This window comes from Schistocerca nitens, chromosome 2 (genome assembly GCF_023898315.1).
Source record: "Schistocerca nitens isolate TAMUIC-IGC-003100 chromosome 2, iqSchNite1.1, whole genome shotgun sequence".
NCBI lineage: Eukaryota > Metazoa > Arthropoda > Insecta > Orthoptera > Acrididae > Schistocerca > Schistocerca nitens.
This window is the reverse complement of record NC_064615.1, coordinates 722,605,035-723,085,256: the sequence shown is the minus strand read 5'-3', so window position 1 is coordinate 723,085,256 and position 480,222 is coordinate 722,605,035. Positions and strand designations below refer to the sequence as shown.

At 39.8% G+C, this 480,222-nt stretch overlaps 2 protein-coding genes across 4 annotated transcripts; one reads left to right on the top strand and one right to left on the bottom strand.

Moving 5' to 3' along the window:
* Positions 1-58,942: 58,942 nt before the first annotated feature.
* Positions 58,943-354,848, top strand: LOC126236902 (maestro heat-like repeat-containing protein family member 1). 3 transcript variants are annotated; one of them, XM_049946551.1, is made up of 30 exons: positions 58,943-59,048; positions 59,837-59,918; positions 60,004-60,149; positions 78,497-78,700; positions 86,662-86,851; positions 108,656-108,807; positions 109,056-109,289; positions 115,238-115,316; positions 115,393-115,577; positions 148,058-148,177; positions 148,269-148,512; positions 167,649-167,831; positions 169,337-169,614; positions 169,898-170,173; positions 170,247-170,455; positions 192,275-192,462; positions 195,652-195,827; positions 195,911-196,159; positions 207,041-207,209; positions 227,845-227,983; positions 228,092-228,239; positions 232,730-232,938; positions 246,599-246,736; positions 258,783-258,897; positions 261,978-262,124; positions 279,441-279,782; positions 284,342-284,476; positions 294,261-294,363; positions 311,105-311,267; positions 354,007-354,848. In XM_049946551.1, exons 2-29 carry the CDS (start codon positions 59,873-59,875, stop codon positions 311,251-311,253), a joined length of 4,953 nt encoding a protein of 1,650 aa, XP_049802508.1. In that variant the 5' UTR covers positions 58,943-59,048; positions 59,837-59,872; the 3' UTR covers positions 311,254-311,267; positions 354,007-354,848. The 3 variants fall into 3 exon arrangements, with proteins under 3 accessions (XP_049802508.1, XP_049802506.1, XP_049802507.1); XM_049946549.1 differs by having other exon boundaries at positions 148,266-148,512; XM_049946550.1 differs by lacking the exon at positions 58,943-59,048 and adding an exon at positions 59,169-59,272 and having other exon boundaries at positions 148,266-148,512.
* Positions 354,849-387,514: 32,666 nt separating this feature from the next.
* Positions 387,515-449,260, bottom strand: LOC126234582 (uncharacterized). Its single transcript, XM_049943293.1, has 5 exons — positions 449,215-449,260; positions 436,610-436,781; positions 420,215-420,442; positions 393,831-393,919; positions 387,515-387,645 (listed from the first exon to the last, which is right to left on the bottom strand). Exons 3-5 carry the CDS (start codon positions 420,386-420,388, stop codon positions 387,585-387,587), a joined length of 324 nt encoding a protein of 107 aa, XP_049799250.1. The 5' UTR covers positions 420,389-420,442; positions 436,610-436,781; positions 449,215-449,260; the 3' UTR covers positions 387,515-387,584.
* Positions 449,261-480,222: the final 30,962 nt, after the last annotated feature.

The window sequence follows — 480,222 nt, the reverse complement described above, 5'->3', positions numbered from 1 at the left end:
CATCGAAATAAGTGTCCAAGGAATAGAAAAGCAACTGGAATCACTCAACAGAGGAAAGTCCACTGGACCTGACGGGATACCAATTCGATTCTACACAGAGTACGCGAAAGAACTTGCCCCCCTTCTAACAGCCGTGTACCGCAAGTCTCTAGAGGAACGGAGGGTTCCAAATGATTGGAAAAGAGCACAGGTAGTCCCAGTCTTCAAGAAGGGTCGTCGAGCAGATGCGCGAAACTATAGACCTATATCTCTGACGTCGATCTGTTGTAGAATTTTAGAACATGTTTTTTGCTCGAGTATCATGTCGTTTTTGGAAACCCAGAATCTACTATGTAGGAATCAACATGGATTCCGGAAACAGCGATCGTGTGAGACCCAACTCGCGTTATTTGTTCATGAGACCCAGAAAATATTAGATACAGGCTCCCAGGTAGATGCTATTTTTCTTGACTTCCGGAAGGCGTTCGATACAGTTCCGCACTGTCGCCTGATAAACAAAGTAAGAGCCTACGGAATATCAGACCAGCTGTGTGGCTGGATTGAAGATTTTTTAGCAAACAGAACACAGCATGTTGTTATCAATGGAGAGACGTCTACAGACGTTAAGGTAACCTCTGGCGTGCCACAGGGAAGTGTTATGGGACCATTGCTTTTCACAATATATATAAATGACCTAGTAGATAGTGTCGGAAGTTCCATGCGGCTTTTTGCGGATGATGCTGTAGTATACAGAGAAGTTGCAGCATTAGAAAATTGTAGCGAAATGCAGGAAGATCTGCAGCGGATAGGCACTTGGTGCAGGGAGTGGCAACTGTCCCTTAACATAGACAAATGTAATGTATTGCGAACACATAGAAAGAAGGATCCTTTATTGTATGATTATATGATAGCGGAACAAACACTGGTAGCAGTTACTTCTGTAAAATATCTGGGAGTATGCGTGCGGAACGATTTGAAGTGGAATGATCATATAAAATTAATTGTTGGTAAGGCGGGTACCAGGTTGAGATTCATTGGGAGAGTGCTTAGAAAATGTAGTCCAGCAACAAAGGAGGTGGCTTACAAAACACTCGTTCGACCTATACTTGAGTATTGCTCATCAGTGTGGGATCTGTACCAGATCGGGTTGACGGAGGAGATAGAGAAGATCCAAAGAAGAGCGGCGCGTTTCGTCACAGGGTTATTTGGTAACCGTGATAGCGTTACGGAGATGTTTAATAAACTCAAGTGGCAGACTCTGCAAGAGAGGCGCTCTGCATCGCGGTGTAGCTTGCTCGCCAGGTTTCGAGAGGGTGCGTTTCTGGATGAGGTATCGAGTATATTGCTTCCCCCTACTTATACCTCCCGAGGAGATCACGAATGTAAAATTAGAGAGATTAGAGCGCGCACGGAGGCTTTCAGACAGTCGTTCTTCCCGCGAACCATACGCGACTGGAACAGGAAAGGGAGGTAATGACAGTGGCACGTAAAGTGCCCTCCGCCACACACCGTTGGGTGGCTTGCGGAGTATGAATGTAGATGTAGATGTAGATGTAGATATTGTATCACAGACACAGTCCCTTTGACTGTTCAGGGATATCACTAAACTCACCCAAAGATGTAAACAACCATGCATGAGCAGCGCCGATTAGACGGAGGGGGTCCGACAGCCGAACAGTTTCAGTAATTCCACGAGGATGGAGGTACGCGGCTAGTGTTGTCTGTAGTTCCACCATGCCTAGACAGTCAAAACCGCAGTTCGTTCACGTCCACATTGTTACTTTGTGCCAGGAAGGGCTCTCAATAAGAGAAGTGTCCAGGTGTCTTGGAGTGAAACGAAGTGATGTTGTTCGGAATGGAGGAGATACAGAGATACAGGAGCTGTCGATATGTCTCGCTCAGGCCGCCCAGGGCCTACTACTGCAGTGGATGACCGCTACTTATGGATTATGGCTAGGAGGAAACCTTACAGCAACGCCACCATGTTGAATAATGTTTTTCGTGCAGCCACGAGACGTCGTGTTACGACTCAAACTGTGCGCAATAGGCTGCATGATGCACAACCTCACTCCTGACGTCCATGGCGAGGTCCATCTTTGCAACCACGACACCATGCACTGAGGTACAGATGGGCCCAACATGCCGAATGGACCGCTCAGGACTGGTATCACGTTCTCTTCATGATGAGTGTCGCATATGCCTTCAACCAGACTATCGTCGGAGACGTGTTTGGAGGCAACCTGGTCAGGCTGGACGCCTTCGATACACTGTCCAGAGAGTGCAGCAAGGTGGAGGTTCCCTACTGTGTTGGGGTGGCTTTATGTGGGACCGACAGACGCCGCTGGTGGTCCTGGAACGTGCCGTAACAGCTGTACGATACGCGAATGCCATCCTCCGACCGATAGTGCAACCATATTGCTAGCATATTGGCGAGGCATTCGCCTTTATGGACGACAATTCGCGCCCCATTGTGCATATCTTGTGAATGACTTCCTTCAGAACAACTACATCGCTTGACTAGAGTGGCAGCATGCTCTCGAGACATGAACCATATCAAACACATCTGGGATGGATTGAAAAGGACTATTTATCGACGAAGTGGCCCACCAACCAATCTCATGGATCTACTCCGAATCGCTGTTGAGGAGTGGGACAATCTGGACCAAAAGCGCCTTGATAAACTTGTGGATAGTATGCCACGAAGAATATAGGCATGCATCAGTGCAAGAGGACTTGCTACTGGGTATTAGAGGTACCGATGTGTACAGCAATCTGGACCACCACCTCTGAAGTGCTCGCTGTATGGTGGTACAACAAGCAATGTGCGGTTTTCATGAGCAATAAAAAGGGCAGAAATGATGTTTATTTTGATCTCTATTCCAATTTTCTGTACAGGTTCCGGAACTCTCGGAAGTGAGGTGATGCAAAACTTTTTTTGGTGTGTGTATTAAATAGGAATTGAAGTTAGCGCTCAACAAAGTGATAATAACAACAATAAAACATAGACGGAGTAACTGATACTGCAGCGCAACACAAATGCATTGATTTGCTGATGTTTCGAAGCAGCACGAAAAGTTTTAAGCATCACTGGCGAGATTCCTTCAGAACATTGGGTGATCGTCAAAATAGTGGAGCACAGGGCTTAATTTAGACAGGAACACGCCGGAACGGCGTTTCGGCACCTCCGAGGGAAGACTTTTTTTGGAACTGAGTGGACGAACTCCGCGCCGGAAATTGAAAGTATTACACTTATTTTAAAACGTAATGTAAAATAAAATTAGCCACTGTGGAGGCATGCTGAACATAACAGTGATTGGTCTGTGTGTTAAGAAAGAGCGTTAGCGATTTGTTTGCAAAAAAATTCCACACGAATATCAGTTTGCAATAGCTGCAACATTACAATTTGCTGACCTCTCTGTGTTTGTGCTCTTCCCATTCGCTGTGAGTTTGGTGTATATCGAGAGATATTTCTCTTCGTTCATGGTACACTTTTGTAAAGTGTTACTTATATAGGTTGGTTGGTTGTTTTTGGGGAAGGAGACCAGACAGCGAGGTCATCGGTCTCATCGGATTGGGGAAGGAAGTCGGCCGTGCCCTTTAAAAGGAACCATCCCGGCATTTGCCTGGAGCGATTTAGGGAAATCACGGAAAACCTAAATCAGGATGGCCGGACGCGGGATTGAACCGTCGTCCTCCCGAATGCTAGTCCAGTGTCTAACCACTGCGCCACCTCGCTCGGTCACTTATATAGGTATACTGTAGTGTTCCTGTTCTTTCCCGATATAAATTGTGTCTTTCTTTTCTTTGGTGAGCTTTCTTCCATACTCTCCATTCGTGGCAAATGAATAATACGTAAGCAATTTGACCTATGATGTTTTCCAACGCGCATCAAGATTAGAAACAAATAATTTTAGCAGCTCTAAGACGAAGTTAATGGTCTTCGGGAATGTGTAACCGGCAAAGTCTACACATCGAACATACCATCCTGGAATTTATATCGCTGATTCAGACGTTTTCGTCTAACCTATAATCCATAAATTCATCGATCTAACCGAAAAATCCGGTTATCGTCCTTACTTATAACGAATTTTCCATCGGGCCAGATCTCCCGAAGAAGTATTTTTTGCTATTGGAGGTATCAGCTCTTATTTTGTTTCCATTACGCCTGGCGAAGCGCAAATATCCGTAAAACATACACTCCTGGAAATTGAAATAAGAACACCGTGAATTCATTGTCCCAGGAAGGGGAAACTTTATTGACACATTCCTGGGGTCAGATACATCACATGATCACACTGACAGAACCACAGGCACATAGACACAGGCAACAGAGCATGCACAATGTCGGCACTAGTACAGTGTATATCCACCTTTCGCAGCAATGCAGGCTGCTATTCTCCCATGGAGACGATCGTAGAGATGCTGGATGTAGTCCTGTGGAACGGCTTGCCATGCCATTTCCACCTGGCGCCTCAGTTGGACCAGCGTTCGTGCTGGACGTGCAGACCGCGTGAGACGACGCTTCATCCAGTCCCAAACATGCTCAATGGGGGACAGATCCGGAGATCGTGCTGGCCAGGGTAGTTGACTTACACCTTCTAGAGCACGTTGGGTGGCACGGGATACATGCGGACGTGCATTGTCCTGTTGGAACAGCAAGTTCCCTTGCCGGTCTAGGAATGGTAGAACGATGGGTTCGATGACGGTTTGGATGTACCGTGCACTATTCAGTGTCCCCTCGACGATCACCAGTGGTGTACGGCCAGTGTAGGAGATCGCTCCCCACACCATGATGCCGGGTGTTGGCCCTGTGTGCCTCGGTCGTATGCAGTCCTGATTGTGGCGCTCACCTGCACGGCGCCAAACACGCATACGACCATCATTGGCACCAATGCAGAAGCGACTCTCATCGCTGAAGACGACACGTCTCCATTCGTCCCTCCATTCACGCCTGTCGCGACACCACTGGAGGCGGGCTGCACGATGTTGGGGCGTGAGCGGAAGACGGCCTAACGGTGTGCGGGACCGTAGCCCAGCTTCATGGAGACGGTTGCGAATGGTCCTCGCCGATACCCCAGGAGCAACAGTGTCCCTAATTTGCTGGGAAGTGGCGGTGCGGTCCCCTACGGCACTGCGTAGGATCCTACGGTCTTGGCGTGCATCCGTGCGTCGCTGCGGTCCGGTCCCAGGTCGACGGGCACGTGCACCTCCCGCCGACCACTGGCGACAACATCGATGTACTGTGGAGACCTCACGCCCCACGTGTTGAGCAATTCGGCGGTACGTCCACCCGGCCTCCCGCATGCCCACTATACGCCCTCGCTCAAAGTCCGTCAACTGCACATACGGTTCACGTCCACGCTGTCGCGGCATGCTACCAGTGTTAAAGACTGCGATGGAGCTCCGTATGCCACGGCAAACTGGCTGACAGTGACGGCGGCGGTGCACAAATGCTGCGCAGCTAGCGCCATTCGACGGCCAACACCGCGGTTCCTGGTGTGTCCGCTGTGCCGTGCGTGTGATCATTGCTTGTACAGCCCTCTCGCAGTGTCCGGAGCAAGTATGGTGGGTCTGACACACCGGTGTCAATGTGTTCTTTTTTCCATTTCCAGGAGTGTAGTTTTAAATCCTTTGTTAAAATGAATATTACACGCCAATAATCGCAGCTCCCGACCTACAATACGTTAGAAACGAGTCAGCAATGGATAGTTCTGTAGTTAAATTTCTTGCATTCGGAAAAAAAATTACTGTTAAACTGGAAGTTTGTGTTAAAATGAAATTTAATTACGCTCGGGACTGTAAAAAACAGCTCGTAATTCACCTAAACCGAAATTCCTGTTAACTATATTAGTGATGGGCTAAACTGCGATTTTCCGATATCAGTGATTTCTGTGAATGCTACTTTTCAGTTTCTGTTATTCTTAACTGTGATTTGTCGCAGTTCAGAGTCGCAGTTAAGGAACATAGGTCGTGTATCCCTCCGCCACTGCTATTTCTGCGATTTCTGCTACTTCCGCGATTTCTGCTACTTCTGTGACTTCTGCTACTTCTGCGATTTCTGCGACTTACCACCGTATGAAAAAGTTACATCTGTCAACACAGAAAATTGAGTCTCAACAAACCTGTCATTGGCAAGTATGTTTTACGATTTTTCTTCCGTTGGCTTTAATTTTGTATTAAAGAAACAACCATGAAAATATTAATAGTGTAATTAATATGTAAGTAGCCGTACAGTACCGTAATAGTTCGTATTTAGAAAATGAATTCTAACATATTGTTATGTTCACAGGTACCTGAACTACATTTCAGTCACTCAGTAAAGTGATAACTCAAAATATCATTGTCAACAGATCTGAAGAAATTGCCACTGCGTCTTTAGACCGTTTTCGTCAGACGAGAGGTTAGTTTCTAAGCGTTTCGATGGACTTAATTACTTCAGTGAGATCGTTCTTGCAAATGTGATATTCATTATAGCAAATATTAGCAATCTACTCTGTCAATTATATTGCTAGTAATTAATGACAGCAACAATTGTTTAATAATCCTTGTGTTTTTGCAGACACAGTTCTGACTCTGATTACTGGTTGCTGTACGTATCTATCCACATCAAGGCTGTTGAGAGAGACTCGTGAAGTTTCAAGACAGCTCTTAGAGGATTTGCAGTTTAAAAGTGAAATAATTGTGAATTAAGTGTGTGAATGATTAAACTGTGTTTTATTGAAGTTGTTGTGCGATTTTAAAGGAATAATAAATGTCAAATACAGTGAGTGAATAATAAAAATCTCATTTTCCACATGTTTAAGCCGTCCTATACCCATAATTTTCCGCCACTTACTTATTGGTAAACACTTGTTGGAGAGTGACATGCCGCCCCCCCCCCCCCCCCCTTCTCCACAATCTTGGTGTGACACTGACCTGTAACATATCCCGAAGTCTACAATATGCATTTTGAGGCTGTTGATATGGAAGCGGGAAGTACAGATCTTCCAGTTAAATCAGGAATAGCTTAAGTGCATTACTTGAAAGTAACACAGGAAAAGCTTACTTAAGTAGGTGGTAGTAGTGTCGGCAAAAAGTTCTTGTGTGTGAAGTTGCCGTGTAGAACACCAGGTGTAAAACTTTTCTCCCGAGTCTTGAAGTGTGTCGGAACAAAAGTGAGGCATTCATATGACTGTTTTCACTTCTCTACACTTATACAGATGTCTGAGTTCTGCTGTGTTAACATTGCAAAGTCCTGTAGGCATGTGGAGTATTAAGCAAAACTGTCATATTGGAAGCAGAATCAAACACATTTGTTATGTTACTTGATATTTTCAGGAGAAAAAGGCAATGTTGCTTCTTATTAATATAATACATTCAGAGTCACAGCAGTATTTGACCAACCATAACTGATCCTGAATGTGCATGTCATCATATAATATGAAGGGCTTATTTCAATAGTGGTACAAGTCCATTACCTCCACTTTTCTGTCTATAATGCTTCTGAAATTAGTGATCCAAACAAACATAAATAAAGGTTCATCTCTAGCAAGAAGCCATATGCTTGAATATTTCTGGGATCTCAACTGCAGATTTTCAGCGCTCATTTAACTTTACGACTCTGTATCTCAAAATGAACAAAAATGGACTTGTTCCACTATTGAAATAAGCCCTTCATATGCACACACAGCACATCGATCTCGTGTGGCACAAGGCTCTCTTAACGAAGTACGTACGTCGGTCAACAGATGACACTAGGAAAAGTACGTTAACTGCGCTTTTTAGTTGCTACTTGCGACTCTTAGTTGCGATTTGTCACAGAAATCGCAGTTTGACTCGGTAGCGAATAGTGTAGTATGAACTTTGCTCAACAGATGGCAGTGCTAACTGCGCTTTTTAGTTGCTACTTGCGACTCTTAGTTGCGACTTGTCACGGAAATCGCAGTTAGACTCAATAGTGTATTGCAGAGATGGGCGTAGTACGAACTTTTGACCCACAGATGGCACTGTTAACCGCGCTTTCTAGTTGCTACTTGCGACTCTTAGTTGCGACTTGTCACGGAAATCGCAGTTAGACTCGATACCGTATCACAGAGATGGACGTAGTACGAACTTTGGCAACAGATGGCACTGTTAACCGCACTTTCTAGTTGCTACTTGCGACTCTTAGTTGCGACTTGTCACGGAAATCGCAGTTAGACTCGATACCGTATCGCAGAGATGGATGTAGTACGAACTTTGGCCAACAGATGGCACTGTTAACTGCGCTTTTTAGTTGCTACTTGCGACTCTTAGTTGCGACTTGGCACGGAAATCGCAGTTGGACTCCATAGTGTACCGCAGAGATGGACGTAGTACGAACTTTGGCCAACAGATGCCACTGTTAACCGCGCTTTTTAGTTGCTACTTGCGACTCTTAGTTGCGACTTGTCACTGAAATCGCAGAAAGCAGTGCTAAATTCGACCAATAGATGGCTCACGTCTTTGAATGTGAAATACTACTTGCGACTGCTAACTGTGACTGAAATCGCAGTTAGATTCTGTAAAGTTGCTACTGTGATATCTGTGACTTCTCAGTCACTGTGATTTCTAACAGATACGCGATTTCCTGCCCACCACTACTGTTAACTGATAAAATTTACTATCAGAACCAATGTATTCCTGTTTGGACCAAATTTTTTTTCGCATTCACCACGAGTTCGTCTTGAGCAATTTCGCGCTAACGAGGTTTAACAGTAATGCCGTACTATATTGATTAAAATTTGATTTTATTATATGTGTGCTTAATAAAATCTACATTGACTGATTTTATTTTTTAGCGCACTTCCCACACCAGATGTGTTGGCGTTTTTACCATAACAAAAAAAAAATTTACATATGTTTTACATTTCTGCGACGATGTGTAACGAAACTTGTGAGTCCTATGATAACACAGCGTAGAACACTATATAAAGTGATGTAAAGTACTAACGAGAAGTATTTTTTCTGTGGAGAGAGATAAGTTTTTAGTACTTACATTGCAAAGTAAATCACTGACAGAATCTGATTGCTGAAAAAAATGAAGAAATTTTGGACAATTTCTTTATATTTTCCTCCTTCTGTTCGTCTCTTCTTTTCATAGCTCCATTGGGGTTCAAATGGCTCTGAGCAGTATGGGATTTAACATCTGAGGTCATCAGTCCCCTAGAACTTAGATCTACTTAAACCTAGCTAACCTAAGGACATCACACACATCCATGCCCGAGGCAGCATTCGATCCTGAGACCGTAGCGGTCGCGCGGTTCCAGACTGAATCGCCTAGAACCGCTCGGCCATACCGGCCGGCCTCCATTGGTGTAATCTCTCTTTCGTTCACTCATTTATTTCGCAATTAAACTTTATTAACGAACAAATAATCGCTAGATTTACAACGTTTGAACGTCATGAACCACGTGCACAGATTGAACTAAATGCATATAGATTGTTCTCATTTAACTGAAAAAGAGAAATATGGTAATGATTGTTGTCTAATGACGTGCGTCGCGGGAAACCTGAGACGTTCAGTGTTGCCAACATGTGGACGCCTGGTTAATTATGCGTTTAGGGTTAGGCCTAAGACTTAAGCGATCAGCTTGTGTGAGATTATGGAAAACATTTTACGAATTTTTGCTAAGGCATGTCGGAGCCCCTGTACCCTGGGGGGGGGGGGAGGGGGGCTTATGATTGGTACGGCTGATACGGTCCTGTACTAAGTACGTAACTGCCCGTGGGTCGGCTCGCATCACATTCATCCGTTGAGCACTTACTTATATTCTGGCTCAATATGTGAGAGTATTCTCTTTTTTATTTACTTATACATTCGGCAGAATTGAATTCTTAAAGTATTCTTATTTTCTAAACCTTGTGTTAGAGAGCACATGTATTGTTTTTAATATGAGCACAAGTATCGTTATTGTAGTTCCCCTCGACTTACCTGCTGCTTATTTTATTTACCTCTACTGTATTATGTAAATGACTTACGTATTACGGTTTGTAATCTACTGCATAACAAAATAAACTAGTAGTTATTATTTTAATTTAGGGTATCCAGTTTTCAGTTCTTTTTATACAGTTTGTAGTTTTGTTAAAATACTGTAGTTAGCTTATACGATGGATAACTCCAGCTTTAACTCACAGTATATACTGTAAATACTAGTGTAACTCATAGTTAGATTTAATATTTGTTGAATTTACTTCCCTTCGATTCACCTGCAGATGTACGTTTGTTTACCGTTTCGTGTAGTAGTGTTTATTTTATTTTATCTCTATACTTTTGTCATTCCTCTATTCCTTTTAAATACTCCTTCTAAATTACCTTAACCCTTTTATATACATATTGACATGTTATTTTATTAACTTCATTTCTCTGCTGATGTCAGTACCGCTGCTTATTGTATAGAGTTTTGGTAAGTGCACGGTATTACGTTACCACTGTGGTTCATTAATTATGGCATTTCGTTCTGCGCATACGTGAATTTTCCCGACACGAGCCGTAGTGTTTGGAGTGTCCCACATCACGGCAATCACATACCGTAGACTGGCATGCATATATTACTTGCATCGTGCTATGGCGACTCCAAATAGCTTGATTAGTTGCTATTTATTTAAGGTTACTTATTAACTATGTCCTTAAATATCCTTTAAAAATAATCATACCTATGTAATTTTTATCACTTACCTAAATCTTATCATAGGGATCTTATTGCTCTGACCAGGTGTTTAATACCTGATACTTCCACAAGGTGCATTTAAGGTGCCCCTCATATATGTGGTACGTATGATTTACGTGGTATCGATCTTCTTCCACATATAATTCCTCTTAATATCACTATCCTGATGATAGTGTATAAAACAGTTTGTAAATAAGTGCATGCTCCCTTCCTCTCCTCGATTTGCGACTGGGGGCTTATCGCAACCGGCTTGTTTTCCTGTGGGGGCTGATGGAGTAATTTCGTTGCTTTGCATTACCTCTACTGAATGCGCAGTGTGATCGATGTTCTTCCAATTTGTATCCTGCCCAGGTCGTGAATTTGTTTCCCTTTGACCTTGTCCCTTCTCCTCTATACATTCCCTGTTTCCTTGACTGTAACCATTGTTCTTTTTGTTAGGGTGTTTCCTGCTGTTGTGTCCTGGCCAATTTCCATATCGATATTTATTGTCTACTGATGGCAGACCTTGAAATCTGGTATGTGGGCCCTTTGTTCCATAGGTACTGAGTCACAGTAACCTTAATCATGTTCTCTCATATCTCGTCTCTGATGCCCATAGTTTCCTATATTACCTTAGTTCTTACTTTTGTTACTTTGCTGAAGCGTGTAAGGATGTCAGTTGTGCTGGTTGCTTCCAGTGTTATTGTTACAGTGGTTTTCATTATGCAATGTATCAATCGGTAAATTCCTGTTCTCAGCTGGAGGTTACTCTCTTCGTAAATGGATCGATCGAGTCGAGAATAGAGAGGAAGTACTCAAGATCATTCTCTGGTATTGTCAGCAATTTTTCCTTGATGTGTGGCGGCAGCCAGCTATTTGAGTATCTTTAAGACGTCAATATGTGAGGTTGGAGTCATCTAGTAAGCCGTCTTATTAACATATTTTTCAAAATATGAACGCTATAGTCCTTGTTTACTCTTAAAGGGCTGAAGGTTAAACACCTCATGACACAACCTCTCTTGTATAGCGACTGACCAGTATTTCTCAAGAAATGCTTGCTCAGATTGTTCATACATGTGATAACTCTCAGCCATGTCGGCAGCCCAAAGCAAAGTATCACCTTGGTTATAGCCTATTACGAATCTGATCTTTTGTGATTCCGTCCAGTTACGTAGCAGCACATTCCAGAATGCCCTTATGAATACGACAGGCTTTGTTTTCTCGACCACCGTCGATTATACTAGAAGCTGCCTATGCCTAATTAGACCTCCATGTGCTAAAATAGATGACAAACATGTGCTGTGCTCACAGGCAGCGGCACCGTGTCCGACTGCATGCGACTGTACACAACACATGATGGAACTGTCATTGGTATTGGTTGTTGCACATTATATTCTCTTTCTTCATCGCCAGATATAGTCGCAGGTGGATGCATGTAAGCATTCCCACTTCTTCACATATCTATTCGGCTTTGATTGTTGGTTCCGGTCGGCTCGTTTGAGCTACCGCTACCATTCGCGAGCTCTTTACGTATTCGCTCTTCTGCTGCTTTAATATCTGAGTCGTTTTTAGTAACTATTTTGCTCTCCTTCTGTGTCATTACTTTTTTACATCTACATACGTTTTATGCTCTTGTGTGAACTTTTGCGCAAGCATAGTGTCGCTATCTAATAATCCAACCTCGGCTCTTTGAATTAGTTTCTTAATATCCATCTCTGTACGTTCTTGCTATTTTTTCACGACCTAGTTCCAAGTATTCCTACTCTCCTGATAGTTTTTGTACTTCATCCAGTAAGTCCTTGTAAACGGATTCCAGTTCCATGCAATTACCATGCACAACCTTCACGGTTTCAGTAATTTCGGGCTGCGCGGTTTGTCAGTTATTCTGAACTTCGGTTATACTTTCAGCCTGTCCACGGTTTCCTTTCGATCTTGAACTATGGACGAGAACTTCTGATCTAGCTTATTTAAGTCAGTGGACAAGTCAGTGCCTAAGTCTCTCGCCAAATCTCTGCTCGGGTCCAAGTGTAACTTTGCGTTCAAATCGTCAAACTTACCTGTTAAGTCATTGTACCAGTCTGTGCACAAATTGCTTAAGTTCGTATTTAGGTCACAAACAGCTTTTAATGTTTCTTGCATTACGGACATTGATAACGCCTTGTATGTATCTCAGATTATGTTCACTCGTGACCGAGTTCTCTTCATGTAATATCGAAAAAATGCATTTTTCAGAATCCACGCTAACGCGTCTCCGGCTATTATCTTGGGAAAAAATGCTCCCTGGGGTAGCTTGTGAATTGATTTCATCTACTGTAAATAATGTTACATCACCCATCAGTACATTTTCATCCCCTACATGAGAGGAGTTTGAATAAAGTTTATGACTATTGAAAAGTTGCATATAGGTGGCCAGATAAATAATGGAAACTAATTAATAACTGCTGATTCGACAATTATAAAAGTTAATTGGAAAGAATAATTGAAAGAAACAAACAGGTGAAGATCAGAAATTAATCAAGAGAATCTCTTCTCTTTTTTGTATCAAAACGTTATCTCAGCCACAAGGCAACTCCTTAATTTACCTATGGCTTTGTGTATGTATAGGTGCATCTATGAAAGGAAAAGAACGAAAAAAGAAAAAATAATATGATCCATTATATTACTCCACTACTACCAGACATCTTGTGGTTCACTAGCATTTGTTTCCTGGCTGTGAGCAGTGACATTTTCTACACCAAATTGCCTTCACTATTCTGAACAACAGCTTTACTGAATGATTCCATATTGACAATTAAAAAAAACTCTGTGTAATATTAATATAGTAATATTTGTTACAATGTATTACAAGACTTTTAAACACTTTATGTGCTATTTATACTGTGTCCAAATGACAGCTAATTGTTGCCTGCATTATGGTCTATGTAGTAGTGAAGCATTTTTTATAACAATAATACTACTGCTGATAATAATAATCACAGTTCCAAAATTTTTAGGACAGGGTAGCATCTGGATTTAGTACTGACAGAGATGCTAGCTAAGCGTAATCATGCAAGTGTAATAATTGGATGGTTCCTATCTGTCTTGCAAAATGGTTGTCTGTATATTTTCGGCAGTTTACCTCCAGTATATTATCAGGATAATTTTCCTCTGTAGCTTTCTTTACATCCTCGCTTTTTCTTGTCTCATTCGTCCACAGTAGCTGCAAACATGAAACAAAGAAATGAAGTATATTTAGAAAATTTGCAATGTATGCAATATTGCACTTTCATCTACTTACTTATATGTAACTTCAGCACTGTCTGGTCTTTGGTAACCAGTTGAAATAGGAGCGACATTATTTAGTTATACATTTTTTTAAAAATTTGTATAAATAATGGTAAGTCTTTGAAGATGTGAGGGGAGGGCGGCAGAACGAACAGCTGCTATTTTTACATTCTCCCGAAACACTACCAATTGTCATCAATGTCTTGAAAGTAATGCCCACAAAAGTTATCGCTTTATCAAGTTTCTTCTTGTTAGCAGCAGCTCCAGAGTCTTCTTCTGCAGCCTTCCTCTTTCTAGATAAATAAATATCTTCTAACCATATCACGTCAATAAGGCATCGTCTTCATGATATGAAATTTCTGTAGAAGGAATCTTAATGGATGTAGGGTTTTTCCCTCCTACTAAATAAAACTCTGCTCCAAAAATGTAATAAACACTGTATTGAGATACAAGTTTACACTGTTTTGCTTCACACAAAAGACAGAGCGTCTCCATAAAACATTATACAATAGAGGCGTCCGAAACAAGGGAAGTGATTAATACCAGAAAACTGTTACCAAATGAACACTGAAAATACTGAAATTACTGAGATAACATTGACTATATCCCACATGAGACAAACAGTTATAAAAATTACAGTCTTTCAGGTATCTCAGTTTAAGTATGCTGCAATCAGTGCATTGTCACATACAATCAAAACATGTTACCCCAAAGTAGTGAGAAAAAATTAAGGGAACTGCGAGGAAACATTGTCTCACATCTGTGCATATCTGTTTCACATTGATCTACAAAGGCTTAGAAATCTGTTAATAATTTCCTATGACCAATCAAAGAATAGTGAAGTGTAGAGAGCAAACGACATACGGTTAAAGAACAAATACAAGGCAGAAACTAGATTAAGATAGTGCAAGTCAAATTACGATTGTGTGAATAAGTCCCAAATTAAATGTAAAGCAGACTGGATGGTTGTCAAGACTCATCTGGTTGAAACCAAAGATATGTGCAAACATAATTCCTGTGATGCTGGCATAACACCAGATGATACCAGAACTTTCTTAATTAATGCTTCCAATATGAAAAACACTCCTAAAATTGAAAATAGCTTTAAATATGACGACATCTACAACTCTAATTATGGAAACTCTTTGTAGTTCCTGTCTTTAAATGAAAAAAGGTAAAAGAGTGTGATATTAGAACTACAATAGCAAATGAAACTACTCAGAATCGCCAAATCTCTTTTGTGCCCATCAGTTTGAAAGATGTGGAATATTGCTTAGATCTCCAAATCAGTCAACACATGGCTGTGAAAAATATTTTCAGTGACTGTCAGTATGGCTGCAGGTTCGGTTTGTAAATGATAAAAGCAGTTGAAAATGTTGTTCCATTTATACTATCTTCATTTGAATCAAGATTATCTGTTAGTGATATCCTTGTGGGCCTCATCAAGGCATTTGATTCTGTCAGCCATAGAATATTGCTGGAAGAACTCGACTGCTATGACTTTAGAGGCTGAAAACCATCTCTGATCAGAAACTACCTGAATGACAGAAAAGAACCTGTGCAGTTCAGCAATATGGCGTCAAATGTCTTGGACATCATGTGCGGTGTGCCACAAGGTTCTGTGTTTGGGCCTTAACTCTTCATAATACATGTAAACGACTTGCTCGGCACTTTGTACTGTACATCCACACTCTTTGCAGATGATACCACTTTTGTTATATATAAAAATACAATTAATTTCGAGAGGGAGAAAGGTGTGATGATAGTATCATACTCAGCAGTGCCTGTTGATTGCTAAAGTTTTTTCTTTTACAAAAAACACCATGCACAATATGACAATAGGTACTGCTTTCAATCTTCTGCAGCATGAATTCGAAATGATTAGTCATGAAAGTTTTCTTCCTGTTAATGATAATTACCTCTTCTCTCTTGTAGTACGACAATGCTGATGACGAAGCAGCGGTCGTCTTCTTGTAATTATTCCTGTGCATCTGAAGAGTTGCTGCAATGGTTCATGATGTGTAGGTGCAATTGAAGCTTGTAGAAATGAAATACTTTTCTTTCACGAGCTATCCACTTTTTGGTTGTTGAAATCATAGAAAAAACGTACAGTATATGTCCATACACAATGACCGACAAGAACAAAAGAACGATGTTACAAGCATTAATACAATAAAGGTGCTGTAAAAAAGGTTCATTGTTTTTAATTTTTCCACCACCGTCTCAGATTACGTTAATGTGGCGTAATACAAACTAATATACAGAGTGTACAACCCAAACCTCCCTGATTTCAAAGACCCATGGAAAAAAACCACAGTAGATACGACAATGAAAAATGAACCGCATTGTAGAGCATCTCAAAGAATTTATTTATTTATCATCAATGCACATCTACATGTGAACCATTTGTAGTACAAAGAATATTGAGCCTATATTCAATTGCTTACCAAGTTTTTTGTAACATTTCCTCTGTTATTGTTGTAATTATATTAGTGATATGATGTCGCAATGTAGAAATATCGTCCACTTTGGTGGCATACACGCGGTCCTTCATTAATCCCCACATGAAGAAATCAAGCAGCGTAATGTCGAGTGAACATGGTGGCCAGGCAATGGGTCCTCTGCGTCAGATCCAATGATTGGGAAATTTCCTATCCAGGAACTTGCAGACAGCCATTGACCAACGTGGCGGAGCTCCACCTTGTTGAAAAATGATGTTGGGGTGCAAGTCTTGTATCTGAGGGTACACAAACTGTTCCAGCACGTCCAGGTACACTGACCCATTCACTGTTTGTTCCACAAAGAAGAACGGTCCAACAATCCTGTATTGCATTAGCCTGCACCAGACGTTTAGTTTAGGGCTACCACGAACATGTTCAAGACAACATTCGGATTTTGCGAACCCCAAATCCGAACATTATGCCTATTAAATCTTCCTGATAGATGAAAGGGCCCCTCATCTGAGAACAAACATCTTTCCAGGAAGCTGGCATCCACATCAATACGCTGCAGCATATCTGCAGCAAATTGTTGCCAGCGTGGTTTGTCGTTCCACTTCACGTGTTGCAGAATTTGTACTTTGTAAGCACACATACGAAGATGCTGGTGAACTACATGATGCTATGTTGATCGAGGTACATAAAGTTGCCTAGATGCTTGAAGAATTGACTTAGGTGGGCTTCTGAGAAACGTTTGTCTGATGTCCTCCATGTCTCTTCTGAAACTCCGTAACATGCACTGACAGAATGTTTCAGAACACTTCTTGTTGCCAGAAACTTCCTATACCATTTCTTAATTGTTTTCACATCAGGTGGATCACATTCATACACACGACGATAATTTCTTTGCACAGTAATCGGCGATTTTGTTTCTGCAAACAATACTACTGCTAGTGCACTGCTGTGGAGTCGCCATTTTCACTCCATGCTGCCCTCTGGCGACGATACTTGGCACTTCTGATAAGGGACTATAAATTCTTTGAGGTGCTCTACAATGTGGTACATTTTTCATTGTCGTATCTACTGTGGTTTTTCTCTCCTGGGTCCTTGAAATCAGGGAGTTTTGAGTGGGACACCCTCTATCTTTGTTGCATTCAACTTGCGGCTGTATGAATTATTCTTGTTTGTGAAGGGAGATAAACCTAATAGGTACCTAAACAACTGTCCCACTACCGTATTTTGACGTGGTCCACTATCACTGGACGACAGTATACAGTAGTGGTGCAATCCAGAATCTTCAATTACAAAGGAATGCACACAAATTAATTTAGAATGTATCATTATTGTTTTAAACTACTCAGAACTTTTACTGCTGTATACATTCTTTATGCCCTCTCAGACCCAGGGACAATTAGCATTATGTTGTTATTTTATAATGTTTGCTCAAGGGACAATTAGCATTAAGTTGTAATTTTATAATGTTTGCTCAAGGTCGACACCATTTATTTTGTTTATGTTTGTTATGAGCAATTGGATTTTCACATTCACGTAGGTCTGCTTTACATAAGACATTAGTCTACCCAATTTAAGTTTAATCTTTCAGTACTAACAGGACAACATGTGTACATAAGTTTCGTTTGATACGGCCTACATAAACAGAGCATCTGTCATTCCAGATGCTGAATAGGAGAAAACTTCATGACCTATAAATTGTGATAAGCCAAAATAGCTACACTTAGCTATTAATCTTGCAAACCTACTATAGTTCAATTCTTTTATCTTGGCGGCTCGCGCATGCCCGCACAGACGCGGGACATTGCTGCATTGCCAGTTGCACGCGCCAAGAGAAGCAGCGCCATAGTATAGTATAGTTCGCAAACTTATGTTTAGGGGGGGGCGCGCAGTTTATGAAGTAAAGCCACCACAGCCGCATTAACCGTTTCGCTGCTACAGAGACGTGCACCCTGCATTCCACGCTGTCTGCGGTTTTGTCATCACTGCACTGCTCGCCTGTGCAGACACATGGTGTTCCGACTGCTTTGACACACTTATCATTCGATTACACAAAAACTATTTGGCCCAAAAATGCAGTTATTGTGCAGCATTAAATGTAGTAAACCATTGCACGAAATTTTGAAGAGTTTGCAGAGGTAAAAGCCCACAGCGTATTTTTTCCATATGGTCTAATTTAGTTGCCACTAGAAATTTCATAAAATTACATTCAAACGAATAACATTCATCGAGTAAGACACTTCAATATTGTTTTTAAATAAAGAAAATATTAAGCACCAAACAAGGTTTGAACTCAGAACCTTTCACATATCAGCCAAACACCTTAACAAAAACGCTAACACAGCTCATCATTTAACTGAATTCCTGGAGGACTTTAAAGTATCACGCAAAATACCGACAAACACTGTTGGTATGACTATGAATTACTGACGTTTCGTCGAAGTACAATAGGAAATAAACAATTACCACTATTCTTTATTGCGAAAAAGCGGTTAGTGAGAATGAATTTCCTTGCTATCACCTGAATTAGAAGGCTTATTGCTTGTTTGGTTTAATTAATTAATATAATATGAAGCAATTGGTATAAAGAATGCTTTTTCCAAATTTTCTTTTATAGAAAGTCTGCTATCAAGACATTGATTTTGTTCAATTACTTTATTTATGACTGAACGTTTCTAAAACTGAACACACTCGTCCGTGCTCTGCACTGCAGTTGAACTCTGGCAACGTCGTTCTCTGTTCATTGGCTGACTGTGTTTTGTGACGTCAGATGTGCAGAACGAACCTAAACTCGGCCGCCGTCGTAAATGACGCTCACTTTAGAAGGTGTCTACTAGCCTACAGGAATGGTTAAATGGAAAGAAAGAAGCATTCATTTTACTCTCCTACTACAGTCCACTATTTATCTATAGGAGAACCATTGAGTACATTCTTTGTGAACATTTCCTCGTTTTGTGTTAACTCACTTATTTTATGTTTCCTACCCACTGGTAAATTCTGACAGTACAAACCATGTTATACAAGTCATGAACATCGACTGTTCGAAAATACCTGCAATGATTCTCCTTCAGTGTTTGTGACTTATACCTTTTTTACTACAGGATATCGCACTTGTGTGTTATTATGTGCATAAATATGTCGCTACAAAGATTGTGTCAGAGAATACCTGTAAAACAATGTTTGAGTAGCTCATGATCACGTGGAAATGGACCACGAACACACACTCTTGGGTCTCTTATCAGCAACTTGTAATATCTGGTTTGACCCATTGTGGTACAGCAGTACAAGACCTCAGTTTAACCTTTATAACATCTGATGTAATATAACCTTTTTATATGCACACATTCACACCATCACATTCACATGTGTATTTATAATTATGGTGCAGCATGTTTGCTGGGAGAAAACTTAGTACTACATTAACACTATGCACATAGTTGCTCAATGACTACTAAGGCATCACTTCTTCAATGTAAACATATTCATTTTCTGTCAGTATGCAGCTGTGTTCATCAATCATCTCGTGTTATAAGAGCGCAAATGCTTATAGTGCAGCTGTCGTTTCGATTTACCTTTTGCATCTGAAAATAAAAGTGTTGTCATAGATGGGGCACAATCTCATTCCCTTTCATGTCTTATTCAAAACCTTACGTCTGTTCCTTCCTTCATTGTACATACATATCCTCCAGTAGTGTTTAGGATAGCTTGTATATAGCCACTTGTAAATGTATATTTAATGTACATAGTAATATAGTGTGTAGATATTTTATGTAGATTTTTTTCCACTGTGAATATTCCTTAGATTAATTCTTCTCTTCTTTTACTTTTAATTTTGTAGTTTAGACTCTTCATTTCTACAGTAGTTAAGTAATATTATAAGGTTTCTAAAATACAGTTTAGTTGGCGTTCACTTGCTAAGCTGCTTCAATCTGCCAGCTATGCAATACCTCGCACTACATTGTGCTGTGCACATGCGCAGTAGTTGTTGATTGTAAGTTAGCCCCAATGTGCATGCTTAGTGTATCGCTCTCTTTATTGCATCATGTGTTTTATGTCTCAGGCATATTACTATAGCGTGTTTAAAGAGTGCAGAGATGACTAAAAATAAATCTCGCACTTGGCTATGGAAGTGTGTTCAGAGCTTTCTATGGCTCATGAGCGTCTAATCGAAATCTTAAATAATTAAAACTTACATTGTTTTCAACTAACAAATATGAAATAAGTATACAAAAATCTTTCCTTAATACTGAGCATAAAATTGTGATATACATGTTCAAATGAACTGTGTCACCTTGTGTATATATACTACTTCCTGATTTTTTAACCTATGCTAACTTTGCCTAGTGCACAAATTCCCACAAATCCTTATGTGGATAGAGTCCTATGTCCTTTCCACTGTTCACATAGGCTAAATGAAAAACGCCTGGCTGTGGGATTTTAGATATGACAAATGGCCCTGTATACAGATGTTTCCAAGATAGAGCTATAGTATGGGGAGGAAGAAGGCTGCATAATTTCCCAATATATCTTGTATAATTTCCTTTCTCATTGCCTCGTCCTCGCCCAAAGATTGGGGTATGAAGAGAAACTGAAATTTTTGTGGAGGTAAACCTTCATTTTTTATTTATATCCTTTTATTACACCAGGCCATCCGCCAAACACATGTGCATATCTGACAAACAGTTCCTGACGTTCCTCTTTTTGGTCTTTGGTCAAACACACAGATTCACTTACCTTGTTATGTACGATGTTAGGGTCTATGTCCTCTTCTGGTGGCTGTTCAACCCCTTGTGTATTTAAAAACTTGATAGCTGGATAAAATAATTGTATACAGATATCTGAGGTGTGCTCTTGTTTTTTTTATTGGTGTTTGTTTTAACGAGACCTACTGAGAATTGTTGATCATTTATTGTAAATTAGCATTTCGCTTTTCCTACATTAATTTGTGCCTGGTATTTTCTAAAAGTGTCCATACCAATAAGGCAATCTACTATCAATTTCTCAATCACAAGGAAAGTACATTGAAAAGAAGAATTATCTATTTTAACAGCGGTTAAGACTTGCAGTTTGACCCCCTTAGACTTGCTTCCTACTGTGGTCTGTATTTTGCAATTCTGAACTGGAAGTGTTGGTATGCAGCCTCGCTTTTGCAGTTCATCAAACATTCCCTGATATATTGAGTTAGTTGTGATGCTGGTATCTAGTACCACAGGTTCATTTAAGTCAAATATTTGAGCGTTAACTATTGCTTGCACTGTTTCCTCACTTTCCCTTTCATGATTAGTGAGATCTTCCTGGCACAGTTCATCTTTGATATGACCACTCTGATCATATCTAATAAAACAGTTTTTAATTAGCTTTATACCCCCACCCCTTCACTATCGTCGAACAGGGGCCTATTGAGACCTGTTTAAGTTTTCCTGGCTAACCACAATGTTGACTTCATTTGAGGTGATGTCAACTAAATGTATGCTTTGGGTCTGGTTCCTCCAATTGGTGTTTTGTGCAGCTCTTGATTCGAAATCTTGATGGCCTTACCCACTATTTGAAACGTAATTGTGGTTATAATGACTATAAACAGCTTTTGACAAAGTGTTTGATTGTCTGCTTGTGTTTTATCCTTATCAATTGCTGCACTGGTTATTGCCACCAGACGGCAGTGCTGAACCCTCCCTGAACACTATAGCCCAACTGATTAAAATTTTGTTCTTTCATTGTTCTTCATTCGTTTACAATTTTGGCCTTTCCCATTGCCGAAGTGGTTGCTATTACCATTGTTGTGAGTGTGTAGGGATGCCAGCTGTGTTGGTTATAGTTATCATTTTCACCCTGCTATTATCTAAATCTTGGGCCTGAACTTGTGCATTGGCATTTTGTGTGTGCACTGGCTCTTCCCATAAATAAGGTCAATGGAATAAAGTACTGATAAAAAATACTCTATGTCATGTTCTGGAATGATAATCAATTTTTCACACGTTTGTGCAGGCAAACAGCTATTACCATTGTTGTGAATGGGTAGGGTTGCCAGCTGTGTTTGTTATTGTTACAATTTTCACCCTGCTGTTCTCTAAATCTTGGACCTGAAGCTGTGCATTGGCACATTCTGTGTGTGCACTGGTCCTTCCTCATAAATAAGGTCAATGGAATCAAGTAGTGATAAAAATACTCTCTGCCATGTTCTGGAATGATAATTAATTTTTCATACGTGTGTGCAGTCAGATAGCTTTTCTAAATCTTTAACACATCCACATGAGAGATCGAATTCGTCCAGTACCAGGTTTTATTCAAATACCTCTCAAAGTATTTTCTTAGTCCCAATGTTTGCTATTGAATGGTGACTTCATATTACAACTATCCTGTACTGGGGCAGACCAAAATGTATCCAAAAATCCACTCTCGAAATGTTTATAAGGGTGGCATCTTTCTGCCATATCTGTCGCCCATAGAAAGACGTCGCCTTGCGTGTATCCTACTACAAAACGGATGTTTTGTGCCTCTTTTTAGTTTCTAGGCAATACATTGTGAAAGGCACTTATGAACATCACCGGGTTCGGTCTTTTGCCTTCTGATGAAAAAATAGGGAACTGTCTATGCTGTAATAATCCTTCGTCATATAATAAGGTGGCAAGACTTGCAGCACTGTCTGTTAGCATTGTTTTGGTACATGGGATTATGTTCTGAGCGTGGCTATGCAACAGGTACAGTAGTCAGTAGCACCTGCTGCATCTTGTAGCTCCTGTCTATTTCATCTGACGGGTTTGTAACAAACAGCGGATAGGTACTAAGATTATCTACTCGGTCTAGTGGCACTTGACTGCGTGGCATCGGATCTTCTTTTATTACTTTTGCAACATTGTTTAGGCTAACCCGCAAATTTTCCTCCGCTGCTGTAATGCCCGAATCTATCCTAACCAAAAGTTCATGCTCTTTTTTTCGCATCACCCCCTCGACTACTTCCATGTGAGTTCAGTTTTCCTGAACTACCTTTTAGCATTTTCATTTTTTTTACAATTTCTCAGTTCTTTCCTGTTATTTTTGCACAAACTGAATGACAATTCATGTAACTCTTCTGGTAAACCTTTACATAGTGACCGCAAGCTGTTTACAGTACCTGTCAGGGTGTCCAAATTCTTACATATTTGCGACTGTGCCTGTTGCATTTTAGTTTGTACCTCACTAACACGTTTCAACGTACCTGCCAACTGTCCTTGTGCCTCGTCTACGGGTGACACTCCTTGATTCAAGTTATTTTTATCCTGGGATAAGTCAGTGGGCAACTCTGCTTTTAATTTTTTTCTGATGTTAAAAGAGTTTACCCCTTAATTCATGGGACAGGTCAGTACGTAAATTCTGAGTAACGTCATTGAAAGTTAGTGGTAATAACACATGGTCTACATCCTCGGAGAATATCGGATTTTGGAATTTAGTGAGCAGTCCCTTCCGTTTAGAGCGTCGTCTATCTGCAAGTGTGTCCCACTTCAAACTTTCTGTGAGATTTGTAACGCTCTCGCGATGGCTAAATGTACGAATCTTGCCGCTCTTCTTTGGACCGTCTCAATCTCTTGAACTATACCCAACTGGTAATGGTCCATACAGACGAACCATACTCTAAGACTGGATGAACTTAAGTATTGTAAGCAATTTCCTTTTCTGAAGGACTGCATCGCTTCAGGATTCTACCAATAAACCGCAATCCAGAGCTCGCCTTACCCGTTATTTGTGTAATCTGATCGTTCCATTTGAGATCATTACGAATAGTCACACCCAGATATTTGACGGATGTTACCGCTTCCAAATACTGGCCATTTATTTTGTACTCGTACATTAATGGGGATTTTCGGTTTGTTGTGAGGTAACTGCCAGTCATTACACCACACATTTATTTTCTGCAAATCCTCATTGATTTGTTCACATTTTTCGTGTGCTACTATTTGCCTGTATACTACAGCGTCATCGGCAAACAGTCTAATGCCGCTGTCAATACCATCAACCAGATCGCTTATGTAAATCATAGAAAACAGCGGACCTTTTACGCTGCCCTGGGCACATCTGATGTTACGCTTGTTTCTGTTGAAGTCACCCCATTCAGGGCGACATACTGATCTCTGTCTGTTAGAAAACATTCTATCCAAAAGCATACGTCATCGGATAGACCGTAAGCGCGCGCTTTTTGGAGCAAGCGACAGTGCGGAACTGAGTCGAACGCCTGTCGGAAGTCGAGGAATATGGCATCAACCTGGGAGCCGGTATCTAGAGCCTGTTGTACATCATGCACAAAGAGGGCCAGATGCGTCTCGCATGACCGCTGTTTCCTAAGACCGTGTTGGTTTATGCAGATGAGCTTGTCAGAGTCTAGAAAGGTCTTATTGTCTGAACACATGTTCCATGGTTTGAAAAGAAAACGATGTCAGTGAAATTGCCCGATAATTATGTGCATCCGATTTTCTCCCCTTTTTATAGATTGCTATGACCTGGGCCTTTTTCCAGTCCCATGGAACTTTCCGCTGGTCCAGTTATCCCTGATAGATGATGGATAAGAATGGTGCTATATTTGTAACGTGTTGTTATTGTAGTCTTCAGTCATGAGACTGATTTGATGCAGCTATCCATGCTACTCTATCCTGTGCAAGCTGCTTCATCTCCCAGTACGCACTGCAACCTACATCCTTCTGAATCTGCTTAGTGTATTCGTCTCTAGGTCTCCCTCTACGACTTTTACCCTCCACGCTGCCCTCCAATACTAAATTGGTGATCCATTGATGCCTCAGAACATGTCCTACCAACCGATCCCTTCTTCTGGTCAAGTTGTGCCACAAACTCCTCTTCTCCCCAATTCTATTCAATACTTCCTCATTAGTTATCTGATCTACCCATCTACTCTTCAGCATTCTTCTGTAGCACCACATTTCGAAAGCTTCTATTCTCTTCTTGTCTAAACTATTTATCGTCCATGTTTCACTTCTGTACATGGCTACACTCCGTACAAATACTTTCCGAAACGACTTCCTGACACTTAAATCTATACTCGATGTTAACAAATTTTCTTCTTCAGAAACGCTTTCCTTGCTATTGCCAGTCTACATTTTATATCCTCTCTACTTCGACCGTCATCAGTTACTTTGCTCCCCAAATAGCAAAACTCCTTTACTACTTTAAGTGTCTCATTTCCTAATCTAATTCCCTCAGCATCACCTGACTTAATTCGACTACATTCCATTATCCTAGTTTTGCTTTTGTTGATGTTCATCTTATACCCTCCTTTCAAGTCACTGACCATTCCGTTCAACTGCTCTTCCAAGTCCTTTGCTGTCTCTGACAGAATTACAATGTCGTCGGCGAACCTCAAAGTTTTTATTTCTTCTCCATGGATTTTAATACCCACTCCGAACGTTTCTTTTGTTTCCTTTACTGCTTGCTCAATATACAGGTTGAATAGCATCGGGGATAGGCTACAACCCTGTCTCACTCCCTTCCCAACCACTGCTTCCCTTTTATGTCCCTCGACTCTTATAACTGCCATCTGCTCTCTGTACAAATTGTAAATAGCCTTTCGCTCCCTGTATTTTACACCTGCCACCTTCAGAATTTGAAAGAGCGCAGTCAACATTGTCAAAAGCTTTCTCTAAGACTACAAATGCTAGAAACGTAGGTTTGCCTTCCTTAATCTTTCTTCTAAGATAAGTCGTAGGGTTAGTATTGCCTCACGTCTTCCAACATTTCTACAGAATCCAAACTGATCTTCCCCGAGGTCGGCTTCTACCAGTTTTTCCATTCGTCTCTAAAGAATTCACGTTAGTATTTTGCAGCTGTGACTTATTAAACTGATTGTTCGGTAATTTTCACATCTGTCAACACCTGCTTTCTTTGGTATTGGAATTATTATATTCTTCTTGAAGTCTGTGGGTATTACGCCAGTCTCATACATCTTGCTCACCAGATGGTAGAGTTTTGTCATGACTGGCTCTCCCAAGGCCATCAGTAGTTCTAATGGAATGTTGTCTACTCCCGGGGCCTTGTTTCGACTCAGGTCTTTCAGTGCTCTGTCAAACTCTTCATGCAGTATCTTATCTCCCATTTCATCTTCATCTACATCCTCTTCCACTTCCATAATACTGTCCTCAAGTACATCGCCCTTGTATAAACCCTCTATATACTCCTTCCACCTTTCTGCCTTCCCTTCTTTGCTTAGAACTGGTTTGCCATCTGAGCTCTTGATATTCATACAAGTGGTTCTCTTCTCTCCAAAGGTCTCTTTAATTTTCCTGTAGGCAGTATCTATCTTACCGCTAGTGAGACAAGCCTCTACATCCTTACATTTGTCCTCTAGCCATCCCTGCTTAGCCATTTTGCACTTTCTGTCGATCTCATTTTTGAGACGTTTGTATTCCCTTTGGCCTGCTTCATTTACTACATTTTTATATTTTCTCCTTTCATCAATTAAATTCAATATTTCTTCTGTTACCCAAGGATTTCTATTAGCCCTCGTCTTTTTACCTACTTGATCCTCTGCTACCTTTACTATTTCATACCTCAAAGCTACCCATTCTTCTTCTACTGTATTTCTTTCCCCCATTCCTGTCAATTGTTCCCTTATGCTCTCCCTGAAACTCTGTACAACTTCTGGTTCTTTCAGTTTATCCAGGTCCCATCTCCTTAAATTCCCACCTTTTTGCAGTTTCTTCAGTTTTAATCTACAGTTCATAACCAATAGATTGTGGTCAGAGTCCACATCTGCCCCTGGAAATGTCTTACTGTTGAAAACCTGGTTCCTAAATCTCTGTCTTACCATTATATAATCTATCTGAAACCTTCTAGTATCTCCTGGGTTCTTCCATGTATACAACCCTCTTTCATGGTTCTTGAACCAAGTGTTAGGTATGATTAAGTTATGCTCTGTGCAAAATTCTACCAGGTGGCTTCTTCTTGCATTTCTTAGCCCCAATCCATATTCACCTACTACGTTTCCTTCTCTTCCTTTTCCTACTGTCGGATTCCAGTCACCCATGACTATTAAATTTTTGTCTTCCTTCAGTACCTAAATAATTTCTTTTATCTCATCATACATTTCATCAATTTCTGCATCATCTGCAGAGCTAGTTGTCATATAAACTTGTACTACTGTAGTAAACGTGGGCTTCGTGTCTATCTTGGCCACAATAATGCGTTCACTATGCTGTTTGTAGTAGCTTACCCGCACTCTTATTTTTTTATTCATTATTAAACCTACTCCTGCATTGCCACTATTTGATTTTGTATTTATAACCCTGTATTCACCTGACCAAATGTCTTGTTCCTCCTGCCACCGAACTTCACTAATTCCCACTATATCTAACTTTAACCTATCTATTTCCATTTTTAAATTTTCTAACCTACCTGCCCGATTAAGGGATCTGACATTCCATGCTCTGATCTGTAGAACGCCAGTTTTTTTTCTTTTCTCCCGATAACGACGCCCTCTTGAGTAGTCCCCGCCCGGAGATCCGATTGGTGGAATATTTTACCTCCTGAATATTTTACCCAAGAGGACGCCATCATCATTTAATCATGCAGTAAAGCTGCATGACCTCGGGAAAATTTACGGCTGTAGTTTCCCCTTGCTTTCAGTCGTTAGCAGTACCAGGACAGCAAGGCCGTTCTGGTTAGTGTTACAAGGACAGGTCAGTCAATCATCCAGACTGTTGCCCCTTCAACTACTGAAAAGGTTGCTGCCCCTCAACAGATACCCCTCCGTTGTGGTTGTACCTACGGTACGGCTATCTGTATCGTTGAGGCACGGAGGCCTCCCCACCAATGGTAAGGTCCATGGTTCATGGTGGGGGATTTGTAGCATAGTCCACATAAAATCTTACGGGGGTACCGTCTGGGCCAGAAGCCTTCGTGGCGTCTAAGGATCTTAACTGTTTTACCATCCCAGATACACTAAATACTATGTCAGTCCTCCTGGCGTTTATTCGATGGTTGAAAGGGGGAATTGTGCTGCAGTCCTCTACCGTAAATGAGTTTTAGAAAGCTAGGTTTAGATTTTCGGCCTTCAGTTTATCATCATCCGTTACATTACCCATACTGTCAGCAAGAGAAGGTATTGAATTATTTGTAGCTTTCATAGATTTTACGTATGACCAAAATTTTTTGGGGTTATTTTTAGAAGCTGCAGATAAAATATTGCTTTCAGATTCGTTAAAAGTATCTCTTATTGACATTTTGACAGCTGCTTTCATTTCGCATAATTTCTGTTTGTCAGTGGGGCAGTGACTGTGTTTAAAACGACTGTGCAAAATTCTCTGCTTTCTCAGCAGCTTCCTAATATGTTTGTTGAACTAAGGTGGATCCTTTCCCTCCACTATATTTTTGCTAGGCACATATTTCTCTAGCACGTGGTGGACAATACCTTTAAATTCCGACCAAAGATGCTCAATATCTTTGTGTCCCGTGGTGAATGCTTGGAGCTGACTATGAAGATATTAATTAATGTCACTTTTATTTGCTTTCCTAAACAGGAAAAATCTACTCTGTTTCTTTGTTACTTTTTTTTCAATTTCCAATGACATAGAAGCCATAACGACATTATGGTCGCTAATACCTTTTCTAGATTAACTACCTCAAAAACATCAGTTCTGTTTGCCGCCAAGATATCTAATATGTTCCCATCTCGAGTTGGTTTTCTAACCAGTTGCTCAAGGTTGTATGTTGAGAGAGCTCCTAGAATAACTTCACATGAGTCTTTGCTTCTGCCCCCTGTGATAAACGTGTAATTTTCCCAGTCAATGGACGCCAGATTAAAGTCTCCAACTACAATTAATGGAAACTTTGGATATTTATTTCCTATGTACTCAAGACATCCCCGAAACGTTCTGCAACGATTGTTGCGGATGCTGGTAGTCTATAAACATCCTAATACAATGGTCACTCCCTGTCTGATTGACAGCTTTATCCAGGCTATTTCACAGTCCGATCCAGTATCGATCTCAACTACGTTTAAACAGCTTTTAACTGCAATGAACACACCGCCTCCAATAGCATCAGGTCTATCCTTCCTAAACATTGCCCAATCAGAGTTCAAAATTTCACTGTTATTTATGTCTGGTCTCAACCAGCTTTCGGTATCTAATACAATATTGGCACTACTACTGAGAGTAACTCAGGAATCTTGCTATAGACACTTCGACATTTTACTATCATGAGATTTCGCATATTTAAATCCTTTGGAATCACCAGTTTAGGCGAAATAACCACTTTTACATTTGGCACACCCACATCAGTGTCACGAACTGGTAATTTTTCAGGCCAACAGTTTGGTTCCCTTGGGGACGAACCTAATCTAAAAACCCCCCATGTGCACACCACAAGTACTGTGCTACCCATGTACCTGCTTCCTGTGTGTAGTGCACCCCTGATCTATCGAGGGGCGTCCTACAACCTTTCACCCCATAGCGTAGGTCGAGGAATCTACAACCTTTTTCGTCACAGACTCGACATAGCCTCTGGTTTAGATTCTCTGCTCAACTCCAAACCAGAGGACCCAAGTCCACTCTGGGTACGATGCTGCAAATCATCAGTTTGGCTTCCACTCCTCGAGAGATTGAGGCCGCCTTCGCCAATTTAGCCAGCAGTCGAAAGGACTCAATGACTTCCTCAAAACCCCAACGACTGACATCGTTGGTGTCGACATATGCAACAATCTGCAGCTGGCTGCACCCTGCACGCTCGATAGCCACTGGAGGAGGCTCTTCGACATCCCAGACAAGGCCCCCTGCAATCACACTGAGTGAATGTTGGACTTCTTCCCCACCCTAGCTGCTATGTTCCTGAGGGATTACACGACCTGCCTAACACTGGAGCTCCCAATAACTAACAAAGCCCTATCCCCACATGCTTGTCGAGACCTTGCTGAAGGAGCGGCCACTATCCTGGCAGAAAGTGCTTTCAGATCCAGCTCAGCCTCCCCCTCGCAAGCATCAGATAGCACACTGAATCTATTAGCAAAATTGCATGGGATTTGGAAGGACCCTGCATCCCCCATGTAGCCTTCGCCTTGAGGCTTGAGACGTCGACACACTCCGCCACCCACACTGAGGTGAGAGTGGGCTGGCCAGCTTAGTCGTACGTGAGGTCAGCTCAGTGACAGAGCGCTGTGACATCCCCCCCCCCCCCTGCACATCTAGTACAGCAGAGGCTGCCCCAGGCACCCCATCCCCATTGCACCTCAAGGTGGCACTCTGGAAGGACATGAAGGACTAGGAGCAACAGCAAGCCTAGTAGACAGCACAGGAAAATTCACTGTAGTGAGATGGTTTGACAACAAACCTTTTACTCTGCTCTCATCTTTCGTTGGTGTTGAGACCCAGCAGAAGGCAAACAGGTGGGACAAATCCAAAGAGAATATGTGATTGTCCTAAGACCAGCCGTGATCCTAGCTTACAACACCTATATGGGTGGTATTGATTTCATGGACATGCTGTCATCACTTTACAGTACCACATAAACTCAAGGGGATAGTATTTATACATCTTTTGGCACACAATCCAAGTCATGGTAGTCAATAGTTGTCTCAAATACTGTAAGGACTGCAAGTTTCTTGAAGAATGACTTTATACTACACAAATTCGAAACTGAAATAGCGGGTGAACAAGTACTGATAGGGAATGACAAATCAAAACGAGAATGCCCAAATAAAGATGTCATGTCAAATAAAAGAAGAAGGAGGCTGTCCCAACAGTTCTCCCAGTTGTAGACTGCCAGAAGGACCAAATGATCATTGACCTTTATGGAATGATACAAGAGGACAGTGCAAGGTATGTATCAGGATGGTATCATACATGTATGCATTTTTGTGATTAATTCAAGAGAGAAATTGCTTCAGAAGAATTCTCACATAAAAACTGACAAACTGACTTGGCTAATAAATTCAGCAGCCTTTTTTTCTATTTTACCGTTTTTTAGTGTATAACACCTTGACTGTGCAAGAAATTTTATATATATACATGAATTAATTATAAGTAAATGCATTTAAAAGGAAGCTGATATTATATATTCATTCTTCAACACAGAATTTTCCACAAAAATAAGAATAAAAGAGATTTTGCGATCAAAACCTATTAAAATTAAATGACTGGTGTGACAAATGTCACATTAAAATTTTGGGGTGGAAAATGTTAAAAGAGTTAGAATTGAACATAAAATAGTGAAAAGATACAGTAGTAAGAGGTTTGGTGAAATAAAAGTTTTTGGGGCTATGGAGAAATGTGTTGGGCATTATGGGGTTGTGAGTGTTAAAATTTTCGATTTGTTTTTCAGCAAATTTGTCAAATGTTTGCTTTTGTTCCATTGTAAAATTTTTTTAGATCATAGAATCGTTGTGCATGAGTGTTCAATTTCACATCAAAGTATCTTGTTATCTCATGCATTAATTGCATTGTGTTCAGGGTACAGGGCATGCCCACCATGTTTCGTTCAGTTAGATACCCATTAGATGTCTGTGTCATAAGAAAAGTATGATTTAACGAATCTGCACTATCTCACCTTTTATTCTCACCACAGGAGAAAATGCTTCATTGTGAAAATTGAGAAGCCACTTAATGTATAATAACTGCATACATTCTCAACTCACAACAACTTGCTATTAAAAAAGCTTTTCAGCAAAATGTTTATCCATGATGCTTCAATACTTGACCAAAACCATAAGTTCATACTTAACTTGAGACAGCATAGCATACAGTCTATATAACATCATTCATTTTTCTTTAGTGCTCGACCATTGTCATCAGGCCCCTTTCTTCTTTGGAGGCCATCCCAACTCCAAAGAATGACTGCAAAATGCAAGTGACCCATCATTGGCCAGTTCAAATTACACATCCATGGTCACTTTCTGGGCTTTGCCCATATTTTTGTTTGTCATATATGCACATATATTCCAACAAACCCAGGCACAGAAGATACTCTTTATGATGCTACTAATTAAAGTCACGTTTTTCACATGCAAATCTTTCATCAGTCTAGTAAAAGGAAAGTGAGACATGTTGCTATGCTTTATAGCAACTTGTATTACTACAGACTTGCCAATCAGATGAAAGATGTAGTGTGTAATAACTTACTCCCCTAGAGGCGGTGTGGCTTGTCTTATAAGCAGTGCATAAATTAATTTCGCTTTATACTGAGTTGTCATGTGACCTAAAAAAATACAAAATCCCACATACAAAACGTATAAAAGTATTTGGATCCTTTGTATAAAGATTGTACAGATAAATATCTAATTTTATAGTACACTGGTATTTTTTCAATTATTATAGTAACTATTTACCTTCCTGCAACGACTTACAAAGGTTATACTATACTTGTGTATTCAAAATATAGGTAAATCTATACCTTTTTAACAGATAACCTTCATGAAGACAAAATAAGACAATAGAGAAAGTTGAAAGACAATAGAACAGTTAAAGAGGAAGAAATTGCCTCATAGAAAACTAAAGTGGAATTAAAATGAAGCTTTAGCTAAGAATGTGGTGGTTGTCATGGCACCTAATCTGCAAAAAGGGCAGATTGTCGTGAAGACTTAAACTTTTTATATGTATCCTTATTTGGTCTCCTATCTGTACAACAAAAATTACTATCTTTTTTCCTGGAGAGTTTAGATTCGTAGTGTTCCCCCATTTCTTGTACTTCTGTTTCATGTATTCCAATTTTCTGCATAATTAAAATCGACTCTTACTTTATGCAAGATATTCAAACCCTCTACAAATGTCAATAATTGTTCTACAGTATTCCATCCACCACATAGTATTTCTTTGCGTGCAAAATAAGGTAATCTTCTTCCATCACTTGAACCAAATGTTTTTCATCTAGCAGGTTATCTAAATACTTAGACCTCGTCATGTGCCACTCAGTATACTTCTTATATGTATCCCATGAACTATTATAGTATTTGGGATCTAATAACTCTAGAATCAATTTTTCTTGCGAACTTAGGGACCAATATTTGACCTGAATATCTTCCTTCAATTTACATTCCTGTGAATGGGATGTTCCCTGTTCCTCTGTATCAGCTAGTAAATGTCCTAGAGCAATTTTGTAAAATTATAATCCCATTTCTGAGGCATAGATGGAGAAAATACTGTTAAGAAATACGTTGGACGTACTTCCCCTTCTGGCTTAAACTTTGGAAACCGCTTAGCATAACTAACTCCATTTCCTACTTGTAATTCTTCTAATAATTCTGTCGATAATCCTATGTTAAATGTAGATATTTTGCTTCTAAGATCCTGTTTAGTGTCTTCTAATTCCAGCCATAATTTCTGTAATTCACTCGTATTATTAATAGTATCATTTGCAGAATCAGAGATAGCGCTGTTGGTATCTACTTGTTCGTGTACTTTTCACTCTATCGTTTCTTCTAGATGCTTCTCCAAATTAGTTAAAGTATTTGGATCAGTAGAAATTTGAATAAGATTTTTTATTTGGTTCTAATATTTCTATCCTATCTCGAGTCTGTGAGATATGATTACATATAGTTTCATAGTTCCTCAAAGGTGATTTCTCTACGTCAAACTTATCATTTACATCTTTGAATCGCACATTCACTACTTGTCTAACTATATCATAATGATCAGCTATTTTCGTTTCGATCTCTTTAGGTAAATTAGCTAAGGTTTCCTCTCATTTGAAAATTTTATCTGTTTTTGTGGCTAAATGGTCTAAATTTTATTATTTTGTGATATTTCATCTAATTGCTCGATTTTATTAGACATCTTATCTAGTTTGTTTACTTTTTCATCTAGTATAAACACGAGAAAAGTGAATATTTTTCCTGGGTTAAAAATAAAAATAATAAGCACAGTATAACCAGACTCCTGCCGATCCCCTGCAGCTCGTTAATTTATACAAGTTAGGTGATAATGTACAAACTTGACTTCCTGTCACATGAGTGGGGTCTCACAGTTTTACGTTTACCCACGTGCTGCTCTCAGCATAGCCCCATGGATTTAATTTGCACAATGGGTTAAGACTATGTGGGAGACACAAACAAAACATTCAGGATAACATACACTGAATCAGTTGCACATGAGGCAATAGACAACATCCCACCTATAGCTTGGACACAGCCTGTGCGGCTTGCTTCAAAGCTTCAGAAAGAAGAATTTGACAGGGAAGCAATGATGGATATAAGCATTGAACCAATCATCATAAATTTAAAATCAAATTGTTTGGAAAGAGACTCAAATAGAAGTGACAATGGAATTACGATGCAGACTTTGGAACAAAATAATAATGTTTCTTAGTTTTAAAAAATCATGATTTAAAAAATGTGTCTGTCAACATATCAATTGCATACATAATAATGAGAATTTCCTAGCCTTTTTGATTAGGACTTTGTATCCTTTGAATTATGCAGACTATAATGTTCAACATATTGCCCAAGGAGAGGTTAAGCTTTTCCCACCATGTCGTATGCTCTAATGACACACGAGAATGTAGCTGGATAAATTCATCAGAATTCCGATATTTCCACATTTAAACCCCAAGGCATGAACTGGATAAGGCACTAAACTGACAGCACCTGTTCCTTGCCGAGATATCGGTGGTTTCGATGTTATCGGTCAGCATTTCCTGGAGTTATTTGCAGACGTTGGTTAATTGTTTGCTTGTTCAATGGATTATGAATGCGGTCCGTCACTGCAATGTCGAACGAGTTGGTTTCACTCACAATGCCCATCAACAGTGAAAAATATGACAACTTACTGTACATTTTTACAATATTCTTTTACATTAGTCTTTTCTACCATTATTTCTTTTTTAAGTGCAGTGATTACACTTAACTACAGTCAAACTCATCCACACACACACACACACACACACACACACACACACACACACACATACCTCACACATTATTAAAAATTATATTGAGTAGAAGCTTTTGTCGAAGCAAATATAATGATTTCGGTTTGTGCTTGAATTTAATTTTGTTGTAAATTTGTACTTATAATACAGTTCAAATCGCAATAAATGATAATTATTGTAAGCATTTTGAGTAAAATTGTACTTCACGTCTCCACAAATCTGTCAGCTGTTCTCGCCTCCCGATGTCACGCAGAGTAAATCGGAGCAGTGGACGCAACGTCGTCAAGACGTGAATTAGTATTTCTCTCGTGACAATTGATTGGAATTGGTTTTAATATGTACTAGTCCCCTCATAGATTTGAACGTATAATAATATGTACCGTAGGCAAATGAGTCTGACAATTGTTCGCAGCAACGCAGTTCGGCAACGTGGACTCCGTTTGCCCTCTCTGTGCTACCGCGCATGCGCCGTTCTCACGCAGGGGGCCCGGGTTCGATTCCCGGCAAGGGACTGGGTGTTGTGTGTCCTTTATCAGCATTATCATTGACTCGCAAGTCGCCGAAGTGGCGTCAACTAAAAAGTACTTGCACTACGTCGGCTGAATGAGGCCTCCCGGCCAACACTGCTATACGATCATTTCAATAATGTTGCTGTCGTTTATACCGTGACAACGAATATGCTTACGATACAGTTCTTGAGAGCTTATTTGCGTCTGTTACCCTAGTCAACGATGTACAGCTTCCCGTTTTTCATAAAATTTTAGTTTTAATTTCTTGTTATAGCTCTCTTCTTTTATTTCCACTAGTCCACTTAGGACTTTTCTTGTTGTGGAATGACTTGAAGTGCTCGATATGTTACGAGATACCAAGTCTTTACTCTTTCCCTGTAATAAGAATTACCTTTTTTCCGAATTTCCTTGAAGCTGTCTTGTTTTCTCTTGATGTCGTGGTCCTGCTAGAGAGTGCCAAGTATTTGACCGTTGACTTCTTTTCTAATTGCAGAGGTGCGAGGTCTATAAGAGAGCCTCTACATATTTTAACCCTTTCACGTACATAAGACACATTTGTCCCAGTCGGTTAGTGTTGGTGTTTCTCACTTCGAGCAGACACACAAATTTATTCACTTATTGTGTGCGTATTGTGTTCACTGCCTCACTGTCAATGCCAGAAAGTATATTCAAGTAATTTCTCTTTTACTTTAGACCATTCATTTAGAAAATAACTGTATTTCATCAGTGGAAATCTTTATTTTCATTCTTTGGGACATAGTTGTCCCAATGTACCACAATGGTAATTTGTGTACTTGTTTTTGAATGTCATGAAATCGTTACTATTACGTTAAAAAAACGAGCAGAATGGTATTTAAAATTCGGTTGAAAATGTATTATCTTTTATTTTATTAAATAAGCGAAAAGATTTGTACTGTTATAATTTCAAATCTGCTTTTAGGTCATGTGCTCCAGAAAAAGAGAATTTTTCATCACTGATGAAAGTGTTATGCAGATTTGGAGGCTTGCAGTAGTGATGACGAAGATAATCTGTTACTGGATGAAGAAGATAAAATTATTCTTGAACGGGATATGGAAGATGAAAGAACATGTTATTATAGAAGATCCTGAAAAAGAAATACGTTGCCCACCTAGCACATGAAGGCATACAGACGAAAATCAGAACCAAATGCTGAGGTACCTGATTCCCTTCCAGATTTACCAGAATTTTAATGGTCCAGAACTTACCAACCAAGACAGTTCAGTGATAACATGAATCATGAATTTGGAAAAGTGCTTTTGTTTAGTGTCAGTGAAACTAGTGAAATGCCACAGCCATTTGAAATTTTTTCTTCCACTATTGGCCTAAAAAATTTGGTACATGATATATTAATTCCTGAAAGGATTCGGTATGCAGAACAATCACGCAACGCATTCAGCACAAATGAAGATGAAATCAAGGCATTTCTTGGTATGAACCTGGTAATGGGATACCATATTTTGCCTACATTTAGAAGCTACTGGGCAACTGAACCCGATTTAGGTGTTCATTATATAGCTCAGATTATGCCACTACATCGGTTTGAAGAGATTCGAAAGTACTTACATTTTTCCAACAATGCAGATCAGTCAGTAAAGGAAGACCGCACATACAATGTGAGACCTCTAATTATCCATTTGAACAAAACCTTCCAGGAATCTCTTAGTGCAACTAGGGCTCAATCTGTAGATGAGCATATGATCAGATTCAAAGGATATAATATTATGCGACAGTATGTCAAAATAAGCCAGTCAAATGGGGTTTCAAAATGTGGTGGAGATGTGATTCGGAAATTGGTTACCTATTTGAGTGTGATTTATACACTGGAAAAAAAACCTCAGGTCCTGAAGTAGGGCTTGGTGAGTCAGTAGTTCTGCAACTGACAGAATCGCTATCTGGACTGGGATGTGAAATTTACATAGATATCTTTTTTAACCCTCCAGCTTTGCAGTATTACCTTGCTTTACAAAATATCAGATCATGTGGAACAGTGCGCACCAATCGTAAAAACATCCCAAAGACATTCCCTCCAGACAAGGAAATGAAAAGAGGTGATTCATACAGTCTCAGTAGCAATGGTCTGACGATCCTCAAATGGATGGATAACAAGCCAGTTTTTCTACTGACTAATTTTATTTCCCCAATACCATGTACGACAGTGAAGAGGCGCCAGTCTGGTTCTTCTGAAAAGATCAATGTTCAGTACAACAAGTGGATGGGAGGGTTGGACCTTATGGACCAGAAGAAAGTGACTTATGAGATCGACAGGAAGGCAAAGATTAAGTATTACCTGAGAATTTTCTTTGATCTTCTTGACGTTGGTGTAAACAATGCGTATGTGATATATTCAAAATTGGCAGAAGAATCAGGATTCAGATCAACACTATCATCCCTAGAGTTCAGACAATGCATTGCGAGAAATCTAATTGGAAATTATTCAAGTCGACAAAGGAATTTATCAACAGTAGTGAAAACATCAAGAAGGTTGCAGACCAGTTGCAATCAAAGAGTACAGAGCACCGAATGATAAAATCAGACATAATTGCGCTTCAAAGTGTGTTGAAAATCGCACTTACAATATTTGTGAACAGTGTGGAGTTAATTTATGGTTTACTTCAAGCAGAAACTGTTTTGCAGAATTTCACATCAAATAGACAACATATACATAGCCTCTGTAATTTTTCGATGTATTAAGTGTAATGTGTTCTGTAACTGTCCTTTAAGGACCACAGGGACAAATACGTCCCAGCTTTTTTTTAGTAGTACAAATAAAAATGTTTGAAATAATAACATATTTTGTTTATAAAACCTCCAGTTACCACAGAGATACAAAAATTTTAATCACTAGCACTTTAGTTTTCTTATGTACCTGAAAGGGCTAAACAATTCACTATGAAATCACAAAACACGGTTTGTGCAATTCTTCTATAATCAAATAAGTTCTCAACACCCAACAACTGATAATTAACAACATGTTCATACACGATGCTTCAGTGCTTGACCAAAACCATAAGCTCATACTTAACTCGAGACAACATAGTACAGAGTCTGTACAACAACATTCATTTTTCTTCAGTACTCGACCATTGTCGTCAGACCTATTTCTTCTTTAGGGTACACTGCACCTCAAAGTACGACAGCAAAGTGCAAGTGAGCCCTCTGTCGTCACTTTCTGTGCTGTGCTCGCTTTTTTCTTTCTCATATCCGCACATAAATTCCAACAAACCCAGGGACGGTAGATGCTTTTTATGCTACTACTATTTAAAGTCACATTTTCACACGCACATCTTCCATCGGTCAAGTAAGAGGAAAGTGAGACGTCTTGCTATACTTTATAGCCAGATGTACCACTAGAATAGTAATAGAATTTTCACCATTTCTTAATAAATGAGATCATCTGTGACATTACTGTATGAGAATGTAGTCGCTTGCCATAGGTTTTCTGACGCCTTATAGGCCTGTCCACATCCAACGATCTGTCTACGTAGATACTGTGTACAAAGACAAATTGTTGCCTGTGAAGGATCTGTAGCTATACCCCAAGAGAAAAAATACGATCTCTGTAGCAGCCTTTACACTTTCCAATTTTTCTGTGCAGACTAGATTCACGACCGTCTGCGCATCGGCTCTGAACATTTTACTCTGCATTTAGACGTTCAGACCATAGGTACAGTTTTGCTTGGTTTTGAATTCATCAGGCAACACTATAGAGGCTATGGCCAAACTGGGTAAATTTACTTATAAAGCAATCCTGCAGTCTGCAGCTATTATTTTGGAAGTTGAAAAAAAGGAAGAGGCCACAACATCAAAAGTTGTCAATGGACTGGCTTCTAAAATGTATGTCACTCTCACATGCCAATCTTTTAAAGCAACCATAATCTTGAAAAGATGACTGGTTCAGCTACTTATGAATAGACGAAGAAACATTTTTAGTGCTTTTGCAACATGTCACACCACATCTACTGAGGCGTGATAGCATAGTGAGTGCTTTGGAGAGACTTTTAGTGACAATGAGATTTCCAGCTACGTACTTGCAGAAACTTAAATGTTCTGCTGTGGTGTCAGCATCACATAACTGCAGGAACATGTAGTGTCATATATCAGTATTAAGACAGCTACATTTGAAGGTGAGAACAGAAGTTAATCACAACTCATTATTTTATTTTTAGAGTGATGGAATTTCTTACTCTTGTACAGTGAAGGAAAGTTGTCAAATTTGTAAGAAAAATTTATTTACAAATTTATACATAGAGAATGTAAGCGTATTAAATTGTAAGACAGAGTCTCATTCGGGTTGTACATTTCAAAAAAATGCGTTACAGAATTCCCATGTCCAGGATTTGTACTGTTTGTCAGCTGTATACTGTTTCTGGTAAGATTTTGCAATTGTGCCTCATAAAAAACTTCGCTAATAAGCTTTTCGCCGAAAACTCTTTGCATTCGTCCCACTGACTTGAAGTGGGAATGTGCAGGTATTGCCGCTCGCACGTCACCCGTGCAGTGACCTGACTTTACTGTTGCACCCACATACTTTGTTCAGGATGCAGGCTATGGTGGCAGTGTGGTAACGGCAATTGTTAAGTACGCATCTGCCAAACATTGTTCTGAACACAAGAGTAATGAACAGGTGACAAAAATGAAATCAGAGCGCTATGTCTGCTAACCGCCGATCGCGATAATTGTGTTTCCTCTCGAACACCGATCCCGGAGGGTGTATGCTGCTCGATGACGAGAGCGTCGTCCGATTGTGTGAGTGCGGGAGAAGAATGAACGCCTGTCTGGAATGATACGAACTTTCCTCACGATCGCAGGGCGCCGAGTATTCCGTGGACGCGATGAAACGAGAGCGAAAACGAACGGAGAGCGTCAAACTCCCATACGCGTTTGTGGGGAGCTCACGTTAAGCTCGACCACGTGGTCTGTGAACTGAAATTATAGAAGCTCGAAAAACGCGTCGTACTTTATGGCGGCTCATTTCACACTGCACTTGCTTTTTGCTGACCCACATATTGCCAGAATTCTTCATATTGTTAGGTATGCACGCCGACGGATATCCGATGCAGCTAACTTGGACTGGCCCTGAGGGGGCCCTGGTCCATTCACGCATTTTTGCACCATGGCTGCCACACATATTCCCCCTTGGAGAGCAGGGCTTGGAAGCTGCGAGAAAGTGGAGGCATCCAGCTTGTGTGACAGATGTTTGGGTTTTACATATACCATTGTGATGTCAGTGCAAGCGCGATGGCGGTGGGCTGGTCAGCGGTGATTGGGCGGTGGTGCACGACATCAGCGCATGGATCTTGGCGGAAGCATGGTGGGCGTGCCCTCATGCAGCTGGCTACTGACAATAGTGGCAGGCAGTGCTAGCTGTGAATTACCTGTAGTAACATGCGGCTGGTCTGAAGGCTGTGACTCACATGGAAACATGTCACCTCGAAATCACACTGATAATAAAAGTTAACGAAATACAGCATTCATGTGTTGCACTGTTCAAAGTTTATTGACATACTCGGTTGTGGGAGCATGGCAGGACTGAGTCTGGACTCGACACTTCAGGACAGTAGAGGTATGGAGATCACACAAACTGTCTATACTTGCACGAGTGTAGTGTCCTTTTGTGAACGCGATGCCTGTAACTGTGATGGAAAACACAGTGGCATGAAGGACAATGTTCAGAGCGTGGAAGTTAGTGTAGCCTCAATGCCCACGCGGTAGAGGCACAGGGATGTGAATGTGAGTCCAGGAGCTATGACAGACAAGCAGCTGGTTACATGGGAGGTAGTTTCTGGAGCTCAGCTGGAGAAAACATGCTGACAATGCGGCACAGTGGAAATAGTGTCTACAGCAGGCAGCAGCTGGGGCACTGTTATGATGCAGTACAGGCATTTGAAATGGATGTAGTGGCTGGAGTACATGATATAGCCTGCTGACGCCCATTGTGGGCATGACCCCGGTGACCGTATCAGCCAGCTGGACAAGGTGGGGTTGGGCTGCAGCACACATGGTGGTGCAGTGAGAGCTGGCGCCATTGTACATCATGGATGGCCACGGGTACAGGTTCTGTCTGACTGGTTGCAGAGGAAGCATCGTCTGGTAACATGTGTTCCACTGGATTGAAGAGATGATGTGTGGCAGGAGTAGTCAAGACTTGACTCCATCGATTGACACTTTGGACAGCTTGCCATTGCACTAGATGCCAAGCATTCTCTCAACACAAGTGATGACGTGGTGGCCCCCAGAGTAGGGTGGCCCAAGGGGTGGCTGTACCATATGCATACACAGCATAATGTGTATACAGCACCATAGGTCGGCGTGTACAAGCACTTTGCTGGTGCCATGCCCTGTTGGTGTGTACAGTCAGAGGCAGGCCATGTGAGTGTGCAGATGTTCTCCCAGTGGCATGGCCGAGGTATTGTGTGGTGATGGTACTTGCTCCATAAAATCACCATGCGTGGCGAGGGATTGTCCATTCACAATGTCAGCAGGTGAATTTCTGATCTCTTCTTTTGGCATTCCTTGCCAGCTTAGTAATATCAGTGGGAGTGGTTCCATCCAGGCCACGTCGTGGTAAGTTAGGGAGACTTTCAGTGTTCGATGGAGCCACTCAACCATGACTGTAGACGCCAGGCAGTAGCTGCTAGTTTCGTGTAATTGCACCCCACACAATCGGCGACTTGTGTGAACAGCACATAGTCAAACTGGCGGCAGGGATCCATCATGACATGACTGGGGCAGCTGAAGCATGCCACACAGGTATCAACGAGGGTGGTGGCGATGGTCTTGGCAGTGATGATGATCGCAATAGGCGTTGTCTCTGGCCAGTGTGAAGCAGTCCACCATAGTCAGCAGATCACGCTTTCCTTGGGACAGAGGGAGCGGACCCATGATATCCACATGAACTTGTTCAGAATGGCATGTCACGTCAGGAAAGGCAGCGATGGCCACTTTGGTATGTTCTGCCTTTGGCACAGTGGCATATAGTGGAAGTGCTTGCCCACTGACGGCAGAATTTCCATAGTCAGGGCCAGATGAATCTCACGTCCATGACCGACTTGGTAGTGTTGATGCTGGGGTGTGACAATCCGTAGATGTTGTCGAAAGCACTGTTCAGAATTTGTTTGGGAGTAACAGGCGGCGTATACCTGTTAAAACATTGCACAAAATTTTAGGGAATGGGCACTAGCTCGAGTTGTAGGCCGTTAGACGTTTTGTGGCGGAGGCTGTCGAGTTGTCTGTCATTCTCCTGTTCTTGGGCAACCTCTAAAAATTCACAGGGGGAGAGATAATGGCACAAGCAGTCGTCAACGGTTTTTTCAATTTGTGAATGTAAATGGAGAACTGTGCAGTGTACACACGGTATTATTGCTCTGAAACGCGTGAGTTAGGGACTTGTGGTCGGTGAAAATCACGAAGGGGTGGGCACCTACTGGTGGGAGGAAGTATTTTACTGCCTCAAACACTGCAAGCAAGTCACAATCATAAGCACTCCAGGCACGTTGCGAATCTGATAGCTTCTGCAAGAAGAAACAGAGTGGCTGCCAGCTACCATTGTTGAAGCACTGCACCTATGGCTGTCTGGCTGGCGTGCACGACCACAAACAGTTCATTGTCATGCACATGGTCGCTTCTAAAAGGCTCCGTTTGGACTCAGTAAAGCTTCTCTCCATTGCAACCATCCAGTTAACAGGAGTCCTTCCCTTCGAAGTAGGGCTGTGTAGCCCCACAGTCAGGGGTTTCAGCACTGTGGTGGCATTGGGCAGATGACACTGATAAAAATTTACAGTGCTAAGATAGCAGTGTAAGTCATTGTCAAATAGATGAAGATGTCGTCGAAATACGCGAACGACCACCGTAAGCCTCGTAAGACGCCATCCAGGAAATACTACCAAGTATGGGCAGCATTGCAAGGGCTAAACATCATGTATAAACTTTCGACAAGCCTGAAAAGTGTGATAATTGCTGTTTTCTGAATATCTTCAGGCACTACAGCAATCTGAGTGAACACCTTTGTGCAGTCAATTTTGCTAAATATAACTGAGCCTGCCAAGGAAGGCATGGCTAAAATCCTGCAGGTGTGGCACAGGATATCGGTCCAGCACCGTTCGTACATTTAAGGGACAATAGTCTCCGCATGGGCTCCACAAACTGTCTTTCTTGGAGACTAAGTGCAAGGCAGTGGACCATCGGCTGCATGATAGTCGCAACATCCCCTTAAACTCAGCCTTTGCTAAAGCAAGTCACTCGGACACGAGTCAACGTGGGCAGCATGAGGAAGGTGGACTGGGTGCATTCATGATACGGAGGACTGTCAAATATTTGATGTCCTCTGCTGCACCAGACAGGCTAGTGAGCTCAGGAAGTTTATATAGTACGTCTATGTACAGTCCTGGGGACTTCACTGATTTAACACTGAAAAAGTGGCCTGCTATTGCTGTTCGCTTATTTTCAAATTTGTTACCGAATCAATCAGTTGCGTGTTCGTGAATTGGCTAGTAAGTTGTAGTGGCTGTGGAAATACACACCCAGGACTGGCTCATTGACATCAGCTACAGTGAATGTCCACACGAATGTGTGGCACAATCCAAGGTTCAGATTTCAATGTGTGTGCTGTCCAGCGGTTAGAAAAGAACCCGATTCGACAAGATAGTTCACACTGCCAGCCTGTTCCATTGCGAAGAGACGCATGGGTGTTGCACTGCAGCCAGGTGCGCCTAGAACCAGTTGCAGCTGGCATTTGGATTCGAGCAGGGAGGCCGACACTGTGTCACTTTCTTGCTGAAGTATGCATGGTACCAGCAAAAGCTGCTCAGCTGCTACTCTGACATAGGCGGCATACTGCCCGAATGGCTGGTACTAGGGGTGAGCAAGAAATCGCGTATGTTACAAATCACAGTGACTGAGAAGTCACAGATATCACAATAACAACTTTACAGAATCTGACTGCGATTTCAGTCACAACTAGGAGTCGCAGGTAGCATTTGACATTCAATGTGGTGTGCCATCTGTTGGTCGAATTTCTTATTTCTTTCTGTGAACCTTGTGTTATGCTACCGAGTCTAGGTGCGATTTCAGTGAGTAGTCGCAAGTTGCAACTAAGAAATGCAGTTAACATTCAGGACCATGTGAGATTGGATGGCCTAAGTTCATTCTACTGCTTTTCTTTGCAACACGCTATCAAGTGTAACTGCGATTTCGGTGAAAAGTCGCAACTAGAATTCGCAAGTAGCAACTAAAGAGAACAGTTAATATTAGATGCCGTATGACATCTGTTGACCTAAATTCGTACGCCATTGTAAGAACCTTGTGTCTCACGATATGGATGTATTACATACTTATGGCTGAAGAAATCAACTAAGAAGGTAATTTGCTCTGAGAAAAATTCTATACTCGGTTGAGAATTGGTGCAACCAACGAATGTGAATGCCAAATAAGGGTTGTGCTAGCAGATAGATCTATAGTGTAGCCTGGAATTTTTGTGACATATTTAAAAACACCTTTCGTCATAAAAGCTAAAACTGCAGAGTAATTTCTGAAAACGGATCATGGATAAGACGCCATATCGAGTGACTGAAAATGTGGTTCAGATGCCTGTGAACGTAACAACGTGGTTAGAATCCGTATTCTAAAAATGAAGGTCAGGTGGATTCATACTTGATAGAACATCACCGTCAGGTCAAAAGATTCTCCTCTGTAGTTCCAGCGATGGCGTTCACAGACGACGTCAACGGAACATCGTGACACGCCACATCACGTCACCGTCACGTCAAGATCTTAATGTGTACTGGAAGATAATACTAAGTAAAAGTGTTTTATTTTATACGCAGAAGAAATACACTGCAAACGGTACATATCTTTTCCAATGTGCTTTACTTACGATTTTTCCAGTGGAATAGAGACGAGAAAAACCGGGAGTAAAGCTGAGGCGGCATTCAGAAGTTTAAAATAAGATCCGTCAGAAATTAACGACGAACAGCAGGTATCAGACTTATGGGGTCTAGTGTAGCAGGGGATACAACCACCACCACCTAGAGGTGATATAGGACAACTAAATCTTGAACTTCTCTTCGTAATTTGTATTTGTATCTTGCTTAACAGGTCAAAAAAAACGATCGTATAGACATTCTGAAATATTTATAGAACGATGATCCTCCTCTTCCAGCTCCTTGTATAAAGTGTGGAACTCTCCTTCACAGCCTCGATTTTTTAACATTTTTCTAACCTAGACACTTTTTTCTCTCTGTTCCTCATCATCAAGTGCAACAGAAATCATTGCAAACTGCTTTAAATTAAATTTAGGCGTTTTAAGACGATCTGTCATGAACTACGAAAGAGCGCCTCTGGTGAGTATTTTATGAACCAGCTGTAACGTCACGACGTTCTTTCGACGTTGAAATGCCATGTAGTGTGAATGCCCAGGAATTCCCCTGACCATCGACGTTGAAAAACGTGACGCTGACGTTCTGGCAAGTGTGAATCCTCGTTTCTGGCACTGTGTTGTAATTTGTGTTATGATTCTCAACGTCATATTATCGGTATTTTTACACTTGTTCCATTAATACAAAATTAAAACTAAGAACTTAAGTAAAACATACTTGCTGCTCACTGTTTTGTCGATATGAAATTTTGTCTGTGGGCAAGCGTATCTTTCGTATATCATATAATAGATGAGGGAGAATCGTTGGAAATATTAATAATATCATTTCACGTAACTTTTTGTCAGTTGGGTTGTTGAAACGCTAACCTTAGATCCTGACAAGTAATCGCCTATACGGACGATAACATATTTCTTGATTGTACACTCCTGGAAATGGAAAAAAGAACACATTGACACCGATTTGTCAGACCCACCATACTTGCTCCGGACACTGCGAGAGGGCTGTACAAGCAATGATCACACGCACGGCACAGCGGACACACCAGGAACCGCGGTGTTGGCCGTCGAATGGCGCTAGCTGCGCAGCATTTGTGCACCGCCGCCGTCACTGTCAGCCAGTTTGCCGTGGCATACGGAGCTCCATCGCAGTCTTTAACACTGGTAGCATGCCGCGACAGCGTGGACGTGAACCGTATGTGCAGTTGACGGACTTTGAGCGAGGGCGTATAGTGGGCATGCGGGAGGCCGGGTGGACGTACCGCCGAATTGCTCAACACGTGGGGCGTGAGGTCTCCACAGTACATCGATGTTGTCGCCAGTGGTCGGCGGGAGGTGCACGTGCCCGTCGACCTGGGACCGGACCGCAGCGACGCACGGATGCACGCCAAGACCGTAGGATCCTACGCAGTGCCGTAGGGGACCGCACCGCCACTTCCCAGCAAATTAGGGACACTGTTGCTCCTGGGGTATCGGCGAGGACCATTCGCAACCGTCTCCATGAAGCTGGGCTACGGTCCCGCACACCGTTAGGCCGTCTTCCGCTCATGCCCCAACATCGTGCAGCCCGCCTCCAGTGGTGTCGCGACAGGCGTGAATGGAGGGACGAATGGAGACGTGTCGTCTTCAGCGATGAGAGTCGCTTCTGCCTTGGTGCCAATGATGGTCGTATGCGTGTTTGGCGCCGTGCAGGTGAGCGCCACAATCAGGACTGCATACGACCGAGGCACACAGGGCCAACACCCGGCATCATGGTGTGGGGAGCGATCTCCTACACTGGCCGTACACCACTGGTGATCGTCGAGGAGACACTGAATAGTGCACGGTACATCCAAACCGTCATCGAACCCATCGTTCTACCATTCCTAGACCGGCAAGGGAACTTGCTGTTCCAACAGGACAATGCACGTCCGAATGTATCCCGTGCCACCCAACGTGCTCTAGAAGGTGTAAGTCAACTACCCTGGCCAGCAAAATCTCCGGATCTGTCCCCCATTGAGCATGTTTGGGACTGGATGAAGCGTCGTCTCACGCGGTCTGCACGTCCAGCACGAACGCTGGTCCAACTGAGGCGCCAGGTGGAAATGGAATGGCAAGCCGTTCCACAGGACTACATCCAGCATCTCTACGATCGTCTCCATGGGAGAATAGCAGCCTGCATTGCTGCGAAAGGTGGATATACACTGTACTAGTGCCGACATTGTGCATGCTCTGTTGCCTGTGTCTATGTGCCTGTGGTTCTGTCAGTGTGATCATGTGATGTATCTGACCCCAGGAATGTGTCAATAAAGTTTCCCCTTCCTGGGACAATGAATTCACGGTGTTCTTATTTCAATTTCCAGGAGTGTATTTACACAGTTCATTTCTTACTTGCGACTAATGACAATGCAACATCTACCAGTGAAAAATCACAGGAATCGCGTAAAGATCAGAAATCGCAGAAATTCCAGAAATCGCAGAAACAGCATTAGTGGAGTGTGGATGAATGCACGTTGTTACCGAAAAGTAGCATTCACAGAAATCACTGATATCGGAAAATCGCAATTTAGCCCATCCTTAGCTGGTACTGCACTTCCAGTTGTGCGAGACGGAGCCGCACGGAGTAACCGCGCGGTTAGAGGCGCCATGTTACTGACAGTTACTGACACTGGAGGTTTGAGCCCTCCCTCGGGCATGGGTGTGTGTGTTGTTCGTCGCATAGGTTAGTTTAAGTTAGTTTAAGTAGTCTGTAAGTCTAAGGACCGATGACCTCTGCAGTTTGGTCCCTTAAGAACTCACACACATTTGGACATTTTTTGCGAGGCGGATCGGTGATAGTGGGATCTGCTGCCGCTATGGTGTCTGCTGTCCTCTGTGTGACACTGAACCAAGTGGTAGACCTACATGCTGAATGCTGCCACCTGAGTGGCCAAGTTCTCAACTAGGTGGTGCAGGTAGGCGGCTGTGGCAGATGCATGTCGTTGCAGTGTCAAGTTTGCTGGCACGCCTGTGTCATTTTAGGCTGCTGTGGGAGCGGTATCGGCGACGTTGCCAGAGCATCATGAATCCAATCAGCCAAGTCTGCAATGGCGTCTGGCTGCATTTCTGTTTGAGCAGCGAAAACCATCTGCATTTATGCTGAGAGGCTGCGCTGCCAGACAACATGCATCAGCTATAGTGAGCACCAGTTACGACGGCGGCCGAGTTTAGGTTCCTTCTGCATATCTGATGTCACAAAAGACAGTCAGCCAATGAACAGAGAACGACGTCGCCAGAGCTCGACTGCAGTGCAGAGCACGGACGATTGTCTTCAGTTTTAGGAATGTTCAGTCATAAATAAAGTAATTGAACAAAAGCAATGTCTTGATAGCAGACCGTCTTTTATAGAAAGTTTGGAAAAAGCATTCTTTATACCAACTGCTTCATATTCTATTAATTAATTAAACCAAACAAGCAATAAGCCTCCTCATTCAGGCGCTAGCAAGGGAAGGTGTTTGTGTCATTCTCACGAACCGCTTTTTTGCAATAAAGAACAGCGGTAATTGTTTATTTCCTATTGTACTTCGACGAAACGTGAGTAGTTCATAGTCATTCCAACAGTGTTTGTCGGTATTTTGTGTGATATTTTACAGTCCTCCAGTGGTGCTTCCCCCATGAACCATGGACCTTGCCATTGGTGGGGAGGCTTGCGTGCCTCAGCGATACAGATGGCCGTACCATAGGTGCAACCACAACGGAGGGGTATCTGTTGAGAGGCCAGACAAACATGTGGTTCCTGAAGAGGGGCAGCAGCGTTTTCAGTAGTTGCAGGGGCAACAGTCTGGGTGATTGACTGATCTGGCCTTGTAACATTAACCAAAACGGCCTTGCTGTGCTGGTACTGCGAACGGATGAAAGCAAGGGGAAACTACAGCCATAATTTTTCCCGAGGACATGCAGCTTTACTGTATGATTAAATGATGATGGCGTCCTCTTGGGTAAAATATTCCGGAGGTAAAATAGTCCCCCATTCGGATCTCCAGGTGGGGACTACTCAAGAGGACGTCGTTATCAGGAGAAAGAAAACTGGCATTCTACGGATTGGAGCATGGAATGTCAGATCCCTTAATCGGGCAGGTAGGTTAGAAAATTTAAAAAGGGAAATGGATAGGTTAAAGTTAGATATAGTGGGAATTAGTGAAGTTCGGTGGCAGGAGGAACAAGACTTTTGGTCAGGTGATTACAGTTTATAAACAAAAAATCAAATAGGGGTAATGCAGGAGTAGGTTTAATAATGAATAAAAAAAATAGGGGTGTGGGTAAGCTACTACAAACAGCATAGTGAACGCATTATTGTGGCCAAGATAGACACAAAGCCCATGCCTACTACAGTAGTACAAGTTTATATGCCAACTAGCTCTGCAGATGATGAAGAAATTGATGAAATGTATGACGAGATAAAAGAAATTATTCAGGTAGTGAAGGGAGACGAAAATTTAATAGTCATGGGTGACTGGAATTCGTCAGTAGGAAAAGGGAGAGAAGGAAACATAGTAGGTGAATATGGATTGGGGGGAAGAAATGAAAGAGGAAGCCGCCTTGTAGAATTTTGCACAGAGCATAACTTAATCATAGCTAACACTTGGTTCAAGAATCATAAAAGAAGGTTGTATACCTGGAAGAATCCTGGAGATACTAATAGGTATCAGATAGATTATATAATGGTAAGACAGAGATTTAGGAACCAGGTTTTAAATAGTAAGACATTTCCAGGGGCAGATGTGGATTCTGACCACAATCTATTGGTTATGAACTGCAGATTGAAACTGAAGAAACTGCAAAAAGGTGGGAATTTAAGGAGATGGGACCTGGATAAACTGAAAGAACCAGAGGTTGTACAGAGGTTCAGGGAGAGCATAAGGGAACAATTGACAGGAATGGGGGAAAGAAATACAGTAGAAGAAGAATGGGTAGCTCTGAGGGATGAAGTAGTGAAGGCAGCAGAGGATCAAGTAGGTAAAAAGACGAGGGCTAATAGAAATCCTTGGGTAACAGAAGAAATATTGAATTTAATTGATGAAAGGAGAAAATATAAAAATGTAGTAAATGAAGCAGGCCAAAGGGAATACAAACGTCTCAAAAATGAGATCGACAGAAAGTGCAAAATGGCTAAGCAGGGATGGCTAGAGGACAAATGTAAGGATGTAGAGGCTTGTCTCACTAGCGGTAAGATAGATACTGCCTACAGGAAAATTAAAGAGACCTTTGGAGAGAAGAGAACCACTTGTATGAATATCAAGAGCTCAGATGGCAAACCAGTTCTAAGCAAAGAAGGGAAGGCAGAAAGGTGGAAGGAGTATATAGAGGGTTTATACAAGGGCGATGTACTTGAGGACAGTATTATGGAAGTGGAAGAGGATGTAGATGAAGATGAAATGGGAGATAAGATACTGCGTGAAGAGTTTGACAGAGCACTGAAAGACCTGAGTCGAAACAAGGCCCCGGGAGTAGACAACATTCCATTAGAACTACTGATGGCCTTGGGAGAGCCAGTCATGACAAAACTCTACCATCTGGTGAGCAAGATGTATGAGACTGGCGTAATACCCACAGACTTCAAGAAGAATATAATAATTCCAATACCAAAGAAAGCAGGTGACAGATGTGAAAATTACCGAACAATCAGTTTAATAAGTCACAGCTGCAAAATACTAACGCGAATTCTTTACAGACGAATGGAAAAACTGGTAGAAGCGGACCTCGGAGAAGATCAGTTTGGATTCCGTAGAAATGTTGGAACACGTGAGGCAATACTAACCTTACGACTTATCTTAGAAGAAAGATTAAGAAAAGGCAAACCTACGTTTCTAGCATTTGTAGACTTAGAGAAAGCTTTTGACAACGTTAACTGGAATACTCTCTTTCAAATTCTGAAGGTAGCAGGGGTAAAATGCAGGGAGCGAAAGGCTATTTACAATTTGTACAGAAACCAGATGGCAGTTATAAGAGTCGAGGGGCATGAAAGGGAAGCAGTGGTTGGGAAAGGAGTGAGACAGGGTTGTAGCCTCTCCCCGATGTTATTCAATCTGTATATTGAGCAAGCAGTAAAGGAAACAAAAGAAAAATTCGGAGTAGGTATTAAAATTCATGGAGAAGAAGTAAAAACTTTGAGGTTCGCCGATGACATTGTAATTCTGTCAGAGACAGCAAAGGACTTGGAAGAGCAGTTGAACGGAATGGACAGTGTCTTGAAAGGAGGATATAAGATGAACATCAACAAAAGCAAAACGAGGTTAATGGAATGTAGCCAAATTAAATCGGGTGATGCTGAGGGGATTAGATTAGGAAATGAGACACTTAAAGTAGTAAAGGAGTTTTGCTATTTAGGGAGTAAAATAACTGATGATGGTCGAAGTAGAGAGGATATAAAATGTAGACTGGCAATGGCAAGGAAATCGTTTCTGAAGAAGAGAAATTTGTTAACATCGAGTATAGATTTAAGTGTCAGGAAGTCGTTTCTGAAAGTATTTGTATGGAGTGTAGCCATGTATGGAAGTGAAACATGGACGATAACCAGTTTGGACAAGAAGAGAATAGAAGCTTTCGAAATGTGGTGTTACAGAAGAATGCTCAAGATAAGGTGGGTAGATCACGTAACTAATGAGGAGGTATTGAATAGGATTGGGGAGAAGAGAAGTTTGTGGCATAACTTGACTAGAAGAAGGGATCGGTTGGTAGGACATGTTTTGAGGCATCAAGGGATCACAAATTTAGCATTGGAGGGCAGCGTGGAGGGTAAAAATCGTAGAGGGAGACCAAGAGATCAATACACTAAGCAGATTCAGAAGGATGTAGGTTGCAGTAGGTACTGGGAGATGAAGAAGCTTGCACAGGATAGAGTAGCATGGAGAGCTGCATCAAACCAGTCTCAGGACTGAAGACCACAGCAGCAGCCAGTGGTGCTTGTAACATTATGTGATTGCCTTATCATTTTAAATCATTCATTAATCGAGCAGTCGCTCGGCAACAGCTACAGTTAGCAAATAATGTTGCGAAAATGTAAAATGTGAACGACCTGTGATGTAACTTGTTATTGTCGAAGCGCCGTCAGAGATGCTGTGAGTTATTGACTTTGAAAACCGCGGCGCGAAAAACGGACAGAAGAAGAACATTTTTACACATTTTGTTTAGATGTACGAGATATTCTCGATGAACAGTTACTCATTCTTCTCTTGTCTCCTGTAACTTGTGTCGGACGCGCATGTCTTGCCGCCGTATTATTATTGTCAAAATTAATATTGTTCTAGTGTAAAGTAAATGTGTAATACTAAAAGTGCCTAGCAGTAGATTTATTGTGCGACGTGTATGTGAAAACGTCAAAGGAATTGTTTTCATTAAGAGAAGTGCCAGTCAAAACGGCATCCATGTTAAATCCGTCATTGCAGTGTAAGTTTGTCTATTACTTGCCATAAATTCAGAGTTAAATGGAACTGGTGTATGGACTATTCATTTACTATAGAATCTATGTCTCACTTCTTCATGAAATTATTTAATTTTCTATATGTTTCTGCCAAATAGAGAGTTCACAGTCACGAATTCTTTCGTCGAGTTCGGACAGAAGTTGCATGCGGCGAAATATTTTCTCCGCGCCATATTCTACTGGTAAATGCATGATAAACTACGGTCCCTTAGGAAATTCATGTTGAGCTATCCAAAATAATTATATTTTAAATAGGCATTTACTCTCCTCTGCAATGCAACTTCCGACTGATCAGACGATCCAACAAGAAACAGCCGCACACGGTCGGCGCTCGCAAATATGTTTCCACCGCTGTTTATAGCTATATGTTACAGCACAAAAGTAACATATTGTTATAATTAGAGACTACGAACGGGGACATTTATAACTGTATGTTTATGTATACACATTACGTAAACATATCGTTATATGCTGTAGAATGACGAGCTGCGTTAGTGTAATGTTTAAGGTGTATGGCTGCTAACTGCAACGTTCTGGATTCAAACCTCGCTCGGTGCAAAATATTTTCTTTATTTAAAAACAATATCGAAGTGTCTTACTTCATGAATTTTATTCGTGAATGTGATTCTTTTAAATTTCTAGTGTTTTTAAATGAGATATTGTTATACAGTAAATTTTATATGAAATTTAGGTATCTTGTTCACATTTACTCTCAACATTGTGGCAACTAAAATCTACCATACGGAAAGTATACGCTGTGGACTTTTACCTCTGCGAACTCTTCAAAATTTCGTGCGATGGTTTACTAAATTTAATGCTGCACAATAACTGCGTTGAACATTGAAACAAAATTAAGTCATTTATGGGGGGAAGGTATCAGTCAAGAAGATGTGTAAAAATCAAATTTTTGGGCCAAATAGTTTTTGTGAAATCGAATGATAAGTGTGTCAAAGCAGTCGGAACACCATGTGTCTGCACAGGCGAACAGTGCAGTGATGATAAAATCGCGCACAGCGCGGAATGCGGGGAGCACGTTTCTGTAGCTGCGAAATGGTTAAAAATGGTTCAAATGGCTCTGAGCACTATGGGACTTAACATCTGTGGTCATCAGTCCCCTAGAACTTAGAACTACTTAAACCTAACTAACCTAAGGACATCACACACATCCATGCCCGAGGCAGGATTCGAAGCTGCGACCGTAGCAGTCGCGCGGTTCCGGACTGAGCGCCTGGCACCGCGAGACCACCGCGGCTGGCGCGAAAGGTTTAATGCGGCCGTAGTGGCTCTATTTCATAAACTGCGCGCTCCTCCATAAACGAAGTTTGCGAACTATACTACACTATGGCGCTGCTTCTCTTGGCGCGTGTGTCGTTTGCAACTGGCAACGCAGCAATCTCCCGCGTCTGGGCGGGCATGCGTGAGCCACCAAGATGAAAGAAATGAACTATAGTCTGGGACCATGTCAGACAGTGCGAGACTTCACAAATGGTTGAAGAATTGATTGCATGCTGGCAGCTCATCTATTGTCTTTTGCATTTCCTCCAAAGTCATCATCTGGAATTAGTGCCTAGTTCTCGATGGTTTGTCCACAAACAAATCACTGTTTGCACGCGATGATGTAAGTGTTAAATCATTCATGGTTCTATGTCACTCATATTAATTTAGCCTAGTGATCACGTTGGGGTCACCAGTGAAGATGGAACATGTGGGTATCGCCACTTACATGTCAGTCGTGCTGTGAGCCAACTTCACTGTCACACCTACGCATTATGTTCAGGAGTTAGGCTAAGGTGACGAAGTGGTAATAGGAATTGGTAAGTACGCATTTGCCAAAAAAGGTATTTATTCTGCACAAATGAGTAATGAACAAATGAAAAAATTGAAATCAGATGGCAATGTCTATTAACTAGCGATCGCGAGAGCGAAAACGAACAGAGAGCGCCAATAAACTTCAGTAGGCGTCTGTGGTGATCTTGCATTAAGCTCGACTCACGTGGTCTGTGGATTGAAATAGTAGACTCTCGAAAAAAGTGGGTGTACTTTACAGCGGCTCAGTTTCCACTGCACTTGCTTTTTGCTTACCTGCACCCATGTGTGCCAAATGTTGTCAGAGTTTTTCCTACAGGTAGGTATGCGCACCGACCAATATCTAATGCAGATAACTTGAGCAGGCCATGAGCATCTATGGTCCGTTCACATATTTTTGCAGCATGGCTGCCACAGTCTAAGCTTATCAGCATACACTGTCCCCACAACATCTGTAGCACCTTCTTTTCCAGCATATTCAATTTTTTGCTCACTGTTTTTTTGGCCTTATAAGTTTTGTTGTAGGTGCGTCTATGGTTGACACTGAAGATTGTCCCCCATCCAAAACACTATATTTTGACAGAAACTCTAGTTCGTCAGGTTCATGAACGGTCTAGTTGTTCAGTTTCTTTCACATCCTCTTACAGACAGTCTATTTTTAAATTAATTGAAACACTATGAAATACAATACTTATTAAACATCAATTTTTAAAAATTATGTACAGTTTTATGGAATAAGTATGGTAGTTGGAAATATATTCTGTTACGATTTATTTGCTGTCACTAAAAGATATGTTCATATTTTCATTTTTAGTTTCCAAACTCTGAGGAAGACAGGAGACACATTGTTAAGGAGTGTGAACAAAAATGGAATTTCCCACATGCCTGGGGGCCATAGATAGAAAGCAGGCATCGATTATTCCCCCACCAAAAAACCACTCATTCTTTTATAACTACAAGCTCAACGCTAACTACGATTGCATAATGGTCGATTTTAGAGTCAGTGTTCGCATTTCCGATGGAGGTGTTACGGAATATACAGAGTTCTACATAATGCTAAAGAAAAATATGCTGAATATTCCCAAAACCTGAAACTAGATGATGATCTACCATTTGTTTTCATTGGAGTGAGGCGTTTTCATTGCAAACAAAATTTATGAACACCACTTACGTCAATTTAACAGAAGACAGGCATGTTTTAAACAACTATTTCTCAAGGGCTCGCAGATTTATGAAAAACGCATTTGAGATTTTATCTACAAAATTTAGGATTTTTCACACATCAATCGCTTTGAAACCAGAGCACGCAGGTGCTGTTGTGATTTCATACTGTGTTCTGCACAATTTCTTGTGACACAAGTCTTCAATGAAATTTGTTGCAAATACAATGTCTGTTTCTAACCAATAGCTCAATACATAGTATCAATATTAAGAATAAGAACAATTTATGTAAAGACCTAAAATCACTCAATTTGGTCCAGTTTGGTCCAATATACAGGAATACACGTTTTCAATAAATTGCCAACAACCATTAAAAACTTAGTGTCAGATGAAGCACAGATTAAAAGGATTTTGAAAGAATTTTTCGTAGGCAACTCCTTCTACTCTATAGATGAGTATATTAATAGGAATTGTTAGACTAACTTAAGTAAAAATAACTGTTAGATTTCATTTATGACAGCAATTGGTCACAACAGTCAAGATTAGGTACTATGTGTATGATAAATTTATTAAAGGCGCGTTAATAGGTTCCATTCTGACACCATGATAATTCTGTAAATACTAGCAGTTCCAGTTTTCTGTGATATAAACATGGCTTGACAGTTTTCTGACAGATGATCACAGAAGTGAGTATTCTATTCAATGTTATACATTTTTTTATGTTAGACTATACTTTCTGACATGACCCTCGAGAATCATCTCAGTTTTGGGTCTATGGAACGAAAACTAACTCTAATATAAATTACATTGAATCAGAAGATTTGGAAGAATCTATATCCCAGGATACAAGTCAGCTAATATGATTACTAATCGGGTACAACAGAAACTGTTCTTTAGAAACTGTGTCCATTCGAGAAAAACTGATAGCATATTTCGCAGCGAAAAACACTACAATATGATTGAAATACTGGAAATACCGTCGCAATGTCGAGTATTTTAAGCACTAAGTGCATTTTTCTTAATCTTATCTGTATAACTCTTTATATGTGTACAAACACATCACATTGATTAAAACGGGTATATTTATTAAGTCTACAACATTGTTTCGCTTACCATATATTCTGATGAGTCAATGCTCGATGTTGTTGGCCAATAAAGTTCCTGGTCATGCAGATAAGAAAGAAGCTGAAAATACCACAACATTAGTGTATGCACCATGTATATTCACTGCCTGCCCCTGAACGACTTGTCTGGTGTACGTTTTTAAATAATCTCCTGTAAGAGCTACGCAGATTATTAATTTTTTTTGACAACCATATCACAATTACCATTTGGCTCAACTTCCTTTGCTTTTGTTACCAGTGCCTGATACGCTACACATTTGTTTTGTTTCTATCGTTGTAAGCCTTGCTTTTAATCTTCCATGCAGATGGTAGCGAACTGTAAACTTTTATAAATACTGTTACAAACTCTCTGTAGTAAATTCGGGAGTCTTGAGAATCTCCAGAAACATCACTCATATTGAGTTCTGTTTATAGCAATACCGACCCAACAATGGTACAACGCTCGCCAAGGTAACAATGGACTGAGCGATTAGCCTGAGATAACTTTCACATGCTCAAACTTAGGCTGCGCTCACAGTAGTTCCAATATTAGAGGATTCCGCTGACGACCGACATCGGCCGTATACGACCGATCTTTTGACATTAGTACGCCACTACCTGCGCGATCACACCATAGCCGATTTTATCTCCAGAACGTATAGACACCGGACGATAATCGGTAAAATTAGAATCAGTTTGTTTTCTTCGGTCAAATCGACCAACGTTTTCGCACACGAAATATGGAGCGTGAGAAACTGATAAGTTTAATCCAAGAAAGATTGAGTTTGTGCCACCCTGAGGATGAAAATATCATAATCGGGATATAGTTCGGAATCTGTGGACTGAACTCGTAGGTTTATTCGAAACCTCAAATAAGTAGTTTTTTGGAAGTTTTAGGCGTCCTTATAACCTCAAAAATTAATTTGTTCAAATGAAAACTGTTGTGTATCTTGTTCTATATTTTTTGTGCTAGGTTGTCATTAGATGTCTACAAATTATTATTGCTGCTCACTGGCGGTTTATACCAGCAGGGTAGTGATTCTGTTTATATGAAGCGGTTTGCGGATGTAGTGTACGGTACGTGTTCCCACTTTTAAATGCTGTAGGTTTTCAGAGTATCTTATGCTAAACATTATGCTTGTCTTTCACTGGTGTGCTAAATGACAGTCATTGAGGGTTAATTGACGTACGTCTGCACAACTGTAAATAAATACAGTGAAACAGAGTGCCTATAACTTGCCTTCCATGGTCACCACGATTTCTCTCGAGTACATAACAGAACTTTTCTTCCGTCATCTCGTATATTTGTAAAACTTGCTGCTTATTCCTATAACTGCGGACAATGTGTATAGTACTAGCCACGTTCTTTACGAGACAGGAAAGCTCACTGACATGCATTCGGTGTCCCTTTAATAGCAGAAGCCGCTATGCAGCACTTGTATCCAACTGTGCCCATACCCTTATCTGAGAGAGAGAGAAAGAGATAGCGCTGTGAGTACATGTTGGAGCTTGTAATGGGGGCCTTGGGCTACACCGCACAACTTTTGTTATTAATATTATGGCAGATGGCTCGGTCTTTCTTCCGGATTAATCCACTACATTGAAAATTTTAACTGTTCCTAACTGGCAGTGCTTAGCAGTATGAAAAATACAAGGTTTCGCGGTGCTTCAGAACGCCGTGCTGAAAGCTTCTGAGCGTACAATACCCAATAGCACCACTACGAATAAAACACTGTGGGGGTTCAAACCCATGTTTGAGTAATGATTGTTTCACTTACGAGCCTGTCACAGAGATACATATGTTTGAACTAATTCTATCAGACCGGTTCTGTATCGTTTTTCTATTGCACACTGTTCGAGACTACCGCGCGTGATGTAATGCTAGAAATGTCATGTGATGTTTACGTATCGACATTGTCAGCTGTATCACAGCAGAAGTGTGGCGCGTGCAATAAACGGAACAACGAGGTAAAAGCAAATGTAAATGATTCATTGCCATTTAAGAGACTAATTAAGCAGCTGTAATTGTCTGTGTCACGTGGTAAATGTTATCTTCCCTTTAGCTTTGTTGACATCATTTATAGACAAACTTCTAGAAGTTATACTGTTTTATATGTTGGTTATTGCTTCGTACTCATTTCATTTGTGAACTAGCTTTACCCGAAATCAAAATATTTTTGGCGCTTCTGAAGGTAAATTTTTTGTGAGCATAATAAGCTTCCAGCAAACCTCGTAGGCGTGATGTACAAATAGTGTGTGATGTTACTAAAAGAAATTGTGACGATGTACAGCGAGAATCATCTGGTTTATTCCCCAGTTGGTGTCGCCCAGGACTAAATAAATTCTGTCGCACTACTGTGGCCAAGTCGTTAAATTATCTAATTTATAAAAACATTGTAAGCTATATTTGTTGTCGTCCGAAGTGATGTCAGGTGAAAGAGGCGGTACAGATGCATGTACAGTTGATAGTAAAAAAAGTAATCATTGCCAACCATTATGCACAGAATTGAATTTTTTGATCAAGTGCAGAGGTATCATATGCTTCCCTACACCATCTCCCCACCCCCTCTCATGACAGGTGTTTCAGTGGATAAATGTGAGACTGGTCTGTTTCCTTACTTAGAAACAAGTTTCAAAGAAATAAATTTTTATTTGGCATTATAAGTTTCTACATCATTTTTGTTTAAATATTCTGACTAAAATGTGGTAAATTATTCACTTCAACAACTACTAATCAGATATTTTTATGCATCTAGGAGACAGCAAGGCATTGAGAGTTAGTGTTATGAAGTATGACAAGTACCATGGATGTCAATGCCAAAAATAGTTCATTACAAGGTAAGGATGCTTTATGGATGTCAGTACTGCTCTAGAAACTAAATCTTTGTCTTGCTTTACCGATTTTTCTTGTTTTAACATGAAGTTGTCATTGGATCACTCGTGGAGGCTGCAGGCGACAAGAATGAAACTGTTAGGCATGCAGTTTCTGAATCGCTCAAGAAGATTGCGAGGAAACATCAGAATGATGTATTGGATAACATAATATGCTATTGCAAGAGAAATTCAAAGGTACATATACGCATGGTTCAACTGAAAGTAGTGATTATTTTTTAAATGACTGAAGAGTAATTAAAGTATCTTCTTTTAAATTTCTATAAGGAAATAAAAACTAAGTCATACAAGTATCAGTTTTTTGCTGTTTTGCACCTACGAAATGAATTGTAAATTCAGACTGTTAGTGGCTGATTCGTAAAATTTCAGGTTGTAATTACTGTATCCAGATTTCATGGAATCCCTGATATTTTGTTGTAGAGTCCTCTTGAAAATGTTTTCTTTCAACTTCATCCTATCTTCAGCTTTTGAGTCAAGAACTAAATTCAGAAGTGAGAAAAATTTGTATGTATCTTCAAATTTTGTTTCAGCCTATACCCTGCATAATATTTTTTTAAAAATTTGTTTCCTTATTAATATTAAGGCAATTTATGCTGATATTGTCTTCTCATTCTCTGATAACACCATAAAGTAAGTTTTATAAATTCCCTTTTTTTAAATTTCATCCATTTCATCACATCAGCAGCATAAATGTACTATGTGAGAGGGGACAATACAGTACACAATACAAATTTAAAAAATATATTTATGATACTACTCAGGGGTATACATCTGGGTTTGAGCTTCTGGTCAGTATCACAATACAATAAAGAATGTAATTTTATGTGAATCATTTTCAATTGAGTATAATTTGGATTGAACTTCATCTTCAGTGCTACAGTACAGAAGTGCAGTAGATGTGCTGTAACTGACTTCTGAAATAATTTTGCATTGTGTGTCATTATTATGTTAGGTAATTTATTAACTAGCTTAATTCTCACGTGAAAAATTCCTTTTTGGCATAAACTTGACTTTACTTGTATTCAATACAGGTTGTTTTGCAGTCTTGTGTTATGGCTACCTACTGCAATGTTTTTTTGCATGCGTACATTACTACCTAATATACTACCTACCTACAAGAAATTTCAACAGTAGATCATAAGAGCAAGGTAATTACAGTATTTCTAGTTTTTTTAGAGAGTCCTACAAGATATCCCAAATATTGACTATAATATTTTAATAGCTCTTTTTGTATTTTGAAAGTACTTGCTGCTGTTGATAAAATTCCCCAGATGATGACACCATGTCAGGGCACGATGAAAACGTTAAAATAGTCATTACAGTAGTGTCATTTGTACATTTCTTTATGATTCTCAATGTGTAGCAACATTTACTCAATTTTAAGTTCATGAATTCAGTGTGTTTATGCCATTTGATATTTTGGTTCCTCAGTATTTTGCTGATTGATGCTGACACAAGAATTATGTATATTCTGATTTTCTGAATGGCAAAAATGCCCAGAAACAGTTTTCCTATTGTTCATTTTAGTTGTTATAAGGCCAGTTCTGGAAGTGATTTGTAGCAGTATTTATTGACTGCTGTAATTCATCATAATTTTTACCTTTGAGGTGGGGTGCTGGGAAAAAATAACAAGCAAAGGGCAAAAAAGGGAAGCTTGAAAAAAAAAATTAAATTCAGTTAGTAAATCAGTTTGGCTTGCTATATGAAGTAGGGGAGAATGGGCCTCATCCAGATGTAGTTGAATGTAGGTTGAAGCAGAATATTAGCTTAAAGAAAAAATACAAGGTCGGTATTAAATCAGAATAGGAAAAGAAGAATTATGCTTCTAGGTAGCAGTCATGGTAGGGGTTTAGGGTAGCAGCTTCAGGAGAAATTAGGTGCAGAGTATCAGGTCCCAAGTTTTGTGAAATGAAGTGTTAGCCTTAGCCAGATGATAGATAACTTACGTCAGCTATGCAGGCACTTTGAGAAGGAAGATTGGGTAATTATAGTTGGGGGAGCAGGAAACAGCCTGGCTTTGAATCCAACATATAGTATTGGTAGTGACTTGGATAAAATAGGAGCAGAAACTGTGTGCACAAATGTGGGGCTTGTGGAGGTCTTTCGGTGCCATGATCGGTCCTGGGAAAACACTGCTGCAAGGCATCTTAACATTGAGCTTAACAGGATGCTCCAGACACTGGCAAAATTTCACATAAGTATTGTTCCAGTTGATGCTTCTTGTAGGTGGGGATACACTACACATGGCCTGCACCTGAACAGGAAGGGGAAAGATAAGTTAGTTTCTCTGTTAGCAGAAACTGTAAGGGGGACCTCAGTCACACACGGGATGATCCCTGTGGTTAATGGAACAAGGCAGACAGGTTTTTTTAGGTTAAAGCCATAATCCAGACAGACAGCAAAAAAAATAAATAAATAAATAAATAAATAAATAAAAGAAGCTTCATGTACAATAAACAGGGATAAAGCTAAGGGTAGGCCTAGTATCAACTTCATCAAAACATCAGGGGAACAAAGAAATAAAGTAGATGAGCTGGCAGTGTGTTTAGATGGTATCAGAAATAAGAATGAGATTTATATACTCGTCTGTCTGAACAACATATAACTGTGGAGATGGATAGTGTTAGTATAAATGGGTATAATTTAGCATCTTACACTTGCTGGTCTAGTATGGATATAGGAGGAGTTGCCATTTACACAAAACAAGGGTGTAAATACAAAACTGTAAAAGCAAGCAAATTTTGTGTTGATCAGCACTTTGAAGTTTGTGTATGTGAACTACAGCTAGATAATGTAGTATTGATATTAGCAACAGTGTACAGTTCCCCATTAAGAGATTGGGAGACATTCATAAAAAAGTTTGACTCCATATTATGCTGTCTGTCAGACAAAAAGAAGAAGTTATTAATCTGTCGTGGTTTTAAGTGTAAACTTTCTAAGTAATTCTGATAGGAAAAGTGAACTAGAAGTGTAATTAATAATATATAACTTAGAATCAGTGATTACTTTCCCTACACATATAGCTCAAGACAGTAACACCCTAATAGATATTGCATTTGTACAGCAAAAGGATGTAAAACTAACAGCTGCTTTTCCTGTGGTAAATGGGTTATTATACCTTTATGCACAATTGATTAACTTACAAAGCCTAGCAGAGTGCACAGTTCAGAAACCATCAAGTAAAAGTGTACGGTTGCTCAATCCAGTATCTATTGAGCACTTCAGTGAAAGTTTAAGAAATGTTAATTAGGGAGTTGTATGTAATGAGCCAAATGCTAAGTGCAACATATTTCTTGATACATTTATATCCCTTTTTTACACTGTTGCCCAAAAAAATTAGTAAATGCAACACCAAACAGTTTTCAAAGAAACCTTGGATTACTACAGATATTTAAGTGTCTTCAGAAAGAAAAATAATGAGACAGCAGGAATTAGTAAAGTTGTCAGAAAATCAAGAAATATGTATGTTAGAGATGAAATCGACAACTGGGGCAATAAAATCAAATTGATGTGGAATGTTGTTAGAAGGGACACAGGAAAAGTAACCATTGGGGTAGGTAGTATTATTATCAAAGAGAATGAGACCATCTTAACCGACAGCACACAGGTAGCTAATGTATTTAACAACTTTTCCTTAAGAGTGGGTGAAAAATTTGGTGAGAATAATTTAAAAGAAAAAGCGAAGCACTACATGGAAGAGTCAGTTTTGAGAAATCCTAGTCAGATTAATTTTCAACTAACAACCTCTTGTGAAATAAGGAAAATCATTAAATCTTTGAAAAATAAATATTCTGTTGGAGTAGATGACATCTCCAACAAGATATTAAAACAATGTGGAGCAGTTACAGTTGATGTTCTGAGTCACATATGTAACACATCACTAACTGAAGGTATTTTCCCAGACAGGTTAAAATGTTCCATTGTCAAGCCTCTCTACAAAAAAGGAGACCCCACAGATGTCAATAATTACTGGCCAGTATTCTTGCTTACAGCAATTTTCAAAAACTGTCGAGAAAGTAATGTACTCAAGTATGATTAGCTATCTTAAGTGTAATAGGATACTTAGTAAATCACAGTTCAGATTTTAAAAATGCTGTTCCACTTAGACAGCAATATAGAATTTCACTGCCCACATAATAGAGTCTCTAAATAGTAAAATGTCACCAATAGGAATTTTCTGTGACTTATCCAAAGTGTTTGATTGTGTGAAGCATGACATTACATTACAGAAATTACGATTCTATGGTATAAATGGAACAGCATATAAGTGGTTGAAGTCGTATCTACACAACAGGAAGCAAAATTTTCTTTATATGGTTTAAGTGATTTAAGAAAGTTTACCGCTTGATCTGACTGGGGAAAAAATTATGTTAGGTGTTCCACAGGGTTCGATCATGGGTTGCCTTTTCTTCTTGATGATGTATGTGGTTGACGTCCCTTCTTGTTTGAAACAAGGAGATAAACTGACACTGTTGACTGATGGTACAAGCATCATTATTAATCAAGTAAAAGAAACTCCAATAGAAAATGATACAAATAATGTCACTGGAAAAGTTATTAGCTGGTTTTCTGCAAATGGGCTTGCTCTGAACTTTGAAAAAACACAGTACATCCAATTTTGTACATTGAGGAGTGCTTTTCCTTCAATAAATATAACACATCTGCAGAAGCCAGTAGCCAGGGTAGAACATATTGTTGTTATTGGTTGTACATGTAGATGAGAATCTTAATTGGAAAATTCATATTTTGGATCTACTGAAGCGACTAGGTTCAGCAACGTTTGTAATCAGAATAACTGCCAATTTTGCGGATATAGAAATCAATAAGCTAACATATTTTGCATACTTTCACTCTCTGATCACTAGGAGTAATGTTTTGGGGTAACTCAACACTTAGACAAAAAGTATTCATTGCTCAAAAGAAAGTGGTTAGAATAATGTGTGGGGACCGAGCGAGGTGGCGCAGTGGTTAGCACACTGGACTCGCATTTGGGAGGGCGACAGTTCAATCCCGCGTCCGGCCATCCTGATTTAGGTTTTCCGTGATTTCCCTAAATCATTCCAGGCAAATGCTGGGATGATTCCTTTGAAAGGGCATGGCCGGCTTCCTTCCCTAATCCGATGAGACCGATGACCTCGCAGTTTGGTCTCTTCCCGCAAAACAACCAACCAATAATGTGTGGGGCTGATAGTCGCAAATCTTGTAAGCATCTGTTTAAAAGGTTAGGAATTCTTACAACAGCCTCAGTACATTTACTCAGTAATGAAATTTGAAATTTGCTCTCAACAGTGACATTCCTGATTATGATACCAGAAGAAAGAAAGACTTACAGTATCGTCTAGTTAACCTATCTTTGGCACAGAAAGGGGTAAAATATTCTGCTGTATGAAATAAAATGTCTGACAGACAGCAGTAATAGTTTCAAAAATACATTGAAATCATGTCTCCGTGATAACTCCTTCTACACCATAGATGAATTCTTGAATGGGAATAAGTAAATCAGTAGGTATAATATATGCATTTTGTGCCATTTAAGGGAATGGGGTAGGTAATAAAAATTTTATGCTTGAAAAACTTTGATTCATGTATGCAATTCTTATGCACTTGACACATTCCACATCATAATGGTTACCATGAGATTGATCAATGGGACACATAATGAACTATCTAACTAACTAAGCTTACTTACTGTTATCATCTGCAGACAGTACAGCCTCTGTATTCAGATCCGAATAATTTACATATATAAGAGAGAGAGGAGGTCCCAGTACATAAACTTGAACGACACCAAAGGTTACTGACGACACCAAAGGTTACTGGATGTTCTTCAGATATGTTCCATCATTAGTTCAGATTATTAATCAGTGAATCTTGTATGTACCCTTTGTCTGCAATGATTCCGTAGTGATTCTTCACACACAACTGTTTTCTAGCTTAATAAGTAGAATTTTGTGATCTACTGTTGAAAACTTCGCTCAAGTCCAAAAATATTCCTGTATGTGCTGTTTTTCATCCATAAGTTTTGGGGTACTTTTTGAGCATTCACAAATAGCATTGTGTGTAGATGTCTGGTCTCTTAATACCGTGTTGAGAGTTCTTTAATAAATTATACTTACTCAAAAATCTGTTGTACATAATTTTTCCGTTACATTGGATAGGCAGGATGTTATTGAAGTAGGTCAGTAATTAAAATTTTATGCCTTTCACTTGGTCTGAATACAGGTATGACTTAAGCAGATTGTAGTATGTCTGAGAAAGATCAAGATGAAGAGAGCTGTCACACAGTTTAATCAGAGCTTCAATGTTTTGGCAACTGGTGACTGGGAACTTCTTGTTTCATTAATGGCCATGAATTGTGATACTTCTAATGATTATGGATGTGTTGCGGAGTTCAAAATTGTCTTTTGTGTGATAAGAGTTTGCTCTGAAACGCCATTTTTTTGTACTTTCCCAGCTATTTCAGTAAAATACTTAAGGCATATTTACAGTTTCTCATGGATCTGTAATAATTTTGAAGTCTGGCACCAAAGTGATATAATCACATTTTGTCCAGCTTGCTGCTGTCCGTGGACATGTGTGAAAAAATGGATACCACTCATATAGCTGCACTGTGAAAGCCAGTGTAATCATTCAAGACTGGAGAGTTCTAGGAAAAGGAGTAAATTTTGGGAACGTCACCCAGAACTTTCCTGAACTCTACCCCTTTTTGTAGACTTCTCCAGTTCTTTTCCTTCAACGTCTTCCTTCCCCTTCGACCCTTCTGCCTGAAGGGGGAGCTGCTGGCTCTGAAAGCTTGCCTAATTATAGTCTTTTATGTGTGTGTTCTGCTGCTGCTTGGTTAGTAGATTTTCTTATTTATCCAATTACATTGTATTGTCAAAAATTGTTTCGTTGTAAAATTTATTTTATGTTTGTTTTAACCTTTTATGTTTTTGAGAACTGTGGCATCTGTTGATGTTCCTGCATCTTTGTAATTGAGCCTTTTAACTTCATGTAAGGCCAAGATAGCTTAAATTAAGACAGTAAGTAAAGAAGTGCTTTAATTTGTTTCAAAACATGGCTATTCAGTAACTAAAATAAGTGTGAAATTAAATGTTAGCACTGCCATTTCAAATGGTTATAAGGCAAAGAAGGAAAATTTCAGGAATGTCCAATAACACTGAATTGGGATTCTAGTTCATCTGACAGGAAATGACACAAATTAAACAGCTAATACCTATAAAACTATCAAAGATGGAACTACCACAGCTTATTCTGGCAGCATGTAGTAGGATCATATATTCCATCTGCTAACATGGACAGAACATCCTCTGTCATTGTCATTTCAATTTTTTAAGAGTAACGAACTGCACTTCATTCTCAATGTGCCTCAAGATCAATACAAGCACAGTTGTTACTTTCATGCTCATTATACCAGATATCTGTTGCTGGCCCTTGTCTTATTTGACCTTGTGGCCACAAATATGCATCAAGATGGTGAGTATATGAGGGAGTCTGAAGACTGAGAAGACCAGCTGTAAAATTTTAGTTTCTCAAGTAGATTTTTAGGGTCGACACAGTCAGAGACTTTGGCAAGGCAGGGAAAATACTAAAAGGAAAAGTTTTTGTTTATATCTCCAGGACTCGATTGAGAAACCACGTATGGCAGTGCGAGTGGCAGTTGACAGATTTTGCTTAGCAAAGTGTTTTAGCTTTCTCATAAACTAAAATGACTGGAAGGACTGAGTGGATTATTAGAGGTCTTTCTCACAACCATTTTTGTAGATGAGTATGGAAGGTACAAATGTATGTATTTCAGTAAATATACTTTGGTCATGCGCTGATTACAATAATAATTCAAGAATGGTCATAAATTTTATTATCCTACTAGAAACACCTTCATACCCAAAGAATTAGTACCTTTTAGTGCTCTGGTTTGTGCCATTTTTCTTAGGGGCCATATTTTTTGAAACTATCTATCTGCATAAGTGAATTGTTTGCAAAAGTAACTTTCGTGGATCTGTGTTTAATTGCTTAATAGAGGGTATAGTGCGTCTAACATTGATAGTAGGTAATCAAGACCATTAGTTTCATTGTCACTTCTCTGGCAAATACTGTGTGGTAACCATATTTCATTTGTATCTCCATTTTTATCCATCTTCTGTTTAAGAATGCTCCAGATCGTTTCTGCTTCATACTTGAATCAGCTTTTGTGTGTGTTTTGTTGACACACACAAGGATTTTACACTACTGGCAGCAATGAAGTTAAAATTTGTAATTGCTGCTGTTCCTTTCAGTTAGATAGAGCTCTGTGTTCCTGGTGTAAGACAGTTTAATCCTTTGTGTTACAAGGCAACAGTTTGTTGCGAAAGCTTGAATTTTGTGTGTATGTTTATTTTTGTTTGTGTGTCTGTCGACCTGCCAGCACTTTCATTTGGTAAGTCACATCGTCTTGGTTTTTTTATATATATATAAAAAAAGGGATAGAAGCAGGGCTTACAAAGTCCTTCTGGTACCATATTACCTCAGTTCCTTGGCACAATGAACCAAAGTTTGTAAGTTCCTTCTATTTATACAAAAAGACTTACAGGAGGACGATGATTGCTAAAAAATCATTTAATGAAAAAAAAAGTGCAATACAGAGATTAAAAACAAAGCAGTCTGTGATGCCATTAAATAAGGAAACAAGGAGAGAGAAATCAAAGCTTAACATACTGATAAGGGACAGGGATACAGTAGTGAATGGTTCAAATCAGCTGTTAAATTTGTGAATGAGTGGTTTTTAAGTATTGCAGAGAAATTGCAACAAAAATTCCTAAATTTTGGTATAGATATTGTAATAGTTCTGCATCAATTACAATCCTGTTATTATTAATCACAAAACATGAAGTCAGTAAAACTGAATGAAAGTTCAAAAATAGTCAGAAAGTCTAGAAGTAGTACCGGTCTATGTGCTGATAAATGTAGACACAGCATACAAGCTTCCTTAAGAAACATTATAAATGAGTCACTCACACGAAGTAACTTTCCCAAGTATTCAAAATGGGCATGCTGCTACATAAAGTTAATGCAAGAGACATTCTCTGCTCTTATCATTTTTAAGAAATAGTATAATTGATTATGAAAGAAATAGTAATGAATTACTTGATTAAATACAACTTTCTAGGTGAATCACAGTTTATGTTCCGAAGTGGTGCATGTACATTCAGCCACATGATATTTCACAAAAAATGGTATTTGGTGCTCTTGACTAAAATGTAGTGTCTCATAGGCATGCTATTAGACCTGTTAATCAAAAGATTCTGCTAAATAAACAAGAATCATTAGGAATAAGAAGTGTAGCTAATGATTGGCTCTGATCATACTACCATGTAGAGTACAAATCTCGAATAAGGCTACACAGTTGTCAGTTTTCCTTGGGATGTTGCATTAGGACCAATACTGTTCCTGGTATAGATCAGCTATTTTCACCATACTGTTATCCAAGTGGAAAAAAACCCTCATTGTTGATGACAGTATTACAACCTTTGAGAAAGTGAGAAGAGAGTAAATTAAACCCTAAAGGATGTTTACAGTTAGTCAAATGGAATAAGGTTACATTGGACATGTAAAAAAATTCCATCAATGTTTGGTTGAAGAGTGGGAAAATGACACTGTTTTTTGGTAATGGATCCTTCTGTTATGTGTTGGTAGAACAGTTCCACATTTAAATCAAACAATGGAAACTCCAGGTAGGAATATCAGCAATGTAAGAAAAGACAGATTGCTACTTACCATTAAGAAGACAGGTCAAGTTGCAGACAGGCACAATTAAGACACTTACAGGAAGCTTCAGGCCATGGCCTTCGTCGGTAAGACCACACACACACACACACACACACACACACACACACACAGAAGCAAGCAAGCATACCTCGCGCACACACGACCGCCAACTCCAGCATCTTGTGCTGAGATGTTGGAGTAGGTGGTCTTGTGTGCATGAGGTGCGTTTGCTTGTGTGTATGTCTGGTGTCTCTCTTTTACTGATGAAGGCTGTGACCATAAGCTTTATGCAAGTGTCTTTTGTGTCTTTTAATAGTTCCTGTCTGCAGCCTGAAGTGTCTTCTTTACAGTAAGTAGCAATCTGTCTGTTCCATATTTAAGGTTGAATAACAAGTACACTGTTTCTGTTCATTTCAAACTAGGTTTTGGGTTACTAGGCCATCTTCAGGAAACAACACTGTTTTGTTGAATATACATTGGTCAGCCAGAAAATTATTGATATAAACCCATCCAGGTGATAGCAGCATCATGTGGCAAGGAATGACTGCTAGTCACACACACGTATGGTGCATGTAGTATCAGTGAGCGTGCTGTCTGTGTGTAGAATGGGGAAGGTGCGTGATCTATCTGAGTTTGACAGAGGGTACATTGTGGTGACCCGGAAGCTTGGCCCAAGCATTTCAGAAACTTCATGACTTGTCGGGTCTTCGAGGAGTGCTGTGGTGAGTGTCTTCAACACATGGGGAAACCAAGGTGAAATCATGTCCTGATGTCAAGGGGTTGGGTGACCAGCCCTCAATATAGATGTTGGACATTGTAGGCTGGGCCAACTGGTAAAACAGAACAGGCAGCAAACTATAAAGGAACTAACATCAGACTTTAATGTTGGGCAGAGCAAAAGTGTATCTGAATGCACAGTGCATCAAACACTTCTAATGAGGGGCCTCTGCAGCCAACGACCCATGCATGTGGCAATGTAACTCCACCACATCACCACAGGACATTGGCACAGTAACAGAGTGTTGCATGGTCTGATAAATCCCAATACCTTCTTCATCATGTCGATGAGAGTGCGTGAATCTGTCATCTTCCAGGGAACAGCTCATTGTTGCCTGTACTGTGGGTTAGAAACAAGCTGGTGGTGGCTCAAGTATGCTTTGGGCAACACTCACATGGGCATCCGTGGGTCCAGTGGAGCTTGCGCAAGGCACCATGATGGCCAAAGAGTATCATACACTGATTGCAGACCATGTGCACCCCTTCATGACGATAATGTTTACTGAAGGCAGTGGCATTTGTCACCAAGATAATGCAGCACTTCACAAGGTCAGGAGTGTGATGGAGTGGTTTGAGGAACATAGTGGTGATTTCCACTCAATATGCTGCCACATCTGAACCCAATCGAACATGTATTGGACGTGATTGAATGTGGCGTCAGAGCTGATTGTCCCCCTTCCCAGGATTGTCAGGAATTAGGTGACTTGTGTGTGCAGATGTAGTGCCAACTCCCTCCAGTGAACTACCAGGGCCTCATAACTTCCATGCCATGATGCGTCACCACTGTTTTCTGTGCCAGAGCTGAACATACTGGCTATTAGGTAGGTGATCATAATGTACAACAAACAAAAAAATGGTGGGAATGGGTATTGGTTGTTTTGACATGGTGTGAACACACAAAGTTGCTTGCAAACAGAATTTCATCAGTACATTATGGTCATCAAGTCCTGTCACCAGTGTGTAACTGCAAGTGTCTTTTAATCACACACAGTTCACATGTGCACTCAATTCTTAGGTATACACTCCTGGAAATGGAAAAAAGAACACATTGACACCGGTGTGTCAGACCCACCATACTTGCTCCGGACACTGCGAGAGGGCTGTACAAGCAATGATCACACGCACGGCACAGCGGACACACCAGGAACCGCGGTGTTGGCCGTCGAATGGCGCTAGCTGCGCAGCATTTGTGCACCGCCGCCGTCAGTGTCAGCCAGTTTGCCGTGGCATACGGAGCTCCATCGCAGTCTTTAACACTGGTAGCATGCCGCGACAGCGTGGACGTGAACCGTATGTGCAGTTGACGGACTTTGAGCGAGGGCGTATAGTGGGCATGCGGGAGGCCGGGTGGACGTACCGCCGAATTGCTCAACACGTGGGGCGTGAGGTCTCCACAGTACATCGATGTTGTCGCCAGTGGTCGGCGGAAGGTGCACGTGCCCGTCGACCTGGGACCGGACCGCAGTGACGCACGGATGCACGCCAAGACCGTAGGATCCTACGCAGTGCCGTAGGGGACCGCACCGCCACTTCCCAGCAAATTAGGGACACTGTTGCTCCTGGGGTATCGGCGAGGACCATTCGCAACCGTCTCCATGAAGCTGGGCTACGGTCCCACACACCGTTAGGCCATCTTCCGCTCACGCCCCAACATCGTGCAGCCCGCCTCCAGTGGTGTCGCGACAGGCGTGAATGGAGGGACGAATGGAGACGTGTCGTCTTCAGCGATGAGAGTCGCTTCTGCCTTGGTGCCAATGATGGTCGTATGCGTGTTTGGCGCCATGCAGGTGAGCGCCACAATCAGGACTGCATACGACCGAGGCACACAGGGCCAACACCCGGCATCATGGTGTGGGGAGCGATCTCCTACACTGGCCGTACACCACTGGTGATCATCGAGGGGACACTGAATAGTGCACGGTACATCCAAACCGTCATCGAACCCATCGTTCTACCATTCCTAGACCGGCAAGGGAACTTGCTGTTCCAACAGGACAATGCACGTCCGCATGTATCCCGTGCCACCCAACGTGCTCTAGAAGGTGTAAGTCAACTACCCTGGCCAGCAAGATCTCCAGATCTGTCCCCCATTGAGCATGTTTGGGACTGGATGAAGCGTCCTCTCACGCGGTCTGCACGTCCAGCACGAACGCTGGTCCAACTGAGGTGCCAGGTGGAAATGGCATGGCAAGCCGTTCCACAGGACTACATCCAGCATCTCTACGATCGTCTCCATGGGAGAATAGCAGCCTGCAATGCTGCGAAAGGTGGATATACACTGTACTAGTGCCGACATTGTGCATGCTCTGTTGCCTGTGTCTATGTGCCTGTGGTTCTGTCAGTGTGATCATGTGATGTATCTGACCCCAGGAATGTGTCAATAAAGTTTCCCCTTCCTGGGACAATGAATTCACGGTGTTCTTATTTCAATTTCCAGGAGTGTAGAATTACTTTCTGAGGAACAAATGAACAAACTATACACACTGTGACTACGAAGTCTTTCGCGATGTATTTCTTGAATAAAAATCTCTCGGTGTACATGCCCCATCAATTCAGGATAAAACTCCAAGCTTTCGACCACTACCTCCGTGGTCGTCGTCAGGGCTAAAACTGATTGTCGTGAACTAGTGAGGTTCTCACTTTTATATGCAAAGGACGGCTTCTGATTGGCTGGAATATGTCATAGCAACAGCGATATGGCGCGTAGTGAAGTGGTGCCCTCTACTTCCATAGATGTAATTTCTATCCTGCGTTGCTTGCAGTGCCATCCCTTGAATCGGGACGTAATGTGCGGGAAGTTTTTCTCCGCGATTTTTCTTTATCCAGTGCACTCTTCCAAGTGTTGCTAAGTGCATAACTGTTGTCTCTGTTAAAGTTATTATCGCTAAGTCTAATTTCGACTGCTTCCCGGATCACAGAGTCCCAGTAATTCGATGCGTGGGCTATTATTCTGGTTTCTTCAAATAAAATCTTATGCTTGTTAAGCAGGCTATGTTCGGCCACCGCTGATTTTTCCAAATATCTGTATTTCAGGTGGCGCTGGTGCTCGATGCAGCGGTCGGCAACGGTTCTTACAGACTGGCCCACGTAATTCTTGCCGCATTCGCAAGGAATAGTATAAATTCCCGGCACTCTTAAGCCGAGACTATCTTTGACTGATCTCAACATTTCCTTAATTTTCCTAGGTGGTCGGAAAACTGGTTTTATTCCTTGCCTCTTCAGGATTCTGGCTATCTTGCTCGTTGTAGCACCACAAAAAGGAAGCCGCGCTGTGTGTTGGCCCTCTTGTTGTATATGGCCGGCATCGTGTCTTACTTTCTTGGACAATACTGATTTAATTTCACTGGCAGAATAACCATTCCTCTTGAAAACAGTAGTCAAATGGTTAATCTCGGGACCGAGGTGGTCCTTGTTGGAAATAGTCCTGGCTCTGTGTACTAAAGTATTCAGCATAGCTCTCTTCTGAGACAGATGATGCAAGCTGTGGCTATGCAGATATAAGTCTGTGTGGGTTGGCTTCCTGTACACAGAATGGCCCAGTCGTCCATCCGGCTTTTGCTCCACCAACACATCTAAAAAAGGTAACTTCCCTTCTTATATCTGCTTATATAGCACAGTTGTCATTCTTCTGAACAGCTAGCTACACAGCTCGTAAGGCACTGGCCTCCGTTGGTGCATGTCAGGAGTGTAACAAGTTGCATATCTAGGTCACTGTCTGTGCTTTTATAGCCAGTCCTTAAGTTAATAATACTAGGATGGATAGGATGCATGAATACTGTGTGCAGATGCAGGAGCAGTTGTCTACAGTTAGTGAACAGCTGAATGTGTCTTTGGCTACAGTCAGTCGTCTTCAGACTGCTGCCTTGGGATGTAGCAGTCATGGATAATATGGTATATTGCATGGGACACCTCGCAACATGATGAGTGGCAAGTGATAAAATGTTTGTATTGCTAGAGTTGGAGGGCCAGTGTAGAGACTGGCCTTGCCTATTTGACTTGTGAGCAGTCAGGTGACCATTCCTTCAGCAGGGTTGGGGCAGGCACGCAGGTGCAGTGGTAGGGGTTTGCTAGTTATTGGAAGCTCCAACATTAGGTGCCCAATGAGGCGACACAGCAGCAGGACTGTGGTCGTGAGTTGCTTTTTGTGTGTTTCTGTGTGTGAGGGTGGAGGGGGAGGGGAGAGGGGATGTCTGTCTGTCTGTCTGTCTGTCTGTCTGTATGTGTGTATGTATGTTCGTTCGTTCATTATATCTGCCGTGCGGTTTGAGGTGCCATGCCATAGATTGCGCAGCCCCTCCTGCCAGAGGTTCAAGCCCTCCCTCGGGCATGGGTGTATGTGTGTTGTTCTTAGCATAAGTTTAAGTAGTGCGTAAGTTTAGGGACTGATGACCTCAGCAGTTTGGTCCCTTAGGAGTTCACACACACTTCAACATTTCTATCTCCAACAAAGGCCTTATTGGCTGAAAACTCATTTAGTGACAGCCTTTTTGTTATGCATATGTGATACTGATAGGTTTTAGATAAATTATATAATGGCAAGACAGAGATTTAGGAACCAGGTTTTGAATTTTAAGACATTTCCAGGGGCAGATGTGGACTCTGACCACAATCTGTTGGTTATGAACTGTAGATTAAAACTGAAGAAACTGCAAAAAGGTGGGAATTTAAGGAGATGGAACCTGGATAAACTGACTAAACCAGAGGTTGTACAGTGTTTCAGGGAGTGCATAAGGGAACATTTGACAAGAATGGGGGAAAGAAATACCGTAGAAGAAGAATGCTTTGAGGGATGAAGTAGTGAAGGCAGCAGGGGATCAAGTAGGTAAAAAGACGAGGGCTAGTAGAAATCCTTGGGTGACAGAAGAAATATTGAATTTAGTTGATGAAAGGAGAAAATATAAAAATGTAGTAAATGAAGCAGGCAAAAAGGAATACAAGTGTCTCAAAAATGAGATCGACAGGAAGTGCAAAATGGCTAAGCAGGCATGGCTAGAGGACAAATGTAAGGATGTAGAGGCTTATCTCACTAGGGTCAAGATAGATCCTCCTTACAGGAAAACTAAAGAGACCTTTGGAGAAAAAAGGACCACTTGTATGAATATCAAGAGCTCAGAAACCCAGTTCTAAGCAAAGAAGGGAAAGCAGAAAGGTGGAAGGAGTATATAGAGGGTCTATACAAGGGCGAGGTACTTGAGGGAAATATTATGGAAATGGAAGAGGATATAGATGAAGATGGAATGGGAGACATGATACTGCGTGAAGAGTTTGAAAGACCTATGTCGAAACAAGGCCCTGGGAGTAGACAACATTGCATTAGAACTACTGACAGCCTTGTGAGAGCCAGTCCTGACAAAACTCTACCACCTGGCGAGCAAAATGTATGAGACAGGCGAAATACACTCAGACTTCAAGAAGAATATAATAAATCCAATCCCAAAGAAAGCAGGTGTTGACAGATGTGAAAATTACCAAACTATCAGTTTAATAAGTCACAGCTGCAAAATACTAACGCAAATTCTTTACAGACGAATGGAAAAACTGGTAGAAGCTGACCTTGGGGAAGATCAGTTTGGATTCCGTAGAAATATTAGAACACGTGAGCAATACTATCCCTACAACTTATCTTGGAAGCTAGATTAAGAAAAGACAAACCTACGTTTCTAGCATTTGTAGACTTAGAGAAAGCTTTTGACAACGTTAACTGGAATACTCTCTTTCAAATTCTGAAGGTGGCAGGGGTAAAATACAGGGAGCGAAAGGCTATTTACAATTTGTACAGAAACCAGATGGCAGTTATAAGAGTCGAGGGGCATGAAAGGGAAGCAGTGGTTGGGAAGGGAGTAAGACAGGGTTGTAGCCTATCCCCGATGTTATTCAATCTGTATATTGAGCAAGCAGTAAAGGAAACAAAAGAAAAGTTCGGAGTAGGTATTAAAATCCATGGAGAAGAAATAAAAACTTTGAGGTTCGCCGATGACATTGTAATTCTGTCAGAGACAGCAAAGGACTTGGAAGAGCATGTTGAACGGAATGGACAGTGTCTTGAAAGGAGGATATAAGATGAACATAAACAAAAGCAAAACGAGGATTATGGAAAGAGTTAACTCAGGTGATGCTGAGGGAATTAGATTAGGAAATGAGACACTTAAAGTAGTAAAAGAGTTTTGCTATTTGGGGAGCAAAATAACCAATGATGGTCGAAGTAGAGAGGATATAAAATGTGGACTGGTAATGGCAAGGAAAGCGTTTCTGAACAAGAGAAATTTGTTAACATTGAGTATTGATTTAAGTGTCAGGAAGTCGTTTCTGAAAGTATTTGTATGGAGTGTAGCCATGTACGGAAGCGAAACATGGACGACAAATAGTTCGGACAAGAAGAGAGTAGAGGCTTTCGAAATGTGGTGCTGCAGAAGAATGCTGAAGATTAGATGGGTAGATCACATAACTAATGAGGATGTACTGAATAGAATTGGGGAGAAGAGGAGTTTGTGGCCCAACTTGACTAGAAGACGGGATCGGTTGCTCTGAGGCATCAGGGGATCACCAATTTAGTATTGGAGGACGGCGTGGAGGGTTAACATCGTAGAGGGAGACCAAAAGATGAATACACTAAGCAGATTCAGAAGGCTGTAGGTTGCAGTAGGTACTGGGAGATGAACAAGCTTGCACAGGATAGAGTAGCATGGAGAGCTGCATCAAACCAGTCTCAGGACTGAAGACCACAACATCAACAACAAAATGTGCAACTCAGGATCAGTGCTATATCGTGAGTAGCAACTATTCTTTTCAAAATATTGCTACTATTGAGGAAATTTAGACAACTTGGTTCAAAGCCGACTGCAGAACAATTCCACTGCTGCCAACATACATTTTGTGTAAGATCCATGAAGTTAAGGAAAAGCAGGGCTCATTTGGAGGCATGTAGACAGTCAGGTAACCCTCACCTGTGAGTAAAATAAGAAAGGATATGACTTGTAGCGGTACATTGTACCCTCCACCACTCACCTTACAGTGTCGTGCCTTGTATATACAGAGATGTAGATACAAGATAGTGAAATATTACGTAGATAAAACAGCCGGCTGGAATGGTCGAGCGGTTCTAGGCGCTTCAGTCTGGAACCGCGCGACCGCTATGGTAGCAGGTTCGAATCCTGCCTTGGGCATGGATGTGTGTGATGTCTTTAGGTTAGTTAGGTTTAAGTAGTTCTAAGTTCTAGGGGACTGATGACTTCAGATGTTAAGTGCTCAGAGCGATAGATAAAATACAGAAATGTTGGTAAAAGTGTAACACAAGTAAATAATACTAAAACACCTATATCATTTCATTTTTGTGTGATAATGCTTTCCCCATCGTCCTGGAAAACCTTACACCAAAGTCCTACAACAGATAACACTAACATCTTATCCTCTTTCAGTGCTTGATGTCACTGATTATGTGGGGTGCTGACTTTATTTTTCAGGCAAGGAACTGGCAAGTTGTGTTGCACAGAATGGAAATGTAACACTGTCATCATGGTTCTAATGCCAGTTAATAGTGTTTGGAGTATTAAATTATGAGATAATGAGGATGTAGTGTGTGCAGTGACTGGTGGTAGGAAAGTAATGAATACTGTTGCACCAACTTTTTACATTATTAAATTATTTATTTGGAAAATAGTATTGTTATTTAGGGATAAACTGAATGCAGTTGTGGTGTTTTAAACAGATCGGTTATGTATCCAAAATCATAGTTGCTCCAATCTCCATGTGGTCGTTGTATTCAGATTTTAAGTGTTTCCCCTAAATACTTCAGGCAAAGGCTGGCATGGTTTGTACTGTGAGGCGACGGCCAACTACCTGTTGTGTCCTGTTCTGTCCTTGTCAACTGAACTGTGACTATGTAAATATTAGTTTATATGGATTATGTGGAGTACTTTTCCTTCGTAAACTGTAATACCACACCATGACCAATATCCTTGTTGTTTATTTTATATAATTTATCACCTGTTTTTCTTTGTCCACAGTTACCATTACAACATTTAAGTCTGTTGCTGAAAACAATAGAAAATATATGCCAAGAACATCTATCAAATATAAATGAAGTTACTGTTTCCAATTTGATTGAGTTTGCAATGGAAGAAATGACAAGGAATTCTGATTATATACCAGAATCTCAGATGCCTTTGTCAGGTGTACTTGTTGCCTTAGGAAAAATCCATTGTAATCAGGTAGGTACAAGTGTTGTCATCATCATACATACGTGAATGGTTTCTACTTAGGAATAAACAAAAAATAAAAGAGAAGGAAAAGAGTATCTTCTGCAATTTCTTTGTCCAGTCTGAATCTGATGTTCATAAACAGAAAAACATAGGGGACAAATAAATTGGCCACGAAATTTATGCTGGTTCTGTGGAAGAAATTCAAAGAAAACAGATGTAGAATGTGAGCAAAATAAATATAAAATAACAGAAAAGGTCCTTAAATTTCTTATTACTTTGTATACATATATCTACATGCAACAATATGTAACAGATAGAGTGCTGCTCACCAGTGAGAGGAGATTTGAGTGGCAGACAGGCACACAGAGAAAAGAGTGCATATTCTTAGCTATTGGACTGAGTCCTTTGTCAGAAGTACACAAAACAAAATACATACCTAAGTCCACAGCAGAATAACAGTGTGTGGGGTTGCAGTGGAAGCAGGGAAGGAGATAGACAGGTGGAGGATGGGGAGTAGAGAAAGCTGAGGTCAGGAGGGTTGTGGTAGGGAAGTATAACCTGCAGGCGCTGTTCCCACGTACAAAATTCAAAAAAGTTGGTCTGGTGGGAAGAATCCAGATGACACAGGCTGTGAAGCGGCCTTCTTGCTGTGTGATGTGCTCAGCAGCTGAATGGTCCAGCTGTCTCTTGGCCACAGATTAGTCATCTGGACAGACAGCTTTTTAGTGGTCATGCCCATACAGAATGTGACAAAGTAGTTGCATGTAAGTTGGTAGAACAGATGACTTCTTTTACATGTGGCCCTGCCTTTGATGGGATAGGACACACCTGTGACAGGACTGTAGAAGGAGGTTGTGGGAGGAAATATGGGACAGGTCTTGCATCTAGGTCTATTGCAGGGTCCTGAGCTGCGGGACAAGGGGTTGGGAGGGGGTTGGGAGCAGTGGTGGAATGGGAATGGACAAAGATTTTGCATAGGTTGGGTAGGTGATGGAGTACCTCTGTCAGGAGGGGTGGGGAGATTATTTCTCTTTTCGGAGTACGCTGGGAGAGAGTGTTGACCCTGGTGGAAAGTGTGATCAAGTTGGTCCCGTCCTGGGTGGTACATCTCTTTCAAAAGTACGTGCATGGCAAGTACAGGGTTTAAAGTTACTGCAGCACCTACTTCCTTTCTTGTGCTGCCATCTCCCATCCCTGACTGTCCTTATGTTTCCTTCTTTCTTCTGTTAGCAGCCTTTGATGTTGGCCCAACTATTTACTTAAGTTATGCTTTCTTTTGTCAAGTCCTCATTCATTTTCTTTACATTACTTTTTGGCTGAAGTAAATGTAGGTTCCCTTCTGGGGTTGATATCAATTTTCAAAATTTTTTCTGTAGTGTGGGCTGACTGGGAAAGAATTCCTTAATTAGTGCCTACTGCCAGAGGTGTTGTTGGCTCTCTGTGCACAATAATTTCATGGACTCAAATATGCACTAAACACCCAGTGCAATAGCCAGTCGGACAGGGTGGGTTCCTTATGTACCCTTTCGATAGAGCCCTCTGGCAACACAGGGATCAGAGTTCTGATGGCTGAGCTGCTAGCTTCCCACGGATGCCAAAGAAGAGATGCCCATCTTCCTGGGACATCAGGATTCAGAGCAATGTCCACTGTGCCAGATGACTTTTGCAATGCTGGGTGGCATTCAAAGGGAGAGCTCATGATCAGAGTAGATGGGATCAGAGCAGCCATTTTCACACATGCAATGTATCAGATTGAACCAACACAATGGCCATTCTAATCTGGCCGTCTCAGCAGACAGATACAGGTATTTCAGTGAGGACATGTACAGTCCTACTACTGTTAATTACCTGGCTATCCTATGAGAAGAGGGACAGGCCAAACAACTGGGAGCAAAACAATTTCCTCCCTATTTGGTATGTATTAGAACAGATAGAAATACTTTTACAGCACCAAAACCATTATTGTTGTGGAACACACATCCAGTCTGGGACCGCACGACTGCTACGGTCGCAGGTTCGAATCCTGCCTCGGGCATGGATGTGTGTGATGGCCTTAGGTTAGTTAGGCTTAAGTAGTTCTAAGTTCTAGGGGACTGATGACCTCAGAAGTTGAGTCCCATAGTGCTCAGAGCCATTTGAACCATTTTTTGGAACACACAAAAACAAATTTGGGAAGTTTACTCATTGGGAAAAATGTGCAATGGATCACTATTTATTAAGGCCTCCTCTGCTGCACAATCTTATGCACATAAACAATTGGGTGACAAACGAGTGAATACGGTACATGGAGTTAACTTTCACCGAGACCTTACACTCAAGACAGACAAGGAGCTACAAGCTAATCTGGAACTGCAAGGTGTACATTTCGTCTGACACAAAAAGGTCACAATGATAACTGTATGGATTTGGACACTTGGTTATACGTCACCCCTGCTGTATGGTGGACCCAAAATACAGTATCTGTGGTTGATTGCTCCACAAAGGGCATCCTTGTGAACAACTGTCTTTGTGTGGTGACTGTACTGAGCACTATCCCCTCTACATTGACTTGTTTGACCACTCTTTAAAAAGATAGAGATAGATAGCTAGAGAGAGAAAGAGAGAGAGAGAGAGAGAGAGAGAGAGAGAGAGAGGGGGGGGGGGGGGGGGAAACATTCCACGTGGGAAAAATATATCTAAAAACACAGATGATGTGACTTACCGAACGAAAGTGCTGGCAGGTCGATAGACACACAAACATACACACAAAATTCAAGCTTTCGCAACAAAATGTTGCCTCATCAGGAAAGAGGGAAGGAGAGGGAAAGACGAAAGGATGTGGGTTTTAAGGGAGAGGGTAAGGAGTCATTCCAATCCCAGGAGCGGAAAGACTTACCTTAGGGGGGAAAAAAGGACAGGTATACACTCGCGCGCACACACACACACACACACACACACACACACACACACACACACACACATCCATCCGCACATACACAGACACAAGCAGACATTTGTAAAGGCAAAGAGTTTGGGCAGAGATGTCAGTCGGGTGGAAGTAAAGAGGCAAAGATGTTGTTGAAAGACAGGTGAGGTATGAGCGGCGGCAACTTGAAATTAGCGGAGATTGAGGCCTGGCGGATAACGAGAAGAGAGGATATACTGAAGGGCAAGTTCCCATCTCCGGAGTTCGGATAGGTTGGTGTTAGTGGGAAGTATCCAGATAACCCGGACGGTGTAACACTGTGCCAAGATGTGCTGGCCGTGCACCAAGGCATGTTTAGCCACAGGGTGATCCTCATTACCAACAAACACTGTCTGCCTGTGTCCATTCATGTGAATGGACAGTTTGTTGCTGGTCATTCCCACATAGAAAGCTTCACAGTGTAGGCAGGTCAGTTGGTAAATCACGTGGGTGCTTCCACACGTGGCTCTGCTTTTGATCATGTACACCTTCCGGGTTACAGGACTGGAGTAGGTGGTGGTGGGAGGGTGCATGGGACAGGTTTTACATCGGGGGCGGTTACAAGGGTAGGAGCCAGAGGGTAGGGAAGGTGGTTTGGGGATTTCATAGGGATGAACTAAGAGGTTACGCAGGTTAGGTGGACGGCGGAAAGACATTCTTGGTGGAGTGGGGAGGATTTCATGAAGGATGGATCTCATTTCAGGGCAGGATTTGAGGAAGTCGTATCTCTGCTGGAGAGCCACATTCAGAGTCTGATCCAGTCCCGGAAAGTATCCTGTCACAAGTGGGGCACTTTTGGGGTTCTTCTGTGCGAGGTTCTGCGTTTGAGGAGATGAGGAAGTGGCTCTGGTTAATTGCTTCTGTACCAGGTCGGGAGGGTTGTTGCGGGATGCGAAAGCTGTTTTCAGGTTGTTGGTGTAATGGTTCAGGGATTCCGGACTGGAGCAGATTCGTTTGCCACGAAGACCTAGGCTGTAGGGAAGGGACCGTTTGGTGTGGAATGGGTGGCAGCTGTCATAATGGAGGTACTGTTGCTTGTTGGTGGGTTTGATGTGGACGGACGTGTGAAGCTGGCCATTGGACAGGTGGAGGTCAATGTCAAGGAAAGTGGCATGGGATTTTGAGTAGGACCAGGTGAATCTGATGGAACCAAAGGAGTTGAGGTTGGAGAGGAAATTCTGGAGTTCTTCTTCACTGTGAGTCCAGATCATGAAGATGTCATCAATAAATCTGTACCAAACCTTGGGTTGGCAGGCCTGGGTAACCAAGAAGGCTTCCTCTAAGCGACCCATGAATAGGTTGTCGTACGAGGGGGCCATCCTGGTGCCCATGGCTGTTCCCTTTAATTGTTGGTATGTCTGGCCTTCGAAAGTGAAGAAGTTGTGGGTCAGGATAAAGCTGGCTAAGGTAATGAGGAAAGAGATTTTTGGTAGGGTGGCAGGTGATCGGTGTGAAAGGAAGTGCTCCATCGCAGCGAGGCCCTGGACGTGCGGGATATCTGTGGAATATTGATGCCACTTCCTTATATAGAGGGAAACATTCCACGTGGGAAAAATATATCTAAAAACAAAGATGATGTGACGTACGGAACGAAAGTGCTGGCAGGTCAATACACACACAAACACACACACAAAATTCAAGCTTTCGCAAGAAACTGTTGCCTCATCAGGAAAGAGGGGAAGGGGAGGGAAAGACGAAAGGATGTGGGTTTTAAGGGAGAGGGTAAGGAGTCATTCCAATCCTGGGAGCGGAAAGACTTACCTTAGGGGGAAAAAAGGACAGGTATACACTCTCGCGCGCGCACACACACACACATATCCATCCACACAGATACAGACACAAGCAGACATATTTAAAGACTTTAAATATGTCTGCTTGTGTCTGTATATGTGTGGATGGATATGTATGTGTGTGCGAGTGTATACCTGTCCTTTTGTCCCCCTAAGGTAAGTCTTTCCGCTCCCGGGATTGGAATGACTCCTTACCCTCTCCCTTAAAACCCACATCCTTTCGTCTTTCCCTCCCCTTCTCCTCTTTCCTGATGAGGCAACAGTTTGTTGCGAAAGCTTGAATTTTGTGTGCGTGTTTGTGTTTGTGTGTGTGTGTATCGACCTGCCTGCGCTTTCGTTCAGTAAGTCACATCATCTTTGTTTTATATATATATATATATATATATATGGGGGGGGGTTGGGGGAGAGTGTGTGCATGCGTAAAAGTATATAAATCACTTGACCACCTGTCATATATTGAGGCAAGAAAAAAATATGAATGGCTGAATCCTGTTGGCATGATGAACAATTATGCAAAAGTCACTGGTGCTGTAGCCCCTACCTCAATTTTTTCCAAAGCAGCTCTTCTCTCATGTGGTTCCCATGATATCACTGTCGTGGACCACTTTCCACACATGGCTGAAGAAGCAGCTTCGTTCTCCGCAATCTACCAGTGACATGCCCCCAGAAAACCACAGATCGGAGGCCCGACAGCAATATTCATTGATATTGTCCCACCCGCAACAGTAACACAGTGGTCCTGCTATGTGGGTATTTCCCCTGGCCACTTCATGCCTTAAATAGGACACCCTCAATGTGTTATCAGGGATACTACTGTCATCTGCTGGAACTGCAGCAACTAATTTCCTCTTATTCTGCAGTCTGTATCACCTTCAAAGAAACTCAGTTCACTGATAACCATTCACCAACACTTGGTGATTACTGTGAATTCTGTAGCAATGATATTGGCCCCTGAAGGCAATTAGAGGGATCTGTGCATTGGTTTGCACAGAAGTTACCAGTAAGTGGCTTCCCCTCTGTACAACATAGGAAGCAGAAACCTTGGGAGTGCAAACTACCCCAGTGATCACCATTTGTAACATTTGTACAAGGTCTTTTCAAAAATTTCTGGAACATTCGTAATTTCATGCAGAAGCTGTGTTGGAGCAAACGGGGCACGGACCTTCTGACACTCATTCTAATGTGTGATTACCATTTGGAATGCACCTCAGATCCTTCTGCTGGGACTCACCTAATCTCCTGAGAATATGCTCCTCATGATTTCCCCTCACAGCCCTGTTGGTTAGTAGCCAGACTATGAATTTCGACAGATCTATTTCAAGGATAAAAGTTTGTTGTCCTGAGATCTTTCAGTGTCTGTTTCTTTCTGTTCTCCATGAGTATTAGGGTGCTGCCATCATTTATGCCAATGGCTCTAGAATCAAAAATAGGACGGAATACATCTTTCGTCAATCAGGAACAACATTTGTTGCTGGGAACATGTAGTGTTTCTGCAGCAGAACCAATAGCCATTAACAGAGACTTGCATTAAAAAAAATGAGCCTCCCTCAACCCCATTTTAATTGGGAGGGACTCGGTGAACTATCTATTGACGTTACTCTTGTTGCCGTGTGATGTCTATTGTTCATGAGCTCTCTTACCTTAATCATACTGCCTGTTCAGTTGTCTTTCTCTGGGTCCAAAGTCATGTGGGCATCCCGAAGAATGAAATGATCATCCACGTGGCCAGAGAAGCACTCACTCACCCAATATTTGCTTCGACAAACTTAGGTTCAAATATGTGGATGGAACAGCTTATGATGGGCTATTGCCTCCTCTAATAAACTCTGCTCTATCAAAGAAATTATTGCTGCATAGCACTCTTCTTTCTGTTGCACTGTTCTGTGGCACCTCCACATTGGCCATACCACATTATCCTGCAGATTTATTTTATGTAATGAACCACCCCCACATTGTGGTTCCAGAGTCTTACAGGCAGTAAGTCATGTTCTTGAGAAATGCCCACTCCTCCTGTCTCTCTATACTATACATGTTCTTCTGGATTCTTTGCCTCTAATATTGGTAGACAAACCGCAGTCAGTTGAACAGGTTCTCTGTTTTCTCTATGGAAGTGATTTTTACTGTCAGATACAATGTTTTAAACTACTTTCGACTGGGGACAGGTCAGTTGTGGTTGGTGCCTCTCCCACCGTGTGATTGGTCTGGGTGGACTTACGACCCTGCCGCCTTCACCTGCTGCCTCAATCATCCCTCTCTTCCTCTATTTTAATTGTTTGTAGATCAGTTAACCCCTTTTTCTTCACCACCCTACTTTCTGTTTTGGTGGTAGCACTCCAATGAATAGTGGTTGCTGTTCACCTCTTTATTACTTTGACTGTAACAGAGCTTAACCCCCATCGTACGTAGAGCTCCAGGGAACAATTGCCTGGTCCCATTCACCTGCTGATATGATAATTTTTGTCCCTTTGCTCTGTTATTGTTGGTCTGCTGATGTCCTTTTATGTTTTTAGCCTTCTCCATTTTGCTATTGAAAATTCCCTTGGCTAGAACAGATTCTTACTTCTGTAAGTGTCTGCAGCCTTAATTGGGTTGGTGAAAAGAGGGAGGGGGCTGTCTGATGCAGGAGGTGTTTCTCTTGCCGTGGTGGAGTGCTGGGAGATCCCTCATGTGTTTTGACATAGATACCAGTCTGGACAATATACTTTTACTTCTCCTTAAATTATTTCTCAAAATTGAGATCAATACTACATTTGAAGGCCACAGTTGTACCATTCGTAACTACTTTCATAATTTGATTAAATTTTTGGTGGGTCTCACTAGCTCCAGATGGACTGCCTGGAATGCGTGACTGATGACTTACCAGTTTAGTATGTTAACTTCCAATCAAGCAACCAACACGCAACAGGGTTTCTGGGGTCTATAAAAATTGAACCAAATTGTAGAGCTATGCTATTTTTGCTAAATATGTGGACCATATGTTTCATAGTTGTTTTCTGAAGTTTAGAAAAGTGCTTCATTACTTGAAATACTTCTCATCCACTGCACTGTGCCATTTCTTTGATAGGATGTCTGTTTGTACATTCTCCACGTGTAAGGAAATGTACTACTTTACCAAAATGGATTCTAAGTTTTAGTTATGTGTTCTAAGCTATGTACTGTAGAATTTTCTTACTTTTTTTTAAGTCACGCAGTCTTTTTGTGCTGAATCCAGTCATGATTTCTTTTTTCTCTTTTAGGTCATGGAAGGAATTCTAAAACAATTTCAGCCCGGTGTTCTTCCTCATTATTGTATTTTACACACCATGGGTAACTTGGCATCTGCAAATGTGTTTGGAATTGTTCCGTTTATAAAAGCAACATTGGGTACAACGTTACCAATGTTGGGCATGGTCCGTAATGATGCACTGAAACAGGCATTTGCGTTTGGTAAGTATACCCCCTTCTCTCCTCCCCCTCTCCTCCCCCTCTCCTCCCCCTCTCCTCCCCCTCTCCTCCCCCCTCTCCTCCCCCCTCTCCTCCCCCCTCTCCTCCCCCCTCTCCTCCCCCCTCTCCTCCCCCCTCTCCTCCCCCCTCTCCTCCCCCCTCTCCTCCCCCCTCTCCTCCCCCCTCTCCTCCCCCCTCTCCTCCCCCCTCTCCTCCCCCCTCTCCTCCCCCCTCTCCTCCCCCCTCTCCTCCCCCCTCTCCTCCCCCTCTCCTCCCCCCTCTCCTCCCCCCTCTCCTCCCCCCTCTCCTCCCCCCTCTCCTCCCCCCTCTCCTCCCCCCTCTCCTCCCCCCTCTCCTCCCCCCTCTCCTCCCCCCTCTCCTCCCCCCTCTCCTCCCCCCTCTCCTCCCCCCTCTCCTCCCCCCTCTCCTCCCCCCTCTCCTCCCCCCTCTCCTCCCCCCTCTCCTCCCCCCTCTCCTCCCCCCTCTCCTCCCCCCTCTCCTCCCCCCTCTCCTCCCCCCTCTCCTCCCCCCTCTCCTCCCCCCTCTCCTCCCCCCTCTCCTCCCCCCTCTCCTCCCCCCTCTCCTCCCCCCTCTCCTCCCCCCTCTCCTACCCCTCCTCCTACCCCTCCTCCTACCCCTCCTCCCCACCCCACCTCCCACCACTCCTCCTACCCCTCATCCCCACCCCACCTCCCCCCCACCTGCCCGCCTCTCCGCCCCCCTGCCTCCCCCCAAGGTTGCGCACTCTCTTTCAGTTTCAGATCTTGCAGGAGCCTGCTCTCCTTCTGTGTTCTGCCCTCTTAAACCTATGAAAGAGAAGAAGACGAAAAATAAGTCCGAGGACAAGGCTCTCTAATGCCCCCAGAGGTGCCATATCCTCCCTCACAACCTGTGTCTAACATCTTATTTATTGATGTCACCTGTTGTTGGTGACGGATGGTGACCAGGTTGCATGATTGGCTCCAGCCTGTTTGCCATCTATTTGGATATCTGCTCCGTGATTATTCAGTGTAATGGATACTACCATTATCTCTCTGCCGACAGGCCACCTACATCTGATGCCCTAGCTGCTGTCCTTCAGCAACTGATCCCTCCCTTCTTCCTCCTTTGGGATTTTAATGCCTGTCACCCTTCGTGGGGCAGCGCTTCTTCATCTAGTTAGGGGCTCCTCATTGACTAATTTCTTGTGGATCATAGCCTGTGCCTTCTTGGTGATGATTCCCCTGCTCGTTTTAGTGTTGTGTATGGCACTTGCTCTGCCATTGATCGTCGGCTCTCTTCCCCTTCCCTTCTTCCTGCCTTACACTGGTCACCAAATGATGCCCTCTGTGTTAGTGACCATTTACTGATGGATCCTCTTGTTCCCTTCCTGCCTCCCGATGAGCAGGTTTCCCAACTGGGCTTTCCATCATGCTGATTGTCCTCTATATACCTTTTTTGTCAGGTTGTATTGACGAAGTCTTCTGTGATCTGTCCAGTAAGATAATCCATGCTGCTGGCATTGCGTGTTCCCTGCTTGCAGGCCCTTTGTGCCAAATCCTGTTACTAAATTGAACAGAGCAGATGAGGTGTGTTGGGAACACATTGTCTCCTTTTAGGTTCTTCTATCCCTTTGTCATGGGTGTGGGTACACTCCATACCCTCCAAGGTTGTCAGCGGCAGTCTTCCATTCTGGGCCTTGCCCTTCCAAGTGGCCTTTATACAGATCTGTCAGTTCTCGCGAAACACCCTGTAACCCATTCGGCAATGGCTTCGGCGACAGCTTTCTATCCAGCTGCCTTCCTCCATGGGAAACAGTGGCCTGAAGCTTCCTTGTCAGGCAGAATCCTGCAATGTACCTTTTACCAAATGAGAACTACTTCTGGCCCTATCTTCCTCTCAGGATTCAGCACCTAACCCTGAATCCATTCTTAACCAATTGCTTCAACACCTCAATCCCCTCCCCTCATCCACCCCTGGTAGCTGAGTGGTCAGCACGACGGTGGTAGCTGAGTGGTCAGCACGACGGCATGCCATACTTAACGGCCCGGGTTCGATTCCTGGCTGGGTCGGAGATTTTCTCCGCTCAGGGACTGGGTGTTGTGTTTTCCTTATCATTTCATCCCCATTGACACGCAAGTCACTGAAGTGGCATTGACTTGAAAGACTTGCTCTAGGTGACTGGTTTATCTGACAGGAGGCCCTAGCCACACGGCATTTCCATTTCACCTCAATCCCCCACAACGACAGTATCTTCTCCAGGTGTTGAACCATATTTGGCTCCAAGACATTTACCCCTCTCAATAGAGAGACTGTATTGTGGTTCCTGTCCTTAAGCCTGGCCAGGATCTATTGTCCCTTGATAGCTACTGGTCCATCAATCTGACGGATGACACCTGCAAGTTACTAGAACTGATGCTGGCTCATCAGCTCAGTTTCATCCTTGGATCTTGGGGTCTATTCATATCCTTACCAGTGTGGCTTTCAGGAGGGATGCTCTCCAATCAATCATCTGCTTCAGTTGGAAACCACAGTTCGTCAGGCCTTTTCTCAGTGCCGCCATATTGTTGCAGGTTTCTTTGATCTTCGTAAGGCCAATGATACACAGCTTGGCACCACCACATCCTCACCACACTCCATGAGTGGAGGAGGGTCCCCACCTGATTTTTATTCACCAGTTTCTTGTCCTGCCGCTCATTCAGAGTTCGGGTTGGCACTGTTTTCAGTTCTCTGTGGACCAGGAGAATGGCGTTCCACAGAGCTCTGTATTAAGTGTCCTTTTTCTAATTGCCATTAATGGCCTTGTGGCCTCTGCTGAATCATTGGTCACCCCTGCTCAGTATGTGGATTTTTTCTGTATTTGGACTAGCTCCCACTCAGAGGCCTCTGTGGAGCACCAGTTCCAGGGTCCCATCCAGCACGACACTCACACAGTTTTCAATTTTCTCCCCTTAAGTCAAGGGTGGTGCATTTCTGTCGCTGTACTGTGGTCCATCCTGATCTGGAGCTCTACCTTTATGCCCAACAGCTAACCATGGTCCCCCAGTTCTTTTTCTTGGGTCTTCAAGCGTACTTGGTTTCCCCATATCCACCATCTGAAGGTTGGCTGTCTTTGTAAACTCAAGTGTTCTTTGCTTCCTTGGATACACCTCTTGGGATGCAGATCATTCGACCGTTCTTTGCCTTTACTGAGCATTAGTTCTACCCCGTCTGGGCTGTGGTTGTCGAGTTTGTGGGTCAGCTGTCCCCTGCATGCTGCTCCTCTTGTACCCGGTTCACCATTGTGCTATCCATGTGGCTGCTGGTGCCTTTCGCACTGCCCTTGTTGGTAGCCTTCTAGTTGGCACCAGGATCCCTCTAGTTGGCACCAAGATCCCTCCCCTTTCAGTTGATTGGTTCCAGCTCCTGGTTTCCTTTGCCATCACTGTCCGTTCTTCCCCTGCTCACTCTTCCTATTCTATTATTTTTGTCGCTTCAGGCTGTCTCCTATCTGCTACCTGCCCTCTGGTTGTTTTATCGGTATGGCTCCGCCTCGCTTATTTCCGCTGTGACTTCCATTTGCTCTCTGTGTCCTCTTCCCAGTGTTCTCTCCCGACCAAACCTCAGTGGTTAGTTCCTTGTCCACGGATTTGTATGGATCTCTTCTGGGGGTGAAAAGCCTTAATTGCTCCAATAGTGTTCCATTGTTTGCTCCGAATGCTCTTACTCAAATTTCAGGATGCCATTGTTTTTTACACTGATGGCTCTAAATCCACTGATCATGTGGGATATCCATTCGTCTTCTGTTGCCATGGAACACCGTCTTTTGCCTGCCACATGTGAGGTTTTTACTGTGCAACTGATAGCCACCTATTGGGACCCCTGTTTTTTCTCATCCAAGTTTTGTTATGTATGAACTCGGTGCATGGTCTTCAGGCTATCACTCAGTTTTCCTGCCACCCCTTGGTCTCTGCCATCCACTACCTTCTCACTGATCTCAGTGATGCCGCTTCTTTGAATGATTTCCTTTGGCTTCCTGGCTATGTAGGTATCCCGTGTAATGAACTTACTGATCATCTGAGTTTCGGAGGGAGGAGGAGGGGGGCAACCACCTACCTACTGTTCTGTTACCTCTTTGGGGGCGGATTTACGGTTTTACATCAAATCCCTTTTTGCTCACTAATAAGTCGACTCCTGGGAGGCTACCCCCTTCTAATTAACTTCATGCCATCAAGGAGACTCCCACCATGTGGTGTTTTTCCCTCTGCCTCTCCTGGTGGGAATCTACCAACCCTCTGCCTCTGCCATACTATGTTGACCCATGGTTTTTTACTTCATAATGAGCCACCCCCCTTTGTAGTTGTGGGACTCTGGTCACGGTGATTCACATTTTGCTGGACTTCCTCCATTTTCACCCTAAATATGTCCTGCCATTTCCTTGTCTCAGGGTTTGGGGGATGGCCCTTGCATGGTTACATATGTCCTCAGTTTTCTTAGCAAAAGTACTCAGGTAGAAGTCCTTGATCTTTTCCTCTGCCATTTGAGACCTTCAGTCAGTGAGGTGTTGGTTATGGAGGCCTTGACATTGCCTCCACACGGGCCAGGTTCTCCCCTCCTTTTCCCTACCTTTTTTCTGATCTGTTGTGCTATTTTGTTTCGTCTTTTCCTGTGTCTTCTTCCCTTAGTGTTGTCCACTTTGTATCATGATAATGGTATGGTGTGGGTGTCAGGACGGGTCGGAGGCGGTGCTGGTGCTCCACCTCACATTTCTGGGGAACACCTGCTCTCCCTGTTCCCATCCACCCTGCTCTTGTTTTGTCCTCTTCCTCCTGCCCTGACATCCCTTTTCCCTCTTCACTTGCTTGTTATCCCTTCTGCTTGACTGGATTGTGCTGTTTTTGTTGTGTTTTCCTTGATGTTTGCCACCCTAGATCATGGGATGGATGACCTTGCTACTTGGTCTCCTCCTTCAAATTAACCAACCAACCAAACAACCATCATATCTCCCACCTACTGCTTTCATATTTTCTTTGTCACATCATGTACGGGTGGTTTCTCCAAAGAGTGCTGCTTCATTGATTTTTAATTGGGTGTGAGACTACTGCCTGGTTTATGCTGTAGGATTTGGCCAATGTAAGCAGTTATCATCCTCTGTTTTGACAGCTCACAAAATATAGTTAGAAATTATTTCCTTATTTTATATGTTATTTGATCAGTTGTTTTCCTTATGGTAATAAAACAGAGCATATGTACCAGTAACTCATAGGGCTTATTAGATAATGAAAAGTGTAAAGGTAATCATTCACTGTGTAACTGAGACACTGAGTAGTTGATAGGTAGATAAAAACTAATTTTTGTCTTTTATGTTTTGGCAGTTGGTTCCCAACTGTTGCAACACAGAACATGTGTACCCGTTACTGTAAGGAAAACCTCCCTGGCTGTTGGGAAAACAAGGAAGGGTACAGTTGAGGTAGAGAGAGACAGACACTAACAATCTCCTGAAGAAAAGTTCCTTGTCACAAGAGACGATCAATAGTCTTAATTCTCATTGTACCGTTCCCCCTATGCTATATGCAAAGTGACCAAGTAAAGTTTCATCTCCAAAAGTATGTGGCGTCCCATCGGGATGATGCATGAGTTTCTGATAATCAAAAGAATGGCAGAACATAGTCACTGTAAGAAATACTGTAATATACTCAACTTAGTGCAAAGAATCTTCATCGAAATCCTAATAGAAGTCCTTGGGCAATGCCGGGACAAGCTAAGCACCTTAACAGTTCACAATTCATGTCCTGCTTGCAATCCATAGAATTGAACGTAAGTAAAGTCTTGAGGCCAGTTCTGTTGCACCACATTTCTAAGGAAAGTTGTGACAGCAACCACGATAAAACTCGACTGTGGCTAGACTGGAGCTGCTCATCTGGGTCAGAGCTGCAGTCAGACAGCCTCTTAAACCTGTGATCAGTGGCACTGGTGACATCTCAGTTCAGGGAGCATGGCACTTATTCAAGTGGCAGCTGGATGATGCTGTCATGATTGCTGTTGGATGACAGCAGAACCTAGTGCCAACCTCTGTACCCGGAATGATTGCCCCCTGTGTAGTATCAACAGGCTTCAATACCACATTCCTCCTCCCCCTTGAAACTTCATCATCATTGTGTCAAACAAGTTGACATTGAGGGGGGAGGTGAGGGGGTGGATTGGCCACAGGTGGTGCTGAGGAGGCAAGATTTAGTGCAACGGCTGATGCAGTGTCCTTGCCCACACCCTGGCATCTGCCTTGTGAATGCCTGGAGCACTGGTAAAAAATCAGGTATGTGCTGCACACCTGTGAGCAATGGCCGAGGTCCTATTGAAGTGGATGACATCTTGACATCTGGTGAGTCCCTAATGTCCTGAAGAACAGCAGTGAAGCAATCCTGACCCCCCACCTCCCTATGTTAGAAGCAGCAGGTGCCGCACAGCTGTCAGCAGTGCTGTGTCAATCCCCATTGGTTCCACGTACAGCAGTGTGAGGGGGATGTGGACGGCAGTGGCATTGGGAGCCTGTGTGGCACTGAATCTGAAACAGTGAGCACTGAGGAAGAAGCATGCAGCCGACATGCATGAATTTGGTTGTTTTGCTCTCTTTGCACTCTGGAAAGATCTGGAATGACAAAAAGAGAATGACACAGAATGTTAATAATAGTGCCTTGTTCCTATGTTATGTGAGCTCTGAACAATCTGAAGAAGTCATCATTGTTAATTTTGAACAACATACTGAAAGGGTACTCAGGTGAACGCTGAGATGCATGTAGTAGGTGAAGTAAAGGTGTATGGCAGCAGCCGTGATGCATTTCTGCAGGTGATTTGCTGTCTCTAGGCTCGGAACGGTAGGATGCGAAGAATTTTTGTAAAGCCTGTTCCCATCCATGGGGAGCATGAAGTCTGTTCCTTTACTGCTTAAAAGTGTATACAAATCGTTCCACCTCTCCATCTGACTGGGGATGGAATGGTGCACTTGTCCTGTGTTGTATGCCATTGGCATCACAGAATTGTTGAAAACCATTTGACACAAAGTGTAGTCCATTCTTCAAAACAATTACTTCTGGAAGTCCCTCTAGACAAAAAAATTGATGTCTGTGCTTTGATGATTTGAGAAGCAGTCATGGATTGCATGGGTACAACAAATGGAAATTTGCTGAATGTGTCCACTGCAATTAACATCGAATGTTCCAAAATGGACCAGCATAATTGATGGCAGTCTTTGCCTTTGGGTGGTGGGTATTGGCCACTCAAAGAATTTCTGGGATGGAGCAGCTTAATGCTCCGCACAGGCTTGGGAGGTGACAGTCAACTTTTCAATGTGGGAATCCATCCTGATCCTAGTGAAATAGTGTCAGGCAAGTTGCTTTGTTCTGACCATGCCCCAGTGACCTCTCTGCAGCAAATGAAGCACTTCTTGTTGTAAAGAACTTGGTGTAAGTGCTGATGAATGATCAGGTTCTATAAGGAGAAGCGTCTCAACCTGCTGAATGTATAGAACATGTTGCTGTAATTCTGAATTGCTTTGCCTATCAATGACCAACCAGTGCAGATGTACTGAACGATTTGTAAAACAGGATCCACTGCCATTTCCTGAACAGCCTTCCTATGCAGGATTGGGAAATCTTGAAGCACCGCTGCATCCAGAGCATTGTAGTAAAAACATGAATCCTCTGATTTGTCAAAAACTGGGTAAGTTCCAAGAGGTAACCATGACAAGTGTGTCAGCACTGGAGTGGTGAGTAGTAAGGTAGTAGACAATTTCTTACTGATAATTAGACAGGATGAGAGACAAGAGCTGCATCTTCTGAGCTGTGCATGGCAGGACGGGCTGAAAGGTGAAGCAACGGCTTGTGGTCTGTGATAAGATAGAACTAATTACCTATGCGGATACTGAAGAAACTTGTTAACTCTGTAAATTATTGCAAGAGTTTCTTTTTCTAGTTGGGAGTAATCACAGTGAGCTTTATCCAGTAACTTTGATGCAGATGCAATTGGTCTACATGCCCCCGCAATTCTGTGAGAACGAACTGCCTCCATCCCATGTGATGAAGCATCGACCACCAAAATTATTGGTTTGGTTGGGTCAAAATGTTTCAGGTTACAGCTATTCAACAAAGCAGCTTTTAATTTCTTGAAAGCTGAAGGGATCTCTTGGGACAACACAGATTGAACATATTTCCTGTTAATTCAATGTAACAGAGCTGCAATTTGAGCAGTGTTTGGGATAGACCAAATGGAGTATTTAAGTTGCCTAACACTGCCTGTAAATCACTGACATTGGGGAGGTCTCATAAGTCACCAGTTGGCGAAGATTGAAAGCCTTGTGCATTAATCACATGTACTAGATAGGTGACCTGTGTTTGAAAAAGTAGCGCTCATCCTTGTTGCATCAGAGATCCACAGAAGAAAGCACATCAAAAAGACTTTGCAGATTTGACAAATGTTCTTCTGGTGTAAGACTGGAAACCACAATATCATCTAAATAATTGTAACAGGAGGATACCTTTGCTGTCAGTTGTTCCAAGTATCACTGAAATATGGCAGGTGCAGGTGCTGCTGCACTGCCAAAAGGTTACTGTAGAAACTTGAATAAGCCCTTATGCATACTAATCATAAAAAGCTGCTGTGATTGTTCATCCAGGAATACCTGAGTGTATGCATATCACAAGTCAATTTTTGAGAAGTATCAACCAGCAACTAATCTGCCCATTAGCTCTTCTGGCCATGGCAAAGGATATAAGTCCACAACAGTTTCAGGGTTGACAGTGGACTTGAAGTCAACACATGTGCAACTTACCATTTGGTATGGTAAGGATCACTCCATCTACATCGATAAGCTGCAATCCACAGTAAGGTGCATGGCAGAGGGGGACCCTGCACCTCTACTAGGCATTTCCTTTCCTGTCCTTTGGCTTGCAGTAACTGATTCAACAACCCCTTGTTCCTGCCACTGTTCGAACTCTTTAGCCTCTTTGTCCTGAGTAGCTTGGAGGACTGACAGTGCCCAAAAGAATTTTGGTTGTGTTTTGGCTTTTAATATTGTGTGTGCCTCAAAATTGTTTGCATTGCCTAACGTATCCTGAACTACATAATTGTGAGACACTGTCATTAGGCACAAAAGTGTTCACTGACAGTGCATTGTGTTGTATCTGTAACCCTGACAGGTGGAAGGTGTCCACGCCAAAAATGATCGGACTGCCTTTTTGCACAGAGAATCGCAAACAAAACTGTATTTGTGACTTTCTTGAATGTGGCAGGGAGACTACAAACACCTAAGATAGGGATATCTTTACAGTTGTATGCAGACAACAGTATTTGTGACTGACAAAGTTTAGGCAGACCTAATTGTTCATAGGTTCATCTATTCAAACGTGTGAAAGATGCTCCAGTATCAAGTTGCACACAAACTTTCTGCTTGGAAATGTTCTGTGACATTAACACCTTGTTCAACAGTCTTTGAACAGAAGGCAAGTTCTGGGAATTTGACTTTGATTTAGATATAACACTGTTGTTAGCTGGTTTGGATGTGAGTACATTAACACTCACAACTTGAGTTTTAGAGGTACAAACTCCTGAGTTATTGTGAATGATCTTTTTCATACAAAATATTTGAGATCACACTTGCTGCAACTCTAAGGTTATGGATCCTGTCAGGGTGTGCCTGCCTCTTGTGTGACTTGAAACTTGTAGACAAGGTTTTACGCTAGGAATTGAATGTTTGGCGAGGGCAGTTGTTTACCTCCGCTGGCTGTACGGACTGTGCCGTGCTGGACTGTGGCTCATGATATGCACCTACTGCATGTATACTGTCACTGTGCACAACATATACACACCGGTGTGTCAGACCCACCATACTTGCTCCGGACACTGCGAGAGGGCTGTACAAGCAATGATCACACGCACGGCACAGCGGACACACCAGGAACCGCGGTGTTGGCCGTCGAATGGCGCTAGCTGCGCAGCATTTGTGCACCGCCGCCGTCAGTGTCAGCCAGTTTGCCGTGGCATACGGAGCTCCATCGCAGTCTTTAACACTGGTAGCATGCCGCGACAGCGTGGACGTGAACCGTATGTGCAGTTGACGGACTTTGAGCGAGGGCGTATAGTGGGCATGCGGGAGGCCGGGTGGACGTACCGCCGAATTGCTAAACACGTGGGGCGTGAGGTCTCCACAGTACATCGATGTTGTCGCCAGTGGTCGGCGGAAGGTGCACGTGCCCGTCGACCTGGGACCGGACCGCAGCGACGCACGGATGCACGCCAAGACCGTAGGATCCTACACAGTGCCGTAGGGGACCGCACCGCCACTTCCCAGCAAATTAGGGACACTGTTGCTCCTGGGGTATCGGCGAGGACCATTCGCAACCGTCTCCATGAAGCTGGGCTACGGTCCCGCACACCGTTAGGCCGTCTTCCGCTCACGCCCCAACATCGTGCAGCCCGCCTCCAGTGGTGTCGCGACAGGCGTGAATGGAGGGACGAATGGAGACGTGTCGTCTTCAGCGATGAGAGTCGCTTCTGCCTTGGTGCCAATGATGGTCGTATGCGTGTTTGGCGCCGTGCAGGTGAGCGCCACAATCAGGACTGCATACGACCGAGGCACACAGGGCCAACACCCGGCATCATGGTGTGGGGAGCGATCTCCTACACTGGCCGTACACCACTGGTGATCGTCGAGGGGACACTGAATAGTGCACGGTACATCCAAACCGTCATCGAACCCATCGTTCTACCATTCCTAGACCGGCAAGGGAACATGCTGTTCCAACAGGACAATGCACGTCCGCATGTATCCCGTGCCACCCAACGTGCTCTAGAAGGTGTAAGTCAACTACCCTGGCCAGGAAGATCTCCGGATCTGTCCCCCATTGAGCATGTTTGGGACTGGATGAAGCGTCGTCTCACGCGGTCTGCACGTCCAGCACGAACGCTGGTCCAACTGAGGCGCTAGGTGGAAATGGCATGGCACGCCGTTCCACAGGACTACATCCAGCATCTCTACGATCGTCTCCATGGGAGAATAGCAACCTGCATTGCTGCGAAAGGTGGATATACACTGTACTAGTGCCGACATTGTGCATGCTCTGTTGCCTGTGTCTATGTGCCTGTGGTTCTGTCAGTGTGATCATGTGATGTATCTGACCCCAGGAATGTGTCAATAAAGTTTCCCCTTCCTGGGACAATGAATTCACGGTGTTCTTATTTCAATTTCCAGGAGTGTATGTACAGGGACTACAATGGCACTGTCCAAAATTTCTTGGTTATCCAACAAATTAAGCATTCATTTGAAAATAGGATCTTGATACTTTAGATGACAGAGACATTCTGTCTTATGGCATCATGTAATATCTTATCACTATACAACTTTACACCCTCAGAGCTGAATTTACATTGTCTAGTCAGACCTCTTCAGTCTGCTACCCATTCCCTATTCATTCGACTGGACTGTCTACAAAGTCTTATAAAACTTGAATCTGCTCATCAAAATGTCTATCAAGAGCAGCAACTAATTCTTCATACAAAATACTTTAAGGCTGGATCATTGTAATAGTTTGCAGCAGAGGCAAACTCCATACTGTTGACAAAAAACGTGCATGTCAATTCGTACCTCAGATGTGGTGCACTGCGAAGTATGCTTGTAACTGTGCTATGTGCTCCACCCATTCTTCCTACTGCTAGTTAAACAGACTGAACTGCAGGCACATGCAGGTGTTGTTGGCTGCAGCAGTGCTAAGATAGCAGCAACTAGTGCCAACATCTTAGTGTGAATGTTCAGTAATTTGATCATTCCTTCCATCAATTGCTGTATCTGCTGCGCCTGACACTGAAGAACAAGGGAAAGCAACCAACAAAAAGCAGGAAGCGAGAAGCACAGCACTGAAACAAACCACAATACAGTTAGGCTGCTGTAGTGACAATGTGTAAGTAAACACTTCAGTACACTGTAACAATTGGTGGACTCAGCAGTGGTTCCATAATAAAACAGAATTGTACTGCACTTGCGATACATGCACAGAAGTTCTCTCACAAAAGTGCCATGTAGTCGATGACAAGAATGGTTCTGCACAATCTTCACTTGTCAATAAATGAGACTTCCAATGATCCGTGTTGCCATTGAAGTGACCACGTAAAGTCTTGTCAGCAAAATTATGATGTGTCCCATTGGAATGGCATATGGGTTTCTGTGCAGAAACCAAAAGAGTGAGAGAACACAATCACTATGAGAAATATTGTAATACACTCAATTTAATATCGAATCCTTACACAGATCCTTGGGCAATGCTAGAACAATCTAAACACCTTAACAGTTCACAATTCACATGCTGCTTGTAATCCACAGAACTCAAGTGATCCTGTTGGAGGAACACTCCCAACTGAGCATTATACCAGAGGTTGAGAATACTGCTACAGTTGAAAGTTCTTTTATCATCACCCGACTGGTTTCGGTTTCTTACATGCCCATCTTCAGGTGTTGTAACTTGGTGCTGTGACCCCCAAGCGCCGCAGTGGACATATAAGAGGTGTGGTGTGCAACCTACGAGCGCAGAGCATGGAGCATAGAATTCAGCATAAGTCAAGTCTTGAGGCCATTTCTGTTGGTGGCCTCTTCAACAAGCGATCACGGCTCTGGTGGCACCTCACCTCAGTGGGCATGGCAGTTATGCAGCCAGCAGTTGGGTGATGCAGGTCACTGTTGGACAACAGCAGAATCTAGAGTGCCAACCTCTGTATATGGAATGATTTCGCCTCCCCCCTCTGTGTGTTATTGGAAACAATATAGCCTTCTGAATCATTAGTGCTTCAACATATCCTGTAGCAAAAAACCTTGCTACTCTTTTGAGCTCACTCATAGGTCCTTGTGAGCATCACATTAAGAACTCAGCAGACTTCTTACATCAATTAGAGGAATAACTCTGATGCTCTAGTAATTTTTGATGGGGTCTCCCTCTTCACTCGCATTCCTTTGTCTGATTTGTTATGGTGGAGTAAGATTAGGTTTGGTGTCAAATTAACAAACCTTTTTTAACAAACCTTTTTTAACATGTGTTGACTTCACTTACTTTTAATTCAATGAGCAGTATTATCAGGAGGCGGGTGGAGTTGTGATGCGAAGTCCAATGTCACCTATTATTGCGAACTTGATTATGGAAGGCCTGGAGGACCATTTGGAGCTGGTGGCTGGGAAACGTGTGTGCCCCCCCCCGCGCGCTCTCTCTCTCTCTCTCTCTCTCTCTCTCTCTCTCTCTATATATATATATATATATATATAAACAGAGATGATGTGACTTACCAAACGAAAGCCCTGGCACGTCGATAGACACACAAACATACACACGAAATTCAAGCTTTCGCAACAAACTGTTGCCTCATCAGGAAAGAGGGAAGGAGAGGGAAAGACGAAAGGATGTGGGTTTTAAGGGAGAGGGTAAGGAGTCATTCCAATCCCGGGAGCGGAAAGACTTACCTTAGGGGGAAAAAAGGATGGGTATACACTCGCGCACACACACACACATATCCATCCACACATATACAGACACAAGCAGACATATTTAACGTGTTTTGGCGGCAATTAAAAAAATATATCTAAAAATATGTCCGCCTGCGTCCGCACATGTGTGGATGGACATGTGTGCGCGAGCGTACACCCGTCCTTCCCCCCCCCCCCCCCCCCCAAGGCAAGTCCCCCCGCTCCCGGGACCAGAATGACTCCCCACCCCCCTCCCCACCCCCAAAAAAATCCACATTCCCCCCCCGACGAGGCAACAGTTTGCTGCAAAAGCCTGAACCCCGTGTGCATGTTTGTGCTTGTTTGTGTGTCCCTCGACCCGCCAGCACCCCCACCCGGTAAGTCACATCATCTTTGTTTTATATATATATATATATATATATATATATATATATATATATATATATATATATATATATATATATATAGAGGGAAACATTCCATGTGGGAAAAATATATCTAAAAACAGAGATGATGTGACTTACCAAACGAAAGCGCTGGCACGTCGACAGACACACAAACATACACACAAAATTCAAGCCTTCGCAACAAACCGCCGCCCCACCAGGAAAGAGGGAAGGAGAGGGAAAGACGAAAGGATGTGGGCTCCAAGGGAGAGGGCAAGGAGCCACCCCAATCCCGGGAGCGGAAAGACCCACCCTAGGGGGGAAAAAGGACGGGTATACACCTGCACACACACACACACATCCATCCACACATACACAGACACAAGCAGACATATTTAAAGACAAAGAGTTTGGGCAGAGATGTCAGTCGAGACAGAAGTGCAGAGGCAAAGATGTCGTTGAATGACCGGTGAGGTATGAGTGGCGGCAACTTGAAATTAGCGGAGATTGAGGCCTGGTGGATAACGAGAAGAGAGGATATATTGAAGAGCAAGTTCCCATCTCCGGAGTTCGGATAGGTTGGTGTTAGAGGGAAGTATCCAGATAACCCGGACGGTGTAACACTGCGCCAAGATGTGCTGGCCGTGCACCAAGGCATGTTTAGCCACAGGGTGATCCTCATTACCAACAAACACTGTCTGCCTGTGTCCATTCATGCGAATGGACAGTTTGTTGCTGGTCATTCCCACATAGAATGCATCACAGTGCAGGCAGGTCAGTTGGTAGATCACGTGGGTGCTTTCACACGTGGCTCTGCCTTTGATCGTGTACACCTTCCGGGTTACAGGACTGGAGTAGGTGGTGGTGGGAGGGTGCATGGGACAGGTTTTACACCGGGGGCGGTTACAAGGGTAGGAGCCAGAGGGTAGGGAAGGTGGTTTGGGGATTTCATAGGGATGAACTAAGAGGTTACGAAGGTTAGGTGGACGGCGGAAAGACGCTCTTGGTGGAGTGGGGAGGATTTCATGAAGGATGGATCTCATTTCAGGGCAGGATTTGAGGAAGTCGTATCCCTGCTGGAGAGCCACATTCAGAATCTGATCCAGTCCCGGAAAGTATCCTGTCACAAGTGGGGCACTTTTGTGGTTCTTCTGTGGGAGGTTCTGGGTTTGAGAGGATGAGGGAGTGGCTCTGGTTATTTGCTTCTGTACCAGGTCGGGAGGGTAGTTGCGGGATGCGAAAGCTGTTGTCAGGTTGTTGGTGTAATGCTTCAGGGATTCCGGACTGGAGCAGATTTGTTTGCCACGAAGACCTAGGCTGTAGGGAAGGGACCGTTTGATGTGGAATGGATGGCAGCTGTCGTAATGGAGGTACTGTTGCTTGTTGGTGGGTTTGATGTGGACGGACGTGTGAAGCTGGCCATTGGACAGGCGGAGGTCAACATCAAGGAAAGTGGCATGGGATTTGGAGTAGGACCAGGTGAATCTGATGGAACCAAAGGAGTTGAGGTTGGAGAGGAAATTCTGGAGTTCTTCTTCACTGTGAGTCCAGATCATGAAGATGTCATCAATAAATCTGTACCAAACTTTGGGTTGGCAGGCTTGGGTAACCAAGAAGGCTTCCTCTAAGCGACCCATGAATAGGTTGGCGTATGAGGGGGCCATCCTGGTACCCATGGCTGTTCCCTTTAATTGTTGGTATGTCTGGCCTTCAAAAGTGAAGAAGTTGTGGGTCAGGATGAAGCTGGCTAAGGTAATGAGGAAAGAGGTTTTAGGTAGGGTGGCAGGTGATCGGCATGAAAGGAAGTGCTCCATCGCAGCGAGGCCCTGGACGTGCGGGATATTTGTGTATAAGGAAGTGGCATCAATGGTTACAAGGATGGTTTCCGGGGGTAACGGATTGGGTAGGGATTCCAGGCGTTCGAGGAAGTGGTTGGTGTCTTTGATGAAGGATGGGAGACTGCATGTAATGGGTTGAACCTGTTGATCTACGTAGGCAGAGATACGTTCGGTGGGGGCTTGGTAACCAGCTACAATGGGGCGGCCAGGATGATTGGGTTTGTGAATTTTAGGAAGAAGGTAGAAGGTAGGGGTGCGGGGTGTCGGTGGGGTCAGGAGGTTGATGGAGTCAGGTGAAAGGTTTTGTAGGGGGCCTAAGGTTCTGAGGATTCCTTGAAGCTCTGCCTGGACATCAGGAATGGGATTACCTTGGCAAACTTTGTATGTGGTGTTGTCTGAAAGCTGACGCAGTCCCTCAGCCACATACTCCCGACGATCAAGTACCACGGTCGTGGAACCCTTGTCCGCCGGAAGGATGACGATGGACCGGTCAGCCTTCAGATCACGGATAGCCTGGGCTTCAGCAGTAGTGATGTTGGGAGTAGGATTAAGGTTTTTTAAGAAGGATTGAGAGGCAAGGCTGGAAGTCAGAAATTCCTGGAAGGTTTGGAGAGGGTGATTTTGAGGAAGAGGAGGTGGGTCCCGCTGTGACGGAGGACGGAACTGTTCCAGGCAGGGTTCAATTTGGATAGTGTCTTGGGGAGTTGGATCATTAGGAGTAGGATTAGGATCATTTTTCTTCGTGGCAAAGTGATACTTCCAGCAGAGAGTACGAGTGTAGGACAGTAAATCTTTGACGAGGGCTGTTTGGTTGAATCTGGGAGTGGGGCTGAAGGTGAGGCCTTTGGATAGGACAGAGGTTTCGGATTGGGAGAGAGGTTTGGAGGAAAGGTTAACTACTGAATTAGGGTGTTGTGGTTCCAGATTGTGTTGTTTGGAATTCTGAGGTTTTGGAGGGAGTGGAGCTGGAAGTGGGAGGTTGAGTAGATGGGAGAGACTGGGTTTGTGTGCAATGAGAGGAGGTTGAGGTTTGCTGGAAAGGTTGTGAAGGGTGAGTGAGTTGCCTTTCCGGAGGTGGGAAACCAGGAGATTGGATAGTTTTTTGAGGTGAATGGTGGCATGTTGTTCTAATTTGCGGTTGGCCTGTAGGAGGATGCTCTGAACAGCCGGTGTGGAAGTGGGAGAGGAAAGATTGATGACTTTTATTAAGGATAGGAGTTGACAGGTGTGTTCATTGGCTGAGTTGATGTGTAGGTGAAGGATTAGGTAGGTGAGGGCAATGGATTGTTCAGTTTGGAACTGGTATAGGGACTGATGGAAAGAAGGGTTGCAGCCAGAGATGGGAACTTTAAGTGTGAGGCCTTTGGGGGTAATGCCAAATGTCAGACAAGCCTGAGAAAATAAAATATGCGAGCGTAATCTGGCTAGGGTGAAGGCATGTTTGCGGAGGGAATGTAAATAAAACTTAATGGGGTTGTTGTGGGGTTGTTGTGAGGGTGCCATGGTATTAGAAGGTGGAAAGTGTAACATGAGGTTGAGATGAAAATGAAAATAACTGGAGAAAGTAACTGGAGATCTGTTGTGAAAAAAGGCGAAAAAGTGTTGGTTAAAGTTGGGCTATGTTGATCCTGTGGTGAATAGAGAACGATGTGCACATAGGTTAGGTGGTTGTGTTGCCGCCAAAACACGTTAAAGGATGGAGAGATTCGGGAAAATTTCGAAAAAACGGCGTGTAAATGTGTTAAAAGAGTGGTTTTGTGGTGGCAGATTATGAAAATGAGGCTAACAATAGTCTGGCGAAGAAATAATGACGTTAAAACCTGTGGGAAACGGCTAAAAATTATCAGTGATGTGGGAAGAACGGAAATGGAAATAAAGCGAAAGTTATCAGAACTAGACGAAAAGGTTGTTTAATAGCTGAAATGAACTGTTTGTGGACTAGAAACGGTGGATTTCATAGCTGCGGTGGTGTTGAAAGCGGAAAGAAATTTTTGGTTATGGTTTGGAAGTGGGTGACGTATTATTGAGTCTATATAGGCGGGATAAAATTGTATAGTAGATTACGGTAAAAAGGAGAAAGTGAATACAAAGTGAAACTACTGGCACAAACAAAAAGAGAAAATAAGATGACAGAAAAGATTTCGAAATACAGCAGTGACAATAACAAATGTAATTGTTGGGTTCAAATTAATAATATAAATTAATAGAGGGAAACATTCCACGTGGGAAAAGTATATCTAAAAACAGAGATGATGTGACTTACCAAACGAAAGCGCTGGCACGTCGATAGACACACAAACAAACACAAACATACACACAAAATTCAAGCTTTCACAACAAACTGTTGCCTCATCAGGAAAGAGGGAAGGAGAGGGAAAGGCGAAAGGATGTGGGTTTTAAGGGAGAGGGTAAGGAGTCATTCCAATCCCGGGAGCGGAAAGACTTACCCTAGGGGGAAAAAAGGACGGGTACACACTCGCGCGCGCACACACACACACACACACACACACACACACACACACACACACACACACAAGCAGACATATTTAACGTGTTTTGGCGGCAATTAAAAAATATATCTAAAAATATGTCCGCCTGCGTCCGCACACGCAAGTTGCCGCCACTCATACCTCACCTGTCATTCAACAACATCTTTGCCTCTGCACTTCTGCCTCGACTAACATCTCTGCCCAAACTCTTTGTCTTTAAATATGTCTGCTTGTGTCTGTATATGTGTGGATGGATATGTGTGTGTGTGTGCGCGCGAGTATATACCCGTCCTTTTTTCCCCCTAAGGTAAGTCTTTCCGCTCCCGGGATTGGAATGACTCCTTACCCTCTCCCTTAAAACCCACATCCTTTCATCTTTCCCTCTCCTTCCCTCTTTCCTGATGAGGCAACAGTTTGTTGTGAAAGCTTGAATTTTGTGTGTACGTTTGTGTTTGTTTGTGTGTCTATCGACCTGCCAGCACTTTCGTTCGGTAAGTCACACCATCTGTGTTTTTTTTTCCCACGTGGAATGTTTCCCCCTATTATACACACACACACACACACACACACACACACACACACACACACAATACTTTTGTTGCTTAGCCTCATGGCTGTGAGAATTTGAATGACATTGTAGAACTACTGAATTCGATCCACCTGAAAATTCATTTCACAATGGAGATGGAAAAGGATAGCTGCCTTCTCTTTCTTGATGTGTTGGTCAGGAAGAGCACTGATGGTCCGTTGGGACGTGCTGTTTAGAGGAAGCCTACTCACACTGACTTGGGTATACAGGTTGATAGTTACAACCATCTGCCTCAGCATAAAGTGGTACTTTGTATCTTGCTTCACATGGCCCACATTACCTCACACTGAGAGTTTATCAGCCTAGTTAGCCCAGCTTGAGGTCACCTTTCATTAGAATTTTTATAGCAAAAGACTGATCATACATGTATTGCACTATTGACCAGCCATGCACGAGGTGAGTGATGATAGTACCGGGGTGACACCAAAGTCTATGGTGTTTCTGGCTTATGCATGGAGCATTTCTATAGCATTGGTCATATTTTGTAGAAATATTATGTAAAATGTGTTTTTTAACTACTATCTAAAATTAGGGTCTTTTTAGAGGCTGTAAAGGATGATCTTGGTTTTTGAAAAGTGGGCATGTTTCATAGTCCTTGCAGTTGTGGCTTGTCATATATTGGTCAGATTATCAAAACTGTGGAGGACTGATATAAAAGGTATAAACATCACACATGTTTACAGCAGCAGAGCCAGTCTGCTATCGCAGAACATTTCGTCGTACTGTTCAGCCTATGGAACATAACACGGAGATTCTGGCATGCACTTCTAACACGGAGATTCTGGCATGCATGGAGATTCTGGCATGCACTTCCAGCTATTGGAATAGTGTTATTAAGGAAGCAGTTGAAATAAAAATTAGCTAGTAACCTTATAAATAGAGATTAGGTTGATACCGTCTGACATCAGTCATCTTTGTGTGTGTGTGTGTGTGTGTGTGTGTGTGTGTGTGTGTGTGTGTGAGAGAGAGAGAGAGAGAGAGAGAGAGAGAGAGAGAATGTGTCATCTTTCCAAAATTGCACTGCAAATTGAGGTTTTAAATTCCCTTGCACAGCCCTTATGTGCTACAGTTTTGCCTTGAAAATGATAGGGTGGGTACCTGGGGAAATATTGGTGGTTGTCAATGACATCACCTGGCTGCATACCCATAAGTTATTTGAACACAGTATACACTGGGACTAACTTGGGTCTCACAATGGACAACAGAATTGGTAAAAAAGGCAACAATAAAGTGGATTCTTGACTGGAATTAATAAAGATAAAGAAATGGAATTGCTTAGTGTGTGATAATGATTTATAAGTAGTGGTGTCTAAGGGTGAAGGGTCTAAGTTAAATGTTTGGCTGTTTCAGAGATTTAGAACATTCAGTCCAATTTTATTGCTGTGGAATTTAATTTTTGTTCTTGGAGTCTTGTCTTAAAATTTGATGCGTGCTGTATTCTAAAGGGCATCATATGTTTTTGTTTCAGTTGTGGTAATATCTGATACTACAGTTGTTTCTTGCTGTTAGTTGGTAGATATTACATTGTTATTCTGTACTCCTCTTTAGTATTCACACTAGTAATGTTATGTCTGTGTAAATGGGGTGAAACAGAACTCCGCTGACAAAATGGACCAAAAGAAGAAAAGTGTAAAGTAAACATAATCTCTGAAAGGCATACCTTAAGAGTTATGAGCATTTGTTCATCATCGCTACTGTGAAAAATCTCTCTGTTACTGAATAGTTACTCATAGCTCTTTGAGACCATGTTTACTGGGCATTGTTTTCTTGTTTTGGTTCATACTACCACCTCTGAAATTTTGACAGTGTGTTATACTTCAAAGGAAATATATCAGGCTCTTTCTATATTTGTTCAGTTCTAGAACTGTCATGGATACCTATTGTTCATTTTTGTTATTGTAGATTAATTTCAGAGACTTTTTGGTGACCCAACATAATTTTTCGACTCTCGCCACAGGCCAACCACTGTTGTTGTCTTCAGTCCAGAGACTGGTTTGATGCAGCTCTCCATGCTACTCTATCCTGCGCAAAATTCATCATCTCCCAGTACCTACTGCAACCTACATCCTTCTGAATCTGCATAGTATATTCATCTCTTGGTCTCCCTCTACAATTTTTACCCTCCACACTGCCCTCCAATACTAAATTGGTGATCCCTTGATGCCTCAGAACATTTCCCACCAACCTATCCCTTCTTCTAGTCAAATTGTGCCACAAATTTCTCTCCTCCCCAATTCTGTTAAGTACCACCTCATTAGTTACGTGATCTACCCATCTAATCTCCAGCATTCTTCTGTAGCACCACATTTTGAAAGCTTCTATTCTCTTCTTGTCTAAACTATTTATCGTCCATATTTTTAGAAAAGACTTCCTAACACTTAAATCTATATTCAATGTTAACAAACTTTTCTTCTTCAGAAATGTTTTCTTGCCATAGCCAGTCTACATTTTGTATCCTTTCTACTTCGACCATCATCAGTTATTTTGCTCACCTAATAGCAAAACTCCTTTACTACTTTAAGTGTCACATTTCCAAATCTAATTTCCTCAGCATCACCCAACTTAATTAGACAACATTCCATTATCCTTGTTTATATCCTCCTTTTAAGACACTAGGACCTATCCATTCTGTTCAACTGCTCTTCCAGGTCCTTTGCTTAGTCATCTCTGGCCCCCTTCACCACTACCGCCCCACCACCACTCCATTTTTTAATAGTTAGGATGTTGCTTGCAAATCATGAAACAGCAAATATGAACCATCTCAAGTAAGACAGCTCAAATAAGATACTGTGATGTTGAACTCAGCTTTCTGACTGCTACTTGCTTCTCTTGTTGAATTCTTGTAAATTTTTTGTAGAAATGTGACAGCTTTTTCAGTTAGTTTTTGATTATTACGTAGCTACAAGAGAGAGGCTGTTAACAAATTAAGTGTGACATGGAGTATAAGGATTCCTTCTATAAAGCATAATGTTAGTACTGTAATTTACTTTGTTAATAAATGATTCATGTACAAAAGTTGCATGAAACTTACTGTTGTTAATTTATGTTTTAGCGTTGGGTAGATTTGGTGATGCAATTTTGGAATATATGGCTAATATAGATACAGCTCCAGACAATACAGTAAAGAAAGATTCATTCTCCACAGAGATGAGTATTGCTTATGATGTGCTTGTAAGCAGCTGGATAAATTCACGGGAACCAAAGGTTGGTTTTAGTTGGAGAGTTACTTCTTAATGTGTATTCTTTGGTCATAATGTTGGTGTCTGGCTTTGTCATGACATGATCCTTTGTGCTGTGACATTAGCTCATTATCACACGTGTTTAGTTTCTTGATATATCGAAGTCCTGTGTGTCAGATATGGCTGGGCATTTGTGTGCTCCATTTAAGTGTAATATGATTTAGAAGAAGTAATCTTTATTGTACACTTTCTGTTACTGTTGGTTCATTGCAGGTATGTGAAGCAGTGCTACAAGCTTTAGGACCTATGTTTTCAATCTTGGAGACAGATAAAGTTTTTGAGCAACTTCCACGATTGATTCCAATCTTGCTGAACCTTTACCGGCGAAATGTTGATTCCTATGCCATATCACAGTGTTTGGCTGCTGTACTGCTGGTTGCAGTTGAGCATAGTAAAAGCTGTCTAGAACTTCATGCTGATAACTTGCTGAATGTACTTTTTGAAATGGTGAGTGATATTTCGAGCACTAGTTTTTTCTTTTTCAGTTAACAGTCTTATATTAGCATGGGAAAGTGAACATTGCAGAGGATGCCATATTATGTCAGTGGTAGTTTCAGTAGTCAGTAGTCAGCATATACTGAGTTTTGTAGATTTCCATTCTTTGCTTTAATGTGTTTTCTTTTCTGTTCCCTTTTCACACAGAATTCATATCTTCCAGAACTACAGATTCCTTCTCTACTCTAGGGCAAAAGAAAAGTGGGGTGGATGGGGGGGGGGGGGTGGAGGGGCAGATGGCAGATGAGCTGGTGAGAACCTGGATTATCAGGTATGGCTCTTAACCTCATCTGCTTCCGTCCTTACCAAATACTGATTTTATTTCTCTTTTCTCACCCTCTTTTTTAATATAATGAATTTCTTAATTCGTTTTTCTTTTATAAAAGTATTAGTTCTGTTTTAATGTTTTCTTTGTATACTCTTTGACTGAGTGAGGTTGTGCAATGGTTCAGATGTATCTCACATAGGAGAGGAGTGAGATTCAAATTCCCATCTGGCAAACATGTTTAGTTTTCTGTGGGTTTGTTACATCATTTGGCAAATATTGGCTTTGAAATGAAAGCAACAGAATTCTTTTCCCATTGTGTCCAGTCAGAACACACATCATCTCTAATGATTTCGTCATCAGTGACAAGTTAAAACTTACTTCTTAAAAACCTATGAATCAACATGTAGCCAAGCTGATAAGACCTTGATCATTTTAATATCCATATGATATCATTCTCCTGAAACCCTGTGCTTATGATGAATTTGAGGGGGGGGGGGGGGGGGAGGAGGGGAGTGAGTTGGTCATTGACCCACTCTTATAAAAAATATTACTGTCACAAACTGAATTTGCACCCTGACCAACCAAACAGACAAATGTCAGTTTGAACAAAGCTGGAACATGTAGCTGATGCCAGCTAGTAACAAGTGTATGCAGAACAGAATAGGAGGAGCAACAGCACATACTTGTGTGTGGTTTTTGGAGATTTTACAGCACCATAACCAGCTCTGGATTAGCACGACTGGTAACCATGTAAAAAAAATAACTGAGTAGATTGCTTTTGACTGAAACAAAGTTTCACATCTGTGCTGGGCCTGTTGCTACAATTGGGAGATGGGGGTACACAAATCTTGGGTTGCACCTGAAAAGAGGGGGAAGGACAGTTCAACTGAGCATCATGCAGAAAGTGTAAGGGGGGGGGGGGGGAGCGATGGGGGACATGCACACAAGGCAAAACCCCTGTGATAACTAATGCTGTGTAATCATAGAGATGGAGAAGTTAAATATAAGAGATTATAGACTTAGAAAACTTTTGTGAAGAGTAAATATGGAAAAAGAGGAGTTGCAATATTTATAAAATATAGACACAAAGCCAAAAATATTGAAATAAACAGTTTTTATGTAGATTGGAACCTAGAAGGCAGAATACTACTCTGGTTGTTGTAACTCTCTGCAAATCCCCTCTAGGAAATGTTCAGCTATTTCTGAGAAATTAGATGCATTGTAGAGCTACCCGTCAGACAATAAGAAACAGTTAGTAGTTTGTAGAGATTAGAACACGGATTTTCTAAAAGATAAGGACAGGGAAAATGAACTGGAATCATTATTTGGGTGTTTCAACCTAATTTCAGTAGGTAATTTTCCAACTCTTGTGCAACAAAGAGTAGGACCCAGATTGATACCATTTTCATAGACAGTACTCAGGCTGAAAAATATTGTGCATGTAATTGTTAATGGGCTGTCTGATAATGAACCACAATTAATGGAAAGAAATGTTGTAGTACCTTACAGCACTGAGGTGGGTTCATACAAAACAATGAGGCTTATTAATGAGGAGAGGGTACATTGTTTTAAGGGTATGTTCCAAGAGGTAGTATGGATAGAAGTAACTATATATGTAGAAAGAGATGCTAATATCAAATTAAATATCCATAGTAATTTTACATTAATATTTGAAAGTTGATTTCCTAAAGAGTTATTCAGAAAATAACCAGATAACTGAGAGAATTGAAATCTCATGTAAGAGGAAGAGGGAAATTTGTTTAAAGGTCTGAATAATTCAAGAGCTGTGTTACTTGCAAACTGCAATAGTGTAATATTTTAAGGAAAATCATTAAAATGTCAATAAGTATATATATCCTGACAGAAATTAATAAAGCAGATAATAAAATTAAAACTATGGGGGCATGGCAGCCAGTCCGTGTAAAAGGCACCATGACAATTAAACTAAATGATAATTTGTGACTGATAATTCACAAGTTGTGAGTACTTTTAAGTCATTTTCTGAATGTAGTAGCAAAAATAGTTTTAAATACAAGATCTGGTCAAAAAATTCCATAACTTTGACCACAAAATTTGTCTATGTTTACCTTTTACTCTCAATGAATGATCTTTTTCGAAACACTCTCCCCCATAATTCATACACTGCTCCCAGCACCGTTTCCACTTCCAGAAGCAGGCTTGGTATGCCTCTTGCTGGAGCGTATGAAGCACTGTCTGCAAATTTTCTTTTATCTTATGTTACTGCCAATCTTGTCCTATCAATGGGGTTTTCAACTTTGTAAGTTTAAAAATATCCGCAGGGGCCAGTTCTGGAGAGTACAGAGGATGAAGCATCACAGTAATTTCATTTTTTGTGCAATAGTCACACACCCAGCAGGATGAATGTGGAGGTGCATTATCGTGATGCAAGAGCCATGAATTGTCCAGCCACATTCAGGATGTTTCCTTCTCAAATTTTCTTGCAGCCATCACATGTCCCACTAGTACCATTTATTAACAGTTATTTCTCATCACCAGTTCTGATTCTCTTAACGAATGCTCTGATATGCGCGATCTAAGAGCCCTTCTCAGATTGTGAGGCGAAGGTCTTTCTGATCTCGACTCATGAGCCATGGGACAAACTTGGTGGCAAGATGATGCATTCCTAGATGCTGTGTCAGGGTTTCATGACATGATCCAACTGAAATGTTACACTCTCCTTCAATCTCTCAGACACTCGGTCTTCTATTGGCATGCACAACTTCATTGTTGTTCCTGACATGAGCATTGTCATCAGATGTTGGAGGACTCCTGTACAGGGGTCATCTTTAACTTCTGGCCATTTTTAAACTGTGTGAACTATTTGTAACACTGAGTACAGCTTAAGCACTCATCATCATAGGCTTCCTGCATCATTTGGTGTGTCTCTCTATAAACTTGTTCTTGAGTTTCATGCAACTCAACATTCTACTGAATACATGACAATACAATAACTAACAGACATACAACAATAAAACTTCCAGCAGTTATACATTAAACCCTGGAGTGTGCAGCTACGCCAACTGCATTTTGCTCCAACACACCATTGGCGCGAACTCAAGAAGGTTCTGGAATTTTTTTAACAGACCTCGTAGTTCAGTTGAAGTAGCAAGAGAATGTATTAAAAATGTCACCTCACAAAACTTTGAGTGACTAGGAATGGGGCCAACATTGTCCACTGAAGTCAATAGAATTCTAACATTCTAAAAACCCATAGCTCATGGGGTGTTGATGGAATTTCAAAGTGAATTCTGAAACGCTGTTCATCTTAATTAGTAATGTCCTTACAATATATGTAATGCATCGCTGGCATAGAGAATTTCTCTGAACAGTTTAAAAAACCTATTGTTAAACCCCTTCACAAGAAATGTGACAAAAAAGACTTGAATGGTTGTTATCCAGTTGACTTACTGGCTTCTTTTTCCAAAATATTCGAAAAAGTAATGCTGTCAAGAGTCATCTCTCACTTTTGTGAAAACAATTTGTTTAGTGTAACACAGGTTGAATTCCAGAAGGGTTGCTCATCTGAGAATGCTGTTAATACATTCACTCACCAAATATTATGAGCATTAAATAATAAAATATCACCAGTTGGTATTTTTTGTGATCTTTCCTAGGTGTTTGATTGTGTAGGTCATGTTACACTCTGGGAAAAACTAAAGTTTTATGAAATTCATGACTTCACGCAGCTAGTTTGAATCATACTTTACAAACAGAATGCAAAAAAGTTGTGCTGAATAATCGAAACAATGTTGGAAGGGTAGAAAATTTTAGTGAATTAGGATAAATCATAAAGGAAGCCCCACAGGGTTCAATTTTGGGTCCACTACTATTCCTTATATATTTGATGACTTTCCATATAACATTCAGCAAGCAAATTGGTACTTTTTGCAGATTGTACTAATGCTACAATAGATATCAGTAGCGAGAAGGCAACAGAAGAAACTGTTAATGATAGTTTTCAAAGAATTATTAAGTTGTTCTCTGAAAAGGGACTCTCCCTAAGTTTTGAGAAAACACACTATGTTCACTTACGTACAACAGTCATACCAACAAGTGATGTTGCACATTAACAGAGGTCAGTAAAGAGGGTAGAATGCTCCTAATTTTTTTGGGTGTACATATTCATGAAAACTTGAACTGTAAGAAGCATACTGTAAACTGACTCATTCCACATCATTTTGATAAAAGAATGATTCAAGTGATCTGTGGAGCATGTAATTAATTGAATCCTTTGTTCTGTAATTTCAAAACTACTTGCCTGTTTACTACTAAGATTCTTCCCCTCTTACAATTTACAGAGGAAATGTTGACCAATGGATAGATCACATGTTGAGCTGCAGATAGAGCACTGTGAAATGACTGTTATACACTAAGCTGTGGGTATGTAGGTATGGCCATTAGACACACACACACACACACACACACACACACACACACACACACACACACACACACACACACACACAGATATTCGATCAAGCAGGCACAGCTCACATACACATGACCACTATCTCCAGCCACACTAGCCAGATTGCAAATTGTGCAGTCCTGCTAGAGCAACCGGAGATAGTGGTCAAAAGTGCATGAGGTGTGCTTTTTTGTGTGTGTGAGTGGGTTTTCCTTTCTTCTCTGAAGAAAGCTTTGACTGAAAGAGTAGTGTGTAACAGTCTTTTCATTGTGCCCGTCTGCAACTCTGTGTGTTGTCTTTGTTGTGGGTACCAATCTATCCTTTTCGTAATAGTTGATATTCCAACCTGAACTTTCTATTGTAAAACCTCTGTTCAGTAAGGAATAGTAAAGTCACATGCAGAATGTTACTTAAATACTAGATTTTTGAAAAGGTTTGGGGCAGCAACACTCAGAAATGTAGTAAAAAGAAAACAGCCATACAGAATCCTGCCTGAAATTAGACACAGCAGGATAAAACCAACTTCTGTGTTATTGTATCCTTTTTTAAGAATTACACTCCAGTACCAGTTATGAAGAAAATATTAGACTAATGAAGCTTGTGCAGAGGCAGAAAATTTTACACTTCAAATTTCTATGCACGAATGGAATGGAAAACTATCTCAATACATAATAAAAAGTTCCTTATTCCATACATTTTGTCCTTGTGACAGTATGGATGTTGATCTACTTTCCAGAAAGGGTCTTTCACTTAGCAGTGTAGTTTGTGTTGTTTTGAATTTTCCTAGCAGATTTAAACCGTGTGCCAGGTTAAGTCTCTTAAGATTAAGTGCCTTTTGCAGGCAATGCTGCTCTTACTTAATTAACCAGCCACAGTTCACAACCTGCTCTTACAGATTTAACGTTGCCAGTATATCTCTCTTATTTCCCAAACTTCCATACTACCAGGAATGCTAATCCAGCAGGTATGCAGAAGAGCATCTGTGACATTTGAAAAATAAGAGATGTATAGATGTGATGATAGGTCATGAATGGTGCCTGAATAGCTCAAATAGTGGAGCATTACCTGCAGAAGGAAAGATTCTGAGTTCATCCCTGCCTGACACACAGTTTAGATCTTCCAGGAAGTATAGATTTACTTCTTTCAACAGCATTTCTTGTTATTGAAATTGTTTACATTAAAATGTAATTTTTTTCTTTACAGGTGTGCCCATTCCCAGATTATGCACAACCTGCTGCTGTAAAAAATCATTATGAAGTCTTGCGATGTTTCGATAGGATTGGTAAGTAATTGGATGCTCTCTTGAATGTTTTAGTCACATCATTGAAACAGATCATACTGACATTTTTTTTCTGTAGCAACTGCCTGTGTGGGGAAGGTGTTGGAATTCATGATCCATCAACTCAAGAATGGTGAGCGAGAGAAGATAAAAGCCCTCTTTGTCATTTCACATCTGGTTAATTCATCAGAAAATGTTATTCAGTCAAAGATTTCTGATGTGATTGTAATAATGAAGAACCTTTTAAGTGAAAGCAGTGGGAAGGTAAGAAATTATGTTTTAAAAGGTTTCCAAATAAAAGCCAGGAAATGAGATCACTTGTAAACAGTGGTTTAGTGCAAAGCTCAGTTCTTAACAGGAAGACAGTTTCTCAGTGCACAATAAAATGAATGTTATAATAGTGGAAAACAAAAAATATGTTAGTATTTAGCATTTCATAGTTCTTTTTTATGAAAATCATTTAACATTCTTCAAATGCTGTGTTAGATGGTACAGATGTATCTACATCTACATCGATACTCCACAAGCCACTGTACGGTGCATGGAGGAGGGTACCCTGTATCACTACTAGTGATTTCCTTTCCTGTTCCACTTGCAAGTAAAGTGAGGGAAAAATGACTGTCTGCATGCCTCTATATGAGTCCTGATTTCTCGTTTCTTATCTTCGTGATCCTTTTGTGCAATGTATGTTGGCGGCAGTGGAATCGTTTGGCAGTCAGCTTGAAATGCCAATTCTGTAAACCCTCCAGGGATTCCCATTTGAGTTCCTGAAGCATCTCTGTAAACGTGTTGTTCAAATCTACTGGTAACAAATCTAGCAGCGCGCCTGTGAATTGCTTCGATTTCTTCCTTTAGTCTGACTTGGTATGGATCCCACTCGAGCAGTACTCAAGAATAGGTCACACCAGTGGCCTATATCCAGTCGCTTTTACAGGTGAACCACTCTTTTCTAAAATTCTCTCATGAAATCTAAGTTAACCATTCACCTTCCCTACCACAGTTCTCACATGTTTGTTCCATCTAATAGCGCTTTGCAGTGTTATGCCCAGATATTTAAATGACTTGACCGAGACAAGCAGGATACTAGTAATACTGCATCCAAACATTAAAGGTTTGATCTTCCTACTCATTTGCATTAACTTACATTTTTCCACATTTAGGACTAGCTGCCATTCACCACACCAACTGGAAATTTTGTCTAAGTCATCTTGTATCTCCCTGCAGATACACAATTTCAACAAGTTACCATACACCACAGCATCATCAGCAAACAACCACAGATTGCCTGCCTGCCAAATCATTTATGTGTGTAGAGAACAACAGCGATCCTGTCACACTTCCGTGGGCACTCCTGACAATACCTTCATCTCTGGAGAACATTCGTCATCAAGGAGAACAAACTGGGTTCTATTATTAGGAAGTCTTTGAGCCGCTCACATATCTGTGAACTTATTCCATATACTCATACCTTCATTAACGGAAGCAATGGGGCACCGTGTCAAATGTTTTCTAGAAATACGAAATCTGCCTGTTGTCCTCTATCCATAGTTCGCAGTATATCGTGTGAGAGAAGTGCAGCTGAGTTTCACACAATTGATGCTTTCTAAAACCATGTTGATTCATGGACATAGCTTCTCAGTGTCAAGAAAAATTATTATATTCGAACTGAGGATATGCTCAAGGATTCTGCAGCAGACAGACATTAGAGATACTGGTATTAAATTTTGCAGGTCCGTTCTTTTACCATTCTTATGTACTGGAGTCACCTGTGCCTTTTTCCATTCACTTGCAACTTTGTGCTGAGCGAGAGATTCACAAGAAATGCAAGCTAGGTAAGGAGCCATTGCCGTAGAGTACTCTTTATAAAATCGAACTGGGATTCCATGTGGACCTGGTGATCTATTTACTTTTAAATTTTTCAGTTGTTTCTCTATGCTGGTGGTGCTTATTACTATGTCGTCCATACGGGAGTCTGTCCGATGGTCACTTGATGATAAGTTTGTACGATTCTCCTGTGTGAATGATTTCTTGAACGTGAAATTTAAAACTTTGGCTTCTTTTTGCTATCGTCAACTGCCACACCACACTGGCCAATAAAGGACTGAATGGAAGCCTTAGACCTGCTTAGCCACTTTACATAGGACCAGAATTTTCTCGGGTTCTCTGCTAGATCTTTCACTAAGGTGTGATGATGGTAGTTGTTGTGTGCTTTGCGCATAGATCTTTCCACAGTTGCCCAAATCTCTAATAACCTTTGCTTGTCATCATTTGTGCGTTCCCTTTTGAACCAATAGTGCAACAGCCTCTGCTCCCCCAGCATCCTCCGAATTTTGTTATTAAACCATGGTGGGTCTCTTACATCCTTTATCCACTTAGTTGGCACATAACTATCCAGACGACGCTCTACAATCTGCTTAAACTTTGCCCATAATTCCTCTGCATCCATCTTACTGGAACTAAGTGATGCCAATTCGGTGTATAAGTGAGATGCTAGTAACTGCTTACCTGCTCTGTCTAGCAGAAACACTCTTCTAGCCTTCATGGCTGATTTATTAACTTTCGTAATCATAGTTACTATAAGGACATCATGATTGCTAATCCCCCTTTCTATATTGACATTGCCTGTCTATATAATGCAACACTGTCAAAAGCATTTAATTGGGAATTTCACAGTATTATCCTAGAGAAGCTTAATTTATGTTACCATAAATCTTTCTGGTAACTGGTTTTCATTCTGTGTAATGAAAAAATGAAAAATGCAAGGAGTCAAGGTAAGAAACCCAGGTAGTGTAACCAGAAAAGTATATAAATTTTTTTGAATATATTAAATTGGTTCTCTGCGAGTGGATAGTCACTGAGCTTAGATAAAACACAATATATGCAATTTTGTACTGATCAAGGCCTGAGCCCACAATTAGAGTTAATGTGTTGGAAAAAATAGTAAATGAAAGAGAATATATTAAATTATTAGGTGTTTATGCTGATAAGTTTCTGAGCAGTATGTCACATTGTGTAGTTCTTCGTAAGGGTCTAAGCTCTGCAATTTTTGCTTTATGGATAAAAGCAAGCTTTGAAAATGAGAAAGGTTGACTTACTTTTCCTATTTACATTTGATAATGTCTTACGGTATCATACTTTGGGGTAATTCTTTGTTGAGGAAGAAAGTATCCGTTGCACAGAAGTAGATAATAAGGATAACATGTGGTGTTCACTGATCCCTGTGTACTTGCAACAAGATCATTAGGGGGGGGGGGGGGTGTCACAGTATTAAACGGACTCTCTTTAACAAAAGTAAAAAGAATAGTTTATGTACAGCTGTGACAATTCTGAGCCTACGTTACAAGATTTTTTTTGTCTTTTTTTTCACGCAGCATGTTCGATACGCGATAAGACACACAAATCTGAAGGCTGTAAATTCAACTAAATACTTAGAGATTACAATTACAAATAACTTAAATTGGAATGATCACATGGATAATATTGTGGGTAGAGCAAACCAAAGGCTGAGATTCATTGGCAGAACACTTAGAAGGTGCAACAGGTCTACTAAAGAAACTGCTTACACCACACTTGTCCGCCCTATTCTGGAGTATTGCTGTGCAGTGTGGGATCCGCATCAGGTGGGACTGATGGATGACATCGAAAAAGTACAAAGAAGGGCAGCTTGTTTTGTATTATCGCGAAATAGGAGAGATAGTGTCACAGACATGATACATGAATTGGAGTGGCAATCATTAAAACAAAGGCGTGTTTCGTTGCGACGGAATCTTCTCATGAAATTTCAATCACCAGTTTTCTCCTTCGATTGCAAAAACATTCTGTTGGCACCCACATACATAGGGAAAAATGATCATCATGATAAAATAAGAGAAATCAGGGCTCGCACAGAAAAATTTAAGTGCTTGTTTTTCCCGCGTGCCGTTTGACAGTGGAACGGTAGAGAGACAGTTTGAAAGTGGTTCATTGAAATCTCTGCTAGGCACTTTATTGTGAATAGCAGAGTAATCATGTAGATGTAGATGTAGATCTGTATATGTAGATGTAGATGTGTTGAAAATTCTTCTTCGCGGCAGGATTTGGGGAGCTCTTTCAGTTTCACAACAACAAAGGGAAGCAGCTGTTAGAAACTGCACTGATGCTTAGTAATTGCATACCCAGGCCAAATTTAACAAAGTAAAATTAGCAAAAAAAAAAAAAAAAAAAAAAATAACTTTTACTCTTTTTTTTGGGGGGGGGGGGAGGGGGGGAGGAGCAGAGGAGGAGAGTTGTTTCTGAGAATAAGATGCCAGTGTATGATGAACATTGCCATGCTGGTAACAGGAATCTACAATTCCTGAGTCTAGATAATCAGTTGATTTGTAGGGGTAGTGGGTAATATGTTGTGTTTTCAATTTGAATTTGAATTTAAAGGGATTTTAAATTTCTTGCTTAATGCCAGACAGGTGCTAGTTGATGACTTGCAGACCAAAATAGAGCACTCCAGTCTGAAACCTAGAAAAATATGTAAAATCTACATGACATTACTTTCCTGTATTGTATTTTGGTTTTGTAAATCACTATCAAACTGAAAGTGATTTTCCTTATTGGAACCAAATACCATTAGGAAATAAATGTATTGGGAAGTGACTGTAAGAATTTGAAGACCTTTGAAGTGTCGTCACACTCCTGTGGTTTAATTATTATTTCAGTTTACTACTTGTTTAAAATAGGACTAAGTGTTATAAAAATGTGTTGCACAATGATTTTTGATTCATTGTTACCAAAGTGGATGGGTGAGCCAATTCTCAAACTGGAGGAAGGCAAGGGCATATCAGCTCCAGTGGGCTTTTTCCCAGTAAATTGCTATGTGTTCAACTCGAGCTTCGTGTTGATTACTGCTTAACTCTTTTAGTCTCCTCTCATATTGTTAAGTTAGAAATCTCTTCTGGAGAACTGAATTCAATGATTTTCTCTTTAAATCATTATCATACTATTCTGAAATTGCCTACTCATAATTTAAAAAACAGCATTTACTGACAGTTTCAATGGAACAGACAATAGTAGCTATATGTATTGCTGAGATAACTTATGACTAATTGGACCATGGTGATTCTAGTTGTTCACCTCCCCATTGTGCCTGAACTGTTCTCAAATCCACTCTTTTTGGAGTGGGGAGTGTCCTTTGTATCAGGATAAATTATTACCCTCATCCTCATTAAAGGTGCACCCCTATGTCTTCAGGTCTGAATGACCTGCCCTTCATTTTTAACCTTCATGGCTCTAGCCCCCTCTCCTCCTCAAGGTATGAAATAATAGTTCAAAAAGCTGTGATAGTGTTGTTGCTTTTGCTATTATGTTTCTATAGGCAATACTGAATATTTTGCCTCCTGAAGATGAGAACTTGCCAGCAAGCCAGTTTCAGAATTTATTAGATTTCTCATCACAAATTTCCTTTGATACAAAAAATGTAAAGTATTTAAGGTAACAAGATATATTACTTAAGCTGAAGTTAAGATATAAAAAGCTTCCATTGTGAAAGAGTATGCTTCATCACAAATATGTCCATGCACCATAACAAAGAGAGATTAACAGCACTAGCACAAACCTTTGCTATTGTAAGCACAATTGGACAACTGTAATATCATCAACATCTGCTGTTTCCTCAAGACAGACTACAAATAATATCAGTTGTACCCAACTGCAATATTATACCAACAGGCAGAAATGCTATCAGAATTTCCCAGCAGTGAGATTACCATTACCACCAAAGGACAAAATTGTTAAATGGAAGCCCAAAGAAACTCTGTCCAAAGCCATCCAGCTGTGACTACTATTGTTTGAGGAGTGTGATGCATCAGTAGACACCATGGACTGTGAAACTTCCTGGCAGATTAAAACTGTGTGCCCGACCGAGACTCGAACTCGGGACCTTTGCCTTTCGCGGCGCGGAAGGTAGGAGACGAGGTACTGGCAGAAGTAAAGCTGTGAGTACCGGGCGTGAGTCGTGCTTCGGTAGCTCAGTTGGCAGAGCACTTGCCCGCGAAAGGCAAAGGTCCCGAGTTCGAGTCTCGGTCGGGCACACAGTTTTAATCTGCCAGGAAGTTTCATATCAGCGCACACTCCGCTGCAGAGTGAAAATCTCATTCTGGAACCATGGACTGTATCTGCCTGTTTAGAACCATTCATTCTCTTATGTGGTGCTCCTACCTCAATGCAAAGTAAAATGGTTCATACTCCGGTGAAACATCAGTGGATTCAGGATTCATATGGAGGAACTGAAACTTATGGCATAGGTAAGACCCACAGTTGACATATTCATCAGTGACAAATATTACTTATCCTTCCTTTTCCTAAACACCATCCTACAGACAGTTGGCGCAATGTCTGCCTGCTGTTTGTGGAAACTGAATGCCACCTGTACTGATCCCTAATAAGACTCTGTCTACATATGCACCTTGCCTGTTAAGTGCTCCTTTCTATTCCATTTGCATATTGACTGTGGGCAGAATAACTTGTTAAATGTTTCTGTATGTAGTATAATTAATCTAAACATGATTTTGCAGTCTCTCTGGGAGAGCCGCCAGATGGGATTTTTCAGAATTTCAGTCTCTCCCATGGGTTAAACAAACCTGTGATCATTAACACTGCCTTTCAGTGTTCCCTGTTGGTCCTGTTTGGAAGAGTTGAGATGGACTTAGATAGGCATTAGGAAACATCACACTACCCTGTGCTGTGCTCATGTGGTGAGTGAGTGCCACTGTCTCGCCATGTGTGCATGGCGGCCAATAGCATTCCATGCTGCCGGTATGTAGGCAGCCGGTCAGTTCAGTGCTTTGGTTTGGCAGTTTTAGATCTATCTTACCTGTATAGGACTGCTTGATGACTCCCTTGCTTGTCACCCAGTTATTCTTGTTTGTTACATCTTGGATTTCTCTCTCCGCTGCTCTTGGCCTCTTGTCATCATTGTGGTGACCTAGTCTGTTGTTTTGTCAGCAGTCTGCCTGTCACAGGTCATTAATCTATTACGCGAACACCAATGGTCCTATTATCTACCCTGGGCACCCTTTTGAAGCTACTTACACGTGTGTCAGCGACTCTCCATCCATGATAGCATGTTGTGTCCTCCCTACCAAGAAACCCTAAATCCAGTCAAAAATTTCATTTGCTGCTCCATATGATCATGCCTCCATTAATAAATCGAAAAAAGTGATTTTTGATATAACAAGAGAGAACCTAGGATAAAATGTATAGATTCCCTGAAGCTACTTTGAACTCCCTGTTTAAAGCTTTTGTTTTGTTGATGTTATCCTCACATGCTACACTCAATAATAGGTGAAATTTATGGCAAATGCTGACATAGAAATAAGATATCATTGTTATAATCTGCACAGAACACACTATTACACCTCATGATTCAACTTTATAAGATCTGTGCTTATGTAACAATTGTAAACTTTCAATCAGTTCCTTACTACAAACTCATCATGAGGAAAAAGATGGAAACATTGCCCTAATTACATTTATACGTACTCGAAATGATCTTTGAATGACAATACTACTGTCAAAACTTGTAGTGTACAACTTGAAATCAAAACTTGTAGTGTACAACTTGAAATGCACCAACAGTGTTATGAGCACACTTCAGTACTTAACTAAAAACTTGCAGTTGAATGTATGGATGGTGCAACTCTGTTACATAATCTCTCTTTCTTTTGGTCATCACGGTTCTCTTTTCAGGCATTATCAAGATGTTTTTGTGGTATGCTAGTTAATAAATAACGTGCTCAACTCGCCCAAATTTCATCTTGGCTATTTGTTACAATGTTGAAATTATGATAAAGACATCTGCAGAACTTACATCACAAATATTTTCCAACACTGCGTCAACACACTGAACACTGCCGCTTTAACCTCATTCTTTTTATAAAATCATAATACTTGAAATTGAGTATGTACATTCTTGTCTACATTTTATAATTTACAAATCTACATCTACATCTACATTTATACTCCGCAAGCCACCCAACGGTGTGTGGCGGAGGGCACTTTACGTGCCACTGTCATTACCTCCCTTTTCTGTTCCAGTCGCGTATGGTTCGCAGGAAGAACGACTGTCTGAAAGCCTCCGTGCGCGCTCGAATCTCTCTAATTTTACATTCGTGACCTCCTCGGGAGGTATAAGTAGGGGGAAGCAATATATTAGACACCTCATCCAGAAACGCATCCTCTCGAAACCTGGCGAGCAAGCTACACCGCGATGCAGAGCGCCCCTCTTGCAGAGTCTGCCACTTGAGTTTGCTAAACATCTCCGTAACGCTATCACGGTTACCAAATAACCCTGTGACGAAACGCGCCGCTCTTCTTTGGATCTTCTCTATCTCCTCCGTCAACCCGATCTGGTACGGATCCCACACTGATGAGCAATACCCAAGTATAGGTCGAACGAGTGTTTTGTAAGCCACCTCCTTTGTTGATGGACTAAATATTCTAAGGACTCTCCCAATGAATCTCAACCTGGTACCTGCCTTACTACCAACAATTAATTTTATATGATCATTCCACTTCAAATCGTTCCGCACACATACTCCCAGATATTTTACAGAAGTAACTGCTACCAGCGTTTTTTCCGCTATCCTGTAATCGTACAATAAAGGATCCTTCTTTCTATGTATTCGCAATACATTACATTTCTCTATGTTAAGGGTCAGATGCCACTCCCTGCACCAAGTGCCTATCCGCTGCAGGTCTTCCTGCATTTCGCTACAATTTTCTAATGCTGCAACTTCTCTGTATACTACAGCATCATCCGCAAAAAGCCACATGGAACTTCTGACACTATCTACTAGGTCATTTATATATATTGTGAAAAGCAGTGGTCCCATAACACTCCCCTGTGGCACGCCAGAGGTTACTTTGACGTCTGTAGACGTCTCTCCATTGATAACAACATGCTGTGTTCTGTTTGCTAAAAATTCTTCAATCCAGCCACACAGCTGGTCTGATATTCCGTAGGCTCTTACTTTGTTTATCAGGTGACAGTGTGGAACTGTATCGAATGCCTTCCGGAAGTCAAGGAAAATAGCATCTACCTGGGAGCCGGTATCTAATATTTTCCGGGTCTCATGAACAAATAATGCGAGTTGGGTCTCACACGATCGCTGTTTCCGGAATCCATGTTGATTCCTACAGAGTAGATTCTGGGTTTCCAAAAATGACATGATACTTGAGGAAAAAACATGTTCTAAAATTCTGCAACAGATCGACGTCAGAGATATAGGTCTATAGTTTTGCGCATCTGCTCAACGACCCTTCTGTATGGTAAGAGGGTGAATTTGTCTTGGATTTGATACAAATGTTCATACAGAGTAATAGTTTTGCTGACTTTCAAATCTTTACCTTCATAATTATGATTTCAGTTCAGTTAACAGTACATAGCCAGAAATTAATAATAACTTTTGAGTTACATTAATTCTGATATCCTTAACATTTCATCAGTATTAAAATGTTGAATAATTAAAATAAAGTTATTGCCATTCTGCTTAAAGAATTTAGAAGTCATAATATTAGCACCTGTTTACATTCTAATTTTGGTTTCAATGTTGAACAAATAATAAATATAAAATTTATGATGCAAATTGACCATTTATATTCCAAAGTGATCATTCTGTACATCAACATTTATGTATATAACATATTATTAACTGTAATGTGTCTATACAATGACAGTATTACTTGGTTCTTTCAATTTGACGCCCGTTATTGATTTTCCTACTCGGGTGGTAAAGGATAGCAGCTCACTGATAGATAACTTCTTTATAGACCAAGATAAGTTTAACCAGATAAATGCTCAGCCTGTTGAGAATGGTCTTTCTGATCATGGTGCACAGCTAGTTACAATATATGACATAGCTCCATTCAGCAATACTAAACAGTCCTCCAAAGTAGTACGTCCAGTCAACGATTTAACAATTGCAAATTTCAGGGAAAGCCTACAGCAGTTAGACTGGGATGAGGTGTACCGTGAACCTGATGCCAATTTAAAATATAATTTATTTCATGACATTTTTGTAAATGCATTTGAAAACTGCTTCCCCAAGAAAATAGTTAAATATACTCGTAAGAAACCTTGTAACAAACCATGGCTTACTAAGGGTATAAAAATATCTTGTAACCGGAAAAGGGAAATGTATCTGACAGCAAGAAAGAGTAGTGACCCAGAAACTATCAAAAATTATAAAAACTACTGTGTTATATTAAGAAAAGTTATTAAAAAATCCAGGAGTATGTGTATCATGTCTGAAATCAGCAACTCTGATAATAAAATTAAAACAATTTGGAATATTATTAAAAGAGAAACAGGTCAACCAAGAGCAGAGGAAGACAGTATTACCATCAAATTGAATGAAAACTTTACGAACAAAAAGTCAGAAGTTGAAAATATTTTTAATAATCATTTTCTAAATGTGGATATAGTAGGATCCAGGTGTTCATTAGAAGATGCTAGGCTGTTAATGGAAGAGGCCATACCTATGCAATTTGATACAATTGAAATCTCACCCACTTCTCCCTCTGAAATTAGGAAAATAATAAACTTGCTTAAAACCAAAAACTCACATGGAATTGATGGCATTTCCAGCAAAATACTAAAAGCTTGTTCTCAACAGATAAGTAAGATTCTCAGCCACCTGTGTAATAGCTCTCTGGAACAGGGCATTTTGCCTGATAGACTGAAATATGCTATTGTTATACCTTTGCATAAAAAGGGGGATAGATCTGATGTCAACAATTACCGTCCAATCTCCCTTCTAACAGCTTTATCCAAAATTTTTGAGAAAGTAATGTATTCAAGAGTAGCTTCACATATCTGTAAAAATGAAGTACTAACAAAATGTCAGTTTGGTTTCCAGAAAGGTTTTTCAACAGAAAATGCCATATATGCTTTCACCAGTCAAATTTTGAATGATCTGAATAACTGAACACCACCCATTGGGATTTTTTGTGATCTCTCAAAGGATTTTGATTGTGTAAATCATGAAATTCTGCTAGACAAGCTCAAGTATTGTGGCATGAGTGGGACAGTGCACAAATGGTTTAATTCGTACCTAACTGGAAGAGTGCAGAAAGTTGATATAAGTAGTTCTCGTAACATGCAAAGATCAGCACATTCCTCAAACTGGGGAACTATCAAGAATGGGGTTCCACAAGGGTCAGTCTTGGGTCCTTTGTTGTTCTTATTATATATTAATGACTTGCCATTCTATATTCATGAAGAGGCAAATTTAGTTCTCTTTGCTGATGATACAAGTATAGTAATCACACCTGACAAACAAGAATTAACTGATGAAATTGTCAATACTGTCTTTCAGAAAATTACTAAGTGGTTCCTTGTAAACGGACTCTCACTGAATTTTGATAAGACACAGTACATACAGTTCCGTACAGTGAATGGTATGACGCCATTAATAAATATAGACCTTAATCAGAAGCATATAGCTAAGGTAGAATATTGCAAATTTTTAGGTGCGTCCATTGATGAGAGATTAAATTGGAAGAAACACGTTGATGATCTGCTGAAACGTTTGAGTTCAGCTACTTATGCAATAAGGGTCATTGCAAATTTTGGTGATAAACATCTTAGTAAATTAGCTTACTACGCCTATTTTCACTCATTGCTTTCATATGGCATCATATTTTGGGGTAATTCATCACTGAGGAATAAAGTATTTATTGCACAAAAGCGTGTAATCAGAATAATAGCTGGAGTCCACCCAAGATCATCCTGCAGACATTTATTTAAGGATCTAGGGATATTCACAGTAGCTTCTCAGTATATATACTCTCTTATGAAATTTGTTATTAACAACCAAACCCAATTCAAAAGTAATAGCAGTGTGCATAACTACAATACTAGGAGAAAGGATGATCTTCACTATTCAAGATTAAATCTAACTTTGGCACAGAAAGGGGTGAATTATACTGGCACTAAAGTCTTTGGTCACTTACCAAATAGTATCAAAAGTCTGACAGATAACCAACAAGTATTTAAGAAGAAATTAAAAGAATTTCTGAATGACAACTCCTTCTACTCCATAGAGGAATTTTTAGACATAAATTAAGAAAAAAAATATAAAAAAAATAAATAAAAAATAAAAAATAAAGAAAAACAAAAAAAAACACAATAAAATAAAGTTGTTATATTAACTTAAGTATGTTGTTAAATTAGCCTAATTATGTCATGTATTGGAAAATTCGACTCGTTCCACATCATTACGAAATATCGTATTCATGATCCATGGAACTAGTATTAATCTAATCTAATCTCTAATCTCTAGACATGTGGTACCATAGTTTGCAGTTGATATGGTATCAAAGCGGAATATATCGTCCCATTATGCCACATGACAAACTGATGACAGAATATGAATTACGCTATTTGTAGTAATTGCATGAAACACACACACACACACACACACACACACACACACACACACACACACTAAAATTATTGGAGGATAATGGAAAACAGCATGAGCAACACATTTGTATTGTATACAAAATGTTTGGCTCTAGATTTTTATATGAATTTATTTGAAACATGTGACCTGGCATTGTATAAGGGATCAATAAAATGAAAACAAGACACATTGAAACAATTATTTCTGAAGTAATTGCCGTAACACTTAATACATTTATCCAACAGTGAGATAAATCTTTCTTCAGGGCTCCAAAAATACAGAAATCGCATTGGGAGACATTGGGGCTGTAGAGAAAATACATAAGTGCTTCCCTGCACAATTTCTGTGGAGTAGTAAAAATTTATGTGGAGTAATTGGCAACATGTGGATCCTCCTGAAATGCACGCATCTTGCACTTAACTGGTTTTGTGACATCTTCTACACTATTATATCAAAAATGAACACTTACGTCTGTCATGACTGTAGTTGACTGTCCGATGTACAGGATGGCAAAGTATTTTGCTAAATTATTGGCACATATAGTCGACTGCTGCAGAAACTGTATTAAAAATTTTCAAATGTCTGTGGATGGCATCAAGTAGATAAGCATAGGTCCAGTTGAAATCATGGTGAGATGTGAGGGGTCTCACCATTTACGAAAGTTTCAGTGGAGAGAAGTCTTCCAAAGTAAGAGTGATTTCAGGTGTGATGCAGGGGAGTGTCGTAGGACCGTTGCTATTCACAATATACATAAATGACCTTGTGGATGACATCGGAAGTTCACTGAGGGTTTTTGCGGATGATGCTGTAGTATATCGAGAGGTTGTAACAATGGAAAATTGTACTGAAATGCAGGATGATCTGCAGTGAATTGACACATGGTGCAGGGAATGGCAATTTAATCTCAATGTAGACAAGTGTAATGTGCTGTGAATACATAGAAAGAAAGATCCCTTATCATTTAGCTACAAAATAGCAGGTCAAACAACTGGAAGCAGTTAATTCCATAAATTATCTGGGAGTACACATTAGGAGTGATTTAAAATGGAATGATCATATAAAGTTGATCGTCGGTAAATCAGATGCCAGACTGAGATTCATTGGAAGAATCCTAAGGAAATGCAATCTGAAAACAAAGGAAGTAGGTTACAGTACGCTTGTTCGCCCACTACTTGAATACTGCTCAGCAGTGTGGGATCCGTACCAGATAGGGTTGATAGAAGAGAGAGAGAAGATCCAACAGAGAGCAGCGCGCTTCGTTACATGATCATTTAGTAATTGCGAAAGCGTTACGGAGATAATAGATAAACTCCAGTGGAAGACTCTGCAAGAGAGACGCTCAGTAGCTCGGTACGGGCTTTTATTGAAGTTTGGAGAACATACCTTCACCGAGGAGTCAAGCAGTATATTGCTCCCTCCTACGTATATCTCGTGAAGAGACCATGGGGATAAAATCAGAGAGATTAGAGCCCACACAGAGGCATACCGACAATCCTTTCCACGAACAATATGAGACTGGAATAGAAGGGAGAACCGATAGAGGTACTCAAGGTACCCTCCGTCACACACCGTCAGGTGGCTTGCGGAGTATGGATGTGGATGTAGATGTAGAAGAATCATTAAGATTATTAGCCGCTCATTTCTTTCCTCTTAAATTATTCTGATAGACCCTGATGACCACATATTTTTTAAAATGACTGGTGGCACAGCCATGAATGAGTTTGCCACTGTCACCAGCAGGAGCTAATTTTGTCGTCTAAGATTTCAAAGGATGAACATTGAATAGTGCCCCCCTTGTTATTCGTGAGAATGACCTATGTTTCACTGAAGATGCTCATGCAGGCAAAAGATGATTGTGTCTCTTAACAACAAATTATGTACTGGGAAAAATCCACTGTGTGTACCTGATCTGTGATCTATGTAGATGGTGCCTGTCAGGAGCGATTCTAGAAGTCGGTCAAGGGGGGTGGCCTAATGGGACGGAGAGGTGGTGGGGAGGGGGAGGGGGTTTGGGGGAATGGAATATGGCTTAACGAAAGGAGAGTTGGGGTCCTCTACCGACAAATTGGTAAAATTTGGTGTTGATTAAAGTAGTTTTATGGTAACTGTTTTGGAGTTCAGGATAAAAAAAATGTGTATTAATAAATAATAAGACCTGTATTTTAAGTTAAATGATATTTATTGGTTTAAACAGTAAGCTACTTGCCGCTCTTATTCTTTTGTTAAAATGTGTTTGAAATACATTGCAACCTATATTGCTACATAATTATAAAAAAAAATTTGAGTGAATCTGATGGAGTAATATATTTGCTGGTTTCTGAAGTCATTTTATCCAGTGTAATGTGATGCTCAATTGGGGGGAGGGGGAGGGGGCGGGGGTGACTATAACCCCATAGCCCCCCCCCCCCCCCCCCTCCCATCTTCTCCCTTGCCACTGCCCCTGGTGCCTGTGCAGTGGCGTAAAACAGCAGAGGCAAGACACGAAATGGTGAGCGCAGTAGCAATTCCTGAACAGCGACATTTATGCCATGGTGACACCCAGTGAAGGTGTCATGAACGTCCAAGAGAAAACAGCCATATTACAATGTAACCACTCAGGACAAATGAAGACTGTAAATCTTAGACCTTGAGTTGAGTTTGGCGTGATCAGATGTAATGAGTTATGTATTTGAAGTTATGAGTTATTGATAATTAGATGTGTATTCACAATTGGTGTAATTAGTTGAAGGAATACAGCATATTATCATGGAAGACATATTCATCATTCTGTAGATGGAAATAGTGAGACACACTCTTGATACCCCCCAGGGGGTCCACAACTCTTTTGTGGATATGTGCGTAGCGAGCATGGGACCCCGAGCTAATGTGGCCCTCCTTCTTTTCTGGGCTGCATACCTTCCTTTTCCACATCCTTCCCCATCCCCCATCTTGTCCCCCCCCCCCCCCCCCCATCTCTGCCTCTTTCCTTCCCTTTCTCCCTCTCTGGGAGTATGTTTTGTGCCTACGTCCGGAGACGGACGCTCAAGAATGTAATACATTCTTCGTTTTATCTGCTTGCAAGTCTTCATCCTTCCTTTGTCCTTCTCTTTTCCTTACCTCTTCTCTTTACCCTTTTCTCCGCTTCTGCGTTTGAGACCTCTCTTCTTCCCTTTCCCTTTCTTTGTTTTTCCCTTTCTCTTTTTTCCTCCCTGTGCGTGTCTGAAGGCCGACCCATGCCTTTCAATGCGTAGTCGGTGACAGGGTAACGCTTAATTCCCCGCCCTGGGTAGACAGGTAGGACATGTACGTACCCCCTGGTAACGGCCAGGTCCAGGGAGGGGTGATTACCTGAGCTGATACCTTCCGGAAGTGCCGATTGGTCCCTCCGTCCGTTTTTCGGGAGGTGTGACCTTAGGTGTGAACAATCACCTAAGGCGGGAGTGCCCTCAGAGAGGGCCCCCCACAAGGGAGGAGCGCACCATCGGAGACGCCGGTAATCATAGGGGATACTTCCGTAATGGTTTCCTCATCTTCCACTATGTCTGCTCACAAGCGTAAGTTCACTGAGTCTCAGCCACAGACAGTTCTTCCATCGTTGCCACAGTTCCTTGTTGTATCTCGGTCTGACGAAGGTCACTACTTCTCCACGGTCAACCCTTTTATTATTCAGAAAGGTGTCGACGCAATTGCAGGTCCTGTAAAGTCTTGTTCTAGATTACGGAATGGCACCTTGTTGTTAGAAACAGCCAGTGCCCTCCAGGCACAAAAATTGCTGCGTACTTCACTGCTACACACGTTCCCTGTCTGGGTGGAAGTGCACCGCAGTTTAAATTCCTCACGTGGAGTCGTTTATACACGCTCCCTCGAAGGATTGTCTGACGAGGAAATTCAACACTACCTGTCTGACCAGGGCGTAACTGCTGTTCATAAAGTCATGAAAAGGGTTGATACGAACATCGTTCCGACCCGTACTGTCTTCTTGACATTTGACAGAGTTCAACTCCCATTGAACATAAAAACGGGCAATGTGATAATTTCCGTTCGCCCTTATGTCCCAAACCCTACACATTGTTATCGGTGTCAGCGGTTCAGTCATACCAGCCAGTCATGTTCCAACCCGGCCAAATGTGTTACGTGTGCCAAGGATGCCCATGAGGGTGCTTGTTCACCTCCATCCCCTCGTTGCATCAACTGTATGGGAGACCACGCAGCTTCCTCTAGAGATAGCCCCATTTTTAAAGACGAAAAGCTCATTCAGGAAATCAGAGTGAAGGAAAAGGTGTTGACCTTTGCTGCTCGAAAATTATTCGCCAGTCGAAAGCCCATTGTGCCTCAGACAGGAAAATACAGCACTGTCCTTGACTCTCCTCGGCCAACAAAGGAGGCGGCCACGCAGACTTGTGATCTCACCTTTAGTGCCACGCTCGTCAGATCGGCCAGCGCAAAGATCGCCCATTCATCCTCCCCACTTTCGCCTGCTCACTCTATGGCTCACCCTTCATCGGGTTCTGCTAAATCTCGAGCCCAAAAGTCAGACACCCAGACTTCCAAAAAAGAGCCTACTCATGAAGATTTTTTACGTACCCCAACTTCACAACCATCGGTTCCTCCTTCATCCAAACATCCTGTTTCCAGGAAGGCTAATAAGAAACCCAGTTCCTCTCCTTCTCTGCCACGACGTGTCTCATCTACAGCACCACCTGGCGGTAGCCACCCTCGGCCGTCTTCTGTGTCGCCGAGGCGCACTGCTGGCGGCCGATCAACCGGCCGATCGCTGGTGGCAGGAGCTGCTCCTGAACAACCTATGGATCAGGATCTTCTGCCTTCGGCTGAATGCCGTTCCACACTGTCGGTCGCAAGCTCTGAGCAGTCATTGAGTTGACGGCAACCTTGGTCACATTCATCCATTTTCTGTCCACCCTATGTCCATTATCCATTGGAATATCTGCGGCATTCGAGCCAATCGGGATGAATTGTCGATCCTCTTACGATTGTACTCGCCGGTCATCTTTTGTTTTCAGGAAACAAAGCTATGTCCCCATGACCGCTTTGTTTTCCCCCATTTTCAGTCAGTCCGATTTGATCTCCCCTCTGTTGAAGGCACTCCAGCACATGGAGGACTCATGATCCTTCTCCATGATACTCTCCATTGAAATTTCCTGGCAGATTAAAACTGTGCGCCCGACTGAGACTCGAACTCGGGACCTTTGCCTTTCGCGGGCAAGTGCTCTACCATCTGAGCTACTGAAGCACGACTCACACCCGGTCCTCACAGCTTTACTTCCGCCAGTACATCGTCTCCTACCTTCCAAACTTTACAGAAGCTCTCCTGCGAAGGTAGGAGACGAGATACTGGCAGAAGTAAAGCTGTGAGGACCGGGTGTGAGTCGTGCTTCGGTAGCTCAGATGGTAGAGCACTTGCCCGCGAAAGGCAAAGGTCCCGAGTTCGAGTCTCGGTCGGGCACACAGTTTTAATCTGCCAGAAAGTTTCATATCAGCGCACACTCCACTGCAGAGTGAAAATCTCATTCTGGATACTCTCCATTATCACCCAATCCCCTTAAACACTTCCTTCCAAGCAGCCGCTGTCCGTCTTTCCCTTTCTGGATATACCTTCTCTCTTTGTACTGTATACATTCCATCGCCCACACCAATGGCACGAGCTGATCTCCTTCATCTTTTTGGTCAGCTTCCACCCCCCTATTTGCTGGTTGGGAACTTCAATGCCCAACACCCGCTTTGGGGATCTCCACATCCTTGTCTGCGTGGCTCACTATTGATAGACATCTTCCGCCAAGCGTATCTTGTTTACCTCAACACTGGGGACCCTACATTTTTGTCTGCCTCCACGACAAATTTCTCTCATTTGGACCTTTCGGTCGGTACTGTTCAGCTAGCTCGGCGCTTCGAATGGTTAGCCCTTGCTGATACAAACTCGAGTGACCACTTTCCATGTGTCCTTAGATTGCAGCCACAACTGCCGTATATGCGCCCGCGACACTGGAAGTTTGCCCAAGCCGATTGGACATTTTTTTCGTGTCTAGCGACATTCGATGACAGTCACTTTCCTAGTGTTCACGATGAGGTCACTCATATTACAGACGTCATTCTTACAGCTGCGGAACGTTCAATACCTCGCACCTCCAAATTGCCCCGGTGCCCGCCAGTTCCTTGGTGGAACGAGGCATGCCGTGACGCAATACATGAGCGGCGACGTGCTCTTCACATTTTCAGACACCATCCTACTTTGGCCAACTATATCCCCTATAAGCAGTTCCGTGCGCGATGCCGTCACGTCATCCGCGATAGCAAGAAGGCAAGCTGGGACTTCTTTACTAGCTCATTTAACACCTTCACTCCCTCCTCGGAAGTTTGGAGTCGGATTCGACGGTTATCTGCCGCGCCTCGTTTCTTCCCGGTCTCTGGGCTCACTGTCGTGCATGATACATTAGTGGACCCCGTCGCAATTTATAACTCATTGGGTCAACACTTTGCTGAAATTTCGAGCTCTTCAAATTACCCGCCAGCGTTTCTCCCAAAGAAACGTGCAGCGGAAGTGCAACCTCTTGCTTTCTCCTCTCAAAATCGCGAAAGCTACAATACTGTTTTCTCCATGCGGGAACTCCAACATGCACTCTCTTCTTCTCGCTCCTCCGCCCCAGGACCGGATGGTATCCACATCCAAATGTTGCTGCGTTTATCAAACCATAGTCTGCGTTACCTCCTTCGCCTTTATAATCGAATTTGGACCGACAGTACTTTTCCCAGACGATGGCGGGAAGCTATCTTTGTTCCTGTACTGAAACCTGGAAAGGACAAACATCTCCCCTCTAGCTATCGCCCCATTTCTCTCACGGGTAGTGTATGTAAGGTTTTGGAGCGTATGGTGCATTGCCGATTAGCTTGGTGGCTGGAGTCCTGAAGTCTTTTAACACCTGCCCAATGCGGTTTCTGAAAGCATCGTTCTGCAGTTGACCATCTTGTTGCTCTCTCCACTTCTACCATGAACAATTTTCTCCGGAAACGCCAAACAGTAGCAATATTTTTTGACCTGGAGACAGCATACGATACCTGTTGGAGGACAGGCATCCTCTGCACACTGTTCTCTTGGGGCTTTCGAGACCAGTTGCCCCTTTTTCTTCGCGAATTTATGGCAGAGCGCACATTTAGAGTACTTTCTCCCAAGAAAACGGGGTACCCCAGGGCTCTGTGCTAAGTGTTGTACTGTTTGCCATTGCCATAAATCCAATTATGGATTGTCTCCTTCCTGATGTCTCGGGCTCCCTCTTTGTGGACGATATTCCGATCTTCTACAGCTCTCAACGGACCAGCCTTCTTGAACGACGTCTTCAAGGCTGTCTCGATTGCCTCCACTCTTGGAGCATCGAAACAGGCTTCCACTTTTCTCCCAGTAAGACCGTTTGTGTTAATTTTTGGCGTCGTACGGAGTTTCTTCCACCTTCCTTACATCTAGGACCTGTCAACCTTCCGTTTTCGGACGTCGCTAAATTCTTGGGTCTTATGGTTGACAGAAAACTGTGCTGGTCCTCCGACGTTTCCTATCTTTCGGCTCGCTGTCTGCGATCCCACAATACCCTCCGTGTCCTGAATGGTACCTCCTGGGGAGCAGACCGAGTGGTCCTTCTCCACCTCTATTGCGCCTTAGTGCGCTCGAAATTGGACTATGGAAGCATAGTTTACTCCTCTGCTCGGCCGTCTATTCTTCGGCGTCTCGACTCTATCCACCACCGTGGATTACGTTTAGTGTCCGGAGCTTTTTACACCAGCCCTGTGGAAAGCCTTTATGCTGAGACTGCTGAACCACCGCTGTCCAATCGGCGAGCTGTCCTTCTGAGTCATTATGTTAGCCATCTGTCTTCCATGCCTGCTAATCCGTCCCATGCCATTTTTTTCAACGCCTCCTTGGATTTAGGGTATGCAGGCTGCCCTTCCTCCCTACTACCACCGGGAGTCCGCTTCTGTCAACTGCTCCATTCTCTTTCCTTCCGCTTTCCTAAAACTTTCTTGACAACTTGGGGTACAGCACCGCCTTGGCTCTGTCCCCGGACCTGCCTACTCCGTGACCTTTGTCAATTCCCCAAGGATGGTACCCCTTCACTTGTTTATCGTCGGGCATTTTCTGCTCTATGTGCACAAATGAAGGAAGCCACATTTATTTACACTGATGGCTCAAAAGCATCGTTTTGTGTAGGGAGTGCCTATATTGTTGGCGACACCCCAAATCGATTTTGGCTTCCCAACCAGTATTCGGTTTATACTGCGGAGCTTTACGCTGTTCTCCTGGCTGTCCAATACATCCGTCGCCATCAGCGGATACAGTATGTTATCTGTTCAGATTCTCTCAGCTCTCTCCTCTGTCTCCAAGATCTCTACCCTGTCGACCCTCTGGTCCACCGGATTCAGGACTGCCTCCACTTGCTCCACTTGGGGGGCGTTTCTGTGGCATTCCTCAAGATCCCAGGACACGTTGGTATCTGTGGAAATGAGGCGGCCGATATAGCGGCCAAGGCTGCAGTCTCTCTTCTTTGGCCAGCTATTTGCACGATTCCCTTCGCCGATCTAGGGAGTGTTTTATGTCGTTGTGTTGTTCTTTTATGGCACGCACATTGGTCGACACTTCCCAATAATAAGTTACGGGACGTGAAAGCTCTTCCCTGTGCTTGGACCTCTTCCTCCCGAACGCGTCGTCAGGAGGAGGTAATTTTAACTAAACCCCGAATAGGGCACTGTCCTTTTAGCCATCGACATCTTTTAAGTGGCGATCCTCCTCCACTCTGTCCCCATTGCTCTCAGCTGTGGACGGTAAGACACCTTTGAATTGAGTGCCCCTATTTTACTCTGTTACGCGCCCGTCTACAGCTGTCGCCTGATATATCTTCCATTTTAGCAGATGCGTTCTCGAGTTTATTGGTGCCAGTGAGATGACGTCAGTCATTTGAAGCTCTTTTTGGAGACAACCAACCCCCTTCTATAGTGGTTTTTTAAGCTTTCCTTCTGTTTTTAGTTTCTCCAATTTTTTGAGTTTCGTTCCCATTGCTGCTGGTTTCCAGTTTCGTTGTTTTACCTTTTCCTAAGTCACAGACCGGGCGCTAATGACCGTAGCAGTTTTGCGCCATTAAAAAAAAAAAAAAAAAAACCACTCTTGATACACTCTTACAGCACCACCCTTTCTGTAGATGAAGTTGAGAAGGGTAAGTTCATGCATGGCTGTGGAACGGAAGAGACGGCTCACGAGAACAAAACAAAAGGGCAATCGTATTTGAAAAAGAACAGTGAAAGGTAACTTAGACCACATCAAACTGACGTATCTGCCATGCCATGTTCCCTACTTGAGGTGTTACAGTAAAGTTGCAATACACGCATATGAAAGGGAAACACTCCACCCTCCACCCCTCCTGATTTTTCAGATATGTTAATGATAATTTTTAATCTGTTCACAAGGCATTGAGATATTGCAGTGGTTCATTGACCATATGAACAGTATGTGTCCAAACATAAAATTTGTGGCAGAGGTGGAGAAGGATAGAAAGCTGCCTTTCCTAGATGTGTTGTGGAATGGAAAACATATGAATGAATTAGCACTTTTGTATAATGAAAACTGATGCATGCAGACCAGTATCTCAATGGACACAGCTTTCACCATCCAGCTCAGAAGAGATCCATGCTGAACACTCAACTTTACAGAGCCAGGACAAGTGGCACCTCAGCTCAGAGATAAATCATCTGACACTGGTGTTCAGTAGGAACAGGTATTTGGTCCATGATATTAAGGTAGCACAGTCAAGAAAACAAAGTTGCAGTTCCACTTGATGAAGCCAGGAGGACCAACTCCTAGTGCAGTTCCCATTCCGCAGTGCAGTATCTAGTAAGATAGGTAAAATCCTAAACAGGCAAGGAATCAGGCCAGTGTTTCACCCATCCAGGAAAATTAAGGAAGTGTTGCAACCTGTTAAAGATAATCTCAGCCTGAAAATTACAGGGATTTGTAATACTCATTGTGAGTGTGGCAGCAGTTATGTGGGCAGTGTATACGGACTGTTGCTGTGTTGAACGTCTGCATCACCTGAAGTACAGTTATTTTGAAAAATCAGCAGTGACTGAGCAGTCCGTTAGATGTTTGAACATACAGGAATTGTGGCACACACTTTGAACTACTGGGACTCTTTGATTAGCAAAGCAGTGGAAATTAGACTCTGCGATAAAAACTTCAATATTCACAAGTTATGCTCTTAGCACTGCATGGAAGTGTGCACATTGATAAAGAGAGAGCACAGAAAAAGATTTATCGTTGATTACAATCTGATGTGAATGATGGCACTGCTAGTGGTGCTGGATAGTGTGAACAAACATAAACTGTGAGCTTATAGGGTCGCATATCAGTACATGGCATTTTCTTGACGTTACCAAGAAGTAATCCAGCCAATCAGATGCCATTGTTTCGATATCGAAATGTGAGCCTTGGCAGTTTCACGATGGTGAGACAAAGCCTTTGACAGTGATATTTGAGGTAGTCAGTGACAACTTGGGATTTTATCTGAATTTGATGTGGCAAGTTTACTGAGAACTTTTTGTCCATGGACTCTGTTGCAAAAGACTTTGTACCCACTCTAGTCATAAATGTCCATAAGGGAAGATGATGGGGAGGAAGAGTGGCACTTGCATCCCCTTATCCCCTGGAATCCGGAATTCAGAGTTCTTATTCGTTGGAGGGTTCTCATATATTTCTGCAAGTTAGTGGACAACCATCAGTTATCTGTAATATAATAAGCCTTTTTTATCATGTATATAATTTAATTCTTGTGGCATGACACATCTCTAAATTGACCAACATGTTTATATAAAAAAATAACTGTTTTAGAATCTTACCCCATCTTCCCTACTCAAATAAGTTTCTGCAGATGCCCATGACTGTAGTGTCAGTTTATCCCACTAAAAGTAGCAGAAATGTGGAGCCCAATGAAGCAATTCTTGTGCATGAGGCAACTAGCAATGCAGGACCTTTAAATAATGAGGCTCTCAAAAATAATTACACCACAGGCTCCCTTGACGATCTCTTCTCTGTGGTGGATCTAATGAGTGGAATGTGATATGGGGCTCCACAGTGCCTGCCCCCCCCCCCGCCCCCCCCCCCCCCCCCCCGCTCCTCCAGAAGTGTCAGTGTATTCTCTTCAGCACTGTTACAGGCTTGCTGTTTGCCAGTGATATCTTAGCATGCTCTCATACACTTGCATACACAGCTTACTGGTAAGTGGTAATGATTTGCTATCCATTGACCAAATCTCCATCTGGATAAACCTAGCAGATCATGCATTGATTGAAAAGAAGCTATGGAAAATGATGCTCAGTGAGGCAAACCATGTACTGTATACGCTGCCTGCTGTGGGTGATAGATTCCAGGAATGGGTAGAGCACATTATGACTCCGTCACTTAGTGACATATGCCTTCATTGCAATCTTGTGTTTCCTGGTGAAATGAGGTGTGCCAAAATGCTATAAGGGCAGGTCCAGATGCCAAAAAATTGAGAGGTTCGAAATCCCAATAGTAATATGCAGTGGACAATCCAAGTATTTCCTAGGAGACATAGCCTACAGAATGGACGAAGGTTTTCCAGAATTTAGTGCTACTGTAGCTATTCATTATTACAGAACTACTGTGGAAAGGAGGAGCTGTGACTTTTGTTCCTACGAGAAACTTCAAGTCTTGTCATAGAGATATAGAGATGGATTCATTATTGTCTGTGGCTTCTCTGTCTGCATACTACAAGTGAAGGAGGGCAAAATTCTACTGGGTATCAGAACATGAAATGCATGATGACGGGTGCAGTAGATGAAGTTGTCTGTACAATTGTTATAAGTAAAGTGTTCCTATGTTCAATGACCTCACTGTTGAAGAAAATGGCAGTGTGTTTATGGATGGTAGAGTAACAGAAAGTGAGGGACAAAAAGATGCAGTCAGTGAAACTAGCTAAACTAACATGATGGGGGACAGTTCTATGATACATGAATTCCTTCTCCAGCAACAGTGGTTAACAGCATGTGGTGCTCCTTTTTTACTGCTTTTCATGAAATATATTTTGTATTTCATTTGCAGACAAGATGCCATCCTTTTAATTGGCTATAGACTTGTCATCTGATTGAGGTGATAATTGTGTGGAACAGAAATGCATATTTGAGAAAGAAGTTTGTGTACTCTTATGTTGTTGTTTTCTTTTAATTAATAATTATTTTATTTGTGCATTTAGCTTTTTTATGACAGGCAGCACTTAGATGGGCTGATCATTCAATTTCTATGTATTCTTTAGTTTTGTCTTAATAGGCTCAGTGCCTATGATCTTATATTCTATGGATAAACCTATTATACTTAATTTATGAAATTTTACAGTAGGAAGTAATTGAGGAAAGATATGTAGGTACTAATTTCTTGTTTTATAGAATCTGCCAGAATATATCACACACACACACACACACACACACACACACACACACACACACAGAGATGAAAAAATTATAGTTATAATGTAACAAACAACAAATAACTTTTTTGTTACAAAAGCTTATAGTACAAGCAAATGGAATTAGAGTTGTTTCAAATGTTTTTCATTTGATGTATGCAATCTTGAGAAAACAGATGATCTGTAGAAAATGGAATGACATAAGAAACAACAAATAAGAATAAGGAGTTTTTATTAACTGAAGGCTCACCTTATAATATTATAGTCCAAGTCACTGTCAAAGGTGAAAAGCAAGAGAATGATTAAAGGTTGAATTTAAATAACCTTACTTTAAGATTTGGTGTTTCTTACCAAAAGATCCATGAATAGTATGCAAAAGTGGAAATGATACAAAACTACAAGTAACTTCTTAGTTAGATCTAAAATAATCCCATGGATGATGTGAACCTGCTAACATTACAGTTGTTGTTGTGATGGCAGTGAGTGGGTGGGTGGGCAGTGAGTGGTGGTTGTGTATAGTTGAAGGGCGACTCTTAACAAGCTAATAAGGGTGTAAAGTTTAACAGGGTATTGTTCAGAAACTTGAGGATTTTTTTCTCTAGTGCCCCTTCCATGTTTACTTTCTTAGTGGAGTATTTATCAATCCAAAATAATTAAAGATTAATTTTCAATGTGACATCTCCCAAAGCACTTGCAATGTATTGTCAGTACTGCTTAGTGTTCGATAATTTCTACCGGTAGTATTTTGTATGAGTTGATTTGCAGCCATGAGTGAAAGTGGTGCAGTGCATGCCATTATAAAGTTGTTTGCTACTGGAGCCAGCTTGTGCTTCAGCAAAGCAATTCTGCCCTATGCTCATACTGAAGCAAGAAATTGTTGAACACTTTCGATGCTGTTACCTACAGTTTGTTTGAGGTTATTCTCTGTGTTAATATACTATTTCATTTGGCCTGTCTTCAGAGAACAAGTCGCAGGTTGTTAGATGTTGGCATTAGTGGGCTGTTCATTTTTACTTCAACATCCAGAAAACCAGTGATGCAATGCATTAACCTAATTTACAAAATGTGAAACTGCACTAACCTGCAAAAGTTGTGGAGCATTGTCTCAACTGGAATTACGCACAGTCTTGGAGCCTTTCTCAGTATGTTGCCACTCAGTGTCACTAAATACAAAAAAAGGTCCAACAGTGGAATGTAAACAGCAGTAATATAATGAAACTGAAGAGGCAGCAGCTTAATTACTAATTTATTCATTTAAACCTACGTGGTATCAGCTGGAATAGCATACTGCATCACTCTTAGGCTTTCTCAGTGTCTTTTCAACACAGATGTGTGGATACTGTCATAAAAATTATAGCTGTGTCTGTTCACAAACCATCCAACATGGAGCACTTCTGTCTGACAACAAAGTATTGTTATTTAGTTACATCCATGAATCATACTTGTCCAAAAATACTGAAATGGATTTCATCTTGCAGTAAATCTGGATATAATTTCTCAACAAAATATGGTTTCTGTTGTTTGGCAGAGAGAACATTTTTAAGGATAATTGGAGATGTAAGGCCATTTTGATGAGAGCATTACATAATTTTCTTTGTGATCATTTCGTTTGTGTTAGCAACCTTCTTTTCTAAACTCGAGGTTGACTGTCTTCCAATTTTCGGGATATCAGCCATAATGCCCATAGTTAGCCACTTTAACTTACAACCCCAAGAGCTCAGCATTTGTTTTGGCGTGTACGGTCTTGGCGACTCCTGGATCCTGAGCTGGGGACTGGTAACTGCTGCCAGTCCTCTGCTACTGTAAGCTTCGGGCATGCTTCAGCTATCACTGTGTGGTGCGGCAGTGAAATGTTGTATGTTTTGGAGAACAGAGGCCTTGGCTTCACTTCCTGGACCATGAGGAAGGTACACAAAAAAAAAAAAAAACACAACCTCAAAGTGTGGGTCAGTGTTTGTTTCTCTAGCACCTTATGGGATCCCTACGGAGCAGACTCATCAAATAACTACTCCTGAAAGGACGGGTGGACTGTCAGGTAGTACCTACACCCACTCATCAAAGAGAGCTCGGTTGGTCAGTTCTCCCGAGTAGTAGTCTCAGAATCATAGTAAGAGGGCATTAGTGTGCCATAAAACATTCATTGTAATCAAGAGAACAGGGGAACCTCTGAAAAGGTCTCCCCTTCCTATATTCATAAGGTGTTGGAGGCTATTGCTGGGTCCCTAAAAAGTATCAAATGACTTTGTAATGCAACACTTCTAGTTGAAACTGCTAATTCAGACCAAGTATCCGTGCTTCTGGGATGTAAGGCCTGAGGTGAATACCCAGTTGAAGCTGACTTGCATAATACCCATAAATTTTGTAAATGTGCGGTTATCTGCTCTGATATAATGAAGATGGACCCTGCGGAGTTATGTGAGGAATGGAAAAACATGGGGGTCACGGAACTACAGAACTATATGTGGAGTGTCAGTGGCGCATTGAAAAAATCTGCAACATTTATTCTAACTTTTAGCACTCCAGAATTAACTGAACACATCTTAAGATTCGCCTGTTTGTTCCTAACCCAGTGCGATGCTTCAACTGTCAATGATTTGACCATAACAATGTGGGATGTAATGGGTGGGCTACATGTAGAAACTTTTGAGGGTCAGCTCATGAATCAGGCAATTCTTGTTCACCTCCTCTGAAATGTGTAAACTGCTTTAGGTATGGAGTATGGAGCAGAAAGTGTGAGGTTTACAAAGAGAAAAGGAAAATTCAGGAGTTAAAAGTTATGAGAAGCGTACTCTATGGTGAAGTTAAAAAATCCTTCAAAACTATGCAACCTCCAGTTTTTGCTACTTGTTTTGCATTGCCCCTTAAGAAGCCAATTACGAAGTCTGACGCCTCCACACAAACTCAGACCAAAGATTCTACAAACACATGCACCTGTCGGTGTACTTGTGGGGAAATGTTACACCTGAACCAGAAATCATTTGAAAGCTGTCAACCTAAGCCACATACCACTGCCCAACATTAGAAGCCTATGTCATCCCCTGAACCCAAACAACCAAGTAAAGAAAAACTCCTTCAAAAAGTAGTTCAAAGTTGAAGAAAATGACAGTGAAACCTTTGGATTAGTGAACTCTCTCCCTCTCAGATGGGGACTTTGTTCTTGAGGATATGGATTTCCAATTGGAGGAACCAGATAGCCGGGCACCGGCTAACGTTCCTCCTGACCTCCCCCTAAATCACCGCCTCCAAGGAAGAAAAATCAAGACTAACCATCGCTTGTCAGTCTCTCCCACAGGGACTTCCATGTTGCGGTGGAATTTAAATGCATATGGATTACATTTGGAAGAATTACAACTCCTGGTCCAGGAGAAACCGTTCTGCTTACAAGAAACTCATTTTAAAGTCATCGACACAATTGCATTAAGGGGTTACCACACCTACAGGAAGGACGATATTACTGGAGACAGTGCAAAGGTGGAGTGGCTGTTTTCATTGATGACAGATGCTACTCCTTTTCTGTCCCTCGACCATGGCCACAAAAGCAATTGCTGGGAAAGATCAAGCACCATTTAACATTACAATGTGTTCTTTATGCCTTCCATCTCGCAATCCTATGGATGCAGACATACTAACAGAACTCTTCCTGGCACTTCCACAGCCATTCCTCCTTGTGGGGGACTTCAACACACACATTGTGCTGTAGGGCTTGGCTATCACTTGCTCCAGGGGTCCAATTATCAAGCCTCTCATCCGTTCACAGAATATCTACCTCTACAGGGCGTTTTTCAGCCATTGATCTTTGTTTTTGCTCCGTGGCTGTTGCAGACTTGGTTCAGTGGGAAGTGGCTACAGATTTACATTCTAATGACCATTTCCCATTGTGAATCTGTCTGCCAACTCGCACAGTGATCGACAGGAGACCACTAAGGTGGATGATTCAAAGGGCAAATTGGTTGCTGTATGGTCAACAGGCTATTTTTGAACAAAAGGATTGTGCATAGGAGACAGTGACCCATATCACTTGTGAGATCTAACAGGCTGCCACAGAGTCCACCCCCAGCCTAGCAGCCACATCAGATGGCGGCCTGTGCCTTGGTGGCATGATGACCTTCAATTGGCAATCAGGGCCAGACAAACCACTCTATGGGACTTTAAATGACATTCAACTACAGAAAACCTTTGAGGCATCAGATCTGCAAGAGCACATGTGAGGCGAATGATAAGAGGTTGGTTGGTTGGTTGTTTGGGGGAAGAGACCAAACCGCGAGGTTATCGGTCTCATAGGGTTAGGGAAGGATGGGGAAGGAAGTCGGCCGTGCCCTTTCAAAGGAACCATCCCGGCATTTGCCTGGAGCGATTTAGGGAAATCACGGAAAACCTAAATCAGGATGGCCGGACGCGGGATTGAACCGTCGTCCTTCCGAATGCGAGTCCAGTGTGCTAACCACTGCGCCACCTCGCTCGGTGAATGATAAGAGTGGAAGAGGGATTCCTGGAAGGAATTCGTGACTTCCATTAATTGGTCCACTTCCACTGTGCAGGTTTGGGAATCAACAAGGCGATTTCAGACAAGAGCAGTACACTTCTCACTATGGCCTTGTCAAGAAATGGGGTCTTGGTGGACATGCCTAAAGACATGGCTCAAGTTTCAGCTGAACATTTTTTTACAGTCACTGCATCAACCAGACAAGCTCATGCATTTGAGGTGTTCCGTAGGACTGCAGAGATGAGCAAGCTCCATTTCTTCTCGCATAATGAGAAATTCTACAACCTTCCATTGTTCATGTGGAATCAGCTCTGCCCATGGCCAGAGACACTGTTCCAGGACCTAATGAAATTCATTTTGCCATGCTCCATCATCTATGCCCTGAAGCGAAAGGACAGCACCTCTCCTTTCAGTCAGATCTGGTTTGAAGGAGAGTACCCCGTGACTTGAAAGGAGGCAATATTAATTCTATTAGGGAAACCACGCAAGGACCGTAACACACCTAATAGTTACTAGAGTGTAGCCCTTACCAGTTGTATGGGTAATACTCTTGAATGCATGGTCAACAACCACCACCACTTCTGGCTGCTCGAATCATGAAGTCACCTAAGCTGCTCCCAGTGTTGTTTCAGATGCTACCATTCCACCCTTGACAATTTAATTCTTTTGAAAACGGTGGTACACGAGCCATCCTTATGCCAAAACCATTTGATTTGTGTGATTGTTGACCTCAAAAAGCATATGACACCACTTGGAGGTACAACATTCTTCACCAAGGGGACTACATGGCTGTCTGCCACTTCTTATCCAATCCTTCCTGGAGGACAGGCACTTATGATATCATGTTGCTCATTCCTTTTCTACTGCTGTGTTCAAGAGAAAGGGGTTCCCCAAGACAGTGTACTCAGTATCACATTGTTTGCCATCGCTATCAGTGGCATTTCCTCCGCAGTGAGAAGCTCTGTCAAATCTGTTTGCGGATGGCTTCGCAGTTTTCTACTCTTCCTCTGATATTACAGTAATGACGAGGCGGCTACAGCTGACCATCAGGAGGTGGGAAACCTGGGCGAAGAACACTAGATTACGATTCTCAACTGAGAAGACGACATACCAATTTTAACCATGCATGTCGAAGTTTTGACCAACCATTGTCCACAAAGAAGGACAGTATTTTGTGTTTTAAGGAAACTGTGTGCTTTCTGGGTTTATTATTTGACTTGAAATTAACTTGGCTCCCACACAGGAAAGATCTACAAAGAAAAGGTTTTCATTCATTGAATATTTTGAAATGCCTTAGTGGAAAAGCATGGGAAACAGACAGGTCTCGCCATTTGCAGTTTTATAGGGCATTTGTTCATTCACTTTTAGGTTATGGCAGCATGGTCCATGGATCAGTCTGTATTTCATACCTCAAGATGTTAAATGCTGTCCACCATGAAGGCATTTAGATATCAACTGGAGCCTTTTGAACCAGCCCAGTTCAGAGTCTATGTGCAGAGGCTGGTGAACCACCACTTTGGATTTGGCGGCATATCCTTTATGCTTGACGGCACTGAAAACTCGGCGACATCTCAGTCATTGGCATTTAGTGCAGCTTTGAATGGCTTTTCAGGAATCGACCCCATGCGACCAAGCCATCGGGAAACATGCTACTGACTGTCTCAAGGACCTGGATCTACCAGACCTCCAAATACACAGCCACGGATGGAATGTGTTGCCGCCTTGTTGTCTTCAGAGGCCCAAAGTGATTTTAAGCTGGACGTGGTACAGGAAAACTTGTACTGCAGATTACGTTTTTACAAATTTATTTTCTTCCATTTTAAGTATGGACCACAGTTTTTTCATTGGTTATACAGGTGGATCCCAGCAAGAGAATGTCCTTGGTTGTCCCACTGTTTTCCATGATAGGGTTTTCAAAGTACATCTTCCGGAACAGTTTACAAATTATGATTTGGAGTTGTGTGGCATTATGATGGCACTGGAGAGGATTCACAGACATCACCATGCAAAGTTTCTTGTCTGTTCCAACTCGCTTAATGCACTAAAAGCACTTCATCAAATGCATTGATTCAGTTCATCCATGACTGCTTACAGCAGTTCCAACACCATGGCAAGGAGGTGATTTTTTTGCTGGGTACTTGGCCATATCGGGATACAGGGAATTGTCATGCCCGCCAAAGGCGCCGAGGAGGCACCCATCCTGATGCAAGCCATCATCTCATTTTCTGACAAACGCATCATGCCTCAGTGGGAGGCTGAATGTTTGAAGGTTACAGAAAACAAACTGTGGTCACTCAAATCGACCACACAGGCATGGTGGTCTTTGTCAGCCTCACGACTGGAAGGAGGTTCTTCTTACCAGGCTGTGCATTGGACATAGCCCTTTAACACATGGCTTCCTCCTCTGGTGGGAGGATCCACCACTCTGTGAGGCTTGTAGTGTGCTGCTTTCAGTTTAGCATATTTTGTCATCACTTGTCTTATATACTGATATCAGGGCAGCACTCAGTTTTGATGGAGATCTGCCCACCATCCTCACCAATACTGGTTCTAGTGTTACAAGAGTGGTGACATTTTATGAACTGTCAGGCCTCATTCCTAAATTGGCGGGGAACGGAGGCAGACTTCAATACATTAAAAACTGCTCCGCATGCGGGGACAGCCTTCGGCTCCACTCTTGAGATTGGCATGGTGCTAATGACTATGATTGTTGAGTGCCCTTCACCTAAAATCGTCATCGCCATCGACATAGTCATTGATGTCAGCATCGATATTATCATCATCATCATCATACAGCATTCTAGTACCTTTGAAATAATACTGCACATCAATAAAGTCTACTTCACGTCTGTGTTAAAGAAGGAAAAGATACATATTATATGTAATCCTACCGTATTGAGATGGGGAACTTATTTTGATTTCAGTAACATCAGACAAAATGCACACTAATTACGATAATTCAATATTAAGGTTAACCGTACATAACAGTTTTACATTGACTAAATTACTTTATCAAGAGCAATCAATATTCCAATCTTTTAAGGGTCACGTTTTAATGTAATAAAATGACAATGGAATCATATAGTCCACATGAAGGAGATCAGTAATAATTATTGCCAGTAATAAATTATTGCCAGTAATAAATTATTGCCAGTAATAAATTATTGCCAGTAATAGATTACTGCCAGTAATAGATTACTGCCAGTAATAAATCAACAGTCAAAGAATAGTTCATATCTACAGCAGATGAAAATGTATAAGTAACATATAATTACTAACAAAAAGCAAATAATAGCTCATACACAGCAGAAATACGCTTTGTTTAAAAACATGCAGATATAGTTCACTATAAAAATTCTTCTAATTCCACTTCAGGTTAAAAAGGCAGTACTGAAAACAATTGTTGCACTGGCATATAAGGGACATCTTAATGGAGAAACTGGAATGAAATTTATTGAATATATTGTTAGGAACAGCCGTTCATCTTCCACTGATGTAAGTATTGTAGCTGCTAATTTATACTGTTTTTCATACCTGTAGTTTTTGGTCGTACTGAAGCTGTGTGATGTATTAATCTCTGCAGCAGGCTGCAAATTACACAGATTCAGAAAATGTTTTGGAAGATCTCTCGCATACATGTGCCAGTACATTGTATCTGCTTACCACAACTGTATCTGAAGTGGAAGGAACTCTTTGGCCACTTCTGATGAAGTGCTATTTATTAAGTGAATACACTACAGCTTGTACTCCAATTGCTCGTTGCCTTGCTCATTTGTCTTCCAAGGACTGCTGCGAGAAGATGTTGTCTGGAGGAATGGGGAACGAACACAGTAAGTGGAGAAAGTTATCAATAATGAAATATCCTTTTAATTAAAAATAATGCTTGCTTCTGTTGTTGCATGTTGTTGTATAGTTATTACATTTCTGCTGTTGGATTTGAAGAGATTTAGTATCAAATATTTGAGATGGAGTTTATGTGATGGTATTCCTGTAATTCCCCCCCCCCCCTCCCTCCCCCCCCTCCCCCCAAACCTTGCTTCCAAATCTATTGAAAGGACATTCCAGTATGTATTGACTTGCAATTTGTCACAACTTACTTTATGAATGGTCCACAGTGTCCTTCCATGGAGAGTTCATTTTAGAATGCAGACATTTCTTAAAACTTGAAGTGGAAAGGTAATGTAATCACTTGAGGTTTGATCTTTGTGGAAGGGGTGCTATGACACAGCTCAAATTCAGAATTTTTCAGAAATGCTTCTGTTTAGCACTGCTTTTATGCTACAAGAGGAAGAACAAGATCCAATTCTCCCAGATTCATTCAAAAACATTTGCTAGATGACTTAAGCATACCAGTATATAATTTTTCAAAGATCCCAGGTTTGAGTCCTGGTCTGGCACATAGTTGTATTTTGCCAGGAAGTTTCAAATCAGTCTACTCTCTATTGCAGATTGAAAAGTCATTCCCAGTTCAGTCTGTAACTGTACACTCAACTGTAAGTACAAATTGAAATATTCGCTATGCAAAAATTCTGATGCTGTGAATCTGAACAAAGGGAATGAGTTGCTTGGTAGGAGAAATTTGTGCCTTATTTTGAATCTCATTGAGTTAGTGACTTTATTGGAATGAAGTATCTTCCATAACACACGCTCCATATGTGCTTTGTGGGACATAACGTTGGTTGATGACTGTAATATTTTGATTTGGGGGAGTGGAGGAAGGTACATACACCAAGGTGTCTCTTGGACTTGATGCCATTATGGAATGTGACATCAAAACTGTGGACTGTGTAAATGTTATTAAGTGTCGATGTCACAGGTTTTGGGTTTTGGTACAGCATTGTTCTTGCCAGAATCTTCTGATCCGACATTTTGCCCTTCTTGTTAAGGTCTTTCAGGAACTCGGTGTGCACTGTGCCATAAACTGCAGATTTTTAATGTCTACTATACATTTAAATGCAGCTGTTTTGCATTCCAAATGTGGACCATCATCATCTTAGATGTGTTACATTTTCGGATGCTCAGTGTACATACAAAATCTACAAAGTATTTGGTATTTCACATGTATGACAGAGGCCTTACATTGTGCCTACTAAAACATGAGCTGCACAGAATTTGGTTATGTTGCGAGTTCTGTTAGTGTTCCATAGAGAAAAAATAAATTCTGGATAATTTTTTAATTTGTGATGATATAAATTCAAATATTCCCCAAAAAAAAACAATACACCTCTAAACTTGGAAAGATGTTTGTGAATGTCAGTGTGTAGATAGTAATGATTGACTCTGAATACAGCCAAGAAAGACAAAGTGGCGAATGCTATTTGGCTTCCCCCCTAGTGGCTGAGGTTTTTTGTATGTAATTTACAAACAAAGGAACCTAAGCCGTTGCAGTGCTACTTCCTTCTTTTGTACAAACTTTAACCTTCAGGCTATCATCTCCCAAGTGGCTACAAATCTTTTGAGGGTACTGGTATAGTGAGCTTAGGACCTTGAGACATTGCAGTACTCCTTCCCTTCCTATGATGTAATACTATTCTGCGACTGCATCTTCACTTTGACTTGGTCTCTGGGATGGCTTCCATATTGACAATTTGGCTTTTATATCAGTCACTGACTGAGGTTACTTACTTAAACATTTTTACATTTTTATTACACTTTTTCACCTAACGTATGATTGGCCCCCAGAAGCAGGTTTTGCTTTAATTTTTTTTAAAATTTTCTGGTAGTGTGGGCCATGCAAGGAATGTTACTCATAGTGGTGCTCATTGCACCGAAGTTACATTCTGCCATAAGCACTTTGTGTGCCCAAAACCTAACACAGTAGCCAACACAACATTGACGCATGAGCTTTATGGACCATGGGACAGGTCATTCATCCTCTCTTTCTGATCCACAATCAAATAACCCCAAACTAGAGTTAGGACTCTGCAAGGAGAACAATGGTAAAAAGAAGAAAGGGAACAAAGAAAAACTGATGGTGAAGATGAACCTAATGGCTTCAGTTGTACCGAACTCCCCACCCCTTCCCCCTGTCACCACAGACATTGAAATTGTGCATCCCTACACAACAAATAGTACAGTCAGAGACTGAATGTGACCCATCTTCTTGCCTCTTTGCCACTACCCCTGGCTACCGCTACAACGATGATGCATTGAAATGTAATGCTCATTTTCACCACCTAATGGAACTCTGACATCCCCTTTCCTTTTATGCAGAAATATTTATAGTCCTTCAGGAACCTCCCTGAAACATATCTGACACAATCACTGTACCTGTTTCATAGAGTTGACCCTGAAAGGTGCATCAGGTGATAGACACATTGCAGCTTGAGTACGTTTTTGGTGATCGTGTTTCATTCAGTACATCATTAGTGACTTTGGCTATTCACATACATACAGCTATGGATTTTACTCTGTGTAATGCCTATCTACCTCCAAACAGGGTTCTGACATGTCAGGAGATAGTTGACTTTAACCATGAGCAATCTCCATACCCTTTACTCCTCTTGGAAAATTTCATTGCCCACAACCCATTGTGGGACGGTGATATTACATCGAGTTGATGTACTCTAATGGAACAATTAATCACAAAAATGACGCGTGTTTACTAAACAGTGTCATACGTATTCTTGTGTGTATATAAGCTACATGTGCAAACAATAATTTGGTTTGCAAAGCACTTAGGTAATAAAGTAAAAAAGTTTCCACAAACATTGTGTATGCCTATGCTGTGGATTATCTGTTTAAGAGTAGAGTTGTCACATTTCAAATTATGATAAATTATGCAAATTCATAAGTAGTGGGGTAACAGATTAATGAAGAGTGTGGTGCGGCCCAAACAATTTAGGGCAATAAAAATGTAGTGTCAAACATTGGAATTAAACAGATATAATAGCACAAAAGACTATAACTGCTTTGGGTTTTTCTGAATTATAATTGTGATTCCTTAAGTTGTATTCATCATTTGGATTTGCTGCTCTTTCATTGGCCATGTTTGCAGATACAGATTACTGGATTTGAAGTTTGCCTGTTATGGAAAACACTTTTTTCTTTTCTATAGACCCAAAAATGTTTTGGGACCTTTGTGCCATTCTCAGTGAGTCTTCTTGATTAAAATCTCAATTTTACATTGTAGGGAAACCTAACTATACTTCTGTGATCAACACATTGACAGTTAGCTCCTAAATAATGAAGTTGTGTGGGATATGGTCTGAATATATTTTTTACAGATTTAGGTGCACACCACATACAGGGCGAATCACCTAAAATTTGCACTGCAAATATTGCGGAAGCGGAAAGTGCTATTGAAGCGTGGTGTTCACAGAATGGATTGGTAGTCAGGGGCTCATATTGTTAGCCAATAAACAGATTATAACAATACTTAGAAAGTGTATTTTTCTGCAAACATACATTTTTTGAATGAAAAAGTGCCCATTGACATTAAAAAACTAAAAGTAGGATAAATTAGAATGTCAGTGGTGGTAGTTGCAGGAATCTAGTGTGTGTCATTTATGAGATATCGTATTTTTAAAACTTTGAATACACAGTCCAAGCTGTAGGTCATGACTGGACGATGGCATTTGTCAGTTCAGAAAAAGCTGACATGTTCATGGTGTATGGAAAATGTAGGAAGAATACAGTTTGTTCTTGTATGGTGTATGTGGCAAGATATCACAACAGCTGTTGACCATCTCGGCAGTTATTTATCAAACTCTTCAGCAAACTATGTGAAAGTGGTAGGGTGACTCCTAGACAACGTAACAGGAGGAGACAAGTGATGACAGGAATTAATGTTCTTGCTGCCTTTGATGTTGTTCTGCACATTAGCTCCGATGCAATCGCATGGGAAAGGGGCACGAGTGAGGCAAGTGTCCTATGCACTCTCCATTAATGTAGGTTTCATCCCTGTCACATCTTTCTCCCTCAAGAGCTGCATGGAAATGATTGAGAATCATATTAATTCCTGTACATGGGCACTAAGACATAATACTCCAGAAGTGTACGCAACAGGCCATTTCACCTACACATCCTAATGGCAGTCCATCGGCAGCAAGACTGTATTACAGTGTGCTCAGTGTATAGTAAGTGCTCACTGAACCTATACGAGCTACATGTCAATGTTCTTTTATAGTATTTGGGGAGAGAACAGATAAAAACATTGGTAGCCTACATCCATCGGCACTCAGCAGAAAACCCCAGATGACATGGCAGTAGTGTACAAAACTATATATTGAACAGTTCATAGTCTGGCAGGAATACTTAAAATCAAGACTGTAAGTGCTGCAACTTCAAATTCCATGATTAGCAGTGAAGTTCTCTCTCCAAACAACCTATAAGCTTACATATCCAAGCCCATAATAAACAACAGTGCAAGGGATAAGTTGCAAATCGACACTTCTGTGCCAGAGGAGAAGATACTAGTAGTAACTGAGTGTGACATGACAGTAGTGTTGGTAAGGAGATTTTATAAGAGGGCCACACAAGGGGCTGCAGACAGTAAGTCTCGACCAGCACACAAAGTTATACTTTTGGTTACAACAGAGGCTGTGCTATGTTAAAATACACGGAGCAGGTTGCCTAACAAAGCCTTACATTGCCCTGGGCTACCATGCTACAGATGTTTGCATTGTGGACACGGTAGCAAGCAATGTAGTAGTCAAACATGAGGCAATCACAGGGCTGGTACACACAGCATTAATGTATGTCCAAAAGGGGCAGTTCCTGTATGTGTCCACTACTAAGGATCTCATAATTACATGGATAAAACATGCCATGAGTACTTAACACAAGAAGAAGTTAAACATAGATTGGCTTACAATAATTTCAGTATCAAGGAGCTTGTGCATCATCCAAAAATAGGCAATATGCAAACATGACAGCAATGCAACCAGTCAACATGCAGTATTTCCTCCATTACCAGTGCCTGTGGCTGTCTGCCACCTCACTATGTTCAGCAAGTGCAGCTCCCTCCAGCAGCCTGGTAGGTGTTTATGCTGCAGTACATACGTACAGGACAAACCACCTCAGAATCTTACCTGAATTTACTGGCTGTATACAGGCTACCCAAAGTTCCTGTCAGATACTGGTAGTACATCTCTATTACAACAGTTTGGCTGTACACATTTTGTGGTGGGGTGACTTCAAAGCCCATCACACAACATGTTGGTGCAAGTACAATGATTGCCTTGACGGGCTATTAATGACAATCCTAGAAGACAAAAACCTAGTGTTCCTGAATAATAGATCCCCTATAGGAATAACTTCACACCATTACAGACCAGCAAGAGGCCTCAACTTCCTATAGCAGAGAGACTAAGCAACAGAAGGCCTGTTTGGCCAATTGCTTTGTTTGACAGTCTTTTTGTTGTGCCTATCTGCGACTCAGGGTCTTCGCTAAATGGCGAGTAGCAACTATCCTTTTCATAATATTGTCATTATTCCATCCTGGAGTTTCCATTGTTCACAGTGAATCATGTGGCACTACTAACCACTTGGAAAGTAAAAGTAGACAGTTTAGGTTCCAATTACCTACCACTTATTCTGATTTTACATATTATGGTGGAAGAACCATGCTGGTTCTACACTGCACAGAGATGGAAAATTGAGAAAGCTGACTAGAATAAATATGTTGATAGATTAAAAATGAGCCTTCCACAATTACACACATCTGAAGATCCTAGTCCCCTACTATTCCAAAGTAACATGGTGCATTACTATGGCCATCATAAGGGCAATTTCTCAACAGGAGCTAATTTGCATTGCAAACAGAGCCAATCCTATTGGTATGGAGACAAATGTCAGAGAGCCATCAACAAACATAGTGAAGCACTGAAGAAATAAGAGAGATAGTACCCAACAAAAGTACTCCAGCCTGCAAAAAATACAGTTGGAAACCAAGGAGTTTTTGAAAAATAGGAAGAGGATGAGTGCGAAAAAAACTCTGCTACTCTTTAACTAAGGACACTAAAACGTCAAGTGTGTGGAAGAAGATTAAGAGTTGGAAGAGACCCTCGATGCCTCACCGTAACAATTCCCTATCTATGAACAGTGTTGTGGAACCGATGCTACAAAATGAGTTCCTCCATTATACAGCTGCCTATCACAGAGCATCCAAACACCTGATGGTAGTCACCCTCTCAGTGGTTGAGCTGCAGAGAGCGTTCTCCTTTGTTAAAAATGCTGCTCCCAGCCCAGATAATATCTACTTTACAATTTGCGATCATTTCTGTCATATGAGGGACAATGATAGTACTCTGTATGTAAAATAAAATGTGGTATGAACATATTGAGCTCATGGAGATAGGCAGAGCGATACCTATGCTCAAACCAGGGAAGAATTCTGATTCACTAGCATCATACCGATCAATAACATTACTACAACGTCTCTAAAAAGTGCCAGAAGGAATAATCAAATTCTGATTAGAGTGGTGTTTTAAATACTGTGACCTATTCCGTAGCTATCAGGTGCATTTTGACAAAGGGGAAAGGTACTGATGATGTCAAGTACCCTGTAGATGCACTGTATGTGGCGGCGAAGCTCTGAGTACAGCTGCTTAAAAAGATGCTCTGGCCGCTCAGTCACGTGCAGTGAGGTCATGTCAATTCTGCATCCTCTTGTGAGATACATGCGTGACACCACACCTCAGTGAATGGCAAGCGAAGGAAGAGCTCGCTTGCTTGCACTGTGCTGGTGGGAGATTCAGAAGAGCCATCTCCTGCTTAGCTGTGAACAGGATGCAGTATGCTGGGGGACAATCGACGAATATGCCATCAGTAGCACAATCCTCCTTCCCCCCCTCCCCCACCCCTAAAAATTGCACACTATCATCGCATAGTGAAGGTGCAGGCAGTCAGGCAGTGATGAAATGGAGCCCTATGCCCTGCTGCTGCTGATGGGGATGACTGTGATGTGACGACAAATGGCGCCAGTCAACCCATGTGGCAATGTTCATCTTGCGAACCACTGGGAACATCTGCCAAGAAACCAGAATTCCATCCAGTGGCACAGGTGGATGTAGCATTGGCACGGCTAAGGACGCAGAAGACTGTACAGCTGACGCAGGCTCGATGCCCACGACGGCTATAACAGCAAACAGTGTTGGGTGCAGTGGCCGTGACTGGGGAGACGAGCACCAGCAATCTGCATACCAGTTGTTGAAAGACCCATGCACCTGGACATAGATGGCAAGGACTGCTCAGAAATGCAGCAGGTTGAGTTGCAGGCAGCATGTGTGAAAAATGAAAACCTACTGCAGGATCACTATAATCGCAGAAACGAAATTGGTTTTGGTGCCATTGATGGGTGCCCGATGTGCCGTGCATGGTATGAGTACAGCTAGACGTCTGAGTGAGGACACTGATTCGCAGTTGTGAGGCTTGTTAGAGATACGTTAGAAGACTTTATCCTTCATGCGAACTTCATTGCGGAGGTAGCATTAGAAACAGATTAGCGAGGGTGAAGAGATGCAGCAGACTGCAGTGGCAACAGCCCAGTAATAGTTCTGCTTGTGAAATAATCATGAGCAGGCATAGTGCAACAGGTGCTCAGAAACAACAAGAAAGCATTTTCTCTCTAACGTGGAGCATGAAATATTGTCATCTCTTCCTTGAAAGTGTGAATGAAACATTCAGTATCATTGTTAGATTGAGGAGAGAATGATGTCATTCATTTATGTTGAATTACATTTATGTTGAATTACATTTTATTGGAAAAAATGTTGAAATTTCAATGAAGAAAATTGCGGACCATTGTCTGAAACAATTGTTTGTGACAAACCACCTAAGCAATAGACAGAAGTGAGTCCTTTAATAGTGCTAGCACTAGTAGTCGAATGCATTGGAATAACAAAAGAATATTTGCCATATGCATTGACAATAATGAACCATCTTGTGACCCAAAATAGATCAGCAAAATCAGTATGTATACATTGCCAAAGACCATCAGGTGAAAGCCAGTTGAAAACTTCTTAGTGCGGTGCTGCCTGATCATTTGTGTGTACTTGTTAGTGGGTGATCATATTTTCTGTTTCTTTATCTAGCCCGAGCCAAATGCAATCCTGCCATGCTAATGCTAGTGCTTAGTTCTAATGATTTCCCAGTGTCCTCTGTATAACAGTTTCAAAACATTGTTGCAAAGATGATGGAATCAGGACTAGTGTTTGTTCTTTAGGAGAATGCAATAAAATTGGGTGACTGGGTGGGCTGCCAGTTGGGTGTGGAAGTTGACCTGCTGCAGACTATACCCAGATGGGGGAATGCCTCCTACTGCTTCAGTCCAGCACACCTCTCTTACATCGCTGTAGTTCCTTAACTTTTATATTTCCTTCCTTTTGCGTTTTGCATTGCTTTTAGTCTCAGATGACACTGCAGAGATCAAATGGGCTGTTGATCCTTTTCTTCTTCTGTAAACCTTCAGGTTTGGTTTTAAAGGGAAAAAGGGATTTATGGTCTCAGTGTTTAGTGCCTTTTCACCTCCCCCAGAAATTCATTCATTCACTTTTCATCTTATACTAATACTCACGTCAAACACTGCCACAGTTCAGGCAGTACAGGAACATCCATTTGGAGAAACAGGTTACTAAACAAAAATTCATTCAAGATTAAGAAAAGTGTAATTGAAATTTAAAAAATCTCATTTATTTCATTTCTTAAAACAGTCTAATGAATATAAACATTGTGTCCCAAGTGAGTGATGATTCCTAGACTGATTCTTTGCATACATTTGTCAATTACTAAAATTTGGAATGAAAGTGTAAAACAAATGTTAATAATATTTTTTAGAGGAGAGGTATTGATATCTACCAGTAAAATAGTATTCTGGATACAAATTGTCTGCTCTTAGGGGCCTACAACTGTTTGGTTAACATTTTATTGGAGAAAATGGGACACAAACATTTGCAGATATTTTTGTCTCTCTCTCCTGCATGTCTCTTTTTGCTACTTTTGGTGATAGGATCATTAGTGGCAGCCCAGTGTGAGCTGTAGGGTAGGTTGGTCAGTGCTTCCAGCCTTCTGTAACTGTAATCTTTGGGCATGTTTAAATGTCTCTTGTCAACTATGATGGTAGAATGCCATGGGTCTCAGAAAGTGAGGAGCTCGTCTTAACTGGTTGCAGGAATGGTACAAATCCTTGTCTGTATGTATTAAAACAAATTCTCAACCTCAAGGTGTGATGCACGCTGACAGAAAGGATGGCTATTGAGGCAAAACGGTGACTCAGTCACTAGTGGGCAAACTCTGGCGGGGGGGGGGGGGGGGGGACAGCTGTACTCTAGTTGGATGAGGCTTACCCAGGCAAGTAAAGCCGTGCCTGTATTGATATTTGTTTCCGTAGTGCTTCGTGGAAATGAAATGGGTTTTTTGTTCAAGGTGTTATGCATCCTTGACATACAAGGGGTGTTCAGAAAGTAATACAACACATTTTTTTGTCAACCCAAAATCAGTTGAAAAGATATGGAATTTGTTGTTGGACATGATGGAGTATTCCCACTTCAGCCCTTGTAGCTTCCTGAAGTTCTGATAGCAGCGGCACTATACATAGCCTTCAAAATGGTATCTGTAACAGAGGTGCATTTCAAGCAAAGAACTGTGATTGAATTTCTTTTGGTGGAAAACCAGAACATTGCAGATATTCATATGTGTTTGCAGAATGTCTACAGAGCTCTGGCAGTAAAGAAGAGCACAATGAGTCATTGGCTGAGGCATGTGTCATCATCACAACAAGGTCAAACCTGTCCAATGTCCCACATGCCTGCTGGCCACACACAGCTGTGCTGCCCCCACGAAATTGAAGAAACAACATCGAACATGTTCGTTCCCACAAAAATGCAAATGAATTTCTCATTTTCTGTGACAGTGGAAGGCCTCACAAGTCTCAGTGCCCAAGGGCAGCTCACAAAACTTCATTGGTCTGTTCTTCCTCATTCACTCTACAGCCCGCATCTCACTCCTTCTGACTTCCACCTGTTTGGCCCAATGAAGAATGCACTCTGTGGGAAGCAGTATATGGATGATGGAGAAGCTATTGATGGAGCAAGACGTTGGCTTCCACGTCGACCAGTAGAGTGGTATTGTGCGAGCATATAGGCCATCCTGTTAAGTTCAGGTAAGGCCATCTTACTGAATGGAGATTATAGATAAAGAGTAGGATATTGTGGTGTAAAGAGTGGGGAGTAATATGATGTATTGGAATCTTGAAGAAAATCAATCTAATTTCATTAAAAAATGTGTTGCATTACTTATTTAATGCCCCTCTAGTTGATAAATGACATTTTTATTTGTATATGCAAAGACAAGGTTGCTTCCTTTTTATGTATTATTTAATTTACTAGGCCTGTATTGAGCATGTGCTCAACAACAGCTGTCTTATAGTTTACTTTTAAGCTTTTGTAGAAGTTTTTTCAGTTATTCTGTTAATTTCGCATGCTTCTTGGCACATTCTCATGTTACCATACATGAGGCAAATTGTGCTTTATAATGTCATTGACACATTTTATTCAGATGTCAAATATGTCACTGATATTATAAAAAGCACAGTCTGCCTCATTTATAGTAATATGAGAAAGTGCCAGAAAGAATTTAAAATTAACAGAACATCTGAAAGAACTTCTATGAAGGCTTAAAAATAAAAATAAGACAGGCTATGATGATCATAGGCTTGGTACTCGCCTGGTAAATTAAAAAAAAAATTAAAAGGCAGGCACTCTTGTCTTTATGTACAAATAAAAATTTCAGTTATCAATGAAATGTATCTTATTGTTCATGCTAATCTCTTGATGGAAAGGATGGACCTTCAGGGAGTATTAACATGCAGCCAACAGAAAGAGCTCTCATGGAAGTCCTGGGGAAATACTGCAGTAAAGAAAAAAAAAAAAAACAGGTACAAATTTACCAAAAGTCATTCATAGTAGTTAAGAGAGAGGAGGAATTGTTTCAAAAACCAAGGATCTCCTCTTTCTACAAAGCTTTAGAAGCTGTTGTTGGCTCTTTGAAAGGAGTAAAATGAGTTTGAACAGCAATTACAAAAGTGTCTAAATGTTCATCATAAAAAAGGTGACTATCTTATAGTTACTTAATTGCATAATACCACAAATTTCAGCTAGGCATTTAGTAACATCACATGATAGAATGGAAACTGAGCGTAAAGAATTAGGATGAATTATCAGAGGTAAAGAACATTATGAAAACCGTTTTGAAAAAAGTAAATGAGCCGCTAGAAAAAACTGCAGCTTCTGTTTTCACATTTAACTTCTGCATACCACACACACCTGGGTTTATCTGTTTCTAATCCTTTGAGATGTTTTAAATGCCGTAAGTTTGGGCATCAAAGCTGTATCACGGGGTCCCGGGTTTGATTGACAGCCGGGTCGGGGATTTTCTCCATCTGGCGGTTGGGTGTTTGCCTCATCATCTCATCATCATTCGGGAAGTGGCAAGATTGGAACGAGAAAGATTGGGAACTTGTAAGGGCACTGATGACCTCGATGTTGAGTGTCCCACAGTCATCATCATCATCATCATCATCATCATCATCATTGTTGAGAAGGTACTGATGTGTTTATGCTTAGAAAAGGGGGGGGGGCAGTCAGGATCTGAAGATGATGAGGAGAATCTGATAAAATGAAGCTAGGAAAGCCTGCAAGGTTATGCATCCTTCAGTATTCACCACATCCTGTGCAGTTCCCTGCATTATTGAGGTATGTGTTGTATTGTACAACCAGCTTTGAATACCAGTCTCATAGAAATCTGTCACCTGAGCATAACTTTCAATAATTGAAACATTCTGTGTCAATTGCATAAAGCACAGCCCTGCATAGGGTTGGCAACCCTCCAGCCAGGCGACTAGTGTGAGTTTTGGTGTTCTCGTAAAGATAAGCCAGTTTAGATTATAACAACATGTAGTTTAGTACTGATTACATGATAAATGTGTGTATTAGTGTGCTTTTTCAGTGTAGCATTAAAGGTTTCATTTTTCATACAGTTGGGTTATAGTCGTATTTTCTGTTTACATTTTATCGTAGCAAATCTATAGAATTTCATTTAATTGTTCTTTGCTCTCTCCAGCAATTTAACTGTAGTGTACATCTTCATTATTTAACTCACATTTCCAGAAAGTAGTGTAAAGTTTAAGTTGTTGTTTCAGAAACTTTACACTATTGTTTTTGTTTATATACAGTTGCATATAGGCCAGATTTGTGAAATCATATTTTCGTGTTTATGTGTAATTTAACTGACTTATTCTTAATAAACATGAGTGAAAAGTGCTTGGCTTGCCATAGAGTTGTTAGGTCGGGGCTTTGTAGTGACGGGTGCTGTAGTTTTTTCCATGTGGGTGACTGTAGTGGTATGGGAGTAGGAGAGCCAGTCGCTGTGGCTGAGCAGTTCTAGGCGCTTCAGTCCAGAACCATGCAGCTGCTACGATCATAGGTTTGAATCGTGACTCGGCCATGGATGTATGTGATGTCCTTAGGTTAGTTAGGTTTAAGTACTTCTACGTCTAGGGGACTGATGACCTCAGGTGTAAAGTGCCATAGTGCTTAGTCTTTTTTTGAGCAGGGGAAGTTAATGAGACTCATCAGTGGTTTTGTAGGATATGTAATAGAGAAAGGAAGATGCTAGAACAAGAGGGGAAAATTACCACCCTTCAGACTGAGATAGACAAGGCCAGAGGAGATCTTGACAGGTTAAGGAGGGAGAAGGGTAAAGAGAGGTGGGAAGTGGCAACAGGAAACAGGAAGAACAGGCCTAGAACTTTGTCTGACAACTTCGTGGTGAATGTAGAAAATAGATTTGACCTGTTGTTCAGTTAGAAGCTGGTGAGCCTCAAGCAGTTGCAAGTGTAGAGAGGGCACAACAAACTTTCAGCAGCAGATTGAAAAGTAAAGCAGTGAATAAAAAGGAAATGTTGTTGTTAGGTAGTTCCTGTGGAAGAGGTGTTGGCCAACTTTTGCAGGATGAACTTGGATAAGAATACCAGGTCACCAATTTTTTTAAACCTAGTGGTTGTCTGAAGCAGCTGACAGAGCATTTAGGATCACTTTGCAAAGATTTCACTAAGGAAGACACCATGGTTATAGTGGGTGGGCCAATTAATAGTATTGACAGAGATCCTGGGTATATTATAGAGTGTGACCTGGCAAAGGTTGCATCAGCATCAAAGCATACCAGTGTTGAGTTAGTGTCTGTTTCTGGGTGCTATGACCGACCTCATTTGAATTCTTCTGTCAGGAGAGTTAATTTGGAGTTGGAACAGCTGCTTATGTTGGGTGCAGGGTCACACATTGGTGTGGTTCCTGTTGATTCTCTTAACATGTGAGATTATGCTAGGCATGGCCTTCACATCAAGAGGAAAGGGAACGGTAAACTGGCTGGGAAAATAGCAGGAAAGTTAAAGGGGGGAGGCACTGTCATGAGTGATAAAATACCAGTGGTTATAGGGTTCAGAAAATATCCTTTTTTAGGGTAGGGAGGACAGAAAGAGACCAACTTTTAAGAGAGGTTAGGATTTGAGACAAACCTTCAGTTTGAGAAAGAAACCAAAAAACCTAATTCTAGCTTATTACATCAGCATAAACAGCTGTTGGTTAAGAATTTTCAACAATCAGCATAAATTTCAACTCTACCCAATTTTAACTCAGTCAATGTGAAATGTCAGCTATCTTTATTGTATCAAAACATTCGAGGACTGAGAAAAAAAATTAATGAACTAATTACCTGCATAGATGAATTAGGGTCCTCAAAACCAGCTGACATAATCTGCCTCTCTGAACATTATATGATCACTGGTATAGAACTTTTAAGTGTTAACAGGATTTAGATTAGCATCTCACTTTTGTAGAGCAGAAATGGAGAAAGGAGGAGTTGCCACATTCATCAGAAACTGTCATAATTTAAGATTTGAGTTAGTAGCACTATCATTCAACTTAATTCCCACTCTAAAGTTCCCAACTAGGGTAGTCAATTGCTCACAAACATCCATTTATAATATCTTTATAGAAAAGTCCAATGAACAAAATTATATTACAAAACCAACAGTCAATGGCCCTCAGACCATGACATGCAGTTCCTTCTGTTAAATGTTAATACTGAACAGGATATAAAAATCTGTGATATAAAAATCTGTGAAATCTGAAATCAAGAGGGTAATCAATAAGCCAAAAATTGATTATTTTAGGACACTCCTCATAGACATTCACTGGAGTGATGTTTACAGTGCTTATGGCATGAATGAAAAATATAACACTTTTGCTAATAAAGTGCTTACCTTATTTGAACACTGTTTTCCCCCAAAACTAACCAAGGTTAGAGGAAAGTCTACAAAGAACACATGGATTACCGAAGGAATAGATGTATCTTGTAAAGCAAAAAGAAAACTGTATCTGTCAATCCAAAACAGTTCCGATGTTGATGCTATAGGGCATTACAAGAAATACTGCAAAATATTAAAGACTGTAATACGGACATCAAAGCAAATATATTACAAGGAAAAGATAGTCATATCAGGTAGCAAAATAGACAATATGGGATAAAGTGAAGAAGAGTGATAGAACCAGAAATGAAGAGGGGCAAATAGCATTAAGAGTAAATGGTACATTGGTGACAGATGTGTATAGTGTCGCAGAACTTTTTAACAAGCATTTTATAACTGTTACTTAAAAGATGGGATTGTCAGGTTCTGTAGATGCTGCCATGGGATACCTCAGACCAGACATTTCAACTAACTTGCATAATATGAATTTCACCCTCACTACCCCAGCAGAAGTAATGTGCAGAAGTAATGTCCATCATAAAATCTTTAAAATCAAAAACATCAAGTGGGTATGATGAAATATCAACAAAGTTAATTAAAGAATGTGATTCTGAGTTAAGTAACATATTAAGCTATCTGTGTAACCAGTCATTTATTAGTGGAATGTTTCCTGAATGGTTGAAATATGCTGAAGTTAAGCCACTGTTTAAGAAGGGAGATAAAGAAATAGTGTCAGATTCTTTCATTTGTCAAGAATGTTCTTCCTTTGCTTCTTTTGCCCACTTTCTTCTGGTTCTTTTTCTTTTTCCCCCAGAAAGCTTGTCTATTCTGTTGCTTCTTTAAAAGGTGTTATGTATCTTATTGTGTCCATGTCAGCTTCCACATTTTTTCTCTCTCTTCCTATTTCTCTCAACTATGTGATTTTGTGGTTTACTTGTTTAGTAAGTAATTGTAAGGAAAGTCAAATTTTTGTGTAGTTATTCTGACGTTATTCATCATGCATATGTGTTGATAGTTTTAATCTCCTTTTCCTCATTTTGTCTGTTAACTTTTTAACTTTCAGGTATAGTTCTGTATTAGGCCTTAATCTGTATTCTCTCCCTTTTCAGTGAAGAGTCTCCACTTCATGAGGTATTTTTTGTCTGACCATTTTTTGAGAGAGTTTCAGTTTTGTGTTCCAGGATGAAGATTTTATATAGTGTAATTATTTCTTTTTATCTGAAAGGTCTTCTCCACTTTGTGCGTTCTCTGCTGTGGTCTTTTCCTTCATGTTGTTTGAGCAGTGTACTGTAGGTATTGTGTTGTTATTTATTTTAAACTTTGTGGGGCTGTACTGATGTTTGTCATGAGGTATGTTTTCAAATCACGTCCATAATCCTACTTTTGCTGCTCGACATTGTAGTTCTATGATTTGTTTTTGCGCTCTTTCAATCGAGTCTGTTGTAACTACCATGTCATCTGCTTTGATTCTAAGAGTGCGCTACAAAGCACCTAGAAAATGTACCTTGTCTAGAATATCCAGGATACCCTTTTTTCTTTTCAGAAACTGGATAAAGAGATGTTGTTATACTGGGTACTAGAACACATCTGAATTTGCAATAATGAGATTGCAGATGCAGCAGTTTAACAAACACATTATGAGAATTCAGAGACTTCACACATTACGATCCATTACGTCACTCATGATGACAGTCACGTGTACACGTGAAAAAGAGTTTGTGGAAACAAATGAAAATAAATGTTGCATGATTAAAAGGACCATCCAAACAGGGTTTACTTCCATCCAGTAACTCAGATGGAACAAGATCATTTTAGCTCAGCGTTGTATAGGACGTTGCTCTGTCACCTACGGCATCCTTTTGCATCACAAAGAAACATCCAGAATGTAAAGTATGTGGTGTCAATTTAACATTGCACCATATTTAGAGTGAATGTTGTTTGTATGAGGATATTAAATGGTTGGCTGAAGATTGGCTCTAATTTAAGCAATGACTGGATCATATTCAGCAAAGTCACTGATAAACAAGCTGATGAGCAATCGAAACTGTCATCATAACGGTCAGAAATTTTCTGCCTTCCTTCAGTGCCTTTCTTCTACTTTCCAATTTTCAGTTATTAAGATCAGACTACATCCCTGTAAGGAGAAGGCCTTTGTGCCATACCGTTTTAGTTTCCGTAGCAGAATTTTATGATCTGAATGATCGAAGGCCTTGGGAAGATAACATTAGATGCTACAAGAGTAATTTTTATTTTTTAGTTCAACTAGAATTGAGTTTTACATTGGTTTCTCATTGGAGCAGATTTTGCAGAAGCCAAACTGGTGTATCTAAAATGCTATTCTTGGGAAGATGTCAAAATATTCTGCTGTAAGCTATCTTCTCAAAAAATTTGGAGAAAATGCTAGGAGGATTGAGATAGAAGAGCATTTTACCACTGCAGAGTGTAGCCATTGAGGATGTACACCTTGACTCTTTGAATATTTGTAAAGGCAGTTCAAGTTAGGCCATACCAAGTGTGTGATATTTCTAAAACATGACTTGCCAAAACTGATGTCTGATTACAGATTATGGGTTCCCCCTCCCCAATGGATCTACCTTTGATGGACCTTCCTTTTGTCCTCTGTTTTCAGCTTCTGATATAAAGAATTCACTGGAATTATTATCCAATGATTTGAATGTCAGATCTCACTGATTTTATAATGACAGTGTTTAATGTAATTTTCCATACTAAGTTTCTTCATTTCATGCCTAATAATGCTGTAAATTTGCCTTGCCTTGTTCTTAGAATTTTTTAATTTTTTTGTCTTCAGAAAAAAAGAAAATAAAAGGGGGAAGTGTAATAGCCTTCTTATTTTGTACGAGAGTGGTTTGAAAAGTTGTTGGAATGGAATAGAAAAAAAGTACTTACACACTGAAACTTTTTTTATTTTTCAATGTAGTCTCCTTGTTGATTAATGCACTTGGTCCAACGATGTTCCAGTGCCTTGATCCCATCTCGAAAATAAGTTTCCTCCAGGACTGCAAAATAGTTGTCAACTCTGGCTATCAATTCTCCGTTTGCAGTGGTTCTTCGTCCATCAAGAAAAAATTTTTCAGTTTTGGGAAGAGATGGAAATCTGATGATAAAGCCATATCAGGTGAATAAGGCGGGTGTGGAAACAATTCATACCTTACCGGTAGTTCATGCAGTTTTGCCATGGTGAGGGCACATGTGTGTGGGTGTGCATTGTCTTGATGGAAGATGACTTTCTTCTTAGCTGAACCTGGCCTTTTTTCACGTATCTTATTTTTTTGCAATTTGTCCAGGTTAGCATAGTATTCTCCAGTAATTGTTTGCCCAGTCCCCACTAGGGATAATCTACAAACAGAATCCCCTTTGCATCCCAGAACACTGATGCCATGACTTTTCCCGCTGAAGGAATTGTCTTTGCTTTCTTTGGTGGCAGAAAATCAGCATGTTTCCACTACTTTGGCTGTTATTTTGTCTCTGGGATTTTGTACTGGACCCAAGTTTCATCTGTGGTCACAAACTGGCACAAAAAACCTTGTTCGTTTCTCCTAAAACCAGCCAAACGTTGTTCTGATATGTCCATTCTCATGTTGTTCCGATATGTCCATTCTCATGTGTTTTCGATACAGCATCACGAGTCGCGGCACCCATCTTGCAGATAATTTTTTCATTTCTAATTCTTCAGTTAAAATGTGATATACCCTTTCAGATGACATCTGGCAAGCGTGAGCAATTTCACGCACTTTCAATTGCCGATCCTCTGTGACCATTTTGTGCACTTTTGCAATGATTTCTGGAGTAGTGACACATCTTGGCTGACCACTGCACGGATCATCATCCAAGCTCTCCTGACCAAATTTAAATTCGTTTGTCCACTTGTCAACAGCTGAATGTGAAGGAGCGGAGTCCCCCAGTGTATTCTGGAAATCAGCATGAATGTCCTTTGCTTTCGTATCTTTCTTTACTAAGTGCTTAATGACAGCTCAAATCCCCTCCCCCCCCCCCCCCCCCCCCAATCTTCGCATATCACTACATGGGAACAACAAGAGAGCCATGTCACCGCCACAGCTGTCATCCAAGAGCACTGACGTGGTACATGTTTACAGGTAACAGTCCAATGAATATCACATGAACAACTCGGTGCGCTAGCACTGACCTCTCTTGGTGATTCCGAGAACTTTTCATACCACCCTCGTAGTTGCAGCTGATATTCTGATGTACCGTTTAATAATGCATACATAATCTAGAAGCAATTAATTAGCAGTAAGTTGTCACCATATTCTGAACCGATGGTGAATAATTTGTATGAGGATACACTGACATGTCTTAGAGCACCATAAAAAGTTTCTTCCTTGAGACCAAAGGAGAGGAACAAGAAGTCACTGTAGGAAGGATAGCTATACAGAAAATTGAGCTATAGAGAATTTTGGAAAGATGCGGATGGAATGGTGCACTTAAGTCTGTTCTTTGCATTCGTTTGCTGACTCAAAAGTGTAATTTTTTGCCATTTTACAACAACTGCGTGTTTATGTGCAGTTTCCTTTCTCTCTCTCTCTCTCTCTCTCTCTCTCTCTCTCTCTCTCTATTTTTAGTTTCCAAAGAAAGGCCCCACTCTTTCAATTTCTTTTGGCATTCAGATGTATTTGTAAGTGTTTCTATCCCATTATGTAACAGTATGTCGTAATGAGAAAGTAATATCAATTTATGTTTCAGCTCACAAGGTGCCGCACTCACTTTCCTTGTTTGGAAGATCTCTGGCTTTGCTTGGAAATCCGTCACAGACTAAAAGAGGGATTTACATTTTAAGCTTCATGAAGAACATTGCAAAAATGATTAATCCGCATTTGTGTCCCCTGTGGGAGCAGAAGATTCCAGACTTGATATCGTACTTGAAAGGCAAGCAATAGTTTACCATAACATCCTGTGTGCTTTTTATTACAAAAACTTTAAACATATTTACTGTCACACATATTCATACACTCACACACACGGCCATTGTTGTCTCCTGGTGTTGAGCCCAAATATAGCGGTGGGCATGTGTGCCTGAGTTGTAAGTGTAAGAATTATCACATCCTCTATGTGGTGATTAGCAATGTATCCAGTTTTAATATTTGGTGTTCCATTCTGTATTTCCCATTGTTTGTTTTACATTTACTATAAAAGGAAGAGGATGGCTCACTACTCATCTTCAAGATGATACATAGAGTTGCAGACAGGCACAACCTAAAGACTACTACATGTTTAGCTTGCAGCTGAAGCTTTCTTCAGAAGAAGACCCCCCCCCCCTCCCCCAACACACACACAGGCGAACGAACATACCTCACACACGTATGACTGCCATCTCTTGTAGATTGGACCGGAATGCTTTTGTGAATCAATGTGTGTGTGCACGTGTTTCCTTTTCTAAAGAAGGCTTTGACTGAAAACTAAACATGTAGTCTTTTCATTGTGCCTGTCTGCAACTTAACATGCCATATTTACTGTGAGAACAAATCTATCCATTTGTTTTATTGTTGATATTCCATCTTGGAATCTCCACTGATTTAATGTACATCTAGATATTTTTGCCAAAGTATTAAAATATTTGAAGAGAAATCTTAAAAATTTTACTAATCAAACAAAACATTTTTTCGACTGATTTGAAAGAACTTGAGTTACACGGAAATTCCATTGGAGGAGACGGTAGAACGAAATGTTGTGAGAAAAGTCTTACAAATTACTTACAAGTACTTTCTAATTGAAAGTGAAATGCATCTGATAAGACTGATACAATTTCATGTGAATGAGCTTTCTGTAGCTGTCAAATATATGTATACAGTGTCCAGTCCTTAAGTAGTTTTTGAATGAAAACATTTGCTGTCATTTTACCTGTAATTTTGTAACTGTATTGGTGTGGATGCACCTTTTAATAAATTTAATGCCATTTGCTTTTGGAAATTTTGTGCCACTGTGATTCCATAATGCTGTGGAAGGACACCGCATAATTAACATAGGACATAAAAATATTTGCAGTTTTCTCTCTATTATAAAACTGCAATCAGGTGCTTTAGAAAGTTGATCATCCTGTGTGCATTTTTCATTTTGTAACAAACTGTTAAGAAAGTTAAGTGAGAACTGATTGCATCTTGCCAGATATATAATACTACAGATGCATAAGATTATCTTCATTTATGATGGAATTATCATCAATTATTATTTATGGCTTAATATCAATTATGAAGGAATTATAGTCATCCACATGAGTACCATCTCAGTATCAGTGTGTGCAACTTCATATTTATTTACGTATATCAATTTTGTGTTTGATGCACAAGAGCTTTATTCTTACTTTGGGTTTATATTGCCCATTTTTATGTATTGTCTCTTTTATATCCTAATTATTGTTTATTCTCTTCACTTAGAGAGCACATTTGAAATTCATGATCAAGTATGGGATGAATTGTTGTTAGAGTTTGTGTCATCAACTCTTACTGAAGTTGATGAAGAGAAGTGGACCCTGCAAATGGGTGAACAATTAAAGGAACAGTTAACTTTGTATACATCTTATCCTATAGAAAGAGGAATGGCATTTAAAATGTTGGCTGTAACTACATGCCACACAACAGACAAATTATATGTAGGCAGAGTACTGGATGTTATCTTCACTTCTCTGCGGCAATATTCTGCATCTGATAGTAAAGTAAGTTCTCCTTCTGTTACAATAGTTTACCATATGATAATTTTTTTCTGTTGTGTTCTCATAAACGACTGAAGTACATACGACTAGCACACACTGTGCATATATATTATGTGTGAAATTATGAAATATGTTTGGTTGTAATAAATTTATCTTTATCAGTCCTGTTTATACTTCAAATTGTCAATTTTCAAGTAATCATAGAATTAATGTTCTCTACAAAATAAACCAGTTTTTTTAAATTTACAGTTATTGATTTTATTAATTATTAATTTAATCTTTACAGCACTGTTCAAAGGCTGTCGGAATTTGTTCACGAAATCATTTGAGTATTGTCTTGCCAAAACTGGAGGGACTCAGGAAAGAGGAATTATCACGAAGGTCATCCCGCTTGCTTAGTTTTATGAAGGATATAAAGCATGAAGGAGAACAGGAACGTATCCGCCTCACACTGCTGCAGTGCTATGGGGAAGTGGCATTAGAGGCACCATCAACTGAACTTATGCCAAGAATGGAACAGAATGTTTTACAATGGGTTGTGCAGCAAATTCAGATGTCAAAGGTTAGACAGTGATATTTATGATAACCAAGCATTTTTTGTAAATGAGTTGCAGTTAAATACATTCTTGTTTCAGGATGCAAGTGTTACAGATGCTGCTCTCAGAGCACTTGGAAAGATAGCAGAAGGATTTCATCCTAATCGTAATAGTTTGCAAATAATGATGCAGAATCGCACTGAAGTTCTGAATTTGATAATTAGCCAACTAAACACAGATTGTGTCACTCTTTCCCCTCTGCATCTAATGTTGATGACAACAGTACTCAGAGTAGCTGCAATATTTATGTATCCTTTTAAAGTGTTGCAGGACATGGTAATTCAATTGACAAAAAGTACTTGGGGGAGGGGGGGGGGAGGTGTTGGTCATATGGTATGTTTTTTCCTTTTTAATATACAAATTAGTTGATAACCTGTTATTGGCCAATTACTTCAATGTTACAATCTTAAGTAAGGCATGAAAAGGAATGAGAAAAGTAACAAAATCTGTCAATAGCATAAAAATAGACTTAGTTTATTTACATATATTTAGAATCAAGAATACACACCCCAACCCCACCACTAAGCATATTGAGGTGCTGTAACCTAACATTGTTTCTTTCGCAGATAGTAGGTTGTACAAGTACCAGGTTGGGTTGAAATTGCTTTTCGTGTTCCAAAGTTATCCTTACATGCCACTATCTCCCCCCCCCCCCCCCTCCGCACCTCCCACCCTGTCCCCCTCCTCCCACTGACTTCCACTGACCCCTCTGATACAGTTATTTTATCTCCCCAGTATTTTCTTCCTAGATAGTCAGTTATATATGTATTGTGATAAGCTGCAGTTGCTCCAGGCCCCCGAGAGTTATGCTTTGTCATCCTTTTACCACTACCCACACACTTGGGGGTTAAATGTCATCTAGTCATCTGGAATGTCAGCAGTCATCCCAGCAACCTTGAATAGGATATATTTGACGTAGTTGAGTTTTAATTATTTTCTTCTTGTCACTCTCTTCACATCTCAATTCTTCTCATCAATGTTGAGGCTGTCATACACAAATCGAACATTTTTGTTAGATTGTAAGTTGTATGTACCAAATTTTGTTGAAATTGCTCAGTGTTGCTGAGTTTTGCCTACATGCCACCCACCACCCAAATGAAATATGATAGGCACATCACAAAAATTGCAAAATAGTTTTATTTTCCTTTGCCAAGGATCTTAGTCACCAAAAAGCATTAAATAGGGAGTACCAAGTGACTGATCATTTTTATGCTAAGTAAGGTGACAGGAGACCTAAGAGTATGAATAAAGAGCATCAGGTAATCTTATTTGTTCCATTTTGATTCTGATATATATATTATGCAGAGATAGGAGAGGTTAAGTCAGTAGACAATACAGAGTTATGCATGACATACTGCAGTGTTATGTTTAATCATGTGTCTGATCATGGGACTGCAAACCACATAATTGTTTCATTCTCAAAATTAATTTTAAAAATGTAATTGCAGTTCATTTTTTCACTGTGTGTGTGTGTGTGTGTGTGTGCGCGTGTGCGCGCGCGCACTAAGAGATAAAGAGGTGGAGGAGAGATCCTTTATTTATTCCATTCATTCCATTTTTATGACGTGATTGGATTATCTTTGTCGTTATTTAAAAAGACAATCAAAGTGTTGTTATTGTGTTCTCCCGATAAATATGTGTGTGATATGACACTTTTATTCCACTAAAACAATGATTATGGATCCAGTCATGCCAACAAAGAAAATTGAAAATTTAGATGAAGTGGAAATATTTGCCGATACTGGCTGAATATATTCGTGTGGTGCAGTTGGCAAACATTGACGTTGAGCTGTGTTTGTGATCTCGTGGGAAAAAGAAAATAGTAAAACAAGTGTTGAAATAAACAGAGATGACAGGTAACAGAAACACTATTGAGAAACTAAGTGGAATAAATTAGGCTTCCTGGTCGTATTTCATGAAAATGATTGTGCTAGAGTCTGATTTGTGGATTACGATTGAGCCTGGTGAGACGGAACCTCACGAAGGTGCATCAGCTGCTGATAAAAAGGCATATGTAACACATCAAGGTAAGGCATTAGCAGAAGTTGTACTTAATATATTCCGTGAGCAGCAAATGCATTTACAAAATTTTTCAAATCCAAAAGCAGTATGGGAAGAAAATTATGCGCCCTGAGGGATAGCAGATTTCACACTGTGTAACTGAGAATGAAGTTATGCACTAAAAACGAAGAATTGTGAATCTATGGAAAATTATCTGGGACCGATAAACAAAACGCTAGCAGATCCGCGAACATTAGTGATGAAATTGAAGATGGAGATTTAGCAATGACTATTCTGTGTGGACTTTCAGTACAGATGAATGGGATGCAATAGTTACAGCTTTGTGCAGTTTACCAGATAATGATTGTAAGTGTGCTACAATGGAAATGTGTCTACGTGCTGAAAATGCTAGACGTCAAGAATATAATGAAGATAAACATTCTGCAATGTCCTTGAAAGCTAATACTGGCAATCAAAAGTACTGAAAAGTGCCAGTTATCCAGAAATGGTACTGAAAAGGGTAAATTTAAGAAGGAACAAAAGAAACAAGATGCTGTTATTATGACGGCTGCCTGTGGCTTAATTATATTGAATGATGATAACTGGATATGGGATTCCAGGGCAGATAATCAGAGGGCTCCAGATGAAAATTATTTTTCAGCTGTTGATAAAAATATTTTAGCTGAGATCGTAACTTTAGCTGATGACAGAAAAACAGAAGCCATGGGAAAAGGTACAGTAAGGTTGAAGATAATTAGCAATGAAGGTTTGGCTAAGGAATTTGTAGGTGACAATAAACCACTTGTGCCTGAGATTGGCCATGCAATCTTATCTGCCAGGCAGCTCACTGAATACAATAGAAAGGTTATTTTCAATAAAGAAGGTTGCAAGATCTACGACAAGACTGAAAGAGTGCTCATTAGTAAGCGCTGCTAGTCAGTAAGTGTTCAGTAAACAATGTGATAAAAAAGGAAGCAGTCCTGGTATTAGACTGTAAAAAAGAAGGTGAAATATACCTGTCTGATGGTTGTTCGATGGGTAAATCAACTTGAAGACCCTTTCTGAAAACTGTATCACAAGATTCAAGGGAACTGACGACCAGTTTCGAACTTGTTCATAGTGACCTCATGGGACCTATTGATGTTCCAAGTTTTGGAGGCAACAGATAATTAATGAGTATTGTGGATGATGCAAGCAGGTACATATTTGTGCATTTCTTAAAAAATAAGGATGACGTATTTGAAGAATTCAAGAAATGGAAGATTCAGACAGAAAAACCAACTGGAAAAATACTTGAAGAGAATTCTGTTCATGCAAATGAACACACGTGTGTGAATCTGAAGAAATTTGGTATGAAATAAGTCATATACACCCCACAGCAAAATGGTGTAGCTGAACGTATCAACAGAATTTTAATGGGTATGGTAAGCTCACAGTTTCTAGGAAGTAATTAACCAAACAGTTCTTGGAATGAGCTGATGTACACTGCACCATACATAAGAAATCATGCTGCAAATAGCCACAACCATGAAAAAATGCCATATGAATTGCATATAGTCAGATAGAAAGCCTTGTATGAGACATTTACGTGTGGTAGGATGCGAAGTTTTCATTGATGTACCGAAACAAAGAAGTCCTTCTAAATTATCTAAAATGGCAGAAAAAGTTGTTCTTATAGGATTTTCTCTATATTTCCATGGATACAGTATTTGGATGCCAGAAACAAAACAGGTTGTGGAATCCGTGGACTGTAAAGAAACAGAAACAATCTATTGAACTGTATAATGACAGCATTAACATCTCCAAGTTCAGAATATGAAATACAAAGTGAAAGAGGAGCTTTTAATGCTGAAAAGGAATTTTATGGTTTCTCAGATCAGGAGAAAAATTTGAAAGAAACCGAAGGAAATCAGGAACTTGTAGAACGTGCTGAAACTTCATGACGTAGATGCAGGCCAAGAAAGGATGTAACAAAAGAAACCATGGTAGATGTCATGGTAGATGTCAAGTTTGTTCCAGAGAGAAGGCTTATTCTGAAAAAGCACAAGTAAACTATGAAGGAACATTGATGAACCATTATTGTATCATGAAGCAGTTAATTATGATGAGGCAGTGGAATAGATAGTTGCAATGAATGAAGAAATTAACATGATGAAGAATCATGATTCTTAGAAATTGGTTGATCTACATATGGTTTAATTCCTGTGAAGAACATATGGGTATTGAGAAAGAAGACAGTTGATGAGAAGCAAATTTTTAAAGCTCGTTTGGTCACAAAGTGATTTAGTCAAATAGAAGGTGTAGACTATAAAGAGATTTATGCCCCCGTTTCAAATTTTGGAACAATTCATCTGTTGATAGCAGTCAGTGTTGAGGAAAATTGGCATATTGATCATTATGATGTGAAAATAGCATAACTGCATAGCAAATGAAAGGAAAATGCACTTATGCTTCAGCCAGAAGGTTTCATCAAGAAGGGCAAGAAAGTTTGTTTTGTAAGTTAAAGACATCTATATAAGGCCTGAAACAAAGTGGCCAATGCTGGACTGATCATTTACATAACTCACTAGAAAAACTGGAATTTATTCAAAATGATATAGATCTGTGTATGTACAAGCTAAGTGCAAAGAAAAAGGGAAAGCTATTCTTAGAATGTATTAATTTCTTGGAAACATCTTGAACGATAAATACTTTATTTATGACATATTTCTTTTGATCATCTTCAGATAACTGTGGCAAAATTTTCACAAAAGACAAATTGGGAAACCTTGCATATAAATATAATAAATAATCATTCCAGCATCTGCCACTTTGTTTCAATCCACATATAGACTTGTTTAATTTGCAAAACAAACTTTCTTGACCCTTCTTAATGAGACCTTCTGGCTGGAGAATATATACATTTTCCTTTAATTAGCTATGCAGATATCGAGAGACAAATTAGGAAAGCTTATATATAAATATTACAAGACCAATGTAACATCAGGAACAAAAGTATACATTGTGATATTTATATGTAAGCTTTTCTAGTTAGTCCATTGTTAAAATTTTGCCAGTTATCTGATGATTATTATGCAAAGTGTTTCATAAATAAAGTATTTAATGATCAAGCCGTTTCCAAGGAGTTACTGCGTGCCAAGTCTAGATGGTCATATATATTACAAATGGATGATTGAATCATGTGAAAAGAAGCTATTCTGTCTGTAATGTTGATGATATGCTTACATTTGCACAAACTGAAGAGATGGGGGCAAAAGATAAACTCTTTTAGAAAGTTGCTTTCAAATGAATCACATTGGCATGGTATCGCATGTTAGGAGTGAAATTTGAGAACAGCGAAGATGGAACAATTAACCTTTCTCGGGAGGAGTATATTAATCGACTACTTGATAGATTTGGACTTCAAAAGACTAAATATTTTTTTATTCCATTCATTCCAGTTTTATAATGTGACTGGATTATCTTTGATACTATTGAAAAAGACAATCAAAGTTTTGATATACTGTTGCTTCGTTACTGGTTCGATGGCATATTCAGGTTTTCTCTCAATAATTATAATGTGTGTACTATGACAGTTTTTATTCCACTACAGCAAAATGTTTTCCTCTGCTGAATATATGTAAAATCATCTAAAATATTCTCAAAAATAGAATCATTCATTGACATAAATATGTAATTAACTCATCATCGAGCTCAATTTTGCCCTCCAGTCAAAATATGCTGTAAAATTTCCTGTTTGCAACTTTAAAAATATAAAGTAAATCCATCCCTGGGGCTGATTTTCATAATATGAATGTAATATGCAGCTATGATGATCTCCATCTTCATAGCAATAAAAAATCCAGCTTGTGGTTGACATTAATTTTTATTAACGTCGATGTAAAATCTGAACATATCTGTACAAGAACACCCCAAACATTATACTGTGTGACCTCATTAGATATAACACATCTCCCATTTTAAAAAACCACTGAAATGACCTGGGGAAATGTGTGTGCTTCTCTGAGGAGCAATGGCCTTCAGCATATATGCAGTTACTGACCAGGTACTACTCAGCGCACATTGGTTTGTGGAGGTGTCGCACACTCTTCCAATTATCGATAATAACATAAAAAAGAAACAGAACACTTTTTCAAACGTAACAAATAATATTAGAATACTTGGCATATACATTGGTTTGACAGCCATGAATAAACGGGTTGCAAATGACACATCATCTCCCCACCTCCATTGTATGTATTTCAGATCAATGTTACTTCAATAAAGTCGGTGTTTTACTCTTGCTTATTGTAGATTTGTGCTGTCATTGTAATCTTTAACTTACTGTAAATATTTGTCATCCTTTGACGATTTATAGTTATAAAACAACAACAACAACAATAAAAATATTAATAATAATAATAATAATAATAATAATAATAATAACAACAAACCACAAATAGGGCTAACCCCCCTTTTAGTGTGATTAGTTGGTTCAGGACAGAACTAAAGAAGCCTTGGACAAGTGCCATCATGGTCGGGGATGACGCTTGAACCCTATGCCCGCCCACAATGGTAACGACACTGCTAGCCAACTGGAAAATGATTTAAATCCAAATAGAGGTGTTTTGCAGGATATGCTTCCTGCAACCACCCTAGAAGGAAAACAAAGACAGAGGATGAGATGGTCAGATGAAGTGAATCGACACCTCATGTTCTGTTATTACCAAGCAACAAACCTAGGAACCAACACAACTGGATACAGATCACAAGTATACACAACATTTATTACCAGATACCCAGAATTAAAATTTTTAACAGAACAACGACTAGCTGATCAGATCCGTGTAATAATCAAAAATAACAGGATACCCCAGTCAGAATTAGAAAACATCAAACAACAAGTACAACAAATACTGGAACAAAATAATGTGCAATCAGAAGAAGAAGAAAATACAGTAATGGGCTCAAACATCCCAGAGCAAACAAACAAAGAACAACACACATCAATTAAACAATCAGAGGAAAACAAAATCTTAAGACAGCCACCAGAACAAGCACAAATAGAACACGAAGTGACACACATGTTAGATATAGAAGAAAAATTTCAGCTGACATATATGGAATACAAAGACACAAATACAGACATTAGACCATTCTTGCATAGACCGTCAAATAACCCACAAGTCGAAACAACAATAAAAACTATCAACACAATCATACACAACAAAATAAATGAATATACAACTATGGAAGAGTTACAACTACTGGTTTATATAGGAGCACTCACTACATTAAATATACACACTAATCAGAGATCAGAACCAACCAACACACAGAAGAAACCTTGAAAACCAGCATGGCAACACAGGCTACAGATCAGAATAGAAAAACTGAGAAAAGACATCGGACAGCTAACACAATTTATAAGAAATGAAATGTCAGAAAAAAACGAAAAAGGTTAGGTAAAATCTCACAACAAGAAGCGATAGAGCAATTAGATGAAAAGAAGCAGAAATTACAAGCATTGGCCAAACGACTTAGAAGATACAAAAAAAGTGAAAATAGAAGGAAACAAAACCAAACATTCAACACAAACCAAAAGAAATTTTACCAGACAATAGATAACACACACATTAAAATAGACAATCCACCAAACATAAGAGACATGGAACACTTCTGGAGCAACATATGGTCAAACTCGGTACAACATAACAGGTATGCACGGTGGATACAAGCAGAAACAGACACATACAAGATGATACCACAAATGCCTGAAGTGATAATTTTGCAACATGAAGTCTCCCAAGCAATTAATTCTACTCACAATTGGAAAGCCCCTGGAAAAGATAAAATAGCAAATTTCTGGCTAAAGAAGTTCACCTCAACACATTCACGTCTGACTAAATTATTTAACATATTATATTCCCACGTGGAATGTTTCCCTGTATTATATTAAATTATTTAACAGTTACATTGCAGACCCATACACATTCCCTGATACACTTACGCAAGTAATAACTTATCTGAAACCTAAAGATCAAGCAGACACAGCAAACCCAGCTAAATATCGCCCCATAACATGCCTACCAACAATATACAAAATATTAACTTCAGTCATTACACAGAAATTAATGACACATACAACACAGAACAAAATTATAAATGAAGAACAAAATGGCTGTTGCAAAGGAGCACGAGGATGTAAAGAGCAACTGATAGAGATGCAGAGGTGACATATCAAGCTAAAACTAAACAAAGGTCGCTACACTACGCATACATTGATTACCAAAAAGCTTTTGGTAGTGTACCCCACTCATGGTTACTACAAATATTGGAAATATACAAAGTAGATCCTAAATTGATACAGTTCCTAAACATAGTAATGAAAAATTGGAAAACCACACTTAATATCCCAACAAATTCAAATAATATCACATCACAACCAATACAGATTAAGTGTGGAATATACCAAGGAGACTCATTAAGTCCTTTCTGGTTCTGCCTTGCTCTGAACCCACTATCCAACATGCTAAATATTACAAATTATGGATACAATATTACTGGAACATACCCACACAAAATCACACATTTGCTATACATGGATGATCTAAAACTACTGGCAGCGACAAATCAACAACTCAACCAATTACTAAAGATAACAAAAGTATTCAGCAATGATATAAATATGGCTTTTGGAACATACATATGTAAGAAAAATTGCATAGTCAAGGGAAAACACACTAAACAAGAAGATTACATAATGCATAACCACAGCGACTGCATAGAAGCAATGGAAAAAACGGATGCCTATAAATATCTAGGATACAGACAAAAAATAGGAATAGATGATACAAATATTAAAGAAGAACTGAAAGAAAAATATAGACAAAGACTAACAAAAATACTGAAAACAGAATTGACAGCAAGAAACAAGACCAAAGCTATAAATACTTATGCCATACCAATATTGACCTACTCATTTGGAGTAGTGAAATGGAGTAACACAGACCTAGAAGCACTCAATACACTTACACGATCACAATGCCACAAATATAGAATACATCACATACATTCAGCAACAGAAAGATTCACATTAAGCAGAAAGGAAGGAGGAAGGGGATTTATCGATATAAAAAAACCTACATTATGGACATATATCTAAAAAGAAAGATGATGAGACTTACCAAACAAAAGTGCTGGCAGGTCGATAGACACACAAACAAACACAAATATACACACAAAATTCAAGCTTTCGCAACAAACTGTTGCCTCATCAGGAAAGAGGGAAGGAGAGGGAAAGACGAAAGGATGTGGGTTTTAAGGGAGAGGGTAAGGAGTCATTCCAATCCCGGGAGCGGAAAGACTTACCTTAGGGGGAAAAAAGGACAGGTATACACTCGCACACACACACATATCCATCCACACATACAGACACAAGCAGACATAGGTAGACAATTTAAGAAAATTCTTTCTAGAACGAGCAGAAACTAGCAAAATACACAAAGCAATCACTCATATAAATACATCGGCTACACCACTACAATTTCATAACCACCTCTACAACCGTTTAGATCACATAACATCAACAGATACGAAGAAAGTAAATTGAAAAAAGAAAACACTACATGGCAAGCACCCGTATCATCTAACACAGCCACACATAGATCATGACGCATCCAACACATGGCTAAGAAAAGGGAATATATACAGTGAGACGGAAGGATTCATGATTGCAATACAGGATCAAACAATAAACACCAGATATCACAGCAAGCATATTATTAAAGATCCCAATACCACAACAGATAAATGCAGACTTTGCAAACAACAAATAGAAACAGTAGATCACATCACAAGCGGATGTACAATACTAGCAAATACAGAATACCCCAGAAGACATGACAATGTAGCAAAAATAATACATCAACAACTTGCCATACAACATAAACTAATAAAACAACACGTTCCCACATACAAGATGCACCAGAAAATGTACTGGAGAATGATGAATACAAATTATACTGGAACAGAACCATTATAACAGATAAAACAACACCACATAACAAACCTGACATCATACTCACCAATAAAAAGAAGAAATTATCACAACTAATCAAAATATCCATACCCAATACAACAAATATACAGAAGAAAACAGGAGAAAAAATTGAAAAATACATCCAACTGGCTGAGGAAGTCAAGGACATGTGGCATCAAGATAAAGTTGACATTATATCGATTATACTATCAACTACAGGAGTCATACCACACAATATCCACCAGTACATCAACACAATACAGCTACATCCAAACTTATATATACAACTATAGAAATCTGTAGTTATTGATGCTTGTTCAATTACCCAAAAGTTCCTAAATGCCATGTAACATACACCATACAGTTAAAAGGAAGTCACGCTTGATCAAGGTCCGCGTCACCTTCCATTTTCAACCAGACATAACGTCTGAGACAGGAAAGAGAAATAATAATAATAATAATAATAATAATAATAATAAGGAAAACAAAGACAGAGGATGAGATGGTCAGATGAAGTTAATCGACACCTCATGTTCTGTTATTACCAAGCAACAAACCTAGGAACCAACACAACTGGATACAGATCACAAGTATACACAACATTTATTACCAGATACCCAGAATTAAAATTTTTAACAGAACAACGTCTAGCTGATCAGATTCGTGTAATAATAAAAAATAACAGGATACCCCAGTCAGAATTAGAAAACAACAAACAACAAGTACAACAAATACTGGAACAAAATAATGTGCAATTAGAAGAAGAAGAAAATACAGTAATGGACTCAAACATCCCAGAGCAAACAAACAAAGAACAACACGCATCAATTAAACAATCAGAGGAAAATGAAATTTTAAGACAGCCACCAGCACAAGCACAAATAGAACACGAAGTGACACACATGTTAGATATAGAAGAAAAATTTCAGTTGACATATATAGAATACAAAGACACAAATACAGACATTAGACCATTCTTGCATAGACCGTCAAATAACCCACAAGTCGAAACAACAATAAAAACTATCAACACAATCATACACAACAAAATAAATGAATACACAACTATGGAAGAGTTACAACTACTGGTTTATGTAGGAGCACTCACTACACTAAATATACACACTAGGCAGATATCAGAACCAACCAACACACAGAAGAAACCCACAAAACCAGCATGGCAACACAGGCTACAGATCAGAATAGAAAAACTGAGAAAAGACATCGGACAGTTAACACAATTTATAAGAAATGAAATATCAGACAAAAAACGAAAAAGGTTAGGTAAAATCTCACAACAAGAAGCAATAGAGCAATTAGATGAAAAGAAGCAGAAATTACAAGCATTGGCCAAACGACTTAGAAGATACAAAAAAAGTGAAAATAGAAGGAAACAAAACCAAACATTCAACACAAACCAAAAGAAATTTTACCAAACAATAGATAACACACACATAAAAATAGACAATCCACCAAACATAAGAGACATGGAACACTTCTGGAGCAGCATATGGTCAAACCCGGTACAACATAACAGGCATGCACGGTGGATACAAGCAGAAACAGATACATACAAGATGATACCACAAATGCCTGAAGTGATAATTTTGCAACATGAAGTCACCCGAGCAATTCTACGCACAATTGGAAAGCCCCTGGAAATGATAAAATAGCAAATTTCTGGCTAAAGAAGTTCACCTCAACACATTCACATCTAACTAAATTATTTAACAGTTACATTGCAGACCCATACATATTCCCTGATACACTTACACATGGAATAACTTATCTGAAACCTAAAGATCAAACAGACACAGCAAACCCAGCTAAATATCGCCCCATAACATGCCTACCAACAATCTACAAAATATTAACTTCAGTCATTACACAGAAATTAATGACACATACAACACAGAACAAAATTATAAATGAAGAACAAAAAGGCTGCTGCAAAGGAGCGCGAGGATGTAAAGAGCAACTGATAATAGATGCAGAGGTGACATATCAAGCTAAAACTAAACAAAGGTCTCTACACTACGCATACATTGATTACCAAAAAGCTTTTGATAGTGTACCCCACTCATGGTTACTACAAATATTGGAAATATACAAAGTAGATCCTAAATTGATACAGTTCCTAAACATAGTAATGAAAAATTGGAAAACCACACTTAATATCCAAACAAATTCAGATAATATCACATCACAGCCAATACAGATTAAGCGTGGAATATACCAAGGAGACTCATTAAGTCCTTTCTGGTTCTGCCTTGCTCTGAACCCACTATCCAACATGCTAAATAGTACAAATTATGGATACAATATTACTGGAACATACCCACACAAAATCACACATTTGCTATACATGGATGATCTAAAACTACTGGCAGCAACCAATCAACAACTCCACCAATTACTAAAGATAACAGAAGTATTCAGCAATGATATAAGTATGGCGTTTGGAACAGACAAATGTAAGAAAAATAGCATAGTCAAGGGAAAACACACTAAACAAGAAGATTACATATTGGATAACCACAGCGACTGCATAGAAGCGATGGAAAAAACGGATGCCTATAAATATCTAGGATACAGACAAAAAATAGGAATAGATAATACAAATATTAAAGAAGAACTAAAAAAAAATATAGACAAAGACTAACAAAAATACTGAAAACAGAATTGACAGCAAGAAACAAGACCAAAGCTATAAAAACTTATGCCATACCAATATTGACCTACTCATTTGGAGTAGTGAAATGGAGTAACACAGACCTAGAAGCTCTCAATACACTTACACGATCACAATGCCATAAATATAGAATACATCACATACATTCAGCAACAGAAAGATTCACATTAAGCAGAAAGGAAGGAGGAAGGGGATTTATCGATACAAAAAACCTACATTATGGACAGGTAGACAATTTAAGAAAATTCTTTATAGAACGAGCAGAAACTAGCAAAATACACAAAGCAATCACTCATATAAATACATCGGCTACACCACTACAATTTCATAACCACCTCTACAACCCGTTAGACCACATAACATCAACAGATACGAAGAAAGTAAATTGGAAAAAGAAAACACTTCATGGCAAGCACCCGTATCATCTAACACAGCCACACATCGATCAAGACGCATCCAACACATGGCTAAGAAAAGGCAATATATACAGTGAGACAGAAGGATTCATGATTGCAATACAGGATCAAACAATAAACACCAGGTATTACAGCAAGCATATTATTAAAGATCCCAATACCACAACAGATAAATGCAGACTTTGTAAACAACAAATAGAAAAAGTAGATCACATCACAAGCGGATGTACAATACTAGCAAATACAGAATACCCCAGAAGACATGACAATGTAGCAAAAATAATACATCAACAGCTTGCCTTACAACATAAACTTTTAAAACAACAAGTTCCTACATACAAGTATGCACCACAAAATGTACTGGAGAATGATGAATACAAATTATACTGGAACAGATCCATTATAACAGATAAAACAACGCCACATAACAAACCTGACATCATACTCACCAATAAAAAGAAGAAATTAACACAACTAATCGAAATATCCATACCCAATACAACAAATATACAAAAGAAAACAGGAGAAAAAATTGAAAAATACATCCAACTGGCTGAGGAAGTCAAAGACATGTGGCATCAGGATAAAGTTGACATCATACCAATTATACTATCAACTACAGGAGTCATACCACACAATATCCACCAGTACATCAATGCAATAGAGCTACATCCAAACGTATATATACAACTACAGAAATCAGTAATTATTGATACATGTTCAATTACCCGAAAGTTCCTAAATGCAATATAACACATACCATACAGTTAAAAGGAAGTGACGCCTGATCAAGGTCCGCGTCACTTTTCATTTTTAACCAGACTTAACGTCTGAGAAAGTAAAGAATAATAATAATAATACTTTCACATGTTGCTTTCCTCTTTTTAATTGGTCTCGACTCATGTTCTATCATCCCAAATATTTAATCATCTGCTTTTAGACCTGCCATTAGTTAAATTTCTTCATATCATAACAAACTTGCTATTTGTAATCTGTTTTCATAACCACTGCACTGCCTTGCATTATTAATTGTAGGAAAATGGAAACACAAGTGTTACCTGCAACTCAACTTGACATTATAATAACTAGTCCCTTGCATAAAAATATTAACCTCAAACAAACCCCAATTTCCCTGAATGTATTATTTAAGCACACTGATTGATAGTCAGCTTGTTTGAACAATACAACAAAACTGGAATAAATCATTAATAATGTTTTCGTAACCAGAATTCGATATATAGAACTTAGAAAAACCATTTTTCCCTTAAACCCATGTCTTTAAAGGATTTAGAATACTCTACCCGTCCCTACCCGTCCCTGTCTATCAGAATGTTTACAGTTCTAGTAGTGTTGGACCCATTGTTGGAGTTGTTTATTGGGCCTGAGACAGAGTCCACACTTCGGCACATATCTCATTTTTCACATGTGATTGTGTGTCGTCGTTACTTATCTGATTATCATAAAGTGCTGTTGATTGCTTTTTACTCCTCAGTGCTATTGATTTACGTTCATAACCTCTTTTGGATTACCTTGTTGTCTCCTAACTTTGGAATACTGTGCACCATGCCCACTGGCTGCTCTGGTTTCGTGCCTTGTGCTTTTTGATCTGCCCTTCATTGATTCATTAGTTTCGGTTTTTCATGGTAAACAGTAAAGTATTTGATGTTTTCCTCTACATGCCAACAATTCTTTTCCAAGATAAAAGTTGTCATTCAACTTAAACTATTGGTTCATATAAATATTTTGCCTTACTAGGCTGCCATTCAAACTGTCTGTGGTAGCTGCTCCCCCCCTCTTTTGTTGTTTAGGTTCGGATCTATTAGCCCCAGAGCTAGCTTATTTTTCACCTCCTGATGTGTACTTTTCTTTAAAATCTCTGCAAAAGTCTCCCAGTTTATACATTCATACATATTGAATAATTCTCATTGTAATGCTTCATATTTTGAGTGATCTAGTCTTTTGGTTATCCTTCCATGTACTGGGGAAAAAACAATCAGATGGTCTTAAAAGTCTTGTGTGCAGCTCTCGCTCAGGTTCAGACTCCAAGAATTTATTTGGTATACCATGGCCACTTTCAAACTGGAACTCCTCCCTACAGTCGCAAGCTGAGTTAGATGCTGACGTCTCATTATCAGACTCAGTTCCCCCACTTACTACTATGTTTTCATTGCTGGTTCTGTTGCTTAAACACTATCCTCTCCTATAAGTCAGTCTTGCAAGTTACCATTATTGTCATCATTTCTACCTTTCTGGTCAAGTCAAAAAATATAGTCCGTACAGATGAATGAGATCTTTCTTGATCACCCTCAAAGACCACCCTCTGCTGGAAACCAAAATTATCCTCTTTAATTACTCCCAATTCAGCTTCTAAGACTTTAAATTTATTTCTACCTTTCCATTTCCTCAAAACATCTAGATGTATCTACATGAGCCTCAGAAATATCATTCCGTAAGGATTACTTCTTATTAAGATCCTCACTCATATTGCATTCCAATGTTTCAAACTCTTAAGCCTTATTCTCCAAGTTACATTTAACAGTGTCACCTTTTGCATTTAAACTGTCCAAAAGAAAGCCCACATTTTCTGGTATTTCATGTTAAACTTTATCTTCAATCTGAGTTACTGTTTCCTCTAGACCTTCAACTAGATTATTGACTCTTTGATTGTCTGCCAGAACAACAATTTATTCTCAGTTTTTTTCCAATGTACCATCCTGTTGTCCAAACTGTGAACTAAATCAGTCTTCTGCTCATCAAATTTATTACTTAAGTGCTGCAACAATTACACTACTACTCTTTTTCCATTTTGAAATGTTACACACTAAATACCTTCACATTAATTCTTAAAATTCAGTGCACATTTACTGTTGTACACTCTCTTAAATCCATACACTTAATAAATACAAATACGCTGCTGCCCGACACAACTGAATTGTAGAATGCTTCACTGGTAGTATGACTGTTTATTGGTGCCGGTGGACAATACGGCAGCAAAGAATGGTGAGGTGGCAGTGAGTGATAAGGCAGTGTTGACTGCAAGTGGCAAGTGGCAGCAAAGTCAACAGCAACTACAGTGATGCTGCCAACAGCTGTTACAGTTACAGTGACTGAAAGCAGTGCCAGTGATTGGAGGAGGATGTGGCAATGTTGGAAGTGGAAGAGGCAGAGCGGCACCGGCGAGAATAAATGTTGGTTGCAGCAAGGGCAGCGGCATCTGCTGCGGCCCAGTGGTGGCAGCAGCAACCTGATGCGGCATCTGCTATGGCCCAGTGGCTGCAGTGCTCGTAAGTACATCTGCTGTGACCAAGTGGTGGCAGCCCCCATAGGTGGCATAGCAGTGACCGGAGGTGGCAGCGCCAGTTGAAATAATGATTGCTACAGTCAGATGAGTGTCAGTGGCAGCAACCTTAGTGTCAGTAGCAGCGATTGTTGAAATCATATTTACTGTGAATTCACCTGTATACAGAGGTGATAGTGGACAACTCAGCTGGCGATGCCCTCCAGTTATATCTGGATAGACAAAAATTATTTTCTTTCTTCACATTGTTTTACTCCTCCTCCTCCTCCTCCTCCTCCTCCTTCTCCTCTTCCTCCTCCTGGTTGCTTGGTTGACACTGGGTGGTGTTACATGTTTATTTAATTATTCATTTGATAGTAGAACTGTAAACCACATAAAACAACCCTCTCCATCACAATGGAGACCTAGTAATTTTTTCCTCTAAATTAGTTTTTGAAATATAGTTGCAAGGTCATTTTTTCAATTTGAGAGATTTAAAAGAGCTCAGGTAGCTGCAGTGCAGGAATGACAGGAATTAAATTCTTCTGCATATGCTGCCTTCAAAGAACTGAAATATTTTTCTTTAACTGGCAAAGCCCGTATATGCCTAAACTCTAAATTTCTCAACAGTAAAATCTTTCCTCAATATAAATATGACTAACTCTTCAAGAAATCAATCTTATATCATAGTCAGAATATTATGTACGACTTCCTCTTTGAGCTTGTAAAAATATAAAATAAATAAGTCACTGGAATTGACTGTCATTATATAATAAATCTGGTATAATCTGCAGCTAAGATATTTTCCAACTCCACAGAAATAAGAACCATCAACTTGTGATCGATATTAATTCTTATTAATTTCAACACAAAATCTGAACATAAATCTACAAGAACACAGCAAACAGTACACTGTCCAACATCATCATCAGATATAATTCATCCCAGTTTTACAATACACCAGAATGTCTTGCCACAAAAGATGCGTGCATCTGAGACTGTGACACCTAAGGTATATATGTTGTTGTTGTTGTTGCTGCTGCTGTGGTGTTCAGTCCTGAGAATGGTTTGATGCAGCTCTCCATGCTACTCTATCCTGTGCAAGCTTGTTCATCTCCCAGTACCTACTGCAACCTACATCCTTCTGAATCTGCTTAGTGTATTCATCTCTTGGTCTCCCTCTACGATTTTAACCCTCCACGCCGTCCTCCAATACTAAATTGGTGATCCCCTGATGCCTCAGAACATGTCCTACCAACCGATCCCGTCTTCTAGTCAAGTTGTGCCATAAACTCCTCTTCTCCCCAATTCTATTCAATACTTCCTCATTAGTTTTGTGACCTACCTATCTAATCTTCAGCATTCTTCTGTAGCACCACATTTCAAAAGCTTCTATTCTCTTCTTGTCCAAACTATTTATCATCCATGTTTCACTTCCATACTTGGCTGCACTCCATACAAATACTTTCAGAAACGACTTCCTGACACTTAAATCAATACTCGATGTTAATAAATTTCTCTTCTTCAGAAACGCTTTCCTTACCATTGTCAGTCTATATTTTATATCTTCAGTACTTTGGCCATCATCAGTTATTTTGCTCCCCTAATAGCAAAACTCCTTTACTACTTTAAGTGTCTCATTTCCTAATCTTATTTCCTCAGCATCACCTGACTTACTTTGACTACATTCAATTATCCTCATTTTGCTTTTGTTGATGTTCATCTTAATCCTTCTTTCAAGACACTGTCCATGCCGTTCAACTGCTCTTCCAAGTCCTTTGCTGTCTCTGACAGAATTACAATGTCATCAGCGAACCTCAAAGTTTTAATTTCTTCTCCATGGATTTTAATACCTACTCCGAATTTTTCTTTTGTTTCCTTTACTGCTTGCTCAATATACAGATTGAATAACATCGGTGAGAGGCTACAACCCTGTCTCACTCCTTTCCCAACCACTGCTTCCCTTTCATGCCCCTCGACTCTTATAACTGCCATCTGGTTTCTGTACAAATTGTAAATAGCCTTTCGCTCCCTGTATTTTACCCCTGTCACCTTCAGAATTTGAAAGAGAGTATTCCAGTCAACATTGTGATAAGCTTTCTCTAAGTCTACGCATGCTAGAAACGTAGGTTTGCCTTTCCTTAATCTGTTTTCTAAGATAAGTCGTAGGGTCAGTATTGGCTCACGTGTTCTAACATTTCTACGGAAACCAAAGTGATCTTCCCCGAGGTCGGCTTCTACCAGTTTTTCCATTTGTCTGTAAAGAATTCGTGTTAGTATTTTGCAGCCGTGGCTTATTAACTGATAGTTCGATAATTTTCACAACTGTCAACACCTGCTTTCTTTGGGATTGGAATTATTATATTCTTCTTGAAGCCTGTGGGTATTTCGCCTGTCTCATACATCTTGCTCACCAGATGGTAGAGTTTTGTCAGGGCTGGCTCTCCCAAGGCTATCAGTAGTTCTGATGGATTGTTGTCTACTCCCGAGGCCTTGTTTCGACTTAGGTCTTTCAGTGCTTTGTCAAACTCTTCACACAATGTCATATCTCCCATTTCATCTTCATCTACATCCTCTTCCATTACCAAAGTATTGTCCTCAAGAATATCGCCCTGTATAGACCCTCTATACACTCCTTCCACCTTTCTGCTTTCCCTTCTTTGCTTAGAACTGGGTTGCCATCTGAGCTCTTGATATTCATGCAAGTGGTTCTCTTTTCTCCAAAGGTCTCTTTAATTTTCCTGTAAGCAGTATGTATCTTACCCCTAGTGATATTCGCCTCTACATCCTTACATTTGTCTTCTAGCCATCACTGCTTAGCCATTTTGCACTTCCTGTCGATCTCATTTTTGAGATGTTTGTATTCGTTTTTTCCTCCTTCATTTAGTGCAATTTTTGTATTTTCTCCTTTCATCAATTAAATTCATTATCATTTGTTACCCAAGGATTTCTATTAGCCCTCGTCTTTTTACCTACTTGATTCTCTGCTGCCTTTACTATTTCTTCTTCTATTGTATTTCTTTCCTCCATTCTTATCAGTCATTCCCTAATGCTCTCCCTGAAACTCTCTACAACATCTGGTTCTGTCAGTTTAGCCAGGTCCCATCTCCATAAATTCCTACCTTTTAGCAGTTTCTTTAGTTTTAATCTACAGTTCATAACCAATATATTGTGGTCAGAGTCCACATCTACCCCTGGAAATGTCTTACAATTTAAAACCTGGTTCCTAAATCTCTGTCTTACCATTATATAATCAATCTGAAACCTGTCAGTATCTCCAGGTTTATTCCATGTATACAACCTTCTTTTATGATTCTTGAACCAAGTGTTAGCTATGATTAAGTTATGCTCTGCGCAAAAATCTACCAGGCGGCTTCCCCTTTCATTCATTACCACCATTCCATATTCACCTACTATGTTTCCTTCTCTTCCTTTTCCTACTATCGAATTCCAGTCACTGTGACTATTATATTTTCGTCTCCCTTCACTATCTGAATAACTTCTTTTATCTTGTCATACATTTCATCAATCCCTTCGTCATCTGCGTAGCTAGTCAGCATATAAACTTGTACTATTGTGGTAGGCGTGGGCTTCGTGTCTATCTTGGCCACAATAATGCGTTCGCTATGCTGTTTGTAGTAGCTTACCCGCATTCCTATTTTTTTATTCAGTATTAAACCTACTCCTGCATTACCCCTATTTGATTTTGTATTTATAACCCTGTATTCACCTGACCGAAAGTCTTGTTCCTCCTGCCACCGAACTTCACTAATTCCCACTATATCTAACTTCAACCTATCCGTTTCCCTTTTTCAATTTTCTAACCTACCCGCCCGATCTGACATTCCACACTCCGACCCGTAGAACGCCAGTTTTCTTTCTCCTGATAACAACGTCCTCCTGAGTAGTCTCCGCCCGGAGATCCGAATGGGGGACTGTTTTACCTCCAGAATATTTTACCCAATATGAAGCCATCATCATTTAACCATACAGTAAAGCTGCATGCCCTCGGGAAAAATTACGCCTGTAGTTTCCCCTTGCTTTCAGCTGTTCGCAGCACCAGCACAGCAAGGCCGTTTTGGTTAGTGTTACAAGGCCAGATCAAGCAATCATCCAGACTGTTGCCCCTGCAACTACTGAAAAGGCTGCTGCCCCTCTTCAGGAACCACACGTTTGTCTGGCCTCTCAACAGATAAGTCTCCGTTGTGGTTGCACCTACGGTGCAGCTATCTGTATCGCTGAGGGATGCAAGCCTCCCCACCAATGGCAAGGTCCATGGTTCATGGGGGGGACCTACAGTATATCCAGTTTCAATATGATTTGTGCTACACGATTGCTGTAGACAATACAGAGTTAGACATTACATATCATGATAACATTAACCCAATTTGCCACATACATTTATCGTTCTAAAAATTTCCCAATATTTAATTTGGTATGTGTATGTATCAAAGGGCAGATACTGTTCTTTCCATGTGAAAACTGAGCATCATTGCATTTTATAAAAAATGTACAAGGTCAGGTAATACAGCTGACAATTTTACGTTGTAGAATTCCACTTCATTTGTTGAGGGTATATTTTAAAGAACAAAAACTGTGGCCCATGAGAAATAACTTCAGATTTTTATTTTTTAGCAGACTGTCTTTCTTTCCCCATTTTATTTTGTTTAGGAGATGAAAGTATAATTCTGCTCAAGTCTGATGTATACTTTCCTGATAGGCATGTATTCTGACTTGGGAGAGAAGAATGTTATGTCAGTTTGTGGTTCCACGATTATGCGCAAAGCTGTTTTGCTGATAATATATATGTTGGAAGTATCTAAACATTCTCTTATAAGGAGTACTGTTTCATAGGGTTATGATATCCAATCTAAGAAAATGAGGATGACATGATTCTTGCCCTGAGGATGACACAATACTTGTTGCTTATGAATTTTGGGTTTTCAATAAATTTATTTATGGGCGTGGGTAAATCCAGAATAATATCCCACATACTGTCCAGACTTGCCTCCCTGCAATTATGCCATTTTTGTTGAGCTAAAGAGCGCTCTGAGAGGCAAATGATTCACCTTGGACAATGATGTGAAGCATTAAATTTGGAACTGATTCACAACAAAGCTCAGGAATTTTGCAAGGCGGCCATTCATCATCTTATCACAGTGGGCCAAGTGCTTCAACAGTGGTGGGCAATACTTCTGAAATAAGGCTCACATCAGATTCAGAGCCAATGAAATTTATTTACTTGTTTGTTTGTTTGTTGTGACTTTTGTAATAGTATTTTGTCTTGACAGGAACAGCTGTGAACAGAATATCATTAAGTACTTTGTCATTTGATTTGTGACATCCATCACTGTGTAGTTCTTTCTTCCTGTGTATTTTCCTGAGTATTCCACTATATTGCTTGTTTTGTAAGATATTGTGAGCACTGGTAAAAATTGTCAAAGAACAGGAAGATAACTGTAATCATGCAGTAAACCTCATTAGGGCAGTCTGATTATTGATTACTATATTTAAGTTGATCAGAAAGAAGCATTAGGAGTTTTTGAGGGTTTTTTTTTTTTTTTTTTTTTTTTTTTTTTTTTTTTTTTTTCCAGCTGAAATTAATTTGCTTCAGGATTTAGAGATAAAACAGTAATGGATTGACACCTTAATAATTCTCAGTAAACTTCCCCCTGCACTGGCACCACAAGAGCGTATATCTGTATTAAAACATTGTTTCACAAAGGTGTACCACGTTATTTTACTGGATTCAAAGTCAGTACAGAGGCAGCCTCACACCGATAGTGATGAATTACTAACAGAAAATAGTGGAATAACTCCAGAAATTGAAGATTTACAGTCAGCATTAGGTGAGTGCAGAATGGTTATCTATACCCTTTACTACTGTAACTTTTTTGTATATCCTGGTCTTACATTTTACTTATGTGTATTTTTTTCAGATGCTTGTTACTTATACTTGTTTAATATTGGTGAAGCCACTTTAATTTGATAACTTCTGGGTGGAATGCAGGTAATGGAATGACTGAAGATAACCATGTGCCATATAGTTGAAGTATACTTGATTTATATGATATATGATTATCTTTACTCTTTCCATTATTTGGAATGATATTTTGTTTTTGAAGCCCTTGTTTCTTATAGTGAGATTCAGTAAACAATGAAATGAAATGATCATATGGCACTAATGGCCGATAGTACCCACCTGGGGAAGTTCGGCTGCTGAGTTGCAAGCCTTTTCATTTGACACTACATTCGGTGATGTGCGTTTTGATGATGATGATGACGATTATGATAACACAACACAAAGCAGAGAAAATCTCTAACCTGGCAAGGAATCGAAACCAGGCCCATTGCATATGTCAGACGTGCTGACCGCTCAGCTAAGCAGTATTCTTCAGCTTCCGTTTGTTACATAATCATTTCTGAAAATGAAATCCACGAGGACAATAAATTGATTGTGGCCCAAAAGTTGTTGTATCACTGTCATCATCCTCTCAGTAAGATTGCTGAAAATATTTGCTCTGGAGCAGTACCTTTCACTTCAGACAAAGTGCTAATGCGAAGCAGAAAAGGTGCCACTGTGCTGAATTAAAAATAATTTTATTCTTAATTTCCCTGAAGCAGCATTATATGGGGCAGCAAAAGTGAAAAATTAATAGGTAAATTCTAGTTGGAAGTTATAGCAGGTTTCTATTTCATAATATGAAAGAAAGGCTAAACAAGGAATTTAGACAATCTGCGGAAGTTAATAAGATTTTGGAAATTGGCAGCTTGCCTTCATGAAGATTTTATATTAAACATAATAAAAGATTGCTTTATGTGTTTATTGCTAGTTTGTATGTGACCAGTCCATCCCTTCTCCTATTTGAGTGATGTTTTTTATCATTGTATTTCTCCCCCAATTTGTCTTTGAGAAGGAAGAGGAAGAGGAGGAGGAGGAGGAGAAAGGGGGTGGGGATGGAACAAAGGCATTATTAACCTTCTGCTATAGCAAGTGTGTCTCCATTTGTTAGAATTAGTTCTTTAAGTGACTTCAAACACTTTTATTACATTCTCCCCCACTGGAGTTTGTTGAACATCTAGCTAACATACTTATGTGAAAGTAATAATCTTGTAACAAATTGCATAGCTTTCTAATGTACTTTCTCAATTATTAGTCATACCCACTTGGTAATTATCTTGAGTAGATGAGTTGTAATAAAGATAACTTTCAATAAAATTAAGTTTTTCAGAGTAGCTGCTTCTTTCCAGAATCCTTCCAATAGACCAGAACATACACTGATTGTAACACAATTGCGCAAGAAGGAAAAACTTTATTTCAGTAGGTTTTGTAAGACTGTTACCATTTTTCACTTTTTAAGACTCTTGTGGTTCTCAAATGATTTATTATATTTCCAGTTTCAGTAATGGCAAGTGGATTCGGGCTCTTAACAACTTTCACTGTTGTGATCAACCTACATTGTTGTTGTTACACCACCAACACCATCATCATGATTAATTATAGCAGTAGCTAGTGGTCTGCTTACACTACTGGATGCAAACCTCCTCTACATAATCTTCAGTTATACATTGTGAAGGTTCACATTCTTTCTTCTTTTTTGTTTCAATATAAATTTTAAGTCTTCATGTATTTACCCCCCCCCCCTGCCCCCACAAAATAAATAAATAAATAAATTAAAAGGGACATATAATTAAAGAATACCTTGACATAAAATCAGAAATAAGTTTTTCTTCTTTTTAATTAATAAAAGTTCATAGCATGTGTTGTGTTCTTTGTGTAGCCATTTTTGGTGCCCCTCTCCTGAACAGGGTCTAATGGCTGGATGACTTCACCAAATTTATGCAGGATGCATGCCCTGGCTTACTAGCATGGTTCTGCATTTCAGGAGGCACATTAAACATTTTATTCCATAATCATCATCATCATCATCATCATCATCATCATCATCATCATGCTAAAAAAGATTATGGATCTTTTGTTTAACAGTCAGCCCTCTCATTTGTAATTCTGAGTCAAGGCATTGAAAATCCACAGTGTATTAAAGTTACTCCTGCATGTTTTCTGATACCATGTACACATTGAGTGTGAACTCGTGTTTCAAACACTTACTAAACTTACGTATGAAAATTCTCTTTAATTTTACTGATACCATCACAGATCACTTTTAGTGTTTTGATTACTTCTTCATCTGCTCTAGACATACACACATTTATTGGTTCTTGACACTTATGTTGTGTTTTTTTTGTTTTTTTATTTTATGCAGTCATTGTACATTATTTTTTTCATACTATAAATGAATTATAATCCCGATTTCATGTTTGCTGTATTAATTTTTTTTCTTTTCATGTTGAAGTTTATCCGAAGTAGATGAAAATGGTACGTGAGGGTCCCCCCCCCCCCCCCCCCCTCCCTCCCTCTGTATAAGTATCTGGAAACTTACTCCAGGGCTACTGAGAACAGATTTAGTGACATGGGATTTACTTGCCATTCACCTCTGTCAGTTCTGAACTTCTTAACTTCTTATCCTGATGAATCAGGGGAATCTGTAGCATTGCTATGTTATTTTTCTCCATATTGATGCAGATTGGATCTCGTTTTATTACTGTTAAAAATTCATGCTAACAATGAAGAACGCACTTACGTATCATGACGTTACATCTGTTCACACTTTAACGAAGGTGCAGCATTTTGGAAATTGTTATTTGTCACATACACCATGCCCAGCTAATTCAGGAATGTACCAATCTGGAAAATATTACCTTTTAAAAATATATCCTTAGCAGAAAAGTACATACTGTGATAAATTTTGTATGGTTAAAAACATAACAACATGGTGAATACACAAAAAATTAATTAGAGCATAAATAAAATAAGCCACAAGTGTAAAAACAAATTTCCTGTGTCAAGCATAGGACTTCTTGAACTGTCATCATATTTGAGTTGTAATCTTAATTCCAGGTCATTGGATCAGTTTCTTTTCTGAAATTGTAATCTCTTTTTACTTAATTATTTACTATATTAGATGTACAATTTTCAGGAATGCTGGTTCAAGAAATGCTGCTCATTTCTGTATGTCCATCAACACTTGATGAAATGTTTACCCTCTTGGAACCTTGGATATCTCAAAAATATGCTTCCCAGAGGACTGCTGCCTTGGACACACTGAGTACCATTTTGCATTGCTATATTAGCAATGTCAGATTTGGATGTGAGGTAACTGACTGATAATGTGGTGATTTTGTAGAAAACTGTGTGAAACGTATGTGACTGATGCCAGTGAATGAATGATTTTTCAGACGCCGACAAAGTTCAGTCAGACTGGAATAATATTGGGTCGTATTGCTCCTCGGTGCACTGATCCTGATTTGAAAGTGCGCCAGAAAGCTACAGATTGTGTATATCTGGTTCTTTGTTTGGCAGCCAGATACGAAGGACATTCTAAAGATTATGAAAATGAGTTCATGAATCATTTTAATAAAGTGCAGAAGGAACTCCAAACTGATGATCCTCAGAGACTCTTTAAAGCTACAGGTGACCTTGCTCAGGTATTGCATTTTTCATTTTACCTTAATTATTCACACCAGTGTTGGAAACCTGTAAATGGTATTTAAGAATAGTAAACTTAAGTGCAGACAATGGTTTCACTCTTTAGATTCTGAAAACAAAGTGTTGGAATTTTTTATGATATTCAATAACACTGTAAATGTAACTGGTATACTAACAGTCTCAAAAACTCGTATCCTAAATAAATGTATAAAAATGCCAATACGTAGATTTTGTGGCCGATGACACTTTCTTCAGTATCAGAAGTAGTTAGGAGTTAGAGAAGTTCAGGGATAGGTAAGAAAATCAAGAACATACTATCCACAAAATTGACAATAAGTATGTAACAGGTAGAGTTTGAAGTATAGTAATGATGACAGTGAAATGTAATTCCATTTTTTTCTGAAAAAATAGGGATAAACTATGCAACAGGCTAAACTATTTTAAGAGACAACTGTCTTAAGTTATGGGATATGCTTCCTGTACTGTACATCACAGCTGGACATTTATATAACAATAAATTATAAGGTCATCCATATTGAGGTTATAACCAGGGAGACCGTTTAAAAGTATTAGTTTTTAAAAGTAATTTGTACAGTCAAAGATCACAGTAAGTCATAAATACACACATAAAAAAAAAAAAAAAAATTGGGTCGGCCTAGTTCACAGAACTCGTGAAGATAGACGTTGACTGTGAATATTGTATCACAGGTACAGTCCCTTTGACTATTCAGAGATGTCACTAAAACTGCCCAAAAATGTAAACAGCCATGCATGAGCAGCACCTATTAGATGGAGGGGGTCCGACAGCCAAACAGTTCCCGTCATTACACCAGGAAGGAGGTACATGGCTCGTGTTGTCTGTAGTTCAACCATGCCTAGATGCTCAATACCCCAGTGGTTCGGTCATGTCTGCATTGTTACTTTGTGCCAAGAAGGGCTCTCAACCAGGGAAGTATCCAGGCATCTCGGAGTAAACCAAAGCGATGTTGTTCAGACATGGAGGATATAAGGAGAGAGGAACTGTCGATGACATGCCTCACCACTCAGGCCACCAAAGGGCTACTAGTGTTGTGGAAGACCACTACCTATGGATTATGGCTCAGAGGAACCCTGACAGCAATGCCACCATGTTGAATAGCACAACGGCTATACGATACATAAATTCCATCCTCCAACCAATAGTGCAACCATATCAGCAGCATATTGGCAAGGCATTAGCCTTCATGGATGACAATTCGCAGTCCCATCGTGCACATCTTCTGAATGACTTCCTTGAGGATAATGACATCGCTCAACTAGAGTGGCCAGTATGTTCTCCAGGCATGAACCCTATCGAACATGCCTGGGATAGATTGAAAAGGGCTGTTTATGGACGATGTGACCCACCAACCACTCTGAGGGATCTATACCAAATCGTCATTGAGTATTGGTACAATCTGGACCAACAGTGCCTTGATGAACTTGTGGATAGTATGCCACAATGAATACAGGCATGCATCAGTGCAAGAGAACATGCTACTGGGTATTAGCGGTACCGGTGTGTACAGCAATCTGGACCACCACCTTTGAAGGTCTCACTCAATGGTGGTACAACATGCAATGTGTGGCTTTCATGAGCAATAAAAAGGATTCCAATTTTCTGTACAGGTTGCGGAACTCTCGGAACTGAGGTGATGCAAAACTTTTTTTGATGTGTGTAGTAGTAGAAAGGGAAGTCCTGCTCTACTAAGTATAGGAAAGACGGATACAGAAAAACCCAACAAATTCTCCCATCACAAAAATCTAATGCCTCCAGTATTTACAACAATTTCATTTATAGAGGCCAACATAATGGAATATTATCATCCACACTACCTATTGTTGTAGCTGCCAGTCTCGTGAAATGTTTGATGCAGCTTTCCACAGTAGTTTGTCTTGTGCAAGTCTTTTTCAAATCTGCTTTACTACTGTATCCTACATCAGTTTGAATCAACGTATTGTATTCAAACTTTGGTATCCTCAAACAATTTTTACCTAACAAGTTTGCATCCATTACTATGTTAGCTGTACCTTTATGCCTCATGACGTATCCTATCAATGTGTCCATTCTTTTAGTTGAGCTATGCCATAAAGCTCTTTCTCAGCTCTTTGCTGACTCCGACAAGATTCCAATATCATAGGCAAAGCTTGAAGTTTATTTCTTCATCCTGATCTTCCAAGTCCTTTTCTAAATTTATCCTTGCTTTCCTTTTCTCCTCACTGTGTGAAGAGGTCCAGTACAATGAGGGATAGGCTCCAACTCTGTCTCACTCCGTTCTCAACTGTTTTCTCCAATCATGTCCTTTAACACTCATAACTTTCTTATTGACATCATACCATTCACACTATTCCCATTTTAGTCCATTTTATTACTCATAAAACTCACTCTTCTTATTTATAAAGCCCAAAAATTTGCAGATAGTCAGCTACTTATAATGCAAAAGTGCATCACATTATACTTTAAAAATTAGTATTTAGTTGTGAACTCATGTTGCACCCTTACACAGATTCTCACAAATACTGCTTTTGTTAAGCCCAGCTTAAGTTTTCTTTGCAGTTCATTGAGAGGAAACTGAATACTATTTGAATATAAATTGTTAACAATCTTTGTGCCATAGACATGTGAGATTGAGTTCTCTGAGAGAAGCATCTCATTATGTGCATACATACATACATACATACATACATAGGAAACTTGTGTTCAGTCAGATAGGTGTGGCCGGCCGGTGTGGCTGAGCAGCTGTAGGCGCTTCAGTCTGGAACTGGGTGACCGCTACGGTCGCAGGTTCAAATCCTGCCTCGGGCATGGATGTGTATGATGTCCTTAGGTTAGTTGGGTTTAAGTAGTTCTAGTTCTAAGTTCTAGGGAACTGATGACCTCAGATGTTAAGTCCCATAGTGCTCAGAGCCATTTGAACCAGATAGGTGTGATAAAAACAGTACTGAGCAGACCTGAACATGTGTTGTGATGTGATGTGATAGCTCTTTACTATCTCAGTGGTAGTGACATAAGGTATACGATGTACAAACGAAGCTAGAATGCAACTACAAGAAACCACAATATGTAATGATAGTTAATCTTTTTTCATTGTAAATTTCTATATTTTACAATAATTGTTCTGTTGTTTTTGATTTCATTTTGGAGCAACACAAACATAATGACTAATGTAGATGGGCAGTAGCATTTAGTAATTGTAGTGCAAAACAGAAAATACATACTTAAGGCTGTCTCACATGCAGTAAGGTTCTCAGCATGTTTGCTAGATGACATGCATGGCTGCCAGCTAGCAGGTGGGGGTGATGGCTATCTTGCATGCTGAACCTGTATGATGCATGTATGATTTGACACGAAACCTAGCTGGCTGGCTTGACTCCTTGAATGGCAGGATGTGTGAGCCGGCCGAGCTGCAATGTTTCTCAAACAATTGTTTTGTGAAAAAATTTGATTCTCACACATCATATAGCTTCATTCATCAGCTTCATGAGGAACTGCCTATCATTTTGTTAATGGTCATATGTATTGTGTAATTTTATGATTAAGTAAACTACTGCAAGAATTTTAGAAAGTTGGCAGTGAAAAATACAGGTTGTTATGAATTCGTGCGTGGTGCATATTAGGTCATATTTTGCTATATATGAAATGTAGCTAACACATTGAATTTTTCTTTAAAATTTTAGGGATATTGCTATCTATTACCAATCAAAAGAAAATGGATCATATATAAAGCACTTTGTCTGAATCCGCTTGCCAGCAAAAAAGCCAGAATGAAGTATTCACGAAATACCTCATATCTCACCAATGGTATCAGGTACTGGAACAAGATTTTGTGAAATGAAATGATAGTACACACAGAGGACAGTATTTTGCCATATGATTAATATGCAAAACTTCCATATCTACCACTGTATTAAAGTGACTACAGGTCTTTTACAATGAAATGATGCAACATTTAAGCACCATCGATAGCTGGTGAACCAAGAATTATTGTGGTTTGGAAACAACATATGTGAGGAAATTTCACTTTATTTTTGTACTGAGATGGACATTTTTATAAACTATCAACTTGTCTTTCAATCAGTTGCTGTTTTACGATTTTTTGACAGTTTCAATTGCATTGTAATGTCAGTTCCATAAATATTTACAAACTCTGCTTTGTTTTGGCAAAAGAAGCAGAAGTGAATATGCCAACAAGGTAATTTAACATATTACTGAAAACTAGCCACTGATAACTTCTCTCTGAAAAAAACTAAAGGGAATAAGAGGTCTGGCAAAAATAAATTGATATGTCTTTTGAAATTTTAATAGAATCCTGTACTCCAGTGTCTTTTTTAATAATGAATGATATGGATTGACATTGGACAGAGAATTTCATTTCTGTATCTTGATGCTTTGAGAAATATGAAAACATTTAAATTTGCAAAATCCACTCATCTACGTATCAAAGTGTAAACAGATCACCAATATTTTCAACAAACTGAAAGATGTTTGTGGTGAAAAAGTGCAATCCCTTATTATGTGTAGAAATAGAAAAGAAAAGATACCATGGTGTGTGCTTTATTTTTCTTCAGAGAAACGTAATCATTGATGAGTTTTGAGTAATACATGAGACTCTTTGTTGCCACATTAATCGGTGTCCTTTGCCCAAGTGCAGCAGAGTTTATAAATATTCATTTCACTGACATTCTAATGCAGTTGAAATTGCGACAGTCATAAAACGGCAACTGATGCAAAGACATGCCAATAGTTTATGAAAATGCCAAGTCTCAGTAAAAAAATAAACTGTAATTTCTTCACACATGTTGTTCCAAATGCACAGTTATTCTCATTTCACCAGCTATTGAGGGTGCTTAGCCTTCGAGTGGGCACGCTGTTTTTCATAACATGAGCAGACATGCAATGCTCTACATACATATATAAAGAGTGGCTGTTTTTATGTTGCAAAGATAAATTTATATGAGCGAAATCACAGTTTAATCTGAGATTAACAAAAAAAAAGGATAAATTAAATTTGCATAATATGAGCTGAAGCACTGTTGTATTAAACAGTAATGCAATAAATTCTCAGTTAATCAGTCTTGCCATAGACAGATGCTTCCCCACAGTAATGAACCACTTGAAGCATTAAACTGCACAGTCGTATCAGATCCCAGCCAACCACTTGTTTGATTACTAATTATCTCATAGACGACTTCTTCATTGTGGGACAGTGCTGCTAGCTCATAATCTAGATTATTTTCTTGCACAGATTGTACATTTTTTCCTCACCTAGCTCGCTTTTTATGTTGTATTATTGCTCATCTCTTGGATGTATGACAACACAGTTTATCGCTGTGTTACCTGAAGTAATAATGGTATCACGATTGTGAGACAACGCTGGAACAGTGTGAAACAATTTTATTTGTGGTTCACGCACTTTATACATAGGTGCTCCTGCTTGAGGGTTAAATATTACATAATTTCACTGCAAAAATCTGTAGTCACTTGAATATCACAGTAGATATGGAACTTCCGCATATTAATCATATGGTAAAATACTCTCCTCTTTGTATACTGTCATTTGCCAAAATGTTGTTGTGATATCTGAAACCATTTAGGATTACAAGGAATTTTATGAAGATTTCATTCTGGCCTTTTTGCTGGTGGCTGAGCTCAGGATGAAACACTTTACATACAATCCATTTTCTGAACATTGATGATACAGCAATATCCTTCAGAGTTCACAGAAAACTTCAATATGTTAGCTACATTTCATATTCAGCAACATATGACCTAACATGCTCCAAATGCAAATTCTTAGCAACCTCTATTTTTCACTGAAGACTTCCCGAACTACTTCCAGTAGTTTACTTAATCGTAAAATATCACAATAAATATGACAAGTAACTAAATGATAGGCAGTTCATCATGAAACTGACGAATGAAGTTATAAGATGCGTGAGAATCATTTTTTTTTTTTTTTACCAAGTAGGTTTTTACAACTGTTTGAGAAAGATTGCAGGTTCGCCAGCTAATGTGTGATGTTCTGTTTGGCATCAAGGGTTAACTGGTGTTATTTGTCTCACAGCCAGTTCCGGTCCTGTAGGCTGTGACGTCAGTCACCAAACAGGGTTCCTTATTGGGTCAGTACAGTTAGCATGCAGGGAACCCAACTAGGCCTCATAAGGAAAAATAGCACTAAACCTGTCAGGGGAAACATACACAGTTCCCTGCAGGGCAATCGGTTAACAGACAAAGCCCACAAGTGGGCCACCACATGAGTCGGCATGTAAGAGTGCACCAAATCTTACTCTGTGTGAGATGGGCTTTATAGAATGTAACCGTGTCTGAAAGAAGCATACAGTATGTTTTTCATTGTATTTGTGTCACATTGTTGCATCCAAAAGGACTGCTGTGCTTGTGTACTGGACCGCTGTGCTTGTGTAACTGTGTAAAAAGGGTAGCAGAGGAAACAAAGTGGGTCATCAAAGTGTTGTGAAAATGTGACTTCTAAGAGTTGAAGGGGCAAGGAGAGTGTGATATAAGGGAACAGAAAAATGAGATTTGTATGACATCTACATATATACTCCACAAGCCAACATATGGTGAATGTACAAGTTCTAATTTCTATTTGCTTGTCTTCATGTTCCTTATGCAAATTGTATGTTGGTGATAGTAAAAACCCGCCACTGTGGCTGAGCGGTTCTAGGTGTTTCAGCCTGGAACTGCACACCTGCTATGGTCGCAGGTTCAAATCCTGCCTCGGGCATGGATATATGTGATGTCCTTAGGTTAGTTAGGTTTAAGTAGTTCCAAGTTCTAGGGGGCTGATGACCTCAGATGTTAAGTCCCATAATGCTCAGAGCTATTTGAACCATTTGATAGTAAAATTGTACTGCAGTCAACTGCAAATGCCAAGTCTCTAAATTTTCTCAATGGTGTTTTATGAAAAGAATGTTGTCATCTGTCCAGGGATTTGCATTTGAGTGCATGAAGCAGATTGTGATACGAGGGCTATCCACAAAGTACATTACGTTTTCGTTTGTGTCCGTTAGGGGCGGGGCTAGTGCGGTCATCTTGGTGTCATGGCATTCCGCCGCTCAGTCGGCATCCTGCCGTGCTAGTGAGAGGTTCGTGCTGTACTCCGTTGAGTTACTGTGACAGTTTGAAATGTCAGCGTTAATTGAAAATGACGCGAAGTGTGAAGTGCGTGCTGTAATAAGGTTTCTGACTGCAAAAAACTGTACACCGATAGAAATCTATCGGCAGCTTTGTGAAGTGTATGGGGACAACATAATCACTGAAGGTGGAGTGCGTCAGTGGGTCATAAAATTTAAAAATGGCCGAACTAACGTTCACGATGAAGAGCGAAGTGGAAGACCCAGCATAGTGACTGCCGAACTTGTCGAAAAAGTCGATGCCGCGCTCCTTGAAAACCGTAATTTCACAATAATGGAACTCTCTGAGTTTTCCACAAATTTCACGAAGTTTGTTGCATGAAATCATTACCGAAAAGCTTGGTTGCCACAAGTTTTGTGCAAGATGGATACCAAAAATCTTGACAGAGATTCACAAAAATCAGCGAATGGCTGCAGCGTTAATGTTTTTGGACGCTTACGAGAAAGATGGCGACTCATTACTCGATAGCATCGTTACTGGTTACGAAACATGGGTTAAGCATGTGAACTGCGAGACAAAATTGCAGTCAATGCAGTGGGGGCACTCAGATTCCCTCCAAAAACCCAAGAAATGCATGCAGACAACGTCGCCAAGGAAGGTGATGGTGACTGTCTTTTGGGACAGGAAAGGTGTGATTTTTGTGGATTTCCTGGAAAGAGGCACTACAATAAACTCTCAAAGGTATTGCCAAACTCTGCACAACCTCAGAAGAGCAATACAAAACAAGCGCAGGTGAAAGTTGGGCTCAAAGATCTTGCTGATTCACAACAACGCCTGGGCCCACACGGCAAATGCCACTCGTGAATTTCTCGAATCTTTTAAGTGGGAGTTGTTTTCCTCATCCGCCATACAGTCCCGACCTGGCACCGAGCTACTTCCACTTATTCCCAGCAATGAAGAAGTGGTTGGCTATGCAGTGTTTTGATGACAACGCACAGCTTCAAGAAGAGGTAACCACGTGGTTGAAGGCTCAGGGGGCCGAATTTTACAACGAAGGAATTTCCAAGCTTGTCCATCGCTATGATAAGTGCCTTAATTTAAATGGCAACTATGTAGAAAAGTAGTATTTAAGTGTGGCTTTCATCTGTATATAATAAAAAAGGTTCCAATACTTTATTTATTTTTAATTCCAAAACGTAATGTACTTTGTGGATAGCCCTCGTATAAGGAAGGTGACAGTGATCAGGGATTGAAGTAGACAGTGAAGAGCAGGAAAAAGAAAGGGTTAAAATGAAGCCATAGAAAGGTGGAGTGATTAGAGGATGAAAAAACAACACATGACTTGGGTGGAAGGACTTCAGAGTTAACTGAATCCCGGCTTCTGACTAGTTCAGCCGTTTTTCGTTTGAATTTGGTTGTGTTGGCCATAGTAGATAACCTTGAACCTTAAAACCACTGCAGTGAACAATGACCAGAAATAATATGTGTGCGTGGAGGGAAAATGGGGGTAGGAGGTTGTTGTTGTTGTTGTTGTTGTTGTTGTTGTTTTTGTTTTTGTTTTTGTCTTCAGCCCAGATGCTGGTTTGATGCAGCTCTCCATGCTACTCTATCTGTGTGCAAGCTTCTTCATATCTGAATAACTGCTGCAACCTATTTCCTTTTGAATCTGCTTAGTGCATTCATCTCATGGTCTCCCTCTACGAATTTTACCCTCTATGCTTCCCTCACAATACTAAATTGGTGGTCCCTTGATGTCTCGGAAGGTTTCTTACCAACTGATCCCTTCTTTTAGTCCGGTTGTGCCACAAATTCCTCTTCTCCCTAATTCTGTTCAGTACCTCGTCATTAGTTACATGATCTATCCATCTAATCTTCAGGATTCTTCTGTAGCACCACATTTCGAAAGCTTCCATTATCTCCTTGTCTAAACTATTCATTGTCCATGTTTCAATTCCATACATGGCTACACTCCATACAAATACTTTCAGAAAAGACTTTCTGAGACTTAAGTCTATAATCAATGTTAACAAATTTCTCTTCTTCAGATACACTTTTCTTGCCATAGCCAATCTACATTTTATACCCTCTCTACTTCTACCATCATCAGTTATTTTGCTCCCCAAATAGCAAATCTCATCTACTACTTTAAGTGTCTCATTTTGTAATCTAATTTCTCAGCATCACCTGATTTAATATTCTCATTTTGGTTTTGTTGATGTTCATCTTATATTCTCCTTTCAAGACACTGTCCAATCCATTCAACTGCTCTTCCAGACCCTGCTGTCTCTGGCAGAATTACTCTGTCATTGGCAGACCTCAAAGTTTTTATTTCTTCTCTGTGGATTTTAATTCCTATTCCAAAGTTTTCTTTTGTTTCCTTTACTGCTTGCTTGATAGACAGACTGAATAATGTTGGGGATAGGCTACAACACTGTGTTACTCCCTTCTCAACTGCTACTTCCCTTTCATGCCCTTCGACTCTTATAATTGCCATCTGTTTTCTGTACAAATTGTAAATATTTATTCGCTCCCTGTATTTTACCGCTGCCACCTTCAGAATTTGAAAGAGAGTATTTCAGTCAACATTTTCAAAAACTTTCTCTAAGTCTACAAATGCTAGAAATGTAGGTTTGCTTTTCCTTAATATATCTTCTAAGATAAGCTGCAGGGTCAGTATTGCCTTGTGTGTTGCAACATTTCTACAGAATCCATACTGATCTTCCCTGAGGTCAGCTTCTACTAGTTTTTCCATTCACCTGTAAAGAATTCATGTTAATGTTTCGCAGCCATGACTTATTAAACCGATAGCTTGGTAATTTTCACACCTGTTGACACCTGCTTTCTTTGGGTTTGGAATTATTATATTCTTCTTTAAGTCTGAGAGTATTTCACGTGTCTCATACATCTTGCTCACCAGATGGTAAGAGTTTTGTCGTGGCTGGCTCTCCCAAGGTTATTATTAGTTCTAATGAAATGTTGTGTACTTCCGGGGCATTGTTTTGACTTAGGTCTTTCAGTGCTCTGTCAAATTCTTCACACGCAATCATACCTCCCATTTCATCTTCATCTACGTCCTCTTTCATTTCCATAGTGTTGCCCTCAAGTGCATCACCCTTGTATAGACCCTCTATATACTCCTTCCACCTTTCTACTTTCCCTTCTTTGCTTAGGACTGGTTTCCCATCTGAACTCTTGATATTCATACAGGCAGTTCTCTTTTCTCCAAACATCTCTTTAATTTTCCTATAGGTGGTATCTGTCGTACCCCTATTGATATATGCCTCTACATCCTTACATTTGGTCTCTAGTCATTCTTGCTTAGCCATTTTGCACTTCCTGTCGATCTCATTTTTGAGAGTTTGTATTCCTTTTTGCCCGCTTTGTTTACTGCATTTTTATGTTTTCTCCTTTCATCAATTAAATTCATTATCTCATCTGTTACCCAAGGATTTCTGCTAGCCCTCATTATTTTATCTACTTGATCCTCTGCTACCTTCACTATTTTCTCTCTCAAAGCTACCAGTTCTTCTTCTACTGTATTCCTTTCACCTGTATTTGTCAATCATCCCCTAATGCTCTCTCTGAAACTCTCTACAACCTCTGGTTCTTTCAGTTTATCCAGGTTCCATCCCCTTAAATTTCTGCCCTTTTAGTTTCTTCAGTTTTAATCTATGGTTCATAACCAATTATTATTGGGTTATTAGGTTATTAATATTTTAAAACCTTGTCAGAAAAATAACACAATACATGTATTTGTTTTTAACAGATAGTGTGTTCAAAGCTACCACAATTTCAAGTCATACCGTTCACAGACAGTTTGCTGGATGGTTTAATGGATGCTGAACCTAGCAGTTCCAGTGGTGCAAGTGTTATTCTGAATGTATTTTTGAAGATTAAAGGAGGAGAGCTTTATCATCAAGTTAATGAAATTCTGAGTAAGTAAATTGTATTCAGTTGCTTTTCAGTGGCACACATTTCTTTCTTGACAATACTATCATACGGTTAAGTACATGACAGGCACATGAACAAGGCTGAAATCATACTAAGCTTTTCCTCTTAAATAAAAATAAGCTCCACCCACTTCTTTCACTTCCCACCTACTTGTTCCTTGCTCTAACTCTGCCTGACTTAGCCCATCACCCCAATAGTCAATTGGGCTATAGTACCAGTACATTGTAGCCAGTCAGGACAGTGTACGTGTGTGTGTGTGTGTGTGTGTGTGTGTGTGTGTGTGTGTGTGTGTGTGTGTGTGTGTGTTTTTTGTAGCCTGAAGGGTGACATGCTCCAAAATTTAAGCAACAATTTCAGTCTTCTTTATGTGCCTGTTTACTGCTCAGTGCCTCAACTACACTGTGACTGTTTCCTTTTATTCGTTACTTTTTACTAATATGTGGTTGTTACTGCTTATCATATAGTGTTTCACACCATTCCCATACAATCTAATTGCACCAAATATTCAAAATTTCCTATACTGTTCTGTCACATAAAAATGCATTGAATGTGCTCATATTATTGAATCGGTTCTCACCTGGAATGACTGCAAAAGACAAACATAGATGTGACAGTACAGGATTAAATTCTAGAACATCGGTGCCATACTCACCTTCTCCAAGCAAATACGTCCACTATTGCTAAACACTGTATAAACTTTGGTCATTCAATGAAATATAATGAAACAAAAATTGTGGTCTGTTTGTCAAATTTCTGGAAGTTAATCTTCAGTGAATTAGTGCAAAGATGAATGTCTAAATCCCTTACGAATTAAGACAGAGGTTTCCAGTTAAATTCTGCATGGGACCCGATTATACAAAAACTTTATACACTACTTAATCAGCATCATCCTGCGATCTTACTGTACAAAGACAATAGTTTTGATATTGAAAAGGAGAGCTTTCACCATGGAGGATCCGCTGAGTGGTGCACAGACTTACAGCAGAAGTACATGTGCTCAACTAGCACATGTGTAATATCAACTAAGACAGCATGCTTGTGCCGGCAGGATATTAAATAGAGGAGCTTTGTGTGTTGCTCATCAGTATTCACCTGAAGATCGCCAGAAGATTGCGCTGATATATCATACCGTCAACTGATTTTGTGTGTGTGTGTGTGTGTGTGTGTGTGTGTGTGTGTGTGAATATAATAGAGGGAAACATTCCACGTGGGAAAAATATATCTAAAAACAAAGATGATGTGACTTACCAAATGAAGGTGCTGGCAGGTCGACAGACACACAAACATACACACAAAATTCTAGCTTTCGCAACCAACGGTTGCTTCTTCAGGAAAGAGGGAAGGAGAGGGAAAGACGAAAGGATTAGGGTTTTAAGGGAGAGGGTAAGAAGTCATTCCAATCCCGGGAGCGAAAAGACTTACCTTAGGGGGAAAAAAGGACAGGTATACACTCGCGCGCGCACACACACACACACATATCCATCCACACATATACAGACACAAGCAGACATATTTAAAGACAAAGAGTTTGGGCAGAGATGTCAGTCGAGGCAGAAGTGCAGAGGCAAAGATGTTGTTGAATGACAGGTGAGGTATGAGTGGCGGCAACTTGAAATTAGCGGAGATTCAGTCCTGGTGGATAACGGGAAGAGAGGATATATTGAAGAGCAAGTTCCCATCTCTGGAGTTCAGATAGGTTGGTGTTAGTGGGAAGTCTCCAGATAACCCGGACGGTGTAACACTGTGCCAAGACGTGCTGGCCGTGCACCAAGGCATGTTTAGCCACAGGGTGATCCTCATTACCAACAAACACTGTCTGCCTGTGTCCATTCATGCGAATGGACAGTTTGTTGCTGGTCATTCCCACATAGAATGCGTCACAGTGTAGGTAGGTCAGTTGGTAGATCACGTGGGTGCTTTCACACGTGGCTCTGCCTTTGATCGTGTACACCTTCCGGGTTACAGGACTGGAGTAGGTGGTGGTGGGAGGGTGCATGGGACAGGTTTTACACCGGGGGCGGTTACAAGGGTAGGAGCCAGAGGGTAGGGAAGGTGGTTTGGGGATTTCATAGGGATGAACTAAGAGGTTACGAAGGTTAGGTGGACGGCGGAAAGACGCTCTTGGTGGAGTGGGGAGGATTTCATGAAGGATGGATCTCATTTCAGGGCAGGATTTGAGGAAGTCGTATCCCTGCTGGAGAGCCACATTCAGAATCTGATCCAGTCCCGGAAAGTATCCTGTCACAAGTGGGGCACTTTTGTGGTTCTTCTGTGGGAGGTTCTGGGTTTGAGAGGATGAGGAAGTGGCTCTGGTTATTTGCTTTTGTACCAGGTCGGGAGGGTAGTTGCGGGATGCGAAATCTGTTGTCAGGTTGTTGGTGTAATGGTTCAGGGATTCCGGACTGGAGCAGATTCGTTTGACACGAAGACCTATGCTGTAGGGAAGGGACCGTTTGATGTGGAATGGGTGGCAGCTGTCATAATGGAGGTACTGTTGCTTGTTGGTGGGTTTGATGTGGACGGACGTGTGAAGCTGGCCATTGGACAGGTGGAGGTCAACATCAAGGAAAGTGGCATGGGATTTGGAGTAGGACCAGGTGAATCTGATGGAACCAAAGGAGTTGAGGTTGGAGAGGAAATTCTGGAGTTCTTCTTCACTGTGAGTCCAGATCATGAAGATGTCATCAATAAATCTGTACCAAACTTTGGGTTGGCAGGCCTGGGTAACCAAAAAGGCTTCCTCTAAGCGACCCATGAATAGGTTGGCGTACGAAGGGGCCATCCTGGTACCCATGGCTGTTCCCTTTAATTGTTGGTATGTCTGGCCTTCAGGTTGGCGTACGAAGGGGCCATCCTGGTACCCATGGCTGTTCCCTTTAATTGTTGGTATGTCTGGCCTTCAAAAGTGAAGAAGTTGTGGGTCAGGATGAAGCTGGCTAAGGTAATGAGGAAAGAGGTTTTAGGTAGGGTGGCAGGTGATCAGCGTGAAAGGAAGTGCTCCATCGCAGCGAGGCCCTGGACGTGCAGGATATTTGTGTATAAGGAAGTGGCATCAATGGTTACAAGGATGGTTTCTGGGGGTAACGGATTGGGTAAGGATTCCAGGCGTTCGAGAAAGTGGTTGGTGTCTTTGATGAAGGATGGGAGACTGCACGTAATGGGTTGAAGGTGTTGATCTACGTAGGCAGAGATACATTCTGTGGGGGCTTGGTAACCAGCTACAATGGGGCGGCTGGGATGATTGGGTTTGTGAATTTTAGGAAGAAGGTAGAAGGTAGGGGTGCGGGGTGTCGGTGGGGTCAGGAGGTTGATGGAGTCAGGTGAAAGGTTTTGTAGGGGGCCTAAGGTTCTGAGGATTCCTTGAAGCTCCACCTGGACATAAGGAATGGGATTACCTTGGCAAACTTTGTATGTGGTGTTGTCTGAAAGCTGACGCAGTCCCTCAGCCACATACTCCCGACGATCAAGTACCACGGTCGTGGAACCCTTGTCCGCCGGAAGAATGACGATGGACTGGTCAGCCTTCAGATCACGGATAGCCTGGGCTTCAGCAGTGGTGATGTTGGGAGTAGGATTAAGGTTTTTTAAGAAGGATTGAGAGGCAAGGCTGGAAGTCAGAAATTCCTGGAACGTTTGGAGAGGGTGATTTTGAGGAAGAGGAGGTGGGTCCCACTGTGACGGAGGACGTAACTGTTCCAGGCAGGGTTCAATTTTGATAGTGTCTTGGGGAGTTGGATCATTAGGGGTAGGATTAGGATCATTTTTCTTCGTGGCAAAGTGATACTTCCAGCAGAGAGTACGAGTGTAGGACAGTAAATCTTTGACGAGGGCTGTTTGGTTGAATCTGGGAGTGGGGCTGAAGGTGAGGCCTTTGGATAGGACAGAGGTTTCGGATTGGGAGAGAGGTTTGGAGGAAAGGTTAACTACTGAATTAGGGTGTTGTGGTACCAAATTGTGTTGATTGGAATTTTGAGGTTTTGGAGGGAGTGGAGCTGGAAGTGGGAGATTGAGTAGATGGGAAAGACTGGGTTTGTGTGCAATGAGAGGTGGTTGAGGTTTGCTGGAAAGGTTGTGAAGGGTGAGTGAGTTGCCTTTCTGGAGGTGGGAAACCAGGAGATTGGATAGTTTTTTGAGGTGAAAACTTAATGGGGTCGTTGTGGGGGTGTTGTGAGGGTGACATGGTATTAGAAGGTGGAAAGTGTAACATGAGGTTGAAATGAAAATGAAAGATAAAAATATATGGGGAGAGATAAAGGTGAACTAGAAAGCAACTGGAGATCTGGTATGAAAAATATATATATATATAACAGAGGGAAACATTCCACGTGGAAAAAATATATCTAAAAAGAAAGAAAGTGATGAGACTTACCAAACAAAAGCGCTGGCAGGTCGATAGACACACAAACAAACACAAACATACACACAAATTTCTAGCTTTCGCAACAAACGGTTGCTTCGTCAGGAAAGAGGGAAGGAGAGGGAAAGATGAAAGGAAGTGGGTTTTAAGGGAGAGGGTAAGGAGTCATTCCAATCCCGGGAGCGGAAAGACTTACCTTAGGGGGAAAAAAGGACGGGTATACACTTGCACACACACACATATCCATCCGCATATACACAGACACAAGCAGACATTTGTAAAGGCCTATACACAGACACAAGCAGAATGACTCCTTACCCTCTCCCTTAAAACCCACCTCCTTTCATCTTTCCCTCTCCTTCCCTCTTTCCTGACGAAGCAACCGTTTGTTGCGAAAGCTAGAATTTTGTGTGTGTGTTTGTGTTTGTTTGTGTGTCTATCGACCTGCCAGAGCTTTTGTTTGGTAAGTCTCATCATCTTTCTTTATATATATATATATATATATCTCAAGATGTACAGCATCTTTGTTTTTAGATATATTTTTCCCACGTGGAATGTTTCCCTCTATCACCATTTCAGTGCAGTAATGTGTTCATTGTAAATAAGTATTATAGTAGTTGTATTACATGTTTATTACCTTATAAATAAATTAAAAACTTTTTAATTTTAAATTCAGTGCATTAGTATTTGTAAAATGACTCTTTCATATAGTGTTCATTAAAAAAGATGATCATTCCACTTGGGACCTGTGGAATGGTACATCAGCTTATTTGTTTTTGTTGTAAATATTTGTCATGTATTGTTGTTTTTCTGACATGGTCCACATCCTGGAGGACCTCCTCACTATGGATCAATTGGAATGAAAGTAAATCTAATCAAGTTATAGACGTCCAACAGTTCTCCTCAAATAATATAAAACATAGATGTTTCAGTAGAGAAAAAATTCTGTTTTTCAGTTTAACGTAGTTGCATTTTGTATTATTGAACCAATGTAGCACCTGTAAAAAGGGATGTGGGAAAGGAAACTGACATCAGTTTTCAGACTATTGGCAGTCCTGTGCTATGTAGGACGTGCGAGTTTTGTGCACTCGTAAAGATAAGTTAATTAGATTGTAATACACATTACTTTAGTACAAATTACTCATCAAATACATGTATTAGTGTGGTTTTAAGTTTACTATTGAAGGTTTAATTTTCTTTGTGTATTATTCCAGAAAATGCAAAATGTTCATTGATTTGGGTTGTAATGGTATTTTTGTTTACATTTTGCAATGATACACTTACAGAATCTTGTGGTTTTTTTTTTTTTTTTTTTTTTTTTTTTTTTTTTTTTTTTTTAGTACTTTAAGTAGGGAATATCACTTGATTACTTAGTTCATATTTTCAGAAGGTAGTGTAAGTGTTAAGTAGTTTGATTGAGAAATTAGTTTGTTTTTATACTGCTGCGAATGTGCCAAAATTATGTAAGTTTGTTTTATTGTTTATTGGTAATTTAGTTGACTTATTCTTTCTAAACTGTTTTGTACCATGAGTGAAAAGTGCCTGATGTGCCATAGAATTGTTAGTTCCAGGATGGTATCTGATGGATGCAGTACTTTTCCATTGAGGTGAATAGTGGTGTGGGATTGGGGGAAGTGAGCCTCTTCAGTGATTTTGTATGAATGCTGTAGAGGTAGGGAATATGGTGTAACGGGGGGGGGGGGGGGGGGGGAATTTCTGCCCTACAGACATCAGGACATGTTAAGGAGGGAGAAGGGTAAAAAGAGGTTGGAAGTGGGAACAGCTAATAGACATAATGAGTTTAGAACTTCTTCCGGCAGCTTTGTGGTGAATGTGAAAAGTAAATTTGTCCTGCTGCTTCAGGTAAAAATGGATGAGCCTCAAGCAGATGTAAGTGTAGACAAGGCACAAAAAATTAGTGAAGTACTAGTGGTTACAAATGTCAGAGCAACACTTTCTTTTAGTATAAAGACAGAAGAAACTAGGTTTTTTCAAACAAACCCTCAGTATGTGAAAGAAATGAACAATGTAATTCCAGCATACTGCATCAGTACGAATGGCTGTTGCTTGAACATTTTCAACAGTCACCAGAAATTTCAATTCCAATCAATTGTTGCTCTCAGTGTGAAGTGCCAGCTCTCTTTATTGCATCAAAATATTCAAGGACTGGAAAGTAAAATTGACTATTTACTTGATATGAATGTAATAGAGGGAAACATTCCACACAGGAAAAATATATCTAAAAACAAAGATGATGTGACTTACCATATGAAAGCGCTGGCAGGTCGATAGACACACAAACAAACATGATTGTGTTTGTTTGTGTTTCTATCGACCTGCCAGCGCTTTCGTATGGTAAGTCACATCATCTTTGTTTTTAGATATATGACTATTTACTTGAATTGATGAATTAATTATCAACCTCAGATGATAAAATCTTTCTCTTTGAACATCGTGCAACCACTTCTATTAATGTGTGAAAGGTTCCAGAATTTATGTCAGCATCTCACTTTTGTAGAGCAGAAAGGAGTGGTTTCCATATTGGTCAGGAATTGCCATAAATTTAAGAACATAGTCTATCAATTTTGCTTAGAGCTGCATATAGAACCATTAGTGACTGAAGTAGAGTGTCATAATAAATCCCTTGTTATAATAAAAGCACCTGCAAGTAATTCTGATTTGTTCATAATCATCTTGAAGATATGTTGGGCCCATTTAACAGAAAAAAGCAACGAAATATTAGTTGCTTGTGATCTTAATGTAGAGTTTCTTAAAAATTCTTCCAGTTAGAATATGAGTCAGTAACATTATCATTCAGCTTAATGCCTGGTGTAAACTTCTCAACTAGGGTAACTAATTGTTCAGAAACAGCCATTGATAATATCTTTATAGAAAGGCGTAATGAACAAAATTAAATTACAAAACCAATAATCAATGGCCTGTCAGATCATGATATGCAGTTCCTTATGTTAAATGTTATTACTAATCAGGATACAAAAACTAGTAAATTTGAGTTCAATGATGTAAACAGTAAGTCAAAAATTGATTATTTTAGGAAAATCAAGAAAGGCAAAAGAGCTGAAGACATTTGTACAAAACTCATGACAATGAAAAACATAAATTCATTAACAAAGTGCTTAACTTACTTGAAAACTGTGTTCACCCAGCATTAACCCAGATAAGACCAATGCCTACAGGGAAGCCATGGATTACGTGAGAAGTAAAGGCTTATTATAAGACTAAAAAGAAACAATATCTGTCAGTGAGAAACAGCTCTGATTTTGATGCTATAGCCCATTACAAGAAATGTTGGAAAAGTGTCAAAGATAATAATACAGATATCAAAGAAAATGCATTCTCAGAAAAAGACTGTTATATCCGATGACAAAATAGACACTATGGAATGTGGTGAAGGAGGAGACTGGTAGAACCAGAGATGAGGAGCAGATAGCATTAAAAGTAAATAATCTATTAGTAACAGATGTATGTGCAGTATTGCAAACCTTTTTAACAAGCATTTCATTACAGTTACTGAAAAGATGTGATTGTCAGGTTCAGTAGGTGCAATCATGGAATATCTCAGGCCAGCCAAGACAAATAACGCCAGTAATATGGATACCAACCTCGTATAATCTGACTTCTCATCTTCGGTGCAGTAATGTGAGGATGTAGTAAAATTGTTGTTCTGTTTGATGATGTTTAGTTACAGTAGCCTAATCATTATCATATGGATCTCAATGTATTCTTCATTAACATGTTTTGTGGATAATTTATTGTCATTTAAAAGGAAAGATTTTTTGTTATCTGTTGCACATTCACAAGGACAATTTCTCTTGGGATGTCGAAGGTACATTAGCTTTTTTTTCCTTTTATGTGTGTACTGTGTATTTTTGTTTTCTGACATGTTATACATTCTCGAAGATCTCCTCACTATTTTTCTATGTAACACAAAGCACTTCTAATATAATCCAAACTGCCTGTGCATCGCCTAGCTTGTCATTATTCTAGTCACTTTTCAGTGACGTACATTGTGTTGATATTGCTGGTAAAAAAGTTACAAATATTAATATTAAGCTGCGTAATGAGCATATAATTGTATGTATTTTGGGAGAAAAGTTGCTTCATAATTAGTGTTTTGTAGATCTTATATGGAGGACTAGGGCTAGTAGAAATCCTTGGGTGACAGATGAAATACTGAATTTAATTGATGAAAGGAGAAAATATAAAAATGCAGTAAATGAAGCAGGAAAAAAGGAATACAAACGTCTCAGAAATGAGATCAACAGGAAGTGCAAAATGGCTAAGCAGGTATGGCTAGAGGACAAATGTAAGGATGTAGAGGCTTGTCTCACTAGGGGTAAGATAGATACTGCCTACAGGAAAATTAAAGAGACCTTTGGAGAGAAGAGAACCACTTGTATGAATATCAAGAGCTCAGATGGAATCCCAGTTCTAAGCAAAGAAGGGAAAGCAGAAAGGTGGAAGGAGTATATAGAGGGACTATACAAGGGCGATGTACTTGAGGACAATATTATGGAAATGGAAGAGGATGTAGATGAAGATGAAATGGGAGATAAGATACTGCGTGAAGAGTTTGACAGAGCACTGAAAGACCTAAGTCGAAACAAGGCCCCCGGAGTAGACAACATTCCATTAGAACTACTGACGGCCTTGGGAGAGCCAGTCCTGACAAAACTCTACCATCTGGTGAGCAAGATGTATGAAACAGGCGAAATACCATCAGACTTCAAGAAGAACATAATAATTCCAATCCCAAAGAAAGCAGGTGTTGACAGATGTGAAAATTACCGAACTATCAGTTTAATAAGTCACAGCTGCAAAATACTAACACGAATTCTTTACAGACGAATCGAAAAACTAGTAGAAGCCGACCTCGGGGAAGATCAGTTTGGTTTCCGTAGAAATGTTGGAACACGTGAGGCAATATTGACCGTACGACTTATCTTAGAAGCTAGATTAAGGAAGGGCAAACCTACGTTTTTAGCATTTGTAGACTTAGAGAAAGCTTTTGACAATGTTGACTGGAATATTCTCTTTCAAATTCTGAAGGTGGCAGGGGTAAAATACAGGGAGCGAAAGGCTATTTAAAATTTGTACAGAAACCAGATGGCAGTTATAAGAGTCGAGGGACATGAAAGGGAAGAAGTGGTTGGGAAGGGAGTGATACAGGGTTGTAGTCTCTCCCCGATGTTCTTCAATCTGTATATTGAACAAGCAGTGAAGGAAACAAAAGAAAAATTCAGAGTAGGTATTAAAATCCATGGAGAAGAAATAAAAACTTTGAGGTTCGCTGATGACATTGTAATTCTGTCAGAGACAGCAAAGGACTTGGAAGAACAGTTGAACGGCATGGACAGTGTCTTGAAAGAAGGATGTAAGATGAACATCAACAAAAGCAAAATGAGGATAATGGAATGTAGTCAAATTAAGTCAGGTGATGCCGAGGGAATAAGATTAGGAAATCAGACACTTAAAGTAGGAATGGAGTTTTGCTATTTGGGGAGCAAAATAACTGATGTTGGCCGAAGTAGAGAGGATATAAAATGTAGACTGGCTATGGCAAGGAAAGCGTTTCTGAAGAAGAGAAATTTGTTAACATCGAGTATAGATTTAAGTGTCAGGAAGTCATTTCTGAAAGTATTTGTATGGAGTGTAGCCATGTATGGAAGTGAAACATGGACGATAAATACACTCCTGGAAATGGAAAAAAGAACACAGTGACACCGGTGTGTCAGACCCACCGTACTTGCTCCGGACACTGCGAGAGGGCTGTACAAGCAATGATCACACGCACGGCACAGCGGACACACCAGGAACCCCGGTGTTGGCCGTCGAATGGCGCTAGCTGCGCAGCATTTGTGCACCGCCGCCGTCAGTGTCAGCCAGTTTACCGTGGCATACGGAGCTCCATCGCAGTCTTTAACACTGGTAGCATGCCGCGACAGCGTGGACGTGAACCGTATGTGCAGTTGACGGACTTTGAGCGAGGGCGTATAGTGGGCATGCGGGAGGCCGGGTGGACGTACCGCCGAATTGCTCAACACGTGGGGCGTGAGGTCTCCACAGTACATCGATGTTGTCGCCAGTGGTCGGCGGAAGGTGCACGTGCCCGTCGACCTGGGACCGGACCGCAGCGACGCACGGATGCACGCCAAGACCGTAGGATCCTATGCAGTGCCGTAGGGGACCGCACCGCCACTTCCCAGCAAATTAGGGACACTGTTGCTCCTGGAGTATCGGCGAGGACCATTCGCAACCGTCTCCATTAAGCTGGGCTACGGTCCCGCACACCGTTAGGCCGTCTTCCGCTCACGCCCCAACATCGTGCTGCCCGCCTCCAGTGGTGTCGCGACAGGCGTGAATGGAGGGACGAATGGAGACGTGTCGTCTTCAGCGATGAGAGTCGCTTCTGCCTTGGTGCCAATGATGGTCGTATGCGTGTTTGGCGCCGTGCAGGTGAGCGCCACAATCAGGACTGCATACGAACGAGGCACACAGGGCCAACATCCGGCATCATGGTGTGGGGAGCGATCTCCTACACTGGCGGTACACCACTAGTGATCGTCGAGGGGACACTGAATAGTGCACGGTACATCCAAACCGTCATCGAACCCATCGTTCTACCATTCCTAGACCGGCAAGGGAACTTGCTGTTCCAACAGGACAATGCACGTCCGCATGTATCCCGTGCCACCCAACGTGCTCTAGAAGGTGTAAGTCAACTACCCTGGCCAGCAAGATCTCCGGATCTGTCCCCCATTGAGCATGTTTGGGACTGGATGAAGCGTCGTCTCACGCGGTCTGCACGTCCAGCACGAACGCTGGTCCAACTGAGGCGCCAGGTGGAAATGGCATGGCAAGCCGTTCCACAGGACTACATCCAGCATCTCTACGATCGTCTCCATGGGAGAATAGCAGCCTGCATTGCTGCGAAAGGTGGATATACACTGTACTAGTGCCGACATTGTGCATGCTCTGTTGCCTGTGTCTATGTGCCTGTGGTTCTGTCACTGTGATCATGTGATGTATCTGACCCCAGGAATGTGTCAATAAAGTTTCCCCTTCCTGGGACAATGAATTCACGGTGTTCTTTTTTCAATTTCCAGGAGTGTAGTTTGAACAAGAAGAGAATAGAAGCTTTTGAAATGTGGTGCTACAGAAGAATGCTGAAGGTTAGATGGGTAGATCACGTAACTAATGAGGAAGTATTGAATAGGATTGGGGAGAAGAGAAGTTTGTGGCACAATTTGACCAGAAGAAGGGATCGGTTGGTAGGACATGTTCTGAGGCATCAAGGGATCACCAATTTAGTATTGGAGGGCAGCGTGGAGGGTAAGAGTCGTAGAGGGAGACCAAGAGATGAATACACTAAGCAGATTCAGAAGGATGTAGGTTGTAGTAGGTACTGGGAGATGAAGAAGCTTGCACAGGATTGAATAGCTTGGAGAGCTGCATCAAACCAGTCTCAGGACTGAAGACTACAACAACAAGAATATGGAGGACTGTCAGTGATGTGGAATGACTTAACTTCAAGCAAGTGGAGGAAATGTTGGAAACTACAACGGTTATGAAAACAAGCTTTCGGCCAACAAGGCCTTTGTCAAAAATAGACAAAAAACATACACAGACCTGCAAATGCAACTCACACATACATGACCAGTCTCTGGCAGCTGAAAAAAGTCAGGCTATGAGCAGCAGTGCATAATGGGAGAGACAACCAGGTGGGGGTAAGGAAGAGACGGGCAGGGAGGGGAAGGGATAGCATGGTAATGGTGGGGGACAGTAAAATGTTGCTGTGTGAACACACAGGGATGAGGTGGAGAGGGGGTAAGTCCGCTAACTGCAGTCAATATGTTAGACAGAGGTTTGGAGAAAGAAGGTGGGGGGGGGGGGGGTAGCAGAAAAGGAGAGAAGTAAACAGACAGTGTGCATTGGTGGAATAGAGGACTGTGTAGTACTGTAATGGGAACAGGGGAGGAACTAGGTTGGTAAGGACAATGCCTAATGAAGGCTGAGGCTAGGAGGGTTACAAGAACATACGATATATTGCAGGGAGAGTTCCCACCTGCACAATTCAGAATAGATGGTGTTGGTGGGAAGGATCCAGATAGCACAGGCTGTGAAGAAGCAGTCATTGAAAGGAAGAATGTCATGTTGGGTGGCCTGCTCAGCAACAGGGTGTTCCAGTTGTTTTTTGGCCACAGTTTGTCAGTGGCCATTCATGCAGGCAGACAGATTGTTGGTTGTCGTGCCCATGTAGAATGCAGCACAGTGGGTGTCGCTTAGCTTGTAAATCCCCTGACTGGTTTCACGGGTAGCCGTGCCTTTGGTGGGATAGGTGATGTTTGTGACTGACCTGAAGTAGCTGGTGGTGGGAGATGTATGGGACAGTCTTGCATCTTGGTCTATTACAGTGATATGAGCAATAAGGCAAGGGGTTGGGAGCAGAGGTTGTGTAGGAATGGATGAGGATATTGTGTAGGTTCGGTGGGTGACAGAATGCCACTGGGGAGGGGGGCAGAAGGATAGTGGGTAGGACATTTCTCATTTCAGGGCATGATGAGACGCGTGTGTGTGTGTGTGTGGGGGGGGGGGGGGGGTCAATTTTTGACGAAGGCCTTGGCTGAAAGTATTGTGTAGCAGTCTTTCTGTTGTGCCTATCTGTGACTCACCGTCTCTCCTATATGGTGGATAGCAACTATATTTTTCATAATATTGTTGTTACATTCCGTCCTGGATTTTCTGTTGTTTGAAACTACAAATGCTGCATTAACGCCCGACTCTCGTTAAACAGCTAAATCAATTTGTTGCTACATTAGTTGCAACTGTACATGACAAATAACAGAGCCAATTTTTGTGTGCATGCTTGTGCATGGGGGTGCGGTTTACACACATTCAGTAATCAATTTCTTGCTTTGTCTTCCATCTCCATTTTAGATATACCGTATGTGCATCAGAATAATGAATCCATCTATGAACTATAGACAGGGGACAATACAATCATGACTCTTTTCCTTGTATTCTGATTCTACAGATACTGATTAAAGTCAGCAACGGCTATCATAAGTAATTTTGGGTTGGTTGGGTTCATTTTGTGATCTGTCACATATGTATGTCTAACTAAAAGTGGTCAGATTCAACAGCAATGAGGTTCAGTCTCATGTTGCTATTATTGTAACTATTATTGTTTTAATCTTTTGTGAAGATCTTGCTGTTAAGACTTCATTGTTCCCACTCTGAGAGACTCACATTGCTCATAGAATTGATGGTGATGAAGGGGGAGGGGAGGAGAGAAGAAAAGTAAAGTTTGTTACTTCAATTTCAGCATTCTCTATTCCTCCCAGATGTACACTGTCCTTTTCAAAGCTCTGTGTGTGTGTGTGTGATGCATTTATCTTGAAGTGATCAATCAGCTGCCATCTTATTCCTCTGGTCCACTTCCATGTCACCATTCCTTCTAATGCATTGTGTATGATGCAGTTTTTTTTTCTCATCTTGTGTCCTAGCCAATTTCTTTTACTCTTGATTGTTTCCAGTACTGTATTTATATTTTTCACTCATCCTGTGTAATACAACTTATTTCCTTATTTATCTGCCCATTTCATGTCTTCCATTCTTTTACAGATTCACACTACAAAAGGCTTTAAGTATTTATATTGTATTCATGTCAGGGTCCATGTTTTACACCAAGTAAGACAACAATATATGAAAATGACTTTTGTAATCCTAACGTTCCTCCCATTGCATTTGTTGACAGAACAGTCTGTGGATGTACTGCATGTTTTGTGTCCAACAGGTCTAGCACAACCCACATTTTTTATCACTAAACTAATTTTTTCCTTTGCTGTTTATTTAATGTAGCACAGAATACGCTTCTTGTGTTAAAAAGTTCTTTTGCAATAGATATCTATATTTTTATTTCTTGATTACATGACCCATTACTGGATACTGCACATATTTGGTACATGAAGTTAACACTTTGGAGACCGAGCCCAAGCAAAGCGTAGGTCACAGCACTGTGTTCCAAAGACTGTGCACGAGTATAGCTTGGGCTGCAATTTTCTCGATGCACAAGCCACCTATTGCTCTAAAACTGTACTCATTTTGTACGAGAACAATGTATGGATGTCTCGCTACCTGTACAATGACAGATGTTGCCTTTTGCTGCCAATTTCTAGACTTATTTTAAAAGAGGCATTAGTGAACCTAATAGATGCTGTCATGTTAGGAATCTGTGTTCAGTCGTTGGTAATTGTCTATTTGCATCTCTTATGCTCTTACTTCTTCTGAAACCAAATTGTTCTTCATTTGTCCCCACTCAACTTAAGATTAAAATTATTTATTCACCTTTCATAGAAGAATTTTGTAGCATTCATTTTCTTCTCTATTGACTTCACTGTTTTTGTAAAGCCATCTGGCCACACATTTCTTGTAAATGTATCTGTGTAAGTGTTTTATTACCACCTTTTCTTGATATGAATGTTTGACAGGTTCAATCAGAATCCCATCTCCACTGCTTCCATTCCACATTTGATTTCCTTAAGTGCCATCTTAACTGCTTTCATAATGATTCTAAATTCTTTTTTATTCTCCATATCCAAAGAATCTCAGTGACCCCTTGCCTCATATATGTAATTCTTTTAAGTATTACTACCATTCATTGATTATTTCATGATTTTCTGGAATTTCATTTCCAAGCTCATCTTTATTCATTTACATAATGTTTCCCTTCCTCTTTCTGAGTAACAGGTTCTTTATTTCCCAGTTCATCACAGTGCATCTTCCCTCCCTTTAATGTTCCTCAGTTGCTTCAGATTTTTTTGTAGCCACTGTGCTCAAGCTTTCCAGTTTGTTTTCAAAATTAATTACCCAGTGCCTATATCGCATTATATCTGCTTCTGTTACAGAATTGTTATATTTTCTTCTTTCTCCCATCTTCTCCAATATTTTCTGTGTTACTCATGCTTTCATAATGTTATTTTCTTCCTTAACATCAGTTGTTTCTTCTGCTGCTTTCTACATACAGTTTTCGAGAGTAATCCATTATTTCCAGAATTACTCTTCCACTGTGAAGCCGTGTGTCCACTATTCTGAAACTTCCTGACAGTTTAAAACTGTATGCCAGATGGAAACTCAAAGCAGGCAGTGCTCTTTCTGATGGCTGGTAAGGCACGACTCATGGTGCACCCTCACACCTTTACTTCCACTGATACCTCTCTCTTACCTCTTTACTAGCCCTGTAGGATATTTAGAACACCTGTGAACTTTGGAATGCTGGAGAGAGGTACTGGTGGATCTAAAGCTGTGACAGTAGGTTCATGTGTTGTGCATAGATAGCTCAGTCATTAAGAGAACTGACCATGAAATTCAACCTTTCTTTGAATTCTAGATTTAGACCACAGTTTTAATCCGTTTGTTGTGACTACAGTTTGATGGATTGTGTATTTGAGTTCTTTTCTCCTAGGATTTTTCACAAAATACTTTTCCTGCATCTTCTTTTGTCCTCCCTCATTAAAATTTCTTTCAAGTTTTCAGATGATATAGCTGAAATGATTTCCACTCCTGATAATGTCTTGAAATTTTCCAAACAATTTCTAAATCCTTCCTGTAGAGAAATGTAGCCAATTTCATAAATATTTGTGACTTAATTGGATTAGCTCAACTCTTCTACTTCTTTTTCTTCTCATTATTATTATTATTATTATTATTATTATTATTATTCTGAGTTGTTCATGCAATGTTTTTTCAATGATTAATGATTTCTTTAGTAGAAGTGCATCAAGAGCTCTTCCGCTCATTCCTTTTTACAAAGCCACATTTTCCTGTAGCTTTTCCATTTCGACATTCACCCACTTCTGCATTCTGGTAACGTATTATTGTTAAAAGTGGCTGCTTCTTTTCTTTCCCTATTATTTCCTTGCCCTTGTCATAGTTACCATTTACTTCATCAGATTGTCTATTATTTTGTGGCATATATACTTGTGTTGTCACTTAATTTTTCTTCCTTCCTTGGATCTTCACTTCTATCAACCTTTCATCTATATATCTCATTGATATCACTTTATCCTTGATTTTTGTCCTAATATTGTGTCAACAATTTTCCTCCAGAATAAAGTATTCTGAATTCAACATTTCCAAACAAACCATTCTGCTATCTTATTTCAGAGATTCTTGCTATATCCGCTCCATTTCATATGATTTTCTCATCAAGATTCTCCCACTTTCCTGCTTATTAGTAAGGCAGTAACATCGCCTGTTGCGATCGTTAATTTTTTTCTATATTACAAGGGCATGTGGAAAAGCAATATTCTGAATTTTTTTTATGTGAAAACTCTTAAAGCTTTTTAAGTAAGGTAAATGTTATTAGCATTCTACACCTTTATTCTTCATGTCTGCATATTTATTTCTCAACATAGTCACCCTGGTGATGAACATGTTTCTCCCAGTAAGAGACCAGTTGGTTGATACAGTCACTGTAGGATATTTGACTTTGCTGATGGGGCCACATCATCACCTCTGCTTCCACTGCTACATCACCACCAAAGTGTAGTCCTTGAAGGTGTTCATGTTTTGCAAACAGATGAAAATTGGAGACCAAGTTTGGACTGTGTGGAGGGTAATGAATGACAATGAACCCAAGGCATTGGATTGTTGCACATGTCCCAGTGCTTGTGTGGTCTAGCAGGACAGATGCACCATGTATGAACAAACTCTTTGAATTCATGCTTTCAGAAACTTGTTCACTGCACACTGTTTCTCATGTACCGACAATTACGTCACACAACCCAGGCACAGTTCTGTCGTAGGAAACATATTAAGTAACCCCCCCCCCCCCCCTGACTATCACTGTAATTGGAAGAATGCTATTATATCAACAAAATGTAAAAGTAAATTTCTAAGATTTATTTCGGTTGGATGTCAGTGCCCTGTTACTTGAGTGCATAGGTGCCATTTTCTTCATTAAGCAGGACGAGCAGCATGCCAAATGCCATCTCACATTTATATGAATGCCACAAACCCTGATATTTTATAGTCTCATTCACTTGCACTCAAGAATAGCACTTAACTTCCACTCTGTAGCCATACACTGTAAGTATTTAAAGGTTATCATAACAACTTGAGGTCAGCTGGGAATTAGGATTGGTTAGCCTTAAGTAACCAGGTTAGAAATGCAGTAAATCATCAAATATAATTGTGAGGCATATTGTCCACTTGATATCAGCAGTTTACAGTAGCAAGGGGTTGATTATTACAGGTTTGTTTGTCACCTGTTGTTTAAGATGAGAGCACACAAGAGAGATCAGGCTCAGTTGAACACCTTTGCCTTTTATGGTACTTTGTCAATCTCGTTAAAGGTAGTCCTTTTCATGAACCAAGTACTCACTGCCCAAAGAAACCATACAAGCATCAACCATTTCTAAAACACCAGACATTTACCTCATGCATCAGTATAACACAGAAAAAACTCACGTAATCAATCTTGTACTGAACGAAAACTGCACTGCCATGCAGGTCTTTCAACAACAATTCTAAAATACAATTTAGCTCATTTGATCTTATGAAGCTTGAACCAATGATCAGGACTGAATACTTCTAACGAGCAACCAGTCATCCACCTGCATGATTAAGCCCAGAAGAGACAACTTCAGAACTTCTCACAAGTGCAAAGCAGAATCAATTATCCAGCATGTTGATGCAGCATAAGAACTCGAGAAAGTGGTCCTACTATCATTCTAAAGATTGTCACAGTTGGAAATGATACTCGTGTACACATTCAAAGTCACTTCCTACTCGCACACAATGCTTGGGTGTAATAAATGTGGAATAACCTGTCGCTACATGGATACTGTTTCGGGCACTTGCAGCAGTGTCCAAAAAGTGGTAATACTCCAGAAGTAAAAATTAAATCAGAAATGAACATTCTTGTAGCTCAGTAGTGACTCATTATTTAAAGTACATCAGCATCTTACCTAGCAGCCCTCTCCATAGAACATATGCGGCCGCTCTTGGGAGACACATTAAATTTACTCAGTTTTGAAATTGAATGAAAGCCTATGAACTGTAACAGAGGAATATAACTCCTTATGTATTATTCTTCCTTACTTCCTGTAGCATAGTAGTAAAATAAATAATTCTTAACTTGAGAGGTTAAAAACTCTGATGGCTATTTTATTTCATTTGCGAGAGCTGAAGCTATTGCATAACAGACTACTACAGGGATTACCCTCTGACATAACTGTTCTGAATGCTTTTAAACTGATGTTAAGATTGTTCTAGAAACTTTTAGATATTCCCGACTTTCCCCCACAAATGCCGCCACCATATAACTCCCAGCTGCATTACTATTGCGCCTCCCCATTCTCGGTGACTCGCTGCCTTCTGTGTATAATGTTCATGTGTCCACTTACCTAGTGTCATTTCAAGTGCCCCGTCTTATCTTAATTTGAGTAAAAGGTAAATAGTTTATTCAAGTTGCCTTATGGGTGGCGTGAAATTCTTCTCCTTGAAATTAGATGAAGCATTTAAGTTGTTGTTACTAAAAAAAGAAAAAAAAAATGCGTGTGGCCATATAAAGGAGGAGACACTAATACATTACTACATAATGTAGTTGCTACATTACAGCTACAATTCAGAGCGCTCTAGTGCCATCAGCAAAGTGTGAAAGTTGGATGGTTAATATGTATAACATGTAATACCTCAACTGATATTGAGAATGGGATAAAAAATTCAGAGGCATTACTTTTCAGCATACCTTTGTACAATGGCTTTGGGCAGATGAGGTGCTTAGTGAGGTTCGATGTTACCTCAGTGAAGGAGATATCACTAGTAAACATTTCATGACATTTATTCCCGATGTTATGGCAGCCTTTTATGGCATATAGAAAACAATTGGAAGCCACAGCATATTCAAAATCTCCAAAAAAAAAAAACTTCATAATTAGCATGATGAATCCTTAAAGGTAAAAGTTAATCTGGAATTAAAATATCTCCCCATTTGGATGTCCAGATGGGAGGCACTGAAGGAGGTCGCATAATATCATACTAACATCATATATTTTAGTTGATTTTAGTTGTGTGTTTGTGGGGGGGGGGGGGGGGAGGCAGAATAATAGAATTGCTTATGAATGACTGTTGGCATATGGCCATCTTCTTGCTCTAGTGTCTGGCATTGCTGGTTACTAATGTGGAGATCCCAGGTTCAGTTCCTGGAATGAGGTCCACTCAGCTTCATGAGGCCAGATGAGATCACTTGATAAAATAAGCAGTAACACTGACACACAATATACAGAAATGACTTCAGATAGGAACGCTTGCACTAGGTTGGTAATTGCTTGATGTTTATTTATTTAAACATAAGTACTCTTATCTTTTGTGAACTTGTAAAATGCATGCAGACTTGAATATTGAATTGCTCAACCAATCACTTTCTATGGGTTCCAACCATTGGTTTTGTTTTACAATCAGAAATTAAAAATACTGTTTGTTGTCAAATGAGATGGACTACAAGGAGACATTTGCAAAAGAGCACAACTTTGGTAACGCACCTTAAATTTAGGGTTGCTTATATAACTACAGAATTACTTTGTTGGTTTGTCCTTTACCACTGTCAGATCTACAAAAGTAGATCTTACCACAGTTCTCACATTCTCATTCCATTTGATATTTCTCTGCAATGTTACACTTAGATATTTAAACAATTTGACTGTGTCAAGCAGGACACTAGTAATCATGTGTCCGAACCTTACAAATTTGATCATCCTAGTCATCCACAATAACTTTCATTTTTCCACATTTAGGGCTAACTGCCAGTCATATGAGTACCCATTCATTGCATCAACTAGAAATTTTGTCATCGTGTGCAGAATAAGTACAGAAATCATGCCAAACATTTTTTGTTTACTGGAAAATTACCTCTACTAGAAATGTTTAAAATTGTAGAAATAAAAAAGCCTAGTGTTTTAAAATCCATGCTATGGTTTGTTTCATTGATTTTTATACATGACCTTTAATCATTTGTCACAATACAGTGTTGTAACATTCAGGTAGCAATATTAAGTAAATATTATCTTTCTTTTTTTACTTGTGATGCAAGTTAAAAAAAGGTTTTGACCACTCAACCCCACCCCCCTCCAAACCTCTCTCCCTCACCTATCCCTCACTCTTTCCTCTTCTTGCATGATTTTTCTTTAAAAGCTGCTTAATTATTATGCATTAATTATACTGTGACAATTTTAATTTAGATGGCATTCTCAAGCAGCTGTCTAATGTACATTATGTACAAACTCGAAATGGTGGTCTAAGAGCAATTTTGGCTCTGGCACATCATCATCCCAAGTCTGTGGTATCCGCACTGCTGCTTCAGCGACTCCCATATGACCTGTAAGTTTAATTTTAACACTTTTATATTTTTACTTACTACTACTACTACTACTACTACTACTACGGACACCACTTCCACTGCTGCAATTACCACTCTTTTGTTAACAGGTCAGTATCAGAATGCTGGATGGTATTGGCCCAGGACCCAGTTTTGTCTTCGGACATAATTGAGCAGTTCCTTTCTATAATTTCAACCACTCCTCTCTATGAAATCCAGAATGATAAAGTGAAGATAGCTGCTCTACTACCTCTGGCTGTAAGTACTGAATGAAATAAGACAGATTAAATTAGAGACTGTAAAAATTATCTTCCAGAAAAAACTGTAGTAGCATTTTCTTCCTTTCCTGAGCTTTACTACATTATAGGCTTGTACTACGCTGATGATTTGTAGTTTTTATAGCATTCAAATACTGGAATTATTGTCATTACTGTTGCAGTGTGAAATGTTAATGCTAACTTTTAAACCTCTTTCAAATTTAACTAGATAAAGAACAAAGTGAAGGTACAGAAGCTTTATAACTAAGTCCAATTACATGGACTTCTTTTAAGCAAAGGTTACCACTCTCTTAATGCCTATTCTTTTAAATATGTGTCCTCATTCCGTTACATATTCTATATTTCCAGACCTATATAATGTAATCAAAAATCATGGTTCAAAGTAAGTAAGAAAGGAAAAAGCTGGAGAACTGTGTTCTGTGGAACAGGAATGGGTTAGTTATTGAACACCATCTCCTTCTCCCTACTGCTGCTGTTCCATCATTTTCGTCATTGCCATCGTTGTTGCTGCTGCAGCCGTCGACTTTGTCATCCATCCATCAACTGGTAAGTTCATTGACACCATGCCTTCTCCAACAACGATCATTGTTTACACCTGCCCTCTCAATTCTTTTATAACTATCACTTGGAGTACTTCCACCTTCCATCAGGCCTATCCCCTTCTATCTGGCCTTTTCCATCCAGGCACGCTAAACTCAGTAGTACCCTCTTCAGATCCAGCATAAGGCCAGCATCTGAATTTCTTCTACCACCACACATAGCTCCACCTGCGCCATCTCCATCAACACAGCCAAATGTTTCTGCATCAAGTTTCTGTATTGTGGTGCCATCTTCATCCATACCACCTTCCAAACAAACCCCTCATCTGTTATCCCCAGTTACACCTACCACTCCCTCCTTACCTACACCTGCCAGGAAGGTTTCCAAAGGCCTCAGGACAGATGCTATCCCTCCACTTATCCCAAAAAATACCAAAACAAATGGAAGCTCAGACTTCGACTGCCAGGCCATCCCATCAGCGACTATGACTGTAGAACTTCATACCTTCCTACTCTCCCATCTTGACTCCTACTTCCTCAAACCTAAAACCATCCCTCTTGAAATCAGAAAATACATCCCTTCCCTACCTATCATTCAGATTACCAAAAAGAAAAGACACTGTCCTCATTAAATCCCTGATCCAGAATTGTGCATCAAGCTTCTCCAGAAGATCACCCGTGTCACTTCCGGTCCTTATGTAAACCTCACACCCTTTCCCACAACCACCAGGACCAAGCAGCCACAACCTTGTCGCTGTCCCTTCACCCCGACTGCTATGGTCAAACACACTGACTCTGAGACCACATTGGGTGAGGTGGACGTTGAGCTCAACTCCCACCCTGACCTCAAAGTTCAGATAGCACTCCATATTTTGGACAATATTGGTCCACCCTTCAAAGTCCGCATCTTCACTGAACATTCATCCACAATTGACCACCCTTTCCTCTGTGGGCCTGATATATCATCAATGACACACAATTGAGCCATCCAAATTCTGTCCTCAATCCTACCACTGCCATAGATGCCTGATGCATATGGTTACTAAGCCACCGAATGCAGAAACCCTTCCACCTGTCCCCACTGTAAATTCGCCCATTTCCTCGAGCAATCTCATAAGCTTAACTATCCTCCATTATGTGATACGTGTAACTTGCCCCACCTGACCTATCTTCCAAGTGCAAGGCTTAACCTCCACCTGCCAAATCTGAGCTGACAGTTCCCATCAGATCTACAAACAATCCCTTCAACCTTCAACCCCTAAACTCCCTCCAACCACCTCCCACAGGTGGAGATTTCATCCATTTTATGATCATAGTTCTTCAAAACAGCCATTCTTTCCAAAGGCCCCAGAGCCTACAACAGAGTTTCCTTGCTTTCCACTCTGTCTTCCACCTCAACACAAAAACTGTCTATACGTGCAACAAGGTCCACTCTGTTTTCACCTATCTTGATGCCCTACATTAAACTCAATCCAGCTACCCATCCACTACCTCTTCTCTCCCTTAATCATTTTGCAACAGCAGTACAATATCCTATTCCACAATATCCGCCTCTTTTCAGCCCACAAAACCCTCCTCATGCACGCCCTCTCCCAACACCACTTTGATGCTTCATCCTGAATGTTACTATTAGCCACCACAAGACTCTCACTGTTCTGCCATAGGCCCTCTACAAGACTTTGACTGAACACCTAATTCTCACTCTCTTCCTGCAAACCATAACTGTTACCTGTGCCACTATCTATATCTGTCCACATCATCCTATCCCATACAACTTCCTCATCCACATATACCATAAGTTTTCAACAAATATTATTGCCACCAACCTTAACAGTCCCATGCTGAGATCCAGGAGTGGCGTAGATTTACTGACTCCCTCCGTGGTTATACAAGAGGAATCAAAAATTTTTGGTACTGGTGTTGCCATCTGGAAAGTAGGAGTAGTAGATCTTTGCACCACTGTGTGGCGATAGCTGCATATATGTCAGTCTGTGGAGTGGCATTCGGCTGGGAGGAAGTGTTGCATGTCCACAGTGCTTTCCCATAATACTCTGTTTGCTGTGTGGCAATTTTACGATGGATCAGCGAACAGAACACAGACGTTCGTCAGACCGCACCTGATATCCAACCTTCTTGTCATGGGTTATCACCAGTGACAAGAGCTGGATTTACAGGTATGACCTAGAGACAAAGCAACAATTGTCGCACTGGAAGAGCCCGGGCTCTCAAAGACCCAAAAAAGTGAGACCGGTGAAGAGTAAAGTGAAGAGCATGTTCATCGTTTTCTTTGGTACCAAGGGAATTGTGCACAAAGAATTCATCCCACCCAACCAAACAGTGAATTCCGCGTACTACTGGGATGTTTTGTGACGGCTTCGTGAAAACATGTGGGGGCAATGGCCCAAACTTTGGCGTCAAGGAAACTGGCTGCTGCTTCATGACAATGCAGCATGTCACACGTCCTTGCTCACCAGAACCTTTTTGGCAAAAAACAACATGGCGGTTGTACCCCACCCACTGTATTCGCCAGATTTGGCACCTTGTGACTTTGCGCTATTCCCAAAACTGGAACTGAAGTTGAAAGGCTGTCAGATCGACACTCTAGAGAGGATTCAAAAAGCATTGCTGGTGGTGATAAACACCCTCAAAGAACAGGACTTCCAGAAAACGTTTGACCCTCGCCTCTCTCTGTCTCCGACCCTCGCCGTCACCACCCGCCTCCGCCGGCTCCGGCCCGCGCCCCATGCCCGCCGGCTCCGGCTCGCCCCCTGCCCCGGCTCGCCCCCTGCCCCCCCCCCCCCCCTCAAGCTAGCATGTTTTCAATCTTACTTATGTGCCTCTGGGTGTCTTGACATTGCTACTATTCGCTGAACTGTTATCTTTTCTTCTTACCAATACCTTGTGAAATACAATTGTTGGATCGTTTTGCTATAGTTCCAGGTTGATTTTATCACTATTTACCTATCAGTCCCAAGTCATGTGGAATTCAAAACACCAACAATGTTTTACACACTAACCCTACGTGAGGTCAAATAGTTACATATATGTGCTATTTGCTGAAATGAGCAAGTGGCATGGCTGATACTCAGTTGCTGTAAACACACACTGAATCTGTAGGTCATGTAACTAAAGGTATAAATAAATGATCTATAGATGCAACAAGAAAGGAAAATTTGTTTCTCTGCTACGGCAATGCAAAAATCAAATTTCTTGGTAATAACAGAGCTGCAAGTGATGAAAGTTTCAAAAATGAGGGCTGTCAGTAAATTGGTGGTGTAAATGAGCATAAGTGATTATGCAGGAAATGACAACATATAATGTGAAAATACCTGTGAGAGAGAGAGAGAGAGAGAGAGAGTGAGAGAGAGAGAGAGAGAGAGAGAGAGAGAGAGAGAGAGAGAGAGATATTTAGAACATGTCACTATAGGCTGAAACTGAGTCATGCCCAAATAGTTAAATTATTGGAATGGCAAATCCAGTTTGAGGTAGGTGTCAACATTGGGAGTCCTATACTGTGAGTAATTTGCATAAGTAAATAACACCTAAAACAGTATTGGCAGTTTACATTTTGGCTAGATTGTGTGCATCCATTTAGTTGTATTAGGGTTTTCAGATGTTCCTGCAATCAGTTTTTTGTTCAGTTTTTGTTGATCATCTGATTGATGGCAAAATACTGCTATTGTTTGCCTGCTATTTTTCCACTGTTTGTATGCAAATTGTGAGATTGCTGCAATATGTGCTTGTAGACTGGTACATTTGCTTGGTTTGAAATAAGTCCTCCCACAATTGTAAGAGCTTTGGTATACGAAAGAATGTTTATATAGTGCTCTAATATGTTAAAGTGATGTGGAAGGGCAGGTACATTGTTAATGTTTTTCATGCAGTTTTTATGTTGTTGTTCTAAGTTGTTTGTTTCTTTTTTTTTTTGCAGGCAATAAGTGCAATGAGCAATATGTTCAGTATAGCCAGCATGAATTCAATTACAGTTAAAAAGTTTCCGGAACTGTTTTCCATGTTTCTTGTTGCAATGGGCTGCTATGTTGGTATCTCTCCACCTATCTGTGTTCCACAGAAACCAGAAAATACAAATAAATATGGTATTGTTCCAAACAGGGGTGCTTACAAACTAAATCCTGCAAAGTAAGTTGAATATTTTATAGCTGTGTTCATATTTTTAGCACTAGAAGACCTTATGCCTTGTAGAAGGAAAGCTGACACAATTTCTTGATACCATCAGGTACATCAGCAGTGAAATTAGTTGTTTAATATGTGAGACAATGTAGTGAGTGCATCTCTGAGAAAAAATAATGTGATGAAGAATTTTTGGTCTTTCTCTACAAATTCTTATCCCCACACTTGCCCTTCACTAGCAAATTAACTATTCCTTAATGCCTCAGCACGTGTCCTATCAATGTCAATATTATTTTTGCCAAGTTTTCCATACATTTCTTTTCTCTTCAGTTCAGCTCAGTACCTCACCATTAGTTACTCAATGCAACTGTCAGTACTTCATCACTTTTGTGCAACACCAGCATTTCAAAAGCTTCTGTTCTCCTCATGGCTGTACTGTTTATTGCCCGTGTTTCAATACTGCATGAGATACATTTCAGGAAAATGCATTTTTACTTCCTACTACATAAATTTATTACATATTAACAAATGTACTTTTTCATAAACTGTTTCTTTTTAATTGGTAGTCTGCATTTTATAACCGTTTACTGGTGCATACCTCTTTGAATTTGTTATAACCATTTACTCCCTTGACCAGAAACTCTATTTTTCCTGCCATCATACAAGTTCTCTAACCCACACATTATATTTTTTTTGGCAGAAAAGTTACTACTTGCAAGAAACAGCTGCTTTTCTCGTTCCACTGTTCAGCTTTAGTTCACATATTACTACATATGTTCCAGTGGTGGGAGATTACTGATGAAAGTTAAATAATAACTACTATGATGTACTTCATGCGAATAGCAGTGTACTCGATGCATTGTTTCCTGCAGTGCTAAGAGTGATCTGAAAATCCAGAATCCAAGTATTCCGATTATTGAGAAGTGTTTTTTCAAAACTTGATAAGTGCTACAGATAAAATTCTTTATAAAATTAGTTTTTCTGTTTTCATCAAGGTAGATGTTTCCACATTTGAATTTTTATATGATTAATAGATCTCACTGCCATAAATAATACATCACAGTGAAATACATTTAAATTTAATTTCTCTAACAATATAACAGTAATAATTAAAGCTGGTGTCTGTTGTCTTGCCTTTTCAAATTCCATTTAACTTTATTTTACAATTGTTTTTAATGCTCTTTAGTGTTTATTACATGCCCGCATTTTTATGCAATGACTGTTTTTACCTACATTATTGTATACTACAATTTTTTAAATTTATAGTTTTAAAGTTTATTGAGAATACAAACAATAACAATAGCAATACAGTGGCATAATACATTTGTAAAGGCAAGGAGTTTCGGCAGAGATGTCAGTCGAGGCAGAAATACAGAGGCAAAGATGTTGTTGAGACAGGTGAGGTATGAGCGGCGGCAACTTGAAATTAGCGGAGGTTGAGGCCTGGTGGAGTCATTCCAATCCCAGGAGCGGAAAGACTTACCTTAGGGGAAAAAAAGGACAGGTATACACTCGCACACACACCCATATCCAACCGCACATGCGGTTGGATATGGGTGTGTGTGCGAGTGTATACCTGTCCTTTTTTCCCCCTAAGGTAAGTCTTTCCGCTCCCGGGATTGGAATGACTCCTTACCCTCTCCCTTAAAACCCACATCCTTTCATCTTTCCCTCTCCTTCCCTCTTTCCTGACGAAGCAACCGTTTGTTGCGAAAGCTAGAATTTTGTGTTTGTGTTTGTTTGTGTGTCTATCGACCTGCCAGCGCTTTCGTTTGGTAAGTCACATCATATATATATATCTTCTGTTCTTTGTTAAGTCTTTTTAGGAACAGTGACATTAGTACCATTGAATGGCATGATTTCTTTCTTCTCAGGATGTCAATTTGCACTGGATCCTCGGAAGTATGTATTATTTACTGGCACAATAACAAAGTAACATATTTCTTTACTTTCATGTATGAGATGACATACTGGCTGTTCATTTTGGGTAGTATCTTTACATTTTAGTACTTTCTGCACACTGTCCTTTGTATTTTAACTAACCAATCTATGTTTTAGAACTTTGCGAGTACAATGGTCTTCTGAAATTTCACAATATTAGTTCTGAGACAAGATCCTTTCTTTTTTCTACAAGACTTCAGCCAATCACTCAGTGTGGAGGCATGTAACTATGATCACAAACAGGAAGGAAGTGAAGTGTATTATTTCATTTTGTGCTCTTTTCCAAGAGTGCTGTAAGCATTGTCATTATACCACTGACTTTATTTTGGCTGCAGCAAGAAACTGGGGATAGATGTATAGTATTGGTGCAACCATTTGGTGTTTCTTATCTAAGTCAGAAATGAAGTCCAGCAAAGCCAAAGCAACTTGATTCCGGTCTCTTGTATATTGTTTCCAACCAGATGTAGAAAATGATGCTTTCCTTCTTTTGCTCCTTAAAAAAAAAAAAAAAAAAAAAAAAAATAAAAAAAAAAAAATGGTTCAAATGGCTCTGAGCACTTTGAGACTTAACTTCTGAGGTCATCAGTCCCCTAGAACTTAGAACTACTTAAACCTAACTAACCTAAGGACATCACACACATCCATGCCCCAGGCAGGATTCGAACCTGCGACCATAGCGGTCGCGTGGTTCCAGACTGTAGCGCCTAGAACTGCTTGGTCACCCTGGCCGGCTTTCGCTCATTAGTGTGGATCATGATTCACAGATTGTGTAACCACACTTGTTTAGGACAGAAACTCTCACTGAGTGATGATAGGAATAGGTTGGTTTTGCTGCATGTCAAAGCAAATTTTAATGACAATTGGAATATTGCCCTTCCCACGAATTATATGTAATCTGTGTCTAGTTCATTCTTCTTCTCTAAACAGTTTTATGCTTTTATTTCCATTAATCTAACCTTACAAGTGGAGCAGGTGTCATGAAGAATCTTGAGTGATAAACTGAAATGTTTGTAGAATATATGCTTGTATTTTGCTGAGGAGCATTCTTTCAGTCCTAAACTTTTTCTTTCATCTCAGAATTTCTTGAACAATTTTATTGACTGTGAGATATGAAGGCAAATAATCTCTCATAAACTTCCCCCTGCCATGGTAGCTCTCTCTGAATTTATGTATATTTATATCATCCTTAATGACAGTAATTAGGCCATTCTACTCCTTTCCTGTTGTGAGGCCTCCGCTCCTTTCCTTCAGCAAGCAGAGACTCAGACAGTTCTGCGACCGTGTAGGCTGCAGATTCCTCGACTTGCACAAAAGGGTGGTTGGGTTTCGGATTCTACTGAAGACGTCAGGTGTCCACTATACGCAGGAGGCGGCTACACATGGGTAACAGGGGCTGTGTGGCATGGACTGGGCGGTTTTTTAGGTTAGAGGGTCTCGGGAAAACACAAGCAGGGCTTCAGCCTCAAAAGGTGCAGGCTGAACACTAGAAGAACGTAGATACAGGAACCATTGGTATAACAGTTGTAAATTGTCGAGCGCTCCAAGCGCTAATAGAAAGCACTGATGCTCAAATCATTATAGGCACTGAAAGCTGGCTAAAGCTGGATATAAGCTCAGCTTAAATTTTTGCGAAGAACCTAACGGTGTTCCGAAAGGATAGGCTAAACACGGTTGGCGGTGGCGTGTTGTTGCTGTCAGAAGTAGTTTAACTTGTCGCGAAATTGAAGTAGATACTTCCTGTGAGTTGTTATGGGCAAAGGTCATTGTTGGCAACCGGAATAAAATAATAATTGGATCCTTTTACCGACCTCCCAGTTCAGATGATACAGTTGCTGAAAGGTTCAAAGAAAACTTGAGTTTGATTTCAAACATGTACTCAACTCATGCGATAATAGTTGGTGGTGACTTTAATTTACCCTCGATATGTTGGCGAAAATACATGTTTAATTCTGGAGGTACGCATAAATATCATCCATAATTGTGCTAAACGCATTCTCTGAAAATTATTTCGAGCAGTTAGTTCATGAGCGCACGCGAATAGTAAATGGTTGTGAAAACACACTTGACGTCGTAGCAAAAAATAATCCTGATTTAATAACGTTGAAGCGAGATTGTATATTGTAATCTCCAAATTCTCGAAAAATATACCTATTCAAAAAGAGAGATAAAAATTCACTTGGCACCTTCGTGAGAGAGTATCTCCCCTCATTCCAAATTAATAACATAAGAGTAGGCCAGGTGTGGCTTAGATTCAAAGAAATAGTATCGACAGCAATTGAGTGGTTTATACCAAATAAATTAACAAACGATGGAGCTGATCCTCCTTGGTACACAAAACAGGTTGGAACACTGTTGCAGAAACAATGAAACAAACATGTCAAATTTAAACAGACGCAAAACCCCCAAGATTGGCGATCTTTTACAGAAGCTCAAAATTTAGCACGGACTTCAATGCGAGATGCCTACAACGAAGCTTTGTCTCAAAACCTGGCAAAAAATGGAAAGAGATTCTGGTCATATGTGAACTATGTTAGCGGCAAGAAACAATCAAGCCTTCTCTGCGTGATGGCAATGGAGATACTATCGAAGACAGTGCTGCCAAAGCAGAGTTACTAAACACAGCCTTCCAAAATGCCTTCACAAAAGAAGACTAAGTAAATATTGCAGAATTTGAATTAAGAACACATGTCAACGTGAGTAACGTAGAAGTACATATCCTCAGAGTAGTGAAGCAACTTAAATCACTTAATAAAAGCAAGCCTTCTGGTCCAGACTGTATACCAATTAGGTTCCTTTCGGAGTATGCAGATGCATTAACTCCATACTAAACAATGATATACAACTGTTCGCTTGATGAAAGATCCATATTCAAAGACTGGAAAGTTACACAGGTCACACCAATATTCAAGAAAGGTAGTAGGAGTAATCCACTAAATTACAGGCCCATATCGTTAATGTTGATATGCAGCAGTATTTTAGAACATATATTGTATTTGAACATTATGAATTACCTCGAAGAAAACAGTCGATTGAAACACAGTCAACATGGGTTTAGAAAACATTGTTCCTGTGAAACACAACTAGCTCTTCATGCACTTGAAGTGTTGAGTACTAATGACAAGGGATTTCAGATCGATTCCGTATTTCTGGATTTCCAGAAAGCTTTTGACACGGTACCACACAAGTGGCTTGTAGTGAAATTGTGTGCTTATGGAATATTGTCTCAGTTATGTGATTGGATTTGTGATTTCCTGTCAGAGAGGTCACAGTTTGTAGTAATTGATGGAAAGTCATCGAGTAAAACTGAAGTGATTTCTGGCATTCCCCAGGGTAGTGTTATATGCCCTTTGCTGTTCTTTATCTATATAAACAATTTGGGAGACAATCTGAGCAGCCGTCTTCGGTTGTTTGCAGATGACACTGTTGTTTATCGACTACTTAAGTCATCACAAATCAAAACAAACTGCAAAGGATTTAGAAAAAACATCTGAATGGTGCGAAAAGTGGCAGTTGACCCTAAATAACAAAAAGTGTGAGGTCATTCACATGAGAGCTAAAAGGAACTCATTAAACTTCGGTTACACGATAAATCAGTCTAATCTAAAAGCCCTAAATTCAACTAAATACCTAGGTATTACAGTTACAAACAACTTAAATTGGAAGGAACACATAGAAAATGTTGTGGGGAAGGCTAACAAAAGACTGTGTTTTATTGGCAGGACACTTAGAAAATGTAACAGACCTACTAAGGAGACTGCCTACACTATGCTTGTCCGTCCACTTTTAGAATACTGCTGCGTGGTGTGGGATCCTTACCAGATAGGACTGACGGAGTACATTGAAAAAGTTCAAAGAAAGGCAGCACGTTTTGTATTATCACGAAATATGGGAGAGAGAGTGTCACAGAAATGATACAGGATTTGGGCTGGAAATCATTAGAAGAAAGGCATTTTTCGTTTTGACAGAATCATATCACAAAATTCCAATCACCAACTTTTTCCTCCAAATGCGAAAATATTTTGTTGACACCAACCTGCATAGGGAGGAATGATCACCACGAAAAAAATAAGGGAAATCGGAGCTCGTATAAAAAGTATTGGTGTTCATTCTTTCCGTGCACTATATGAGATTGGAATACTAGACAATTGTGAAGGTGATTCGATGAACCCTCTGCCAGGCATTTAAATGTGATTTGCAGAGTATCCTTGCAGATGTAGATGTGGAAGCTTCCTTCTTTGTGGAACGTGCTTTCTAGATACAATAACTTATCGATTGTCATGCGAGAAACACCATAGAAAGTGGCAGCACAAACAAGCACACTTCATCATTCCTTTTCCATTGGTATATTTCATTTCACAATTTCTTTCCTCCTTTGCATTCTTGGTGTTCACTACACTTTGCTGAGATGAAAAAATATTCAAAAAATTTAACAGGGACTTGTCTTGATGTCTTAGGAAAGGGTAGTTGCCACTCACAATATAGTTGAGATGCCGAGTTGCAGATAGGCTTAACAAAAAGTGTGTCAGAAAGTGAGCTTTTGGCAAACAAGGACTACGTTGGAAAGAGAGAACATGTGCACACAAACGCAACTCGCACTCACATGATGTTTGTGAGAGTTGCATTTGTGTGTGTGTGTGTGTGTGTGTGTGTGCGTGCGCACGCACGCACGCACGCACGCACGCACCTTTTCCCAATAAAGGCCTTGTTAGCCGAAAGCTCAGTTTCCACAATCTTTTTGTTGTGCCTACCTGCAACTCAGCATGTCCATCACATATTGAGTAGCAACTATTGTTTTCATAATATTATTATATTCCATCGTGCATATTCCATTGTTTCATCTTGATGTATTTTAGTTAGTGATGCCACATGATGATGAAACAGGGTAATATCATCATAGCAGAGTTCAGCAGGCATGCATTCTTTCATTCGTGTAGGTTTTGAAGATGAAACCTCAAGTCAGTGAGTGCATTTGGTAATAGGTTCCTTTGAACACTTTTTACTTTGCGTTTCAGCTTGATGTGAGCTCTTCTTGAATCAGGATTCCACTTCCACTGGAACATTCTTAGTCCTGTATGCCATTTTCAGTGTCACAAGAATCATCATTCATTCAGCTTTAGCTTGCAATAGTTGCTTGTAGACTAACAAGAGAGCATCAAGCGAATATTTGCTTAGAAGTAATCTGTTGGTGTCCTGATGACAATTAAGTCTGGTTGCAACGCTATTCCCCCAATAAATATTGTTACAATAATGAGTAATATGGCATACAGCATCCTGGCACACCTATCTACTTCATTATTGCCAACTACTTACTATGGAAACCGAGATAAGACACATGAGAGTAATTTTATTGCATTTGTTCACTTTTACTTTCAGCATGCCTATATTGGGTTTTGCTAAAACCTTGTGATCTGTGGCACTTAGATACTTAGCAGTAGTTGACTTTTGCTAGAATTTGGTTCAGAGGATGGTGTAAAAGTCATCACTATGCCTGTTTCTGTTTTGAAATTTTTTGCATCTATAGAATTATGAAGAACATTCCTCAGTTTAGAAGAATAGTGACTAATGTACTTTTAGTTTAATTTTGAAGTTGTGAAGATTCACAGTTTTCCATTCATACTGCATGATGGCAATCATTCTTCCATCTTGAAAAACCACTATGTATAATGGTGCATTTGTTTGTCCTCCCCACTAATTAGAAGAAATTTGTTCTCCTGCATGCAAGGCATCATCACATTAGTCAAAATGTTCTTCTATGAGTTGTTGTAGGTTTCCCAGATTTTGATGAAGTAATGACAACATTCCTGTATTTGTTACTTAACTTGCCACCTGCCGAAGGAATAATTAAGATGGGTAACTCAGATTGAACATAATTCCTCCACTTAAAATATCGCCTGGGTCCAGTTCTGTGTAATGTCTGGCAATTTGTAATCAGTCAACCAAAAAATTCAAGTCAAAAATGACTTAGTCAAAACAAACAAAATACTTTTAAAATATATTTATTGTATCAGGACACAGATAAAACTGACATGAGTTTAGTGCCCAAAAACTGACATAAGACTGGCACTAAAACTGAGGCAGTACTAGTTCAATACCAACTCCTGCATTATTAGGGAAATGCTACCTGTGTTCAGCTACCAGCATTACTGCTTATAGAAGTTCCAACAGTTATAAAGTTACATTTTGTATTACAGTTGAATTTACAATCAACATTTGTATGCTTTCAGATACTGTTTGTGGATTTTAGCTGTACAAATAATGAAAATATTTGTGAAACTGCTAGTGTGTTGAAATATCACAGTTTTCATATTAAGATTTCATGAAATGTACATGGATAGAAATGTTCTGATTATTTCTGTTAATTACTTTGCAGTTCCCTATAACTTTTGTCCCTGGAATGAATCTTATGATCTTTCAGTGGGCTCTGTCATAGTTGTCATAGTTGTGACTGTAGCTAATGGTTACTGCTGAGTGTAGTTGCTCTTCCTAACAGCATCACATGTGATGATACCAGTTGCATCTTTACTTCTTGTTAATTGTACTTTAGGTACTTGGGCTACACATGACTCTGTTTAAAAAGAATAGCTCAATGTAGTCATAGGGTTGAGCCGCACACGTCTGCTTTCATACCCTGCAGCTGACTGGCTGCAAATAATAACCTGTAGTGGTGATCCTGCCATCAGTCTGTCTACGCATTGGCTAGAATTATGAGTTAATAAAATACACAGAAATACAAAATAAAAGTTAAATGAATAATTGAAAACCAAGGTTTCATTTCTAATGTCTGTTATTGATGTAGATGATGGAAAATTGTGTTGAATAATGTTGATTCAAGAAAGGACATATCAAGTTGATGAGAAGTGGTCCTACAATATTCAAATAAAATACATACACAAACTACCCTTATCAAGTGCAGTAAAGTTACATTGAGAGCATTAGGGAATGTTAGCAAAATCTCTGAACTAATTAGTCATCAAAGACCCATGATAATTAAGTCCATTTCATGATCACAATACACAAAAGATTCTCCAACTCATAGGTGTTCAGAGTTCAAAATGATGATTCACAAATTAACACACAAGATACGAAGAATAATAACTCATACTCTACCTCTTCATAGTTCTGTAAATCAAGCAGATAAAGTTAGAAACCTACACTGGAACACATTCTCACCTCCCAAAATATAAAGTTCCTTCAAAAGTTAAGTATTGTAGTGGCTGTTCACCACCCAGAAACAGACACCTATACAATCAAATCACGCATTTTACTCAAGGCAGGTCTGCCTTCTTCTAGAACTCGCCACAAAGTGTCCCAAATCACTCCCTTGAGCTATATGCCTCCACGGTTCCACTATACTGGTTGACATTGGAGCCAGTGCCCTGCTGCATCAATAACTTCCACACCATCATGTACCACTTGCCGCAGAGTGCATTCTTCATTGTGCCAAAAAGATAGAAGTCGGAAAGTGTGAGATGTGGGCTGTAGCATGGGTAAGTTAGAACAGTGCTATGAATGTTTTGTGTGCTCCTCTCAAGTGCACAGACTTGTGAGAGGCCTTGCGTTGTCATGGAGAAGAAGTTCATTTGCATTTTTGTTGCAATAAACATGCTGAAGTTGTTTCTCAATTTCCTGAGGGTAGCGCATTACACTTCAGAATTGATAGTTGTATCATGAGGGAGAACATCAAACAGAATAACCTTTTCAGAATCCCAGAAGACCACCATCCTGACTTTACCACCTGAGAAGTGCAGCTTTAAACATTTTCTTTGGAGGAGAAGTGGTGTGGCACCACTCCAGGGACTGCCATTTTGTTTCTGGTTCCAAGTGATGAACCCATGTTTCACTGCCTGTTATGATGTTAGACCAAAAATTGTCACAATCAGCCTCGTAACAAACAAGAAATTCTACACATATGGTCCTTCGTTGCTCTTTATTGTTCTCTGCTAGGGAGCAAAGAACCAAGGAGGCACATACCTTAGAGTACCCAACTGGAGGTGTCAGCACTGCCAACAGAATCCAGTTGAACAGCAAGGTGTATGATTGTGATCTGTTGACCACTTTGAATGAGTGTGTCCATATGCTCCAACATTACGGGAGTCACAGCTGTGTGCAGCCAGCCAGCGTGTGGGAGATCGGACAGGTTTATGTGACCTTGTTGCAAAGATGACAGAGGCCTCACCCAATGACTCATTGTGCTTTTGTTCACTGCCAGGTCTCTGTCGACATTGTGCAAGTGTCTATGAATATCTGCGATGCTCTGATTTTTGCCAAAAGAAACTCAGTGACAGTACTCTGCTTGGAATGCACCTCTGTCGCAGACTACATTTTGAATGCTATGTATAGTGCCGCTACCTGTTTTAACTTCATGAAACTATAGTGGCTGAAGCAGGAATAATCCATTATGTCCCACAACTAACTCTGCATTTTTCCAACTGAAATTGGCCGAGAAAAAAAAAAGTCTTCCATTACTTATTACACACCCCTCATTGTTTCTTCTTAAGTCCACTAGTTTCCATTAATGCAGAAGTTTAGCAATGTTACGGTTTAAGGTTCTGCATGTATATAACTTGGCATAAACATACTGTAATAGTATCATATTCTCCAATTTATGTTGAATCATGCTCTCTGTTGAATACTGTCTCATTCTCCCACATTACAACCTTTTATAAAAATGTTAATGAATACAATATATTGAACAGTATTTTGGTTTATTTGCAGTGTAATAAAGATACAAATGAAAATAAAAGAAAAGCCCATTTTTGCATAGGGACTAGACCCCATGGACCTTGGATTAGCGACCTGTATTCTTTCCACTGCACCAACTGTTGCCTGATATCTATGCTAACATAAAGGCCTGTGCCTCACTTGGGCTATGCCAAAAATATTTTTTCCAAACACTTGGTCATCTGGAGTTCCCACTTCTATCAGTTTCATTTCTACCCAAGCACTGCATACATCATAAACCAGGCTGACAATGGTTATGACAAGCATGTGCTATCCTCTGCCCAAAGGGGTATGAAATGATTCAGTGTTGCTCTTACTGTGGACAAGTACTGCTCTGGCTGTTGACAGTAGCCTTGGTGCTATCTGCCCTAATGACCCATTGTGTTTACTGTTGTTCTAACTCTAACGGAAATTCATGGATGGAGCCATCCATACAGTAAGGGAAAGGCAACCATTCACCTGTGGTAGCATAGAAATATATTACAATACAGCATTCTCACATGCACACACACAACTGTACACCCCCCTGGCTATCTGCTTTTCTTCACATACAAGACTGATTATTGATATATGGTCCACCTGCTTAGCTGGATGGTAACATGCTTGCCTCCCATGCAGCGGGCCCGGGTTCGATTCCCAGCCAGGTTGGAGATTTCCTCTGCTCATGGGATGGGTGTTGGGTTGTCCTCATCATCATTTCATTCTCATCACTGGCACGCAAGTTGCACAATGTGGCGTCAACAGCAATAAGACTCGCAATCAGTGGCCGAACTTTCCCAGTTGGGGCTTCCCGGCCAGCAATCCCATACGATCATTTCATTTCAGTGATATATGATTACTTAAAGCATTTACCTGAACTGATGATTGAGAATGTTGCAAGAGGTGGTTTGAAAAGTCATACTTTCAGAGTAAATTTTCTTTTGCATGAGATAAATTATGTTAAGTGCGAGAATATGAAATGAATTTTTTAAATCGCAGAGCGTTTGATACTCATTTAAATATGAAAAATTTGAGGACGAGTCATTTAGAAGAATTTTGAGCCCGGATTGGAGATGTGTGTAACATGTACAAAAAAAGACCAATATTACATGTGAGAGCTTACGGTAGCCTCTGTTGCAGCTTATTAATCTTAGAGGCCAGTATTAATATGCGAAGCTTTGCGTTTCATGTAGCTATACTATGTATATTAATTTAAATCATTAACTTTTCCTATTTGTGTGTTCGCGCTACTTAACACTGATGTTGATTTTGGCTGTGACTATGTCACTTGTCATAGTCTCTGAATATCTGCTGCCATTGGCTGGCAAGATCAAGTGACATGAGCTATGACTGGCTTACAAAAGTGCGTAGCAATCTTGATTTCAATGCTTTGGAAACTAACACGCTATGTTTGGTGGAAATCAAATTTATACTTCCGTAATATGAAAACATGCAGTGTACATGTTGCTGCACATAAAAGATCTTTCCAACATGTGCATTTTTTGTTTTCTTCTGAGTTTTGTTTCCTAGAGTGCCGGGAATTTGTATGCCAGTGTAGAAAAACTTAACTATTCAAATGATTAACAAGTTTTACAGTTCTGAGGAAAAATATACTGTCATTTAACATGAAAAGAGTGTGTTTACTGGGAAATCCAGGAAAAATCCAGGAATTTTTTTTCCTTGTGTCCGTATACACCCTGACAGATGACTCCATGGCCTCACAAAAAACTACGAAGAACAGAACAAAAAGAGATGTAGGATGTAGGATGAGGGAGAGGGGTGAAACAGGAGGAGAAAAAAGGGAGAGGGGGCGAAAAGAGAGAGAGGTGAAGGGAGAGAGGGAATTTCCATCACTGTTAGACATTGCCGATTTCACTCTCTTCCTCCTCATAGCCATCCACCTTTTTTCCTGTGTCCCTTTACTTATATAAAACTTGTCCATTCTTCATTTCTTCATATTGCCACACTTTCTTCTCATGTACATTACCTGCCTTCAAAACACACACCAGCCACCCTCTGTCATGCAAATTGAATGTCTGCTGCTGAGACAGCCCACCACATTACATAATGCTGTGCGAAAACTCCCTGCTCGCTCAGTGGTTGCCCCTTTTCAAATATATAATTCCAAAGCTGCTTTTAGCATAAGGTACCCCTCCATATTTGCCATTTGACTACAGACAACCTCTTGTAAAGGTTGGCAGCTATGTCTTGCAGTTCTGTAATGCATTAGACATGTGAATTTAACGGCCTTGTGGTATTATATGAGGGAAAATTAAAACTGAGAAACTTGCTTGGCTAACACAACATGGTCAGTTTCAAAACACTTCACCTTTTTCCCTCCAAACGGGATTGAGACACAAGTTGGTTCTTCAGAAGAATTCTGTGAACTGCAATTGTGTACTTGGTCCTGTGGCTGCCTGTTGGTCCAAATGTTGGAAGTGTTCCTGCTGATGATGATCTTGTATGAGCGGTTGCATTTGTGATTATTACATTTGTTGCTGTTGCATTTCTTAGTATTGTTGCTGTTATAGTTACTTTCATTGTTACTGTTGGAGTTTTATAAATTATGGATTTATTGTCTTTGCTTGTTGATGCAAGTTCAAAAATCACCACCACCAAGCCTATGTTGTATCATAGATATGTCTGACAGGTGTTAATGAAGTATGGCAGCTTCCTGCCTCGGAGCAGTGCTGGATGAGAGCAAAGTGTAGGTCTCCATTTAATATTAGACTTCAAATTTTATGTTTTAAAAAGTGAAAGATGAAATTGTCTGTGGATCAGGCACCTTTATGCTGTCAACCAGTGTTTTCCATCTTTAATTTTCTTATAATTATTATATAGAACTGAAATTCTAAATAATCTGCTATATGTATTGCAACAGGATGAGTATTTCTTATTTTAGATACTGACATATACAAAAGGGCAATGCATTTAAAATGTTTCAGGGATGTGTGCTGTGCTGTTTTATAACCTTATGAGTTGGATTCAGGGGAATCAAAATGAACTTACTGTTGATTACTTGTTGCAGGGTGACACAAGATGCATTCAAAGCATTTTTACTCTGCAGCAACTGTGAGCTAATAGCAGAAGCCTTACTGCAATGTACACATATGGATGGTGGAGAAAATCTTACAGCATTTATAAAAATGATCCCAGGTCTAGTAAAGTAAGAATTTATTAGTATGATAGCTTGATTTTAATATGCAGTATTGATTTTAAAAAGTCATCACAGTGATGTCTTTCAGCATATTGAGCTTCAAGCCTACGAAAATTGATGTCTTATCATTTTACTGCCATCTTCTGTGATAATTCATTAGTTAACTGCATTAGATATTCAGTGGAACATGACAGAGATCAAAACATGTTACCAACACTAGTTTTTATCACAATATTTTGACAGCTACCCTTGTGGTTCTCTTCAGGCACTTTGTATCTCAGATAAACTCACTCACTTGTTCAGATGCCCTTACCATCTGTTCTCCAACCAGACTGAGATATACATCCATCTTAAGGATCTGTAATAGTACTCGCAGTTTTTGCAATATTAGTATAGAAATGTTTTTGGAGATTTCGTATACTTTGGAGAGAAAGCAGTTCTATCTTTCACTCTTGTTTCACCACTGTTGCAGTGTCATCTCGGATACAGTATTTATTGCGGAATGAACGTACTTTTTTTGTTAGTACATTTACAAAATGTTTCTTATCTTCATGGTGAAACACCACGGGACTAGCAAGTAGCATATTTAGCCTTTCTGTTTCCGTTCTCAGTTTAATTCTTAAAGTCTTTCTATATTTTTATATGCTTGCAAAGTTTAATTCTTAAACTCATTGCATATCTATGTTTTTGAGAGATATAGTAATACATTTTATTTAATGGTAAGTTGTATATTCACGCAGTCTGTAATACAGTAGTCATTGGTCTTTGGGCGGCCAATAACCATTGACCTCAACTTATTCAGCTGCCAGCCTCCATTGATGATATGACAGGAGACTAGCGAGTCACATATTTAGCTTTTTCTGTTTCTTCTCAAGTTAGTAGTGGTAGGCTGGGTACAATGTACGCATACTGCGTGCAGATGCACGAGCAGCTGGCTGCAGTTTGCAAATGCTCGAAGAGGCTTATGGCCATGGTCAGCCTTCTGCAGGCTGCTGCCTTGGGTTGAGGTGGCAGTGGAGAAACTGGAGCAGTGTGAGAGACATCTCAGGTGTTGTTAGTTTCGCCCATGGGCTCTGCTGTTACAGTACCTTCCAGTGTACCTGAAGCAGGGGATCCGCACTTGCTACTGGATGACTGCTGGGTTTAAGTGGTTCCATTTCTTGTGGTAGAGTGTCAATATATGGGGGCTGGCCCTCTAGCCTCACCCATTCCCTCTGTGTATGGACAGGCAGCTGTTCCTTCAGCAGGCTCACAGGAGCAGAGATTTATTAGTTATCGGGAGCTCAAATGTTACGCAAGTTATGGAGCCCGTTAGGGAAATAGAATTCAGGGCCATAAATAATTCCTCCTAATGATCCAACTCCCCAAGACACTATCCAAATTGAACCCTGCCTGGAACAGTTCCGTCCTCCGTCACAGCGGGACCCACCTCCTCTTCCTCAAAATTACCCTCTCCAAACCTTCCAGGAATTTATGACTTCTAGCCTTGCCTCTCAATCCTTCTTAAAAAACCTTAATCCTACTCCCAACATCACCACTGCTGAAGCCCAGGCTATCCGTGATCTGAAGGCTGACCGATCCATCGTCATTCTTCCAGCGGACAAGGGTTCCATGACCGTGGTACTTGATCATTGGGAGTATGTGGCTGAGGGACTGCGTCAGCTTTCAGACAACACTACATACAATGTTTGCCAAGGTAATCCCATTCCTGATGTCCAGGCAGAGCTTCAAAGAATCCTCAGAACCTTAGGCACCCTACAAAACCTTTCACCTGACTCCATCAACCTCCTGACCCCACCGACACCCCGCACCCCTACCTTCTACCTTCTTCCTAAAATTCACAAACCCAATCATCCTGGCAGCCCCATTGTAACTGGTTACCAAGCCCCCACAGAACGTATCTCTGCCTACGTAGATCGACACCTTCAACCCATTACATGCAGTCTCCCATCCTTCATCAAAGACACCAACCACTTTCTCGAATGCCTGGAATCCTTACCCGGTCTGTTACTCCCGGAAACCATCCTTGTAACCATTGATGCCACTTCCTTATACACAAATATTCTGCACGTCCAGGGCCTTGCTGCGATGGAGCACTTCCTTTCACGCCAATCACCTGCCACCCTACCTAAAACCTCTTTCCTCATTACCTTAGCCAGCTTCATCCTGACCCACAACTTCTTCACTTTCGAAGGCCAGACATACCAACAATTAAAGGGAACAGCCATGGGTACCAGGATGGCCCCTTCGTACGCCAACCTATTCATGGGTCGCTTAGAGGAAGCCTTCTTGGTTACCCAGGCCTGCCAACCCAAAGTTTGGTACAGATTTATTGATGACATCTTCATGATCTGGACTCACAGTGAAGAAGAACTCCAGAATTTCCTCTCCAACCTCAACTCCTTTGGTTCCATCAGATTCACCTGGTTCTACTCCAAATCCCATGCCACTTTCCTAGACGTTGACCTCCATCTGTCCAATGGCCAGCTTCACACGTCTGTCCACATCAAGCCCACCAACAAGCAACAGTACCTCCATTATGACAGCTGCCACCCATTCCACATCAAACGGTCACTTCCCTCCAGCCTAGGTCTTCGTGGCAAACGAATCTGCTCCAGTCCGGAATCCCTGAACCATTACACCAATAACCTGAAAACAGCTTTCACACCCCGCAACTACCCTCCCGACCTGGTACAGAAGCAAATAACCACAGCCACTTCCTCATCCCCTCAAACCCAGAACCTCCGACAGAAGAACCCCAAAAGTGCCCCACTTGTGACAGGATACCTTCCAGGACTGGATCAGACTCTGAATGTGGCTCTCCAGCAGGAATATGACTTCCTCAAATCCTGCCCTGAAATGAGATCCATCTTTCATGAAATCCTCCCCACTCGACCAAGAGTGTCTTTCCGCCGTCCACCTAACCTTCGTAACCTCTTAGTTCTTCCCTATGAATTTTGTGTGTATGTTTGTGTGTCTATCAACCTGCCAGCGGTTTAGTTTGGTAAGTCACATTATCTTTGTTTTGAGATATATTTTTCCCACATGGAATGTTTCCCTCTTCTTTTGTTGGTGGAAAGATCACTTTCCGACAGTCTTTTTGTTGTACCTTGTTATATTCCGTCCTGGATTTTCCATTGTTAAAGTACTAACTGGTATGTCTATAGCTTCATTGCAGGGGGTATGGACAGACAGTACTGCAAAGTACATTTGTACACTTTTTCTGAAAACTGCCTTGAACAACTAGTTAGACAACCCACACACAACAGAAATGTTTTATGCCTCGTAGTTACCAACAGGCCTGATCTTATTGACAGTGTCAGTGTAGGGACAGGAATTAGTGAACATCACATCATTACAGCGATGATGATTACTAAAGTTAATAAGTCAGTCAAGAAGGCCAGGAGAGAGTTTGTACTAGACAAAGCAGGTAAACCATTGTTAGCACCCCACTTAGACAATGAATGGACATAGTTTCAGTGTGGCAGATGTAGAGGGATTATGGGCAAAGTTTAAACTGATTGCAAATCATGCTCTTGTGATGTGTGTGTGAACTAAGTGGATTAAGGATGGAAATGACCCTCTGTGGTTTAGTAATCAAATTTGGAAAATGCTGAGGAAATAGAGATTCTTGCATTCTTTGTTCAAAAAAGAGCATAAATGTTTACAGGTAAGAATTAGTACAAACTGGTGCATTCTTAAGATGATCCACGTGTGGTGCTACAAAAACTTGCACCATATACCTTAGTGAAAGTTCTTCCCAAAAACCTGAGGAAATTCTGATTGTATGTAAAATGACTAAGTGGGTCAAAGGCTTTTATCCAGTCACTCGTTAACCAGTCTGGGGTAGCAATAGAAGACCGTAAAAGGAAAGCTTAAGTTTTAAATTTCATGTCCAAGAAATCATTCATGCAGGAGGGTCAAATAAACATACATTTGTTCAGCTGTTGTACAGACTTCCACATGCAAGACATAGAAATTGGTATTCATGGCATAGAGAAGCAACTGAAAAAGTTGAAAACAAATAAAGTCATTAGGTCCAGATAGAATCCCAATTTGGTTTTACAAAGAATACTCTGTGGCATTGGCTTCTTACTTAGCTTGCGTATTTTTTGTCCAGCAAAAAGTCCCAAGCAATTGAAGAAGGAAAAGTAAAAGAATGGGCATAACTAATTACAGACCAATATCCTTAACATCAGTTAGCTGCAGAATTCTTGAACAAACTCTGAGTGGGAATAAAATAAATTTCCATGAAACAGAAAAGAAAGCTTGTGTCCATAAATCAGCACGTATTTAGAAGGCAATGCTCTCGTGAAACTCAGCTTGCCCTTGTCTCACAAAGTATCCTGCAAACCGTGGATGAAGGGCAACCAGCAGATTCCATATATGTAAATTACCGGACAGTGTTTGACATGGTGCCCCACTGCAAACTGTTGATTAAGATCCAAGTGTACAGATTAGTTTCCCAGCTGTGTGAGTGGCTTAAAGACTTTTTAAGTAATAGACTCCAATATGTTGTCCTCAATGGCAACTGTTCATAGACAAAGGTATCGTCAGCAGTGCTTCAAGGCAGCTTGATAGGAGGCAGTGTGATAGGACTGCCTTTATTTCCTATATACATAAACGACTTGATGGTCAGTGTCAGCAGCAGGAGTGACTGTAGGAGTATACAAGATTACTTAGTCAAAATTTCTAGTTGGTATGGTGAATGGCAGCTAATTCTAAATGTAGAAAAATGTAAGTAAATGCAGATGATTTGGGAAAATAATCCTATAAAATTCAAATACAGTATTATTGGAGTGCCCCTTGACACAGTCACATAGGTTAAGTATCTTGATGTAATGTTGCAAAGCGATATGAACTGGAATGAGCATTTCAGGCTGGTAGTAGGGAAGGTGAATGCCAAAATTCTCCCAGTAAAACAAAGTCGAGCAAAGTGTAGCTCATCCATAAAGAAGACAGCATATTGAATACTAGTGCAACTCATACTTGAATATTGTTTGAATGTTTGGGATTCCCACCAAGTTGGATTAAAGGAAGTCATCAAAGCAATTTGGAGATGCTTCATGAACTCAAATGGGAATCCCTGGAGAGAAGAGAACACTCTTTTCACCAGGCATTATTGTGAAAATTTAGAGACAGGGTTTTGAAGCTGACTGCAGAACAATTCTTCTGCACTAGCATACATTTTGTGTAAGGATCATGAAGATAAGATACAAGAATTGGTGCTCATATTCAGGGTTGTAGATAGTCATTTTTCCTCTACTTTGTTTGTGAGTGGAACAAGAAAGGAAATGACTAGTAGTGATAGACAGTACCTTCAGCCATGCACAATACTGTGGTTTGCGGAGTATATGTAGATGTAGATGTGGATGTAAATAATATCATTCTCTGATGTATTTGGCACAAAAGTCTGGTATTATTATTATTTATTGCATTAACGGGCCATTAAGGCCCACAGCAAAACAGAATAAGTGACAACACTGTAAAAGGAGAATAAACAGCTCTTTATTAAAAAAAATCATAAAATAACAGTTTACAAGAAGCACAGTAAGGGGGACAGTCAGTCACAACCGAGGAAATATCTACTGCAGACAGTATTCCAGCGTTGCCAGTCGGTAACTTTGTGTTCCACCACTGTTGGCTCCACTTCTTTAAGGGTAGTAAATAATCGAACCTTCTGTTGCATCCTTGGAACCCCCTTGGGCATTTTGAGCAGCAGCTTGGGAATAGAGGGATCTATCAGTTCAAAGGACGTGGCGAAACCACTGTAGCCTCTTGTGCCCTAATATTCGGCCAATGTGTGTCTTTCCAAATTTCTGATACAGGTCTTCTTTTGTTCTGTGTTCCTATTTACTCTCCATGGTATTATAGATGGTTCCTTAGATCTTTCGAAGTACCTTCCTCTCGAAGGCTCATATTGCTTCTTCAGCTTTTGCTGATATTGCCCAGGGTTCAGAACCACATAAAAGTACCAGCTGTACTAGTGTCAGGTACAGCTGGATCTTATTCTTCTGTGACATCAGTCTAGTACCCTACAGGACAAAATCAGAGGAAAATCCAGGATGGATTAACAATGGCCATAGTAGTACCATACTGGACTGGAGTTAAGGGATGCTTTTTGCAATACAAGCACCCATTTTGTCAAAGATATTAATGATTTCCTGCTTTCACGTGTACTTTCCTAAGCAAAGAAATCACAAGAACACACACAAATAACTGTAAGCACAATTTCATATGCTAAAACAATGAGGGTGTGAACTGTTTTAAACCAATAATTAATTGTGTTAACCAAAACCATGTGCTATATTAGAGTATCCACTGAAGGTGCCTTTTATACAAAAGGCTAAACAATTCTTAGACAGTAAATATTTTCCCAGTGTTGCAGTACAAAAAGGCATTTTGTTTATAAAACAGATATTTATTTTCATTGAAATGTTGCCAGATTTTCTTTCATTCTAAGAACAAAATTAGCAGCTACCTGTGTAGTAATGAAGTATACTGTCACTGTGCACACTCATCCCCATGGATTACTTTGTAAAGTGGGAAGAACCGTTACTTAAAAATAAGAAGCAGATAATCTGATTTGAAGTAGAAAATACAAATTACATAGACAGTTTTTGCTAGGAGTGTGCATTTTAAGTGAAACGTACAGAGTGATTATTAATATGTGAAACAAATATATATGGTGTTTAACATGTGACAGAAATACTATGTCAGACATGATGGTTGAAATTGTGCCTTAAGTTTCAGAATTGCAGCCTGAAGACTTCGACTTCTTGCCACAATATTTCGGCTGACAGCAATTCAGCCAACTTTAGGTGAATGATTTGCACTGGAGATTGATAGTTCATATTGCTAATATTGTAACAAAAATTGAAGAAGAGACTCTTGCACAAAGGCTGCTGCTTCTTGAGTGACTAGTTGAGTTTCACATTCTCTTCAAATATTGCTCCAACTGTGGTGCAGAGACACGTGAGTAATGGTGATACTGTGTGCATGCTCTTCATGGAATGCAGGCTCATGGACTTAAGATTTAGATGTCAGATTAATAAAATCAACTTTTTTAGGTGTGTCATTATTCATAAAATGTTTTCTTTCTGTAGACACCAAACAAATCACCAGGTCCCACACCTTATCCAGCTGAAAGCCACTATGATGATTAATAAGATCTTCTGCTAATCATATTATCACGGATTCCTTAATAACTGAACCCCAAAAGGATCTCATCTAGGCAAAAAGAAAAGCCTACATTGGTCAGACAATGCACACAGTGCATGAAAGGTGCATTGATAATGATCACCACACTCCCCTTTCTTGTTCCAGTAAGTCAGTCATAGCCAAGCATTGTATCTCCAGAGGACATTCCATGGATTATTCTGCCACTGAAATCTTGGCCTCAATGAGATCCTTCTGGAATTCAGTTATTAAGGAATCGGTGGAAATATTTTTGGTGGAATATCCTATTAATATGATGGTGGCTTTCAACTGGATAAGGTGAGGGACCCTGTAATTTCTTTAATATCTTCAGAAAGAAAGCATTTTATGACTAATGACAGTTAACTTTATTAATTTGACATCTTAATTTTAACTCCATAAGCCAGTATTCCGACAGAGAGCAAATATACCGTATCATCCTTACGCATGCCCCAGCACACAGAGATGGAGCAATATTCGAAGAGGATACAAAAGTCAACAGAAGTCATGCATGTAGTGGCTGCCTTTGCACATGTATCTCTGCACCAGTTTTTGGTATAAAGTTAGCACTGTGAACTAGTAATCTCTAGTGCAAAACACTCACCTGAAGATGGCTGAATGGTTGACAGCAGAAATATTGTGGCAAGAAGTCGATGACATGCAGATGCAATCCTGATATTTCGTTTTGGTCTGGAATCTAATACTGGGGAGGCAGCTTCTAATAGCCACGTACTCTCCACCCCATTCCTGAAGTTTTGGCAGGTGGTGTATGAGTCTTAGCTGAGTTTGGCAAGATAGGGTTTGCTTGATGTCAGTAACCATGGAGTATGAATGTATGTGATTATAGGAATTATCCTCATAATGCTGTCACAGACACATTAATGGTGTGTGTTTTGCATTGCCCAGCATGAAATAACCATAAGTCATTTCCTTTGTTGGTAATTGTTTGAAAATAGACTGTTTGGTGAGTGAGTGTAGATTAGTCCCATGATTCATGTTATAATAGCTATACACTACATCATGTAGAGGCACTTTATGTAACTGAACTTCAACATCTACAACATTCAGAATCAACCTCTCCATCATGCCCAGGCTGTAATAGTTAATTGTTGTATGTATCTGAATTAGTCAGCTAATGTACGAAAGGAACTACTGAATGGCTATTGAAGAAGTGGTTGATAAGTCACGGAAGGTCTTGTGTGGATTAAGATAGAACTGCTTTTATGTTTGTCAGTTTCTTGTTCCACAGATAATTTGCACAATAAATAACAATGATGTTAAACAAGTCATTATTAACATCAGAAATTATTTTATAAAAATGACTTCTGGCTTATCATTTGCAAGTAGTATTAGTGATACCAACCATTTTTTTTTCTTTTTATTTTCAAATTTTTCATTGCTGTCTGTCAGACATTTTTTTTATCATTGGGTAAAAGAATAAAACTTTTGGTCCAAGCATTGTGCTTTCCTCTTTTGTGCTACAGACTGCTGTAATGTGGCATAATGAACATAATTATTTCTTCTGATATTGTAGTTATGTGCACCATTGTTCCTTTTGAACTGCAGTGAATTATTTTCAGAAAACTTCATGACAATAAATGTACTGTGAGGTAGTAGCCAAAATACCCCAAATAATTGCAATGATTTTAAGTGCAAATGTGGCTGAACAAATTTTTTTAGGGGTTCCAAAAAGTGTTTTTTGCCAGTTTAAATTCACATCAAAGTGTTCACCTAAAATTTTGAAGTTTCCCCTCCATTTATTATTTTTTCATTGTGTGTTACACTCACCACTGATGTGGTACTCCTAGATGTGTACTGTATTGTATTATTTTTCTTTCTTTCCTTATATATAAGCTATGTGGAAACTGAATGAACTATAAACCAAAGACACTGCAAAAGGCTAAATTGACGAGTTGTTTTGTGGCAAGGATAATGTTTTGATATATCATTAAATATCTGTATGAAACAAAGTAAGAAATATGGTTTTCAATTTACTCATTCATATATCCTCACCATTTTCTTTTGGGAAGTGGTAGCGTATAGACTATGCTTGGATCCGTCCAGCATCATTAAAAATGTGTATTTCAACTGTTCATTAAAAGTATTACAAAAAGTTATTAGAAAAGGAATATTTATTTACATGGTTATGCAGGAGTGCTCCTGCATCGACATTGTCACACTCAAGACTAAACATAATGGAATTAATTTGAAGGTAATAAATAACACAGACTTGATAGGCACCGAAACTTCCTGGCAGATTAAAACTGTGTGCCCGACCGAGACTCGAACTCGGGACCTTTGCCTTTCGCGGGCAAGTTCTCTACCATCTGAGCTACCGAAGCACGACTCACGCCCGGCCTCACAGCTTCACTTCTGCCAGTATCTCGTCTCCTACCTTCCAAACTTGATAGGCACCGATTGAATGTGGTTTACTTATGCTAAAAATATTGACAGATCAACAGTTTCAATGGTTGCGGTGATTATTTGGTACCGCACACTACTGGAAGCAGCAGTATGAAATGCAAATTATGTTTATTGACCTTAAATGTAATGATATAAAGGGTCTGTTGATATTGCTATCAGTTGCAGTTCACCCAAGATTGTGCACAGGTTCATAAATAACCTTCAAATTTTTTGTAACTATTCTTTCTGATTTTTCAGGCAATTAGTAATCCATTTGCAAATATCTATTCAGATGTCAGAAGTGAATTTTGCCTTTTTAAAACTGAGGGTGAGACCATTCATTGAAAACCAGTCAGTGATATTTTCAAGAATATTGTTTAACATTTCTTCTGTTGCTGTATGTATGCCTGGAGTGATTATGGTATTAATGTCATCTGCAAAAGGAATTAATTGTGCTTGTTGTATATTAGATAGAAGATTGTTTACATACATGAAGAACAATACTGGACCCACGATAGTCATGTGGATCCTAAGTGTGATTTCTCCCTAGTCAGAATAATGTCCTTAGACTGCATTTTAGAACTGCTAAGTACAACTTTCAGCATCCTTTTTGTTAGATATGACATAATCCATTGACTCGCTATACCATCAGTTTCAAAGGCAATAGGTAGGTCACAGAAAATACCAACCTGCATTATTTTGTTATTCAATGCTTTTAAAATTTGGTGTGTAGAAATGTAAACAGCGCTCTCAGTGGGGCAGCTCTTCTGAAATCCAAACTCTGATCTACTGTGGATATTATTGTTGCTCAAGAGTGATACTATTCTAGACTACATCACTTTCTTGAAAATTTTGGAAAATGTCAGTTGTGAAAAAGCTAGGTAGTTATTGATATTTCACCTGCCACCTTCTTCAAAGAGGGGTTTAACAATGGCATATTTCAGCCTCTGGAAAATGCATTGAGTTAGTGATGCATTACAGATTTCAGATAAGACAGGCCTTATTACATGGGATCAAATCCAGATGAGCTTGGAGAGAACATAAAATATTCTTATTTTCAGGAGGAGATATTGGTGATACATTCATGTGACAGCATTTCATGGGAGTTGCTTTTGCAACATATGCAGTGATTTTTCTATCATATTGTTTGTGGTTGCATTTTCTACTATATTTAAGAAATGATTATGATGGTACCCTGTTCTGTTGTGTTTTTTGTACTCTGCACTGAAAAAGTATGTTTTTATTAAATCACCTTGTTATGGACTGACTGGGTGCTAATGACCTCAGCAGTTGAGCGCCCTTAACCCGCCCCCCCCCCCCCAAAAAAAACCTTGTTATGGAAGAAACAGCCTGATTAAAAATGGAGATAAAAACTTGTGAAAAACCTATTTTTCTGGGTACTCAGTCTTGAAAATATGATGGACAACTTTTTTGAAATTGTGGGTGGATTGGCTAAGGCCTCCTTTGAGTTGAATGATAACTGTAGTGGGACTGGAAGATCAAGCAAGTATGCTATACTGGATTGATAAACAAATGATGTGATTTTTTTTTAGTTTTTTTCTACATGGTAACTTTTTAGGATGGATTCATAAGTTTCATAAAAATGGTAAATAACAATATTTTTTCCCCTTTGAAACTGAAAGTTATTTCTCAGTATGTTTGCTGCTCAGGTTAACGCATTTCTCCCCATAGATTCCATTTTTTTAGTCACTCAGAAAAGGAGTTTGTTCTCAAATATGAGTAGTACTTGATGACAATATTACTGGACAGAAATTCTTCCCATCATGCAAGCAATTTTTTCCAGGTTAAAAAACAGAGAGAGGTTATTTCGAACAAATCTCTGTGGGTAGTCAAGTATAATAACTTATTATTGCATTACAGTTTCTCATCCTTTTATGAAAATATTACTTTATTGTTTTTGAATCCACCATGGGGTTATGTATATATCATGTGATCAGCTACACAACATAATTGAGGAAACGGTGCAGACATGTAAAGAGAATCAAAGACATACAGTTGTCAAACTCAAATAATGTCAGCAATAACAAAAAAGAGCAAATGAATTTAGGAAATGCAGCCTATTCTGGAGTAAATTCAAGAGCTATCTTCACAAAAATCTGGTCATTGTGTATTGAACTATAGAGACCAGGTCATCAGCAAAAGTTCTGTCTCACCTTAGAATTGTTAGGTTACTATGCAGTGCTTACATACATTATGATTCCAACATTATGATCCCATATTCCATTTAGACAAAATTTACTGTGATGCCTTTGAAAATGTCTAGAGTATTGACAGTGTTGCTTTGAGAAGATGCATTCTGTAAGAAGAATTATTGTTGAACACGAATTAGTGTAAGATTTTCCTTACTCATTTTTTGTTCAAGTGTACAATTTTTTACTAGCCGGTTCTCTGTAGTTTTCCATTATTGTGACCTTCTGAAATGTTTTCTGTGCAGGAAAGTATGTCAGTGTGTACCGCAGTCATTACCGAAATTGGTGGGATGTTTCAACCAATATGGAACAAGTAACTATGAGCCCCAAAGAATCACAGTAGCTGCATTTTATGCAGAGGTAAGTTTAAAGTATGAGCTTTTATCAGAAAGGATGAAGGGAGAAAAACACTTCAGCATTTTACTGTTACATTCTCATTTTTATATTACTTTTTTCTGTTTCATTGTCATCGTTTTGATTAATTATGATTTAATTTGATAATTTGTCCTAAGAAGCTTACCATGTAGGATTCCCTTTTCTCACAATTTATTTCACACTTTAGAAATCTATTGAACTATTACAGAAAATAAATGAAACACCTAAAATATAGTTAATATTGATGTTAGACTGTGGCGTGCACAACTGTAATTTGATTTGCATAATGCAAATTGTGAAGACAGAATTTGTGTTAAAATATTCAGATTATATTGTTTTGCACTTAAATATTCAACTGTCAGTATGTCGAAGGTGCACTAGGGTCATGGCTCTGCTTATTGCATTAATTACTAGGCTGATAAGCCAAAACATTATGACCAACTGCTTAACTATGTGTTGGTCCAACTTTTGAATGTAATAAAGCAACACTTCTGCATGGTGTGGCTTCAGCAAGTCGTTGGTAGGTGTCCAGAGTTACGTGACACCGGATGGCTCTGTACAGATCATGTAATCCACATGAATTGCTGACCGATGGTTTAGTGAACATTGAGCTTTTGCCAGAAAATGTCCTAAAATGTGCTTCATCAGGTTCAGATCACACGAATATTGTGGCCAGTAGACCTCCGTAAGTTCACTTTCATGCCCCTTAAACCATTGTAGCATGGTTCTGGTCTTATTACATGGACTGTTGTCCTGCTGTAAGGGGCTATCATCATCCGGGAACATATCACACATAAAGGCATTCAGGTGGTTTGCAGTAATGTTCACATGCCACAGCCATCAAAAGTGCCTTTTATTGCTGCCATAGGTCTTATGAACGCCTAGTTGAATGTGCTCATAGCATAATAGTGCCTTCCAACAGCCTTCGACTGTGGCACAGTGCACGTACGCAACACCCTACTGCCTGGGTGATGGCATTTTCAGAAACAACAATAGACTTCATATAACAACAAATGTGACTCGTCAGATCAGATGACATGGTCCAGTTGTGACAATCCTGTGCCCATTGCAGTCACAATTGATAGTCATTAGGTCAACTGGAGAACACTTAGGGGTTGTTTGCTGCACAGATGCATGTTCAACAATGTGTGCTGAACAGTGTGTACTGAGACACTTGTACCTACACCAGCATTGTACTTTGTAATTAGACCTGCCACAAATCGCTGCCCCTCCTGATTCACAGTGCAGATAAGTCTCTGACTGGTCTGTGCTGAAGCATGAATGTCCAACAGCTTATCATCTACTCATGGTTTCACCACCTGTCAGTCACATTCTATAGATACTCAAGACAGTAACATGTAAAGAGCTGGCCACTTTCACCATTTCTGAGCTGTTAATTTTCAGGTGGTGGGAAATTACAGATTACCCTTTGTTGAAGTCACTTACATCAGTAGATTTACCTATTTGCTAAATGTATCATCGCCTGAAAGATTCTTCATTTGTCTCTGCTCTGCTTGTATACTTTTCATACTGTGTCACAGACTGCAAGGAGACATTCATCTCATAGTGGGCAGTAATCACAGTGTTTTGGGTCATCAGTATGTAATCACCATTTTACCAGAACATACAAGTTGTGAAAGACATTGCATATTAGCATTGTTCTGCCTCTGCACATCTTCATAATATCAGACTGTAGAAACTTAACAACAGTACAGAATACTGTTGCACTACTTTTAAACTGAAATGAAATGCCGTTAGGTTAGGTTAGGTTAGGTTAGGTTAGGTTAGGTTATAGACTGTGATGTAGAGTGGCTCTCATTATCACAAAAAGTTGTGCATCTGATGTTATTTTACTATGCACTGAGCTGAGGTGACAAAAGTAATGCGAAAGCGATATGCGCATATACAGATGGTGATAGACAAGGTATAAAAGGGCAGTGCATTGGCAGAGCTGTCATTTGCACTTAAGTGATTCATTGGAAAAGGCTTCTGATGTGATTATGGCTAAGTGATGGGGATTAACAGGCTTTGAACACAGAATGGTAGTTGGAGCTAGACGCTTGAGACATTCCATTGTGGAAATTGTTAGGGAATTCAATACACCGAGATACACAGTGTCAAGAGTGTGCCAAGAATATCAGATTTCAGACATTACATCTCACCATGGACAACACAGTGGTAGAAGCAGAGCCATTTGCGTAGAGTTGTCAGTGTTAACAGACAAGAAGCACTGAATGAAATAACTGCAGACATGAATGTGAGACATACAGTGAACATATCCATTGGGACTGTGCAATGAAATTTGGTGTTAATGTGCTATGGCAGCAGATGACACACACAAAAGCCTTTGCTAAAGAACAACGTCACCTGCAGCACCTCTCTTGGGATCATGACTATGCCAATTGGACCCTAGATGACTGGAAAAATATGGCATGTTGATATAAATTCTAATGTCACTTGGCGAGAGCTGATGAAGCCATGGACCCAGGTTATCAATAAGGCTCTGTGTAAGCTGGCGGTGGCTCCATAATGGTGTGAGAAGTTTTACATTAAATGGATAGGGTCCTCTGGTCCAACTCAACTGATCATTGGCTGGAAATGGCTGTGTTCGGCTACTTGGAGACAATTTGCAGCCATTCATGGACTTTATGTACCCAAACAACAATGGAATTTTTATGGATGACAATACGCCATGTCACTGGGCCACAATTGTTCATGATTGGTTTGAAGAACATTCAGACTGTTTGGGCAAATGACTTGGCCATCCAGATTGCCCTGTGTGAATAGCATTGTACATTTATGGGACATAATCGAGAGGTCAGCTCATGCACAAAATTCTGCAGCAGCAATACTATCACAATTATGGATGGCTACAGGGGCAGCACGGCTGAATATTTCTGCAGGACTTCCAATGACTTGTCGAGTCCATGCCGTGTCAAGTTTCTGCATTACATTGGGAAAAGGAGGTCTGATGCAATATTAGGAGGCGTCCCCTGACTTTTGTCATCTCAGTGTAATTTGTTTCTGTATGACAGCAAATTTATTTTCTACCTTTTTTTTTCCAGTTAATGGCCATGAGAGGTAGCCTCCAGATGGTCCTAATGGAAAGTATTATGTCAAACTTGTTGAACTGTTTGGCTGATCCGTCTCCAGTTGTCAGGCAATTGTGTTTAAAAGGCCTGGCTTCACTTTCTTACTGGGAGCAGGAACAGGTATGTAATACCTGTGTGTGTGTGTGTGTGTGTGTGTGTGTGTGTGTGTGTTGTAGGTAAGGTAAGGTAGCATTTGCAATTATGTCTGTAGTATACCATATTTTATGGACCATAAGATGCACTTTTTTCTTCAAACAAAATTCAGGTGCATCTTATACTCGAAATTAATATAAAAATGTCCAGTGTTTGATTTCAAATTCCTGCCAGTCTTAAAAATAGCCATATATTTGATGCCATGGGAAACTTATCTCTATCTAGCAACATGGAAAAAATAAAAAGCATTAATATGATGTGGGATATAAATTGAAAGTAATAGGATATGCGGAAGAACATGGAAACAGAGCAGCTGAGCAGCATTTCGGCCCTCTGCCAACAGAAAAAACCATATGGGTAGTGGTAAAGAAGAACTGAAAAAATGAGGAAGACTAAATGTGAAAATAGAGGACTGAATGCAAAATGGCCAAAACTAGAAGACGATGTATTGAAATGGGTTGAAGGATACCGTTAAAATGGCATTGGAATTAATGCAAAAATAATTCAAATGCACACTCATCAGCTAGCGCTACAGAAGAACTTAATAGACTTTAAGGGTTGAATTGGTTGGTGGTACAGGTTTATGAAGCGTCATGGACTTAGCATGCGAACCAAAACCAAAAAATCTAGAAAATGTCATAAGAATAAGAAGAGAAAATATTATCTTTCCATTGCTTTGTTATTCAACATTGAAAGAAAACAATTGTGGAACTAAGCCAATTAGCAAATATGGATGAAACTCCTCTGACATTTGATGTGCTGAGTAACAGGACTGTCGCCATGAAAGGTGCTAAAACTGTAACTGCAACATAAAAAAAAGTTTTGCATCACCTCGAGAGTTCCGGAATGTGTACAGAAAATTGAAATAGAGATCAACATAAACATCATTTCTGCCCTTTTTATTGCTCATGAAAAGCACACATTGCATGTTGTACCACCATACAGCAAGACCTTCAGTGGTGATGGTCCAGATTGCTGTACACACTGGTACTTCTAATACCCAGTAGCACCTCCTTATGCATTGATGTATGCCTGTATTCATCAAGGCATACTGTCCACAAATTCATCAAGGCACTGTTGGTCCAGATTGTCCCACTCCTCAACAGCGATTCAGCGTAGATCCCTCAGAGTGTTTGGTGGGTCACGTCGTCCATAAACAGCCCTTTTCAATCTATCCCAGGCACGTTCAATTGAGTTTAGGTCTTTAGAAAATGCTGGCCATTCTAGTTGAGCAATGTCATTATCCTGAAGGTAGTCATTCTCAAGATGTGCATGATGGGTATGAGAATTGTCATCCATGAAGACGAATGCCTCGCCAATATGCTGCCTATATGGTTGCGCTATCAGTCAGAGGATGGCATTCACATATTGTACAGCCATTACAGCACCTTCCATGACCAGTAGCTGCATACATTGGCCCCACATAATGCCACCCCAAAACAGCAGGGAACCTCCACCTTGCTGCACTCACTGGACAGTGTGTCTAAGGCATTCAGACTCACTGGGTTGCCTCCAAACATATCTCCAACGATTGTCTCATTGAAGGCATATGTGACACTCATTGGTGCAGAAAACGTGATGCCAATCCTGAGCGGTCCATTCAGCATGTTGTAGGCCCATCTGTACCGTGCTACATGGTGTCAGGGTTGCGAAGATGGACCTCGCCAGGAACGTCGTGAGTGAAGTTTTGCATCATGCAGCCTATTGCACACATTTTGAGTCATAACACGACGTCCTGTGGCTGCACAAAAAGCGTTATTCAACATGGAGGTGTTGCTATCAGGGTTCCTCCGAGCCATAATGCGTTAGTAGCAGTCATCCACTGCAGTAGTAGCCCTTGGGCGGCATGAGCGAGGCATGTCATCGACAGTTCCTGTCTCTCTGTATCTCCTCCATGTCCAAACAATATCGGTTTGGTTCACTACGAGATGCCTGGACACTTCCCTTGTTGAGAGCCCTTCCTGACACAAAGAAACAATGCGGGCGCGATCAAATCACGGTATTGACCATCTAGGCATGGTTGCACTACAGACAACAAGAGCCACGTACCTCCTTCCTTGGGGAATGACTGGAACTGATCAGCTGTCTGGCCCTCGCCATGTAATAGCCTTTGCTCATGCATGATTTTTTACATCTTTGGGCGGGTTTAGTGACATATCTGAACAGTCAAAGGGACTATGTCTGTGATACAGTGTGCACAGTCAACATCTATCTTCAGGAGTTCTGGGAACTGGGGTGATGCAAAACTTTTTTTGGTGTGTGTATAAGAACAAGTGGACATGAAAAAATGCAATACACTGTTGTCCTTTCATGTTGTCGTTACAGTACTTAATGATCATTTGCCAGAGCAAAACAATACCAAAACCTTCTGAAATACTGCCAGGTGTTGTTCATGTAGACGGCAAGGTTTGGATGGACGAGGCTGGTATGAAATTATGCATTAACAGTGCATGGGAGAGAAGGAAAGGTGCTCTATTGAAGAAGGGTTCTCTTGTGGTAAATCCGTTTAGTAGTCATTTGAAAAAAATCTGTGAAAGAGAAATTGAGACAGGGAAACACTAAGCTAGCTGTTATTCCAGGAAGACTTACTTCTCAATTGCAACCCCTTGATGTCTTGATAAATAAACCATATAAAGTGTACTTGAGAGAGAAGTGGAAGAAATGGATGATGGATGAAACCCAACATGAATTCATGGTGGAGGTACCCTTAAAAAAACTACAATCAAACAAGTGGGTTGTGGATAATAGTCTTGGTCTAGAATGAAAAAATACATCATTAAGAATGAGATTTTCTCTCTGCAGCAGAGAGTGCGGTGATATGAAACTTCCTGGCAGATTAAAACTGTGTGCGGGACTGAGACTCGAACTCGGGACCTTTGCCTTTCGAGGGCAAGTGCTCTACCAACTGAGCTACCCAAGCACGACTCACACCCGTCCTCACAGCTTTACTTCTGCCAGTACCTCATCTCCTACCTTCCAAACTTAACAGAAGAGCTTCTGTTAAGTTTGGAAGATAGGAGACGATGTACTGGTGGAAGTAAAGCTGTGAGGGCGGGGCGTGAGTCGTGCTTGGGTAGCTCAGTTGGTAGAGCACTTGCTCACGAAAGGCAAAGGTCCCAAGTCCGAGTCTCAGTCCACCACACAGTTTTAATCTGCCAGGAAGTTTCAAATACTTCATTTTAAATCTCTCAAGAATTGCAGCATAAGTAATGCTCTCGGTGACAGTGAAGTCCATCTCGTATATATGAAGAGGACAATGATTTTAATGAAGAGGAGGAGGAAGATGATTTTCATGGATTTTAAAGGTCAGCTCGGTTTTATAAAATAGTTCCCCCCCCCCCCCCAGTCTAATAATAAAAGTGATAAAATGTTTTTTTTTCTTTAATTATTTAAAAATTAAGGTGCATCATATAGTCTGTGGGGTCTTATAGTCCATAAAATATCGTACTTCTGTTCTTAATTCACCTGTTCAGGATTTTATGGAAAGCATTTAAAATATTACCACTATATAATAATACAAATAATTGGGTGAAATGAAACAACTACTCCACATACAGTGGGAGTGTTGAGTGCATAATAATTGACACAAAAAGTGGAATATTTATGATCAGCCATAATCATGCATGAATAAATACTTAATGGGCCATGAATACAACTTTACTTCATGAAAATATAGTGCTATCTACTATTGAAAACACTGTTACAGTGTGTGGTCTATATGATTATAGATTGATAGCGTGCTGTAGCAGTGACCTACTACTACTTAGGGCATGAGTTTTATCACAGTCAGCTCTAAGTTACTTTAAAATCTTTACTACTCATAGTGGTAGCCTTCCAGGACAAGAATTTCTCCCTTGTTCTGCCAAATGTGTCCTACTTAAAAGCTAAAAGAGCAAAATTCTCATGGAAAATAATAATAATAATAATAATAATAATAATAATAATAATAATAATATGTTCTGCCAGTCGTAAAAGGCGACGAAAAGAACAAACCACTAATAGGGCTAACCCCCCTTTTAGTGTGATTACTTGGTTCAGGACAGAACTAAAGAAGCCTCGGACAAGCGCTGTCATGGTCGGGGACAACGCTTGAACCCTATGCCCGCCCACAATGGTAATGACACTGCTAGCCAACTGGAAAATGATTTAAATCCAAATAGAGGTGTTTTGCAGGATATGCTTCCTGCAACCACCCTAGAAGGAAAACAAAGACAGAGGATGAGATGGTCAGATGAAGTGAATCGACACCTCATGTTCTGTTATTACCAAGCAACAAACCTAGGAACCAACACAACTGGATACAGATCACAAGTATACACAACATTTATTACCAGATACCCGGAATTAAAATTTTCAACAGAACAACGACTAGCTGATCAGATCCGTGTAATAATAAAAAATAACAGGATACCCCAGTCAGAATTAGAAAACATCAAACAACAAGTACAACAAATACTGGAACAAAATAATGTGTAATTAGAAGAAGAAGAAAATACAGTAATGGACTCAAACATCCCAGAGCAAACAAACAAAGAACAACACGCATCAATTAAACAATCAGAGGAAAACGAAATCTTAAGACAGCCACCAGCACAAGCACAAATAGAACACGAAGTGACACACATGTTAGATATAGAAGAAAAATTTCAGTTGACATATATAGAATACAAAGACACAAATACAGACATTAGACCATTCTTGCATAGACCACCAAATAGCCCACAAGTCGAAACAACAATAAAAACTATCAACACAATCATACGCAACAAAATAAGTGAATACACAACTATGGAAGAGTTACAACTACTGGTTTATATAGGAGCACTCACTACACTAAATATACACACTAGGCAGAGATCAGAACCAACCAACACACAGAAGAAACCCACAAAACCAGCATGGCAACACAGGCTACAGATCAGAATAGAAAAACTGAGAAAAGACATCGGACAGCTAACACAATTTATAAGAAATGAAATATCAGACAAAAAACGAAAAAGGTTAGGTAAAATCTCACAACAAGAAGCAATAGAGCAATTAGATGAAAAGAAGCAGAAATTACAAGCATTGGCCAAACGACTTAGAAGATACAAAAAAAGTGAAAATAGAAGGAAACAAAACCAAACATTCAACACAAACCAAAAGAAATTTTACCAAACAATAGATAACACACACATAAAAATAGACAATCCACCAAACATAACAGACATGGAACACTTCTGGAGCAACATATGGTCAAACCCGGTACAACATAACAGGCATGCACGGTGGATACAAGCAGAAACAGACTCATCCAAGATGATACCTCAAATGCCGGAAGTGATAATTTTGCAACATGAAGTCACCCAAGCAATTAATTCTACGCACAATTGGAAAGCCCCTGGAAATGATAAAATAGCAAATTTCTGGCTAAAGAAGTTCACCTCAACACATTCACATCTAACTAAATCATTTAACAGTTACATTGCAGACCCATACATATTCCCTGATACACTTACACATGGAATAACTTATCTGAAACCTAAAGATCAAGCAGACACAGCAAACCCAGCTAAATATCGCCCCATAACATGCCTACCAACAATCTACAAAATATTAACTTCAGTCATTACACATAAATTAATGACACATACAACACAGAACAAAATTATAAATGAAGAACAAAAAGGCTGCTGCAAAGGAGCACGAGGATGTAAAGAGCAACTGATAATAGATGTAGAGGTGACATATCAAGCTAAAACTAAACAAAGGTCGCTACACTACGCATACATTGATTACCAAAAAGCTTTTGATAGTGTACCCCACTCATGGTTACTACAGATATTGGAAATATACAAAGTAGATCCTAAATTGATACAGTTTCTAAACATAGTAATGAAAAACTGGAAAACCACACTTAATATCCAAACAAATTCAGATAATATCACATCACAGCCAATACGGATTAAGCGTGGAATATACCAAGGAGACTCATTAAGTCCTTTCTGGTTCTGTCTTGCTCTGAACCCACTATCCAACATGCTAAATAATACAAATTATGGATATGGATATAATATCACTGGAACATACCCACACAAAATCACACATTTGCTATACATGGATGATCTAAAACTACTGGCAGCAACCAATCAACAACTCAACCAATTACTAAAGATAACAGAAGTATTCAGCAATGATATAAATATGGCTTTTGGAACAGACAAATGTAAGAAAAATAGCATAGTCAAGGGAAAACACACTAAACAAGAAGATTACATATTGAATAACCACAGTGACTCCATAGAAGCGATGGAAAAAACAGATGCCTATAAATACCTAGGATACAGACAAAAGATAGGAATAGATAATACAAATATTAAAGAAGAACTAAAAGAAAAATATAGACAAAGACTAACAAATATACTGAAAACAGACTTGACAGCAAGAAACAAGGCAAAAGCTATAAATACTTATGCTATACCACTATTGACCTACTCATTTGGAGTAGTGAAATGGAGTAACACAGACCTAGAAGCACTCAATACACTTACACGATCACAATGCCACAAATATAGAATACATCACATACATTCAGCAACAGAAAGATTCACATTAAGCAGAAAGGAAGGAGGAAGGGGATTTGTCGATATAAAAAAACCTACATTATGGACAGGTAGACAATTTAAGAAAATTCTTTCTAGAACGAGCAGAAACTAGCAAAATACACAAAGCAATCACTCATATAAATACATCGGCTACACCACTGCAATTTCATAACCACTTCTACAACCCTTTAGATCACATAACATCAACAAATACGAAGAAAGTAAATTGGAAGGGGAAGGCACTACATGCCAAACACCCGCATCATCTAACACAGCCACACATCGATCAAGACGCATCCAACACATGGCTAAGAAAAGGCAATATATACAGTGAGACGGAAGGATTCATGATTGCAGTACAGGATCAAACAATAAACACCAGATATTACGGTAAGCATATTATTAAAGATCCCAATACCACAACAGATAAATGCAGACTTTGCAAACAACAAATAGAAACAGTAGATCACATCACAAGCGGATGTACAATACTAGCAAATACAGAATACCCCAGAAGACATGACAATGTAGCAAAAATAATACATCAACAGCTTGCCTTACAACATAAACTTCCCACATACAAGTATGCACCACAAAATGTACTGGAGAATGATGAATACAAATTATACTGGAACAGAACCATTATAACAGATAAAACACCACCACATAACAAACCTGACATCATACTCACCAATAAAAAGAAGAAATTAACACAACTAATCGAAATATCCGTACCCAATACAACAAATATACAAAAGAAAACAGGAGAAAAAATTGAAAAATGCATCCAACTGGCTGAGGAAGTCAAGGACATGTGGCATCAGGATAAAGTTGACATTATACCAATTATACTATCAACTACAGGAGTCATACCACACAATATCCACCAGTACATCAATGCAATACAGCTACATCCAAACTTATATATACAACTACAGAAATCTGTAATTATTGATACATGTTCAATTACCCGAAAGTTCCTAAATGCAATATAACATATACCGTACAGTTAAAAGGAAGTGACGCTTGAGCAAGGTCCGCGTCACTTTCCATTTTTAACCAGACTTAACGTCTGAGAAAGTAAAGAAATAATAATAATAATAATAATAATAATAATTATAATAATAATAATATGCTCTCAGCATGTACAATTTTGGAACCACAGTTGCATCTGAAGTAAAAAGAAAGAAAGAAAGAAAAAAAGAAAGAAAATGCTCATCAGGCAGAAAGGTAAAAGCCTACATAAATGACTGTATTAAAGCTTAATGATAGCTGCAGCAGCAACAAGCACAACTGTATTATTCTTACAAGGGGGCCCTCCACACTGTAAATCACATATTTTGATGCACTTCAAATATGTTGTAGAGGCACTTACACTGAGTACCTGGTTATCCAGTTTTTTAGCGACGGGCCTTAGTTTTTCAGAAAATTGATTTTGAAGTTCATTGCGCACTTTGTATATCTGTAACATTACATGCATTCCAAGCAAGTCAGCGTAGCACAGCGGTAAAGGTTCAGGTCTACTGCACTGGAGGTATCGTGTTCGAATGCTGTTCGTGTACTTCTTCTTCTTCTTCTTCCTTTTTTTTCTTTTTTTCTTTTCCAAAATCAACCGTATCTATCAATTTTATTACAAAGAATATCAACAAACAGTGTAAAGTGTTTGAAATTATAAATATATATTCAGTTATTAATTTTTTCAAATATTCGTTCCATTTTTGGTTCCCATCATATTCTCCCAATTCATCTTGTTCATTGATATCTATCAATTCATCATGAATAATGATCTGTCTTTCACCCAAGAGATCCCGTATTGCGCTACATATCCATCGTCAATTGCAGTGAATTGGCAGAGATCACACTAAGCGGTGTATTCGTTATGAGATTCAAATCGCGGAGTAGATTCATATTTAATGGCATTTGCGATTTTGCCTTTTGATCCTTCGTTCAACTGCTCTACTTGTGGATCTTCTTATGGCTGCACTACTGCAGAAACACTTGGTTCTTTCATTTCACAGAATTTTCTAACACACAGCACTAGAGACGCTTTGCGAGCAACTGATGCTGTAGTTAGATTTACGTAAAGGAATACAACTCGCATCCTCATTGGCCACAACTATGAGCTGGGGTTCCCATTACGGCTAACGGTATTCATAGTAGAGGGGATGATAATGGGTGGAGATCGATTTCAGGTAATACAAGAAATGACTGTTGTACAAACAGAATGAATATTTGAAAAAATGAATAACTGAATATATATTTATAGTTTCGCACACCTTACATTGATTGTTGATATTCTTTGAAATAAAATTGAAAAATTCGCTCAATTTTGGGAAAAAAAAAAGTACACAAGCAGGATTCAAACAATACCTCCGCTGCAGTAGCCCTGAACCTTTACTGCTATGCTACGCTGGCTTGCTCGTAATGCTTGTAATGTTACAGATATACAAAGCACACAGTTAACTTCAAAATCAATTTTCTGAAAAACTAAGGCCCATTGCTAAAAAACCGGATAGCCAGGTACTCAGGGTAAGTGCCTCTACAACATATTTGAAGCGCATCAAAATCTGTGATTTACAGTATGGAGGGTCCCCTAGTTAGTCCATTGATATTGCTGCTAGTGTAGAGATATCTGGTTCCCTAGATGAGAGCCAGATACTGCTTGAAGTTTGCTGCTTTTATGGACTCTGTATCACAAACACATATTTCCAGCTTAAGGATCAGCGCAAGGTGTCTTGGAGACACCCGCACTCTCATCACTGGCATCAACGTGACTTAGTCATAGCTAGGCGTACTGGTCTCAAAAATGTGCTATTGACACGAAGTTATCATACTGCTGATTGCAACACAGACCATGCCCTAGTGGCGTGCACAGTGGGGCTCTCTCCTAAGAAATGTCACCACGCTAAACCAAGAGGTCATCCCCATATCAACACAGATCATGTTCATGACACACAAAGAAAGCAGGATTTTGCCAGGAATTTTGAAAGTGCTTTCCCAGGAAACGTGCAAGCAGAAAGGAATGTTGATAAGAAATGGGCAAAACTCTCGGGTGCAATCTACAACTCAGCAGTATTGGCCTATGGAATAAAAGGAAAAAGAAATAAGGACTGGTACGAGCAAAATTTTGAAGAAATGGAACCAGTCACTGAGGCTAAACGGAAAGCCCTGCTTGCTTACAAAAGAAACCCAAATGAAAGAACTCGAGATGACCTACAAAAAGCAAAGAACAGGGCACAGCAAACATCCAGGAGATGCGCAAATAACTACTGGCTGAATTTATGTGCAGGTATACAGAAAGCGGCCGACTCTGGGAATGCTAAGGCAATGTATGATAGTATTAAGAAAGCAATTGGACCAACTGTCAGAAAAACAGCTCCTCTGAAGTCCAAGACGGGTGAAGTCATTACTGATGAAGGCAAACAAATGGAACGCTGGGTTGAACACTACCTCGAGTTGTATGTAGCCGAGAATGAAGTTAGCTAGGATGCATGTGACGCCATCAAACAAATGCCAGTTATGGAAGAACTAGATGCAATGCCTACTATGGAAGAACTTAGTAGAGAAATAGATTCTCTTGCTAACGGAAAGGCCCCAGGTGAAGATGGGATCCCTGCAGAGGTTATTAAATATAACAAGTCTGTTCTTCTCAAACATTTATAGTAACTTATCACAACCAACTGGGAAGAAGGTTATGTCCCAATGAGTATGCGGAATTAGATGGTAGTTACTCTATATAAACAGAAAGGGAACAGAAGTGACTGTAACAATTACCGAGGCATTTGATTACTAAGTGTAGCTGGGAAGGCTTATGCAAGAGTCATCTTAATGCGATTACAGATCTTAGCTTCCAGAATCTACCCAGAATCTCAGTGCGGCTTCAGGCCCGGCCGATCAACCATAGATATGATCTTCTCCTTAAGACAGCTACAAGAGAAATGTCGTGAGCAGCAGAGGCCACTTTATATTGCTTTCATTGACCTTGTTAAAGCGTTTGATTTAGTGAGCAGAAATGGGCTTTTCAAACTGTTGCAGAAGATTGGATGCCCACCTAAACTACTGCAGATAATTGTCTCTTTCCATGAGAAAACACGAGCAACAATTTGCTTCAACGGTAAAACATCAGAAGCATTCCCTGTTAATAGCTGTGTGAAACAGGGGTGTGTGTTAGCTCCTACATTATTTGGGATTTTCTTTTCCCTTCTGCTCAGATTTGCCTTTGAAGACTGTGAGGAGGGACTGTATCTACATACGAGGTCTGATGGAAATCTTTTCAACATTGCTTGCCTCAAGGCCAAGACCAAAGTAAATACAGTTGTTATCCGTGAGTTGTCATATGCAGACGATGCAGCTCTAGTAGCGAACACAGAAGATGAGCTGCAGTATATAATCAACAAATTATCAAATGCCTGTGAAAAGTTTGGTCTACTCATCAGCCTTCAGAAGACTAAGATCATGGCGCAGAGCACTACCAACCTTCCATCCATTAGCATTGATGGCAATCCTCTCCAGATAGTTGATGACTTTACCTACTTGGGATCCACAATATGTAGCAACTTGTCCATGGACACTGAACTTACTAACAGAATCGCAAAGGCATCATCTGTCATGGCTAGATTGAAAAACAGAGTATGGAACAATGGACTGCTTACCACAAAAACTAAATTAAAAGTCTACAACGCTTGTGTTATAAGCACCCTTCACTATAGGTGTGAGACATGGACAACTCTTTCTAGGCATGAATCTCGACTCAACAGCTTCCATCTCTGCTGTCTCCAGAAGATCCTTCAGATCTCTTGGAGAGATAGAGTACCCAACACCGAAGTCTTTCATCGTGCAAGCACAACCAGCATCTTTGTACTTCCGAGTCATCGACGTCTAAGATGGTTGGGACATGTCAGGCGCATGGATCCTGAACGGATACCGAAACAGCTGCTGTACGGTGAACTTCAGGAAGGTGTGAGGCCAGTGGGACAACCGCATCTTCGTTTCAAGGATGTCTGCAAGAGAGACTTGACCAAGACCAGAATCAATCCAAGTCGCTGGGAAAGCATTGCAGATGACCGTGTCAAGTGGCGAGTAACTGTGCGCAGCGGCGTCAAGCTCTCAGAGGACGAACGCACACAGGAACAAATCAGGAAGAGGACAAAGCGAAGAGACGGAGTGGCTTCTGTTCACAGTCCCTCAAATTTCACATGTCCAAACTGCAGTAGGGACTGCCACTCTCGAGTGGGACTTTTTAGCCACAGCAGACACTGCAGACTCTGAACCAAGCATGCTACACCATCATCCCTCAAGGATGGACGGATGCCATTTAGATGAAAGCTACTGGGAGTGACTTAGGACGGAAAGAAAAAGTCTCCCTGATGAAGGAACTTATACTTCAAAAAGTTTGGCGTAAATATTGTTCTGTGTTAATGGGTCTGTCAGCAGACTGAAATTTCACTGCTAGCAGATGAATGCTCAGCCATTCTACCTCCTTGTAAGTTTACAGTTTTCTCAAGTGAAATTTTCTTTGGGTACCAAAAGAGGATTAGTAAAAGTAATATTCTCCAAATCGTAGCGTAATGTTGCCCAATTTCGAATCATATCATGAGTTTATGTGATCTGTTAACATGATAATTAACAGGAGTCAAAACTATCATTAACAACCTTTTTTCCTGAATGAGTGCAGCACTTCATTCTTTGGAAAATCTTCATGTCACACAACAAGCTAATAACAGAATGGAGAGAATCTGGTAGGACAGGAAAATTGCTAAAAAATGTAGAATGAATGTCTGATGACCATGCAAAGACTACAATTTCAGGATGGGGAAGAATGAAGAAACATGTGAATTGATGAGGTAAGAGAAAGGCATGAGATTGAATACTTCACGAGTGCTTTCATCATTATGAAATACTATGACAGTCACACTTCAAAGGCTATAAGTGTTGGCGGACAAAAGCGTTGTACCTACTCATGAAGTAATTGGTGCTACATTGCATAATGTATTAATTTTCACGAAATGGTCTTTGGGCATAAAGTAATAATCATGAGCAAGCATAAGTGCATAAGAATTGAAAGGATAAAAAAGAGATGGGATAGAAATCATTGCTGTTGATTGAGTTAAAGAAAATGTACTTTGGACAGATCAGTAGAAGTGAAATGAACCACTACACTCACACAGGTAAAAAGAGTCTTTAATAGCTGAAGAGTAGGGTTATAGGAAGATATATGGGTTCCAAAGAGATGACACAAAAAGAAACTAGAAAAGTAAAAATAGAGTTCCTACAAGAAAGTTATTATGTTTATGTTTATGGTGTTGGTTTAGTGGATAAGGAAAGAATTCCATGAACAAATGTAACAAATGAAGGAATTGTAGTATGTTAACAGTACTTGAATCAGAGTCCAAAATATTGACACAGGATATAAAAAAGTGGAGACCATAGGTAAGCAACTAGAAAGAATGATGACCTAAAAAAAATAAAAAAGACTTGAAAATGAAGCTGCTGGTGGTAATAACAGTATGAGTTTACAACAGAAGTCTGATGGAGGGAAGGTGGAGAGAAAAGAAATAATTTTAGCATTAAATAATGGGGCTTTGGGTAACAGTAGTATCCAAATATTTGCTGTCAGTTTAGTAATAGTAATTTTGAAATGAGTTCCTTTGTGTAACATATTGTGTAACATATTAAAATACTTAGTAACAGAATCGCTACAGCATGCTATGCTCTGAGAATTCTGACTGCAGTTTGTGATACTACATGTGTCAGATCTGTATATTTTTCTTATATCCACTCTGTTATTACCTATGGAATAATATTTTGGGGAGTCAACAGTAAAAATATTCAAATAGTTTTCAAATTACAGAAAAGAGCAATTCGTATAATAACCAAGAGTGGCAGTAGGGCTCACTGCCTTGAACATTTCCAAAAGCTGGAAATCCTAACTGTCCCCTGCGAATACATTTTTCAAAGTGTTATGTATGTAAAAAAAAATATTGACTGCTATATGAAAAATTCTTTAGTACACAGCTATGAAACTAGAAACCAATACAATCTGCATCTAGAGAGAAAAAATAAAGTTAAAACTCAGCAGAGCTTGTTGTACAATGCTGTTAAATTACATAATAAATTACCCCAAAAAATAAAAGATTGACACAATCGGACAGTTCAAAACAAAACTAAAATTTTTTTTATTAAATAAAAGTTATTACGCAGTAATGGACTATCTGAATTAAAACATGTAGTGTAATTAAAGTAGCCTGCATTGTAATACATGAGGAAATAATTATAATATGAAATCAAAAATTGTACAGTACTATAAGAAAATTACAAATTACACAAGGATATAAAACTAATTTAAGATACCTCAAAAATGTGTGTAAATACAAATTTTATGTGTATAATTGTAGGTATATTGTATTGTATATGATTTTGCTGACGAAATCCACCAATGTAAATTGTTACATGGATTAATAAAGAAATCAATCAATCAATCAAAAACTGTAAATGAAATTGTCTTGTTTTGTATTGACAGTGGGAAAGGGAGAAAGAGGGAGGCATAATTTTGAAAACTATGTCTTGTAAAAATATTGTTCTTAAATTTCACAATAAATACCTGTTGTCAGTTGCACAGATATTTTTATTTTGCTTTTCCTGTTTCAACAGATTAATCTATTATCTTCAGAAGTCTACAAGATTAGGGCTAAATCATTAGGCCTTGGCCATACTTTTGTGTGAAGTATAAGAAGTGTATTACAAAACGTACTTAGTTTTTGTTTAGCAGATGTCAGTATCTTCTTCACAGAAACATAATGCTGCAACATGTCCAAAAACATACATATTGTATGCGATTATTTTAAACACAAGTCGACAGATTGATAATTTGTAGTAAATGAATCACATTTATGTATGTAGTCAAGGTGTGGCACTAGGAGCAAGGAACGTATGTAAAGACATACAAAAATTATAACTGAAGTATATAGAGAAGTTGTATGTAATGCAATTGAAATAGGTGTCACATAGTTATAATATCTAAAAGGAATGGACTAAAATCCACATTTTATAAGAGATGCTGCACACTCATAGTAGTGTCTATTTTTCAGTGCAAGCTGAGTGTTCAACAAATCTTTTGATTGTATGGCATCTCTTATAAAATGTGAAATTTAGTCCATTGCTTTTAGATGTCAGAACTGTGTGCCATGTTTTTCAGGTGTATTATATACAACTCTTTTATATACTTTAATTATAATTTTTTATGCTTTTATATATATGTTCCTTGCTGCTACCACAACAACTTGACTTCGTACATACACGTGATTTATTCACTATAAAGTACCAACCTGTTAACCTGTGCTTACAATAATCACATACAATATGTACATTTTGTAGACATGTCATGGCATTATTCTTCTGTGAAGATACGGCAAATTCTAGTGTCTGATTCCACCAGTCAACTTTGACCAATGACGTCATCCTATATGTGGTCTCCTTTACAGGTGAACCACTCTTTCCTAAAATTTTCCCAATAAACTGATGTCGACCATTTGCCTTCCCTACCACAGTTCTCACATGCTCATTCCACCTCATACTGCTGTGCAGTGTTATGCCCAGATATGTAAACAACTTGACTGTTAAAGCAGGACACTAATAATACTGTATTACATGTTTGATCTTCCCACTCCTCTGCATTAACGTACATTTTTTCACACTTAGGGCTAGCTGCCATTCATCATACCAACTGAAAATTTTGTCTAAGTTGTCTTGTATCTTTCTACAGTCACTCAACTTTGACACCTTACCATATGCCACGGCATTATCAGCAAACAAAGACAGATTGCTGCCTATCAGCCAAATTATTCACATATATAGAGTACAACAGCTGTCCTATCACAGTTCCCTGGGGAACTCCTGACAGTACCTTTGTCTCTTAATGAACACTCGCCGTCGACTACATACTGGGCTCTATTATTTAAGAAGTCTTCAAGCCACTCGCATATCTGTGGACTTATTCCATATGCTCGTAATAGCAATGGGTACTGTGTCAAATACTTCCAGGAAATCTATAAATATGGAATCTGCCCGTTGCCCTTCATCCCTAGTTCTCAGTATATCATGTGAATACTGCTTCCTGCACATAAGCTTCTCAGTCTCAAGAAACTTTATTATATTCAAACTGAGAATTTGCTCAAGGATTCTGCAACAGGCAGAAGTTAGGGATATTGGTCTGTAATTCTGCGGTTGCATTCTTTTACCTTTATTATTCACTGGAGTCTCCTCCACTTTTTTCCAGTCACTTGGGACATTGTGCTTTGCGAGAGAGTCATGATAAATGAAAGCTAGATAAAGGGCCTGTGCTGTAGAGTACTCTTTGTAAAATCGAACTGGGATTCCATCCAGATCTGGTGACTTATCTACTTTCAAGTCTTTAAGTTATTTTTCTACACCAGGTATGCTTATTACTATGTCGTCCTTATGGGAGTCTGCCCGATGGTCAAATGGTGGTATGTTTGTACGATTCTCTTGCTTGAATGATTTTTTGGACGTGAAATTTAAAACTTCGCTTCAGTTTTGCTATCTTCAATTCTCACACCAGACTGGTCAACAAGGGACTGAATGGAATATAGGTCAATTGTGGCTAATGATTCCTAAACATTATTTTTTGCAGTAGTACAGAGACCAACACTGAAAAGTTAAAAATGCTGAAAGAAACCACTGCAGGCATGTATTGCAAAACACAATTGTAATACACTTACAGCCGTTACGTAGACATCGTACACACAGTACAGACAACAGGTACAAAACAAAAACTCTAAAAAATATCAGTGTACACACACCTACTATAAAAACAAGAAAAGTAACAGACCTTGAAATAATATGTAAGCCATGCCCTTAGATTCCTGTGTAACGTCAGCCCCAGAATTTGTGTAACATTTAGAAAAAAAAGCCAAATATTTGTGAGAACAACGATTACAAATATGAGTGCAGATCATTTCACTCACAGCAGTGTAAGCTGTGAAGCTGTGGTTTTTTTGTTCCTGCACAGTTTTATGTCAGTTATTAAGATAACCACAGATAACATTTAATAACAGGCCAATTACATAATTTTTATCTTAAAATGAGGACTTCACTTGTCAAAGCCGCCGGGTGGAGTCAGGCACTATAATTTATCCAAATTTATTAACAGCTGAAACAATATGAAGTGGTTTTGCAATAAACTACTTATACTCAACATAAATATTCAGCCAAGAATTAATGATTTATGATGATCTTAATTTTGTAGACTTCTGAAGATAACAGATTAATCTGTTGAAACCTGTAAAGCTAAATAAAAACATTTGTGCAGCTGACAACTGAATTTTAATCTGATATATGCTACAGAGAAAATAACAGCTATGAAAAAAAAATCATGATTTTTAAACTTTTGCTGCCAAACACTAGTAACACTATTACACTTTGCTCATTTAGTTGCAGAAGTCAAACTCCAAATTTATTTTTTAAGAAATTATTGAGGTTTTTCAGTGTTGGCACTTTAAGATTATACAAGACAAGCACAGATGTAATGTGTGGTTGCAAATTTGAATTATTTTATAAAATAAAATTATGACACATGCTACCAAAATTAGGTCTGATGTGGTGTCATTGCATCTTTTTTAATTTGTTGGAGAGCTTGGCATATTTTTTTGAAATTCATGTTTTCTTATTTTCTTTTTATTAGGTGAATAGGCATTCAGAATGCGTCTTGTCTGCCTTGCTGCAAGGATTGGATGACCAGGAAAATGGAAGCAAGATACCATTTGAAGCAATGAAAGGGTTCATCAGGATGTTGAAAGTGGTTGATGACACTCAGATAGAAAATATTCAAGTGACCATTGGTTTACGTATAAAACCTTATTTTGAGAAAGATGATCCTGAACTTCGAGCTACAGCTATTCAGATCTTTGGTGACATTGCAAGATATGGCAACAAGCCATCTAAGACACCATTCCTGGAGCAAATAAATGGAAATTTAGCTTGTTTCTTTCTTCATCTGAATGATGATCATGAAATGGTCATTAAGGTAACATTTGTGGTTATTAAGTTCATTTATGTTATAAAATATATTGAATAATGTTATGGGTATTGGAAATATTGAATTTTCTTACCAGATGTTATAGGAACTGAAAGTTCCACCCAAGACACCTGCCCTCAGAAAACCAAAAAATAGTGGATTAGAGGGCTATACTTTAAAAAGTGCTAACAGTATAGTAGACAGAATTTCATTGTTGGTGTCACCTAAAACGTTAAAATGAATCCCATCTTCTCAAGCTATACTAAAATGTAATTAGCTTTAGTGGCTACGTTTATATTATCTAACTTGCTGATTGTCAAAGATATCATTGAGGTGTGTAATTCAGGTTTAATGTAGTTTCTCCACTTAAAATATCTTCTGGATTCAGTTTAATGTGACATCAGGCAATTTTTGACAAGTTTACCTGAAAATAACATAGCTGAAACACACTAAGTACTTTTAAAATACATTTATTGCATCACAACACAGATAAAACTGACATGGGTTTAGTGCCCAAAAATTGATGTAAGACTGACAGTAATACTGAGGCACTACTACGTTAATACTAACGTGATTCGGCTTCCGCCATTGCTGGTTATCTGTGTTACAATATTTGCAGTCACGTTACGTATTGTTTGATCATAATTGAATTTACAGTTAACATTTGTATGCTTTCATAAAACTGGTTATATATTTTAGCTGTGCAAATCATGGCAATATTTCTGAAACAATTAGCATGTTGAAATATCATTTTCCATATTTAAATTTCATGAAATGTACATGGATAACAGTGTCCCAATTATTTCTGATAATTACTTTACAGTTGCAATATAACTTTTGTTCCTAACATGATTCCTGTGTCATTTCAATGGACTCTTTGACATCACTATTAGTCTTTTACATAAAAACTTCTCACAGGATAAGTTGGGCTTATGTTTATACAATGCAATGTCAAAATTTAAACTTCTGCACATGTATAAGTTCTCATAAACATCACGTTATAGTATCATAATCTCTGAAATGTGTGAAATTGTACTCTTTGTTTCATGCTATCCTATTCTCCTACATTACACACCTCTCCCATCATCTCCTGTTACCCAGGATTTGTGTGATTTTTGACTTAATCCTTAAATTGTCTTATATCCTTGACTTTTGTTTTTTCTCGTGATGAAGATCCAGTGGTTCCAAATACTGAAATTTGTTTTACCTTTTATTTATGAGTATATCTGCTGACATCTAGTATGTAACAGTTGTTTTCCGTCTTCATTTGATGGACATTTTATCTTGGAGTTCTTTCCTTTATAGATGTTTATACTTTTTCATGGTTTAGCACTAGGGAATAAAAAGATAGCATCTATTTTTGGCAAAATTTGCATCTATTTTTGGCAAAGCCTGCATTTAGGTTCTTGTAATTGTGAATGATTAAAAACACAGATATAAAAGACTGTAGTGCTAGGTGCCTGCAGACAAGCCATTAGTGCTTTGAAATTGAATGCTATAAAGAAGTGATGCTTGGGGAGCCTTTTGACTCAAATGTTTCCTTTTGCAGAAACTTCTTTGTCTGAAATGATCTTAGCTGGTTTGCTTTATTTTGCTCCATTTAAGCTTTCAAGAAGTGATTGTTTCTAATGAAAAGCAAAAGCAACTTCCTGTCGGTGAACAGAGTGCTTCTCTGATTTAAGATATTTCTTGACATTTTTTTTTTGTTTTTTTTTTTTTTTTTTTTTTTTTTTTGTTTTCTCATCCAATGTGATGATTAAAAAACCTGAGAATATTGATTTTTGAACTTTTGTGGGTATTTTACAGCCTTATGACTTATACTTGATGACACTACAGCTTCAATTGACAAAGTACTTTACATAGAAGTGGAATCAAAAACAACTCTACTCAGCTGTTGAGGGAAGATTTTCATTGTGGTCAAAATATGTTGACAGGTGTTTTTTATATTTTTATTCCGGTTGCTACAGTGCAGAATGTGGGCACTATAAACTGTCACTCAGCCATGAGGATAAACAAATAGAATTAAGACCACCAGAGGATGGAGGTGCACTGCGGGGAATGTGCCCTCCTTTCCACTCACAAGACAGACAGCCTACACCCAGCTTCAATTTTTCTGCAAAAGCAGAACTGACACGTGGTCATAGGGATCGCCAATACCTTTATTGTAGTGACTTTGTCAGACTCTGTGATGGACAAGAATTAGTTTCTTCACTCATTTTGATACAAGAAATGGAAACAATAAGGAGCGCATAACATAAAGAATTCGTGATGTCTGCTGCTCAATTGCCTGCTGAAGTTGACAGTGCCGTAAATGAGGTAGTTCAGGCCCGACTTCTACCAGTATTGGAGGCAACCACAGTTCAAAATACCCACCAATTAAAACTGCAACTTTAAAATGTTTGTATTTCTACCAACTTTGGAAGTTTAGCTAGCAGACAAACAGACATGTTTCTTTTTGTAACTTCCTGGGTCTCATGGCAGATTCCAGCACTGCATTACGTAATGTGTGTCTTATACTGTCAATTCAATTGCCTACAATTTGCGTGGCACCATGAAATTGAGTGTGCACTGATATGTTGTTGCATTTGTGCACTTTTTATTTTGCAAACATGTTCTTACGAACGTTATCCTTGCAAATTGGGCTTCACCAGATGATGTGCAATACTGGTAATGAAAAATTTGTTAAGTTTTCAATAACTATGTATAGAAACTAACACTCTCTCTGATGTAATACTTCATCTGGGTACGATTAGGTACAAAATAGCATTTATTAGGTAATTTTGTGTGTTCACATTTCGAGACAGAATTCACATCTATATTTGCATTTACCACAAATGCAAATATTTCAGATCCATATTTATTACTTACATCAGTCACTCCTCTGCAAAGATAATTCAGGCAAATTGGTGCCATCTGCAGTTGTGCACTCTAAAGACTGAAGAATAAAGAAGGCTACTTGATCAATTATTTTCAATAAAAACACATTCCAGCGTATTATTGTGATACATGCATACATTTTTTCCCATAAGTTTAGAAGAAAGCCATCAATCACTCAAACTTACTGTCACATTGAATCCTCCACATGGTACGTAGATGTTGGCCTTAGACCACTTGTGTTGTAGGCAGCAGGACACACTCATCAGTCCCCCACCCTCTTTCCCCAGACCATCCCTTTGGACACACACTGGTGATTTTTCTGGGCACCCCCTACACACACACACACACACACACACACACACACACACACACAAACTTACACACAATCACATTGTATATTTCACTGTACAAGGGCATGTAAAATACATATTTAAAAAAATTAAAAAAAAAACAGGTTTAGGCCTTTGATGATGAGTTTTCATCCTGCTTCTTTTTATATATGAGTGTTTGGAATAATTTTCAAAATTCATAAAAGTAAGACTTCGTCTTTGCTTTGAAGGAAAAAAAGACTGACTGCTTTCATATGCCCTATAATCCCTCATTGTTTCCTTCACGTGACTCCTATTTGAGGTACGCAAAATTGTTTCATAGTCTGATTTGAATACCAGCTCTCTAAATATTTCCTAGGACAATGTTGCTTTTCTTCCAGTAGTTCTTCTTTAGCTTTGCTGAGCCTCTCTGATAAACTGTCATGTAAACTATACCAACCTGTTAAAATCCCAAAAATGTGTTTCTGAATTTCTTCAATGTTTGCAGTCAGGCCTACTTAATAAGCACCCCCCACACATTGGAACAGTATTTTGGAACTGGTCTGTTATGTTGTTTAATCAAAACTGTACTTTCCTAGAAACCTGTAACAAATTATTTTGCACTTCCTCACTGTTCTACTGATATCCCAGTTCTTTCTTCATATTTATGATCCATAAGCCTACCTTTTTGAAAGACTAGAAAATTCATCTCGTATTAAAAAAAGTCATCAACATTTGTAATAATACGTAATTCAAATAGAAAGAAAAAATGAAAATTATTGGAAAGATCAAATATTGGGAAAGAAACCAGCTTTATGGGGAAGTTACTTCATGTGGTCCATCGATGACTGACAAAAAGAAGAAAGAAGTGCACATAACCTTCCTTTAATCTTTGAAGATTACCCTACAGGATTCTCCCCAGACCACTCTTAAAAACTCATTTCCATAAATGAAGCTGTATGTTTAAACAGAATTTAGAACATTTTTGAGTACTTTAATTAAAAGGTAGGAGGTTGTTATCCAGTTCATTTTAGAAGATAAAACAAGAAGCTTTTTGTGAGTGTCAGGAAGGCACTAATATTTAGATTTTTGTTTTAATGAAATACATATAAATATTCCATTTTTGCAACACTTTTCAGGTTCCCATTATGAACTGCCATGCCATTCCAGAAATAATTTTTCATTGTTTTGTTCAGCTTATATTATTATTGTTGTCATTATCTTTGTTATCAGTAATAATAATAATGATGATATCAGTAGAGAGTGGTGTTGGGGGAGAGCATGGATGAGTTTAACTATGCAGAACACATCTCTTACAATATACTTAATGAAAACTGTGCTTTCTTCTATTCTATCTAATTTGTTATAATTTATTTTGTGCAGGCTTGCAAATATACATTGAAGCAGGTATGCCCATGGCTGCAAACTGAGAAGCTGAATTCAATGTGCCAGGAACATTTGCATAATGAATCTGTCCTGTATTACACCAACTTCATCACAGCTGTTTCAAAAATTCTGGTATGTAATGTTTGTTGTATAACTGATTATTTGCATCTTACTTTAAGAAAATTTCAACAAATTTAGTAAAGTTAACTTTAATAAGTAGGTAAACTGTTTGATCATAGACTCTGAACTGAATGAAGTAGGCCTATTCCATATTAAATAGCATATTAATTTTCTTTTGTCAGGATATTTTCACTTTGAATCTGTTGCAGTGTAATACCATGTACTCTTGCTGAAATAAAACAAGAACTATGCTAGGGCTTGAGCCTTTTTCCATGAATTTTCTTAACAGAGATTTTAATTAAAATATCTTTAGGAAGAACGTCTACCTCTAATACGCCATTTTCTCCTTTCTCCTCATCTCAATTTCCGCATACACTCCTATCAATGACAGTAGTTGTTGTGGTCTTCAGTCCGAAGATTGGTTTGATGCAGCTCTCCATGCTGCTCTATCCTTTGCAAGCCTCATCATCTCTGAATAAGTACTGCAACATACATCATTATGACTCTGCTTACGGTATACATCTCTTGGTCTCCCTCTATGATTTTTACCTCTCATACATCCCTCCAGTACTAAATTGGTGATCCCTTGATGCCTCAGAATGTGTCCTACCATCCAATTCCTTCTTCTAGTCAGGTTGTACCACAAATTTCTTTTCTCCCCAATTCCACTCAACACCTCCACATTAGGTATGTAATCTACCCATCTTAGTAGTAGAAGAAGAAGAAGAAGAAGAAGAAAGAGTTATTCATGGAAGTGAAGCTGAAGCTGTGAGCTCAGATTGTTAATCATGCTTGGATAGCTCAGTCAATGGAGCACTTGCCCATAAAAGGCAAAGGTCTCAAGTACAAGCCTTGATCTGGCATAGAGTTTAAATCTGCCTGGAAGTTTCAGAAAAAATAGTACTTTGCACTTGGAACATATCCATGGTACATGCCCAGGTGACACTGTTGGATGAACACAACCTGCAAAATAAAAATAAAGTTACCTGGTTTAATTTTTTGTGGCGCAGCACACAGTAAATACCTTAAATTTGGTTCTAAATTAATGTAATGCTGGAAAGTACTGGTGGGAATATAGGTAATGGAAGAAAAAGAGGTGAGACATTGTGCCCGAACTGCAGCTATCTTCCACTGAAACTGTGCCTCTGCCAATGACACATTCATCATCATTTGAGGAAACTGCTGTGTCCTGTGTCAAGGTGAAGCAAACACAAAAGAGTGTAGGGATCTGTTAGTTGTTGACAGTTCAAATGTACTGCGATAATGGTACTTCTTAGGTATGTGGCAGCATGGGATGTGCGGGATCACCTTGTGCAATATCTACGTATGTCTGGCACGCCCAATCAGCGTGTTGAAGAAGCTCTTTTGGCAGCCATTGAAGTAATAAGATGCAACCAATTGTAGATTGTGGTGCATGTTGGAATGAATAATGCTCCTTGTGTGGGGTCTGAGGTAATACTTGGATCATTCCAGTAACTGACTGAGGCAGTTGAGAAGACCAGCCTTGCTCACAGAATTTCAGTTATGCTTAAAATCTGCGGCATTGTCTCCAGAAATGATCAGGGCCCAATAGTACTAAGTCGATTAGGAGGCTTGAATCAAGACTTCAAAGGTTTTGTGACAAGCAAGGCTGTAACGTTGTGGACTTGTCATAGGGCTGAGAATAGTAGGGTCACCCTAAATGAGTCAGGGCTCACTATAGAGCAAAACATGTGGCTGAATATCTGTGGGTTTTTAGCTTAGGCGATTGCCAGTCCATTCCAAATAATGACAGCTATGGGAGACTCGTAAAGTATTAGGGTAATATTAAAAGAAATGACCCCGACAGGCGAAATAATTCAAACTCTAGTGGTTAACTGCTGAAGCATTCACAATGAAGTTCCAGAATTTGAAGCAGTCCCAAAAAGCTGTGGAGCTCATGTAATAAAAGGCACAGGAATTGGGCTAACATCCAAAATTGACAGCATTGAGATTTTTGGGGTACATGTATGTGTACATCAAAAAGATTGATGAGTCAGAAGTGACAGTGGTGCATTTGCCACAGTAGACTAGAAATTTGAATCCAGTTAGATAGAAATGAGAACTGCATGCAAGTTTATGTTTGTAAGACTCAGTATCAAGGGTGGGCATAAACTTGTAATTGAATCTTTCTATCATCCCCCAGGTTCAGCCCCAGAGGTAACAGAAAACTTGAGGCAGAACCTCACTTCATTAGTCCAAATACTGTCATCACTGGAAGAGACCTTAATCATCCAACAGTCATCTGCAAAAATTCTAGTTTTGTAAGTGATGGGCATCACAAGACGTACTGCGAAATATTGCTGCATGCCTTCTCAAAAAACTACCTAGAACAGATAGTTTGGGGGCCCACTTATGAAGAAAATATGTAAGAGCTAATGACAACAAATCGAACTAACTTCATTGATGATGTCTGCATTGAAACTGATGCCATTTACCACAACAAAGCCCTAACAACAATGATTAATTACAAATGGTAGATAAAACAAGTAGAAAGATACATTTTCGGTAAGTTAGATAAGGAGACAGTTGTGTTAAATCTTAAAGAGGAACTTGAAACAGGAGCAGTAGAAATACTGTTGCGCAGTTTAAAAGAATAGTTGACCATATACTAGATAGATATGTGCCCAGTAGAACACTGGGTGTTTGAAGTAACTGTCTGTGATTTAAAATCACTGTAAAGAAACATTGACTACTGCTAACGGAGGATTATAAGTTGATATATGCTGATGGAACATCTTTGGCAGACAAGAGGGCAATAAGTGAAGCTTCCAGTGACTACCAAACTATCTTACTACAATCTTACCAAAAGATCTCTCTCAAAATCCAAACAAATTCCAGTCATTATATGTTGTTAGGGCTAAAAATGTTAGTGAACAAACACTCATAGATGATAAAGGAACTGAAATGGAGGGTAGTGAAGCAAAAGCAGGAATACTTAATTCAATTTTCAAATTTTCCTTCACTAAGGAAAGTAAAGATACACTATCTCGTTTCATGCCCCAGTAGAGATGACTGACAAAGGTATGGGCATCTGTGTGATTGAGTAACAACAAAAATCACTAAAATAAGGCTACAGGGCCCAATGGTATCCTTGTCAAAATCTACACAGAATTTTAACTACAATCTATGACAGATGCCTCAAAATAAAAACACAGACTCGTATGGTCTTCCCCTTCCACAGTTGGTTCCAGGCATTCTGTCTACAATCTGCTCCCACTTAGGTGTTCTCTCTTCAGTCCGGCGTGACAGGCCAACACTGGCTTTCTGTCTTCGGTCTGGTGCACATGCCCACATGCTGACAAACTATCTGGTGTGGTTCTAGGTGATTCCACTGCAGTCTGCTTCTGCTAGAAGCGTCTTGCGATGTTCCTTTTTTGGTCTGGTGCACCTGGTGCTCTGTCTGCAGTTCATTCCCCTTGTTTACAGTCCAAGTTGTTCTTTTTGTGGAGTTCTACTGCTGCCAATGTTGCATTTTCAACAACTCCAGTGCAATATCCCAGGTTCTACTATGCTGGTACCCAATGTTGTGATCCATGAAGTTTTTCCATCACATTTACGTCTAAAGACAGTCTTAGAACACTGCTCCAGTATCTGGGGATCTGTTCCAGAACCATTGTTTCATCATAGTTCATGGAATGATTAAGTTACAAATAGTACCCACCAATGGCTGATTTATTTGCTTGTCTTTGACGTACCTCTGGTTTCCTTCGCCTCTGATGGCCATGGTCTTATTTGTTGTATGACATGCCACAGTTGAAAGGTATATTGTAAATTCCTGGTTCTCATAGTACCAGGTAATCTTTCACATTTCTCAATAGTCCTCTTATTTTGATAGGTGGACACAACACAGACTTGACATTATGCTTCCAGAGAATCCTGCTGATTTTGGCAGAAATAGATCCCTCATAGGACAGGTACACCACAGTCTTTGCTTCATGTTGCTCTTCTGAGTCTGTTTGGTCATGTATCCATTTCTGCAGAATGCAGATCATAAAGGCTATATTTTCACTGCCAAACTGGACAGGCCTTGGTGGAGGGGACTAACAGGGTCTCCCACAACTTAGTGAAAGAATTGCTGCATTTTTCTGAGGCATCTCCAGCAGCAGTGCTTGGGTACGGGTATGGCGACTTCAGGAGTTCCCTGCTGGGGCTGCCAACACTGCCAGACTATTTGTACGTTAAACTCTAGTCATACTGCAGCAAACATAAGTGTGGAGTGGAACATTGTTTTGGAGAATGGGGGCCTTAACTTTACCTTCTGGACTGGAAGGAAGGCACGACCTCAAGGTCGACTGTGCATTGATGAGCTGAAATGCTGTTGACGTAAAACAGTCTGTAGTGGGCAACCTCTGGAGCACCATCCACCCTCTACTTGTATAAGACTTGCTTCAGTACCCAGAGCTCTATCTTAATTGACATTTATTTCCCCTAGTGGCTCGTGGGAGCCCTATATAACGACCTCAGTTCACATCTACTCTTGACGTGTTGGATGTACTGTCTGTTAGTACCTACACTCAACCAAAAAAGAGAGCTTGGTTGGTCAGTCCACACTGGAACTAGTCTCAGAATTGTAGTAACAGGGTACTAGTCTGCCATAAGACTTTCATTGCAATCATGAGAGCCTTTGAGGTCTCTCTTTTATACATTCACAATGCATTGGAGAATATTGCTGGTTCCTTAAAAAATGTTAAATGATTTCGAAATAGAACACTCATAGTTGAAACTGCCTCGTCAAACCAAGAATCTAAGCCTCTGGGATGCAAAGGCCTCATGTGTCTATGCTGTTGTGGCTGAGCTACATAACACCCTCAACTTACGTAAAGGTGTGATTACTTGATGCCATGTAATGGAGATGGACCCTAGGAATTATGTTAAGAATGGAAAAATGTGGGTGTCGCAGAAGTGCAGAACTAAGTGAGGAGAGTGGAAGTTCCCACACCAGTTAAAATCACAGTGTGTTCTTTATATGTTTCGTCTCATAAGCCATTGGATGCAGATGTACTGACAGAATTCGTCTGGATTCTTATCGACCTGTTCCTGCTTGTGGATGACTTCAGTGCACACAATGTGCTGTGGGGCTTGGCTACCACTTGCTCCAAATGTCTAGTGGTCTCAGATTGCAGTTGATAAAGATAATGAGTCCCCTTGTTAAAATATTGTTCATGGACAAAGCTGATATTTGGCAGAGTACCTGACACCTCAAAATATCAATAGATCACCGGGGAAGCCTGAAGAATTACACCAAAAGAACTTTAAGAGTATGACATGTGCCGAACTATCAAGAAGCTGGACAGGCTTTGACATAAGAAAGGGAGGAAGCTGAGTTCTATCAGTTTGCTGCTGAGATTTTGAGATACAGATTTAGGACCAGTTTTTGCCATGATAAAGCATCACATCAACATCAGAATGGTGAACAAGATAAAACATTGATTATGGCACTTGTGAGAGAGAATTTTTGAGATATGCATCACAAGCTAGATGTAATAATCGGGTAGCTTTTATACCTTCACCTGTACTTGGCAGCCTTCTTAGCAGGTGTACGTGGGGACTGTGTACACAGTGGCTCTTGGTATCCAGTGGAGTACATCATCAAGAATGCACAGTGTGCAAGTCTGCAAAGCTTGACTTCATGAGTAAGGAAACACTCACACTGTGATTAACCTAATTGGGATGCAGTCTGATGTCAGCACTTTGAAGGTGCTCAGTGCAGATCTCACCTTTTGCAACAATCCTAGAAATTCCTATTTCTGGTTTCATCAGCTCAGTGGAGAAATAACCAACACATTTCTACCAAATGAGGCAGAAGAAATTCACTGGGAGACATGCAGGGTGCTCACCAAGACAAAGTCTTCAAAATTAAAAATATTAAGTGATGAGAGGCTTGCATTCAAGAGCCCCCTGGAAGACAGCAGCATTGTGCTGTCACCAGCAGACAGGGGGGACTCCACAGTCATTTTGCAGCAGGCTGATTGTGATGAGAAAGTGCATCACCATCGTGAGACCACTGCATACAAACTTTTGGATTGCAAACGTACAGACAAAGTGGACAAGAAGACCCCAAGTCTCTCCTGAAGGAAATAGGTATATCTGACAAGGTTGTTACATGACAACGATCGAGAGTGCCAGTACCACCTAGGTTATATGGGTGGTCGAAAGAACTCGAAAGGCATGCCACTGCACCCAGTAGTTGGCAACATTGGCACATCAGCATACTCAGCAGCCAGGTACTTGAAGAAACTATTGTTCCCATATGTGAGGAAGTGTGTTCACCATATTTACAACTAAGAGGACATCTTGCAATGCCTCAAGCAACTACATATTACAGAATGTGGTATAATTGTCAGTTTTGATGTGATGTACATGTTCACCTGGGTGGCATTGAAAGAATCATTGGCTGATTGTAGAGAAATTTGACAGTGCTCTGTTGGTTTGTTCAGGCATATACTGACCAAAAGTTATTTTCTATATGGGGGGAAGGGGGGGGGGGGGGGCAATATTGTGAGCAGACAGAAGGTGTAGCCATGGGCAGCTCTCTTTCCCCAGTGGTTGCTTATATGTTCGTTAAAAGATTTGAAGAGAAGCCATTAGAGATGGTCAGATATAAATCTACATGATTCTTCAGTTATGTGGATGATACCTTAGTGATCTGGCCTCGTAGTAGGGAGAGAATCGATGAGTCTCTGGAGCATCTTAACATATGCCACCCAAGTAATAAATTCACTGTGAAACTGGGAAAGGATAGCCAGTTGCTGTTTGTGGATGTATTTGTCAAAAGGAGAGCAAATGGGTCATTGGTTTACATGGTGTATTGCAAACCTACACACTGGTTTATACCTGCAAGCCAGCAGCTTTCACCACTCAGTACAGAAGAATGGAGTTCTAAAGGCATTGGTCCATTGGGCACACACCTTGTAATACCTAGGTAGATGGCAGCAGAAATAGAACATCTACAATCTGTATTCTGCAGAAATGGATACAAGGCTAAACATATTGAGAAGGCGCTTCAACCAGCCACTTTGCCACATGATCTAGAAAAAAAGCATGGTGAAGCAAAGACTGTGGTGTACCTGTCCTATGTGGGGTCTATTTCTGCCAAAATCAGCAGGATTCTCAGGAAGAATAATATCAAATCTGTGTCTTATCCCCCTATCAAAATAAGAGGACTACTGAGAAATGTGAAAGATCACATGGTACTATGAAAACCAGGAATTTACAATGTATCTTGCCAATGTGGCATGATGATGATGATGATGACGACGATAATGAGTGGAGGAGTGTATTGGAGTGGGGAGACAGAACAGAGGAAGTGGAGACTGCAGTAAGGGGTGTGGTTACGGAATGATTGCACTTGAGGTCTTGGGTTGTGAAGCAGCCATTGAAATTGAGCACGTTGTGCTCAGCACCATGTTTTACCACTTGCAGATCAAGTTTGCTCCTGGTTACAGATTGGCAGTGGCCATTCATTCGAGTAGGCTCTCAGTTGGTAGTCACATCCACATAGAATTCTGTACAGAACTTGCAGCAGATCTGGTATATGACACAGATACTTTCGCTGTTGCAGGTAGCCCCATCCTCCGGTGAGATAGAGTAAGTCTGTGATAGGACTGGAGTAAGATGTACTGGACGAATGCATTGGTCAGGTCATGCACTTGGGTTTTTCTCATGTGTATGCCCCTTGTGGCAAGTGGTCGTAGCATGAGGATGGACATGGACATTGCATAAATTAGGTGGGTGATGGGAAACACTTTGGAGGGGTGGGAGGATTGTGGGTAGGATGTTCGTTATTCATGTGCATGGTGATAAATAATTGAAACTGTGGCATGGGATGATACTGGGTGATGAGAAGGATGCTCTTTTGCTGGTGGTTCTTCAGTGCAGTCAAAAGATTGCAGGTGTGTGAGAACACTGCATGAGAAAAGTGGGCAGACTGTGGTTGGGGGGATAGTACCCGTTTGTGAAGGCATTAGTAAGACATTGAAAATAAATGATAATAGTTTTTTCATCACTGTAGGTGCACTGTGCACTGGTGTTAACATTATGTGGACACCTTCTAGTGTGGGGCTATCCAAAATATGGATACTTTTTATTGTTAGTGAGCTTAAAAAAAACAGAAGTTTTGAATGGAGTCATTGGAGATGTGGAGGTCAAAAAAAGTCAAGGAAGCTGGCACACTGGTCTAAGGAAGAGTAAGTCAAGCAAATGACAGAAAAGCTGTTAAGGACGTGGAGCAATACGGCAGGCGTGTCATGGCCCTGGGTCCATATCAAGAAGATATCATCAGTGAACTTCAACCAAGTAAGTAGTTTGCAATTGTGGATGGCTGGGAAGGCTTCCCTTAAGTGGTCTGTAAACAGATTGGTATTTGAGGGAACCATGTGTGTGCAAATGGCTGTACTACAGATTTGTCTGTCTTCCTCTCAAAGGTGTAGTAGTTAGTTGTGAGAATATAATTAGTTAGATGTATAAGGAATGAAGTCTGGAGTCACAAGTACATTGGGAGAGTTAGTGTTAAATTGCTGGGAGGCCATGGACATGGGAGTTGTTGTACAGGGAGATGTCAACAGTTAAAAATCCAGTTTGTAATGGGATGGAAGTGATTTGGAGTCACTGAAAGAAGTGATCCATACGTTTAATGTGCGAGTCTAGGCTCTAGGCAATTGGTTGGAGATGTTGGTGAGAAAGAGCAGATTTTTGTTTTGTGAGAGCACAGTAGCCAGCTACAATGAGGAGTCCAGAATTGTTGGGTTTATGAACTTCGAGAAGCAGTAAAAATTGTGTGTGTGTGTGTGGGGGGGTGTCATTGGGGTGAGGAGAGAACTTGGTTCACATGAGAAATTTTGGGGTGGATATACAGATTTGAGTAGGGGTTGGACGTTATGCTGAACTACTGGCATGGAATCACTGTGGCAAAACTTGTAGGTGGAGTTTTCAGGTTGTTGGCAGGTTATTTCTGTCAGTTCATCACTGCTGTTCATCACAAGAGTGGTGGAGCCTTTCTATGTACAGAAGATGATTAATGCAGGGTCTGTCTTGTGATTACATATTGCTTTTGTTTCCCCTGTTGAGAAGTTTGTATTCCTGTGAAAGTACCTTGCTAAGGAGAGTGAGGACAGTCTGAAAATAAGGGACTCCTGGAAGGGAACTAGGGAATGGTTTGGTGGGAGAAGGAAACGGTCATGTTTGGATGGTCGTATGAATTCGAAGAGACAAGGTTCGATGTTGGGGTTAGGTTGACTGGTTGGTGCATTGGTAGCTAACAGCGTTTCCACTGTAGGCTTTGGGAGAACAAGAGTAGGTCTTTGATGAGCTTGGCGAGATTGCGCTGGGCGAGATTGAGCTGGGATGTGTGGCACAATATGAGGCCTTTTGATAGGACTAAAATTTCTGTCGCATTGATGATTTGGTGGATATGTTGATAACAGTGTTCTGAGTTTGTTTGGGTTCTGTGGGATATTTGGAGGAATTTTGAGGTATGTGGCAGATGGAAAAGTCCAGTAAGACGTGGTCTGGATTCTATGAGGGATTGATGAAGACATGTGCTGGGGATAGGATTGATGTCAAAGTGTAGTGGTGAACAGAGGCAGGGATAGGATGTCAGTAAATGTAATAATTTTTGAAGATGGTGTATGGAGTGCTCTTCCAAGATGTTAGAGGGCAAAGGTTACAGTTTTGGGGATATGATGCAGGCAGTTGTGATAAGTAGTTTTAAATTGCAATATTCTGAAAGTGAATCACACGACATTTATTTCAGTCACTTACTTAATTTACTTTACAGGTTGATGACTTGAAGGATTTGATGCCATTACTAATAATGAACACTCTTTCTTACCTGAAGAGCTCTTGGCCAAGAATTAGAGGAAATGCAGCAATGTTAATAGGTAATTACATCTCCACCATTATTTCTTAATAAAGCTATAAATGTGTTTTTACTGTCCTGCATTAAGAAACATTTTTTTAGATATTATTGGTACAAATGCGGGGTGCTCTTTCCATCATTAGCAGTATGTTAGGTAAAATCAAATACATTTCTATAATCAAGAAACTTTATACTGTAAACCAGACTAGGTCATTGTTACAGAAAAAGTTTATTAGCAGAGCGAAAATTTTTAGAGCTCATGGTGCTACAAAATTTTGAACATCAAGTTTTTATGTAAAAATAAATATTCCTTAGAAAAATTAATTGCATCATAAGAAATAAATAGAAACAAATTTCTATCTGAAATGTGCACAGCCAGTAATGGTTGCATGTGAGTCTGACAGTCTGGGGGTTCCTATGCTCTGGGATTGCCAACATTGCCAGTGCTCTGTTACCATAAACTCTGGGCATATTTCAACAACCATTGTGTGGCATGACAGTGGAACATTATATGTCTCGGGGTGTGTGGGCTCCTGGCATAGCTGCTTGGATTGCAAGAATGGTAGACAAATGTCTATACAAAAGTGTGCTATATGCCAATGGTGTGGATGGCTATTAAGGCAAAACAGTGGGCAACCTGTGGGGCAACTGCCACACCCCAGTTGTATGAGGCTTACCCAAGAAAGCAGGGCTCTGCTTGGATGAGCATTTATTTCCCTACTGCTTTGTGGGAACAAAATGGGTTCTACTGCTCAAACTCAAAATACTGACACAAAGAATGGACTGACAGGGAGTAGTAACACCCTAATGACAAAAAATAAATTCAAAGAAAAAAAATTTGCCAAAGTTACTTTAGTGTAGTCGAGAGAGAGAGAGCAGGTGTCCTTTGAGAAAATTTCACCATTCACATTGAAGCTTCAACAAACATTTGAAAGCAATTTAAGGTCTTTGAAGGAGTCAAATGACTCTGTAACCTCATGCTAGTGGTCAACATAAGAACATCACACAAAATTTTTTGTACCCTAAAGGTTTAGATACTTGACACCCTGTAAAAACTGAAATACACAGCATACTTAATGTCAGCAAGGGATTTGTCATGGATGGTTTTATCTGCTTCAAAGTTAGATCTTATATACCAAACCTTCTGAAACATTCTAAATGCCACAAGTCTGGGAAAAAAAGGTTTGGTTGTGTTAGATGAGTCAAAGGTATACAAAGCAAATTTTGTATACCTCCCCCAAAGTGTATAAACTGTGCAGATGATCATAACAAATTGAGCCGAATTGCTGTTTTATAGCAAAGAGAGGAAAAATTCAGGAACTGAATGTGATGAGGAGAATCCCATACACTGAGGCAAAGAAAGCGTTCAAGACAATACCATCTGCAGCATTCACAACATTCTTTGCAACAGCCTTTGCAAAACCCTTTAACCAAGAGCTACACATCAACTCAAATAGAAAAGTCAGATACAAGTGTACACAAATTGTACAGCTGTATTTGAAGAACAAAAAAATCTCTCAAAATTTTATAGTGCTCTAGGTCAATGGCTCTTCAAAACAAAAATATTATGTCCCAAAAAGCTAAATAAATATCATCTTTGTCCATACAGATTATGCCCCCTTGAAATAAAGTGGTAGTAACAGCCAAGAGGTGACCAAACTGAAAGAACATTGTTTTAAAAACATCAGTTCGGTGGCTATTGTCACTTTCCGAAAGCGAAGGCAATGTTATAGAAATAGAAAAGCTTGTGGAGGAACAAAATGGCCTGACCTGACAGGGGAAAATGCTATCATCTGCAGTGCATCACCATGGCAGAGAGAAAGGAGGAGAGAAAACACTCACTAAAAGATGACTCCCCGTAATTCAGTGAAATGTGAGTGGACTCTCATCTCATATAGAGGAGTTCAAACACCTTGTTTGCAAAAAGTCACTGTATCTATTTTCTGCGGGGGATAAACTTGAAAAAATGATTGTATTCCATGTTAGAAGTCTATTCTCTCCATCTGCTGCCTCAGATACATCTCCTTGGGTGTGGACCATTCCATCCTCTTTTGTATCTTTACAAAGCACTAGCCTATCTTGACTGGATTACAGGTATGTGGCATATGGATCAGTAGCTCCTTCCACATTGTTGGCACTGGTTCACTACATTAGGATCTGCTGTGCTGCTGGCACCTCTTGGTTGAGCTTAGTGGACAGCCTCCTGGCAGAGGCCACGATCTTTGCACACAGATCAGACATCACCAGTTACTACTAACCCCCCAGAGGGCTCACCAATCTTTGGTGAGTTCGTGCTTGGCTACTACGGGGTCCCTGCTTTTGCAACACCTCTTCCCATTCCGTGCTGCATGTCTATCCTCCTGTATTTTTAGGAATGCATGTTGTAGTTTTGATAGCCTGGCATTGGAATATTCCCTCATCTGTCTTTCTTCGTTCTCCATCTCCTCTCCTTCCTCTGCTTCAGGATTTAAGATTTCACTTTGTTTCTTCTTCCTCCCTGTGTGCTCCTGAAGGCCAGCCCAGGTGTTTGACCTGTAACAGGTAACAGGTGTAATTCCCAGCTCCATGTCGACAGGTAGGGTTTGCACATACCTGACACAGCCCAGGTCCAGGGAGAGGTGACTGCCTGAGCTGTTACCTTCCCAGTTGCCAATTATTCCCACTTTCAGGAGTTTTGGAGGTGTGAACAATCATCTAAGGTGCGTGAACCCCTCGGTGGGGAGGGGGACGGGGACAGTTGCAAGGAGCACACCATCAGAGATGCTGACAATCGTGGGGGATTTTTTCGCAGTGATCCAAGCGCCATCTCAATCTATGTCTACTAAACATAAACAGAATGAGGCTAAAGATTCAAAAGCTGTCACAGCTGCAGCTCGTTTCCTCATGGTTATATACCGAAGGAGGAGTCCTTTGCTACGGTTAGTCCGTTTATTATTCAGGAAGGTGTTGATGCAATCGTAGGCCCTGTGAAATCCTGCTCTTGCTTACATAATGGAACTTTGCTTCTGGAGACCAAGTGTGATTTTTCAAGCCCAGCAACTGCCTACCAGCTTTTGCTCCTTCATGGCCATTCTCTTGATGTTGAGGCCCATTGAAAGCTAAATTCTTCACATGGTGTTATTTACACTAGACTGCTTGACAGTCTCACTGAAGGAGAAATCCAAACTTACCTCTCTGATTGGAGAATCGCTGTTGTCCATTGGGTAATGAGGAAGGTGGATGCAACCTTAATGCCTACACATGCACTCTCTTTCTCTTGTTTAATTGAGCAGTGCTTTCATCGAAGATCAAGGCAGGTTTTGAAGTCATCACAGTCTGACTGTACATTCCATACTAAATGTATTGCTATCAGTGTCAGCATTACAACTACATACCCGTTTCCTATCAATACACAGCCAAATGTGTTACTTGTGGTAGAGATGCTCACGAGGGCGATTGCCCACCTTTTACCATCTAGCACTTATTCTGTTCTTGCTACAACTCACTCCACAAGCGACATGGCCACACAGACTTGTGACCTCCAGTTCAGCGCTGCAGTTGTAAAATTGCCCAATATCAAGGTAGTGTCGCCATCTTCTCCTACAGCTGCACAACAAGCCACGAAATCTTTGCCCCCAGCAGCAAAAACATCGGCTAAACAACCGGCAGGCCAGAAGGGACAAAAGGAATACTCCCATGAAGACTTTGTATGTCCCTCCAGCGAACAACCTTGATTTCTTCGTTATGTCCACTGGTTTTGGCTGTGCATGCCTTTCCGTATGACACTGGTCCAGTGCTAGTTCGCAGGAATGATGACAGTACCGAGCAGCTGATTGCCTACGTGTCAGAGAAGTTGAAACCTGCTTAAAAGAACTAATCACTGATAGAGAAAGAAACTTTGGCAATTATCTTCACAATTAAAAAGTTCCATGTTTACCCTTTTGGGATCAAGTCTACACTCACTACAGATCACAACCTGCTGGTATTGCTCTTCCAACTGTGCCACCAGGCTGCACGGAGTGGCCGTGCAGTTTGAGGCACCATGTCACAGATTGTGCGGCCCCTCCCACTGGAGGTCTGAGTACTCCCTCAGGTGTGGGTGTGTGTTGGTCTTAGCATAAGTTTAAGTAGTGTGTAAGCCTAGGGACCGATGACCTCAGCAGTTTGGTCCCTTAGGAATTCACACATATTTGAACTTTTTTTTTTTTTTTTTTGTGCTCCCAGCCTCCAGAGTGGACTGCCCAACAGCTCCAGAATGGAATGCTCTTCCTCTGCTTCTGCATTATGCCATTAAATAAAGGCCCAAGCACAATGCACAGATGCAGATCTCCAATCCATATCTCTCTCTCTCTCTCTCTCTCTCTCTCTCTCTCTCTCTCTCACACACACACACACACACACACACACACACACACACACACACACACATACACACACACACACACGATCCAATCCAGCCCTTAACCAACAGGAACTCTCATTTTTCCATATAGTCTTGGAGCAGTGACACTCCTTATATGGTTTCCCATTACAGCTGTTAGAAGCACTGCTGATACCTGCCATGACTTTCTCTTACAGCACCTCAGGCATTATGTGCTCCATGTATGGCCCAAATGTTTTTCAAAGAATGTCGGTCTGGATCTCCAGGCATGGGCTTGCCTCGCCCACTGTCTGTCAGCCATCACCGATGTTCTCTTGCTTGATGATGAGACAGCTGTTCACTGTTTTATCATCCTGATGCCCTCAGGGCTACAACTCTTCCATTGCAGGCATTGGTGTACATCAAGAATGAAAAACCTCTTGATGCCACATGCCTACCGGCCAGACAAGGATGTAGAGACCGTGGTGTGCAGATGTTCCCCTTGTGTCTACCACCAGACCACTCTGCCCGTGTCTTTCACAGCCTTCGGCTGTTCTTGCCCACTCTTCTGCAACCCAGCTCCACATTGCTGACACCTCTGATTCCTCCCACCAGCCAGTGGGCTTAAGTCCCAGGACACTAACCACGCCAAAAAAAAAAAAAAATAAATAAATAAATAAATAAATAAAATAAAATAAAAAAATAAAAAATAAAAAATAAAATAAAATAAAATAAAATAAATAAATCCTTCCAAACATCGTCCAGGCAGAATGAGCGAAAGGCAAAGGTCCTGAGTTTGAGTCTCGGTTCGGCACACAGTTTTGATCTGCCAGGAAGTTTCATCGTCCAGACAGTTTGGGCGCTATGCACCCATTTCAGTGGGAAGGGATCTGATGTCGCAGTGTGGTGATTTTTAAAGCCTGGTGAAGGGCATGGAAGTTGGTGATGGCCTCCAGGCAGCAGTCACACCCATGTTGCTGGGCACACTGCAAAGCTAGCAGTGCAGTGACTCTTGTCTTGAGTTGTGATTTCATTGGATTACTCATTTTGACAGGTTATTGTACTGTGCCATCTCCACTGCCCATTTTCCTCTTGTTACAGTCCTCCTGTTCATACTCAACAACTCGCATTTGGACAATTTCTGTGGGTTCTTGAGTCGTTTCAGGTTGTGTCAGATTCTGCTCACTGTAACTACATCTTTAGCTTCAAACCCAGATTTCGCACTTAGCATGAGTGGTTGGTTTAACTGCTTCAGCTATTCAAGCACTCCTCCATCACAAATCCAGACATCCACATGTTATGGAGTTTGGATCAGTGCTAGAGGTGTGCTTGGATATCCAAAGTGCTTAAGATGACCACTCGCAATAAATGGGAAATCAGGACCCGGGTTCGAGACATGGTCCAGCACAAATTTTCATATGTCGCATACAGCTGACATCAGTCCAGGTTGGCAAATTGCAAACGCATTTCATAATATTTATCATGCCTATAATCATCAGAACACTGTCAGGTGTTCATGCACGAATGGAAGATATGTAATGTGGAGATACATACACTGTATAAACACAGACATTGTAATCATTCATAATGAATGGTACATTGTGGTCACTACAAACAAACTGTATGCCATAAAGAAGTCCTTAACCACATGGCGATCTTCCCTTTGCCATTTGTGACAGAAATCTACTACCCTTTGTTAACTTTCTCATTTTCACATTCTCAGATGAGAAGATCCAACCCTCTGTTGGCGTCCCATATCTTGTTAGTTTCCCAACTTAAGCTTGACATCTCTTGTTCTTTAATGTTGGGTTATAGTATCCAAGAGGTGGATATGGTTTTTGTGTGTTATTTGAGAGAGTAGTTCATATACAATCATTTAAAGCTTGCCACCATGGTCTTGTTTCCTTTTTCATTGCTTTGTGACCTGAACATTCAGCCAGTATTCTACAGTGATGGAGAGCTGCCAGATGGTTGTGGAATTTGGCCTCCCACTGCAACATTGGACCCAGTGGGCCTCCGGCTACTTCTGGCAGGTGGATGTCACATGCCTCCAGCAATTTATTCCATTTATAAACTTATTTTTTTATTTTTTTAACCTTTACTTTATCTGTGGTTTTTATGCCTCAACTAAATTTTGAACTGGCTGTGTAGCTGCCCCTGACCAACAAATGGACCCTCTTTGTGGTATTTTCAATTTTGTGCTGCTTTTTACCTTTGTTTTTTACCTTAAATATTATTTTAACTTTCTAAACCTCTGTGGGTTGAAAACTAAGGCTGTACCCCATTCTGACTGGGCGGAATGCCAATCAGGTGCAGAAGTTTACCTCCGGCCACAGACTTCATCAGGGGGGAGGTTGGGGAGGGGAGGCAGAGAATGGGAGGGGGTCCTCTGTTTACTTCAGACTGCACACCTCTCCTACCTCATTACTGTTCATTACCTTTTTCATTTTCTTTCCTTCCTTCTGCTTTTAACCTGGACCTTTGCCTCGAATGATGCTGCAAAGATAGACCGTTATTATTAATGGTGTGTATCTGGATGTGCCAAATTATTGTATCTGTTTTATGCACAATATTTTGATGAGTGGCACCAGTGAGTATGCATAATGGCAAAACTCATATGCATAATGGCAAAACTCACAGTCACCTGAAGAAGACTGGTGGGTTGGCCATTGAAATATTATGCATAAGATGGAAAAATAATTTGACAGAACACCCGGAAGCACACTGTTAGTCATTTATGCCAAAGTACCTGAGAGATCATAGTCCATCCTCTTTCTTCTCCTGGATACCTTCAGGCTTTGATTACTGAAGGAAAATATGGACTGGTGACCTCAGGCTTAGTCATTTTCAACCTTCCCAAAATTTCATTCTTACCTAATCTCAAAGCACAGTGCATTATACTTGAAATATGGAAAAGGTGCCGTTATCAGCTATGGGACTAAGAGTGGAGTGGCATTATTTATTAGTAACACATTCCTCACCTTAGCTGTCCAACTCCTCACCAGCTTGCAACTAGTACTGGGTGTCATCCATGTGTTGCTGAAAATTACCATATTCACAGCAATTCATGACCATCATGATTCAGATAATGTCCCTAGCTACTCATATTAATAGTGGGTCTTAATCCACAAAGTATGCTTTGGGTTTCCAAAAATAGAAGCCACAGATGTTGAGTTCCTGAGTGTGTGATTGCCAGCTGGTCGTAGGTTGTGTTCCAAAAATGAACACCATGGAGACTGAAGTGATGACACTTTCTGCAGGACCTGACCATCATTTTGCAGGACAAGCTCAAGCACGTACAGTGCAAGCTGATACTGATTTGTTTGACTGATGGGGCTGTTAAGTGCTATACCACCTACTGCACTCCTCTGACATAAGCCCTCGTGAGTTCAACTCAGTTTCTAAATTGAAGGAAACACTTCACAGCATTCGCTTCAGAACTACTACAAATTTGTCGGGCAATAGACCGTGCTGCTCAAACTGTCAATACAACTGGCACTGCTAAGAGTATCCTACGACTTCCACATCACTGGCAATGGGTTATACACAATGCTAGTGACTACTTTGAAGGTCAGTTAAACTTTGAAACATGTATCTATTTTGTATGAGCTGTAAATAAATAGTTGCCACTATTAAGTTCCAACCCTCATATAATCCACTGTGCTGTTCATGCATCTACAACAGTAGACCTCAAAGCTCCCCGAGAGACAACCTATCCCCTGGTGGGATGGTCAATGCTACCCTCTAATCAGGAACAAGAGGGCAGCATCGTGGAGACTGGACCGTGGCTTCCTCCAACTTAGGGTTAGGCCTTACGTACCTTATCCTATGCGGTGCTACGAATGCCAGCACTTAGGTCACACAACACTGAATTACGGGGGTTAAGTGACCTGTTGGAAATGTGGAAAGGCAGCCCATGAAGCTGGGACTGACTGTCCGTCTCCCAGTCTGCATTAACTGCTCTGGGAGCCACCCAGTCTGGAGCCGAGACTGCCCTGTCTTTGCAGAGGAACAAAAAATTCAGGAACTAAAATTCATCAAGCAGATCCCCTAGGCTGAAGCCAAACAACAATATCAGGCAATGAAGCCTCCCATCTTTACCACTTCTTGTGTGTCCATGGCACATAAACCTGTTCCTTAGGTTGACACCTTGATGCGGACGTCATCCTGCGTATGACCATCCACCATCAACACCTGTACTTGCAAGTGTACATGCCAAGCCAAACAATTAATGGTAAAGCAATACAAGCAGCAGTCACAGAAAAGATCAGCAACAGTTCCGTAGCGAGTGTCAAGAACACACACGACATGCAGAGTGCCTCTCAACGCCCGCTTTTCCCCCTCATCCTTGAAGGGGCCAGGGTTCAGGAAAAGGTTCACGATATTCAGGTCAAAAGCTGTCCTGAGCACTGTCAGACTTCATTGTTTCATGTCTGACTGACTGACTGACTGAGGAGGATATCATGGAGTTAGATCCCTTGAATCCAGGCAGCTCCTCCAGTCCCCCTTGCTCTCTGAGTGCTTCGCCTCCACGGTGCAAAGATAGGGGTAAATTAAAACCACATCGATGAAATGGCTCCTGTCCTAAAGTGGAACTTGCAGGGATTCAGGACGCATGTGGGAGATCTCCGTCTCTTATCTCAGGGTAGACCATTGTGTCTGTGTCTCCAGGAAACTCTTTTCCATCAATTGTACAGCCCTGAACTACGAGGCTATGTACTCCACAAAAAGGACAACGTGAGTGGAGAGACAGTTACAGGGAGCGTAGGAGTTTTCATCAGTACCAACTACCACTCCTCGCCTCGCTTACTTATGATAACTTTACAAGCAGTTGCTGTATCAGTGCATGTGTGTCATCCATTGACAATATGTTCCCTTTACTTGTCCCCACAGGATGCACTTGATGAAGAGGCCGTAACAGACCTAATTACATGGCTCCCCCAATTCTTCATCCTCTGTGATGATTTTAATGCACACAATGTGCTTTGGGGCTCTTAAACTACCTGTCCCAGGGGTAGAGCAATTGAGAGGCTTCGTGTGTCATTATGTGCATACTTGCTAAATGCAGGACAGAGCATTCACTTCTGCACAGCAGCTAGGTCATTCTCTGCCATTGATCTCTTACTTTGCCCTCCAACTCTTTCTCACACTGCTCAGTGGTAAGTGGTTGATGACTTGCATGGAAGTGATCACTTTCTGATCTGGATTCACCTGCCAGATAGGGTGGAACCTGAAAAGAAACCACCACAATGTATGCTCGGTAGAGCCAACTGTACACTTTATAGCCAGTTGGCCCTGTTTGAACATTGCGTGAAGGTTGAGGCACGGGTGGATCGTATTACCAAAATGATCCACCCTGCTGCTGCAGCATCCACTCCACAGCCCACGAGACAACAGAATAGGCAACCTGTCTCTTGGCGGAGTGCCGAATGCCGCTCTGCAATCAGGACCAGGCATGCAGCTCTGTGTAGGTTCAAGTGTCAGCCAACTGAAGAGAATCTTGCAGCCTTTGGAGTGGTAAGGGCAAAGAGTCGCTGAATTATTCAAGAGAGCAAGAAGAGGTCTTGGCAACAGTTCCTGAACACCATTTATTATTCCACCAAAAGTTCTGTTGTGTGGGACTGAGATGGAACTCTCAAAATTATCATCTCCTCCTCCCAATGGGAAGGGTGTACTGCCTGGGAGTATTCACAACCAGTCCTGCAAACGAATGAGGGAGGCTAGCGCTCCTGGTAATCTGCATCAGTTGAATTATGGTACAGGGCACAAGGAGTCATAAATCAAAATGTGTTTTTGGTCGTTAAGAGGAAGGAGGGGATGTGTGAAAAAGTGTCCCTCTTCTATATCCATAGAGGCTTGGAAGGACTTGCTGGAAGTCTGAAGTCTATTAAGCAGCTGTGGAATGGTTCCCTACTGGTCAAGAATTTCTGGTATAGGAGACGGGAGCCCCATGGCTCCCGTAATGGGGAACAGCACTTTCCACACCAATCCACGAGATATTGCCCAGACTATGGTGGCGTATTTTGCCACAGTTACTGAAACAGCCAGTCAGGATCCAGGTTTCGAGCACCATAGAGCGGTTGCTGAGAGTTGTAGTTTGGACTTCCGGTCCACCTCTGATGATTACAGCTGCCCATTTTTCATGTGGGAGCTGGATTCTGTATTGTCTGTGGCTCATGACACATCCCTTGTTCACGACAGGATCCATTACAGTATGCTGCGTCAACTCACAAGATGAAACAAAGATATCCTCCTCACAGTTTTTAATGCCGTTTGGATGTCAGGTTACTTTCCCGACTCATGGTGCGAGGCAATTATAATTCTTCTTTTAAAACCTGGGAAAGACCATACATGCCCAAGTAGTTACCGTAGTGTTGCCCCCACTAACTGCATGGGGAAGACCTTGGAGCAGACGGTCAACTGCCATCTTGTCTGGATCTTGGAATCAAGTTGCTTTCAGTGTGGATTCAGGAGGTATCGCTCCACCTTTGATAACCTGGCCCTCCTGGAGGTCGCTATACAACAGGCTTTCCTACACTGGCATTACCTTCTAGGTATACTTTTTGACATCGAGAAGGCCTACCATTCTACTTGGAGGCATCTTATCCTGGAGCAACTTCACAAATTGGGTTTTTTGTGGTTGTCTTCCCATTTTTATTCAGTTCTTCCTCTCGCCATGATATTTTAGATACCGAGTCGGTGACGTCCTATCTGATCATTTTGAGCAGGAGAACAGTGTCCCTCAAGGCAGTGTTTTAAGTGTGACTGTCTTCGCCATAGCTATTAATAGCATTACTTCCATAGTGATAAATCCAGTCCAGTGTTCATTGTTTGTGACTGACTTCTCTGTGTTTTGCTCTTTTTCAAGCCTCACAGTGACAACGTGTCATTTGCAACTAACTCTTTGATGTTTGGATGGATGAGTGCAGAAGAGTGGTTTTAAGTTTTCCACCGAGAACTGTGTGTGTGTGTGTGTGTGTGTGTGTGTGTGTGTGTGTGTGTGTGTGTGTGTGTTCTTTTTAATCATTCTTGTTCCATTTTAAACTTTCCTGAGTTGAGGATGAGGAACACTCTTCTTACATTTAATGACTGAGATGTCTGGGTCTCACTCATTTGACTCTAAGCTTACGTGGTTACCACATCTTAAGGACCTGAAACGACGGTCATTTAAGGCTTTAAGTATTTTCAAATATCTTAGCCACAGTACATGGAGAGCAGACAGGACATGTCTGCTCCGCTTGTACAGGGCATTTGTGCAATCTCGGCTCAATTATGGGTGCACGGTGTATGGTCTGCAAGACTCTGTTATTTAAAGTTGTTGGACGTGGTGCACCATGAAGGGATTCAGTTGGCCACTGGGGCATTCAGAAAAAGCCCCATACTAAGCCTCTGTGCAGAGGCTGGTAAACTGCCGCTTCCAAAACTGTTCTAAAATGGCTTGCTCAAACTTTTCACGTTTGACAACTTTGTGCTACATGTGCAGCACAGGACAGTGCACTTCCTTGGGTGAATCCTACCACATAATGTATTTTTTGTGATTTGGTCCAGCTATACGGTAAAATGTTGCCGAATTCTCTTATAAAAATTTCAGGGTGAACCTTTTTTGACATTGTGGAAAATGCCTGAAATTACCAATATTTTAATAAACTTTTATCCAGTGAGTGCGGTAATGTCATGTGTAGCAATGAGGGGCTACTTTATTTCATTAGTCTCTGGCATCATTGGTTCGTTACACCGTTTTCATTGACATTGTGAAACTGCCTGGGTGAAAATGTATTTTCTCTTTCATTTGATATGTTCTCCTGTGTGTTTCTGGCATCAACGATTTTGTTTGAACTTACTCTGCCAGTGGCCAGTTCAGAACAAATTTGGTGTATAGTATCTTTGATGTCCACATCCACCTTAGTAACAGTTTTATTTTATTTTCGCCCGTCAGCTTTTCGATGTCAGTTACGTGGGTTTTGCATGACTGTTCAACTTCTTTATGTCTTTGTCAGTGTGTTTTTGTTCTAGTTTTGTAAACCCTACATCTTCAGAGTTTTTTTCACTTTGTTGGGAAGTTCATTACAAACTGATTGTATCTCTGAAGTCTGTATTTAAGTCTAAGCTAGCTTGTCATATTTTTTTTTTCAATTTTTGTTCAGTGATCTCGTCTAACCTACCCACAGTTTACTTGTGTTCATCATGTAATTGTGAAAATTTTTGATAGAAATCTTTTGATATATCTTTAAAATTTTGATCAAACTTTGCTCAACATATTTGTTAAATTTGATTGAGATCCTGTGACATATTTGTAAACATTTGTTTTAAAATTTCTACCATCTCATTTGTGCTACTTGGCTGATGCAAAGTGAAGTTTGCTGATATTTGGGGTGTTATTTTGCCTGTAAATGTTTTAGAGTTCATGCGACACTGGACTGTCGCAAATTTCAGAACCAGCTGCAATGCCTCTTCTGAATATAATAGCTGAAACAGCACTCTCTGTTGACCATTGTGTCAGCAGTTCATCTGTTGTCTGCACTGAAATGTTTATGTCTGTAGTGTTTGTTAAATTTAAATCGTCATTGTTGCTCATGTAGCTGTCATCTTGTTGGTTTGCTATGTCGGTCATTTCATTTTATGTTTCCTGTCCTTGATTACTAAAATTATTTCCATTTATTTCATTACTTGTTGTAGTTCCATTGTGATTTTGTGTGTGTGTGTGTGTGTGTGTGTGTGTGTGTGTGTGTGTGTGTGTGTGTGTGTGTTTTTAAATTACTGCAAGTTATATTCAGTTTTCAACAATAGTTCTAATATGCTAACTTTGCACAACAAGATGGGTGCTGGCACTTGAGCACATGGGGAAGGCAAGGTACGACTAAGTATTACCAGTTATTGCAATCATTAGTGCTCTGTAGCTAGATTCAGTGGTAGTAGGTCTTTGCTTTCCTTCCTTTTAACAGTTTCAAAATTGTTTCCTCTAACATTTTGTTGGAGAACCACTTGTCCAGAAGTTGACAGGCTAATAAGGAATGATGGTTTTGCCATTTAATTTGTGGTCAAGGGACAGTATCCATCTTTCTGCATGCAAATTAGCATATTAGAACTTTTTATGTAAACTGAATAAAACTTACAATAATTTCATTTATATTTAATGTAAATATATTCAACTAAATGGAACTAAAAATAGTAATGAAATGAATGGTAAGAATTTTAGAAACCAAGAACAAGAAACAATTAGCATGAATGAACAAAATGAAAAGACTGATGTTCCTAACCAACAAGATGACAGCTACATGAACAATAATGATGATTTAAATTTAACAAAAGCTACAGGTAAAAACATTTTATTGTCTTCCACTGATGTGCTCATTTGCATAATTATGTAAATTTTCTTTTCAATTTTTCATTTTGTATTTTCTTGCTGATCTCGTATCAGGCAAGAAAGAAAGTGTATGCCATTATTATGTGAATAATGACTTTCTTTACAATACAGTAGTATGAACAATAATACTTAAAACACCAAACAGGTACAGTCCCTGTACAGTTGATAATCTAATGAATAAAAAGTGTGTGATTATATTGTTTTAAGGTGTTCCTCAGAAAATGAAAGAGACGTAGGTAAAAATTTTACAATCTTTTGTACAAACAGTGTCAGCATTTGTATATATTGCCTTTTTTGGTTAAATGTTGGACCAGTGGGTTTGAAATAGTGAAGATCGGCTTTTATTTTGGCAGTTCATTGTATTTCAGTTCCTGAGTTAATTGTGGTCTGCTCCATCCTACATGTTCTGTATTGTTTCCGTGTAGTCTGGCTTCAGTGGTCAGACGTGATTTTGTGTACGGTCATGCAGAAACCTTTTTTCATCAGTAATTCTTCTTTCATAGTTCCACAGCGAAATAAGTAAAAAAAAGTTTCATTTTAACAACATTGGCAACTATATTTTCCATGTCAGCATTTCTATTACAGAACACTGTTATGTCTGCTCTGTGCAAACATCGCTTTCAACATCTCATCATAGACAGAAGAAGCTGTATATAAAAAAACTAAGTGACGTGCACTTTCATTTGCTATTTCACAGATCGTATTTTCTAGGAATTTACTGCAAGCTGTTACAAGATAAATAAAGCTTATCGTCAAAACAAAATGGAAAAATAGGACTACTTATTCTTTCGTTATGTTTAGATACATTACAAATCCATCAGTAAGTTATTTATCCAAATAGAAACTGCACTAAGCTAAGGGAACAAACACTAGTTACAGAATTTGGTACAAGAAGTAAACAAAGGAAGTACATGGGCATTCTGTGTCATTTATTATTTAAGTTACAAGTAAATGATTTGTAAATAAATCTTTTTGATTGGTCTACCTATTGAAATAATTATCTGGAGAGAAATTTATTTGAATGATGTCCATCTCTGCTTACCACCACACCTTTGTGAATTTTTCCTCTTTCCATTCATTTTATCATTTTATTTGATAATATTGTCCGCCTCTGGTAGCTTAGTGATCAGTGCGATGGAATTTCATACCTAACAGCCTGGGTTCGATTCCTGGCTGGGTCAGAGATTTTCTCCGCTCAGGGACGGGGTGTTGTGTTGTCCATATCATCATTATTTCATCCCCGTCAACACACAAGTGGCCTCAACTCGAAAGACTTGCACCAGGCGACCGGTCTACCCAACGGGAGGCCCTAGCCACACGGCATTTCCATTTTCCATTTGATAATATTAACTGTAACGAGTCCTACTAGTCAATTTGCTTGGATTGTATACAGAAGCTTACAGTGTAGAGGGGTTGAAGCTGGGTTGTAAGTTGTTGTCATGCTTTTAAACGTAAGCTTCCTCAACCCCCCCCCCCCCCCCTCCGCCAGAAAAAAAAGGCTCAATGTCAGTATGTTTGTAGTAGCAGACTGAACGCAACCATTATTCATCGGCATTGGCTGTTCTTTCATACAAATTTACAGTTCCACATCTAAATCGGTGACCTTCAATAACATTCAGTATTCGATTATCACTTCAATTTTCTTTATACATGAGCTTACACAGTCGCTATGGTAATACTTTAATACTTGTGAATCTCAGGTAACAGCATACACATTCTCCATAGAAAATTGACGTGTAAAATGAAATTCTAATTCTATATTGTAGTGGTACATGTTTGCTATAAAGCTTGGTGACTCGTCTTGCTTTCTTTCAGTAGACCGATGAAAGATGTATGTGTGAAAAATATGACTTTTATTAGTAGTAGAGTACAGAGCACCTACTATGCCTGGATTTGTTGGCATTTATGTGCAGATATGACAAAGAAAAATGCAGGCACAGTGCAGAAAGTGATGACGGGTGTGTAATTTGGACTGGCCAGTGAGGGGTACTTGCACTTAGCAGACATCCTTTGGGGGTGCTGTGGACCCCAAAGAAGAAAGGGACGTGACAACGATGGTCAAGCGCTAAAGAAACATGAATGCTGTTACATAGTGTCTATTCCATGCTATCTCAATTTAAATACTAACTTACGGTTTTGGTGAAGCATTGATGCATCATGTATGAACAAGTTGTCTGAAAAGCTTTCTTAATTATCAGTTGTTGTGATTTGATAACTTATTTGAAAATATAATAATTATGGAAACAGTGTTTTGTGATTTCGTAGTGACTTATTTAAACGTAGAAGCTCACTTATAGCCCTCGCCTCGCAATCAGAAACGAAGTCCACGATTAAATACATGGCACTGCATAGCAGGACCGCAACATCAAGAGAAAACAAGATGGCATCCAGGAATTTTGGAAAAAGAAGGTAACTGTTATTACATGGGAATAAGTAAAGGCTTGGCATTTTGCAGTATATTCATCATTTAAAATCAACCCACAACAAGAAAAATCACCTCAATGTGCATTCCAATGTGTGCTGAACCCATTAGTGCCACTATGTTGTCATTAAACTGCATAAAGTATTTTTCCTTAGTCATATGGCTGGGCCACTCACCTGGTGCCCAGTACTGAGTGAATGCACACCATGTGATACCGATTGAGCAAACTGCCATTCACATGCTTTTCTAATGTGTGTGAAGTGAGTGATGGGTAGTGAGCACCACTTTTGCCAGTTCTGCCTTGTGGATGTAGTGCTGTACCTGCTGTGCCCATCGGCTCAACACTGACCACTGAATGATATTAGAATAAGTTTTATAACTTTATTATTGTGTGGATGATGGCTTATTCATTTGTTTTGTCAATAAAGGCATTGTATACGCGTATAAGAAAAGAGTATCTTCAAAGTAAGAAAAACACTCATCTGAAAGTTTACTCATATATACATTAAGTTCTATTAGAAGCACTGAAAATGTATACAGTACTTCTACTGTAATTTAATGCAAGCATGTCTGCCTTCACTTTCATTTTAAAACAAATGTTTATGTTCTTTCTTTTCCACATCTCTTTCTGGTTACAGGGTTACTTAGTGGAAATCTACCATTAGACTTGAACAACAGCATACCACTAGATACTGTGTGTTCACGTCTTCTACAGTCACTGAAAGATGAAAATCTGGAAGTGCGAGCAAAAGCAGCAGAAGCCCTCAGCTCTCTCTTCATTTCGTGAGATCTGGAAATCAGGTAATAATTACAATATCATAGTTATTTGCTTGTTGTATATTAAGTATAAAATTTCATGATTTCTGTCCTTGGATATTATTGGTTGCTGCCAAAATATTGCAGATTTTGAGGATTCATTTCTTTCTTTTTAATTGTGGAATCAGTCCAATGTTATTTGTATATACGCAAGAAACGTGGAAAATAGAAGTGTCTGGTAACCTGCATTCAAAACGTCTAGATAAAGCAGCAGGAAAATCTGCAAAGCATTTGTCACTGGCACACTGAGAGTTTAGAAAGTTCTAGTCTGTTGCTACCTAGTCATTTCATTTACTCTTATGTGACAATGGAGTGCAAGTATTAACAGAATTGCACCTTCATCAAATCGTAAAAATGTCAGTGTACATTTTTCACAAAATTTTCAGCAACTGTAAGTAGCCTACTTTTTATACACGTGTCATATCTAAAAGATCCAAAAACTTTTCTACGTTTTAATAAAATGAGATTTATTCACCATCTGTGAATTCTTTGGCATCAGCTGTATTAAGTATAGAAATATTGCCATTTGGTGAAACATGAAAATTTGTGCTGGACAGGGGCATGTACCCAGATTTCCCACTTATCATGAGTGGTCGCCTCAACCATTTCAGCTATCCATGCACACGTCCCAGATCAATCCAAATCTCTGTATTTCACAGTATCTATGCTCCTATTGCTCGTAACATTACTTGGATTCCCACAGTAGGGTCGATGAGACAAATGTGTTCCCTGTCGAATTATCATAGTTGTTTTGCCTGACTAGGCTTGCTGTACTTATTTTACAATGTCTGTTCCTTCAGACAAGTGTGCATTTATTAATTTTTTCAGGACAGCCTCAAGTTGAACTCATTATGACCAGTTTGTCTCTTTAATTGGCAAGAACATCATCAGAAACTCTGCATTTTAGAGTATGAAATTCAGTTGTTGGATTATTACTGTACTTCATACTGTAAATTCCAGAGTTTCCGATGGTGCTCTTCTTAAATTAAAGAGTGAAACTGATCATACTATGTGTGTCTTGGGGCTGTCCTGAAAAACTTAATTTCAACAGTCCCTGTTTCCCTTGCAGTCTATGCCCACTTTCGCTTCGATTTATGGTTGTCACCTTGTGAAAAACTACCAACTGATTCAATGCCTTCAGCTTGAATTTCAGTGATAGTAAGTCACCAATTGGAAACTCTTCGGATAAAAACAAGCTTTAAAGAAGCTGAGAAGAAAATATGCCAGGATCATGAATCTTTTCCAGCCTTTCTTAAGCACTTGTAATATCTACAGAGCAGTGCTGAAATTGAGGACATGAGCCATAACAAAATTTTTCAGGCTCATATCAGTACTATTTGCCATGATAGACAATGTTAAAGAAGAAATTAGATGGCTAGCCAATAACAGAAAATGGAAACCAGCAAGAACTTGTCAATGGACTATACTATTTGTGGTTGTACCAAAGCCAAGTGGAACAGTAAGTCTCTTTGGAGACTTCAGAGTGATTGTAGATACATAGCTGGAAATAAATCAGTATCTGAGGCCAGAAGAGCTCTTTAAAAAATCAGGAATGGTAAATGTTTCACAAAAATAGATTTGTTAGGTGCATACCTCAAGTTAGAACTGAATGAAGAATCCAAGATGATGTCTGTTGTCAAAACTACACATGAACTGTTCAAATATCAGAGACTAACGTTTGGCATATCAAGTGTTCCTACAATACACCTAATTTGTGGGGTCAACAAATTTTACCAATGGAATTGGGTTTGAACTGATCACAGATCACAAACCTTTGGTTTCAAGCACACAGCTGTCAGTTATGACCGTTCAGAGATGACGAAGATGGACGATCCCATTAATGGGATACAACTGTGAAATCAGGTAAAGTCCCACAGAAAAACATGCCCATATTGATGCAGTTTCAAGGTTGCTTGCCAGTCCGTATGATAGATTTAACATGTTTGAAGACTGCTGCTTGCAACTTATTTCTATTTGATCACAGAAAACTGGAGAAGTCATGAGAAGATTTGCTACTAAAATGCTTCTGCATTATTTAAAAAATGAATGGCCGAACTATTTGCCAAAGGGCAAAAAATGTTTGCAGTCCTATTTTAATAGGACTGCCATCAGCACCAATCATGGTTTATTACTTCTGCATACATATTTCATAAGAGTTATTATATCCATTACATGCCAAAGGAAAATTTTATCAACTTACAAAACCTGACAGGTTGTACACTTCAGAAACCATTAAGTAAAAGTGTAAGGGTGCTCAACCCGGTATCTATAGATCACTTCAGAGAAAGTTTAGGAAATTTAAACTGGGAAGATGTATATAATGAGCCAAATGCTAATGATAAATGCAGCATATTTCTTGATAAATTTATATCCCTTTTTGAACATTGTTTTCCAAAGAAAATTACTAAATGTAACACCACAAACTTTTCAAAGAAACCTTGGATTACTACAGGTATTAAAATGTCTTCAGAAAGAAAAAAAAACTGTATGAGACAGCAAGAACTAGTAAAGATCCAAAATTAGTTTTACATCATAAAAATTATTGTGACATACTGAGAAAATTTGTAAGGAAATCAAGAAATATGTATGTTAGAGAAGAAATTAACAACTCCAGCGATAAAATCAAATCAATATGGTATGTTGTTAGAATGGAGACAGGAAAAGTAACCACTGGGTTAGGTACTATTACTGTTAAAGAGAATGAGACCATCTTAACCAACAGTGCACAGGTAGCCAATGTATTTAACAATCACTTCTTATGTGTAGGAGAAAAAATTGGTGAGAATAGTTCAAAAGAAAAAGTTTCATCTAACAACCTCTTGTGAAATAAGGAATATTACTAAATCTTTGAAAAATAAATGTTCTGTTGGAGTAGATGACATCTCTAACAAGTTATTAAAACAATGTGGAGCAATTACAGCTGATGTTTTGAGTCACATATGTAATGCGTCACTGACTCAGTGTATTTTTCCAGACAGGTTAAAATATGCCATTGTCAGGCCTCTCTACAAAAAGGGGGAAACCACAGATGTCAATAATTACCGGCCAGTATCCTTGCTTACAGCATTTTCAAAAATCTTTGAGAAAGTAATGCACTCAGTAGTGGTTAGCCATCTCAACAGTAATGGGATACTTAGTAAATCACAGTTCGGATTTCAGAAATGCTGTTCCACTGAGACAACAATATACAATTTCACTGTCCACATGATAGAGTCTTTAAATAGTAAAATGTCACCAGTAGGAATATTCTGCGACTTATCCAAAGCATCTGATTGTGTGAACCATGACATTATGTTAGAGAAATTACAATTCTATGGTATAAATGGAACAGCATATGAGGGGTTTAAGTCATATCTACAGAACAGAAAGCAAAAAGTCTCTCTATATGCTTCAAGTGATTCAAAGGAGTTTGCCACTTCATCTGACTGTGGTGAAATTACATTAGGTGTTCCACAAGGTTCGATCATGGGTCCCCTCCTGTTCTTGATATATGTGTATGACCTCCCTTCTTATGTGAAACAAGATGCTGAACTGACACTTAATCCAGTAAAAGAAAGTGCGATAAAAATGATACAAATAAGGTCTTTGGAAAAGTTATTAATTGGTTTTCTGTGAGTGGGCTTGCTCTGAACTTTGAAAAAACACAGTACATCCAATTTTCTGCTGCAAAAAGTATAATTCCTTCAATAAACATAACACTTCAAAAGAAGTCAGTAGCCAGGGTAGAGCATACTAATTTTTTGGGTGTACATATAGATGAGAATCTTAATTGGAAAATTCATATTTTGGATCTCCTAAAGCAACTAGGTTCAGCAACTTTTGCAATTAGAATAATTGCAAATTTTGAGGATGTAGAAATTAGTAAGCTAACATACTTTGCATACTTCCACTCTCTGATGTCATATGGAATAATATTCTGCGGCAACTCAACACTTAGGCAAAAGGTATTCACTGCTCAAAAGAAATTAGTTAGAATAATGTGTGGGGTTCATAGTCACACATCTTGTAGGCATCTGTTTAAAAGGTTAGGAATCCTTACAACTGCTTCACAGTACATTTACTCTGTAATGAAATTTTTTCTCAACAACATGGACCAGTTTAAAATTAGCAGAGACATTCCTGATTACAATACGAGAAAAAAGAAAGACGTACACTACCCTTTACTTAACCTATCTTTGGCACAGAAAGGGGTACAATATGCTGCTATAAAACTTTTAGATAAATTACCAGATGAAATAAAATGTCTGACAGACAGCAGTAATAGTTTCAAAACCAAATTGAAATCATACCCCCTTGAGAACTCCTTCTATACCATAGATGAATTCTTGAATGTGAGTAAATAGATCTGGAGATATAGTATATGCATTTTGTGCCATTTAAGGGAATGGGACAGATAATAGAAATATTTAGGTATAACACTAAAATGTAAACAAAAAAAGAAAAAGAAAAAAGAGAAAAAAAAAAAACCTTGTTTCCTGTGCGCATTTCTTGTGCATTTGAAACATTCCACATCATAACGGTTTTCTGTGCTATTGATCAATGGAACCCATAACTAACAAACTAACTAACTAACTAACTAACTAACTAACTGAGGACACTTCATGATGAACACTGTGGCATCATCAAAGTGAAACAAATAATGAGAAGATAAAGCTGGTTGTCAAAAATGGTCAAAGAAATCGCTTCACAATATGAAACTTGAAACTTCCTGGCAGGTTAAAACTGTGGACCTTGCAGAACTAGCACTCCTGAAAGAAAGGATATTGAGTGAAAATCTCATTCAGGAAACATCCCCCAGGCTGTGGCTGAGCCATGTCTCCGCAATATCCTTTCTTTCAGGAGTGCTAGTTCTGCAAGGTTCACAGGAGAGCTTCTGTAAAGTTTGGAAGGTAGGAGGCGAGGTACTGGCGGAAGTAAAGCTGTGAGGACGGGGTGTGAGTTATGCTTGGGTGGCTCAGCTGGTAGAGCACTTGCCCGCGAAAGGCAAAGGTCCCGAGTTTGAGTCTCGGTCCGGCACACAGTTTTAATGTGCCAGGAAGTTTCATATCAGCGCACACTCCGCTGCAGAGTGAAAATCTTATTCTGGAAACATCCCCCAGGCTGTGGCTAAGCCATGTCTCCGCAGTATCCTTTCTTTCAGGAGTGCTAGTTCTGCAAGGTTTGCAGGAGAGCTTCTGTATAGTTTGGAAGGGAGGAGGTAAGGTACTGGCAGAAGTAAAGCTGTGAGGACGGGGCGTTTTTTTATTTTGTGTAACATGTTTCTTCCTAAGTTCAAAGACCTAGTTTTATAGGTTATCCTTTAGTCAGGTCCAGTCTTCTTTTAGTGTCAGGCTTGGGATAAAATTCTGTTCCGGTAAACGTGCAGTTATGGTGTGTGCAGCTTTTCCATTGTTCTTCTGTTGGTAAAATTTTCTGTGCTTAATGGGAAGTGAACACAACCAGTCATTAATCAGATGTTGGTAGCCAGTCATATTACTCGTTTGTAATTTTCTATGCTGTGTGACTGAAGGTAGATAGTATTTTGTTTCACTTGCAGCAATTTAAGTTTGAAAATACTATTTGTAATGACCAAGATTATAAATATCATTGGTGCTCATTGCACTTACAGTAATTTAAGCTGTGCAATGCTTGAGTGATAACTCGCTACCGTATACCATCAGCCAATCGGCTACAACTAGTGACAGTGAATTGCCAAAGAAGCACATGGCAGAAGAGTCACAGACACCATTAGCTGCACTTCAGCTCAGGTCTAAAATGAATATTTTATTTAACAGCCAATCAAATTAGTATACAGTCAGTTGATTTGCCTAAAGAAGAATCCCACATTATCTTTAAGTTCCCTTTTTATTTAACATTCAGTAGCCCATGTGTAATCAAGACACAGTACTTCATTTCTTTCATAATGCATGTGCTTGCAAAGCTGTCGGTTCTTGTCTTAAAAAATGAGTTTCTTTCAAAGCATTGAATGTAGTAATTTTAATAGAGTGTAATGTAGATTCTTTGGTGTTCTGATTCTGGAACATTCTTGGGGATTCTTGTAAAGCCTTCTCCGTATAATGATTAGCAGCTTGCATCCATGATTCGCTATCTGCTAAGACAGTAGCATCAAGTTGTCTCCACAAGCTACAAGCCCTCACCTGCCCTTGGAAGGACTCTGAACAAAACAACGGAAGAAACATTAACAATTTATATATAGAGTGGTTGTAATTAAAGGTTTGCTACTTGAGAGGCCCCATGGAAAAAAGAGTGATCATAGGACAATGAAACTTTGTGCAAACATGTGTAAGGAAATGTGGATGAGAAGTAATAATAAACTATTGAAAGAAACACATTTTAATTTCCACATGAAAGGGTAACATTTATTTAGTGCATATCATGTTAACATTCCCAATTACAAATGTTGCTCAATGTTACAAGCGTCTACATCTGTGAGTAATGTGAAATTCGTACAGTTGCCAATTCACAATTGTTTGCAGTACTGTTTGAATGGTGGTTCATGGAATATTCGGCTATTGTGACACAACTTCAGTACAGCTCGAACCCCCCTGCGGGTCCGGGGATTAGAATAGGCCCGAGGTATTCCTGCCTGTCGTAAGAGGCGACTAAAAGGAGTCCCTCCCCCTCAAGGGGGTAGTTAGCGCCTGCGTCCGGAGACGGACGGTTCCACGACCTATATTTGCGGTCATTTTGCTTTTTCACTTCTCGTTTCTTCCTTCCTTCGGTTGGTTCCTTTCTTTGCTCTTCTCCACCTCACTGTCTTCCTTACACTTTCCCCTGCAAAATGCAAAATCTCCTTGCCCTCTCATTGCCTTCTTCTCCTTGCCTTCTCATTGCCTTCTTCTCCTTGCCTTCTCATTGCCTTCTTCTCCTTGCCTTCTTCTACTTGCCTTCTTCTACTTGCCTTCTTCTACTTGCCTTCTTCTACTTGCCTTCTTCTACTTGCCTTCTTCTACTTGCCTTCTTCTACTTGCCTTCTTCTCCTTGCCTTCTTCTACTTGCCTTCTTCTCCTTGCCTTCTCTGGTCTCCGCCTCGGCGTTTGAGACAGTCTGTCCTCTCTCCCCCTCTCTCCCCCTCTCTCCCCCTCTCTCCCCCTCTCTCCCCCTCTCTCCCCCTCTCTCCCCCTCTCTCCCCCTCTCTCCCCCTCTCTCCCCCTCTCTCCCCCTCTCTCCCCCTCTCTCCCCCTCTCTCCCCCTCTCTCCCCCTCTCTCCCCCTCTCTCCCCCTCTCTCCCCCTCTCTCCCCCTCTCTCCCCCTCTCTCCCCCTCTCTCCCCCTCTCTCCCCCTCTCTCCCCCTCTCTCCCCCTCTCTCCCCCTCTCTCCCCCTCTCTCCCCCTCTCTCCCCCTCTCTCCCCCTCTCTCCCCCTCTCTCCCCCTCTCTCCCCCTCTCTCCCCCTCTCTCCCCCTCTCTCCCCCTCTCTCCCCCTCTCTCCCCCTCTCCTTTTTCCTCTTCTTCCTTCCTCCCTGTGCGCGCCTGAAGGCCAACCCACGCGTTCGCACGCGTAGCCGGTGACAGGGTAACGCGTAATTCCCCGCCCTGGGTAGACATGTAAGGCACGCGCTTACCCCCTGGTAAAGGCCAGGCCTGGGGAGGGGTGATTGCCTGAGCTGATACCTTCTGACCATGCCGATTGGTCCCTCCGTCTGTTTCTCGGGAGGTGTGACCTGAGGTGTAAACATTCACCTAAGGCGGGAGTGCCCTCTGAGAGGGTCCCCACAAGGAAGGAGCGCGCCATCGGAGACGCTGGCAATCATGGGGGATTCCTCCGCAATGGATTCCACTCCATCTCTCTCGACTTCTGCCCAAAAACGGAAACGTGACCAGCTACCAGTGACAAAAGTACTACCGCCTGCCCCACAGTTCCTCGTCGTTTCTCGATCTGAGGACGGAAAGGATTTTTCCTCTGTCAACCCTTTCGTTATCCAGAAGGGCATAGATGCCATAGCCGGATCTGTTAAATCTTGTACCAGGTTGCGTAACGGTACCTTATTACTCGAAACTGAGAGCGCCTTTCAGGCACAAAAACTGCTTCGGGCCACACTCCTGTACACGTTCCCTGTCTGGGTGGAGGCTCACCGAACTTTGAATTCGTCTCGTGGTGTGGTCTATACTAGATCCCTCGACGGCTTGACTGACGAGGAGATTCAATCTTTCCTCGCTGAGCAGGGCGTGACGGCTGTCCATAGGGTCATGAAAAAGGTCAACAATGACCTTGTACCGACCCGGACACTTTTCTTGACCTTTGATAGTGTTAAGCTGCCATCGCGCATCAAGGCGGGCTACGAGGTTATTTCTGTTCGCCCCTATGTCCCGACACCTATGCGCTGCTACCAGTGTCAGCGTTTCAATCACACTCGACAGTTTTGTTCCAATGCGGCTAAATGTGTCACTTGTGGCAGGGATGCCCATGAGGGTGACTGTCCACCTCCGTCTCCTCGTTGTGTGAACTGTCAGGGTGACCATGCCGCATCCTCCCGCGACTGTCCTGTCTATAAGGAAGAACGCTGTATCCAAGAAATTCGGGTCAAAGAGAAAGTGTCTACCTCGGCTGCTCGCAAGCTATTGGCTAGTAGGAAGCCCAAGCTGCTCCCAGCGGGGAAATACAGTACTGTCCTCGCCTCTCCTCGGACTACCAGGGAGGTGGCAACCCAGACATGCGATCTGACCTTCAGCACCACGGTCGTGCGTTCGGCCAGTGCTAAGATCGCGCGGTCGACGTCTCCTCTTCCTCCCATCACCCCACAGGCACCAGCCCCTTCATCAGCTTCTGCTAAGACGAAGACCCAGAAGTCATGCACGGGCCTTCAAGAAGGAACCGTCCCGTGCAGACTTCCTACGTACCTCGACCTCCCAGCCTTCGACCGGTACTTCCACCAAACGACCTTCCAAGAAGGCAAATAGGAAGCACAGTTCTCCTTCTCCGCCACGGCGCATTTCTTCTCCTGCGCCACCCAGCGGTTGCCGCCCCAGGCCGTCATCCGTTTCGCCTGGCCGCACCGCTGGTAGCCGAACATCTGGCCGTTCACCGGCGGAGGAAGCTCCCCCTCCCGGCCATCTTTCCAAGATGGCCGATGAACCTATAGACCCAATGGACGATGACTGTCCGCCTACTGATAGCGGCGGCAGTGCTCGCTCGAAGCCAGGCCCTCAGCGGCCTTCGAGGTGACCCCTTCTTTCATCTTCCTTTTTCTTTTCTTACGATGGCACTTATTCACTGGAATATTCGCAGCATTCGCTCCAACCGAGAGGACTTGAAGTTGCTGCTCCGCTTGCACCGTCTGCTCGTCGTCGCCCTCCAGGAAACGAAGCTACGCCCTTGCGATCAAATTGCCTTGGCACAGTACACCTCTGTGCGTTTTGACCTACCCCCTGTGGTAGGTATCCCAGCTCATGGAGGGGTTATGTTGCTGGTCCAGGATGATATTTACTACGATCCCATCACGTTGCACACCAGCCTGCAGGCAGTTGCCATCCGCATTACTCTCCCCACTTTTACATTTTCCATTTGTACCGTTTACACTCCATCGTCGTCTGCCGTTACCAGGGCAGACATGATGCAACTTATTGCTCAGCTACCTGCACCATTTTTGTTAACTGGAGACTTCAATGCCCACCATCCCCTTTGGGGCTCTCCAGCATCCTGCCCGAGGGGCTCCCTGTTAACAGACCTTTTCAACCAGCTCAATCTTGTCTGCCTCAATACTGGCGCCCCTACTTTTCTTTCGGACACATCTCACACCTATTCCCATTTAGACCTCTCTATATGTACTCCCCAACTTGCACGCCGGTTCGAGTGGTATGCACTTTCTGATACATATTCGAGCGACCACTTCCATCTCCTGCAGCATACCCCCTCTCCGTGCTCATCTAGTTGGAACATCTCCAAAGCAGACTGGGGGCTCTTCTCTTCCAGGGCGACCTTTCAGGATCAAACATTCCCAAGCTGCGATAGTCAGGTCGCACACCTCACGGAAGTCATTCTCACTGCTGCTGAATATTCTATCCCTCACCCTACTTCTTCTCCACGTCGCGTACCGGTCCCCTGGTGGACCGCGGCATGTAGAGATGCTTTACGTGCTCGTCGACGTGCTCTACGCACCTTTAAACGCCAGCCTACAGTGGTGAATTGTATCAATTATAAGCGATTACGTGCACAGTGTCGTCGTATTATTAAAGAAAGCAAGAAAGCCAGCTGGGCTGCTTTCACAAGCACCTTCAACAGTTTTACTCCTTCTTCTGTTGTCTGGGGTAGCCTGCGCCGGCTATCTGGCACTAAGGTCCACTCACCAGTTTCTGGCTTGACGGTCGCGAATGACGTCCTTGTGGCCCCTGAGGCTGTCTCCAATGCCTTCGGCCGCTTTTTCGCAGAGGTTTCGAGCTCCACTCATTACCACCCTGCCTTCCTCCCCCGCAAACAGGCAGAGGAGGCTAGGCCACTTAACTTCCGCTCCTCGAATCGTGAAAGTTATAATGCCCCATTCACCATGCGGGAACTCGAAAACGCACTTGGCCGAACACGGTCCTCCGCTCCAGGGCCTGATTCTATTCATATTCAGATGCTGCAGAACCTTTCTCCTGCGGGTAAAGATTTTCTTCTTCGTACTTACAATCGCATCTGGATTGAGGGACATGTTCCCGCATGCTGGCGCGAGTCTATTGTTGTCCCGATTCCTAAGCCGGGGAAGGACAAGCACTTGCCTTCCAGTTATCGACCCATCTCGCTTACCAGCTGTGTCTGTAAAGTGATGGAGCGAATGGTTAACTCTCGATTGGTTTGGCTGCTTGAGTCTTGCCGCCTACTTACCAATGTACAATGTGGATTTCGTAGGCGCCGCTCTGCTGTTGACCATCTGGTTACCTTGTCGACCTTCATTATGAATAACTTCTTGCGGAAGTGCCCGACCGCGGCTGTGTTCTTTGATTTGTAGAAGGCTTACGACACCTGTTGGAGGGCGGGCATTCTCCGCACCATGCATACATGGGGCCTTCGCGGTCGCCTCCCTCTTTTTATTCGTTCCTTTTTAATGGATCGACAGTTCAGGGTACGTGTGGGTTCTGTCCTGTCAGACACCTTTCGCCAGGAGAATGGGGTGCCTCAGGGCTCAGTTTTGAGTGTCGCTCTCTTCGCCATAGCGATCAATCCAATAATGGATTGCCTCCCAGCTGATGTATCAGGCTCCCTTTTCGTGGATGATTTTACCATCTATTGCAGCGCGCAGCGTACGTGTCTCCTGGAGCGCTGTCTTCAGCGTTCTCTTGACCGTCTTTACTCCTGGAGTGTCGCCAATGGCTTCCGTTTTTCTGCCGAGAAGACGGTCTGTATTAACTTCTGGCGCTACAAAGAGTTTCTCCCACCGTCCTTAAGACTCGGTCCCGTTGCTCTCCCATTCGTGGAGACAACAAAATTTTTAGGTCTTACATTTGACAGGAAACTTAGTTGGTCTCCACATGTGTCATATTTGGCTGCCCGTTGTACCCGTTCTCTAAATGTCCTCCGTGTTCTCAGTGGTATGTTGTGGGGAGCGGATCGAACCGTCCTACTTCGCCTATATCGGTCGATCGTCCGCTCCAAGCTGGATTATGGGAGCTTCGTATACTCCTCTGCACGGCCATCCATCTCACGCCGCCTCAACTCCATACAACATCGGGGTTTACGACTTGCGATCGGAGCGTTTTATACTAGTCCCGTCGAGAGTCTTCATGCTGACGCTGGTGAGTTGCCACTCACCTACCGGCGCGATATACTGCTTTGTCGGTATGCCTGTCGGCTACTGGCAATGCCCGACCACCCGTCTTATCGTTCCTTTTTTGATGACTCTCTCGACAGTCAATACGGGTTGTATGTCTCTGCCCTGCTACCCCCTGGAGTTCGCTTTCGTCGCCTCCTTCAACACCTTAATTTTTCACTCCCTGCAACCTTTCGAGTGGGCGAGAGCCACACGCCACCTTGGCTCCAGGCTCAGGTTCGCGTCCACCTTGACCTCTGCTCGCTCCCGAAGGAGGTTACCCCCGGTTCGGTCTACCACTCCCGTTTTGTCGAACTTCGTTCGAAGTTCATTAATATGACCTTCATTTATACAGATGGCTCTAAGACCAATGACGGGGTCGGGTGTTCTTTTATTGTCGGGGCACAAAGTTTCAAATACCGGCTCCATGGCCATTGTTCGGTCTTCACAACTGAGCTCTTTGCCCTCTACCAGGCTGTTCTTTACATCTGCCGCCACCGACATTCTGCTTATGTCATCTGCTCCGATTCGCTGAGCGCTATCCAGAGCCTCAGTGATCCGTACCCGGTTCACCCTTTCGTGCACCGGATCCAACGCTCTCTTCAGCAGCTGGTGGACGTCGGTTCTCCGGTTAGCTTTATGTGGGTTCCTGGCCATGTCGGTATCCCCGGGAACAAAGCTGCAGATGCCGCGGCCAAGGCTGCGGTCCTCCAGCCTCGGACAGCTTCTTGTTGTGTCCCTTCGTCAGATTGTAGCAGGGTAATTTGTCGGCGCATTTTATCGTTGTGGCATGCCGATTGGGCTGCACTTACAGACAACAAGCTTCGGGCCTTAAAACCTCTTCCCGTGGCTTGGACGTCCTCCTCACGCCCTTCTCGGCGGGAGGAGGTAGTTTTGACCCGGTTACGAATTGGACACTGCCGGTTCAGCCATCGCCATCTGCTGACGGCTGCGCCGGCGCCGTTCTGCTCATTTGGGCAATTGCTGACGGTCCGCCACATTTTAACGTCTTGTCCGGATTTTAACACCCTGCGTCTTGATCTTGGCCTGCCCTGTACTGTAGAAGCCATTTTAGCGGATGACCCACGAGCAGCTGCTCGCGTTCTTCATTTTATCAATTTGACAACCCTCTCAAAGGACATTTGATTATGCTGTTTTCTTTTTTAATCCTATGCCTGTCAGTCTGTCTTTTATCGTGTTTTCCGTTTTGTTGCTGTTTTAAACTTGTGACTCGCGGTGCATTCCTAACGTAGTCTGGGCGCTAATGACCGTTGAAGTTGTGCGCCCTAAAGCTCGAAGATCACTCATTGCGTCCAGCATTTTCAGCCATGGCAACAGGCAACACTAACTTCAGCAATTTATGGTACGATTGGCCAACGGCCTCTCCTGGGAGCGATTACCAAATCACCAGCTAATTCAAACTTCCAAATCATGTTCTTCTACCTCCTCATATTTCCTTAATGCACCAATGCCCAAGAAGAGCAATGTTACTGTTTCTGTTGGTTTGATCAAACAGTTTTACATGTAAAGCTTAGCCCACATTGTCCAGTCACATTTTGACTGTTTGCAAGGGTAACATATTTATTCTTCTGTTTCATCCATATGTCTCCATGCCAGTAATGGCACCTAACAGCAAGTAATAATACTAACACTATTCCTGTAAGGTTGGGTACCCAAAAGGTAAATAGTTTTCCATCTACATGGCTCAAGTAGCGAAAGTATAATTGTAACCTCTCTGTACATTCAAACTTTCCTCTTATTGAAACTTCCTGGCAGATTAAAACTGTGTGCCGGACCGAGGCTCGAACTCAGGATCTTTGCCTTTCGTGGGCAACTGCTCTACCATCTGAGCTACCCAAGCACAACTCGCACCCCGTCCTCATAGTTTCATACCTCGTCTCCTTCCTTCCAAACTTCACAGAAGCACTTCTTGTTTTTTATGAGACATTTCATAGATAATTTAGATAAACATTTCAAAATCACTCTTGTGAATTTGGCTCTGCTGTTAAATGTGGAAATATAGTTCCATTTCAGTGTTCCAATCATATTCTGTTATGAGGATAGTCTTGACAAACATCATACCACTGTGTAAATGTCATAAGTCTCGCGGTCAGAGGCAGATGGTGATCACTCTGAGGAGATTGGTCAGACTGAATTTGAGTTTGGACAATATGCTGTCTGAGTTGGACACTATTCAGCACCGTTTATCTCCTCTGATTGCAAGCTTCGTGCATGCTTTGATTTTTGTTGTATGTTGTGGTACGATGTAGTTTTGAACATAGCTCGTCTACTTGGGAGTTGAGTACCATAACCACTTACCCCCAGTGCCACTTGACTTCCCGTGTGTTCTATATGGCACTTCTTGTTCTTGGACCATTCTATGTTTCTATTTTACTTTTTTTTCCGGAGTCCAATATGCCTTCCTGTTTTCATGCTTGATCTGTGTTCAGTTTTTGACAGACCCACTGGGCCCTCTTACCACTAAATCTGAGGGTGGTGCGATGGGGAATTTCCCTTGTCAGAAATATCTTTGCGTCCTTCTTAAATACTTTATGCAGTGCTGATATGTGGTAAATGAGCGTGAGGAGTACTGTATTATTTTCAAAGAACAGTCGAGGTTCTTGGAACTAATTACTGACTAAAAGTTTACTTATCTGCAGCATCTGATTGTCGTGATTCAAAACTTGAGCTGTAGTGCAGATCATGGAGAAACAGATATGGTTTGTCTGCTTCAGTTGTTCAGAGCTTCTGTATTATCCCTGCTGTCACGAGACCATCATATTTTAAAAGATGCAGTCAGCCATGACTGCACTGTGTTATTGTCCTCTAGAGAATTTGTGATCAGCTGCATTTTCAGCCTCTGCAGTGTGTGTGATGTGCTGTAGTTTTACATAAGGGTGTATCTTCTCAAAGTGCAGAAAGTGTACATAATATACATTCCCATACCTCATTGCATGTAATGCATTGCATTGGCATTTACTCAGAGAGGAGGAATTTAAATTATTTTTCAACAGGTGTGCCAAATGTGTGGTTTTTTTTCCCCTATTGAGGTCAGAATAAAAAGTCTCCTCAGCTCTGTAAGAGACTAGGAACTGTATAAATAATGCACTCCCTATCTAATTTTTAAGTGTACATTTTAGGTGTTTTAGATGCTGGTTCTCTAAATTTCCTCGGTAGCGATTCACGAAAAGAACGCCTCCCACCTGAGTTCCTGAAGCATTTCCGTAACACTCGCATGATGATCAAACCTACCAGTAACAAAACTAGCAGCCTGCCTCTGAATTGCTTCTATGTCCTCCCTCAATCTGACCTGATAGGGTTCCCAAACGCTCGAGCAGTACTCAAGAATAGGTCGTATTAGTGTTTTATAAGCGGTCTCCTTTACAGATGAACCACATTTTACCAAAATTCTACCAATGACTATCCGCCTTCCCCACAACTGCCATTACATGCTTTTCCCACTTCATATCGCTCTGCAATGTTACGCCCAAATATTTAATCAACGTGACTGTGTCAAGCACCACACTACTAATGGAGTATTCAAACATTACAGGATTGTTTTTCCTATTCATCTGCATTAATTTACATTTATCTATATTTAGAGTTAGCTGTCATTCTTTACATAATCACAAATTCTGTCAAAGTCATCTTGCATCCTCCTAAAGTCACTCAACGACGACACCTTCTCGTACACCACAGCATCATCAGCAAACAGCCGCACATTGCTATCCATACTATCCGAAAGATCATTTATGTAGATAGAAAACAACAGCGGACCTACCACACTTCCCTGGGGCACTCCAGATGATACCCTCACCTCCGATGAAGACTCACCATTGAGGACAACGTACTGGGCTCTTTTACTTAAGAAGTCTTCAAGCCACTCACATATTTGGGAACCAATCCCATATGCTTGTACATTAGTTAGGAGTCTGCAGTGGGGCACCGAGTCAAACGCTTTCCGGAAGTCAAGGAATATGGCATCCGTCTGATACCCTTCATCCATGGTTCGCAAGATATCATGTGAAAAAAGGGTGAGTTGCGTTTCGCAGGAGCGATGCTTTCTAAAGCCGTGCTGCTGCATGGACAGCAACTTCTCTGTCTCAAGAAAATTCATTATATTCGAACTGAGAATATGTTCAAGAATCCTGCAACAAACCGATGTTAAGGATATTGCTCTGTAATTTTGAGGATCCGTCCTTCTACCCTTCTTATATACAGGCGACACCTGCACTTTTTTCCAGTCGCTCGTAACTTTACGTTGGGCAAGAGATTCACTATAAATGCAAGCTGAGTAAGGAGCCAATGCAGTAGAGTACTCTCTGTAAAACCAAATTGGAATCCCATCAGGACCTGGCGATTTATTTATTTTCAACCCATTCAGCTGCTTCACAACCCCAAGGATGTCTATCACTATGTCCTCCATACGAGAATCTGTACGAGACTCAAACGCCGGTATGTTTGTACGATCCTCCTGCGTGAAAGATTTCTCAAATGCTAAATTTAAAATTTCAGCTATCATTTTGCTGTCTTCCGTTGCCAGCACACTGATCAGTGAGTGACTGGGTGGAAGCCTTCGACCCGCTTACCGATTTTATGTAAGACCAGAATTTCCTTGGGTTTTCAACAAGATCTTTTGCTAAGGTATGAAGGTGGTAGTGGTTGTCTGCTTCGTGCATCGCTCTTTTTACAGCAGCACGAATCTACTAACTTTTGCCTGTCCTCATTCTCCCGATCTTTCTTGTACTGCGAGTGAACTGTCTTTGCTTCCTGAGCATTCTCCGAATTGCGCTGTTAAATCACGGTGGGTCTTTTCTGTCCGTTACCCATTTTTTCGGCACATACTTGTCCAATGCGTGATTTACAATGTGTTTAAAATTTGCCCATAATTATTCCACGTCCATCGTACCAGAAGTAAATGAAGTCGATTCATTTACTAAGTGGGATGCTCTTTCTACTAAGAACACTCTCCTAGCCTTCTTGACTGACTTTTTAACTTTCGTAACCATAATCGTAATGACAACATCATGATTACTAATCCCTGTCTCAACACTGACACCGTCAATGAGGTATGGTCTGTTCGTGGCTACCAGATCTAAAATATTTCCACTATGCATTGGCTGTCGATTTAGCTGCTCAAGACAGTTTTCAGATAATGTGTTCAAAAGTAATTCACACAACAGCTTGTCTGTACCAACTCTAATGAATCCATAGACATCCCAGTCTATACTAGGTAGGTTGAAGTCGCCTCTGTCTAATATAGCATGATCTGGGTACTTCTGCGATACAGAGTGTAGACTCCCTCGGAATGATTCTAGAACTGTCACGGCGGAACCTGGTGGCCGGTAATAACACCCAACAATTAACTTTATTCTCCTAGCCCTGTTAAACGTGTCCAGATAACTTCACAATCACACTCTACTTTCAGAACTTGCTATCTCAGGGTTCAGCCAGGTCTCAGTCCCGAGAATAATTTGCGTGCCACACGCTTCCTGGAGGGCAGTAAATTCAGGAACTTTATTCGGAACACTCTGAAAATTTACTGCTAATATCTTGATAGCTGAAGTGTCTTTACACTGAGCGCGTCCTGATTTCCCTGCCTGCATGTCGACTGGTGGTGTCCATCAGGACACCTCGCACTACTGCCTAGCCTAAAAAAACCCATGTGCACGCCACAAGTACTCTGCTACCCAAGTAGCCACTTCCTTTGTGTAGTGCACCCCTGACCTATCTAGGGGCGTTCTATAGTTCCCCACCCAATAGTGGAAGTCTAGAAATCTGCTGCCAAGACCATCAGAGTCGATGAAGCCTCTGGTTGAGACCCTCCACTCGGCTCCAAACCAAAGGACCCCAATCCACTCTGGGAACGATGCTGCAAATAGAAAGCTCTGCTTGCACCCCGCGTGCGAGGCCAGTGGTCTTCACCAAATCCGCCAGCCGCCTGTACGAACTGAGGATCGCCTCAGAACCCAAGCGACAGGCATCATTGGTACCGATGTGAGCAACTACTTACAGACGACTGCACCACTTACACTCAATAACTGCAGGCAAGTCTGCCTCCACATCTTGGATGAGGCCCCCCCGGCAGACAAACCGAGTGCACGTTGGAACTCTTTCCAGGCCTGTACGTTATTTCCCTAAGGGGCCCCATCACTCGCCTAACGTTGGAGCTCCCAATAACCAGCAAGCCTTTGCCCCCATGTGCCTGCTCGGGCCCTACTGAAGGAGCAGCCACCTGCCCACTGACAGGATCAACGGGTGAGGCCAGCCGGCCAGCCTCCACATTGACCCTCCGCCTCGAGCGACACGAACGTGTTGCAGTCCGCCACTCACCCTGAGGTCAGGGCGGCCTCAACACGCCGAGTACACTAGAAGGTTCCTCGGCGGCTGAGACAGCGGACGCAGCAAGCGACACCTGGGGTGTCTCAAGCAATGCGCCAGACCCTCTGCTGTCACTGCACCTCGAGGCAGCAGCCCTACACCTCGAGGCAGCAGCCTGAAGGCGGCTGACCATGGCCAACAGCACGCTCAGCTGCTCGCGAACCGCAGCCAGTTCCTCCTGCACCCGCAGACAGCACGCACACACCCTATTCATCCTTCTGCTAATATCTGGACATATAGAGTTGCGACAAATAAAACAGCAATATGCGACTGCACAGTTGTGTCACTAGCGCCAGACTGAGCTGCGATATATGAACAATTACTTATGAACTAAGCAATCAAATGACCACAACTATGCCACTATACAGATATTACAATGCGATCCTACCCCTCTCTTAGTAGAAATGACAACCGCCTAAGCGATGTTACACTCTACCGTTATTAAAATTTGATACTACCCCTATCTAATTTGAAAATACGCAAAGATCCGAAAAATTTCACCACGCAAGCACACAAACACACAAAGTAATTTGAATTAAACCTGCGGAACTAATACAAAAAACTGAATATACGACTAGTTTCTGCTACTGCTGCTCGCACACGTCACTCTGCAAGCACAGATGAAACTGCACTGGCCTCTGTCTGCTGCTAACTTTCCGATCTGCGTACCATTATCTTCACTACAATTGTAATTACTATTTATCTTCCACTCAAGTCTATTCCTGGAACCATTTTTTGTTTTCCCATCTCTCCAAGTAATTGCCAACATGCATTGCAGAGGAAACAGTTTCTGAATAGTTTTTCCATTAAACATCTCTCACTACCAGAGGTAGTGCTGGTAAAACAAAATGATTCTAAGCTTTCCTTTTTCATATACCTTCGAAGCTTAGATTTCAAAACACTGTTTACTTTTGCAGAAGACTGAAGGTCATATTTACTTTTCTGTTTTATTCCTTAATACTGAACATAAAGTCGGTGTCTTCGGATGTATTGAATTCAGAAACTGATCAATTGTTTCTATGACTTCATTGTTAGTTTGCACTAGTTTCTTTTCAGTACATTAGTTTATCTTACTGTAGTTGATTTCCAAGCCTACCATCAAACTTACTTTATTGAGGTCCCCCATTAATTGTTGACGTTTATCTTTACTAGAAGACTACGAACAATACCAATGGCAAAATGAAGAAGACTCCTATATGTTCCATTAAGATGTATTGCATATTTATTTTCCCATTTCAGGAATCTGAAATAATCATGTGGGACTGCTGAGAATAGTTTAAATTATGTGAAATCTACTTGTCCTCCTCTTTTCAATTCTAAATTCCTTAATATATTGAATATATCTATTCATATTGTAAATTAAAGTACCCAGCTGTGTTTTTCCATCTCTATGTGAAGGCTAATTTACTCAACAGTTGCAGGACTTTTGATACAGTTTTCACTGACAAGTAGACTGATTCATGAGGAAGGTTTGTGCATATAATTCATTACTGATTTAGTAGACAAGCTTTTTAGCTGTAGCTATCTAGTGAGCTGTGCAGAGCCAGGGTAGGTTGCTAGTTCACTGATAAAGCCACTGCTATTTTCTGATTAAAATATGCTTTTGTTTGTAATTAGTAATAATTTTAATTGAAAACTTGTATACTACACAAAGTAGGCTGATAGGTGTATAGCTTTTTACCTCTTGACAGTCTCTCTTCTTGTGTAGTAGACTAATTAAAGCATTGATCTAGTTTTTTAAAATTGTCTTCCTCTGCAAACATTATATACACAGTTTGCAAGTACGTTTTGTTCAATTCAGCAAATGTTGCCGAAACAATTTGGATAATCACTGGGACAGTCTAGAAGCTAAAGCTCCTAGCAAAGGTAAGGTCTGTTTTTGTGTGTACTGTGATCATATAAGCTGTGGCAGGAGATTAGAGTGGCAGTTTCCCGCTGCAGAGCACGTGGCTGGCAGCTGCTATTGGGCCGTGGCGAGCGGCTAGTGTGTACGCAGCGTTGGAAAAACCCAAGTGGATGCTTGGCAGGGGCACATATGGCCGAGTTTGGGCTCTTGGAGAAATTTATATGCCACAGAAAATTGATAAAAACAGAACTAAAAGGGACACGAAGGTTCAAGTTGGCACTCATGGACAGAAAAATATGTAAAGCTAAATTATCTAGATGTGCCACAAAAATATATAATAGTTTGTTGTCTTAAAAATTGTAAATTTATTAAAGTTCAAAAGCTAATATCTCAGCAATGCTCTGGCCGATTAATATGAACAAAGTGTCTATGGATGCAGCTAGTAGAGGTGCATCAAGCAATCATAGATAATTTAGAAAAACATGCACCAACTTTGAATTACAGGTCAGAATATGGGATTCAACTGAGAGAAACTGTGTTTTTGGTAATAAATGAATTTAAAGAGACGAAACCAGCGGCAGTAAAGTTTAAAGAGGTTGATGAGTAATTAAGTATGTATTTGTATTTATTTATTTTAAGTATCAAAAATCTGGAAAAAGCAATATCATGCCACAAGACCATTGTTTGTGAAAAAACAGTAGCAGATACAAAAAAGTGGACTTTTAATTGTTATTGCCTGAAAAATTTCCATATTTTTCAATATATCATATGTGTTTTTGTATTTAGTTTTAGAATATTCATAATTTTTTTCAAACATTGTTTTGAGTTATACAGTCGTTTCAAGGGTGGATAGGGCAGCCATCTTTGAGGACACTTGAGTTTGATGAGGCTAAGAGCTGGACGTAGCGTCCATCTAGGGGTAGTAGTGGGTTGGTAGCCACCTTCGGGGACAAGTATGTACATAGCGATGTTTGAAAGCGATCAATTGGAGCGCAATATAGTTGTTTAGGACAGCAGACAACAGTGTATTTTGTGAACTGTGAACAGACTGTCGAGTGCCGTTATAGTGACATTTGAATTTTATAGTGAAGTGTTGCAGCATCAGTTATTAACAGCTGCCCTTACATAAGAGTCCCTCAGACTGCATTTTAAGTGTTTAGTGAATATATTGAAGAAAAATAAACTACTTGTTCAAATTATAAATCAACGTGAGTGACTCAATATTTTTAAATTTCACCTTAATACGTGCCTGCATTGTTTTTTTTATATTTTATTTCAGCTTGAAAATTGAGTTTACGATAGGTGTGAGCTGTCACCCTGACAAGAAACATAGCCAAACATTGAGACCAGCCACATCTCTGGGCCACTCAATTAAGCTGAGTGTTGAATGCAACAGGTATATATGTTGCCGTGCCATAGCAGGTGGGGCTCGAACCAAACAATTCAAACTTCAGTGTGTAGTGCCCAGTACCATAATAATAATCCTGGACGAGCCCCCAAATATTGCGCTCCACTTGATTGCTTTCAAATGTTGCTACATACATACTTGTTTCCGAATGTGGCTACCAACCCACTACTACCCCCAGATGGGCACCACGTCCAGCTCTTAGCCTTGCTCAAACTCATCTGTCCTCAAAGATTGCTGCCCTAGCCATCCTCGAAATGACTGCATAACTCAAAACAATGTTTGACAAAAATAATGAATATTCTAAAACTAAATAAAAAAACACATATGATATATTGAAAAATATGGAAATTTTCCAGGCAATAACAATTTAAAGTCCAATTTTTTGTATCTGCTACTGTCTTTCACAAACAATGGTCTTGTGGCATGATATTGCTTTTTCCAGATTTTTGATACTTAACATAAATAAATGGCATGGTATTGCTTTTTCCATATTTTTGATACTTAACATAAATAAATACAAATACATACTTAATTACTCATCTACCTCTTTAAACTTTACTGCCACTAGTTTCGTCTCTTTAAATTCATTTATTACCAAAAACACAGATTCTCTCAGTTGAATCCCATATTCCGACCTGTCATTCAAAATTGGTATGTTTTGCTAAATTGGCTATGATTGCTTGATGCAACTGTACTAGGTGCATCTGTAGACACTTTGTTCATATTAATCGGCCAGAGCATTGCCGAGATATTAACAAATTTACTATTTTTAAGACAACAGTAACTTTTAAACTATTAAATATTTTTATGGCGCATCTAGGTAATTTAGCTTTACATATTTTTCTGTCCATGAGTGCCAACTTGAACCTTCGTGTCACTTTTAGTTCAGTTTTTATCAATTTTTCTGTGGCATATAAATTTCTCCAAGAGCACAAACATGGCCATATGTGCCCCTGCCAAGCATCCACTTGGGTTTTTCTAACGTCACATACATGCTAAGCGCTCGCCATGGCCCCATAGCAACCACCAGCCATGTGCTCTGCAGCAGGAAACTGTCACTCTAATCTCCTGCCACAGCTTGTACACTCACAGTATACAAGTAACATGTTTTCTCTCATCTTACTTGCCTGTGTAGAAGTCTTTCAACCTTTGTTGTAAAAATGATCTTACAAGGAAACATTACCAACCTGACCTCACATTTTAAGTATTAAAAAACCACACATGCAAGATGTCAGCTCCAGTAATCGATCCCACGTGAAAATTTGGGCCATAATTCTGATAGTACACAGTTATAGTCCTCAGAAGTTACAACTTTTAAACTTTTAAGCATGTTGGTCGTTTGTCACTCGCTTCACGCCACTACAGCCACCTAACGCCCGGGCATGACGTACTATACAGCAGAGTGAGTAAGAGGTTTGTGAATTACTGTTTTGACACTGGTAACACCCTTTGATCATTGTGCACATTTTCTGAAGTGTAACTGGTGGCAGAGTTTTCATTACTTCGAACTTTTTTTGTTGTTGTGATTCACAAGTCTGGTGTATACGACCCGGGACAACCTGGAGTTTCAGGAAAAACCAAGAATTGTTTCATCTGGGAGAAAACCGGGATAAACTCAGGAATTTCGTAGAATTCCGGGAATTTTCCATTGTTTTAGTTTCCAATTAAATTTTTGTAATTTTGACTGGTTAAGACCATTACTCTAACAAAGGATATTACTGTATTTCGCTACTGCAGAATAATATTGTTGTTGTTGTGGTCTTCAGTCCTGAGACTGCGTTGATGCAGCTCTCCATGCTACTCTATCCTATGCAAGCTTCTTCATCTCCCAGTACCTACTGCAGCCTACACCCTTCTGAATCTGCTTAGTGTATTCATCTCTTCGTCTCCCTCTATGATTTTTACCCTCCACACTGCCCTCCAGTACCAAATTGGTGATCCCTTGATGCCTCAGAACATGTCCTACCAACCGATCCCTTCTTCTAATCAACAGACCTGGATCTAGAGGTCAGGGGGTAACCTGGGTATCTGCCCCAGACGGCGATTCATATTCTTGAGGAAAAAAACCTTATTTCACAAAGTGCCTAGCATCCAGGGCACATTGGTCTATGAACTATTCATATGATTTTGAAATGCATCCCTGTTCATTTTTGAACATTTTTGAGCACATTCTAAGTTGATTTCTCAATGAATCGCATGTTGATTTTTGAATGCGAGCATAGTGTACATGATTTCTCTGCCACTGGAATCCCCATCAAATCTAGAAATAACTCTTCCTGCAGACAAAAGGGGGCAGGGCTATACGAGCTGAGCAGAATAAAGCAGAACGGGTGAATGCCAGTCGCTGTTTATGTGGTTGACTGGATTTGTGAATGATCAGTGTTGTTACAATTACTTATGAAATTCATAGATTCAGACTACCAGAGTGGAAATAAATGACAAACATGAATAACAGGTAAGAAAGATTATGTATTGCCTTCTTGGTATATCCAAGAAAATAAAATTTTGACAAAATTTTTGGCCAGACTGTTAAACTAGTAAGGGCCACTTGTACAGTCCCCAGCTAGCAGCCGCTTTAGTTCTATTCTGGAAGTAGAGCAGAAAAGGCATTGTACAAACACGTAATAATGCCTAACTGTAGAATAAACACGAGATAACTAAACCGTGGATTGTGGCAGGGTTAGTGAAGTTAACCAGAGAATAAGTCTTGACACTTGCAGGAATAGTTACAGAATTAGTGATGACAAGATTGTTTGTTAGAATGAGGAGGGAGAAGAAACAGGGACATCACACAAATTACGGAAGAATATGACGATTCCAAATTTATATAAAAATTTCATACTACTACTTTCCGATCTCGTGCTTCAGAAGCTGGAGCGTATGAATGAAATGTGAAACTATTTCTTAACTTCAAGATTTTTGCTTGTAGTTGGCCCAGTAGGCATTTGATATTGGTACTTTGTGAATTATATTTTGTAGTGTTAGAAAAATTACCATTCGTGCCAAAACAGTCTCGTTTATTTGGTGTTTGTTACAATTGCTGCAATATTAGGCAGGCCTATTTCATTTTATCTAGCAGACAGTGACAATATACACATAATCAGATCACTATCTAGTATTTCCCAATTTCTGAAATATCATAGATCTGGGGCTAGTACAGAACAGTCTGCATTGTAGTGGGGAGGTGAATAGTCTCTATGTGACATGTGTTTACGTTTAGTGATTTTGCTGTTTCCTCTTCGTTTATTGCTCTCACGTCAAATGAAAACAAAACAGATTTCTGTGACCAGGAACTATTGAATGAATTAAAATACATTCACATAACTACAGAAGGCTAAAAAATGTTTTTATTTTTACCTTTCTGACCATCAGACATTAATCGCCTTGCAGAACAATGAAGTTATTTTTTTCGATTTGTTAAAGAAATTTGGCGTTTATTAATATTTTCTGCTGAGTCTGTCAATTTATTTGAAATTTGGTGTTTAATTCCACACTATTGGCAAGTTTCAACTGTTTGGTGCAGTTCAAGTGCATGTTTTCATCTTCTATCACATGTGGCAATATGCCATAATAAAGAATCAAACATGAGATAATACAGTACTGGTACTCCAAGAAAATTTACATCCGAATCTAGACACATGAATGAGCACTTTAAGCTGAATTATGCATTTTAATATGGTTCATGAAGTACCGATGCTCTTGGAGTATCCTCTGATGTCTTGTTTATTTTATGGCATAATGTAAGATCTTTTAATGTTTTACTCTTAGGAACATAAGGGCTTCCTGCATTGTCATAGCTGTGCAAGCGCAGTGATACCTGTTATCTGGACCTCTCTGACAACTGCTGAAATGAACCTGTTTCTAACATGTCGCGGCAAAATGTTGCAAATAGTTGTTTGAAAAGCATTACTTTCAAAGTAAATTTCCTTTCACACAAGATGAACTATATGCAAGAATGTAGTCGACACTCTGATTACATCCATATAGAAGAATTTCAAGTCCAGAAGATCAGACATTTACGTCATCGTTAAAAATTTTGCTGACACATTTGTGTGATCTATCTTAAAGTGTAAAATGCACAAAAAAGATCAACACTATATGTGAAAGTGTTGCTTCTTGTGCTTTTCCTGTTTGTGTGTTCACGCTACTTAACAGTGATGTTGCTGTTGGCTGACTTACATCACATGTCCTATGCTCTGAATATCCTCTGTCATCGACTAGCGAGATCGTGTGACATGAGCTATGACTGGCTTACAAAAGCACATTGCAATCTAGATTTCAATGCTTCGGAAAGTAACGTGCGGTGTTTGGTGGAATTCGAATTTATACTTTTGTAATATGAAAATATGCAATGTACATGTTGCTGTACATCAAAGATCTTTCCTTAACGTGTTTTTCCCCTGAGTTTCATTTTCTAAAGTGCTGTGAAATTCTACACCAGTGTACAAAACCATAACCATTCAAAGGAGTGATAATTTATATACTTTTGAGGGAAAGTATACTGTCACTTAACATGGAAAAAATGTATTTTCACATGGGAGAAAGTGTATTTTTAACCGGGAAATCCAGGAAAATTCGGGGATTTTTTCCTCTTGTCCGCGTATACACTGAGCAAGTGTAAATGAATGAAATGGAGTTAGTGTGTCATTAAACAGTTAGAGAAGTTCCGTTTACTTATTAACATCACTGTTGTGTATTATTTTCCTTGGTATTAGAACTAGCATTATTAAAGTGATGTACATTTGCAGGAGATATGCAAATCTTTAGCATGTTTTGCATTATTAAGCTTTTAATCATAAATCATTAAGTTAATCTTATAATAATTGTCCAGTTGCTTAGGTTTATTTATTTACATTTTGAGATGTATATGTAGCTGCAGAATATTATTACAAGGTTGTTGTTAATATAATATTGAATGTGCATGTGTGTGAAGTTGACATATTACACATTCCTATTACTTACTGTCTCGTACAAGACTTCGACCCTTCCCCCTTGTCCCTTCTCTTCTCTTCATATACAAACACCCAGAGTATCTTGGGGTTACCTTATATAGGACACTAACATTCAAAGAACACTTGACGAAAACTGCAGCGAAACTTAAAACACGCAAAAACATATTGCAGAAGCTCTGTGGCACCACTTGGGGCTCCACAGCATCTATCTTAAGAACATCCGCACTTGGCTTGGTGTATCCAGTGGCAGAATACTGTGCCCCAGTGTGGTTCAACAGCAAACACACACACATGGTAGATAGCCAACTTAATGCAAAAATGCGTATTATATCAGGCACAATCGGGCCAACTTCTACAGTGTGGCTGCCTGTTCTCAGTAACATAGCCCCTCCTAACCTGCGCCGAGAACACGCTCTGGTTAGAGAATTTCAAAAAGTCATGACCAACCCTCAATTACAAATCCATGAAGATACTCATGACATCCAAGGAAACCGACTCCAGTCCAGGCATCCTCCACTAAAGACCACACAGGCGCTGCACCAAACCAACTTTAAAATAAATGACCAATGGAAAGAGGAATGGAAGAGCAGAACAGCAGTAAACTGCCACAGTATGCCATGCATCTTTAGTAAACCAAAAGGATTTGATTGCCCTCGCAAAGTTTGGTCAACTCTAAATCGCATCAGAACCAACTCTGGGAGATGCGCCGACTCCTTACACAGATGGGGTAAACTTCCTTCGGCCGCTTGTGACTGTGGCGCTGAGAGACAGACGGTCAAACACATCATGCAGGAATGCCAACTAAGGGCATATGAGGGTGACCCACAGGATTTCCTAATGGCGACCCAAGAGGCAATCGACTATATATTATCTAAGCTGGACGTACGTTTGTGATGGCTCTTCTGTGAGTGTAAATTTACAATTGGTGGTGTCCCTATATACAAACTGTTATTTATTGTTCTGTTTATACATATGTGATTTTTTTTTAAAATCGTGTTTTTTCTGTAATTTTTACTGTGATGTTATGAGCCATACGCTAAATAAATAAAATAAATCTTCACACACAGTCAACATGCCACATTTAGGAGGGCTCTGGTTGTCTCCACTGTACAGTACTTGGTGCTGAGGCATTAGGCGGCTGCAGTGGGGCAGGGTGAGTGATAAACCACCAGTGCTTGCGAAGCCTTAAAAGCTGTACTTTCAGAAGGTCATAAATGTGTACTGTCAGAATGGTCCAAATTTTCAAGAGGGGCTAATTTCTGGAGCAGATACCTTGTATGTGTGCCTTTTTCTCCGTAAAATATGATCTTAAGTTGGCGATGTTTCCTTGTTAATGGTGACTGAGACAGCACTGGGATAATTAGATCAGTGATTCTTATCACTCCTAATTTGCTAACCCCCCACTTGTCTGAAATCACAACTTTTCGTCAGTTAATTTTTTTTAAATTTTGACATAATCTAGCTAGGTCATCTTTAATTTTTAAACTTATTTATCTTGTAGAATTGAGGATGGCTGATGCCAGCCAAGACCAGACATTTTGTTTCAAATTGTGTTGTAACTGTGGCAGACAATACATTATTTTCACAACAAATAGTAGCGTGCATCTCCAGCTCAACTAAAAAGTCGTTCTTTCCGTAACTCTCAGTAATTAAACAAGTGTCATTAATAAAACTTCCTGATGGATTAAAATAATGTGCAGGACCGCGGATTAAAAAATGTGCAGGACCAGGATTCAAACCTAGAACCTAACCGAAGTTAGAGTCCCAGTCTGATACACAGTTTTAATCCACCAGGAAGCTTCAGATTAGTACACAGCCCACTGCAGAATGCAGATTCATTCTGGAAAGTTTCATAACAGTGTCACTTGCAAACTTAAGATGTTTCAGCTGAGGCATATTCCTCCTCCACCCCACTGGGGTCTAAAAATCTGTTCTATGGTAACGTAAATTATCAGTTAGTCTTCTTACTTCATTCTCTTTCCAGTTATCTCTCTATTTTCTCTGTGAATCAAATTAGAGTTCTGATACTATTACTGATGTGCCTTAATAAGCTGAGATTTTAAATCTTATCTCACAGCTGCTGTTCTTACAGGTTTTTTTTTTTTTTTTTTTTTTTTTCCTTCAAAAATATTTGAATAGCTGAATTGAAAATCTATAAAATCAGCACAAGTAGGTTGCTCATATTGATAACTTCTGCCTGAATCCTCATTTACATCTTGCAGGTTGCTTTTGCATTAAATATCAATTTTTAGTACTTGGCGAAAATATCAAGCCACAAGTGGCAAAAAGGATGTAACAGCTCACCTTGTCGTAGAGTTTCATCAGCAGCTGCCATATTCACACTCTTCTATTGAAGTTTACTTTTATAACAATTTGGACCACTTATTGGTCATTCACCAGTGAAGTAAGTATCAGAAATGCCTTTGAGTTCCTTCATAATGTAGTGTTTTAACATGTCAAATTAATACAGTGATAAAAAATGTGGTGTGCAACAAGGTAGAACAGAGAAGTATGAGATAGTAGAGGATGAAATAGTAGATAAGAAATGGGATGTGAAAGGGCAGAATTAGATGGGATAATCAGTGTTGACGTCAGAAAGTTTGTGACACTATAAGCTTTGTTGCAGGACAGTCCACATCTGCACATAATATACAGGGCTATTACAAATGATTGAAGCGATTTCATAAATTCACTGTAGCTCCATTCATTAACATATGGTCACGACACGCTACAGATACGTAGAATAACTCATAAAGTTTTGTTCGGCTGAAGCCGCACTTCAGGTTTCTGCCGCCAGACCGCTCGAGAGCGCAGTGAGACAAAATGGCGACAGGAGCCGAGAAAGCGTATGTCGTGCTTAAATGCACTCACATCAGTCAGTCATAACAGTGCAACGACACTTCAGGACGAAGTTCAACAAAGATCCACCGACTGCTAACTCCATTCGGCGATGGTATGCGCAGTTTAAAGCTTCTGGATGCCTCTGTAAGGGGAAATAAAGAGGTCGGCCTGCAGTGAGCGAAGAAACGGTTGAACGCATGCGGGCAAGTTTCACGTGTAGCCCGCGGAAGTCGGCGAATAAAGCAAACAGGGAGCTAAACGTACCACAGCCGACGGTTTGGAAAATCTTACAGAAAAGGCTAAAGCAGAAGCCTTACCGTTTACAATTGCTACAAGCCCTGACACCCGATGACAAAGTCAAACGCTTTGAATTTTCGGCGCGATTGCAACAGCTCATTGAAGAGGATGCGTTCAGTGCGAAACTTGTTTTCAGTGATGAAGCAACATTTTTTCTTAATGGTGAAGTGAACAGACACAATGTGCGAATCTGGGCGGTAGAGAATCCTCACACATTCGTGCAGCAAATTCGCAATACACCAAAAGTTAACGTGTTTTGTGCAATCTCACGGTTTAAAGTTTACGGCCCCTTTTTCTTCTGCGAAAAAACGTTACAGGACACGTGTATCTGGACATGCTGGAAAATTGGCTCATGCCACAACTGGAGACCGACAGCGCCGACTTCATCTTTCAACAGGATGGTGCTCCACCGGACTTCCATCATGATGTTCGGCATTTCTTAAACAGGAGATTGGAAAACCGATGGATCGGTTGTGGTGGAGATCACGATCAGCAATTCATGTCATGGCCTCCACGCTCTCCCGACTTAACCCCATGCAATTTCTTTCTGTGGGGTTATGTGAAAGATTCTGTGTTTAAACCTCCTCTACCAAGAAACGTGCCAGAACTGCGAGCTCACATCAACGATGCTTTCGAACTCATTGATGGGGACATGCTGCGCCGTGTGTGGGAGGAACTTGATTATTGGCTTTATGTCTGCCGAATCACTAAAGGGGCACATATCGAACATTTGTGAATGCCTAAAAAAACTTTTTGAGTTTTTGTATGTGTGTGCAAAGCATTGTGAAAATATCTCAAATAATAAAGTTATTGTAGAGCTGTGAAATCGCTTCAATCATTTGTAATAACCCTGTATCAGCTTTTAATTCAGTAACAGGAAGTGAGTGTCATTAGGAAGTTCAAGTGGTAGTACAAGGTTGTGAATAGCTCTGAAACTATTTATGTTCTGCTGACCAGCATGCACTGCCACTGGGGAGTAAAACTGGTTCATAGCTACAGTTTCATGTTTTCATTCGTGGACACTGTAAGTTTCAGACAATGCCCACATAAAATTTAAAATTTCTTGCAGTTACATTGATTAAGATGGGTGGTTTCATATGTGGCCTTGCCTGTGATGGTGTTAAAACAGGCCAGTGGTAGGACTGGCTGGATTCATAGTAGCACAGAACACACCTAAATGGCCATGTGCACAGCCATCCAAGCTTTGACCTAAGTTGTAGTTGTATAATATGATAAATATTCATCTGGATGCCAATGTCTCCCTGAGGGAATCAGCAAATACTTCAAGAAACAACCTGTCCCCCAACTGCAAGCTCTTCCACTTTGACAGAAAGTCTGAGAGCTCTCCCTTTCTGCTCAAGTAGTTTGACAGATTAGACAAAGAGGTTCTCTCAGACTTGATTGTGCAGCTAATCCCATACACTCCTCCTGTCTAAAGATTTTAACGCACATACACTGAAGAGCCAAAGAAACTGGCACACCTGCCTACTATCATATAGGGCCCCCGTGAGTGCACAGACGTGCTTCAGCACAACGTGGCATGGACTCGACTAATGTCTGAAGTAGTGCTGTGGGGGAACTGACACCATGAGTCCTGCAGAGCTGTCCATAAATCCGTAAGAGTATGAGGTGGTGGAGATCTCTTCTGAACAGCGCATTGCAAGGCATTCCAGATATGCTCAATAATGTTCATGTTTGGGGAGTTTGGTGGCCAGCAAAAGCGTTTAAATTCAGAAGAGTGTTCCTGGAGCCACTCTATAGCAATTCTGGACATGTGGGATGTCGCATTGTCTTGCTAGAATTGCCCAAGTCCATTGGAATGCGCAATGGACATGATTGGATATAGGTAATCAGACACGATGCTTAAGTACATGTCACCTTTCTGAGTCGCATCTAGACATATCAGGGGTCCCATATCACTGTAACTGCACATGCCCCACACCACTATAGAGCCTTCATCAGCTTGAACAGTGCCCTGCTGACATGGAGCGTCCATGGATTCATGAGGTAGTCTCCATACCTGTACACCTCCATCTACTCGATGCAATTTGAAATGAGGCTCGTCAGACCAGGCAACATGTTTCCAGTCATCAACAGTTCAATGTCATTGTTGATGGGCCCAGGTGAGGTGTAAAGCTTTGTGTCATGCAGCCATCAAGAGTACATTGAATGGGCCTTCAGCTCCAAAAGCCCATATCAATGTTGTTTCATTGAATGGTTTGCACACTGACACTCTGACTCTTGTTGATGGCCCAGCATCGAAGTCTGCAGCAATTTGGAGAAGGGTTCACATCTGTCATGTTGAACAATTCTCTTTAGTCATCGTTGATCCTTTTTATGCAGGATCTTTTTACAGCTGCAGCAATGTCAAAAATTCGATGTTTTACCGGATTCCTGATATTCACGGTATATTTGTGAAATTGTCGTACAGGAAAATCCTCACTTCATTCCAACCTCAGAGATGCTGTGTCCCTTCGCTCATACACCAACTATAACACCATGTTTAGACTCACTTAAATCTTGATAACCTGCCATTGTAGCAGCAGTAACCAATCTAACAGCTGTGCCAGACACTTGTCTTGTATAGGCGTTGACGACCACAGTGCCATATTCTGCCTGTTTACATATATCTGTATTTGAATAGGCATGCCTATACCAGTTTCTTTGGCACTTCAGTGTAGTTTTGTTTGGTACTCAGTAACTACCTGCCTCAGGGACATGCTGTTAAAAGTCTCACCGCATGTACATCCATACTGCTGAATGGTTATTCTCTAACTGATTTTTCAATATGTTCTCCAACCTTCACACACAATGCCGAGTGGAGAGTGGTTAATGACTTGAAGCAAGGTATTATCACATTACATGTCCAAAATTTCAATGAATTTTAGTCATATATTAAAGCTATAAATGACACAAAGATAAGTGTTCAGACACTTGTGGAAAAGACAGGAACCAAAATAGAAAGTAGCAAAACAAATGTTCCTTTACAAAGGAAGTTGCAGGACCTTTTGTCATAATCCAGTGGCACACTGATGCTAATGTGAGTAACATACTAATCAGTACCAGTAATTATAGAAAGTAGCTAACATTATTGAAACTAAGTAAGTCCGTAAGATTCAATGTTCTCCCTATCAAGTTCTATGCAGAATTTGTGGTTGAAGTAGCACTACATTTAACCATAATTTAATGAAGATTTCTAAAAAAAGAGAGAAGTAGAACTGATCCACAGAACTAGCATTCTGTATCAGTTGTAACTGTGTGTTGTAAAGTACTAGAACATAATGATCTTTTTGGAACAAAATAACCATATACATGGATAACAGCATGGTTTTTGAAAACAGACCTTCGTATCTCATCTTGTCTTCATCTCAAGGTATCCCCAGTGCAATGGATTGAGGAAACCAAATTGATTTAGTTTTTCTAGAGATTCAAAAAGTTTTTGATTCAATACATTAATGTCTTTTTAAGAAATAAAGTCCTATTGGTTACCTAACCAGGTATATTACAATATAAAAAGCTTTCTAACAGGAAGGACACAGGATTTTAGTGTAGATGGAGTCATCTGTACACAGAAGAGAGATCTGCTTTTCCTTGGGGGAATGCAATAGGACCATCCCTGTTCATCTTGTGCATCAGTGACTTGGTGGGAGACATTTGGTGCAGTCTCATGTTTTTCACAGTTGATACTGTTACCTGTGAGTAAATTCCATTCAGTATAAACTGCAGCTATTCCTATATATACAGTTTTACGCTTCACAGAGTGTAATAATGTGGTGTACTTTGGCTATAAGATTGATTAATCACAATTATAATTAGTTATATCATACAAATATTTGGGAGTAACAGTGTATAGAGATACAACATGGAATAACCATTCAAACTAATTTGTAGGTTAAGTAAATGACAGGATGAAGAGTACTTGAGTAGTAGTGCATGCATACACTCCTGCTTCTTATGTAAAGTACAATTATATGTGGTATCAAATGAAATTTTGTGACTGGATTGAGAAGTTTTCTTTTTTGTATAAGGAGCAGGTTATCTTGGATGGAGAGTCATCAGCAGATGTAGAAGTAACTTTGTGTGTCTCAGAGAAGTTTTCTAGTACCCTTGCTGTTTGGTTGTATGTGAATGACCCTGCAAACTACTTTAAGAATGACCTCAGACATTTTGCAAATGATGCAGTTATTTATAATGAATATTGTATGAAAAAAGGTGCACAAATTTTCAGTCATATCTTGATAAGATTTGAAAGAGTGCGAAGAGTGACAAATTGCTTTACATGTTCAGAATTGTGAAATCCTGTTACGACAGTATCAACTAGTCACTATTGGAATTGGTCAACTTAAATAAATATGTGGGTGTAACAATTTGTATGGATAGGATATGATGTGGGATGACCACATAGTCTCAGTCATAGGTATAGTAGATGGCAGCATTCGGCTCATTGGTAAAATATTAGGGAAATGCAGTCAGTCTACAAAGGAGGTTACGTACAAATCACTCCCGCAATCCGTCTTAGAATATTGATCAAGTGTACAGGACCTATACCAAATAGGACTAACAGGGAATTTTGACTATGTACACAGAAGGACAATGTCAGTGTTCACAGGTTTTTTTTTTTATCCATCGGAGTGTTGCAAAGAATCTGAAGAAACTGAACTCTTAGACACATGAAGACAGATGCAGACTGTCCCGAGACAACCTACTTTCAAAGTTTCAAGAAACAACTTTCAATGATGATTCCAGAAATAAATACTAGAACCTCTTACATGTCACCCCTGTAGGAATCATGAGGACATGGTTAGATTAATTACAGCATGCACAGATACATTTAAACAGTCGTTCTTCCCGTGCTCCATGCAGGACTGGAACAGAAAATAAGCCCTAATAACTGGTACAGTGGAATGTACCCTGCGCCATGCACTCCATGGTGGTTTGTGGAGCTTGAGTGCACATGTAGAGTACAAGTAGACATTGATGTAGTTTTTCAACTGCTCTCCTTAACTCCTCATGTGTTTCTTTAATTCTCCTAAACTGAAAATGGGAGACACTGTGAAGAAACTTTTCAACAGCATTAATGTCTAATTCTTATTCAGCCACCTTTCAAATGCATAACAGACAAGTTGAGGAAATCTCCCTATCCTTTACCCCCATCATGCTGAATTACACTGCACGACAGCTCCAAAGTACCACTCTGAAGGGTGTCCTCTTGTGCCCTTTCTCATGGCTTCCAATTTTCTCCAGTGAAAAAGTGAGTCATGACTTTGTGTCATCATATCATTGTCCATCCTAACTCCAGGACTCTACCAGGGTATGCAGCACTTGGACGTAGTTGCACAGTCACAACTTACCCTCTTTACTGCTTTGTCCACATCTCTTGGGGTGCAGATCGCACTGTTCTCCTGCATATTTAACATACCCTGATCTCTTCTAAATTATTGAAACTAGTCCATCATAATGGCATAAGAGTGGCCAATGGTGTCTTACAGGCTAGTTTCATAAACAATCTCCATGCCGAAGTGGGGATCTTCCCTCTTCATTTCCAACAGTACCACGTCTTCCTCGCATATGCAATCATCATCCGACAGTTTACTAATTATCCAACTTATGAAACCCTTTTTGCAGCGACTCCTTGTCACACACCCTCGGAGAGGATTACAGGTTTGTACACCTCGAAGTCATCTGTGGGGGCTCCTGCGTAACCCCTTGAAGTGTGTTCCCCATGTTTTCTCACACACCACTATGGTTATTACAAAGACCATGAATTAGGATCAATGTACAAGGTGTACAACTTTGCTTCCGCTGTTTCTTCCCCAGCATTTGATGCTTTAATGAAACAAATTGGTTACACGTGTATCATTCAAAGTATTTTCTATCGCTGGCCACTACTTTCTCCCATCTTTCGGGCAGTGTATGAATCCTGCGTCAAAAAAATTATTCATCTTTTGAAGTGATCCACGAATCGATCCAATTTGTGACTTCTGCAAGAGATCAGAAGTGTTGGTCAGCCAGACCATGTGCCATTGATCTAAACAGGTGATAGTCAGAGGGAACAACGTCTTCAGAATATGGCGGGTGGGTTAGGACTTCCTATTTGAACATTTCCAAGTATGTTTTGACTTCTTTTGGAATGTGGGGTTGAGCATTGTCGTGCTGGAAAATCACTTTATCATGCCTCTCGCTGTATTGCAGCCATTTGGCTTTTAATGCTTTGCTCAAACACATTAATTGCATTCGATAATGAGCACCTGTGGTTGTTTCACTTGGTTTTAACACCTCATAGTACACGACGCCGAGCTGGTCCCACCAAATGCAGAGCATGATCTTGGAGCCGTGAATATTCGATTTGGCTGTCAAGCATGGTCGGGCTATCCCCATGATTTTTTGCATTTTTTGTCCCTGGTCACAGTGCGATACAGAAATCCCTTCTGTTTTTACCTCTGAGGCAACTGTTCACAAACACATAAACGCTGTTCGATGTCTCTTGGTTTCAGCTCACATGGGTCCCAAGTTCCTTCTTTCTGGATCGTGCTCATAGCCTTGAGACATTTTGAAATTGCTTGCTGTGCCACTCCCACTAATCATGTCAATTCTTCTTGAGTTTGACATGAGTCTTGACTCAGCAATGTCTCCAATTCTGCATCTTCGAAAACATTGGTCTATGACGTTAAAATCACCGTTCTTGAAGCGTTGAAACCACTCACAACAAGTTCTTTCACTAATAGCATCCTTACCATATGTACATGAGAGCATTTGATGAGACTCAACTGCTGTTTTCTTCATATTGAAACAAAACAGTAACACCTCCCAGAAATGATGAGAATTAGGCTCGTAAACTGAAATTTTCAATCAAGAACAACTTTATGATGCAGACACAAATCGACTAATGTTTGAATGAGGTTATGTTGACTGACGTCCAAGCTAACTGCCTGACGTCGTCTGTGATCTGTATCTTTCGACCGCTATTTACCATTGTCGCCACCTATCAGCAAACGGCAGAAGCAAAGTTGTGCACCTTGTATTTCAATGACCTTAAGTTTCAGCTGCTCCTATAACCTTTTGGCATCCATTCCTCTCAGTTCTTCAGAAATATCAGGATGCTACCATCATCTGTGCTAATGGCTTAAAATCATGGCTAGAATAACATATGCTTATATATCTTCCACCATCCAGGAACAACATTTGTGGCCAGAAACATGTAGTGTTTTTATAGCAGAGCTGATGGCCATTAACAGAGACCTAAATTTTATCAAACAGACCTCCCTTGACCATGTTTTAATTTGTAATGACTCAAGCTACTGATGAGTGTTACTCTTGTCACCTTATGATATCTGCTGTTCATGACCTCCTTTCTGACCTGCTTTTTCAGTTGTGTCATGGGTATCCTAAAGATTGAACTCGCCAACTGATTGGTTAGGGAAGTTATTACTCTCCCTGCATTTGCTTTGATGATCCCAGGTGTGGATTTGTGTGTGCAAATAAGACCTCTCCTCACTTGGAGATGGATCATCATCTAGTTGGATTTTGACCTTCTACAATATCAAAGAGACTACTGCTGCATGGTGCTCAGCCTTGTGTTCCTCCCACATTGAATTTAGCGTCCTATGCCGCCTCCACATTGGTCATACAAGATTAACTTGTAGTTACTTTAAGCACTACCTCCACATTTTGGTTGCATAACCTTACAGTCAGTCACTCTAATCCTGGTGGAATGCCACTGCCTTCTGGCTCTCCGTGTGAGCTTCTGGATTCTTTGCCTCTGATATTGACAGATGACTCATGGACAGTTTAACTGTTTCTCCGTAAAAGTGCTATTTGTTCTCAAGAATAATATTCCAAATAACTTTCGAAGCAGAAGCACGAGCAGCAGCAGCAGCAGCAGGGTGGTATCTCCCTAGCTAGAAGGAATTTTTTACTCAGTTACTATCTTCACTCTTAAATGGGATGGTGGGGGTCAGATGTGGGTGGGGCTTCTTTTGCTACAGATGAGCCATGGTAGACATCTCATCTGCCCTGACAAATGTGTTGGCCTGACCTATATAATTTCACTTCTTATTACCCCTGTGGGATGCCCTGTAAACTGCTGTGGACGCCTGTCAATGGTTGCTTCTTTGGCGTTTTCAGTCAGTCCTGAGGCGGCAAACACACGCAGTCCAATAGCATAGGCAGTCCCTGCTGGTGCTGTGCCCTGCATGTATTTGCAATCTCATGACTGAAAATGTCAAAGAAGTGACCATTAAAACCAGCCCAATGCAGTGGAAATGATACACCACAGGATTAAAGTATTTCTCAGCTCTTGTATCAAATTTGATTCTAGTGCCATGATTTTACCCTTCCTGCATACTTCCATAATTCAATCACATTTCTGGCTGACATCACTAACTCAAGATGAACTATCTCTTGACTGAGGGCTGATGGCTTCACTGTGTAATCTCTTAACCTCAGAGTCGCCCATGACTACCAGGGCACTTAACTTTTGTGCCACTGACAGCTTTTACATAAAACCCAAGTTTCTTTGGGTTGTATGACTTTCAATAAGATTCTGCTATGGTAGTCACTGGAGGCTGAGTATATTTTGCTTTCGGCAGCCAAAACTATTTCACCCAGTACCACTCTATCCATAGCCTTATGTTTTGTTTTACACCTGTTGCACAGTAATCACTGTTTATTCAGAAGTTTCTTCATGGTGACTGCATACTATGGAGGTTTCTTTCCATCATGAACTGCTTTACTAAGTACATGTCTAACCAGTGCTTGCTCAGTTTTCTTTTTAACCTTGAGCCACACTTATTCTACATGCTCCAACCCAGAAGTAAATGTTGAAGAGATCATCTTTGAAATTTGACCAGACTGCCTCTTTATCCAGCTTACTGTTCATGTAAGCCTTTCTACTTGTTTTAGGTGTCCTTTGTACTTTAGTAATCATTGTTGCTCCAATTGCCTCTCAGGATTACTGATACCTGGTTTGATATGGAAATTCTCAGAAAGGTCAAGTTGCTGTTAGATCTAATATATTATTGCTTGGAACAAATAGTTTCTAAACTATTTGTTCCAAGCAGTACTTGGAGAAGTCATTTAGTATTATTATGCAGGATGCCTTGTTGTGACCTCCACTTATGAAACTGTAAGTAACCCAATCAATTGTTTGAAGAGTAAAGCCTCCTTTAATGATGGCAGAATGATAGGAAAATATATGTATACTGTTGGGTATTAAAATTGCAGTGCCAAGAAGCAGCACAAATAATGAAATATTACTTATTGTGCATATACAGTATACTAAAAAGAACACATCATTAAATATGTAGATTATTTTGGAATACACAAGGGGTGAAATGTAGTACATAGAACAGCCACCTGTAGCAGCAACGACGACTCTAACCTGGCTCGGCATCGAGTTTAACTGATCTCAGATGACAGGTGTGGTTGCATTCTGTTTCAACTCCATGCTAGAGTACAGCAAACACAGTGGTTGGTGAGTGGAGATGTGCCAGCCATTCATCAACCTATGAAAAGATATTTCCAGTGGGTAAGAGATCTGTAGAAAGTATTGGCCAGTGGTGCAACAGTTGAACAACCTCTTTGTGTATGGTGGTCAGGAAAGAGTGGGCAATGTGCAGTCTTCAGTTATATGGTTCAGAGGTAAAGCCACAGAGACCTCGAAGTTAAGGGCACTGCCACATGTCAGAAACTTATTGTGTATACACTGGCATCCAATACTATCACAGCAAATGTTGGGCCCATACCACTGTGACAGGTGCAACCTGGCAACGCTCAGTCTCCTTGGAGCTTTACACAGATATAGCCATCACGGAACTGAGATCAACATGTTGCCACTTGTGTGACTAATCTTGCTGTTATTAGCAGGAATGCTCTCTCTGCTGCCACATTGAAAGAAGATGCAGTTATGTTCAAGAGCTCCATACATCATTGCACGGTCTGTATTGTTACTTTTCTTGCTGCAAACAGCCCCATTTTCTGACTCAAGATTTGTGAAGTATCTATATGATAATGCACAGGCGAGGGAATGCTGGAGTATGGTCTTGATTTCCTGATTTCCAGAGTTTGAATTACAATCCCCCAAGTGACAATCTGTTGATGGTGGATTGCAGAGAACCTTTGCAAGGCAATGTTTATATGTATTTCCGCTGAATTCAACGATGCATTTTTGTTCATAAGTTTCAAGTTTTGGTGAACAGCACATACATGCATAGTATGTCTACCAGTAGGGCTGCTAGAATACAATTTTTAGGCCTCAACTGTGCAAATTTGGAAACAAATGACAGGCATATTAGGAGAACTTTCTTTAAACAGTCTGCATGCTGCCTTTATATTACAAAGAACAAGTCCCTTTAAAACTTTAATTTTCTGACCATTGCTGTCCTTCATTAAAACACAATAGAATGAAGCAAAAGGAACGGCAGGTTACGCAGACTTATTTAATCTAATTTACCTACATCTATAATCAAACTTTTCATAACTTGCTTATTACGTTTTAATTTTGTTTTTATTTTTTTTTATGTGTCTTTAACGTAAATTGTAAATCACAGCATGCTGATATGGAATGATGGCAACAAAACAATTTTCAGTTTTGCTCTGAAAAATTAATCAAACTTCCAATCCAGTTATCAGCTTTGTTACATGCCACATCAGTACAGCAAAACAATTGCTGCCATGCAGTGTCTAAGCTTGTCTGGCATTGGGCATTTTGTTTTCACCCAGAAACTTGGATATAAATGATTACATTGTGTAGAGTATAAGCTATCTTTTCTCAAATGGCTACCTGTAAGCAAAAGCGCATTGCCCTTTGCTGTGTATTTTTTGCATGTATTTGCAGTTTACTTCTCCCCAATTCTATTCAGAACCTCCTCATTAGTTACGTACTCTACCCATCTAATCTTCAGCATTCTTCTATAGCACCACATTTCTAAAGCTTCTATTCTCTTCTTGTCTAAACTAGTTATCGCCCATGTTTCACTTCCATACATGGCTACGCTCCATACAAATACTTTCAGAAATGACTTTCTGACACTTAAATCTATATTTGATGTTAATAAATTTCTCTTCTTCAGAAACACATTCCTTACCATTGCCAGTCTACATTTTATATCCTCTGTACTTCGACCATCGACAGATATTTTGCTCCCCAAATAGCAAAACTCATTTACTACTTTAAATCTCTCATTTCCTAATCTAATTCTCTCAGCATCACCTGATTTAATTCGACTACATTCCAATATCCTCGTTTTGCTTTCGTTGATGTTCATCTCATGTCCTCCTTTCAAGATGCTGTACATTCAGTTCAACTGCTCTTTCAGGTCTTTTGCTGTCTGTGTCAGAAATACAATGTCATCGGCAAACCTAAAAGTTTTTATTTCTTCTCCATGGATTTTAATTCCTACTTCAAATTTTCTTTTGTTTTCTTTACTGCTTGCTCAATATGCGGATTGAATAACATCGGGGATAGGCTACAACTCTCTGTCACCCCCTTCCTAACCACTGCTTCCCTTTCATGCCCCTTGACTCTTATAACTGCTATCTGGTTTCTGCACAAATTGTAAATAACCTTTCGCTCCCTGCCACCTTCAGAATTTGAAAGAGAGTGTTCCAGTCAACATTGTGAAAATCCTTCTCCGAGTCTACAAATGTAAGAAACGTAGGTTTGCCTTTCCTTAATCTATCTTCTAAGATAAGTCGTAGGGTCAGTATTGCCACACATGTGCCAACATTTCTATGGAATCCAAATTGATCTTCCCCGAGGTCAGCTTCTACCAGTTTTTCCATTTATCTGTAAACAATTAATGTTAGTATTTTGCAGCCATGACTTATTAAACTGATAGTTTGGTAATTTTCACACCTGTCAACACCTGCTTTCCTTGGGATTGGAATTATTGTATTCTTCTTGAAGTCTGATGGTATTTTGCCTGTCTCGTACATATTGCTCACCAGATGGTATAGTTTTGTCAGGGCTGGCTCTCCCAAAGCTATCAGTAGTTCTAATGGAATGATGTCTACTCCCGGGGCCTTGTTTTGACTTATGTCTTTCACTGCTATGTCAAATTCTTCACGCAGTATCATATTTCCCATTTCATCTTCATCTATATCCTTTTCAATTTCCATAATATCACCCTCAAGTACACTGCTCTTGTATAGACCCTCTATATACTTCTTCCACATTTCTGCTTTCTCTTCTTTGCTTTGAACTGGGTTTCCATCTGACCTTTTGATATTCACACAAATGGTCCTCTTTTATCCAAAGGTCTCTTTTTCCTGTAGGCAGTATCTATCTTACCCCCTAGTGAAATATGCATCTACATCCCTACATTTGCCCTCTAGCCATCCCTGCTTAGCCATTTTGCACTTCCTGTTGATCTCATTTTTGAGACGTTTGTATTCCTTTTTGCCTACTTCATTTACTCCATTTTTATATTTTCTCCTTTCATCAATTAAGTTCAGTATCTCTTCTTTTACCCAAGGATTCCTACTAGTCCTCAACCTTTTACCTACTTGATCCTTTGCTGTCTTTACTAATTCATCTCTCAAAGCTACCCATTCTTCTTCTACTGTATTTCTTTCCCCCATTCTTGTCAATCATTCACTAATGCTTTGTCTGAAACTCCCTACAATCTCTGGTTCTTTCAGTTTATCCAGATCCCATCTCCTTAATTCCCACCTTTCTGCAGTTTCTTCAGTTTTAATCTACAGTTCCTAACCAATAGATTATGGTCAGTCCACATGCACCCCTGGAAAGTTCTTACAATATAAAACCTGGTTCCGAGAGAGAGAGAGAGAGAGAGAGAGAATGAATATGTATTGGCACAAAAGCTAGTAATGTCTCCATGATGATATATGTTTCTAGCATTTGTGCTATATTATGAGTAGCAACTTCCGTTCTCATAATATTGTTAAACTATGCTACATGTAAGAAGCAGTTTTTCCTTATTGTTTATAAAAACTCAAGCTGCTTCAACAGTTTCACTTACCACTTACCTTGGATTCACCTTACTGGCAATTAGGAAATTGATAAACCTACCATCCATTTGATGTTTTTGTGTGTCATCATCACATTTTCCATTTTACATGGTAGTTAGTAGCCTGACTCTTCTTATCCACCAACAATTACCATTACACTTCTCCAGAATATGCACATTTCCACATTATTGGCTTGTCAGATATGGAAGTAATTTTGTAGTTGATCTATCCTTCTATTAAATTAACTTGATCACTTCCTGCTCTATGATAGAAAAGATTTCAAACATCTCAGTGCTGTTGTTACAGGGGTCCTTCAGAATGGAGAGCCAGTGGACAGCATGTCTCCTATCAAGACAAGACAGTATAGTGTCTGGCGGTATTGCTCAACTGGTTGTACTGGAACGTACAGCACTTTGTCATCTTGAAACTGAGTACAAACTACATGACAGACTGAATATATGTTGTTATTTTTCTGTATGAAAATAATTTAACTTAAATAGTATACCACTCTGTGTTGCAAATTTGAGAGAAAGCAGTTATGTAAATTATTGGCAGATGTGTAATAATCTAGTCATTTATCAACACACAAATTTATTGTACATAATTGATAAAGCAACTCTAGAGGTAAAATATGGGAAAACATTCCTACAGATATTTGCACATACTCTGTCTGTGTGTGTGTGTGTGTGTGTGTGTGTGTGTGTGTTTTTTGTCAGTCATGTCAAAGTGGTGATGGTACTGGGAGTGTAGCATTGTCTTAAGTGTAAATCTGTGTTTTAATTGTCTATAAAATAGACTTATTAACTTAGTGTCTACAAATTGTTGTGTGTTTTGAAAGGTTTATTTCCTAATATTTTAATGTCTAAACAATTGTACAGTATTAATTGTTTTATATGTTATAATATTTTTTATCCCTCCTCCACCACCACCACAGCAACCTTTAATTCTCCCTCCTCTTGAAGAAAGGTATTTGATGTCAGCAATAAAATGTTGTATGCCTCATTAACACAAACAAGTACTGATGGGAAAGACAAAGTAAAATATTAATTCCATAATTGCTTTACTGCAATTTGGCTTCAGTTGGTATATAAGCTGGCTATTATGTAAAAAAGACATTCTGTAATAAAATGTTACAAAAAATCAGTGAACATGCTCTTTGTTATTATTTCATATATTCTTAATATATGTGTATGTATGTATGTTGGTAGGTAGGTAGGTAGGTAGGTAGGTAGGTAAGTAGATACAATTATATGATCTGATGTAGATTTTAGAAGGCTTTTTAGTACATTCAAGTAGAGGTCGTGTAATGTTATGCTTTTTCTTTGTCCAACAGTGCTGCATGTTGAAACAATAAATCAGTATAAGATTGATATTACGTATGCACTAGCACAGCCCGGCTCAAAGGTTAGTTAATGTCTATGGTAGATTTCCAAGAGATCTTGCTCACATCACTTTTCATTTATTGATTAAATATTGTCATTCAGTTAATGTTGTTTTGAGTGTTTACTCAGTTTGGATGATACATGTGTGGTAAGAATGTGAATTTTATTTTCTCATGCAAAGTGATGGAAAAAAGTATGTTCAGTGCCTAAACATTTATATAAAGCATATGGATTTGCCACCCATACTAGGGTGATTCGGCACCAACAGCAATCATCATTAACTTTCAAATAAATACATTAATGGAGGTAACCACCGAGAAATTTCTTGGGACATTTAGCCGAGGTTACTATTATTTGAAAATGATTACGAAACTAGGAAAAGGGTGTTTATTCACTAATGATCTTCTGGTAGCTAAAGGCATGTGTGCCCAACTATTGGCCAAAAAACAAGCATTGTAAAATCTTTGGTTAGAGTAGTTGCTGCTACATTTGTACATTTTAAACTAAAATTTTCAGCTGGACGTTTTGAACATTGTGTCTTCAAAATGCAACATTTTCTGGATTTGATGCAAGGTTATAGATGAACTATAGGTCTGGCTAACCTTCATAAGAGATGTTCAACAATCAACATTGGTAAGTTACAGCCATTTAGATTCTTTAACTTCTTGTGTGGAAATCAAAGTATGGCAGGACATATTCTGCAGCTTTCTTCAAAATATAAATTGAAGTCATAAAGTCCTAGACATACACAGCACAGATGATTCTCATCAGATCAGAGCATGAGTTAAAATGTTAATACTGTGCCATTCGGCCTCACATTGCTGATCGGACTCGTGTGACTTTCATCGTCCATATTGCCGTACTAGTATTAGAAATGTGAAAGTAACTCTGTCTGTTACATTTTCATAACCAAACCGCTGAATCAACTTCAGTGAAATTTGATATGGAGATAGCTTGAATCACAAGGAAGGACACAGGCTGCTTTAGAAAGTGTGTAGTAAAAGATATTTCTTGATTTGAATAATATTATGTGAATTATTGAAAAATATCTACTCTTCAAAAAAGCTATTTACTCTTTGACTTTCAAGCTTTATCATATTTGAGAAGACACTTTTATTCCTTGATATACTCTGTGTAATGTGATCACTTCACAAACTATGCTAATCCGAACAGCAGCTAGACACATGAGGGCAGCTAACATTATTGTGCATAGCTACAGTAGCTTACCTGCTCACCATCATCATTACAAAACTTATGAGGGGTGTGTGTGTGTGTGTGTGTGTGTGTGTGTGTGTGTGTGTGTGTGTGTGTGTGTCATTACAGCTGTGCTGTCAGTCGTACATTATTGTAAAATTTGTCAGCCACCATGTGGTGTAGCGGTGGAATGTTGTTTGACACATGGAGTGGAGATTTTGACATAACTGTTTAGATTCCAAAGAAAAATACTTCAACCCTAATACATGATACTTACTAATGTGCTGGACACATACTCGTGAGCCAAAACAATTGTTATGAGGCAATCTCTCATGCACCTCCCACACTTCAGTGGTATTAGGCTTACCAGATAATAAAGGTAGGTCATCCTATATTTCACTAGCTGTTTGCAAGATTTCTGACTCGACTCAGCTTTCAGTAATTTAAGTGGGGTAGTGGGTAATAATTGCATTCAACCAACTAGAAAACTTATGAAGCCAGCCTCCACAAGACCATAAAAATTGAAACAATGCCAAAATATGTTTTAAATTCGAAGAGAAAACTTGTACACCTTCAGTTTTTCAGATTTTTATATCCAAATGTTTTTTTTTTTTTTTTTTTTTTTTTTTTTTGGCATGGTGCAACACTGGAATCAATGGGCCATTACTGATGCATAAATCTACCGCTCATCGAACTACAATGTTGTCCTGTGCCACACATCTGGGGTGTAACTCAGTTACAGTAAATGAGTTATGTTGTGCAGAGACATAATGGATATGGATATATGTGGACTTCAGAAGAACGAAAGGGTGCAGATGTCACTGTTTCCCATATGTTCCTTTCTTTGCTCATTTTGTGGGAAACCTCCCATTCCTTATTTTATCACTCTACTTGATTTTCAACAATCTTCTGTTGCACCACATCTCAATTCTCGTCTATTCCGATTTTCACGCTCTCCATGACTCACTGCCATATAGCGCTGTGTCCCTAATATTCTCAAAAATTTCCTACTCAATTTGAGGCTTATATTTGATACTGGTAAACTTCTCTTGCTCAGAGTGCCCCCTTTGCCTGTGCTAGTCTGTTTTTTATGTCCTCCTTCCTTCATCTGTCATGGGTTGTTTTGCTTCCAAGGTAGCAGAATTCATCGTCTTTGTCATCACCAATTTTCATGACTTTCTCATAATTCTTGCTTGTACTACTCCTCATTACTTTTGTCTTTCTTTGATTTACTTTCAGTTCATATTCTGTACTCATTAGACTGTTCGTTCTATTCAATTCATCCTGTAATTCTTCTTCACCTTCATTGAAGATAGATTTTTTCCCCCCATTAGGATAGCATTGTCTTATCACTGATACTGTTTCACCTTGAATTTTAATTCCACTCTTGAACCTTTCTTTTATTTCAGTCATTGCTTATTCGACATATAGATTGAACAGTCAGGGCAAAAGACTACATCCCTGTCTTACACCCTTTTTAATCTGAGCCGCACGGGGTAGCCACGTAGTCTTAGGCACCTTGTCACGGTCCACGCGGCTCACCTCTCCCCCTCCCTCCCCGTCAGAGGTTCGAGTCCTCCCTCGGGCATGGGTGTATGTGTTGTCCATAGTGTAAGTTAGATTAAGTAGTGCGTAAGCTTAGGGACCGATGACCCCAGCAATTTGGTCCCATAAGACCTTACTACAAATTTCCAAATTTTAATCTGAACACTTCATTCTTGGTTTTCCAGTCTTATTGTTCCCTCCTGTTTCTTGTACATGTTGTATATTACTCATATTTCATCTTTCCCTATAGCTTATGTCTATTTTTCTCAGAATTTCGAATATCTTGCATCATTTTACATTGTTGAATGCTTTTCCCAGGTCGACAAATCCTATGAATTTGTCTTCATTTTTCATGAATCTTGCTTCCATGATCAACCACAGTGTCAGAAATGCCTCTCTGGGGCCTTTACCATCCCTATAACCAAACTGATAGTCATCCAACAAATCTTCAATTTTCCTTTCCATTCTTCTTTATATTGTTCGTGTCAGCAGCTTGGATGTATGAGTTGTTCAGTAAAGTGTGCAACAGTTCTTGAATTTGTCTGGTCTTGCTGTCTTCAAAATTGTGTGGATGATATTTTTACGTATGTTTGATGGAAAGTAGCCAGTATCGTAGAGCAATGTGAATAGTCGTTCGGTTGCCACTTCCCTCCCCCAATGATTTTAGACATTCTGATTAAATGTTATACATCCCTTCTGCCTCATTTGCGCTCAAGACTTCCAGAGCTCTTTTAAATTCTGAATTTAATACTGTATCCCCTGTGTCTTTCATTTCTTCTTCTACCATGTTGTCATACAAGTCCTTTCCCTCATATAAACTTTCAATGTACTCTTTCCACCTGTCTGCCCTCTCCTCTGCATTTAACACAATTAAAAGAGGAATTTTCAGTGCAGTCTTACCCATGCTTTTAATTTCACCGAAGGTTGTTTTTGACTTTGTTTGCTGAGTTAGTCATCCTTCTGATCATTTCTTTTTTTATTTCTTCACATCTCTCCTGCAGCCATTTCACCTTGGCTCTCCTGCACGTCCTATTTATTTCATTCCTAAGGGATTTGTAATTGCTCTATTCCTGTCTTTCCCTGAACAATTTTGTACTCAATTCTTTCACAGATCAACTGAAGTATTTCATCTGCTACCCAAGGTTTCTTCGGAGCTACCTTCCTTGTATCTATGTTTGTCTGTCCAGAACCTGTGATTGCCCTTTTTAGAGATATCCACTCCTGATCAACTGTACTGCCTAGTCTGGCATTCCTTATCACAGTATCAACATCCTTAAGTGAACTTCAAATGCGTCTCACCATTCCTCATTATTTCAGGGTCGGAGATTTTCTCCACTCAGGGACTGGGTGTTGTGTTGTCCTAATCATCATCATATCATCCCCATCGACGCGCAAGTCGCCGAAGTGGCGTCAAATCGAATGACTTGCACCAGGCGACCAGTCTACCCGACGGGAGGCCCTCGTCACACGACATTTCATTTCATTTCTATTTCAATATCACACTTCCTTCCAGACTGATGCTTCCAAATGATTCTCTTAAACTTTAGCCTCCTCTTCATCATGTTACGAAATTGTGATCTCAGTCTATATCTGATTTCGGAATGTCTTGTCTGATCACAATGTAATTCTGCTGGAATTTTCCCATGTCTCCCAGTCTTTTCCAAGTACTTTTCTCCTCTTGTGGTTCTTGAACAAAGTATTCTCTATTACAATCTGAAATTTATTGTAGAATTCAGTTAGTCTTTCTCCTCTCTCATTTGTACTGCAAAGCCCATATTCTCATATAACACTTTTTTCTGTTCCGTTTCCTACAACTATATTTCAATCCCCCATGATTATTAAACTTTCATCTCCCTTTACATTCTGAATTACCTGTTCAATATTCAAGAAAAATCAATCCATAAGTTTAAGTAAATGCAATCAACGATACAACAAGAATTAGCTTAATTTTTCAAGGAACTCCTCGACAGAATAGAAGGAGTGACCCATGAGGAAACTCTTCAGTTTTAATTTGAAAACATTTGGATTACTGCTAAGATTTTTTTAATGTGAGTAGTAGCTTATTGAAAATGGATGCAGCAGTATACTGCACACCTCTCTACTCTACCTGTGCTGCTAGAACATGTGCCTTTACAAGTACGACACAACATGTGGTTCATGCACGATGGAGCTCCTGCACATTTCAGTCGAAGTGTTCGTACGCTTCTCAACAACAGATTCGGTGACCGATGGATTGGTAGAGGCGGACCAATTCCATGGCCTCCACGCTCTCCTGACCTCAACCCTCTTGACTTTCATTTATGGAGGCATTTGAAAGCTCTTGTCTACACAACCCCGGTGCCAAATGTAGAGACTCTTCATGCTCATATTGTGGAAGGCTGTGATAGAATGCGCCATTCTCCAGGGCTGCATCAGCACATCAGGAATTCCATGTGACGGAGGGTGGATGCATGTATCCTCGCTAATGGAGGACATTTTGAACATTTCCTGTAACAAAGTGTTTGAAGTCACGCTGGTACGTTCTGTTGCTGTGTGTTTCCATTCCATGATTAATGTGATTTGAAGAGAAGTAATAAAATGAGCTCTAACATGGAAAGTAAGCGTTTCCGGAGACATGTCCACATAACATATTTTCTTTCTTTGTGTGTGAGGAATGTTTCCTGAAAGTTTGGCCGTACCTTTTTTTAACACCCTGTATATATAAACAAAGATTATGTAACTTACCAAACGAAAGCGTTGGTATGTTGATAAGACACACAAACACACACACAAAATTCAAGCTTTCGCAACCAACGGTTGCTTCATCAGGAAAGAGGGAAGGAGAGGGAAAGACGAAAGGATGTGGGTTTTAAGGGAGAAGGTAAGGAGTCATTCCAATCCCGGGAGCGGAAAGACTTACCTTAGGGGGTAAAAAGGACAGGTATACACTCGCGCGCGCACGCGCACACACATATCCATCCGCACATATACAGACACAAGCAGACATATGTAAAGGCAATACATACTAAATCAAAAATATCCAGACACCCCCAAAAACATATGTTTTTCATATTAGGTGCATTGTGCTGCCACCTTCTGCCAGGTGCTCCATATCAGTGACCTCAGTAGTCATTAGACATTGTGAGAGAGCACAAGGGGGGCCCCGCAGAACTGGCGGACTTCAAACATGGTCAGGTGATTTGGTGTCACTTGTGTCATATGTCTGTACGCGAGATTTCCACACTCCTAAACATCCCTAGACCCACTGTTTCTGATGTGCTAGTGAAGTGTAAACACGAAGGGACACACACAGCACAAAAGTGTACCGGTCAACCTTGTCTGTTGACTGACAGAGACCGCCAGCATTTGATGAGGGTCGTAATGTGATAGGCAGACATCTATCCAAGCCATCACAAACGAATTTCAAACCGCATCAGGATCCACTGCAAGTACTATGACAGTTAGGCAGGACGTGAGAAAACTTGGATTTCGTGGTCGATCGGCTGTTCATAAGCCACACATCATGCTGGTAAATGCCAAATGATGCCTTGTTTGGTGTAAGGAGTGTAAACATTGCGTTATTGAACAGTGGAAAAATGTTGTGTGGAGTGACAAATCACGGTACACAATGTGGCGATCTGATGGCAGGGTATGAGTATGGTGAATGCCTGGTGAGCGTCATCTGCCAGCACGTGTAGTGCCAACAGTAAAATTCGGAGGTGGTGGTGTTATGGCGTGGTCGTGATTTTCATGTAGAGGGCTTGCACCCCTTTTTTTTGTGTGTGGCACTATCACAGCACAGGCCTACATTGATGTTTTAAGTACCTTCTTGCTTCCCACTGTTGAAGAGGAATTCGGGGATGGTGACTGCATCTTTCAGCATGATCGAGCACCTGTTCATAATGCATGGCCTGTGGTGGAGTGGTTGCATGACAATAACAGCCCTGTAATGGACTGGACTGCAGAGAGTCCTAACCTGAATCCTACAGAACACATTTGGGATGTTTTGGAACGCCGACTTCGTACCAGGTGTCACCAACTGACATTGATACCTCTCCTCAGTGCAGCACTCCATGAAGAATGGGCTGCCATTCCCCAAGAAACCTTCCAGCACCTGACTGGATGTGTGCCTGCAAGAGTGGAAGCTGCCATCAAGACTAAGGGTGGGCCAACACCATACTGAATTCCAGCATTACTGATGGAGGACGCCAAGAACTTGTAAGTCATTTTCAGCCAGGTGTCCGGATACTTTTGATCACATAATGTAAGTTTACATAATAACAAAAATTGTATACTTCTTTTAATTAATACTTATGATTCTGTGACTTGTTAAAGTTTTCAGTTATATATGTTTCATATGTTTCATTCACTTGTTCAGTGTCTATATCTAACTAGTGCCTATTATCATGGTCTACATGTCTACATCTAACTGGTACCTGTCATCCTGTTCCAGCTTAGCTTCTGTCATTAAAGTGATCCCTAATATGGCTATGTTGCTTTGCTCAAAATGCATGACAGCTTAATCCTCATGTTGTCCTCATGTGAAGGTTGCTGTACCATTTTGGAAGTTAAACAGTAAATTATTATCCAACAACCAATCTGTGCCTAAAATCATATGTACATTTAAAAGTTTCACTACAAACATAGATTGTTGAAACGTGTATGTGTTTAATGTAAACTTGACAAAAAAATTCTGCATTTTCTGGTTTACCTGTTATGCATGTTGTCATTATTCCTCTGACTGGTAACTGAGGGAAAGCATCCAACAAATTATTTCGCTTTAAGAAGTGGTAATCTACCACTGATATGTCACTACCAGAATCTAAAATAACTTCCACAGTTATGTTACTCACAGTGAATGAATGTTAATTTTGTTTTCATATGTTCTTTAATTTGTGTATTATCTTCATGTAGTACGACATCTGTTAAATTGTGCTCATAATTATATCTAATTAAGCTAGAAGAAATTTTTTTGGCTCATTTTGTATTGCTTCAGGGGACCAAACCTCTCTCCAGAAGCATATTAAATTTCCCTCTCCATAGTGGTAGTTCTATTAAATGTGTTGTTGTGATAATTTCTGTTATTGTTCCCATTTCTGTATCTATTCCCTGAACATTTATAATCATTTCCATTGTGCACCCTGTTTCCTCCATTTGTAGCCTCTTCTTTAGTATGGTGGTTCCTCTGTTAACATTACTGTTTTGGTTGTTGTTATTATTATCATTATTATATTAACAGAATCTTCCGTCGGTTCTTGGTAGAACGACATTATAATAAATGAAAAGCACCAGTTTGCTTTTGTTCTACAATATTGTACATCAAAAGCAATCTGGTGCTTTTCATTTATCATCATCATCATCATTATTATTATTATTATTATTATTATTATTATTATTATTACTGGTAGTGCTGCCTGTGTATCGTCTTCCAGCTTGCCTCTTGACAGTATCTGTCTGTTCTAGATATTCCAGTAAGTTTGTCACTTTTCAAATCATTTCCTAAAAATTTGTCCCTTACATGCCATGTAATGTAATGTTCTTTGCTTTTAGGATCGTATAGTTATTTTGCTTTGTTGAGATGCCATTCCACAAAGTCTCTATGTCCAGTCTTTGAACTGTTGTTGTAAGGTTTTGATCCTAAAAGTTCTAATCTCAGTTTCTTTGCGTCTCCCTCACTGCAATACTTAGACTTAAAGGCTGTTTTGAAATCAATGTAAGTTGTGAATTCTTATAGCTGTAACATACTCCAATGTGCAAAGTCACTCATCAAGTGGTGTACCACAAATCTTATCTATTAGAATCTGACCAGGAATCAGGTAACATGCCCATTAATGACTTTAGAATTAAATCTGGGTGGCTATCGCCTGAAGATGAAAACTTGGGAAATTTCCAGTTTCATCCTTTGCTCATTGTCATGGTAAAGTCATCACAGTTACTAGGTATTATCCTGTTCCTTAATGACAAGTCATGTACATCTTTTCTTAATCTTTCTTTGTCTCCTCTATTTTTTGATATCATTGTATTTGTGTTTGTATTAAAACTATCATTGCTGTGATCCATTAGTGTTGCTGACAGTGCGCATGTTGTCGTTGCAGATGTCAATATGTATTCTACTAATTCTTTATTTTTAGAATATACTGCTGTATAATGTATGTCCGTACTCAATTCAGGTTTTTGTAATCTTAGTTCCAATTCATTAATTATTACTTACGGAACATCAATTATTTTGTTAATATAAGTGTGTAATATTGTTTCGGTATCTGTGAGCTCTTTTGCTAAAATCTCAACTCTGTTCACTAATTTGTCATTTTCTGCCTCGATAAGATGTACATGCTCTAAAGTACTGTCTTGTTTACCTTCTGCTATCTCTAACCACCTGTCTATTTCAGAAACTTGATCATGTTCAGTCTTGTTTCTGGTGTACCTACTCCACCGTTAAGTTGGTCAGTAACTTCATTAAACCATGTTTCTAAATTTGTGAGTCTGGTGTCCATTTGCATCATTCTGTTTACAACTTGGATGAACTTTTCATCCATAGGTATAACTGTAGTATATAAGTGAGCAACTGTTGTCAAGCAGTAACTCTTTCAAGGTCACACTGTGATCTATGTGGGCCATCACACATTCCCAAACTAAAACAAATGTATAACTATATATCTTAATAACGTAGCAGTAGTGAACTATATCCTATGTAAGTTGTCCTAATAGTGGAATTGGTGTCTTTATATTTGCTGCAATGACATGGTTGTAATTTACTGTATGGAACAGCACTTGTCATAATTCACTTTAATCTATGTATTCACGCATTCACACCACTGTACTTTGAAAATATAAAGAAAAAAGAAATTCTGAACCCACCAGGTTACACTGTTTTGCGCCTTGTCACGTGACTGCAATGCTGTTTGCTGTTTGGCATTGTCTGCTATTGTGGGTATTATCATGCTGCCTGGTAGTGGTTCAGCAAACTGCAACATCTCATAGACAGCTGCTGACCTTCTATACTCTGAGCAGTACATAGGACTGCTTGACATTGGTGCTTTGGTTGTGCATATCTCAGTAGATATAGCTGAAATTCTGGATTGCCACTGGATAACTCAGCTGAAATTGTCAGTGTAACCACTCTGAATATGTATTACTCATTGCTGTTCAGATTCCATCTTCACTTTTGATAAGTTGGTCCTGATTGTATGATGTATTCTTGTAATTCTGTGGCTGTTTAACTGCTTAGCAATGGAAGTCCAATCTTGTTGCTACAAGCAGATTTGTTCATGAACAGAAATTTAAATATATGAAAAAGTCAGCTCAAAAACATATGTTATTCAGATCTGTTGTGTTTCACTTTTTGTGCCCTTGGCTGTACTCTCTCTGACATTTGAGCATCGTACAATCATTAGTCTTGGACACTGAATAGTCATGTCAGTATTGCCAGTACTGCCAGTTACTTCTTTAAAACTGTTACTTTTGAAAGAAGAATATATAGCTCGACTATTTCAGTCTTTTCTGTTTAATAATGACTTGTTGCAAAAGTACTGTTCCTTTTGTAGAAGGTTTGAACTATATCTTAATTTCTAAAATTCATCCTCAAAGTAATCCAGCAACATGGGTCATGCATGAATTGGGCAGACTTTCAGACTTATTACATGGATAGACATTCGAAGTGGACAGACAGGTTTAGTTGGATGGTTGATTTGGGTTAGGCGACCAAACAGCACGGTCATCGGTCTCATCGGATTAGGGAAGAATGGAAAAGGAAGTCAGCTGTGCCCTCTAAACATTTGCCTGAAGCAATTTAGGGAAATAAAGGAAAACCTAAATCAGGATGGCCGAACACAGGTTTGAAATGTCATCCTCCCAAATGCAAGTCCAGTGTGCTAACCACTGTGCCACCTTGCTCAGTGGACAGTCATGATGACAGAATTTGAAAAGGTATTAAATGTGCTGTCACATTCAGTTACGAAGGGTCCCCCAGTGGAAATAGTAGGATAATGAATGGAAGGAGAATTGCTCCTTAAGTGTGTCAAAGTGCCATAGGGGGATGTTTGTACACAGGAGTTATTCAGCAGTGATGTGAATAATTTGGTAATGAGAGAGGCCAAGAGAAGGAAAAAGAGATAGTATAAAGGTACACCCATACAGTAAAAAGTAGGGGATTTAGTTTTAGTTAAGAGTTGTTCTTATATAAAGTTCACCCTTTATACGAGGAGCTGTTCTTAATAACTAGGATGCCACACCAAAAGCAGCCATATTAAATGACCTGGAGACAGAAAAGGATAAAGGTATGTAAAGTTTTCAAGACTTGAGACCATTCATTAGCAAGTAAAAGAAGAGTAATAATAATCCATGTAGTTTCAAAATTGTATAGTATAATTAGTATGTTGAAAAACATTAGAAATTTTTGATTATAGGAGGATATATTTACTGTTCAGCCAACTCAAAAGATGTTTGAGACCATAAATATTCTTATATTGTGCAGTAAGGAGGTATAAGATGAAAGACAGACATACAGAAGATATTGCACGAGCGTAGGGCCCTGAAAGACTAGGGTTTTGAGAGCAGGCCCTTGGAAGGGGACAGCATGTTGTGTGTGCTTAAGGTATTAAAGGTGTGTCACTGTGGGTCTTCATAGGTGACTCGGGGTGGGAAGTGAACTAATCAAATTTATTTTCAAATTTGGTGTAGCCGAAAAATAATGATTGGGTATAAGTTGAGGTGTTCTTGGAGACCACAACACGTGGAAGAGTGGCTTTCTTTAGTGTTGGAAATATTTGAACCTGTCATCCCAGCATGAAGAACACTAAAGGTGTAGATAGTAAGGTTTACTGTAGATTTTTATAGTAAAGATTCTGATAACAAAGAATACCAGAGTGGTCATAACAGTCATGAGCAATGAAAATAGATAAAGCATTAACCTTTCCATGGCCTCTTATCTATGAAGGTCTTTAATGGCCAGGTAATCTAGAATATTAAGCCAGACCTACTAGTGGATCATCAGGAAAGATAAATCTTTGCTTAACTTTCAAGTTTGTAAAATCTTGTAATCTTTAGGGGGTTGTTTTACTCTTTCTCGAATGCTTGGAGAGGGTTTGTAGTTTTTCTAGAGGGAGGTAATTGTAATTTGAATGTGCTTTGTAGTCCAACTGGTATAACGTCAATATGTGTACTTGTAAAAGTATTTCAGTAGTAAAGCAGATAATTGCTTCTAGACAGACAATACCTACAAGTCCAAGTGCAAAGTGTCCACTGTCACGTATGTCTAGATGAAAACAAATATCAGTGCTGTGACTAGCTGGCTCAGTGCTTAAGAGGCAGACTACAAATTCAAAGTTACGGAGTTCAAAATCCGGTCATCACTATGGCTTTTATCTTATTTGTATCCCATCTTTCACCTCTGGCAATTTTTGTCAATGTAAACAATGCTGGGATGCACTGTCTAAGTGGATTCTTGTGTTGCTGCAAACAAGCCCTTTTCCTGACTCAAAGTATGTGATGTGGCTGCACGATCCTGCCCAGATATCAACTGATACGTCCTGCAGATAACAAGATATGCAGGGCTGTTAAAATCCTGCATAGCATTGAGTGTGGCCCTCCTGAACCTATCAATTCCATATTTGGATGACAGTCATGAGATCCCAACCAACTGAGCAGCAATATTGCAGAACCATAATTCGCATTCTCAGTAGGGCAATAACCATAATTCTCAATAGGCCACAGTCTTGATAAAGTTGAAGTCTGAAACATCCTGGTAGAATTTCTCCTTCTTAAATGAGGCATTTTGTCATAAAAAACCAACATTCAGATTTGATTAATGAACGAGAGGACCACTCCTTAATCTTTCCTTAATGTGGAATCTGGATTGTATTACTCCTACCTACTTTGTTTAGTTGCACTGAAGTGCTAATAATTCATATGTCTAAGAATACCAGTTTGGTGTTTGTTTCATGCTGCCTTCATGGTGTTGCAACTTTAATGGCCAGCAGCGTATATAGTCTGCAACAGCATGTAGAAAGAAGACCATTTAAAGTTATTTACTGAGGAAAATTGCCAATCAGTTTTGACATCTCAGTAATGTGAACTCCAGGCCCCATGAACCCCATATATAGACAGTCGGATACATCAATACTTGTATATCTGGAGCCCTCAATATATGGGTTCCATGAATTCATTTTTAGAGTGTATACTTCGAAAACTTGACATCAACTGAGCACACCTGCAGTCCTGACCTTAATTATGCATGTTTTGATACCTGTTCATTTATAACATAAGGGCAACTGCAATATTAACAGAGTTTCTTAAAAATTCCAAGAGCTTCTGTTTCCCTATATGAGTTTTAAATTTGGGGACTGGCAAACACACTACCAGTTTTATCACTAAGGGAGCTGTTTAAGCACCAGTAGAAAATTAGCGAGCAGTAACTCAAAAAGTTGTGTGTCAAATTATGTACCATCCAAAGTGTATTATCCAATGGTACTATATAAACAACATCCAGTTTCATCGAAGAGCTTGTACTTTGCTTTAACCTAAATGTGAGAATGGATATGGCAGTTTTTTACAACACATCTAAAAATATAGTGTAGGTTAACACTGAGAAGCAGCAATACAACACAGAAACCGATATGTGATACCTTTAATGATGGTGCGTGTGAGCTTTACAAAAAATTAATGCCATTCTTCTTGTAAAGTTGCTGCCAGCAGATCAAAAGCTTAAGGAGGAGACAATGTGCCTTCTAAGAGAATCCTAAACAACCTCCTTGTGATTCAAATTAGGACCACGACTTGGTCACTTTGTGATTTGTTTGATGCAAAGACATTAAACCACATTGTGAGCACTGCGTGTTGTCATATACTGTGAACTTATATTACCTGTTAGCGAACCCGGCAATGCTACAAAATTGCTAAATATGTATGGGGATCAAATATATGTCCAGATATTATTATTCTCTCTCTCTCTCTCTCTCTCTCTCTCTCTCTCTCTCTCTCTCTCTCTCTACACCACCTACTCCCCACTGTCTTTGTTTGTCCATCCCCTCGTCTTACCCTCTTCTCCATCTCCTCTTCCCTCCTGCTCTCTGATCTTGAGACTAGTTTATTGTTATTGCAAACAAAACCTTGATTGGAAATTGAAGTCACTTAGAATGAATGGGTAAATCAGTTTGGACCATTGATATAAGGGTATGAGAGAGACACCTCCAGCTGCTGGATCTGTGATGATACTAGCATCAAGGTCAGTATTTTGCGTAGTTATATTCTGCAAATGGATAGGATTACAAAGTTCTGGATGATTCAGATTCCATAGTAGTTTCATAATCATACACCAATAAGCCTCAAATACAACTTTGCTGTTAACACCAACTGCAACGAAGAAAACAAAACAGCAGATAGTTGTGTATACAATTTTTGGTTTAAATGCTTTGCAGTCATAGTTAAAACTAACTGTGAGAAAGAAAATGAAACAATACATTTTTGCAACACAGCACTTTCTTTCTCACAGTTGGTTTTAACTGTAAACATGAACATTGCCATATAAAAAAAGTGTAAGTTATGCAGTCTCGACGTTTACTAGTGCATTGTGTAAAAATTTGAAATACACGCACATGGTCTATCTCCATCCAAATGTCAAGTATTGTGTAAAAAATCTCGAAAACAACACATTGGATCAAAAAAAGTTATAGTTCAAATTTGTTTGTCTCAGAGCAGGATATCCAACGACACACCCTTGACCGCCATACCACCTCATGCGTGTGTGGCAGAGGCCAACTTTGAAATCTTCAATGGCAGCCCCCATTTGTTATTTTAGATTACTATTCCACTGAAAAATCTACATCAGTTTTGTCTGAAGCATTTTCTTCATTTCGCCACAGATGGCACTGTAGTAAGAGGAATAAAAATGGATACACTATAATTTATGACATGCTACTCAATAGGCTTGGAATATCCAATGGCCATAATTCTAATAGGAAATTCCATTCGCAATGTTGCATTCCTCCAATATATCGAACTGTTGACTACTTGACGCACCACTGTGGCCATGTGGCAAACTATGACATATCATAACAGGCAGTACGGTGCTGCCAGAGCTCCTGTATTGTGCAAATGTAGAACAGATAGCAGCTTTAAGCATTACAACACTTAAGCAGTGTTTCTTGGCTGTACACCCTCCAATCATTGGAGAACAGACGTGTAAGTCTGTGATGTGTGTTGCAACCACAGAAGAAAAACCTTAAATGAGCCTGATTTACGGAGAATGTAGGAGAAATATTAAGACTGCTGTTGCCTTGTATGCCGAGCATTTTCCAGAAAGCTCACTCTAGTGTGTTCTTTTACAAGGTTATGAACACTTCTACGTCTGATGACAACAGACCGGCAAAAGGAAACAGAGGAGAAGCTAATGAAATAGATTTAGTAGTGGCAGTGCACCACAAACCATGGATAAGTGCCCAGCAATTACACCATGGTTCCAATATGCCTGTAGGTAGTATTGTCACTATTGTCACAAAACTGCATCATCATAAGTATCATCCATACCACATGTCACTGCAACAGGAACTTAATGGCATTGATTTCAGCAGCTGGGTAGTGTTTTGCAGATGGGTGTGTCAACAAATGCAAACAATCCCCTTGTTATTTGACGAGGTGCTATTTTCTGTTGAGCCTGCATTGACAAATCATGGTAGCGTTAACCGGCATAACATGCATTACTGTAGTGTAGATGATCCTCACTGGTTACAGTATGCTGACCATCAGTGTCCTTGGTCAGTTAATATATGGTGTGGTATCATGGGGAACAAACTCTTTGGTACATATTTTATTGATTCCATGTTGAATGGATGCAAATAACAAATGTTTTTGGAACAGGAACTAACAGTACTACTGCAGGATGTTGCCAAGGGCATTTGACAGTGTATGTGGTTTCAGTATGACGGTTGCATGGTGCATTACGCACCTGAAGCATGGGAGGTATTAGACTATGTTTACATAGGTCAGTGGATCAGCAAAGTTGGCCTTATTAATTGGCCTACTAGGTTGCTGGATTTGACATTGCTGGATTTCTTTCTGTGGGAATATTTAAAAGATAAGGTGTACCATCAAGTGCCAACAGGCTGTGAAGATGTGGCAAACTGCATCAGAAATGCCTGTGCTGACATTTCCACATACATGCTTCTGTCTTGTGTACGGTCATTTGAAAAGCAGATCACTGAGTGCACTGAAGTTGGCGATACTACGTTTGAACACTTACTCTAATTGGAAAAGCAGAGTAGCATCCACCTTGAGCCATGGCCACAGTGGCATGTTGAGTAGTCGCGTGTTCGATACATCATAGGAATACAATGTTGCGAATGGGGTTTCCAATTAGAAAATCTGTGGTAAAATGAAGAAAATTCTTGAGAGCAAACATATGCAGATTTTTCCATAGAATCATTGAAGATTTTATAGTTGCTCCGCTATCCCCCCCCCCCTTCCCTCCCACCTCTGCCACCCCCCCCCCCCCCCCCCCCGCCCATTTGCTCTTAAATCAAAGTTTAAATATTTACAAAATTGTTTGTTCTTGTGGTTTCTTTACTATTTATGTACAGTTATGAACAGTACATTATTTTCATAGGATTTTGTTTCCTCTTTCCATTTTTGTTATTAGAATTCATGTATCTTCAATAGAATTCAAATTATGGGCAAAACTACACAAATTTAACATAGAACAATGAAAATGGACAATAAAAATAATAGACCTTAATGTTCATGTGGTGTGTATGGTGGATAGTAATGCTGCAAACAAATGCTGCCAGGCTGTCAGGGTATCTGCCTTCACTCAAAAGCTATGCTGATTTTAATTAACGTTCCAGTTAAAATGTCTCTCACAGCTTAATTATTAAAGTTGTTGAACAAGTAAATAAGCCCATTTATGCATCTTACCAAGAGTTACAAAATAAGTGCTCGATCTCTTTGGTGTGATGATGAATAGTTTAGAGGTTATAAATTATTTAGTGAATTACTTGTATTCAGACCTATTTCTGTCTGTATCTCCTCTCTTATAACATTACCAGATCATATCTGCATTTCATTGGATTCATGTCAAATTCTCTTTCATTTGACACCTCATGCTTCCCTGTACTCAGCACAAATCATGCTGCACATGTGCACATAAGTACCAGCAATTTGAAGGACTCAATGGCTGTTGGATGCTGACACCTTGCCCAGATCACAAAAAAATCACACAGGCCAGGCTGCCTCTACCGAAAGCGACCCTCTGCCCAGTGCCGCCTGGCCGCAGCACAGCTTCTGGCTGGCTGCTGGTATTAACTCTGCCCATGCGTGACTGAAATGCTACACTCAACCAAATAGAAGACCATCATGCAGCTATGACTTGGTATGTTACAGATAGTTGTACTGTGAAAGGAGGACCTATACCTGTGTTAAGGTATGGTCTAGGTTGGATGGAATTTTATATAGGGACACCATCTCTAGAGTGAAAAGGAGAGCAGACAGGAATGGTGAGTCACATAAATCTGAGGAATATGGTGACAGGAGTATAAAGTAATTTAAACAGTAATTCAATATTTATTTTTTAGACTCACTCCAAAATTGTGTGGAATAATATTAGCCAGTGTTAAGTAAGTAGGAACATAATGAAGAAATGAATGCTAACTGAAATTATTTATCTGTATAATATAGACTAAAAAGACAAAGGAAATATAGAATTTCTACGAAAGTTTTAAGATTTCTAAGTCCTCAGAATGTAATTTCACCAAAATTAACTTTAAGGCAAAATAAAATCTATTATGGAATGGAAGGTAAGCTAGGGTCTGTTACTTTATTTATAAAAGATCAGTGTTTCAAGTTCACTTCTTGTAACTATAGCATGGAAGCAGAATCAGTATTGTTTACTAAAATCAGTATTGAAAGTAAGATGTCTGTAAAATAAATTAAATTTTCAGCATATACTAGTCTTGCAGCCCGATTAACAAAACCAAAAACTTACCAGAAATGTTTATCATGGTTAAGTAATGCCACACCCATATATAAAGAACATTAGTCTTGCCACAATCTATTTGTCATTAATTTTCTAACATAGAGTTAAATATCTACCAGGATTATCAACATTCATAAAGATGTAAGATGATTGTTACCAAAGGATCATTACCATATTTGATAAGTTATGGGTAAACACCTGTAGGGAGATGTATCAAAAGAGTTTATTACTCATCGCTGAAGACTTCTAAATGGTGAAAATGTTATATACTATGTGTAGCGTGCAGATATATTTACAGGGAAATCATTCATGCAGGTGGGGGTATACATACCACTCCAGAGAATTGATGTGTGTGCTTCATCTTCTTACCAATGAATGATACTTGTATCCGTAAGTTATATGTATAATAAGAAGAGTAACCAAAAATAAAAGTCAAGTACAAATGTGCAGATATTGTGCATTAATTTTATTTTTCTGCACTCTGTAAGCTATAATGAGGGATGACACACGTCTTCAGCATGGGACATCAATAACAGTGGTTTTGTGAGAGAAGATACCTGGTCATACTTGGCCGTAAGCATGCGATGCATTGCCACCCTGCCATGGATATCTGCATAGTCCAAAACACAGTTATACTAACAACGTACAAACATTGTAAGATACAGAAAATGAACTTTTGTCAGATTACAATTATTCTATAGACCGAATGATGAAGGTGGCCATGTAATGTGGCTAATGAGAATGAAGAGAATGGACTATTTGTTAACGTAACAGTAGCACTGCAAGTTATTAGTAAAAATGTAATGTAGCAGTTCTTTATTTTGAAATAATGATAATGAAGTCAAATAAGTCTGAGAGAACAGTGTTTTTGCTGGATACTGAACTAAGCATGGTACAGTAATCACAGTGACTTTGTGAGCGAAAATACCTGGTAAGACATGGCCATGAGCATGACTTGCATCACCACCCTGCTGTGGATATGTGCATACTCCAAAGCATAGTGATATTAAAAATATACACACATTGTAAGATACGGAAAATGAACTTTTGTCAGATGATAATTATTCAGTAGACAGAACGATGAAGATGGTCATGTAATGTGGCTAGTGGGAATGAGGAGAATAGGCTATTTGTTTAGTTAACAGTAGCACCACAACATGTTATTAAAAATATGATGTAGCAATTCTTTATTTTAAAATAATTATAATGAAGTTTAATAAGTCTGAGAGAACAAGAGAACAGTGTTTTTGCTAGATACTGACTTAAAACTAGATCCAGGAGTCACCTAATTATTATATTCTTTAATATTTTACATTATATAATGCTTTGTGTGTTTTCAAGCAAACTTCTGGAGTAGTAATACTCCAGATTTCGTAGATTTTGTAAAAGCTTTTGAAATTTATTTCACTGTGAAAATAGTATCAATATTTATCCTGTGCATGTTCTTATTGGCAAGTAATCAACAGATTTCTTTTGATCCAGTTCTCCTGTAACAGTAAAATATTTCCATATGTTTAGTAACTTGCACTATGAGAACACTGAAAATTAAAACATTTTGACAAAACGTTCAGCTTACATTGTCACAGCTTGGCTTACAGAGACCCGTACATCTGTAACAGGATATTTTGGTTTGCAAAGTGGAATATTTGCTACATGTTTAGGCATGTAGCCTGAATATCCTGATTTTGGCAGGTCATGAGCAATCCGCAGTTCACAATTTTCAGTTGTGATGTCTGACTTCCCTTCTGTACCTCTCTGTTCAGAATATGACCTATAAAATGACAGAGAAGTATTCAACACTCAACCTACAAATTGTGGTATTCTTTTGTTCATTCAGTTGTAGCTTTTTCCTTCTGTGATTTCATACTTTGTCAGAGCTTGAGGTCTCATCATTAATTTCCTGGGAGCAATGCAATAGCTCAGGTTCCACAATGATGATGGTCAGAAAGTGAACCTAATTTTGTTGAAGAAAGCATCTCAGTATTCACCTGAAATGACTTACAGAAAATAACCAGTTCAGCAGACTTAAATGTTATCATATGTATATTTTGATTCAACTGAGAAGTCGTTTTATAGATGAGAAACAGGAGCTCAAATATTAGTACACGCAGCATTTTAACAAATTGCACAAGTAATTGTTGTCATGCATTATGTACAGAATAAATTCTTTTCTGCTTTCTTGACTTTTTTCCTAACTGATAAGAGCTGAATTGTTGAATGACCAAAGATAGATACTCACCTTATGATTAGGTGCTAAGTAGTCAACAGACAATAACACTGAGATCATTCCTAAGCTTTCACACATTGCTCTTTCTTACAGCTAAAACACACACCATCAAACACACACAGGCATATATGCTGAAACCTTCCCTTTGTCCTTTGATGGAAACAAGGCATGGAGGAACCCTTTTGGGCAGCAGGGGTGGCTAGGATTTAAGGATCCTGGGCTGAAAAGTACTAAGCACAAAAAAGAGATTTACTTTATTGACAAAATCATACTTCAGCGCTTGAGCAACGCGCACAGTCATTAAGAACAGCATACAATTGGCATTAGCTACATTACAAAATAACACATTTCAGTTTTCAGTTTAATTCAACAAGACCTGACCAATCAGGATCTTAAGTTTCAACTGGCCCAAGGCACTCTTAAAAAATATGACACAAGCTAACAAGTAATCCAAGTTCAACTAGCTTTTTGTTACTGAAAAATTATGAGACAATAAGACCTTAATATTCCCCACAGTTCTCAGCAGTCTCACCTAAAAGGACCATTTATGATTCTCACTTGCAATTGGCACTAGCTGCTCTATGAGAATAACCAACTAAGCCACACACAACACTGAAAATACTAAAATTTTAATTGGTGTGTAGCAGCCTTAAAACACTTAACTAGGCTTCCCTACATAAAGCAGCAATAGCCACTTATTTTGCCAATAAGATAAATTTACCATTGATCTGAGGACTGTGCAAACAAAACCTGAGGTTTAACTCGGCACTTAGTTGCCTCTGAATCAGTGTGAATCAGCACTAGCCATTTAAATTTTCAATCTACGCAAGCAGCTTATACTGACAGATTATATTTTAAGTTTAACACAGCACTTAGCCAACTTTAAATTCTGAAATGAATTTACCAATTCAAATCAGCACTAGCCATTTTAACTTCAGGAATGCATAAAAAAAAATTTAAATCCCACTATTGGCTACACATAAATGCCAAAAAAATTCTTTTTAACCAACTTCACAGCTCTAGCCACCACTAAACTAAGCAGGTTAACAATTTTCCTGAGCGATAACTGGTGTTTGGGGGTTTCAATTTAAAGCATTAATGAAGCTAATCATTTAATAGAATGTCCTCACACATAGGCCTTGATCAACATGGCACATGAAAACAGTACTCGCATTTACTGGTGACTTCTGCACTAATGACACACCACTTTACATGTAAGTCCAACTAGTCACATGAAATAATATGGACATTAGTTGCTTGATACTTAATCAGAGATAAGCTTACTATTCATCAATGAATAAGCCTTCAAATTGTACAACATAACAGGTGGAAGTTTTAAAAAGTATTCAATGATAACAATTTAAATATAGAGGTGTGATTGAAGGCTTGACATAAACCATTTTACTGCCACAAATTACTATGAAACAACGCATATGGTAGTACTGCCAGAACATGTTAAAGATGGCTGTAAGAATAATAACTACACAGAATATTTCAACTAGATGCCTCTAGCCACTCACGTATCAACTAATTGCTAAAACAATACACCAGCCTATGTTGATCCAAACATTTAACTTGAAAAATATCAGAAATGACACCACTGGGGTACAAGTACAGCCACACAACAGACAGTTTTAATGGTGTTTAACCTCTGTGTTTTAGGTTTTTTTAAGCACACAGTAAGCTTAATTACATAGGAAATGGTTAATCGGTGCAAAACAGTACTAACCCAGCTGCACAACGCCAGTCAATTTTAGTCATAATGCTTCATATTTGCCCAGTAAGACACAACTCAGGAGACAACCTGAGCCTTTCAGTGCATGGCAATTTGAGTTTTATAAAAAGTAGCTGACAAGTTCTCCAGGAACAATATTTGATGGCATTACCATGAATCTAGGAGTTCGAACTGTTAAACCTTCAGGATGCAAGCTGCAGTGATTTGTTTCATCCTGGCCAAACAGCACTGCACCAGGCCCCGCTGCCCTAGATGTTGGTTCACTCATGCCCTCCAGGAGACCACAACCAAGCTCTGCTGCGGCATGTCACATGTTTACTGACTTGTCCAATGTTCGCTGTGCTTCCTCCTCCCATTACTGCATGCCACACTCCTTAAAACCATGTCCTCATGACCCTGGATACCCTCTAGTCTCACGGCCGAGCTGCAACTGTCACTGACATGAACGGAGAGCCAAAAAACTCAATGGCATGCATCACATGTCTACATTGTCCCAGTCAGCTAAATCATTTTAGGGCTTCAGGCCATCTGGGAGGAGGATTGTGTTTTTTGTGTGCATGAGAGGAGCAAGGAGGAGGAAAGAGACAGGCAGGAGCGGAGGGAAGGAAAGCTGTGAGGAACAAGGGACAGGAATTTGGCACTAGCAAATCTGTCCTGGCACATGAAGTGGAGGAATGAGTTGGAAGTGGGATGGGAGGGAGGAGATAGGTAGAATAGAGGAAGGAAGGGAGAGACCAAAAAGGAAACACTAAGAGTGTAGTTTAATGGAGAGAAGTGGAAGGTATAAATACAGGACTGAACATGCAGAGATGGGTGTGGATAATATTCAGTACTCTCTAACACAAGGACCTCCTGTTGTAGCTTATGCTGACCTAAGGGAATGTTGGTTTTCTATCAATAATATGATTATCACAGCTTGCAACAGAGTATAGATGCATCCTAATCTCTGAGTATCATCATACAAAAATATGTATGCACAGTTTTGTAAATTCTTCAGCTAAGGCTGTTCCACAAAACTACTATATATGTAATAGCTGCAACTGTATAGACTCTTTCAGTCAGTTTCATGGTTTCCCCTCACTTTACAATAAGCATGTCACATATGAATCACTGAATTATCTATAAGACCAGTAAAATCAATTCATTCATTAGTGCCAGTACATTAAATACAAAAATCTATAAAGGACTAAGTCATGGTCACAGAATAGTCCAAATATCACAAGTATATGAGATGACTTTATGGCTATGGCATACATTCAACCTGGAGCACATGTTTCTGCTGAGCTGAAGCCATCTGTACAAGACAGTAAATCTTTCTCATCAAATGACTTTGTTGTTGTTATGGGATGCACACATGATGTAGCTAAAAATCAAGTAAATAATACTATTGCACACATAAAAATGATATTTAGTAGGTTAACTGGCACTAAAGTAATTGCTGTTAATATTCCACAGAGACATGATCTAATGGAACAATCTATTGTGAACTTGGAAGTGCACAAAGCAAATGACAGGCTTATAAAGATATGTAATAAATTTCACAATGTGCCAGTCGATGTGGCAGTTGTGAGATGCCACTGACCACACTAGTACAGGCCAGTGTCATTGTTCTCATTTGTTGTGCCACATACACATGTGCTGTGATCATCACCATGCCAACATCTGACCATCCCCACACCATCCACCCCACACCGTTTTCATTTTGCCATCACTGTAGTGACTATTGTCACCTGCTCCACGTGTTGCAGTATTAGTCAACTTCACAGCATCACAACAAAGTATCAACATCAGTTGCAGTATAGCTCTTGTACTGCTAGTTGTCAATCATGGTTGATCAGTCTACTCTGTTCTTCAACTCACTAAGTGAGAAACTAATTGGCAGAATGGAATCAAAATTTGATGATACAAAGTCACAAATTGTTGATAGTATTAAGTCTGAAGTTGGGAATTTAAAAAGTGAACATGTTGATAAAGTAGATAAGTTTCTAGCAAGTTTGATAATATGCTGTCAATGTCTGATGAAATAATAAAGGTGAATAATTCTTGTGAGGAAATTAGAGAAAGTGATCTGGGGGAGGATAAATTGGGTTGTGAGAAAGTTGAAATCAGTCATAAGGAAGCAGAATTGGGAATTAAAGAAAAACGTTTGAAGTCTGCGAAGAATTAGATCACACTGAGGACAAAATAAATGAATTTATTGATAATATTGAGGCTGATATTAGTTACAAAATGCTGTTCAGAAATGGAAGATGTTGCACAGGAAATAGGGACTCATGTGACAACTGTATTTGGTGATCTTGGGATTACTGAGACACAAATGCAGGAATGCACACAATATGAATTGCAAACAGATACAGGATTAAAATGTTGAAGTGTAAATGAAAGTAAGGGCATTGAAAATGAGGGAAAGCCATTAAGAAGGAAAGTTAGCAATATACAAGGAGAGAGAGTCAATTTAAGGAATGTCGTGTTTGATGAAGTAATTGGAGAAGCAATTCCATCAGTGCAGTTTGCCAAGGTGCATAATAAGTATAATTATACAGAAACTTTAAACAGTGGAATATCCAGGATGGAATGTAACAATTATGCTACTCACCATATAGTGGAGATGCTGTGTCACAGATAGGCACAACAACAAAAAGACTCTCACAAGTAAAACACTAGACACACACACGTACATGCCAACGCGCGCACGCGCACACACACACACACACACACACACACACACACACACACACACACACACACACACCTCTCCCCTGCCCTACGTCTGACCTGGAGCACTTCACTGTCCACCACCCCACCATAATATCTCTCCCCCTTCCTGCTCCAGCCTCCTCCTTACCCCAACCCAGTTGCAACTCCCATCATGCACTGGTGCTGCTGCTCGCAGTGTGGTTTCAGTTGCCTAAGATTGCTGTTGTGTCATTTCACAGGTGGCTCTCCCTTTGATAGTATGTTATTCCAGTTACACAGCTGGTACAAGTGGTGGTAGGAGAGTGCATAAGGCAAGTCTTGCAGCGTGGACAGTCGCAGGGGTAGGAACCTTAAGGTAGGGAGATGGATGCAGAAGGAGCATGGAGGCTGGCACGGATATTGTGGAGGTTGGGAGGGCAATGAAAAGCTATTCTAGGTGTGGTGGGCAATATCTTAGACAGAATGGATTTCATTTCAGGGCATGATTTTAGGAAGTCACGGCCATGGCCTTGTCAAAGTGGCTGATTAATATATTCAAGACCAGGATAGAACTGAGTGACAAATAGTGTGCTCCAAAGGTGTTTTTTGGAGGTATCAGCAGACCAGGATTGGTGTGAGGGCCCAGGAAATCTGCTTTTGAACTAGGCTGTTGGGGTAATTATATCCAGTGAAGGCTGAGGTGAGAATGATGGTGTATTACTATAAAAAGTCTGCATCTGATCAAATATGTTTGCCTCGAATGCTAAGGCTGTAGGGAGGGAAAGTCTTACATGGAAAGGATGGCAATAGTGAAAATGTAAGTTCTGTTTTTTGTCAGTAGATTTAATGTGGAAGAAGTGTGTAGGTGGCCTTCAGTGAGGAAGAGATCAACATCAAGGAAAGTGGCATGGGATTTGGAATACGACCATGTGAAATTTAATTGGGAGAAGATATTTAGTGTTTCCAGGAATTTTAACAGGACAGTGTCACAGTGAGTCCATATGGTAAAGGTGTCATCAATGTATCTAAACCAAACCAGGGGCAGAAGGCTTATGGATCCCAGGAAAGCCCCCTCCGAGCAACCCATAGAGAGGCTGGCATAGGAAGGAGCCATCCTGGTTCCAATGGCTGTACCCCTGATCCTTTTGTATGTCTGCCCCTCCAAGTTGAAGTAATTGTTAGCAAGTATAAAGTTCATGAAGGTGAGTGGGGAGGATGTCATAAGTTTGGAATAAAGAGGGAATGTAGAGCCTGGAGTCCTGCAGAGGACAGATTAGTGTCATGGTGTAGGGACCTGAGGAGGGGTTGCAATGCTGGATGTGAGGAATTCTTAGAAGGCTTGTAAGGGATGATTTTGAGGTAGTGGTGGTGGATGAAGCTGGAATTGTGGTTGGATCTGTTCAAGGCCGGGTTCAATATCAGGTTTGCTGTTGGAAAGCCTTTCAGAATGGGTTGCAAAGTGATATTTCCTGTTGACATTATGTGTAAAGGAAAGAAGGTCCTTCGCCAAAGCAGCATGATTACATGCATGGTTAACACTGACAGTGAGACCCTTGGATAATACAGATAATTCAGGAGGGGTGAGTGTTTTAGTCGAGAGGTTGAGAACACACTACTGGATAATTCAGGAGGGGTGAGTGTTTTAGTCGAGAGCTTGAGAACACACTACTGTTGTGAATGGTTCTTGAGATTATGAGTTATTATTGGTCTGGGAGGCAGTGGTGAAGCCTGTGGGATGTTAAGGAGTTTCTCTAAGCTTGCTTGGTAGGAGAGAAGTGGTGGTTGATGGTGTGGCTGTTAGGAGAACTGCAGAGGGACAGGAAGGGAAACACCACTGTTGTGGTAGTTTAGGAAAAGCTGGGATAGCTTTTTGAGGTGAAGTCTGGCATGTTGTTGCAGTCCGAAGTTGGCTTGGTGGATGATACCATCCATGGAACATGAGGGGCAGATAACTGCAGTATTTTGTAGAAGGAGAGGAGTCTGCTGGAGCGGAAACTGGCAGATGAGGCATATTTGGCACAGATTATTTGGGTAAGTGCAAGAGATTGTTGTATTTGAAACTGTAAAAGAGCCTGGTGTAGAGTGTGATTACATCCAACAAACAGGGACTTTCAGTCTTAGGCCTTTGGGATTAGATCCAAGGGACAAGCAGGTTTCAAGAAACAGATTGTGAGACCTTAGTTTTGACAGTGCAAAAGCATGTTTTCACGAATAATGGATGTATTATGTGATGTGATTCATCATAGCAAGAGAGGACAGTTTGGAGTGTTAGAAATGGCGGGAGTGGCAAAAACTGTGAGGCAGAGTGGAAAAGGCAGAAAAGTGGAAGAAAGGCAAGGGAAAAATTCGTATCAAAATCATGAAAACAGACAATGGTTAACAAGAGGCAATGAGTGCATGTGAATTTCTCATTAGAGTAGTGGTCTATATGATACGAAAAAATGATTTGAAAAGAAAAGATTGATAGGGAAAGTTGAGAAAGGAGACAGAATTTAAAAAAAGTGAGCAAACAGAAAGAGAAAGTCATAGGAGAAAATGTAAACTATTTTGTTTGGCAAATAAAGTACGATAATGTAGGAGACAGCAGTAAAAGTCGTTAAGAGTGGTTTGGCGGTGACTACTTTCATTGTCATACAGTCGTAAGAGAGGAAGAGGAATTGAATGGTGGGAATTTGAGTGAAATATTTAATGACCTATTCGAAGGGGAGACAGAGACTGAAGATGAGAACAGGTACTAGGCTGTATGTATAATGAATAAAGAGATAAGGGAAGAAATTGAGGCTGGTTTAATGGAGAAAACTCGTTTGAAAATGTAAAAGGCTGAAAAACTGGAGTTTCCGCCACGCTGTATAATGACAAATCAGAGAGAAATACCTGAATAGAAGGAGTATATGCCATGTACATAGTAATAATTAGAAAAGTAATGTATTTTGTATGTATTGTATTAAAACTGAAAGCTAATGTACAGAGGATGGAGTGAAAGTTGACTTCGTCAGTGGGTTGGTAACCGTTGCAGTCACTGTGGTGTCTATAACAGAGATAATAACATGGCAAGAAGTGGTAACAAATGTAAAAATGGAGTTGTGGGGCAATTTTGTTAGTGGCATAGAAGTTACGGGGTTATTGTATGGGAGCCTGCTTTAAGTAAGCATGTGTTGTTGACTTTGTGATGGAATTCTTCATTTATTATTATATGACCATGTTCAAAGGGAGCACATTCCGGTAGGTTTGTGATGACTGTATTCTTCATTTATTATTATATGGCATTTTCAAAGGGAGAATGTTTTCGTAAGTTTGTGATGATAGAATACTTTCTTTTCTACTGGGCTACTCAGAGGGAGCTTGTGCTTGATACTAAGGTTATTGGCGGTAATCCACCAGAAGGTGTTGATGTTCTTGGAGTTATAAAAATTTGCCAATACCAGTGGGAGTACTGTTTGGTGACTATGGTGCTAATGTTGAGTGAAAGAGTGAAATGGTAAATAATTATTGTAATGGAAGTGTTATTAATGGAATTCACCCTGAGATAGAAATGGAAGCACAGGTTTTAATGTAAGGTTATTATTGAATATTTTCTAGAGAAAGACTACAGCAGTATTGGATATGTAGGATGCAGAATAGGTTAAAAATGGAGATAAGTTAATGTACCAATGTTGTAATGTGTATTATTTATTATTTGTATTTGCAATTAGAAGAAATTTTGTAGGGCTTATGTTGTTGTTGTTGTTGTTGTTGTTGTTGTTGTGGTCTTCAGTCCTGAGACTGGTTTGATGCAGCTCTCCATGCCACTCTATCCTGTGCAAGCCTCTTCATCTCCCAGTACCTACTGCAACCTACATCCTTCTGAATCTGCTTAGTGTATTGATCTCTTGGTCTCCCTCTACGATTTTTACCCTCCACACTGCCCTCCAATGCTAAATTTGTGATCCCTTGATGCCTCAAAACATGTCCTACCAACCGATCCCTTCTTCTAGTCAAGTTGTGCCACAAACTTCTCTTCTCCCCAATCCTATTCAATACCTCCTCATTAGTTACGTGATCTACCCACCTTATCTTCAGCATTCTTCTGTAGCACCACATTTCGAAAGCTTATATTCTCTTCTTGTCCAAACTATTTATCGTCCATGTTTCACTTCCATACTTGGCTACACTCCATACAAATACTTTCAGAAACGACTTCCTCACACTTAAATCTATACTCGATGTTAACAAATTTCTCTTCTTCAGAAACGATTTCCTTGCCATTGCCAGTCTACATTTTATATCCTCTCTACTTCGACCATCATCAGTTATTTTACTCCCTAAATAGCAAAACTCCTTTACTACTTTAAGTGTTTCATTTCCTAATCTAATCCTCTCAGCATCACCCGATTTAATTTGACTACATTCCATTATCCTCGTTTTGCTTTTGTTGATGTTCATCTTATATCCTCCTTTCAAGACACTGTCCATTCCGTTCAACTGCTCTTCCAAGTCTTTTGCTGTCTCTGACAGAATTACAATGTCATCGGCGAACCTCAAAGTTTTTACTTCTTCTCCATGAATGTTAATACCTACTCCGAATTTTTCTTTTGTTTCCTTTACTGCTTGCTCAGTATACAGATTGAATAACATCGGGGAGAGGCTACAACCCTGTCTCACTCCTTTCCCAACCACTGCTTCCCTTTCATGCCCCTCAACTCTTATAACTGCCATCTGGTTTCTGTACAAATTGTAAATAGCCTTTCGCTCCTTGTATTTTACCCCTGCCACCTTCAGAATTTGAAAGAGGGTATTCCAGTTAACGTTGTCAAAAGCTTTCTCTAAGTCTACAAATGCTAGAAATGTAGGTTTGCCTTTCCTTAATCTTTCTTCTAAGATAAGTCGTAAGGTTAGTATTGCCTCACGTGTTCCAACATTTCTACGGAATCCAAACTGATCTTCCCCGAGGTCCGCTTCTACCAGTTTTTCCATTCGTCTGCAAAGAATTCACGTTAGTATTTTGCAGCTGTGACTTATTAAACTGATAGTTCGGTAATTTTCACATCTGTCAACAGCTGCTTTCTTTGGGATTGGAATTATTATATTCTTCTTGAAGTCTGTGGGTATTTCGCCTGTCTCACACATCTTGCTCACCAGATGGTAGAGTTTTGTCATGACTGGCTCTCCCAAGGCCATCAGTAGTTCTAATGGAATGTTGTCTACTCCCGGAGCCTTGTTTCGACTCAGGTCTTTCAGTGCTCTGTCAAACTCTTCACGCAGTATCTTATCTCCCATTTCATCTTCATCTACATCCTCTTCCATTTCCGTAATATTGTCCTCAAGTACATCGCCCTTGTATAAACCCTCTATATACTCCTTCCACCTTTCTGCCTTCCCTTCTTTGCTTAGAACTGGGTTGCCATCTGAGCTCTTGGTATTCATAAAAGTGGTTCTCTTCTCTCCAAAGGTCTCTTTAATTTTCCTGTAGGCAGTATCTTTCTTACCCCTAGTGAGACAAGCCTCTACATCCTTACATTTGTCCTCTAGCCATTCCTGCTTAGCCATTTTGCACTTCCTGTCGATCTCATTTTTGAGACGTATGTATTCCTTTTTGCCTGCTTCATTTACTGCATTTTTATATTTTCTCCTTTCATCAATTAAATTCAATATTTCTTCTGTTACCCAAGGATTTCTATTAGCCCTCGTCTTTTACCTACTTGATCCTCTGCTGCCTTCACTACTTCATCCCTCAGAGCTACCCATTCTTCTTGTACTGTATTTCTTTCCCCCTTTCCTGTCAATTGTTCCCTTGTGCTCTCCCTGAAACTCTCTACAACCTCTGGTTCTTTCAGTTTATCCAGGTCCCATCTCCTTAAATTCCCACCTTTTTGCAGTTTCTTCAGTTTCAATCTGCAGTTCATAACCAATAGATTGTGGTCAGAATCCACATCTGCCCCTGGAAATGTCTTACAATTTAAAACCTGGTTCCTAAATCTCTGTCTTACCATTATATAATCTATCTGATACCTTTTAGTATCTCCAGGATTCTTCCAGGTATACAACCTTCTTTTATGATTCTTGAACCAAGTGTTAGCTATGATTAAGTTATGCTCTGTGCAAAATTCTACAAGGCGGCTTCCTCTTTCATTTCTTCCCCCCAATCCATATTCACCTACTATGTTTCCTTCTCTCCCTTTTCCTACTGACGAATTCCAGTCACCCATGACTATTAAATTTTCATCTCCCTTCACTACCTGAATAATTTCTTTTATCTCGTCATACATTTCATCAATTTCTTCATCATCTGCAGAGCTAGTTGGCATATAAAGCTGTACTACTGTAGTAGGCATGGGTTTTGTGTCTATCTTGGCCACAATAATGCGTTCACTATGCTGTTTGTAGTAGCTAACCTGCACTCCTATTTTTTTATTCATTATTAAACCTACTCCTGCATTACCCCTATTTGATTTTGTATTTATAACCCTGTAATCACCTGACCAAAAGTCTTGTTCCTCCTGCCACCAAACTTCACTAATTCCCACTATATCTAACTTTAACCTATCCATTTCCCTTTTTAAATTTTCTAACCTACCTGCCCGATTAAGGGATCTGACATTCCACGCTCCGATCCGTAGAATGCCAGTTTTCTTTCTCCTGATAACGACGTCCTCTTGAGTAGTCCCCGCCCGGAGATCCGAATGGGGGACTATTTTACCTCCGGAATATTTTACCCAAGAGGACGCCATCATCATTTAATCATACAGTAAAGCTGCATGTCCTCAGGAAAAATTACGGCTGTAGTTTCCCTTTGCTTTCAGCCGTTCGCAGTACCAGCACAGCAAGGCCGTTTTGGTTAATGTTACAAGGCCAGATCAGTCAATCATCCAGACTGTTGCCCCTGCAACTACTGAAAAGGCTGCTGCCCCTCTTCAGGAACCACATGTTTGTCTGGCCTCTCAACAGATACCCCTCCATTGTGGTTGCACCTACGGTACGGCCATCTGTATCGCTGAGGCACGCAAGCCTCCCCAGCAACGGCAAGGTCCATGGTTCATGGGGGAAGGCTTATGTTGTATGTTCTATAAATGTTGTGATTTTGGAGGGGTTTGTTGAGTAAAAAAAGGGGGGGGGAGAGGTTACATATACATTGAACATCAGATTTGTTATTACACAAGAGGATGCTGATAATTGTATTTGAATGAGCACTTACACTAGTGTGTATGAAGGAAGCTTTTGTGGGGCAATATATTGTTCTTAGTACAGCAACAAAAGTTGCACACAGAGCTTGAGACAGGTGTATGGGTGTGGTGCCAGTTGTGAGGTGGACAAAACCCAAAATAAATGTGTTCAATAAGGGGAAATATGTATAAATTATTATTAATTTTTTAATAGTAATGATCGAAATAAGAAAATATATTAAATGAGCTAGGACTTACGGTATGTTCGCTGGGCAAAATACCATATAATTTGTATGTTTAAGTAAAATGTTTTGGTTTATGAAGTCTATGGTTGTAATTCGATTGTGAGATTGATTCAGCATGAATCTGCATTGTTTGAAATTCATCTGTGTGCCTGTTCTGTGCTTTAAGATATTTCACTTGTGAGCTGATGCAGTGGGCACACAGTAAACCAGGGAGGGTGTGAGTAGCTGGACCACTGGGAAGCCAAGGGGTCACAAGTTACAGGCAACTATTGATTTTGGTTATTTCTTTGATATATATCAGGATATGGCTTGGCTGACGAGGAGTACAATGCACTGGCGGCTATACTACAATGTGAGGGAAGTGGTCTGCTGAAGCACAGACGGAAGTGGGACTCAAGGAGGAGGTCCATGCTGTGGAAGTGACTGGAAGACTGCAGTGAGGCTATAACCAGTAAAAGTGAAGTGATGTGCAACGACATGGGGAATTGGAGACAGGCAATTAATCCTGTTTAATTTGATTTGATTGATGCCCACAGAGAGACCAATTATTATTGAAATTTACAAAAATGTTTAGAATGTACACATCACTTACAGTTTATATGCATAATTAGTTACATATCTCTTATTTCAAAGCCAAATTGTTTAACACATGAAGTTCCTATTCATGTTTTGGCACAGTTTTATTTGAATTCACATTTGTTATTATTTATATAGTAGTAGTAGTAGTAGTAGTAGTAGTAGTAGCAACAGCAATAGTAGTAGTATGGATGTGGCAGTCTTGGTGCTACTTCATGTAGCCATTACTCAGGTAATGTCTTCATGAAGAGGGGGGTATGTAGCATAACAGGTGAAACTGTGTACCTAAAACAAAGTTATCCACAAATACATAAGGCTATTAGCCTCGGCATGAGTACTTTGTACTGATATTTAATTCCTATGTTTATATGATAATAAGTTTGAGTATTAATAATTGTAGAGGAATTTGAATAACAAAATGTGAAACAGGCAAGAAGGAGTAGTTGTTTTGATGAGTGACTGCTATTCCAATTCATAATTGTTATAAGAATGTATAGTAGTATGTGATAGGAATAATTGTGTACAGAACTGTGTAATGTATTTGGTTGAAGTATTTGCATTTGTAATCTAATGACAGTCAGGTATATGGATATTAATTTGACTAGAGTAGTGCGTCGCATGACAAAACTCAGGACAATAGATGCAACGCAGATATCAAGGTCTTCTGGTGGTGGGAGCTGTGCTGGGTTGGGTGGGCTACAATGGCCTGGAGGCTATATATGTTCGAGTTCTGCAGTAGTAACAGGCCTATAGCATTATTCTGAAACTAGTCTGTGGTTTATCAGTTTGCGAACTGAGAATTTGAACTGTGAACATAGTGTACCTTCAGTGGCTGATGTAGTGAACTGTTTATTTGCCTCCAACTACTCTGCTAGAACTATTTCAGATTCCTATTGGACCATTGTGTATAGTATGTGTAGAACCATTATTCATAGCAAAGCAATTTTCTATGAATAAAGCAACAGTATAATGCAAGCATACACTAAATAAGCTTTAATACCCCAAGGGATCATAGCCTTAATTTCTGATTTCATTTATTACATAATTTACTCTTGTTTTACATATAAGTATTTCACTGACTGATCCCTTAGGCCACCTTAGCACTTCTGTGAGGGCATAATGCAATCATGTGCAATGAAACCCCTGTGCAGATGAAACATTTAACAGGTTGTGCACTGACCCTCTGTTCGATTGCTAGCAGCAGTAGTTACCGCTAACCATAGGTAATGTTGCACCATGATGACAATGTTGAAGGTCTCAACCGTATGCTAAAAAGTTTACAATGGTATCAAAAACCTACATTACTTTCAGTGAGTTTACATCAGACTTTTATTATTGCTTTAATGTCTCACACCTAGAAGTGACCTTGCCAGTAAATGACCATAAGAAATATAAAAAAAAATAACTGGGTAAATCATGAAGTGAAAGCAGCAAGAGAGAAACCTCGACTTTTACTGTGTGCAGTGCTGAAGAATAACAAAAATAGCAGACTAAGGGTAAAATTTAAGAACTATCATGACTATTTCAAAGATCTGCTATTAGAAAGTAACAGTAAATACTAGCCACAGCATTAAGGAACTCGGCTAACATGGGCATAACTGTTTGTAAAATTATAAATAGCATAAGAGATTGTAAGGACAGATCAGCTAGTGATGCTACAATCAACTATAAGGAGAGTATCATGAAATGCCAATATCAGATTGCGATTTTTTTTTTTTTTTTTAAATGAGTCCTTTTCTTGTCTGAAAATACATCAACGACAATTTTAACAACCTTCAATATAATTATAAGAGCATTTCAGCTAAATAAATCATATACTTGGTGCCAACTAACAGCAACGAAATAAAATACATAATATGGACACTAAAGAATACAAAATCAGCAGGCTATGATAGAGAATCTATCAACACATTAAAAAGGTGGATAGGCAAAATATCTGATAAAATCCACTAAAAGGAAGGCATGCCCCTTTTTAGAAATAAATAATTTTTATGACATTAGCAGATTTTATCATTGATGAGAAATAATGATTGCCATAGAGAACAAGGAGTTAGCGAAATGTTCCTTGATCTATAAAAAGTTTTTGATTGTGTCAACACCACCATATCACTTCACAAGCTGTGTAAGCTGCATATTTGAGGAACTGGCTGTGAGTTAATACAATCAATCATGAGCAACAGGAAACAATTTATGTTGCTTAAAACAAACTGTTGGTCTTCCAAGTCCAGAATTACTGACGTCAGATGTGGAGTATCTCAAGGTTCTGTGTTGGAGCCCCTTCCTTCTGTGACTTAAGTTATTGCTATAGAGTACAATTCTCTTAACTCTAAAAAGACATTCCATGGTCATGATACATAAACTATGCAAGCACAAAACGTATGATAGTGTGTTAACAATGAAATATTTAAGTATTTCAATTGAAGCTAGCTAAATGTAACTGCTTCAAAACCTGCAATAATGGAATTTAACAGCAGGAAATAAATAGAATTTGGTATGAAATTATCCACTGCACAAAAGGGAAAATGGACAAGATTCTTGGGAATCACAATACAGGACAACCACAAGTGGGATGTGCAAACACTTACAGATTCCCAAGTCTGTAAGCTTTCTGAAAACATGTTTGCACTACACATGATTAGCAAATATTACAAGGATATGTGCATACTAAAAACTGATTATCATTCTTTATTCTCGCCAAATTTAAACTATGCAGTAGAAATATGGGGTGCAGTGACACAAACCAACATAAGCATATTTTAACAGCACAGATAAAAGCTATCAGAACAATTTGTGGCGCTAAAATTAGAGAATGATGTTGGAATCTGTTTCAAGAATTAGGAGTGCTAACCAGTATAGATGTATATAAAGCAAAAATAGTATTTCTTGTGAAAGCAATAAATCCAAGCTTTAACTGTGACCTACACCAGCATAATACAAGATAAAAATTCAGATACCATGTAAATACCCACAGAACAGCATTGTGCGAAAAAAAAAATGCACTTTATGCTGGGCTGAAGTTAGCCAGTGCCCAACCAAAAAGGCTCACAGCCCTTTATAACAGCAAATCAAAATACAAAGTAAGAATAATCTTAATTGAAAATCCATTTTTTTCCCTTGATAAGTTCTTTATTTTATTTCATTTTATTTTATTTGTGTATTTATTTATCCATCCATAGACAGTAAATATTGTTTGGATGTTGTCAAAAAGTACATGTAAATTTAGGGAAACAATTTATGGAAAAGGAACATACAAAATTTTATGTTAAGTAGTACAAAGAATTATACATACAAAGTTGTACAAAAAAAAGTGCAAAGAATAATACTTGGTCATACAAGACACAGTAATACAGCTTTTTATACATGTATACTAACAGTATTGTAACTGCATAGTCTGTTTGCCCTAAGGCATTGCTTTTGTCTTTCCTAAAGAGGAAGCCCCTATATTCATTACAATAACTCAGTAAAGAGTTTTACCACACTCAACAGCTGTCTATCAGATGCACAAACTTAACAGAAACTTTAGGGGAAGAAAGACAGTGTTATCAGTTTGGCTATAATATAAACATTATCAGAATTATTTACTGGCCTAAACAGTCATTTACCAAGTAAAAACTTTGTTCAAGTAAAAATGTTTTAAATTCTACTTTAAATCTGTTTTCATCTTCTAACTTTCTGATGTTGGCTGGCAATATCTTGTAGAGTTTTGTACCAATATGGCTCACATGGCTTTGTGTGTGTGTTCTTTCTGTTCGCTGAGTACCGAGTGCGGTGCTATTTCGGGTATTGTAGTTATGCAAGTCGGTATTTGTCTGAAAATCGGCACGGTGGGTCCTAACATATAAAACATGGTACTGTTAGAACTTTAAGCCTGTTGAGTAAGGATTTTAATTGTGTCTGTGGATGACTGTGTGTTGTTATTCGGGTAGCCCTCTTCTGTAATAGAAAGATTTGTTTTAGATGGCAAGTAGTGGAACCCCAAAATATTATTCCATATGTTGCAAAGAGACTGAAAATAGCCAAGATATACCATCCTGGCACCCTCTGCAGTACAAACATTTGTGATAATTCTAAGAGCAAAACAGGCTTAGTTAAATTTCTGCACAAGTTTCATTACATGGTCATTAAAAATAAGAGTTTCATCTACATGAATCCCCAGCAATTTTGCTGATACCACTCTGTCTATGGCCTTGTCACCTAGCAACAGATTAATATTTAGAGTTTGACATATTTTCCCAAACTGCATATAATTTGTTTTATTTGCATTTAACGTCAACTGGTTGAACCAAGTGTGGACATTCTTTATTACTTGATCAGTAGTTGTTGCAGCATTTGCTTTGGTGCACCTATTATCACACCAGTGTCATCTGCGAATAGTATGGCCTTTGCTGCTCCATCTGAGGTGTGAATGTCATTTATGTAGACAAGGAACAACAAGGGAACTAGAATACTGCCTTGTGGCACTCCTATTTCCACTTTTTTTGCATCTGATACTAAATTTATGTTGTGGTTGGAGTAATCCGACAACAGTCCTACATTCTGTGTTCTATTTTGTAGGTATGATTCAAACCACTTTTTCCCTGTCCCATGAATACCTAATGCTTCCAGTTTTTCTAAAAGAATGCCATGAGTGACAGTGTCAAATACTTTGTAGACATCTAAATCTATTCCTACTGTGCTATTGTCTTTTTCTAGATTTTGATTATTTGTTCAATGTAGCACGTTAGTGCTGTCTCTGAATTTTTACCTGCCTGGAAGCCATGCTGATTTCTATATAGTAACTTATAGTAATTTAGATATTTGCTGATTCTGATATCCATTAATTTTTCTATTATTTTAGAAAATCCCAGAAGGAGGGATATTGGCTGCTAGTTTTCTACCTTATGCTTGTTGCTGTTTTTGAATAATGGCTTCAATTCTGACATTTTCATTCTTTCCGGAAACACTCCTTCACTAAAAGATAAGTTGGCTATGTATGCCAAGGGCCTTGCGATTTGTGCACCTGTTATTATTATGGTATAAACAGGCACCTCATCTAATCCTGCTGACATTTTAGGTTTCAAGCTTTTTATTACTTTAAACACTTCTTGATCATCTGTTGGATCTGTACTCATGCTACGAGCAGCTTTTGGAAATTCTGTTTTTCTTGGTTTGTAAATTTTGAGCTTAATGAAGTTGTTGCATTTATGAAATAATTGTTGATGTAATTTGGCAAATCTTGTTTTTTAATATCAACTTTTTCTGTGTTTTTGAGAATGATATCCCTGTCTTTGCATCTCTTTCCTGTTTCAGTCTTCACAGTACCCCACACGGCTTTTGATTTGTTATCAAACTGTCTTATTAAGTTGTCATTACTCATAAATTTTGCCTTGGCTATTACTATTCAATATACCCTCTTGTAATTCTTAACATATTCTATAAATGTGGATCTATAAATGTCTTCAATTTTGAGTTTAGTCTCTTTAGAGTTCCACAAGAAGTTTTTCATCCAGCTGTGATCCAAGAACTTCGCTTTGTATTGTGATGTGATGTGATTCTTGACAGCTTCTTTGGAAAGCACATTTAGAAATATCCCATGAAAATTGAAGAAAAAGTGTTATATGCATCGTATTTGTTAGGGACAGCACTTCTGCCCAGGACTCGCTAGTTATGATATTCGTAAATTCTACACAGTTTTCAGTGGAAAATTTTCTTTAATACATGAAGTACATTTTTTCTTGCAGTGGCACAAAGGAATTTTGAGGACAAGAGCATTATGGTCTGATAATCCCAAATCAGTATTTGTTACTTCTACTTCTGTGGATCATACATTTGAAAATAATTTGAAGTCATTTTGACTATTTTTCGACTGTGACTGTCTCAAGAAACATGTAAAGGTTTTTTAAATTACTGCTACCAGTCACAAACGTTGTTAACTATTGTATTATTTATTTATTTATTTATTTTGCTACATGTTTTGAGGGAGTACCTCATCTAACCACAGCATTTATGAAAAGACTATGTAACATCAGCATAATCTTATCGTGAAATTGTTTTTGTAATGCTGTTTAGCCTGAAGATAAGGTACTCCCTGGAAACATGTAGCAAAATAAATAAATAATACAATAGTTAACAAAGTTTGTGACTGGTAACAGTAATTTAAAAAAACCTTTAGACATTTGAAAATATATTATCTATAAGACTGTTTGTATTATATGTTATTCTTGTGGGTTCGTGTATGTGCAGAAACATATTGAAACTACATAATAGATTTAGGAACTGATTTTTTAGCCTACTGTCATTCATAAGATTTATGCTGAAATCCCCACAGACAACTACAGCGGCTTTTTCAGTGAAAAGAATGTTAAGCAGTGTTTCTAATTGATTAATGAATATGTCTGTATCCCCAGTAGGTAGTCTGTATATTGCTATGACTACGACTTTTCACTGTATTTCATACAACTTTATAGCTGCTCCTTAAACAAGATACTTACGCTTCAGGTTTTTCTGTTGGAACCTTTACCTGCAATGCTTTATATGGAGGACACTCAACAGTATCAGTTTTTTCCGGTTGGTAACGAACCTGAAATTTTTAACAAAACTTAAAGTAGCCAGTGAATAAATAATAAACTATGATGAATATGGTATGTGACATTGTTGTATTATTTATAAACACAACTAAATAGAAGAAAGTGATGAACCTAGGGAGGTCTCTCTTTTGTAAACATGATGATCAAATAAATGAAAAAAAAGAAAGTTGTTTTTTACTTTCTGGATAAGAGGATGAGTGAATCCAGTATTATGCAATAGAGAGAGACCTACAAGAAATGGGGATCAGTTGGGAAAATATCCTCACACTAAATAAGAAACTGAAAAGACTTGGGGATTATGAAGGAAAAAACTAAGATTAAAACTAGAATTTACAAGGACAGAAAAGAGTAATATCAGTAACAAATGTATTAGGCAACTTTAGACCTCAAGGAAAATGAGAGTGAGAACAATATGGTATTTTTCCAGCCGGAATAAATGAAGAAGGAGGAGGAGCAGAAGAAGAAGAAGAAGAAGAAGAAAATGGTAGAAGAGAATGGTAGAAGAGAAGAAGAAGAAAAAGTAGTACACAGAGCTATGTTAACAGCAGTATAACTGGAAAAGCAGACTCTTTTATTTGTGGCATTTTTTCTGCTATGTAATATGTTATTTGAAACTGCTCAAACTTACAGACATATAGCACAGTAAACTTAAATTAAAAATTAAACTTCCCCATTACTTGAAGTATGAAAAGAGTTCTAAAACAAATTGGACATTCTGTTCATATACTTCAAATTATAGTCGAATATATTTTGCTATATAATATTTCAAAAAATATTTTCTTTCAATTACAAAATTGATTTTCATGCTAATACAAACAGTGATTATTTATTTAGTATTGAATATTATACATGTATCATTTCTATGGTAAACAAATTATAGAAGCAAATTACATGAACAAAGTAAATTTTTGTACAGTAATGAATTTAAAACCTAAACGAAGCCCGCTTGACTAAAACATAATTATAAATTCATATTCAAGTGCAAATGAGATTTGACATGTTACCACTTATCTACAAAATATGTGTTCTATATATGTACAGTGTATCGTGATAATCATTAGCTGTGGAATTGATAATTCACACTGAAGAGCCAAAGAAAGTGGTACACATGCCTGATATCGTGTAGGGGCCCCGCAAGCACACAGAAGTGCTGCAACACGACATGGCATGGACTCGACTAATGTCTGAGGTAGTGCTGGAGGGAACTGACACCATGAATCCTGTAGGGCTGTCCTTAAATCCGAAAGAATGTGAGGGGGCGGAGATCTCTTCGGAACAGCACATTGCAAGGCATCCCAGATATGCACAGTAATGTTCATTTCTGGAAAGTTTGGTGGCTAGCGGAAATGTTTCAACTCAGAAGAGTGTTCCTGGAGCCACTCTGTAGCAATTCTGGACATGTGGGGTGTTGCATAGTCCTGCTGGAATTGCCCAAGTCTTTCAAAATGCACAATGGACATGAGTGGATGCAAGTGATCAAACAGGATGCTTAAGTATGTGTCACCTGTCAGAGTTGTACCTAGACATATCAGGTGTCCCATATCACTCCAGAGCCTCCACCAGCTTGAACAGTCGACTGCTGACATGCAGGATCCATGGATTCACGAGGTTGTCTCCATACCTGTACACATCCATCTGCTCAATACAATTTGAAACAAGACTCTTCCGACCAGGCAACATGTTTCCAGGCATCAACAGTCCAATGTCAGTATTGAAGGGCCCAGAAAAGGTGTAAAGCTTTGGGTCATGCAGCCATCAAGGGTACAAGAGTGAGCCATTGGCTCTGAAAGCCCATATCGATTATGTTTTGTCGAATGATTTGCACACTGACACTGGTTGATGCCCCGGCACTGAAATCTGCAGCAATTTGCAGAAGTATTGCATTTGTGTCACACGGAACGATTCTCTTCAGTTGCCGTTGGCCCTGTTCTTGCAGGATCTTTTTCCAGCTACAGCAATGCTGGAGATCTGATGTTTTACCAGATTCCCAATGTTCATGGTACACTCGTGAAATGGTCGTATGGGAAAATCCCCACTTTATTGCTACCTGAGAGATGCTGTGTCCCATCGCTCATGCGCTGACTATAACAACACATTCAAACTCGCTTACATCTTGATAACCTGCCATTGTAGCAAAAGTAACTGATCCAACAACTGCAGCAGACACTTGTTGTCTTATATAGGTGTTGCCAACCACAGCCCCATATTCTGCTTGTTTACATACCTCTGTATTTGAATTTGCCTATACCAGTTTCTTTGGCTCTTTAGTGTAGTAATATTTTTCCTTGTTCAGCTACAGAGGGATGATTTTAAATGGCTCAAAATAGGTTTTGTGTCGTCATTATCAATTTCATTGTAATTTTTCAGAATAGGAAACCTCTTTCTCAATTCTCATTTAACTACAGGAAATTGCTATGTACAACCACTTGTGTATAGGATGTAAAGTACTACATGTGCATTGTCAGTTTATGGCCAAAAGGTTTGTCAGTAAATATCATAGTCAGAATGGTTAACCTAAATTTAAATAACGTAAAAGATCATCTGACCAAGTGCTGACCCACGTGTGAATGAACTACATTAATTTTGCAACTGAGAGCATGATTTATCTAGCAGTCTTTTTCAAAAAATCTTTACTTTGGTTCCAACTCATCCTGTTACACAGTTACAAGATACTGTGCTGGCGATGACATGTGATGTTGGTATTTGATGATTGTGCATTGCATATAATGTCTCCAGAGTCCAGATCTGTTATTTATCTGTTGCAGGTAATGAGTAGACTTGTGCACTGTCACAGCTGTTGTCCTGAGCTTGATATGGGGCTACAGTTCCAGAGTGTGCACAGTTTGAAATATGCGGCAGTGATGTATTTATGGAATATAATCAACTATACACTGGCCTAAACTGTGGCACCCATAGAACAGTTTCAGTTTAATGATCAAGACTACACAGTTCAAGGCTTATTCACATCAAAGAACAGTCCTCAAACTGTGCTGAACTGATACAGAATACATGCATTGTTTCACCAGTGGCCCACCAATTTGCATCAATTACACACACGAAAACTATCTTACTTCATCCATGAATAAAACCATGGTGCTGAATTCAGTCAACATTATTCATACTTTCTGCACATCATTTCAATATGGGGCACATATTAATTTAAGTATTTCATCAGTGTATTTATGCATGAAAACCATCACACCAATCACAATGTCATGTACAGTCATTGTTCTCCTTATCACTCTGCCACTCAATCATTCAGTTTAAGTAGTCAAAAATATGCTCTCTTATGATGTAGATATACATACACAAGTGCATTGAAACATTTATGCCCAGATAGATGTATTATTTGAATGTACTGACATTTATTACTAAATATGATGAATAAAACAAAATAAAAAGTAGCAAATTATTTATATTATTTCCCAAGAGCTATATCTTTACAAGCACAAGAAATTGTGCAGCGAATTGGTGTGCACCACTGTGTTGTTATTTGGACATTCAAACACAGAGAGAAAAAACTGAAGATAAGCCTCTTGTGGTTGCCCATAATCAGTAACACCTGCTGGTGACCACTGCCTACAAATTATGGCTCTGTGTTTATGTTAACCACAATAAATAACATGTGTTTGGAATGCTGTATAAGAACAAAATTTGTTTCACAGCTTGCAAACATTTACACAATATTAATGTGTGCACAGAACATGAGTGAATGCTAATGGTACCAGAAACTAATTGAAATGTGCCACTTGGCTTGAACAGCGATCCACTGAGCCACACTACACTTGAACCAATCATTGGACTTCTGCTCCCACATAGAGCCTGTCTTCCCCCACCCCCCTCATATAAACTGCCAGCTGCAGTTGTGGTTCCTGAGGCATGTCCTGGAAAGGTGTCATCAGGAGTTCTCAATATGGTGGTGGTGTAGGTGTCGCTGAAATGGGCGGCTTTTTGACTTCGCTCATCTCATATGATGACAGGGGACAGTGGTTCTGAGATGATAGCTTATCAATAGGCTTGTACCCTTTCAAGTGACACTGTTGTAGGCTCTGCTGCTATATCAGATTTGCTTAATATGTTCATTATGCTTCAAAACTCGGTAAGGTCAAGCATAAGAAGGTTGTAATGGTCAACGTACAGTGTCTGTGCTCGACATAACATGTGAGTACTTATTCAAATCCTTATGATTGAAAATACTGGTATTTACTTGGCAAGGTTCCAGTGTTTGGTGAAGCATGGAGTTTGACTCTAAACTTATTGAAGTATAAACAGCAATACTGGTGCAGAGAGGTGCTATTGAGGTAGGAAAAACTCGGGTGGAAGCTGCAGTGTCTCTCTATTGACCATTGGAACCATTGATGAGGTAATATCTTGCTTGACTGCAGTGCAGAGTCAAGTAGCATTAGTGCTAGTGCTACTGTCCAAATAAGATCATATCTCATAACATGGCTCTGAGCATCTTATGGCAGCACCTTTCCATGCTGTTGCTGACTAGGTGGCAACTAGTGGTGTGATGGTATTGGAATCTACATAATTTAGTAGGTTGAGGAGTTGTACAGACTCAAATTGCCATCCTTGGCTTGTTGTGACATGTACTGGACAGCCAAACCAAATGATCTGCATAGCAAGGAAAGTCCTGGCTACTGTTCTTGTGGAAATGTTCATGATTGGAGCAGCTTTGGCCCAATGGGAATATCAGTCACTGGATGTGAAGATAACCTGGATCCTTCAGATGAGGCAACGGGCTCACCAGGTCAATGTGAATGTGTGAGAAATGATGTACTGTTTAAGAAAACTGATTTATTGGTTTATGAATGTGATAGCTAAGCATGATTTAGTCTGTATGAGAGAGTCTGTTTTCATACTCACCCAAACATACCTGATATTGAAAAGCTTAATTGTGCTGTTACCTCTGAGGTGTGTGAGGCTGTGAACTTACTTGTGAAAAACAATGGGTACAAATGGCCTATGAGGTTGGCTAAGAGGCACTTTTTAAAGCTGCATTCCGTGTCCTCACTCACCATGAAGTCTCATAGCTGTGTATTGGTTGCTTGTGCTGCAGTGAATGTATCAAATTCAGTAGTACAGGAAACTGCGTTTAGGCACAAAAAATAATCAGTGACTATGTTATCTGATTCTTTAATGAGTCTCAGATCTGTAGTAAACTGACTGATAAATTCTAATTTCGAAAATCGCTAAGCCAGACAGCCTTGTATAAAATGAGTAACTCCTGATCATAATCACTCCACCTGCTCTGAGCATCAATGAACTTATGAGAAAAAATCCAAGGATTGCCATACACCATTAACTTTCTTGTGAGTGCCATGCCAAGTTTCAGCTGACTAGCATCCACAATCGCAGCAAGGAAAATTGTGTGTACAGGGTAAGTGAAAAGAAGCACTCTGCGTAAGCTGGCCTTTATGTGTTCAAAGGCATGCTGCATTTCCATAGTTCATGTCAGTGGTGTTTCGGCCCACCAAAGCTGCCATCAGGAGATCTTGTATTGTGGCTGCACCTAGCAGCTGTTTGCCATTTTTGACCAAAAACTGATGCAATGAGAGACCTGTGTGAGCAGAAACATTGTCATAGTGGAAAAACCAGTCTCTAATCTGCCACATACAGCATCTTTTTTTCATGCGCACTCTTACACATCCATCTCAAAACCTCCAAATAGAGAAGTTGTCTCCTCGCACAAAAAACAAATGAGGACTGTCTTCACAAAAAACAAATGAGGACTGTCTTAGGTTTGATTTCACTTGAGGAGCTTTTGTATGGACAAAGTGACCAAGACATTTTCCACTGAGTTGAGTGATTTTGGGGTCATAACCAAAACATTACTTGTCACCTGTAATGATCTTGGAAAACAGTTCTCTGTCAGATTAGAGTTATGCCTTTCAATGCACAACATGCATCCCCTCAATACTCTCCTCAGTGAATAGTCACAAAACTGAGCCACAAATTTGACAAACACATTTGTCATTTGGCAAATTTTGTGTTAAAAAGCTCCTGGAGGATTCCACAGAAAAAAGGACATTTTTCTCAAAATAAAAAAAGTGCTAATATTGTGTCTTTAAACTTTAAATTCAACATACTGAAGAAAATTTTGCTGAAATTTGAAGTTATGACTTGGTAGCATTGCATCAAGGCAGCAAGCTGTAGATTTTTTCTGAGGCAAGCAAAACCCAATCAATTCTGGAGGCTTTGTCAGCAGACAGCAACATTCTTTAGAAATTTGTATCACGTACGAGGGCTATCCACAAAGTACATTACGTTTTGGAATTAAAAATAAATAAAGTATTGGAATTTTTTTTTATTATATACAGATGAAAGCCATACTTAAATACTACATTTCTACATAGTTGCCATTTAAATTAAGGCACTTATCATAGCGATGGACGATGTGTTTGTCAAATTTGTGGCTCAGTTTTGTGACTAATCAGTGCGGAGAGTATTGAGGGGATGCATGTTGTGCATTGAAGGGCAAGGCTTTCTTTTGGGACAGAAAAGGTGTGATTTTTGTGGATTTCCTGGAAAGAGGCACTACAATAAACTCTCAAAGGTATTGCCAAACTTTGCACAACCTCAGAAGAGCAATACAAAACAATCGCAGGGGAAAGTTGGGCGCAAACATCTTGCTGATTCACGACAATGCCCGGGCCCACACGGCAAATGCCACTCGTGAAGTTCTCGAATCTTTTAAGTGGGAGTTGTTTCCTCATCCGCCGTACAGTCCCGACCTGGCACCGAGCGACTTCCACTTATTCCCAGCAATGAAGAAGTGGTTGGCTATGCAGCGTTTTGATGATGACACACAGCTTCAAGAAGAGGTAACCACATGGTTGAAGGCGCAGGCGGCCAAATTTTACGACGAAGGAATTTCCAAGCTCTACCATCGCTACGATAAGTGCTTTAATTTAAATGGCAACTATGTAGAAAAGTAGTATTTAGGTGTGGCTTTCATCTGTATATAATTTAAAAAATTTGCAATACTTTATTTGTTTTTAATTCCAAAACGTAATGTACTTTGTGGACAGCCCTCGTACTTTGTGGAAGGTAAGTACTTGACAACACATTTACAGTATTCTATTCAATGATTCTTATAATTATGAACAATAATTATGACACACGTAGTTAAGAATTTCCTTGTACCACATGATGGAAAACAACATATTTTTTGCCTGTTGTGCATGTTGTTCAACAATTTCACTTCTTTTATTTATTTTGTAAGCTAGTTTTATGGTCTAAAACTCCCATAATTTTTAATGATTTTACCACATTTCTGCTGCAGGTTATGTTAGGTATTACAGTGTGTCCCATATGTGATAACTGTATTTTTTATGTTGTCTTTTTTGTACAGTTCTTTATATGTTTGTATGCATTTGTCATATTATTTAATATTATTACTGTTATTGTTATTTTAGTCTGTTTTTGTTTTGTAGACTTCATGTAGCTGACTAGCTCAAAATTAAAGAAGCTGACACTTTCTTGAAAATAACATCTTTTTAACATCTACTTTATCATCAATAAAGGCTACAATATTTTATCTCTTTCTAGGGATACACAATATCAAAGGCAGCTAGTACAAGTGCAAGTTGGATGCAAAAGATGAGTCAGTGACTAACACATGAAACCCAGATTTTCAGAAACAGAAAAATAAGTGGGTCTCACAATTAAGGAAGATAAAGAAACAAGGTATGACTGAAGTGAGCTGGATAAACTCCAAAAGTATGAGAGAGATTGGAAGACACTGCAGAGATCAAACAAAAGGGATGATAAGCTTCAGCAGCAATCTCCCCCTACCTTCTCTCAAGGCTCTGGGGGTCCATATCAATGTCTGCAGTCACTGGGCAAGACCATATGGAGAACAACAAGAGCATTGCCCTTTCAATAAGGAAAAAAGGAAGTTTTGACATGCTTAGCAGAATGTGCTGGTTTGACACTATCAACCACAGAAGGGCATCATTCTCATGTAAAATCCAAAGTCAGTTATTCAAAAGTGAGAGATTTCTACCTCAGACCAGATATTATATATACATGCCCAGGAATTAAGGAGTTTATAACTATCTGGGAGAATGGAATCAGAAAAGGTTATGAAACACTACTTGATGATGATCTTGAAAGAAGCACCCTCAATTTTAAAGAAGAAAACCTAGACCTCATTATTAATTTCTCCAAATTTTGTGGATTGAGACCAAAGAATGTTTTATTTCTAAAAAGTAATCCATCTAATCAGTGCAAGTGCAGAGTACATGAGAACTTTATTTTCAAACTTAAATCTATTCAGACTCTTTCTGGGAGAAAATGCTGTGTGAGATGGAAGTCAGTTCAGCTTGCTGGCAAAATAGGTGTGAAGCCTGCTGTAATGGCAAACTTTTGCTGGTGCCAGAAAACAGCGATGATGAAGTTATTTGAAAATGCTGGGAAAATTCAGATCAAGGATTAAAACTTTCTGCTAAAGAAGGGCAGATCGGAGACCTATTTGAAGCCACTCTACAAGACCTGCCAAGCTTTAAAGCGCATATAAATCTCAAACGAATACAGTCTGCAGCATTTGAGAATGATAATCTAGAAACCAATGATATCTGCATTTTGCAGATTGATTTTGCCATGTCTTTCTCATGTGAATACCAGAAAGAAATTATGACTGCACTTTGGTCCAGAGACAGTGTTCTGTTATTTACAGCAGTCTTATTCTTTAAAGGAAAATGTGAAACATTCCTTATTTTTTACAACAGTAGGAATAAGGACAAAAACATGGTTTTTACTTCCATTGATTTTTTTTATATTATAGTATTTTCAATTCAGAACAACCTAACAATGAAGAAGTAATATGGAGTGATGGTCCTGCCTCTGAATTTAAAAACAGATACATGGCCAAAGTTCTGAACTTGTTCTCCTAAAAATATGGCAGAGATTTTTCGTGAAAGTATTTCACAACATCCCATGAAACTGCTTTGTTGATGGAGAAAGGGGAAATGCCAAATGACTTGTTCATGAGAAAATTATGAGCAATAGAGAAAATGTGCCAGTCGTTCAGAGTGCAAAAGTATTTGCTGATCTTGCTGCAAAAATTGTAACTAGTACAAGGACCTTCTACATGATGAACAATTCATCAACAACAAAAAATTGAAAAAGAAAATCCTTGGATGGATGTTCTACCAATCCCTGGAATTTCATCATTTCTCATACTGAAATCAAGAGGACAGGCCACACAGCCCGCATCTCGTGGTCGTGCGGTAGCGTTCTCGCTTCCCACGCCCGGGTTCCCGGGTTCGATTCCCGGCGGGGTCAGGGATTTTCTCTGCCTCGTGATGGCTGGGTGTTGTGTGCTGTCCTTAGGTTAGTTAGGTTTAAGTAGTTCTAAGTTCTAGGGGACTTATGACCACAGCAGTTGAGTCCCATAGTGCTCAGAGCCATTTGAACCATTTTGAACAGGCCACACAGTGTAAAATTTCAGAGTTGAAATTAGTACAGTGGATTTATTGGACCTAGCTATCAACCAGTGGGTTACAGTTAATTACCATGGTGTTCACTACAGAGGAGAGTTAATGTCATGTATTAGTCAAAGATTTCCACTATCTTCAGATGGCCAAAAGAAAGAGATGAGATAACTTACACCTGTGATGAAATTGTAAGATAATTTCTGGACCAGTAATTGCTAACAACAGAGGACTGGGACCGAGTAAGGTTGCACAGTGGTTAGCACACTGGACTCACATTCAGGAGGATGACAGTTCAAACCCGCATCTGGCCATCCTGATTTAAGTTTCCCATGATTTCCCTAAATCACTTCAGGTAAATGCTGGGATGTTCCTTCCCTAATCCAATGTGACTGAAGACCTCATTTTTTGGTCCCCTCCCCCAAATCAACTGGGGACTGTATAAATTTATAGACAATTATTTAACAATTGTGATCAATTTAATGTCACAATAATGTAATTTTAATGAATAAGTTGTTGTTATGTTTTTTTTTTTTTTTCCTTTGGTAACCCAAGAAAAGAATGAGAGTTCACATAATGTCCCACACATGACAACAGTGACCCACATGTGACAGTGGGCAATTATTTACTTTTTACAATTACTTCACACTTTAAAATTAATGTTATTTGTTGAATATGTAGCTAGTATTATGTAGTTTTAACAAAAAAACTTCTGTTACAGTAAAAAATTCTTAGTTTCACAGAGTTTCTGGATCCAAATGAGGAAAAAATTCCATGTCCAATGACCAAGTCTCACAGGTGACACTTGAATTTCCTTCAGTATCTCTGCTGCATGCTTTTTTTTAAAGCAGAATAATAATAAAAGTATGAATAAAAAGAGTACAAATGTCCCACATGTGATGGTGGAATGCTCCTCCAAGACATTTCAGTTAACTTTGCATGTGTTAAACAGTCCATTGTCAGTCTTCAAAAACATTTTCACAGATTTTCTTGACATTTTAGTCAGTCTGTATAGTTAATGAACACCAAAAATGAGGTTTATAGTCACCCAGTTGTCATGTTTTAAATGGGAGAACCACTTGAGTTTTTCAGTAGTTTTATTATTGCAAGCTGTTTCCAGCATCACAAGAGTTTCTGTGGCATTTTGCCAAGCAGGAATCAAAATTTCATAATTGCACATTGCTCACTTACATCCACCATTATAAAAAAAAAAAAAGAGCAGAGAACAGATCAGCTGTGGCGATAAATTCATTACAGGCAGACAACACTTTTCCGGGGAAGGTTTTGGACGACACACACTTAAGGTGAAAACTGCATACTATGTGAGCTTTACCTAAGGCAGTGCCATCACAGGAATTTTTGGGTACCCCTCATATTGTTAGGAACTAGTAGTATATATAGGGTGATTCAGCTAAGCTGTTCATCTCACCTCAGATATTTCCAGAACCATTTCAGATATCGTAATTCTGTTTTCACCCAGACATATTGTAATGATGTGTAGTCTCTTTCATAGCTGCATTAATTATAAAGATATTTTATAACCATAGAGTTATAGCAATTTCTTCTGCTAATATCATAGTTTAAAAAGAGGTGAATTCAATGGTGTTTCACTCTTCAAAATCTGATTGGTAGTTTCAGAGTTCAAATGGTTCAAATGGCTCTGAGCACTATGGGACTTAACATCTATGGTCATCAGTCCCCTAGAACTTAGAACTACTTAAACCTAACTAACCTAATGACATCACACAACACCCAGTCATCACGAGGCAGAGAAAATCCCTGGCCCCGCCGGGAATCGAACCCAGGAACTCGGGCGCGGGAAGCGAGAACGCTACCGCACGACCACGAGCTGCGGGCAGTTTCAGAGTAATTACAATATTAAGAACTTATTATTTATCTGTTTTTCATATGAAACTGATAGCAGAAGTTCAAGATTTCATACCCAAATGAGGACATTAATCACGCCAGGTATGGAGGAAACAATGTGTTGCTCTGCTGCAATACTGGTGCAACTCCTGTGTTTTGAGTACTGGTAAGTTTGAAAAAAAATATATCTTTCACAAACCAAGAGAAACGAGAGATGGTACATCTCTACAGAGACTGTAGATGGAACACAAAGAGAACAACTGACTTAGACACATAAGAACAACACTGATAGATGTTGTCCAACAAAAATACCAACTCAAAAAATGTGCAAGAAAATATTGTTGGATGGGCATTGGAGTAACATCCAGAGAGTAAGGAGCAAGAGAATGAAATGGATGTTCTGGCAACTGTTGCTTATTTTCCACATGTCATCTCCAGACAAACTGTGACTGCCTGTGGAATAAGAGAGTCCAGTGTTGTTCACATTTTTCATATAATCAACTTCCATCTGTATTGTATGACACTTCACCAGCACAGAACACCAGCAGGGTTGCAGAACATGCACAGAAGTGTGGGACAGAATGATGTGACATTGGTACAATGGGTTCTTTCTTCAAAGAATTATTTTTACCAACCGAACTACCTTTAACCCTCTGTCATCCATGTTGGAGAGTGGAACACCATCTCCCACTTGGGTTCTGCTTGGACTCACTCACATTTTTGGAACTAGTGCCACATAATTACACCAGACTGGGATCAAAACATCACATGATACATGCAGGAGTGCCTACAAGTACACCCTCTAAATTTCAAGCCTCAGGAGATAAAATTGTTGCTTGCAGCACTGAAACTACATGGAAAGGAGGATTCGACCCTTTCAGAAAATAAATAATACAAGAGAATGATACTGGATTGGATAGATTGTTGAATATCATAATGAAAAGAAACCAGAACTGGTAAGTATTCTATTTACACCAGAAAGAGATATAAACTTGAGCGAACACTAAACATTAAAATGGCCTTATTACTGGGATAAGCAGAGGTAACTGCAAAATTTCACATATTTTCATTGCTAATGCAGATCTAAGACATCAAATTTGGAAATTTCTTGAAAACTGCCACCAGAAATGAATTACAACCAACCAACTATACTGACTACCAAAATCAGAGAAGGAAAAATATATAAACTCAAAATATTGTATTGACATAAAAGATAAATATAAACTTGAGAAAACTTTGAATAAAACTGGAACTGTTTTGGAAACTAACTTTTCAGAGATGAAGCAAAAACAACTTGTACTACTGACTACTCCAAAATCGAAGATGGAAATGCGTATAAACTTGAACAGTCCGCAAACTTTGAAAATAGGAACAAACTAATGTTGCAAATTTGAATCATAGGATTAGTCTTCTCCAGATTCACTTTGTGAATCACATGCATTACACATCAAATATGACTGACATAGTTTTTCCTGTCCGTTGCAAATTGGATGGTTACATTTGGTGCATATGCTGTTGGATTCCTTATCCTTTCTTCTGTCACACATGTGGATCTCATTTTCTTGAGAGGTGGTGGACCAGAGACTGGGTGACTGTTATCTTCTTTAGTTCCAGGAATCATCCCTATTTTTAGATGTAGGGTTTTCCTAATCCTCACATTGGCTTACCCTCACTTCATATGAGGTTCAGCCAAGATGTAGGTAAGATTTTACCAACAAAATCTTGTAGGGACATTTACTTTCAGCTAAGGTTAATAAAACTCAGCTCTTTATTCCTGTTATATCAAATATGCAATAGAAATATTGTATGGTCCAATGACAAGAGTATCTCTCTGTTTTGTAAGAATGACACATTATGCTGAAACAATCAAAATAAAATTTTTGTTCTTCTTTTCAGAGAAGGTGATGAACATTTTGTTGAGCTGGTAAACAAATCTTGATGTCATAGGATCTAATGCTTCCACAGTGAGAAAACCAAGAAGTATTTCTGTTTTGTTTTTCTGTATAGTTTCAAAAAAGTAAGTTTACATTCAGAAAGCTCCTTAGCCAATACATATAATGCAAACCCATTGTTGACTGTTACATTTTGAGTGGTATTTTTTATGTTTTGACACAGGAAAATTATGTAATATGTTGGTAAAAGAAGGGAGCCTTTCTTCTGAACTGCATTTTTATCTGCGTAGAGTATCCCACTGCAAAAATAAAATGAGTAAGCATCGCTAAGTGACAACTTTCATTCTACATTTATTAGGTTTTATAGGGATATACATTTTAATAGGACAGTTCCCTCTGAAACTAATAAGAGTTTTATTAAGAATCACATAGTCGGAAGTCATTCATAAAAGAGAAAGGTTAGCGCTCAGTTTTAAAGAATATAACACCAGGTCTAATTTTGTGCTTAGTTTTATGTATGTTATTGATTTTCTAATTTATTTTGACTATTACTAGTAATATCTTTTGTTATAGGGTGAAATCAGTAATTGTTTTGTAACTTAAAATCTATTGTTAACTTTCAAACAAATATAAATTCTGTACTAATTATAAACATTTTGAGGAACAACTAATAGCATTGTTTAAGTATTATTTGGCTCTATTTGAAAAACATGTTAGCAAAGCCAGCTCTTAATTAATTTCAAAGTAATTAACAGTTTTGTCAAAAATATTGTTTGCATAACTACATCTGTTAGTTTCATTATTTAAACAAATAATACAGCTTAACCCTTGTAGCAGAAGAAACTGTTAAAAAGACACAATTTTTTGATGGAGTCAATTAATTTAATGAGTTATGTTTTTTTTTTAAATTAAACATCGAACAGTGCAATGTTTCAGTGCTTATTATTGTGATGACATATGAAGGCCCAATTTTTCGTCCTGAAACAGTCAGTCCATGGCCAAGTTCATACAAGAAGCCTGTTCTGGTTAGAACTACAACAATACAGAAACTTAACTGTGAAATAAGTGTAACACAATTAGGCTGTGTGTTAGAATAATGACAGTGTCTGTTCAATGAGTACCATAATATTCTGCAAGACTTGTGAACTGTGTGGTTAGGTTTTTACTGCTCATAGGTATTCAACAGTAAACTATCGTAGCAGGCCTGCAAACTATTACTGCTATTACTGAGGCTTATCGAAAGTTAAACAATAGTGCACTGGCCATATAACTGTGTATTGTTGGGGGGTTGTGAACAGTGAAAGTAAAGAACTGTGAAACGCAACTGTGCAACTGTTGTCTAACAATTTGCAGTAGTCAGTGCTGAACTTCCACCCCCTTCCCCCCCCCCCCCCAATTTTTCAGCCAATATAGCAAAGCAGTACATAGACATTGAGGACAATCAATGAGGAAATAAAGCAGGCAAACATCACAAGGTCCACATCGCATTTCTTGATAGCCCCTCAAAAACAATAAATCTGATAAGTGCTTTCATATCTATGTCATCGGTGGTTTCAGTGCTTCTCTAACTTTAGGTCCAAAGTTTCTCTTTTACTGATTTCTTTATATTGGTTTAAATTCAATTTTCTGAATAATACCTTCACTCATGAATAATTTAAGTAGGAAGAGAGCAGTTTTTGCCCGTTTGGGCAGCCCATTTTGCACTGGGAAGATGAGTAATGATGTTGGTTCATGAAGTACTGGTTGCAGAATTTCTCAATGCCAAAGTTGTCCAAGCTGTCTCTCCATCCAATCCCAAAATGAAGTCTCTGTCTTCACAGTCATCTAAATCTGGCTCTTGCAGAAGCAATGAAGAACTTATCAGACACTGTATCATAGTTTGGCAAAATTTTGTCCTAGACTTCATTGTCTATTTCTCCAATATCCTGGTGTTCAAGTGGCTCTTCTGTCTCTTGTCTCTCCCACTTTGCCATGATTTGCTTCTCACTGACGAACCAAGGACCTCCCCAACAACCTGACATCTTCTCAACAAAGGAAAACCTGGAAGAAAAGCTGTTCCATTCAGGTTGGAAAAAATAACACCTTTCCAAAACTCCCAGTTTTATTCATGATGCAGACAGTGAAAATAACCATTACATAGCTCAAATGGTTGGAAATTGAAGAGGGAAAGAAAGTCTCCACATCTGTCAGTTTTTTTTTCTTTTTTTACACTGACTCCTATGAGGGGTCTGCTCAGACTCCAACAGTGCTTTTCATCAAAACAATTGAAAAAATAAGGGTTACTGACCTGTGGGATTGTTGCTGTCCTGTCGATGTCTCTAGCACTACTGATTCAAGGAGGGGGCAGTGGAAGGCAAGATGGTATTAAAACTAAAAAGAAAACTCCTCCCGAATAGGCCGTGAAGGCCCATCAGTACCGAGCAGCCGCCATGTCGTCCTCAGCCCATAGGCATATTAGATGTGGATAAGGAGGGGCATGTGGTCACCATACCGCTGTCCCATCTGTATGTCAGTTTCTGATACTGGAGCCACTACTTCTGAATCAGGTAGCTCCTCAGTTTGCCTCACAAGGGCTGAGTGCACTCCGCTTGCCAACAGCGCCTGGCAGACCGGATGGTCACCCATCCAAGTGCTAGCCCAGCTCTACAGCACTTAAGTTTGGTGATCTGACGGGACACTGTGTTACCATTGCCGCAAGGCCATTGGCAAGATGGTGATTGCGCAGGGAAATAAAGTGTGCCTGAAGTCTGTCAGGGCCCCACGTAGGCGATAGAGAGTTAAAAATCGTGGAGAGCTGAATGTAAAAAATATGTATTATTGGCCACTAAGAATTTGCACTGGGTGAGGCAGATTGAACATCAGAGACAATGGAGTCTGAATATTTGTGCAGGATTTTGGAAGTGGCCATTACTTCATTGGAGAAACCTTAACAGGTGAAAGCTATGCACAGTTCCTTAGTGAAGTGCTAGTGGTTCTCGTAGAGGAATTACCACTTAAAATATGTAGATTTATATGGTACCAGCATGATGCATGTTCAGCTCACTAATTAATTGAGGCTAGGAAACTGCTTACTCAGCTTTTTTCTGGTCACTGGATACGACATGAACGCATTATCAATTGACCTGCAAGTACACATGATTTGATTCCACTGTACTTTGCTCTCTGTGGTAAACTCTAATCTGAAGTTTATGCATGATTTCTAATGACCCAGGAAGTTTTGAAAGATTGGGTCACAGTGTGGCAGAATGCCATGACACCTGAGGAATCTGAGATACAGTGATCCACTCACTGTTCCGAAGGGTCGTGGCTGATGGCACGGATGACCTGAAAAGTGCACCACACATTTTGGCAATCTGTGGTAAGGCTCTTGTAGCAATCCATCAATGTACAATTGTGGCAATTGGGGGTGCATAATTTTGCCATCAGGCAGTCCAAAACAGTCACCAGGGAATAATTTACATGCCAAGTGAGACACCAGACTGGTTCAAGATGGTGACTATAAACAGATGGCTGCTGTATAGCTGGACTTCCCAGCATCCAGTGGACAGCCATTGTCATCATCAGCCCACCAATTGTACGTTGAGGTCCAGAGTTTGGTGCACTGTGCTGTCCTAACTTTGCACTGCAGCCTTCACCCAGCCACAAACAGCTGTGCTCAATGCTGTAGCTCCTGCCTTGCAGGAATGCTCCACTAGCTTTAGCTGGCCCCTCACATCACTCTGCAGTGTCATGACCCTTAAGCTCACCTACCACTGCAACACCAATATGAAGACATCATGAGTCGACACCAGGCTGCCCCCACTGGACAAGGGTGTGCATCTGTATGCACTCCAGCTTTATGTGATAAAAAGAGTTTCATAAACTCCATCTTTCATACCAAACCACCGTATTTTAGAGTGAGAAGCAGGACTGGTTGAGGTACTACCAAAGTCAGCAACACCTCTACGAGTAATAGTAGCATGTTCGTACTGTAAAACTCCCTTGTTTCTGTCATTCCTAGTTTTGTATCTATTCTCTTTCTTCTTTCCTACTGGTATATCATAATTATTTTGGGAATATATGTATTTGACATCAAGAAAGGGTCATAGAGATGAACTATTGAAACTGGTTATCTGCTATCATTGTAATCTACCATGTCGTGTGGATCCATTTACTGAGTCATACAATATGATATGTTAATCTGCCAATAATCAAATGTAGGGGAAATGCCTGGCTGAGACATGGAAAACCTAATATACCAGGAAAGTTCAGATGAAGGTAAATAGTAAATATATAAGTTATAAATTTAAGAGTTCTCCAGGGATCCACCCTAGCAGATACCTGGTTTGCTGTCCACTGAGAGATTGAGTCATGGTTGGAACTTTTCCTTCTTCTTTCCATTTCTAAGCTCCACTCCTATTGCTGCTATCTGTGATACTTTCCTCTAGGTAAAGATCACAATACAGCACAGACCACTGTCTGAAAAGATACTGCATGGTTACAACAATGTAATGGATTTTGTCTTTCCATCATGAAACGTTTGACTCAAACAAGATGGGTCATTAGCCACAATATCATCAGTATACCACTCCCAGTCCCTCAAAATACACTTGGTATGATAGTACATAATCTACATGAGGAAACTAATGGAACCAGGGGAGGGGATTACAGGCAAAAGATAAAGTGTGGCATAAGGGGAAAACATAGCAAACCATGAGGAGAAAATGCTAAGAACATAATAATAGATTAAATAAGGTAGCACAGGTTGAAGTTGGTAGTGTGTTTGTCACTAGTCGAATACATCAGTGATATCGCAGGGCTTATAGAGTATACATGTGGAACTGGTCTATCTGGGATGAGAGGTGATGTCATAAGATTTGGGTGATAGCTCTGCAAGCATTATGGTTAGCGATGTGACTGTAGTAACTCTACAGGGTGTCCCAGGGGGAATAGTCAATAGTCAGGGATGTGACAGGAACGATAATTTGAAGTGAAAAATTGTATTAAACATGGGCTCTGAAATGCAAACCGTAAGAGCATGACTACTTGTTCAGTAGAAGAGATTTGTTTCACATTAGTGAAGAGGGGCAATTTCTTGTAGCTCTTAAGGAAAGCACTTGGGAGCCCATGTTTACTGAACATTTTTTTTCTTGTTTTGGCCTGTACCACCACGCCTCAAAATATGGAAAGCAAAGAGCATGCAGTAGAAGAGATTTGTTTCACAGTATTGAAAATGAAGAAGTGCTCACATTTCTTGAGATAAACATTTTAGAGCCCATGGTTATTGGGCTTTTTTGCTTTGAATGATGATACCTATTGTATTCCTGAATATTGACCATTCTTCCTGGAAAACCTTGTGTGACAGATTTGTCTTGAAAATAGTTTAACCTTCTGGTCGAGTTCTTCTGCTTGTATTGTAATTAACAGATTTTGTGATGTAATGATAAGATGTAACTGTTCACTAGGATGACATATAATGTGGGGAATATAATGAAAATACTGATGATGAGAAGTACATTGATGAGGATAGATATAGGATTAAAGTTACTGCATACCAATTCTGTAGTTTTAGATAAGTCAAAAGGGAGCACTATGCTGAAGATATTGTGAGATAGTAGAAAAGCTACTGGAATCCCAAAACTCTATCCCTAAGAGATTGTTCAACTTTGCTGCAGAATGGACAAGTGCATTTCATGTACTATCAATGTTATATGGAATAGCTTTACCTAGAAACTCAAAGGACAGTACAGAGAACATTGCACAAAGTGGTTAGCAGAGATGAAAAGTGGGCCCAGGCCTGAATAATGTGGATGAAAGTAACATATATCAGCTATCCTACCATCAATATACAGTCCATGTACATAGTTCTCAGGACCAGCGACTGACTAGAACTATACAGGCTATGGAAAGTCTTGTTATTCCTAATTGTATCTGACTGTCGTCTCTAGCTGTCTTTCATCTGCACAGTATCATGCTAAATTCGGGGACCACATTTCTCTGAAGAGGGAGGCTATGTTGTGGTATGCCCGGATTAATGTGATACCAAGCGAGTCCGGGTTTCAGTGATCCACTCACTGCCCTAAAGACAAGCAGTTGACAATACAGCTGATCTACATAGCAAGCAAAATATTACAGCAGTGCCTGATGAGGTTCATGTAATGACTTATCTTTGCAGCATTGCACCAATTTGTGATGAATTCCTTCACCACCATGTAAGCAGAGAAACAGTCAATAGGATGTTATTTACATATGCTGATGAAGACGCTAAATAGGTTTAAGCCAGTAACCATAACTAGATGGTTGCCATACTACTAGGGCCCACCAACATCCACTGGGCAACCATCATCATCATCATCATCATCATCATCATCATCATCAGCCATCTACTCATATGCCAACTTGGGGCACTCGACGTGCCATGCTGCTCTGCCTCTACACTGCAGCCTTCACCTGGCCACTGACGGCTGTGCTAAGTACAGTGATCACAGCCTGCAGGAATGCTCCACTAGCCACCTTTCTTTCTAGACACCAGTATCACTCAGTACCTTTTCGGCATACCATTTAACAGCAGTGTTCATGAATGTCCAACATTTATTTACATTTTCTTTGCATGGAGCCATCGTAATGACGGCTTTTGCAAATGTCAGATTTAATACTATGGTCATATTAACACTTATAAAATACACTATATTCTGTAGCTGTTGCTTCTTGTATCTAATTTTTTTTATCACATTACAACTGATATGCTAATGCCTCATGTTACAATCACTATCTTAAAATTCCTTGAAAGAATATAAACATTTTTCTATTAGAAAAGATTTTAATTTTGTTTTAAAAACATTTCCCATGTACATTCTTAGAGAGTTTGTTAGCTTGTTACACCAAATGAAACCACTGATATATGGACTTCTATCAATCATTTTTAACATTGTTCTGTTACGGAAATAGTTACACTTTGTTCTAGTGTTGTGATCGTGTACATCACTGCCCTTGATGGCTTCTGTTGGTTGACTTATAAAAAATACAACTATTTTGAAGATGTACAGAGAATATATTGTCAGATATTTGTGCTGCACAAACACTTCACGAAATGAATCTCTATGTCACATCCCATGTATATGTCTTATTGCTCTTTTCTGTAGTAGTAGTATTCTTTTCAAATGTACATCAGCTGCACAGCCCCATCGTTCAGTTCCGTAATTGAGAAAGGGGTAAAGTGTTCCATAATATACTAATACATAGTAGTACTAATGCTTAGTAGTAGCTTTATAAAGCTGGTTTAGATCATGTACTTGCTGCCTGAGCCTAATCAGATTTTTTGGGAGTTTTAGTGTAGGATTACTTCCATTTTGACAGTGTTTAACCACCTTCTGGATTTCTCTGACTGGACAACTATATTCATAATGCTGCAGTAGGGTTGAGTAGAGTTCATTCCATTTCTCATCCGACCCTTTTACCTGGTACACAGAATCTCATTTTTCATTCGCTAGTTTGTCTTTAAGAGCATTAATATTTGAGGTATTCAGCATCCGTTTCTGTAGCATAATTTTTGTTATTTTAGGCACAACTGAATTTTTGTATTCTATCACCTGACAGAAGTGGGCAGAATAAAGAAAATCTAAGTTACTGTAATTTACCTTATCTATAACATATTTGTTGATTATAGTATAATCTATTCTAGCGGAACATGTGTCCGTCACTCTGGTGTCAGAGTTCACTATATTTACAAGATTGTATGAGGTCAGTACATCACTGAGTTCCAAGTTTACTATACTATTTGAGTTTACATCTATATTAAAGTCACTTAATATAGTGGTCATTAGAACCAGCCTGACCAACAACACTACTAAATTTATCCATAAACAGAATTACATCAGCATTTGGTGGCCTATATACTCCAACCACTTTATGCTTTGGTAACTTAAGATCACTACTGTGGAGTACAATACCTGACATTTCAATTGATCCTTCTTTTTGGTGTGGTGTTTAAGAAAGGATTTTTTTTTTTAAAAAAAGCTTCTATATGCCCCTACAACGAGACAAAGATGAGATGGATGATGTCAAGCTGCACCAACAATATGAGGGAATGCACCTGTATCTGATTTAGCCTGATGAATGATAAAGGATTGTTCTGAAGTTTGTATATCTTGCTGCAGCCACATTTCTCACCAGCCCCTTACAGCCCCAACATAGGTGGGAGAGCAGAATGTTGTCCTGATTGAGCAGAGAATGGCTCCCTGCCCCTCCATAGTGGTTGTACCACAACCCAACTACTGCAGCTACATTGTTATACCACGTCAAAGGGTTCTCTTCAGCCTGCCCAAAAGTCCTCACACTAGCAACTGCAAACACATGTTAAGGAAGTGTTTATGATGAAATTCTTTTATGATTTTCTTTTTGTTGCTGTCACTGATATATATATGTGCAATGCAAATGTGTATCTTCACATTAAACTCATGAAACAAAGTTATCGTTTAATTGTCTTTATACCTCAATTTCCTGTTTTATAAATACATTAAATTTTTGATGTGCTTCTTTCTTTCAAGGCTCTGACAGAGACAAGAACACAACTATGCTGTAGTTAACTGATGAATCACCCTTAAATGCTGAATCCTTTGTCTTCCAGTTGTGTGTTGGTCCAGGCAATTGTAGGAAAATGTTATTAGTAACAGTTTTAAACTATTCTCCTCTATTCCTTTTCTGTAAGTAGATTCTCTTAGATGTTTTAAGCTGGAGCTATCAGACTGATGTAACAGTTCTGTGTAACAACATGAACTTCTACATAAGATAACAATCAGTTTCCATGTTCAAAACAGAGTTAAATCATAGGTTCTAAATATTGTGATTTCTCTCAAACTACTAATTGGATTTTGAAGAGTGACATGTCATTGATGTCATCTCTTTTCAAACTGTGGTACTATTATGGTCATAAAAAAACTAGTCTAGAACATGATGGAATCAGTTATTGTGAGAAGTGGGTGAACAAACAATCTAATGTTACAAAATATTTTCAGGGAGAGTATATATTTTTATTTATTTTTTTAATTAATTTATTTATTTTTACTTCAGCCAGGAAAAGCCAGAGACATTAACATATCTGAACTGAAAAAAGTATGAATATTGACAAAGTTTATAGGTGTATGCAGTACATATTTTAATGTGAAGACTCAAATGTGTTCTGGGATAAAAATAAACTACCACAAGAGTTGAGAAACTGTTTCATCTGTGCAATTAAAAATGTCATTGCTGCTGAATTTTCATTGTGTGCAACCCCTTAGAAACATCAACAAAAAGTTGTTACAAAAACTATAAAATTAATTTTGATAACATCCAACATATCATTATTGTATCATGTCCCTTATGAATAAAATTTATTTGTGAGAGACTCTGTGCACAACAGCACCTAGAACATTCATGACACCACCAGGATTCTTGTTCCAACAGCTTACCTTTGTAAGATCAAAAATAACGAAGTCTGGTAGCCAGCAAAGTATCATAGAAAGTAAGAAGAACAGACACAAGTGAATGAAAAGGGTAGAAAGCCTCTCCAATAAAAATTTTGTTACTACCATGGCTCAAATAAAATAACTTTGACAAATCAGTACCTGAAATGATTACAGTAACTGGGCACAACTGTTTCCCTATGGAATTAAACCTGAGATGACTTCATGATTGACAGATTGCAGAGGCTAGGAGCAACGTTGGTGGTATGCAGCTAGCCACACTTAACAAGGCTCTGTATGTATCCTCAAAACAGGCAACACTGTGAGTATGTGGAGTTAAAGAAAGATCTATGATTGACTGATGGCTGATCCCTACCACTCAAGTTGCTAAAATATCGATTACAGCATTACTTTAATTAAAGTGTAACAGTCAAATTTCATCTGCACCAGTCAAAATATTAGCACAGTTACTGGCACCCAGTAATAAAGGGCTACTTAATATTTCCAAGACAACTCATCAATGGTGGGTGGAGGCTGAATGAGTCACTGTTTGCCTCAATACAGACACAGCGTGCACCTAACACTGCCATTTCTTCCACAGAAGGAAACATGTGGCTGTTACAGTATCTGGTTTCCTTTCTATAAAGAACTGCTTTCAGAATAAATTTAACAGTAAGCTGGTGGGGTCTTATTATCAGAATTGTATGTGACTGTTTTTACACTATTGCATTTTCGTGGTGACAATAATACTGGTGGTAGCAATAATAGCAATACCATGGCAGTTGTCATACATTTTAGGATAATAATTTAGCTATCACAGCTGATTAAAAAAATTGATGAAACAATTCAAGAGCACAATAAACAAGTACAAGACTTAAGAGTAGACACAAAGCAGATTGGGAATCACTTAAATAAAAGGACAGATTCATTGTACAATATGGTGGAAACAGGGTTAAATAAATAGAGGCAACATAACAATTGTAACAGGTGACCACCTGAAGTTTTCAACCACATGAGAATAAAAAGCCTAGGGATCACCTTACAAGAAAGGTAGAACAAGTAAAAGAAGATGCTAATAAAATCCATGGAGAAATAAATAAAGCACACAATTTGATAGAAATGACCAATCAAGAACTAGGTCATTTATTGTGTTATTGATACAAAGTTAATTTAAAAGAGAAAAAGTAAGAAATCTGATCTTGATTGATGAGGAATTTTGTGGATTAATTGAAGGAAAATAAAGAAATAAAATGTAAAAAAATAAAATGTAAAAAAATGTAATACCAAAAGGGTTACATAGTGTAATGAACTGTTGGCAGACACATAAACAGTACGGAGAACTTTGCTAGCTTTTGGTGAATGCTTTGTCAGAACTAACACACACACACACACACACACACACACACACACACACACACACACAAACAAACTACCACCACCACCACCATGACTACATTGTCGCTGACTAATTGACTAAATTGTGGTGGAACTGCAGCTCTACTGGCCTGAGAGGTTGTGTTGGGTGGAATGAATGATTGAAGGGAGTCAAATTCTTTTCATCTGTTAAGAAATAATACATCAAACTATTTGCCTTGATCCATGAAATCCAGTATGTCAGAGAGAAGAGCGCAAGTAGAGTTTTCGATGACCAATGTTTTAGAATCCATATGATTATGATAAAGGAGTTGTATCTCTTTGACACACTTAATTACATTATGGCTTAGCACATGTTGTGATTGTACAACAGATGGATGTCAGTGATACTAGATGGTGATAGTTTTGTGGGTAACTTCTGCTACTCTGCTTGTAAATGGATATAACCTGTGCTTTCTTCCAGTTGCTGGGTATGGACCATATATTTGTTCACAGATATACAGTATATTGTGGTTAAGAAAGGAGTAACTGGATTACTAATTATGTACATGGGCTTTATTCAATTGTTGCAATATCAGTTGTTTTTCAGTGCCACTAACACTAATATCTATAGCACTTTTCTTTCCAGTGATATGAGAATGAAAAAGAGGTTGTGCTCCTGAATCTTCCTTTGTAAAGGGATCTATGATAATGGGTATGTACCCTCATTAGTTACTGTGTTATCAATGAGTGTCTATGCACTAACTTTGGTGCCACTGGCAGCTTTTAATATATGACTAGAATTTCTTGCACCTTTGTGAGAGATGTTCTGATAAGATTTCACATATTTCCATTTCCTGCATAATAAAAGTTCACTGACTGAATATGTCTGTTGCCATCATACCATTAACTGAAGGATATTTAAATGAAAAATTGAAAGCCTAAAATAACCAAACAGTGGAAAAAATAAATTTCTCAACTATTCATTTACAATGTTGTAGTGTGCTACAAGTTTTCTTCATGGTTTCATTCACTGGATACCAATGAATTCGGTTGCATATTCTTAAAATCAGTCCCCAAACAGAGTGTACAGAAACAACTGAATCTCCTACTTTTCTTTCATGGGCTATATTCAGTCTTTAAAATGCAAAGGAAACAATTTACAGATGTAGTAATATTGTAATAAATGCTGAGAAAACCACCGACAGGATGTTGGTTAAATCAGGCCACTTTAGATTGAAAACAATAGCAGATAATGTAAAAATATTTCTTAAAGAGAGAGAACTCCTGTCTAAACGTATTTTGCTTGCAACATCAAAGGGTTGATTACAATGTTCTTAAAAGGTGGTGAGGGCTTCTTTGTTTGCAAGCACATTGTCTCCATTCCTTCAGGATTTTTGTTTTCCTTTTTAATAAGTCCTCAGTTATCACAGTTGCAAATATTACAGTAGGCAAGAAACTTACTGTAATAATTTTAATGAAATTTGTGTCATTTGACTGTTTGTTTTAATATCCATTTATTTCATATTATCACAATTTCACCTTTTATATGTCATTATTGAAAATGGCACTATTACAATATATATCTGGTCATACACACCAATCATCACATCATAGAATGTAGTACAAACTAAAATTATATAGTGGGACTGACACTGTACATAGCAGAAACACTTTATTACACTGTGTTGTGTTTATGATGACCAAAACTCAGCTATAGCATGCACTGTGTCAGCTGAAACATCTACTTTCAGTTCATACTCACGTCCCATAATGCAACAGCTGGTTTGTGTGACCAGATGTGTGTCATAATATTTTGATGATGACATATCGTTTAGACATGTCGGACATAATGTGATCTTGATAATGGCAACACAGATGAAACTGAAATAGTGTGAAATAAATGAATATTAAAACACATGCTCAAATAGTGGAAATTTCATAAAATACTCATGACTGTGGTCCCTGATGAAAGAAAAATCATTCACATAATCAGTTCTTAAACTCAGTTGTAGAATGAAAAATACATGTTGTGGCAGCCCATGTTACACAATACATAAGACTAGTGCTGAAAAAAAAGGAGGTTCCAGTATTGTGACCTTCTGGGGGAGAGATTTTGAAATCTATACTTCTTAAAACATTATTTTAATGCACTTCTGTGCATTTTAAAAGTGATTTTCTAACATTTGCACTGGTAAAAAATAAAGTTCTATTTTACCACATCTTAAAATTTGCATTTCTGATTTTTTCCCCACCCCCATGTTTCTTAAATATTGTGCATTCAAGTTACTAACAAATAAGTTTTGAAAGCTTACTTGATCTGCATCCGTCTCATATGTCGTATTTAAAACAGGTTTCTTGGGAATACAACGAGCAGCTTCCTTTGAATCTTTACCCCAAGTGGAGTTGTAAGTGTATGCAAGTAGTAGATCTAATTCATTCTTTCCAAGTACTTCAGCAGCATCGTCAAGAGAGAGTGCTGGTGCCATTACCACACGGGGTCGAGTTTTTCTTATGAGTTCATCATCCTCCCTTGATGGTTCCTGTGCAAGCATTTTAAAATATACAAGATCAATGAAAATGCATGGATTGTATAAACAAAACTCAAAATTATTTATGAAGACATTCCGAGCTTATGAAATACTGTTAAGCAAATTTGAAGTGAATATATTTATCAGTTTGGCAGAACTAATCTACAAAATGTATGAGCAATCTTAAATAAAATAACATAAAATAAAGTGCTATGAGCTAAAACTGTGAAATCCATGACCACCAAACTTTGTGTATAACATGAGGTGTCCACATAAAATCTGTTTGCAACCATCCATAGAATGCACCCCCATGATTGTGCTAGAAATGTGAGTAATGTTTTCAAAACATTGTAAACCTCCATTATTGTCAGTGTATTGGAGACCTGCCCAAACAGTCATGCATGTCAAAGTGCTGTTTCTGGGACAGCAAGGTGTGCTGGTCCCAGATTGAAACCACCCAGCGAATTGATGACAAGAGTCGTGTTGGTGTGCTGACCAATGGGGATTTGATTTTAGGCAGTTTCCCACATTCCACTAGGTGAGCACTATGCTGGTACTGAGGTCCAGCTTCAGTTACACAATTTGCAAAAATTAAAAAACAAATAATAATAACTTTTCTCACTCTCACACGAATCACAATATTGCGGGCAGTCCCAGTGATTAATGGAGTGGTGACAGGAAAAGCAGCCAGCTGCTCTTTATGATAACCATGCCAGACCTATTAATAACCATGACAACTCTATGCTAAAGCAGGAAATGTTACAATAAAAAGAACATTGCCAGTAGCCAGGTGTCAGTTTCCAAATCATAGTTTACATGCAGCAGCACACATATTGAACAGGGTGTTATTGCTGTGATGTCTTGACTGTGTGTTCCAGATAAGGCAGGCCACAGTAAAGGATTTTATAAGCACTTTATTTGACCATTCATTACCACAGAAACTGCTTTGTTACTTTCAGTTTTGGTATTGCAATTGTTTCCTCAGATGTGCAATTAAATGTTGACAAACATTATTATATGATCAGGACTCCTCAGAATGTATACAGTTCTGCCATAGTTTCTGTGTGCACATGCTCATTCTGCTGTCCACATGTGTGAAGATTTTCTTGTCCTCTCAAAAGAATTGTTGTTCTTGATGTTGTTGCTTCAGGTATTGTCATTGTTTTGTTTAAGTGTGCTAATTATGATGTCATTAGTACGCATTCATAAATGATTTGTCATTACACATAAACTTCTTAGAAATTGAAGTTCAGAGGAACAAAATTACAAGATACTTAACACATTGTATCATTACTAAATATAGAGAGCAAACCATGAACTACCGGTAGTAACTCAAGAGCAAAACTTTTGTCGTTCTGATGTGCATAGACTGCAAATACTGTACACTGGTGTGTCATTGGATCAGAGGAGTGTTTTGCATGTCAAATGGAGCTACCCATTTCAGACGCTGCTTGACAATATTTCATCTCACACAAATAGATGAAAGGGGCTACAGCATGACCTGTTTTCATTCGGACACTCCTTCCTTCCTTCCAACCTTCTTTCATTCATTCATCATTTTCCACAAAAAACAATCAAGAAGAAAAAGTTTCAGGGATGTTGAACAAGTTAAGGTATGTATTAGCAAAACACAAAAATATCATAGAAATGTAATCTGCAAGTTATATTAGCAATAAACTGCCATTATGTTACTAAATTTAATCACGTATATGAGAAAGAAAGTTGCTATTTAAGAAAAAGCTCTTGCTTCCTCAGTTAACTAAATGGATAATGTTTATATCCTGTTGCTAGTTTAATATTTATTTGATCAAATTTGTGGGAATGTTAGTATTGCTGGCCAGAAAATAGCTCGCAGTCCTATCCCTGATGGTTGACCATATCAGTTCAGTTTGCTCTGTGACTTTAAGTGTGTTATGCAGTGTATACTTATATGTATCGATTTTATATAAAATAAAGTGTGTTGTATACTCTGTGCTACTGTGTTGTCTATCACTATGTTCCAGAGTTCAAACTGGTGACCTGGAACTTTGGGTGAACACTAAAATAGTGCAAATTTGCATAGTAACAATGTGGTCATCACACCATCAGTGTGTTATGCTGACTACAAATTTTGTTGAACTCTTGCAACCTTCACTGTTAACAGACATGGACAGTACTCTGTGTGTTACCCAAGTGATTAAAAGTGACAGTGACCTTTCTTACATTGCAACTTCATCAGAAATTGTAGGGGCACAACAGTGCAATGCAACTGACAATCCAGTTATTGATTTTGTTGCAGATTCTAGCAGTGCAACATCTGCCCCTACAATCTGTCAACGTTTTGATGACCTGGAGCACTGATCTGTGCCGACCACATTGCGACCGTTATTCTACACACCAGACACATGTGCACCCAATACACATGCCACCTCATCTGTGCTGCAAGGCCTGTCCTCCAGCCCATGCAGCCACCTCCATTACCAGCCAACACCCACCCACAGTTCTCCCCATGCTCTGCGGCCAAATTCCAAGTACATCACCAAACTGAACAGTCAACTGCTTTGCAGATCACATTTCTGCCGTTCCTTATGGACAACCCATGTCGGTGGTTCACGATCATCAAAAGCATGTTCGCTCCAATGCCATCATGAACAACACAAAGTACACCACACTACTCATCCACCTTGACACCCAAGTTAACGGTATCTATGACTCATCCTGGAACCACCATCATTGGACAAATAGGAGGCCATCAAAACAATGCTCTGACACTCAAAGAGCAACTACACCAGGTAAATTTACAGGATGGCAAACCCTCCAAATAGCAGCAGCATCTTCACAGAAAAATATACCCACATATCATGACCAATGAGATGCTCTATTCAAGCACCCATCCCAGGTGCAGGTGACTTTACCTGACACTAGTAACCAGTCTCCCAAAGTCCGCCTGCCCTGGCTGAGCACATTTTTGCCATTTCCTGACATAGGCCTAACATCAAGAAAGCTCCCAACAGAGGTATGGATATGAAAACTGCACTGCCATGCACACGACCTTATGTAGCCACTGAGATTTCTGGCCCCACCCGACACTGACGTTACAGCAGCCATTGCCTCTGATGTTCACAAAACAAACTCAGTTCCAGCTCTTACTCCCAGTACATCGGCAGCTGTGCATGTGCAGTCTTACCTCGGATGGTACAACGTCTGTTTCAGTGACACTAGGCACCTCTGTCATCAACCTCACGGCTACCCAAACTCACCTCACGGTCCGCAAGAGGTGGCCCCAAACCATGAACAATGCGTAAGCCACCTCAACACACACAAAGGTGCTATCTGCCTGCTGGCTTCCGAAGTCACTCCAAACAACCATCTGTACGTCCTTGACTGCAACAGTGACTACATTTCCTGGTCGCAACCAGATCACAGATCAGCACAGCACCTCACTTACCTGCCTTGTCTACATCTTAAGACTCATGCCTTTGCTTGACAGCTGCTAATGGCTTTTCTATCTCTGTCAGCGATATCCAGACACAGACTCTAGACCTCAGCTTTGCTACAACCTTCATGTGATGTTCATCATTGCTGATGTTATGGAGCCAGTCCTGAGTGCTAATTTCCTACAAGCCTTTCATCTTGTGCCCTTACGGCTTGCAAACAAGCTCACTACATGCCTCCTGACCACCCTGCTGACAGTACAAATGTCCAGCCACCCCAATGTGATGATGCTGACACTCCTATCCCTCAGTGAGGCACACAAAATCGTACATACAACAGTGTGTGAACTATGCTGACTACTTACTATGCACTTGTCGAGAGCGTATTGGCACATAAAAGATACTCAATCACCTCCAACAGGACAAGGTGTCCCTATGCAGAAGCATCTAAACAGAATTTGCAGAGGCTCACTCCACTGTTGAGCACCTCCATTCCTCACCTATCACCTATTCTTGCAGACCTGCACCTGTAACCCAACATCTCAAGTCACCTGACACAACTGCCCCCGCCTCACAGTTTATGCAGTTCACTACATCACCTGGTAAAAACTTTGAGGTTCGCCGATGACATTGTAATTCTGTCAAAGACAGCAAAGGACTTGGAAGAGCAGTTGAACGGAATGGACAGTGTCTTGAAAGAAGGATATAAGATGAACATCAACAAAAGCAAAACGTGGATAATGGAATGTAGTCAAATTAAATCAGGTGATGCTGAGGGGATTAGATTAGGAAATGAGACACTTAAAGTAGTAAAGGAGTTTTGCTATTTAGGGAGTAAAATAACTGATGATGGTCGAAGTAGAGAGGATATAAAATGTAGACTGGCAATGGCAAGGAAATCGTTTCTGAAGAAGAGAAATTTGTTAACATCGAGTATAGATTTAAGTGTGAGGAAGTCGTTTCTGAAAGTATTTGTATGGAGTGTAGCCATGTATGGAAGTGAAACATGGACGATAACCAGTTTGGACAAGAAGAGAATAGAAGCTTTCGAAATGTGGGGCTACAGAAGAATGCTGAAGATAAGATGGGTCGATCACGTAACTAATGAGGAGGTATTGAATAGGATTGGGGAGAAGAGAAGTTTGTGGCACAACTTGACTAGAAGAAGGGATCGGTTGGTAGGACATGTTTTGAGGCATCAAGGGATCACAAATTTAGCATTGGAGGGCAGCGTGGAGGGTAAAAATCGCAGAGGGAGACCAAGAGATCAATACACTGAGCAGATTCAGAAGGATGTAGGTTGCAGTAGATACTGGGAGATGAAGAAGCTTGCACAGGATAGAGTAGCATGGAGAGCTGCATCAAACCAGTCTCAGGACTGAAGACCACAACAATAACAACATACATCACCTGCCGCTTATTCCGTGCCTGCTCCTTCGCCACCTTCTGTCATCTGTGCCACATTTGCACTACCACAACTCACCCCTTAAGCCCTCCCCCCCCCCCCCCCCCCCCATTCAACCCTCATGCCCATGTCAAATGATGCCTGCTGCACCATGCCACGTCTACACCTGTACACTATCCGGATCCTGCTCCACGCCTGCACCTGTGCAGAATGATCTTACCCACAATGCACTCACACCTGCGCAGTATGCCACTGCTCATGCTGAGCCAGTGTTTGCACCCAGTACTGCCTGCTGCACTGTGACCAATTGTCTGCAGCTCGCCGACCATGCCACACAAGTGCATACACCAGACATCTGATGCCATTGCCTCCTGGGCCAAAACAGCAACTGCACAAAGTGCTGCTTGCTGTGCTGCATCTGAACCTCTTGACCAATACCATGCATGCACAGACCACCACCTTGCTCAGGCAAGCTGGCTCCAGTCTACAGCTGACATCTGACATCGTTTATGCTGCTCAGAACACTGACCTCCACATGGCTTGCGCTGACAAGCTCTCAGCTAGGGGCTTGATCTTTTTATCTTGTCAGCCATCAACAATGGCATGGTGCACTCCATTAACTCTACACCCAGCCTGTCAATTAGTCAGTGCCCCAGACGTCTGCCCGCTGATCCCCTTGATCACCTCCAATCGGTGAAGGTGGCAGAGGATGAGTTGTTACAAGCTGACATCATTCGCCCATCAAATAGCGGATAAACCTCACTAATCCACCCCATCCCTAAGGACAGCTTGTTCAGACTTCAGGAAGTCTATCATGCCTTGAGTGTGTAGGTACTTGGTGAAAGACACCCCAGAATGGTAAAGTTAAAATTTATTTAAAAAAAAGAAAAAGAAACAGTGATAATGACAGAAGCAAAGACCGACCATAAGCATCGGCAAAGACATTAGTTATGAATGTGCAATAAGGCACAGACAAATGAACAAAAAACATCGTTCACTTGTCTTTGTACACGATTTTGTTAAAATCACTCATATGTAGAAGGATGGTTAAGATGTACTGCTCAAAGTATGACATGCTACAAGAGTTTTGTGTTATATGTGATTCTGAATAAGAGAAGACTTAATAAAAGTGTTAAGTATTTTTATTGAAGTGAAGTGGAGCCAAGTTAGGAGGATTTCCTTCATCTTGAGACACACTGGTGGCCTTGGAATCGACTGCCTGCATCTACATTTGAAATGTAAGAGAGGAAGTCCACAGTCCATTTTGTATGATTAACAGAAGTATAAGAGCTTTCAGAAGATGACAAATATAATTAAAATATGTATAGTGATGGAAACACACAGAATAAAAGAAGCGATGCAAGGTAAAGTGAATGAAGAATAATGAAATTTTGTACATGCAGAACATTTACTAATACTGCAATTGTACTATCCTTCAATTTTTACCATTTTAATTATTATTATTACACAACTAGTGACCTAAATGCCACATCTTCAGGGCACTGGTTGTAAGTAGAGTTTGTTAACTATTGTTATATTAAGAATTTTCTATGACATTGTTATTAGTCATAAAAACTAATTGCCTGTATTTTCTGTCTACATGAATCATGATGGCGAGCAAGTAAAGCGAAAAGGAAAAAAATTAAGAAGAAAAATTTGGAAGGAAATAAGAATTGCACCCAGGGTACGTAAAATTTTTTGTTCGGCGCACCAAAGGTAGGATGGCTACACAAATTGCTTGCGTGGTTATGCTTGGTAGCACCTCTTTTGATGTAGATACAAACCTTTTCCTCATTATTCCCTTCCTTGAATTTTATTGTGGACAATTAACAGGAATTTTTCAGTGTGATACATCTTGTCAGTAAAACATAAATAATTGTGACACAATAGCTTGCCTATCATAATAGACATAAAACAGGCTTTGAAATCGCATAAATTACGATTATCAAGTGTAATAATTAGCATATGAAATTTTATCATTTTTTGTGAGATTTTTATTTTTGCATATTCATACAACATGGCAGAAAAATATATCTCCATTGTTGATAGCAATAGCGAAAACACAATCAGCCAAAATGGCATAGAATTGCACGATCGAACAATTGAAGTTCAGGCACCATGCATGCCTACCACAGAAAGCTTAAGTAGGTTAGAGATGCATGTTGTGGGTGTGACAAATGATAGCGATGCTCCACAGCAAAATAACCTTGGTGACACAATGTTTACAATTGACAAGACAATGTCAAGCGTCTCCCAGAGTGATATACTGCTCATGAATGAGACATTGGAGAGTGATACAAATACGAATCCTGACAATATGTTACAAACATCACTTGTTCACAACACAATCATTAACTTGGAAAGTACAGCTGACAGCAACCAGAGTAGTACAACTGATGCACTGCTACGGCAGTTATTATCTAATACAAACATGAAATTAGATAATATGAGCACCAATTTCAGTGATATGAAATAAGATATGATTACCAGAATTGATTATTTGACACAAGATATGAACACGGTAAAATAGCAACAGAACACTGTTACACAAGATCTAAATACAATGTAAGAAGAACAAAAACAAGTATTCAAGGATTTGCAAGACATGGTCTCACAGAATTCAATGACTTAGCCAAATATCAACAAAAAATTGAATGATATGAAAAAACAAGTAAAGCATGAAGTACCTTTTGAAATTAACAGTAACATTATGGAGTTAAAACAGAAGGTAGATTCTTTTAACGACCATCATGGTCTAGCAAGACACCAGATAAAGACAATCACAGATGCAAACACAAATATTGAAGCCACACAAAACCAGTTGAGTTCAACAGTAAAAAAGGTAACCATTGTCATTAACAAACTAAACAAAGACCATGAAGATGTACCTCTAGCTGTAGAAGAGCTTGCTTTAAGTGTAGCTACATTAGAAGTTGACTCAGCATGTGCTGAGAAGGAAGAAAATGAAATAGTGAACAAGGTAAACATTAACCTACAAGCCGCAGAAGGTAGGATTCTCAATCTTTTAGAAGAAAATATTACCGGATCTCGAAATATGCATGTAAATAATACACAGGCTACAGTGAACAAACCACAACCTGACTGTATCTATCCACGAATTGTTACGAGTCCTACAGCAGGTTCTAGTGACAGTTGTAGAGAGCAAAATGTAAACTTACCCACAACTCCAACATCTGAGCAATTACCAACCGGAATTATAGGTAACTATAATAACAACATAAATATGACTGAAAATGCCAAATGTCCATCAACTATTTTTGCAGACGAAGGTTTGCTGAGTCATCAACAGTTTCCTACATTCACTATCAAAGGTAAAAGAATAAACCCAGTAGTATTTATCAGTGCTTTTTGTCATGTATTTCCACGCAACTGGATGGAAGCACAGAAAATCAGATTTGCCGTAGGATATATGCAAGGTGACGTTCTTTTAGGGGCAACTGAAGTGATCGAATGTTGCAGCACTTTATATCCAATTTGAACGAGCTTTCCTCAACATATACTGGTCTCAGGCAGTACAATAAAGACTCAGATGCGAGGTTTTCAATCCCGTACCACTGTTGCAAATACAGTAGTCTATACAGATACTTTGAAAAATACCTGAAAAGACATGATACTGGACAAACCCAATGTCACAGGTAGACATATTAAAAATTCTCAAAACTCGTTTACCACCCAATGTTAGAGAAAACTTCTATCAGTGCTTGATTCTATTGACTTAATCTATAAGGAAAGACCTGTAGCAAATAGAAAATCAGGCACAACAACAACATAGCTACGTAAATCAGTCAGTGAAATGTGATCTAAACATACAACAGGGATAGTATACACAACAGGAAAGTTACATACCCAGAGGTAATTATTACAGTAACAGGAATGGAAAAAACAAACGATTTAAAAATTTTCAAACAACAGGAGTAATTTCAATGGACAATTGAATTACAATCCACCATCACAAGTCCATATGCTGAATATAAACAGAAACAGTTCAGCCACAGCAGTGGCCAATGCGTGACAACAGTGACATGCCTTAAGCTGTACAGCAGCCAACTTGTGGGCAGCAAAGTAATGGAACAGCAGTTTTTACTAATAACAACATGAGCACTCACAAAGGAATGTCGCGAGCAGCCAACGACGCAAACTGGCAAAATACCCACACTGTGCAACTAACTGAAATTACTCCAGGTAATGAATTAAGTCACACTACGCCTTTGGAAAACCCCAACAGGTTGTAGTTAAGCCCCAGCCTATTGACCTGTCTGGTAGTGGGGGCAAAGCAAAACTACAAACATGTTTTGTAAGATTTGACAAACAAGGTGACATCAAGGATGATCTGTATGCATGAGTTATATACAATGAATAATATCCAGGAAGAACAAGTACAAGCAATCATTGAGGTTAAAATATTTAATATTGACAGGCAGTTAATTTTAGATACAGGTTCAGCTACCAACCTAATATCAAATTCATTTTTCTGTGAATTGAAGAAGAGAGGCAAATTTCCAACATTTGCTGTCCAAAATTGCAAGTTGCAATAGAGCTGATTCACACAAAGATACACAGGCAGCACAAAGTGCACAGCCACAGCACCAGAATAACATCAGAAAATCATGCAATGACAACAATAATTATACCAGTTGTTCCAACTAGGCAGTCACAGCCCGTGGACCCTTGATGGAAACAAAAATTGTGATCACTGTGAGAGACATGAGAACACCATGACCAAACTACGGTGACAAGTACCAAATTGACATGACATGATCATCATTTGGAAAGACATGAGAACTGTTCACTCAGCCTTGAACACGGAGTGCATATAGTAGAGGTTCTCTTTGGCAATCCTCACACTAAACTGTTAAACTAATTGAGACCTGCAGGCCCCCTGCTGACTTGATCTCAGCGGACTGTAAGGATGCGGATACCAGTTTACATTTACTACTTTATAACAGATGTGTGAGCATGATGGATGAACTGTGCTGCAAGCACATCATCTGTAACCACCATGTGAAATATGATGTGCAAGCATTCGTAGCATGGAAACTAATTTACCTATAACTATCATTTTGGACACTGGGATGTAGCTGGACTATTTAACATCATAAATGGATGGAAAAAAGTCACAACATTAAGAGTTAGTGGTTGCAAGATTCATGGAGCCATTAGCCCAAGATCCAAGGCAATAAAACTTCAAGCCATAGGGGAATCAAGCTTGGGGAAACGAAATATAAGCACTTATTTCTCGTAGTCAATGCTTTAACAACCGAATGTACTGCAGAGACTGATTTTTTGGCCAAGAAGGATGCAATGATCGACACTCTGCATGTAAATTCCATGTGAAAATAGGTTGTGGTCATATCATGATGGACTTGATTACCACAGCAACAGGCCATGGCAAATACTACCAGGGACTACAAATAAGATCTGTGAGACAGAGACCTCAGACTTTGGCCCAGAGTATGAGTGAACTCAGTGTGAACAGGTACAGGATATTATCTATACCAAAGCATGAGAATCAGTCATACCATACAACTGCAAGTGTTTACAGGTCATATTACAGTATTTGACAAGGGCCCCAAAATAATTGTGGGTACGAATGTAAACTGTACATTTATCCATACGAGACTTTCTGGTACACTTCCTGTAGTGTGCCCTGGACCAAGCAGCTAGCCATGACTAAAGAGATCCACAAGATGTTCAATTGGGGAATGCTTGAACCTTCTAAAAGCCCATAAGCAGCCCACTTCATGCTCTAATGAAACCAGGAGGTAGTGTGGGTCTAGTACTCAATGCCAGGGCAATTAATCAAATTTTAGTGCCAGTCAGAACTCGGCCAGAAAAACTGGAGGAAAATATCCATTGTTTTCATGGTGTGAAGTACTTTTCTTCTATTGATCTTCAGTATTCCTACTGACAGATTCCCCTAGCCAGGAAGTCTCACAAGTACACCACTTTGTTACCAAGTGTACAAGTATAAAATGTGGTTTTTTCTCTAAAAAAAGATGTTAAATTCAGAATAAAGATAAATAATGCTTTATTCAAAGTATGTGTCACCATTTGTTGCACGTCTTTCCCATCTTACGGGCATGCTACCATGACAGTAAAAATTTTCCCCTTTTGCTGCAAGCCATTCATTGAGCCATTTTTTCACATCTTCGAATGAACCAAAATGTTACTCAGCAAGTGTGTGCTCCATTGATTCAAACAACTAGTAATCGGAAGGAGCCAAGTCTGGTGAGTAAGCAGCATGGAGTAGCCGAGTGCTTACAACATGCCATGAACTGGTTTTGGCGTATGTGAAGGAGCTTTGTCCTGAAGAAAAATTACTTTGTATTGCCTCTCTCAGTATTGTCACATTTTTCAAGCAGCAAATGCTTCAAATCAGTCAATTGTTGTTGGTGACATTTAGTATAAACCGTTTCCCCACATTTTAGCAGCTCATAATAGACCGTGCCCCTCTGGCTCCACCAAACACAGAGCATCATTTTTCTGCCAAAGTGATGTGGTCTTGCGATCAATGTGGATGGCGTGCCTGCATCTACCCATGATATTTTTTTTTTGCTTGAAATTCTCAAAATAAATCCACTTTTCATCACCTGTAGCTATATTATGCTAAAATGGCTTCCTTTTGTACCAAGCAAGCAAAATCTTACAAGTGTTTTTGTACTTTCCCATTTGCCTGTCGTTCAACTCATGTGATACCCATCCACCGGTCTTCTGACTCTTTCCCATCTCTTGTAGCTGATTGGAAACAGCTTGTTGACTAATGCCCAGTTGTTCAGCAACTTGTTTTTGTGACTGTGAATCATCTTCGTTCAACAATGCTTCCAATTCTATATCTTTGTATTTTTTTGGTAGCTTTGCACATTCCTTGTTTGCAATATCGAAGTCACCATTTTTGAAATGCCAAAACTATCATTCACACATATCTTGTGATGGAGCATGTCCACCATAAGCTTCTGATTCAGCAGAAGTTTTCTTCAAATGAAAACAAAAAAATTCAGGCTGACCGCGAATGCTCTTTGCTCGGTATAAATTTTGACATACTACACAATAACACAACACTATGCACATAATTTGCCAATTTGTTACTCATACACATCTGACACTTATTGATGACACAACAAAATGGTACCATGTCAGATCTTTATAGAATAAACTACATTGATGCAACATCTGGTGTCTGAAATCTGCATTTCATACTTGTACACTTCGTATTTGGCTGACGAAGTTATCATCTCACCGTACCACCATGCGGACTCGATGTTAGCTCCAATGTACTCATATCAACCCTGTATACAGTGTTAGGACCTGTATAACTAGGTAGGATAACTCTGTGGATGACCTACTCACTGGAAGCAATACATGGGAAGAGCATATAGACATCCTGCACCAGGTGCTACAAAAGTTTAAATGTGCCAGCATAACAGCCAATTAACAAAAATCTAAATTCAGGTGTAGTAGCACTGAATTTCTTGGGCATATCCTTGCTCCAGAAGGTATCAAACCTGATGTGGTATGGAATTTTGCTGTACCACATACTAGAAAACAACTAAAATCATTTCTTGGTTTAGTATCATTTTATTGTCGATTCTTGAGAGATCAGACATTAAATAGTTCACCATTAACACAACTACTGTTGAATATGAACAATGGTATTGGTCAAGAAAGTTTCAAAGACACTTTCAGAAAATAAACAGGCAGTGAATGAAGCAGACCTTTCACACCATCCAGATATGACAAAAGATATCTGTTTATCACCAGATGCTTGAAACTTTGGAATGGGAGCAGTTTCAAAATATAGATGGATGGCTTACTGTTTGCACCACTGGTTTTGCAACCAAGGTGCTGATTAATTGTGAGTGATCATGCATGACCACTGAACTTGAAGCATTAGCAGTAGTGTGGGTATTTAAGCACATTCACTAGTTATTATACGGCCACCACACGAAAGTTTACTGTGACCACCAGGCAGTTAATGTTTACTCAGCTGCAAACTATCACATCCAAGACTTGCAATGTGGTCTTTGTCTCCACAAGAGTATAGTTTTGAGACAATACACATCCTAGGCCAGATGAATGTCATGGCTGATGCACTGTCTTGCTTGCAGTGAACAAACAAGAAACTGGAATTAATATTTACGTCATGAAAGATGGGATAATTAAATGGTACTTTTTACACTTGTCTAGAAATATGTCTCAGTTTGAGGATGCTGACATAAACTGGCTATGAGTTTAGCAGCTTGTAATGAATGATCCATTAGCAAAGTTATGAGAACAATGCCAACCACATAAAGGAGTACTGTTCCATGAGAGGCATCCTGGAACAAACACTTGGCTTGTGAATATGCCTGATTAAGCAATAAAAAGATTTCTCTGGTACATCCATCGTGCTTGGGGCCACTGTGGAGTAGTGAAGTGTGCTCACAAGATTAGCTAGTACTGCTATTTTAGTAAACTCTGCTGTGGAGTAGTGAAGTGTGCTAGCAAATTAGCTAGTACTGTTATTTTGATAACCTCTGACACAAAGTACAACAAGAGTTATGACCTTGTCATCTTTGTCAAAGAGTGAATCCATCAAATACAACCAGGAGAGGTGAAATACACTCCATAATACCAACTAAATTGCTTTAAATTGTGGCCATCAACGTAACCAGACCTCTTCCAAGAAGTAAGATAGGTGTGAAATTTGTGGTATGTTTCTATGACACATTTTCAAAGTATTTATGAATGTATGCAATGTGTACAGCCACTAGTGAGTCAAATCTGAAGAAAATTCAGAATGATTATATCCCCAGATTGGGCAAAACTGAGGCTATTCTATCAGACAGTGGTACCATCTTCACCAGTAACTAGTGGAGGGATTTACTACAATAAAATGGTATTAAGCAAGTCCTGATTTCACACCACCAGGCAGTATATGTATTTTGTGAATTCAATCAATTCATGAGGACCTACTGTCATAATAAACAGGGTACCTGGCTCCAGTATCTGGGAAAATTCAAGGTAGGAGGTCATGAACACTTTGCCACACACATTGACCAACTGCACACCAAAAGAGATGATGTTGAGCCAATTTGTATATAATGAGTGAAGTTTTCCAATTCCTAAAGTACCACCTGATAATCTAGCATGGGAAGACAAAGTATGGCAAGCAGTAATGACACTTACTGAAAAGGCTAATCGATGTAAAAGATTATCTGACAAGAAAATAATTGTGAAGTGACATATAAACCTGGTGACAAAGTGATGATACCTTGCCATCCCAGGTCATCACTCTAGTCAAAAAGGAATAAAAAATGGCAATTTCTATACTCTGGTCCCTATATGGTGACTAGAATGCCAAACCCTGGTAGTGACCTATAAACATATCCAGAAACACGAAGAATTAAAGGATTATATCCTTTTCAAGATCTAAAACCATATCACATGTAATGTTAAGCTTAAAGAGATCATTGTTTAGTATTTAGAAATTTGTAAATAGTTATGATTACCATTTCATTTTTATAACATCTATGGAGCCATATGTTCCTACACAGTAAATAAGTATGTGTAAATGTGCATTTTTTTGCTTTTATGTGCACTGTGTAATCTTTTCATTTGCCATACACTTGTTTTTCAAGTACACTTAGTTATTATTCTGTGTGTAATCTATGCAAGATTTTTTATCAGACACTAATGAGTCAGCTAATATGCAACTTCAGTTAGTATTGTTAGCCACAGTAGTTGATTTGATGAGAACTGAAATCAGATGTGCTCTTCTTTGTTTCCAAATGGCACAGATGAACAGCTTTGGATATGCTTTCTTCGTGAAAAGAGCTGACATATTGGAAAAAGAAAAGTGTCATGAAAGGTTTTACGATTCAGGAAGTATGTATTTTTGAATACTGTCACCAGTCAGCTATAGTGATGAGAGCTTGGGCATTCACTGTAGATTTCATGTAAGTACTATGTAAATAAATGCAGAGGTGTGTCACTGGTTATAAATATTCAGTGTGAATGCATTAAGAATTATTATAATTTTTACATAAAAGTTGCTACCTTTCAAAGAAAGATTCTTGATAAGATATTATTCAGTGCAATAATTTTTTAAAAACAATATTTAGGGATTAATTGTGCATACACACAAAGTACAATGCAAAGTTGGAGGACTTAAGTAATCTTGGTGGCATTTCATAAGACATTGTTTTAACTAAACAGTGAACAGTGATGCCATGAGTGATAAGCTGTATGGATAAAATTCAACCATATAAGAAACAACAATAGGACCAACATAAAATTCACATTATCGAATAGCCAAATTCAGCAAAAGAATCACACAAAATTTTTAGGATCATTGGTGGATGAGCATCTAAGATGAGAAAAACATCTAGAAATGCTCAACAAAAAATTAAACAAGTGCTGTTACATATTAATAGTTCTTAAAGATTGCTGCAATATGGAAATTGTGTTAAGTGCTTATTACACATATATGCATAGTCTACTGAAGTGTGGTATAATGTTCTGGGGAAATACTTCTTTTGCAAAGCAGTCTTTTAAGCTCCAACAGAAAGCTGTAAGATTAATAAATGATGTTGCTTACTGAACACCATGTAGCGGTATCTTTAAGGAATTAAAAATCATGACCTTACCATTTATATTTATATTTGAAACCATCTGCCTCATTAAAAACCATCAAGTTTCAGCTTTGAATAGTGAGATCCACAATTATCAAACAAGGAACAGAAATGACTATCATAGGGAAGTGCACAGAAAATCAATACATGAGGACAGTGCGGTTTACAAACCAAAAATTCTGTACAATGAATTGCCAGATAGCATCAAAAAATAACAAACATTAATACATTCAAAAAAGAACTAAAAAGTCTACTAATAAACAACAGCTTCTACAGCATTAATGAATACCTGGAATTTTGCTCAAATCTGTAGGTCTGCTTCACAACTCTCTAAAGAAAAATTCATAATTATCAAACCATTTTTGGATAAAGCCAAACTTCTTTCATCCATGCATGTATCTAATTATGCACCTAGCTTTTGTGTTGTACATTACTATGCCTAGCTAACTAAAATACTGGTATTTAATAGTTTTAGTAAAATCAACCAAGTTGCTTTGCTGGCTTTTATTCTATCTGTATGTAATCTAATTAAGCAGAATAATGTTTTTGTTATAAAGATGTGTTGATACCATTGATAAGATTTTGTATGTGATGTAAATATGCAATATTTTATACTGTTCTTCACTTTGACAAGTCCAATACCATGAATGTGATAATAAAGGCACTAAATAGATAAATAAACTATGCTACAGCTATGTGCTGAGTGCCAAACTTGTGTTGTCATACTTACTCTCAAAAACTGCCATTGCGAAGTAGGTGTGTGCGCTGTCTAATCCAAGTTGCTGTTTCGGTGTATTGTAGAACATTATCCTGGGTTTTAAAGTGTCACGTCATCACATGGACAAACACACTAGATGTCACGTACTGATGAGCCAAAAACCACACTGGGTGTTCAGCTCGAACTGGAAACATTGTCAAGTTTTAAAGTGTGGTGCAGAAGTGATGCCAGTGCTCAACCAGTGTGGTGTAAAGTTTGTGTACTAAGTGTGAATGTTAGATCTGTGACATTGCCCCTCACCCACAGTGAATGCCAGTACCATGTAGCCACAAAAATGCAAATTATGAGGAACTCTTGCCACCATTGTAGGGAAGTGACTGTGCACTGAGCCTATTAAATTTACTCTTAAATGCTGCTCATGTACATTGATGCAAGTGTGAAAAATGGAACCTTGTTACACTGCTGGAACATTTAATTGTGTTGTGAATGTGATTGACTGGTGGTATTAATTAAATAACGATGACAATAACAAAAGAAATCAATTTCTCTACGGAATATCACGAGATGAAAATGTTGCACCTGTCAATACAATTATTTATGTATTTAAAGTATAGTATCATTTATATTATTATTCTTTGTACACCTCTGCTAGGCAAGGACTATGTTCTAATCATATGCACTCTTTTCAGATAGAATATTTGACTTCTTTTTTCCCTATCTGATCCTTGTTCTATGAACAATTATCTGTTTCATGTAAGCACCATACAAATCATCATCACCTGATGACACTGCTGTCACTCTGTTGTTGTACCTTCATTCAACAACAAACATTGTTTGTGAAAAATATGTAAAATGTGTATACTAAATAAAAATGGAGAGATACAGTTGTAAGTTTTGCAGGGAAATGGTGGGTGCATTCATATCCAGTTTTACAGTTGATTTCCTGCTTAGGGACATGGGAAAATCAGGAAGCACTGCTATTCCAATCACAAAAGAAATATTGGCACTCCCACAAACAATACGAGGAAACTCATCGAAAGTGTTTAACCTCCAAACCACCTCATACATATATATGTGGTACTACAGTCCTGTGTAAAACCACCTGTTTGCCTGTAGGACCTATCATATAAATCATACCCCATAGTATTAAGTATTAGGTATTTTGATTGTATGTCTGTCTAGGCCTATATCAAATCCCCCATGCCAAATAAATTATGCAGGAAGTGAAATAAAAAAGTCTGCCACCCGAGCCTCAAACAGAACCAAAAAAATACCACAGAGAAGTAATGATTTTTTATGGCTTGCCACAAGGAAGTCCAGCCGCTACCGAAACATAACACCATCACCACACCAAACATGAGGACCAGTGAAAGGCAAACCACCATGTGTGCATCCAGTTGGGCCCAAGACACCACGCATCTTCCCTCTTGCTGTGAAAAATCAGTATTATTCGTGCACATAAATATTAGATCTCTGAAATATAAAGCTGATGAACTTGGTGTTGTATTGAATGGAAACAATAGAATAGTATTATGTATTAATGAACACTGGTTAAGAGAAGAAGAGATAAAACTGTATGTACCACCATGTTTTAATTTAATTACTAGTTACTGCAGACCCAATGAAGGTTATGGGGGTTCCTCAATATATATAAGTGACAACCTAGGGTTAAGATATACTGTGCTTGATGTTATGGACATATGTGTTAAAGGCATTCTTGAAGCGTCTGTCATGCTACTACCAACATTAAAACTCACAGTTATTTCAATATACCATTCTCCTGATAGTGATGCCGATCAATTTGTAGAGTGTTTAGATAAACTTATTCACCGTACAGAAAAATATACCAAACACAAGACAGTAATTTTAGGAGATTTAAATTTTGATGTAAGGAAAAAAACACACAAAAATACTAATTTGCTTAACATGCTAAGATCCCATAATCTCTTCTGTGCAAATTATAGTCCCACAAGACAACTTTCTTGTCTCGACAATTTTATCACAAATACACATAAAGATGATTTTGAATTGGGACTCCTTAATGTCGACCATCTGACAGATCACAAAGGTATATGGGTAAAACTAACAATTAATGAAACAATGGGGGATTGTGAACCAACCCGGTATGTCAGGTTATTAAATGATAAAAGCATAAATAGCTTCAGGGATAAGCTGAAGGTACTAAACTGGAATAATATAATATATGCTTCCAACAATGTTGAGGAGGCTTGTAGCAGGTTTGTTAGTACTCTATCTGAAATTTTCAATACCTCCTGTCTAATGGTTACCAAACGAAACAAAACTATGGCAAGAAAGCATGGTAGAACTACTCCACATAGGTGGTTCACACCATATTTACAGAAGCTAAGATTAATGGTATTGATATGCTATGATAAGGTAAAAAATGGTAGTGTTGACAATGCAATGTATGTTAGCCTCAAGAGATACTACAGATCACAAATCAGATTAGCAAAATGTAGAGCAAATGATATCTTCATTAAAAACTTCAATAATAAGTGTAAGGCTGCATGGAGGGTCATTAAAGCAGAATTAGGTACAGGTAGTCATAGTGTAAAAGTTACAACTGATGTTAATGTCACCACAGATGAATTTAACCTCTTTTTTATCAATGCAGCAAACCCTAATCCCTCACCTCCTCATAAGAAGAGTTCAAAATCAAATTCACAATCTACTTATATAAACCAGTTTTTACAAAACTTTGCTGATACTGTGCCAACCTGTAATTGGGGACATGTGGAAATAAGTGATGTAATTAAACCAGTGGCAAAGTTAAGTGACTCCAGATCAGAAGATATTTATGGCCTCTCAAATTTTGTGATTAAAAAAATAATCGACTTGATATCATTCCCTCTCTGCACACTCATAAACTGGGTATTTGACAGTGGTATTTTTTCAGAATGTCTAAAGAAGACAGTAGTAATTCCATTACACAAAAAGGGTGATAAAAACTGCACTAATAATTATCGTCCAATTTCTCTGATACCTATTTTTTCAAAAATAATCGAATATTGTATACAAAAGAAAATTAACATGCATTTGTCAAAAAACAATGTACTAACTAAGTCTCAATATGGTTTTAGGGCCCAGTTATCAACAATTAATGCTGTTGAAAACGTTGTTTCTATTGTGCAATCTTCTTTTGAATCCAAATTATCTGCTGAAGCCACACTAGTGGACTTAAGCAAAGCATTTGATTCTGTAAACCACACAATACTGCTGGAAAAACTATGGTGTTATGGCATTAGGGATCTGGAACTCTCCCTCATTAAATCATATCTCAGTAATAGAAAGCAAACTGTAAGCTACAACGGTCAAAAGTCACAGCTACTGAATGTCACTAGAGGTGTACCCCAAGGATCAGTGCTTGGGCCATTACTGTTTATAATATTTATAAATGACCTGCCCAGCAATATGCCATGCAAATCTGTACTTTACGCAGATGATACAACTTTCATCAATTCAGGGAAGGACATAAATAAACTGAAGGAACAAAGTAAAGATTTTCTCAGATTATCCAATATGTGGTTCGAAGCAAATGAGTTAGCTATTAACTATGAAAAGACTGTAAATATATCCTTCAGATTATCCAATGCTGATGTTGAGTACACTTCTACCAAACTTCTTGGCATATACTTAGATACGAAATTAACCTGGCAGAGTCACATAGACAACATATCTCGAAAGCTTTCGCGAGTTATCTATCTACTGAAAAAATTACGCAGCTGTGTTTCTGAAAGCCTACTGATTAATTCCTATTATGCATTCTTTCATTGCCATATTAGCTATGGTATTCTTCTATGGGGTAATTCTCCATGGTCACGGAAAATTTTTATTTGGCAGAAGAAAGCCATCAGAGGAGCATCTTTGGGATTACCAAAAATAATGTATCATGTAGGTCATACTTCAAAGAATTACAGATAATGACAGTCCCTTCTCTTTTTATATACAGCTGCCTTTTGTACATAAAAGAAAACTTTAACAGTTACAACCTTAGGCAGTCCGTTCATAATCGTAACACTCGTCAAACATTTAAGATAGACATACCAACAACTCGACTCAAGAAAACACAGGACAGTTATGAATACATGGGAATAAGGCTTTTCAATACATTACCTGTGCAGGCACAGTCTCTCTTAATATATTTAAAAGTAAGACTAAAAAATGGCTGAAAGACAAAGCTTTTTACAGTGTTAAAGAATTTGAAAACTCTTCAGAAATAGACCTGACTTACGAAACAACTTGCAACTCTGTTTGAACCTCTTCCTAAGCTTTTTTTTTTCTCTGGAGTTCCACATTTAATTGTTAAACATGTGGAGAAATCCTTATCCTTATGTATGAAATGTATTTTTTATTATGCACATTCTTTAAAATGCACACTTTAGTTATGTGGGATATCTTTATGTATCAAATGTATTCCTTTATTATGTATGTTCTTTTAAAATGTATACTTTAGCTTTGTGTGATACCTCACAATAGTTATATTTCTTAATATGTAAATTGTACATTACTCATGACGACATTGTTTGCATGTAAATGCTTAAAGATGGATAAATAAATAAATAAGTAAATAAAACCATTCAAATAGGCACATTTAGTACTCCAATTTTTGACAGTGTTAACTGTGATGTGAAACATTGTGGATTTGTCTGTAGGTCATTGTAAATACACCCATCAATTCTAGACAAATTCGAAATTGCCTCAAATGAATCAATGGACTTCTCATCAGATATGATAAAATGACTAAAGTAATTTAGGTAGTCCTTAGGGGTTATGCAGGTTTTGATTAAATACAGCTAATATATATACCAAGCACTCTAGGTATTAGCAGAGAGAATAAATGCTTACAGGGAGACACTTTGATTGAACTTTGTAATTCAAACATTTCAGGTGACTCTCACCCTTTTTATTGTTCTTCTGACTTGCTTCTCTTGTCAGATATTGGTAACCCAGATGCAATTAGACACAATTGCTCAACTATATCACATAGTATTATTATTATACGGAATATACTAACATATTATCAGGACAAATGGCACAGGCTGATGTAAATTGCTATTTTTAAAAGAAATTATAATACTGGCGTAAAGAAATTATTTACTGTTTCAACATACATAAATGTATTTTAGTGATTTTGACTAAGATAAACTAAAGCTGCAGTCTTCTTCTTCAGCATTCCAGTGTAGAAGAGTGCACCAAAAAAAATCTAAATGAAAAATCCATGCAATACACATTTATTTACATATAAAAGCCAACTTTGGAATTTTCCTTTGTGTGAGACAATGTGTACAAGATTCATGTGCCAATTTAAAGTTCTAGATTTGCATATTTTACTGTTACTGCTGCATAGTCATTCTGTGATTGAATCAATACCCATATTGTGATGTATTGAGAAATTTCAAACATTTGTGAGTGCCCTGATAAACTCATACTGTTATCATCAGTTATAAGCTTATAGTTAATTGCGCTCTTTTAAAATTTTTGAGAACAGTAGATCTGTCCTTGTTCAAAACAATCACTGTCTACTTTCATTGTACAATTATGTGATAAATACGTTATTTATGAAAATGTTACAATGTTTACAGAACTATATTTTTGTACAAATGTTTTGGCTTATATAACTTGTTTCATACAAATGTTTTGGCTTATATAACTTGTTTCATAGCATATCGGTATTTGTGGTTCACAGTTCTTCCAAAGAGTACATCACCCCTGAATTTCATTGTATATAAATGAGTGTTTTTGTGAATTTTTGGAAGCTGCCATTGTCCTTTGCATAATGTATGAGTAATTTGTAGTAAATCAGCATTTGTGATTTAGTTACTGTAGCAGATACTCTAACTAACATATAAAAAAATTTAGGAAACTAGTAATTTTTATCACAGGTTTTTGTGTTGCCCTAATAGAAATCTTGTTTTGTGTATTTTCTTCAGTTCTTATAGGGAATTAGCAACTTTTTAGTGCAACAGATTAAAAGATAATCAATGGGCTTTATTTAAAGTTATTTGTTCACTGCCTTGTAATACACTGCTTGAGCCAAAATGCAGCCCCACTGTGAATGCTATTCTTGAACAGAAGATGAGTTGGTTGACATTCATAAGCACCATGAAATCACCCTGACTACTATCAATGATTGACAGCTACTGCATATCGGTAAGATGGAAGAGCTCAAAGAGAGTCATGCACCTGTGATACCTGTAACAGAGGTACTTCAAGTACTATCCTCTCCTGTGAATCCTGTCTCCTCTGCAGAAAGTACAGGATCTGTCATCACACATCCTCTGACATCCTCTGCCAGTGGCAAGTCAATGATAGATCTAAGCATCCTGTACAGGGTGGACAGGAGCCAGGGAGGACTCAGGGTGTTGTACCGATCCCCCTAACCAACAAGTTTGAGGTGCTGTCTTTCACTGAAACTGTGCCAGTGGGACTTACTTCACATGTTATGGGGAAACCTGTTTTTTCCAATATCAAGAGGAGGCAAACACAAAAGGATACAGACCTAACAATCATCGGCAGTTCAAATTGACAATAAATGATGATACCCCTTAGGGAAATGGCAGCAAGAGAAAGGAAAGGACACCAGGGGCACTCTGTGTGTACACCTGGAGGCCTCATTCAACATGTAGAAGAGGCTATTCCAGCAGCCATTCAGGTAACATGGTGCAAACTGCAGATTGTGGTGCATGTTGATACAAATGATGCCTGATGTCTGATCTTCGAGGTCATACTTGGGTCATTCAAGTGACTGGCTGAGAAGACTGTGAACATCAGCCTTGAGCATGGAGTTTCAACAAAGTTCACAATTTGCAGCATTATCTCCAGAACTGATCATGGCCCTTTGGTTCTGAGTCAAGTGGAAGGGCTAAACCAGAAGCTTCAAAGGTTCTGTGACGAACTAGGTTGAAACTGCCTGGACTTGTGCCATAGGACTAAGTACTGTAGGATCCCCCTGAATAGGCCAGGTGTACACTACACATTGAACGCTGCTACTCAGGTAGCTCACTGTGTGTGGGATGCACACAAGGGTTTTTTTAGCTTGGCACCTCTCCATCCAACTCAAATAATGATAGCTGTAGAAAAGCTGAGAGTATCAGTGTAAGATTGAAAGAAATGCATACAGGTGAGAGTATTAAAGTCCTTATGGTAAACTGCTGAAGGATTCACAACAAAGTGCCAGAGTTTGAAGTGCTTGTGCAAAGCAGTGAAGCTCACATAATACTAGGTTCAGAAAGCTGGTTAAACCTGAAATTGATACCGGTGAGATTTTTGGGGAAAATTTAAGTGTATATCAAAAGAATAGGCAAATGGGAAATGAAGGTGGTGTATCTGTGCAGTAGACATAAAACTCAAATCCACTGAAACAGAAATTGAAGCTGCATGTAGCTTGTTTGGGCAAGACTCAGTAACAGGGTTGGCCAAAAAATGGCAATAGGATTCTTTTATTGCTCACTAAACTCATCTCCTGATGTAAATGAAAACTTTAGAGAAAATCTCAGTGCACTTATATGTGTAGCAATGCAAAAGCTGAAATGCTTAACTACATTTTCAAATGTTCCTTTACACAGAACAACCCAGCAGAATTGCCCCAGTTTTATCCTCATACTGCTGAAAAGATGAAATAAAAAGTATTACTGTCAGTAGTGTTGAGAAACAGCTGTAATTGTTAAAACTGATCATATCTCCAGGGCCCACTCAAATCCCTGTTAGATTCAATGCTGAATTTGTAGCTGAGTTAGTCCACTTTCTAACTATAATCAGTCATGGATACCTCTAACAAAAAACTGTGCCCACTTCTTGGAAAAAGCACAGGTCGCTCTCATCTACAAGAAGTTTAGTAGAAGTGGTCCACAGAACTAGCGTCCAGTATCCTTGACATTGACTTGTTGTAGAATCTTAGAACATATTCTGAGCTCAAACATAATCATGTATCTTGAACAGAATGACCTCCTCAATGCCAGCCAGTGAACATTCTGAAAACATTGGTCATATGAAACCTAACTTGCACTTTTCTCACATGACATACTGAAAGCTTTGGATCAAGACAGTCTGGAAGTTGCAGTATTTTTTTATTTCCAAAAAGCATTTGACTCAGTACCATGTCAGAGTAGGATCATATGTGGTATCAAATGAAATTTGTGATTGGATTGAGGACTTTTTGGTGGGGAGGACATGGCATGTTACCTTGGCTGGAGAGTCATTGTCAGATGTACAAGTAACTTCAGGTGTGCCACAGGGAAGGGTGTTAAGTAACTGCTTAAATATTCAGTCAGATATTGATAAGCTTTGAAGTGGTGCATATATTGGAAACTTGCTTTAAATGTTCAGAAATGTAAAACTGTGAACTTCCCAAAACAAAAACAAAAATGTAGTGTCCTATGACTATAATATCAATGAGTCACTGTTGAAATTTTCCATTTCATACAAATAGCTGGGTGTAACACTTCTTAGGGGTAGGAAATGGAATGATCACATAGGCTCAGTTGTGGGTAAAGCAGGTGGTATGGTAGTCTTCAGTTTATTGGTAGAATACTGGGGAAATGCAATCAGTCTACAAAGAAGATTGCTTATAAATCCCTCATGTGGCCTGTTTTAGAATATTGCTCAAGTGTGTGGGATCCATACCAAGTGGGACTAACAGGAGATATGAAACGTATACAGAGAAGGGCAGCATGAATGGTCACAGGTTTGTTTAATCCATGGGAGAGTGTCACGGAGATACCTAAGGAACTGAACTGAAAGACTCTTGAAGACAGACATCAACTATCCTGAGAAAGTCTATAAAGTTTCAAGAATCGGCTTTAAATGATGATTCCAGGAATATACTGCAGTACACTATGCATCAGTGACAAAGGGATTGTGAGGATAAGATTAGAATAATCACAGAATGCAGCAAAGGCATTCAAACAATCATTCTTCCTGTGCTCCATACGTGAATGGGACAGGAAGAAACTCTAATAACTAGTACAGTGGGACGTACCCTCTGCCATACATGTCATGATGGTTTCAGAATATAGATGTAGATACTCATTTCTTGATCATTATTTAAGCACTCACTCATGTTTTAATCTTGTGTAATGTTCTTTAAAGTACATTATTTAGCACAGTGCACTCATACTGAGGTGGAGTACAATATCTGTTATGAAAGCATGCCTCTCAGCATAGGTTATGACATTTCCTGCAATTTACACTAGTATTCTAGTCAAAGACAAATTAGAAGCAGGAGTGGTTGATCAAATGGGACCAGCTATAAAGAAGACCTTGTTTCAGATCAAGAAGGTATTGAAGATTTCTGCAAAAAAATAAGATCGGTGAGGACAGAGATAGTAAATCCGAAACCCTTTCATCCAGTGCACTGAAATCTGAGGATAAGGAATGCTGTGAAATGGAAGACACCCAATCCTTGCAAAAATTGACAGTGAGGTCTGATGATTTTGTTTTGGTTTGTTTCTCCACAAAAAAGACTTCCGAACATTACGATGGCCAATTTAGGACTACAAAGAGAACAGGCTCTATATTTGCATTCCCTACTGTCAGTAGTGGAAAGGTCTGATATTATTAGTCACCTGCCTTCTGCAAAAACAATTGAGACATGAAGGCAAGGAAGGATGCTGCAGTTTAATGCTAATGTTGAAATGTGCAATACTTATTAAAAAACAAAAACAAGTTTTCTTTAGGTTAATTTTGATGTCTTGTGACATTTAATAAGGAATAAAACTTTTTTGGAAAATTTTGCATTATTTATATCATAAACCTACCGTCCACTTCTACTCCTTGCAGTTTCAGCCAGTGATCACATTTACACCTGAATGGACTGAATGCTCAAAACATTGACGATACAGAGAACAGCTTTAATTCTTCTCTTAGTGTGGAAGGTAGTTAATCCAAAGATATTAAATACCAAAAACCTGCCTCTCATAATTTTAAGATAAAACATGAAATATAAAAAGTGTATATACTAGCCCCACCCTTTCCCGAGATTTTAAAAATTAAAGGAACATTGGTTTGGGAAAGTTCAGCATTGTTATTAACATCTTCAAGTAGCACATACTTTTAAAGCTTACAAGAATCTGAATAAATGAGTAGAAATTTGAAGTCTGCAAGTCAAGTAGTTTTTGAGATATGATGATTTTAAGGTTTCAGAAACCAACAAAAAATGCATGACTTTTGAAGATTTTAAAAATTAATACCTCAAAAATGAAAGTTGCAAAATAAATTGATTTTGGATTTTTCAAACAAACATGAACTATTAGTATAAATGTACAAGAATTTATCAAAATCTGACATATCAAGAACCAGACCACTGGTTGATTTCACATGGTCTGACCTGAGGTTAGTGGTGATTGGTTAGTGGGACCTCAAGTAGCCAACTTGTAAACAAATTTATGGTACAGGTGTACACAAGCTTCCTGGAAAATACCCTACCTCATGTTTTATAAGACACTCTACAGACAATTCGTCAATAAGCTCACTTCTTGCACAACGGTACTTCAGCTCACTTCAGACATGCGGTTGATGGGTACTTGGATCAAATGTTTCCTGACTGATGGGAAGGTAGAAGTGACCCAATTGGTTGACCTCCATGCTCACCTAGTTGAACCCTATATATTTGTAATTATGAGGCTATTTAAAATCATTGGTGCATTTATCTCTGGTGCCTGATATGGACCCCTTGGGAATTGAATTGTGGCAGGATGTGAGGAAATACACAACTGAACTCCTCCCAAACAGGCCATGAAGGCTGACCAGCCGCCATGTCATCCTCAGCCCACAGGCGTCATTGGATGCGGATATGGAGGGGCACGTGGTCAGCACACCGCTCTACTGGCCGTATGTCAGTTTCCGAGACCGGAGTCGCTACTTCTCAATCAAGTAGCACCTCAGTTTGCCTCACAAGGGCTGAGTGCACCCCGCTTGCCAAAAGCGCTCAGCACACAAGATGGTCACCCATCCAACTGCTAGCCCAGCCCGACAACACTTAACTCCCACGATCTGACGGGAACCGGTGTTACCACTGCGGCAAGGCCGTTGGCGAGGAAATACACAATACTTTTGAAATTTGGGGTGATGTTCATAGGGCTTTGAAGACATTGATGTGAGGCCTGTATTCAAACAGGAAGAGGACATTTTGTAAAGGCACCTAGATCCAGGAAGAAAAACATTTCAGTGAATATCACTGTTTTGAAAGACATGCCTCAAAAATCAAGCATTTACAGACAGACATTGTAATGAATGTTTTCTGTTACACATGGGGGAATACATACCTGAAATTATACCTGTTTTTGAAAACACCAACTACTTATAGCTTGGGTACTATCAAAACAAAGGCAACTAGAAATTTATTTGTCACAGGCGTGATGCTAACTGAGGCCAAATCACTGTACACATAGATCTCAACAAAGCAGCTGCACAGTCTGACAGGCTGCTATTCCTGAAACTTGTCTTTTGCAGTGGTATCATCATCTTACATCATCAGAAGTTAACCTATCTTGGCTGCGTTCACTCATGTTAGGCTGGTCCATACACAACAATCTATCCCCACAGGGAAAAAGATATCTGAGCTCGTAATAAACAATTGCACATCTCAAATTCCGTGCATCGTTTCAATCTACTGCTGACCTGCCATCTATCAATAGGAAAGAAATTCCAGTCGCAAGCGAGTAATATGTCATGATGTTCTAATTCAAGTTACTAACTTGTAATTGCATTGATAGCTGCAACAAGCATAAAAGTTCATAATGAGAGGGGACCTCCATGGTATATAGTCACTGCAAAGAAACTTCTAAAGAAGCAGAAGATGTAAAACAAAGCTTAGGGTTATAGACAGAGAGATGCTGAATGAAACACGTTAGGCTGTCAAGAGAGCAATGCATGATGCTTTCAGTGACTATCGTAGCAGAGTATTCTCAAACAATATTTGACAAAACACAAAAATATTCTGGTTGTTTGTAATGGCTGTTAATGGCACCAAAGTTAGTGATCTGTCCCTAGCGAACGAAACAGGAACTGAAATTGAGGGTAGCAAACCAAAACTGAAATGCTTAACTCCATTTTCAAATGTTCCTTTACAAAGGAAAACCCAGAAGGATTGCCTCAGTTTAATCCTTGTGCTACTGAAAATATAAATGAATTAAGCTTTAGTGTCAGTAGTGTTGAGGCCGGCCGCGGTGCTCTCGCGGTTCTAGGCGCGCAGTCCGGGACCGTGCGACTGCTACGGTTGCAGGTTCGAATCCTGCCTCGGGCATGGATGTGTGTGATGTCCTTAGGTTAGTTAGGTTTAAGTAGTTCTAAGTTCTAGGCGACTGATGACCACAGCAGTTGAGTCCCATAGTGCTCAGAGCCATTTGAATCAGTAGTGTTGAGAAACAGCTGAAATCGTTAAAATGATCAAATCTTCAGGGCCAGATGGAATTCCTGTCAGATTCTGTACTGAATTTGCAGCTAAGTTAATCCCTCTTCTAACTATAATCTATCAAAGATACCTCAAACAAAAAGCTGTGCCCAATTCTGAAAAAAGCACAGGTCACACCTGTCTACAAGAAGGGTGGTAGAAGTGATCCACAAAACTATCGTGGTGCTGATTTGTTGTAGAACCTTACATCAGGGCCGCACAAACACCGAAAACCGCACGCGTGCAAAGCGAGGTGCAGCGAGTGCCTGCACAGTGCATCGGTTCAACTCGGCATACTTCGCTTCAACTCGGCTTGCTAGGTGAGGCCGACGCTGTGCGCTGCCAGACTGCTTAGTCAACATTGGAATACGTAAGCGCAAGACAATTACTGGAATAATGGAACCATCTGCTCCAAAAAAAAGGGAAAACTGCTGAAAGTCAATTTAAACCGGAATGGGAACTCTCCTACTTTTTTGTGCGTTGTGACGATAAAACAAAATGTCTAATCTGCGGTACACTAATTACGTGTGTCAGAAAATCGTCTATTGAAAGGCACTACAGCAAACTGCATTTAGAAAAGTATAGTGATATAACAGGGGATGCCAGAGAGGAAGAATTACGGAACTTGCAAACTCTTGCAGAAGAGAATTCTGTATCTACAAACGAGGTTTGTTGCAAGTACTTTAACATGTATATTTTGGTTAAAGGTCATGCAAAACGAAATAACATTTGTTTAGATTCCTTAGTTTTCGTTTTCACATAAATTATTTCTAACATATCTTTTTTTTCTCTGCTTTAGGGTGAAGAAGATGAGGGGTGTTGCGAAAGGACTCTCAGAGCTAGTTACAAAGTTGCTCTACGTTTAGCAAGAGCTGGGAGGCCATTTATGGACGGGCCATTAATAAAAAACATTATGTTTGACGTAGTAGAGACAATGAATCCCACATTCGCTCCTGCGTACAGCAGAATACCACTTTCCAGAATGACAATACATCGGAGAATCAACGACATTGCTGAGAATTTGCATGAACAATTGGCAGCCAAAATTGAAAACTTCGTAGCGTACTCCATCGCACTTGATTAGTCCACGGATATTAATGACATGGCTCAGTTCGCAATATTTTTACGTGGCGTGGACGACGACCTATATGTAACGATAGAACTCCTGGGTATGATTTCGTTGAAGGACACTGTTACAGGGGTGGATATTTTAGCAGCTGTTGAAATGGCAGCTGAAGGAATAGGACTCCCTTGGGAAAAGTTGTTTTCCGTAACCACAGACGGGGCACCAGCAATGTGCGGTAAAGCAAAAGGGTTTATTGGCCTACTGCGGAAAAACTTAACATGCCGAATTTACCTTCCGTTCATTGTTTTGCACACCAAGAGGCTCTTTGTGCGAAAGTTTTCGGTCTTCAAGATGTGATGAAGGTAGTGGTGCGTATCGTGAACTACATTCGTTCTCATGGACTCACTCATCGTCAATTCAAAGAATTTTTGATTTCCTTTGAAGAGGAGTATCCATATATTCCCTACCACGCTGAGGTGCGCTGGCTGAGCAAAGGGAAAGTGATTTCCCGAATTTTTCGACTACGCCACACTGTGGCTCAGTTTTTGGAGAGCAAAGGACGTCCGGAGCCACTTTTTCTATGACCCTGAATGGGTAGCTGATTAAGAATTTTTAGCAGACATTATGGCTCTCCTAAATGATTTAAGTCTGAAACTCAAAAAAGAAAACAATCTCATCAACAATATGATCAGCAAAATAAACGCTTTCCAGTATAAACTGAAGCTCCTCAAAAACAACCTTTCAGAGAAAAATACGCAACACTTTCCTGAACTAGGTAAGCGAGATATAAATTGTACTTTTATTAAAACAGCCTGATTTTTATAACCGCTCTAATCAAAACGGTACTATGTTTTTGTTTGACAGCATCTGTGCAGGAAGGAGCACACTTCGAAAAATACGTCGAGGTGCTACAATCCCTTGAAAATGCGTTTACCGAACGATTCCAGGTAATGTGCCGGTATATGACATACAGCTACATATAGGAGATTGCGTTACATATGCAAGTGTAACATTACATTAAAACCAATAGTACACATCACATGTTTATTAAAATCTATCGCATTTTAGTACTTCGAAACAACGGCTTACATTACTTTCATTTATTAACATTGGCTTTGTTATTGTTTCAGGAAATTACCTACCTGCAGCCAATTCTCGATGTTTTTGTGAAACCTTTTTCGATGGATATTGAAAAGTGTGCCTTCAGATTTACATTTCGAACTAATTGATTTGCAAAGCGATGTTCACCGAAAAGATGTGTTTTACAATACAAAAGGTTTGCTCCAATTCCACCAGAATTTGCCGAAGGAAGAATTTCCCAAGTTACACAGAGAAGCAGCGAAGATTATTTCTATGTTTGATTCCACTTGTGTATGTGAAAGGTATTTTTCTGTTTTGTCTTGCACAAAAACTAGATTGTGTGCGAGTATTTCTAATAGTAATTTAAAAAATTCTCTCAGAATTGCTGTCAGCCAATCTCTTGTTCCAGATCTTAGTAGCATAACTGCAAATAAAATAAAGAGCACATAGGAAGATACATTTGTGTTGAAACCAAATTTAAAATTGTTACCATTACAGTTATTATATAAATCTCTTTTGTACCGGTACACCAAACTAAGCTCTCCACCTAGTGTACATTAGCATTTGGCAATGACGAAGACAACAGGGTAAAAGCTTTGAAACAGGTCGAGACAGGCGGCGCGAGCGACACAAGCTAAGGAAGTGAGAGGCAGCGCTGTTGCCCAAAGCCGAGGAGTGGGGGGTCTGTTCTGTTCTGTGGTCTGCACCGTCGTCAACATAGCGCAGCCGTCTTCTGCACTCTGCACTGTGCGATGCACCGGTGCATGCACCTTGTGCGGCCCTGCCTTAGATCATATTCGGAGCTCAAACATAATCAGTTATCTTGAACAGAATGATCTCAATGCCATCTAGCATAGGTTCCAAAAACATCAATCGTGTGAAACCCAACTCGCTCTTTTCTTGTATGGCATACTGAAAGCTTGTGATCAAGGCAGTGAGGAAGATGCAGTATTTCCTGATTCCTAAAAGCATTTGACTCAGTACCACACCTATGCTTATTGTCAAACACATGATCATAAGGGGTGTCAAGCAAAATTTGTGACTGGATTGAGGGCTTCTTGGTAGGGAGGGTGTGGCATGTTATCTTAGATGGAGAGTCATCATCAGATGTAGAAGTAACTTCATGTGTGCCCCTGGGAAGTGTGTTAGGATCCTTGCTGTTCATGCTGTATATTAGTGACCTCGCAGACGGTATTAATAATAGCCTCAGACTATTTGCAGATGATGCAGTTGTCTGTAATGAAATACTGTCTGAGAAAAGCTGCTTAAATATTCAGTCAAATCTTAATAAGATATCAAACTAGAGAAAACACTGGCAATTTGCTTTAAATGTTTAGGAATGTAAATTTGTGCACTTCACAAAATGAAAAAACTTAGTATCGTATGACTATATGTCAGGGAGCTGCTGTAGGAACAGCCAACTCATACAAATACCTGGGTGTAACACTGCATAGGGATATGTAATGAGATGACGACATAGGCCCAGTTGTAGGTAAAACAGGTGATAGACTTTGGTTTACTGGTAGAATACTGGGGAAGTGCAGTCAGTCTACAAAGGAGATTGGTTATGAATCACTCACGTGAACTCTTCTAGAATATTGCTCGTGTATGCCAGATCCATACTAAATGGGACTAACAGGGGATATTGAATATTTGCAGAGAAGGGTAGCATGAGTGGTCACAGGTTAGTATGATCCATGGAAGAATGTCACAGAGATACTGAAGAAACTGAACTGGAAGACTCTTGAAGACAGATGTAAATTATCCTGAGAAAGTCTATTGACAAAGTTTCAGGAACCAGCATTAAATGATGGTTCTAGGAATATACTACAATCCCTATGTATTGTTCACGTATGGAATGTGAGGCTAAGTTTAGAATAACTACTGCAGGCACAGAGGTATCAAAAGAGTCATTTCTCCCAAGCCCTACACTTGAATGGAATAGGGAGAAACCCTAATGTAGATGTAATGTAGAGATTTCTTCAGTAGCCTATGTTGCAACTTCTATTGAGGAAAAAAGTGTCGGGGGTGAAATCAAATGATGTAAATGATCAGGAGAGTGGTTTCTTGAGTGACAGCAGTTTTCACAGATTATTTATAGAGTTACAGGATGAACCCAATAATGAACGACAAATACATAATATATCATTTGTCACAAGTTACAGGTAATGTTTTTTTTTTACATTTTAGATGTTTTCAAGTGCCATATATTCTAGTAAATAATAGAGGATCAATGAGGTATATTCTGCTTTGTTTCTGAGTACCAGCACAGTATCTGGAAATCTTCATTTCCCAGCCTGAAGTCTACCAGCAATCTGTTACTGACTTTCAAAATAAGAAGCATCTGCTTTCTTATCCTAGAGTACAGCAGTATACTTTGTAGTTTCTTAATTTCTGTTTTTGCGATGTATTGCAATGGCTGCACGAAGAGTTCACATTTGAGTAATCTTGTAACTGTGACATAAAGTCTCGCAGGAAGCATGTGGCCATATTGCAAATCAACAGGTCTACAATGAAGTGATGAAAGTCATGGAATACCTTCAAATATTGTGTCGGACTTCCTTTCGCATTGTGTACCACAGCAGCTCAATGTGGTATGGACTCAACAAATCGTTGGAAGTCTCCTGCAGAAATATTGAGCCATGCTGCCTCCATAGCTGAGATTAGGTGTTTATACTGTTATAATTGCTGGCTGGTCTTCCAATTCAAATTATTCTTTACTAGGTTCTCTTCGTTCTGTTGCTCAAACAATTTCATATGGATGGTATTAATATTTAAGCAAATAAATCTATTTTTTATAAACCAAATTTATTCAGCCAGAAACATAAAAACTGAAATTAAATTCATAATTCATAATTGCGAAAGTGTTGCATGAGTCATTTTAGTGCACGAGTTCACCTCTCACTTATGTCCCATAAATGTTCAATGGGGTTCATGTTGAGCGATCTGGGTGTCCAAACAATTTTCTCATACTGACCAGTATGTTCTTCAAACCATTCACGAACAATTGTACCTGGTGGCATGGCACATTGTCATCCATAATTTCATCATTGTTTGGGAACATGACATCCATGAATGGCTGCTAATAGTCTCCAAGTACCTGAACATAACCATTTCCAGGCAATGATCAGTTCAGTTGGACCAGAGGACTCAGTCCTTTCCATATAAACACATACCACACCATTATGGAGCCAACACCAGCTTCCACAGTGCCTTGTTGACAGCCTTTGTCCACAGGTTTGTGGGGTCTGTGCCACACTCGAACCCTACCACAGCTCTCAACAACTGAAACTGGGCTCATCTGACCACGAAATGGTCTTTCCTTCCTCTAGGGTCTAAGCTATCAGTCATGAGTCCAGGAGAGGTTCTGCTGGCAATGTCGTGCTGTTAGTAAGGGCACTTATCAGTTGTCTGGTGCCATAGCTCATTAGCGGCAAATTTGGCCACACTGTCCTAATGGATATGTTCGCCTTACATCCACACTGATTGCTGTGATTATTTCATGTAGTGTTGCTTGTCGGCCAGTATGTTGTCTGTGGTGCGAGGTAATGGCTGAAATCTGGTATTCTAGGCACAGTCTTGACACTGTGGATCTAATAATACTGAAATCCCTAACGATTTCCGAAATGGAATGTCTCGTGCGTCTAGCTCCAACTACCATTCCGCATTCAAAGCCTGTTAATCCCTGTCATGCAGCCATAAGACAATGGAAGCCAGCAGCTGATAAACCAGTGACTTTATTTGATGCATTTCTGGTAGAACCAGTATCATGATTGTGCAGTGCTCCTGTTGATTCAAGTGATCTCACACAAAGGAAACCCAATATCTGAAACAGAAAAGTTACTTAAATTTTATAATACATGAACAAACAAACAGTATTCTGTTCACAAAGATCATCAATGGATTGAGTCTTTAATTAAAATGTGTTCAACGGTGAGGCGACTTAAATGAGAAAACATATTTATGTAATTCTTTGGTAATTACAATGAAAACAAGGATCAAAGAATAAAGCACACTACTGCTGTACTGTTGCTAAACATACAATGCCAAAACTATTGTAAAGGCTTTTTGTAAAGAGGATGATCCTTCATGAGTGCACTTTCACAGTTCACTATATGGGCTGAGCAACACGGCATTACCAATCACTATGATATAAACAATGCCAGTGTACTCCAGCAAAATCTGTTCCCTTCGTTATAGCTGTTTATTTTGTGAAAATTTACATATATGCCATATAATAAGTAATGTATGATGCCTGATCTGTGTAGTACAACCACCATTTCTATGACCACACTGATCTCTACCCCCAAACTGAACGAACAATAACAATGATCTTCCATGTCCCCAACTAGCGAATTTGTACAAAGAATGCTGTGGGTGATACTGAATCTTCTGTCAGTTCGCTATAAGTTCTAAAACACCAAATGGAAACTAAGCAAAGAAAATGACCAGTAATCAAACAAGAAACTCCTTGGCATTAATGCATATGAAACCAAAGAGCGCTTTGAGTTCCACGTCAGTCCAACATATTTATGCTCACAACGCCAAACGTCACAGATATGAAACTTGTTGGGGCTAATGCACATGGATGATTTTTGTCACAGAAGCTGTTTCATCACTCTTGGCAAGTCTGTGGATATAAACGCAGAAGTGTGCATCTGCCGAGGTGACAACTGGTTGGCACTTTTAGAGTGAGAGTTTCACTCTGTACCAGAGTCTGTGCTGATATGAAACTTCCTGGCAGATCGGAACAGTGTACCGGACCGAGACTCGAACTCGGGACCTTTGCCTTCCGTGGGCAAGTACTCTACCATCTGAGCTACCCAAGCACGACTCACAACCCATCCTCACAGTTTCAATTCTGGCAGTACCTTGTCTCCTACTTCACAGAAACTTTTCTGCAAACATTGCAGAACTAGCACTCCTGGAAGAAAGGATATTGTGGAGACATGGCTTAGCCACAGCCTGGGAGATGTTTCCAGAATGAGATTTTCACTCTGCAGCGGAGTGTGTGCTGATATGAAACTTCCTGCCAGATTAAAACTGTGTGCTGGACCGTGACTCGAACTTGGGACCTTTGCCTTTTGCGGGCAAGTGCTCTACCATCTGAGCTACCCAAGCACGACTCACGACCTGTCCTCACAGCTTCAATTCTGCCAGTACCTCGTCTCCTACCTTCCAAATTTCACAGAAGCTGTGAGGACTGGTTGTGAGTCGTGCTTGGGTAGCTCGGATGGTAGAGCACTTGCCCGCATAAGTCAAGGTCCCGAGTTCGAGTCTCGGTCCGGCACACAGTTTCAATGTGCCAGGAAGTTTCATATCAGTGCACACTCTGCTGCAGAGTGAAAATGTCATTCTGGAAACATCCCCCAGGCTGTGGCTAAGCCATGTTTCCGCAATATCCTTTCTTCCAGCAAGAGTGCTAGTTCTGCAGAAGAGCTTCTGTGAAGTTTCGAAGGTAGGAGACGAGGTACTTGCAGAATTGAAGCTGTGAGGACGAGTCGTGAGTAATGCTTGGGTAGCTCAGATGGTAGAGCACTTGCCCGCATAAGTCAAGGTCCCGAGTTCGAGTCTCGGTCCGGCACACAGTTTCAATGTGCCAGGAAGTTTCATATCAGTGCACACTCTGCTGCAGAGTGAAAATGTCATTCTGGAAACATCCCCCAGGCTGTGGTTAAGCCATGTCTCCGCAATATCCTTTCTTCCAGGAGTGCTAGTTCTGCAAGGTCCGCAGAAAAGCTTCTGTGAAGTTTGGAAGCGGTTGGCATGTTTGTTTGCCGACTCCCAACCAAGCCTGCAACAAAACTGTCACTGTGCCGCTCGGTTTCGATAGCCATGTGCGCACTGGTGACAGTACAGTCACTCTCCGAGGATTTTCTGCTCCCCTTTTGCTTTTCGACTCCCGTCACGGTGACACGCAAGCATTGCAACAACGTCTTCGCTTAACATGACTGTGATGAAGACAATATCGTTAATGATATTCCTATAGATGAAGTAGAAAAAAAGATCCACACTTACTGACAAAAATCTGAAGGATGGCAAGAAATCAGTTGAATGATATTTTCACGTGCTCACAACAACTTCTGTACCGCTGGAACAGGCACTGTCATGATCATATTTTTGTTTGTTAATGCAGGTATTATTCGAAGAAATTCGTTAAAAATTTCAACACTCGTTCGAAAATATTGAAAAAAATTTCTTTAGATGTTGTCGAACTTTATGAAGTTCTCTGTAAAACTTTCAACTGTCTAATGTGCCATCCCAAAGTGGGTCTATCCACTGTTGATTTTTATGATTTTTTTCTCTTTTAAGTTTCACGAGTTCGCAATTAATGAATGATTTTCTCTTCAAAATATGTATCGACAAATGACACTTGTATTTGAAAAAATGTTTACAGACTTCGATCTACTGTTAGCGCACTCCATTTTCACGAAAACTTTTTTTGTCACAGTGACAAAAATCACCCGTCCACAGTAGCCTTTACCATTTAACAGGTGACAACTGAAACGACACTAGCACTACAATTCTGAGTGTCGGGAGATAGGAAGTCAACTAGCCGCTTTTCCTTAGGGTCTGACTACATTTACAGTGAAATTTTGCACATGCATACCCCAAACACGCAAAGGCCTTCCAACCTGCCTGACGAAAGACCCCACCCTACAGGCTCACTGTCATACAACCAGAGACACTGAATGTTTGCACATGCGTCATCTAACCGTCGCCTTCGGAGATCAGTTAGTGTTTCCATATGCACAGGCGGGGGGGGGACGGGACGTATACTGCCCTGAGAGTTGCCCCTTGTCCCTATTTTTCCGGGACAGTCCCGATTTTCACGGTTTTGTCCAGCACCCAGACGGCATATCTGTTTCGTCCCGACTCGGCTAACTTGTTTGTCTTATGCTGACATACGAAACTCTCACTCGGCTCAAGTTTGCCATCCCGCGCCCGTCACACGCACCTCACTCGTGGCTTGTATCCCACTCACTTCCCCCTCCCCAGCCCACGCATTCCGTGCATGGGCAGTCGTGGCCAGTTTGGACGAGAGAACACATAGACATGCGTATGTTTGGAAAATTTACAGCTGTGTTAGGGGCCTATATTCACATTATATGATCTGATAATTATTTGTGGTGAATACCTCAAAACTACAAGTAATTTATACTTTCACAAATAATAGCAGTCATTTCATAATATCGTGTGTGTGATCAGTGTTGTCTGACAGCTCGCGTGCTTTCGGAGCTTCTTCAAGCAAATACGTTAACCCTTTCCACTCCGCCGTCGAGTGGTGCTCGCTCGACATTACAGATTTTGTTTTCCGCTCCGATGTCGAGCCTCATTCGACACGATTATTCGTGGCTCTAATATGCTTCATTTAGATTCTGACTGAACTCGACATCAATGCTACATAGTGGTGCCATGTATATAAAGAAAGGAAAGGAGGTACTTCATTTTTGGGTAGTTCAGTTCAATGTATTTAAGAATTATTTTAATCCCATACAATGTACAGTACAGAATTGGATGAACCACGCACTAACCTTGTGCTACACATACAAACTAATAACTCGAAAATAAAAATAGATGTCACTTTAGGGCAAACTCTAAACAGAACTTTGATATGTTAGCTACATTTCAAAGCCAATAATGGATGATATAAAGTAAACTAGTAGTAACATGAAAATTCCCCGTAAGCACATGCAATGGCTTACTTTACTTCAAAGTTGAACCATAAATATAACGAATTACGAAAAGATTATCAAGTACATTATCAAGCTAACATATATGACTATGAGATGTTTAAGGTTTCAGTCTTTTTATATTGAATAGATTTCTTGAAAACGGGTGAGAAGTATTTCTGAGAGGCCGTCACTTTTGCGCTAGCGAAGTTCCTATTGTAAAAATATCAAACCAAGAAAAGTTTTTACTGTCATGTTTCTGTAAATATTTTTGACTGAAAGCGCATTTTTTGTTTTAATATGCACCCTAATTGTTGGTCAATGGCTTCATTGTTTCCACAAGGAGATCCGCGCAATTCGCTGTGGCGCGCTGCCGCCCAGGGAGCGGCGATTTAAATAAGAGCGCGCGATGCCTCCCTGTGTCTGCTTTACGTAGTGCAACTTCTCAGTTCCTTTCAATATTGCGCACCTTGCATTAAAAAAAAAAATACTATGTAATTAGCATTTACACGTAGGTAATACAATAACAAATCTTTCTCATCGAATGCGACACTCGGAATTGATGAGTTAATTTATTTAGCTTAGTTTTATTATTTTTGATTAAGTATGGTTTTAGGAATTGGGTTGCCAGGATTTCTGTATAAATATTTATGTGCATATTTATTTATTTTTGTATCTTTTTTAATTTTATTTTATGGGTGTCTGGATGACACCATGATGGCATGATTTGGCACAGAATAGCGTGATGTTTTTCTCTCTTTTCAGAAAACAGTTTGCCACAATGAGTGATCCTGGAAATGACAATAATTATGGTAACCAAGATGGAGTAATTGCAAAATTACCTGAGAGTACTCCCCCTCCAAAAAAGGCAAAGCGTTTATACAAATTTCGTAATGAATGGTTACAAATTCATGGTTAGACAAAGACAGTTCAAATTTTTACGCACAATGCAAAATTTGCGATAAGGATTTTTCCATATCTCACGGCGGATTGAGCGACGTTAAACATAGCGCAAATGGAAATGAACATTAAAAGGAACAGCTTTCGAGAAACACATCGAACTTAATGACAACTTCTTTTTCGAAATGTAATTCAGCAGAAACTAATACAATAACCCTGGCTGAATTAACAGGAACATATCATTATGTTAAACATAATATTTGATACTCATCCACAGGCAGTGCCATGATATTGCTTTCTTCTATATATTACCCAGTACAGGTATTGAAAAAAAAAAAAAGTCCTGTGGCAGAACTAAATCTGAAAGTTTAGTCAAAGATGTACTTGGCACCAAAGCTGAAGAAATTTCAATGACAGCTTGTCGTGATGGATATCCTAAAAAATTTACTTCAGTATCGCTACAGATACATCTAACAAAGGAAACAGAAAAATGTATCCCATTTGTATTCAGTATTTCTCCCATGAAGATGGATGTCAGACAAAAGTATTGGGTTTTTTTGAGTGTCCATTTGAAATGGCTGATGCTATAAGCAATGCTATTGTAGCCATGCTTTCAAAGTTTGATTTGGATATCGCATGTGTCTCAGCTTTCAGTGCAGATAATACGACCGCCAATTTTGGAAAAAATAGATCTGCGTTTACACTCCTGAAGGATAAAAATCCAAATGTATTTAAAGCCGGATGCCTGGTTCATGTTTTCAATAATACATTCACAGGCGCTATGTACCAACTGGAACTCGATGTGGAATCTGTGATTTTCAAAATTTACAATCATTTCTCAATTTCCATCTTAAGAAGGGAACATTGAAGAAGTTTGTAGCCTTTGCGGAATTGAAATGGATGGAGCTAAATAAACATTTGACTACAAGGTGGCTTTCTTTGGATACTGCTATACAAAAGAGTTTTGAAGTTTACCCAGCAATAATTTTCTAATTCAGTCGATTGGTAATTAGTGTTCCACAGCCATTTAGACATTGTTATTCATTACAACAGATGATGAAAGCTACTTGGAATCGCGTATTTAGTAAGACGTCTTTAAACTTACATTAGCCGGTCGCTGTGGCCGAGCGGTTCTACGCGGTTCAGTCCGGAACCGCGCTGCTGCTACGGTCGCAGTTTCGAATCCTGTCTTGGGCATAGATTTGTGTGATGTCCTTAGGTTAGTTAGGTTTAAGTAGTACTAAGACTAGGGGACTGATGACCTCAGATGTTAAGTCACATAGTGCTTAGAGCCATTTGAAGGGTACTTACATTTTTGTGCCAATTTGTGCAGAATGTTTGTAAAAACTAGCTTGGGCGCGACAACCACTTTGTCCCAATTATATAGAATTTTGGAAAATGAGGTAGAATATCTGCAGACAAGAATTGCTGAAAATTTTTTTGGGAGGCATTTACATATTGCACATATTGATGAGAAAGCTTATGAAGCATTTGTATTAGACTTTAAATTATGTTAGCAAAATGCAATTGCTTATCTGCAAATCCACTTTGAATTTAATTAATCAAATTCATTAAATACTGGAACTTTTATGTAATAATAGTAATAATAAAATAATACATAAATATAAACGCGTTTTTATTTGTTTTCCTACACTCAATGATCCACAAACCCGCCGCCGTGCCTTCGAGCGATTGTCCAGATTTATGTAACCTTAAATATGGCAACTGTGACTGCCCTGCTTTTGAGAAAGGCATCCAATAGTCCAATTAAGTAGTTCTTGCGACATTATTATGCTTATGGAGATTTTAGTTCAAGAGATTATAGAATCATTAACGTTGTCAGTGTCAAGAACACTAGTAGAATAATTGAAATCAGTTTTGAATGAGATTCTTTAGAAATCCTCTATACAAAAGAGAGACACATCCAAGATGGCATTCCACTTCATGTTAAGTTATAAGTAACTCTGAGAAATCTGGTTACTAGAGACTTTCTTATTATCAATAACAATCTAAAATGCGTGTATTATATAATACTGCTTTACTGAATTTATCTTGTAGTTTTAGGTATTATATCATAAAATTCTTTAAATACTGCATAAAGTCAGAACTCGGGTTACATTCAATATCAGTCTGTAACCACAACCAAAATTTTGAGGAGGGGATGCTATTGCAATTGAGCCCTTCTAATTAATGTTTTTATTGTTATATTGTCGAAAGGTTGCCAGAACCTATTGACAAGACGACTAACTGCAGATGTCATGCCAAACGTGCACAGAAAGTTTGTGTTGATAAATTAACAGGAACACTTAATAAATAAGTCGCTTTATTTGGCGTTACATGAATCATCAACTTCGACAGTTAATCATTCTGACCAGTGGACGCATTGGGCGCCAGCAGCGTAAATGAGACTGAGAGTCGCAACTGTAGGTCTAAATGTTATGTGTGGTTTCCCTTCGATCTCCAAACGAAGAGTGTGGTTCCCAGATCGTATTCGACTTACTAACAGCAACCTTTACATGAAATTATTGTACTATCGCTTACATGCAAGCTGTTATAAAAAAATGAGCTTATTCGAATTAAAAATTTTTCACTTACTGCTTACTTTTGTTTCGAACGGTTCTCGTGGATCAGTAGCCAGTATTTCCTTTTTTCTGTGATAAAAGTTAAATCGCGGCCAGTTTTCAGATAACACTTCTCCATGTGTATCAAATCTTTGGTAGAGAGGTGAAGGTCGTATTTTTTCTGGCATTTTTTCTCTCTTTTGCTCCCAAGAAGTCTCCTCTAATTCAGGCCACTTGAAATCATCTCGATATGTTGTTTCGCCTTTCGCTGCTGCCTTCATTATAACAAGATTATGCTAAGACAACGTCTAACTCTCCTGTCTGAACAAATAATTTGTTAGAATTATATTAAAGATCTCTCCAAAGAATGTCGACTTAATTCAATGTCTTTATGAACAGAGTAAGAACTTAGAGTAGAAATATCTCTGGAATGAGTGTAGAGTAGAAATATCTCAAGTATCAGCGTTCAGATACCTTATAGTGTGCTTCAAAATGTTCAGCTGATCTTTTGTTTCCAGTTTAAAATGGCTCTGAGCACTATGGGACTCAACTGCAGAGGTCATTAGTCCCCTAGAACTTAGAACCTAACTAACCTAAGGACATCACAAACATCCATGCCCGAGGCAGGATTCGAACCTGCGACCGTAGCGGTCTTGCGGTTCCAGACTGCAGCGCCTTTAACCGCACAGCCACTTCGGCCGGCTGTTTCCAGTTTATGTACTACGTTTCGACGACTGACCCTGTCGCTTACTTCAGGTTTTGCGAGTTGTACTATTTATGTACTCGCTGCTTGGATTGTAAGTTTTGTGACTAGACTAAACTATGTTACAGTCTAATACGGTACAGTCACAGCACTCACAGTGAAAATTATCGTTTGGCAGCTAAAGCGATACTAGCACCAGAAGCGGCGAGAAAGCGGATAATCACATACGTCATAAGGAGAATATTGGTTTTTAATTATTTTCTACTTCATTAACGAAATAGTTCTTGTATTTTCGCGTTCCATGTGTTAGTAAATTTCCAAGAGACATGAATTATCGTGAAACAGATGTTGTTGTTGTTGTTGTGGTCTTCAGTCCTGAGACTGGTTTGATGCAGCTCTCCATGCTACTCTATCCTGTGCAATCTTCTTCATCTCCCAGTACCTACTGCAGCCTACATCCTTCTGAATCTGCTTAGTGTATTCATCTCTTGGTCTCCCTCTACGATTTTTACCCTCCACGCTGCCCTCCAATGCTAAATTTGTGATCCCTTGATGCCTCAAAACATGTCCTACCAACCGATCCCTTCTTCTAGTCAAGTTGTGCCACAAACTTCTCTTCTCCCCAATCCTATTCAATACCTCCTCATTAGTTACGTGATCTACCCACCTTATCTTCAGCATTCTTCTGTAGCACCACATTTCGAAAGCTTCTATTCTCATCTTGTCCAAACTAGTTATCGTCCACGTTTCACTTCCATACATGGCTACACTCCATACAAATACTTTCAGAAACGACTTCCTCACACTTAAATCTATACTCGATGTTAACAAATTTCTCTTCTTCAGAAACGATTTCCTTGCCATTGCCAGTCTACATTTTATATCCTCTCTACTTCGACCATCATCAGTTATTTTACTCCCTAAATAGCAAAACTCCTTTACTACTTTAAGTGTCTCATTTCCTAATCTAATTCCCTCAGCATCACCCGATTTAATTTGACTACATTCTATTATCCTCGTTTTGCTTTTGTTGATGTTCATCTTATATCCTCCTTTAAAGACACTGTCCATTCCGTTCAACTGCTCTTCCACGTCCTTTGCTGTCTCTGACAGAATTACAATGTCATCGGCAAACCTCAAAGTTTTTACTTCTTCTCCATGAATTTTAATACCTACTCCGAATTTTTCTTTTGTTTCCTTTACTGCTTGCTCAATATACAGATTGAATAACATCGGGGAGAGGCTACAACCCTGTCTCGCTCCTTTCCCAACCACTGCTTCCCTTTCATGTCCCTCGACTCTTATACCTGCCATCTGGTTTCTGTACAAATTGTAAATAGCCTTTCGCTCCCTGTATTTTACCCCTGCCACCTTCAGAATTTGAAAGAGAGTATTCCGATGAACATTGTCAAAAGCTTTCTCTAAGTCTGCAAATGCTAGAAACGTAGGTTTGCCTTTTCTTAATCTTTCTTCTAAGATAAGTCGTAAGGTTAGTATTGCCTCACGTGTTCCAACATTTCTACGGAATCCAAACTGATCTTCCCTGAGGTCCGCTTCTACCAGTTTTCCCATTCGTCTGTAAAGAATTCGAGTTAGTATTTTGCAGCTGTGACTTATTAAACTGATAGTTCGGTAATTTTCACATCTGTCAACACCTGCTTTCTTTGGGATTGGAATTATTATATTCTTCTTGAAGTCTGTAAACAGATGAAGTCTGTAAAAAGATGTAAAAAGAGCTAAATCATATTGGCTCAACGACAAAGGCTGCAGCATATTCAAGAAGAAATGCTTTCGAATGTGTCTATATCTGCAGCTTTCTCCAATGAACACAAGAGAATATAAATACTTATTTCAGGCCTGAGAGGCATATATGTCTGTTGTTTCCTGTTGTTATTATCACAGACATTTTCCTGGACACCTAAAAAAAAATTTTACGGGGTCTAATGATTCGCCCATTCATACACTTCACTCGACTATAGAATACATAAATATATTTTGAAATATAATTACCTTTGCTTCAAAAGCGAATGTGTTGAAGGTTTTTGCTGTTCATGGCTCAGATTTAGCAACAATATTGTGGAGTTGCCTCCTTCTGTGTCGAGAAACAGTTTTATTGCTTTTGACGATTTGCTGTCACGACTGTGTAGTTATCCCTTAAAACACAGGTGCAGTGGCGTATTTGGTACGTTAAGTAATGTTTGTACTATATTCCATATAGGTTTCCTAAGCCCCACATTCCCTTGTTTGGCTGAAAGTGTAGCAAACATACCTCCACTTTGTTCAGTAGATAAACGAGGTCATTCCACAAAACGACAGGTCTTTTGGTGTTTCCTAGCAATTTTTTGTTATGAAAAGAAAACGAAATTATTTACTAATTAACTGTACATTACAAGAAAATCATAAATAAACTGTCATGTGACGAAGCGCTCCTACCCCTCAGAGTTCTTATGAAACCAAAGAATAACGAATGAGGTGTTATTTTTTAGTGATTGGCCATTTTTATGGCACCAAATACACTCCCTATTGTAAAGAATTTGTTACAAATCGATATCATCGATGGTATTCGTACCCCAACGGTATTATGTTAAGGAGTGTCCCTTGCTGGCTGTTTGGGGCACTGCCGTTGTTGTGGGTAACAAAAAACGAGACGAAATATCGCGACTGTTATGTTAGACTGTGCATTTGTTTGTCTCTGTCCCGGCGCTCACAACACCTGTGCTCTGCCTTTTGATTCTCTTTTGTTTTTCAGAGTCTGCATGTTAGAAGTTATGCCTAGCCCAGAGACTGATGCCACAGCGACACTGGAAAACTTGAACCTATCTCGGTAGACGCCCGTTCTGTGACCTGGAAGGAGAGTGGGAACACGAGTCTGATTGATTATCAAAGTAACGAGGGTACACAGGAAAACTTGACAGAGGACAAGGTACAAGCTACTATTAAAGCCAAAATTTTTACCTCTATTTACCCATTGTGCTTGACACAGGTGCTATGACTAATTTGATGTCACATGAATTCTTTCAAGAACTGAAACAACATGAACATATACCCACAATGCCATTGCAAAATTACAAGGTACAAACTGCCACTGGTCAGGAATCGAAAGGAGTCAAAATACAAGCCTTAATTCCCTTCCAATTAGGACAGTATTCTGTACAATGCAGTTTTTTGATAGTAGAGAAATTAGCAGCTGATTGTTTAATTGGTATGGATACATTTAGGACTTACCAAGTACGAACTGATCTAGGAAAGGGCAAATGATATTTCACTGTAAATAACTAATTCTTTGCAATAGACCTAATCTGGGGAAGTATTGATAGACTTAAGACTGAAGTTACGACTTAGACATTCAATTGGTAAATCTCATAGTTATGTTTGTACACACATACAATAACGAACAATCAGCAGCAGAAGAGGTGAATGTCGACACAATAAACACAAAGGTAAGTGAATAGAAGTGCTTGTCTCAAGAATAGCAAGCAGAACTTAAAGGAACTGATACTTGCTTATATACATGTATTTGAGAAGAAGACTATGTATCATTAAGGATTTTGTGAACAAAATGGGTGTATATCCTCACGAAACTTTTCCTTCTACGTCGTACACTATCCCATGGACAAAGAGGGAAACAGTAAGAAAAGAGATTAACAGGTGGCTTGTATGGGGCGTAATACAACCATCATTTTCCCCTTACTGAAGGCCTATTTTGGCCATGAGTAATCGAGATGGCAAGGTGTGCTTGGGTCATCGGCGCATGTAACATTAATAAGATTATTGTACCAGTTTGAACACGTCCAGACAATTTAGAGGAAAAGCTTAGGAAATTCCATGATGCTAAATTTCTTACTATAATCGATCTCTGGTCCTCATATTGACAAATACACTCCTGGAAATTGAAATAAGAACACCGTGAATTCATTGTCCCAGGAAGGGGAAACTTTATTGACACATTCCTGAGGTCAGATACATCACATGATCACACTGACAGAACCACAGGCACATAGACACAGGCAACAGAGCATGCACAATGTCGGCACTAGTACAGTGTATATCCACCTTTCGCAGCAATGCAGGCTGCTATTCTCCCATGGAGACGATCGTAGAGATGCTGGATGTAGTCCTGCGGAACGGCTTGCCATGCCATTTCCACCTGGCGCCTCAGTTGGACCAGCGTTCGTGCTGGACGTGCAGACCGCGTGAGACAACGCTTCATCCAGTCCCAAACATGCTCAATGGGGGACAGATCCGGAGATCTTGCTGGCCAGGGTAGTTGACTTACACCTTCTAGAGCACGTTGGGTGGCACGGGATACATGCGGACGTGCATTGTCCTGTTGGAACAGCAAGTTCCCTTGCCGGTCTAGGAATGGTAGAACGATGGGTTCGATGACGGTTTGGATGTACCGTGCACTATTCAGTGTCCCCTCGACGATCACCAGTGGTGTACGGCCAGTGTAGGAGATCGCTCCCCACACCATGATGCCGGGTGTTGGCCCTGTGTGCCTCGGTCGTATGCAGTCCTGATTGTGGCGCTCACCTGCACGGCGCCAAACACGCATACGACCATCATTGGCACCAAAGCAGAAGCGACTCTCATCGCTGAAGACGACACGTCTCCATTCGTCCCTCCATTCACGCCTGTCGCGACACCACTGGAGGCGGGCTGCACGATGTTGGGGCGTGAGCGGAAGACGGCCTAACGGTGTGCGGGACCGTAGCCCAGCTTCATGGAGACGGTTGCGAATGGTCCTCGCCGATACCCCAGGAGCAACAGTGTCCCTAATTTGCTGGGAAGTGGCGGTGCGGTCCCCTACGGCACTGCGTAGGATCCTACGGTCTTGGCGTGCATCCGTGCGTCGCTGCGGTCCGGTCCCAGGTCGACGGGCACGTGCACCTTCCGCCGACCACTGGCGACAACATCGATGTACTGTGGAGACGTCACGCCCCACTTGTTGAGGAATTCGGCGGTACGTCCACCCGGCCTCCCGCATGCCCACTATACGCCCTCGCTCAGAGTCCGTCAACTGCACATACGGTTCACGTCCACGCTGTCGCGGCATGCTACCAGTGTTAAAGACTGCGACGGAGCTCCGTATGCCACGGCAAACTGGCTGACACTGACGGCGGCGGTGCACAAATGCTGCGCAGCTAGCGCCATTCGACGGCCAACACCGCGGTTCCTGGTGTGTCCGCTGTGCCGTGCGTGTGATCATTGCTTGTACAGCCCTCTCGCAGTGTCCGGAGCAAGTATGGTGGGTCTGACACACCGGTGTCAATGTGTTCTTTTTTCCATTTCCAGGAGTGCACAAAGTCACAAATATACCGCCTTCCTATGTGGGGCAGAAGCTTCGAATTTCAGATATTACCATTTGTATTGAACGTAAGAGCAAGTGTATTTATCTCAGCTCTGGACAAAGTGCTAGGGCCCTAATTTTTAATAAGTTAACAGTATACGTGGACGACCTTTTAGTCTCCTATTACTCAAAACAAGAGGCAATTAAGGGCATGCTTAGGCTTAGTCTCATTTTTCAGGAAATTCATCCCTAACGAACTTATGAACAGTGATACTTTACTCAAGCTTCTCCAGAAAAACAGACTTTGGTTATGGGACAAGCAATGTCAAACTGATTTCGAGAACATGAAGCAAGTCTTATTAAATGCTAATATTTTATTTCAACGAGATGTGAAGAAGGATTTTTGTTTAAGCACTGACACGTTTTCTCAAGGTCTGGGTGTATGCCTTTTTCAAATGGTAGAAGAAGAGGAAAAACTCATCTTTAAACTAATTAGCTTCACCAGTCACATCATATTCAGTTATGGAGTTGGAGGGTTTGAGGTACTTTGATCCTTCAAAAAGTTTGAATATTTCCTTTGGTGTAAACACACAAAGGTGTACTGTGACCATCAGTCCCTGTCGTTTTTGTTAACTGGTAAGTTGCTACACCGTCAGCTCGCCAGATGGTGTATGTATATTCAAGAATTTGATTTTGAAATAGTGTACATAAAAGGAAATCAGAACATAATAGCTGATTCTCTTTCTCGATTACCACTAGGCTTAGAGGAACTTAACGATCTTTTACAGCAGGAAGATGAAATAAGAGCTATGTTGATGTAAGACAAAACACTCTGACCATAAAATGTCCTCAAACCTACACGAAGAGCACTACAGGTGGTAAGAAAGTGTATTGTCTGCCAGAAAGCAAAACATTCTAACACCTGGAAACAGACTGAACTACATCCCATTGTTGCTAAAAAAAACCTCTAGAAAAGTTATGATTGGATGTGGCTGGACCCTATCCCACAAGTAAGAGCTGTATGATATTTTCACCAAATATGAAAAATCGTATGCTGTACAGAACACTACAGCCAGTTCAATTATAAGGCGAATCAAAGAGGATTATTTTGCAAGAGTAGGAAAACCAATAGTCATGTTAACAGATAATGCCTCATATTTTGTTGGATGTAAATGGAAAGAGTTTGCAGATTCCAACAAAATCAAACACATTTTAGTATCCAAATTTCATACTGAAGCTTCCCCCATAGAAAGAGTGTTTAAGGAATTTAACAGGTTTCTGAGGACCTATATACGACGTAAGTATACCAAGTGGACTGAATATGTCACCCCTTTCTTACAAGTTGTTAACAACCTTCCCCATACATCAACTGGATTTACACCAAATGAGCTGATGTTCAATTGCAAACAAGTAGACGAGTGGGAGGAACCTTTAACCACGACAGTGATACCGGAATTATCAATAGACGATAAAATACGTCAAGCAGTAACCAACCTTGAAACCTGGGCTACATATAGGGAAGTAACTTATGACAGAAAGCTGAAATGTACAACACAGTTTTATACAGGATAAAAGGTGTTACTTAGAACACACCCCAAATGCACAAAAATTGCAAAACTGAACCGTAAGTGTGTAACCTCCCCACAACAAATTCTAAAAAAATAAACTATATTTATTAGTAATGGAGCCACAGCTAAGTGTGACCTTCCCACAGAAATTTTAAAAACAATATTTATTAGAAATGGTGCCACAGCTAAGTATAAACTCCCCACAAGAATATTAATGGCAAAGACAATTAAATGAAAGCTCGCTATCTGACTCAAGTACAAGTTCCCATTAAATAATGAAAGATAATCTCATGACAATGAAACTACAGTGATAACCAAAACTCAATTAAACCGAAATGTCGGTGTTTGCCCTGTGCGAATTCAGAATAAATTTCTTACCTTAGTGAAACTGCATGTCAAAATTCTGCTCTTATTGTTGTCTGGCGTTTGCATGAAAAGCATTGGAAGTACCTTTTAAAAATCTTTGTTAAAAGGAAATGGAAGGAAATTTGAATGATTGTCTCTAAAATTGCTTTTAAATCAAAATTATTATTGGGGGCGATTTTTGAAAGTTAAATTACAATGACTGTTCGTTACATTATCTGATGAGCGCAAAGCTGCATGATTATTTATTTAAATAAATTATACCTCGTCCTGAATCTCGACCATTGCGATGCCGACGCCCGCCGACTGCTCTCCGCTACTGCTAGCAACCGACTTCAAGCACTACTGAGGACTGACTACTGCAGACTGACTGACTGCTCGCTACTGCGAGTCGAGCGCAACTGCTCTGGTCAGAGATTCTACAATGTCTCAGCATCGCTGCCGCACAACATACGTGTTTCATAACCCTCCACTGGGGGGGCAAAAATTTGGCAGCGATGGTGAGTCATTTGGACTTGCCATCGTAACAAATTTTTCCTTTAATTAATTAACATTTACAAAATTTTTAGATGTATCACATGAATTAAATGTTGTGCGCATGCACCGATTACAAAACATTACAGACAAGACAAAATATAAGTACAAAACAAATCAGGAAAAATGTATATACAAATTATTTGACAGATAACAAAGTGTACACACACTGAAAAATTCTTTAGCAGTTTCATCATGTTGACAAGTGTCATGAGTGCACATGCACTGCAGTGGAGAACATATCAGTAAAAGACGAAATGTATATACAAGAGTAACAAATGACATAAATCATAAAAGGTATACAGAATGAACACAAATCATATCGAAAATTGAGAAGAGTGCACAGGCACTGTAGTTCAGTTGAAAACATAAGTGCACATGCACTGAAAACTTTTGAACATTTTTATAACAAATAAACGCAAGAGTAGAAAAAATCATCAAATCACAAAAAGTATATACAATATAGATGACAAGAGTGCACACATACTGCACTTCAAAACAAATCGAAAATGTCTTTAGTATTTTGACAACAAATGGCAAAAATCATGTCGACAAGTGACACAAGTGTACTCGCACTAGAGTTCAACAAATCGAGAAAAAATGTATATGCCATGAACATAAATGGTGTTAGTAAAAAATGATTTTCACTATTAGGATAGGAAAGGAAGGATTGCATCATGGTTGTAGCACTTTAGTTTGCACATAGCTGCACTGAAAGTCCATATCTTTCCACAGAATCACAACTAAGTGATACAATCTGCAGTTCCGTTCCCAGAAGTATTCATCAGCTTATCAAGACAGTGAAACGTCGTAGTAGTATTCCATACTATCATTTGGCAGTATACCAGGTACACCAAACAGTGGGACCAGAATAACGTCTTCATCGGTTACGGTGGTGGACAGCATGTCGTGTCAACACCACGCTCTTAAGAGGCGGCACACAGTGCTCCATAACAAAGTCTTGATTAGTGATTACATAAGTAGTTTCTTCGCCTACAGTGGTGGACAGCATGTCGTGTCAACACCACGCTTTTAAGAGGCGGCACACCAACGTAGAATTAGTGCAAAAACCAAATATAGTGCTCCATGATAATGAGGATGGACAAGACAAATGGATGTTACAATAATTTCAGGTAGTTAGGTCAGAAGGTGAAGGACATTAACTAACACACAAGCCTTAATAGGTGATTACATAAGTAGTTTGCGGCATACATAGCTCAGTTATTGAACATTTCTGTACCATGAATGTAGTATTACAGAAAAATGTTCATTAATTAATTTACAGACAAGAGTGGTAATCAATCGCCATCAAGTATTGAGTATTACAAAACATTTTTCCTCATTCAAATGACATATTTACAAGTAACTATTAACACTCAGTGGCCTAGCAACTTTCGATTAGTACAAAATATTTATCATCATTCAGTATTAATATGGGAAGTCATCATTGCAAACACTAACAAAACGTTAAGTTACATTAATTATTGGCACTCAATGGCCAGCAAGTATTGAATAGTATAAAACATTATTCATCATTCAGTATTCTTCATATCATTAAGAAATCATTATTAAAAATCAGTTAATTACAGTCATAGCATTAATAAGCATGGGCATTATAAGTTACATTAATTATGGGCACTCAGTGGCCAGCAAGTATTGAATAGTACAAAACATTAGTAGCATTAATAAGCATGCGCATTATAAGTTACATTAATTATGGGCACTCAGTGGCCAGCAAGTACTGAATAGTACAAAACATTAGTAGCATTAATAAGCATGGGCATAATAAGTACTCTCATTACAATAGATAGTGGCAATTATGTTTTGGTATCATTAAGAAGTCATTATTCAAGTGACATACTATTCAGAGCTGATCAGTGTTATTCAGAATTATCATAAACTAGTGACATTATCTGGGACTGTTAATACATTTTGTTTTTTTTTTTTTTTTTTTTTTGCTAGCAATGCATTGCTTTGGGTAATTATAAGGGAAAGCAAGAAGAAATAAGAGAAAAAATTGCTTCTAGGTTGTTCCTATAAATGAAAAGATTGTGTAACGTCATTCGTCATGAGTCAGCTGTAGCAAGGTTATCACATTTATAAATGATAGACACAAGTGGGTAAGAAAAATGCAAGTACTAGAACAGGTATAATAAGTAACAAGTTTAGTAACTATCATAAAAAGCTTCTCCTGAAAGAAAAATACAAAATGGATTATTGAACTGAAAGAAGAAACGCAGACTATGCTGAAAAGTAGTGAACTTCGAATTAACAGGTAGTGAAATGTGTATAAAAAATGTGTTCCATAGCTGTCCTTTCCAAAACCTTCAGTCATCCTACTACGCAATATAACACCTGCTGTCAAAGTAAACTGCAACAAATACTTAAATAACTACATAGCATAAATACATAACTTCAACATTATCCTCATCTGTAAAGAAAAACTTCATTATTCATATCATCATAACTCCATCATTATCATCACCTGTAAACAAAAACTTCATTATTCATAGTACCATATTCTTCATTATTGTTCATTATCAGCATTCATTATCATCTGCAAAAATCATTTCATTATTCATCACACAACTATTCCTAATCCCTAGCATATTTCATCACTTAAAACTAAAATGTGTAGTTCTGTCTGACAGCTTGCATCAATCGCTTTGTATTCTGAAAGAAAAAATTAGTTAAGACTGCTATTCTGCGATGTGTATAATATATTCTGGTTAATGCTTGTTAATTCTGATCCATTTACTCGTCCTCATTAGCTTATTGCATCTTCTTTCGTTTATTCCATAGGTGAAATTCCCACTTCTGTTTAATTCATTTCCTGTACACATCATTTATTTCTGAAATTGATGAACAAAGATTAATGTCTTGCATTTAAATCATATACCCATTAAATAGTGACTGGTTAATGGTGACAAAATTAAGCATACAGCATAACATGACAGAAAAACGTAATATGTCAAAAGCATAGACAGTGTTCAAAGGCAAAAGATGTACAGAGAATATCACAATGCAGCAGCAAAAAAAAAAGAAAATGTCAAACAGTCACGATGTTGAGATATCATAGGGCAAAATGTCAAAGTCAAATGGTGTGTGCTATACCTTAACTAGTTCACAGTGCATACAAACAAAACATGAAAACAATCGTACATGCATAAGAAAGACAAAATGTGACATTCGTTGTGTTCAGCTTATATGTAGTGTAGTTAATAGATGCGATAATTAAAGACTTCAATGGAGAGAGAATTTGATAAAATTAATGCGTCATTATAGAGAATTGCATAATTATTCATAAAATGCGTAAGTTCATCTGAAAAAATGCACGGTCTAGTGTGTAACGACAAGAAGAGCGACCTGCTAACCTTACCTTGCCGGGCACTTGCCAAGAAAAAATACGATAATCATCAGTAATTAGTCATGTGAATATAATTGCATAAGTGGTCATAAAATGTGTAAACGGCCTCATAGCATGTTACATCGTAAAGTGGTTTCATTCGATAAAGGGTTTAATGTTTGACACATGATGGTTGCCTTTCGATTTTCTGGTTCTCAGAGTTTCGACGTGTACAACATTGGGGTGAGGAATGCTGCGAATCCGATATGGACCTGCGTATAGAAGTTCAAATTTACTGCACTTACCTTTTAATTTGCTGGATAAATAGTGTGTACGTACTAATATCTTCTGTCCAACGTGAAAGTCTCGGTGTCTACAAACCTGTTTTTGCTGTCTTCTCCGGCGCTCTGCGGCACGTTTGATGTTGTTCAGCGCAATGTCAATTATTTCGTGGTGTCGTAATCGACGAGATGTAGGAAATGTTACTAATTCTTTGATTTTGTTTGGTGGTTCAACGTTTTTCAGTATAACAGACGGAGGTAGCATAGTGGATTCATTTGGAATGGAATTAATTACATCTTGAAATGAGTGTACGTGTGTGTCCCAATTAACATGTCTTTTGTGGCAGTATATTCTACACAGTTTACCAATTTCTTTCATTAGTCGTTCACAAGGGTTCGAAGAGGCGTGGTACTTGGATATATAAATCGGAGAAATGTTTCTAGCTCGTAACATGCGTGTCCATATGACAGAACGAAATTGTGATCCATTGTCAGAAATTACTTTCATCACATGCCCTACATGAAATAAGAAATGCTTTACAAATGCTTTCGAAACAGTTTTAGCAGTAGCTTTGCGTAACGGAGTGAAGGTAACAAATTTTGAAGTGAGTTCAACAGCGACAAAGATGTAGCAAAAACCTCTATTAGTTCTCGGAATTGGACCAAAAATGTCTACTGCGGCCATATGTCTTAATTTAACAGGTACAATGGGATATAATGGAGGAATGTGTGAAGTGGTGTCAGACTTAGCTTTCTGGCAAATTTTACATGACGCTAAAACTCGTCGTATACGTTTTTCCATGCTGGCAAAATAACAGTTCTGTCCCAGTATCAGAAAACATTTTCTTGCTCCATAATGTGCGTAGCTTAAATGAGTGTACCAGATTAATTTGTTAACCAGTTCGTCAGGAATGCATAATAACCAATTGTTACTGTCTGGATGAGAGCGGCGAAACAGAATGTCATTGCGTACAGTGTAGTGGTTTCTAATCGTAACATTATTCTTATCTTGCCAAAGGTGTTTAATTTCTTTCCACACATTGTCTTTGCTTTGCTCTCGTGCTATGTCCTGTAATGATGATGAAATAAAATTTTCAAATGCAACTTGTTGAATGTACATGACGCTGAAATTTGCTTTGCAGAAGTTGGTTGCTACGTCTTGCTGATTGTTGCTGAGAGAACGAGAAAGTGCGTCTGCTATAACATTTTGTGTACCGGGAATGTGAACAATCGTAAAATTAAATTCTTGTAAATACAGTTTCCATCTGCTTAATCTGTCGTGAGTAAATTTAGCTGAAAGTAAAAATTGTATAGCTCTGTGATCTGTGTAAACGGTGGTATGTCTGCCATAAAGGAAGTGCCGAAATCTTGTAAAAGCCCATACAACACATAATGTTTCTAGTTCTGTAACGGAGTAATTTCGTTCAGCAGGTGACAAAATGCGGCTTGCAAATGCGATGTTTTTAATTACTGTAGAGCCATCTTCTTCAATTTCCTGGAAAATATGTACGCCTAAAGCTGTGTTAGAACTGTCGGTGGCAATAGAAAAATTTCTGCTAAGATCTGGGTGCGATAGAAGTGGAGCATTCAACAAAGCATCTTTCAGGTTCATGAATTCAGAATGTGCTTGTTTATCCCAAGACCAAATAGTATTTTTACCTGTTAATTGGCATAATCTAGGCGTGTCTAAAGCAGAGTGATGAATAAATTTGCGAAAAAAGTTAATTAAACCCAAAAAACTGCGTAATTGTTTCTTCGTTGTAGGAACAGTAATGTCACGTAGAGCTTGAAGTTTTTCTGGATCAGGCGCAATGCCTTTTGCTGAAATTACGTGTCCAAGAAATTTTATAGAAGTTTTGCCAAAATGCGATTTACTGAGGTTAACTGTAAGTCCTTGTGCATGGAAAGTTTGCAATAGTCGTTCTAAAATCAGATTATGTTCAGACCAGTTAGCTTCTGCAATAAGAATGTCGTCTACGTACGTCGTAATTCTGTCTTTAAGTTCTGTCGGAAGTATTGTGTTCAAACCGCGAATAAAAGCAGCAGAAGAAATAGTTAAGCCGAATGGTAATTTGCAAAATTGATAACAGTCACCAAAACAGAGAAAAGCTGTATACTTTCTGCAATTCGGATGAAGTTGAATTTGCCAAAATCCCGATTTTAAATCTAGTGTAGAATAAATAGCTGTACCGTGAAATTTCTGTAGAAGTTCCTCTAATGTCTGTGGTCGATCTGTTTCATTAATAATAATGTCATTAATGTGACGTGAATCAAGTACAAGGCGAAGTGAGCCATCTTTTTTCTTAACAATATGTAGCGGGTTTATGTACGGACTAACTGCTGGTTCTATAATTCCTTGATCGAGCATATCCTGCAATTCTTTTTTAACTTGTTCTCTGTGGATATATGGAATGGGATAATGCTTTGCTTTAAATGTGTCGTGCTGTTTGACTTGAAATTCATACATAAAGCCGGACATGGTACCAGGAATGTTGTCGAAAACTGGAGCTTGCTGTGAAAGAATTTTGTGTAATTGCGTGCGTTCGTCGTCTGTATTTGCACTGCTCTGTTTAACTTTATCTGAAATCATCTGCATTACGTCGTAGTCAGCTTCGTCTGGAGTATTATAGTTATGTACGTACGTGTCTGTGAACAATGTGGGATTACAGTCTATGTTACGTGTTGCGGAAATGACCTCTGTGCAGTTAATTGTTTGTTCTTCTGATGATAATGAGTGCTGAAATTCTAAAGCCAATTGCACATTTTCGTCCTTCAACATTAAATAAGAATTTTGAAAGTCAACCACTGCGTCGTGTTGTACGAGAAAATTAGTACCTAAAATTACGTCTGTTGTCAACAAGGGAACAATCCAAAAATTTGAGTGAAAAGTATGACCTCCAATACAAAATGACAAATGTGTCTGTAATTTAACGTCTACACCTTTACTTGATACTGCTCCTTTCACTTTGGTTTTGCCTAAAGGTAATGTGGGATACGTATTCTCTTTGTTACACTCGTTAAAAGTCTCCTCATTAATGACTGACATAGGTGACCCAGAATCAATTACTGCTGAAAATTTCGATGAACCTATTTTAATTTCGATGACAGGATGTGAAATGGTTTTCTGAACAATTGGTTTTTCCTGCAAAAGAGTGTCTCTGATGTCGTCAAACGTAATTACATTCTCGTGAACAACATTTTGCGTGTCAAAACTAGTGCTTGTGTTATTGGAAGATGCGTCCTGTACAGTATTTAGTCAGATTCTATCTGACGTGTTATTATTGTCAGGAGGACGTTGTGGCATTTCTACGATTTGAACAGTTCTATTACTTCTTCCAGACGCATTACGCTCTGGATGATACCTACTGTCGGGTTCATTTACTAGAATATGTTGTTGCTGATGATTTTGTTGCTGGTAAGATCGACTATTATTATATGTACGTTGATAATTTTGCTCGTCATTTTCACGTCTGTCGTGATAGTTATCCCTATACGGTGCATTGCGATAGGAATTAAAATACTGTCTTCTTTGTACGTAGTTGTTTCCTTGTTGCCGTGCGTTACTATTTGTTGTATCAGGGACTACACGTGCACGCGGTGAAACATTAAAGCCTGGTTGACCTTGTGCATTCCATTGTTGGTTAGGTACGCTAACCGGCTGACCTTCATGCTGTTGTGGTGCAAAACGTCTATTGTTACTAAAAGGTGGCTCCTGTTGCTGAAAGTTTTGATGATGTTGATAATGTGAATTTTGTCTGCTGTTAAAATTTTGCTGGTTGTCGGTCCTAAAGCGCCTGTTACTTCTCCTATTGAAATTACGTGTTTGATCATAATTGCCGTACGTCTGTTGGCTTTCGTTGTTATACGAAGAATTTTTGTTCACAAAAGAATAATCAGATTGTTGTACCTCCAACAGCTGTAACAGATCTCTGAATGCTGAAATATTTTCTTTTTGCTGGCCGGTTAAAAGTGAAACTCTTAATGATCGCGGTAGCTTAGAGATACATAATTGAATAAGTGCAGATTCACTGTACGGTTCACTTAGGTACTGGTTCTGTTGCACCATGTGCTCAAAAAATTGCGTCACACTGGAAAAATTCGTGTTCTCATAATTTGGTAAGCTAATTAACTGATCTTTAATTCCGCGCTGTGTCGTCTTTGACCAATACGCAGATAGAAACGCATTCTGAAACTCTTCCACTGAATAACATTGCCTCGCGATCGGCCTCATACGAGTTGCCGGTTCGCCTTCCAAAAAGCTGCAAATAAATTCAAGTTTATGCGTTACAGGCCAAGTCGGTGGAAAAGCAAAGCTAAATTGTTGGATCCAATCTAGCGGGTGAATCTGTGTTCTGTCGTTTTTAAACACTTTAAACTTTCTCACTGACAGAAAATGTTTGTAATCGAAGTTATCGTCTCTGTGTGATGGAATAGGATCAGTATTGCAAGAAAATCTGTTGAACTGTGGTTGTCCGGAATCTAAGTCCCGTACTCTCTGTAGATTACCCAAATTACACGCGCTGCGTGAGTCTGGCAAATGTTCGAAAAATGGCGTCTGCTGTGATGCGTTATTAACTGAAATACTTTTCATTTCTGTTACTTCCTGTTGTAAACTAGACAACTTTCTGCGCAACATGTTATTAGACGAATCAATTTCATTAATTGTCTGCTGTAAATTTTGAAATTCAGGTGTTTGATTAAACGAAACCGGTGAAGTATCATCTGATTTATTGTCATTAGTACTTTCGATGACGTCAATACGACTGGCCAATTCATCACATTTTTCAGTCAGTATTTTAACCTGATCATCGGTTTTAGTGTCTGTGGCATTAATCTGGTTTTGCAATTTACGTGTAGTTTCGTTCAGTTTTCTAACGTCAGCTTTGACGACATCGGAATCCTGTGTTAGTTCTAATTGTTCGAGTCTGTCGGTCACTGTTTGAATATCTATTGTGTGTGTATCTGTTTTTGATTTAAGATCCGAAATTTCGTCACGTAATTCTGTGTTCGACTGTTTGAATGTATTAATTTCGTCGGACACTGTGGCAATATTATTGTCTACATATGTTTTTGCCTTCGCAAACATTTTGCGTTTGTCTTCCTGTCTCTGAGCAGTGATTGTTTCCATTACTTGACGTTTTACTTTATTTTGATCATCAATAAATTTGCGGAAACGCGTATCACTGTTTTGTATGTGAACACTAAGACGTTCGTTAATTTGAGAGTTCTGTTGTTCGAATTTCGCGTCAATCTTTGCATCTACTGTGCGCGAAAGTTCTGCTGTCATTGCTTTAAATTCGTCGCGTAATTGTGTAGCTTTTTCAGAGCATTGTTTAGCGACTCCGCTAATTTCGTCTCTGAGTGTTTCTGTTGCAGCTGTTTGCAATTCCCTTAATTCCTGAGCAACAGCCTCAATTTCTTCGCGTAACTGTTCCTTAGTGTCATGACACTGTGCGGCAACGGCTCTAATTTGTTCACTAAGCTGTCTGGAATTGTTGTCTAATTTTTCATTTAAGTGTTGTTTGAGATTTTCGTTATCTTGTTTGTTCTGTTCTCTAAGTTGTCTGAAATCTTTACTCTGATTGTCTAATTTTTCATTTAACTGTTGTCTGAGATTTTCATTCTGTTGTTTGGACTCTTCACTTTGTTGTTTGTTTGATTCGAGAATTTGCACCAATAATGCCCTAATTGGATCCGATACAAAATTAGCATTTCCATTCTGTGTGCTGTTTAATGGTGGATTTGGAATTGTTTCGCTTTCTGTAACCATTTGGTTATTTTGAGATTTACAAAAAGGTTTGTCAGTCGAACGTACACTGTCGGTCATTATTTCGGAATTAAATAAATCCGG

What these genes read in the sequence shown, in the direction of transcription:
- LOC126234582 (XM_049943293.1), bottom strand. Translation starts at nt 420,388, where the DNA reads ATGGCACCAGCACTCTCTCTTGACGATGCTGCTGAAGTACTTGGAAAG. An exon ending in ATGAGACGGATGCAGATCAA is followed by an intron (nt 393,920 to 420,214) that starts GTAAGCTTTCAA and finishes TAAAAATTTCAG; the next exon opens with GTTCGTTACCAACCGGAAAA. An exon ending in CCAACAGAAAAACCTGAAGC is followed by an intron (nt 387,646 to 393,830) that starts GTAAGTATCTTG and finishes ACTTTGTTTTAG; the next exon opens with GTACACAGTTTCACCTGTTA.
- LOC126236902 (XM_049946549.1), top strand. Translation starts at nt 59,873, where the DNA reads ATGACAAGTACCATGGATGTCAATGCCAAAAATAGTTCATTACAAG. An exon ending in GCCGTTCATCTTCCACTGAT is followed by an intron (nt 148,178 to 148,265) that starts GTAAGTATTGTA and finishes TAATCTCTGCAG; the next exon opens with CAGGCTGCAAATTACACAGA. An exon ending in AGATTTACAGTCAGCATTAG is followed by an intron (nt 192,463 to 195,651) that starts GTGAGTGCAGAA and finishes TACAATTTTCAG; the next exon opens with GAATGCTGGTTCAAGAAATG.